We start from the raw sequence: 498,702 nt of genomic DNA on the forward strand, positions 1-498,702 counted from the left end.
AGAAAGAAAAAGGTAACATGTAAAAAGAAATAAAATGAAGAAGCTTCTGATTTCCTTTGCAGCAAATATAAGTGCAATTACAAAATTATCTTTATGATTACAGGAAAAGCTCACTCTTTTCTATTATCTACTTTTGTTTTTAATCATCAAAACCACAATTCCTAACTGCATTTCCCCCCACTATTTGCGAAAAGCCTATAAGGGGTTTCCAATCAGTCATAAATGTAGCTTTTGCATATATGTCAACCTCATCTTTTTTTATTCTCTGCAATAAATATAATATTAATATTCATAACTTTGGTTTTTTACTCTAGTCTGCTTCTTAGGATTAACCTAAATTGTGTAGTTTGTATTATTTCTCCCGTAGGGGGCACTAGGGAGGAGCTAATCTAAGGCTTTTGCTCAAATTACATTTCTGGTTTAGACTCAGTTTCTTTTATCTGATGATGTCTTTATGAGAGCCTTTTTCTTGCTCCTCAAGGTTACACACATTACCAAACCAAACTGTCTAGATTCACAAGACATGCTGAATCATAACCAAAGAGTCTGTTATAAGCCTCGAGGCTGTCCTGCGTGCTGCACATGTCACTGTGAAAATGATGTGAATTGTATAATTTGCAAATTAGATCCTTCCCATCATTTGCAAAAGATGCTGTGGGGCACGAGGCCATTTGTCCCTTCTTGACCCCATCAACGCCCATATCAGCCACGCTGAGGCCTTAAAAACTTAATTCTCCCTGATTTGCTTCACCCATCGTGTCATTCAGTTGAAATTTGTTGACGGAACTACATTCAGGTGAATTAACATAATCAGCCTTTAAAAAACAACAACAGACACACCTTTGTTCTGTTGGAAGAAACGTCCATCTGGATTCAGTTCCAAGTGGGGAAAAAGACACTGGATTCATGGAAGCTGCTTGGAAAGAAGTTTTATTGATGATGGACAGGACCAGATGCTTTGAAGTCCTGGAAGGGAAGAGATGCTGAGAGTGCCCTGGTTTTATGCCCTCTCTGGGCTTTTGAATTTGAGCTTGTATTCTGATTGGTTGTCAGACTCCCATGGGGCCGTGCAGGGGCAACTCTGTAGGCCTGTCCTGAATCCCAATCTTGGTTGAGCCTTGTTGGGTGATGATGTAATGAAAGGGCTTTGTGCAATTCTTACTGTGGCTCTGCCTGAAGGAGGTAGATCTTTGTGATGTAGCATAGACTGGCTCAGGCCTTAATGGCTCATTGAGAAAGGTGGGGGGCTGAGTTTCTGCCTCCCTGTTAGAGGAAATATTCTGTCCTTTTAATATTTCCTAAAATATTTCATTTTTCTAGGAGAGGAGTGGGTGCTAACTTCCTACAGATCCCACCACGAATTTGATTTTTTTTTTCTTAACCAGACCCTGTGGGATCACCTTGGGCAAGCTCCTTGCAGGAGGTTTTTTTTTTTTTTTTTTTTTTTTGTGAATAACCGAGGGGAAACCATTCCTCCCCCATCTGTTTGGGACCTCTTGAATCCGCCACAAAGAACAGAAATTGGCCGAGCCGGCAGCTTATTTTGCTCCCAAGTCTGTTCTTGAAATCTGTCTTTCAGGGAACACGTACAGTCTGTGCGTCCTCCTCAACAGAGGGAAAGGAGGAAAAATGTGCTGCGTTAGGACAAAAATGGCTCCTTTGCTGCTGCCGAGACGAACATATGTGGGAAGCACTTTATGTCTATTGTTCCAGGAGTTGGAATGAGAAGAAAACTTGGGTGGTCAGCAGTATATAATCCGTGTCACGTGAAGCTCCCTCCTGGCAAGATACTACTTCCAGAGTAACAACCACAACGATAGTCCCCAAAAGTGCTTCAGCTGAAGCTCAGAGCTGAAGAAGCTTCTTGGATGAGAAGCGAAATGTCTTCAAGGAAAAAACAGAAAGTCCAGTTGCCTCTCTTGAAAAACAAAAAGCACCTTCGGGACAACCATGATCCTGGATGACTGAGAATCTCCATAGACCAGGGGTGTCAAACTCAATCCACTGAGGGCTGCATCAGGGCTGTGGTTAACCTCGGAGGGTGGGGGGGCAGGGGACGACAACTGGGTGGGCGTGGCCAGCTTGACGCTACTCCCCAAACTGCTGACATGTTGCTTCTTTGCACTGGATAAAAAGGGCCGAAGCCACATTGGACTGATCTTTCCTCTTCGCACTGGCTAGATCAGGATGGCCCCACCTGCTGGATCCGACCACATCGCGGGATGGATCTGGCCCGCGGGCCTTGAGTTTGACACCCCTGCCACAGACATTTAACTGTAATAATAGCAAGCCCCTTTTTCTAAGGAGACCTGTGTTCTGACCTAGGCTTCTCCAAAAAGTATGAAACAGATTCCTGGTCCTGACAAAACCCCTTTTATTAAACGAATGTGAGTTTCTCTCGTTCACATTCAGCAAAAGCCTGGTAAACAGCCTTTCAAAGGAATATTTATGAGCACAGACCTTATCTGCCTTGGAAAGCTGCCATGTAAATATTGTCTAAACGCAGTGTTGTGCGAGGAGAGACTTGGCACAGAGTCTCTGAGATTCGCGGACAGATCTTCACGCTCCTGAAACGAATGAACAAATCGTTTCCTGCAAAAGCCCCCTCCCCTTTCGCTCCTCTTTTATTACCAATGGGAGAGGCTAATCACCATCCACCTGTGGTTTTACTCCCAAGTCGACCCTGATTTCTTAGTTGTTCTTGTCTTCTGGTGGAGCCTGCTACTGAGCGCACCTGCAAAGTAAGTAGAACAGCGGGGGTGGGGGTGGGGGTGTGGAATCCATTGTGCCACGCAATTTAGATTCGTTAGCAGGAAATCCTGCTTTCTAGCTAATATAAATTGCACGTCACAGTTGATCGTCGGAAAACCTGGTTTGCCCAAACTGGTAGCATTGTTTTTTACTACCGGTTTACTACCTTCTCCAACCCAAAAGTAAGGAGAAGTTTTCTGACAGTGAGATATGCATTGTGCTTTATATACCATGTTGCTCAGTTGTACAATGCAGTGAACCATGGGCAGATCTGTGCATTGGGGAAACAAAACAACCACTTTATAAACACATGGCACAGCATGGGAGAACAAACCCATCAGGACTACATTCAGCAGTCCATCTGCATTTAAAAGACAAAGGCTACTCTTTTGAAGACAGCGAAGTCCACATTTTGGACAGAGAGGACTGCTGGTTTGAAAGAGGGACCTCAAAGAGGCTATCTATGTCAAAATTGAACATCCCTCTCTCAACGGAGGAGGAGGGAAACGACATCAACACAATCACATCTACAACACAATCCTTTCAACAGTTCCAAGAAGGCTCCACCCCCATTTGCACCACTCAGGTGACCCTGGGGACACAGGTAAGACTCCAGGTGACCTTAACGACTCTCTAAAAGAAGGCAAATGACCAGCTGTCTGCAAGGAGTATGAATCCTTCCCTCACCATCCAGTCAGAACTGACTGGAAGAAGGTTAATACAATAATACAATAGCAGAGTTGGAAGGGACCTTGGAGGTCTTCTAGTCCAACCCCCTGCCTAGGCAGGAAACCCTACCCCACTTCAGACAAATGGCTATCCAACATCTTCTTAAAGACTTCCAGTGTTGGGGCATTCACAACTTCTGGAGGCAACTTCTGTTCCACTGATTAATTGTTCTCACTGTCAGGAAGTTTCTCCTCAGTTCTAAGTTGCTTCTCACCTTGATTAGTTTCCATCCATTGCTTCTTCTTCTACCCTCAAGTGCCTTGGAAAATAGTTTGACTCCCTCTTCTTTGTGGCAACCCCACTTCTTGGATAAGAAGTGAAATGTCTTCAAAGAAAAACCAGAAAGTCCAGTTACCTCTTGAAAAAGCATCTTTGGGACAACTATGACATGGATGACTGAGAATTTCCATAGACCAGGGGTGTCTAAACTTGGGAATTTTAAGACTTGTGGACTTCAACTCCCAGAATTCCCCAGCCAGCCATGCTGGCTGGGGAATTCTGGGAGTTGAAGTCCACAAGTCTTAAAGTTCCCAAGTTTGGACACCCCTGCCATAGACACTTTCCACCCACTGCTTCTTGCCCTGCCTTCGGGCACTTTGGAAAACAGGCTGATCCTCTCTTCTTTGTGGCAGCCTTTTAGATTAAGCCTTGCGATTAAAATCTTGAAAACTATAAAAAGGAATTTCTCACTCTCCTTTAGAGTGAATTAATTGAGGCAGGCTCTTTTTGAATGCCTGCAATGCTGCTTCTTCCCAGCTTTCTCTACATCTGGCCTGTTCTCTCTGATTCTGCCTAATCCTATCCTTCCACCCTTTCCCCAATTTCTCCATGATCTCTCCCAACCGTTCTCTTGGTTGTTTGCTTAAACTTTTACTAAAGAAAAAAAAGCATGAAAAGAAGTGCCGTCAGAGTCTTGCATTCCACAGTTGCTTTCATTTTATTCCCATGCTGTGGAGGGGTAGGAGATGTCCTTGAAGGAAATATGTGGCAACTATTTGTAAGATCTGAGTTGAATCCTGGAAGGGAAGAATGTGGAGAGAAATTCAGGATTATCCAGCCTCGGCTTTCTTTGGTAGAGGTGGTCCTTGACTTAACGGCCACAATTGAGCCCAAAACTTCTGTTGTCAAATGAGACATTTGTGAAGTGAGTTTTACAATAATACAATACAATAGCAGAGTTGGAAGGGACCTTGGAGGTCTTCTAGTCCAACCCCCTGCCTAGGCAGGAAACCCTATACCATTTCAGGCAAATGGCTATCCAACATCTTCTTAAAGACTTCCAGTGTTGGGGCATTCACAACTTCTGGAGGCAACTTCTGTTCCACTGATTAATTGTTCTAACTGTCAGGAAGTTTCTCCTCAGTTCTAAGTTGCTTCTCCCCTTGATTAGTTTCCACCCATTGCTTCTTGTTCTACCCTCAGGTCCTTTGGAGAATAGCACCTGAGGGTAGAACAAGAAGCAATGGGTGGAAACTAATCAAGGAGAGAAGCAACTTAGAACTGAGGAGAAATTTCCTGACAGTGAGAACAATCTGTCTTGCCCCATTTTATGACCTTTCTTGCCACAGTTAAGTGAATCACAGCAGTTGATGAGTTAGGAACACGGCTGTTAAGTAAATATGGCTCCCCCCCCCCCGCTTTTTTTTTTGCTTGTCAAAATGCTGCAGAAGGTGATCACATGACTTTGGGACACAGCAGTCGCCAAGCATCTGAATTTTGATCACATGACCACAGGGATGCTGGAACAACGGTTAGTGTGAAAAAGCGGTCACAAGTCACTTTTTTCAGTGCCGTCGTAACATTGAACGGTCACTAAATGAACTGCTTTCAAATTGAACATTACTTGTATAATCTGGAAGGAAGGAGAACTGCTGTGAAGATTTCAAGATTCTGTTATTAAGGTCTAGGCCTCTGATGGGGAACCTATGGCACAGGCACCCACCCCCCAACTCCCTCTCCTAGAAAAATGAAATATTTTAAAAGGCAGAATATTATATTTCCCTGGATGAGAAAAGGAGAAACATGTTTTTAAAGACAAAGTAGCTCCCTGCAGCTCCCTGCCCTCCCCCCCCCCACTTTTGTCAATGGGCCATTAAGGCCCGAGCCAGTCTATTCCAGTGTTAATACCACTTTATAATGCCTTGGTAAGGCCACACTTGGAATACTGCATTCAGTTTTGGTCGCCACGATGTAGAAAAGATGTGGAGACTCTAGAAAGAGTGCAGAGAAGAGCAACAAAGATGATTAGGGGACTGGAGACTAAAACATATGAAGAACGGTTGCAGGAACTGGGTATGTTTAGCTTAAGAGAAAGAAGGACTAGGGGAGACATGATAGCAGTGTTCCAATATCTCAGGGATTGCCACAAAGAGGGAGTAAAACTATTCTCCAAGGCACCTGAGGGTAGAACAAGAAGCAATGGGTGGAAACTAATCAAGGAGAGAAGCAATTTAGAACTGAGGAGAAATTTCCTGACAGTTAGAACAATTAATCAGTGGAACAGCTTGCCTCCAGAAGTTGTGAATGCTCCAACACTGGAAGTCTTTAAGAAGATGTTGGATAGCCATTTGTCTGAAACGGTATAGGGTTTCCTGCCTAGGCAGGGGGTTGGACTAGAAGACCTCCAAGGTCCCTTCCAACTCTACTATTGTATTGTATTGTATTATTCTACATAACGAAGGTAGGGTTAGCCCTCTACCCATCTCACCATATGGCACCTGGGAAGATTACATCAGCCAGAAAGGCTCAAACGAGCTTGGATTTCAGGACAGCCTATAAAGCTAGCTAAGGCCCCCGCCCCCTGGGAGTCTGACAGCCAATGGGATACATTTCTTGGACAGGAACAGGAAACGCTTAAGGTGGGGCCCAAGAGAGGTTATAAAACTAAGGCTCTCTCAGCATCTCTTCCCTTTTCCTTCTTCACCCAACATCTTGAAGCATGTGATCCCTCCTTTTCACCCAGGAGCTCCAAACCACATGGTCCTGTCCACCATTAAAAACCATCTTACCAAGCAGCCACCATGTTTCTCGTGTCTTCTTCCCCACTTGGAACTGAACCCAGAAGGACATTTCTTTCAACACTGGCAAATAAAGCCATGATATCACGATAAACTGTTCCTTGCTTAAATGCGGCTTGTTGAACAAAACACAACTGGCTCTTTGTGATTATTTGCAGCCCTGCATTTTCAACCTCCAAAAAGAGCCCACGAAAGTGTACTTCAGGATATGGGGACGTTTTTATGATTGGTTAGAAAAGGAATATGAATAAAAGATGACAGATCAAGTAACCCAGACGACACACTATTAAACTAAGGGGAGGGGAAGGGGAAAACATAAAAGTTTTAATATACAAATATGAAGTTAAAAGATGACATATGTGGCACTGTTAGAGTGAAAATAAAATGTGGAAGAGGGCATTTATTTTTAAGTGAATATGGAACCGGTTTTGCTTGAATTCCACCCCGAAAATCCATCAGTGTGAAGAAGAAAATAAGTAATTACAACAACGGAAGGAGGGAGAAAGGAGAGGGAAAGAAGAAAGGGAAAAGGAGAGGAAGTAAGGGAGGGGTAGTAAGAGTAGGAGAGAGGGTAGGAAGGGGAAGAAGAGAGGAAGAGTTGGGGAGAGGGAAGGGAAGAAGAAAAGAGAAAGAGGAGGAAAGAAGAAAGCAGAGAAGGGAGATTGGGAGGATGGAAGAAGTAGAAGGGTTCTTGTGAAATAAGATGGACGTATCAGGTGGAAGGAAAGCGGCCCCGATTATATTTTTCATTTTTAAAAAGAATTGTGGTAAATGTTAAAGGATAACATATAAAGATATCAATAGTACTTATGAGGATGTGTATTTGTGAATACTGCATTCAGTTCTGGTCGCCACGATGTAGAAAAGATGTGGAGACTCTAGAAAGAGTGCAGAGAAGAGCAATGAAGATGATTAGGGGACTGGAGACTAAAACATATGAAGAACGGTTGCAGGAACTGGGTATGTTTAGCTTAAGAGAAAGAAGGACTAGGGGAGACATGATAGCAGTGTTCCAATATCTCAGGGGTTGCCACAAAGAAGAAGGAGTCAAGCTATACTCCAAGGCACCTGAGGGTAGAACAAGAAGCAATGGGTGGAAACTAATCAAGGAGAGAAGCAACTTAGAACTGAGGAGAAACTTCCTGACAGTTAGAACAATTAATCAGTGGAACAGAAGTTGCCTCCAGAAGTTGTGAATGCCCCAACTCTGGAAGTTTTTTAGAAGAGATTGGATAGCCATTTGTCTGAAACGGTATAGGGTTTCCTGCCTAGGCAGGGGGTTGGACTAGAAGACCTCCAAGGTCCCTTCCAACTCTACTATTGTATTGTATTGTATTGTATTGTATTGTATTGTATTGTATTGTATTGTATTGTATTGTACTCTACTATTGTATTGTATTGTATTGTATTGTATTGTAAGTGGAAGGAGGGGGACATAACTAAGGCAGAATATCAGCAAATAGCCCGAGCCTGTAAAGATGAAGTGAGGAAAGCTAAGGCTCACAATGAAGAAAGGCTTGCCACAAAAGTAAAAATTAACAAAAAAAGCTTCTTCCAACATGTTAAAAACAAGAAAAAAGTTAAGGAAACAATTGGTCCATTGCTAGGAGAAAGTGGCAAGAAGGTGACAAGCAACAGGGAGAAAGCAGAACTATTTAACTCATGTTTTGCATCTGTCTTTACACAAAGGGATAAAACAGTCCAACCTATCAAAAGCAGCACCACAAAATTAGGAACACAAATTGAAATAGGGAAGAAAATGGTAAGTGAGCACCTGTCTACCCTAGATGAGTTCAAATCACCAGGACCGGATGGATTACACCCCAGAGTTCTGAAGGAACTAGCAGACGAGATCTCAGAACCACTGAATTATATCTTTCAGAGATCCTGGAACACCGGGGAACTACCAGAGGACTGGAAAAGAGCTGATGTGGTTCCCATCTTCAAAAAAGGGAAAAAATTAGATCCAGGAAACTACAGACCTATCAGCCTAACCTCAATACCAGGAAAGATTCTGGAAAAAATAATCAAGCAACGAATTTGCGAACACCTAGAAGCAAACAAAGTAATAGCCAAAAGCCAACATGGATTTGTCAAAAACAGATCATGCCAGACTAATCTTATTGCATTCTTTGATAATGTGACAAAATTAGTGGACCAGAGGAATGCCGTTGATATAGTTTACTTGGACTTCAGTAAGGCTTTTGATAAGGTAGACCATAACCTACTACTAGATAAAGTAGAAGAATGTGGGTTAGACAGCATCACCACCAGATGGATTGGTAACTGGCTGACCAACCGCACTCAACGTGTAGTTCTCAATGGAACTGCATCTACATGGAGGGAAGTATGCAGTGGAGTACCCCAAGGCTCTGTTTTAGGCCCAGTACTCTTCAACATCTTCATCAATGATTTGGATGAGGGAATAAATGGGGAACTCATCAAATTTGCAGATGATACCAAGCTGGCAGGAATAGCCAACACTCCAGAAGATAGGCTTAAGATACAGAAGGATCTTGACAAACTTGAACATTGGGCACTATCTAATAAAATGAAATTCAATGGTGAAAAGAGTAAGGTTCTACATTTAGGCAACAAAAACGGAATGCACAGGTACAGTATAGGCGATACCATACTCAGTAGTAGTAACTGTGAAAGGGATCTTGGAGTCCTAGTGGACAACCATTTAAATATGAGCCAGCAGTGTGCAGCAGCTGCCAAAAAAGCCAACACAGTTCTAGGCTGCATCAACAGAGGGATAGAATCAAGATCACGTGAAGTGTTAATACCACTTTATAAGGCCTTGGTAAGGCCACACTTGGAATACTGCATTCAGTTTTGGTCGCCACGATGTAAAAAAGATGTGGAGACTCTAGAAAGAGTGCAGAGAAGAGCAACAAAGATGATTAGGGGCCTGGAGTCTAAAACATATGAAGAACGGTTGCAGGAACTGGGTATGTTTAGCTTAAGAGAAAGAAGGACTAGGGGAGACATGATAGCATTATTCCAATATCTCAGAGGTTGCCACAAAGAAGAGGGAGTCAAACTATTCTCCAAAGCACCTGAGGGTAGAACAAGAAGCAATGGGTGGAAACTAATCAAGGAGAGAAGCAATTTAGAACTGAGGAGGAATTTCCTGACAGTGAGAACAATTAATCAGTGGAACAGCTTGCCTCCAGAAGTTGTGAATGCCCCAACACTGGAAGTCTTTAAGAAGATGTTGGATAGCTATTTGTCTGAAACGGTATAGGGTTTCCTGCCTAGGCAGGGGGTTGGACTAGAAGACCTCCAAGGTCCCTTCCAACTCTACTATTGTATTGTATTGTATTGTATTGTATTGTATTGTATTGTATTGTATTGTATTGTATTGTATTGTATATATGAGAAAGAAAAATAAAACTTTAAAAAAGGAAAATGCGGAGGATTCTGCCTTGAGGTGCCACCGATGGGAACGGCCTGGCATTCATGCTCTCACGTTCAGCGAGGGCAACCCAGGAAAACGTGTCCAATTTCTTAGGCTTACCAGTCAATCTTGCATATAGGAAAACAATAGAGATGGGTGTGTTGGCCCACAAAAAAAAAACTTGGTTAACAATGCCTTTATTAGGGTTCAAGATTCAAACAAATGCTTCAAAACGAGCACAAGTTTCAGGTTTTTAAAACCATGGAGAGAAGACCTCAGACAAAGAATTGTTTTCTAGCCAGCCCTGTTATCAGAGTCTCCCACTCAATGGGAGGAAACGAGATCTTTGAAGCCCCTTCGCCAAGTTCTGGTTTTCTTCATCTCTGCTGATAAGGGAAATGTCCTGGCCTCTTTGTCTGGTTTACAAGCTGTGCGTGTCTCTGTTGCCTGCAAAGTTGTCATCGCAGCAGATTGCTCCGTCTGGTGGGGTGTTTATTTGCAGAAATGGCTTTTACTGGATTTCAGGGGGGAAATTGTGTTGCTGCTTGAGTCATCCCCAAGCTAAGAAAAACCCAGCGTTTTTTAACCGGGTGCCCTCCAAATATATTGGACTGTAGGCATTTGCTTGCTGGTGAGCTGTGCTGCTTTCTACCCATCCTTGAGTTGGCACAAAAATATAAAACGTGCCATACAATACAATAGCAGAGTTGGAAGGTACCTTGGAGGTCTTCTAGTCCAACCCCCTGCCTAGGCAGAAAACCCTATACCGTCTCAGACAAATGGCTACCCAACATCTTCTTAAAGACTTCCAGCGTTGGGGCATTCACAACTTCTGGAAGCAAGCTGTTCCACTGATTAATTGTTCTAACTGGCAGGAAGTTTCTCCTCAGTTCTAAGTTGCTTCTCTCCTTGATTAGTTTCCACCCATTGCTTCTTGTTCTACCCTCAGGTGCCTTGGAAAATAGTTTGACTCCCTCTTCTTTGTGGCAACCCCTGAGATATTGGAACACTGCTATCATGTCTCCCCTAGTCCTTCTTTTCATTAAACTAGACATACCCAATTCCTGCAACCATTCTTCATATGTTTTAGCCTCCAGTCCCCTAATCACCTTTGTTGCTCTTCTCTGCACTTTTTCTAGAGTCTCCACATCTTTTTTACATCGTGGCGACCAGAACTGAATGCAGTATTCCAAGTGTGGCCTTACCAAGGCATTATAAAGTGGTATTAACACTTCACGTGATCTTGATTCTATCCCTCTGTTTATGCAGCCTAGAACTGTGTTGGCTTTTTTGGCAGCTGCTGCTCACGGCTGGCTCATATTTAAATCCCCATCCTCATCCTCATTTGGGATTCCAAATCTTTTCCTACTCGTTCCATAGGAGAGTGCTTTGGTGCGCGCACAACACTCCAAGACCACCCTGGGTGTCAGTGCTGGTGAGCTGAGCTGTTGTTTAGCTCAGCTGTGTGTCAGGGTTCCAAAAAGCATCCAAAAGTAAATCAGAGTCCAAGGCAAAGTATTGGCCAAAGTTCCAATTTATTAAGAGAGCCATGTTGGCACATCTGGGAAAACCCAAATCTGAAAAGTTCCCGGTTTTCCCCACCCAGTTGAAAGTTCAAGATCTTGACCCCACACCCACCAGTCCAACACATGGTCCAATCTTCCACTGCCATGCTGGCAGTTCCACCTATCCAATTCCGCTCAGATGCAGAGACAAAGGATGACCTTGGCTTTCTAGAAAGAATTTTCTTATGGCTACATAGTATGCAACTCCTTACAATCCCCCCTCCCGTTTTCCCACAATAGAAAATGCATAGTAGAGTAATAGAAAGTGTGGCAGGCCAAAGATCCAAAAGAAAAGATGGCTGTAGGCCTGACAACCTGCTGAATACCACCTCTGGTGTGGCCTGCATGTGACGCATCTGTTGTACACTGAGCTGATCTCCTGATCTACTCCTTCAAGGCAAAGAGCTGGAGATGTAGACCAGTTGGAAAAGGAAGTTTTTCCCCTTACAGAACTTACCAACAAGTCCTGGCAGTATAGGTAGTCCTCAAGTTACGACCACAATTTCTGTTGCTAAGGCAGACTGTGGCTCTGCCGCGTGAATCAGCTGTGCTAAAAAACAAGGGAATATAGGGCAGGGAATGATGGGGACAGGAGGGCGGGCCCAACCAGCGGTGGTATTTGCCGGTTCTCTAAACTACTCAAATTTTCCACTACCAGTTCACCCAAAGCGGTCCAAACCAGCTCAATACCACCTCTGATCCTCATGGAATTTGCCATTAATGCAATGCTTCTCAACCTTGGCAACTTTGAGATGCGTGGACTTCAGTTCCCATAATTCCACACCCAGCAAAAATAAGCCTCCTATCATAAAGCGACTCTCTTCAACTTAAGACTTTTCTATTCTGTTAGAAATCCTTTTTATAAAAAGCAAATTTTTTTAGATCAAAAGGGAAATACCTTTCACAATCACAGATGTTTCCAAACTTTGAATTTTCCTACTGAGAAAGACAAGTTGATATTTCCCTGTTAATCAGATGTGGATTTTTAAAAAGCTCTCCCTTATTTTAGGGCAGGGGTATCAAACTCAGTCTGTGGACTTCATTTGTACTGTTTGGGGCTTAGATTTGGGACACGGGGCCACCTTGGAAACAGTGAGGGACCGTCCTGCGGTGTTTCTGCCAACGAAAATGGGCTCCGGAGCTCTGTTTCCAGCAGCGACATCCTCCTGCAACCTTCTGCCATGCATGCAGCCCTCCTGCACTCCATTTTCGCTGGCGGAGGGTTGCAGGAGACTGTCACAGTCGGACATGGAGCTCAGGAGCCCATTTTTGCTGGCACAGTGCTTGGGCCCGCAAAGGTGCCCCCAACATGAGTGACATCAAACTAGCCACTCCCATTCTGGCCACACACGCACACTGTCCGTCCCCCTTGAGGTAAAACACAACCCTGATGCGGCCTTCAATGAAATCGAGTTTGACACCCCTGTTTTAGGGCCACCAGATCTGAAATCTCCGATGACCACTAGAGGCAGCAAAGTTATTGGTTTGGATGACTCTTTGCTGCCCTCTAAGGTCAAATTCTCCTAAATTTGCAGCCAAAATTGATACAGATAATCCTTGGCGTACACCCACAATTGGAACCAGAACTTTCACTGCTAAGCAAGGAAATTGTTAAGTAAGTCGCCACCCAATTTTGCAACCTGTTTTGCCACGGTTATTAAGTGAATCACACGGTCAATAAGCCACTCCAGCTCCCTCCATTGACTTTGCTTGTTGGAAGCTGGCTGGGAAGGTCTCATATGGCAATCACATGACCTAACCCTGGGACCAGGGGTGAAATCCAGCAGGTTCTGACAGGTTCTGGATAACCAGTAGCGGAAATTTTGAGTAGTTTGGAGAACCGGCAAATGCCACCTTTGGCTGGCCCCAGAGTGGGGTGGGAATAGGGATTTTGCAGCATCCTTCCCCTGGAGTGGGGTGGGAATAGGGATTTTGCAGTATCCTTTCCCTGGAGTGGGGTGGGAATAGGGATTTTGCAGCATCCTTTCCCTGGAGTGGGGTGGGGATAGGGATATTGCAGCATCCTTCTCCTGGAGTGGGGTGGGGATAGGGATTTTGCAGTATCCTTTCCCTGGAGTGGGGTGGGAATAGGGATTTTGCAGTATCCTTTCCCTGGAGTGGGGTGGGAATAGGGATTTTGCAGCATCCTTCCCCTGGAGTGGGGTGGGAATAGGGATTTTGCAGTATCCTTCCCCTGGAGTGGGGTAGGAATAGGGATTTTGCAGTATCCTTTCCCTGGAGTGGGGTGGGAATAGGGATTTTGCAGTATCCTTCCCCTGGAGTGGGGTGGGAATAGGGATTTTTCAGTATCCTTCCCCTGGAGTGGGGTGGGAATAGGGATTTTGCAGTATCCTTCCCCTGGAGTGGAGTGGGGATAGGGATTTTGCAGTATCCTTCCCCTGGAGTGGGGTGGGGATAGGGATTTTGCAGTATCCTTCCCCTGGAGTGGGGTGGGAATAGGGATTTTGCAGTATCCTTCCCCTGGAGTGGAGTGGGGATAGGGATTTTGCAGTATCCTTCCCCTGGAGTGGGGTGGGAATAGGGATTTTGCAGTATCCTTCCCCTGGAGTGGGGTGGGAATAGGGATTTTGCAGTATCCTTCCCCTGGAGTGGAGTAGAACCAGTAGTAAAAAAAAATTGAATTTGACCACTGCCTGGCACTCTGCAACTGTCATAAATACATGCCAGTTGCTAAGTGCTTGAAGTTTGATAAACATGACCATGGGGATACTGCAACAGTTGTAATGGTGACCCGTCATAAATCATTTTTTTTCAGTGCCCCGTCAACCTCAAATGGTCACTGAACGGATGATTGTAAGTCGAGGACTACCAGACTTCATGTCATGCATGCTGGTCATTTTTTCCCATGGGAAAATTGAAAGTAGGACAGAAACTTTATGCCAGGGCCATATGAGAGCCAACAAAAGAGTCCACGCGATACAGCTTGTTTCGCTCCCAATCCAACCATCAGTTTCACAGAGGGCGGAGAAGGGAGACATTAAGCCATTGTTTTCAAACATAATAGCTACTTTGGGGAAAGTTGAAAAAGTGCATTTTATTTTTCCTCTCGCCGGACCAGGCAGCCTGAACCTCAGCCTCAGGCTGCCTTTCTGATGTCATTTCTTGGCACCAGACCAAGAGCCTCAGCCAGCCTCGGCTGGTTGCCAGGTCTGAGTGCCTGAAGCGACGTTCCTTTGAGTCGGTCACCGGCTAGGCAAGATCTGTGGCAGGCGACCCCCTTCTGCCGGATTTCTTCGAGGAGATCGGCAAGCCAACAGGCAGGACCAGAAAATACATTTTGCCCAATGCATTCCTCCTGACGTTAAATGTGATGCCATCCGTAATGCAGAAGACAATAATTGGTCTTCATGGGACCATGTCATGAGGGGAGTTTGCGGTGACACAATTTCCTTGCCGCAATCCAGAAACGTTCCTAGTGAGAGGACAGAACAATCACCCCAGGGGTGGGCTTCAAAAATTTTAGCAACAGGTTCTCTGCCCGGTTGCGGGGTGGGCGTGGCCATGGTGGGCGTGGCCTAGTCAGCTTCCTGCACCAAGGGGGGGAGGGGGTGTTTTTGCCCTCCCCGGATTCTGTAGGCTTTCCTCGAGCCTCCAGGAGGGCGAAAAAGGCCTCCCGAGACTCTGGAGGCCCTTCCTAAACTTCCGGTAGGTCTGTTTTTCACTTTCCTGGTGAGAGGATAGAACAATCACCCCAGGGGTGGGCTTCAAAAATTTTAGCAATGGGTTCTCTGCCCGGTTGCGGGGTGGGCGTGGCCATGGTGGGTGTGGCCTAGTTGGCCTCCTGCACCATGGCAGGGGGGATGTTTCCTCAAGACTCCGGGAGGGTGAAGACTGCTTCCCCCTGGCTCCAGAGGCTCCCTGGAGGCTGGAAACAGGCCCATTTCTGGCCTTCTGGACCCTCCGGGAGGCCTGATTTTCACCCTCCCGGAGCCTCCCCGGGTGCCCTGCACTTACCTGGCATATAAACCGGCCGCGTGGAGACTCCTAGAAAGGGTGGGGTGGGGTGGGCGGGGACAGCCAAAAATGGTATTTGGGGTTCGCCGAACTATGCAGAATCTTTGCTAGAGGATTGCCTGAACCCAGACGAACTCGGAGCAGCCCACCCCTCAATCACCCACTATCACACCAAACCATCATGCAATGTGTCTGTCAGGTTACTCCATATTGCACTGTCATGTAGGAAGGTAGCACTCAACCCTCTCCTAGGAAAATGAGATATTTTAGGAAATATTAAAAGGGCAGAATATTTCCCCTAAAAGGGAGGCAGAAACTGAACCCCTCCTCACCTTTGTCAATGGGCCACCAAAGCCTGAGCCAGTCTATTCTACATAACAAAGATCTACCTCCTTCTGACAGAGCCATAATAGGAATCCCAAAGCCCTTTCATTACATCATCATCCAGCAAGGATCAACCGCGCTTGGGACTCAAAAGTCAACCTATAGAGTTGCCCCTGCATGGCCCCATGGGAATCTGACAACCAATCAGAATACAAGCTCAAATTCAAAAGTCCAGAGAGGGCAAAAGACTGAGGCACTCTAGCATTTCTCCCCCCTTTTTCTTTGCCCAAGATCTTGAAGCACGTGACCCTGTCCACCATTAAAACCATCTTTCCAAGCAGCCACCATGTTTCCAGTGTCTTTTCCCCCACTTGAAACTGTACCCAGAAGGACATTTTTTCTAACAGTCCAAAGCTAAATTTTGTGGCTTCTGCACCCTAGTTGGCATCTACTTTATTCAATAAATCTTGCTAACACAGACTCTGGGTCGATGTCACTTGTAAACGGAACCGTAAAGAGGGTCACGTCTGCCTTTTAGATCTGAAAAACATTTGAAGCTCTACCAATGCACAGGTATAGAATAGTTGGACCTGGCTCAACAGTAGCAACTGTGAGGGGAATCTTGGAGTCCTAGTGGACAACCATTTAAATATGAGCCAGCCGTGTGCAGCAGCTGCCAAAAAAGCCAACACAGTTCTAGGCTGCATCAACAGAGGGATAGAATCAAGATCCCGTGAAGTGTTAATACCACTTTATAAGGCATTGGGGAGGCCACACTTGGAATACGGCATCCAGTTTTGGTCGCCATGAGAAGGAATGGAAAGTTTCCCTTCCACCTTCGATTGAGGTTCGGATCGCCAGCCCTCCTTGCAGCATATCTCTTGATAAGAAATAAAACCCGAGAACATGTTCTAATGAAAACAAACTTTAATATGAAAATAAAGTAAATGAACAAAACCTTACTATCTAAATTCTTACATTCTGGCAAGAGCTCTGTTGCCCACCTCCTTGGCAGACGAACAGAAGATCAGAAGTCTCTGGAATGTGTGAGCAGGCGCAGTACATCACTTGCTGATAAGACCTATGACCTGCGCAGTAAATTCTTCAGCACGGCTAGCAAACAATTAATGCAGTGACACGCCACAATGTAGAAAAGATGTGGAGACTCTAGAAAGAGTGCAGAGAAGAGCAACAAAGATGATTAGGGGACTGGAGACTAAAACATATGAAGAACGGTTGCAGGAACTGGGTATGTCCAGTTTAATGAAAAGAAGGACTAGTAGAGACATGATAGCAGTCTTCCAATATCTCAGGGGTTGCCACAAAGAAGAGGGAGTCAAACTATTCTCCAAAGCACCTGAGGGCAGGGCAAGAAGCAACGGGTGGAAACTAATCAAGGAGAGAAGCAGCCTAAATGAAGGCCGAAATCAGTTGGCCAGCGTGTGCATGAATGCTGGAGCTGACAGGGCAAAGTCTCGCGTACCCTAAGAAATGGCTCTGTGTGCCATAGGTTCATCATGGGTACAGGGTTTCCTGCCTGAGCAGGGGGTTGGATTAGAAGGCCTCTAAGGTTCCTTACGACTCTATTATTCTTTATCTGTCAGAGCCTCAAATGAGACTTGGTGCTATGATGGCCCATTAACATTTCTCTCCTTATCTTCTGGTGCCATCTACAGCCAACAGCTTTGAGGAGAAGTTCAGAAGAGCAGAAATAATTCTCATTCTCATTCTCTCTCTCTCTCTCTCTCTCTCTCTCACTCTCTCTCACTCTCTCGCTCACTCCCTCTCTCTCTCTCTCTTAAAGCCTAGTCCTTCCAAGAGGATGGGCCACAGGCCAAGACCAGGGAAGGAAGTGAGTCAGCCAGTAGGCAAAAGGGGGAATGGCTATTGTCTTGAAATGTGAAACAGGAATCCAAAAGAATAGTCGGAAATGGCTGTGATGGGAGAGGAGAAAGCAACCTTGTAGGGTAAATGCCTGTTGGCAATTCCTTGCATTTTTGAAACGCTGCCCTGAATATCTTCGTCATAAACATTCTGAAGATCAAAGGGGAGTGAGGTCAGGATGCAAAGGACAATATGAAAGACGGAGCTCCATCCCTACCCACCAGTTTTTTTTTTGTTTTTTTTTTTCATATCTGAAGAATTTTGCTCTACAAAATACAGAATAACAAGGTTGGAAGTCTTCTAGTCCATCCCCCTGCTGAAGGAGATCCTACCCCATTCTGAAACCAATCAATCAATTTATTGCAGTCTTAGACCAGAGACCAGAACAAATAAAAATGCCCGGTAAATATACAATTAAAAATTCTAGTATAAAATAATAAATAACAACTACAATCTATAATGAAATCCAGCCTGTCCATTAAACATGGTCTAACTCAGGGGTGTCCAAACTTGGGAACTTTAAGACTTGTGGACTTCAACTCCCAGAATTCCCCAGCCAGCATGGCTGGCTGGGGAATTCTGGGAGTTGAAGTCCACAAGTCTTAAAGTTCCCAAGTTTGGACACCCCTGGTCTAACTGTACTACAATTGCAATCCATAAATGGTGTGGCCCATTGTAGGTTCAACACTAAAAGGGAAAAGACTAAGCAGTGCAAAGGATTGTTGGGAGAAATGTCCACCTGGGTTCAGTTCCAAGTGGGGAAAAAGACACTGGATTCATGGAAGTTGCTTGGAAAGAAGGTTTATTGATGATGGAGACAACCACGTGGTTTGAGGTCCTGGGGGGGGGGGGAGGGAAGAGATGCTGAGAGTGCCCTGGTTTTATGCCCTCTCTGGGCTTTTGAATTTGAGCTTGTATTCTGATTGGTTGTCAGACTCCCATGGGGCCATGCAGGGGCAACTCTGTAGGCTGTCCTGAGTCCCAAGCTTGGTTGAGCCTTTGCTGGATGATGATGCAATGATGCAATGATGCAATGATGCAATGATGCAATGATGCAATGATGCAATGATGCAATGATGCAATGATGCAATGATGCAATGATGCAATGATGCAATGATGCAATGATGCAATGATGCAATGATGCAATGATGCAATGATGCAATGATGCAATGAAGGAGGAATTGGGCAATTCCTCCTGTGGCTCTGCCTGAAGGAGTTAGATCTTTGTTATGTAGAATAGACTGGCTCAGGCCTTAATGGCCCATTGACAAATGTCTGTGTGGGAGAGAGTTTCTGCCTCCCTTTTAGGGGAAATATTCTGCCCTTTAAATATTTCCTAAAACATCTCATTTCCTGGGAGAGGGGTGGGTGCTAACTTCCTACAATACTTAGCAGTTATTGGTAGAACATGTTTCCCCCCCCCCCCAAATCTCTGTGAAAAAGGAACACCTGAGGAACATATGACCCACCGTCTCCACCAGTGTTGGGTTGCTAACCGATTTACTACTGGTTCGCTCGTGCTCTCTCGCTCTCTCTCGCTTCTGCGAATGCACAGAAGTGTCCGGGCAGGTGGGGGGAGTCTCCCGCCACTGTCACTACCGTTTTGGACGAACCAGGAGCAACTCTGGTCTCTACCTCTCCCGAGCCGCAGAAACAGACTCTTTCTTTCCATCAATGGTATCCTTTTATATTTGCTGTACAGGACGGCCGATGGAAGCGCATGGCGAGTGAAAATGCTTTCTGGTGGTTTGTTGACTCCAATTCACTAAGATAGCTGGCAGGAGCAACAACACATCTAATGGCATCTGGAGCTTTCCCTAGTTCCACCTGCCTCTTGATGTCCTCCACCCTTTGTCGCCAGGTTTGTCTTGCTAGGTCGTAGTCCATCTTGAGTATTGAAGCTGGGGAGAAGCCTGATTTGGCAAGGTTGGACTTGACAGCCTTGATCTGTGACGAGGAGAATTTGACTTGGAGTATTAATGGAGCAAGCCCTTGCGGAAAGAAGTTAAGCTTCAGCTGGAGATTTATGGACGCTATACACATTTCTTGCTTCGCCTTTTGTCAATCCTGTCTCCAGGCGCAGAAGTGCATTTGAGACACAACCTGGCATCTGGAGAACTGAGCCAATGAATTTGGATTTAACTATTTCTAAGGGTGTAAAACACGAAGCTGAAGGTCCGAGCAAGGTCCCATAAAGAAGCTGGGTTAGTGACATGGCCAGAAAAAGCTTCATTGCTGCAGGGATATTCTGAGCCACATGGCCCAATCAGGAACGATCCCAAGGAGAAGCCTCCCAGTCACACCACTCCAGGTGCTGAACAAGATGTCCTTGACTCCCTGAGAAAGGAATCTTATTATGACTATATATCTCCCATACGTCATATAATCCCAGTTTCCCACAGCATTAAATGTGGTAGGCTGGAAGGCCCAATGCAAAAGATGGCTTTCCAGGCCTGACATGGTCTTTATTATGAGAATTGTTCTTGGGAAAGATGTGGATTTTGGAAACTGTGAGATAACCTGACATCAGGTTTTGTTACAAAGGATGTTAGAAAAACTGGTCCATTTATTCAGCCTCAGCTCAGATTTTGACTCAAGGCAGGCTTTACCTACCATATTTTTTGGAATATAAGACACACCTTTTTCCCTCAAAAAAGAGGCTGAAAATCTGGTGCATCTTATACACGGAATACAGCATTTTTTGCCTCCTGAACCCCCCCCCCCCTTTTCACCAAAATGGCCGTGCATAGCCGTTAGGAGCTTTGCAGAGTGTTCCTGGGGGCTGGGGAGGGCAGAAATGAGCAAAAATGGGTCATTTTTTCCTCAATTTTGCCCCCCCTCCCCAGGAGCACACTATAAGCCTCCTAAAGGCTATGCATGCCCTTTTGGGGGGGAGAAACAGGCCCGTTTTCACAAAAAACGTGTCGTTTTTTGGAAGTCTGCAGAGTGCAAAAACTTTTTTTTTAATCTCCCTCTTCAAAATCTTGGTGCATCTTATACTCTGGTGCGTCTTATACTCCAAAAAATACGGTAGCTTTCTACATAATTACAAATCATTTGGGACACTTTTTGTTAGGGATTCAATCTGGGTCGGTCACCAGGACCACAGTTTTTGTCTCCCGAGCTTGTGCTGGAGCCCATCTTCAGGAAACTTTTCTGTAGCAGAGTGTGTGCTGCTTTGTGTATGGTATTTATATGGTGGCTGTTGTATGTGACCTTTTAGATGTGGATCGAGGTGTGTTGATGGCTGGCTTTTAAGTCAGCCACTATCATTCGCTTCTGCTGCCCAGCCCTCACCTTTTAAGTACTTGACAGGCTGGTGATAAATCAGCACTCCTGTTGACTGACGTGGGGCTTCAATCACTTCCCTGGCTGTTTTTGTGCCAGCTTGTCCAACAATCTTAGTAGCTGCAAAATTGAATGAATGAAAGTAAATATACATGTCCCAGGATAATGATACAGGATCCAATCAGGGTCGGTCACCGGGACCAAAGTGTCCCAAAGGTGCTTTTTCGGGAGAAAACTGGACTTTCTTGTTTTTCTTTGAGGACGTTTCACTTTTCATCCAAGAAGCTTCTTCAGCTCTGACTGGATGGTGGAAAATGGAAGGATGTATATTTCTTGCAGTTGATCATTTGCATTTTTTTAAAGAGTCGTTGAAGTCACCTAGAGCTTTATCTATGTTCTCAGGGTCTCCTCAGTAGTGCAAATGGGTGTGGAACCTTCTTGGCTACAGGATGTTGTCTGCCCTGTGTCCCTTCCCTGTTGAAGACAGGCTGTTGGGGATGAGATTCTGTGTTGTCTGCATCTCAAACTGAAGCACGAATGGTTCCTGTAGTCTGCAATTTTTCTGGAAATCCGTTCATACTCCCGCACCATTTGAAGGGTGTTTATCCCAAAGTGCATGGCTAAAAGTCTATGGAGATTCTCAGTCATCCAAGTCATGGATGCCCCAAAGGTGCTTCAGCATATTCCTTCTGCAAGAAATATAAATCCTTCCATTCCCCACCATCCAGTCAGAACTGAAGAAGCTTCTTGGATGAGAAGCGAAATGTCTTCAAAGAAAAACAAAGGAAGTCCAGTTGCCTCCTGAAAAAGCACCTTTGGGTCAACCATGACCTGGATGACTGAGAATCTCCATAAACACTGGGACCAGACGTTTTATCTTCTGATGTCTGACGGACTCGTGCTAGAAACCATTCTCAAGGAATTTCTTGAGGATGGGCTCCAGCATGAGTCCGAAAGCTCGGAAGACAAAAACTCTGGTCTCGGTGACCGACCCAGATTGGATCCTGCAAAACTGAATGTATGTCCTTGTTCATTGCTATGTGAGGGCTACTTTTGTGTTAAAACGGAATCTCTATGTCAATGAATAACCACCAGAGGGCACTGATGACTAAAATGATACTCCAGAATCATTGAATCGATAGCAAGACAATTCCTTTACTACAGAGGTGTCAAACTCGATTTCAATGAGGGGCGCATTAGGGTTGGGTTTGACTTCAGGGGGCGTGGCTATGGTGGGCGTGGTCATCTTGAGGTCACTTGTGTCAGAGGCGCCGGTGGTGGCCCAAGCGCTCTGCCAGTGAAAAGAGAGCTTAGGGGGGCTTGCGCGGCCCTCCCAGGCTCCATTTTCGACTTGCAACTGTTCATTTACTGAATGTTTAAAGTTACAACAACACTAAAAAAAGTGATGTATGACAATTTTTCACACTTTACAACCATTGCAGCATCCCCATGGCCACGTGATCAAAATTGGCAACTGACTCATATTTATGAAGGTTGCAGTGACCCAGGGCCACCTTTTGCGATCTGAAAAGTAACGTCCAGAATCATTTAACAACCAGGTTACTAACTTCATCAGCCGCAGTGATTCCCTTAAGAACTGTCGCAAGAAAGGGTCGCAAAATGGGGCAAAATTCACTTAGCAAACGTCTCCCTTAACAACAGAAATTGTGGGCGTAACTCGAGGACTACCTGTACTGCCAGGACTTGTTGGTAAGTTCTGTAAGGAGAAAAACTTCCTTTTCCAACTGGTCTACATCTCCAGCTCTTTGCCTTGAAGGACGAGATCAGGGGATCAGCTCAGTGTACAACAGATGCGTCACACGCAGGCAACACCAGAGGTGGTATTCAGCAGGTTGTCAGGCCTACAGCCATCTTTTCTTTTGGATCTTTGGCCTGCCATACTTAATATTATTCTGCTATGCATTTTCTATTGTGGGAAAATGGGAGGGGGGATTGTAGGAGTGAGATGCGTTGTAGCCATAACAAAATTATTTCTAGAAAGCCAAGGCCATCCTCTGTCTTTGCACCTCTGCACCTGACCGGAATTGGTTGAGTGGAACTGCCAGCATGGCAGTGGAAGATTGGACCATGGGATGGGCTTGTGGGTGTGGGGCCAAGATCTTGAACTTTCAACTGGGTGCGGAAAACCGGGAAGCTTTCAGATTTGGGTTTTCCCAGATGGGCCCACATGGCTCTCTTAATAAATTGGAACTTTGAGCAATACTTTGCCTTGGACTCTGATTTACTTTTGGATGCTATTTGGAACAGGTTCTGAACAGTTCTGGAGAACCGGTAGCTGAAATTTTGTGTAGTTCAGAGAACTGGTAAATACTACCTCTGACTGGCCCAGCCGTCATCTATTCTCTGCCTCCCAAGTCTCAGCTGATCGGAGGGAATGGGGATTTTGCAGCAACTTTCCCTGGAGTGGGGAGGGAGTGGAGATTTTACAGCACCCTTCCCCTGCCATGCCCACCAAGCCACACCCACAGAACTGATAGTAAAAAAAATTGAATCCCACCACTGGGCCACGACCACCCCAGCTCCGTGAAGGGAAAAAAATGTTGTGATATATCACGCGGTGACAATGAGACGTGGTGAGCTTGACACCTGTGGTTTACAACATTAATCAGCCTGTGAATGACCTTGAAGGTTAATTGCTTAGGTCAACCAATCCCTTTTTAATATTTAGTATTCTCATGCAACACATTAAGTAACCCCTTTTCATTAACCTATACCAGCTTGTTAGAAAATCATTGAGTTGTTAAGAAGCCACCATGCTTGCAAACTTTGATCCCCAGCAAAAAAAAACAGGTCCAATTCATGGACCCGTTATCAATGGTTGGCCAAGAGGGTGCACTTAGATAATTTTCTTTGAATTGATAACCTAAAGTTGCCCTTACTATTTTGTTTGCTTAGAAACTTTTGCAAAGCAGACGTTTATTTAAGCTATTCATGCCTAGTTAAGCAAACATACACACCACAAAGTGTGTAAACAGCTAGGTTTTCTTTTCTTTTTTCTTTTTTCTTTTGCTGCAGCAAATTAATAGGACGCAGCTTTCCCCAATATTCAAAGAATGTGTTGGGAGATACCCATTTAGTTAATCATTAGATACTAAGGCAGACACCTTATACAGGGCTACTAGAAGTATTAGGCGGCCAGTAGTCCATCAAGTTCAGAGGTTTATAGTCCAGCTTTGTTAGGTCTTCATACACATCCATTACACTATTCCCTCCTGAAATAAGCAAATTTATGCAAAGCTGGGCAAAGGGATAAAGCATGTAAAGAAAATTAAAAGAGTAAGGTTCTACATTTAGGCAAGAAAAACGAAATGCACAGGTACAGTTTAGGTGGTACCTTGCTCAATAGTAGTAACTGTGAGAGGGATCTTGGAGTCCTAGTGGACAACCATTTAAATATGAGCCAGCAGTGTGCAGCAGCTGCCAAAAAAGCCAACACAGTTCTAGGCTGCATAAACAGAGGGATAGAATCAAGTTCACGTGAAGTCTTTAAGAAGATGTTGGACAGCTATTTGTCTGAAATGGTATAGGGTTTCCTGCCTAGGCAGGGGGTTGGACTAGAAGACCTCCAAGATCCCTTCCAACTCTACTATTGTATTGTATTGTAAGTGTTAATACCACTTTATAAGGCCTTGGTAAGGCCACACTTGGAATACTGCATTCAGTTTTGGTCGCCACGATGTAGAAAAGATGTGGAGACTCTAGAAAGAGTGCAGAGAAGAGCAACAAAGATGATTAGGGGACTGGAGGCTAAAACATATGAAGAACGGTTGCAGGAACTGGGTAGGTCTAGTTGAATGAAAAGAAGGACTAGGGGAGACATGATAGCAGTCTTCCAATATTTCAGGGGTTGCCACAAAGAAGAGGGAGTCAAACTATTCTTCAAAGCACCTGAGGGCAAAACAAGAAGCAATGGGTGGAAACTAATCAAGGAGAGAAGCAACTTAGAACTGAGGAGAAACTTCCTGACAGTGAGAACAATTAATCAGGGAACAGCTTGCCTCCAGAAGTTGTGAATGCCCCAACACTGGAAGTCTTTAAGAAGATGTTGGATAGCCATTTGTCTGAAATGTGACAAAGCATTTTTCTTGCAAAGAAAGCAGAACCACCATAATTCACAAATATGCAATTCAGCTAATTTATGGGCCCAGCTTGTGTACATACACTTCTGGGGATTTGTGATTTCCATCTGTTATTATGGGAGGCGAGCATCCTGTTACTGGGGGCAGGAAGAACCAAGTCGCTGATCACAAAGCGGCCACTTCCTGCCTTCCATCTGTTTTCTTTTTCTTTTTCTGTTCAATCTTCAGGAAATGCTTCTTGAATCATCCTTCCAGCCTTGGAAGATTTCCATTGTTTTCGTTCTCCTGTCCAATTTTTTTAGCAGGCCCACCAGCCTACGCAAAATTGTGGTTTCTATTTCTTCCATGCTACATATGCCATTCTTCTCCAAGTTAGGAGGCTATATAAAGATTGGTACCAATTTTCTAGCTCTTGAATGCCATCAGGTTGTCCATGTGGTGGAATCTCCAGCTAGATTAGAGGGAGGGGTCAAAAAGGGATCACGTTTAGTCATTGCAGTGCAGTAAGTGGCACCAGCTGGACCTTTCCTGCAGCAGTGGGATTCATATATTTACCACCTGTTCGCAAATGTGTGTGTGTGTCAGGCCTGCAGCCAGTTCCTTTTAGGATCTTTGGCCTGCCACACTACTATTCTATTCTACTATGTTGTTTCATTAGTGGGAAAATGGGGGGGGGGGGGATTGTACAGAGTTAGATGCTATGTAGCCATAACAAAATTCTTTCTAGAAAGCCAAGGTCATCCTTTGTCTCTGCACCTGACCGGAACTGGATGGGTGGAACTGCCAGCATGGCAGTGGAAGATTGGACCATGTGATGGACTTGTGGGTGTGGGGCAAGATTTTGAACTTTCTAATAAGTGGAGAACACCGGGAAGCTTTCAGATTCAGCTTTTCCCAGATCTGCCAACATGGCTCTCTTAATAAATTGGAACTTTTGAGCAATACTTTGCCTCGGACTCTGATTTAATTTTGGATGTTATTTGGAACCCCGACAGCATGTGCATGTTCATGTCATGCATCTTCCGTTAATGTGTTTGGCTTGCGCACATGGCATGCACGCATGTGCAGAGTGTCAAAAATGAGACTACACAGGACGTTTTGGAGCTGGGCGGGACCAGCCACAGGTTGCCGCTACCGGTTAGGGTGAACCGGTCCAAACACCATCTCTGCTCCCCCGGAATCCCTGAAGCCATATCTCGTCATTCCCAAGGGAATGCAGGCAGTCTGGCGAGATCCTTGTGAACATAGCTACCAACCAACTGTTGAAACTCTTCAATGAGAATTTCTGGTTGCTTTGTCCATCTCTACCTCTCATGCGAATTCATGGAAGATGAATATCAAAATCTCACAGGACTTGCCAAGCTCAAGAGTCTGCGGTTCTCAGATGAAGACAGAGGGGGTCATTCATTGTTATTGAAATATTGTGCATTACCTACTGATCAAATGAAAACTTGTCTTTTGCAATTTAAGCCTGTTTTTCTGTGGCCTACTTTCTGGAGATCAAGAGGTGGATTCTTTTTGAATGACAACTTTTGGGGGATGTTATGAATTGATGATTTATAAATAGCTCCCTGCTCACCAGAGATATCCTGGGGCAGCCAAGAAATGATTAAAAACAAGTCGAGTTAGAAATAATAATTGAATGGAATTTGGGGCTGAACTTTTTTTCAAAATGAATTCATTTCAGGATTAAAAATGAGACAGGCTGGATTTAAGATGACATTAACTTAACAGAAGGGCACAAGGCACAACTCTCCTCCCCAATTCCTTTCTTGTTTATTTACCGTATTTTTCGGAGTATAAGACGCAGCGGAGTATAGGATGCACCAAGATTTTGAAGAGGAAAACAAGAAAAAAAAAATCATTTATGCCTCCCTGGCCCCCAGGTGCACTCTGCAAGCCTCCCAAACCCTCTGTGCACCCTGTTTTTGTGAAAAACGGGCCCATTTTTTGGCAAAAACGGGACACGCGGGGTGGGGTTTTGGGAGGCCAAAAATGGCTGTATTCAGTGTATAAGAACTAATCTTCTGATCATTCTCACTGCCTTCTCCAAATCTGGAGAATGGAAAGTGATGCCCAGAACTGGTACCATATATACCACAGAAAGAAGTGGAAGAATCAGTCCATGGGATTTGGAAATTACATTTCCGCTTATCCAGTCTAAAACACATTTGTCCTTTAGAAAGATACAACGGTGGTTAGTACCTTCAAAATAATTATGTTTGGGTTGTAACATAAATTGCACATATCTTTACATCTTTCCTTGTTCTCTCCACATGTAAATAATCAGCCTTTGAATTCTGGTTTTGTTTTTTGGTACAATGATTTAATATACATATAAAAAAAAATTCAAACAAAATATAGTCAGGCATTTTAAGCAATGCATACATTCTTTGTATCTGCATGTCCAGATAAACTGGAAGGCAAAAGCTAGGAAGAACTAAGTTGTCTGTCTTTGGTAGTTCACCTAGCATTTTGCCTTGATATGACAAAGCCTCACAGGATAATGAAAAAGAAAAGCTTGTAGAAAGCTCATTTACTGGAAGTTTTTAGGCAGGAATTCAAAAGTTTAATGACCTCACATGCTCCCAAACAAACTTTTGCTGCAAAATTAAGGCCTCCTTGGGAAAGGAGATATCCCTGCTAAATGAATTGTCTATCCTGTGTTTGGGGGGCTTCAAGAAAATTCCCTGCTTCTACCTTTGTAAGATCAGGGATGGGCAACCATGGCCCCTTTATGGCCTGTGGACTTCAACTCCCAGCATCCCTGAGCCAGCTATGATGTTCCTGAGCTATGCCGGCTCAGGAATGCTGGGAGTTGAAGTCCACAGGTCATAGAAGGCCCATAGTTGCCCATCCCTGTTGTAAGATGACCACCACAGGGTCGGCTTTGTATAGCTCACTTAATGTACACGACAAAAGCTGCTCAAGATTTTGCCAGCATTTATCTAACATGAGAATTACTGTCTTATTTTACACAGCACCGGTTTTGCTGGTGGCTCCGGAGACAACAGACACGTGAATGTATGGGCTGGATGTATTGTGCAAGTTGCTATAATGGTTCTTACATCTGGGGGGAAAGAGGCAAACACTGGTGGCTTTTATACTGTGAATATACCCTCATGCACACACTTATATACACATGGACTCCTGTCTGTGCATGCAAGCTACACACTAGTTAAAAAAAAAGCAACCTCAAAAGATATACATGGATAGCACATAGCAGCTTACATCCAATTATGTACAAGGTTTCACAGTTAAGAGCTTTCTTTTGAAAAAGCTATTCCACAACTTCGGGGCACATTACCTACTCTGATGTTTTTCTATAAATAATACCTTTACAAATTGAAAGTGGTCCATATTTGAGAACTTGATGATCTAGTCTCAGGGAATAAAGCCATGTTAAAAACCTGTGGACCACTGAAGCTCAAAGACTTTAAAAAGCCTGATCCTCTTTTATTCATTTCCGATGGTTTTCTAACTCCGGTACGAAAGGAAAGAGATGATGGCAGAAGGAACAGGCAAGGTCTCCACTTTTCTTGTAGGCATCACCCGTCTGACAGCCATCCGACACAAATGCTGGAGGCTGGGAATGTGTTTGGGAGAGGTCCAGAAATACACACTTCCGTCCTGTGTTCTGTGGGGAGGAAAAAAACCCATACAGAAATAAATTAAGTGCCATGCATTTGCTTTTTCTCCAAGGAACACTAGTTGTAGAGACTGCAATCCTCATCCTCAGCTGTTGGACTTCATCTCCCATAATTCACCAGCCAGTACCAGCGCAAAGTGTGGCTGTGTGAGCTATATTGGGTGCCCCAAAGAAGGGCACAATAACACCCTTGATCTGTGAACTGCATTGGGTGCTGGTTTGCTTCCAGGTCTAATTCAAGATTTTGGGACATCACCCATGAAGCCCTGCATGGCATAGGGCTAGACTACTTATAAAACTACCTTTGCCCCATTGTATCAGACTGTCCCACTTACTTAATCAGGCAGGGAAGGTATGTTGCAGACCAATCCAAAAAATCCAACTGGTGTGGTTTAGGAAGAGAGACTTCACCTACGCTATGGAATATCCTTCCCCCAGAAGTTAGCGGCCCCTGGCTTTCCATTAAGGAGTCAAAATTTGGCTCTGCGGACTTTCGTGGGAGGCACAAAAGATCATCCAATCATGGGGCTGCTGGGTGCCATGCAGTGGTAGGTTCCGGATCCTGTTCCAACTGTACGGTTGGAACAGGCCCGGCGTCACCCACATGGATGCATGCGGCGCGCGCACACGCATTGTAGCTGCAAACGACGCTTCCGCAAGCCTCCACGACTCTCCAGCTGCTCAGCGGAGCGTCGCAGAGGTGCTGTATGCGCCATGAGCGTAAGCACTGAAAGCTTTAAAACACGGTAAGGAGCTCAGCTGGGAGGGTGGGCCCTCCGGAGCACCAGAACGGTACCCGGTGCTCCAGGCAGGCTCTGGTACGCCCGTACCAGGGCATACCGCCTGCAACCCACCATTAGTGCCATGAAAACCCTCCCTCTGCCTTTATTGATCAACTTTAACAGTTAAATTGCCTTCTTGGAATTTTGTGACCCTTTGAAATTGCTGTAGTTTTATAATCTTATAATTTTAAGTTTTTAAATCCTAAATTAATTTAATTCAAATTTTACATGCTATTTGGTATTATACACACCACCCAGGGCTCCTCTTTGAGGGAGAAGGACGATCTCGAAACACAAACACAAAATATTACATACATGTTACATACATACATGATTTCTTAACTCTTGCTAGAGGACAATGATTTGGATCCAGAAAAACCCATCTAACTCATCTGCTGCCAAGATCACTAACACCCCCCCAGCTAACGATTATGCAATTTTTAAAATTGTTTTTTAATTTTCAAAACAACCACAACACATCCTTCTTTACACACTGTAGAGTGTGTATCAGTTGGTTACAAAAAGGCTTATGTGCATCTCTTCCACAGTCAACAAACGATTATGCAATTTCCGTGATACCAAAATAGTTTTTTAAAAATAGCCAAATCTTGCCCACCTTGGCTGACTGTAGGATGCCCTTGAAGCTTGCAAGGGCACAACAGAGCCTGTTTGATCTTATGGGGTTAGAAAAGGACCTGGCAGTTGGGCACGCTTTGTATTCTGCGCTGGGTTCCTGGAGGGTATAAAGGTGGGATCTAAAACTAACAAATAAGTTAAAATGGTAGCTCTTCTTTTGAGACACACACACTGCTTGGGATGTGAAGGGCAGAGCCATATCACTGCAAAAAGGAAGGCTATTCACATGGAGGTAGTTTGGTATAGTGGTGAAGGTGCCAGCTTAGAAACCAGGATACAGTGAGTTTTAGGATGAAAGCCCATTGGTCCAGTCACTCACTCTCAACCCACGGAGTTGTTGTTGTGGGGAAAGCAGGAAGAGGAAGGAATATCATGTATGTTTGTCACCTTGAATTACTTGTAAATAAAAGCTGGATGAAAGTCAAATGAGCAGACAGACAGACAAACAAACAGAGTAAAAGTAAGCAATTGTAAATGTATAGTATTTTCTCTTGCAAAGTCTCCTTACCCAGCAGCTAAAACACTGCCATCAGTAGAAAAGGCACAGCAAAGTCCATTCTTTAAAGGTGCAACTTGCACAGGGTAATCCTCATCAATTCTCCAGAACCGAACCAGCCTGAAAGAAACAGCAGCAGACGAATTAGAGGCCTGATTGGCATGTCTCTTGGATGGCTTCCAGAGGATTCTCGAAGGAACGGAGGAGCATGAAAGAACATAAATACACTGTCTGGGTGTGGCTTTGGATCAGCCAACTGGATGCAAACTGTAAAAATAGTTTTGAGTCCAGGCCAGAACTGTAACCCAAGTAAGCACTTCAGACAAGTCCCTTCCTCGTTCTAATAAAGATAAAGAGAGGAAAGGGAGGAAACACATTCAGACTTGCAAGATTTTGTTCATTAAAACCTTATAATAAAAGTGATATTAGCTTGTATACTTTGTTTTCCTGGTCTGGTCTACTTGGGAGAGCTGACATCTGCTAAGTAACAAGCCATGATGTCTAAACCACAGTAACTGGTTTATGCAAAATATGCAGACAAAGGCAAACTCAGCAGCAATCCAAAGTAATGTACACCCTTTATAGGAGCAAAGGGGAAATTATATTTCTTGCTGAAACAGAACATTGAGGCTTGTTTTTCTTCCTGTGCTTGAAGTCTCATGCTTCCGTAGAGTTATAGAGGTGAGCAGGGGACTGTCCCCTGGTACCTCAAACCAATTTAAGGGTCATTTTGTGAAGTATGCAACTACAATTGCACACGTGGCCACTGCCAAATTATGAGGTACACAATTGTGTTATTTAAGAATAGCATTCTGGACTTCAGTATGTTCATACCCAAATCTTGCCTTATCCAATTTATGCATCTTTTACTCAACTGCCTAGACTAGGGGTATCAAACACAAGGCCCGCGGGCCAGATTCAGCCCACAATCTGGTTAGATTCGGCCTATGGGGTCGTCCTGGAAAATGGGCCCAGTCTACCCAGAGCGAAGAGGAAACATGCCAGCAGTTTGGGAAGTGGTGTCAAGCTGGCCACGCCCACCTAGTCCCCCCCCCCCCAAGTCAACCACAGCCGATGCGGCCCTCAATGAAATGGAGTTTAACACCCCTGGTCTAGACTCTAAGGAGATTCTCAATCATTTAGGTTATGATTGTCCCGAAGGTGCTTCTTTCAAAAGGCAACTGGATTTTCTTGGGTTTTTTTTTCTTCCCTGGAAACTTTTTGCTCCTCATCCAAGAAGCTTCTTCAATTCTAAATGACCAATCAGTTAGAACTGAAGAAGCTTGGATGAGACGCAAAAAAAATTCAAGGAAGGAAAAAAACTTAAGAGAGTCCTGTTGCCTTTTAGAAAAAGCACAGTTGGGATTTGTATTCAGCTGTATCTCTGGAAAGCCTTAACAGGATGACAATGGGCTCTGACTTATCATTCTTTCCCTGGAGACCATGAAACTGGGAGCATTCTCCCCGGCATGCTCTAATCTAATATGTTGCCAACCAGCACAAATCCCAGGGAAAGACTTTGTACCCAGTAATTGTACTTTGAGGTGTGATGAACCAGATCTTTCAGGCCCATCTACCTCATCTGCTCTTATTACAATGGCAGGTGATTTTATGGTTTCCTTACAAGCTGAACTCCAGAGAGCACTGACTATTTTCAAGCATCTGTTAGCAGACAGAAATGTCCGACACATATATAATGCGTTGTACTTCATTAAACTTTTGACAGTTTTTTCCCCCTATTTCTTTCTAATATGAATTAACCTTTGATGCTTAATGATTACTCAGGGCTGACCATAGTCACTGAGTCATCACAGTTGTATTTCACTTCCTGAATGGGCACACTTTCTGATAGAAAGCATGCTGAGGAATTCTGGGAGTTGAGGTCCACAGGTCATAAAGGGGTCATGGTTCCCCACCCTTGATCTAGATCAGTGATGGCGAACCTTTTTCGCCTCGGGTGCCAAAAGCACATACATGCGCACTATCACACGAACTCGAGTGCCGACCCACATAACGTAATGTCCCCGCTCACCTGTGTGGACCGTGCATTTTTGCACAAGGCTTCCTCGCCACTCCCTGCTCTGGCTGCTTCCCCTTGGATAACACCCAGTGAGGGGAGAAGTTGCTCTGCCACTAAGGGGCAGAGATTGGGGTGGGGGTGGGGGGATGCTCAAGTGTGCTCCTGTGTCAAAAAACCTTCCCTTATCATTCTCCTGTGTAAAGATTGGACCCTTTTTACTATGGCAGGTGTGAGTCCAGTTGCTAAATTCTCCCCTTCTATTAAAGAGGATCCTGGGCACTACAGTCAATAGACAAATGATGAAGAGAGCTGCTGGCACAGGGGAAAGAAAAGCGGCAAGAAAAGAAGAAAAAGCAGCTTTTTCCCCTCAAGGTGGCTGCTCTGTTTCCCCCCCCCCTCCCCTGTGCTAGCATAGAGGATCCTGCCTGGTTGCTGCAATCCAAAGAGAAATGAGAAAGAGAGCTATCTGCATGAGCGAAAGACAAGTAGCAAGGAAATAAGGAAAAGCAGCTTTTTTTCCTCAAGGTGGCTGCTCTGTTTTCCCTCCTCCCCCGTGCTAGCACAGAGGATCATGCCTGGTCACTGCAGTCCAAAGGGAAATGAGGAAGAGACCAATCTGCATGAGGGAAAGACAAGCAGCAAGGAAATAAGGAAAAGCAGCTTTTTCCCCCTCAAGGTGGCTGCTCTGTTGCCCTTTTCTCCATTTCAGCACCACTCCATGGAGCCTGCCCCACCCCCCATCACCCAGGTCCTCGCTTCTCCCAAGCATTTCTTTGCCTATTTAATTTCACCTCCGTAGCATTTTTCCATCGTGTTTCTTGCTGTTTTGGACAGGAAAACAAAGTTTGTGGAACTAAAAAAAACTCCTTTCAATCAATCAATTCCAAGTTTGCGAGATCTCTTCCCCCTCCCCAAGTTGTAATTAATTGAAGTTTTTTTTTAGTCCCACAAACTTGTTTCTCTGCACACGATGGCAAGAAACGTGATGGAGCTGGAAATCAGGTAGGCAAAGAAATGTGTGGGAGAAGCGAGGACCTGGGCGATGGTGGGTGGGGCAACCTCGATGCCCTAGCACTGAAATCGAGAAAAGGGCAACAGCAGCCACGTTGAGTGAAAGAAGCCTCTTTTCTTCTTTCCTTACTGCTTGTCTTTCCCCCTGCTGGCAGCTCTCCTCATTTCCCTGTGGATTCAAGCGATCGGGCAGTATCCTTTTTAGTAGCAGGGGGGAGGGGGGAACAGAGCAGCCAGCACGGGGGAAAGACAAGCGGCAAGAAAAGAGGCTTCTTTCACTCATGCTGGCAGCTCTCTCATTTCCCTGTGGATTCAAGCGATCGGGCAGGATCCTTTTTAGTAGCAGGGGGAGGGGGGAACAGAGCAGCCAGCACGGGGGAAAGAAGCCTCTTTCCTTGCCGCTTGTCTTTCCCCGTTCCGGCAGCTCTCTTTGCATTGGGCTGTTTTTCGCCCTTTGGAGGCTTCAGGGAATCCTCCAGAGATTAAAAAAAACTATTGAAAATCAGCTGGACAGCGGGTGCATGTGCACTGGAGCTGACAGGGCAATGCCTCGCGTGCCCTCAGAAATGGCTCCGCGTGCCGCCTGTGGCACACGTGCCATAGGTTCGCCATCAGGGATCTAGATTATCCCACAACTTTCCCAGGCCTGGCTGATTAGGATATAAGGCTAATCCATTCTATGACAGCAAGTAGCAACATTTGTTAAATCGTATCCTTGAACATAACAGCTGACACCCTTTCTTGATTTTTAAGGGAGCTTTCAAAGCATTTTTAAAACCCAACTTTGGCTTTAAAAAAAATCATTTGAGATATTTGCCTTTCTTGCTGATTATACTTGACATTATCTTGCCTCTGGCTCAATTACTGCTCATGCCGCCACTATAGAAAATGAAATTATAAATAAATGATTATATTTTAATCTGATTATCATGGATCATCTTTAATGGCAGTTAGGGCCGTATTTTTCTCATCCACTTAAATGAACCAGTGACAGGGTTTAACGAACAAGATTATTTTCTCGACCAGCAAGAACTAGCAAAATCCAGTGCCCTTCGCTATACGTACTTATCATCAGCGAGTGTTGCAATATGCAGTCCGTCATGACTGAAAGATACAGATCTGACCCAGCGGTCATTTGCTCCTCCAGCAAATATTGGAGTTGGAGGGGGAAACAGATGCCTGTGGACAAAAAAATGAAACTATATCAAAGCTTTGGAAGCAGCTGCATTTTATTTGATCATTAAGATCTACAACAGAGGTTCCTGGGATCTGTGACCAAGTGCTGGAGAATGAAGGAAGATCTATGCAGCTCTCCCAGCTTCAACTGCAGAAGACTCTTCCAAAATCTCTCCTTTTCAATTTGCTTGGACGGAAGCCAACATTTTAATTAGGATTCTTTCTGTTTACGTTCAAAGAGGAAGAGACTTTGTCAAAAGCATCTTAGGACTACTTAACCTACAAGGTGTAGACTAGTTTAAAGCAATGCACCGAACGACATGCAGCGATGCTACAATGTTCGTAAATGTGGAAAAGGTTCATAAGTCAGTTTTTCCACTGCCATTGTAACAGTCACTAAATGAACTGTTGTAAGTTGAGCACCACCTATACTGATATGGAGAAGTCAATAAATTGCCACCAGCTTTAACTGGTCACAGAATCCTAAGTCTCCAAAATGGGCCAGAGCTTTCCTATATTCTTTTAATTTCAAAAATGCTTCCCACTGCTGCCCCATAAGAAGCAGCAGTCAGTGCTTATGGGTGTTTCCAAATTGCCCAGGGAGAGGGGGTTTTTTTTGGGTGGGGGTGAGGTGTCTGGGGTACAGAAAATCTCAAGATGGAAAAAGAAGGGGAAGATCCATTCATGCAGAACAAAATTGAACACACCCCATTGTTCCCCTATATTGTCATTGCTCTGCGCCTAACCCATGCTGACTGGGGAATTCTGGGAGTTGACCTTCATACATCTTGAAGTTGGCAAAGTTAAGAAAGAGTGGACCAGACCAAGGCACAGGCTTACCCAAACTCCATTAATATTGCTCCAATATGGGGGTCCCAGATGTAGACACGGGTGTCGTAAGATGCAGTAGCCAGCAAGGCTCCATCAGGGGAAAACTCACAGGCTACAACATCGTGGTGATGCCCCTCCAGTTTTCGGATGAGGGTGTATTTATCCATATTCCAAAGCAATACCTGCAATCAAAACAAGGCCCTGTTATAGTTCTGCTCAATTCCAGGGGAAGCATTTTCACACACACACCCCTCCCCCACCCCAGATCTTTGTACTAGTACTTGGAATTAAAATTAAAGGCCAAGCACGATGGCCAACTACTACAATTAAAGAATACGCTCAATGTCGTACTCGGAATTACAGAAATTAAAAGTACACATGCAATGCTAACAATGTTAAGTGTTATTCGTAATGTAAGCCAATAATATATAAAGATAAGTGTCAAGTGGAAATTTAATGGTGTAGGGTACTTAACTGAATGGCATGTAACATTTATCTACTTTTAAAATGTAATAGGGTTAAAGTACTAACATCCCTATTCTGTTCAATTATCTACCCCAAATTTAAGAAATATACAGACAGAAAAAAAAAAAGGAAGGTTAACATATTGTTACTCCCGTGGAATTCCCTGTGAGTTTAAGACCACTTGTTTACAAGGGGATTGGATCGCCAACGACAGCCTAGGAAGAGAAACAGATACTGCAAGCAAAAACAGGTATTGTCACAGCCAAATGACATGACTTGGCAAAAATAAAAATCAATCCAAGTTATTAAAAGTACGAACATTTTAAGCTTACTTTTAAGCATAAAAGTCAAACATTATTGCCAGGCTCTTTCCTTTAAGTAAGGTTTCAATAAATTAAAGCATTTCTACTGGCAGGCATGGGTCAAATACAGTTTACGTGCATTTAAATGTTTTTTTTTGTCACATTGGGGTCAATTTTAAGCACGTCTGGGAGAATCTAACTATCAAATTTATATTACACACTTCGGTGTATTATCAACAGTCTAGCAACGAAAACAAATCTGCACAGAAGAGGGATTGTGGTTGTTATTTTAATAACACATTTTTTTTAAAAATTATATATATTGTAAATCACTCTGAGCCTAGGCAGAGCTTTTAAAACATATGATCGCACAACATGAATTTGTGCATAATATGTGGAGCAAGTAAGTTTTTAAAATCTCTGTTACGTTACTATAACAAAACTTTGTTAAGTCAGCTACAGTAAACTGACAATTGCCTCAAAGTTACTAGACTCCCAACATTCCGTAGGAATGGAATACTAAAACATTAAAAAGGAGTCAGTGGCTCTCACCAATGAGAAAATAAAAAAGAAAAGAAAGGGGGGGAAAAAGCAGAAGGTGGACATCAACCAGCACCTGCGTACGTACAGTACACCCTGCAGCCGAATGCAAGGTTACTTCGTCCTATGGTAAAGTTCGCCTCCAGCCTGGTAGCCGGAGGTGCCAATCTTTCTGCCCAGCTAACACCATTGTGCGCTTGTCTGAGTGGTGCCAGCTTACCCTCAATCACACCAATATTGCTGCCACCACCTGTGACAGGGAAAGCAAGAAGCTTATGGAAAACACACAGCCTAAAAGATCAAGGCATACATCCACATCTGTTCTGTTTAAGACTTTACTGACTAGTCCGCCCTCTCTATGCCGCTGCTTCATAATTTTAAAATATGTTCCCCCCAACCCCCCCACCATGCTGACCTGGCTAAGCTGCTAAGCCAAAGCCAGGATTCTTGCTAGCCCAGAGGATGGACAACTTGGTCAACGCTGAAGGCCACTGCAGAAGAATTTAAAAATTGATTAATAGCCGCAGCACCCTCCGAAAGCCAAAACATTCTTTTTGCAAGAATTTGACTGGGGTAAGTCTGTACTTAAGAGCTGTGCAATTATGCAATGCCATAAAATCAAATTCTGAAGCGGTGGCTCTGAAGGAGGATACAAAACCACACCCCAAACTCTTTTTCTATTTTTGTTTTAAACAGGACCTGTTTTTTTTTTTAAAGAAATGTTTAACCCCAAAGCTGTACGACAGTGAATCTGGGCCATCCTCCCAGCTCATTGCAAGCCTTGGATTTTACTCATTATTTTTCCAGGCTTACAGCCAACCTTTTATTTTAGAAATGTTAACTTTTTGCAGGAAATGTAGAATTCCTGATCCCAACAAAACTCTCGACACCATATAAATAAGCCTCAGGAGACACAAGTTGCCCACCCTTATAAGAGTTCAATCTGGAATTTATTATGGTATATACATATATAAGAAACTCAGTCTCACATATGCTTCTCAAAACTTAAGTTCCACTGATTAAAACTAATGGCTTCCATCCCAAGCTACTTCTACAACTTCCAGTCTTCACAACCAGAGTCTCTCAAGATGTTTTTCCAATAGCATCAACTGACCATTTGCCCTCGTGACTGGACTGTCCCATATTAAAGAACATCTGGAGAGAATCAGGTTGGAGAAGGCCCTTTATGTTGAAAGCTAACTTAATTCTGAACTTTGCAGCAGGGCATTGCAATTTTATTTAAAACTAATATATCATAGTAGCTCTTTACAAGGCACAAGGGTTGCTTGTAGTTAAATACCAACCAGGAATGCTACTGTATTGTTATAGGAGAGCAGCCCAGGCTTTAGGAGGAAAATATAAGAAGCACCAAGAACAAAACATATATTTCTATTAATATTAAACCATTTCTTCTTAAACTGGAATTTGTATTTTATTTGTAAAGAATTATGGAACAGATGGAGACATGCAAAGACTCATTTTCTCTGAATCTAAAAGCAATGCAGTGTCAGCTCAGTAACACCTAACTGAGCAACCTTATGCTAATTACTGTAAATATTTTGGTCATGCAAATCCTCACATCATCATCAAAGCAGCATGGCACCAAGCACAAACATATTTTATTTTAAGATTCCAAATTATTCTTTGCTCACAACTGAAATACAAACTGAAGATCATGAAACTTTGATACCTACTGTTTTATTGGTTCCCACAGAGCAGAGGATGGAAGAATCAGGAGAAAAAGCACAGCTATACACCCAGTTTGGGTGTCCTCTTAATACTTTCATCATATTTCCTGGAAAATTAAGAGAAGAAAATGGATTGGTCTCAATTACTCTCTGAATTAGTGGTTTGGAGCTTTGCCTACGTATTTCCCACTGTTCTTTCCCTGCCTGAAGTTAAACTAGTTGCACACTTAAAAAGATTTTAACACCACAGTAGAAAAATACAAAAAAAAAGTGTTATATTATTGGGGAATATACTAGCCCAGTTCTTATCATGTTCCTGGTCCTTTTTTAAAGTGAATAGGAAAAAAACCCCAGCTTTCCAACTTCTCACCAAGAAGGTGGCACCATTTAATAAGCAGCAATAACTTTTAAAAGTGAATTGTAGCAATTTCCCTACAAGTATGGAATCAAATTTCGATATATCTGAGGTTGAACCCAGGGTAGGTTTCACAGGTACGGAGCATCATTTCAAAACTCCATTCAATTTATTTAGAACATGCTGCTGTTGCTGAATAAGTGGCTCCCTGGTCTTTTATCATCCCTTGTAGTAAAAGGATCTGTAATGCATTTCCTGCCAGGGACCACATGTAATCTTTAAGAAGTGTGCCACAAGGTACAAACCAAAAAAGGGGTACGTTTTTTATATGCCTTAATTTTAAGGTAGTATAGCAATTTGTGGTGTATTTATTATATTACAACAGTGGCGATTCTAGGAGAATTAGAGCACCCAAGATTTTGGTGACTGTAGGCTCTATAACACAGTTGTCTCTTTCCCGAAAACATACCATCATCCTTTAGATCCCACACTCGTAATGTTTTGTCTCTTGAGGCCGATACTAGTATCAGGCTGCCATCAGGGGCAAAAGTCAAATGTCTGACAACTTCAGTATGGTCCATTAAGTTAAGGAGGAGCTTCCCTGTTGGAAAAATGCATTTTAGTCTTCAAATTGCACTTAAATCTACCTGCTTGATATTCCATAGTTGAGGCAGAAGACAAAGATCACCCTATGAAATAATTTGTTTGTTTGTTTTATTGGATTTATATGCCGCCCTTCTCCTAAACGACTTAGGGCTGCGTACAACATTAAAAAGCACATATTATTGCAGCAATTGAGATTAAATTGAGAAGCTGTTAATAGCTTTCCTTTCTCTATGATTACTTTGAACCTATAATTCATACACATTTATAAATCTTGAAAAGTAATTGTAGTATCCAATGCCACGAAACCCGATTTTTTATATTGTTGTCTCTGCTTGCAAGCAATTGAGTGCTATTTTATGTTTTATAATATTAATATAGGAAGTTTTAAATCTAAAGCATATGCAACACTACCTACAACTTCTACAGAATAGCTCAAACACCCTGTAAATCCTCTGTGACAAAAAAAAAGATTTTAGATGGTATAACTTTCCACATTCTTTAGCCAAAATAAGGAATAAATTATGGTATTGAGCCTTTGAGAAACAAAGTGTACCTATTTTACCCTCAGCCTCCAGAATTCTCACTTCACAAATTAGGCCTGGAACCTTTGGAAAATTCCCAGATTTTTATAGTTAAAATACAGATTTCACCCCCCAAAAGATTGTCCATCCGTGTTCGCCACACAAGAGAAGTGTGCAGGGATGGGTAGCCATTCTACCTGCACTTTGAGTTCTGTTACCATGAGGTGGGCATTTTCACAAAATGGCTGCCTGAGAAAACTTGCTGATTCATAAAATGGCTGACAGGTTAACCATAGCCACTTTTTACAAAACAGCCATTTATCAGAGGGTGAACTAGAGGGCCAAGATATTCTCTATTGCTATAATGAGATATTTGTGGGCCCAACACCCCACCCCACCCATAAATAGGAGGCTTCCCCTATTTGAAGCAGTTTCCTATTTAAATAATCAGGGGGCGCAGAGAGATTGATGGGTAGAAAAGACAAACATCAGAGAATTTAATATCCCAAGATGTGCATAAAATGGAACAAATCATTTTAGGAAGTCCTGCCGAACCAGTCAAGGTTGGCTATCGTTCAGCATAAAAAAATGTTACTGTGGTTCCAAGATTTGGACTGGGAAAATACTCACAGGGATCCCAGAATTATTTTCCAAAGTAGAAGACTGGTGCACCCATATGTCTCACTGGCTTATTCCCATCTCTAATTTTCCTATCATAATTTCTTTCCCCCACCATTTCTCAACCTCACACAACTTTGGGGTTACCTTCCTTTCTACCTTCCCCTACAAACACTCCCACCTGGAAAATTCCAGTTCAATCTGTATCGAGAACAATCCCCAACCCCCTTTCTCTCTGATCCAGACCAAACATGCATATTACAACTTTTACATGAACCACCCAAAACCAGCTGTGCTTGTACGGAACAGTTTGTGCACACATTATTTTGCACGCTTTCTCTGTATTGCCTGTCCCTGACCTTCATGGCAGTCCTTCAAATATTTGAAGCAGTTATTGTGCCACCCCTGGTTTCTGATGCTATCCAGTCAAATCCAGTCCTTTCAATATCCCTTTTGATCTCTAGGTCCTATATTTAACTAATGAGTTATTACACATAAGCTATGTTTATTTTGGGGTTTTTAAAAACAAACTTTGATCCCAAATAGGCCTCCTTTAAGTCAATATACTTGAGCTATCTACTGGATAAACTTTATAAAAAAGTGCCAGGATAACTTATCTCCCAAGTAGTTTCAAGATTTTAATACAAGAGCCACTGGTTCAACTTTTAAGGTTTATGCAGCACAATGCTGTTTGTGTTTCAATTTTGAAGAATTGGCATCAATTTGTATTCAGATTAAATAAAAGTTAAACTGGGCGAAAATTACACTTACAAAGCCACTTTTCAGGAAGTGAAATAATTTATACTAAAGGAACACATACAACAGGGGCTCACAAGGAACAAGAGTCTTTACAATTATTGTATGCCATTCTTCCCTCTCTTCTAAATAAAAAACAGAAATGTTTCTCCAGATATCACTAGATTCCTCTCAATTCCAACCAACAAGACAAGTATTTTATTATTTATTAAACAAATGTATATAGCCACCCACTCACACATAGGTGACTACTGGCACCCTACAAAATTGAAAAAATCCATTATATAATAAAATCCATTGCAACACCCCCCACCCATCCCAATGGCAGCAACAACACAATCAAATTTGCCATTTGATTAGCTCCATCACCATTCATGATGCCCAGGCCTGCTGACAAATCTATGTTAGGGCCTTTCAGACAAGCAGCAGAGTGGGGCGGGCACAAATGTATCTCAGGGACAATGTTCCATAAAGAACGGGCCACCACCAAGAAGGCCCTTTATCATAGTCCCACCAGATGATAATCTCCAATCAGAGGGACCTATAACATGTCCTGTCTTCCTGTTCTGGTGGGCTGAATAGAAGTAATAGAGGAGAGGTAGCCCTTCAAATAACCTGGACCCAAGTCATGTAGGTGTAAGGCTGGTGGAAGATGTACTATGGCAACATCTGAAGGGGGCTAACCTTATTGTTATTTTAAAAGGAAAGCCAGACACCTGAGCTTTGTCAAAATGTCCTTCCTTACCTGTATAGGCATCCCATATTTTGATGCGTCCATTGGCTAAGCCTGTTGCTAATAGAAGCTGGTCTTGACCAAATCTGAATCGGTGCCATTCTATATTCACACAACGACTCTGTTTCTCAGGTACTGATGATCCAAATGCAAGACTCCAGACTATGTCGCCACAATCTATGACTTGCTCACAGGGCTTGTTTTTCTGGTCGCCATCACTGTTCTGCCTTGAGAGTTTGGAATGATTTAAGTTGGCAAAATTCTTTACACTGTGCAATGAGCTGTGGGTGACAAAATTAAGGGTAAATATTTTGCAAGAGCAAGGTCCTAAAGGCATGCCACTTTATATAAATATCCTGTTATAAACCATTATAACATCCCAGTCCTTTGGACTTTAAAGTCCCATGAACACCAAGAAAGGGACTGTGGTTTTCTAGTAAACTCATACAAAAACATTTCTTTATGGAGGTGGTCAACAGACAACACTAACATCAATCACCCCATAATATTGCAATCCAGCATTTAATGCATGAAGAAAGATGATGAATTTTAGCTAGAAAAAAGCATTTTCTTTCTATCCTTAAGAAACAGGCCACTGCTTTGGACAGAAACAAAGCAGAGGGCATATCAAGGCCAAGGTAGAATTAATCCATGTCTTCTAGATTAAAATCCAAATGTCCACCACTGAGCTACAACTAGCTTGCTTCATGAGGAAGTTATGATTAAGCCAAAGAACCACATCCTTTTCTTTAGTTCCCATAATCCTTTGGGGAATCTCTCTCTAAGATTTATTGGATTAGATCAGGGGTGACAAACTCATGGGCTGGCTGCACTATGGGCTGGCCACGCCCACCCCGGTTTTAGCGAAGGGGGAAAAGTAGCAATATGTCATGTGATGATGCGAGTTTGACACCCTTGGATTAGATGCTCTCTTCTGTTGAGAACAGAGCAGCCTTTCCTAACATGAGGGATTTGGAGAATTTACCCAATATTATTTAGGAGACCAAAAGGTGGAGAAAGTTAGAATGGGTAATCCTCATGAAGCCAACGAGAAAAGACACAACAAACTGAAATCATATTTTAACTACTCTACTGTGGTAAGACATCACACAGCTGCTTGGTAAGTATAGTAGTGTGTTATGCAGACTTAGATACTGTGGTTTTAAGTTACTGTTAATGTGCCATGACATATGCTATGTTTAAACAAAGCAATATCTAACACAATGTATATTCAGGCAAAATATGATTGAGTTCAATCTGCTATATTTCCCTGATATTGTATTTAATTTAAATTTTTAAAAAATCCATAATAGGAAGACTGTAGGCAGACAAATAAACAAACAAACAGATTTTTCTAAGCCAGTCATACTCACAAGTTCTTAAGGCACTGAGACCAGGGGACAAGTTTTACTATGCGATGGCCTTGTGACCAAGCGAAGTAGGAGCCATCTGGAGCAAAAGCAACTGTCCAGTTTTCACGGCCACACTTCTTATCGAAAGGAGAAGCTGGAGCTAAGAGTTCTCCTACTGTCCGTGACCTTCCTAAAAAAATAAAAGTTCATCATTTGTCAGACATTCAATAGGTATAACTCCATACCAGAAGTTACATTTTTTGAATAATTGTGCATGTGCAATCTGATTCCGCTTTTAATTCCTCATAACAGTATATAAAAAAAAATATAAGCACACAATTTCAAAGTCAGAAACATGATAACCAACATAAATCTGAATAGAATCTAAGCATATCAAAAAGAAAATCACTTGCCATTTCAAAAATTACAAGGGACAAGAAGTTGCAATTCCCCCTGCTAGCACATACAGCACAAGTTAGATACCACAATTGAGGATCAGAAACTATGTATGGGTTTTTTAAATTGTTATTGCTGCTTTGAGTCAGATGACTACATAGACAAATCCATGAAGGTGTTGGGTTGCATTTTTGGAAGCGGTTTGCCCTTGTCATAATCTAAAGACAGAGTGAGCCAGTCATGCAGCCAGGTGGTTTCACGCCTAAGGCAGGATCTGAACCCAGGTTTTCCTGCTCCTACCTAGAATAAGCAACTTAATCATTGGACCAAACTAGATAAGAACTGGGAAGTAATTTATTGCACTATTTATTCAAATAACCACAATCTAAACATCTTTAGTATCAATGAAAAGTCATCACTTTGCAGACCATTTTACAAAAGCAAACAATTTGTATCCTGTGTGTGCCTGAGGTTTTCAAGCAATTTTGTTCTTTCCATGGACTTGTGAAATTGGATTGAAGTTTTAGTAATTGTTTCTATACTGAGATAATTCATCCATACTCCCTGAAATTATGATTTGTCTGCTATAGCAGACCCATTGTCTCCTTGTGTATCTTAAAAATAAAATTATCAAAAAGCTAAGGTACAATCAATTTATTCACCTTTAATATGTCACAATTTGTGTTTGAGTTGAATTCTCACATCTGTTATTTTTAACTGCACCCACTGTTTTTATGTGTACTGTATGCTATAATTTCCTGGGAAGGGCCAAAAGAATATTATGGAGAACAAATAAATTGTTAGAAAAGGAAAATTGAAATCATACTCGTGAAAGGAAGAACATCCATGATATATCAAAGGTCTATCGAGATTCCTAGCCATCCAGGTGCCCAAAGGTGCCTTCCAACAGGCAACTGGATTTCCTTGTTATTTTCTTGGAGAGGTTTCCCCATTTCACCCAAGAAGCTTATTCAGTTCCCTTCTTCAGAACTGAAGGAGGTTCTTGGATGAGAAGCAAAATGTTTTCAAAGAAAAAACAAAGTCCAGTTGCCTTTTGAAAGCTACCTCTGGAACATGGTACAGCAAGCAACACAAAGTATTACTGGCTATTATGCAGGCTGAAGGCAGCATTTTATGCCTTGCCATTATCTATAGATGCAAGTACAGACAAAGATAAAAACTGCTGTCTCATACTTATTCCCATTTGATCAAATCCCTGATGCCAGCCTCTTCCACTCCCTTACCTCCACTCCCATGTTTCTTGTCTTGTGATTGGGCTCTAAGTCCACTCCCACCCGCCTCCACTTCAATTTGGAACCCAAGTATAAACCACAGCTAATTTCGTTTTCTTCAGCCTTGGTTTCTCCAGATGGTCTAAACCAGTGGTTACCAAGTGGTGGTAAAATTATTTGCACTTTTTATATTGCACTAAATACTATTTATGTTTTTTTTTTAATTGCATTAGTGATTCGCAGGATTTAAAATTATGAATTTAGTGGTCCCTGAGGTCTAAAAGGTGGTAACCCCTGGTCTAAACCACCAATCCCCTCTTCCAATTCAAAAATAGGGCCACCATCAACTCATTCTCCAAATGCCTCCTGCCAGCTGAAAAACTCCATTCAAGACAATTACATCTGCTCAACAGCCAGCATGCCCTTCTCCAGACGTGCTACAGTCCACGTCATCTACTTTTTAGCGTGCAAAGGGGGAATGGTGTGAACTACCTTTCTATATCTGCAGACATTACAAGCCCTCCACTCTGACCACAAGGCTCTACTGTCAACATGCCCCACCTCCCCTTCAATCATTCCACCCACCCACATCCTTCAAATAACTGAGGGGTCAGGAGGAGTCTCCTTAGCCACTATTTTTAGAATGGCAGGGCTGCAGTGGGCAAAGCCAAAGATTCTCTTACAGTGGAGCTATTGGGGTCACCACAACCTTTCTCCCTATAAATAAATGTAGGGCTGCTTCCAATATCCACCCAGATGCAATTCCTCAGAAATGGGCTGGATCATTCCTATTAATGCAGAAGGAGACTGACACCCCACCTTGTAAGCCCACCTCAAGTTCCTCTTCTTTTGCCTGCAAACAGCTTCGCTTTGCTTTCCCTGTACCCGATTACAGACAGTCCTCAAACTTACGACTACAATTGTGGCCAAAATTTCTGCTAAGTGAGAAACATGTTGTCAGTTTTGCCCCCATTTTACGACTATTTTTTTTTTTTTTGGCCAGGTTTGTGAAGCACCGGAGTTGTAAAATTGGTAAACTGGTTGTTAAAGTGAATCTTACTTTCCCCATTGACTCCTGGGACACTGCAACCGTCATAAATGTGACTCAGTCGTCAGGCATTCAAATGGAAATCCCATGACCATGGGGATACCTCAATGGTCGTAAGTATGAAAAACGGCCCTGTCACTTTTTTTCAATGGCAGCGTACGTCAAACGGTCACTGAGCTGTTGTTCTAAGTCGAGGACTACCTGTATCTAAGACAGATGGAAGTGCTGACATCTGTCTTTATAGTATACAAATGCACATGCCCCAACAATTCCTATTGCGCACCATTATTCTTTCCAGGAAAACGAAGCTTTTGTTCATATGGCAGCATACTCGGGCATTTAAATTTTTTCCCTTTTTAAAAAAAAAGTGGCGTTAAGGGCTAGCCAAGACAGACTGCCCTTCCCCAACCTGGCGCCCACGAGACTTAATAAGAGCCTCATTATTTGTCTCCCAAGAGGCAAAACGTGACTGAGACCAAACATCAACTGCAACTCAAATAATCGGGGAAATGCCAGACGGAGGAAATTGAGGTTACTTACCTTGGAGTAAGACCGTCTCCAATAAAATTAATGAGATTTCGTTAAGCAAGCATGCATAACATGAAGCTTCTCCCAGCCCCCCCCCAGCCCCCCGCAAACAGGTCGGTCGATCTATACACACCCAAAGGAGTTCTTCCCAACCGTTCCGCCGTTTATTAACCATAACCCTAGCAACGAAAACATTTTCTTAAAAAAAAAAACCGTGAACGGGCTCTTTCTTACCAATGAGCTTCTCGTTAACACTCGGAGGAAAGCTGGCCATCTACGGAGCGGCCCTTCACTCCGGCTCTGAACTAAAATGAAATAAAACAAACGGTTGGGGAGGAAAAAAGACAGATCTGTCAGCCTCTCCCACTCGCAGCCAAAGAAAGACAGACAAAATGGCCGGCGCGGGAAGCCTTATAAAGAGGGGGCGTGGCTTGGCGGGGATCCACAAAGCCGCGCCCCTTGCGTGAAGGGCGTGAAGTGTGAAGGGGGGAAGATGCTTGTTCGGTCTTCCTTTCGGCCCCTTAACGGGGTGAAAAGCCCTTGTTTCTTTCAGGCTCCCCCCTTTTTGAAGTTAGAATACGATAGGCCCACCAGGGAAGATTCTCCCTTGGAAGAATCCATTATGTGAAGAAAAGGAGGAATAGAGGCTATTACTAGGGCTAACCAGCCTTTTCACGCATTGGGGCATTAATTTCCTCTCTAGGCAATAAAGTCTCTCAAGCTTGAAATTTGTACCCATGCAGAGCTGGATGGGTACTTGGTTGGGGAAAGATGACTTAATTATAAACTATACTAGTAGCTGGATACCCATGCTATGTGACGAAGAGAAATTAGGATCACAATCTGTTGGCTCTGTGGTGGTTGGAGGGTGAAACGCATAAGGGAATATTCCCGCCGCCTTGAGTCCAGAAGCAATTCCATAGATGGAAGGTGTAGACATTTTGGTGAGGTACCGACTTACTGTAAGGAACCCTGGACCATTCCTGAGTGAAGGAGTGGAATGTCTCCCAGTTTGAGCTGAGGTAAGGGAATGTGAGGCAACTGGCAGTTGGAACAGAGTTATTTTCAGGTGGGGAGGGGGAGTAGAGCTCCTTAGCATCAGAGCGTGTTAATTACTGTATAAGAAATACTAATGATCTGATGGTCATTTCAAAAAATCCTTTAGTGAGCACCTAGAAGTCAAGAGGAGCATACGTGCCAAATTTCAGGTTTGTAGGCTTTATGGTTCTGGAAATTTCGTGATGAGTAAGTGGTACTTGCCTTTTATATATACAGATCCAATCGAGGGACCACCAGTTTAATATTGTGTATATACTTGTATGCCTATAAGTCAGTGTTGGCTCCTCATGACTGCCTGGACTAGTCCTTTCATCCTTTTGATAACATTTTTGGAAGTGGTTTGTCCTTGCCTTCTTCCTAGAGCTGAGAGAGAATGACTTGACCGAAGCTGGCTTTGTGACCAATGCAGGATTAGAATTCATGGTCTTTTGGTTTTGAGCCCTGAGCCTTAACCACTGCACCAAACTGGTTCTCATAGTGGACTTAATTTCTCCCCAAATCCTTCAATCAATGGCCAGTGTTGCTAGCACATCACAGATTGGTTTGCACAACCCATGAAAGATGTGTTGGCTACATTTTGAGACTGATCAGTTTCAATCTCAGTTAGGCTGGCTTATGGCTTCTTGTGTTTACTTACTCTAGGGTTTAACACAATGTTTCATAAACTTCACCTTTTTAAAGATGTGTGGACTTCATCTCCCACAATACCCCAGCCAGCCCACCCACCAATGTTGAAGTCTATCCATCTTAAAATTCCAACCAACATACTTCTATTGGGATATGACTTATTAAATTAAAGCTGTAGTAGTCAAATAACTTAAGATAGTTGGGGGGGGGAGAGAAAAGAATGTTGTATGCTACCTTGAAAAGTATGAAAGGTGGATAACATTTAATCAATAAAGAAATAACCACTAATTTATTTGCATCTTCCTTTTCTCTAAGAATGCAAGACAATTTACATGGGATTTTGTAGAGAGATGTACTGTAATTTTCATATCCAAGAAGTGAAAAATGCTTTAGATTCACACATTGCATACCTTCCCTTCCTTCATTTTATCCCAACAACAACAACCCTGTGAGGTTGGTTGGGCTGAGAGAGGGAAAGGCTGGCCCAAGATCACCCAGAAAATTTGCAGTGGGAATATTAATATTTTTAATCTGTCGGTTGTGATCAAATATATCACTGTGCTAACAGTTCTGAGATTAGACTTTCATTTTGACCAGCACACAATTATCTCTGTTTCCTCCCACATATTTATTGTTCTGCATTTAATGAAGACCTCCAAAGTCCCTTCTAGCCCTATTATTCTATGATTCTGATGTTTTGATCCTAACAGTAGAAGCCCAAGGTTGGGGATGTGCCTCAAATGCCCTGAAATAACTTTTTCATTATGCCAAGATGGAGCTTAACCCCACCCTTTTCTTGGCATTAGCTAAATATGAAACCCTTGGAGATCTGGAAAAAATTTCAGTATGTCCTCTGTTCCGTTAAGATTTATGGCTGTCAAAAAGTACTCCAAATATGTACACCCAGCCGTCGGGAAAATTGCAGCAAGCAAATTTAGCTTTAGCTGTTTGGTGATGAAAATGAAGCATACAGCAGTTTCTTGTGAAAGAGCTCCATTTTAAAAGGCAACTTCCCTCATTCTTAATTTCACAAGGCAAACCATTTCGACAACACACCAAATTACAACCTCAGGCTCCTATTGGGTTCAAAATTCCTAAATGAAATGGTTTAAGCAGCAGTGGTGAAGTTTATTTACTGGCACTAATGTTGATTTGAATAAGAAATGCTTATGAAAGGTGGCTCAAAAGTGGCTAAGACGCTGAGCTTGTCGATCAGAAAGGTCGGCGGTTCAGTGGTTCGAATCCCTAGCGCCGCGTAACAATGTGTGCTCCCGTTACTTGTCCCAGCTTCTGCCAACCTAGCAGTTCGAAAGCACGTAAAAAATGCAAGTAGAAAAATAAGAACCACCTTTGGTGGGAAGGTAACAGCTTTCCATGCGCCTTCGCCGTTTAGTCATGCCAGCCACATGACCACAGAGACATCTTTGGACAGTGCTGGCTCTTCGGCTTTGAAGCGGAAATGAGCACCACTCCTAGAGTCAGGAACAACTAGCACATATGTGCAAGGGGACAGACGGACCATATGAAATCAAGATGAGCCTTAGCTATCCCAGAAACAAGCAGCACTGTTTTTAGAACTTAAGGCAGCCAAAATTTATGTGGAAACTCTGCAGGATGCTATCACAGGATGAGACTTTGACTTTCAAGCCCATAAACTGATTCTGCAAAATGGGTATCCTGAATCCAGCAGGAATTCTTATTGTATTTAGAAATAAAATTAACGTGGGCTTCCACTTAAGTGTTTTACTCTCTTCCCAAACCATCACACTCTGATTCCAAGATCCTGTTTTGATGTAGCACCTGTATTAATTACAGGTAGTCCTTGACTTATGACTACAATTGGGACCAGAATTTCCATTGCTAAGCAAAGTAGTTATTAAGTCAGTTACACCTGCTTTTTTGGGCCTTTTGCCACGGTGGATAAGCATGCAGTCTGTTAGATCTGGGCAACGAGAGACAGACTGCGGACACGAAGTGACTTAACAGCTCTTTATTAGTAATAGTAGTGATCCAGCTTGCTCTGTGGTCGGAGGGTTCCCCTTTTATAGGGATCGGGTACGCCCCTCGACCAATCAGAACGATACCTGTTTCCTGCTGTAGCAGCGGACCAAAGGGGAGACTTACTACGATATATGCTAATATTTAACACCCCTCCCCTCCTAGATGGAACGTTGCGGTAGGTAACATAGTCTTTTAGGTAGGTGGGTGTTTGTCTTGCTCGGGAGGAGCGTCGTAGTTCGGGTTGGTTAGAAGTGGTTGCAGGATCGGGTGCTTTTCCTGTTTCACGTTCGGGAGGTTTTGTGCCTTCGTTGCTAGGGCGTTCTGGAGTCTTCTCGGTTACGTTGTCTGGGGTTTGCTCTGCTTCGTGCGTTTTCTCTTGTTCCAAGCTTGTATCGCAGGTGTCGTAGTTTTCTATGATGGGGCTCTCGCGTGGCTGACTTTCTGTAGGCTGGAAAATATCGTCTTTGTTTCGAAGGTCTGAGTGTGCTAGACGCCCCCGTAGTTGATCGATGTGCCTTTTCCAGTTCCGCCCATCTTCTAATTCCAGCAGATACGATCGTGGACCCGTGATGCCAATGACCTTTGCCGGCATCCACAATGTTCCCCCTGCATAGTTGTGGGCGTATACTGAATCCCCTATGCTGAAAGACCGAATTTTGCTTGTGGAGTCTGGGGGAGCTGTGGCAGAGTAATTTGGGTGCAGACGGTCCAGGTGAGACCGTAGACGGCGGCCCATGAGTAGTTCAGCGGGACTCCTACCCGTCGTTGCGCTTGGGGTAATATGCTGAATTAGGAGGTAATGGTCAATGCGTGTTTGCCAATCACCTGGACCCATCCTAGCGAGGGCCTCTTTTGCGAATCGCACCATTCTCTCCGCCTGTCCGTTTGATGCCAGATGGAATGGCGCGACGAGGGCATGCCGAATTCCCTGACCTGCTAAAAACGTTTCGAACTGCATGGCCGTGAATTGGGGCCCGTTATCGGAGACTAGGAGGTCGGGCAGGCCATGAGTGGCGAAAAGTCGCCGTAGAACCTTAATGACTGCCTCTGCTGTGGTTGAAGTCATTAGGACTACATCTAGCCATTTTGAGTATGCATCCACAACTATAAGGAAAGTCTGACCTTGGAATGGCCCTGCGAAGTCGATGTGTATTCGCAACCAGGGTGCTTTAGGTTTTTCCCATTCTGTGGCGGGCGCTTCCGGGGGTGCTGGTCTCGATTCCTGGCATGGGTCGCAAGTGGCCACCCACTCCTCTATTTCTTTGTCCATGTTTGGCCACCAAACGTAACTTCTTGCTAACGCCTTCATTCTAACAATCCCCGGATGACCCATATGTAAAGCCTCTAATACATTCCTACGTAAAACATACGGAATAACAACTCGATCCCCCCACAATAAACAACCTTGTAACACTGAGAGTTCGTCCCGTTTTGCCCAAAACATTTTGAATTCCGGGCCCACGTTTCCCTTCGGCCACCCCCTCCAAACCCAAGTTTGAACTTGCTTTATTACATTGTCTTTAGAGGAGAACCTTGCAACGTCGTATGAAGAAACCGGTCCAGAGTCCAAACAGTCAATGAGCAATACCGGTACTTCTGGAGTGGGGTCTGGCAGAATGTCAGGTAATGGGCAACGGCTGAGTGCATCTGCGTGTCCGAGAGTGGAGCCCGGTCGATGAATCAATTTGTATGAATACGCAGCCAGGAAAACAGTCCACCTGGTCATGCGTGGAGAAAGGGAGACCGGGGTGGGGCGGTTTCCCGCCAAAAGTCCCAACAACGGTTTGTGATCTGTAATTAGTTCAAAATCGCGGCCGTAGAGGTATTCGTGGAAACGCTTTACTCCAGCTACAGCAGCCAGCGCTTCCCTGTCCATTTGGCTGTAATTCCTTTCGGCCGATGAAAGAGTTCTGGAGTAGAAAGCGATGGGTGCTTCTTTTCCGTCGGGCATCCTGTGGCTGAGGACTGCTCCAACTCCGAAGGGTGATGCGTCGCAGGTCAATACCAGCGGTAGGGTCTGGCTGTATTGGACAAGCAGTGAGTCAGTGGTGAGCAGGCGCTTTACCCCGGCGAAAGCTGCAGCTTCGGATCGTCCCCATTTCCATGGTGCGTTCCTCTGGAGTAGACGGTGTAGTGGCTCAGTAACGGTCGCCTTCTGCCTCAGAAAAACGCTGTAGAAGTTAAGTAATCCGAGGAAGGCCTGCAACTCGGTCTGGTTTCGTGGTGTGGGGGCGTCCTGGATCGCCTTAATTTTCTTTGAAGTTGGGTGTATTCCCTGACCATCGATTCTATAACCCAGGAATTCTACGCTAGGCACGTTAATTTGGCATTTTTCCTTTTTAAGGCGGAGACCCTTTTCTCTGATTCTGGCCAAAACAGTTCTGACTCTTTTATTTAATTGCTCCTCGTTTGCAGCGGACACCAAGATGTCGTCAAAATAGGGGACGACTCCCGGTATCCCTTGCAAAAGTCGTTCCATGACGCTCTGGAACAATCCTGGGGCAATACTCACACCGAATTGTAGCCGGTTGCATTTGAATGCTCCTCTATGCGTCACTATAGTCTGGGCCTCCGCTGTGGCGCTATCAACTGGCAGTTGCTGGTAAGCTTGTGCCATGTCTAACTTAGCAAATACCTTTCCTGGCCCCAACGAGTGCAATAAGTGCTGTACTACTGGCACAGGATATGCGCTCTGTTGTAGCGCGACATTAATTGTGCATTTATAGTCCGCGCAGATGCGGACTGATCCGTCTGGTTTGACTGGGGTCACGATGGGTGTTTCCCAGCGCGCGTGATCTACCGGCTCAAGGATTCCTTGCTCCACTAACTTATCTATTTCCTTATCTATTTTTGGGCGGAGTGCAAAAGGCACTCGTCTCGGTTTAAGTCGGATTGGCGCCACTTTGGGGTCTAAATTGAATGATATTGGTTTACCCACATACTTACCAAGACCGGGGCTGAACACATCCTCGAACTCCTTAAAAATCTGTTCAGCGCTGCTGTTTCTCACGGCGTTGATTCCGGTGACTTCTAACCCCAGGGCTTCAAACCAATCAAGCCCCAGAAGGTTCTGCAATGGCGCGCTGGCGATGGTCACGGGCAGCTGGGCTTCGATGTCCTTGAAACGGATGTGGAATGTGCCTTGGCCCACGATGGGGACTTGGTTCCCCTGGTAGTCTCGTAGCAGGACGTCTGGAGCGCGTAGTTGGCTCTTTCTGAGGCTAGGGATAGCCTGTTTCATGGATGCCCATGAAATAATCGTCAGGGTCGATCCTGTGTCAACTTCTAGCTCGCAGGGTGAGCCCTCCAAGAGGACTGTGACTCTCAGCCTTTTTGGCCGCTTAGGGCGGACCTGATGTATTGTGGTGAGATACGTTCGCAACTCCTCTCTCTGGGTCAACTCTATCTCATCGTTTACATCCTGAAAATACTCTCGTTGAGCGTTTTGATAGAACGCTCTTTCAGCTCTTTGTGTGTATTCTCTCTGGGGATACGCTCGTTCAGCTCTTTGGAAATTTTCTCTCTGGGTAAACACTTGTGGATTTCTCTCTGGGCGCCCTTTTTGACTTCGCCAAGCCCCTGGGTTGGGCTTCTGTTGGCGGTACATGGGTGGCTGCCGTGTGGCAGGGACTCCGCTCCGGCACACTCGTGCGATGTGCCCAAGTTTGTTGCAATGCGAACAAACAACGTTCCTGAACCTACAAGTAGACCTGGGGTGATTCCCTCTGCAGCTTGCGCAGGGCGGCAAACGGAATCCGGGTCTCCCCCCAGGCCTCAAGTGACTGCTCTGCATCAGGTGACTGTCCTCGAACTCGGGATTCTCGTAGTCGGGGCTTGTGTCCTTGTAGTGTACTCTGGTTTGTCTTGGTGCTGGCTGGTTTACGTTGGCCCCTCGTTGTATGGTCACCGATGATTTCTCCGCTGACTCTGACGCTCTTGCTTCGTTTAGCGCTATCTGTAGGGTTAAATTCGGGTTTGCCAACAGCTTCTTTTGTAGCGAAATGTCTCTTAACCCACAGATGAGCTGCGCTAAAATGTGCTCGTCCAGATCCCTGAACTCGCAGTGAGTTGCTGCTTTTCGTAGGGCTGCAACATATTGATTTATGGATTCTCCCGCCTTCTGGTTCCTCGTGTTGAATTCCTTGCGGCAGACATGGCGGGAAGGTTTTGGCGCGTAATGAGTTTGCAGAGCCTGTTGCAACGCTGTCCACGATACTGTCTGTATTGGAGTAGGCGCGGTGAGGTCTCTGGCCGTATTGAAGACTTCCTTTCCGCAGTAGCCGAGGAAGATGTTTTTCTTCCTCGCGTCGGTGATCCCCGTGTATTCGTTCGCTTCGAGGAAACACTCGAAACGAATCATGAAGGCTTCCCATTCGTCGTTTGCTGGGTCGAAAGGAGCGGGGGGAGCATGCATCGCCATCTTCTCTGTTTGAATTTGCCGCGCTGCGGTGATCTGAGATGGCTGCCGGAATTTCTGCCGAATTCCTGGGCTGGATCAAATCCGGAGATTCTGGAGGTAGCGTTCTTCGTCCTATCTGCCTCTCGATCCCACCTTCGTCGCCAATGTTAGATCTGGGCAACGAGAGACAGACTGCGGACACGAAGTGACTTAACAGCTCTTTATTAGTAATAGTAGTGATCCAGCTTGCTCTGTGGTCGGAGGGTTCCCCTTTTATAGGGATCGGGTATGCCCCTCGACCAATCAGAACGATACCTGTTTCCCGCTGTAGCAGCGGACCAAAGGGGAGACTTACTACGATATATGCTAATATCTAACACAGTCATTAAGCAAATTCAGCTTCTCCCATTGACTTTGCTTGTTGGAAGTCAGCTGGATGCAAAGGATAATCCCATGAACCCGGGACAGTGCTGGTTGCGAAGTGCCAGAATTTTGATCACATGACCGTAGAGATGCTGTGATGGTCTTAAGTAAGAGGCCTTGTCTTAAGTCACTTTTTTCAATGCTTTTATAACTTGAACGGTCGCTAAACAAATGGACTACGAGGACTACCTGTATACCAGGCAGGCAATAATTGCTGAAAATAAGGATGCATAACTGACTTATTTCTCATTCTGATATTAGCTAAAAAGGTTTCCCCAATGAACTAGAATGGTTATTATTAAAATTCTTGACTGTATCAGCAGGAACATGCTTGGGAAATGATTCATCCCAGCCACTCAACAGTCACTCTCAGAAAGAGTCATGTGGAAGATGATATCCTTCAGAGTTGAATGACTTGATGCACGTTCTCACAAATGTTTCAAGCCGAACAGAAAATACTTTGCATTGAGTAACCTCTTGATATTCCTTAAACAAACAAACAACAAAACCATCCAGGCTGCAATTCAGTGATTGCTTTTCTTCTTTTCGCATACAAAAGTAACATTTCAATCTTTGGTATGCTGGGTGGGAAACAACGTCTTAGTTAGCAAGATTAGGAATGAACTGTAACAATCAGAAATTCAGTCCTACATTTGTTCAAAAGAGTGATTCAAAGATGCTTTTTCCTGCATAGATGGGGATGACCCAGTTCGTGCTTTTGATTTTACCCTGGGAATCTCATGCCTTAATTTTAGAAATCATAATAATAATAATAATAATAATAATAATAATAATAATAATAATATATTTATTTCTTAGCCGCACCCTCTCCCGAAGGACTCGGGGCGGCGTACAATGAAACATATGAAATAAATATGTGGACAAAACAAACATATAACAGAGACATATACTGAGACACACACAAGGAGGAGGTCGGCTGATAAATAAAAAGAATTAAAATACAGTATTTAAAAACCCCTAGATAATTAAATATAATTAAAATACCCAGTTAAAAACCCGTCAGGAGCGATATGGTTAGATCAAAGTTGAGCCAGGCCAGCTGCTTGGAATAGGTGGGTCTTAAGCTTAATACGAAAGGAGCGGAGGTCAGAGGTATTCCTAATATCCGGAGGGAGGTCATTCCACAGGGCTGGGCCCGCCACAGAGAAGGCTCTACTCCTAGGCGCCGCCCCGCGACACTGTCTAGTGGACGGCACCTGGAGGAGGCCCTCTCTGTGCGAGCGAATTGGTCGCAGGGATGTATGGGGCAGAATACGATCCCGCAAATAACTAGGTCCTGAGCCATGGAGCGCTTTAAAGATAGTTATCAAAACCTTGAAACGCACCCGATAGACCACAGGAAGCCAGTGCAGCTCGCGCAGGAACGGTGTCACATGGGAGTACCTAGTACTCCCCATAATTACCCGCGCGGCTGCGTTCTGGACCAACTGTAGCCTCCGGGTGCATTTCAAGGGAAGCCCCATGTAGAGAGCGTTACAGTAGTCCAAGCGAGACGTCACCAGCGCATGAGTGACTGTGCGTAAGGCGTCCCGGTCCAGTAGGGGGCGCAATTGGTGCACCAGGCGAACCTGGTGGAATGCCCCCCTTGCCACGGCTGTCACATGGTCATCCATGGACAGCCGGGCATCCAGGAGGACGCCCAAATTGCGCGCCCGCTCCACGGGGGCAAGTTGAATGCCCCCAATGGCCAATGATGGAATTAATTGGCTGAACCGGGGAGCTGGTACCCACAGCCACTCCGTCTTGGAGGGGTTGAGCTTGAGTCGGTTGTCATCCATCCAGATCTGTACGGCTTCCACACACCGGGACATCACTTCGATGGCCTCGTTGGGGTGGTTCGGGGTGGAAAAGTACAGCTGAGTATCATCAGCGTACAGATGGTATCCCACCCCGAAACCACGGATGATCTCACCCAGCGGCTTCATATATGTGTTGAACAGGAGTGGCGAGAGGACCGACCCCTGTGGCACCCCACAAGTAAGGGGGCGTAGGGTCGACCTCTCTTCTCCTGCCAACACACGCTGCGTCCGGTCAGAAAGGTAGGAGCCGAACCACCGCAAAACGGTGCCCCGGACCCCCAACCCCTCCAGCCGGCGCAGCAGGATACCATGGTCGATGGTATCAAAAGCCGCCGAGAGGTCTAATAGGACCAGGATAGAGGAACAACCTCTATCTCTGGCCCTCCAGAGATCATCCACCAACGCGACCAAGGCCGTCTCCGTGCTGTGACCGGGGCGGAAGCCGGACTGGCACGGGTCTAGATAATCATTTTCCTCCAGATGTCGTGGAAACTGGTAGGCCACCACACTCTCTACAACCTTCGCCAGAAAGGGAAGGTTGGAGACAGGACGATAATTGGCCAGCTCCAAAGGGTCCAGGGAAGGCTTCTTGAGCAAGGGTCTCACCACCGCCTCTTTCAAGGCGGCCGGGAGAGACCCCTCGCTCAGCGAGAAGTAAGAAGTAAACATGTGAAAAATTCTTGCCTGACACATGAAACAATAACACATCAGTGGGCACATTGTCGTCATGGCTGGTCTAGAGGATAGAAGAACTAGGGACAATATGATAGCAGTATTCCAGTATTTGAGGGGTTACCACAAAGAAGGGGTGTGTGTGTTAACTTATTTTCCAAAGCACCAGAAGGCAAAACAAGAAACAATGAATGGAAATTAATCAAGGAGCAAAGCAATCTGGAATTAAGGACAATTAACCAGTGGAAGAGCTTGGCTTCAGAAGTTGTGGGTGCTTCACCACTGGAGGTTTTTAAGAAAAGACTGGACAACCGCCCATCTGAAATGGGGGTCTCCTGCTTTGCACAGGGGGTTGGGCTAGAAGTCCTCCAAGGTCCCTTCCAGCTCTATTCTGATTGATTGAATCATTAGGTGTGAGAATAGATTGCCACAGAAGTTGGAAGATGCAATACACTTAAAAAATCCAGGCAGCACTTTGATCATACCATTGGGGCTACTGTTTTGACTTTTTTAACGTGTGGACACTTCAGGTACAGATTCAGGTACAGAATCCTTCTGGGGTGGAATAGGGCTATAATAGTTCCCCTATAGATGAAAGAAAAAATGGAAGGTCCTATCAATTATATGCCATTTAGTTTGTTATCAGTCCTGGGAAAACTTTATGCTAGACATTACAATGAAAAATTAACCTCTTCCTTCAAGCAACATTTTATTTTAATAAATGCTCTGGCTACTTTTAGAAAAAGGCAGATCAAAAAATTGGGGAAACTGGACCTCACAATTTATGAGCGGCTCAAACTAGATCTAGCTCAGATGGAAAAATAACAGAAACCTCCTGCAGGACCTTTATTTGTATGGACAATGGTGGGGTAACTATCATTTGCAGGAGATGAGGAAGCATAAGAGGGCACCCGAAGGGCCACCTACTCATTTATCTTTCTACTGATGTAGTGGTATGTGGGAATAATCTTGAGAGACTGGAGGAAGAGCGACTCCAGACTAAGAGAATTGATAAGTAAAATGACCACATTGGTTGAATTTTAATGACCATGAAAAATTAATCAAGAGTTTTTCTTTCCGATTGTTATTGTTGGCATGCAATAACATTGTTTTGCTTTCAAGTACAGATTGGCCCACTCATCCCTAAAATGCTTTGGCCGTAAGATAATCAATGTCAATGTCATGTTAGCCAAGCACATTATGCCAAAAACGGAAATAAAAATATCATTGACAATGATCTGCCATTAGCCAGTACATGTAGTCTTCTATTTATAACCATTTGTTTAGTTTATTATTTATTTTTTATTTTATTTCTTAGATTTTTAGACCGCCCCTCTCCCAGAAAGGGACTCGGGGCGGTGTACAGTCAATACAAATAAAATCGGTCATAATAATAAAATACATTTAAGATACATTTGGAGGGGGAGATAGGCTGTACTAAGAAATAAATATATTCTAATCCTAAAAACATCACAATTAAAACCCCAAACCCAATTAAAATAAAATAAATCCCCGGGAGGTAAAACTAAGAAAGTGCCAGGCCAGCTGATTGAAATAGGTGAGTCTTTAACTTTTGCCGGAAGGAACGGAGGTCGGTGGTAGTTCGAATGTCTGGGGGGAGGTCATTCCAGAGGGTTGGGCCCATCACAGAGAAGGATCTACTCCTAGGCGTCGCCCGCTGGCATTGCCTAGCAGACGGCACCAGGAGGAGCCCCTCCCTGTGTGAGCGGATAGGTCGCAGGGACGTGTGTGGTAGGATGCGATCCTGCAGATAACTAGGTCCTATGCCATGGAGCGCTTTAAAGATGGTGATCAATACCTTGAAATGCACCTGAAAGGCCACAGGTAGCCAGTGCAGCTCGCGCAGGAGAGGTGTTACGTGGGAGTAACGTGTACTTCCCATAATAACCCGCGCGGCTGCGTTCTGAACTAGCTGCAGTCTCCGGATGCGTCCCAAGGGAAGCCCCATGTAGAGGGCATTGCAGTAGTCCAGGCGAGACGTCACCAGCGCATGAGTGACCGTGCGCAGGGCACTCCGGTCCAGTAGGGGGCGCAATTGGCGCACCAGGCGGACCTGGTGGAACGCCCCCCTTGCCACGGCTGCCACATGGTCCTCCATTGACAGCCGGGCATCGAGAGGCGAGAGGACCGACCCCTGTGGCACCCCACAAGTGAGTGGCCTCAGGGACGACCTCTGCCCCCCTGTCAACACACATTGCTTCGGGCGGAGAGGTAGGAGCCGAACCACCGCAAAACGGTGCCTCCGACTCCCATCCCCTCCAACCGGCGCAATAGGATACCATGGTCGATGGTATCAAAAGCCGCCGAGAGGTCTAATAGGACCAGGATAGAGGAACAACCCCTATCTCTGGCCCTCCAGAGATCATCGACCAACGCGACCAAGGCTGTCTCAGTGCTGTGCCCTGGTCGGAAGCCGGACTGGCGTGGGTCTAGATAGTCGGATTCGTCTAGGTGTCGTGGAAATTGCTGCGCCACCACATTCTCAACAACCTTTGCCAAAAAGGGGAGGTTGGAGACTGGACGATAATTAGCTAGCTCCATTGGGTCGAGCGAAGGTCTCTTGAGCAAGGGTCTCACCATTTGACATAGTGACCATTTGACATTACAGCAGCATGGAGAAAAGTGACTTATGACTGTTTTTCACACGGCTGTTGTAGCATGGTCACATGATCCAAATTTAGACACTTGGCAACTGGCATGTATTTAGATGGTTGCAGTGTCCCAGGGTCACGTGATCACCTTTTGCAACTTCACCTTCTGACAACCAGTCAGTGGGGAAGCCACATTCATTTAACAACCATATTACTAACTTAACAACTGCAGTGGTTCACTTAACAACTGTGGCAAGAAAGTTTGTAAAATGGGGCAAAGCTCACTTAACAACTGTGTCAACGCCTAAGACATTTCCATGACTACTATCAACTTGAGAAGTGGGGGCTGGGGGAGGAAATGCCATGCATACTTTTGGCCAGAGTAAAAGTCTCATATTTCTGTACTGGGATGTGAATGCACATGTCCAGAACCCTGCCATAATGTCCTGTTGGAGAATGTGATTGACGACCCCAGCCAGAGGGGAGGGGACACAGGGGTAAAGGTCAGATGCCATTAAGTGTGATTTAGTTTTAGCTACACAGAAGTCCGTGCCAAGATGTTAGTCCTAATAAACGAATGGTGTTTTTTTTTAATTTCGTCTCGGGGCTCGTAAATTAATTAGGGCAACTCTTGGAACCTTCACAAACTGTTTCAGGGGTGAAATCCAGCAGGTTCTCACAGGTTCTGGAGAACCGGTAGCAGAAATTTTGAAGAGTTTGGAGAACCGGCAAATACCACCTGTGGCTACATGCCCCAGAGTGGGGAGGGAATGGAGATTTTGCAGTTTCCTTCCCCTGCCACGCCCACCAAGCAGAATCAGTAGTAAAATAAATTGAATTTCACCACTGAACTGTCTTGCTTAGCAGTGGAAATTTTGAGCTGAATTGTGGTTGTAATTTGAGGACTACCTGAAAATTACTTATTCTGAAAGCAAACTGGATAACCAGAAGTTGTGTTTGGAGTAATCTTTCCTAATCCGTTTGAAATCCAAGTTTACAGGAACTGTAAAAATGTATGTACTATGTGTTGTATTGTATTTTATTGTATTGCATTGCATTGCATTGTACTGTTTTGATCTGCCAAACTCTATCTTTTTTTCTGTTGGCTGCTGTTTCCTGCCTATAATGCACATAGCATGAGCAATAGCACTTAGACTTATATACCTCTTTACAGTGCTTTATAGCCAGGGGTGGGTTGCTGCTGGCATTACTGCAGGTTTGGTGCGCGCGCAAAAAATTGACAGGATGCTACCATCCCAGAAAGAAGCGACAGCAACCAACATTTGTATTATTTCCAAGAAAACTGTACAGGCATGACCAAGTAATCATTAGGCATCAAGCTCAAATCAAAAGAGAATTTGTTAATGTTGTGAAACCACAGTCACATGTCCTGTACTAACCATGTGGTTAAAAGACAAGCGGTTACAAAACTTCCCCATATATGCTACATATCTTTCTGTCAATGTTCTTGAAAGGGGAACTGGTAAAGCAGAAGCTGGAAAAGTTGAGCAATAAGCAGAAATTAACTTGAAACAGGAAGAGAATGAAATTATGAGATAACTGACCTATATGAAACCGAACCTTGGGACTTACAATCTTAAAATAAGCACGGTGCAACAAAGGGCGATAAAATTGAAGAAATAGGAAGCAAGAGTAGGTCAACGTAAGCCACAACTAACTGCAGTCCTTCCTTCCTTCTTTCCTTCCTTCCGCCTAAACCTATTAATGGTTAATGAATTTCTGTTTGTTTTGATGGAGGCTGAGAAAATTTGTTGGAGGATACATAGAAACAGAAGCTTACAACCTGGGAAAATCAGGGCATCGTGGAGGATGATTTTGGAGCAAGGATGAGTCCTATACTGCCTGGTCTGAAATGTTATAAATAACTAGAGATCTGTAGCTTGGCTTAAATCCACAATGCCACAAAATCCACTTATCCCATGATTCTGCCTTGCCTGAACCTTTTCTCCTTCACCTATTGGTAGGCCCAGAGGTGGGTTTCACATAATTTGACCACTGGTTCACTGCACACCGAAAATGTGAGCGCGAGCCTTCCGTGCATGTGTGCGGCCTTCCACATATGCGCTTTGCTCATGCACACGGCTTGCACGCATGCACGTGGCTAAATAGGATGGCATAATACTGGGTTGCCACTACCGGTTCGTCCGAACTGGCTAAATGCCACCACTGGGTAGGACTCAGGCTCAGCATACAACCATTTATTTGATGACTTGGTTGAAGTTGCAATGGTGCTGAAAGAAGTGACTCGATCAATCAAAATTTGAGTGCTTAGAAACCAGCTTCTATTTACAATAATACAATAGTAGAGTTGGAAGGGACCTTGGAGGTCTTCTAGTCCAACCCCCTGCCTAGGCAGGAAACCCTATACCGTTTCAGATAGATGGCAATCCAACATCTTCTTAAAGACTTCCAGTGTTGGGGCATTCACAACTTCTAGAGGCAAGCTGTTCCACTGATTAATTGTTCTAACTGTCAGGAAATTTCTCCTCAGTTCTAAGTTGCTTCTCTCCTTGATTAGTTTCCACCCATTGCTTCTTGTTCTACCCTCAGGTGCCTTGGAGAATAGCTTGACTCCCTCTTCTTTGTGGCAACCCCTGAGATATTGGAACACTGCTATCATGTCTCCCCTAGTCCTTCTTTCTCTTAAGCTAAACATACCCAGTTCCTGCAACCGTTCTTCATATGTTTTAGTCTCCAGTGCCCTAATCATCTTTGTTGCTCTTCTCTGCACTCTTTCTAGAGTCTCCACATGTTTTTTCCATCGTGGCGACCAGAACTGAATGCAGTATTCCAAGTGTGGCCTTACCAAGGCATTATAAAGTGGTATTAACACTTCACGTGATCTTGATTCTATCCCTCTGTTGATGCAGCCTAGAACTGTGTTGGCTTTTTTGGCAGCTGCTGCACACTGCTGGCTCATATTTAAATGGTTGTCCACTAGGACTCCAAGATCCCTCTCACAGTTACTACTATTGAGCAAGGTACCACCTATACTGTACCTGTGCATTCCGTTTTTCTTGCCTAAATGTAGAACCTTACTCTTTTCACCATTGAATTTCATTTTATTAGATAGTGCCCAATGTTCAAGTTTGTCAAGATCCTTCTGTATCTTTAGCCTATCTTCTGGAGTGTTGGCTATTCCTGCCAGCTTGGTGTCATCTGCAAATTTGATGAGTTCCCCATTTATTCCCTCATCCAAATCATTGATGAAGATGTTGAAGAGTACTGGGCCTAAAACAGAGCCTTGGGGTACTCCACTGCATACTTCCCTCCATTCTGATGGTTGCAGAGTCCCAAGGTCACATAATCAACATTTGTAACCTTCCCAGCGCATTTCCAATAAAGTTAGTGGGGCAAACCTGATTTGTTTAATGTTCATAGCAAAAAAAAAAAAGTTGTAAAATTAGGTCCAACTCATTTAACAACCGCATTGCTTAGTGGTGGACAATCTAGTCCCAATTAGGGTCATAAATTAAGGACTGCCTATATAGTATCTCAGGCTGCTACGTATATCTGGGCTGCAAAACTCTTGAGTCACTGAATGGGTTGAGGCTTTCTGTGTCTTTTTGCTGCCATCTGATGGTAATCCATATTTCTGCAGTTGAGGAATGGTTTTCTATATTTATTTATTTATTTACTTATTTATTTCCTATAGCTGCCCATTGCAGTCAATGTCTCTGGGGTGGCTTGCAGTTCAAACAGAAAAAAAAATAGAATTAAAAATATTAAAAACATTTTAAAGCAGTACAATATTAGTTTAAATATGCATAGGAGCAAAGTACTTTACCAGTTAGCAATCTAGTTAAGAAATGGGCCCTTAATACATTCAGTACCTCAGGCATGGGGAAGGGAAAAGTCAGGTTTTTAGAGCCTTATGAAAAGCTAACAGGGTTGGGGCCATTCTGATATCCAAAGGGAGGATGTTCCATAGAGCAGGGTAACAGGGGTGGGCTTCAAAGCAAGGGGTTCTCTGCCTGGTTGCTGGATACAATACAATAGTAGAGTTGGAAGGGACCTTGGAGGTCTTCTAGTCCAACCCCCTGCCTAGGCAGGAAACCCTATACCGTTTCAGACAAATGGCTATCCAACAACTTCTTAAAGACTTCCAGTGTTGGGGCATTCACAACTTCTGGAGGCAAGTTGTTCCACTCATTTAATTATTCAGGAAACTTCTTCTCAGTTCTAAGTTGCTTCTCTCCTTGATTAGTTTCCACCCATTGCTTGGGCGTAGCCATTGTGAGCATGGCCTAGTCGGCTTCCTACACCACTTGGGGGGGGGGCTTTTTGCCCTCCGTGGACTCCAGAGGTTTTCCTTGAGCCTCCGGGAGGGCAAAAACGGCCTCCCGAGACTCCGGAAGCCCTCCCCAAACTTCCAGTAGGCCTGTTTCTCGCCCTCCCCGAGCCTCCGCATGCGCCTTGCACTTACCTGCACCCAAAACGGGCCGTGTGGGAACTCCTGGGAGGGGCGGGGTGGGCGGGGCCAGCCCAAGAGTGGGATTTGGGGGTTCTCCAAACGGCACAGAATCTTAGCTAGAGGTTTTCCCGAACCCCTGCAAAGCCCCAGTAGGGACCACTGCAGGAAAAAACTTGTTTTCTAGTCACTGCCAGACGTCACTGTTTAGCTGATGGGATCTGCGGCTTCCACATTCAGCTTGACCTGGTTGGATGGATATAAACTCTTGGGAAAAGGCAATTCCTCAGGTACTCCAGTCCTAAGCTATGTAGGGCTTTAAAGGTAACCATTAGCACTTAGACTTATAATAATAATAATAATAATAAATTTGAATTTATTAGCTGCTCCCTCTCCAGACAGGACTCGGGGCGGCGTACAATAAAACATATAAAACATAAAACATATGTGCAAACACATAAACATCCAAATACACACATATACAAAGACATACATGCACGGAGGAGGTAACAAATTACATCACATTTAGACAGTTAAAAGTCACCATTAAAATACCCCATTAGTAATACCACAATTTAAAATTTAAAAGGACTGTCAGGAGGAATAAGAAAAAATTTACGGTTGAGCCAGGCCAGATAATTGAAAGAGGTGGGTCTTCAGCTGTACACGGAAGGAGCGGAGATCGGAAGTAATCCTGATGTCACGGGGGAGGTCATTCCACAGGGCTGGGCCCATCACAGAGAAGGCTCTGCTCCTGGGTGTCGCCCCCCGACACTGTTTAGCGGACGGCACCCGAAGAAGTCCCTCTCTGTGTGAGCGGATTGGTCGTAGGGATTATATACCGCTTCAGAGTGCTGCCCCCAGCAATCTGGATCCTCATTTTACTGACTTTGGAAGGATGGAAGGCTGAGTCAACCGTGAGCCAGTGAGAATGGAATTGGTGGCATTCAGCAGAATTAGCCTGCAATACTGCATGCTAGGATCTTACTGGAAGCTCACTGGTGGCAATAGCATAGCAATAGCATTTAGGCTTATATACTGCCCCATATCATTGTACAGCACTATCTGGGCAGTTTACATTGTAGCAATAGTAATAGCACTCAGGCTTATATGCCGCTTTACAGCACTCTAAGCGGTTTTACAGAGTCAGCAAATTGCCCCCAACAATTTGGGTCCTCATTTTACCCACCTCGAAAGGATGGGAGCAGTGTTGAAATTCAATTTTTTCCACAACTGGTCCTGTGGGCGTGGCTTGGTGGGCCTGGCAGGGGAAGGATACTGCAAAATCTCCATTCCCATCCCACTCTGGGGCCAGCCAGAGGTGGTATTTGCTGGTTCTCCGAACTACTCCAAATTTCCGCTACCGGTTCTCCAGAACCTGTCAGAACCTGCTGGATTTCACCCTTGGATGGAAGGCTGAGTCAACCTTGAATTATAGTAGAAGAATTATTTGCATTATTATTTGCCCCTAACAATCTGGGTCTTCATTTTATTAACTTTGGAAGGATGGAAGGCTGAGTCGACCTTGAGCCAGTCTGGATCGAACTCCAGGCTGAGGGCAGGGTTTGATTGCAATGCTGCTCTTTAACCATAGTGCCACCAGGGCACTAATCAATGGTACTTTGGTCACCAATGCAACTCATTCAGAAGTAGTGTCAGGTGTGCCATGTATCTGGCATCACTTACTACCTATGTGATATTTTCAGTACCGGTCACAATGTTCCCTATTGCCACATGATCAAAATTCAGGCACTTGGCAACTGGCATGCATGTATTTATGACAGTTGCAATGTGCTGGAGTCACAAGGTCGCCATTTGCAACCTTCCCCGAATATTTCTGGCAAGCAATGCCAATGGGGAAGATATATTCGCATAACAAACATGTGATTCATTGAACGACCACAATGATTTGCTTAATGATTATGGCAAAAAAAAAAAAAGTTTGTAAAATCAGGCTCAGCTGACTTATGACCACATTGCTTAGCGACGGAAATTCTGACTCCAGTTGTGGTTGTAAGCTGAGACTACCTGTACCACTGCAGGACTTCTCCATTTCTATAGGGGAAGAACAGGATGTAGATCAGAAGTGGATTCCGGCAGTCACTACTGCCAGTTTGATTATGGGCGCGCAGAACGCACATGAGCAATAAAATACAAAATTGCTCTGTGCATGCGCAGAAGCAAAAAACAAGATGGCGCTGCCTGGAGAACCGGTTTGGGGGCGTGGCAGGCCTGGATCGCTGCCGGTTTCAGTGACTCAGGCCGCCAAATCACTACCAGTTCAGCCAAACCGGTAGGACCCACTACTGACGTAGATCCTTTAATAGAAACCAAGTTCTCCTAGGAAAGTTTTTTAACAGCAGAAGTAGCCCAAGCCCAGTCGTTTCTTTCAGAGAGAGACTGAAATTAAAATTTTAAAATGGAAAGGAAAACAACCCTATTAACAATGTTTTCAATGCTAGAAAGATCACACATGCCCATTCATGTTTGCAAATGACAGTATTCAGAAGATATTAATCAGCAGGTCGACATATCAGTTACAAAATATTTACATCTGCAAAGCACTCACATTTTTGTGATTGGGTTAAAATGAAAATGCCTGTTTGGTTTGACTGTTGAGGTCAAATGCTAACCACCCCCCAGCTAAAGTATCCATTCTCCTCTTTCCAAATAATATGGACAGAATGGAAAATCACTGGATTTTTTCCCAGCTAGTTTTTCCATCCACCCTCAACCCCCAGTTTGTAAACTCTTTGCCCTGGATCTAAAATTGTAGCTGGTAATTTATTAACAGTAGGAAAGATGGGAGATTGTAAAATGTTCATATCTTTTCTCCCCCTGGATTTGTGACTTGTAGTGAACTTTTGAGAGTTCTGCTTTTTTTAAAATCTGACATTAGCAGGTAAAGAGAAATGAGACCTTGGGGGGGGGGGAATGCAGTCTAAAATTTGAAATATTATACTAGCAGATTTGTTTTAATTGGAAAGCTAAAATGTTTTTCAGTTCTGAGGTTCATTCTGAAACAGCGATAAGCAAACCTATCAGCAGCTGCCTTTTGCAGCTTTTACCCAGAATTTAGCAACTGTGTTCCAAGGGCTTTCAATAGATATTTTTAAAGTGAGCGTTTTGTTTTAATTCCCTTTTCACTCAAGATCACATAAATTTGTAAGTTCCCAAGGCTTTTTATAATAGCCTGGCCAAGAAGTGTGAAATGCTGTGCGGCTGTAATAAACAGCTGGTTAACAAAATAAAAGAAATCCTTTGTATTTGTTTGTATTTCACAGGCTGCTTTAACAGAGAACTCTGTGCAATGACTATGTTTGTCTCCCAAACATATGGATTAAACTTTATCTGCAGTGACCTTTGGCTGATTAATCTGTGATATCTCTTTTTTGTAAAATGCTATTATGAAGGAACAGTTTGAAAGCAATACAGTTGGAATCTGTAGACAAGAAGTCCTGAGAAGAGGCACTAAGGAACTGAATACAGGTAGTCCTCGACTTACAACTGTAAATCAGCTCGGAATTATGGTCGTGTTGGGAGAAATGTCCATCTGGGTTCAGTTCCAAGTGGGGAGAAAGATACTGGAAACATGGAATATGCTTGGAAAGATGGTTTAATGGTGGACACAGGAGCACATGGCTTGAGATCCTGGGCAAAAGAAAAAGGACATGATTTATACCCTCTCTTGGGGACGGAACCTTGGAGCTTCCTGTTCCTGTGTAAGAGATATAGTCTGATTGGTTGTCAGAATCCCACAGGGCCATTTAGGGGTAATTTTGTAGTGTCTTGAGTCCCAAGCTTGGTTGAATCTTAATAGGTGATATAATCTCCCCAGGTGCCATGTGGTGAGTTCTGTTGCTAGATGGTTAGAGGGCTAATGCTACCTTTGTTGGATTTTGGGAGAGGGCATTTGCTTACGAATAGAGCTATATATCTCTTCATCTCTTAAGTGCTGACATCTGCTGTGGGCTATTGAGGTGGGTGGGGGTTATTAAGAGTGAGTTTGCTTTCTGCCTTAAAAAAACATTTGAAACCCACCACTGCCCTACGAGCAAACTGGAAGTCCGTTCCCGAACTTCTGGTTTGTCCGTAGGGCCATGTTTTTGTGCTCCGGAGGCTTCAGAGAAGCTCCTGAAGCCTCCGGAGGGCCTCCGGGAGGGGCGGTCACCCTCCCCAGGCTCCTATAAAGCCTCTGGAACCTGGGGAGGGCGAAAAATGGCTTTAAAAAGGCTGAACTCAGCTTGCCAGTGCGCGCATGCTTGCTGGCCAGCTGACAGGGCAACGCCTGGCATCCCCTGACAAATGGCTCTGCCTACCACCTGTGGCACGCCTGCCATAGGTTTGCCATCCCGGCCCTATATAATTTGGGACAAAGGCTGTCCAGTCTCTTCTTGAAAACCTCCAGTGATGTATTTGCAACTATCTAGAGGTAAGATATTAATTGTCCTTAGCTTTTGTCCCACTTAGTTGCAACACCTGAATGTTTGCATTTTGCTTGCATAATTCACATGGGGAAGACATCAAAATTCAAGGAGTTTGTCTTTCAGTTGTTTGAGAAAGAGGAACTGGACCAAGATTACCCAGAGGCCTTCTGTGCCAAAGAAAAAAAACTAGAATCTGGGTCTCCATCCTTTTAGTCAAGCACCTTCCCCAGTAGATCACATTGGATCTCACTAGTAGACATACACATACAGAGATGTTGAAAATGATCTCAGTATCTCTGTTGGTAATACCGTATGCTGGCAAATGCTGGTACTTCATAGTTTTAAGGTACAGATAGTCCTTAACTAAAACCACAATTGGAAATCTAATTTTTGTAGCTAAGCGAGGTGGTTGTTAAGTGGGTTGCACCCAGTTTTGCATCCTTTTCTGCCGAGCTGTTAAGTGAATCCTTGCATTTTTTAAGTGAATCACGCAATTATTAAACAAATCCAGCTTCCCACACTGATTTTGTTTGTCGAATGCTGGCAGCAATGGTCACAAACGACAACCATGTGACCCCCCAGGATGCTACAACCATTGTAAAGATGTGCTGGTTGCCAAGTACCCAAAATTTGATCATGTGACCATGGGAATGCGGCAACAGTCATAGATACAAGGGGCTGGTTTTAAGTCATTTTCCCCCAGTATTATTTAATTTTGAATGGTTGTTAAACGAATTACTGTAAGTTGAGGACTACCTGGACTTTTAATGAAAAAAAGCAAAACCTGGCATCCTGTAAAACAAAAAGATTTGTCCTCCCATCATCACCCCAGACAGAAGTTCCTGGAATTGTACAAAACAAAAGCAGCGTTTTGAAATGTGTTCACTTAGAAAAAGAAAAGAAAGAAGTTAGCTGGGGTATTAGATGATATTCTAGAAATGTGGAGTCCTTGGGGCTCTCCGAGTTTAGCTGCTTGGCTCAATCGTAATGATCAGTGCACCATCAATGGCACTGGATGATGTTACCTACTTGAGTCGTGAAACATTTGTAAGTGATAGCAATAGCAATAGCATTTAAACTTACATACCGAGTCAACCTTGAGCCTTGTCAGGATCGAACTCCAGGCTGTAGACAGTGTTTGCCTGCAATTCTGGACTTTAACCACTGCACCAGGGCAAACAATTAAGATCAGAGTACCCAAAACTCTGGATTCAGCCCTGAACTACAAATACAGTGGTACCTTGATACTCAATTGCTTTGAAACGCATTGAATTTGGAATTCAATGTATTTTAATGCAAACATTTTTGTCCCGGTACTCATCATTTGTTTGGTACTCAATGCACAAGCTAGAAATTGCCAATGTCGGCTGCCTTGTGACTCACTACATTATTCCTTATCAGAAAAAATTGTTTGGTACTCATCATTTTTGGTACTTATCGCACCTCCCGGAACCAATTAATGATGAATACTGAGGTACCACTGTGCTCTGTATTGTATATCCTAGAGGTTTAGACTAAATGGCAGGGCATCACCTCACCAACTTATTTTCTGTTCAATGTTTTTTGTCCCCTGGCCCTGCTCTGTCTGGCAACCATTTTGTGAACCTCGCACTGGCCTCATGGCAGCCATTTTGTTTACTATTTATTTATGAAAGAAATTTATACAGCCGCCTAATTCACTCACGGTGACTCACAAATGATATTTGGAAAGCAAGAGCCACGAGCGCTCTCAATATTCCAAGTTGTGCCCATTGGCTCGGATTTTGCATAACCGGATCCAGAGTGACATCATAGCTAATGTCAGAAGAATGCTGCCAGAGGACAGGCGAAAGTCTTTTACGCAAAGATCTCCGTGTCTTATTTATCACCTTCCATCTAATTTCAGACAAACAAGGAAAGAAGAAAAGAAGAATGCGTCAGATGACATACTTGTGCAATGTGGCATGATATAAGCAAGGAGAATGTTGTCCCAGTGTGAAGTTATGCAAAGAGGGGTTTGACATAAATGAATCCTCGAGTTACAGAATAAGTTACATTTAGTGATTGTTCAAAGTTACGACGGCCCTGTAAAGGAGTGACTTCGAACCCATCCTTGCATTACGATTGTTACAGCATTGCCATAGTCATGTGATCAAAATCTGGGTGCATGGCAAGTGGCATGTATGTACAAGAGTTGCAAAGCCCTTTGGGGGTCACGTTTCGCCATTTGCAACCTTGCCAGTCAGCTTCCGAAGAACATCATCAATGGGGGGAAACTGATGCACTTAATGACATGATTTATTTAATTGCAGTTCATTTCGCTCTCACAGAGAGGGACTCCTCCGGGTGCCGTCCACCAGGCAGTGCCAGAGGGCGGCGCCCAGGAGTAGGGCCTTCTCTGTGATGGGCCCAGCCCTCTGGAACGACCTCCCTCCAGATATCAGGACAACGACCGATCTCCGCTCCTTCCGCACGAAACTCAAGACCCACCTGTTCCAACTAGCCAGCCTGGCTTAACTAGAACTTTCTAACCTCCCTGGCAATTTTAATATTTTAATATTTTATACGTAAATTTTGGGGTTTTTAACTGTTTTAATTGTTTTAATTGATTGTTATTTATTTGAACCTAGTGGCTTCCATTTGTATTTGATTGATAAATATTGATGTCACCTCCTCCATGCCACACTTGTATTTTGATTTAATTGTACGTCGCCCCGAGTCCCTTTGCGGAGAGGGGGCAACTGATAAATCGAAATAAATAAATAAATAAATAAATAAATAAATAAATAAATAAATAAATAAATAAATAAATAAATAAATAAATAAATAAATAAATAAATAAATAAATAAATTTGCTTAACTAGTCTGGGAAAAAACAGTTGCAAAATTGGGCACAAGTCATTTAACAACTACCTTCCTCAGGAAGGGAAATTCTGGTCCCAGATTTGGTTGTAAGTTGAGGACTACCTATACCAGGGTTGGCAAACCTTTTCGGCACAGAGTGCCAAAACCTGGTGGGAGCGGGGCGGGCATGTGTACATGTGAGTGCAGGAAACCGAAAAAACAGCTGCCCGGTGTGCATGCATGTGCCAGGAAGACAATCTTCTGGTTTCCGGAGCGTGCATGCACACCGGCCAGCCAGCTGGCGGGTGCGGCTGCTCTTCTGGTTTCCGGTGCTTTCGCGTGTATGAAGACCAGCTGGGTGGCATGCTGGAACCCGGAAGAGCAACGGGCGACTGCTCCCGTGCCTGGACAGATGGCTCCGTGTGCCCCTTCCAGCATGTGTGCCGTAGGTTCGGTATTACAGACCTATACTGTCCCAAATGTGCTTTTTCAAGAGGCAACTGGGCTGCCTTGTTTTTTCTTGGAAGATGTTTTGCTTCTCATCCAAGAAGCTTCTTCAGCTCTGACACGATAGTGGGAAATGGAAGGATATCCTGTCAGAGCTGAAGAAGCTTCTTGGATGAGAAGCAAAACACCTTCCAAGAAAAAACAAGACAGTCCAGTTGCCTCCTATGAAAGCATCTTTGGGATAACTATGACCTGGACAACTGAGAATCTCTACAGACTACCTATACTATAATACAGAGGTCTCCGAAGTTGGCAACTTTAAGACTTGTGGACTTCAACTCCCAGAATTCCACAGCCAGTCCACGAGCGATCCGGTTACCAAGTTTTGGAGACCTTCTGCTATAATGGATCCAAGCCTATATGTTGGTGAGTCCAAATATGGGAGAATGAATACATTGTGCTCTATTCTTCCATTTATAGTTGAGCTTTAGAGCACTTTGTGCCCCACTGAAGTAGGACCGTGGTTTTCCAATCTATGATATAACAAAACAAAATGTTTTTATTTTTGTTCTTGTTCTGGCAGACTAGGCCAAGAAGAAAATAGCAATAATTCACTATGGAAACAGAGAGATCTAGACGGAGTTAGATCAGTTGTTGTTTTTGTAAATTGAAGGTGCCAGGCCTTCAAAATGAGCAAAAATAAGTTGAGTAGAAGATCTACCAGAATTCAAGGTCCTTTAGGGTGAGCTCTGCGGAGTGTGTCGGCTGAATGTACATAACCTAGATAAAGTTGCTGGTTGAAACCTCCCACTGTGGAAGCCATCTGAAGGATTCGGAGAAGCCTTTTTTTCTAGTTTTTTCCTACTCTAGAAAGAGTGCAGAGAAGAGCAACCAAGAGGATTAGGAGACTGGAGACTAAAATGTATGAAGAACGGTTGCAGGAACTGGGTATGTCTAGTTTAATGAAAAGAAGGATTTCCCAAGCTGGAGTTCCGCAGGTAGAATAGAATAGAATTTCTTATTGGCCAAGTGTGATAGAAAGAAGGACTAGGGGAGACATGATAGCAGTGTTCCAATATCTCAGGGGATGCCACAAAGAAGAGGGAGTCAAACTATTCTCCAAGGCACCTGAAGGCAGGACAAGAAGCAATGGGTGGAAACTAATCCACGGACCAGGAGTTTTGGACAGGGGTGGGCTTCAAAAATTTCAGCAACAGGTTCTCTGCCTGGTTGCTGGGTGGACGTGGCCACGGTGGACGTGGCCTAGTCGGCCTCCTGCACCTCGGCAAGGGGGGGGCATTTTCATCTTCCCCACACTCCAGAGGCTTTCCTCAAGCCTTTGGGAGGGTGAAAACTACTTCCCCGGGTTCCGGAGGCCCGCCAGAACTTCTGGGAGACCCGTTTCCCCCTCTCCCCGAGCTTCCGCGTGGGCCCTGCAATTACCTCGCATCCAAAACAGGCCGCGTACAGACTCCTGGGAGGGGTGGGTTGGGGCTGGAAGGGCTAGCCAGGGGTGGGATTTGGAGGTTCTCCGAACACACTATAACGTTAGCTACGGATTCTCCCGAACCCGGGCGAACCCGTAGGAGCCCACCCCTGGTTGGGGACCCCTGTTGTAAAGCAAAGCCACGATCCACATCATCTTTCCAAAAATGTTTGGCTTCAGTACTTGCTTAAAAACTTTAAATAGACTGTCAGGTGCTTAACTGTTCAAAGAAAGGCCAGAAATAAAGAGGGAGAGTCCTGATCTCCCATCCTAAAGGTAGGAGATAGAATAGTGGATTAAAAAGACCAGAATGGATTCATTCCCCTGGCCTTTGGTTGTTCTCTCTGAGCCGATTTGATTTCTACTGAACAACATTTGGGAGGCCACAGATTCTGTAATTTCTCTATTGCAGAGATTACAGATGCACAACATGGACATATAAATATATATTGACAGAGCTACACCCACATCCTTACATGCATACAAGCACGTATTTGGAAAAATATGCAAGATATTTCATACTGTCTTGCAAAACCTTGCAAAGGCTTCAAAGAAAACCCTCAGTCTGTGATGGAGCAATAAGGACCTTTCTGCTTGCAATAACCATTTAAATGTAAATATGTCAGATGCTGGCAGCTGTCTGCCGCTCCACCCTGCCACAGTCTCTGAGGAATAACAACTGTTATCAATGTGAGATCTGAGGCCGTTAAAAACAGGTGATGCTAAAAAGTAAACTTTGTACACCTTTTCTAGGGTGCTAAGTTAACAAGTGCGAGAATTTGTGGAAAAACAAGCTCTATGTTTATAAGGACATTGTTCCTGCTTAGGAAACCCTGAATCCCGTGATGGTTATTTCGTGTTTTGATTTTTCAGGGCAAACAGTCAGACCTGTCTGGACTTCGCAACTTGCTTGGCGGAGAGTCAGCCATACCCTCCGGCAGAATGCATGGAATGCAATGTGGGATCGAGTCTGGAAGTATATAAAAATGCCAAAGACAGGTTTGGTGAGAAAAAGGAGGAAGGAAAAGAGGCTACTGTAGAGACAGATACACCTGCGAGTTACCAGCTGTATTCACACGCCTTTCAACAGATCAGTGAAGGCTGTACTGGGTGGATGGGTCAGTGGTCACTAACCTTGGTGTGTGTGTGTAGCAGTGGCTACAGGTAGCCCTTGACTTCATTTAGTGACCGTTTGAAGTTACAAGGGCCCTGGAAAAAAATGACTGACCATTTTTCACACTTACGACCGTTGTAGCATCCCCGTGGTCACCTGATCAAAATTCAGATCCTCAGCAACTGGTTCATATTTATGACGGTTGCAGTATCCACGTGATTTCCCCTTTGAAAGCCTTCTGACAAGCAAAGACAACGGGGAAGCCAGACTCACTTAACAACTGTGTCATCAATTTAACAACTGCAGGGTTAGGGTTAGGTTCGCCATCACGGGTACAGTATAATAATTCCAGATTCAGTGGGTTCATGGATGAATTGAAATTCAATCTTGTTCAAGTTGGATCTAAAGCTGTTCCTCAGATCCTAAGAGCCTCCAAACATGGGATGAGGGCTTTCTGTCAGGCCTGTAGTTATGTTCCTTTTAGGATCTTTGTCCTGCCACACTTTCTGTTATTTCACTGTGCTGTTTCATTAGTGTAGTAATTGGGAGGGGGGAATAGAAAGGAGTAGAGTTGTGGAATGTGTTGTTGTCATTCCTTTATAGAAGCCCAAGGTCACCTTTTGTCTCCGCACCTCTGCACCTGACTGGAACCAGCTGGGTGGAGATGCCAGCGTGGCCGAAGAAGATTGGACCATGTGATGGATTTATGGGTGTGGGGATAAGATCATGAACTTTCAACTGGGTGGAATCCCAGGAAGCTTTTAGATTTGGGATTCCACAGTTTGTGCCGACATGTCTGTCTTATTAAATTGGAACTTTAAGGATAGCTCTGCCTTGGACTCTGATTTAATTCTGCATGATATTTGGAACGCTGACACTTTCATTACATCCTCTATTCAGTTCATGATGGAGTTTAACTGGATGCCAACTCTGCATTGGTGATACCTCACCCTGAGCCAGCAAGCCTCTTTGCAGTTTTTTTCTCATACTAAATAGGATATTATATACAAGCTAAGCTTTTTCTCCTGTAAAATATATAGCATGTTACATAATAGCAATATAATTATACCATTTAATATCATATTACATAATTATATGTCATGCCTTTCAAGGTATGTTAATTGCAGTGTTTTTAATATTTAGTAAAATCATACGGGTAATCCTTGTTTTACAACTGTAATTGAGCCTATAATTATGGTCATAGGTCACGATGGTCATTAAATCTGACTCCGATTTTATGATCTCTTTTGCAGCAGCCATAAAATAAATGCAGTGGCCATTAAACAAATGCAGCAGTTGTTAAGTGAACCCAGGGTTCACTATGGGGCAATTTTTTTCTAGAAACCGGAAGTAAATATATACATTCTATAAAAAGATACAAAACGTGCATTAAAATAAATAAAAACACAATAGAAAGAAGAAAATCAAAATATAAAATTTTAAAAAGAATGCAATGAGGATCTCGGTCAGACCTGGAAGCCGTCTTTTACATTTGAGCCTTCAGGCCTGCCACATTTTCTACTGTGGGAAAATGAGAAGGGGAATTATATAGAGCGTGGGTGATATATACTCAAAATAACATTCTCAGAAAGTCAAGACCATCTTGCCCTGCAGCTGCATTGAGGTGACTGGGAGGCATCTCCGGTTTTGATTGGTGCCTGATTGGACCGTGTGATAGACATCTGGGTGCTGGGCAGGGTTTTCAACTTTCTTTTGGGTGGGGAAAACCTGGAAACTTTCGGATTCAGGTTTTCCCAGATGTGCCCATTATGACATCTCTAATAAAATCGAGGAAATTCAAGCCTTGGAATCTTATTTCGTTGGGGGTGTTACTTGGAACCCTGACAATCTCTTTGTTATCTATTCAGCATCTTTACATCCAGGAGGATCACAGTGTTATTTATCCTAATGTGAACACACAATGAATCGACTTCATCATTATGGAATGTCCAAGTCCATAGAATGGATTTGGCTAGTCTAGAAAAAAAAGGGAAAGACTAGGGGGGACATGATAGCAGTCTTCTAGCATTTAAGAGGTTGCCACAAAGAGGAGGGAGTCAAGCTATTCTCCAAAGCACTAGAAGGCAAGACAAGAAACAATGCATGGAAACTAATCAAAGGCAGAAGCAACCTGGAATTAAAGAGAAACTTCCTAACAGGGAGGACAATTAACCAGTGGAACAGCTTGCCTCCAGAAGTTGTGAGTGTTCCATCACTGGAGGTTTTTAAGAAGAGATTGGACAGCTTTTTAACTGGATCAGTATAGATTTCCTGCTTGAGCAGAGGATTGGACTAGAAGATCTCAAACATTCCTTCCAGCTCTATGCTGATTGTATTGTAAGTCACAAGGTTCTTAATCACACAACCTGTCTGGTTTCCAAATTCTTTCCTTCCTGTCATTGTTCTTAGCCCATACCTGGATTTTTGCCTCATGATGAATGACCAGGCAGTCCTGAACTTATGATCACAATTGAGCACAAAATTTCCATTGCCAAGCAAGAACAGTTGCTAAGTGAACTGTGCCTCATTTTATGAACTACTTGCCACACGTGTTAAGCAAATCACTGCCGTTATTAAGTTAACAGCACGGTTGCTAATCGAGTCTGGCTACCCCATTGACTTTGCTTGTCGGAAGTTCACAAAAGGGGATCACATACCCCAAGACACTGTTGCCAAGCATCCAATTTGTGATCTCCTGACCAACAGTTGTAAATGTGAAAATGGTCATAAGCCACTTTTTTCAATGCCATTGTAACTTTGAACGGTCACTAAATTTAATTTAATTTAATTTAATTTGTTGCTTCTAGACCGCCCCCTCTCCCGAAAGGGACTCGGGGCGGTGTACAGTTCATACAAAATATAACAAGATACAATAAAATTAAATATGTACAGTTGACAGTTGACATGGAGGAGGTTAAAATGCCGTTAAAAGAACTGTACAAAGCAGATATAAAATAAATTCAAACCCCTAAAAACAAATACAGTAAATTAAAAAACCCCTAAAATAACCAGAATGAATAGTTGTAGCTATATAGCAGTGATGATGAACCTATGGCATGCGTGCCACAGGTGGCACGCAGAGCCATTTGTCAGGGAACGTGAGGCGCTGCCCTGTCAGCTGGTCAGCTGACTTCACCTTTTTAAAAGCCATTTTTCGCCCTTCCCAGGCTCCAGAGGCTTTATAGAAGCCTGGGGAGTGACTTCCGGTTTGCTCGGAGGGTCGTTTTAAGCGTTCCGAAGGCTTCAGGGAAGCCTCTGGACAGTCCCTGAAGCTTCCGGAGGGCCTCTGGGGGGGCGGGGGAGGCTCTTTTCACCCTCCTCAGGCTCCTATAAAGCTTCTGGAGCCTGGGGAAGGCAAAAAAAGCATGTAAAAATTGGGGGGGGGTGTTGCGCGTTGTGCGCGCATGCGCACTGGGTCGCGCGTTGCATTATAGGTGTGGCACGCCCGCACATGACCCCCCTGCGCTCCCCCCCTTGTGGCACGCGAGCCAAAAAATGTTCACCATCGCTGCTATATAGGATCCACATTAGTGGTGGGATTCAGCCGGTTTGCACCTATTCAGGAGAACCGGTTGTTAAATTTCTAAGCAGTTCGGAGAAATGGTTGTTAGAAGAAATCTCATTTTGTTTTTTTCCACTTTACAGGGCTAATCCTGTCAGGAAGGCCAGAAGGAAACATTCTGGTGTTGTTTCTAGACTAATCTTTAGTGCCCTGCTTACAGAAACTGCCTCTCGGGTTAATTTTTATTACATTGTAATAGCTCACACAAAGCGCCCATCAATGTGAGTGATGTTGGGTTAGCCACACCCACCCAGTCACATGATCACCAAGCCACGCCTACTCAGCTGGTCATTAGGGTAGAGAACTGCTTGTTAAATTATTTGAATCCCACCACTGATCCACATTGACACATATACAAATGTTTTCCTATCTTAATCCTAACAAACCTTGTACTCCCAGGTTACATTTGAAGGAGAGGGGTTTATATACCATATTTTTCAGAGTATAAGACGCACCTTTTTCCCTCAAAAAAGAGACTGAAAATCTGGGTGCGTCTTATATACTGAATACAGTATTTTGGGCCTCCTGAAACCCCACCACTTCACCAAAATGGCCGTGCACAGCCTTTAGGAGGCTTATAGAGTGCTCCGGGGGGATGGGGAGGGCAGAAATGATTGGAAAATGGGCCGCTTTTGCTCAATTTTGCCCCCCAGGCCCCAGGAGCACTCTACAAACCCCCTAAAGGTTATTCATGCCCTTTTTTTTGGAAAAAGAAGGGCCCGTTTTTGAAAAAAACTGGCTATTTTTGGGAGGTCTGCAGAAATTTGCCTCTTCAAAATATTGGTGCGTCTTATGCTCTGAAAAATACAGTATTTGAGGGAGGAGAGATTTTAGTAAGTCTTGACTCTTGAGGAGCCCTGCAATTTATTAGTAAAATTTCAGAAGTGATTTGCCCTACCCTTTTTCTGAAGTCCTAAGAGAGGGTAACCTGCCAAAGTCACCTACTTGCTTTGATGCCTAAGTCTTCTGTTTTCTAGGCTGGTGCCCCAAACCACTACATCGGGTAGCTCTTTAGATTACATTACATTATTTTACATGACATTATTCTATACTTACTACTGTAGGAAGTTATCACCTAGCCCTCTCCCAGAAAAATGAAATATCCTAGGAAATATTGAAAAGGCAGAATATTATATTTTCCTGGATGTGAGAAAAGGGAGAAACACATTTTAAACACAAAGTAAATTCCTACAGCTTCCAGCCCATCCCCACTTTGTCAATGGGCCATTAAGAAGACCAAGCTAGTCCACTTTACATAATAAAGAGTTCTCCTCTTAACTCCAGAGTGATGGGATAAGGCAGGATAATATAAGCCTTTATTCAACTGACCACATGGCAGCTGAACTCAATCAAACCTGAATTCAAAACAGCCTAGAGGGTTGCCCCTGCATGGGCCCATGTGAGTCTGACAACCAATCAGAATACATTTCTTACACAGGAACAGGAAACAGAGAGGTGGGACTGAACAGGTTATAAAAAGCCTAGCAAGCCCCTCCATCTTCCCTTCTCTTCCTTTCTCTTCTTCTCCACCAACACTGAAGCATGTGATCAACTTTTCTGTTCAGGACTCAAGCCATGTGGTCCTGTCCACCATTAAACCATCTTTCCAAGCAGCCTCCATGTCTCCAGTGTCTTTTTCCCCACTTGGAGCCGAACCCAGAAGGACATTTCTTCCAACACTACATTTGATTCAAAGTAGGTGTTAAATCCGTAGTGAGGAGACTGAGGCAGAGGTCAGTTCAACGTATTTATTCAAGAACAGGCTAACTGACAACGGACAAAACGCGAGCCGGCTGACAGCTATTTATACTTACAGCTGTCAGCCGGTAGAACCAATAGGGAACCTTGAATTCTCCCGCCGGCTGGAGCGCGCGCCTTGGCCAATCAGAGGGCTTCCTCCGAACGCCCTCTGCTGGCCAGGCTCCTCAGTACTCAACACCCCTTTCCCCCGGATTGCGCATGCGTAATCTTCCAAATATCTTGGTCGTCTGCGCACGCGCTGGGAACGCCTTGGCATAGTTGGTGTGGCGTTCGAAGAGGAAGGAGTGTCGGCCCCGCCCGTGTGACGAGGCCCTGGAGGAGCGGCCGCGACAGGCCCAACCCTAGGAGATGGATGCATCAGAACAGGTAAGGAACCAAACGCACCGGGGCCAACGTGCGCCGACTCGGAGCTAGAGTTTTCTGTGCTGTTGGGCCGGCAGGCGGCGTTGTTAGGGCCTGGCTGTTTCTGTCCGCTGGTTGCAATTCCGGGAACTTCTGCCGGTCGTCGCCGCAACAGGTCTACATGGCGCCTCCAAGATCTCCCATCGTTGAGGAGGACCCTGTAAGAGCAGGGCCCTGTTACGTCTGAGATCTTCCCAGGCACCCATTTGGGTTCCCCCGCATAATTCCGGGCGAAAACTTCCTCCCCCACTAGAAAGGATCTCGGGGAGGTGGAAGGGTGAAAGGGGGGGGAAGAACAGAGGGGATGCAGGCGGTCTAAAGTAGACCTGAGGCGGCGACCCATGAGTAGCTCGGAGGGGGCTTTACCCGTGGAGGCACAAGGGGTGGTGTGTTGGGTGCGGAGATACGTGTGAATGCGGTCCGGCCAGGGTAGTGCTGCCATACGGGCAAAGGCATCTTTTGCAGAACGGACCGCACGTTCCGCCAGGCCATTGCTGGCCGGGTGATATGGTGATATTGGGGCATGGCGGATGCCCAGGGAGGTGAGGAAAGAAAAGAATTCGGAGGAGGCGAATTGGGGCCCGTTATCGGACACGATAACATCGGGCAGCCCATGGGTTGTAAACAGGGAATTTAGAACGCGGATAGTGGCCGCGGAGGTGGTAGAGGTCATGGGGAATAACTCAACCCATTTTGACCATGCATCTACCACAACTAGGAAGGAATGGCCATCAAGGGGACCCATGAAGTCGACGTGCAATCGACTCCATGGGCCTAAAGGTTGTTCCCACTCGCGGGGAGGTGCAGTGGGGGGGGCAGCCTGTACTCGCTGGCAGGCAGAACAACCTTGGACGTAGGAAGTGATGTCCGCATCCATAGACGGCCACCAGACATATCCGCGGCCAAGGGCCTTCATTCGGACAATGCCTGGGTGGCCGTCATGGAGGCGAGACAGCACAGAGGCACGCATGGACGAGGGAATTACGACGCGGGAGCCCCAAAGGAGGCAATCCTGCATCACTGAAAGCTCGCAACGGCGGCGGAAAAACGGCAGGAGGAGGGGGTCTGTAGAGTAAGCTGCCCATCCTCGAGTTACGGCGGCCATAACTCGGATAATGACAGGGTCGGTAGCAGACGCCGCAGCTATGTCCGAGACGGACATAGGAAGGGACAAGTCATCAATTAGGGATACTTGGACAGTAGGAGCCGGGTCAAGAATGGGCACTGGCAAGGGGCAGCGGCTCAAAGCGTCTGCGTGGGATATATGGCCGCCAGGGCGATAGGCAAGATTATAGGAATAGGCAGAGAGGAATTCAAGCCACCGTAACATGCGCGGGGAGAGGATGGGAGGAGTGGGGCGATCCCCGGCAATGATACCCAGAAGGGGCTTGTGATCCGTAATGAGGGAAAAGTGACGTCCGTATAGGTAGTGGTGGAAGCGCTTTACTCCCGCAACGGCAGCCAGCGCCTCCTTATCAAGCTGGCTGTAGTTGCGCTCAGGCCTTGATAAGGTGCGGGAGTAAAACGCTATGGGACGCTCCGAGCCATCAGGGAAGGAATGACTAAGAACAGCGCCCACCCCAAAAGGAGAGGCGTCACAAACTAAAGTTAGTGGAAGGGACTCGTCATACTGGACGAGGACTGGAGGAGTAGTGAGGGATTGCTTGACAGCCGCGAGCGCCTGCGCTTCGCGGCTGCTCCAGCTCCAAGGGACTTTGGTGTCCAGGAGGCGGTGAAGGGGCTCGGCCAGGGAAGCTTTGTGGGGAATGAAAGAAGCATAAAAATTTAGGAGCCCCAAGAAAGCTTGTAGCTCTGCTTTAGACTGAGGTGGGGGGGCAGCTAGGATGGCGTTAAGTTTATGTGGATCGGGGTGGATGCCCGCGGCATCGATGCGGTAACCTAGGAAGGTTACAGCAGAGACCCCCAGTTGGCATTTTTCGGGCTTTAAGTGGAGGCCCGCAGCGCGGAAACGCTGTAGAACAGCGCGCAGTGTCTGAACGAGGCTCGCAGTGTCGGGGGCTGCAATCAAGACATCATCGAAGTACGGGGTGACCCCGGGAATGGCATGGAGCAGGCGCTCCATTAATCCTTGGAAAATTCCCGGGGCCACGCTGACTCCGAATTGCAGCCTTCGACATTTGAAAGCCCCGCGGTGGGTTACTATGGTTTGCGCAAGCGCGGTGGGCTCGTCAACGGGCAGCTGCTGATACGCCTGCGCGAGGTCTAATTTCGCGAAAATGCGCCCATTGCCTAGTGTGTGCAGAACATGCTGCACCACGGGCACAGGATAGGGATGCGCTTGCAGGGCTTTATTTAATGTAGATTTAAAGTCCGCGCAGATCCTCACGGATCCGTCGGACTTAAGGGGAACTACGATTGGAGTTTCCCATGGAGAAAAATCCACGGGTTCCAATATGCCTTGGCGGAGAAGCTTATCTAGTTCCGCGTCCACCTTGGCTTTAAGAGCCAGCGGCAGACGGCGAGCCTTCAAGCGTATGGGGGCTACAGAAGGGTCGAGGTTCAGGGAAATGGGGGAACCTGTATAGCAACCCAGGGAGGGGCTGAAAACGTCAGCGAATTCAGTTAGGAGAGAAGAGAGAGAATTAGAAGAGGGAAGAGGAGAGGGAAGTAAGGAATGCACCCCCGCTATAGAGAGCCCAAGTGCCCTAAACCAATCTAAGCCCAGTAAAGAGGATAGAGGGTTTTTCACTATGAGGAGCGGGAGCCTGGCGTGGCGGGAACCGTAGGCAACTTTAAATCTGCCACAGCCCAGCAATTCAATGGAGTTCCCCTGGTAGTCACGTAAGCGACAGTCTGGGGGCGATAGGCTAGATCGCTGGATTTTAGGTAGCAAAGAGTGAAATGTGTCCCATGACATGATGGATCTAGCCGATCCCGTGTCCACCTCCATGGATGTTGTCACTCCCTCTAAGGTAATTGGAATGTGCAGCTTACCTCGGCCCTCCGCAGAGGAAGAGGCCGAGTCCACCAGCCATTCAGGGAACGCAGCGGCCGGGTCGCCAACGGTGAGGGAGTTTTGGCGACGGCCAGGGAAATTGGCTGGATTGTGGTGAGTGTGAGGGGGTTGTTGAGCGGGTCTTCTGTCAGGAGGCGCGGATCGGCACACGGCAGCCAGGTGGCCCTTTCGGCCGCAATTGTGGCACAGAGCTTGACGGAATCGGCATTGGGATCGTTGGTGGCGGCCGCCACAACTCAGGCATTGACGTCCGTCTCTGGTGGTGAGCGACTGGAGGCGGTCGACGGCCTGATCGACCTCATTTCGGAAAGTAGATCCTGTAGAATGCGCGTATGAGGCGGTTGAAGGCGCGTATGGGGAAGGCGGTACATAGGCAGCGTGAAGGTGCTGGCTGATGTGGCTGAAATCTGGGGTGGATTGGTCAGCCATCTCATAGGCTCTGGCATCATCCACCGCGATTTTTAGAGTCAGTTCTGGTCGTGCAAGAATGCGGCGATGTAGTTTTACATCGCGGAGCCCGTAGATAAACTGCTCCAGCAGCGCCTCTTCTAGGTCGCTGAACTCGCACAGACTTGCCTCAGCCCGAAGAGCAGCGATGTACTGGGCAATGGTTTGGCCCTCTTTCTGGATGCAACGCCGAAAGTACTGTCGGCGGGCGAAACGGGACGGCGCGGGCTCGTAATGATGCTTGAGGCGAGTCATCAGGTCTTCCCATGGCAGCGAATTTGCTGGTTCTGGGGCAGCAAGAGCCCTAGCCGTGGCGAACATTTCCGCGCCACAGTAGTTTAGGAATATGCCGCGTTTTCTCTCCTGAGAGAGGTTTATGAGGTCATGGGCTATGAGGAAGCAATCGAATCTCTCTAGAAACGCTTCCCAAGCCTCAGCCTCTGGCCTGAAAGGCGAAAAAGCGGCAGAGGTAGCCATTTGTGGCACGACGAAGGGGTCCGTGTCGCCCGTCCTCGTCGCCAGTGTTAAATCCGTAGTGAGGAGACTGAGGCAGAGGTCAGTTCAACGTATTTATTCAAGAACAGGCTAACTGACAACGGACAAAACGCGAGCCGGCTGACAGCTATTTATACTTACAGCTGTCAGCCGGTAGAACCAATAGGGAACCTTGAATTCTCCCGCCGGCTGGAGCGCGCGCCTTGGCCAATCAGAGGGCTTCCTCCGAACGCCCTCTGCTGGCCAGGCTCCTCAGTACTCAACACCAGAAATAATAAGAATAAAAATAGAAGAATATAACAGAAGAAGAATAACGGCAGAAGCGTCTGTACAGAAAAGTCTGCAATTTGTTTTGCAGAACATGAATTGTAGCATCAACGCTGAAATACAGAATACGTAACACCATGATTGGAAATGTTAAGCATCTTAAAGTTACCAAGAGCGGCCCGGTGGCTTAGTGGCTAAGACGCTGAGCTTGTTGATCAGAAAAGGTGGCAGTTTGGTGGTTCGAATCCCTAGTGCGGCATAATGTAGTGAACTCCTGTTACTTGTGCCAGCTTCTGGCAACCTAGCATTTCTAAAGCCTGTAAAAATGCAAGTAGAAAAATAATAACCATCTTTGATGGGAAGGTAACAGCATTCCATGAGCCACATGACCACAGAGACGTCTTCAGATAGCGCTGGCTCTTCAGCTTTGAAATGGGGATGACTATAATACAATAGTAGAGTTGGAAGGGACCTTGGAGGTCTTCTAGTCCAACCCCCTGCCTAGGCAGGAAACCCTATACCGTTTCAGACAAATGGCTATCCAACATCTTCTTAAAGACTTCCAGTGTTGGGGCATTCACAACCTCTGGAGGCAAGCTGTTCCACTGGTTCATTGTTCTAACTGTCAGGAAGTTTCTCCTCAGTTCTAAGTTGCTTCTCTCCTTGATTAGTTTCCATTCATTGCTTCTTGTCCTGCCTTCAGGGGCTTTGGAGAATAGCTTGACTCCCTCTTCTTTGTGGCAACCCCTGAGATATTGGAACAATGCTATCATGTCTCCCCTAGTCCTTCTTTCTCTTAAGATAAACATACCCAGTTCCTGCAACCGTTCTTCATATGTTTTAGTCTCCAGTCCCCTAATCATCTTTGTTGCTCTTCTCTGCACTCTTCCTAGAGTCTCCACATCTTTTTTACATCGTGGCGACCAGAACTGAATGCAGTATTCCAAGTGTGGCCTTACCAAGGCATTATAAAGTGGCATTAACACTTCACGTGATCTTGATTCTATCCCTCTGTTTATGCAGCCTAGAACTGTGTTGGCTATTTTGGCAGCTGCTGCACACTGCTGGCTCATATTTAAATGGTTGTCTACTAGAACTCCAAGATCCCTCTCACAGTTACTACTATTGAGCACGGTACCACCTATACTGTACCTGTGCATTCCGTTTTTGTTGCCTAAATGTAGAACCTTACTCTTTTCACCATTGAATTTCATTTTATTAGATAGTGCCCAATGTTCAAGTTCGTCAAGATCCTTCTGTATCTTAAGCCTATCTTCTGGAGTGTTGGCTATTCCTGCCAGCTTGGTGTTATCTGCAAATTTGATGAGTTCCCCATTTATTCCCTCATCCAAATCATTGATGAAGATGTTGAAGAGTACTGGGCCTAAAACAGAGCCTTGGGGTACTCCACTGCATACCTCCCTCCATGTAGATGCAGTTCCATTGAGGACTACACGTTGAGTGCGGTTGGTCAGCCAGTTACGAATCCATCTGGTGGTGATACTGTCTAACCCACATTCTTCTAGTAGTAGGTTATGGTCTACCTTATCAAAAGCCTTACTGAAGTCCAAGTAAACTATATCAACGGCATTCTTCTGGTCCACTAATTTTGTCACATTATCAAAGAATGCAATAAGATTAGTCTGGCATGATCTGTTTTTGACAAATCCATGTTGACTTTTGGCTATTACTTTGTTTGCTTCTAGGTGTTCGCAAATTCGTTGCTTGATTATTTTTCCAGAATCTTTCCTGGTATTGAGGTCAGGCTGATAGGTCTGTAGTTTCCTGGATCTATTTTTTTCCCTTTTTTGAAGATGGGAACCACATCAGCTCTTTTCCAGTCCTCTGGTAGTTCCCCGGTGTTCCAGGATCTCTGAAAGATATAATTCAGTGGTTCTGAGATCTCGTCTGCTAGTTCCTTCAGAACCCTGGGGTGTAATCCATCCGGTCCTGGTGATTTGAACTCATCTAGGGTAGACAGGTGCTCACTTACCATTTTCTTTGCTTTTCACTTTGCTGCTGCTCGTTCTCCCATTCTCTTTCCTTTCAGTTTTCCCAGAGAGAAAAGTCCTCGACTTACCATAGTTTATTTAGTGACTGTTCAAAGTTACAACGGCACTGAGAAAAGCGACTTATGACATTTTTCATACTTGTGACTATTACAGCATCCCCATGGTCATGCGATCAAAATTCAGATGCATGGCAACCCACTCGTATTTACAGTGGTTGCAGTGTTCGGGGTCAAGCAAAATCAGTGGTAAAGACAGATTCACTTAACAACCATATTACTAACTTGACAACTGCAATAATTCACTTAACAACTGTGGCAAGTCATAAAATATGGCAAAACGCATCTAACAAATGTCTCACTTAGAACAGAAATTTTGGGCTCAATTGTGGTTGCAAGTCGAGGATTATCTGTAATGAATTCAAAATATGAGCTTAATTATTTATGCCTCAAGTAAGATGTCCAGATTGATTTATTTGATAATCATTTTGCTTTCTTGGCTATTCATGGTATTCTCCAGATTGTGTTCCAGCAGCCAATTGGAGAAAATTTGAGACATATTTATATTTCTTATTGATTAAATCATCTGGATTAAAAAGATCCAAGTTGGCAACCATTTTGATTTCAAACAAGTATGCCAAAACATTGTATAAAGCAAGGATAAAAAATAATGTTGCATATGCTTGTTATATACATGGGGCTCCCCTTGAGATGCACCCGAAGACTGCAGCTAGTTCAGAACGCGGCCGCGCGGGCTATCATGGGGAGTACCAGGTACTCCCACATAACACCTCTCCTGAGCGAGCTGCACTGGCTGCCTCTGGTTTTTCGGGTGCGTTTCAAGGTGTTGATCACCATCTTCAAAGAGCTCCATGGCACAGGACCTAGTTACCTGCGGGATCGCATCCTACCTCATACATCCCTGCGACCAATTCACTCCCACAGGGACTCCTCCGGGTGCCGTCCACTAAGCAATGCCAATGGGCGGCGCCCAGGAGTAGAGTCTTCTCTGTGATGGGCCCAACCCTCTGGAATGACCTCCCCCCCGATATCAGAACTACTACCGACCTCCGCTCCTTCCGACAGAAACTTAAGACCCACCTGTTCCAATTAGCTGGCCTGGCCCACTTATAGTCCCATTTATACCTCCTGGCAAACATTTATTCCGGGATAGTTTTTAGGGGTAGTTTTTTAATGCATTTTTTAAATTTTAAACTGACCTTTAACTATTATTGTACAGTAAATTATATGTTACCTCCTCCACACCTATATCTATTTTATATTCATATTTATGTATATTTATTGTGTTTTTAATATGACTGTACACCGCCCCGAGTCCCTTCTGGGAGAGGGTGCGGTTTAGAAATCAAATAAAAGTTAAAGTTAAAGTTAATCTTGTCTTTTTTGTTGTTGTTGTTTATTTCTTTATTATCTATCTCTGCATATGAGTCCACAAATGGAAAGGAAGCAAATTTTCATGGAGAATAGTTCTCCTTTTAGTCTGCTGCTCAGCTTTACATTTAACATTTCTTTTTAATGGTGATTTCCACAATACAACCCAGTTGCAATTCATGGCTTAGAAAGACCGGATACACATTTGCATTAAGCAACAAGGTTGCCTCAGAGCAGAAGGATGAACAACATGAAGGAAACTTGAAACAATGGAGCATCCCAGTACTTTTAAATAGATAAAAGACCATTTTCCCCCAGGCTTCTTCCTCATTATTTCCAGGGTGAAAAAAGTTTTGGTGACCTCTAGTGGACAAAGTCACTACAAAAATTTGCTGCTAAATTGACAGTTATTTCAAGATAAAGTTTTGAAATTGGAATTACTGCCAATTCAAACACTAGGCATTTGGAAGATCTTTAAAATAAATGTTCCGTTTTAGTTGAAAATCCTGTTTGTGGCTGTAAATGGGAAGCGTTTCCATCTCCTGCATAAAACAAGTAGAATAGAATAGAATTCTTTATTGGCCAAGTGTGATTGGACACACAAGCAATTTGTCTTTGGTGCATATGCTCTCAGTGAACATAAGGAGAATAAAATACAGTCATCAAGAATAAAAAAATACAATAGTGATAATCAAGGTAACTGATAAGTTATCCAATCGAATTAGGAAACAAAAAACCCCCAATATAAATTGAAAGATACAAGCAACATGGTTATAGTAATAAGTTGGAAGAGATAGATACTAGTAAGGAAGAGAAGAAGAATAGTAATACAATCTTAGTAAATTATTTGACAGTATTGTGGGAATTAGTTGTTAAGCAGAGTGATGGCATTCAGGGAAAAATGGTGTGTCTAGTTGTTTGTTGTTTTGAGGGTAGACATTGAAACAAATTATGTCCAGGATGTGGGGGTCTGTCGATATTTTCACAGCCCTATTTTTGACGTGCAGTATACAAATCCTCAACGGAAGGCAGGTTGGTAGCAATTGTTTTTTCTGCAGTTCTAATTATCCTTTGAAGTCTATGTTTGTCTTGTTTGGTTGCAGAGCCAAATCAGAAAGTTATGGAGGTACAGATGACAGACTCAATAATACTCAATGAAGTAGGATAAAATGATGCGATTATTAGGATATTATTCTATCTAAGGCAGAGTTGATCAAGGAGAAGCTTCACAGGTCAAAATCTAGTCAGAGTTGGGCCTGGCTAGCATTTAGCTGAGAAACCATTACAAAATGTCAGGGTTGTAGGCTAGATTAGGAAATATGTATATGTATATAAAGAAGGCAGTTACAAAGCTCTTCAATGTTGTGTTCAAAAATTTAGATAAACATATTTGTTATAGTTGGAGACCCAAATCAGCTTGATAGCGAAACATCAGGAGCCTCATAGCATCTTTTCTAATGAATAAAGTTCATCAGGTCACCTTTTGTGGCCTGCAGCATCCATCTTTATATTATGCAACCTTCTAAGTTTTGGGGAACTGGGGCAGGCAAAATGGTAAGCAAATCGGAACACGAGGAAAGAGCAAAAGATCTGATGTAACAATGGAGATTTGGATGCAGTGCAAAGGGATTTCAGTCTCAGTGAGGTATCTGCTACCTCCTATTTCATTTCTTAAAAACAAAACAAACAAAAACCCTCAAATGAAGTACATAATTGTAATACCAAAAGGTCAGTTTTATTATTACATAAGTTTCCAAGAATCCTTGTCTACTTCTAAATCAACTAATTGGAACGTAGCCCATAGTTTTGATAAAGCAGCCTTAATGACCTGTCCTGTGGGTTAGTATTTGAATCATCTGAACATATATTTTTTGGTTGTTAACCATGTTTTGGAAGCCATTTCATTCTTTTAAGATAGTAATAAAAGGGTCCCGAAATTTGGCAACTTTAAGACAAGTTTGAAGACCTCTGCACTAATAAAATGCAAAATCCATTATTCCGAATCTGTCTTGTTTTTACTCAACTGAGAAAATATGTAGAAAAATGGTAGAAACTTTCCATTTGCTGTCCTTGCGCTGATTTAATCAAGATAGAGCCATAGCATGCATTTTATATTTGATATATATTTTATTTATCCTAGAGAACCTGCAGAGCAGCTTAAATAATTTCTCCCCCAATGTTATTTCTTTCCTGCTGAAATATGTGAGTTAACTAATTTAATAATCCCGGGATTGTTAACACCTGGAAGACGCCTCTTTGCTTTTGCGGCTGCGCAGTACTTCTACACCTGGCTGCCTACGAGCGACTCAACGCGTGTGCAGTGGCTGTTCATTGCCTTCTCTGGGACGGGAGCAGCCCATTGGCTTTCCCCCCGCATTTCCTTCACTTCCGGGGTCTCGCCTCGTTTAGTGCACATGCGCAGTTCTTACGCTTCCCGCGAGCGGATGCGGGCCTCGAACGTGGCCCCGCCTTTTTTTCCCCTAGCCCGTTGCGCAAGCGCCACTCCTCCCCTCACGCTCATGCGCGTTGGTGGCCGAGGGTTTCCTTAAAGCCTCCGTGCACCGGCGCGCGTGCGCCTGGCCTCGCGTCTGCCCGTCCCCCTTTTAAGCTTTTTTTTTTTGGACCGAGCTCGTCACGCATGCGCCTTTGCTCTTTTTATTCCCCCCCACCTTCTACCCCTTCCCACTTGTCTCTCCCCTCTGGTGTTGGGGGCGGACTCGGTTTCCCGCTTCCGGTGTGGTGTCATGGTGGCCGGTGGGCTTTGATGGCTGAGAAGGCGGAGGAGGAGGAAGGGAGCTGAGAGCTTGGCGGCTGCACGGAGCCAAAGGGCAGGGGGCGCTGGACCCTTCTTGTCCCCTGGCCTGGCGGGCGGCGGGAGATGGCGGCCCACAAGCCGGTGGAATGGGTGCAGGCTGTGGTGAACCGCTTCGACGAGCAGGTAAACTGGGCTGTGAGGAGGGTAAACGGGCTTCTCTGGAGGAGGAGAGGGTGGGGGGAAAAGGGAAGAAGCTCGGGTGTGGGGGCTCGGTGACAAGAGGAGGGTGTGAGGATGGGGGTCGCCGCCTTTCCTCTGCTCTCTGCTGCCTGGAATGGGAAGCGGCGGAAGGAAGGATGGATAGCTGGCAGGCCGGCTCTGGTGAGGACAAGCTTCCAACCAGGCTCCTTGGCTTGGCTTGGGAGAAGGTAGGAAGGAGCTGGGCGGGGAGGGAAGGCCTCCATGTGGGTGTGTTTCTTTCACCTCTTGCGGACTCTTTTGGGAGGAAAGAATAGTAGAATAGAGTAGAAAATAGAATAGAATAGTATAGAAGAGAAGAGAATAGACAAAAGAGAATAGAATAGAAAATGGAATAAAAAAGAAAATAGAATGGAATTCTTTATTGGCCAAGTGTGATTGGGCACAAAAGGGATTTGTCTTTGGTGCAGATGCCCTCAGTGCACTTAAGAAGAAAAAATATATCCATCAAGAATAAAAAGATACAATCCTTAGTGATAGTCATAGGGTACAAATAAACAATCAGGATACAATATCAATATAAATGGTAAGGACACAAGCAACAAACTTACAGTCATACAGTCATAAGTGGGAGGAGATGAGTGATAGGAACCATGAGAAGATTAATAGTAATAGTAATGCAGCCTTAGTGAATGGTTTGACAGTGGTGAGGGAATTATTTGTTTAGCGGAGTGATGGCATTTGTGGAAAAACTGTCCTTGTGTCTAGTTGTTCCGGTGTGCCGTGCTCTACAGCGTTGTTTTGAGGGTAGGAGTTGAAACAATTTATGTCCAGGATGTAAGGGGTTTGTAGATATTTTCACAGCCCTCTTTTTGACTGGTGCAGTGTGCAGGTCCTCAATGGAAGGCAGGTTGGCAGTAATACAATACAATACAATAGTAGAGTTGGAAGGGACCTTGGAGGTCTTCTAGTCCAACCCCCTGCCTAGGCAGGAAACCCTATACCGTTTCAGACAAATAGCTATCCAACATCTTCTTAAAGACTTCCAGTGTTGGGGCATTCACAACTTCTGGAGGCAAGCTGTAATTGTTTTTTCTGCAGTTCTGATTATCCTCTGAAGTCTGTGTCTGTCTTGTTGGGTTGCAAAACCAAACCTGACAGTTATAGAGCTGCAGGTGACCTAAAGTGGGGTTAACTTTCATGCCAGGGAGGAGGGTGTAAAAGAGAAGAGGGCTCTTTAAATGTAATTAAAAAAAATTATTGAACATATTTCAACATTTGAACTACATTTCCACTCTTTATAGCGTTCCAGTATCCATATTACTCATATTTACATAGTGGCTATTCCACTCTTCTTTCTTTTCAATTATATGCATCACTCTTCTATATATTATATAATTATTTGTATATGTACATAATACCTTTTAGTTTAAAATTGTATCCATATTCACAACTATGTACAATATCTTTCCACTTTGATAAAACTTTTGATAAAAGTAATCTTTATTATGGTCTCTACTTCTACTTTCTAGCCAATTATACCATATGTTCCAAATCATATGGACTCAAATGTCTATACACCAATGCACAGAGTATGAGGAATAAACAGGGCGAATTAGAAATTCAAGTAAAAGAGGGCAGATACAATATTATTGCCATTACAGAAACTTGGTGGGATGAAACCGACAAATGGAACATACAGCTAGAAGGATTTAAATTATTTAAAAGAAATAGACCAAATAAAAGAGGAGGTGGAGTTGCACTATATATAAGAAATAATGACCTCTCTACAGAAATAGAGCACAACAATTATGAGAACTATCTTGAATGCATTTGGGTCAATATTAAAAGTTGGGGGGGAAATGACATTGCCCTAGGTCTATACTACAGGCCACCCAACCAAGCAGAGGAAGTAGATGAACTTTTTGCTAGTCAGCTAACTAAGGTATGTAGGAAGCACACCACAATAGTAATGGGGGAATTTAACTACCTTGACATCAACTGGGAAACAAACTCTGCACCAAGTGGAAGATCCAACAGGTTCCTAACAAACCTAGCAAACAACTTTGTTTCCCAAAAAGTAGAGAGGGGAACAAGGGGATCAGCCATATTGGACTTAATTCTCACTAACAGGGAGGAAATGATAGAAGGTGTTGAAGCCACAGGAACCCTGGGGGCAAGTGACCATGCAATATTGGAATTCAACATTATGCAAACACAAGTAGTAGAACAAAGTGAAACTAGAGTCTTGGATATTTTAAGAGAGCTAATTTCAATAAACTTAGAGAGAGCTTGGGAAAAATTCCATGAGTGAGAATCCTCAAGGGGAAAACAACTCAAGAAGCTTGGGAAATTTTGAAAAATGAGATTACAAAAGCCCAGTCTAGCACAATACCAATGAAGAAGAAAAATAACAGCTCCCAAAAGAAACCAGCATGGCTGCATAAAGAACTCTGACAAATTGAAAGACAAAAAATATAAGTATAAAAAGTGGAAGGGGGGGGCATAACTAAGGCAGAATATCAGCAAATACCTGAGCATGTAAAGATGAAGTGAGGAAAGCTCACAATGAAGAAAGGCTTGCCACAAAAGTAAAAAATAACAAAAAAAAGCTTCTTCCAACATGTTAAAAACAAGAAAAAGGTTAAGGAAACAATTGGTCCATTGCTGGGAGAAAGTGGCAAGAAGGTGACAAGCAACAGGGAGAAAGCAGAACTATTTAACTCGTGTTTTGCATCTGTCTTTACACAAAGGGATAAAACAGTCCAACCTATCAAAAATAGCACCACAAAAATCAGATTAGGAACACAAGTTGAAATAGGGAGGAAAATGGTAAGTGGGCACCTGTCTACCCTAGACAAATTCAAATAACCAGGACCGGATGGATTACACCCCAGGGTTCTGAAGGAACTGGCAGATGAGATCTCGGAACCACTATTATTTATTTATGAAATTGTAAAAAAAATTTTTTGCAGATGACACCAAGCTGGCAGGAATAGCCAATACTCTAGAAGATAGGCTAAAGATACAGAAGGATCTTGACAAACTTGAACATTGGGCACTATCTAATAAAATGAAATTCAATGGTGAAAAGAGTAAGGTTCTACATTTAGGCAACAAAACCGAAATGCACAGGTACAGTATAGGTGGTACCTTGCTCAACAATAGTAACTGTGAAAGGGATCTTGGAGTCCTAGAGGACAGCCATTTAAATAGGAGCCAGCAGTGTGCAGCAGCTGCCAAAAAAGCCAACACAGTTCTAGGCTGCATAAACAGAGGGATAGAATCAAGATCACATGAAGTGTTAATACCACTTTATAATGCCTTGGTAAGGCCACACTTGGAATACTGCATTCAGTTTTGGTCACCATGATATAGAAAAGATGTGGAGACTCTAGAAAGAGTGCAGAGAAGAGCAACAAAGATGATTAGGGGATTGGAGACTAAAACATATGAAGAACGGTTGCAGGAACTAGGTATGTCTAGTTTAATAGAAAGAAGGACTAGGGGGGACATGATAGCAGTGTTCCAATATCTCAGGAGTTGCCACAAAGAAGAGGGAGTCAAACTATTTTCCAAGGCACCTGAGGGTAGAACAAGAAGCAATGGGTGGAAACTAATCAAGGAGAGAAGCAACTTAGAACTGAGGAGAAACTTCCTGACAGTTAGAACAATTAATCAGTGGAACAGCTTGCCTCCAGAAGTTGTGAATGCCCCAACACTAGAAATCTTTAAGAAGATGTTGGATAGCCATTTGTCTGAAACGGTATAGGGTTTCCTGCCTAGGCAGGGGGTTGGACTAGAAGGCCTCCAAAGTCCCTTACAACTCTGCTATTGTATTGAATTGTAAGTATATAATATTCTGTTTCTTCTCTATTAGTTCCATAGTTAACCTGTTCAGCTCTGCACAATCAATCACCTTTTTATTACCATTGCATCGGAGGGAATGTTATCCTGAGAAGAGGGCTCTTTACAAGTAATTTTGATGGGGATTATTATTAGGATGGATGAGCAGGATTTCCCAAGCTGGAGTTCTGGAGTTCTAGAATAGAATAGAGTTTCTTATTGGCCAAGCGTGATTGGATACACAAGGAATTTGTTTTTGGTGCATATGCTCTCAGTGTATATAAAAGAAAAGATTCATTCATCACGAATCGTGAGGTACACTTTAATGATAGTCATAGGGTACAAATAAGCAATCAAATCATAATAAGGAAACAATATAAATCATAAGGATACAAGCAACAAAGTTATAGTAATAAGTGGGAGGAGATGGGTGATAGGAACGATGAGAAGATTAATAGTAATTACTATTAGATTGGTTGGAGAATAACTGTGACAGGGTAGTCCTCGAACGTGTAACCTCAGTTGAGGCCAACATTTCTGTTGCTGAGCCAGACGTTCGTTTAGTGAATCTTGCCCTATTTTTACGACCTTTCTTGCCGCCCTTGTGAAGTGAATCACTGCGGTTGTGTTGAGTTAGTAATGCGGCTGTTAAGTGAATCTGGCTTCCCTATTGAGTTTCCTTGTAAGGAGGTCGCAAAAGGGGATCGTATGACTCTGGGGCACATCAAAGGTCATAAATATGAGTTGATTGCCCAGCATCTGAATTTTGATCACGTGACCATGGGGGGGGGGGAGATGCTGCACCGGTCATGTGTGCAAAAGGGTCATAAGTCTCTTCAGTGCCGTTGTAACTTTGAACGGTCACTAAGCGAATTGTTGTAAGTCGAGGATTACCTGTACTTCGATGGTTCGTCCAGTGTTCAGTTGATCAGAGGCATGAAGTTCAGGAAAAGCTGTACCCACCCTGCACCCAAATTGCACAGGAATGGCTGCACTCAAGTTTGGGGAAGGCTGCTTGGCATATTTTGAAAAAAAACAATCTAGAACTAAAGAGAATTTTTTTTGACAGAACAATTAATTAGTGGAACAACTTGACTCCAAAAATTGTGGATGTTCCAACTCTGGAGGTTCTTAAGATGAGTTTGAATAATCATTTGTCTGAAATGGTATATAGGCTTTCCCGTTGAGTAGGGGGCTGGACTAGAAGACCTTTGAGGTCTCTTCCAACTCTGTTACTCTGTATACAGTAATAGCACGGCTAAAATGGGTGGAGTTTACCTCAACAGGACAAAAAAAAAACCCATTAAATTTTGAGTAGAGGGGAAAAGAGCTGAAATATGTCCTTTTGGTTCTTTTTTAATTAGGATAAAATTAACCAACTTGTATGATAAATTTATCTATGTGTGAGTTTCTTCAACTCCTGTGGGGAAAAATAGATATTGTATATGTTTCAGTTATATAGGAATATGCCATTCTCTGTGGAATAAAGTTATAATTCTGGATATGTTTGAATTCCATTCTTGCAACATGTCAGTGGGGTTTCCTTGTATGAAGAAGAATCAAATACTATCTAAAGTGGGATTGGAAGAAGCAAAATGTCTTTTGCTAGCCATCCTAGGGGTCCTTTAAGTGGGGGAGATTGACGAATTTCCCCCACCTGTCACAACAGAGGGTTTTTTTTTTAGTAGCTTTTAAAGATTTAGAAAGGAGTGATCCTAACAATATTAGGAGTGATAGTGTTAACCTTATATGAGAACTGGGGAACTATTTTTTTCAGTCAACTTATTTTGTACTTATTTTTCTGTTAAGAAATATTGAAATTTGCTTGGTCTTTGTTACTTTTGGGAGAGATGCAAGAAACTTTTCTGGGTCTCTGATTGTGGAAAGCTAAAAACTGCCTTGGAAGGAAAATAGGTGCTTAAATCGTTCCCCTCTCCTATCCCATGAAGACCCTCAATTAATCCATGTTTTCTGATGTCTGAGGAGAAATGTGATACATTCATATTTCATTTTGCTGTAATGGGTGGATCTATAGAGCTTATGCACAGATACAGATTAGACTGCTGCCATATGCTCAAGCAAATTTAGAAACTATATATGTGAGTCTGTATTTAAATAGAGAGCACATTTTATTTATCCTAAATAAGATCCCACAGACTTTTCTAAAAATGGAGGCAGTCCATATCCTAAATGAAGATGCTGAGTACAATACTGCATGTATAGGCTTATAATTGTTCACCTGAGTTGAAATGTTTTGGTCTCTCTCGGATCAACTATTTTCCTTGTTAATGTAAAAAAAAAAATGTTGGGTGAGAAGGAGGAGGACAGACACCAAAGCAGGATTCAGAGAAACTTTTAGATACACTTAAATTATTCAGCCAAGATAGAACATTAATAGGTCATGATTTATTTAACTATCTGTAGCAGTCAAAATTAAATGTAATGATGCTCTGGATAAGGCAGGTGTATTTTGTAAGTGTAATATAACACTTTTAATCTAAGTCATGGTTTAATATGTCAGTTGCCTGTTACCCAAGTAGCAAGCCATGATACATGATTTATAATATACAGTAGCTTTTCTCACATGACACAAAGCCTATTATGACATTACACTATGTGAATCCATTATCTTAGTGACTGAGCAATCCAACCTCCCCCCCCCATTAATTCTTGTTAAAATGGGAATTGTTTCTGTGAATATGAAAGAAGAAACAATACCGCTTCTCTGAGTGATGATATAGATTCAATTGTTTAATTACAGACCCTGGGAAATGATTGGGGAGCAAGATGTTTTAATGGCCTTTGTTTGTAACAGATTAGTTTTAATTGTTGCTCATTTGGAAAATAGACTTAAATTGACATTTTTTTAAAAAATATATATAGCCTTTTGCCTAAATGTTCAAATGAAATGTACATTGTGTGCAGTGGTAGATTATGACTATTGTGGTTGTCTTTGGATGTACCTCCTTGTTGCTTCCCTCAAATTAAAAACCTGATTTGCTTGTGTTCTGTAACAACAATGAGAGTATTTAGAGGCCACTCTTATTTGCTCAATGAATTTTTATACCACTGTTCGGTGTGAAAGTACAGTCAATTGGAACAAGACATTCCCTATTCATAGGTTTACTATTAAAAAAACAGCACAAAAGGGGAAAAAGATGGGAAAGATGAAAAATATCAATTCTAGGTACAAAATTTTCAAAGTTAAATAAACTTTGTATTATGCAACTAAAAAACATTGAGGGGAGAGGAAGAATTCAATAGAATAGGACTTTTAACTGAGCAGAGGGAATGGCTGGTTTGTCCAATGCCTGTCTTCATTATACACGACCATACAATGACAATAAAGGTTATACTACTATACTATACTGAATTCTGCTAGAAGGACTTGGAGGCTGGCCTTTCTGAGAGGTAAAAATCTATGCTCCTAAAGTTGGGTTGCAGAATGCCTGAATTTTTAACTTGTCTAATGATCAACATAATTGGGGTTGTTTGTTTGCCAGATTCCAATTTTCTGGCTTACCTGATCTTCAACCATTTTAGGGCAGGGCGGTCAAACTTGCGGCCCTCGGGCCAGATGTGTCACACGCTGGCCATGCCCACACCCGGTTTAGCGAAGGGGGAAAAAATCATGATATGTCATGTGATACCATCTTGATGACACGAGTTTGACACCCCTGATTTAGGGTTATGTTTCTCCCTCATTTCTAAGTGACATAAAAATTACCTCTCCGAGCCTAATTTTAACAGGCAGGATTGTGTGCACTATGCATGTGGTACAGAAGTGTAGAAAGCATTTCTACTTCATTTATAGGAAGAATTAAATAAAATACGTCTTTCCTTTGGAGCTTAAAAATAAATTGGTCAGGATTTCTTGGCCTAAATGTATATTCCAGATTTCATATTTCTTGCTCATCTTGAAGAGAAAGGCACATTTTTAGCATCCAGAGTTACATCTGGCCCTTGGAAACCTTAGAGGAAGCTATCTCCAAAGTGTTTACCAAATTGCCGCTTTTGATACGATAGAAAGTGAATGTTATGAACATTAGTAACTGTATGGCTAGAACATAACCATGTGGGCTATATTTAATTTCAGTTCAGTTAAAAATAAATGAAATCAGATGTATCATTTGTTCTGGTCCCACATCTGTTTTTGAAAGGTGGTAGCTGCTGGTTGATCCAACACTGCTTGTTGATCTGAAATCCAATCAGAATTTCATCAAAAATATTTTACATACTTAACTCTCCTCCAGAGCCCCTCTTTTCTGGGACTGAGTTTTGGGTGAAACTTACTGAGCTGTTCAGTTTTTATAGGAACTTGTGTAATAGGTGATTTTATGTGTTTGTAGGGTGTTCAGTATGTTAGCGTGTTAAGCGAATGAGCATCTTGTTTTAACAAAATACGTATTCATATTTTTATCCCATCTTTATTACTTTATAAGTAATTCAAGATGATTGAAGGAACATACTACATCATGTTCCTTCCGTCTCCTATTTTCCCCACAACCACCACCACCTTATGAATTGGTTGGGCTAATATAAGTGTCATTGGCCGAACGTTACCTAGCTGTTCCTCCATAGTGAGGGGAGGAGTGTTTAGGATGGGTTTACCTTGTCCTCTCATTGATTGGGCTGAGTCAGATAAGCTCTTTGGGCCACGCCCTGGTCACCAGGTACCACCCAGTTATCGACTCAGCCCCTCAACCGGCGGCTGTGATCATCCCAAACTCCTGGAAAATTTTAAAGAAAGGATTGAACTCACTGTTTACTTGATTGCATTCGCTGCCTCCCTGCCTGAGTGAATAACTGGCTCTTGGCTGATTCCCTGGCCGGGAAGAGAGAGAGAGAGCATGCGCAGCAAGCCCTTCAGGGCAACGCACAGCCCACGTCATAAAGAGAGACCTAGGGCACTAATCAAGACTGCAGGCGAGGGGATGCTCCCCTGGAAGACCCGGGAAGGCAGTCACGTCGGAGAGGCTCAGCCGGCACTGGAGTGTGCCGCTGCTCCCCACCAGGGGGTCGAGTGGTGAACCGCAACATTTTTAAATGCAGCGGAGCGCCCACGCCTGCCTGCGAGTGCTGGAGAGAGATAGCGGCCCGCAGGAGCTTGCAAAGCTCGGAAGAGAGCGGAGGAAGCGAGAGAGCTCTCCAGTGGCAGCGGAAGCTGCACGGCAGCCCCAAAGGCACAAGCCGCTTTCACGTGTTCCCAGGGAGAGGAACTTTTTGAATTTGGAGCCAGTGGCCATTTTGGAACCATGTGATGCAAGATGGCGGCGCCCAGCAGCACACCCCACCAGAGGAGCAGAGGAGCAGCTAACCAGGTCAGAGACTGCTACAGAGGCTGTTAAGGGAAGAGGAGGAGGCAGTGGCGTAGCGTAGGGGGTGCAGGGGGGGCCGGCCGCACCGGGCGCAACATCTGGGGGGGCGCTCGCACTCGCAGCTCTCTGCTGTTGACTTGCATGTATTTCAAGGCTGAATTTGAATTGAATGAAGCCGAGGAACGCTTCCCACGTTTAATACAAAAGAGACGCGAGCAGGTCTTCCCCGGGGTCGAGAGCACAAAAGAGGGCCAAAGTTTTCTTCTGCAGATCTGGGTCTCTTGAAGACTGCGGGGCAGGGCGAGGGACGTTAATAACGTGATATGTTTAAATTAGAGCAAGTGAAGACCTCGGGCGGCTTTCCTTTTCTTAGAAGAAAATGGGAAGAAAATGGGAAGAAAATGATTCTGCTTTGGGCCTATAGAGGGCGCTGCGAGCTTTGCTAAGGAGGACGGCTGCTTCAGAGCTCCCTTCATGTCCCGAGTCCAGTGGCGTAGCGTGGGTTGCCACGGGTTAGGGGGCGCAAATTACTTGCCTTGCCCCGGGTGCTGACAACCCACGCTACGCCACTGGGAGGAGGCAAAGCAAAGGCAAAGAGAAAGCACGCCTCCTCCAAGGGGGCCAAAGAGGCAGGTTGCAGCTCCAAATCCCCAAAGCCTGGCTCCAAATACGAAAGGCGAAGGCACCGAGCCTGGGAGCGTATTTGCCCCAAGGCCAGCAGCAAGAGGGCTACCCCTGGCCAGGAACCTGGGGAAGGATTTCCAGGGATTCTTTCTCCTGGCAGGACTGCAGATGGGGAACCTCTCCCACAGGTGAGGATTCCCTTTAATACTTTGGGCATCTGGGGGGCTGCACAAGGATGGCAAACACCCTCACACGCCACAGCAGCGGGACCCTCGCCACAGCCCTTCCTGTCCACACCTGCTGGCACAGGGGCGGGAATACCACCCACATCAGGAATGCCCAACTTCCAGGATATGATGATGCGGGCCTTCCAGCAGTGCATGGCAGCAACCTTTCAGCAGCCACAGATGCAGACCCAGGGGTCTGCATCTGTGCCTAGGGTCTAGGGTCTAGGGCCTCCTCTCAGGGGGACAGCGATTCGGATTCCGAAGAGGGCAAAATCAGAGAGGATAGACTCTCTGAGGACAAAGGCATGCCTCCTCCCAAACCTACCTTCTCCGGATTGTTCCAGCCCTCTTTGTACAAATCCCTTCTGTTCAAGGCCAAGACATCTGCCAAGCTTGGCAACAGGCCAACCGAAGCCCCGGTACAACCCCAGGGGTTTTCAGCGGAAAACATTTTTGAGGAGCAGGCCATCGAGGCAGACACGGTGCCCACACCCAAGTCTTTCCTAGACATGATCAAGCGGCAATGGGCCTCTCCCACGGCAGGCCCCCTTGCCCACTTCCACGGACAAGACCTTCTTCAACGTGGACAGGGACATGGCCCAGGTGCTTTCACCACCCACCATTGACGTGCCTCTCATGGCTCTGCATATGCCTACTAACATGCCAGGGGAACCAGAGGATGCCCTGAAGGCGGAAGACAAAAAAGCTGACCTCACCTTACAGAGGACACATTAAGCAGTGAGAGCAGCCACCACCGCCTCCTTCTTCAACCGGTCTTCTCTGCTGTGGCTGCAAGACCTGCAGCAGCGAATCCCCGTTTCGGATGGCAGGGCCCACCAAGACATCAACAAGCTGGTGGCCGCCACCCAATTCTCCTCAGATGCTACCTTAGCTGCAGCCAGGTTTGCCTCCAGGGTGATCGCCTCATCTGTGGCATCTCGCAGGCTGCTTTGGCTGAAGCAGTGGCAAGCGGAAGTACGCCACAAATGGCGCCTGGCATCGGCCCCCTTCACGGGAGAATCCCTCTTTGGAGCAGCCCTCGACCCATTCCTGGTAGAGAACAAGGACAAGCGGAAGGTGTTCCCCACCGTTCACAAGAAGTCCAACTTCAGGGTGGCGCCATACCCTAGATGCCCCAACTCCTGGGGGCAGGATTTCAGGTCCTCCTTCCGGGGGCAGGATTCCTTCAGAGGGTCAGAGTTTGGGTTCTTGGGCCCCAGACAGTACCAGGGAGGTTTTTCATCCAGGCAGAGATACCCAGATTGACAGCAAAGGGGCAGGCAGCAGAAGAGGCCCTTTCGAGGTGGTGGAGGAGGCGGCGGCAGGCGCTCCTTCCACAAAAACTAGACCTAGACCTAGCTCACCTCCCATTGGGGGGCGATTGCTGTACTTCGCCAACCGCTGGGACTTAACCTCAGACAAGTGACTCCAGAACACCATTCGGTATGGTCTCTCACTCGAGTTCCTCTCCAACCCCCCATGGCCCCGGAGGCTCCTCTATGTCTATACACCATTACCCCTGATTCCCAAGGTCATACAGAAAATCCTGCGGGAGTGGGCGGAGATGGTGGTGATTGCCCCACACTGGCCCCGGAGGCCTTGGTTTGCTGATCTTCAATCTCTCTCGGTGGACAGGCTCTGGAGGATCTCCCTCAGTCAGGGATCGCTGGAACACCCGGACCCTCAGTGGCTTCAGTTGACCGCTTGACGTTTGAGCGGAGCATCCTGAAGGAAGGCCGCTTCTCCCCCAGGGTGATACAGACTATTCAGGTGGCTTGCAGACCTTCCACGGAGCACATTTACAATGCTACATGGCGTGCATTTTCAACATGGTGCAGCTCCAGGGGCCACGATCCGGTTCGAGCCATGATCCCGCAGGTTCTGGACTTCCTTCAGGCGGGCCTGGACAGAGGGTTAGCTCCCAACACGATTAGGAGACAGATCTCGGCCATCTCATCGGTACTTCTGTGCGGTAGGTCTCTGACCTTGACTCACCACTCCATAGTCAGGCGATTCCTCAAGGGGGCATCCAATCTTAAGCAACCCACGGTACACAGGTACCCCTCCTGGGACTTGCATAAGGTGTTGGACGCTCTGACAGGCCCTCCTTTCGAACCCTTGTGAACGGTGTCTCTTTAAGTTTTTGACTCTTAAAGTGGCCTTTCTGGTGGCCATCACCTCGGCCAGGCGGATATTCGAACTACAGGCTCTGTCGGCCAGGGAGGATCTCTGCCTGTTCCACCAGGACAGGGTGGTACTAAGGTTGGACCCCTCCTTCATCCCTAAGGTGTGCTCCTGCTTCCATCGCTCGCAGGAATTGATATTGCCCAATTTCTGCCCGGACCCCTCTCACCCGTTAGAGAGGAAGTGGCACACCCTAGACGTAAGGAGGACTTTGAGGATTTACCTCAGAAGAACCCGGCCGAGCAGGAAGTCTGAAGCCCTGTTTGTCTCTTTCCAGCCGGGATCCCTGGGGAACAAGGTGACATCCACCACCATAGGCAGGTGGTTACGAGCCTGTATTGTTACTGCCTACCAAGTCCGGGGTCTGCAAACACCGAACTCTATTACAGTGCATTCCATACGAAGCGCGGCCACCTCAATGGCCTGGGCTACCAGGCCTCATTGACTGAGATCTGTAGGGCAGCTACGTGGTCTTCCCCCTCACCCTTCGTGAGGAACTACAAACTGGACTCCTTTGCCTCTGCAGAGGCTTCATTCGGGCGTAGGGTGTTGCAGGCTGTGCACAGGGCGGAGGTGACACCTCACCAGGCATAAGGTTTGTGCGAGCTCTTAACATGGGTAAACCCTCCCTAGGGACGTGTAAGCTTTGGTACATCCCATCCTGGATACTCCTCCCCTCACTATGGTACTTACCTGATACGCCTCTTCTCATAGTGGGGGAGGAGTATCCAGCCCCTCCCTGATATGGTTATGTGACATGAGCGTTATGTTTGATGGTTGAGCTGTTCTGTTGAAAAAATAAATAAAGGTTGAAACTAAGATAAAGTCTGGAGTGGATGACACAGCGAGTCGGATAAGGTTCTTCGCCGATAACCGGGTGGGACCTGGTGACCAGGGCGTGGCCCAAAGAGCTTATCTGACTCAGCCCAATCAATGAGAGGACAAGGTCAACCCATCCTGGATACTCCTCCCCCACTATGAGAAGAGATGTATCAGGTAAGTACCAACACCCTTTTTCATGCCTTAATGCGGGACTAGCATTCAGAGTCTCCTGATGATTGACCCAAAGTCACCCAGTTGGCTTTTTTGCCTAAGGCAGGACTAGAATTCACAGCTTCCTGTTGATTGGCACAGAGTCACCCAGCCAGCTTTCATCCTTAAAGTGGGACTTGGAGTCTCCTGTAATAACCACTATATACCAAACTGACTCTGTTATTGTTTTGTTGTGTTTTACACACAAAGAGACTGACATACAAAAAAGATGGTCAAGAATTCTTGTGTACCATCTGTACTGATGAAGATAACAAAACAGAGAACGAGGTAGGCAGGAGTAGAGAGCAGCACAGCTTAAGAAATTATGCAGCATTCTCTGAAATTCTGGCTTATAGTTTCATCTGAATGCAATTAGTTTGTCCCATCTGTCTCATTTGTAATATATATATATATATATACATATATATATATATATGTGTGTGTGTGTGTGTGTGTGTGTGTGTGTGTGTGTGTGTGTGTGTGTGTGTGTGTGTGTGTGTGTGTGTGTTGTATTTGTGCTGATGAATAAATAAAGGGAGACTAGTATAGATCTATTTCAAGCTATTTAGCTCTCATCAGCTAGCCATACCCTTACCGGGATTTGAACCATACCAGTAAAGGTATGGCTAGCTGATGAGAGCTAAATAGCTTGAAATAGATCTATACTAGTCTCCCTTTATTTATTCATCAGCACAAATACAATACAAATATAAAAAGGCAACATTAAAAATAAAAATATGGTTTTCTGCCTGGATGGTCCTCTGTAATGAGCCGAAGGACAGAAAGGGGGAGTAGTGAGCTCCCTCCCATATTTGGGCATACCAGGGGTTGTAACACAAATGCGCATATGTATATGTATATGTATATATATGTGTGTGTGTGTGTGTGTGTGTTGTTTTTGTACTGATAAATAAATAAAGGGAGACTAGTATAGATCTATTTCGAGCTAATTAGCTCTTATCAGCTAGCCATACCCTTACTGGGATACACACACACACACACACACACACACACACACACATTTGTTTTCGTAGGTTTTCACGGGTGTAGGTATGCTGGTTTTGTTGTATTTGGGTCTTTTCCCGTGTAAGATTGAGATTGTCTTGGCAACGTTTCGGCAAGATCTCACTTGCCATCTTCAGACTGCTGACATATATATCTGTGGAGGCCCAATGGTGCTTATGGTTTGCAGGCAAACAGCCCCAGGTATAATCTCTGGCATTTTCATGTTTTTTTTTTCCTGAAGCCATGATTAAGAAGAAAGACATTTGTCAGAACTTTTAAAGGCTGGTTAGAGCAGGTCACCTAGTTCAGATGGACAAAGGTATGACAAAGAACATGCTAGCTAATTTATAAAAAATGGTAATTTACTATAAGTAGTCCTTGACTTACAATTATTTGTTTAGCAGCCATTCAAAAAGATACAATGTCACTGAAAAAAGTGACTTACAACCAGTTCTCACATTTATGACTGTTGCAGCCTCCCTACAGTCATTTGATCAAAATTTGGCAACTGGCATGTATTTATGGTGATTGAAGCATTGTGGAGTTGCGTGATTGCCATTTGTGACATTCACAGCTGGCTTCCAACAAGCAAAGTCAATAAGGGAAGCTGGATGCACTTCACACCTGTGGCAAGAAAGTTGTAAAATTGAATGTGACTTAATAACCACCTTGCAAAGGAAATTCTGGTCTTGACTGTCTAACTAAAATTATGCCACAATACAGGTAGTCCTCGATTTATGACCAAAATTGAATACAAAATTTATGTTGCTAAGCAAGACATTTGTTAAGTGAGTTTTGCCCCATTTTGCAATCTTTCTCACCACAGTTGTTAAGTGAACCACTGCAGTTTTTGAATTAGTAACATGGTTGTTAAGAGAGTCAGCCTTCCCCACTGACTTTGCTTGTTAGAAGATTGCAAAAGGAGATCACTTAACCCTGGCACACTGCAGCTGTCATAACTGTGAATCAGTTGCCAATCATTTGAATTTTGTTCATGTGACCATGAGGAGGCTGCAATGACTCTAAGGGTGAAAAATGGTCATAAGTCACTTTTTTTCAGTGACCAGGCACTAAATCAGAGGTCCCCAAACTTGGCAACTTTAAGGCTTGTGGACTTCGGCTCCCAGAATTCTCCAGCCACCTCTGCGTGCTGGAGAGTTCTGGGAGTTGAAGTCCACAAGTCTTAAAAGTTGCCAAGTCTGAAGACCTCTGCACCAAATGAAATGTTGTAAGTCGAGGACTCCCTGTGCTTCTGAGACTTAACAGTTGGACAGAATTGCTTTCTTCAATGGCACAGAGTTCCTGTGTGCAGACTGGAATATTCAGAATTTTTGTTAAGGAGTGAGAGGAAAGTAATGCCACAAGGTTCCTGCCATTAAAAAGCATTCATATTTCCTGTCAAATAGTGTGAGTCAGTGTGTGTGTGTGTGTGTGTGTGTGTTTTAAGTAAAGCTGTATGGGTCATATATTGCTCTGATCCAAAAATCCAACTTCCTCAAAGTGGACTTTTCAAAAGAATTTTATTACAGAGCTGATGGTTACTTATAACCAACTGACTGGTACATGACGCATAAGGGAAATGATTGGTCTGTGACCTTTTTAAGAATGTGTGGATGTAGTTTGGAACAAAGTGATTAGTGTTCATGGAAGAGGATTTGTGTCTTGTGTCTGTGGAATCATTACACATTTATTTTATTTATTTATTTCTTAGATTTTTAGACCGCCCCTCTCCCAAAAAGGGACTCGGGGCGGTGTACAGTCAATATAATAAAATCAGTCATAATAATTAAATACATTTAAACTACATTTAAGATACATTTGGAGGGGGAGATAGGCTGTACTAAGAAATAAATAATTCTAATCTTAAAACATCACTATTAAAACCCCAAACCCCACATCTTTTCTCCACTACCACGGACTTCTCAAAACTTTGAATTTTGACACGTGAGGTTCACAGAGAATTCTTTCGTGAATCACAGTATTGGAATTTTTAAAAAACTGAACAGATCTACAATCTCTTATATGAAAGATAGACAATGAATATAGCTTGAGCTAAATTTCAGATGTTCCAGTATGGAAGGTTCTAAGAATGATCGTCTCTTTGCTTAGATGCCACAGAGAGTAGTCTGATTTTATGGTAATGAAGTTTGTTTTGTTTTTAGTAGCATGTGTTTGTCCAGACCCAACCAAATGTAGTTGATTCACTAAATCAGGCCTGAGTAACCTGTACGTCCCATGTAGCACTCAGTCCACGTTTTGCACTCTCCAAAATTGTGCTCCTGAAACTTGATGCCAAATTGCTCATTTTTGCAACTGTTTTTCTTTTATTTAACTGATGCAATACTCCAAACTGATGTCCCAAGTCTCTGGCAAGTTAAAAGCAGTGAATTGCCTCCTAACATCCCAAAAATAATTTTGAAAAAGGTTGCAGATTTGTTCCTGCCCATGTGAGCTCTGGAGCCATCCTGCTTCCCCAAGAGAACAGGGGAAAAAATGTACAGCTCGGGAAAAAATATCACTATCTTTGTATTAAACCAATGCTCAAAATGTAAAAGAGAATCTGGAATTGAAATTTGTCTATGTGTACTCTCTGGAGCTCTGGAAGTCTCAGGGTTGTTGCAGATTGACTGTTAATGTCATTAAGGTCACAATTTTTTGCTTTCTTGCACTAAATTATAGTTTTGGTTTAAGCCTCCATTTAATTTTCAAACTGTGATTTTGAGGGAGGTTATAACAAACAAACTGTAATTTGAAATTTGCTTACCTAAGTTTCAGTTAAGCAAAAACTGAAGTTAAAACCTTGCAAAGTCTCTTCATGGCTATGATCCCAGGGAAGACAGGAGTCCTTCCATATAAGCTTAATGTCTTCTTACTGGGCTCATTTCTTATACAGTTAGTCCTTGACTTACAACAAACACTTTGTTTATTGACCAAAGTTACAATGGCCCTGAAAAATGTGACTTCTGACTGTTTTTCAAAGTTTTCAGAGCATCCCCGTGATCCTCTGATCAGAATTCAGATGCTTGGTTTCATACTTATGACGGCTGCAGTGTCCCGGGTCACGTGATCCCCTTTTGCGACCTTCTGACAAGCAAAGTCAATAGGGAAACCAGATTCACTTAACAACCGAGTTACTAACTTATCAACTGCACTAATTCACTTAACAACTGTAGCAAGAAAGGTCGTAAAATGGGGCAAAACTCACTTAACACACGTCTCATTTAGCAACAGAAATTTTGGGATCCATTGTGGTCATAAGTCGAGGACTACCTGTACTGAATTGGACCACAAAGCTTCAGGGGCTGGTGGGCCATCTGCAATTCAGTGGCATCCCTTTATCATCCTTGAGGTTGGGTAATTTTTACATTGAAATTCCCTCTTTTTCTCTGCATTTTGAATTTTGCAGCAGATTCACCTTGTAGGCACAGGATTCAAGATGTAGAACAAGGATGCATATCCTGGGGATAGCAGCCATAAGCAGTTTCCGCATCTTTCCAAACTAGCAGAACTTGAGAAAAACAGATTTTGTGTCAATAAGTAGTTTTCCATGAATATGTTAAATGCACCATCCTCAACCTGCATGGAATTGATGAACATTTCCTCCTTAAAAACAGTCAAGGGTACTACCACTCACCTGGTACTACCACTCATTTGTACTCCTAGTACACAGTTATGGAGGTACATGACTATTCCCAATACAAAATCAGGAGAGGGATGTAGGAGTTGTATGTTTTCCATTCCTTTCTGCATATAAGATGGTGGATATACCGCTAGGGCACTGATGGCGAACCTTTTAGGGACCAAGGGACCAAACTGTAACCTCAAACCCACTTACCGTATTTTTCGCCCTATAAGACGCTCCGGAATATAAGACGCACCCAATTTTAAAGGAGGAAAATCTAGAAAAAAAAGATTTTGGGGCTCAATTGCCACTCAATTTTGGGCTCAATTGTGGTCATAAGTTTTCTTTCTTTGTTTGTTTCTTTCATCTCTCTCTCCCACTTTCTTTTTTTTTCTTTTCTTTTTTCATTCTTTCTACCTTTCTTTCTCTTTCTCTCTCTTTCTGTTTCTCTGTGTGTCTGTCTGTCTGTCTCTCTCTCTGTGTGTAGCTCTTTGTCTCTCTCCCTCCCCCCTCTCTGTCTCTCTCTGTCATTCTTTCTGTGTGTCTGTCTGTCTGTCTCTGTATCTCTGTCTCTCTCTCTCCTCCCTCCTCCCTCCTCCATCTGTCACTCTGTATGTGTGTGTCTGTCTGTCTCTCACTCTCCCTCCCTCCCTCTCTCTCTCTCTGTGTTTCTCTCTCCTCCCTTCCTCTCTGTCTGTCACTCTGTGTACGTGTGTGTGTGTGTGTGTGTGTGTGTGTATGTCTGTCTGTCTGTCTGTCACTCACTCAATCACTCACTCTGTGTGTGTGTGTGTGTGTGTCTCTCTCTCTGTGTCTCTGTCTGTCTGTCCCTCTCTCCGTCCCAACTGGAGAACAACCTTTTCTGTCCCCTTACCAGCCCATCCGGGAAGATGAGGAATGCGAGGGGGATCCCTCCCCCCCCCCCGCAGATGGGCTCCGAGCCAGAGTGGGGTGGGGAATCCTCCCTTTCCCCCTCTCAGAGATCTTTTGGGAAGTGAAAGAGCTGAGAGAGGGGAAAGCCTCCCATTGAAAACAGGGCTGAGTGAGGTGGGGAATCCTCCCTTTCCCCCTCTTAGAGATCTTTTGGGAAGGAAAAAGTGGGGTGGGGAATCCTCCCATTGAAAACAGCGCTGAGTGGGGTGGGGAATCCTTGCTTTCCTCCTCTCAGGGATCTTTTGGGAAGGAAAAAGTGAGGTGGGGAATCCTCCCATTGAAAACAGCACTGAGTGGGGTGGGGAATCCTCCAGTTCCTCCTCTCAGGGATCTTTTGGGAAGGAAAAAGTGAGGTGGGGAATCCTCCCATTGAAAACAGCACTGAGTGGGGTGGGGAATCCTCCAGTTCCTCCTCTCAGGGATCTTTTGCTAAGGGAGGCTTCTCAAAATGGGAGGCCCCCATCTCTTTGCACCCTTCAATCCGTCTCTCTCTCCCTCTGTCCCCCAATGGCTCAGCGTGAAAAACTGGGAAAGAGGAAAAGGAGGAGGAAGGAAAGGGGGGAGAGAAACGGGGGGGGGGAGGAAGAGAGAGAATCTCTCCCTTAAAGATCGCCTGCTTAAAGATCCTGCTTAAAAAGAAGCCTCGCTGCCTTTTTCTCTCTGATAGCTGCCTGCTTAAAAAGAAGGACGAGGCTTCTTTTTAAGCAGGCGATCTTTAAGCAGGCGATCTTAGGCTGCAAAAGCTTAGGCTGCAAAAGCCGCGCTGCCTTCTTCTCTCTGATAGTTGCCTGCTTAAAAAGAAGGACGAGCCCCGATGCAAAAAAATGCCATGGACTTGCAAGTGAGTTACAGGGGCGGGGCTTCCAGGTTCATTGACCAACCAGCAGAAACCCACCACTGCCCAGGTGGCTACATTCGGCCTATAAGATGCAACCAGATTTTCACCCTCTTTTTTGGAGTAAAAAAGTGTGTCTTATAGGGCGAAAAACACGGTATTTATCGCACGGTGCCAACACTTGATGGATCGGCGCAGGGCGACGAACCTAGCTTTGCTGCCCATTGCAGCTAGGAATCTCAAAGCCGAGAATGAATGTTTGTGTTGTAGCCAGCTTGGGTGCTAGATTGGCCCCCTGAAAACTCCATCTCTAGGGGAGCCAAGCCGAACCTTTGCACACCACTCGTTGAGACGGTGGGTGGGGTGGAGCTAATAGGTTCCAAGCCAGTAGTGGGTCTCCCCCATAGTGAAGTGCACGAGTGAAAAAGCTCACTCGATGAATTCCAACTTTGTGAGAACTTTTTTTTTTGTGAGAAGTTGGGATTGATTGAGTGAAACACGATGGAGAAACGCGATTGGAGCTGGGCTGGGGCAACTGCATGCATGCCCACAGAAAGGCCTCTGCATGCCATGTCTGGCACACGTGCCATAGGTTCGCCATCGCAGCACTAGGGGATATGGGGTAAGGAAAATGAACATTCAGTTTCAGTACATGTAGTCCTTGACTTCCAACAGTCCATTTAGTGACTGTTCGTAGTTGCAATGGTACTGAAAAAAGTATTTTATGACCATTTTTCACACTTTAAGACTGTGGCAGCATCCCCTTGGTCATGCGATCAAAATCCAGGCACTTGGCAACTGACTCATATTTATGACGATTGCAGTGTCTTGGGTGTGTGTGTGTCATATGATTCTCTTTTGTGATCTTCTGACAAGCAAAAGTCAATGGGGAAGCCAGATTCACTTAACAACTGTGTTACTAACTTAACAGCTTCAGTGATTCACTTAACCAACGAGGTAAGAAAGGTCAAAATGGGGAAACTCATTTTACAAATGTCTCATTTAGCAACAGAAAATTTTGGCTCAATTGTGGTTGCAAGTTGAGGACTACCTGTGTTGCCTTTCGCTCAAGAGACAGAAGGTAGAAAGCCAAGGCCTCCTGCAATCTTGCTGCAGGTGAATAAGAATTTCATATCCAGTAAGTCCAGTGCCAAATTTTTCAAAACATTAATGATGATTGGTTGCTCCCACAGCAGACCAGAGATCAGATTTTCTTCAACTTGGTGTTTCCAGGTGTGTTAGACTACAGCTGCCAAGTCCCCCTAGGCTAGTCTGTTGACATGCTACATCTTAGAAGCTTTTATTTTTAGTATATTTACATGACAGCTCATCTATGGAAGGCAACAAAGAGGAGAAAAGAAAATCAATTTCCTAATCCATTTAATTAGGTTGAAACCCATAAAGAATCACATTAACAACATGTCAAGGACAGCTGCAACCAAGTCAGAATTCCATTAAGACTCTGGCCCCTCCCTGGGAATAGCAAAGTCTTCTCAAAAAGGCAAGCATGGGAGGGGGTGAGTGGGAGAGGGCAGGATGGTAACAAGACAGGTAGTACAATACAGGTAGTCATCAGCTTATGACTGAAATTGAGCCCAAAATTTATGCGGCTAAGTGAGAATATTGTGAAGTGACTTCTGTCCCTTTTTTCTCGCCACGTTTGTTAAGTGAATCACTGCAGTTGCTCAGTTAGCAGCATGGTTATTAAGTGAATCTGGCTTCCCCGTTGACTTTGCTTCTCAAGACAGTTGCAAAAAGTGATCACATGACCTTGGAACACAGCAGTGGTCATAATTAGGAACCAACCAGTAGCCATCATAAATTTGAGTCAGCTGTCAAGCATCCAAATGTAAGTCAAAGGACCATGGGGATGCTGCAATGGTCGTAAGTGGAAAATGGTCATATATCATTTTTTTTCCAGTGCCGTTGTAACGTCAAACGGTTACTAAGCAAACTGTTGTAAGTTGAGGACTACCTATAGAGAATGATGTTTCCTGGAACCCACTGTGTGACATTCTTCACTGATAGGATCCGAAGCTCGCTCGTTCATCTGGGATAGGCAGTAATTATCATTGTGACTCTAGGACAGGGGTCGGCAACCTTAAACACTCAAAGAGCCACTTGGAGCCATTTCCCACAGAAAAGAAAACACCGGGAGCTACAAAACCCTTCCCGTGCCTGACTATTTCCTGAGCGTCCACAACATTAGCATATGGAGTTGAATTAAACATTGTTTTCTTCTGAAACTTTTCTTTTCTTGGATTTATCCATGGTTGGCCTACCGGGGGTCGAAAAGCTCAATAAATTGCATGCCAGTGGGTGTCGCACATTGGTGGTTGTGACATGTATTTTGAACAACGGGGAGCTGCAGCAGAGGGATAAAAGAGCCACATGCAGCTCCAGAGCCGCAGGTTGCTGGGCCCTCCTATAGGAGGACGCTATATTGCAGCGATGGCGAACCTTTTTTGGCTCGCGTGCCACAAGTGGGAGCGCAGGGGGGTCGTGTGGCGGCGTGCCGCACCTATAATGCAATGCGCGCCCCCCCCCCAATTTTTACATGCTTTTTTCGCCCTCCCCAGGCTCCAGAGGCTTTATAGGAGCCTGGGGAGGGCAAAAAGTGCCTCCTCCGCGCCCCCGGAGGCCCTCCGGAGGCCTCAGGGACTGTCCGGAGGCTTCCCTGCTGCCTTCGGAACGCTTAAAACGACCCTCTTAGCAAACCGGAAGTGACTTCCAGTTTGCTTGGAGGGTCGTTTTAAGCGTTCCGAAGGCTTCACAGAAGCCTCCGCACGGTCCCTGAAGCCTCCGGAGGGCCTCCGGGGGCGCGGGGGAGGCACTTTTTGCCCTCCCTAGGCTCCTATAAAGCCTCTGGAGCCTGGGGAGGACGAAAAATGGCTTTTAAGAAGGTGAACTCAGCTGGCCAGCGCCTGCATGCGCGCTGGCCAGTTGACAGGGCAGCGCCTCGTGTGCCCTGACAAATGGCTCCGCGTGCCACCATCACTGCTATATGCCAGATAGGTTCCAGACGGAGCTTGGGCCATTACCTGTAGCCCTGACCCGCGCTCGGTCAGAGGACCTAGTAGCCGCCTGGAATAGGGCGACGGCTGGGGCCTTGGACCGGGTTGCGCCTTTGCGACCTCTCCTACGGCAGCGACTCACCCGGGCACCTTGGTATACCGAGGAGCTCAGGGTGATGAAGCGCCATAGAAGACGTCTAGAGAGCAGGTGGAGGTCCTCACGCTCCGAGTCTGACCGAACACAGGTAAGAGCCTATTTACGGACCTACCTTGTGGCATTGAGAGCGGCCAAATGAAGACATTGCGCCGCTCTTATTGCGTCTGCGGATAACCGCCCTGCCGCCCTGTTTAGGGTGACCCGCTCCCTCTTGGTTCAGGAGACGCGGGGGGCACCCTTACAGGGAAGAGCAGAGGAGTTTGGAGAATATCTGCAGAACAAAGTCTCTCAGATCCGAAGCGGTTGGGCCCCCTCCAGTGGTCTGGACGGGCCGTCAACAGCGAGTCTTGTGAATCCACTCTGGGAGGAGTTTGACTCTGTTGCCCCCGAGGATTTGGACAGGCTGCGTGGACGGCTGCGATCCACCACATGTTCATTGGACCCGTGTCCCTCCTGGTTGGTACTGGCATCCTGGGAAGTGACACGAGGCTGGCTTCTGGGCCTGGTGAATGCCTCGTTGGGGGAGGGCTCCTTACCAACTGCCTTGAAAGAGGTGGTGGTGAGGCCCTTACTCAAGAGGCCTTCGCTTGACCCAATGGAGCTAGCTAATTATCGTCCAGTCTCCAACCTTCCCTTTCTAGCGAAGGTTGTTGAGAATGTGGTGGCGCAGCAATTTCCACGTCAGCTTGATGAATCCGACTATCTAGACCCACGCCAGTCCGGCTTCCGACCTGGACACAGCACAGAGACAGCCTTGGTCGCGTTGGTCGATGATCTCTGGAGGGCCAGAGATAGAGGTTATTCCTCTATCCTGGTCCTATTAGATCTCTCAGCGGCTTTTGATACCATCGACCATGGTATCCTACTGCGCCGGCTGGAGGGGATGGGAGTCGGAGGCACCGTTCTGCGGTGGTTCGGCTCCTACCTCTCCGGCCGGATGCAAAATGTGTTGACAGGGGGGCAGAGATCGACCCTGAGGCCACTCTCTTGTGGAGTGCCGCAGGGGTCCGTCCTCTCGCCCCTTCTGTTCAATGCATATGTGAAGCCGCTGGGCGAGATCATCCGTGGTTTTGGGGTTGAATACCATCTGTACGCTGACGATACTCAAATGTACATTTCAACCCCAAGCCACCCCAACGAGGCTGTTGAAGTGATGTCCCGGTGTTTGGAAGCCGTCGGGGTCTGGATGGGGGACAACAGACTCAAACTCAACCCCTCCAAGACTGAGTGGCTGTGGCTACCGGCGCCTCGGTTCAGCCAGCTGATCCCATCGCTGGCCATAGGGGGCGAACAATTGCCCCCTGTGGAACGGGCGCGCAATTTGGGCGTCCTCCTAGATGCCCGGCTGTCAATGGATGACCATGTGGCAGCCGTGGCAAGGGGGGCGTTCCACCAGGTTCGCCTGGTGCGCCAATTGCGCCCCCTTCTGGATCGGAATGCCCTACGCACAGTCACTCATGCGCTGGTGACGTCTCACCTAGACTACTGTAACGCTCTCTACATGGGGCTTCCCTTGGGATGCGCCCGGAGACTGCAGCTAGTCCAGAACGCGGCCGCATGGGTTGTCATGGGGAGCTCCAGATACTCCCATGTAACACCACTCCTGCGCGAGCTGCACTGGCTACCTGTGGTTTTTCGGGTGCGTTTCAAGGTCCTGATTACCATCTTTAAAGCGCTCCATGGCACAGGACCTAGTTACTTGCGGGATCACATCATCCCACATACATCCCTGCGGCCAATCCGCTCTCACAGGGAGGGGCTTCTCCAGGTGCCGTCCACTAGGCAATGCCAGCGGGCGGCGCCAAGGAGTAGGGCCTTCTCTGTGATGGGCCCAACCCTCTGGAATGACCTCCCCCCCGATATTAGAACCACCACAGACTTCCGCTCCTTCCGACAAAAATTGAAGACTCACCTGTTTCGATTAGCTCAGTGATTCCCAAAGTGTGCGCCGCGGCTCCCTGGGGAGCCGCGCTATCGTCATAAGGGCGCCGCGAAGCCGGGCGCCCGCTTCCCTCCCTCCTCTCGGGCTTTGGAGGGAAGCTTCTGCAAAAGCCCGGGCATGACAAGTCTCCCAGGCTGAAATTTGCCGAGCTGTACGCGCGCGCCTGTTTTCCACGGTGTGGAGCAGCAGCGAGATTCTGGGCGGCGAGCGATGATTCCGGGGGGCATCAGTGGGGGGGGGCAGGGTCCCCCTCGCGTTCCTCATCTTCCCGGATGGCCCCTGGAATCATCGCTCACCGCGCAGAATCTCACCGCTGGTGACCACAGTGTGTGTGTGTGTGAGTGAGACAGACAGACAGAGAGAGGAACAGAGAGAGGGAGTGAGGGAGGGAATCAGAGAGAGACTGACAGACAGACACACACACACACACACACACACACACACACAGAGGGGGGGAGGGAGGGAGAGAAAGATAGACAGACAGAGAGAGAGAGACACACACAGAGTGAGTGATTAAGTGAATGAGTGAGAGACAGACACACCCACATACACAGAGTGACAGAGAGAGAGGAAGGGAGGGGAGAGAGACAGAGGGAGACACACACACACACACACACACACACACACACACACACAGAGACAGAGAGAGACAGAGAGAGAGACAGAGAGGGGGAAGGAGGGAGAGAAAGATAGACAGAGACACACAGAGTGAGTGATTAAGTGAATGAGTGAGAGACAGACACACCCACACACACAGAGTGACAGAGATGGGGGAAGGAGGAGAGAGAGAGATACAGAGAGAGAGAGAGAGAGAGACAGATAGACACCCAGAGAAAATGACAGAGGGAGACAGAGAGGGAGGGAGGGAGGGAGAGAGAGACAAAGAGCCAGAGAGAGAGAGAGAAAGAAAAAGAAAAAAAAGAAAGAAAGTGGGAGAGAGAGATGAAAGAAAGAAAGAAAAACAACATATGACCACAATTGAGCCCAAAATTTTGGTTGCTAAGCAAGAGCGGCTCTCCAAATAAATTTCAATCGTGGTTTTGGCGAGATTTGGCTCAGTTGAAAAAAAAGGTTGCCCACCACTGGGCTAGTGTGGTGGTTAAGTTACTTTTCAAAAGCTATTTTTCTGATCCAAGATTTGAGAAGTTGTGCAGCGAACAACAAGCCCATCCATCCCATTAATAATTTTAAATCATTAAACGATGTTCAATAAATTGTGAATTTAAAGCTCGTGTTTAATTCATTTTTCAATTAACCTAACCTTAACGAACTAAAAAGTAGATTTCCAAATCCTTAAAAAGTCAAAAATTAAAAAAAATAGGATGTACCTATTAAGGGAGCCGCGGAAAAAATCCGAAGTGTTATGGGAGCCGCAAACTGAAAAAGATTGGGAACCTCTGGATTAGCTGGCCTGGCATAATTATAATTGTTACAACTGTTACCTCCTGGAAACATATTCTTACCTGGTTATTTTAAGGGTATGGTTTTAAATTTAACTGATTTTAGGGTTTTTAGAACCATATTTATATTCTTCTGTACAGTTCTTTTAAATTTTTAACCTCCTCCTTATGTATATTTATATCTATATTTATATTTGTATTCAGTACTTGTTATTTGTTGTGTGGACTGTACACCGCCCTGAGTCCTTTTTGGGAGAGGGGGCGGTCTAGAAATGCGAAGAATAAATAAATAAATAAATATTGGATACCAACTCTGAGAGAGTATTACTCCATCCAGAGCTAGTGATGGAAAAATTCTAGTTATAAATTCTACCGCTATTTAGTCTTGTCAAGGTTGAGCTGAGGTCAATTTTTCCCCATCCAGAACTGAAATATTTGGGCATTGGGAATGCATTTAGATGGGATCATTTTGTGACCTGGGGCAGAGATAGTAATGATACCTAACCTGATGTTAATGGGTTATGTCACCCAATAGCTTCATGTAGATCAGTGGCCCCCAATCTTTTGGTCACCAGGGATTGGTTCCACGGAGAGAGGTTTTTCCGTGGACCAGAGGAGGCGTGGTTTCACCTGCATCCCGCAGATGGAGCTTCGCCTGTTTGCGCGGATTGGCTGCTGACTTGCCACAGCCCAGTGCAGGGCCATGGCCTGGGGGTTGGGAACTGCTGATGTAGATGATAACTAGAGGTGGGATAGAGTAGAATCCTGTGAAATGGATAAGGTACTTGGAACTTGTTGGTTGTCCACTTCTACTGTATATATTTGATCAAAAATCCTGTTGAGTCCAATAAGCTTATTTTTGGGTGGAAGTTAAATATTGGATATATTTAAATCAAGGTTCTTCTTTTTTTTTAAAAAAAAAGTCATTGGTTACTAAAGTAAAATTTGGAATGGCTGTGGCCTCCTGCCCCTATGTTAGATAATAATTTAACTGTTGTCTGGCTGTGAGAAGGGGGTCAAATATTCATTAGAATTGCCTTTACTCTTAAGAGGAATCAGTATAGCAGTCCTTGGTGTGACTCCAAAGATGGAGGGGAGATCTAGGACTTGCTTGCTCAGAGCTGTGATAATTTAAATAAAAGTTAAACCATGTTAATTTTTTAAAAAATGTCCTTGACGTTGTGATTGATTTCTGGTACAATGTGGACATGTCTGTTTTGTTTCTGGCAAGTCTGGAAGTGATTACTGCTGCCGCCTTCTGAGATGCTTTGATTTTTTTACAAAATTTTAAGAAAATGAAAATAGTGGTGACAGTCAGAAAATGCTGATTCTTGATCTATTATGCATTTATTTTATTGATTGATTTGATTTGATGTTTTTATCCTGCCCTTATTACTTTGTAAGTAACTCAGGGCAGTGCACTTACATAATACTCCTTCCTTTTCCTATTTTCCCCACGAAAAAACCCTGTGAAATGGGTTGGCCCAAAGTCACCCATCCAGCTTTTATGCCTAAGGCCGGACTAGAACTCTCAGTCTCCTGGTTTCTAGGACAGCACTTTAGCCATTAGGCCAAACTGCCTCTCTAATCTTTGCATAGCAAACTGTAAAATACTGTAAATTTTCTTCTGTATAACAGCTTTTCAAACTTCCTTTTATTGCAGCTTCCAATCAAAACCAGCCAGCAGAATACTCACACCAAAGTCAGCACGGAACATAACAAGGAATGTCTCATCAACATTTCCAAGTATAAGTTCTCTCTGGTTATCAGTGGCCTCACAAATATCTTAAAAAATGTTAACAACATGGTAAGTGATGTTTTCTCATTGACTTAGTCTTCTTTTGATGTGGAGCTAGAAAATGATTTTTTTAAAGTCTACGTAGGTAAATAAATACCTATTGGGATGTTCTATCTTTAACAAGAATTGGATGCCTATTATAATTTGCAGCGCTGAGAAAATGCAATACATTAATTTCCTATCTGTAAAGTTATATGACAAAAATCCCCTCTCCCCATCAAAACAGGTTAAATACAAATCAGTTATATCCTTGGTAAAACAAGGATAAATGACATTGTTCGTGTCTCTATAATGGAACTTTACATAGAGAAAAAAGCAGAAAAAAACCCATAACGTTTAATTTTACCTAAAACATTGGCGATCTGAAGTGTATGTGATTATAGAATAAGATACAAAAATACAAAAGCAAATAGGAGAAAACATGGGGGCGGGAGAGGGGGAAAAAAAAGCAAAAAAGCCTTGACTTCTGATTCCCTCTGTTGCACTAAAATGAAACATTAACATCAAGCCTCAACTTTTTACTTTTCCATAATAATATAAACTAGCCATTTCTATAAAAAACAAAGTCTAATCAGTAAATTCAAAATCAAAGTTTCATTTCCCCCTCCATCACCTCAAGCACTAAGTCCAGAAGCTGTCTCCTTGTAGTAACAAACTACTTATATTCTTTTCTTTGGTCAAAAGAAGTCAATTTAGGCATTTCTGCCAACTCCATCACCTTCTGTAGCCATGGTGGAAAAATGGTTAAATATTTGATTCTGTAACTAGTGCTTCTTTTGGGAAAAGAACGGCTTGTGTATTGATGTGTGTCTTATTTTGTCCTCCTGTCTCTGTCCATTCCTGAGGGAAAATACTTGATTTTAACTGAAATTAGGGTCTTCTTGCTGGGAACAGTAGGTCTCTCTAGACCAGGGGTCCTCAAAATACGGCCCGTGGGCCGGATATGGCCCACCGAAGCCATTAATCCAGTCCATCAGGGACCACGAGGCTGCCCCACCCACATTGGCACACCTACCCACCAGCCCCCACCCATGTTCTGGAGGCCGAGGAGACCAAAAACAGGATGAATGGAGGCCTCAGGCGGCCAAAAATGGGTCTGTTTTAGGCCTTCCCAGCCTCAAGGGAGGGAGGGAAGGAGGGGGGGAGAGAGACGCACGTGCGCACACCACGCGCGTGCACACACACACACACACACACAGAAGTCCCTCAAACCCCCCCCCCCCCAAAGGCAGCTGCATCCCTTCACTAATCTGATATTCACCCCCAGGAGCACAACAAATTAAAGTTTAATTTGTGTGTATTGTTTAATGGACTGCTAAATTGGCCACGCCCACCCAATCACACGCCCACCTAGCCACGCCCACCCAGCCTGTCTGGCCTCCCAACAGTGTGAGGGATCGTGAATTGGCCCCCTGTTTAAAAAGGTTGAGGACCCCTGCTCTAGACATTGGCATTTAATGCTAGGGGGATAACGGCACCATGTTTTGAAAGTTATATAAAGATTTAGTGTGTGTTAGTTTGCCAGAGGATTGGAATGGGGGGGGGGGCGCATAAGAAGTTCTCGAAAAGAATTAACATTTAAGGGCTACAGGCCCATCTGTATTGTAACTTCTGTAATCTCGCATTTCCAACCCCCCCCCCCCCCCCAATTAGGTAACTTCCTGAATAACCAGAAGAATTTTATGTAAAACTCTGGCAGACAAAGATGCTAAAACAACACAAAGTTGTCATTAAGTGTACTTTTGCAGCCTGCAGAAATTGTACTTTGGGATTGATTACTGATTACTGCGTAGAGGATAGATTGTTCTTACTTTATTTTGCTCTATATTTTATCTTATTGTTTGTTACGTTTGGAGGACTTGTGACGTGTAATAAGGTTGCTCATTCAAAAGCTATAGAGCAGGGGTGTCAAACTCTTATTTCATTGAGGGCTGCATCATGGTTGTTTGACCGGGGGCGGGGGGGCTGAGGGAGGCGTGGTCAGGGTAGGTGTGGCCAGCTCGACATCACTCGTGTCGGAGGCGCCTCTGGTGGTCCAAGCGCTTTGCCAACAAAAATGGGCTCCTAAGCTCTGTTTTCAGCCATGATGGTCTCCTGGTGCCCTCCCGAGCTCCACTTTCACTGGCAGAGGCACCACGGGCCAGTCCTTGGCTGTTTCCAAGGTGGCCCTGTGGGCCAGATCTAAGCACCCATGGACCGGATCCTGCCCCGGGCCCTGAGTTTGACATCCCTGGTATAGAGGGTATCAGGGAAGTTATGTTCTTTTGGAAGTAGCATGTTGATCGAGTAGTTGACAATATAAGTCAGCTTTTTTTTAAAACCAAAAACTAAACTGATCTTGTGATGGTTTTTTTCTTTTCTTACAGAGAATATTTAGTGAAGCTGCTGAAAAGAACTTGTATCTTTCTCAGTTGATTATTTTGGATACACTGGAAAAGTGTCTTGCTGGGGTGAGTAGCCTGTTTAATTTTCTTAACAAAATATTGACACAGACACCAGTTAGCTTATGCAAGTAATGTTTATTTTATTGTTTTAGTACAGCATTGGTCAACTAGGTGCCCTCCAGATATGTTTGGCTGTGATGTCTAAAGTGCTCTCTGTGAATGCTGAGAATTGTAATTGAATTGTGGGAATTCTGAGAATTGTAGCTGAACAAATCTGGAAGTTGGTTTTAGTAACTTGCAATGTTGTTGTGTTGTTGCTTTCCTGAAGTACAAAGTTGCTTGTAAAAAGTGAGGATTTTAAAATATGGAACAAAAATCTATTACCGTATTTATTCGAGTATAACGCGCAAAATTTTGTACCAAAAAAAGGAATCAAAGTTTGGGTGCGCGTTATAAACGAGGGCTGGGGTGGGGTGGCAGTGGCGGCCGGTCCATTGAGGGCGCAGGCGAATTGTAAATTGTAAATTTCCGGACTGCAGCCTTGATCCCGGCCTCAGGCACCGCTGTGCCGTGCTCAATAGTCGCAACTCAGCTGCCTGCCGCCTTTCCCCTCCTTTGTCTCCCAGCCAGGGCGGCCCGCCGCCGAGTTGCGACTATTGCCGCCGCTGCTGCCGCCGTTCACAGGACCCGCCTCTCACCCTCTTCCTCCAGTCGGCAGGAGGAAGAGGGTGAGAGGCGGGTCCTGTGAACGGCGGCAGCAGCGGCGGCAATAGTCATGGCCGCACGTGTTCAACAACGTTTTTTTGTCAATTACAATGCTTGGTGTGAAACAAAATTTTATATCGATTTTTAATCGAAAATTAGGGGGTACGCGTTATACACGTGTGCGCGTTATACTCGAATAAATACGGGTAAATAAATAAACAAATCTGCTATATGCTTCAGCTTAGTTGTGAAGCATTGTGGATTTATTTTCAGTGTCTGTATGGCTCAGCTTTGCATGGATTTTCTTATTTCAACAGAATAGTTTTTTTCCTTTTTTCCTTTTTGTAAATTGGAAATTGATACTTCAAGCCTCTGAAATGCCCCAAGTGGATATAAAAAATTACAATTTAACTAGTATAAGAAAAACTTTGAACTGACAGAGCTCCCAGATGGTATTTGTTGTTAGTTGCAAAGTCTGACCCATGGACAACGTTCTTCCAGGCCTTCCTGTCGTCTACCATTCTCTGGAACCCATTTAAGCTCACGCCTACTACTTCAGTGACTCCATCCAGCCACCTCATTCTCTGTCCTCCCTTTCTTATTTTGCCCTCAATCTTTCCCAGCATTCGGCTCTTCTCTAGGGAGTCCTTCCTTCTCATTAGGTGGCCAAAGTACTTGAGTTTCCTCTTCAGGATCTGGTCTTCTAAACAGCAGTCAGGGTTGATCTCCTCTAGGACTGACCGGTTTTATCACCTTGCAGTCCAAGGGACTCGCAGGAGTCTTCTCCAGCACCAGAGTTCAAAGGCCTCCATTCTTTGGCGCTCAGCCTTCTTTATGGTACAACCTTCACAGCCATACATTGCAACTGGGAAAACCACAGCCTTGACTATACACACTTTTGTTGACAGGGTGATGTATCTGCTTTTTGGTATGCTGTCTAGATTTGCCATAGCAAATAGCAGATAGTATTACCAAAGTTTATTTAGATTGTAGTTGCCTGTGCTGGCAGAGCGTGATAGGCAGAGTGTGATAGGGTAGTTCTTGAATTGCAATCATTGGTTTAGCAACTGTTCTAAGTTACAATGGCACTGAAAAAAGTGAATTGTCCTCAGACATATAACTGTTGCAACATCTCCATAGTCACATGATCACAATTCAGGGTGCATGGCAACAGTCATGTATTTATGATGGTTGCAGGGTCATATGATTGCAATTTTTGATCCAATTTCCAATGAAGTCAGTGGGGGAAGCTGCATTTGATTAATAATGTCATGATTCACTTCATTGTGGCAAAAAAGTCATAAAATCGGGCATGACTTCTTAACAACTACCGTATTTTTGGAGTATAAGACGCACCGGAGTATAAGACGCACCAAGGTTTTGAAGAGGCAATTTTTTTAAAAAAGTAAGTAGGTAGATAGAGGGATACAGAGGGAGAGAAAGAGGGAGAAATACAGTAGGTAGGTAGGGAGAGAGAGAGAATAGTTAGGTAGGTAGGTAGATAAAGGGATATTTGTAGAGAGAGAAATAAAGAGAAATAGAGAGAGAGAGAAATACAGTAGGTAGGTAGGGAGAGAGAGTGTGTATGTAGGTAGATAGATAGGTAGAGGGATAGAGAGAGAGAAATAGAATGAGATAGAGAGAGAGAAATAAAGTAGATAGGTAGGGAGAGAGAGTAGGTATGTTGGTAGGTAGAGGGATATATATAGAGAGAGGGAGAGAAATACAGTAGATAGAGAGTGAGTGAGAGAGAGAGTAGGTAGGTTGGTAGGTAGAGGAAGAGAGAGAGAAATACAGTAGGTAGGTAGGGAGAGAGAGTAGGTAGGTAGGTAAGTAGATGTTTCCAGGTGTATTTATCCATGTGCTGGAGAAGGAAATCACTGACAATCTGCAGCACCTAAGACTTTGTTTCTGCTGGCACAGCACTTGATCAATGTAATTCTCATCAATCAGTTAAAGAGCTTTCCAAAAGGAAAAAAAAAAGTGTTTGCACTCTGCAAACCTCCCAAAAATGGCCCGTTTTTGTGAAAAACGGGCCATTTTTGGGAGGTTTGCAGAGTGCAAAAACTTTTTTTGTGAAAAACGGGCCTGTTTTTTTAAAAAGAGGCATGAATAGCCTGGGGGGGGGCAAAAACGAGCAAAAACTGGCCTGTTTTTCACAAAAACAGGCCCGTTTTTTGTCAAAAAAATTGCATGCATAGCCTTATGGAGGCTTATAGAGTGCTGCTGGGGACTGGGGGAGCAAAAAATGGTCCATTTTCTGCTCATTTCTGCCCTCCCCAGCACCCAGGAGCTCTGTGAAAGCCTCCATGAGGGTATGCACGGCCATTTTGGTGAAGTGGGCGGGGCTTTGGGAGGCAAAAAAATGCTGTATTCAGTGTATAAGACGCACCCAGATTTTCAGCCTCTTTTTTGAGGAAAAAGGGTGCGTCTTATACTCTGAAAAATACGGTACTATACTTAGCAATGGAAATTCCAGACCCAATACTGATCGTAAATTGAGGTCCATTATACTGTAGTAACATATTAGGAGCCCTCCAGTTTATTGACTACAAAATAAGTTTAGTGTTCCCCTTTGACTTTCTGCTTTTATTTTGGGTTGATTCAGTTCTGCATTATAATCATGAAACATCTGTCCCATTGCTAAAGATGACTTTTGCAGGTGGTTCTTAGTTTATATTTCTTTGGCTTGTTAAGCTTCCAGAGGGAATGTCATTTTGTACTTTCTGGGGGGTGGAGGTTGGGAATGCCAATTTTTATTTGGTTCAGTTCTGGGAGACAGTCAGCTCTCACTCCCACCCTTGTTACTTTGGGAGTGTCACTCATCAGTTAGTGTCTTGTGTGAAGCAGAACTGTAAAGCTAAACCTGGGCTTCGTGAAATTGAAGAATATATGTTTATTCCTGAAGGTTTCCTCAATGCAGTTCCAAGTTTAATGTAATCAGATCTTCCATAAGCTGCCTGTGATTCTCCACAAAGGGTTTTGAAAGATTGATTTTCAGACCATGGCAGACAAAAGACTTGGGTTATTTGACACTTATATAAACAACGTTCTATATTACCTCTTTCTGATCTCATTGTATATGTTGGACACAACTTCCCATCGTTCCCTTGTGAAGTGAATTCTAGCCTGACACATCTGGAGCATTCATATTTGGGAAAATGTCTTCCCAGTGGTTTGTGAATATTTCAGATAAGGAAGGAAAACCAAGATGAGGCACAGAAGAGAACAGTTGCAGAGAGGCTGAGCCTATCACTAATGATCCTTATTGCTTTGCTGCCAAAAATCCAGAATCTGAACCCAAGCCTCATCTATCCACCTTACAGGAACTTTACCATCTTCATAAATAACAAGTAGGGACGGATATGTGGGTTGGCATGGCTGCATATCAAAGCATGTGGAGTAAGTTGGTCCAATTGAGTATATTTGCACATTGACTAAATTGGCAATAAGAATCAGGTGACCTATATTGGTTCTGTTCTGATAGTCTAGAGGTGGCGGTCTCCAAACCTGGCAACTTTAAGGCTTGTGGACTTCAACTCCCAGAATTCCTCAGCCAGAATACTGGGAATTGAAGTTTATAAGTCTTAAAGTTGCCAAGGTTGGACATCCCTGGTCTAGAGTCTCTTCCTGGGGGGCGGTAGGCTCTGCTTTCTGCTCTTTCTTTACCATCAGGTGGCTGCTAAGCTGCACTGTATCCTGATGGCTGCTTCCAGCCTTAGGAGGCCAACTATTTTGACACTAAGGAGACCCTGGAAGAATTCATTGTTTCCCACAGATACAGAAAACAAATCCTTCTGTTTGTTTATTGGAAGCCCATTAGCTGAACATTTAGGTATAGAATTTTATATTGAATCCTAGATAGATTTCATTGGCCAGGAACAACCAAGGAGGTCAGCCAATATTGTTGGACTTCTTGTGAATGACAACTACTTAGAAGAACAAAAGCCACAGCTGTGTTAATTACAGAAAATCAAGAAAAGAAAAGAAAAAGCAAACCAAAATGCAATATTATTTAAACTGAAAGGATGACTATAGCATATATACAGATAGTCCTCAAATTCCAACCATTTGTTTAGTGACTGGAGTTACAGTGGGAAAAGTGACTTATGACCGCTGCAACATCCCCATGGTCATGTGGGCATGGGCAGGGTGGGCGTGGCTACCTTGACATCACTCGTGTTGGGGTGCCTGTGGAGGCCCGAATGTTCTGCCAGCAAAAACGGGCTCCTGAGCTCCGTTTTCAACTGCGACGGCCTCCTGCAACCCTGTGCCAATGAAAACGGAGCTCCATTTTTGCTGCCAGAGGCACCGAGGGCTGATTCTTCACTGTTTCCAGAGTAGCCCCGTGGGCCGGGTCTAAGCACCCTGCAGGCCGGATTCGGCCCATGGGCCTTGAGTTTGACACCCCTGATTTATAGAATACCTCTTAACGCTCACCGCAAGGAGCGAGAGAATAATGGACAAAGTTAGAATATTTAAGGAGAATGTGGTTAAAATCAGAAATGCATGTTAGGGGGAAGTGGGAAGTGTTTGATAAAGTTGTATTAGCAGTCTTGGCAGATATGAAAGACTACCAGATGAGAGACTGCTGTGCTGCCTCGGAGGCTTTTATTATAGGAAAAGCTTAACAAATTTATCTAAATTAACTTATTAAGTCTCAGTGCTATACTTATATTAATGTCTATACTTACACCTATGAACAATTCTGTTCTCCATAGTGAGGGGGAGGAGTATCCAGGATGGGTTGACCTTGTCTTCTCTTGATTGGGCTGAGTCAGATGAGCTCTTTAGGCCACGCCCTGGTCACCAGGTACCACCCCAGTTATCGACTCAGCCCTCAACTGGGCTGTTGTGCCATCCAGGAACTCATGAGAATCCTAAGGAAAAAAACTAGAGACCTTTTAAAAGAAGCACAAAACGGCCTGAGTGAGTATCTGAGCTCCCCGAGCGGAGGAAATTTTTTGCCAAAAGCCCCCTTGGGGGCGGCAAGCAGCCCAGGCATCTGAATGAGACAAGTATCACTCAGAAAAGGAATTATGCCGGGCAAGCAAGGAGCAGAGGGCACGAGCCTGCCAAAGAGGCTCACAGAAAGCCCAAGCTCATGACCAAGGCTTCAGCCACTGTTTAGTCATCGTCAAGTTGGCCTCTCTTGCTATAGGACAGCGATGGCGAAACCTTTTTTGGCTCGCGTGCCATAAGTGGGGGTAGCGCAGGGGGGTCATGTGTGAGCATGCCGCACCCATAATGCAATGCGCGACCCCCAGGGGCTCCCCCCATTTTTACATGCTTTTTTCGCCCTCCCCAGGCTCCAAAGGCTTTATAGGAGCCTGGGGAGGGCAAAAACAGACTCCCCCGCACGCCCTCTGGAGGCGTCAGGGAAGCCTCCGGACGGTCCCTGAAGCCTTCGGAGAGGTCAAAACGATCCTCCAATCAAACCTGAAGTGACTTCCGGTTTGCTCGGAGGGTCTTTTTAAGCGGAAGTTGATGGGCTCTGCTTCACTTTTCAACTCATCTGCTGCAGACATCCTGAAGACCATATGTTTGCTCTTCCCTCACTGTCAGTTGGTTATTTAGTTTCACTTTATCCTATAAACTACAGAGTCCTCACTTCCCCTCCTTTTGCTTTCCCTTTCCTTTTCCTTTTCCCTTTCCCTTCCCTTTTCCCTTTCCCCTTTCTTCCCTTTTCCCTTCCCCTCCTTTTGCTTTCCCTATCCCCAGGAGTGAAATCCACTTATCTTTGCTACTGGTTTGGTAGCAATGTGAGCTCGTGCATGCATTCGCTCACATGCGCCACCTCCGTGCATGTGCAGAACATTCCGCGCATGTGCAGAGCATCAAAAAAGGACATGAGGTCCAGGTGGGTGGGCGGAGCCTGCTACCAAGCACACCTGAAAAGTTAAGCAAACAGTGAGGGGGGGGGTAATCCGCTGTGCGACGAGAGCTACATTAGCTAGAAAGCAGTAGCTAATATAAATACTGTGTCACAGCTGATCGTCCGAAAAACCGGTTCGCCCAAACCGGTGTTTGGGTGAACAGGTAGCATTTTTACAACCAGTTGGGGCAAACCAGTCCAAACCGGCAGCATTTCACCCCTGCCTTTCTCCTTCCTTTTCCCCTTCCCTTCCCCTTTCTTCCCTTTCCATTTTTTCCCCTTTTCCCTTTCCTCTTCTCCTCTTGCTCTCTTTCTCTCTCTCCCACACACAACATTTTCCTTTTATAATTGGAAACCAGGTATGGTTCACTGCTCTTTGGCTGTCCTTGAACCTCCAGGGGAAAAAAGAAACGGAAGGAAACACTCCTGCCGGCCACTGCCAGCTTTTCCTTCCACACTACTTAATGACTCACTCAAGTACAGTATGATGTTGCAAAAGCCCAAATTTGAATACTTGTTTTTGTGTTTGGATGCGTCAGTGGAGCTAACTAACCACACCACACACTGACCGCTTTGACACAGCAACTCTGGTAAAAGCAAAGGTGGTGGACTTTGTATTTACACACATAATAACTGGTGTACTAATAGCAGAGTTGCTTGTGCCCACTGTTCTGCAGATGTGGAATTCTTAGCTGTCATTTGTCGGCCATTTTATTTACCTAGAGAGATTTCTGTTATAGTTATCACTGCTGTCTATATTCCACCTGATGCAAATGTTAGCGCAGCGCTCTCTAAGTTGCATGACGCCATCGAGAGGCAGCAGCCAACTTACCCTGAGGGTGCTTTTATTGTGGCTGGGGATTTTAATCAAGCCAGTCTAAAAGTCTGTTCTCCATAGGTTTGTGCAGTATGTGCAGTGTACCACCAGAGGTAAGAATACTCTAGACCAGTGGTGGGCAACCTTTTTTTTCAACTGAGCCAAATCTCGCCAAAACCACGATTGAAATTTATTTTGAGAGCCACATTTTTAAAACCGAAAATACATAGGATGGTACACTGTTTTTAGTTTCAATAAGTTTTTATTGAGAATATTCGGCATGCAAGTATCCACATAGGTCGGGAGGATACAAATAACACAACTAATAAAACAAAAACTTTAGAACGATATTATTTATCGATAACGTTAAATTCCGTAAAATTTGCCTTACAATGTAGAGAAAATTACATCCTGACAATGACTGACAAAGTCACAACCACTAATGTGAACATTGGCCTTGCATTTCCTTGGATAGTTTGAGTAAGTCAGGTTTGTATGTTGTTGTTTTTAATTTCATCTCTCTCTCCCACTTTCTTTCTTTTTTTCTTTTTCTTTCTCTCTCTGGCTCTTTGTCTCTCTCTCCCTCCCTCCCCCATCTCTGTCACTCTCTGTGTGTGTGTGTCTGTCTGTCTCTCACTCACTCTGTGTGTGTGTGTGTCTGTCTCTGTCTCTCCCTCTGTCCTATGACTGCAGAATGCTGCAAAATACCATAAATGCAGGCCAGTTGTTGAGTGTTTCAAATGTGATTGGAACACTCAACAAGGTGACCACAGTGTGTGTGTGTGTGAGTGAGACAGACAGACAGACAGAGAGAGGAACAGAGAGAGGGAGTGAGAGAGGGAATCAGAGAGAGACTGACAGAGTCTGACAGAATCAGAGAGGTACTTTTAACTACCTGGCAGCGGTGTTTTGCCTTGAGGGGCTCCTCAGAACATCCCAAGACTTTGGAGGGAAGCTTACAGCCCGGAGCAGGAGCAAAGCCCCTTTCCCAACTGGCCCTTCCTCCCTTGGAACGCTTCGGAGGGAAGCTTCTGCAAAAGCCCGGGCGAGTGACAACAAGTTCACGCCGTTACGAAGTCTCCGAGGCTGTAATTTCCTGAGCTGTGCGCATGCGCCTATTTTCCATGGCGTAGAGCAGTGGCGAGATTCTGCGCGGCGAGCGATGATTCCCGGGGCCATCCGGGAAGATGAGGAACGTGAGGAGGGACCCTGCCCCCCCACTGATGGCCTCCGGAATCATCGCTCGCCGCTGCTCCACGCCGTGGAAAACAGGCGCGTGCGCACAGCTCAGAAAATTACAGCCTCGGAGACTTCGTAATGGCGGGAACTTGTCACTCGCCCGGGCTTTTGCAGAAGCTTCCCTCCGAAGCGTTCCGAGGGAGGAAGGGCCAGTTGGGAAAGGGGCTTTGCTCCTGCTCCGGGCTGTAATTGCGCCTATGTTTTCCACGGCGTGGAGCAGCGGCGCAATTACAGAGGCTAGCTGCAGAGTCCTGACTTTTGGGGCGGCCGCCCGAGAGGAGGGAGGGGAGCGGGCGCCCAGCACACAGAAGAGCCGCATTAAAGTGTGTAAAGAGCCGCATGTGGCTCGTGAGCCGCGGCTTGCCGACCACTGCTCTAGACCATATGTACTCAAACTTAAGACAGGCATATAGAGCAATCCCCCTCTCCCATCTGGGTATGTCTGACCACATCTCTCTGCTACTGTGTCCAAATTATATCCCCCTTAGGAAAAGGATACAACCAGTCTTGAAAACTGTCAAAATCTGGCCGGAAGGAGCACTCTGCCAGTTGCAGGCCTGCTTTGAGACTACCGGGTGGAGTATATTTGAACATTTGGAGCTGCAAGAATTCACTGACACTGTACATTAAACCATGCACAGACAATGTAACAGTGAATAAACGCATCAGAGTTTACAGTAATCGTAAACCCTGGATGTCAGCAGAGGTACAATCACTTCTGAGAGCCCGAAACTCCACCTTCAAGGCAGGAAACGAAGACAAATACAATGAAGCCAGGGTAAACTTGAGAAGAGGCATTAAGGCAGCTAAACAGAAATACAAACAAAAGGTAGAGAAGAATCTGGAAGATAGTAACTCAAGACAGGTGTGGCAGAGGCTGCAACACCTAACCAACTATAAGGGCAATACGAAAAAAATAGCCAATGCTATTTTGAGGAGCTAAATAGCTTTTTCACCCGCTTTGAGGTCAAAAGATCAGTCTCTGTGGCTCTTGCCCAAAGGCCCTCTGACCTCCAGCTACTCACCCTGAATGAACATCATGTGAAAGCTGAGCTGAAGGCTGTAAATCCCAACAGGGCTGCAGGTCCAGACGGGGTGTTGGGGAAAGTGGTAAAAACCTGTGCTGACCAATTAACAGGGGTCCTGACAGGGATTTTTAACCTCTCCCTGCAACAGGCTAGAGTCCCATCATGCTTGAAAGCAGCCACACTTATCCCAGTTCCGAAGAAAGCAGCCATAAAAAGCTTGAATGACTATAGACCCATTGCACTGACATCTATAGTGATGAAGTGCTTTGAGAGACTGGTCCTACAACACCTCAGGTCCTGTCTTCCACCAAATTTTGATCAACACCAGTTTGCTTATAGAAGCAACAGGTCAACAGGGGACGCCATCACCACTGCTCTACATATTGCACTGAGCCACCTTGAGAAATCTGGGAATTATGTCAGAATGCTTTTTATAGACTATAGCTCGGCCTTCAACACCATCTTACCAGGAATTCTCATTGAAAAGTTGACTGACCTGAATTTCCCTTCCCTCACTTGTGAATGGATCAAAGACTTCCTGACGGATCGTCCACAAACAGTAAGGGTTGGGTCCTTTACATCTTCCACGCTGAAGCTCAGCACAGGCTCCCCTCAGGGCTGTGTGCTCAGCCCATACCTGTACTCACTGTATACATATGACTGACTATCCCCTGATCCATCCAACATCATAATAAAGTTTGCAGACGACACAACAGTGCTGGGTCTCATAACTGGAGGGGACGAATCAGCGTACAGGGAAGAAGTCCAGAAGGTATCCGCATGGTGCTCAAGAAACAACTTACATCTAAATACTAGTAAGACAAAGGAGATGGCGCTAGATTTCCGGAAGCACAGAGAGGAACCTGTCCCACTGTATATTGAGGGGGGCTGTATGGAGAGGGTTTCCTCTTTTAAATTCTTGGGAGTGCTTATTAGTCAAGATCTCACCTGGAAAAGCAACACGTCTCTGGCGATTGGAAAGGCCCAACAGAGACTTCATTTCCTTAGAGTCCTGCGAAAAAATCAGGTGGAACAACGGCCGATGACCTCTTTCTATTGGTCCACCATAGAAAGTGTCCTCACATATTGTATTACAGTATGGTATGCTGGTTTAACAGCTGCAGACTGGAAGGCACTACCGAGAGTGATCAATTCGGCACAAGAAACCATTGGATGCCCTCTGACACCACTGGATGACATTGCCAGATCTTGCTGCTTTAGCAGAGTAAGGAAGATACTCAGAGATGATTCACACCCTGGTCAGTGTCTCTTTGCACTTCTACCACCAGGCAGAAGACATCAAAGTATAGCCAGCCAAACAAACATGTTTAAAGATAGCTTCTATCCTTGGGCTGTGGGACTTTTAAATACAACCACAGTCACTCTATGCACACGCTAGTTTTTCCCCCTTTTTCTTCCTTTTTTAGTTTCTGTTATAATTTTGCACCCGTGAAGTTAATACCAATTTCGTTGTATTTAAGTACAATGACAATAAAGATTATACTTATACTTACAAATCTTTTCAGAAACCTCAACTCTTGTCTCAAAACTATGATGCTAACTGCATTACCAACAATTTTGTCTCATTTCAGCTTGGACTGGAATAAGACTCTCTCCCCCCCCTCCCCCTTTCTGGTGAGTTTTACTTCTTGCTGATGATTCTCTTGACTTGGTCGGTTGCTATTTAGTTTGGGAGGGGCAGGAGGCCAGGACAGAAAGGGGGTTACCTCTAATGGTAAATAGAGCCGTGAAACTAAATTGCACCTTTCTGTGAAGAACAGAGCAACCTAGGATGCCGTTTCTGGTCCTTTAATTGCACTACACTTTTCCATCAGCTTGGCTCCACCCGGCATGCTGCAAAGGGCTTGAATTAATTATTTACACTAGAATTTCCAAAGGGGGGGGGGAATAAAACCACAGTAAAAGAACCAAGTGCAAGTAGAATTGATGTGAAGCATTAAATTTCCATAAAAAGGAAGCACTTTGAAAATCTGGGCACGCAGAACCGTAGTCTTCTGCCCAGACTTGGCATCAACCGAGCATCCCTGGGAAGGGCGTTCTACTGGGAAGGGGTTGCCACTGAAAAAGACTTTTGTTTGCTTTAGCTCTCTGGCTGTGTAGGGTAACACCCCAAGGAGCCTTCTGACTCTTTCTTCAGTGCTGTTGCAAGTGTTGGAAGAAGTATCCACCTGGGTTCAGTTCCAAGTGGGGAAAAAGACACTGGAAACATGGAGGGTGTTTGGAAAGATGGTTTAATGGTGGACAGGATCACTTGGCTTGAGCTCCTGAGCAGAAAAGGGCAGAGATGCTGAGAGTGCCCTGGTTTTATGCCCTCCCTGGACCCCACTCCAGAGCTTCCCGTTCCTGTGTAAGGACTGCATTCTGATTGGTGGTCAGACTCCCAGGGGGTGGGGGTCTTAGCTAACTTTGTAGGCTGTCCTGAGACCCAAGCTTGTTTGAGCCGCTGGCTGATATAATCTTCCCTGGTGCCCTGTGGTGAGTTTCTTTTTGCTAAATGGCTCCTCCTGATAGAGGTAGATCTTTGTTATGTAGAATAGACTGGCTCAGGCCTTAATGGACCATTGACAAAGGTGGTGGTGGGGGATGAGTTCCTGCCTTCTTTTTCAGCAGAAATATTCTTCCCTTTTAATATTAAAAATATTAAAATATTTCGTTTTCTAGTAGAAGGGTGGGTTTTAACTTCCTACACAACTTTGAACGGTCACTAAATGAATGGTTGTAAACCAAGGACTACCTAACGTTCAGCACGGCTTTATTTTAGCCTGTCATGCAGTCTAAAGTGCAGTCACGTGAGGCAGATGTTGTAACTTTGGAACTGCGTCGTAAGTACCGTTTTTGTGGGGCCTGTTGTGACATCAGGCAGTCGCTAAGTAATTGGTTATAAGTCGAGTAGTATCTGTATCTTCCTTGTCAGTGTCTCTGTCAGTCTTGTTCCCTCCCACAAGAAGCAGAAATGCTTCCTGGCAGACAGATGTTCTTAAATCGGGTAGTCAACTATTTCAATTTTGCAACCTGCGGACTTCAGCTCCCAGAATTCCTGAGCCAGCATGGCTGACTCAGGAATTCTGGGAGTTGAAGTCCAAATGTCGCTATGTAGCCATAGTTGCCCACTCCTGCTCTAAATATTATGCTTCATTTTGCTGTTATCCTTTCTGATCGAAGATATTGCAAAGCATGCAGATACTGTTATTTTATCTATTTGGCTAGCTTGAAAGAAGGAGTATAATTTAGGTAAACAAACAGCATCTAAAGGGAATTGAGACAACATCTATTTTTAAGATCATAGCCTCGAGGGTTCCTACAAACCTATACCACATTATTAATCCTAAATATGTACGGTACTGTATCAACAAAAGTCACTATTGCTTTCACATAAGATGTTATGCCTCTTAGCATAGCCATGTTTTGGCTTAGCATAGTAGTCTGGTTCACATAGGATTAGGGGTGGGTTGCTGGGGGTTCGCACAGGTTTGGGTGATCCTCTAGCTAGGATTCTTCCCAGTTCGGCGAACCCCCAAATGCCACCCCTGGCTGGATCCGTCCCGTCCCAGGAGCCTGCACATGGTCCGTTCTTCATACCAAGTAAGTGGAGGCTCGGAGAAGGGGGAAACGTGCCTATTGGCGGTTCCGGAAGTCCGCAAACGGGCCTCTTTCCGGCCTCCGGAGGCTGGGGGGGGGGAAGCAGTTTTCGCCCTCCAGGAGGCTCGAGGAAAGTTTCCAGAGCCTGGGGAGGGCAAAAAACAGGCCTACCGGAACTTCCGTAAGTCCGGAAATAAACCTGTTGCTGCAATTTTTAAAGCCCACCCCTGCATAGTATGCTAAGGAAATGAATGAGTGTCTTCTAATACATTGAAAGCTGATTCCATCTTAGCCCAATCTGCTGTAGAACAGGGGTGTCGAACTCACATCGTCTTGGGACATATCGCGATTTCCCCCCCCTTTGCTAAACTGGGCATGGACGTGGCCAACGCATGACTCATCTGGCTCTTGGGCCGCAAGTTTGACACCCCTGCTGTAGAAGAATAGTCCTTATGCGGATAAAGAGAGAAATGTACAGTTTCCTCTACAGTGGAATGCCATGTTAAAAGGATTATACAGTGTCTTATTTTCTTTCCTCAGCCGTCTGAATTTTTTTTTTTGAAGAGACAGCATCTATCCCTGCAGCAAATTAGCCTGACTGTAAGGGTGGCCGATGTACTGTGTTTTTCCACAATTAACTAAGACATTTCCCAATATTTCAGACATAGGGTGGCCTTGTTCATAGATCATGCTTAATTGGTGCGTGCCGGATGTGGCCAGCGCACTGTATGAATAAAGAAACAAGGTCAGTTGAGCCAGTCAACTAATCTTAATTTAGATTTATCTTCAGATAGCTCCAGCTGTGTTTGCAATTAGCCGAAAGGTGATGTTGAAAAGGCAACTGGATTTTCTTGGGGATTTTTTTCCCCCTTGAAAATGTTTTGCTTCAAGTCCAAGAAGCTTTGTGGAACACTTTCAAGGAAAAAAAACCTCAAGAAAGTAGAATAGAATAAGAGTTGGAAAGGACCTTGGAGGTCTTCTAGTCCAACCCCCTGCTTAGGCAGGAAACCCTACACCACTTCAGACAAATGGTTGTCCAACATCTTTTTAAAAACTTCCATTGTTGGAGGGTTTACAACTTCTGGAGGCAAGTTGTTCTATTGATTAATTGTTCTAACTGTCAGGAATTTTTTTCTTAGTTCTAAGTTCCTTCTCTCCTTGATTAGTTTCCACCCATTGCTTCTTGTCCTGCCCTCAGGTGCTTCTTTTCATTAAACTGGACATACCCAGTTCCTGCAACCGTTCTTCATATGTTTTAGCCTCCAGTCCCCTAATCCTCTTTGTTGCTCTTCTCTGCACTCTTTCTAGAGTCTCCACATCTTTTTTACATTGTGGCGGCCAAATCTGAATGCCGTATTCCAAATGTGGCTTTAACAAGGCCTTATAAAGTGGTATTAACACTTTACGTGATCCTGACTCTATCCCTTTGTTTAAGTCCAGTTGCCTTTTAAACAGCACCTTTGAGACAACCATGATCTGGATGGTTGAAGATCTCCATAGACCTGTGTGATTAAAATATTTCTCCCAATCAATCCCCCTCGATTGAAGCAGTGTACAAACTCTCTCCTGTAAGTAAGCAAATGAATTAATTAGCTGTGTCATTGAAACAACTGACTGGAGACTTGAATGACCTATTCCTAGAATCCTCTCTAGGAACTGTCTCTGTAGCACTTCCAGTTTTCACCCACTTACATCCTCCATGTGAAGAGGTTTCGTCCTCTTTTGTGGTGTGTGGAAAGGCTGTTAACATGGCTGCACCACATGGTTAACAGACACATTCTCAATTGGGTCCTAGAAGTAGACACAGTTGGGGTATATAACCGGAAGAGTGAAGGTTTTAAGCAGCTGTGCTTTTGAACATTTCGGTAGTTTTCTTACAGAAAAATATTTCAGGGCTCTCCAATCTTGGCAACTTTAAGCCTAGTGGACTTCAACTCCCAGAATTGAAGTCCACCAGGCTTAAAGTTGCCACGGTTGGAGACCCTGAAATACTTGGATGCCTAATGAGTCAAGGACACTTCCTTGGTCTCTGGAGTATCATAGCTATGGAAACACCTCAAGGCAATTCCATCTCAACTTTTGTCTTCCAGCAACCCAAAGACACCATGCGGCTGGATGAGACAATGTTGGTCAAGCAACTGTTGCCAGAGATCTGCCATTTCATCCACACCTACCGTGAAGGGAATCAACATGCTACAGAGCTACGCAATTCCGCCTCGGGGGTTCTCTTTTCTCTCAGCTGCAACAATTTTAATGCGGTGTTCAGCCGTATATCTACCAGGTGAGTGCTTGACGGAGCTCTTTCCCGCCGGATCATTCTGAAAAATGTCACCGAAGTTGTGCTGGCACCCTCTGACTGTAGTTAAATCAAATAAAGACATTTGTTGAATGAAATATTGCTGCCCAAGACAGCCTGTCTCCTGTGCCCTTGTACTCTGTTTATAGTAGGCTGCTTGCTTGGATTTCAATTATCAGTGAAGGTTTACATTAATGTTGTCATTTGAAAGAATGCACATGAAGATGGGTAGAAAGAATGGAAAAAGTGCAGCAATGAAAACAATAGATCTCACTAACATGATTTGATTTCTGTCACAGAGGCCATCGATACTTTGATCCCAGTTCCGTTCCATGCTGTCTATCCTTGAAAAAGATTGACAGCCTTTGGACTTTGTATGGCCCATTCCAAGATTGCACCATTGAGATCTGATGGCCAACAGCCAGATTTTGGTGTGATTTCTTTTCTCTTTCTAAAATAAAAGTGGAAATGCCGCCGAGAGGCAAACTACTCTGTACTTAAAATACAGTAGGAATACATTGATTCACCAGTGTGCTGGAAGGATAATCCAATTGTGTGGGTGTAGACTCCTCTTCCGCTTCAATCAGATCCTTGGCCACGCCTCGCCCTACTGAGCATACCCAGTTTTTGACTCTGTCATCAAGCAAAGGAGACGTGTGTGAGGGGTGCTGGTGCTAAGAAAATCAGCGTGTCTGTGAATTCTACAAAACGGCTCAGCGTAAAGCCATTCGCACGTTGCGAAATGCTACTGTTTCTCTGTCTTGTAGGAGCTGCTTTAGTGCAGCCCGCTAGGGTCTGGTCATATGGATGCTTTGACTAATGACTGTCATGGTTTATGATGGAAATCCCAGGCTCCATTATGATCAGAAGTCAAGAACTTCCTGTATTTGAGCGCCATCATTAAATTAGAAGATCCTGACAGACAAGCTTCCTGATTTGAGGAAGACTTCTTTCTTGTGTTTTTTTTTGACAAGCAATGGTGTTGAGTTGGAGATTATTAATAAAATTGAATATAATAATAATTTATTAAATTTCTAGACCGCCCCCTCTCCCCTGATTTCATTTAAACTATTATTAATGCAGAAAACGGGCAAACAAGCCTGTTTTCAACTGAAAAGTATGTGGCAAATTGCCACCCTCTTAGAATTTATATTTAATACATTAAAGAAACTACTGCTGAGAATAGTTCTCCGCTTACTTTCTTCCTAAAGAAATCAAAATGCTTTGTGATCACAAGGCAATCCTTTTATTTGAAAATATGCCTATCTGGGAAAGCAAAAAAGGAAAAGTTGACTGGGCCTCTTAGCTGTATTAGTTGGGAAGATGGATAGGGGTTGATTTCAATTGATGTTTTTAATTTGTGATCTCAATTGCATAGACATTAAAGAGGTGGCCATTTGGCTCCCATCTGCAAGTGTAATATTGCTGCTGCTTCTCTGGAAAACCTTGCTTTTGCTTTAAGATCTGCAGAGGAGTTTCCATCACATTCCCAGGTCAGACTGGAGTAATTAAATATTTTTGTGCCTGGGTGAAATGGAACAACTCCCTTAGTGTTTCTGGTTTCAGATATGCCTCTGTAGATTTGAAACTTAAGCAACCAGGTTTTTTACTTTATTTTTCAACTTACATTGAATTCAGTTCAGTTATTTGTAGCGCCCTGGCCAGAACACGGGTCATTTAGAAAATGAGACAAGAAAATACACATGTAAATTTAATTATACAATTAATTGAATTGGGGTCAAGGCTTGAACGGTTAGGAGTTTCGATTTTTTGGCAGGCTTCATTCTGGAGCTGTGAATGATATCAAGGAACTGTACTCATGGAAAATTCATTAGTGACTTGGGGTTTATTGCATATAAACTAATAGCACATACTTAACACTGTAGGGGATACAATCACTGAGGGGATGCTCAGGGTTTAAAGATGCAGAGGCGTTTAAAGTCAACAGCCCAGGTTTCAGACCCGAGGGCTGCATGATGCTAACGTGCTCCAGCTTTTGCCAACCTAGCAGTTTGAAAGCATGTAATGCAAGTAGATAAATAGGTACCAATTTCATTGTATTTAAGTTCAGTGACAATCAAGATTATACTTACTTATACTTATACCACTTTGGCGGGAAGGAAATAACTTTCCGTGTGCCTTGGTGTATAGTGATGCTGCCACAAGACCAGGGAAACATCTTTGGAAACGTTGGCTCCCTCAGCTAAGAAGTGGAGATGAGCACCACCTCCTAGAGTCAGACACAACCGGGCAGGAGAAACCTTTACCTTTATCTTAACACTATTGCTGTCGGCCTTACTGGGTTAACCAGATAGGAATCATTACCAGATGAGCTAATTCTACTTTATTGTAAAGCTACATTAGCAGAATCTTGCTAGTCTGAAAATACAATTCTCTTGCTGACTCCTTTACATCCTGAGAAGCTAGGGAGAGTCTCTTTCTTGCCCCACCCACTCTGCAGCTGTGGACTAAGCTCCCTTTTATCTGACCATCCCCTTGGCATCATCCCTTCATCCTCTCTCCCAAGGTCTTTCCCACATGCCATTACAATTTATGTTAATTGATTATACTCTTCCTATTCATATTTATAGAACAAAGGTTTGATTCAGACACTTCACTGTATAGTGAAGTAGTGGGTCTATGCCACAGGCCAAAGTGTTGGTCTAGTTGCCCTTGTATGTCAAAAAGTAGAAGTAATTTACATAGTATTTTCTGTACAGCACATAGTTTGTGCAGGAGGAGAGCATGGCATACATACACACATATGTCCTATATAAGAGCAGTGGACGCAGTAAAATTTCTCACTACACTTCATAAAATTGGTGGCGTTAAAATAACTTTATAGAAACATTATCAGTTTTTAATCAAGAAATGGTTTTATGCTAAGAGTGGCTTAGAGTCAAATCAATAGACAATTCCATTCAAGTAGGGGTGTGTGGTCAGCAGCTTTATAGAACAAGGAAATACAATCAATCTCTCAAGTTAAGAAAGTCTGACTTAAGGTCGACCCCTAATTACAACTGAACTGCTTATTACTAAAAATGGTGGATGGCATTCTTGTTTTTCAAGGTGATGAACTTTCAGGAACTGCTCAAGCTGTGTGTTTTTAATATGCAGCCTATTTTCAATGGTTCCTGAAAGCATTGGGGGGGCTTCAGTGGTTTGCTGGCTCGCAAAAGGACAATCCCAGTTGCCATTTTTAATAACAAGCAGTTCGTTTGTAAGTACGTGTTCTGACTTACATACAAATACAAGTTAAATACAGAGTTAGCAATACGGGAGGGCTGCCTGTATTGAATCATTATAAAGGTAACAAATCCTGTTGCATTGTCTGTACATTTCCAACATAACGTAATTCTCAAAAGTTGAAGAATTATCCTTAATTCCTTTGCATTTGTAGATTCAAAACCACTTTAACCTTTATTGAGTCTTTATTGATTAGCCCTTGGGCCATATCAAAGCGCAAAGTTCCAGAAACAAATTATTACTAAAATTTGATAAAATACAATTTAAAATGAAATTGGAATAAAATGCAATTTAAAATGAAATTGGAATAAAATACAATTTGAAATGGAATTGGAATAAAATACAGTCTAAAATGAAATTGGAATAGAATGCAATAATCTAAGATTATAAATTAATTTAATTTATAATAATTTAAAGATAAAATTTAAGATTATTTATATATCCCATCCCCATTTTACCAGCCAAACTTTCTCCTCTATTTTAAGAAGGATGTTTATTTTTTGCAGATTGCAGGAATTGACAGTGTGCTCTGAAGACAATGCTGATGTCCATGACATTGAGTTATTGCAATACATCAGTGTGGACTGCACTAAATTAAAGCGGATACTACAAGGTATGCAATGAAGCGCTTGACAGTTTAAAGTTTAAAGCTGGGGATCTGGTTATATGTTTTGAAAAGACTGTTGAAATTGGAAGTCCAAGTGTATAAAAGCAAATGGCTCTTCATTTTTGTTTTGTTTATCATGGTCTAAGCAAGTATTGGTGAACCTTTTTAGAATAGAATAGAATAGAATAGAATAAATTTAATTTGTTAGCCGCTCCCTCTCCAAAAGGACTTGGGGCGGCGTACAATAAAAACCCATACATATATACATATACATACAAATACATATACACATACATACAAACACATACACGTACACGGAGGAGGTAACAATCATTAAATGCATACAATAGTAGTAATAGAATTAAAATTAACAATTAAAATACCCTCAGTTAAAATTACAAATTTAAAAAGACTGTCAGGAGGAATGGGATAAAACTATGGTTGAGCCAGGCCAGCTAATTGAAAAAGGTGGGTCTTGAGCTTTACACGGAAGGAGCGGAGATCGGAGGTAATCCTGATGTCAAGGGGGAGGTCATTCCACAGGGCTGGGCCCATCACAGAGAAGGCTCTGCTCCTAGGCGTCGCCCCCCGACACTGTTTAGTGGACGGCACCTGGAGAAGTCCCTCTCTGTGCGAGCGGATTGGTCGCAGGGATGTATGGGGCAGGATGCGATCCCGCAGGTAACTAGGTCCTGTGCCATGAAGCGCTTTAAAGATCGTAATCAGAACCTTGAAACGCACCCGATAGACCACAGGAAGCCAGTGCAGCTCGCACAGGAGAGGTGTTACATGGGAGTATCTGGAACTCCCCATAATCACCCGCGCGGCCGCATTCTGGACCAACTGCAGTCTCCGAGTGCATCTCAAGGGAAGCCCCATGTAGAGAGCATTGCAGTAGTCTAGGCGAGACGTCACCAGCGCATGAGTGACTGTGCGTAAGGCATCCCGGTCCAATAGGGGGCGCAATTGGCGCACCAGGCAGACCTGGTGGAACGCCCCCCTTGCCACGGCTGTCACATGGTCGTCCATGGACAGCCGGGCATCCAGGAGGACGCCCAAATTGCGCGCCCGCTCCATGGGGGCCAGTTGCACGCCCCCGATGGCCAGAGATGGAAGCAACTGGTTGAACCGGGGGGCCGGAAGCCACAGCCACTCCGTCTTGGGGGGGTTGAGTTTGAGTCGGTTGTCATCCATCCAGACCCGTACGGCTTCCAAGCACCGGGACATCATTTCGACGGCCTCGTTGGGGTGGTTCGGGGTGGAGATGTACAGCTGAGTATCATCAGCGTACAAATGATATCCCACCCCGAAACTACGAATGATCTCGCCCAGTGGCTTCATATATGTGTTGAACAGGAGTGGCGAGAGGACCGACCCCTGTGGCACCCCACAAGTGAGGGGGCTCAGGGTTGATCTCTGCTCCCCTGCCAACACACGTTGCATCCGGCCGGAGAGGTAGGAGCCGAACCACCATAAAACGGTGCCCCGAACCCCCAACCCCTCCAGCCGGTGCAACAGGATACCATGGTCGATGGTATCAAAAGCCGCCGAGAGGTCTAACAGGACCAGGACAGAGGAACAACCCCTATCTCTGGCCCTCCAGAGATCATCAACCAATGCGACCAAGGCTGTCTCCGTGCTGTGCCCGGGTCGGAAACCGGACTGGCGCGGGTCTAGATAATCATTTTCCTCCAGGTGTCGTGGAAACTGATAGGCCACCACACTCTCTACAACCTTCGCTAAAAAGGGAAGGTTGGAGACAGGACGATAATTGGCTAGCTCCGTTGGGTCCAGGGAAGGCTTCTTGAGTAAGGGTCTCACCACCGCCTCTTTCAAGGCGGCCGGCAGAGACCCCTCGCCCAACGAAGCATTCACTAGGCCCAGGAGCCAGTCGCGTGTAACCTCCCAGGATGCCAGTACAAGCCAGGAGGGGCACGGGTCCAATAAACATGTGGTAGGTCGCAGACGTCCACGTAACCTGTCCAAATCCTCGATGGCAACCGAGTCAAACTCCTCCCAGAGTGGTCTCTCAAGACTCGCCTCGGACGTCTCCACTAGACCACTGAAAGGGACCCATTCCCTCCGGATTTGAGCAATTTTATCCTGCAGATATTTCCCAAATTCCTCTGCCCTGCCCTGTAAAGGGGCTTCCCGCGGCCTCTGAAACAGAAGGGAGCGGGTCACCCGGAACAGGGCGGCAGGGCGGTTATCTGCGGATGCAATAAGAGCGGCACAATGTCGACGTTTGGCCGCTCTCAATGCCACAAGGTACGTCCTTAAGTGGGTTCGTACCTGTGCTCGGTCAAATTCGGAGCGGGAGGATCTCCAACGACTCTCTAGGCGTCTCTTGTGGCGTTTCATCACCCTTAGCTCCTCGGTAAACCAAGGGGCCAGGGTGGTTCGTTGCCGCAGGAGAGGCCGCAAAGGCGCCACTCGGTCTAGGGCCCCGGCAGTCGCATTATTCCATGCGGTTACCAGGTCCACTACCCGGGGGCGGGTCAGGTCTACAGGAGGTGGCCCAAGCTCCATCTGGAACTTATCTGGTTCCATCAGGCGCTTGGGGCGGAACCATCTAATACCTTCCGGCTCCGCCTCCCTGCAGCGGGGAGTGGCACCAGGGAAGTCAAGTCCGAGAAGTGAGTGATCTGACCATGACAGGGGAGTGATAGTTAAATCCCCTATTCCCAGATCACTCATCCACTGGCCAGAGACAAAAACGAGGTCCAGCGTGTGGCCTCCCTCGTGTGTAGGGCCCTGAATCAATTGAGTCAGGTCCATGGCTGTCATGGAAGCCATGAACTCCCGAACCCCCTCGGACGCTTCTCCCACCGACGGCAGGTTGAAATCCCCCATCACTAAAAGTTTGGGGGTCTCAACCGCCACCGATGCGATCAGCTCGAGGAGTTCAGGCAGGGCCGCTGATGTATAGCGAGGAGCCAGGTATACTATCAGCAGGCCCAACTGTCTCCCTGGGCCCCACCTCACGACAAAGGACTCACACCCGGATGTCTGCGGCACAGTGGACTCCCTCGGCTCTAAGTCTTCCCGGATAATCACTGCTACCCCACCGCCCCTTCCCTGGGCCCGAGGCTGGTGGAATGCTTGATAACCTGGTGGGCACATTTCCACGAGGGGTAGACCTCCCTCGTGGCCCAACCAGATCTCAGTTATTCCTGCGAGGTCCGGCTCCCCCTCCAGAATTAGATCATTGATGAGGGGGGCCTTATTGACAACGGACCTCGCATTGCATGACAACAGCCTCAGGCCCTGGGTCTGTAGATCCTGACCACCTAGTGTGCGGGGGTTGGTACAAGCGACCGGGTGTGACCAACAACCACGGTCTCCCAACCGACTACGGGTTCTTAAACTGTCCTCGCACCTGCCCCTCCCTACGACCGTTGGTATCAAAAAGCCCTGTATTGGAATGATATCTTCCCTCTCCTCCCCCCTTCCACTCCCTCCACTCTCGACCACACCTGATGGCCTGGTTCTATCATCACTCCTGACCTGATCTACCCACCCCCCAACCCTGGAGCCCCTACAAATTCTTAAAAAACGATCAATTAAAAAACCCCTTAATTTACGCTTCCTCCACCTCTCTGGGTTAATAAACCCGTCCTCAAGGTGGGCCCTCGAGAGGGCCGGAGGCCAAACCTGCGAGAGGGGGGACTCCCGCAGCTGCAGTAAATCAGACCTCGTGTGCGTGAGAATCATATAAAATCATACAGTTAAATCATAGGGGCAAGGTTAATTACAGGTGCTGAAGATGGATCATGGTTTGTCGTAGAATTGTCCTTACCCTGGGTGGAAAGGGTAAGTTGGTGGGCTAGTCGACTAGCTGGATTTCTCTAGGGAGGATCTCGAGATGGTATAGGAGTCGATAAAGCAAGATGTTAGAAAGCAAAGCCATAGACACGATGATAGAAAAAATGGATGAAATTTGAAGTTATGGCAAGGGAGTCAGTACTCAATAAGGGTGGAAGGGAAAAAGTCACGCCTTCAGCAAATGTCCACCTATCCCCCTGGTATCTCGCCTCCATGACCAGGCCCAGGAAAAAAATGGACATTTGCCTCCTCGGGAGCCCTGCAGCTCATCTTCCCGGGGGCTATTGTTCTCAAAACTGAGCCCGCCATGGTTTCCTGAGGCTTTCCAAACCTCCTGCAATGGCAGCACTCTCTAGCCCCCCCGGACCTCGTTCTTCGTCTTACAACTCCCCTGGAGAACCAGGGGGGGGGTCATGGCGACTAGAGGGTGTGGCGCTCGGCGTCTCCAACAGCCTCCCAGCCGCCGCCAACGCCAAAAAACCCCCGCCGCCTGAGCTGTGTGGATTGCCAGGGTAATCCTCACCTCCGACATTGATTTTCAGGCTTGCCATTCCAGCCTGCTTTGCTCCGATGTGCTTTACTCAGCTCCCCCTCCACCAGCCGCTTCATTTTGCTCTCCTCGGCTCCATTCCACAAAACGCAGCGGTTCCCCGGCTTTTCGACCAGCGCCCCGGCCAGCACGCCAGTCACCACCATGACTCCGCACGCCTCTCCGCTCGCCTCTCCGCTCGGCGCCTTCTCGCCAGCCAGCCGACCACCCGATCACCCTGCCCGACCTGTCATAGCCAGGGCAGAGCCGAGGGTGGTCGCCGACAAATCCCGACCCTCAGAATGAAGTCGAGGGTCGGCAGCACCTCTCCCAGCAGGGAGACCCCTCCGCAATTCTGCGGAGCTCGCACGACGGCCGCCATTCGCCTCGGAAGCTCCTCCTCCTTGTTACAAAAACCCTTTACACCAACCAGCTTCTAACAAACAGAGAGAGCACTAAGTGCCGAAATGGGGCGCATGTGTGCACCAGAAACTGGAAGAGCAGCTGCCCGGTATGCATGTGCGCACCAGGAAGATGATCTTCCGGTTTCTGGCACGCGTATGCACGCCGGCCACCTAGTCTTCCAGTTTCTGGTGTACATGCACACACGAAGACCAGGTGACCAGAAGAGTAGACGCCTGGTGTGCATGCGCAGGCCAGAAAGATGATCTTCCGGTTTCCGGCGTGCATGCACACCGGCCACCTGGTCTTTTGGTTTCTTGCGCTCCTGCGTGTGTGAAGTCCAACTGGCCAGCGTGCTGGAATCCGGAAGAGCAACAGGTGAGGGCTCATGTGCCCAGAGAGATGGCTCTGCATGCCACTTCCGGCACATGTGCCATAGGTTCTAAGCTATCCTCAGTTAACACTTTACATATACACTGGGCTGTAAAATATTTCATCCCCCTCCAAATCTAACATTGCTACCTGCAGGTGATGGGGACTATAGTCCAACCCATTCAAGGATACCATATAAGTGAATGCTGATTTACAATATGAATTCCCCATTTTCTGATTTTTACAGAGACGGTCTTTAAGTTCAAAACTCTCAAGAAAGCAGCACAGCTGGCAGTTATCAATAGTCTTGAAAAGGTATGTTGTTTTCCCTTGCTTGTACCTTTTTCAGATTGTCTTTGCAGAAACGTGAGTAGAGAAGTAGACAATGGAGTTTGATGTGGATGTGTTTACATGTTTCTGTCATCTTCAGTGCATGCTCAATTTTGTTTTATGCCTAGAAATAGAAGGGCCAAATTGAATGAATGTATAGTAAGAAAAAAAAATCCCCAAAATTTAGGTGTGCTGGATTAAAGGAGTCTCTGAGTCAGGTATTCTGTCCTGCAGTGGCTACCTAGAGAAGGATGGGAAAATAATGGCATCCTTCTGCTTGACCAAATGGTATTAAAAGATAAACTGCTTTCATTGTAATAATGTAGAGCTCTCTTGACTAGTTGCTACTCACAGGAATAAAAATGTGAATGGTCGATAAAATTAAATTGAATTAAATTAAAACTACATATATTTATTTTGTTGGCACTTCCAACATTGGTGTTGAAACATTAAAAACATGCTGTGCAGCAACAACTAATCAACATGTTAAACATTTGAACAATACACGGGGCTTGAAAAACACAACAATACTCAGTAAGCTGTACAGTTGATGTATTTATATGATACAAGGTGCATTGAAGGGTTAACATACACAGATGAGGAAGGGGCCCCTATGCTTGTGGGGCCCTTGGACAAGTGCCCATCAGATCCATGTGTTAAGACAGCCCTGATATGAACCCTTTTAGTTTAAACTAAGTGAAAGACCAGATTATGAGGTCAGATGATGTTCTTTTCTGCCATAGCCATCATAATGGTAGCTTAGGAAGGGGCAATAGTACACTTAGTTACATTCTGAGTTGATTTATGCGTTACAGAGAAAGAGCGGAACATTTTATGCACTTTTGCTTTTCTGTCTTTGCTTTCTCATATGAAATCAGAAAGGACATGATTGCATCATTTATCATCTAGAAAGGTAGCTCCTGTACAAAATGTATTCTTTGTTATTAATTGTGCTTTCTGACAAATATCGTCTAGGCATTTTGGAACTGGGTGGAAAACTATCCGGATGAATTTACAAAGCTATACCAGACACCACAGACAGATCTATCAGGTAAGAGTTTATCCCACCAGGAAGAGGCCTTGCCAGACGAATTTTCTTTCTTACATCCAAGAGTCTCCCTGCCTGGCTAAGCTCACGTAATTGCAAACCAACCATGTTAATCTTGTAAAATGACTTGTTTTGAACATGGTCTCTGGATCGGAGTCCCACATTACTGAAAGGAACTCGGAAGATTCGCCTCTCACCAAAACCTCATCCCTCACTCATTACCTTGACGAATTTGCGGCTCTGTAGCTGCCAGGGCTCCAGTCCCTCTCAATCCCAGCCAGAATGTTAATAGTCGTTTTGGTTTAACCGTTTGGGATTACCCAGCATCTTTCTGCGGGAAAGAAAATTGACATTTAAGCTTGTGTCACTAAGGCAAAAATGGTCTTCTGTGTTAACATCTGGCCTGCAGATCTCAAACTGGTCCTACTCAAGTGGGTTTTTTAAAAAAGAGAAAATGTTTGTACTTTTCAAGATGTTTCTCAGCCTGAACTTGAAAACAAAAAAGCCAGGCTAAATGTTTAGGCTGTGTTCTGTTTTCTTCTTGAAGGTCGTAATTAGTTAGATCTTTCCTTTCTTTCTTTCTTTCTTCCTCCCTCCTTCCATCCCAACCTCCCTCCTTTCTCCCTTTCTTTCTGCCTTTCCTCCCTCCCTCTCTTGTCCAGGAGTCATATCTTTGCAGTACTGTTAATTATAGGTACTGTCATAAACATGGGAGGGATTTTAGCATTTTATCCTTCTTCTGTAAGTGGAACTCAGTGTGTTTTGTGTCGTCTCATTGCTTTGGTTCAGATTGTGCAGAGAAGCTGTTTGACCTGGTCGATGGATTTGCTGAAAGCACGAAACGCAAAGCAGCTGTTTGGCCCTTGCAAATTATCCTCCTCGTCCTTTGTCCAGAAATCATCCAAGACATTGCGAAGGATGTAGTAGAGGAAAACAAAATGAACAAGGTAAAGAAAGCTGAAATATCTTCCAATCAGGGGTCTTTATATGGAGAAGCTGATTTATCGTATTTTTCAGAGTATAAGACGCACCTTTCTCCCTCAAAAAAGAGGCTGAAAATCTGGGTGCGTCTTATACATTGAATACAGCATTTTTTGCCTCCCGAAACCTAATGGCTACCCATGCCCTTTTTTTGGGGGGGGGGGGAACGGGCCCATTTTGGGGAGTTTTGCAGAGTGCAAATACTTTTTTCCCCCCTCTTCAAAGTCTTATACTCTGAAAAATATGGTATTTTAAAACAAATGCAAAAGCGAGAAATGTAAGTGCACTCCTGTTGGAGCAAGTTTCCGTAATCTTATGTATCGGTCTGTTTCAAGAGCTCCCTTTGGGAAGTTTATCCGTTTAATGAAGAAGGCAGTCTCCCACTCTTCTCCAGTAGCTGGTATGTAAATGATGCTGCCTGCGTGGTAATGGTGGTGGTAAATAGCCATCAAGAACCAAACATGTGGATTGGATGACCGATGAAAGCTGTTGACCATTTGTAAAATGGATACTTTAGTATAATCCTAAATTAAGGGTTGAAATTAAGCGTTATCTTTTTTGCAAAAGAAGTTGGAAGACATTTTCTTTTTGTACTGTTTTTTTCTACGGTTTTGGTTTTCTGCACTACTATCTCTCTTTTTAGTCTTTCTATCTCTCAGACTATTTATAAAAAAATACTGAACATTGGGAAGCATTCAATTGGACTGCTTTCCCCTTTCCTTCCTTCCTTCCTTCCTTCCTTCCTTCCTTCCTTCCTTCCTTCCTTCCTTCCTTCCTTCCTTCCTTCCTTCCTTCCTTCCAACAGCAAACCAATGCAATACTTTAAAAACACAGAACAGATTACATAAAAAGACAAGATAAAGGTTCCCCTCATACATATGTGCTAGTCGTGCCTTACTCTAGGGGGCGGTGCTCATCTCCAAAGAGCCAGCGCTGTCCGAAGACGTATCCGTGGCCGGCATGACTAAATGCCGAAGGCGCACAGAACTCTGTTACCACTAAAGGTGGTTCCTATTTTTTCTACTTGCATTTTTACTTGCTTTCGAACTGCTAGCTTGGCAGAAGCTGAGATAAGTAACGGGAGGTCACTTTGTTACGTGGTGCTAGGGATTCGAACTGCCGACCTTTCTGATCGACAAGCTCAGTGTCTTAGCTACTGAGCCACCACGTCCCTTCATAAAAAAACACATACAAAACTATAATAATATACATAAAACACTCTAGTAATTACACCCACCAATAATAATAGTACTGCCACTGATGTGGCTGAATCCCATTCCTTTGTCCCATATGCCCCTTGGCAAAAACCAAGTTTTCAGATCCTTGTGAAAAGGCCAGCAAGGTTGGGGCAGTTTGATCCTTTAGCCCTGTTCCTTTCGTGGTTAGCTACTCCAACATTTGTTAAGATTTTTTAAAATAGTTCTCCCTATGAATCCACTTTTGTGAGCTTTATTACTTTACAAGGTATAAGTATGGTGTATATTTTTCCCCCTAGTGAGGGGAGGTGTATCCAGGATGGGTTGACCTTGTCCTCTCATTGATTGGGCTGAGTCAGATAAGCTCTTTGGGCCACGCCCTGGTCACCAGGTACCACCCAGTTATCGACTCAGCCCCTCAATGGGCAGCTGTGATCATCCCAAGCGCCTGGATAATTTTAAAGAAAGGATTGAACTCACTGTTTACTTGATTGCATTCGCTGCCTCCCTGCCTGAGTGAATAACTGGCTCTTGGCTGATTCCCTGGCCGGGAAGAGAGAGAGAGAGCATGCGCAGCAAGCCCTTCAGGGCAACGCACAGCCCACGTCATAAAGAGAGACCTAGGGCACTAATCGAGACTGCGGGCGAGGGGATGCTCCCCTGGAAGCCCCGGGAAGGCAGTCACGTCGGAGAGGCTCAGCCGGCCCTGGAGCGTTCCGCCGCTCCCCCACAGGGGGTTGAGTGGTGAACCGCCTGTTTTTAAACGCAGGGGAGGGCCCGCGCCTGCCTGCGAGTGCCGGAGAGAGATAGCGGCCTGCAGGAGCTCACAAAGCTTGGAAGAGAGCGGAGGAAGCGAGAGAGAGAGCTCTCCAGTGGCAGTGGAAGCCGTGTGGCAGCCCCAAAGGCACAAACTGCTTCCATGTGTTCCCAGGGAGAGGAACTTTTTGAATTTGGAGCCGGTGGCCATTTTGGAACCACGTGATCCAAGATGGCGGCACCCAGTAGCACAGAGGATGCCAGCAGGACTCAAGCCTCCAGCCCAGCAGCCAGCAGCCCCACCAGAGGAGCAGAGGAGCAGCTAACCAGGTCAGAGACTGCTATAGAGGCTGCTAAGGGAAGAGGAGGAGGCAAGGCAAAGGCAAAGAGAAAGCACGTCTCCTCCAAGGGGGCTAAAGAGGCAGGCTGCAGCTCCAAGCCCCCAAAGCCTGGCTCCAAATACGAAAGGTGGAGGCACTGAGCCTGGGAGCGCATTTGCCCCAAGGCCAGCAGCAAGAGGGCTACCCCTGGCCAGGAACCTGGGGAAGGATTTCCAGGGATTCTTTCTCCTGGCAGGACTGCAGATGCCCCCCCCCCCCCCCGGTGAGGATTCCCTTTGATACTTCAGACATCTGGGGGGCTGCACAAGGATGGGAATCACCCCCACGCCCCACAGCCCTTCCCGTCCACACCTGCTGGCACAGGGGCGGGAATACCACCCACATCAGGAATGCCCAACTTCCAGGATATGATGATGCGGGCCTTCCAGCAGTGCATGGCAGCAACCTTTCAGCAGCCACAGATGCAGACCCAGGGGTCTGCATCTGTGCCTAGGGTCTAGGGTCTAGGGCCTCCTCTCAGGGGGACAGCGATTCGGATTCCGAAGAGGGCAAAATTAAAGAGGATAGACTCTCTGAGGACAAAGGCATGCCTCCTCCCAAACCTACCTTCTCCGGATTGTTCCAGCCCTCTTTGTACAAATCCCTTCTGTTCAAGGCCAAGACATGTGCCAAGCTTGGCAACAGGCCAACCGAAGCTCCGGTACAACCCCAGGGGTTTTCAGCGGAAAACATTTTTGAGGAGCAGGCCATCGAGGCAGACACGGTGCCCACACCCAAGTCTTTCCTAGACATGATCAAGCGGCAATGGGCCTCTCCCACGGCAGGCCCCCTTGCCCACTTCCACGGACAAGACCTTCTTCAACGTGGACAGGGACATGGCCCAGGTGCTTTCACCACCCACCATTGACGTGCCTCTCATGGCTCTGCATATGCCTACTAACATGCCAGGGGAACCAGAGGATGCCCTGAAGGCAGAAGACAAAAAAGCTGACCTCACCTTACAGAGGACACATTAAGCAGTGAGAGCAGCCACCACCGCCTCCTTCTTCAACCGGTCTTCTCTGCTGTGGCTGCAAGACCTGCAGCAGCGAATCCCTGTTTCGGATGGCAGGGCCCACCAAGACATCAACAAGCTGGTGGCCGCCACCCAATTCTCCTCAGATGCTACCTTAGCTGCAGCCAGGTTTGCCTCCAGGGTGATCGCTTCATCTGTGGCATCTCGCAGGCTGCTTTGGCTGAAGCAGTGGCAAGCGGAAGTACGCCACAAATGGCGCCTGGCATCGGCCCCCTTCACGGGAGAATCCCTCTTTGGAGCAGCCCTCGACCCATTCCTGGTAGAGAACAAGGACAAGCGGAAGGTGCTCCGCACTGTTTACAAGAAGTCCAACTTCAGGGTGGCGCCCCAACTCCTAGGGGCAGGATTTCGGGTCCTCCTTCCAGGGTCAGGATTCTTTCAGGGGGTCGGAGTTTGGGTACTTGGGCCCCAGGCAGTACCAGGGAGGTTTTTCATCCAGGCAGAGATACCCAGATAGACAGCAGAGGAGCAGGCAGCAGAAGAGGCCCTTTCGAGGGGGCGGAGGAGACGGCGGGCGGTCCTTCCGCAAGAACTAGACCTAGACCTAGCTCACCTTCATGGGGGGGGGGCGCTTGGTGTACTTCGCCAACCGCTGGGACTTAACCTCCTCCAACAAGTGGGTCTAGAACATCATTCGGTATGGTCTCTCACTCGAGTTCCTCTCCAACCCCCCGAGTTCCTTTCGGAGCTGCCCTGTCTCAAACAACCCAACCCGGAGGTTGCTGATGCAGGAGGCCATCCAACACCCGTTGGACATCAGGGCCATCCAGCCAGATCTCCCTCAGCCAGGGATCACTAGAGCACCCGGACCCTCAGTGGCTTCCGTTGACCGCTTGGCACTTGAGCAGAGCATCCTGAGGGAAGGCCACTTCTCCCCCAGGGTGATATAGTCTATTCAGGCGGCTCGCAGACGTTCCACGGAGCACATTTATGACGCTACATGGCATGCATTTTCAACATGGTGCAGCTCCAGGGGCCACGATCCAGTTCGAGCCATGATCCCGCAGGTTCTGGACTTCCTTCAAGCAGGCCTGGACAGAGGGTTAGCTCCCAACACGATTAGGAGACAGATCTCGGCCATCTCATCGGTACTTCTGTGCGGTAGGTCTCTGACCTTGACTCACCACCCTATGGTCAGGCGATTCCTCAAGGGGGCATCCAATGTTAAGCCACCCACGGTACACAGGTACCCCCCCTCCCCCCCCGGGACTTGCATAAGATGTTGGACGCTCTGACAGGCCCTCCTTTCGAACCCTTGCGAACTGGAGAAAAGGCGTTGGTACTTACCTGATACGCCTCTTCTCATAGTGGGGGAGGAGTATCCAGCCCCTCCCTGATATGGTTATGTGACATGAACGTTATGCTTGTTTGTTGAGCTGTTCTGTTGAAAAAAGTTAATAAATAAAAGTTGAAACAGAGATGAGTTCTGGAGTGGATGGTCCAACGAGTCGGATAGAGTTTTCGCCGATAACTGAGTGGGACCCGGTGACCAGGGCGTGGCCCAAAGAGCTTATGTGACTCTGCCCAATCAATGAGAGGACAAGGTCAACCCATCCTGGATACTCCTCCCCCACTATGAGAAGAGGCGTATCAGGTAAGTACCAACGCCCTTTTTCATTTGTACTCAATATATTGTTTCCATCCCATCTCTTTTTTCTTCCCTGTTTAACCTCAATAAACAAATAATGGTTGGCGGGGGGAAAAGAGAACTTTGGCAACATTAAAAAAAAAACAACCAGAAATGTCTGATTTTTAATTAAAGCCATATCCAAAACGTGGCATTCATGAATGCCTTTAGGTAGCCTTTGACTCTCAATTGTAACAGAATCAGGAATTTCTGTTTTTAAGTCATGATGATCGTACGTTGAGGATCCTGCATGACTGTTTCCGATCCCACAACTTTTTTTGCAGTGCTCATAAAGCAAATGTCATGATCGTTGAGCAAACAATGTGATTGTTAAGTGAATCCATGTATTCCAATGGATATTTTTTTGCTGGCCAAAAATGCCAGAAACTGGCAATAAAAAAAAAGTACGTTGCAGTCATAACCAAGGAACGCTGCAACTGGCCATAAAGATGAGCCGGTTGCCAAGCACCCAAAGTGTGACTCTATGCAACTCTGGGAACTCCATAACGAGGTCATAACTAGCTTTTGGGGTAGAAGTGGAGGCCCATTGTAACTTAGAATGGTTACTAAGTGAGAACTACCTGTACTACATGTTGGTGAGCAGTCCATCTTTTTAACATGCTAAGTTTTTTTTATGCGCAGGATTTCGTTGTATTTATTTTGCACAATGACAATAAAGACTATGAAGGATTTCCAGCCCACTTTCTTTCAGAAATCTAAGTGATATAGCAATAGCATTTAGACTTATATGCCACTTCACAGTGCTGCACAGCCCTCTCTAAGCGGTTTACAGATATTGCCCCCAACAATCGGGGTCCTCATTTTACTGACCTCAGAAGGTTGGAAGGCTGAGTCAAGCTTGAGCCGCTCAGGATTGAACTCCTGGAGTAGTGAGTAGTGAGTTAGCCCTGCAGTACTGCTTTCTAATCACTATGCCACCATGGCTTATGAACAGACTAATCTAATTATCTAATATGATCAGATATTATTAGCATTTAACACTCTGCCCCCAAATTTTACTTTTTCTACTGGAGTATAATACTGCAAAAATAGTTTTGCACTCCAGAAATGGTTTGAACTAAGGTTATGTTAGAATCTTACCCTTAACAAAAACATTTTTATATCAATAGTGTAGGAGATGATAAGGCGGAGCCTGAGGGAGGGGTCAAATGTGTCATCAGTCTTGAGTCCCTTGGCACCCACAAGGGATTTAAGTTCAGCCCACCTTGAATTCCATTTATGTTTATCTACCGCCAATTTATTTTGACTGTTAGTAATTCAGATTCTTGTAGAGAGCTTACAATAAATCTTTATATTCATTTGAATTGCCTGGACTCCTGGTGATCTTCTTGCAGAACAGTGTCTGCTATAAAATGTGAACTTAGAAACAATTTTAATTTATTTTCTCGTTCATATGTTTTGGACACTATAGAAGCAATTCTTGGACAACCTCAGGAAGGCGCTGGCGGGCCACAGCGGAAGTAGGCAGCTAACTGAAAGTGCAGCCATCGCTTGTGTAAAATTGTGCAAAGCGTCAACATACATCAGCTGGGAAGACAATTCAGTCATTTTTCTTCTAGTGCAGTCCATGGTAGTAGATCTCAAGGTAAATTATATACTGCTTTGTATGCGTGAGATTTTGAACACTGAACCTTTAATTTGATTTTGAACACTGAAACTTTAATTATTCTTTAATTATTCTTGTCAGATCCTGGCTTGGTATTGTGTCTAAGTTGATTAATGGTAGTTAACAGCCATTGCTTCGCCTCCTGAAAGTTCTGCCTTTTCTATTGAAAAAAACCTCACTCTTAACCAACTGATTCAAGAAAAGGCTGGATGGGGAAGTAAATCTCAAAGAGTTTTAGAACTATTGTGTGGATTGTCCTATGGTTGCCTATATTTTTACCTGGAATGATATGCTAGACTTGTGATTGTCCATGACATAAATTCTATGGAGATTCTCAGTCATCCAGGTCAGAGTTGTCCCAAAGGTGCTTTTTCGAAAGGCAGCTAGACTTTGTTTTTCCTTGAAGACATTTCACTTCTGATCCAAAAAGCTTCAAACTGAAGAAGCTTCTTGGATGAGAAGCAAAACATCTTCAAGATAAAAAAACAAAGTCCAGTTGACGTTTGAAAAAGCACCTTTAGGATGTCCATGACATAAATAGATGTCTGGCTTAAACCAGTACGGTGGCTATATTATTTTTTTCCTACTTTTGCCTACAAGGGAATTATCACAATCTTTGCTCAACCACCTTTTGTTGGTTCTCCACCTCTTCCAACATTGCCTAACGTGATTGTAATAACCATGATCCTGTGTTTGTTGTCTTAAAGAACCTGCTCTTCAACCCTAGCAAGCCTTTCTCCAGAGGCAACCAGAATGCAGACATAGACCTCATGATCGACTGCTTAGTGTCCTGCTTCCGAATTAACCCCCACAATAATCAACACTTCAAGGTAAGGATGGGGGCTCTTTGGGTCCCTTCTTAAAGCTGGACCGGAGAATGGGATTGGACAGATGAGTCAACTGGTCAGGATTCATGAAGAATCCAGAACTTTGTGCCCCAGCGTTTGTTCTTCTGGAAATGTTGATGAAATCCCTGCCTTGGTGCCCCCTTGTCCTGGTCTTTCTCATTTGCTTGCAGTGGAGATGTTGCTGGTGGGTTTGTACGTTGGATTTCCAGGTTTGCTTATGAAGGAAACTTAACCCCACCCCCTTTGTCTTTTCTAGACTTGCCTGGCACAGAATTCCCCATCCACGTTTCATTATGTGCTGGTAAATTCACTCCACCGTATAATTACAAATGTAAGTTTTTAAGTTGTTATAATCCCTGGGTAATTTCCCAAGTTAGTGGCAATCTAACAAGAAAGAAAGATGGGAGTGAGGAAGATAGGAGTTATACATAAAGTTTGTCTGGGCCAGCATGTTGATCTTTATAGGCTCTAGTATGCCACAAATAGAATAATTTATCCATTCTGAACCCTCTCTCTAAATTTATTCTTAGCTGCATCCTTTTTGTCAGAGGAGGAAGGTGTCAGAGGACTGGTAAACTGTATCATCAGGGGGAGAAAGAGACAGGATATTGCCTATGATATCTGTTATTTATTTATTTAGTGTATGGTGATGTTACATTAACCGGGATTACTGGGTTAGTACAAAATAGTTGTTTGGCTGCCAACAATTGCTAATCCATTCAGTTCACACTATTTGGAGTGCACCATGGGGTGGACTATTGCCACATTCAGAAAAGTTCTGCAGCGTAATCCGGGCTTCTTCCTCTACCAATGTCACCTCATGCTTGGGTGTCGCATTGGAGAAAGTCCGGCACCAGCTGGATTCATGCTACTATACGAAACGCCATTATTTTCCCACTGAAGTGGTACCTACAGTGGGGCAAAAAACTATTTAGTCAGTCACCAATTGTGCAAGTTCTCCCACTTAAAAAGATGAGAGAGGCCTGTAATTGGCATCATAGGTAGACCTCAACTATGAGAGACAAAATGAGAAAACAAATCCAGACAATCACATTGGCTGATTTGGAAAGAATTTATTTGCAAATTATGGTGGAAAATAAGTATTTGGTCACCTACAAACAAGCAAGATTTCTGGCTCTCACAGACATGTACCTTCTTCTTTAAGAGGCTCCTCTGTCCTGCACTCATTATCTGTATCAATGGCACCTGTTTGAACTTGTTATCAGTATAAAAGACACCTGTCCACAACCTCAAACAGTCACACTCCAAACTCCACTATGGTGAAGACCAAAGAGCTGTCCAAGGACACCAGAAACAAAATTGTAGACCTGCACCAGGCTGGGGAGACTGAATCTGCAATAGGCAAGCAGCTTGGTGTGAACAAATCAACTGTGGGAGCAATAATTAGAAAATGGAAGACATACAAGACCACTGATAATCTCCCTCGATCTGGGGCTCCACGCAAGAGCTCACCCCTTGGGGTCAAAATGATTAGAAGAATGGTGAGCAAAAATCCCAGGACCACACAGGGGGACCTAGTGAATGACCTGCAGAGAGCTGGGACCAATGTAACAAAGGCTACCATCAGTAACACACTACGCCGCCAGGAACTCAGATCCTGCAGTGCCAGACGTGTCCCCCTGCTTAAGCCAGTACATGTCCGGGCCCGTCTGAAGTTTGCTAGAGAGCATTTGGATGATCCAGACGAGGATAGGGAGAATGTTTCATGGTCAGATGAAATCAAAATAGAACTGTTTGGTAGAAACACAACTCATCGTGTTTGGAGGAGAGAGAATGCTGAGTTGCATCCAAAGAACACCATACCTACTGTGAAGCATGGGGGTGGCAACATCATGCTTTGGGGCTGTTTCTCTGCAAAGGGACCAGGACGACTGATCCATGTACAGGACAGAATGAATGGGGCCATGTATCGTGAGATTTTGAGTGCAAACCTCCTTCCATCAGCAAGGGCATTGAAGATGAAACGTGGCTGGGTCCTTCAACATGACAATGATCCCAAACATACTGCCCAGGCAACGAAGGAGTGGCTTCGTAAGAAGCATTTCAAGGTCCTGGAGTGGCCTAGCCAGTCTCTAGATCTCAACCCCATAGAAAAACTTTGGAGGGAGTTGAAAGCCCCAAAACATCACTGCTCTAGAGGAGATCTGCATGGAGGAATGGGCCAACATACCAGCAACAGTGTGTGCCAACCTTGTGAAGACTTACAGGAAACATTTGACCTCTGTCATTGCCAACAAAGGATATATAACAAAGTATTGAGATGAACTTTTGATATTGACCACATACTTATTTTCCACCATAATTTGCAAATAAATTCTTTCCAAATCAGCCAATGTGATTGTCTGGATTTGTTTTCTCATTTTGTCTCTCATAGTTGAGGTCTACCTATGATGCCAATTACAGGCCTCTCTCATCTTTTTAAGTGGGAAAACTTGCACAATTGGTGGCTGACTAAATATTTTTTTGCCCCACTGTATTTATCCACTTGCATGTCGCATGTTTCGAACTGCTAGGTAGGCAGAAGCTGAAGCACGTGACAGGAGCTCACTCCGCCACCCAGTGCCAGCACCTGAACTGCTAGATCAAAGACCATCTCCCGTATCTTTAAGCCACTGAGCCACCATGCCTCCTTTATGCAAGATGCAAGATGATGTCACCATCAAAACCATTGTGACCTGCTTTAGGAAAACTGCTGGAAGCAGTGGCACAGTCATAGATGAGCCACTTCACTGTGAATTCCTTACCAGACTATGTGCCCTGTGGAATCCTCTTGTTGTCTAATCTCCACTGATATTTTGTCTTCTTCCTCATCTAGTCTGCATTAGATTGGTGGCCCAAGATCGATGCTGTCTATTGTCACTCTGTGGAACTCCGCAGCATGTTCAGCGAAACTCTCCATAAAGCTTTACAGGGCTCTGGTGTGCATACACCAATCCGTATGACCCCGGTGAGGCCTTGCTTTTTGTTAAATTAGTTGGTACCGAATCTTGGGTAAATGCACTTGTTCCATTTTTGATGTTCTAATGTTGCATCCAGTGGTACCCGTTTGGTGGCCATTAAATAAAAAAAAAACTTCTCCCTTTTCCCTCCCCAGTGATCTTCCTAATGCAAAACCCAAGGTGAAAGAACTTAGTATCTGATAGTTGTGTTCTCAGATCATAGGCAAGAAAACCCAAGAGAAGCCAAATATCCCATGGCTGTCAGACTGGCATGAATACTGCTAGGCAATTTGGTAACCTACGAGGGATTAAACCATGGTAATTTTCAGGAGCAGACTTCAACTCTCAGAATTCCACCGCCAGCATGATCATTGATGAGAAATCTGGAAGTTGGAAGTCACTTTCCTGGAAATTCTCAAGGTTGGAAAACACTGATTTAATCTTAGAAAAAGTCTTAGCAAATAAAAAACAACAACAACAACAACAGAGCAGTGGAAGTCGGTTTCCAGACACGGGTGGGTTTTCCCTTCTCAATCTTTTTGAAATATTTTAATTTCTGCATTTAGCAGGTTGATATGGTGTACTCAATGGCCCTTTCCATTTGTGAGTCTGTGCTAGTGTCCTCCTTGTTTCTCATACAATGATTTTTCATACTATGTGCCTTTGTTAGTATAGTTGTAGACTGGCATTGTTTTCAGACTGTTCAGGTGACCTCAGAATCCTTTTCTTCAGTAATGAAAGGGATGAGTTAAAGAGATATTGCATCATAATAGCAATAGCACTTAGACATGCCACTTTACAAGGCTCCACAGCCCTCTCTAAATGGTTTACAGAGTCTGCATATTGCCCCCAACAATTTGGGTTCTTATCTTACCCACCTAGGAAGGGTGGAAGGCTGAGTCATGCTTGAGCCTGGTGAGATTAGAACTGCCAAATTGCAGTCAGCCGGCAGTCAGCAGAAGTAGCCTGCAGTACTGCACTCTAACCACTGTGCCACCGTGGCTCATGGAAGACTCCATGGAAATTCCAATTCAATGAAAAAGAGACTAATAAGAAAAAATCAGCTGTATAACTCATATTTCAGCAATAGATGTGTTAAAACAAATACTGTAATTTATATACCGCTATTTGAAACGAGCTCCATGTATGGAATATTTATTACTTTGTTAATGGTTTTATTTTTCTTTAGAGTCTTACATTTAAAGAGAAAATGACAAGCCTGAAGTTTAAAGAAAAACCTACAGATGTTGAAACCAGAAGTTATAAAGTTTTGTTGTTATCTATTGTAAAACTGATCCACGGTGACCCAAAACTCTTACTCTATGTAAGTGAAAATCCATTTTTAATAGATAGATACATAGATAATTACTTTTTTTAATAGTCCTTCTGCCAAAAATATACTTTTTAATAAACATAATCTAACATGCAGAGGTTAAAGCACCTTGAAAGATTTTTAAAACTTGACAACTATTTTAGATTGATATTTGTTGCTACCTGATTTGGAAAGTATGCAAAATCCAGAAAGTGCTGAATTAAAATAGTCTTGACCCTTGGAACAATGAGAAAAACAGTAACAATTGAAATTTTTTATACAAATTCATGAAAAAGTTCAAATTTCTTTGAACCCGGCCTAGAGAAGCTTTGTATGTTGGTGAGTGAAAATTGTAATGGGCTGTGAGAGTCACCTTGAGAGATAGAAATTGAAGGGAAAGCATTGACATTAAGCCGTGGGTATGATAGTGAGATATGCTATGCTGCAGAGGAGCTGCTGGGAGGAAGGCAGGAAGAGAGGGAGTGAAGGGAAGGTGCTGGACTGATTGGGAGATACGTAGCACAAGCTTTGCAGTATAAGGTGCTGATTATCATCTTCAAAGCGCTCCATGGCACAGGGCCTAGTTATTTGTGGGATCGTATCCTGCCCCACACATCCCTTCGGCCGATCCGCTCACACAGAGAGGGACTCCTCCGGGTGCCGTCCACTAGGCTGTGCCAGCGGGCGACGCCCAGGGGAAGGGCCTTCTCTGTGATGGGCCCGACCCTCTGGAATGACCTTCCCCCTGATATTAGAACAACCACGGACCTCCGCTCCTTCCGTAAGAAGCTCAAAACCCACCTGTTTAATCTAGCCGGCTTGGCCTAATTCCAGCTCTCCCACCCCAGTCTGTATTTTTAAATTTTGGTCTTAGGCTTAGTTTTTAATTTTTACAAATTGTACAGGGGTTCAAAGTTTAATTTGTTTTTAACTATATTTATGATTATTTGTAAGGTTTTTTAATTTGGTACCTGTACACCGCCCCGAGTCCCTTCGGGGAGAGGGGGCGGTCTAGAAATCAAATCAAATCAAATAAAATAAAATAAATAAATAAGAGGAAAGAAAAGGTGTCATGCACTAACCTAGCCCTCCTCTCCTTGTAAAATCGCTCCGGGATCTCCCCAGATTTTGTTTCAGTTGAAACCTAGATCCCCAAAGTTCTGGGTTTTAGCTTCTGCAGCTAATCTGAAATTAATCATGTTATCAATCACCATCTCATGGACTCTGGGGAAAGGATCTGGAACAGGATGGTTTGTTTTAGTACTGGACGAAATGTCTTTTTGTTTTGTCTATGTCCCAACGGATCTACAGTTGCAGGAAAGAGTTATTGTAGCTGAAAACGGTACAATCCTCTATTGAACCTAAGTTACTTCACACATGTTGGAGGATTTTGTTCTTCAAATTGAAACAAGCATCAATTTTATTTCTACCTATTTATTCCAGCTCCTATTATAGATCCACACAAAGTTCTTAAAACCGTCGGTGGCAAAGACTCACAGACTCAAAATAATCAGATTCAAAACAGTTCAAAAGGAACAAATATGTATTCTCCAAAGTAGAGGTTAAAAAACACGTAATACTTGTCTTTCGATTTGTAACACCTCTTTTGTTTTGTGGTACATATTGATGTAGCATCCCATCCGAGACAAATTGCAGCAGTTCCATATAGATCCTGACTCCTAGTCTTTACATTCAAGCCATCTAATTTTTCTGATTTCCAGATCGGATTTTTTTTTCTGATCGAGTTTCAGCCCTAGATTATATTGAATTAAAACTTTTAAAGTCATAGTATCTGAAGAGATTCCTACTAATCACAAGCCTCGTGCAAAACCCAATTCAACCAATTTGGCTGTATTTTGTGTAGCTCTTTCCATGTTTGTAGAATCCTCACTGATGAAGAAATGCTTCAGCGTCTCTGTCTTTTCATACAGAATCCAAAGAAACAGGGGCCTGACACACAAGGCAGCACGGCTGAACTCATAACAGGCCTTGTCCAGCTTGTGCCGCAGGCGAGCATGCCAGAAATAGCACAAGAGGCCATGGAGGTAAGGAAACTGAATTGATATTTACATGGTAAGACCACATTTGGTATACTGCATCCAGATTTGATGTACCATGATGTAAAAAAGATATAGAGATTCTAGAACCGTGATGGTGAATCTATGGCATGCGTGGTACAGGGAGCCATTTCTTAGGGCATGTGAGGCGTTGCCCTGTCAGCCCCAGTGCGTTGGCCAGCTGATTTCGGCCTTCATTTTCGGCCACTTTTTGCCCTCCAGAGGCAGAAAAAGGGCCCTATGGGCAACCCGGAACTTTGTTCCCAAATGTCCGGTTTGCGTGTTGGGCTGTTTTTCACCCTTTGGAGGCTTCAGGGAAGCCTCCAGAAGGCTCTGGAGGGCAAAAAACGGCCCAACACCCAAACTGGAAGTTGGAAAATGGGCCATTTCCAGACTCTGGAGGGCCTGTAGTGGGGTAGGGCAGGCTGTTTTCTGCCTCCCCCAGGCTCCTAGAAAGTCTCTGGAGCCTGGGGAGGGCAAAAAACAGCTCCACCGTGCCATCATGCACCAAAAGCAAGGGGGTTTCATGTGCGCATGTGCGGGAGGAGAGCCCGCGTGCCCTCGACCCTCCCCCGCGGCGTTCCCCCCGCTTTTGGCACGTGATGGCTAAAAGGTTAGCCAACACTGCTCTAGAAACAGTGCAGAGAAGAACAACCAAGAGGATTAGGGGACTGGAGGCTAAAACATATGAAGAACGGTTGCAGGAATTGGGTATGTCTAGTTTAATGAAAAGAAGGACCAGGGGAGACATGATAGCAGTCTTCCAATATCTCAGGGGTTGCCACAAAGAAGAGGGAGTCAAGCTACTCTCCAAGGCACCTAAGGGCAGGACAAGAAGGATGGTCTAATCTTTTTATTCCCATGACGCAGAAATTTTCCATTCAGGGTTATTTCATGCAAATTCTTTTGTGTATGTTTATTTCTTCCAGGCCTTGCTTGTGCTTCATCAATTAGACAGCATTGACTTGTGGAACCCTGATGCCCCCATTGAAACATTCTGGGAAATCAGGTCAGTTCAGACTCACCACTGACTCCTTTTTTCTGGACTTTGTATCACAGCTGGGATTCTTAAGCATAGAAGAACAGCAGTTGAGTCATTAGTCATCCCATTGAAGTGATTAAGATTGATTGCAGGTAAATGGTGTTTCCACAGACGAGCAGGACAATAAAGCAGTATTGATTCAGCAGACGAAACAGGATGGAAGGTAAAAGATTAGCAGAAGAGAATATTTGTAGCTCAGGGTTGGCCTGTGGGATCCTTGGTCCTCTTTGAGCTTGTTTGTTTTCTTGTAGACATTTTGTTAGCCAACTAGATAACATCATCAGTACTAGAAGGGAGTGGGGTTTGCTGCAAACTAGCAAACTACATATGGTGATGTTATGATGTTACCTAGTTGGGTAACAAGAGCACCAAAGACCAATGTTCCCTCTAATTTTTTTTCAATATGAGCAGAAAAGTATAATGTTTGAGCGGCACATTTTCATGCCTGAGCACCTGAATTTTTTTCACAGATGTCACCTAAGACAACAACGAAATCAGTATTATTTGAAACTCAAAGTTATGTTTCTTCAAGGTACCCGCTTAATTAAAAGTGTTATATAATATCAGTATCACTTAACAACCCTCCTGCTTAGCAACCAAAATGTTGGCTCAGAAACTCTGGCATTTGAAGCCCGCAAGTCTTAAAGCTGTCAAGTTACAAGACCCTTGCACCCCTAACCCTTTAGGAAAAAAAACCCAGGGGTCTTCAAACCTGACAGCTTTAAGACTTGTGGACTTCAACTCCCAGAATTCCTCCTCCAGTCATGTTGCAGCGACGTCATCTGCGTGGATCTGCTCCATCTTTGGTTTCTTCATCGTGGGCAGGGCTGCTGCTGAAGATACCGACGAGCTGCCACCAGAATAACTGCTGCTACCTCCTCCTCCTCCAACAGCACCACCACATTTGCACCTGAGCTCAGCACCGTGTTACCCCTGCCCCCTCCTCCTCCGCCGTGCTTTTGAGGAGCCATGAGGCTTTTTCCCCCCTGCTCCCCACCCACCCACCCCCCACCTTCCTACTGGCTCCCGCAGCCTCATGGCTCCTCAAAAGCATGGCGGAGGAGGAGGGGGCAGGGGTAACGCGGTGCTGAGCTCAGGTGCTCCTAGCGGAGGGAGGCGCCGCTGCTACGCGTGGGGATGCCGGCTGGAGCTTTGCCGGCTTCACCTCAGCCACAGCGCCGGGCGGCAAATCCGGCAGTGCTGTTAGAGGAGGAGGAAGTGGCAGCAGTTATTCCGGTGGCGGTGGGGGCTTTGGGGCTTCACAGCTACCCTAAGTCGCCCCGTGCTCATCAAAGCAAGTCCGGTGAAGTCCTTTGCGGGAGGCCTGTTCTAGCTGCCTGCAAAGGACCTCCCCAGCTTCCGGAGCCTGTGGCAATAGAAATCACTGCACGGCAGTTGAAAACTGCTGCACAGTGTTTTCTTGCCATGTGCGCAGCCGTGCACCTTAGAGGGAACATTGCCAAAGACCCTATAGAAAAAAGCTTGTCTGCTGAAACAAAGGACTGCCTATTTTTTTTAAAAAAAACAGCTATCTGTTGCAAAGTAACCGATCCATTTCAAATTTTGTTTGTTGCAAAACAAGCAACAACTGGGTGCCAGTTGAGCTTTTTGAAGCAACCCATTCCACAATTTGGGGACAACTATGGAGAAGGGAATTTCATTTTTCCCCTCAGCTGCTTCCTTTCTAAGCCCTCTCCATCAGTTTCTGAGGTCTGCACCCAAAGAGCTTTGGGCTTTTGAATGTTGCCGCCCATTTGTGCTTTCAGATAGATTGTTGGGCTGTGTTACAAGGCTAGCCTGTGTCTATGAATGCCAATCCTGCTATGCTTTGGTCAGATGGGAGTTTCTGAGAATCCTTCGGAGAGATCAATAAGTAGAATGCACAGGGAGCATCCTATTCTATAAATTATACAGTTGCAATAGTGGACAAGTGTGATGATGTTGGGGAATTGATTCAGTTGTTGTCTTGGTTAGAGAACGGTAGTCATGTCAATGTCTGAAGATCTGCCGTTACGCTGAATCTAGGAACTTCCAGATCATGAACCTGGTTGAAATTGGGGTGATTCTCAGATGGGGATAAACGCATTCCTGTTACATACCATGTTTGCCCGAAAATACGACATGTCCTGCTAATAAGCCCAGGCCTGGTTTTTGCCTGGTTTTTGAGCTGGGTGTAAATATACAAATATAAAAATAAGCCCTCGTGAAAGGGTGTTGTGGCAAGTACAGGAGGAAGCCCTTCCCTTCCCCGGTCACCTCAGTGCTTCTCGGCTCCTTAATCGGATCAGTTGAGCCAATCTGGCTGCCATTCAAAAAACATCTGATTTGCGGGTGCTGCTCAGGCCGTGGCCTCCAGCAAGTGCGGCTGCCTTTGCCATCGATTACGGCCACAAAAGCAGCAGGAGGCCAAGTGATGAAATGGTACAGGGTTTCCTGCCTAGGCAGGGGGTTGGACTAGAAGACCTCCAAGGTCCCTTCCAACTCTGCTATTGTATTGTATTGGTGCACCCCACGGGCCTCGCACTGGCCTTCCGAAGGGCACTGTAGCAGCAGCTATCCACAATTTTTTTGTCATTATTTCATCCCGACCCACGTGGCCTGGTGAGCCACGTGGATCGGGACAAAATAAAGGTAAAAAAATTGTGGATAGCTGCTGCTACAGTGCCCTTCGGAAGGCCGGCTTGAGTCTCCTGCTGCAAAAGTGGCTGCGCCCAAGACTGCTTTTGGGAGAGGAGGCAAAGGGGAAGCAATCAGCTTCATCTCGCCCTTGCTCTCATCCCTCCCTCCCCCCCCCTTCGTCTGAGCTCAAGCAGAGAAGTGGCCTGCAGGGTTTCAGGAGCAAAGTTGAGGCTGACAGGAGTCAGGGCAGGGGGGAATGTCCAGTGCGTCCCCAGCACTCTTCTTTCCTTGGAAATGGAATCTTGGGAGTGGGCAACGGCATTCCCAGGAAGGGTGGGTATGTCGGTATGTGTCTAAAAAACACAAAGCGGGGAGCCAGCAGCCGCGGATTAAGGAGCTTTGTAAAACGTTATGCCTACATGCAAAGTTTGGCAAGGGAGGGAGAAGAGATACTTCCCTCTCTTGGCAGTGTTTTGCTTGAAAATATTTGAGAATCAGCCAGAGAGAAGGAAGAATGAGACCTGCGAGGAGATGCTGCCGACACTGCTGCCTGCAGAGACAGAGACAGAGCGAAGTTCATTGAAGACCTTTCTGGCCAGCCCACAAGACTATCTGAAGGTGGAGGGGGGGAGATTTCCTGCACATCGGCAGCGGCGCCTTCTCACAAGGCTTCTTCCGACATCCCCAGTTGTATGGATTTCCATGCCTTCCTTTATGGGATGTTGCTTCGCACCTGGGTCATCGGGAGACCCCGCTGCCAATGTGCAGGAAATCCCCCCCCCTTGCAGATCATCCTTTCAAAACATTTCACCAGGATGAAGAGGTGGCTGGAGGTGGCGTTTGCGTTGGGTTGGGCTTTCTTTGCAAGGCGGACGATCTGGGGAGCAAGAGATTTAGGAAGCCTGGGCTGGCGTGGGGCAGTTTCTCCAGTGAAGCGTCTGATTCATCCCCAGGGGTGAGCGTTTTGCCTCCTCTCTGCCCCGGCTTGGAAGCTGCAGAGGAAGCCTGCCATGCCCGGCGAGGGGGGGGAGAAAGTTGAACTCGCGAGATTTTTTTTTACAGGGTGCTTCCCTGGAGAAAACAGCGAGAAACACGACGGAACTGCAAGTCTTGGGTGGAACGCGTGTCTCGCAGCCCAACTCCTCCCACCCCCGCCCCAATGCTAGCTGAATCCTGGCTGCTTCCCTTCCCCACCATCTCTTTAGCGAGAGGGGTGGCAGGTGGGGTGGGGGAGAAGTGAGAGGTGTGGAGCGAGACGTGGCTTCTCTTGTCGTCTCTTCTCCCCTGCCTCGCCGGGCATGGCAGGCTTCCTCTGCAGCTTCCAAGAGAGGAGGCAAAACGCTCACCCCTGCCCCACGCCAAGCCAGGCTTCCTAAATCTCTCACTCCCCAGATTGCCCCCTCGCAAAGAAAGCCCAACCCGATGCCGGGTGGTGACAGGTCAGGTCAGAGCAGTGCCGGCCAGCTTCTCGGCCGGCGCAAAGAACGGAGGGGAGGCGATGGGGGCGACAGGACATGCAATCCCTTGCTTGCTGCCTCCTGCACCCCCAAAATAATAAGACCCCCCCCCCCCCGATAATAAGACCAAGGCCATATTTCGTGGGTCAAAATAAAACAAGATCCTGTCTTATTTTCGGGGAAACACGGTAGATTATCTCCCAAACAAAACTGAATTAGATAATTCGTTAAAAGAAGCTGTTTTTTTTGAACAGCCCCCTGAAGATCCTGATAGACATCTGCCCCATCTCCCTAAAGACAAAAAACTAAAAACCACATTTTGGGATCCTGGAATTTTACACGGAATAAGAACCTCCATCAAAATACTTGGGATCCACACCAAACTTATCTTTGATGGACAAAGGCGAAATTCTGCTTGCTAACCAATGCAGTGTTTTCGAACAAGTGTACTCAACTTATGATCACGATTGAGCCCAAATTTTCTGTGGCTAAGCAAGACAGTTGTTAAGTGGATTTTACCCCATTTTAAGATCTTTCTTCCCACAGTTGTTAAGGGAATCACTGCAGTTGTTAAGTTAGTTAACATGGTTGCTAAGTGAATCTGGCTTCCCCATTGACTTTTGCTTGTCAGAAATATGGCCACATGCCCCTGGGACACTGCAACCATCATAAATCCATGCCAGTTGCCAAGCATCCAAGTTTTGATCACATGACCCCAGGGATGCGGCAACAGACATAAGTCTGAAAAACGGTCATAATTCACTTTTCCACTGCCATTTTAACTTTTGACTAGTCACTAAACAAATGGTTGTAACGTCAAGGACTACCTGTAATATGTTTTTCTCCGTCTAAAACCATCCGACTTGTGTACCAGTTGTAGTGTTCTTCATTATACTTTTCTCCCCGAGTGCTCATCTTAGATCTGGGGGATGTGGGTTGCGATCCCACACAGCTATATTATGAGGACAGCTATGTATTGCTTTGCTGGTTACCTATTTCTGAAAAGTCTTTACGTTCTAAAAATGAGAAGATGTCAAAGTACGTTGCTATAGATTTAACGTCAAGCTTAGCAACGGAATTAATTTCATATAGGTATTTATATTACATGGAATGCTTTAATGCTAATTGAGGATCGAGTTTGTGTTTATTTTCTTTTAACCAAAGTAACATCTTTTGTAGACTTTCCTCTTGTGTTTCTTTTCTTTTAACAAGTGACATTAATTTTTAAAAGGGTTACAAATGTGGATTCACAAGAACTCCAAACTTGTAGAAGAAAAATAGGGAGTACCTCTGTTACCTTTTTTTTCCTCCTCCTTTCCCTTTTCTTGTCACATTTTTTAAGGTACTGACAAGGATGTTTCTGAGATTCAAAATATGCAAAATTATATGCACCCAATATTTATATAATGACTACTCCTGCCAATTTTTCATAAGAACGAAGAATGCAGGATATCTTTTAGGCACTCAAAACTTGTAAGGGATATGTTTTGTGCTTTCACCTCTTAAACTTATCAGAAACAATTCTCAACCCCTTGACATATTGGTGTGAATTATGGGTGAAACTGCTTCCTTCTAGTGTTTTGTATAAACATTTATACATTTGCAAAGACGCTGAGCTTGTCGATCAGAAAGGTTGGCAGTTTGGCGGTTCAAATCCCTAACGTCGCGTAACGGAGTGAGCTCCCGTTACTTGTCCCAGCTTCTGCCAACCTAGCAGTTCGAAAGCACGCAAAAAATGCAAGTAGAAAAATAGGGACCACTTTTGCTGGGAAGGTAACAGCGTTCCGTGTGCCTTTGGCCTTGAGTCATGCCGGCCACATGACCACGGAGGCGTCTTCGGACAGCGCTAGCTCTTCAGCTTTGAAATGGAAATGAGCACCGTCCCCTAGAGTCACGACTAGCACATATGTGCGAGGGGAGCCTTTACTATTATTTTCTACTCAGAACTTGGAGCCCCGACTTTGGGTCTGCAAAATTTGCAATTGAGCACATTATTAAGTTTTCTCCTGGGGTAGTTGTTGCAGTTTGTGGGATTTGGAGGGGAGGCAGACAAGAGTGTCCAGAATTGGGGAAATTGTACATTGTCGTCATGACCAATGTTCCCTCTAATTTTTTTTCAGTGTGTGCGGAAAAGTATAGTGTTTGAGCGGCACATTTCCATGCCTGAGCACCTGAATTTCTTTTAGCCATAATTGCCATCAGAGCAGATGTTGGGGAGGGGGGCAAGGAGGAAAAAGGTCCCCTCACTTGGAGGGAACACTGGTCATGACTACTGCAGTGAACAAGTTCCTTAAAATGTTGCCTTGGACAGTACAGAATGCGCTGATTGATAAACTGACTGTGGCTGTTTACTTTTATTTGCATGTTCCTGAAGTTCACAAATGCTATTTTGTATATGCAAGAGGCTAACAAGCAACCAGATTGTCAGCAGCACGGAAATCCTCAAGTGGTTGCGAGAGATTCTGATCTGCAGGAACAAATTTCTTCTGAAAAACAAAGTAAGTGGAAAGCCTAAATCTTGAAGTTAGGGCTTGCTGTTGCTACCGCTTGCTCTACTTACTGGAAGCTTGGAAATTGCATGGAAAGAACATTTGACTAGCTCCAGTTATTTGTAGCATTCTTGCTCAGTAAAGGAAGTGAAAATGTACCATAACAGTTTTCTTAATGTGAACTAGATTTTATCTCCTTGGCAAGAAAATATAAACCTTTCCTAAAAACCTTTTATTTCTTTCGTTGCTCAAGATAGTGCTACCGTTTATCTCTTCCACATCTGCTTGGGGAGTTTGAATTTTGAGTAATCCCATGTACTAAAGCACACTGTTTGTCTATTAGTGTTTATTGGTGTTTGATCCTGTTGGGCATTTAACTCACCATTTCTATAAGGCTTTCACAGTTTCAGAGATGCGGTGGCTCAGTGGCTAAGATGCTGAACTTGTCAATCAGAAAGATTGGCATTTCAGCGGTTCAAATCCATAGCGCCATTACTTGTCCCAGCTTCTGCCAACCTAGCAGTTCGAAGTACAAATGGAAGTAGAAAAAGAGGGACCACCTTTGGTGGGAAGGTAACAGCGTTCCGTGCGCCTTCGGCATTTAGTCATGCTGGCCACATGACCATGGAGACATCTTCAGACAGCGCTGGATCTTCGGCTTTGAAATAGAGATGAGCACCACCCCCTAGAGTCGGGAACGACTAGCACATATGTGTGAGGGGAACCTTTACCTTTTATAAGGCTTTCACATATAATTCTTCAGGTATACAGCTCTTGCGTTAGTTGTCTATGGAAATTGTCAATCATCCAGATCATGGTTGTCCCAAAGGTGCTTTTCAAAAGGCAACTGGACTTCCTTGCTTTTTTTTCCTTGAAAACGTGTTGCTTCTTATCCAAGAAGCTTCTTCAGTTCAGAAGAAACAGGATTAACATCTTGGAAAAGAATATTTGCCAGGGGAAAAACATGAAGGAAGTCCTGTGGCCTTTTGAAAAGCACCTTATGGATAGTTCTTGGTTTAGGAATTAGCAGTCACCCAAGAAGAAAGCATTTTGCTGATTGTATCAGGGACCAGTTTGATTTTATGGGGAGGAATTTGAATAACCAGCACAACTTATGACCGTCATTCTGGGCTCCAGTACAGCTGTAACTCGAGGACTACATGTATTGCATGCAAGCACAGAGGATTGGCAGCAGATTTGCTTCAGATGGTATGAAATGACTACCACAGAATTAGAGCAAGCATGGGCTTTTCTCAAAATATACATGAACCAGTTCCCTGAAAAAGAGTCCCTTATGTGGGCGTTAAATTTCCAATCCTCTCATTTGAGGGCTCCTCTTTTGTGAAGAAGGGGGGGGGGGGGGAAATCAATCCGTCAAGTGTCGTTCATATTGCTTTTACTCACGTTGCAAGTGTTTCACCTTTCTTTCCCTTCCATTTTTCTTCAATATTTCTCGCTCCTTTCAAAAGTTGGATGACTCTTACATTCTTCTTCCTTCTCTTTGTAGCAATCAGATAGAAGCTCCTGCCCTTTTCTCTTCCTTTATGGGGTAGGATGTGATGTCTCTGGGGGTGGAGCTAATCCAATTTCCCTTGACCATGAAGAGATGATGCGGTGCATCCCGGGAGCTCCACTCAGGAAGGGCAAAGGGAGTTTCTGCATGGTGAGTAAAGGGCTCCATGGAATGCTATTGAAGCCTAACATTTCTTGCGTGGGCTATAGGCACTCCTTGACTTAACTTAACTTAACTTTATTGGATTTCTAGACCGCCCCTCTCTCAAAAGAGACTCGGGGCGGTGTACAGTCATATTAAAATAGTTAAACAGTAAATATACATGTTATAAGTATACAATAAATAAATTAAACATAGGACTGGAGGAGGTAGTAGAAGTTCCCTGTACAATTTAGTTAAGTTAGATTAAAAAATTTAAAAAATTTAAAAAAGTTAAAAACATTAACCTTAAAAGCTATCCCAAATAAAATATACTTATGACCTACGACAGAGCCCAAGAATTTCTGTTGCTAAGTGAGACAGTCGTCAGGTGAATTTTGCCATAAAACTGTGGCCAGAAAGAGCTTTGCGATATTTCTCGCCGTCGTTTTGTGAATCGGGGTGGTGGTTAAGTTAGTTAACAGGGTTGTTACATGAATCCGGCTTCCCCCATTGACTTGGCTTCTCAAAAAGTAGCGAGAGGTGATCACGTGACCGTCCAGGATATGGCCAATGTCATCAATAGGATTCAGTGTCTGAATGTTGACCACACGGCGCATGGGGATGCTCAGTGCTTCATAAATGTGAAACAGGGTCGTAAGTCACTTTTTCCCGTGCTGATGTAGCCTTGAACGGCCACTAAGCAAACAGGTTTGTAAGTCGAGGACTAACCCGTATGTGATGTTACAAGCCTAATAGTCACTTAGCTTCTTTGCCCCTGAGCTTTCTTTTTCTCCCCACATGTCCATTGTGCTCAGATTATGTCCCATTTGAGGAACTGGCAATCTTTCTTGACTTGATCCCTTCTTCCGCCACCCAAGAGATTCCTTCTCAGCAGCCTCGTGAAACCTTAGGTGAAAAAAAACCAACACATCTTCTGAAAGCCTGTAGAGATTCTCAGTCATCCAGGTCTTGGTTGTCCCCATAGGTCAGGGGTGTCCAAAGTTGGCAACTTTAAGACTTGTGGACTTCAACTCCCAGAATTCAGAGAATTCAGCGTGGAATTGGACTGTCTGAGCCAAAGGGGTCCACGGGATCTTGAGACTGGACTTTTGAGCAGTACCAATCCTTTCCACTCTTTCTTTTCCCTTTCTGTCCTTCTTTTATCTTCCTTTCCTTTTCTTTTTTTCCTTTCATTTCTCCTTTCCTTTCCTTTTTCCTTTCCTTCTTTTCCATTTCCTTTCCTCTTTCCTTTCCTTCTTTTCCATTTTCTTCCTTTCTCCTTTTCTTTCTCTTTTCCTTTCCTTTCTCCTTTCCTTTCTCTTTTCCTTTACTTCTTTTCCAGAGCTGGCTGGGGAATTCTGGGAGTTGAAGTCCACAAGTCTTAAAGTTGCCAACTTTGGACACCCCTGCCATAGGTGCTTTTTAAGGAGGCAACTGGACTTCCTCGTTTTTTTCTTTTGAAGATGTACCGCCAGTGTAATTTGATTTAATTTAAATTTCTAAAGGGTGGGTGACTTTTACTGTTACAGGGAAATGGTCTGTAATCCCTAAGTGCGGTGTTGTTACTCTACGCCCTAATTCTATTTTCTGACCTTTGGCCTTTCCCCCTGCACACGTTCTTCCTGTCCTTTCAGAGGTTGCTGAGTAGGGAAGTGGCTGTCTTTAGTGGGTCACCAGTAGCTCGCTGGGTGGTGTGTGAAAAACATCACCTTGAAAAATGTGCCTGACTAGAAAGCTCTGGATTTATCTCTCACACACCCTGGGATTTTTAAGATTACGGTTAGAATATAAAAAAATCTTCCTGTTCGGCCTGCACTTTTTTCTGCGTGATGCTTTTTTGACTGAATCCAGTCTTGGTAGCTTGTTCAATAAATTATACCGGGAGGGGGAACCAGGTTCATTTAAGAATCTTGTTACTAACTTAACAGTTTTTTTTTTCCAAAATTTTTTATTGGTTTTTTTAACATTTATAGGGAAAAGGGTAAATGGAAGGGTATACAAATTTTGGCAGTTGCAGGTGTGGCAGGCGCCCCCTCCCTCCAAACTCATAAAATACATCTAAGTCTAAAACATTAGTACATAATCATATAAAATCAGCATATTAATTCTAAAAATATTTTCAATCAGTTTATATATTGTAATATATAATCTACATATAATTTCATTACTACTTTCGGTCTGTTTATAACAATGTGGTTTTCTTATTCATTTTTGTGATCTGAGCTTTCTTGGTATTGCCCCTTCTCCCCCCGCTGGCAGAGCTCCGGCCCCCTAACTTAACAGTGATTCACTTAAGAACTATGGCACAAATGGTTGTCAGTGGGGCAAAACTCACTTAACAACTGTCCTGCTTAGTAACATAAATTTTGGCTTCAGTTGTAAGCCGAGGACTACTTGTACAGACAACTACTTTAAAATTCTCAAGGAGTGGCCTCCTCCAAATTCTAATGTTTAACTAACCCTGCTATGCAATCCCAACCTCTGCAGACACCCAGGCAGGTGAATTGGGGAATTATCCAAAGGAAAAAAAACTAGTTTGCTTTTTGGTAGCATAATAGTCTCTTCCATTAAAGAAACTTCCTTCTGGTCTAGTGAATTTGTGATAAAAACCTATTTTGGATGGGAATTCCATGACTACTGAGTATCTAATGTGCTAGAAACGGATAGTCCTTGACTTACGGCCACAATCGTAACTAGAATTTCTGTTGCTAAGCAAGATGGTTGTTAAGTCAATCAGATCCATTTAATGACCTTTTCTGCCGTGGTCATTAAGCAATTCACTGCATTTGTGAAGTAAATCATATGGTTGTTAAGTGAATCAGGTCCCCCCCCCCTCCCATGACCTTGAGATGCTGCAACCTTCATAAATATCTGTCGGTTGACAAGTGTCCAAATGTTGATCATGTGACCATGAGGATGCTGCAATGGTCACAAGTGGGAGGACCAGTTGTAAGTTACTTTTTTCATTGTAACTTGCCATTATAACACTGGATGGTAGCTAAAATAATGGTTGCATATTGAGGACTAACTGAATGTTTATTAGGCATTGAAATACTGTATTTTTCGGAGTATAAGATGAACCTTTTTCCCCCTCAAAAAAGAGGGTGAAAATCTGGGTGCGTCTTATATACTGAACGCAGCATTTTTGGCCTCCCGAAACCCCACCCACTTTGCAAAAATGGCCGTGCATAGCCTTTAGGAGGCTTCCAGTGTGCTCCTGGGGGCTGAGGAGGGCAGAAATGAGGGAAAAACAGGCCGGTTTTTTGCTTGTTTTTGCCCCTAGCCCCCAGGAGCACTCTATAAACCTCCTAACGGCTAGGCATGCCTTTTTTTGACAAAAAACAGGCTATTTTTGGGACGTCGGCGGAGTGCAAAAACTTTTTTTTTAATTTGTCTCTTCAAAATCTTGGTGCGTCTTATATTCCAGTGCGTCTTATACTCTGAAAAATATGGTCCTGTATGTGGAAAAACTACCACAAGGACAACTAGCAGCTAATTTTTCCAATGTTTTGTCTCCAAAGGAAAGCACCGTCGGTTGCAGTGGGACACCAATATGTCGCCAAGCCCAAACCAAGTTGGAGGTTGCCTTGTATATGTCTCTCTGGAGCCCCGACACCGAGGCAGTGCTTGTGGCAATGTCCTGCTTCCGACATCTCTGTGAGGAAGCAGATATCAGGTGTGGAGTAGATGAGGTGTCCGTTCACAACTTCTTGCCCAACTATAACACCTTTATGGAGTTTGCTTCTGTGAGCAATATGATGTCTACAGGTAAGAGGAGGTCTCGTTGCAATGCGCATAAACCTAGAATATTAAACATAAGAAATTTCAGTATATTTGCCATATTTTCAGGAGATAAACGTCAGGTGCTTCTTTAAATTCTTAACCCTTTGCAACTGGAGTCACAGGTGAGTTGCAGGTCCATGTACCTTGATGCCTGTTGCTTCGATTTCCGTGTAACATTGATGACTTACAAACTCAAAAGCACGCTTTCAAAATGTGCACTTTGGTCTGAGTGACCGCAGTTATGATAATACAGGAGCTTATTTCATATAAGTAATTATGAGCAGTTGCTCAGCAACCGTTTGAAGTTATGGGGTTATTTAAGATTCAGATCTGAAATTCTGATGGTTTTCCCCTCCCCTGCAGTTACATGACTGCACTTTGGGCATTCAACAACTGGGGTGCATTTACGGCTGTTTGATGTATGCTCATGTCACTGAGTTTCACAAAAGTTTTGCTAAAAAACAGCATTTACTTGCAGTGTTTGGCAAAACTCTGCCCATAGTGAACCACTGGTTTGCTTTACAACCACAATATTTGCTTAATGACCATAAATGTGATAAATAACTGGGATGATTTATTTAATGACTGGTGATTTGCTTAATAACCACCTCAGAAAAGGTCATAAAATCAGGTTGGGTATGTGAGTGACCCAAATTACAACTGCCATGAATGATGACCATGATAGGCAGACCCCCTTGAGGTAACTCAAGGTTTACCTGTATTGGCAAATAGTTGATTAGTTGATGGAGCATTCATAAATGAGATTTCTGAGAAATATAGTTGCACATCTTTAAAAGTCTGAATGAATTATACCCTTGAAACTGAAATTCTTTATAATTAGTTTATTTTTTTTAACCACTGTATTAAAATGTACAGTACAGTATACAGGAATGTTCAATCCGTTTTTGCCTTATTTTAAAAAGCAATGGATTGAATAGAATAGAATATAGCAGTGCAGAGTAGAACAACAATAGAATAGATAGAATAAAAAAATAGAAATAATAGAAATAGAATAGAGTAGAAATAGAATAGAAATAATAGAAATAGAATAGAGTAGAGATAGAATAGAATAGAATAAAAATAGAAATAATAGAAATAGAGTAGAAATAGAATAGAAAGAATAGAATAGGGAATAGGGAATAGAATAGAATAGAATAAAATAGAATAAAGAATAGAATAGAGGAAAAAAAGGAGCTGACGACACGACGTGCGATCTCGGAGCTTCGAGATCTCAGTTGACACTTTTGTCGCTGGACGGTCCATCTGGACCTAAACCGTCCCACAGTGACAGGGAAGAGTACGTCTTGCTGATCTCAGGGACATCACAAAGTCCCTGATTGATCGATGAGAAGCTCTTCTAGCCAGCGACAAAAAGCACAGCCTCAAGCTGCTGAAGTCGGGACAGCTCCGCAACAGGAGGAAAGCGGAAAGAGAAAGTGTGTCCATCTGGTGAGGAAATCTTCTTTTTATAAAAGACTGCCCAAAAAGATTCAAGTTAAATTAAATTGGTAAAGAAAAGGAAATAAGCGGCGGAATTAAGCATTATTGGACAGTGTGTTTATTTATTTATTTATTATTCATGCTTCTAGACCGCCCCCTCTCCCAAAAAGGGACTCGGGGCGGTGTACAGTCCATGCCAAATATATCAAAATACAATAAAAATTGAATATGTACAGTTGGAATGGAGGAGGTTAAAAATGGAATTAAAAGAACTGTACAAAGCAATATATATAAATATAGGATTTTGAACCCCTAAAACACACACAATAAGTTAAAAACAATACCCCTAAAATAACCAGTTAATACATTTGCCAGGAGGGACAGTTGTAATTATGCCAGGCCTGCTAATCGGAACAGGTGAGTCTTCAATTTTTGCCGGAAGGAGCGGAGGTCAGTAGTGGTTCTAATGTCGGGGGGGAGGTCATTCCAGAGGGTTGGGCCCATCACAGAGAAGGCCCTACTCCTTGGTGTCGCCCGTTGGCATTGCCTAGTGGACGGCACCAGGAGAAGTCCCTCTCTGTGTGAGCGAATTGGCCGCAGGGATGTATGTGGGAGGATGCGATCCCGCAAGTAACTAGGTCCCGTACCATGGAGCGCTTTAAAGATGGTAATCAGCACCTTGAAACGCACCCGAAAAACCACAGGCAGCCAGTGCAGCTCGCGCAGGAGAGGTGTTACATGGGAGTACCTCGTACTCCCCATCACAGCCCGCGCGGCTGCGTTCTGAACTAACTGCAGTCTCCGGGCGCGTCCCAAGGGCAGCCCCATGTAGAGAGCGTTGCAGTAATCCAGGCGGGACGTCACCAACGCATGAGTGACTGTGCGTAGGGCATCCCGGTCCAGTAGGGGGCGCAATTGGCGCACCAGGCGAACCTGGTGGAACGCCCCCCTTGCCACGGCTGCCACATGGTCATCCATTGACAGCCGGGCATCAAGGAGGACGCCCAAATTGCGCGCCCGTTCCACAGGGGGCAATTGTTCGCCCCCTATGGCCAGCGATGGAATCAGCTGGCTGAACCGAGGTGCCGGTAGCCACAGCCACTCAGTCTTGGAGGGGTTGAGTTTAAGTCTGTTGTCCCCCATCCAGACCCCGACGGCTTCCAAACACCGGGACATCACTTCGACAGCCTCGTTGGGGTGGTTTGGGGTTGAAATATACAGCTGGGTATCATCAGCGTAGAAGTGACACTCAACCCCAAAACCACGTATGATCTCACCCAGCGGCTTCACATATGTGTTGAACAGGAGAGGCGAGAGGACCGACCCCTGTGGCACTCCACAAGTGAGTGGCCTCGGGGTCGACCTCTGTCCCCCTGTCAACACACATTGCTTCCGGTCGGAGAGGTAGGAGCCGAACCACCGCAGAACGGTACCTCCGACTCCTATCCCCTCCAACCGGCGCAATAGGATACCATGGTCGATGGTATCAAAAGCCGCCGAGAGGTCTAATAGGACCAGGATAGAGGAACAACCTCTATCTCTGGCCCTCCAGAGATCATCGACCAACGCGACCAAGGCTGTCTCCGTGCTGTGCCCGGGTCGGAAGCCGGACTGGCGTGAGTCTAGATAATCGGATTCGTCAAGGTGTCGTGGAAACTGCTGCGCCACCACATTCTCAACAACCTTCGCTAAAAAGGGAAGGTTGGAGACTGGACGGTAATTAGCTAGCTCCGTTGGGTCAAGCGAAGGCCCCTTAAGTAAGGGCCTCACCACCGCCTCCTTCAAGGCGGTTGGCAAGGATCCCTCACCCAATGAGGCATTCACCAGGCCCAGAAGCCAGCCTCGGGTCACCTCCCAAGATGCCAGTACCAACCAGGAGGGACACGGGTCCATTAAACATGTGGTGGGTCGCAGCCGTCCACGCAACCTATCCAAATCCTCGGGGGCAACAGAATCAAACTCCTCCCAGGATGGTCTCACAAGACTCGCTGTTAGCGGCCCGTCTGGTCCACTGAGGGGGGCCCATCCACTCCGGATCTGAGCGACTTTGTCCTGCAGATATTCCCCAAACTCCTCTGCTCTGCCCTGCAAGGGTGCCCCCCGCGTCCTCTGTGACAAGAGGGAGCGGGTCACCCTAAACAGGGCGGCAGGGCGGTTATCCGCGGACGCAATAAGAGCGGCGCAATATCTACGTTTGGCCGCCCTTAATGCCACAAGGTAGGTCCGTAAATAGGCTCTTACCTGTGTTCGATCAGATTCGGAGCGTGAGGACCTCCACCTGCTCTCTAGACGTCTCCTATGGCGCTTCATCACCCTCAGCTCCTCGGTATACCAAGGAGCCCGGGTGGGTCGCTGTCGCAGGAGAGGTCGCAAAGGCGCAACCCGGTCCAAGGCCCCAGCCGCCGCCCTATTCCAGGCGGCCGCTATGATAGGATAAAAGGGAAATTGGATATAAATTCTAAACAATGATTAAGAAAAGAGGTTTAAATTTTTTGTTATTAAACATAAGTAATTTTTATTTTGCATGTGTTATAAAGGTATAATGTGGTTGGATGATATTGAAAATAAATAAGGGAATGCCACTATGTGGTTTTGTTTTAAACTTTGGAATGTTTGTTATAAAGGGACATTAAAACAACTATAGTCATATGAAGGATGTGATTATAGCTATATATATATATATATATATATATATGATGTAAAATAGATAATTTGATATGAATCATAGGTGATGACTGTGGAAGGGATGCACGAAAGTTGTTTGTACCAATTGACACACTTTCTACAATTTGTAATGGAGGATGATTTTTGGTTGTTTTTATTCAAAAAATAAAAAATGGGAAAAAAAGAATAGAATAGAATAGAAAAAAATGGAATAGTAATAGAATAGGAATAGGAATGGAATATTCTTTATTGACCAAGTGCGATTGGACATAGAAGGAATTTGTTTCCAGTGCAGAAGCTCTCCGTATGCATACAGACAACAAAGGGATAAATCATAAATCAGAGATTCAATCATATACAACCAACAAAGTGATAGTTATAGGATACCAATAGGTGTAGGTAATAGGAAAGAAGGGAAGGATAATAGCAACACAGCCTTACTACATGGGTAAATATCCTTAGGCATGTCAGTGCTGTGGGAATTAGTGTTCAGCAGAATGATGGTATGAAGGAGGAAAACTGTCTTTTGTGTCTAGTTGTTTTGACATGCAATGCCCCATAGCGGCATCCTGAGGGGAGAAGTTTATGTCCAGGATATGAAGGGTATGTAGATATTTACTCAACCCTCTTTCTGGTTCGTACAGTCCTCCATGGAAGGCAGGCTTGTTGCAGGGTTCCCCCCCCCCCCCCCCGCAGTCCTAACTGTCTGTTGAAGTCTGTACCTATTTCATAGAAGACCCTTCTGCTGTTAATGAAAAGATCTTGAGAAAATGTTCTCAGTTTCTGACTGGATCACTTTGTAGGAAGAACAGCTCTTCAGAAGAGAGTGATGGCCCTGCTCAGGCGTATCGAGCATCCAACGGCAGGTAACACCGAGGTAGGCTTTTTCCTTTCCTTAAGAGCTCCTTTTGGCAGTCAGCAGTTGTTGCCTTGTTGCTTTGCTTATGCCGTGTGATCAACCAGTATCTTTCCTGGTTTGTTGTAGGCCTGGGAAGACACACATTTTAAATGGGAGGCGGCTACAAAATTGATCCTCAACTATCCAAAGACTAAGATGGAAGACGGCCAGGTAAGACCAAGGTCATTAAGAGGAATGCTCCCTTTAGAAATGTTGGGCTACAACTCAGTGGTGAAATTCATTTTTTTTCCCTACCAGTTCTGTAGGCGTGGCTTGGTGAAGCGGGTCATGTGACTGAGGTGGGCGTGGTCAACTTTAAAAAAAATTAAGCATTTTAAGTTGATCGTCGGAACTTTTTAAAAACTTTTTTTTGCATTTTTAAACTACTGGCTTGGGCGAACCAGTAGCATTTATGCTACCGGTTGGGGCGAACTGGCCCAAACTGGTAGCACTTCACTCCTGCTACAACTTCCATTATCCTTTGTCTTCTGTGTTGCTACTCCAGAAAACCCCATTTCATTTTGCATTTGAAAAAATGGAAGGAAGTTCCATTTCTCTTTGAGTGCAACTTCTTCTAATACTCTTTTTTTCAAATGAAGGCAAATCGATGTGTCCCAGGGTGGTGATCTTGACAGCTGCAGGTGATTTATGCCTGGATTAAAAAAAACAAAGCAAAAGAATGATGAGCAATGAATAAGCATTTCCTTGAGCCAGCTGCTTGTTCTCTAGGGAGTCCTTGATAGGCATATATACGTATCCCAGGATAATGTTTCAGAATCCGATCTGGACCAGAGTTTAAGTCTTGCCAGGAAAGTCGTTTCAGTTTTTTTCCCTGTTTCGGGCATGAAACCAGAAGCAATTTCCAAAATGAAAATAAAACTGGCTAAGTTCTTTTTAATTAAAACGTAGCTTTGCCGTCTCCACCACTTTTCTCATCCATTGTTCCATTGTGAGAACTCACATAGAATAGAATAGAAGCTGGAAGGGACCTTGGAGGTCTTCTAGTCCAGCCCTCTGCTCAAGCAGGAGAACAGATACCATTTCAGATAAGTGACTGTCTAGTCTCTTCTTAAAATCCTCTAGTGATGAAGCACCCACCACCTTTGAAGGCAACTTCTGTTCCACTGGTTAATTATCCTCACTGTTAGGAAGTTTTTCCTTAATTCCAGGTTGTTTAATTAAATTTCTCCTTAATTCCATATCTTTCCATTTCTGCGCTTATAAAATTATGGCCGCTGTCCTCAACCCACCTTCCTGTATGTCTCTCTCTGCAGGTTGCTGAAAGTCTGCACAAGACCATAGTCAAGAGACGGATGTCCCATGTCAGCGGTGGAGGTTCCATTGATCTGTCAGACACAGACTCTTTGCAGGAGTGGATCAACATGACCGGCTTTCTGTGCGCCCTGGGTGGAGTATGCTTGCAGTATCGCGGCAACACACCCTTCCCATCCTATAGTCCCCCCATGGGCCCCGTGAGTGAGAGGAAAGGCTCCATGATCTCCATGCTGTCGACTGACGGCAACACCGAGACTCCTGTGAGCAAGTTCATGGATCGCTTGTTGTCCCTGATGGTCTGCACCCACGAGAAAGTGGGTCTGCAGATACGGACGAACATTAAGGACCTCATAGGGCTGGAGCTGAGCCCCGCCCTTTATCCCATGCTTTTCAACAAATTAAAGAACATCATCAGCAAGTTCTTCGACTCGCAAGGACAGGTAAAAGTTTCACTTAAATTGTCTTGCAAAGCAGCTCCCATACAGGAAGTCCTTGACTTACAATCACTTGTTTAGCGACGTTCAAAGTTACAGCGGCACTGAAAAACAGTGACTTACGAATGATTTTCATGCTCAGGACCACTGCAACATCCCCACGGTCCCCATGTGATCAAAATTCAGATGCTTGGCGACTGGCATATATTTATGGCAGTCGCGCTGTCCTGGGGTCATTTGATTTCCATTTGTAACCTTCCCAGTTGGCTTGTGACAAGCAGAGTGAATGTGGGGTAGCTTGATTTGCTTCATGACTGCATGATTCCTTTAATAATTGCAGTAATTCACTTAGCAGCCATGGCAAGGGAGGTTGTAAAACGGCCAAAACTCAATTAGCAACTGCCTTACTTAGGAATGGGATTTTGGGAATCAAATTGTGGTTGTAAATTGAGATTACTCCTTTCTACCATACTCCTGTATTTAGAAGTCAGACTATCGGTATAAGGACAGTGCTTAAAAACAAAATAACTGTTCTGATCTAGGCTTCCTTAAAAAGCATGAAGCAGAGTCTTGATCCTGGCAAAACCTCTTTTATTCACACAGCTGTGAATTCCTTCCATTCGCAGTCAGCAAGGCTTGGCAAACAGTCTTTCAGAGGAATATTTATCACCACGAACCTTATCTCGCTTGGAGAGCTGCCAGATAACTAGTTTCCAAACTCAGGGCAAGGCAACACTTGGCGCAGAGTCTCTTATAGTCACAAACAGAACTTTTCACTCTTGAAACGACTGAAGGAATGAATTGTTTCCTGCAAAAGCCCCCTCCCCGTTCGCTCCTCTTTTGTTTCCTATGGGAGGGTCCAATCACCTCCGAGGTGTGGCTTTACTCTTAAGTCGACCCTGCTTTCTTAGTTGTTCTTGTCTTCTGGCAGCTCTGCCCATGCGCACACTGGGAACAGGTTCCAGCTGTTCCTTTGCTTCGCTGCTGTCCAGCTCCCTCTCTGCCTATGACACAGAGCTCTCATCTGAGCTTTCCCCAGCCTCCAGGCCTGGCCCCTGTTCCTTCCCAATCTCCCCACTGGGAGGGCCACAACAATAACTCAGAGTCATGATAACTTCAGTCATGATAACTGACTGGGTGTTCATATAAGCCGCCTTTTGCTCTTGGAATCAGTTTATTTATCTAACGGACAAGCTGATTCATTCATTGGTTGGGTGGTTAGTTGGCTGATTCTGGAGCTTTCTACATTGGAAATTAATTTTGGGGAATAGTTTGTCCTCAACAGAACTTGGCCCGAAGTACTAGCTGGTTTTTCATCCTTAATATCTAGATAAACCTTCTTCATTTAGATGCTATGAATCACTTTGTCCCAACGGTGCTTTTTCCAAAGGCAACTGGACTTTGCTTTTCCTTAAAGACGTTTCTAATCCAAGAAGCTTCACTTTCCCTCCAGGAAAAACAAAATCCAGTTGCCTTTGGAAAAAGCCCCTTTGCGACAACTGTGACTTGGATGATCGAGAATTTCCACAGATATCAATCACTTTGTCTCTTTTTCTATCCAAAGAAATGTAAACACGATGCCTTTATCATGTTTGGATGATGTCATTGCTCATTGAAATACTATTTTTGTTAAAGTTATAGCTGAAGTTAAAGTATATATTATAGTTAGCATATGTTAGCCATTGAGATTTTATGGGATGCCCAAATTGTGCAAAATACCGTGTTTCCCCAAAAATATGACCTGTCCTGAAACTAAAGCCTTGCCACATTTTTCGCGTGGGCAAAAATATAAGCCCACCCCCCCCAAAAATAAACCCCCTGGATAACCCCCCCTCCAGCCAGGCAGAGCACCGTTCACCGACATAGCGGTATCCTGAAGGCACCAAGCCGTAGGAGCCGGGGGGGGGGGGGGAAGGAGAAAGGCGCTCACATTGCTTGGCGCCTTTGGTATACCGCTAGGTTGGGGAGTGGCGTTCTGCCTGGCCGGTGGGGGGAGTTGCCTGGCGGCTGCTCCCTTGCAAACCGGCTCCCGAAGAGTCAGGTGCGAAGCAGCCATGAGGTAACTAAGCTCACGAGCATCCGCCCGGCAACCCCCCCCCCTCCAGCCAGGCAGATCGCCATTCACTGACCTATGGGGTATCCCTAATGTGCCAAGCTGCAGGAGCTGGGGAGCGGGCAGAGCGCCATGTGGCTTGGCACCTTAGTGATACTCCCTAGGTCAGTGAATGGCGATCTGCCCGGCTGGAGAGGGGGTTTGCTCGGCGGTTGCTCGTGAGCTTAGTCACCTCATGGCTGCTTTGCCTCTGAGGCTGTGCCCGGCTCTTCAAGAGCCAGTTCGCAAGGGAGCAGCCGCCCGGCAACCCCAAAACAATAAGCCCTCCCTGATAATAAGCCCAAGGCCATATTTTGCAAGTACAAAGAAAATAAGACCCTGTCGAATTTTCGGGGAGACACGGTATCTGTGTTCTCAAACGGGGTTTGACAGCACAGGTGGGCTAATCTGAAATTTATCAAGGGTCCAAAAACTTTGCTGACCCACAAAGCAGAAAATTAAAAGAATTTCAAAGGAAACATGGTGGAAGTGTATAACCAACAGCATGTTTCGCTCCCGTGCAGGTCTTGTTAAATGATACCAATACGCAGTTTGTGGAGCAGACTATTGCGATCATGAAGAACCTGCTTGATAACCACACTGAAGGCAGCTCGGAACACCTTGGGCAAGCCAGGATTGAGACCATGATGCTGAATCTAGTTAGGCAAGTCAGTTCACCCTTCTGGTTCTCCCTGTAGCCTGTGTGTTTGTAGCAGAGCGAGGGTGTCCGGTTGTAGACCCAACCATCGCACAGAAGCAAGCTTAATTTGGTTGAATGATGGGACTGTAATTTAGATAACAAAAGGGCAAGTGGAGTGCTTGACTGAGCAGTTGCACCCAAGTTCCAGGAAAAATACCAGGAAGGCAAAATAGCAATAGCAGACTTATATGCCGCTATATAAAGTGTTTTGCAGCACTCTCTGTGCTGTAAAGGACTTGCCTCTCCTCTCACCTTAAGAAAGTAGAATTCTTGAAGCACTTAGCATTTTAAAAGGAAACCTTTATTGGAGAGAAAGTGATAGCAAGACAAAGAAAGCGGGATCTGAGGATTCCTAACCAATTCTGTTAGATTAAAACATTTAGAGACCCTCTCCCCCTCAGTCCGGCATTGAATAAGCCAATCCACAGGTGCGAAGATGGTTTGAGAATGGCAGGCTGAGAAGGTGAAAGAGGTTGTTCTTAGACATCGCTTGCTGGAGGCTCAGGAGCTGACAAAACAGATGGCCCTCCCCCCTTATATTCCCAGGAAGGTAAATCCAAGCACAGGATAGACAGGTACCAGGAAGAAGGTTATAAACTGAGGAATGCATCCAGGCCCCTTCCCCAGAATGGCAGCATCCCGATAAGGATTTATGGGACCTGACACTCTGAGTGCTTTACAAAATCATTGCGTTGTCCCCGACATTTTAAGTCCTCATTTTACTGACCTTGGAAGAATGGAAGGCTGAGTCAACCCTGAGCCGGTCAGGATCGAACTCCTGTCTGTGGACAGAGTTAGCCTGCAATACTGCATTTTTAACCACTGCACCACCACGGCTCCTGATACCATAGATCAGGGGTGTCCAAACTTGGGAACTTTAAGACTTGTGGACTTCAACTCCCAGAATTCCCCAGCCAGCCATGCTTCCCTCTGGTCCACAGAAAAACCTGTCTCCAAGGATCCAGTCCCTGGTGCCCAAAAGGTCGGGGACCACTGCCCTAGAACACTGGTCTAACAGAGAGTAACATGCTGGTAGCTGCTCCTAAGAAGGCCCGGCTGTGGGCATGAGTCAGAAGCATTCTCATTGGTGAGATTTGAACTGCCGAACTAGCAGTCAGCTGAAGTAGCCTGCAGTACTGCACTCTAACCACTGAGCCACCGTGGCTCTTGTTCTCCTGGTCATTATCTCCTTGGTCTGCTTGAGTGGGTTGATCTCCTATCAGCTTGTAAGATTCACAGCTGGTTGAAACATGCCCTTCAGCCACTGATTCAGATTCAGGAGACCCTAGAGAAAGGACAGGCAATCTATCTAAGAGAAAGGATAGGTAACTTACAACCAAGAGACTACAGGTATTTTCTCTAAATCTGTTTTGCGGAGCCCCTCCAGATTGAGAAACAAAACAAAGATCTTTTCTGTGCTTAATTTACGTGTTTGAAAAATCATAACCATAACCCAAAAAAGCCCTTAAGTGTTTTTATAAGGTTTTTATTTATGTTTTATTTTTATCATCTTACTTCCCTTTTTGTATCTTTATTCTCGTGTGATTTCTATTTGTAAAAAATCTGTCAAAGGCTTTGCAGTAAAAAAAGAACAAGTGAGAGGAAAAGAGACTCCTAAAAATTAAAATCCTAAAAACATCTGGAAATTTTGGCAGCAATCCTTTCAAAATACGCAACCATTTCTTTTTTTAAAAGTTAACACGCAGGCTATCATAACGGAACCATCTCCAAAGATACCATTGTTATTTCTTGGATAAGAGGAGCCATTGAAAGTGGTTTCTTTTTTTTTAGGTGCGGTACCATTCGTATATTTTCAGTCATGGTTATGATGGCTTACTTCAACAGATAAAATCTATCCATGCATTGAAAGTGGATCTCCTGTGGATAGGTTGAATTTCAACCTTCATAATCTCCAGGGACATGGTGGCTCAGTGGCTAAGATGCTGAGCTTGCCGATCAGAAAGGTCGGCAGTTCGAATCCCTAGCACCGCGTAACGGAGTGAGCTCCCGTTACTTGTCCCAGCTTCTGCCAACCTATCAGTTCGAAAGACCGTAAAAAATTAAGGTAGAAAAATAGGAACCATTTTTGGTGGGAAGGTAACAGCGTTCCGTGAGCCTTCGGCATTTAGTCATGCTGGCCACATGACCACGTAGATGTCTTTGTACAGTGCTGGCTCTTTGGCTTTGGAAAGGAGATGAGCACTACCCCCTAGAGTCGGGAACAACTAGCACATATGTGTGAGGGGAACCTTTACCTTTATCTCCAGATAGCTATCAGGCACAAGGAACCAAGAATGACACCATGAATTGCTCAGAGTGTTTCTTTATTGCTGTCCGCCCATAGACAGGAAGCTAGCCAGATTAAAGCACAATCTGCCTAATTTATCAGATAAAGCCTATGAAAGGTTTAGGGAGGATCCCTTCTCAACTTCTTTCTGCATATCAGGAACTCAAGGCTGACTTGTCCTTTGCGTTTTTTTGGGAAAGACCCCCTCCTTCCTGTAACCCAGCCTCAGATTCCACTGCAATTGCGTAGTCCAATCCAGGTACCAGCATGGGAATGCTGATTTATTAGGAAAAATCCAATCCTCATTCTTGACCTGTGATGGCTTTGGAGAAGATGCTCAGAATGATGTTGGCAGTTATTGGAAGGTTCATTAATTGACAGGCCTTATATCCGTGATGGCGATCACGTGCCATAGGTGGCATGTGGAGCCCTCTCTGCGGGCATGTGAGCTGTTGCCCAGCTCAGCTCCTTTGCGCATGTGTGCATGCCTTCTGCCAGCCAGCTGATTTTTGGGTCTCTGCCGTGCAAGCGGGAGGCACATGCACATGCGTGGGAGGCTGGGATCGCACGCTTTCCCTGCGCTCCATTTCTGGTCCCAGGAAGCTGCAGGGTGGCCTGCTAGGCCCAAAACAGGGCGCAGGGTGTGTGTGTCGCACGCACATTGCATTATGGGTATGGGCACGCTTTTGGCACGCAAGGACACAAAGGTTAGCCATCACTGCCTTGTATCATCTCACAGGTACGTGCGTGTCCTCGGGAATCTGGTGCATGCAATTCAGATCAAAACCAAACTCTGTCAACTTGTGAAGGTAATGATGGAGAGGCGAGATGATCTGTCCTTCTGCCAAGAAATGAAATTCAGGTGAGAGGTTTGATGGAAGCTTTTGGAGCCTTTATTAAGAACTATAATTGCATCTCCAGAATGGCAGCCTGTTAGCATTAAGTGGAGCCTACAAGGTTTGATTGTGGAATAGTGACGGTTGAAGGCATGCCAACAAATTTAGTGGGCCGATAGTAAATAAATTTAGTAGAGAGAAGAAATTGAAAACAACAAGCATTCTTGGAAGTTAAGACAAAGAGGACCATAAGTCCCAGAAGTAACAGTTTAAAAACACATTTTAATAAATAAAAATAAAGTCTCCTTCAGATTAAACTCAACTTCTACTATTTTCACAGACTTTTTACTTCAGTTTCCCATACTCACCTACAAGATCTGCAAGATTTTTTAGTGGCTCCCATCTATGTACTAGCGAGTCGCAAACCACCTCAGCTTTTTCATGTTAGCCAAAGTTGGTTAGCTAATGCTGCCTGACCGTTTTATGATGTGGTAGCTACTCATAACGTATTTAGCTAGTGGCAGAAAATCGGCATGGTTGCTATAAGAGAAAACGATGCAATTGTATTGATTCTGTGGCGAGGGAGGGATCAATGTAAGATTTCCAAGGTAGCATTTTATTTAGCATTTGGAAAATGTTCCACGTAGCCTCTTTAATTTGGATTTTGTCAGATGTTGTTTGCATACCTTTTGCTCTGTAATTCTGAACTCCAGGAACAAGATGGTGGAATATTTGACTGACTGGGTTATGGGAACATCCAACCAGGCTACAGATGAGGATGTGAAATGTCTGACAAGGTAAGATTAGCTGTGTCACCTACACTCCCTATGCAGCAGGTTGTTAAAAATAATGTATAGGGTGGTTGATTAATAACAGATGGAATTCAGTCTTAAGGTAGAATGGATGGATGGATGGATGGATGAACGAATGGATGAACGCTTGTGGACAGAATAGAAAAGAAATTATAGCAAGTGCACATTGAGTTAATTGTGTTTATGTTGACAAGAGCCAGTTTGGTGTCTTTGGACGAAAAGTGAAGGACTCTGATTCTAGTCCACTGTCAGGGATCCAGGTAGCATCCTCAATCAAAAAAGAATCCGAGGCTAGAGATTCCTCAAAGTTCCAATTTATTCAAAGAGCCATGTTGGCACATCTGGGAAAACCCGAATCTGAAAGCTTCCAGGTTTTCCCCACCCAGATGAAAGTTCAAGACCCTGCCCCAAACACCCCCCAAGTTCATCACATGGTCCAATCAATCACTGTCCCAAAAGAAGATTCCTCCCATCCATGTCAGTCCAGGTGCAGGGACAAGACTGATTCTCTGAGAAGGAATGTCATTTTGGCTACCTATTTCCTGTGCTCCATACAATCCCCCCTCCCAGTTCCCCACAGTAGAACATGTTTGAATATGTGGCAGGCTTGAGGCCCAAAGGCAAAGATGGCTTCCAAGCCTGACATCCACCTTCAGCCACAGAAGTTCCATGAGTCATTTTGGGGCAGTCATTCTCAGACCGAGAGACAGTCTGATATACTGCTAAAAGTGTAGGAGTAGAAATGGGGAAGTCCTGGTTCTAGTCCTCCTCATCTACAAGATCTTCCTGGTGAGGTGCGTGGTTGTGCTTCTGGCCATCCCTCTCTCTCAAGAATCAGTATGACATAAGGTTCATGTATTGGGTCTGGGAAGATCCAGGTTCTAGTCCTCTCTTAGACATGGAACCCATGGTAACTTTAGGTCAGTTCCTTCCTCTCGTTCCAAAAGTTGGGTAGAAACTCAAGTTCAAGATTAGCCTCAGCTATGGAAGGTCTGCATGTGACTTTAACCAGGCCCCTCCCTCTCAGCTTGAGACAAGCAATCTTAAGACTCTTGGTTGCTTTGGACCCCTTGCTTCCCATGTGAAAATGACCGTATTTTTCAGAGTATAAGACGCACCAAAATTTTGAATAGGTAATTTTTTTAAAAAAGTTTTTGCACTCTGCAGACCTCCTAAACCCTCTGCATGCCTCATTTTTTGTGAAAAACGTAGCATGGGGAGAGTTTGAGAGGCCTGCAAAGTGTTCCTAGGGGCGGGGGGGGGGGAAACATAAAAAGCGACCTGTTTTTTGCCCCCCCCCAAAAAAGGGGCATGCATAGCCTTTAGGAGGCTTGTAGAGTGTTCCTGGGGGCTGGGGAGGGAGGCAAAAGCAAGCAAAAACCGGCCCATTTTTTGCTCGTTTTTGTCCTCCCCAGCCCCCAGGAGCACTTTGCAGGCCTCCCAAACCCTCTGCACGTCCATTTTTGTGAAGGGGGCGGGGTTTTTGGAGGCCAAAAATGCTGTATTCGGTGTATAAGGCGCACCCAGATTTTCACCCTCTTTTGGGGGGAAAAGGTGTGTTTTATACTCCAAAAAATATGGTATGTGAAAAATGCACTTTTCATTGATTTCATTTCATTCATTGTTTTATTGTCTAGAGACTTGGACCAGGCAAGCATGGAAGCTGTTGTCTCTCTTCTGGCCGGGCTTCCACTTCAACCAGAAGAAGGAGATGGAGTTGAATTGATGGAAGCTAAATCCCAGTTATTTCTCAAGTAAAGGCCTATTTTCAGCACTTCACAGATTGAAATAGCTAAACTTCCGTTCTACTTGGTCAATAACCATTGCCAAGGCATGAATGTATACAGTGGGTATATGGGCTTCACGCCCCTGTTAAAATGCCAGATTTTTGAGATGTAAAAAGATTAGACCAAGATACATCACTCCAGAATCTTTCCCACCTCAGTTGAAAAACAAACTGAAATGACTGTGGAGATTCTCAATCAGGTCATGGTTATCCCAAAGATCCCTTTTCCAAAAGGCACCTGGACTTTCTTGGTGTTTTCTTTGAAAACATTTCACTTCTCATCCAAGAAGAAATGAAGAATAAGAAAAATAAGAATAAAAAAATAGACTTTTTATATCCACTGTAAGAGTAGATTGCACCGGTAAATTATCACCGTGGGGACCCAGTAGCTCAGTGGCTAAGATGCTGAGCTTGTCGATCAGAAAGGTCAGCAGTTCAGCAGTTCGAGTCCCTAGCGCCACGTAACGGAGTGAGCTCCCGTTACTTGTCGCAGCTTCTGCCAACCTAGCAGTTCGAAAACACGTAAAAAATGCAAGTAGAAAAACAGGGACCACCTTTGGTGGGAAGGTAACAGCGTTCCGTGCACCTTCGGCATTGAGTCATGCCGACCACATGACCATGGAGATGTCTTCGGACAGCGCTGGCTCTTCGGCTTTGAAATGGAGATGAGCACTGCCCCCTAGAGTTGGGAACGACTAACACACATGTGCAAGGGGAACCTTTACCTTAAGAGTAGATATCCTGCAAATGAACTTGGGGAATGCATGTCTGAATACTGAACCTGTCATGCAGAAAGGCATCTATTTTGCAGATCAAATGTTTTGAGGTGACCACTTTTATTGATTATAAGAAGATCTTCCAGGAGCGATGCAAACCTTTTTTTTTTTATATATACGTTTAGGTACTTCACCCTGTTTATGAACCTCCTTAATGACTGCAGTGAAGTGGAAGATGAGAGTGCACAAACAGGCGGGCGGAAACGTGGGATGTCTCGAAGGCTGGCTTCCTTGCGACACTGCACCGTTCTGGCTATGTCAAACTTGCTCAACGCAAACGTGGATAGCGGCCTTATGCACTCTATAGGTAAAAATGGATCTGTTTCTCCTTCACTTTGTGGACTTTGGAAATGCCCAAACTGCACCCAAACTCTTCTCTTCTGTTGTTGGTTTGTAGGGTTAGGATATCACAAGGATCTCCAGACGAGAGCTACCTTCATGGAGGTCCTCACCAAAATTCTGCAACAGGGCACTGAGTTCGACACCCTGGCAGAAACTGTGCTGGCGGATCGGTTTGAGAGATTGGTGGAGTTGGTCACCATGATGGGTGACCAAGGAGAATTGCCCATTGCTATGGCCTTGGCAAACGTGGTGCCTTGTTCCCAGTGGGTAAGAGGAATCTCACCGTCGGTTGCTTCTTTATGACTTTAAATTGGTGAATGCTGAATGGGAGTTACAATTGGGTTATATACAACGAGGAGAGGCAAAAAGGAGGTCACGATCTACTGGATTCCTTTAGGACAGGGGTGTCAAACTCGATTTCATTGAGGACTGCATCAGGGTTGTGTTTGGCGGGGGTGTGGCCATGGTGTGCTTGATACAGGACTCATTTTGGGGGAATCTGTGATGGCCAAGTGCTAAGGCAGGGCTTCCCTGAGACCCTCCCTCTCTCTCATTATAATCTATCTCCCTTCCTTCCTTTTCGTCTTTTTCCTTCCCTCTTCATTTTCCTTTCTTCTTCTTTTCCTCTTTCCTTATTTTTCTTTCCTTGCTCTCTTCCCATCTTCCCTTCTTTTCCTTTGTCTTCCCTCTTTCCCTTTCTCCTTTCCTGTCCCATCTTGCATGCTCAAATGCAAAAAGGGAAACATTTCTACTTTTGTTTCGTTTTTAGTTTGTTCTGATAGCCGGCTGCCAGCCAAAATGGACCTCGCCCTGCACAAAGCTCCATGTTTGCTAGCAGAGGCACCGTGGGCTGGTCCTTTTCTGTTTCCAGGCCGGCCCCGAGGGCCAGATCTAAGAACCCCACGGGCCGGATCCAACCCGTGGGCCTTGAGTTTGACACCCCTGCTTTATTAGGTCTACACTCCAATGACAGAGGCTTTTTGTTTCTTAACAACTTAATAAATTATTTTAAGAGGCAGATTAAAAAGAACCTGACCTGAATGGATATATTTAAGCTCATTCTGAAATGAATTATACACTGTTCTCATTAGAGTAGTCCTTGACTTACAACTGTAACTGACCCCAGAGTTATGGTTGTAACTTGTCCCCATTTAACCTTGGTTAAAGGGTTCACTGCATAACTGTCTCCGAATTGATGATTTTTTTTTGCGACTGTTATTAAGTGAAGACCACAGTTGTTAAGCAAACGCCCCCTCAGTCATTAAGTGAACCCATTTTCCCAATTGGCTGGTTTTTTGCCGGAAACCAGAAGTAAATGCTGGAAACCTGCATAAAAGGCTGAAAATCGTGGTCGTGTGACTGTAGAATAGTGCAAATGGCCATATGTAGGCTATTTCTCAAGCACCCCAAACGGGATCCTCTGACTGCAGAGTGCGTCTGCCAGGCCATTGGAACTTTGAAAACAGGTAATAAGTAGCTCTGAGGAGGACTGTCGGAGCTTCAAATGGTTGCTAAGTGAATGGTCATTAAGCATTGTTAGTCACGAAGTCATGTCCAACCCATCACAACCCCATGGACAACATTCCTCCAGGCCTTCCTGTCCTCTACCATTGTCTGGAGTCCATTTAAGCTCCCGCCTTCTGCTTTGGTGATTCCCTCCAGCCACCTCATTCTCTGCCATCCTCTTCTTCTTTTGCCCTCCATCTTTCCCAGCACGAGGCTCTTCTCCAGGGAGTCTTTCCTTCTCATTAGGTGGCCAAAGTCTTTGAGTTTCCTCTTCTAAAGAGCAGTCAGGGTGGATCTCCTCTAGGACTGACCGGTTTGATCACCTTGCAGTCCAAGGGACTCGCAGGAGTCTTCTCCAGCACCAGAGTTCAAAGGCCTCCATTCTTTGGTGCTCAGCCTTCCTTATGGTCCAACTTTCACAGCCATCCATTGCAAGTGGGAAAACCAGAGCCTTGACTATACACATTTTTATTGGTAGGGTGATGTCTCTGCTTTTTAGTATGCTGTCTAGATTTGCCATAGCTTTCCTCCCCAGGAAGAAGCCTCTTTTAATTTCTTGGCTGCAGTCCCCATCTGCGATGACCTTGGAGCCGAGGAAAATAAAATCGCTCACTACCTCCATTTCTTCCCCATCTATTTGCCAGGAATTGAGAGGGCGGGATGCCATAATCTTAGTTTTCTTAATGTGGGGTTCCTTCTTCACCCTCATCAAGAGGCTCTTTAGTTCCTCTTCACTTTCTGTCATTAGAGTGGTGGTATCTGCATATCTGAGGTTGTTGATATTTCTCCGGGCAATCTTAATTCCAAATTTTGATTCGTCTACCTCCCCTGGACAGTACCAAAAGGCAAACAAGGACTACCTGTACATTGTAACTTGAAGTCCAATCTTGTTAACTGTATTGGCTTGCAGTTTTGAGTGCTGCACGAACCCAACCAGCTGTGGCTTATTCAATGAATCAAGAAACCAAAACTAATTTAAAACTCTTTCTGTTTTTCCCCCCCTGAAGGATGAACTAGCTCGTGTCCTCGTCACCCTTTTCGACTCGAGGCACTTGCTTTACCAGCTGCTCTGGAACATGTTTTCTAAAGAGGTGGAGCTGGCCGATTCCATGCAGACGCTCTTCAGGGGAAACAGCCTGGCTAGCAAAATAATGACTTTCTGCTTTAAGGTACATTTGACTTTTGAATCTGGTGGTCGTTTAGAAAGATTTGGGGCCAAAAGGTTAAGACCCACCAAACCAGATGGGCTTGGAAAAATTTGGCCTTCCGTCTTAAGGTGCAGGTTTGAAGTTGTAACTGTTGTTTGAATAAAATCACAGTAACATGATTCAATACGCTGATTTTACACTAATACACAGAATTCCCAACACTGCAGTTATTAAGGATGCAGGCAGGCTTTTTACAAATCTAATTTAGGGTGGCCTGCTGTCTTTTTTAATGTCTAAATGACAGCTGTCAATATTTTGTGCTGCAGCAGTTTCAGATTTTGGATTGCCCGTAGACGTTGTGTTTCGGGGATATCCCCTTCCTCTTTGTGCTCGGCTCTGCTTGCTAGATCTCCCAATCAGCTTCTTTCCCTTCTGTGCCAGTAGGAAAACGTTACTGAAAACTTGCATAGGGAAAAAAAAGGTCTATGACCCCCAAAGTAGGCGTTGCAGATGTTACCTACACAAGCATAAGAAGAAACAAAATGGTCATAAAGTGAGAAGCTAAAGGTGGGAACAAGCATATATCCTGTATTTTTTGGAGTAAAAGATGTTTCCTCCTAAAAGAGGCTGAAAATTTGGGTGCGTCTTATAGTCTGAATGTAGCTCCGCCCACCCACCAGCCCCTACCCTTCGGCCTCCACCCGTCTTCTTCCCGACTGCAGAGATTGCCACTGGGGCTCCGCGCGTTGTGTTTTCAGCCTCCAAATGCTCAACGCGCAGTGCCCAAAATGGCTACCCAGAACAGCTGCTGCCTTCTCTTACCCCTTCCCCACTTTGCCTGATTTAGTCACTGGAGCTCCCTCCGAGGATCAGCTGTGCTTTAGATGCACAGCCCCCACCATCCCCAGCCTCAAAACCAGCGAGCGGACTAATGTGCTGGAGCTTACGCCCCATCATCCCCAACCACAAAACCAGCGAGCGGACTAATGTGCTGGAGCTTACGCCCCATCATCCCCAACCTCAAAACCAGAGAGCAGACTAATGTGCTGGAACTTATGCCCCATCATCCCCAACCTCAAAACCAGCAAGCGGACTAATGTGCTGGAGCTTATGCCCCATCGTCCCCAGCCTCAAAACCAGCGAGCGAACTAATGTGCTGGAGCTTATGCCCCATCGTCCCCAGCCTCAAAACCAGCGAGCGGACTAATGTGCTGGAGCTTACGCCCCATCGTCCCCAACTTCAAAACCAGCGAGCGAACTAATGTGCTGGAGCTTATGCCCCATCGTCCCCAGCCTCAAAACCAGCGTGCGGACTAATGTGCTGGAGCTTATGCCCCATCGTCCCCAACCTCAAAACCAGCGAGCGGACTAATGTGCTGGAGCTTATGCCCCATCGTCCCCAACCTCAAAACCAGCGAGCGGACTAATGTGCTGGAGCTTATGCCCCATCGTCCCGAACCTCAAGACCAGCGAGCAGACTAATGTGCTGGAGCTTACGCCCCATCATCCCCAGCTCAAAACCAGCGAGCGAACTAATGTGCTGGAGCTTATGCCCCATCGTCCCCAGCCTCAAAACCAGCAAGCGGACTATTGTGCTGGAGCTTATGCCCCATCGTCCCCAACCTCAAGACCAGCGAGCAGACTAATGTGCTGGAGCTTAAGCCCTATCGTCCCCAACCTCAAAACCAGCGAGCGGACTAATGTGCTGGAGCTTAAGCCCCATCGTCCCCAACCTCAAAACCAGCGAGCGAAATAATGTGCTGGAGCTTATGCCCCATCGTCCCCAACCTCAAAACCAGCGAGCGAAATAATGTGCTGGAGCTTATGCCCCATCGTCCCCAACCTCAAAACCAGCGAGCGAAATAATGTGCTGGAGCTTATGCCCCATCGTCCCCAACCTCAAAACCAGCGAGCAGACTAATGTGCTGGAGCTTAAGCCCTATCGTCCCCAACCTCAAAACCAGCGAGCGGACTAATGTGCTGGAGCTTAAGCCCCATCGTCCCCAACCTCAAAACCAGCGAGCGAAATAATGTGCTGGAGCTTATGCCCCATCGTCCCCAACCTCAAAACCAGCGAGCAGACTAATGTGCTGGAGCTTAAGCCCTATCGTCCCCAACCTCAAAACCAGTGAGCGGACTAATGTGCTGGAGCTTAAGCCCCATCGTCCCCAACCTCAAAACCAGCGAGCGAAATAATGTGCTGGAGCTTATGCCCCATCCTCCCCAACCTCCAGACCAGCGAGCAGACTAATGTGCTGGAGCTTACGCCCCATCATCCCCAACCTCAAAACCAGCGAGCGAACTAATGTGCTGGAGCTTATGCCCCATCGTCCCCAGCCTCAAAACCAGCGAGCGGACTAATGTGCTGGAGCTTATGCCCCATCGTCCCCAACCTCAAAACCAGCGAGCGGACTAATGTGCTGGAGCTTATGCCCCATCGTCCCCAGCCTCAAAACCAGCGAGCGAAATAATGTGCTGGAGCTTATGCCCCATCCTCCCCAACCTCCAGACCAGCGAGCAGACTAATGTGCTGGAGCTTACGCCCCATCATCCCCAACCTCAAAACCAGCGAGCGAACTAATGTGCTGGAGCTTATGCCCCATCGTCCCCAGCCTCAAAACCAGCGAGCGGACTAATGTGCTGGAGCTTATGCCCCATCGTCCCCAACCTCAAAACCAGCGAGCGGACTAATGTGCTGGAGCTTATGCCCCATCGTCCCCAGCCTCAAAACCAGCGTGCGGACTAATGTGCTGGAGCTTAAGCCCCATCGTCCCCAACCTCAAAACCAGCGAGCGAAATAATGTGCTGGAGCTTATGCCCCATCGTCCCCAACCTCAAAACCAGCGAGCGGACTAATGTGCTGGAGCTTACGCCCCATCATCCCCAACCTCACAACCAGCGAGCGGACTAATGTGCTGGAGCTTATGCCCCATCGTCCCCAACCTCAAAACCAGCAAGCGGACTAATGTGCTGGAGCTTATGCCCCATAGTCCCCAACCTCAAGACCAGCGAGCAGACTAATGTGCTGGAGCTTACGCCCCATCATCCCCAACCTCAAAACCAGCGAGCGGACTAATGTGCTGGAGCTTATGCCCCATCGTCCCCAACCTCAAAACCAGCAAGCGGACTAATGTGCTGGAGCTTATGCCCCATCATCCCCAACCTCAAAACCAGCGAGCGGACTAATGTGCTGGAGCTTATGCCCCATCGTCCCCAGCCTCAAAACCAGCGAGCGAACTAATGTGCTGGAGCTTATGCCCCATCGTCCCCAGCCTCAAAACCAGCGAGCGAACTAATGTGCTGGAGCTTATGCCCCATCGTCCCCAGCCTCAAAACCAGCGAGCGGACTAATGTGCTGGAGCTTACGCCCCATCGTCCCCAACCTCAAGACCAGCGAGCGGACTAATGTGCTGGAGCTTACGCCCCATCATCCCCAACTTCAAAACCAGCGAGCGAACTAATGTGCTGGAGCTTATGCCCCATCGTCCCCAGCCTCAAAACCAGCGTGCGGACTAATGTGCTGGAGCTTAAGCCCCATCGTCCCCAACCTCAAAACCAGCGAGCGAAATAATGTGCTGGAGCTTATGCCCCATCGTCCCCAACCTCAAAACCAGCGAGCGGACTAATGTGCTGGAGCTTACGCCCCATCATCCCCAACCTCAAAACCAGCGAGCGGACTAATGTGCTGGAGCTTATGCCCCATCGTCCCCAACCTCAAAACCAGCAAGCGGACTAATGTGCTGGAGCTTATGCCCCATAGTTCCCAATCTCAAGACCAGCGAGCAGACTAATGTGCTGGAGCTTACGCCCCATCATCCCCAACCTCAAAACCAGCGAGCGGACTAATGTGCTGGAGCTTATGCCCCATCGTCCCCAACCTCAAAACCAGCAAGCGGACTAATGTGCTGGAGCTTATGCCCCATCGTCCCCAACCTCAAGACCAGCGAGCAGACTAATGTGCTGGAGCTTACGCCCCATCATCCCCAACCTCAAAACCAGCGAGCGAACTAATGTGCTGGAGCTTATGCCCCATCGTCCCCAGCCTCAAAACCAGCGAGCGAACTAATGTGCTGGAGCTTATGCCCCATCGTCCCCAACCTCAAGACCAGCAAGCAGACTAATGTGCTGGAGCTTAAGCCCCATCGTCCCCAACCTCAAAACCAGCGAGCGAACTAATGTACTGGAGCTTAAGCCCCATCGTCCCCAACCTCAAAACCAGCAAGCGGACTAATGTGCTGGAGCTTATGCCCCATCGTCCCCAACCTCAAGACCAGCGAGCAGACTAATGTGCTGGAGCTTAAGCCCTATCGTCCCCAACCTCAAAACCAGCGAGCGGACTAATGTGCTGGAGCTTAAGCCCCATCGTCCCCAACCTCAAAACCAGCGAGCGAAATAATGTGCTGGAGCTTATGCCCCATCGTCCCCAACCTCAAAACCAGCGAGCAGACTAATGTGCTGGAGCTTAAGCCGTATCGTCCCCAACCTCAAAACCAGCGAGCGGACTAATGTGCTGGAGCTTAAGCCCCATCGTCCCCAACCTCAAAACCAGCGAGCGAAATAATGTGCTGGAGCTTATGCCCCATCCTCCCCAACCTCAAGACCAGCGAGCAGACTAATGTGCTGGAGCTTACGCCCCATCATCCCCAACCTCAAAACCAGCGAGCGAACTAATGTGCTGGAGCTTATGCCCCATCGTCCCCAGCCTCAAAACCAGCGAGCGGACTAATGTGCTGGAGCTTATGCCCCATCATCCCCAACCTCAAAACCAGCAAGCGAACTAATGTGCTGGAGCTTATGCCCCATCCTCCCCAGCCTCAAGACCAGCGAGCGGACTAATGTGCTGGAGCTGACCAGGCTAAGGCTAGCCAGATGAATACCTGGTAGGCAGAATCCCCCCCCCTTTTTTTTTCCCCTCGGCTGAAACCAGTTTGAATTCTCTCATGCAGGTGTATGGTGCAACCTATCTACAGAAGCTTTTGGAGCCTTTATTACGAACTGTAATCACATCTCCAGAATGGCAGCCTGTGAGCTTCGAAGTCGACCCTACAAGGTTTGATTTTGGAATAGTGATGGGGGAGAGGAGGACGGGCGGGCGGGAGGAGAAAGAGGGCGGAGTTTGTACTCTTTCTTATTTTTCCTCCTTTTTGTTTTTTTCCCTGGTTTTGAAGTTTGAATAATAAGGGTCTCATCTCTGGATCTTTGTCGAAAAGAGGCAAGACAGAAGCTGTCTTTCAAGACTATTTTTTTCACCTTTTTAAAAAAAAACCACGCCCAGCAAAACAGCCAGGTGTTAAGGGTTTTCTAAAAGGCCAACGGGGATTGAATGGGAGGATTTTTGTGGGGAAAAATAAGAGGTAGGAGAAGAGCACTCTGTATCACAGCGTTTCTCAACCTTAACAACTTTTAAGATGTGTGGACTTCAACTCCCAGAATACCAGAGCCAGCGTGACTAGCTGGAGTATTCTGGGAGTTGAAGTCCATAACATCTTAAAGCCATCCAAGATTGAGAAGCACTGGTCTGGATCAGTGTTTTTCAACCTTGGCAACCTTGAGATGTGTGGACTTCTGCTCTCAAAACTCTAGCTGGGGAACAGGGTCTTCCTTGGAGCAGTGGCAAATGCTCTCATTCCTTTAGTGCCATGTTGAATTATTCGCTACCTACTTTAGATACGTATATTTTGGAGTGTGGTAGGCTATGAGAGATTGAAATGAAATTACTCTTGGTGAAAGAAAAGTCCTTTTTTTTCTTACATGCATATTCTGTTTTTCATCCAAGACTGGTTCTCAGAGCAGTTTTATAGCTGAGAATGAGATAGGCAGTACCCAAATTTGATAAGTAAAAAAAAATAAAAATGCAGACATATCATTAGATATATACAATATGATTAGGAGTCAGTTTTAATATTTGCAACACAGTGCTTTTTTTCCTCCTGGACCTAGGGAGATAGTAATAAAGTTCAACAGCTCAACCTTTTCCATTCACTGGGGGAAATAGTTACAGGAACAACTAATGGGGAAGACTCAATCGTCTGATAACCGATGATCCAGTTGGAATCTTGAATGTAGTCTGGTGATGGTGAACTTTTGACACCTGGGGCCTCTGGACCTGCTGGAAATCCTGCAAAGGGACCTTGTCCTTAGGGGCCCTCTGGAGCCTCCAAAAATCATGTGAGCATTTTTACATGATTTTTGGAGGCTCCAGGGACCTTCTGAGAGCAGAGCTGACTTGCGTGGCTTTCAGAGGGTCTGTCGAGGTCTTGTTTGCCTCGGGTGTGTATATCTGTGTCTGTTTGACAAACCAGCAGAGTCAAGGCAGGCATTTTCTGGACTTTTAACATGTTGTGGCCTGCCAGCAGAATTGGTATCAGATTCAAACAGGGAAGAGGAGGTTGGAGAGGAACATGGGCCAGTCCTGGAGTCTGGGGAAGGCTCTGATGAGGCCTCTGTTTCGGAGGCAGAGAGGGGGACAGAGCCATATGCCACATATCAGCTGCCTTCACAGTCAGGCATAGTGAGGCAGACGAACAGCTGGAGCCTGTCTCCAGTGTGGGCATGCACAGAGTTGCCAGACAAAAGGAACAGCTAAAGAACAGGGGTTGACTTGGGAGTAGGGCCACAGGTGGACGGTGAATGGCCCCTCCCAGAGGGAATAAAAGAAGAGCGAAAGGGGAGGGGAGTTTGCAGGAGACAATTCGGTTAATTGGTTCGTGACTCTCCGAGACTCCTTGCCAAGTTTTGCAGATATCGGCCTTAGCAGCTTTCCAAGCCAGATAAGATCTGTGACTGTAAATCCTCCTTTGAAAGACTTTTCTGGCTGTGAATGAGCAAAATTCACATTAAATTAATTATAGGTTTTTTTTGCTGGGACAAGGAGTTTGCTTCATGCTCTTGGGAAGCCTCAGTCAGAACACACGTCAAGCTCAAAACATTCACCATCACTGATGGAGAGAGTTACTATCCACTGTGTTGAAACGGCAACTCCCAGACAATTCAGCAGCCTGGGAATTCTGTTGTTAATTTCTACTCCAATTCACTTTTGAAAGTTCCGAGCTGGGGAAGTCTGCCTCCCTTCTCTGTTGGTAGCACTAAGCAGGAGAGAACCATAGTTGCAGTGTGGATACTGATCCATTTTTTTAAACGGAAGCCAGAGAGCTTAGGAGAGCGATCACCGGCTTGTCTTGCAGGTTGGAATCCAGTGAAAGCCTCGAGAGTAACCAGCGGATCCTCCTTCAGATGACCGAGAAGTTCTTCCATGCCATCATCAACTCTTCCACCGAGTTCCCACCCCAGCTGCGGAGCGTTTGCCACTGTCTCTATCAGGTATGAAAGAGTCCGCCAACTGTGGCTACGTTGGAAAGTGGGAAAAGACCAAGCACCTTGCCGTTACCTTTAGAATAAACAGGAGACAATGGGATTTAGGAAGCCTATCGAGGACTGCAGGATCCCATCCTAGCCGGTCACTGGGATCAGAGATTTTATCTTCCGAACTTTTGAACTCATGCTGGAGCTCATCCAGTGGTGGGTTCTGGATCCCATTGCAACAGGTACAGTGCAACGGGGCCAGGCGTCCACCACATGAACACGTGCAGTGGGCACATGCGTACTTACCGCCCACAACTCTCTGTGACGCCTCTGCTACACTCCAGCTGCTCGGCGGAGCATCGCGCAGGCGCCGTACGCTCCGTGCACATGCGTGCAAGCCCCGAACAGCTCAAATACAGGTGGTGAGCGTGGGAAGGCAGGCTGGAGCACCATGCCGGAACGGTACCTGGTGCTCCTGGCAGGCACCGGTACGCTCGTGCCAGGGTGTACTGGTCGTAACCCACCACTGAGCTCATCCTTAGGGAACTTCTTGGTGTGCTCTGGGATGTTCTCTGTGGGGTGAATTTTCCCTGGGGATGGGCTCCAGCATGAGTCCAAAAGCTCAGAAGACACAACCTCTGATCGCAGTGACCGACACCCAGATTGGATCCTGCAACATTATCCTGGGACACTTATATTTGCCTATCCAGGACTCTCTCTGAGAACAAGCAGCCGGCTGAAGGAAATGCTTCTTCTCGTCATTCTTCTGCTTTGTTATTTGTTTTTTTTTTAAATCCAGGCGTAAGTCACCTGAGGCTGTCCAACGTATTCCTGAACTTCCCCAGATATAATTACATTTAAATTCCTACCATATTGCCCAAAGCATTAATGGAAATTGTAGTTGAGCCCTGTGTAATGCTGTAGGTCATCTGCCCCTGGTCTGATCTATACTATAATGTTAGTGACGGAGGTTGCGTCCCATCTTCTCACATACTGGCGGTCATGTCTGAGACCTAATGAGTCAAATTCCTGGCTTCCTAGGGAAGAGATGTCAGAGCCTAATGCGATGAGGGAGAACACTTAGCCTTCCCTGTAGTTCTCGCTGTTCCCAAACCTCAAGGAGCAAGGGTTTCCCGTCATGCTGCTCTGATTTTGGATGTATTGAAAAAAATGGCTGCACCTTTGCCCATTTCCTAAATGTTTCTATAAGAGCAGACTTTCCTGTTCTTCCCTTTGGAAGGCAGAGGGATGAGGCTTTTCCTAAGCCAGGGGTGTCCAAACTTGGGAACTTTAAGACTTGTGGACTTCGACTCCCAGAATTCCCCAGCCAGCATGGCTGGCTGGGGAATTCTGGGAGTCGAAGTCCACAAGTCTTAAAGTTCCCAAGTTTGGACACCCCTGTCCTAAGCTGTGCTGATCTTCCAGGATGCTTAGAAAGCAAGAAGAACTTGTGTAGATTTTGGGATGTGCCATATATCAGCAGTGGTTTCCTTTCTCCAGCTCAGTGTTTCTTCCAGGCATCGCACAATCCTCCCATATATTCAAAAATGAGAGAGATTCAGTCGACGTTTCCTCACAGGTTTGAAGTCAAACTAAAGGTCAAGGTTTCCCCTGTCCAGTCATGTCTGACTCTAGGGGACGATACTTATCTTGGCTTCTTAGCCGAGGGAGCCAGCATTGTCCGAAGACACTTCTGTGGTCATGTGGCCCACATACCTGTTCTGACCCCACGCCTGTGAATAAACCAGAACACAGGCTTGGCTGTTTGCCACTGTTTAATTACTGAGATAACTAATCCTTTGGCTGAGGGCCCAGGCAACTCACGTGCAATAGAGTAACTCTGCAGCAACCCAGATAATTCAAATGAAGCAACGCAGATAGTGCAAACGAACAGACACGGCTAGAATACACTGATAGATTTTCTTAACTACTAATTCGAACGGTTGTTTCCTGCAAATGTCCCCTCCCAACGCCTCACCTATAATCTCTCTTGGGAGGGGCCAATTCACAACCACCTGTGCTTAATCATCTGTGAGTCTGCCTACGGAGTTGCTGCTTCCGTTTCTCAGCCCTTCTCAATCTAGCATCAAGGACAAACTACCTTTGATCCTCCCTATTGCTCCATGCCTCAAGTGCCTCCTGGTGGCCAACCAGCCTCTCTGGTCCCTGCTCTGAGTCTGAACTCTGCACAGGGTCCTCCACATCGTCCAGAGCAAACTCATATAGTTCCTCACTATCCGAGTCCATCAGCGGCTCAACTGGATCCTGCTGGGCCACAACACATACCTATATGCCAAAAGTACACGGAACCCTGTTAACCTTCCCACAGAAGTGGTACCTGTTTATCTACTCACATTGGCCTGCTTTCAAACTGCTAGAGGGGCAGGAGCTGTCATGGGGCTGCTGTCGGTTTGGACCGGTTTCGGGTGAATCGATAGTTCTGATCAGTGGCTGGACCCACCCGCCCGCCCTGGCGCTATCCCGTCCTATATAATCACCGTGTGTTTGAAGGCGCTCACATTTTTGGTTCTGGGCGAACCGGTTGTTACATTATGTGACCCCCACCTCTGGAGCTCACCCTGTCACATGGGGTTTGGGTCCTGAACCCGATCTGTCACTTTCCAGCTGACCACTGAGCCATCGTGCCCCTTGAATGTCCAACTATGTGGTTTCTTTTATATTTGTGTGCTTTAAGACAAGACTGTTAGGTAAATGCAAACTGGAGGTGGAATGCAGCTAATTTATATCTGCCATTTTTTTTAAAAAAAGAAAAACATGCAGTTGAAAAATGGCAAAGCAGTGTCAATCTTGTCAGTGTAGTCTGTAGTCACAGGCATGAGACCCCGAGGGGAGAGGGGAGAGGCACATGCAATGTTTTGGTCACCAGTTGCCTACCTTGGCCCAAACTTTGTTAAAAAAGGGGGGTGGGGTGGGGTTAAAATTCAAGAATGGTTTTGTCTTACAGCCCTTTTGGGCATTTCAAAATAGCAGAGGTATTTTTCCTTTCCAGTTTTTGCTTTGCTTGGTTGGGTTTTTTTCTTTTTGTTTTCCAGCAAGAAAATTCTTTGTTTGGTTGTCAATTGGTTTATTAGAGTCACCAAAGTGGGATGGATCCTGGGTTGTAGTTGGGATGTGTCAAAATGTACAGAAGAGAAATGTCCCATATTTTCCATTTGGAACAAACATTTTTCTTTTCATAATTTTGTCTCGTGCTTGGGGGAAAATGGTCCATTTTGGACCAAAAAATCACACATTGTTCTGTTTAGTTCTATTTACAGCTTGGAACAAGAAGGCTCTCTTTATTTTTGGGGTACTAAATGTTTTCCGCCCAGCAAAAGCTCCTATACTGGTTGCAGGAGCTTCTGTGTTTGTTCCTCCCAAAAGTTTTATATGTCTGAAACAGAAATAGTATGCTCAGGAGGATCATAGGATAATGGGATTATCCCATCTAAGTAGGACATGGCATAATTGAATACTTCTCTTCATAAATGCTTCCCTCTCACAAAATGGAAGATCTAATAATAGGCTTAACTACACACCTTTCTTTCCTTTTAAAAAAGACTTCGTTAAATTTCAACAAAACATAAAATATAAAGGAACTGAAAAATAGGAATTAGAGAAGCTCAGAAAAAAAGCAAAATTAAGAGTGCAGAAAAAAAGAGGGTAATAGAAAAAGAATAACTTCCAATTTTCTTTGTTACAGATAAAATAAAATACATTAACCTCTTACTCTAAAACCAAACATAAAACACAGTGTTTCTCTAATCCTAAACAGTTCTGATCATCAAATCCCCAAAATTACACTTTCGTTTCTTTCCGTGCCATGCAGAAAAGTTCCAAAAAAGATTCCCAAGGTAGATAAGCTCTTTTCTTTAATCAAAGGAGACAATTTTGTCCATTCTACTAACTTCAACATCCATTCTTCCATTTGTAGGAATGTGTAAATCTTTCTACCTCTGTCCATACAAAAGTCTCACTGCTGTTGTCATAAATAAAAACAAAAACCCATTATTTTCTTTCTTGAACTGCAGCTTTTCTGTATAGCTGGGCGTGATGTTTTTGGTTCAGAAGCAGAGACTTAAAACACAGGTGGACTCTGCCTATTATTCAGAGGGCGCACATATTATATAATTCTTCTGAGCACAGTAATCCAGTGCTGAAAGGAAGGGAATAAGGCATGATATACAGTACTTGTTCAATTATGTCACCTGTCAACTCATAAAGCATTAGTATGGCTAGAGTTGCACCTCATTGGAGAATGTGATTTATGACACAGACTGAGGGGAGGGAAGAAACGGGGGCAAAGTTCAGCCATAATTAAAATAAAGTCAGATCTGACTGCAATGGGATATTGCCGAAATGGTGTTCCTAATAAATGACTGGTTTTCTTTTGAAACTTGGCTCGTGGCTCATGAGTTAATTAGGGCATCTTTTGGAAACCTGACAGACAGTCAGATCTAAACCTCATTTGAATTTTGGCTGAACTTTGCCCCTGTTCCTTCTCTCCCCTCAGTCTGTGTCATAAATCACATTCTCCAACCGAGGTGCATGCCTCACAAGCCTGCTGTAGTAATTTGAGATCCGACTCTAGCTGAAGGTATACGTGGAATGCCCCTCCCCCCCCTTTCCTCACCATGGCAACTTGATAATGGACATGCCAATGCTTTATGAGCTGACATCATCTCTCCTTTTCCCTGGCTCTGTCCCATCCATCGTGGAAGTACAGATAGTCCTCGACTTACGACCTCAATGGAACTCCAAATTTCTATTGCTAAGCAAAACGGTTGTGAATTTTGCCCCATTTTACGACCTTCCTTGCCACAGTCGTCATGAATCAATGCGGCTCTTAAGCTAGTAACATGGTTGTTAAGTGAATCTGGCTCCCCCATTGACTTTGATTGTCAGAAGGCTGCACAAGGTGATTGCGTGGCCCTGGGACTCTGCAACCCTCATAAATCAGAGTCGGGTGCCAAGCCTCTGAATTTTGATCACTCGACCAAGGGGATGCTGCAACAGACATGTGAAAAAGTCATAAATCACTTTGCTCAGTGCACCTCAGAATCATTACATGGCCACTACATGGTTATCTAACTCTGACCAAGTGCTGTCAGTTGAGAAGGTTCCTGTGAATAGGCTTTTAGCCACAAATCAGTGTAATTCAACCTTCACATATGGATAGCTGTTCTGACCCCCCCTCGTCCCACACCAACACACTCCGAGCCAAAGATACTTTATGGAATTTATTAACAGACCGACAGGTCTTTGGCAGCAAACCGGCACAGACAAGCCTGGGCAGCAATCCAACACAGATAAGCCTTGGCCGCAATCCAGCTTGCCAAGCTCACAATACTGTTCTCCAACATTAGTTAATGCGTTGACTTCTGCAAAAGGGGCGTGTGCACAAGCAGTCCTTTTATAGTCTGGAGAGGAGCCTAATTACCACCAGCCGAGTGCAATTACCTCCTGTAACTGTGCAACTGTTCCTTACGCCTTTAGCTCTCCGGTGCCCGGCATCCAGGAACAACTCACTGCTGACGTCTGGATCACACTCCCTTGTCTCCTCCCCACTGGTCCAAGGCTTAGGCGCCTCCTGGTGGCCAACCAGCCTCTCTGCGCCCTGCTCGGAGTCGAGACCCTGTCCAGGATCCTCCAGAGCCGACTCATAGGGACCCTCGCTGTCGGAGTCTGGAGGCAGCTCCAATGGCTCCTGCTGGACCACAACGGATAGCAATAGCAGTTAGACTTATATACTGCTTCACAGTGCTTTTATGGCCCTCTCTAAGCAGTTTACAGAGTCAGCCTCTTGTCCCCAACAATCTGGCTCCTCATTTTACCCACGTCGGAAGGGTGGAAGGCTGAGTCAACCTTGAGCCTGGTGAGATTCGAACTGCAAAATTGCAGGCAGCTGGCAGGCAGCAGAAGTAGCCCGCAGTACTGCATTCCAGCTTTTTCGTGCTTAACCCTTTGACAGTGTCATTTGGATGACAAGGGAGCGAGATACATAGCTAGCTACTCAACCCCATGATGCTGGGTGATCTCGTACGACACCTTCATACACAGATGTTAAATAGGAGGAACATTGAACTTTGTGGCATTCCAGAAAGTAGGAGCTTGAGTTAAATCTCTCCACCCCTGATACTGATTAGAACTGCCCTGAAAGAATGAAAACCACCCCAATACTATGCTTTCCTCTCTCACTTCCCTGAGCTAGCCCAGAAGGACATCATGATCAGTGGTATTAAAGATAGCTGGTAAGTCAAGAAATTTCAAGGCCCAATCTTGGTCCTGCCATAGGCCATCAACAAGTGCAGTCAATGCAACCTGAAACTTGATTGGAAGCAGTGATTATTTGGAGTAATTTCTGCTAATTACTCTAATGTGCTAACTCTTAACAAAACTGAATTGAAGAAGCTTCTTGGATGAGAAGCGGAACGTCTTCAAGGAAAAACGAAGTCCACTTGCCTTTTTGAAAAAGCACCTTTGGGACAACCAATGCCTGGATGACAGAATCAACATAAACAACTCTTAACAAAACTACTACTTTATATAGCCAGTTCCAGAGGTGGGATTCAGCAGGTTCTGACCGGTTCTGGAGAACCGGTAGCAGAAATTTTGAGTAGTTCGGAAAACCGGTAAATACCACCTCTGGCTGGCCTCGCCCTCATCTATTCTCTGCCTCCCGACTCTCAGCTGATTAGGAGGGAATGGGGATTTTACACTAACCTTCCTCTATCATGCCACGCCCACCAACCCATGCCACGCGCACCAAGCCACGCCCACAGACCTGGTAGTAAAAAAAAACATTGAATCCCACCACTGGCCAGTTCCTATTATAGAGCTTTTGATCACATGATAAAGTTGATTGATGTTGAATGTCTATGGAGATTCTCAGTCATCCAGGTCATGGTTGTCCCAAAGGTGCTTTTTTTCAAGAGGCAACTGGACTTTCTGTTGTTGTTTTTTAATTTAAAGAAATTTCGCTTCTCATCCAAGGAGCTTCTTCAGCTCTGACTGGATACTGGCAATGATCCAGCAGCTTGTATGGCGTTGACTTGTTACTTGCCTCCTAGCTCTAAAGACTCTTGAAATACCCTTGAGTTCTAAGTGGAGGAGGAATTGATAAACAAATGCTCTGTGACTGCAATACTTCTTGAGAAGCCCACAGGTGTGTTGAAAGGAATGAGTGATCCTCAAAGCCAGAGGTTTGAAGCTGATATTTTTCCTCCTTTAGTCAGTGCAGCCTTTTGGCTCTAGCAAGCACTCAAAGCAATTAACAGCATTTAAAAACAGAAGCAGAATATTAAATTTAAAAATGCCCATTTAGAATTAGTGATGTAAATTCTAAAGTAAACAAGAGGTGCCTTCTATAGGCAGGGAAAGCACAGATGTAGTTTCTCTCCGCATACCTTTGATAGGGAGGATGACCTCTGTATGTCTTGAAAATCAGATTCGTTCCTCAGGTACTCAGGCCTCAAGCCAAATGAGGGCTTTGAAGGTCAGTACCCATGACTTAAGTTGGGCTTCCTAAGCAGCTAACAGCGCAGTATTACATTTCTTGTTATTTTGTACAACTACAACTTCCAGTTTATATTTCCATAAAAGTCCCTATTTCAGTATCTACAAGATTCAGTGAGACCTGAGTGTGCAGATGTGGGAGTTGCGCTACGAGTCATTAAAACACATGTGATCCTTGATTTCTTTAATTTTTTTTGGTAATGAGTCTATCTCCCATTATCTGAATGTTGGAATAAAGATGATAATATCTGAAGATATGACAGGTTCCTCATTCATTTTTTGGGGCTTTCTACCATACAATCTGAATGTATGAAACGGTATGAAAAATACTCCAAAGCAGTCTTATTTTATTATGGTTAAAATAATGTCTCTCACGGTTTAGAAAATACTTTAGGCTTACAGTCAGTTTCGTAACTGGTTGGAAAATGACTTTGGTAATCATCTTTTGTTTATTGTTGTTCATTGCTCAGCCAAGCTTATTCTGCTATCTCAGCGGATGTTCAAGTGAAAGACACTGCAGAGTCATAACTCTTGGGCATCACACCGTTTGAGATAGCTTGCCCAAAGCCTGCTGTGCAAGATTTTTGTAGATGGATAGAAGAGAAGTAGCACTTTCACAAGCCTTTGTCATGTGGGGACATTAGTCTTTGCAGATAAGTCCTCTACTTACAGCCACAGTTGAACCCAAAAATTATGTTGCTAACCAAAACATTTGTTAAACGAACTTCACCCCATTTTACGACCTTTCTTGCCACATTTGTTAAGCGAATCACTGCAGTTGTTAAGTTAGGAACATGGTTGTTAAGTGACTCTGGCTTCCCCATTGACTTTGCTTATCAGAAGGGGGTCACATGACCTGGGACCCTGCAGCCGTCATAATTATGAGTCAGTTGCCAAGCACCTGAATTTTGATCACATGATCATGAGGATGCTACAGAGGTCATAAGTGTAGGGAAACGGTCATAAGTCACTTTTAGTGCCATTGTAACTTTTTTTTAAAAAAAGTTTTCATTTAAAAAAAATATGAACATTCCATCTTTCCTTAAGCAGTGTGTCATCTGGGTATAAATGTCTCTGTGCAATAATCATCAAAATTCACATCATTCACATTGATATTAATTATCTCATCTTAGAATTATAGTATATTAAACAGCTGAGCATAATGAACTTGTCAATTTTCCCCTCTTAACGTATCTTCTAATGAAAATATAATAATGTTAAGCATAATCTCATCATCATAATATTAACAACTATCATATTGTTTACATCTCTAAACGTATTTTCTACTCTTCTTTAAACTCCTTTTATTTCCAACTTCCATTTTTATTCTCTAACCATTGATAAAATAATTCCCACATCATATAATATTCACTTGGTTCTTTCTCCTTAATCTCCAGTGTTAATCTATTCCTTTCTGCACACTCTAATATTTTTCTAATCACCTCCTCATCTGTAGGGATCTCTTCACTTTTCCGATGTAACTTTGAAGGGTCACTAAATGAACTGCTGTAAATCGAGGACTACCTGTATTAAGATTTGTCTTTGGAGACCATGTCATCATGAGTGTGTAAAATGAAAAAGAAGAAATCTATAAATTTGTTTGGTACTGCTGTTTGGGAAAAGTATATAAATCCACAGGAGACAGAATTAAACGTTGTCACCAATCATTGTTAGTCTGGAAATGCTTTTGGGGGGGGAATATATATATTTTTTTTGCTGGAACATATATGGAACAAATCAGATCTTTTTAAGTGCCTCTTTAGGGAATGCTCTTTTTGAACTATTTAACCTAGCCAGAAATAGTAGAAATGATTGGAACAACATTTGCTTGCTTACTACTAGTGACTAGACGGTGGTCACCAACATGAAATAGAAATTCCATCAAGCGCTAGTGTCCACACTTCATTTTGTTGTTGTTGTTTCATTCCGTAACATTTGATTGTGTGATTTCATGTACAGAACAACATTTTTTTTTGCTGTATGTAGTTACTGCTGTGACTTGTTTGTGCTCATCTCTGTTCTGTAGGCAACTTGCCACTCTCTCCTGAATAAAGCTACCGTAAAAGAAAAAAAGGAAAACAAAAAAGCAGTAAGTTTTGGAGAAGTTTTATTAAGCCATTTCTTTCAAAGCACACAAACACCCTCCTCCCCCACTTTCTGCTTTTGCTCTTCGTTCCCAAAACTCTTTTTCTTCCAACCTTCTTTGACACTCATTGTCAAATCATTCTACTAATTCTGGCACTAAAGACGCTTTTAAATCGAATTAACACTCAGTTGAAGTGATGCTTGTTTTTTTTTAAAAAAACACCACAAAAATCTAAATGTGCCTCTTTATTTTTTTTATTTTTTTTCCTTCGGAAGGAAATCTCTGCCGCTCCACCACAGCTTTCCGATAACCCTCTTTGCCAACAGTTGCAACGCTAAGGAACTCTTAAGGGGAAATTCAGAAATTAAAGACAAGGAGTGTGGTTGCCTTTGTATTAGTTGGACTGTCTAGGACCGTGATGGCAGAGCTATGGCATGCGTGCCACAGGTGGCACGCAGAGCTCTCTCTGCGAGCACGCAAACTATCACCCCAGCTCAGCTCCAACGCCCATACGCGTGTGCCTCCTGCCAGCCAGCTGATTTTTAGGACTCTGCCATGCATGTATGGGGTCAGGACGCATGTGGGAGGCACGTGCATATGTACGGGAGGTGAAAGGGGGGTCGCGCACGCATACATGCCTCCCTGTGGCCTGTTTTTGGTGGTAGGCTACAGGGAGGCCTGCTGGGCCCAAAATGGGACCCCCTGCGGCCCGTTTTTGGTCCCTGGAGGCTGCTGGGCCCAGAACGGGGCACGGAGGGGGTCACGTGCGCATGCACGGGGGGGGATCACGGGGTGTCGTGTGTGCATGCTCAGGGGGGCGGGACATGCATTGCATTATGGACATGGGCACACATGTGCGCGCTTTTGGCACGTGACAAGAAGAAGGTTACCCACCACTGGTCTAGGAAAAAAAGAGGAAACTCCCCCTCCTCCACCAATCCTAAAGAGATCTTGGTATCCTTTCATTCTTCCCTTGATGGCATTGAAGAAGCTGCCCAAGAAACCACAGGGGGTTTTATAAAGCTTATCAAAATGTGAGCAGCAGCAAGCGGGGAGGGGAATGTTGATTTTTTAAGTGTGTGTGTGTGTGTCTGATAAAGAGGACCTTGTTGTTGTTGTTATGACGGCTGTGGGGGTGCACAGTTGGTGTGCGTTTTTTCAAAGTTCCTTTTTTCTAATGGACCCAAATTTTCAAAGCTGGAAAGGAGCACGGTAGAACACCGCAGTAATAAAAGCATGACTGTCAGTTCTGGGACCAGAAGTTCCACTGCTGAGCAAGGTAATAGTTAAGTGAGCCCTGCCCGATTTTATGATCTCTTTTTTTTTGTTGCCCTGGTTGTTAGGCGAATCGCTGCGGTTGTTAAATAAACCATGAGGTCATTGAGTGAATCCCGTTAACTTTGGTCGTTGGAAGCTGGCTGGGAAAAGTCGCCAATGGCAATCACGTGACCCCGGGATGGCAAAACCATTATAAATACATGCTGGTTTCCAAGTGCCCAAATTTTGTTTTAAGTGCGAGGACCAGTTGCAAGTCACTTTTTTTTTAGTGCTGTTGTAACCTTGAACGGTTGCTAAACGAATGGTTGTAAGTCGAGGACTACCTATACTCATTTTTTTTTTCTGCATCAGTTTTTGAGGTGGAGTAGGGAACATGGTTGCTAAATGGAGTGAACTTACTTTCTCACTTTCCTCCCTCAGCCAAGCAAAGAGAAGCAGCCTGAAATCTTTGCAAAGAGGCTGGTTTGCTATGCCTGGATTTTTAGAGGGGTCGCTAAGCAAAATGCTGAAATTGTTTTCTGCATTTTAAAAATGCATTTTAAAAAAGCATTTTGTACTCCTTTATTGCTGTCTACTGCCTAATTAAGGATGGGCATTGGCATTCATCAGTCTCAAAAGACTATAGTATCGTGCTCTGGAAAGACGTAAAGCTGGAGTGTCCTCTCCAGAGCACAAGGTCTGGGTAGATTAATATGGAGGATAGACTTATCCAAGCAGCAGATCCCCCATCTCCACCTCGCTGAAATAGTCCAATGGAACGGCAGAGCCGATACGATTGGTTCTAGCTGCGTCGCAGGAGTTACCAGAACGTGGTTGTACAGGGTTATGAACTGCTTCCGGGACTCCAGCTCCAGATTTTGTCTCGAGGTTGGCTCCTGAAGCCTTTTCCAGTAGTGGACATAGCCACAAGGCAATGGAAGTTTGTAATCAGAGTTTCCCTTCTCCTAGAAGATGGTTCTGCTGCTTTATCTGCCATTGGGCATAAAGTCTTCTCCCACCTTCTCCTGTAACCCTGGAAAAGGGGCCCTTACGAGGTGCTACCAGCCGGTCCAGCTACACCAAGGTTTTTTAAAGAGGTGTTATGCCTCCATCACTCACCCTTTGTCCTGGCTTGTGACAGGCACAGCCTGGCTTCCCAAACGTTGGGCCCAGGATGGCGGGTTAAGGATTAAACGTTTGGCTACATATGCATTGAGTATATGCAGATGGTCCAATAGTTTAGAGTGCCTTGCTTGTGCAGTTTTGACCTAAGGGGATTTGTTGATTATGTGCCATTGTCTTTGGGGGATGAAAGGTTCTCCCTTCTTTTCTGAGGGGTAGGTCCATGGCATCGGAGTGGACCAGATCCTCCATAAGAGAATTGTCGGCTTCCTCCATGTCTCTCTCTCTCAAAAGTTTGGTATCTGATGAGATTTGAATGATGATATGTCCCAAAGGTGCTTTCTTCAAAACCCAACTGGATTTTCTTTGTTTTTCCCTGAAGGCGTTTTGTTTCTCATCCAAGAAAATTTTTCAGTTCAGTTCAGAGCTTCTCCAGTTCAGTTCCGAACTGAAGAAGCTTCTTGGGTGAGAAGTGAGACTTCTTCGAGGAAAAACAAAGTCCAGTTGCCTTTTGAAAAAGCACTTTTGGGACAACCATGACCTGGAAGACTGAGAATCTCCATAGATGAGTGATGATATGGAAGATCCAACAAGATTTTGGCTTTGGAGGAATGGGGTAGGGGGGAAACCACATGGCCATCTGGATTCTTTGTATGGAAGAGGTTCCTCAAGGCCACCTCTGGTAGGTCATCCTTAGTATCATGGATTCTGAGTTTGTTGATTTATTTTCTCCCTATGGTTCTTCCTGTGCCCCAGTTCAGTCAGTCAAGGTAGGAAAAGTGGATTGCCTCTTTAGCTCATGTTGCTTTCTTGCTTGCTTGGCCAAATGTTCTCTGAGTTCAGCAAGGTCCACAATTTGCCTTTTGACTTCTAGGTCAATTTTTACAGTGTGGGTCAGAGGTGCCCTTCACTTTTTCCCCCTACCAGTTCTGTGTGCGTGGCTTGGTAGGGGCCCTGCGACTGAGTGGGCATGGCCAACTCGATGTCACTCACGTCCACGTCCACTCAGTCACATGTCCCCCACCACCAAGCCATGGCCACACAACCCGGTAGGAAAAAATGTGTGTATGAGAATGAGAAGGACTCATAGTGAATGCTGTGGCAGAGAGAAGCCAAACTTTTCTCCCTCCATTCACAGTGGAACTGCTGCTACCTTTATAGTCCTCCCCCCCCCCCCCCAGCCCTCTCTCTCCCGTGGATCGAAGTACCTTAAAGGGACAGGCTGGAGCAGCTCTGCTGTGAATGGAGGGAGAAACATTCAGATTCTCTCTGCCACAGAATTCACCGTTAAATGCCTTCCATTCACAGCGGAGCTGCTGCAGCCTGTCCCTTTAAGGTAGTCCCCGGGAGGGAGGGGGGATAAATGGAGTAGCAAGTCTTCTGTGAATGGAGGGAGAAACGTTCGGCTTCTCTCTGCCACAGAATTCAGCGTTAAATGCAGCAGAGAGAATCTGAACGTTTCTCCCTCCATTCACAGCAGACCTGCTACTCCATTTATCCCCCCTCCGGCCCCCTCCCTCCCGGGGAATACCTTAAAGGGACAGGCTGCAACAGCTCTGCTGTAAATGGAAAGAAAAACGTTCGGATTGGGTGGGCGGATCAAGTGGCCAGAAGGGCCAAGCAAGTGGCTGGAAGAGATGAGCGGCGACCAGGCAGACATGGACGAGGCGAACTAGGAGTTTGGTGAACTGATTCCAGTCGTCCCTACCGGTTCCCTCGTTGATTTCACCGCTGATGTGGGCCATCTTCTATAACCCTGAATTGTCATGGTTGTGGCCCAAAGATACTCACCTGCTGAAACATACCAGTCCCTTAGAAGTCCATATTTTTAGGCCCTTTTGTCAAAAACGAAACACTGTTCCCTAGCATCAAACCCAGCTTTTTGCAATTCCCAAGCCTTTGGATCAATGTTTTGAATTCTACTATTGAGTTATTGAGTTTACCTGTTCTCTGCATTAGCAAAGCAGTTCTCCACTTTTATTAGATTTGAAGAATTCTCAATCCGGCCGGTCTTTGGATAGGAGATTGCACAGAAAGTGTGCCGCCTCGTCTTTGGGCATGGAAAGAAAGGCAGTGATAGATAGGAATGTGTGTCTACAGGAACTTCTTTGTATGCGCTGAAATTGCAACTAACGCAGACTCTCCACTCCTTTGCATAAGTTGCAACTAACATGGGCTATCCAATCTTTGCACAAAGTCTTGTTTTTGCATAAGAATTCTTCATCTTGTTAGGATGTGTAGCAGATCCGAAGACCTAGAATGGGAATGGGGCGGGGGTGGGCTTTGATCTTGATTGCTTGCCTACAGGGACGCCTAGAAGCTAAGATCCAAAACCAGAATCCTTTTCCTAGGAGAGTAGCATGCTCTTAAGCTTCCATTTTTAATATATATGCTGCCGAAGCAAGCACAATGCTCTTAAGCTTGAAGGTCACTTATGCCTTTCCAAATCACCTTTGATTGGAAATGGCTCTTTTGAGACCCAAAGTGTCCCAGAAGGATTCAGGGCGGAAGAAAATCGTTGGAATATATTTGCTCTGATCCTTTCCTCTTCCCTCTTCGTCCTTCTCTAATGGAAGCCACTCAGAGTCTCGTTGTATTAGTGAGATGGGTGGCACAGACATTTAATAAATTAATGAGGGGTCCTTGGTGTTCTCTGAGCTTGATTGTTTTCTTGCAGATGCTTCATTACCAAACTAAGTAACATCACAAATGGCTGATGATGTTACCTAGTTTGGTAATAAAATGTCAGCAAAAAATAACAACCAAGTTATTGGTTGAGAGAGAGCAGCAAGGGCCCCTCTTCTTAATCCTGAGTTACAAATATTCTCCTCTAGTGGGAGACAGACAGACACATTTTCTTGTCTGTGTAGTAAATGCAGTTACATCATGAGTGAGTACCATTTTGTGTGGCTATGTATGTTTTTTTTTTTAATGAATGGGTGATTTCCATTCATGTTTTGTGGAAAGTTGTTGCTATGAGAATCATTTTCGGGTGCTTTAATGGTTATGAACGGAGTGAGTGAATCAATTGGTTATATTAGTGATTTTTTAAAGAGTTTTAAAACATTGGGCTCAATATAGAGTAACTCTTTTTTTTCCAATTAGTACATTTTGAAATATCTTTTCTTTTAGGAGATACGAATTGCTCATGCACTGGCTTCTCAGTAAGATGCTTGTCTGTAGGAAAGCGAATATAACCCCTGTTATTAAATCATGCCTCCTCTATACTATTTTCAATAACTCTTTCTTCCTTTCTTTCCTCCTTATAACAATTTGGCCCTTGCCTCTGGAACCTTAACATAGAAACCATTTGGTTACTTGTCTGGTGTCATTCTGAAACAATGACCCGTAAGGGAGAGTTGGCCCAAGCATTCTCCTCTTATTAAACTGGCTTTTTTTAATCCTACATTTAAACGATGGCTTTCTTAATTTCCATCCTGTGCTGTTTAGGTGGTCAGCCAGCGGTTTCCTCAGAATAGCATTGGAGCGGTTGGGAGTGCCATGTTCTTGAGATTCATTAATCCAGCTATTGTGTCCCCGTATGAGGCTGGCATACTGGATAAGAAGCCTCCGCCGAGAATCGAAAGGGGCCTGAAATTAATGTCAAAGGTGAGAAACAGTGTCTCTTTTATGCTGGGTGGCAGGGAATAGCAAGGACGTGATGGTGGTGGAATTGGGCGTCTTGCTTTTATGGGAGAATTAAAACCAATGAGCTCAAGAGATGGCAACCTGCTTGCAGCTCTGAAGATTTGGGTATGATTCTTAAAGCCCCTTCAAAAGTTGACGCAGATTGTAGTTGTAATAGGTGGCAGACCTGAAACATTATTAAATATAGGATGAATAATTATGTGATACATTCTATGAACACTAGATCGTTCAACAGAAATTAAATTCAAATATAGTTTGCCTCGGGCTTTTAAGGTTTGGATTACAGGTAGTCCTAAGGTTACAATCCCCCCACTATTCAAAGTTATGGTGGCGCTGAACGAGGCGGACTTAGAACCGGTCCTTGAGGTTCTGGCCATCACAGCATCCTTTGGTCACATGATCATCATTTACAACCTTCCCTGTTGGTCTCTCACCAGCAAATCAATGGGGAAGCTGGCAGGAAATCGTTAATTGTTCCTTGAGGTCCCTCCCACCACTTTTTCTCCCAAGGAGTTCCTTGGTGCCAAGGGGATCTCATACTCCATAGTACCTGCCCATGCCACCTACCTGCACATACACTGTAGCATCAGCCTGCGGCACCTGCCTACTTAGCAGCACACTCTAAGCGGTGTATAGAGTCAGCATATTGCCCCCAACAATCTGGATTCCCATTTTACCAATCTTGGAAGCAGAGGTGGTATTCAGCAGGTTCTGACCAGTTCTGGAGAACCGGTAGCAGAAATTTTGAGTAGTTCAGAGAAGCGGTAAATCCCATCTCTGACTGGCCCCGCCCTCATCTCTTCTCTGCCTCCTGAGTCCCAGCTGATCGGGAGGGAATGGGGATTTTGCAATAACCTTCCCTTGGAGTGAGGAGGGAATGGAGATTTTACAGTATCCTTCCCCTGCAACGCCCACCAAACCACACCCACCAATCCATGCCACACCCACCAGTCGAATCCCACCACTGCTTGGAAGGTTATAAAACTGTGTCAACCTGGAGCTGGTCAGGATCGAACTCCTGGCAGTGGGCAGAGTCAGCCTGCAATACTGCATTCTAACCACTGCACCCCCATGGCTCCTGTTTGAACTTAGTTTATAGCACCTGCCCACAGTACTTACCCACGTGTAGTTCTTGTCTGTTGGCCTGCTTGCCCTTGGTGCAGTTTCAGTACCTCTTCCCATCTTGCATTGTCACAACAATGACAAAAGGGGCTGCAGAGATTGCAATCACTAAGCAAACCATCCACATGATGTTATACTTTACAACCGCATCAATTAGTGATGGAAATCCTGATCCCTATTGCTGCCATAACCCGAGGATTACCTTTATGCCCCTGGCATGCACCGAAGTATGCTTCTTTGCCCAAATATAACAAACTTAACCAAACTTAATTTAATGCAGACTCCATTGTGTGGGACTTTCCTAGGCCCTTAAGCAGTTGGTTGTTTTCCTGCTGATAATTGATGTTAGGAGTTCAGGACATGGGATAAGCATCAGATTGGGGAAGGCCACTTCTAACTAGTGAAGCTGTTCCTAGCCTGAAGCTGTTTTAGGAGAAATGGGCACTTGATGAAATTTCACTGCATGCTGGTGCATCCTGTTACATTCATACTACCAAATATCTTAGATTAGAACAAATCTTCTGCAACACTTTTTGCATGTTAAGTTTAGAAAGGAAACGTCTTCAAATGGGGTTTGCATGACTTACTCACTCTGTTGGTTTCGTTTGTCCAGGTACTTCAGAGCATCGCTAACCACGTCTTGTTTACAAAGGAGGAACACATGCGGCCTTTTAACGACTTTGTGAAAAGCAACTTTGATGCTGCAAGGAGGTAAGCCAATAAAAGTGTTTTGATATTTTTTTGAAGCAAGTTTTGCCTGTGTAGTTTTTCAAGCCAAAGTTAGAGAGTACAAGCTAGAGGCAGGTAATGATACCGATTGAATACTGCTGAGATTGACAAAAATCACCCTCAGTCCATAGCAAAGGGCAGCTTTACTTGGAACAGCTTCTATCTAAGGAGGATACCTTTAATACCATCAAACAATATCTGCTTCTCCTGGGTGATTGAGAAGGACTCGATAGGTGAATAAAAATGCCAAATCCAGTTTAAGCACGTACTATATATATGGTTGCGTGTGTGTATGTCCCAGCATAACTCTGGAATGCCTCGAGCAATTTCAACCAAACTTGATGCACAGATGCCTTACTCTCTGGAAGCAAATACTGGGGGGGGGGGGGGAGAGACACCCCTAAAACCCCTTGGGGTGTGTGTTTTGTTAAGATACAGCTTGTTGTGCCTTAAAACATCTACTGTACTGCCGTAAAATGGCTTCTACTGTGCAGCGTAGTGGAGTTGCCATGGTAATGGCTTCACAGTACTCCACAAGTGGGCTCCCTCTGGTAAGGGGGAAACATTAGAGATTATGTTTGGTCTGGACATTTTCCCCCTATAAATAAATACTCGGGCAATGCCGGGTTATCGGCTAGTCAACCATAATAATGACATCCAATTTTAACAATCGTTGATAAGAAAGAAAAAAAAGTCTGGATAGTGGACATTGCAGTACGATGAGAGGGAAGAGGAGAGGAGAACTCAATATATAAAGACCTGCAAATAGAAGTAGAAAAACTATGGCAAAAGAAAGCAAAGATAGTATCAGTAGTAATAGGTGCCTTGGGTGCCATCTCAAAACAACCGGAGCACTGCTTGAACACCATCGGCATTGACAAAATCAGCACCAGTCAATTGCAAAAGGCAGCTTTATTTGTAACAGCTTACATCCTGCAATGATACCTTTAGCAAGATTAAATATGCACCTATCAAGTCCTTCCCAAGGACTTGGGAAGGACTTAACTGACTGTTATAATAAATAAAGAGACCCAGAACATATGTGGATGATCTAGTCCCATGATGGAGAACCTATGGTACCATGACGCACAGTGGCCAGCTGCTCTTCTGGGTTCTGGTGCCAGCCAGCTGATCTTCACTACTTCTTATTCAATTAATAGGCCCCTTTCATTTCCTTACACGACCAATAATGTGGAGGGCATTTTAGGGTATTATGTGCACAAGAAGATGTGCCTGAATATAATTTAGACTTAAGTATTAATCAGCTTTCTAACTGACCTATGCTACAAGCTCTGAAATAACAGGCCACAGTGCAGTAGCCAGCTGCTCTTCCATGTTCCAGTGGTCTGGCGCACATGCGCGCTCTCCAGTTTTGGCACTTGGTGCCAGAAAGGTTAGCCATCACTGATCTAGTCTATAGAATCCTTTAGCTGCGATAGTTTTAAAGGAAGACTTCAAACATTGGTGAAGTGGGGAAATTCTTCTCAGTACTGTTGGCCGATGGGATATCCAGGTGGCCCTAAAATTAGATGCATGAAAAAAACTACTGGGTGGGAGAGTTTTACCTTCAGAGCTTACTTCTGGGTTTCCTGGAGGCATCTGAAGAATTTTTTTGGGGGGGGGGGAAGTAGGATGAAGATTAATAGATGAATATTTTGGTCTAACACAGATGCTTTTACATGCTTCAAAATGGTATGGGTCTCTGTTTGAGCAGGGAGTTGGACTAGAAGATCTTCCAGGTCACTTCCAACTCTGTTGTTCTGTTTAAAAAAAAGTTGGGTTGGTTAGTTCACATCATTGACTTCTATTGGAAAGCTCTTGATGCTGAAACCAATTCAAGTTCCAGTAATCCATATCCGCACTGTTTTTGCAGCTGCTTTGATAAGAAAGGCACAATGTCTTCTCTTTCCCTATAGGTTTTTCCTTGACATTGCTTCAGATTGTCCAGCTAGTGATACAGTCAATCACAGCCTCTCTTTCATCAGTGATGGCAATGTGCTTGCACTACATCGTTTGCTATGGAACAATCAAGAGAAGATTGGGCAGTACCTTTCCAGCAACAGGTAATATAGTACCTGACTAGGGATAAAAAGGCTGAGAAATAGCAAAAGCACTTAGACTTATATACTGCTTCACAGTGCTTTACAGCCCTCTCTAAGTGGTTTACAGAGTCAGCCTATGGCCCCCAACAATCTGGCTCCTTATTTTACCGTCTTCAGAAGGATGGAAGGCTGAGTTAATCTTGAGCTGGTCAGGATCGAACTGCAGGCAGCCGGCAGCCAGCACAATTAGCCTGCAGTACTGCATTCTAACCACTGCGCCACAATGGCTCATGGACACAAGAAAGGACATAATGCATGTAAAAATGAATTTACAGTTGTGATAAAATTAAAATTAATTATTTCATTGATTAATTGAATATATCCCACTAAAATGGCTTATATCATCTTGAAAAATAATTATACATACTACAAAGTGCTCAATTGGAAGCCTCCCTGGGCCATTTACTTATGAGGTGGGAGGCAAATAGATTCAATCAATTAATTACCCAATAGTATTAAGCGTAGAGCAGACCCAAAGTGTAGATAAGATGGAGTAGATTGTACCCTTTCGGAAGTTTGGGAATCTTTAATTGAGAGGGAGAACATTTGCCTTTTTGTTATAAAAATGTAACATGGAATAGGACTTGTTCCTGCACATCGATAAATCTTGAAATGGAGGGGGAAGAGTTGCCATTTAATACTAGAAATATGGCCTTTAGGTGTAGTGAACAAGCAGGTTTTTAGTGTTTTTTAAAAACTATATACCGTATTTTTGGAGTATGAGGCACACTTTCCCTCCCCCCCTAAAAGAGGCTGAAAATTTGGGTGTGTTTTATACTCCAAATGTAGCTTTTTCTAAACTTTTTTTCAGCCCTAATGAGGTGCTAACAAGTGAAGTGATCTTCCTTGCTTTGCCTGCTTTTCTCATTGTTTCTGTCTCTGACGATCAGCTGTGCTTTAGAAGCTGTTTTTATGTCCCAACCAGGGGATAAAAAGTGTGCGCCCTCAAAATCAGCAAACATATGTGCTGAAACTGACTAGACTAAGGACGCTAGCCAAATGAATACCTGGTAGGCAGAATTTTTTTCCCCTATTTACCTCCCCAAAAACCAAGGTGTGCCTTATATTCCGGTGCGTCTTATACTCTGGAAAATACGGTAAATAGTATTTTGCGTGCTATGTTTTTCAGTCTAGGAACTTTAAGATACGTGGACTTTAACTCCCAGAACTCCATGCTGGATGGGGAATTCTAGGAGTCCACACATCTTAAAATTGGTATGACTGAGAAACCCTTACTTATAGAATAGGTGGTTCTAGACATACGACTGGTTGACATCCCCCCCCCCCAAAAAAAACCAAAATCATTGTCATGAGTCAAGGACTACCTGTATAACATGTAGTTGTCTATAGCAACTTGCAGTTTGATGAACATTATATCCCTCAAGCTTCTTATATCCCTGAATTAAAATCATCCTCTAGGGACCACAAGGCTGTTGGAAGGCGACCATTTGACAAAATGGCAACTTTGCTTGCATACCTGGGTCCTCCTGAGCACAAGCCGGTGGCAGACACACAGTGGTCCAGTATAAACCTCACCAGTTCCAAGTTTGAAGAATTTATGACAAGGTAAATGAATTCAAATGTTTGCTCGCCTGTTGTGACTTAATATTCCTAAGGCCCTCATAACGGAAATAATATAAATAAATGCAATTAAAATCTTGTATAGATTCAACAGATGCCTAATGTTAAAGTACCCTTCCTCCCCTTGAATGCTCTTGTAATTTTATTTAGGTTCTTAACCATTAAATGGAAAACTAGTGTGCTTGAAAGCAAGCAATTCCAAAGCTCCTTTGGGGATCAGGCCCTAGCAGAATTCTTAGAAAGTAAAAAAAAGGTAGGTGGCTGCAACATTATAGTACAATAATACAATAATACAATAGTAGAGTTGGAAGGGACCCTGGAGGTCTTCTAGTCCAACCCCCTGCCTAGGCAGGAAACCCTATACCGTTTCAGACAGATGGCTATCCAACATCTTCTTAAAAACTTCCAGTGTTGGGGCATTCACAACTTCTGAGGCAAGCTGTTCCACTGGTTAATTGTTCTAACTGTCAGGAAATTTCTCCTCCGTTCTCATTATTATCTGTGGAAGCTGGCTCACTTTGCCCCCAAAATAGACCATGATAAGGAGGTGGGGGTGGGGAAGGAGGCAAAATTAAAGAGAGCAGCAAGAAGCAGCATCAGAAGCCTTCTGATCTGGGAGGGCAGGACAAGAAGCAAGGGATGGAAACTAATCAAGAAGAGAACCAACCCAGAACTAAGGAGAAATTTCCTGACAGTTAGAACAACTAACCAGTGAAACGACTTGCCTCCAGAGGTTGTGAATGCTCCAACACTGGAGGCTTTTAAGAAGAGATTGGATAACTATTTGTCTGAAATGGTACAGGGTTTCCTGCAGTCGTGGGATTCAATTTTTTTTACTACAGGGTTTGGGGGTGTGGCTTGGTGGGTTTGGCAGGGGAAGGATACTGTAAAATCTCCATTCCCTCCCCACTCCAGGGGAAGGTTACTGCAAAATCCCCATTCCCTCCCGATCAGGTGGGACTCGGGAGACAGAGAATAGCCGGGGGCGCGGCCAGCCAGAGGTGGTATTTACCAGTTCTCCAAACTACCCAAAAGTTCCGCTACCAGTTCTCCAGAACTGGTCAGAACCTGCTGAATACCACCTCTGGTTCCCTGTCTAATCAGGGGGTTGCACTAGAAGACCTCCAAGGTCCCTTCCAACTCTGCTATGCTATGCTATATTTACCCTGGGTACCATTTTGTGGCAGCTTCAGTGACTTAGACTTCCCAATAGATCCACTAGCTGCAAAGTTTAGGAAAGCTGGTAAAATCACAAGAAGGGTAAATGGCTGCTTCCCTGCCTATATTTGTGTCCTTAGGCACCAGGTACACGAGAAGGAAGAGTTCAAAGCCTTGAAAACCCTCAACATTTTTTACCAAGCCGGGACGACGAAAGCTGGCAACCCTGTCTTCTATTACATTGCTCGCCGGTAAGACCGTTTTCTCTTCCTCCTTAAACCAGACTAGTGAGAATTGGTGAGACTTGCAGGCCGAGTTTTTGCTTTGCTTTGAACAAATTGTTTTGCCACTTTGTGGTTGTTTTCTCTGTACTCTGAAAGGGTTAGGGCAGGGGTGTCCAAACTTGGCAACTTTAAGACTTGTGGACTTCAACTCCCAGAATTCCCCAGCCAGCAGAGCTGGCTGGGGAATTCTGGGAGTTGAAGTCCACAAGTCTTAAAGTTGCCAAGTTTGGACACCCCTGGGTTAGGGTCAGATGAGGTGGGCATAAGGGTAGTCCTCGACTCAACAGCCATTCATTTAGCGGCCGTTTGGATTTACAGGAGCACTGGGGAAAAAGCGACTTACAAGTGGTCTTCACATTTGCGAGCACCCCGTGGTCACGTGATCAGAATTTGGGGGTGCTTGGCAACCATCCTGTGTTTAGAATGGTTGCAGCATCCCGGGGTCACGTGATCGCTATTTGCAACCTTCCCGGCCCCTTCCAACAAACTCAAATGGGGGAAGTTTCTATTCACTTAACGACCATAATTGGAGGGATTCTTTTTTTTGGCAATATATATATATATATTTGACACAACTCACTTAATAACTGCCTTGCTTAGCAACAAAAATTCTGGTCCAGATTGTGGTCACAAGTCGAGGACTCCCAATATGTTTGTACCCCAAAGTGTGTGGTCAGGTTTTTGTAATATTAGCCCTGAGGGACAAGGATCTTGTTTGCCATTGTCTAGTGGCTTTTTTGCTGAGGTGCATATTTTGTTTGAGGGATTATCTGGGCAGTAAATTTCTTTCAAAACAACAACAGGTGTACAGTAGATCAGCGGCCCCCAATCTTTGGGGCACCAGGGATCAGTGCCATGGAGAAAGGTTTTTCCGCGGATCGAAGGTGGGCGTGGTTTCACATTCCGCCTGCATCCCCCAGATGGGGCTTTGTTTATTTGCGCAGAGCGGTTGCTGGCATGCTGTGGACGGATGCTGGTCCATGGACACAGGTGGGGATTGGGTACTGGTGCCTTCAATTGTACAGGTAGCCTTTGACTTACAAAAGTTCATTTAGTGACCGTTCAGAGTTACAATGGCACTGAGAAAGGTGACTTTGATCTTTTTTCATAGTTGTGACCTTTGCAGCATCCCGGTGATCATGTGATCAAAATTCAGATGCATGGCAACTGGTTGATATGTCCCAAGTTCGTGTGATGACCTTTTGCAAACTTCTGGCAAGTCAAGTCAAGGGGGAAGCCAAATTCACTTAACAACCGGGTTATTAACTTATCAACTGCAGTGAGTCACTTAAGCACCGAGGCGAGAAAGGCCGTAAAATGGGACTAAATTCACTTAACGAATGTCTCATTTAGCAACAGAAGTTTTGGGCTCAATTGTGATCATAAGTCAAGGACTACCCGTACTTTTTAGGATGAATCTTCTACATAATATCTAGAGCAAGAGGAAAACCTAGCTGCGTTTGTGGTGATATAATTTAAAATAATTTTTATCGTCCGCGTCAAAACCAGTTTCATTTTCAGGTAGCCCTCACTTAACAATGGTTGCTTGTTTGAAGTTACAGCAGACCCTTCTTTTTTGCTTTTTTCTCCTTTTCATTCAAATAATGAATCTTTGATGTTGGCTTTTACCAAGTAGATTGACAGATCTTTTCAGAAATGGCTGCTTCACATTATTATGAAAAAGCAAAAAAGTTGTGATTTGATGTTAATGCCTTATTTTACTGCAACAGAGAGTCGGAAGTCAATGTTTCTTTTTCTTTTTTTCCTTATCCTTCCTCACTCCTTTTTCTCCCCACTGCTTTTCTATTTACTTTTGGATTTTACAATATTTTATAACCCAATAAAAATCTTAAACATGAGATTTATGTTACAGCAGACCCTTAAAAGCTACTTATGACCTGGTCCCGAAGTTACAGCTGCTGTAGCCCTTACAACCGACCGCAGGGACACTGCAGCCCCCTACCCCCACCACCCATCTCCTGTCACCCCCCACATTGGCTACCCAAATCCTCCATCTCACTTACTTTTCATAAGTCTCCAGAGTTAGGGGGGTCAGAGTAGGGAAGGAGGGCATTGTATTGGGTGGCTGCTTGGGAAATGTCGGCCATTGCGGGATGTAATTCCAGCAACAGAGCCTTGCAGGATTCCACAGCGTCATTGCTGGGCCATATGGCGCCATCCCATCAGTGCCCGCTCCAGCAAGGGATGGCCGCTTGTACGATGGCACTGCAATTCCAGCAGTGGAGAAGCTTGTTTTGCTAACACGAGCAAAGAGAAGCAGGCTGCTCTGTTGCTGCGATTGCAGTCCCGTCCCACAAGGGTCGGTCATTTTCCGAGCGAGCGTTTCTGGGGTTTTGCCACATGGCCACCCAACGAAAGTATCTGCTCTGCTTCCCTCGCATGGTCTCCACAGTGCTGCAGAAAGCAGCAGAGCGCTGGAGATTTTCAAAAGGTACCGTGTTTCCTCCAAAATAAGACAGGGTCTTATTTTCTTATATTAAAACAGGGTCTTATTATAAGACAGGATCTTACTTTCTTTTGACCACCAAAATAAGCGCTTGGCCTAATTTTCAGGGAGGTCTTCTTATTTTTGAGGTGCAGGAGGTGGCGAGCGTGGTCACCTCATGGCTGCTGCTGTGTTGCAATATTTTCAAGGAGGGCTTATTTTAGCGCATGCGCTCAAAAGCCCGATTGGGCTTATTATCCGGGGAGGTCTTATTTTCAGGGAAAGAGGAGGACAAAGTCCTTTGGGGACTTTGTGGGGGACAAAGGCCTGCAAGAAGTGTGTGTGTGTGTGTGTGTGTGTGTGTGTGTGTGTGTCACTCTTGTTTAACATCTCTTACCATAATGCAGCCATAATGGGCATGCTTCATACAGTCGTAAGTCAAGGATCACCTGTCGTATCCAGTTCCATAGACATCTACCAAACAACAAGCTTCTGTAATTGTAGGTGGCAAAGATGATCTGTACTGGCCTTACCTGTATATTATTCTTGAGAGCATATTGTTCTTTTATTGTCTTAAAAGTTTAACACAAGTGCAGGTAGTGCTCAGCTTACAACAGTTCGCTTAGTGACTGTTCAAAGTTACAACGGCACTGAAAAAAGTGACTTACGATCATTTTTCACACTTACAATCTTTGTAGCATCCCCATGCTCATGTGATCAAAAATTCAGATGCTTAGCAACTGGCATGTATTTACGACGTTTGCCGTGTCCCAAGGTCGCGTGATTTTCACAAGCAGCCTTTTGACAAGCAAAATCAATAGGGAGGCTAGGTTCATCTAACCAACCGGGTTACTAACGTAACAATTGTGTGGTGATTCACTTAACAACTGTGGCATGAAAGGTTGTGAAATGGGGCAAAACTGACATAAAAACAGGAATTTCGGATTCAATTGTGGTTGTAAGCCGAGGACCACCTCTATTTGCTATTTAGCTAAGTCCGATTTGGGTAGCAAGCTATGTAGAATAGAATAGAATAGAATAGAATAGAATACAATAGCAGAGTAGGAAGGGACCTTGGAGGTCTTCTAGTCCAACCCCCTGCCTAGGCAGGAAACCCTATACCATTTCAGACAAACGATAATCCAACATTTTCTTAAAGACTTCCAGTGTTGGGGCATTCACAACTTCTGGAGGGAAGTTGTTCCACTGCTTAATTGTTCTGTCAGGAAATTTCGCCTTAGTTCTAAGTTGCTTCTCTCCTTCATTAGTTTCCACCCATTGCTTCTTGTTCTACCCTCAGATGCCTTGGAGAATAGTTTGACTCCCTCTTCTTTGTGGCAACCCCTGAGATATTGGAACATTGCTATCATGTCCCCCATGATCCTTCTTTTCATTAAACTAGACATACCCAGTTTCTGCAACCGTTCTTCCTATGTTTTAGCCTCCAGTCCCCTAATCCTCTTTGTTGCTCTTCTCTGCACTCTTTTTAGATCCGTCAGATAGCTGCTGCTGCTGGCTAAATATCATACTATCACTGGATAGATTGGGGTTCATTGGTTGCTTGCTACCTTGCAGAAATTGAATGTATGTTTCCTGGAATTATTATTTTGATGGATTTTCTTAAAACAGTGTTCACAGATCTTAGAACTGCTAGCTTTTCATTGCCCCGCACCTCAAATAATTCATGAGAAAAATACTTTTGTAAGCATTTTTTAAAATCAAGATTTCATTTAATGCAAGACACGCTACATAAAAGTCTTGATTGGAGTCCTTCTATTATTTTTCAAAATAGTCCATCCATGAGACAAATCTTTCCGTTTTGTTGATATGTCCTTTGATTCTGTAGTCTTCATCCCAGGGTCCGGTCAATCAGCTTTCCTTTAGATAAAGCCTACTTAATACAGCAATTTTCCATAATTATATTTAAAGATATTCCATTCGTTCCAATGATTAACAACAATAGTTTAGCCTGCTGTCTCCGTTTACCATCACACTGGGAAAGTTAATTTAAAATTTAAAAATCACCTGTGGATTTGCTAACAAAGCAACACACAGACACACACACACACACACATCAGAAGGACAGAGGGATACCAAAAGATTTGGCAGATTGAGGCAGATTAATTTTTTCTGACTTTGATTTACAATTCCTCTAATTAACAGACTTTTTTTTAAAGCTTATATTGAGGGACAAAGAAAATACATAAAGAGGAAACAATCGAAATTAGAGGGATAGCAGACATAGGAACACTCCTGGGTGAGTTGGATTTGGCGGTGGTTTGGTTTGATTTTGCGGTTGTTTCTGCGGGTGGTTTTGTGGTTGCTTTTGCAGGTGGTTTTGCGGTTGTTTTTGCGGGTGGTTTTGCGGTTGCTTTTGCAGGTGGTTTTGCGGTTGCTTTTGCAGGTGGTTTTGCGGTTGTTTTTGCAGGTGGTTTTGCGGTTGCTTTTGCAGGTGGTTTTGCGGTTGTTTCTGCGGGTGGTTTTACGGTTGTTTCTGCGGTTGTTTCTGCGGGTGGTTTTGCAGTTGTGCTTACAGTGGGGTCGCCGTCTGCTGCAGAAGTGATCCAGAGAAGTTCGCTCAGGATTGCAAGCATCACCACCGGCCAGAGCCATCTCATCTGCCTCTTCATCCTGCATTTGTAACAGTGAGAGTTAAGTCAATTCACTCAAGCGACTTTTAAGAATTGGCTTTCATCATGCAATACATTAAATCTCATACACCCAAAACAAACCAGAGCTCTGACTGAACATACTGGGAGACTGCATTGGACCCGCCTTTCTCGAACGTGGCAACTTTTAAGATGGACTGCAGCTCCCAGAATTCCCCCCAGCCCACAGATGTTCATGTTGCCAATGTTGAGAAACACGGGTGTAAAATGTCAAACTGTGATGGAGTATGAGAATGACCTTGGAATAACAGAAGAGGAGAGTTGGAAGGGACCTTGGAGGTCTTCTAGTTGAACTCCTGCTCAAGCAGGAGATCCTATACCATTACAGACAAGTGGCTGGCCAGTCTCTTCTTAAAAACCTCCAGTGATGAAGCACCCACAACCTCTGAAGGCAAGCCCTTCCATTGATTGATTGTTCTGTCAGGAAATGTCAAGACAGGAGGGGGAAAGGCCTGCTTAGGAAACCATCAGGTAAAAGGGTGAAAGACAAGTGTCAGGACCTGCCCTAACTAAGCAAATAATAAAAAGAGACAGAGGGCGATTTGCATTTTCAGACTTGCAAGATTCAGCTAACATAGCCTTATGGTAAAGTTGAATTCGCTCACCTGGTTATGTTTCCTGTCTGGTCTACTTGGGAAGCTGACATAAGCTTATTTGCTTTTCTAGAATCTGCAGGTGAAATCTAACTTTTAAATGGTCTCTGGATTACCCTGGTCCATACCCTTAGGCAATAAATCAGGACTGCCACAGCCATGTGCTAATGAAAGCTGCCCATCAACTTGTTTTTCTGTTTCCTCCCAAGTTGGTATTTCATGATCATTGAGCATTCTCAGTTTTCACTGATGCTTTTGGAAAGTTGTGTATGTGCGTTTGCTTAGCCTGTTAATATGGACGGAAATACTTTGGCACTATAAAGTTCCGTATTTGGACAATGATTTCATTGCTAGCATTCCGGGTAACAATGCGCCCCCCCCCTCCCACAAATGGCTCAGTTCCTGTCCTGTTCTGCGCCTACCCCCAAAAATCCCAATGCTTTTTCCCCAGCAGCGTTTTCTTTACCTTAATAAACATTTAAATGAGAAAACTTTACAGAAACATTGGAATAGAGAACAGAACAATTGGAGCAGTTGTTGTATTAAAAGATTTCAATCCTGCTTTTCAAATAGGCATCCAAGTGGTTGGAGTAATACTACTCTAATACTGAAAGGGATAACGCTGCAAGAAATACTCCATTGAGGCCTCACAAGTGCAAAGCTCTACCTATTTGTATCTTAATTTTTTGCTCTTGATTAGAGACCCTGAAGCAAATTTCAGAGTAAATGCATTATACTAAAAAGCTAAAGAGAAATAGTTTAAACTTTGCAAATGCATCTAATTAACAGATGAAGCCTTAGATGTTTAGCTTAATGTTTCAGATAATTCATGAGGGAGGAATTTGGACTTCTGGGAAGGGAATGTAAATCAGGGTGTTAAAACCAAGTTGCGGAACTTACAACATGTGTCATATCATGCTTTAATATGTTTATTTAATATTAAATTTCCAAGCCACCCATCCCACCGTTTTGATTCTAGGCAACTGAGAATCACAATTAATTGAGACTTCCCCAGAAAATTAGTTCCAAAATCTCTCATCATGACACATTGTTTGGAAATCTTGGGAATATGTAAATCCCATTCAGATCTGCAGGTTTAGTAGGTCTCCTGCTTGCCTTAATTCTAACCTGGACTTTCTTGTGGGAGTCGGCATCCTTTTTTTCTGTATCAGTGTTTCTGAACTTTGGCGATGTTAAAATGTGTGGACTTCAATTCCCAGAGAGCTCCCCAGGATATGCCTGGGTACGTTTAGAGCAATTAATAAATTGAGTTATTGGAGAACTACAGGACTAATTTGTAAGAATTTATGTTTTGCATTTGCCTCTGTAGTTCTAGCTCATTAGATGCATTGATTCATATTTCCATCTGAATGCCACTGTTCTAAAACTGCAGTAAGGGTTTTTCCAAGGGACTTAATTTACGCATAAAATCCCATCATCATCGCCGCCCGCCACCAAGGGCCTATCTTTCAAGATCACATTCTTAAGTGTTATCTATTTATTTAATCAGTTTAATTCCATACCTGTTCTCAGTTTCAGGTGCTTGTGATCAGAATAAAATCCAGAGAAGCCTCTGAGGTACTGGTTGAGTCTGATAGCTGTTGACTAATTTCTACCCCTTAAATAAAGCTTCAGATTGATGAGGTAATCATAAATCCCATCCAGTGATTGGCTTTGTGCAAACATATTTGCAGAGTGCAAAGTTGTCTTTTGCATATACGTTTGTGAACATTTTACCAGGGTAACAAACATAAAGTAAATTTCAGTGAAGGAAGTAATGTCCTCTGCTTTGGGATTTTTATTTTATTTTTAAAGTTTGATGTTTGAAAAGGGGAAGGGCCAGAGTGGTGATGTCTCAGTACATGCCTGTACATGCTTATGATTACTTTTTGAAGATGCAGAATTTAAGAGCATGTTCTAGAAATAGCTTTAGGGAAAGTTAGATGAGCAAATACAGGTAGTCCTCGTCTTACGGCCAAGATTGAGCCTAACATTTCTGTTGCTAAGCGAGACATTTGTTAAATGAGTTTTGCCCCATTTCACGACTTTTCTTGCCACGGTTGTTAAGTGAATCCCGGCAGTTCTTACATTAGTAACATGGTTGTTACGGGAATCGGGCTTTCCCATTGACCTTTGCTTGTCAGCCTGATCCTAGGAGACTTACAACTGTCGTAAATATGAACCAGTTGCCAAACATCTAAACATCTAAATTTTGATCATGTGACCAAGGGGATGCTGCTACGGTTGTAAGTGTGGAAAAACGGTCATAAGGCACTTTTTTCAGGGCTGTAATTCTGAATGGTCACTAAATGAACTCTTGTAAGTCAAGCACATGATCCTGAGATGCTGCATAAATATATGCCGGTTGCTAGGCAACCAATTTTTGATCACCTGATAGTGAGGAAGCTGCGGTGGGATAGGTTGTATGTCATTGCCATGGTGATTTTGAATGGTTGCTGAATGAATGGTTGTAAGTTGAGGGCTACCTGTATATTCCATAAACATTCTCAGCAGCGAAAAATAGTGGGTGGCTGTTGTATTAGATCTGGGCAGAAGGTGAAACTAAATTGGGGAAATCTTGAGTGCTAGACAGGTGGCCCAGAAGAGCAATAGCATTAGACTTATACAATACAATAGTAGAGTTGGAAGGGACCTTGGAGGTCTTCTAGTCCAACCCCCTGCCTAGGCAGGAAACCCTATACCATTCCAGACAAATAGCTATCCAACATCTTCTTAAAGATTTCCAGTGTTGGGGCATTCACAACTTCTGGAGGCAACTTCTGTTCCACTGATTAATTGTTCTCACTGTCAGGAAATTTCTCCTCAGTTCTAAGTTGCTTCTCTCCTTGATTAGTTTCCACCCATTGCATCTTGTTCTACCCTCAGGTGCCTTGGAGAATAGTTTGACTCCCTCTTCTTTGTGGCCACCCCTGAGATATTGGAAGACTGCCATCATGTCTCCCCTAGTCCTTCTTTTCATTAAACTAGACACACCCAGTTCTTGCAATCGTTCTTCATATGTTTTAGTCTCCAGTCCCCTAATCATCTTTGTTGCTCTTCTCTGCACTCTTTCTTATGTACCGCTTTACAGTGCTTTAAGGCCCTCTCTAAGCAGTTTACATATTGCCCCCAACAAGCCGGTTCCTCATTTTACTGACCTCGGAAGGATGGAAGGCTGAGTCAACCTTGAGCTGTCAGTCCCAAAGGTGCTTTTTCAAGAGGCAACTGGACTTTCTTTGAAGACGTTTCGCTTCTCATTCAAGAAGCTGCTTCAGCTCTGAAGAAGTTTCTTAGATGAGAAGCTCTGAAGAAGCTTCTTGCATGAGAAGCAAAACATCTTCAAAGAGAAACCAGAAAGTCCAGTTGCCTCTTGAAAAAAGCACCTTTGGGACAACCCTGACTTGAGAATCTCCATTGACGCATGAACTGGCAGTCGGCAGAATTAGCCTGCAATGAAGGTAATCCTCAACTTACAGCAGTTCATTTAGTGGCCATTCAAAGTTACAATGGAACTGAAAAAAGTGACTTTCTAACCATTTTTCACACTTACGACCGTTTGCAACGTTCCCCACAGCCACATGATCAAAATTTAGACACTTGGCAACTGACTTATATTTACGACGGTTGCAGTGTCCTGTAGTCCTGCGATCCCCTTTTGCGATCTATTGACAAGCAAAGTGAGTGAGGGAATCTTACGTTCCCTTAACAACCGTGTTACTAACAGTTGCAGTGGTTCATTTAACAACTGTGTCAAGAAAGGTCTTAAATGGGGGCAAAATTCACTTGACAAATGTTTCCCTTAGCAACAGAAATTTTGGGCTCAATTGTGGCCGAAGTTGAGGACTACCTGTACTGCATTCTAACCACTGCACCACCATGAGTCTTAACCTCTGGCAAAGGGATGTTTAATCACTGGCCTTATCCACTGTGGCAACCATTTTAGGAGATTCCTCATAACATGCTTACACGGTGTTTTTCTCAACCATTGGCAGTAGCATAAGTTGGCACTATGGGTATACATATGCTTTCGAACTGCTAGGTTGGCAGAAGCTGGGACAAGTCAGGGGAGCTCACTCCGTTACGTGGCGCTAAGGATTCGAACCACCAAACTGCCGACCTTCTGATCGACAAACTTAGCCACTGAGCCACTGCGGCCCCGCAAGGGAATAATATTAAACCTAAAGATGCTTAAGTAATTATTTACAATACAGGTAGTTTCAGCTTACAACAGTTCATTTAGTAACCGTTCAAAGTTACAACAGCACTGAAAAAAGTGACCATTTTCACACTTCCCCATGATCATGTACGTTTGTACACATGTACATTTGGCAACTGGCTCATACTTATGACCGTTGCTGTTTCCCAAGGTCATGTGATCACCTTTTGCAACCTTTTGACAAGCAAAACCAATGAGGAAGCCAGATTCACTTAGCAACTTAATCAGCTGCAGTGATTCACTTAACAACTGTGGCAAGAAAGGTTGTAAAAGGGGGCAAAATTCACTTAACAAATATCTCAACATAAATTTTGGGCTCAATTGCAGTCGTAAGTCGAGGACTATCTGTACATTCTGCCAACTTAGAGGGGCTTTAGAGAAATGGAGGACTTCAGCAAGGCTCATTTCAACTTAGGTAGGTGACATAACTCAATTCGGGTATGTATCTGGAATCCCTTGCCCTTGGCCACGCATACTGGGGCTGATGAGAATTGTAGTCTGAAACGTGAAGAGTGCCAGGTTGACATCTCTAATTTTAGATTTGTGAATTGTGAAATGGTGGGAAGAAGAGAAGCAGCATCTTATTGATTCATATCTCTTTCGTTTCATGGCCTATTGAAACCCATCGGTCGGTTCGTATCTTCTACCAAGATGAAACCTCTCATTGTCATGAATGCCTTGGTTCCTTCCCTGTTGATTACTGCATTGTGCTCTCCATGGGGCTACTTTTCAAGATCATCTGGATACTTCACTTGGTCCAGAAAGCCATCAGAGGCCCCAAACGGTTGGCCCATGTATCATTTCTCCTTTCAGAGCTACACTGGTTACCAGTTTGCTTCTGGGTGCAACTCAAGGTGAAAGCCTTTGATGGGTCAGAACTTGGCCGTGGGGCTGCCTTCTCTTAGTGGTATCGGTTCTTCCTTTTGTGTTCTTCAGGGCCAAGGGACCGACACCGCTGAACGAAGGAACTGACTTGTGTCCTTGTGTTACAGCCATTGCAGCAGTCCTGTGAGTCATGTGATCAAAATTCGGACACATGGCAATTCAGCGACACTTTTCTCCACCGGAGATGCTTCCATTCCCCCTACCTGCCTGCTATGCCCTTTTGGCCCCCTGCTGACCTGCACTCCGCTGCCCCAGCTGACCGTTGCCACCATCTTCCTCTTCCTGCTGACCAGGTGTTACCTGGCCTGGCCCTTCACACCAAGAAATTCCTTTGTGTAACGTTTGTGTTGTGTTGTGTTGCTGGACAGGCTGGGCTGGGCCTTCCCGGCATGCTGTAGGTGTGGGGTGACTGCTTTCTTCCATGTCTGTGGAGATTTTCAACCATCCAGGTCATGGCTGTCCCAGAGGTGTTTTTTTTTAAAAGCACCTTTGAGACTTTTTTTCTTGCTTCTGCTTCTTGGGTTATCCCAGGTTGAAGCTGGGCGTCCTGGCACACTGCAAGAAGTAGAAGTTTTATATATGGTATATAAAATAGTGCAGAATAATAGTTATAAGAGGAATATATGTACATAGATAGATATAAGATGTATTGTATAAAAATAAGTACATTGAAAGAGTGATATGTATAGAAGAAATATAAGTATAAACTACCACATTAGTAGATGAAAAATGTGTATAGATAGATAGATAGATAGATAGATAGATGATAGATAGATAGATGATAGATAGATAGATAGATAGATAGATAGATAGATAGATAGATAGATGATAGATAGATAGATAGATGATAGATAGATAGATAGATAGATAGATAGATAGATAGATAGATAGATAGATAGATAGATAGATAGATATAAAGGTATACATGTACAGATAAAAAGAGTATAATGGGGGCTTACCGATGTGGAAATGTTGCAAAGATGATGTTTGTGTTTAAAAAATGGAAAATAACCGTTTAATAAAAACATTTTTTAAGAAAAAGAAGTAGAAGAAGCAAAGAAGCAAGGGGGAGGGGGGAAAGATAGGGGAAGTTGGAGGCAGTCGCTCACTTTACTGGGCACAGAACTGACTGGCGTCAAATTCCAATTAATCTGAGAGTTATTAGATCAAAGAATACTGTTTTCATGTGAAGTAAACAGCAGGTAGTTTCCCCCCATTGTAGCACTAGAAAATTCGGGATCTTCCAGTGAAACGGTCCCAAGGTTTTGAGAGAGACTCCCCCCCCCAAACTCTCACAGCTGGTCCAGAAAGATACCATAGTTGATGGTATAAAGACCACAATGAGGTCAAGAAGAGCAAAGAGGGATTCGCTTCCCTCGTCCCTCTCTTACCAGAGGTCATTTAAAACGCAACCAGTGCTGTTTCCCTTTCATACCTTGGCCTGAAACCCAACCCAAAAGGGCTCACATAATGCAGAATAACAGAGTTGGAAGGGACCTTGGAGATCTTCTAGTCCACTCACTGCTCAAGCAGGAGATTCCCCCCCCCCCCCAATCCCATTCCGACAAATGGCTGTCCAGTCTCTTCTTTAACCATCTCCAGTGAGGTGGAGCACTCCACCTTATGCAATCTTGTGAAGGCAAGCCATTCCACGGATTAGTAGTGTCAATAGTAACAATGTTGTGTGGCCTTTGTATCTTAGGAGTGATGGCTATGTATAACCTTTCCTGGAATGGTTGGCTCTTTGCAGTAGCCGGCTAATCCTCCGTGCCCAATGAAAGATGAATGAAGAATAGGACAACAAGTTTTCTTTTCTTTTTTGAGGTTTGTGGCTTCATGGCGTGAGAGAAAAGAAACAGTGATTACTTTCCGAAAGCATCAGTAGCTATGGTATCATTTTGTCTCCAAAGCAGGACAATGCAGCTGGTGAAATCTGACTCCCAAGACTAGGCAAACTTTCTTCTACTTCAGTTCTTTGCAGGGATCCTTTCGTTTCGCTTTCCTCCAGGCAATCTGACTTCAATTTTTTATTTTTTATTTTTTTAAAGATAATATTCAATGGCTGGCTTTACAAATCACAATACAGGTGGTCGTCAACTTACGACCACAGTTGAGCCCAACGTTTCTGTCGTTAAGTGAGACACTCCTGAAGTGGGTTTTGCCCCCATTTTACGACATTTCTGGCCACGGTTGTTATGTGAGTCACTGCAGTTGTTAAGATAGTAATCCGGTTATTTGTTTAAAATATCTTTATATCTAACAACGTTTCCCATATTAATAATATTTGGGTGGATCAGTGCTTCCATTGTTGGAAGCCAAAGTGGTCTCCTCAAATAATGTCGTTCTTTAATTTTCCCCACCCCAATAATAATGCATTCCTTATATAATGTCTCTGAAAATAGCCATGTATCTTATTTTTCCCATACCAAAAGAATGAATGCTCGCCCAATTGCAGATCATGCCCTTCCAAAGTCAATAATCTTATATTCCTCAGTACAATACTATACAATAGTAGTGTTGGAAGGGACCTTGGAGGTCTTCTAGTCCAACCCCCTGCCTAGGCAGGAAACCCTATACCGTTTCAGACAGATAGCTATCCAACATCTTCTTAAAGACTTCCAGTGTTGGGGCATTCACAACTTCTGGAGGCAACATCTGTTCCACTGATGAATTGTTCTAACTGTCAGGAAGTTTCTCCTCAGTTCTAAGTTGCTTCTCTCCTTGATTAGTTTCCACCCATTGCTTCTTGTTCTACCCTCAGGTGCCTTGGAGAATAGTTTGACTCCCTCTTCTTTGTGGCAGCCCCTGAGATATTGGAACACTGCTATCATGTCTCCCCTAGTCCTTCTTTCTCTTAAGCTAAACATACCCAGTTCCTGCAACTGTTCTTCATATGTTTTAGTACTACCCACTCTTTCATCCATGCTAATACTGCCGCCTGGTAGTACAATTCCCAGTTTGGTAGCCCAAAGCCTCCTCTATTTCTTATATCTTGCATCATTTTCAACTGGAAAATGACAGCAGGCAACTAGAAATAGAAACCCCGACTAGAGTACAGGTAGTGGTACAATTACGACTGCAATGGAGTCTAAGATTTCTGCTGCTAAGCGGGACAGTTGTTAAGTGAGTTTTGCCCAATTTTATGTCCTGTCTTGCCATAGTTGTTAAGTGAACCCCTGCAGTTGTTAAATGAGTAACCCAGTTGTTAATGACTTTACTTGCCAGACGGTCACAAAAGGTGAGATTACAGGACCCTGGGGCATAGCAACCGTCATAATTATGAACCAGTCGCCAAACATCTAAATTTTGCTCAGGTAACCATTGAGATGCTACAAAGATCGTAAGTGTGAAAAACGGTCGAAAGTCACTTTTTTTCAATGCTCTTGTAACTTTGAACAGTCACTAAATGAACTGTTGCAAGTTGAAGGACTGTAGACGAGGCCAAAATGGGATCATTTGTGCTCAGTATTTTGTAGAAATGCAACCGTTGCCATAATGTGTTGTGTGAACCAAGCTGTAACATTAAGACAGTGTTTCTCAACCTTGGCAACTTGAAGATGTCTGGACTTCAAGTCCCAGAATTCCCCAGCCAGCTGGCTGGGGAATTCTGGGACTTGAAGTCCAGACATCTTCAAGTTGCCAAGGTTGAGAAACACTGCATTAAGACATAATATGATTTACTTTTTGGCTTGTTGTGGAGGTACAGCAAAAGATTTAGTCTTGTGTGGACCAGCCAGCCCTGATCTAACAACCTTTAAAAAAGCATTTCCTGAAATAATGTAATAGAAAAATTAAATCAGGTGGAGGAGGAAGGAATCTTGAGTCATGCTGTAAGTTAAATGATAGATATAATTCATATTATGGTATTAAAATATAAGGTTTGTAGTCCCCTGCTTAGTTGATACGGATATTATGAAAATGACTCCCCATAGAACTAAATTACAAGAAACTTGAATTTTGTGGAGGTTGATAAGGCAACTAGTATGGCAAGGCAGATTTTCTAGTTGCTTGCTTTGGAAGTACAGATAATTTTTGATTATCTGTCTGACATGACCTGGATTTGAAGTTCTGATGGCCAGGTCCCCTCTGCGGTCATGTGACCAAACTTAAGCATCTTGGTAATAGAGCTACATTTATGGCTGTTTGCAGCATCCCATGTTCACATGACCACGTTTTCCAATAATTTTGCTGAAATTTGCTGGCATTTACTTCATATTTTTGGCAAAATTGCACCTATAGCCAACCATAGGTTTGCTTAACCACCACAGCATTGTCTTAACAACCGCTGGAGTCTAGACCCCCAGAGAATGACAGTTCTATTCTTGCCTTAGGTTGGGCCAGTCATCAGGAGACTTTGAGTTCTAGATCTGCCTTAGACATGAAAGCTAGTTCGGTGACTTTAGGCCAGTTATTCTTTCTCAGCCGGACCTACCTCACAGGGTGATTGTTGTGGAGAAAATAGGAGGCGGTAGGAGCATATTTGCTATTTTTAATTATTTATAAAAAGAATAAAGATGGGGTAATACATTTAATAAAGAAGCCATTTGATAGTTGGATTGTTTTTTATTGCAGTACTGTATATGACATTGGATATTTACTTACTTACTTACTTACTTACTTACTAACTTACTAACTTACTTACTCACTCTTTCTCCTCTTCTGGCTTTCATGCCTAAAGTGGGACTAGGATTCCCAATCTCCTGATATTTATGTTAGTACTTTAACCATTACACCAATCTGTCTAATATAAGCCATTTATAAGATATTGTAGATAACAAATTCAACCTCAACCTTAAACTGTCTACCGTGGACCTCACCCCATTCCTTTTTTAAAAAAAATTTTTTTTAAATTTGTTTTTGAACAAGGACAAACAAACATAAAAAAAAACCCATCTTCCATTACAAATTGTGTCAGTTGGTTACAGTATTTAAATGCATCTCTTCCATAGTCACCACCTGCTTTTCATCTCAAATCACACATTTTAAATTCACCTATATGCATGTATATCACAATTATTGTACCTCAACCTTAATTTGACTATAATATAATATTCAAAATCTAGAATAGGATTATATGATAACATTCCATTAAATCATCCTAAAATCATCCAATCACAATACATCTTTATATATATATAACATATTCTAGATAAAGCTTTTAAACCTCTTTCATAATCTTCATGTGTTGTTTATATAAAATTTCATATTATCAAACTAATATATCTATATGTATTGTTATCATTATTAATCATTATTTAACTATAGCTATTGTCACTTCATTCTATACATACTACTAGTAAACAAAATTTACCTTAATTTTTATTATACATTTTCATTACATCAACCTGTATCTTTCCAGTAATAGTACAGTCTTATATCTCTTGCCATTTGTAGCATTAATGTTTCAGTTACTTTCTTAATAAATCTTATATAAACTTCTCTTGTCAACAAGTTGTTCTTTTTGTATCTTCTTAAAGTGTTGGAGCATTCACAACTTCTGGAGGCAAGTTGTTCCATTGATTAATTGTTCTAACTGCCAGGAAATTTCTCCTTAGTTCTAAGTTGCTTCTCTCCTTGATCAGTTTCCACCCATTGCTTCTTGTCCTGCCCTCAGGTGCTTTGGATAATAGATTGACTCCCTCTTCTTTGTGGCAACCCCTGAAATACTGGAATACTGCTATCATGTCTCCCCATGATCCTTCTTTTCATTAAACTAGACATTCCCAGTTCCTGCAACCGTTCTTCATATGTTTTAACCTCCAGTCCCCTAATCCTCTTTGTTGCTCTTCTCTGCACTCTTTCTAGAGTCTCCACATCTTTTTTACATCATGGCGACCAAAACTGAATGCCGTATTCCAAGTGTGGCCTTACCAAGGCATTATAAAGTGGTATTAACACTTCATGTGATCTTGAGTCTATCCCTCTGTTTATGCAGCCTAGAACTGTGCTGGATTTTTGGCTGCTGATGCACATGGCTGGCTCATATTTAAATGGTTGCCCACTAGGACTCCAAGATCCCTTTCACAGTTACTACTATTCATCAAGTTATCACATATACTGTACCTGTGCATTTTGTTTTTCTTGTATATGTTTGACAAACTAATAAATGCAAAATACATACAAATTATGGTTTATAACTTATCTAGTAAGCCATGAATAAAAGAAATCATGGCCTATAGCCGGGATGGCGAATCTATGGCAGGCGTGCCACAGGTGGCACGCCGAGCCATTTGTCAGGGCACGCGAGGCGCTGCTGTCAGCTGGCCAGCACGCATGCGTGCACTGGCCAGCTGAGTCCACCCTTTTTTAAAACCATTTTTCGCCCTCCCCTGGCTCCAGAGGCTTTATAGGGCGAAAAGAGCCTCCCCCAGAGGCCCTCCGGAAGCTGCAGGGACCTTCAGGAGGTTTCCCTGAAGGCTCCGGAGGACTAAAAACGGCCCTACGAGCAAGTGAAGTGACAAGCACGCATGACAGGGGGAGCGCCTGTCATGCGTGCATGCTCACAGGGGTGTCGCACATTGCATTATGGGTGCAGCACACCTGCGCACAGCCCCCCCCTGCGCTCCCCCCACTTATGGCAAGTGAGCCAAAAAAGGTTTGCCATCGCTGGCCTATAGCAATACATCTGATTCCAGCCTTTGCCAAAGTCACTTTTTACCATTGCTGAAAACAAAGTTACTTCTACAGTGCATATAACGATGCAATGCACAATTATGGTTAGTCCTTCTCAACAAATAAGCATAGATGCTTTCCCAATGTGGCCACAAGAGGGGGCATGAGCACCTTGCGCTCTTTCCCTGGTGCTCGCTCCTGCTCCTCCCTCCATTTAGGATGACACGGAGCTTGTGATTTAATGTTTAGAACTTCTTCCTTCGATATTTCCTCTAAAGAATTGCTTTTGCCCGTTCCTGTCTCACTTTTTCTTCTTTAATTTAGATTGCGCTTAGTTTAAAGGGGCCTTCTGTTGTTGTTTTGGATTTGTAAATGAGCAGTGTTACTCAAATCCATCTTTTGAGTTATATCTGTCCCTGACCTGGAATTGAGCAGCCCCCAAACGTAGGTAGGTAGGTAGGTAGGTAGGTAGGTAGGTAGGTAGGTAGGTAAGGAAGGAAGGAAGGAAGGAAGGAAGGAAGGAAGGAAGGAAGGAAGGAAGGAAGGAAGGAAGGAAGGAAAGAGAGAGAGAGAGAAAGAAAGAAAAAGAAAGGAAGAAAGAAAAATGAAAGCTAGGTCAATCAAAAAAGGGAGGAAAGGAAGGAAGGAAAGAGAGAGAGAGAGAGTGAAAGAAAGAAGGAGAGAAAGAGAAGAAAGAAAAATAAAAGTTAGGGCAGTCAAAAAGGAGGGAAGGAAGGAAAGAAAGAGAAAGGTTAGATGAGAGACAGATGGACAAACAAGTGTTACTTCCCAAATCAGTGAATTCCAGCCACATTGGTCTTGCTCACTTGGAACTCCCAAGACTTGTAATCTGGGCATCCGCAGAAATCTGGCCTCCGTCTTTTTGCTATGGCTCAGTAATCAAGAACTGTGGCTTTGGAAAAACAACCCTGCCCTCACTTTCTTTCCCAACGGTTGTCCTTATGGACAAAGAACGCGCATTTCCCTATCGTTCAGGGATGCCCTGAAACTTAAGCATGAGAAGTAATATGGAGGTTGAATCTTGGTTGCCCGGGGTGCCACAGGATATACTTTTCCATTACAGTTGATTTCGACGGGGGGGGGGGGAGTTGGTGTAGTAGCCATGGTTGCCGTAGTAGGCCTCCCAAAATGTGTCTCTCTGAGGTTTGGATGAAGCTGGTAAAAGCACTGTACTGTAGTCCTTTTCATGTTCACAATTAAGTTCTATTTTTGTTGTGCGGTGCTCCTTTGGAGAGCGTGATTTTAGCAGTCAGGAGGGTTCTTTGCCCTACGTGCCACTTTTTTCCTACGCCGTAGGTCAGGGGTGTCCAAACTTGGGAACTTTAAGACTTGTGGACTTCAACTCCCAGAATTCCCCAGCCAGCCATGCTGGCTGGGGAATTCTGGGAGTTGAAGTCCACAAGTCTTAAAGTTCCCAAGTTTGGACACCCCTGCCGTAGGTGGAAGCATTGTTTTCTTTAAAGTTATCAGGGCTGCGGTCTCTGAGTTTTGAAGGTTTCCTCCTATTGTTCCCAAACGGGCATTTGCTTTCCACGCTCCCTGGCCATGTGTCCTTCCAACTGCAGGTCACCTAAATGTTATCGGTCTTTGGTCTCCCGAGTTGGACGGAGTTCTGATAAGGTGGAACCTGCTGGAGGCCTTCCAGGACAATCTGTTAAGCACCGCTCTCTGTTTGAAGCCCGTAAGTCAGATATTTTGGTTCCCTAGCAGAGCGAGGAAAAACACATTTTTATTTTATTTTATTTTTTTTGTTTGACACAGGCGTGGCCAGCCTGTTGTGCGTGGAGAGCCACTAATGCAGCCCCACAAGATCATAAAAAAATATTAAACATAAAGGATGTTTGTTACTGGCGTACACTAGCGATATGATATACAGATGGTCCTCGACTTACAACAGTTCAGGGGAGGACTGTTCAGAATTACAACGGTATTGAAAAAGCAAGTTATGATCATTTTTCACACTTTACGACCATTGCAGCATCCCTATAGTCACGTGATCAAAGTTTGGCAACTGATTCATATTTATGACGGTTGCAGTGTCCCAGGGTCATGTGATCCCTTTTTGTCAGGGGTGTCCAAACTTGGGAACTTTAAGACTTGTGGACTTCAACTCCCAGAATTCCCCAGCTCTGCTGGCTGGGGAATTCTGGGAGTTGAAGTCTACAAGTCTTAAAGTTCCCAAGTTTGGACACCCCTGCTTTTTGTGAACCTCCTAACAAGGAAGGACACATAGGGTAAGACAGATTCACTTAACAACTGTGTCACTGACCTGTCAACTTTATTTACTTAATTGTGGCAAGAAAGGTCATAAATAGGGCAAAATTCACTTAAGATATTTCTTACTGAGCCACAGAAATCTTGGGCTCAATTGTGGTGGTAAGTCGAGGACTACCTGTATTTTATATACGGCCCAGGGCAATTCCTCTTCACTCAGTGTGGCCCAGGCAAGCCAAAAGATTAGACACCTGTAGTTTAACAGAACAATGAGCGTGGATTATCTTAAAAGATAAAGATTCCCCTCGCGCATATGTGCTAGTCATTCCCGACTCTAGGGGGCGGTGCTAATCTCCGTTTCAAAGCCAAAGAGCCAGTGCTGTCCGAAGACGTCTCCGTGGTCATGTGGCCGGCATGACTAAACGGCAAAGGCGCACGGAACGCTGTTACCTTCCCACCAAAGTTGGTCCCTATTTTTCTACTTGCATTTTCACATGCTTTCGAACTGCTATGTGGTCAAAAGCTGGGACAAGTAACGGGAGCTCCCTCCGTTATGCGGCGCTAGGGATTCGAACTGCCAAACTGCCGACATTACTGATCGACAAGCTCAGCGTCTTAGCCACCGAGTCTCCGCGTCCCTACTGGATCATCTTGGGGACTGTTAAAAGTGTGTTCCGTTAACCCAGGGGTGTCCAAACTTGGGAACTTTAAGACTTGTGGACTTCAACTCCCAGAATTCCCCAGCCAGCATGCTGGCTGGGGAATTCTGGGAGTTGAAGTCCACAAGTCTTAAAGTTCCCAAGTTTGGACACCCCTGCGTTAACCCTCTGAGCAAGAGAAAGCATTTACAAAGCATTTCTATCTAAAGATACATTTGCACTGAATCACCAAGGAAGCCATAAGATTGGAAGAGTTTTGGTTTTGGCATTGTTTAGAACTGGCAGGCAACCCATCCCCGTTTTTGAAGTCCCTCGTGGCACGGTTGTTAGCAAACAAGACTAACAGACAGCCATTTCCTCCCTGATATTGTTCCGTCGGAGTTGAGCCAGTGTTTCACAGTGCTAAGATTTCAAACTATGCCCAAGGAAACAATTGATAGAACCATCCCATTTCCCTGGTGCAGTTAGTCCTCGAATTATGACCACAGTTGAGCCCCAAATGTCTGTTGGTCTGTTGTTTGCTAAGTGAGGCATTTGTTAAGTGAATTTTCCCTCAGTTTCCCATCCCTCTCGTCACGGTTGTAAAGTGAATCACTGCAGTAGCATGGTTGTGAAGTGAATCTGGCTTCTCTGTTGATTTTCCTTGTCTGAAGAGCACCAAATGTGATCACATGACCCCGCGGCACTGCAACCGTCTTAATACAATAATACAATAATACAATAGTAGAGTTGGAAGGGACCTTGGAGGTCTTCTAGTCCCTCTATGAGGGAGATGGACGCTTCTTAAATACAATAAATAAATAAATTATAAATACAATTACAAATGCAATAGCAGAGTTGGAAGGGACCTTGGAGGTCTTCTAGCCCAACCCCTTACCTAGGCAGGAAACCCTATACCGTTTCAGACAAATGGCTATCCAACATCTTCTTAAAGACTTCCAGTGTTGGAGCATTCACAACTTCTGCAGGCAAGCTGTTCCACTGATTAATTGTTCTAGCTGTCAGGAAGTTTCTCCTCAGTTCTAAGTTGCTTCTCTCCTTGATTAGTTTCCACCCATTGCTTCTTGTTTTATCCTCAGGTGCCTTGGAAAATAGTTTGACTCCCTCTTCTTTGTGGCAACCCCTGAGATATTGGAACACTGCTATCATGTCTCCTGTAGTCCTTCTTTTCATTAACCTAGACATACCTAGTTCCTGCAACCGTTCTTCATACGTTTTAGTCTCCAGTCCCCTAATCATCTTTGTTGCTCTTCTCTGCACTCTTTCTAGAGTCTCCACATCTTTTCTACATCGTGGCGACCAAAACTGAATGCCGTATTCCAAGTGTGGTCTTACCAAAGCATTATAAAGTGGTATTAACACTTCACGTGATCTTGATTCTATCCCTCTGTTGATGCAGCTAGGACTGTGTTAGCCTTTGTGGCATCAGTCTCTTTTGAAAGTGCCGCTGTAACTTTGAACGGTCGCTAAATGAATCGTTGTAAGTTGAGGACTACCTGTATTAAGATCCTGTTTGCCTTTGCAGTTCCAGGCTGAAGGATGTGCCCCATTGCATTTATGTTATCCTTCACCATCATCCATGAAGGAAAAGATACGGTGTTCTTGTCACCTGGCTCTTTAGGGATATAAAACAGGTTTGGGATTTTGTTTTGGTTGTCTTTCCCTTCCTTTTTAAAGATTTTTTTTTAATCCCAACTTTATTGCTTTTTTATAAACATCTCAAGGCAGCAAACTTGCCTAATACTATTTTCTCTTTATTTGCCACCACCACCACCATCCCGCCACAACGGCAGCCCTTTGAGGTGCGCTGAGTGGTTGGCTCAACGTCACCCGGCTGTCGTGCCTAAAATGGGACTAGAACTAGCAGTTAAATGATTACAAAAGGAATAATCTCACTAAATTCGAAGAATATTCTATAGTAATAAAGGAGACTTTGTTTTCTACTTTGTGTAAACCTCAAGGAGTGGCTGTCCTCACGGTAAGGTTGAACGGTATGTAAAAGCAGAGGCTTGCTCCTTCTTTAGGGAGAAGCTGAAGGGAGGTCCAATTTTACATGTTTTCTCCACCCTGCTTTAAGCATGTTCAAAACCACGCAAGTAAATTGCTCTATTTAGCAGAAAAATGAAAAGGAGGGAAGGGAAAACTTTATCTCTTATTTTGAGCTGTGATTTTTTGAGGGTTAATGCCACCTTGGATATCATAGGTTTCTCCTACAGAGAATGTTTGTTAAAGGAGGGAGGGGGGAAAGCCCAGCACAAACAATTCTGTGTCCACAAAATTAAAAGCCTGAGAGTGCACGAAAATAGGCACAGTCAATCAACCGAGGGGGAAAAAATATGCATCATTAAATGTTGCACAAATCAGGTATGAGCAAATAAAGGATTGGATATATTAGTTTCCTCTGAGTAACAAAGTATTTTTCGTTTGTTTGTTAGCCAAGCAAACATACAGAACAGATTGTACCTTACAAAGGATCCCACCAATTCATTATCCAGGAGTCATTGCAATCAATTATGTTCCTGGGACAAGTTGTAAGGCTACTTGGAGAAAGGATTGTCCGAGTGCAGATACAATGTCCCTGAGTGGTTAAATAGTCTCCGTCTAATTGTAAAAGGTTTCACCTGTCCAGTCATGTCCAACTCTAGGGGGCAGTGCTCACCTTTGTTTCTTTAGCAAGGGAGCCAGCGTTGTCCGAAGATGTTTCCATGGTCATGGGGCCGGCACGATTGTACACCGAGGCTCACAGAACGCTGCTACCCTCCCACTGAAGTGGTACCTTTTTATCTACTTGCATTTGTGTGTTTTTAGAACTGCTAAGTGGGCAGGAGCTGGGGCGAGGAACGGGAGCTCACCCTGTTTCGCAGCGCTCGGGTCTCAAACTCGGGCTGTCAGCATTCCAGCTGACAAATTCAGAGTCTTTAACCACTGAGCCATCGCGTACCCCCTCCCCAATTCTCCACATAAGAACATTAAAAAAAAGGCAATGCTCATCCATAATTCATGGGTGGGCAGCAGTGGTGAGGTTCAAATAATTTAACAGCCTTTAAATTAAGTTCTCTGCCCTAATGACCAGCTGCGTAGGCGTGACTCGGTGGTCATGTGACCATGTGAGTGCGGCCAACCCAACGTCACTCACATCGATGGGTACTTCACTTTACTGTTACAATGTAATAATACGGGTTAACTGGAGAGGCGGTTTCTGTAAGCAGGGCACTAAAGATTAGTCTAGAAACAACACCAGGATGTTTCCTTCCTGCCTTCCTTACAGGATTAGCCCTGTAAAGTGGAAAAAAAACAAAAAGGGATTTCTTCCAACAACCGGTTCTCCGAACTGCTTTGAAAGTAAGTTAACGACCGGTTCTCCCAAATAGGTGCGAACTGGCTGAATCCCACCACTGGACTGGGCAGCACTTCTGGAATCTCAAGAGCGGTAGAAGTTTGGGAAAAGCTGTCAGTTTGCTACCATGAAAGGAGTTTTATGTAGCCATTTTAATTTGCATTATTGGTACCTTAATTCAGTTTGCTTTTAATGAACACAACGGTAGAGAACACATTACATACCCTCCCGTACATAAATATACATATGCAGGTAGCATCTGTAGTCAGAAGTCTTGGTTGGAAGGAAATTTTGTTGATTGCCAAAACAATACTTGAGTCTTTGGAGGGATTTCCACAGATTTTGGTCTTGACCCAGGAAGTGTCTTTCAGTTGCATCCTGCTCAACTGCCTGTCCTTGCAGGTCCGTCCAGGGATCTCCAGCAAGAAAGGGTTGCCTGTGCAGCTTTCCTCATGGTGGGACTTGATTGCAAACCTTTTTTGACTCTCGAGGGTGTGAGTACCTGCCTCTTTTCGGAGAGTTGCTTCTTGGTTGCGTGTTGCAAATTTTGGGGTGGTCATGAGCTGTGGTAAACCTAAAGTACCATCCTAACTGTTGTAGACCCGAAGAATGGGAAAAAAAACCCTGAGTAGTTGAAAGCTTTTAAGGGTATTGAGGGAGATATTCCCAACTGATTTCAGGGCCTTTTTCTGCTCATCCTCAAGCAACGGAGGAAGTCATGGGTTTCAGAGACAGTGGGAAGTCATCCCAATTCAGACATTTCCTCCATTCAGAGGTAAAGGTTTCCCTTGCACATATGGGCTAGTCGTTCCCGACTCTAGGGGATGGTGCTCATCTCTGTTTCAAAGCTGACGAGCCAGCACTGTCCAAAGACGTCTCCGTGGTCATGTGGCCAGCATGACTCAACGCACAGAATGCTGTTACCTTCCCACCAAAGGTGGTCCCTATTTTTCTACTTGCATTTTTATGTGCTCACTCCAGTACTAGGGATTTGAACTGCCGACCTTTCTGATCGACAAGCTCAGCGTCTTAGCCACTGAGCCACCGCTTGCGTCCCTTTTACTGCGTCCCTTTCCTCCACTTACTGCAGTGTAAATATAAATAAAGCAAACTGGAGGGAATGGTAGAGAAACTGTTGGCTCTTGTTTTTAGAAACAGAGGACTATTTACATACAGGAAGACTAATGGATATGCTAAAGATTAGCCATTTACATACCCAGCAACACAGATAAGCTGTTATGTGTTTGCTTTGTTTCTAATCTTAGCTATGATTTTGATTAAAGAGTCATAGCCATAGCTCAGTGTGACCCAACTGAAGCAAACAGCATACTCCTTTGGTTAGAAAATTGGCAGTTTTTCCATTGAAGACTGGAGAGAGAGAAAGAATATGGCGGCAAATGCACTGGAGGAGTTATAAAAGAAACGACTGTGTCAGAGGTCTCCAACCTTGGCAAGTTTAAGACTTGTGGACTTCAACTCCCAGAATTCCTCAGTTGAAGTCCACAAGTCTTAAACTTGCCAAGGTTGGAGACCCCTGGACTATGGCACATTTATTAATAGCAAAAAGAAAGGAAAAATGCCCTCCCCTTTCACCCAGAATGGCAGTGTGCAACAGAACGATGCTTTCTTAAAAATAGAGTCCAGAAACGACAAGCAACACAATTGCAAGCAACGAAGGCACTGGAAATGCGCTGGTTCTGTTCCCAAAAGATGATTTGGTTGAAGTAAGCATTGTAGTCTTACGGACTGCGCTAGTGACTTTGCCGCTCTGCCGTGTGGTGGCATTTCCAGCCGTGATAGGATTCGAGGTCTGGTTTCTTATCGGTATGCTGGTGCTCCCGGTTGGCCTCGGTGTGCGGCCGCCATTCCCGGTTGTCGTCATAAATCCTTTGGTGGTGGGAACTGGTGGCACGCTGGGAGCAGCTGGGGACTTGCTGTTGGGGGCTTCAGAAAGAACCGTGACCTTGTCGATGGGGATTTTGGAAACGATTGTTTCATGAGAGGCTTTGGTGACAATGGTGGTGTTGCCCTTGGGAGCTTTGGTAACAGAGGTGACGTTGCTGTCCTTGGTGGTTTTAGGACCAGCGGTTTTGTCATCACCGGGAGCTTTGGTAACAGAGGTGACGTTGTTGTCTTTGGTGGTTTTAGGACCAGCGGTTTTGTCATCACCAGGAGCTTTGGTAACAGAGGTGACGTTGTTGTCTTTGGTGGTTTCAGGACCAGCGGTTTTGTCATCACCGGGAGCTTTGGTAACAGAGGTGACGTTGTTGTCTTTGGTGGTTTCAGGACCAGCGGTTTTGTCATCACCAGGAGCTTTGGTAACAGAGGTGACGTTGTTGTCCTTGGTGGTTTCAGGACCAGTGGTTTTGTCATCACCGGGAATTTTGGTAACAGAGGTGACGTTGCTGTCCTTGGTGGTTTCAGGACCAGTGGTTTTGTCATCACCGGGAGCTTTGGTAACAGAGGTGACATTGTCCTCAGGCGGTTTAGCAACAGATATGGTGTTATTGTGAGGCAGTTGTGGGCCAGAAGTTGCATTAACTTGGATAGAATTTTCTGCTTCTTGCGCATAGTTAATCCTGGCAAGCAGTAGAATCACGATGGAGTAGAGCTGGGGCTTCATTATGCACCTCTATGGTAGACATAAAATGGAAAGAACATTCACATCAGACTTTGTAGGACCAGCCCAACAATCCTATTTCTTTCCCAAAAAGTCAAATTCATGGGATTTTGCCTGAGCTTGATGTTACCTAGGTTCCCCATGCTACACAATTTCCTGATGTATCTGGCTTCCAGCCAAGGTTTCTTTCAATGTGGCCTGTAGCCTAACGGGCATTTTGTAGATTAAAAACTGAATTTATCCTTTGGATTGTTTTCCCAGCACCAGTCAGTGCTTAATAGTTACATAGAATAACAGAGTTGGAAGGGACCTTGGAGGTCTTCTAGTCCAACCCCCTGCTTAGGCAGGAAACCCTACACCGTTTCAGACAAATAATTCTCCAACATCTTCTTAAAAACATCCAGTTTTCGAGCATTCACAACTTCTGGAGGCAATTGTGCATGTCCATTTTATGCTCTTAATAAAACGTATAATCTAAAAGGATTAACACCCGTTGTTTCTGATGCTGTTTAGGGCTCAGCTAATACAGGTAGTCCTCGACTTCCAACAGTTTATTTAGTGATCGTTCAAAGTTACAACACCCCTGAAAAAAGTGACATGCTCATTTTTCACAGTTACAGCTTTTGCAGCATTCCTATGGTCATGCGATTAAAATTCAGATGATTGGCAACTGGTTCCTATTTATGACAGTTGCAGAGTCCCGGGGTCATTTGATCCACTTTCTGACAAGCAAAGTCAATGGGGAAACCAGATTCACTTAATAACCGGGTTACTAATGTAACCACTGCAGTGATTCACCTAACAAATGTGGCAAGAAATGTTGTAAAATGGAGCAAAAGTCACTTAACAATAGAAATGCTGGGCTGTATTGTGGTCGTAAGTCAAGAGCTCCCTATAAAAGGAAAAGCTGCATTGCAATGAAGTTGCCTTTTTCACTTTTCCAGCAAGAAGTGGATTGGCTCTTTATTGAACCTGGAAGTCCTAAAAAATACCATTTCTATATTAACTATTGTGAAGTATAAATGGATTTTTCTTCGTTTGTTTCCTAGCTCAACAGATGCCAAGCTGTCTATGATGATTATATTGTCCTTGATTTAAGGGGGGGGGGGGGGAATCCTCCCAGGTGTTCCTCAGACTTCCTAGGATTACAATTGCAACTCCCAGAATTCCCAGTGATAACAGATTAAATACAATACAGATTATCTCCTTTATTCCCCCTCTTTATTGGTATTATGATGATGATGGTTATCATGATTCTGTTGCTTTGCATGCACACTAAGAGCTTCTGCTCCAGAGATAAATTCCCTGCGTGCCCAATCACACTTGGCCAAATAAAATATTCTATTCAATTCATCAAAACTCTTTCTACTGTACTGGTGCAGTGGAAAGCATTTCCCCTTAGTTGGATTGATCCATTAGAAATTCCTGAGAATTGTATGGAGAGAATGCAAGTTAAGAATTTTGAGTTTTGCCCTTTTGGTTTGTGTGTGTTTATTCGTCTTTGGATGACCTATGAGATAAAAGCGCTCTTGCAGAGCACATCTGGTGAGACAGTTGTGGGTTGTTTTATGTTAGGCTGCAGTCTATTTAGAAAGATCATCAGATGTTTACCGAAATGTTCAATAGAAATCTGTGTCATTCTCTCAGGTGTCTCTGTCCCTTGTAAGTCAAAGTAAGGACAGACAGGACCATGTACGAATTTCTCTCTCCTTATGTGCTTCTCTGTTTGCAAGTTCAGATGTTTTAACAATTATTTTTCACAGAGATTGTTATACTGAACTGTGCTTTTTCCATTCTGTGCTCATTCTAAGATTTGTACGATCGTAGTGACTCTCATAGGTGGCCTTCCAGTAGAAGGATGCTAGTATTTTAAAGACAATAATACATTCACTTTTCATTCCTAGTGATGAAATCAAGCATGGTAGATATATTTAGAATAGAACAGAACAGAACAGAGTTGGAAGGGACCTTGGAGGTCTTCTAGTCCAACCCCCTGCCTAGACAGGAATCCCTACACCACTTCAGACAAATGGCTATCCAACATCTTCTTTAAAACTTCCAGTGTTGGAGCATTCACAACTTCTGGAGGCAAGTTGTTCCACTGATTAATTGTTCTAACTGTTAGGAAATTTCTCCTTAGTTCTAAGTTGCTTCTCTCCTTGATTAGTTTCCACCCATTGCTTCTTGTTCTACCCTCAGGTGCCTTGGAGAATAGTTTGACTCCCTCTTCTTTGTGGCAACCCCTGAGATATTGGAACACTGCTATCTTGTTTCCCCTGGTCCTTCTTTTCATTAAACTAGACATACCCAAGTCCCTGCGGGGATAGGGGGCGGTCTATAAATTTAATAAACCATTTAATAATAATACCCAGTTCCTGCAACCGTTCTTCATATGTTTTAACCTCCAGTCCCCTAATCATCTTTGTTGCTCTTCTCTGCACTCTTTCTAGAGTCTCCACATCTTTTTTTACATTGTGGCAACCAAATTTGGAGAACTGAACCTTGCTTGTCAGTTCTTAAGCATAGAACGCTGCTTTCTGTGCTACCAGAAATGCATCCATTTAGATCCGCGTTTCCCAACCTTGGCAACTTTAAGATGTATGGACTTCATCCCCCTGAATGTTCTCACTAGAGAATCCCAAGAGTTGGTCCACACATCTTTAAAAAACCATCACGGTTGAAAAACACTGATATAGATTAACATTCTCATTCTCCATACTGCTGCTTGTCAGCGTTACGTGGAAGTGGGCATCCAGAATTGAATAATTTGCGGCAGTTGGCAGATTCCCAATCCAAATTAAAGAAAAGCAGCAAACGCCTCTGTTAATCCATTCTAAAAACACGATGCTACAGAGGCAGGGCCCCTCTTCTGTCTTCTTATCAAATGGAAATTAAATATAAAGCACCTCTGTATTTGAAAGAAGCTAGATGGCCTGACCTTCTTACAGTCCAGCTTCTCCTCCAATATCCTCTGCTTTTGCCCATTGAGCAGAGCAACACACACAGGGAAGGGGAAAAGTTGCAAGACCTGCTGTCGAAAACCCGGATCGCTGTTTCTCCCACAAACATAAAATTGGGATCGAGGGGGTCCTTGGTGCTGTCCGAGCTTGGTTGTTTTCTTGCAGACATTTCATCAACCAAATTAGGTAACCTCAATCGTGCTAGCTAGCACCGAGGATGTTACCCAGTTTGGATAAGAAACACCTGCAGGAAAACGAAGTGGGCACCCTTCATTTCAACCCCTGAGCTACAAATATTTCCCTTTAAAATTAGGACCGCTCACTCCAAAGCCAACCACCCAGGCAAGGCAAAAACCTGTACCTGTTCTGCACCTGATAGCACCTGCACACATTGAGACAAAAAAACAAATACATAACCATCTAAACCACCAACACCAAACCTGCGATCCCTGTGTCCTTGGGATGAAGTGGGACAGCAGGCAAAAATCAAAGAAGGATCAATTATTACACAACTGTATGAAATTCCATACCTCTCTCTGCCTTCTCTTTGCCTTCTGAGTGTTGCCTTGGAGGATGGAAAGCCTTTCCTTAGTTTAACTACTATCCAGACTTCGAAATAGCTGTCCCAGAATATCAAGGGTGGCAATTTATGTCAGGAGTGATGTAAGCACCCAGCTAACAAAGGACTCATTTCCTTGTTTGCAAACCAAAATCCAAAGTCAATATTGTTTTAAATAGAAAGACTATCTATATGATTCGGGGAGTATTTTTAAAAATGTTCAAAGCACATTTAACCTCTACTGCTTACACAAGTAACAATGTGCCTCATAATCTAGAGCTGCTTTATTGGATGAATTGATGGATTAGCATTGAATGCCGCTGAACGAGATAAAGTCTCCCAGGAGAAATAAGCAACAGGGTTTTGATCGCGAGCATTGGTTAAAACTACAGATGGCTTAGGAGCATAACTACTTTTAGTGCTGACAGTCAAATGGTGCACTTTGTTATCTTTTGTAGTCTGAATAACAAAAATCCTTGATAATTCATTATGGTAGAGAGATCTCTTATAACCATGATGGGGAACCTATGGCACATGGCCCACAGGTGGCCCACAGATCTCTCTGCCATCACACCAGCCGTTGCCCCAGCCCAGCCGGCCAGCTCGTTTTTGGGTCTCTGCTGTGCATACGCATGCGACACACACACACACACCCCCGTGCTCCCTACCTCCCTGCATGTGGGGCCACCCCACACCCTATTTTGGGCCTGGAACGCCTCCTGCACCAACCTGGAAGCCAAAATAGGGCATGGGGGGCAGGGTGCACGCATGCACAGGAGGGGGGCTCTTTTGGCACGCGACAAAAAAAATAGCCATCACTGGCTTATAACATTAAGGCCACCCTACAGTGTTGATGGAGGAAACACTCCAGAAGATAGACTTAAGATACAGAAGGATCTTGACAAACTTGAACATTGGGCACTATCTAATAAAATGAAATTCAATGGTGAAAAGAATAAGGTTCTACATTTAGGCAAGAAAAACGAAATGCACAGGTACAGTATAGGTGATACCTTGCTCAGGAGTAGTAACTGTGAAAGGGATCTTGGAGTCCTAGTGGACAACCATTTAAATATGAGCCAGCCGTGTGCAGCAGCTGCCAAAAAAGCCAACACAGTTCTAGGCTGCATAAACAGAGGGATAGAATCAAGATCACGTGAAGTGTTAATACCACTTTATAAGACTCTAGAAAGAGTGCAGAGAAGAGCAACAAAGATGATTAGGGGACTGGAGACTAAAACATATGAAGAACGGTTGCAGGAACGGGGTATGTCTAGTTTAATGAAAAGAAGGACTAGGGGAGACATGATAGCATTGTTCCAATATCTCAGGGGTTGCCACAAAGAAGAGGGAGTCAAAATATTCTCCAAGGCACCTAGGGTAGAACAAGAAGCAATGGGTGGAAACTAATTAAGGAGAGAAGCAACTTAGAACTGAGGAGAAATTTTCTGACAGTTAGAACAATTAATCAGTGGAACAGAAGTTGCCTCCAGAAGTTGTGAATGCCCCAACACTGGAAGTCTTTAAGAAGATGCTGGATAGCCATTTGTCTGAAACGGTATAGGGTTTCCTGCCTAGGCAGGGGGTTGGACTAGAAGACCTCCAAGGTCCCTTCCAACTCTGCTATTGTATTGTATATAAAAACATTAACACAAATCTCAAAATAGGTATGATAACACTTAAAAAAAACAGAGCCACCCCTAATTTTTTTTTAAAGGTGAGGGAAATCCCAGCCCTGGAAGCTTTCACTGTTTCCTTTTGTACTGCAATACTCCATCTCGCAAAAAAGAAAAAAGAAAAAAAATCATTGTGGATCCTGCCCACCAAAAGGATCCCTCCCCAGCATTACATTCTAAACCTTTTTCAAAACATCCAAGTTTTAGGTGTGCATTCACTTCCTCTTTCTCTCTCTCTCTCTTTGACAGCTACTTGTTTTAGAAAGGAGCGTGGGTGGCGGTAAATTTGGTTGCCTCTGCCTTTTTTTTTTAAAGTAGCATGTGCCTCTTTTTCTTTGGTGTGAAAGGTTTTGACCTTTGTGGGGCAGCCCATGTGCGTTTTGCAGAAACGCAGGCCTTGGGCTGCTGATACGGTGAGACCAACATTTCCTGATTCTGCACTCTTTCTTTGGAACTCAACATTCAAAACTGAAAATGAACCGCTGGTAAATATTGCAGCTAATACGCTGGACATAATCAGGTTATACAACATATTCTACTGAAGGAAGTTGGCTATTGCTTTCACCTGTTTTTCCCTATTCTGTATGTACATGGAGCTTTGACAGGCTGGAAGAATCAGGGCCATATGTTAAGTTCCAATTAAGAAGATTTATTGCTCGCACTTACACGCAAGAATTTAGTCAACCTATCAGCAGAAATCTGGCACTAGGTAAGAGTCAACAGAACTCAAGGGAGGTTGGACTTCAATCTCTTGTGGCAATGTAAGAACTCCAGGCTGATTCCTCTCTTGACTCAACCCCCAGACTCTGCCTCTCCTTGTCTTATGGAAATGGGTTTGAAACCTTTAAATGATGACTTTTTGTATTCTGAACCTACTTGCTTTATATCACAGCAGATCAACCCATCATTCCTGTCCGTGATTCTTGGAGAACATTTGATTCAAGGAAGCCTCAAGCTAGCTGAGCTTTCACTAAACTGATGTCCCTAGACTGAGTGGGAATTTTGGGCCTTATAGTCAGAAGACATGTAGACGATACCAATATGGAGCTGGAGCATCAAAAAGCCATGAGTTCACATACGATGTGAGAGAAAAGGTGGCACAGGCTATACTGCCCAGTCACAAGGTTTGAATCTTGAGGCCCGCAGTGTGAGCTAGTGACATGTTTGTGATGGCGAACCTATGGCACACCTTTGCGGGCACGTGAGCCGTCACCCCAGCTCAGCTCCGCCGTGCATGCGTGCATGCCTCCCAGCAGCCAGCTGATTTTCGGGTCTCTGCCGTGCATACACGGCACATGGAGACGTGCATGCAGGTGGGCTCCCCCCTGTGGCCCATTTTTCATCCCGGGAGGCTGTAGGGAGGCCTAGGCCCAAAACGGGGGTGGGGGAGGGCGCATGTGCTGGGGGGAGGGACGCACGGGGGTGCTGCACGTGGCATTGCATTATGGATATGGGTACGCGCTGTCGCGCACGCAAATGCTTTCGGCACACGACAAAAAGGTTAGCCATCATTGTTGTAAGGTCATGGTAGATCCTAAAAGATGTTCAAAGTCCTAAAAGAGTCGTCTGTGGGAGGACAAATTTCCTTGAGAGGCACCTTAATCCCTGTGGCCAGTTTCCTGCGTTTCTATACAACAGGTGCTCCTAACCCAGCCATCTACTAACACGTCTCTGAAAGATTTGTAATAGATCTGTAAAACATTCTAGTTCAGGGGTCAGCAAACTGCGGCTCTGGAGCCGCATGTGGCTCTTTCTTCCCCCTGCTGCGGCTCCATCACCGGTCGACGCCACAATTTTGAGAGGAGCTTCCGGTGGGGGGTGGGGGGGAGAGAAGCACAGTGCACCAGAAGAAGACTCTATGGCAAGGGGAGGGTTTTCCAGTTGTCTCCACAATTGATAGGGCTTTCGGTTATGACAGGTAGAGGAAAAAGGACGCCGCTCTAGGAGGAGACTCTATGGTGGGGGAACTGAACTTCCGGTCAGCTCCAGAATTGAACAGGGGGCTTCCGGTTAGGACCTTTGTGGCTCCCGGTGTTTTCTCTTCTGTGGGAAACGGGTCCAAATGGCTCTTTGAGTGTTTAGGTTTAGGACTAGGGGTGATATGCTAGCAGTCCTCCAATACTTGAGGGGCTGCCACCAAGAAGAGAGGGGTCTATTCTCAAATGCACCTGTGGGGAGAATATGGAGTAACGGCTGGAAACTTGTTGAAGAGAGATGCAATCTAAAACTTAAAAGAGAAATTTCCTTTCAGTGAGAACAATTAATCAGTGAAGAGGTTCACCTCCAGAACTCGTGGGCAGGGGTGGGCTGTTGGGGGTTCGCAGGGGTTTGGGGGAACCTCTAGCTAAGATTCTGTGCAGTTCTGAGAACCCCCAAATCCCACTCCTGGCTGGCCCCGCCCCACTCACCCCTCCCAGGAGTCCCCTTGTGGCCCCTTTTGGATGCAGGTAAGTGCAGGGCACACACAGAGGCTCGGGGAGGGCGAGAAACAGGCCTCCCGGAAGTTCGGGAAATGGAAAATGAGCCCGTTTCTGGCCTCCAGAGGGCCTCCCGAACCTGGGGAGGCCATTTTTGTCCTCCCAGAAGCTCGGAGAAAGCCTCCGGAGCCCAGGGAGGGCAGAAATGACACCAACCCCCGCCATGGCGCAGGAGGCTGACCAGGCCACACCCACCCAGCAACCAGGCAGAGAACCCCTTCTCGGGGGTGCTCCTTTATTGGAGGTCTTTGAGAAGAGACTACATAGTCACTTGTCTGGAATAGTATACGGTTTCCTGCTTGAGCAGGTGGTTGGACTAGAAGACCTCTGAAGTCTTTTCCAACTCTGTTCTTCTGTATTCAGTTAAATAAACATCACTCCCTTCTCATCAAGATACCGCTCCAAAATGCAAGAAACCAGAAGGTAATTGATGAAAAGGCCTCTTTGAAAAATAATCTTTTGAACGTGAACACGTAAAAATCAAGAAAAGAAAAACACCCGATGCAATGGGGATTATACACCCAAAAGCCCTCTCAAACGTTCTGTCTTCATCATTTATAGAAAGCCAATAATTTCTAGAAAGCCAGTTTCTAGGTTGATGGTGCCAGCCTAATGTCCCGAGGCTGTTTCGTAATGAGAGGCGGCCGCCAAACAAGACTGCCCCTTTGCCCCAGCTCTCCGGGGAAAGTTGGCAGCAAGTCCACATTGGCCGAATTCAGTGGCTGCTTCTTTGTGGAGACGGCAGTCCTGTAAGTGCCAAGCCTGAGGATATTTTTAAGTCAAAACCAGCACTTTGAATTCCATCCGGACAGTTCATGGTGAAAAATTGCAGCACCACCCATAAAACACTGTAGTTCTCAATGTGTAATGTTGATTAATTGATACCTGCATAGGATCCTGAAATTTGGATTCTCTTCCCCCTGCCTTTCTTTGTGGCTGCCGGCATCCTCCTCCTCCTCTTCTTTGGAAATCCTATCAGAAAATGAGCAGAAATGTCAAAGAATTAAAAGCACAAGAAATACTCGGCTAAGATGGCAAATGGTTCCTCCTGGATGAGAGTTACCGTATTTTTCAGAGTATAAGATGCACCTTTTCCCCCCCAAAAAAGAGGGTGAAAATCTGGGTGCGTCTTATACACTGAATACAGCATTTTTGGTCTACTGAAACCCCGCCCCCTTTGCAAAAATGGACATGCAGAAGGTTTGAGAGGCTTGCAAAGTGTTCCTGGGGGCTAGGGAGGGCAAAAACGAGCCAACAAGCCCCCATACCAGTACGGTAGCTGCGCCTCCTGACTACTACCGGTACGGCTGTACCAGGCTGTACCGGCCGGAACCCACCACTGGTGTATGTGTGTGTGTGTGTGTTGCACCTGCATCTTATTTTTACTTTGTCTTTCTGGTCTTGGCATAGGTGAGTTACACCAGGCCCCTTGGGCTGTTCCTTTCCCTGAGCTGACCCCATTGCAACTGGTCTTAACGAAATTGGCATGCGGCCTTTCTCTAGCGATGCACCGAGCTTGTCAATTCTCCTGCCGCCTTCATTGTTTTGCCATTCTGCTCCCTTTGATCCACAGTGGTGGGGGAAAATATATGCTTTTCTAATGAGGAGCAGCCCTCCGTTTTTTCCTGAATCCTCTTGCTTCGGGTAACCATGGAAATGGCTGCTGCAGTATGTAACCTGTTGGGGAAGCTGCAGAGGAGGAGTAGGCAGTTGTGCCAATCCTGCCCCTCTACCTTTTGCATCCAGCTCTGGAAATTTACATTCGGGTCAGGGAGCTGCCGTCCGCAGACTCTCCGAAGGGAAATGGGACTTGGATTCCTTTGCAGCCTTCATTGCTTGGACGCTGCCATCTTTGGCAACGACAGTAGGGATGAAAAGAGAGCAGAACCACAATAATTGCTCGGTGGGGCAGGATCCTCACTGTATTCACCATGTAGGAACTTCCTGCAGCTTCTCTGTTCTTCAGCAACTCAGTGTTTCTCAACCTGGACCACTTTAAGGCAGGTGGACTCCAACACCCAGAATACCCCAGCCAGCTGGCTTGGGGTATTCTGGGAGTTGAAGTCCGCCTGCCTTAAAGTGAGAAACATTGCAGCAGCTGCATCTTGTAAGCATTTTGTGGCCCTTCCTAACTTCCTGCCCGCATATCAATTATAGGCAGTCCTCGACTTACAACCATTCATTTAGTGACTGCTCAGAATTCAGTGGCACTGAGGGAAAAAAAGGTGACCTACAACCGGTCCTCTTACTTGTGTGCAGAGAAGAGGAACAAAGATGATTAGGGGAATGGAAGCTGAAATATATGAAGAACAGTTGCAGGAACTGGGTATGTCTAGTTTAATGAAAAGAAGGACTAGGGGAGACATGATAGCAGTGTTCCAATATCTCAGGGATTGCCACAAAGAAGAGGGAGTCAAGCTATTCTCCAAGGCATCTGAGGGCAGGACAGGAAGCAATGTCTGGAAACTAATCAAGGAGAGAAGCAACCTAGAATCAAGGAGAAATTTCATGACAATTAACAATCAGTGGAACAACTTGCCTCCAGAAGTTGTGAATGCTCCAACACTGGAAGTTTTTAAGAAGATGTTGCATATCCATTTGTCTGAAATGGTGTAGGGTTTGCTGCCTAAGCAAGGGTTGGACTAGAAGACCTCCAAGGTCCCTTCCAACTCTTTTATTCTATTCTATTCTACATGATATGGGTGCTTGACAATAGGCATGTATTTACGATGGTTGTAGTGGTCCTGGGGTCAGCATTGGCAACTTTCTCAGCCAGCTTCCAACCAACAAAGTCAATGGGAGGGGGACTGGATTCGCTTAACGACCACATGCTTCACTTAACACCTGCAGTGATTTACTTAACAATGGTGCCAAAAAAAGGTCATTGAATTGGGTGCAACTCACTTAATAACTCCCTTGTTTAGCCATAGAAACGCTGGTCCAAATTATGGTTGTAAATCAAAGATTCACCTGGTTTTATTGCCCATTATTCTTGCTGGTGACATCTCTGACTTGCCCAGATGTCTCCAGGGCGATTCTATAGTATCTGGATATGTTTCCCATGATCGTGGTTGTCTCGGCTTTTGGAGCCCACTGACACACAACCTTGACAACTTAAAATCAGGGGTGTCCAAACTTGGGACCTTTAAGACTTGTGGACTTCAACTCCCAGAATTCCCCAGCCAGCATGGCTGGCTGGGGAATTCTGGGAGTTGAAGTCCACAAGTCTTAAAGGTCCCAAGTTTGGACACCCCTGACTTAAAAGAGATGTACATATCAGCACTCTTCAACTTTGCTGGTTGAGGAATTCTGGGAGTTGGAAGACCACATTTTTTTCCCAAGTTGCCAAGGCTGGAAAAAAACACTGGGATCCAGTATATTTGCGCTATTCAGTGTGGTTCATGCCAACCTTTCCCAAACATTAGGATTGCAATCTCCCAGATTTCCCAGATGGTTATGGCCACTGTCTCTGCTGGCCAGGAAGTTTGGGAGCAGTAGCAATAGCAGGAGCACTTAGGTTTATAGCACTCCAGTATCCGAAGCACACCAGAATGGTTTTGCAAAGAAGATACTAAAGCTTGGACTCCTTCCAGCCAGCCAGGTTCTCATCAATGAAGCTTCATGGCAATTCCACCTCTGCCTGACCCCTTTTGTTCGCGGCTCATAATGAAACTCCCACCCTCCCTGCTTTATGAATAGAAACTGCATTAAGCTTAAACAAAGGAGACTTGAGGTTTAGGTAATCAATTCAAGGCTGTACATTCTGAAGGAACCCATTAAGCAATAATGGATGCCTTCGGAGCTCCATCCGGAGCTAGGTAGGCAGCTCCTTGATTGCTCTGGATGCCCACACCTGCATGGCACGTCAGGACACTTTATTATATACCATGTTCACCTGATTTAAGTGATGCAAACGTATTTATTTATCTCGGTTTGTGGTGCTAAACCAAGGTTGGGGAACGATGGCCCATTTATGACTTGCGGACTTCAACTCCCAGAATCCCATGCCTGACTGGCTCAGGAATTCTGGGAGTTGAAGTCTGCAAGTCATCAAGAGGCCATCGTTCCCCACCTCTGTTCTAAGCCCTCAAAAGTGCAAAACTGGCTCACCTTGACAGTGTTCATTTATCAATGAAAAATGGTTCCTGTACGGTGAAAGAATGGAGAGCTGGCCTTAGCAATGAGAAGGGAGTGAGCAAACTGTGGGGAGGGGGAACCTTCAGAAAATATTACTCGGCATGACAAAGAGGAAAGCACATGAAGAAACCCAAAATAACCCCTGGATTTTGTTTAGTACAAGCTGGGTCAGAGAGACACTCAAACCAGCTTGCAAGATTCTGTTATTTTGCTCTACAGCAGTAAAGAGCATTAATTTGAATCCATGCTGTGCTGGTGCAGTGGTTAGAGTGCAGTACTTCAGGCTACTTCTGCTGTCTGCCAGCTGCCTGTATTTGGCAGTTCAAATCTCACCAGGCTCAAGGTAGACTCAGCCTTCCATCCTTCCAAGGTGGATAAAATGAGGACCCAAATTGTTGGGGGCAATACACTGACTCTGTAAAACCGCTTAGAGAGGGCTGTAAAAGCACTGCGAAGCGGTATATAAGTCTAGGTGCTATTGCTATGCTATGCTTGTGTGGTTGACCTTTCCTGCCTCGCAGGGCTGACCGTTGGGTAGAAATTTGATGAACAAAATAAAATAGGTCCGCTCTCCCCAACCTGATGCGCAGTGAGCATGGGGCCATTGATGTTGACTTTCAACCTATGTGGAGGGTTATGATGTTAAGAGAGCTGTGGGTTAGCTATGAAATATTTAAACCATTGTTTGTTTGCTGTGAGTAGCGGTCAGGGTACTCGCTGGCCCAGGAGTGACCCAGGGATGGGATTATTATTATTATTATTATTATTATTATTATTATTATTATTATTATTATTATTATTATTATTATTATTATTATTATTATTATTATTGTTGTTATTGTTATTGTTATTGTTATTGTTATTGTTATTATTATTATTATTATTATTATTATTATTAAATTTATATTGCCAGCTATTCACCCATGGCCACTCAAGGCTGCTTACAGAATATAAAAACTACATCTAAAAACAGTAAAACTAATAAAAAATCAAATAAATTAATGTAATAAAATCAATTAATGTAATAAAATCATCCCCCCACCTCCTGCCCCAGCGACAGCCAATCACACGAGCCATTTAATGGGCTCCATCCCGCTTTGGGTTTCCCAGGACCGCTGGCAAAACCAGGCCTTCAGTGCCTTCCGGAAGAGCATTAGAGTGGGGGCCGTTCTAATCTCTGGGGGGGGGATGATGTTCCAGAGAGAGGGAGCCACCACGAAGAAGGCCCTTCTTCTGGGTCCCACCAAGTGTATCTCCCTCGGGGATGGGACCCGCCACGTTCCCTGCCCCACAACCTTGAGGTGACATTGAGCCAGTCATTCATTCTCGGGCCAGCCTACCTTTCAAGGTTGTTGTGGGGGAAATGAGAGAACACTTTGTGCATTACCTTCAGCTCTGAATGAAAGAGAAATATGGCATAACTTTAATGAATAAGTCAAGTCTTTCTGGAAAAGGACGACAGGTTCCCAGGCCTATTTAAACAGTAATTAGATATGAATACTAAATGAAAACTTGATGGGAGCTGGCAAATAACCTCGTGTCCTACTATCTCCTCTAGGATGTTAGTAAGAGTTATGGCAACAAACCGTGGTTAGAAGTAATTGTGTTTTAGATATCTTTATCTCCCCCCCCCTCTTTTTCCCCCCTTTTATGCATTGTCATCTTTAGTAAAGAATTAGCACTTATGTATTCAAAAGTTTTCTCTCTGGCAACTCTGTATAACGCAGACCTGGGAACGTTTTTGTTTCCAGATGTTTAATGACAAAACTATTCATAACCAAATACAGAAAATACTGACATTTTTAAATATTTTTGTGAAGAAAATTAAAAATGTAAATACAAAATAACACATTTCATAAAAACAATCGTATTATTGGGTCTAATTTTCTTCCTTTTTTTATTTTCTTAATTCAGTAAGACATAATTTAAGTAAGTAGCAGCTTGGTTACCAAGACGTGATTTTTCTGCAGCCCTGCCATTCAAAGAGGAGTTATTATAGTCTTCGGTCATATTTCAGAATCTTAAAACAGGCATTTCTTCTTGCATCTACAGTAATTCATTGTGGAACAGGAGCATTTCTCTTCCCCCTCCCCCTCCCCAGACATGTTATTAATATGGAATAATGAAGCAATTCATTCACTTAAACACAAATTACTGCCCGTTGCCAGGGCCACCACAGCAAGCATGACAGCGGAGAACAAATACCCCCTGGGCACATTTGCTTTGGAAGGTGCCCGCGGGCTACTTTTTGTGGCACGTTCTTCTTTCTTGATTGTTGTGCTTTGTTGTTTCTTTGGGTAGTTTGTAGGCACCCCGCTGGTGATCCTCAAGGTCATAGGAATCGTGGGGACTTCGGCCAGACCTTTTGGGCGGGACTTGGCAGAGGTGGTATCTTGGATGTAGACCATGTGCGTGGCTGCAGCCACTTCGAAAGAATTAAGGTCCTCTGTGCCGAAATTATCTGGGTAGGGAGCCAGTGGCCTGTCGGTGCTGGTGAATTCTACGATTGGGTCATCAGTGGTATTTACATTGATGTCTGCCATTCCGGACTCTTGTTCATACGCGAATTCACTCTGTTCAGTCGCTTCGGCCGAGTCCGTTGTATCCACTGCCTTTATGGCTTTCACGAAGAGATGTTTCTGGGCCATGGTTGGAGTAGCTGAGAAAGGCCCGGAGCCTTCCCATGACACAGTGTCCTCTTCCTCCTCCGGGCACGGCACCCCAAAGATGGTGGCTTGCGTTTTACCTACCCAATCCTGCAAATAAGAGAGGGCTAGTGGTTTATCCCGGCATGCCCAGGGATTGTTGTAAAGGGTGATGAGTTGTAGCTGAGCCAGCTGGTCAAAGGCTTTATCCGGGATGTAGGCGAACTTATTGTTGTGCAGATAAAGTTGGGACAGACGGCTGAGCCTCCTCAGGGTGCCGTGGAGGATTTGCGACAAGAAGTTGTGGGATAGATCCACTGTCTCCACGTTGATGGGAATGTTGGTGGGGACAGTCCAAAGCTTGTTGCTGCTGAGGTTGAGGAACACGAGGCTGCTCATCGTGTTGTTAATCAGCACAGCCCTTTCCACCATGTTCCTCGAGACGTCGAGGACTTTAAGGTTCCACTGGTAAGCCGTGTCAAGCTTTTGGAGAACCCTGATGCTGTTGTGCGTGGCATATATTTCCCACAGGGACTTGGGCAGTTGAGCCGGGAGGCTCCGAAGCCAATTGTTGGAAACATCCAGGGTTCTCAAATTGGCAAACTGAGTCAGCTGGTGATCGAGCTCCACAAAGCGATTATACGACAAATTCAAAGAGGTGATGTTGTCCTGAAGTCCGTAGGGCAGGGTGGTCAGGTTTCTGCCAGAACAGTCCACGTTTCTGTCGTTTCCTGAGCATGAACAAAAAGACGGACAAATACCCTGAATGGCTGGTATGAAGACGAGAAGAGCCAGGACGCCAAGCGATGCCTTCAAGATCCGGTTCTCCATGGCTGCCTAGAAGCAAACATGTAACACATGCCCAGTTTATTGCACATTTTAGAAGGCTGGTTGTTTTTTCTGGGTGGGGGGAAAGCACTTACCCCTTGGCAGTGGAATTGCATTTTAATAAAGTCAGACATACCCTCACCCCTGTGGCATCGTCCTTAATGGTGCCGAAAAAAACATGCTTATTTCCAAGGAAGCTCTCCATCCCCCTGTCTTGCTGTCTGTCAAAACAGCCCCGATCTGTTTCCACCTCATCTCTCTCCCTTCCCCTTTTCCACTCTCCCATCCTCCTCCAGCTCCTAATGGTAGCATTCTTCCCAAACTGCTAGACTCTTCCAAAGGTTGCACAATGTCCGCTTTCTCTCCCATCTCAAGCAATCTGAATCCCCGGTTTGTCTCTCGGATATTCTTTCCGTTATAAAACGATGCTTCTGTGCAAAGGTGGCAGGCAGACAGAGCTGGATGTCAGCGTTAGGTCTTCCGATGCCAGCCGTCGTTATAGCAGCTCCCTTAGCCATGCCTATAAGGCACGCAAGAGCAAACGGCACCCCTGGGTTCCAAGATGCATTCGGAGCAATTTTAAGGCATGCTTAGAAATTGCTGAGGATATTCTCAACAATTCTCCAAGATGCTTTCGGAGAATATTAAAGGCACGCTTCCCTGCCTGTGTTTCCTCTCTGCTTCTTCTCCATTCTTACCCGAGCCCTATTCCCCTTTTTTCCCAAGAGAGAAACATTTTCAGGACCAAATCAAAGATTTAAGCGCCGTCACTGCAGCAGATCACTGCTAGTGCAGGGAACTGCCAAGTTAGACAACAGTTTCTTTCCCCCTGGTATTTTCCCCCAGTTTCTCTGTCTCTCTCGATTTTTATTTTTTTAAATTTTAGGCACATAACACACCAACGCGCGCGCACACCTCTTTCTCGGGCAAGAGGATCGGGTCATAAAAGGAGGCAAAGAGAAGAGCCAAAGGAAACGTACCTCACTCTCTCCGCTGTAGCCTTCAGTGCATCATTTCCCTGGAAGATTCAGACGCAACGCTTGGTTTGCACTCCAGCCGAGCCACAGTTTGTCTGTGGGTTGTGCTTTCCTTCTTCAGCTGCATCGTACTGCCGTTTCCAGGGGCTCTGCAACCACCTGATCAGCTTCCCTTCGGAAGACTGCAGAGCTGTTGGTTGTAGTGCTGACTCAAATTTATCGCGAGGGGTGCACCGCTCGACAGAATGGGCAGTCCCCTTTTTTTTTATGGGGAAAGCCAAGTTTCTAAACTTCTTACATTATGTTCTCCCCTCTGGCTCTTCTCCTGGGATGTCTCTCGGGGCATTAAGATGCAGCGTGCATAGTTTGTGCAAACTGCCTCCAGTTCCACCTTTTTATCTGCATGTGATATATATATATAAATTATTAGGGCTTTAAGTTCCATCAGCCTTTGGCTCTTTCCTTCTGCGTTCATTTTTTAAGCATTTTGTCTTTCTGAAATCATCCTACGTTTCCATATGGGAACTCTTTAAAAATCAAAAAGGAAAAAAAGAAAGACTCTGGCAGTTTTAAACGAAAATTTATTTCACAAGGATCCAAGGATCGTTTCGTCCAGTCTCGTCTTCTCTTTCAGAAGCTCATGTGAATCACCACTCAGCCTTCATTCCTTTCAACTCCCAATTGTCCCTTCCATTTTCATGGAAAAATCAGAAAAATTCCTAGCATGATTTAAGAGACAGTTTATTAGAACTTGCTTTTCTAGAGTGAAGCAGGCAGTTCAGATGGCATATTTGTTAGGATAACATTTAGCCAAATTGGGAATTAGTGATTGATGCATAGGAATTTCAGAAAGGCCATGTCTACATAAAAAGAATCAGTAAAATTTCATTTTTCCCCCAGCTATATTCCCTTACTTTATCCTATTTCAGTAGCTGATGTAAAAATACACTGCCATAATGATATGTACTTAGCTATATTTTTAGCATGCTTTGTATTTTGGGCTTAGTTTGACCAAACTGGGCCACTGAGAATGGATAACTAAACCTGATGGTCACTTTAATCTAGATTAAGAACATGGCTAAATTTTACTATCACAGCTAACAGTGGTTTTGTTTTTCCCTTCTGTGAAGAGGTTTAAATATCTCTTCTAGCTTAATGTAGGGTTCAACTTAGTAATACAATGCAATACAGTACAATAGCAGAGTTGGAAGGGACCTTGGAGGTCTTCTAGTCCAACCCCCTGCCTAGGCAGGAAACCCGATACCATTTCAGACAAATGGCTATCCAACATCTTCTTAAAGACTTCCAGTGTTGGGGCATTCACAACTTCTGGAGGCAAGCTGTTCCACTGATTAATTGTTCTAACTGTCAGGAAATTTCTCCTCAGTTCTAAGTTGCTTCTCTCCTTGATTAGTTTCCACCCATTGCTTCTTGTTCTACCCTCAGGTGCTTTGGAGAACAGCTTGACTCCCTCTTCTTTGTGGAAAACCCTGAGATATTGGAACACTGCTATCATGTCTCCCCTAGTCCTCCTTTTCATTAACCTAGACATACCCAGTTCCTGCAACCGTTCTTCATATGTTTTAGTCTCCAGTCCCCTAATCATCTTTGTTGCTCTTCTCTGCACTCTTTCTAGAGTCTCCACATCTTTTTTACATCGTGGTGACCAGAACTGAATGCAGTATTCCAAGTGTGGCCTTACCAAGGCATTATAAAGTGGTATTAACACTTCACCTGATCTTGATTCTATCCCTCTGTTGATGCAGCCTAGGACTGTGTTGGCTTTTTTGGCAGCTGCTGCACACGGCTGGCTCCTATTTAAATGGTTGTCCTTTTAGGACTCCAAGATCCCTTTCACAGTTACTACTGTTGAGCAAGGTACCACCTATACTGTACCTGTGCGTTCCGTTTTTCTTGCCTAAATGTAGAATCTTACTCTAGGAATGTATGAGAGGGCTCTGTGGTTACCAGACTTTATGGGAAACTAGTCTCTTCTTGCCGATATCACGACTGTAGTTACTTTTGAGAGCGCTTGACTGTGTTCACATGACTGATAGAGCTCTACACCTTATATAAGGCCTTCAGAAAAAACACAGCGGGGTAAATATAAATAGGAAGGGACAAAGCAGAGAAGAAGTGAACTTTGGTATTGATTTAATCAGCTGGACACATTGACACTCTCATCAGAATAGGATTATATAATGTTTAGATTAGATTGAAGGGCTCCGTCTAATTCACAACTCTACTTTTTGGGAAGGCCATAGGACCGTGATGGTGAAGTATGGCACACGTGGCACAGGTGGCATGCAGAGCCTTCTCTACGGGCACGCCAGCCATTGGCCGAGCCGAGCCCAGTTCCACCGTGCATGCATGCCAGCCAGTGGTCTCCGGGTCTCTGCTGTACATGCACAGAGTGCATGCAGGGGGGCACGCATGCACGCATTGGGTTGGTGTGCATGCACGGGGGGGGGGGTGTTTGCATTGCATTTTGCAGGTTCACACGTGTGTGCATACATGCCCCCCACGCCCCGTTTTGGGCCTGGAAAGCCGCCTGCACCAACCTGGAAGCCAAAAATGGGCTGAAGGGGGTGCATGCACAGTGGGCAGGTCATGCGCGGGGTTGAGGTACTGGCATTGCATTTTGGGGGTGCACGTGCTTTGGGCACTCGGCACCAAAATGGTTCGCCATGACTGCCATTGGAAATGCAACCTTCTCTAGGCAGCGTCTATCATTTGGAGAGAGAGAAAGAGAAAGAGAGAGATCCTGTCTGAATGTACGAGTTTCATAAAGCCTCTTTGATGGCAGCTGTTGATACTGCCCTTCATGAAATTATTATGAAGTCATTTAATCTGGTCGCCATCTCTGCATCGTGACAGGGGCTTCAGTAAATTCAGCATGCGATAATGAATTAAATCCTCTGGACTGGAACTGGAGCTGAGTCCCCCCCCCCCCCCCAGTTTTCTTTATTTGCTGTGGAAGTTAACTTTTCCGGTAAAATATAGGCCAATATATTTTTCTTTAGGCAGAAAAATACTCTGGTTTAGAACTCGAGTGAACTGTTTGTAAATTGAGATTGTTGATTGTAAAGTGGACTTTTTCAAGTGCGCTTGATGGTTCTTTTGATTTTCGATACGTTATCACTTATAAATAATTTGGAATTGCCATTTCACAGGAAGAATTGGTGTAGTTTGGGAGTATGAGTGGAGATTATTAGCCCAATTTTATTAACCCTATTAAACAGATAGAAAGAGCTTATATACGGAAATATTTTTTAAAATTATTTAGAGAGTGCAGAACCCGAGAGAGGGGTGGAGGGTGGAGGAAGGAACTTCCCTCTTTATTCTCCAAAAGGTATATTTAACATTAGCAATTTACCACTACCTCTTATAATACAACCAAATTATTCCACACCTCACTCCCTTTTCTATAAATTCATTTCTAAATCTTCAGCTCTACTTATTAGTCAGCAAAGATCCGGTAAAAATGAACAAAAATACCTAATGGCATAAGTATACAATCCCCTTTCCATTAGGGGAAAGTTCCCCTCATCTCTCTCTCAACAATTAAATATTTTGTTGTTGTTAATTGTGAAGTTGTGTCTGACCCATCGTGACCCCATGGACAACGTTCCTCCAGGCCTTCCTGTCCTCTACCATCGTCTGGAGTCCATTTAAGCTCCCGCCTACTTACAATACAATACAATACAATAGTAGAGTTGGAAGGGACCTTGGAGGTCTTCTAGTCCAACCCCGTGCCTAGGCAGGAAACCCTATACCGTTTCAGACAAATAGCTATCCAACATCTTCACTTCTTCGGTGACTCCATCCAGCCACCTCATTCTCTGTCATCCCCTTCTTCTTTTGCCCTCAATCTTGTCCCCTCCCCAAAACAAAACAAAAAACAAAAACCATCTGAAATAATAACCTTTTATTTAGATATCAAAATGTAATCCCTTGCCCCTATTCTCTCGTAGTGCTTCAAGATAGGACAGGAACTAAGGGCCCAGTGGGTGGAAGCTTTACAAACTTAGAATGTTGGAAGAGATGTCCATCTGGGTTCAGTTCCAAGTGGAGAAAAAGACACTGGAAACATGGAAGCTGCTTGGAAAGAAGGTTTATTGATGAACAGGATCACATGGCTTGAGATGCTGGAGAAAAAAGGGAAGAGATGCTGAGAGTCCCCGGGTTTTATGCCCTCTCTGGGCTTTTGAATTTGAGCTTGGGTTCTGATTGGTTGTCAGACTCCCATGGGCACATGCAGGGGCAACTCTGTAGGCCAGAGGGGTCAAAACTTGGGAACTTTAAGACTTGTGGACTTCAACTCCCAGAATTCCCCAGCCAGGCTGGCTGGGGAATTCTGGAGTTGAAATCCACAAGTCTTAAAGTTCCCAAGTTTGGACACCCCTGCTGTAGGCTGGCCTTGAGTCCCAGGCTTGGTTGAGTCTTGCTAGATGATGTCATCTTTCCAGGTGCCATGTGGTGAGATGGGTAGATGGCTAATCCTATCACGTCCTGAGGGCCATGTCTTAATCCCATCACCCTGGAGCCGAAGGGGGTAGATCTTTGTTATGTAGAATAGCCTGGCTCAGGCCTTAATGGCCCGTTGACAAAAGGGTATGTGTGTGAGTTTGTGCCTCACTTTTAGAGTAAATATCCTGCCCTTTTAATATTTCCTAAAATATTTCATTTTCCTAGGAGAGGGGTGGGTCCTAACTCCCTACAAGAATAAGGAGGAATTTCCTGATTAGTGAGAGCTGTTAAGCCGTGGAACAGCCTGAAGTCATGGGTCCTCCAATTCTGGAGGTTTTCAAGCAAAATCCAGACAGCTATTTGCCCGGTATAGTCTGAGGATTTCTTCCCTGGTCAATTGGTTAGGCTAGAAGACCTCCATGGTCTCTTTCAACCCTATGCGTCTACACTGTGTTTAAAAGCAGCTGAATCTTGTATTCTCTCACTTTCTTCAAATCTATTTTATTTGTGGCCTGAAAAAGTTGATGATTCCTGCAGTGGAGTTTATCTCAGTTATTCTGGTTAGGAGTTATGTCATTGGTGTTGGTTTTTATTTGGCAAGATGCATAGCTTGTGTGCTTTGTGTTTTGCTAATAATAACCCGAGATTGTTGCAGGCACTTGCCAGGGTAAGGTTTGAAGGAATCTTTCAGCTGGGGATGACAAGTGTGTATCAAACTGATTCCTGCCCACAAACCAAGATGAAAAGTCCTACGTTTAAGAAGTGGAGAAATATTGATGTAGGTATAAATTCTGGGCCCATTTGAGTGAGAGATATAGTTGGAGTGATTGCTTCCAGTGCTGTGGCTTCATCCTTGCAGGCAAGTCTCTTGAGGTTTTTGGAAGCAGGAGTCAGCAATCTGATGCTGGATGGGAGGTGCCTGTCCCCCTACTGATCAAGGCTCTGGGTGAGGTCAGCTTGGATTCACTGCAGCCCCAACACCCATTAGGTATCCAAGGCAAATCTCCCCTAGATTGTCTGTGATTGTAGCCTCTTCCTCCCCCACTCTCTCTTCCCCCACCTCCTCCTCCATCTCCTCTTCCACCGTCACCTCTTCCTCTTCCTTCCCCCCATCTCCTCCTCCTTGACTACCACCACCCTCCTCCCCACCTCCTCCTCCTTTTCCTCCTCCCCCCACCCCACCTCTTCCTCCACCACCACCACCACCTCCTCTTCCTCCTCCCCACCTTTTCCTCCCCCTCTCCCCACCCCATCTCTTCCTCCTCCTCCATCACCCCGTCCTCTTCTTTCACCTTCACCACCACCACCACCTCCTCTTCCTCCTCCTCTCCCCTCCTCCTTCTTTTCCTCCTCCCCCAATTCCTCTTCCTCTCCCCCACCTCCTTACCCTCCTTCTTCCACCTCTTCCTCCTCTTCTCCCCCACCACCTCCTCTTCCTCCTCCACCACCACTGCTTCCTTTTCCCCCCTCCTCCTCTTCCTCCTCCTCTCCCCCACCTCTTCCTTCCCCCCACCTCTTCCTCCTCTTCCCCACCTTCTTCTCCTCTTCCCCCCTTCTCCCCCCTCCTCTTCCTCCTCCTCTTCCCCACCACCTCTTCCCCACCTTCTCCTCCCCCCCACCTCCTCTTCCTCCTCACCCACCTTCTCTTCCTTTTCCCCACCTCCTCCCACCTCCTCTTCCTCCTCCTCCCCCACCACCTCTTCCTCCCCCACCACCTCTTCCTCCTCTTCTCTCCTTCTCCCCCAGCACCACCTCCTCTTCCTCTCCTCCACCTCCTCCTCTCCACCACCTCCTCCATCAATTGCCAAAACAGTAAAACTCTAAACTACTACTAAAACATCTTGCTAAGGAAACGTGTTCACCTTGGAAAAAAGATTAGATCATCTCAACTAGGGTCCTGAAAATAGGCGCTTTCTTTTATATAACTTGGTTCTGTTTAGGGATACTGGAAGTCCTCGATTTACAACAGTTCATTTAGTGACCATTCAAAGTTAAACCACCACTGAAAACAATGACATGACTATTTTTCACATATACGACCGCTTCAGCATCCCCATGGTCATGTGATCGAAATTCGGACGCTTGACAACTGGCTCATATTTATGACTGTTCCAGTGTCCTGAGGTCATGTGATAAATCTTTGCAACCGCCTCTGCATAAGCAAAGTCAGTGTGGAAGCTGGGTTCACTTAACCGTGTTACTAAACTTAACAATTGCAGTGATTCACTTAACAGCTGTGGCAAAGAAAGGTAAAATGGGACAAAATTCCATTAACGAATGTTTTGCTTAGCAACAGAAAGTTCGTACTCAATTGGGATCATAAGTCAAGGACTACCTGTACCCATTTTTATCCTAATGCTAATTCCTTCGTCTTCGCTTAGCCGCAGATGATTGCAGCCTCACTTTCAATGGTCCCTCATTAGGGCCTAGTCTGCATTATGGACAGTTCTCTGTTTGATTAAACTGGGAAGATCCTTCTGGGTCCAGGTTAAAAGGTAAAGGTTCCCCTTGGACATATACTCTAGTCCAGGGGTGTCCAAACTTGGCAACTTTAAGACTTGTGGACTTCAACTCCCAGAATTCCTCAGCCAGCTTTGCCAGTCCACAAGTCTTCAAGTTGCCAAGGTTGGAGACCCTTGCTCCAATGTACAGTTTTAGGAAAAAGTAACTGCCCTCTTTCCATTTTTTCCCAATCTTTATCGCCAGATGTTATCAGAGCTTTATAGGAATCCTGCTGATATGTAAAGGAAGTCCAAGTAAACATGAGTGACATTGAGCTGGCCATGTCCACCCCAGCCATGCCCACTCCCCCCCCCCCCCCGAGGTCAAACACAACCCTGATGTGGCCCTCCATAAAATCGAGTTTGACACCCCTGGTGTAGGGTCTCCTGCTTGGGCAGGGGGTTGGACTATATGATTTACAAGGTCCCTTCCAACTCTGTTAATCTGTTTAAACAAGCAGAGCTGGCTGGGGAATTCTGGGAGTTGAAGTCCACAAGTCTTAAAGTTGCCAAGTTTGGACATCCCTGCTCTAGTCGTTCCCAACTCTAGGGGGCAGCGCTTATCTCAGTTTCAAAGCCGAAGAGCCAGCGCTATCTGAAGACGTCTCCTTGGTCATGTGGCCGGCATGACTAAACATAGAAGGCGCAAGGAATGCTGTTCCCTTCCCACCAAAAGTGGTTCCTATTTTTCTACTTGCATTTTTTATGTGCTTTCGAACTGCTAGGTTGGCAGAAGCTGGGACAAGTAACGGGAGCTCACTCCATCACGCGGCACTAGGGATTCGAATCTGGGTCCAGGAACATGTTTGGTTTTGTCTATTTCAGTCTATGGTTTTTTATGTACTTTGCAGCATTGAAGGTAACTACTTATTTTACAGTTTTTGGCTACTCCTGGCTCTGCATTGCTGGCTTCTTTTCTGGCAGACTCTGTCTCAGTAATTATCAGCTTGCATTGCAATCCTCCGTTATGCTTTTTTAGTTGCACCCAGATAGCAGAAACAGCCGTGGCTTCTGGTTGGAAAAAAAAATCATTTCCTGGTGAGACGATCCAGCCTTCTGTTTCTGATAACTATTTCAGGAACCTTAGTTTGGCTGTATAAACAAGGAGACATTATGTATCCATTGGGTGAGGTGGGGAGATAGACAAACCAGAGATTTGCAGGTATGCAAAAAAAATTTTATTTTAAAATATTTAAATACAGGTAGTCCTTGACTTACGTCCACAATTGAGCCCAAAGGTTTTGTTGCTAAGTGAAACATTTTTAAAGTGAATTTTGCGACCTTTTGTGCCACAGTTCTTAAGTGAATCACTGCAGTCGTTAAGTTAGTAACACAGTTGTTAAATGAATTTGGCTTCCCCATTGACTGTGCTTGTCAGAAGGTCAGAAAAAGGTAATCACATGACACCCCCCAGGACATTGCGTCATAAGTATGAGTCAGTTGCCAAGCATCCAAATTTTGATCATGTGACTATGGGGACACTGCAACAGTTGTAAGTGTGAAAAATGGTCATAAATCACTTTCTTCAGTGCTGTTGTAACTTTTGAACAGTCAGTAAATGAACTGTTGCAAGTGGAAGACTACCTGTACTCCACCCATCCAGAAACCCTCTACGCCACTGTGGGAATTGAGTTTGACCAAGAACATTGGCAACTGTGATGGAATCAAGGAGAGTCGTTTGGAACAAGGATAGTATTAAATATTGAGAGTATAACAGAATATACAGAATAACAGAGTTGAAAGGGACCTTGTAGGTCATCTAGTCCAACCCCCTGCCAAGAAAGAGACCCTACACCATTTCTGACAGATGGCAGTCCAGTCTCTTCTTGAAAGCCTCAAGTGATGAAGCTCCTACAACTTCTGAAGGCAACTTCTGTTTCATTGGTGGATTGCACTCACTGTCGGAAAATTTCTCCTCACTTCTAGGTTAAATCTCTCCTTGTTCATTTTCCATCCATTATTCTTCGTCTGGCCTTCAGGTGCCTTGGAAAATAGTTTGACCCCTCCCTTCTCTCTGTGGCAGCTCCTCAAGTATTTGAACACTGCTCTCATGTCTCCCCTGGTCCTTCTCGTCACCACACTAGCCATGCCCAGTTCCTGCAACCATTCTTCATATGTTTTAGCCTCCAGTCCCCAAATCATCCTGGTTGCTCTTCTCTACACTCTTTCTAGAGTCTCAACATTTTTTAATAGTGTGGTGACCAAAACTGGATGCAGTACTCTAGGTGTGGCCTTACTAGGGCTTTATAGAGTGGTATTAGTACCTCGCGTGATCTTGATTGAATCTCTCTATTAATGCAACTTAGCATTGCATTAGCTTTTTGACTGCTGATGCACACTGTTGACTGATATTTAATTGGTTGTCCACTAAGACTCCCAAGATCCCTCTCACAGTTCCTGCTATTTCCTAGAAGTGGAGCAATTAGCACTGCAATCACATTGGTGCAAGGCAGAGGTGGGCCGTTTATTGCATGAACCAGCACTGATCTCTCAAGCCCATGAAGGAAGGTTTTTGTTGTTGTCTTCACTGATGAATGTTTTCAATGCTGTTTTGTGGTATACAGGTAGTCCTCGATTTACAGCTGTTCTTTTAGCAACCGTTCAAACTTAACAACATCACTGGGGGGAAAAATGACCCCTTGCACTTATAACCCTCCCAGCATCCCCACATTCACGTCAAAGATGGTATTCAGCAGGTTCTGACCAGTTCAGGAGAACCAATAGCGGAAATTTTGAGTAGTTCAGAGAACCGGTAAATACCACCTCTGGCTGGCCCCGCCCCATCTATTCTCTGCTTCCCAAATCCCAGCTGATCGGGAGGGAATGGGGATTTTGCAATAACCTTCCCCTGGAGTGGGGAGGGAATGGAGATTTTACAAGATCCTTCCCCTGCCACGCCCACCAAGCCACGCCCACAGAACCAGTAGTTTAAAAAAATTTGTATCCCACCACTGATTCACGTGATCAGAATTTGGGTGCTTGGCAACTGGCAGGCGTTTATGACGATTTCGGCATCCCAAGGTCATGTGATCACAATTTGTGACCTTCCCAGCCAAATTCTAATAAGCAGAATCAGTGGGGGAAACCGGATTTACTTAATGCCTGCATGATTCACTTAACAACTGTGGCAATTGGACATGACTCAGTAGCTGCCTTGCATATCAACTGAAATTTTGGTTCCAATTGTGGTCATAAATTGAAGACCACCTGTATCCATGGTTGTTACCGGATTATGAACTGCCAGCTATAGATTTGATTACAATGATCAGTGACTATTTTAAATCAACTAAGTCCTCTTCTAGTATTGAAATTTCAGGGCCAAACCAAGGGTTCTGACGCTGGGCAACTGGCTCATATTTATGACGGTCACAGTGTCCCGGGGTCATGTAATCACCATTTGCAGCCTTCTGAGACGCAAAGTCAATGGGGAAGCCAAAATCGCTTAACAACTGTGATATTCATTTCACAACTGCAGGATTCACTTAACAACTACGGCAAGACGGGCCATAAAATTGGGAAAATTCATTTAACAGCTGTCTCGCTTAACAACAGAAATTTTGGACTCAATTGCGGTCGTAATTGTACCACTACCTGTACTCGAGTCGGGGTTTCTATGTCTAGTCGCCTGCATTATTGGTGTCTGGGAAGAGGACAGGTGGATGGCACAGATGACACTTGGCAAAACTAGACCAGGAAGAACCTTTTTATGGTTGTAGGATCAGTGCAGCACTCCCAGTTCCAGTTTCTGTGTGACTATGTGGGCAATGTGGGCAACTGTAGTAGTGGTTGGTTGGGTGGAAGGAAAATAAGCAGCAAGCTCTATGCATATTTGACAAGAAATTGGCCACATCTGAAATGCCAATTTCCTGTTTTGCAAGTCCCTTAAGAACAATAAGCATCAGTTTTTGTATAACTAATAGGTGTATCTGGACCAACATGATTGTGTATTCTTGCGTGTGATTGCCTGGTGGTTTGGCTCAGTTCTCAGTTCTTTCCCTGTCATTAGTATTTCAGAAGCCTCCAATTTTAATTAATTGAGCTTTTAAATAAATGTAATTCCTCATAAACTTCCTCGCCCCATGACCCAAGTAATCAAGTACTATTTTGCTCTAACCCCATTTTATGGATGAAATTATAGAGACCTTGTCTGGGTTCACACAACACATAACCCATAAGCAGGGGTGGGTTCCGGCAGTCGCCACTGCCGGTTTGCTCATGGTCGTGTGCGCGCTTAATGCGCAGTATAATAAAAATTGCTCTGCGCATGCGCAGAAGCAAAAAAACAAGATGGCAGCACCTATGGCGCCACCAGAAGAACTGGTTCAGGGGCGTGGCAGGCCTGGCTTGCTGCCGGTTCCAGCGACCCAGGCTGCCAAACCACCACCGGTTCAGCTGAACCGGTCCGAACCAGTAGGAACCCACCACTGCCATAAAGTGGCTTCCTTGTTAGAGGATTAGCATGTATGATTTTTTTTAATGGAAGAGTGATTTGTAAATTGGGATTTAATGTTAATTCAATCATATTAAGCAGATCATGTTGTGTTTTTCATGCTATGTGAACACACGGTCCCTGTATGTTGTTTATTCTCATACTCATTCCCTTTCTCTTCACATATCACAGTTCCCCTTCAATATATTCCTCTGTTTGATTTTAGCTTAGACTGTTGTGTGAATCCAGTTGATAGCAGTTTATTCAACAAATAATCAAATAATCATTTGCTGCAATGTGTTAACTCAAGAGTTACATTCAGTATCAACTCAGCGGGTTTGAAGCAAGTGTGGAATATTTTATGAGAAGTATGTCTAGTTTAATAGAAAGAAGGACTAGGGGAGACATGATAGCAGTGTTCCAATATCTCAGGGGTTGCCACAAAGAAGAGAGAGTCAAACTATTCTCCAAAGCACCTGAGGGCAGAACAAGAAGCAATGGGTGGAAACTAATCAAGGAGAGAAGCAACTTAGAACTGAGGAGAAATTTCCTGACAGTTAGAACAATGAATCAGTGGAACAGAAGTTGCCTCCAGAACTTGTGAATGCCCCAACACTGGAAGTCTTTAAGAAGATGTTGGATAGCCATTTGTCTGAAACGGTATAGGGTTTCCTGCCTAGGCAGGGGGTTGGACTAGAAGACCTCCAAGGTCCCTTCCAACTCTGCTATTGTATTGCATTGTATTAAGTTGTCTGGATTCATATATTCACTCAAACATATGAATTCCCCGGAGCACAGAGTAAATCAGAAATTTTTCTATCAGGAAATAGCTTTCCTATCTGGTTATTTCCATTACTTAACAATTGGAAATGTGCAGATTGACAGCAGACATGATACAGATGTAGTTTATTAGCAGTACATCTCTTTGTTACATCTGAAGTTACCATAAAGTTACTTTGAGGAACTAAAGTCCCGTGATACAAGATGGGAAAATCTTAGTTAAGTAAAAACAAGAAAATTATACAAGCATTATATCTAATCAAGCCAGACCATTTTTTGGGGATGAGATGAATCATCTCAAACAGGAAAATGATTTTGAAAAATAAGGAAGGCGTTACTTCTCTAAAATTCCTGCAGAGATTCGATGTTGGGGTTACTACATGTTGGATCTAAACAGCGTTTACCCAACTACTCAAGGCTCCCTGGAAAACTAAACGGAGCAACAAAAATTGACCACGCTACATTTGCTTTGACCCCTGAAATAAGGCCTTATTTTCGGGGAGGTCTTATTATTTTTGGGGTTCAGGAGGCGGTAAGTGTGGTCACCTCATGGATGCTGCTTGTTGCAGTATTTTTGGAGAGGGCTTATTATCCGGGGAGGTCTTATTTTCGGGGAAATAGGCTACAACCAGCTTACGAACCTCAGAATCCAAATCAACCACACAGCCAAACAGAGACAGCACAGACCCTCAACCAACCCATGCAATCCCTCCCCCCCACCAGCATTTCACCTCTGAACTTCCCCATCACAACATTCATCAATGACCCACAGCTGACCTATCACAATACCCTCGCTTGGCACACCCACACCTGAAGCCCTTATAAGCAGAAGAACACTGACATCCCCTGAACACTGCTGAAGATGTTACCTAGCCTGGTAACGAAATGTTCGGAAACCAACCCACAAGTGGGAGAACGAACCTTCACCCTCAAACAAACCATGAGAAGTTGAGTCTCTTTTCACCTGTAGCAATTGGTACTCTAATGCAGGGGCCTCCATCCTTGGCAACTTGAAGACTTGTGGACTTCAACTCCCAGAATTCCCGAGCCAGCTTTGCCAGTCCACAAGTCTTCAAGTTGCCAAGGTTGGAGACCCTTGCTCCAATGTACAGTTTTAGGAAAAAGTAACTGCTCTCTCTCCGTTTTTTCCCAATCTTTATCGGCAGATGTTATCAGAGCTTTATAGGGATCCTGCTGATATGTAAAGGAAGTCCAAGTAAACATGAGTGACATTGAGCTGGCCATGTCCACCCCAGCCATGCCCACTCCCCCCCCCCCCGAGGTCAAACACAACCCTGATGTGGCCCTCCATAAAATTGAGTTTGACACGACTGGTGTAGAGTCTCCTACTTGGGCAGGGGGTTGGACTATATGACCTACAAGGTCCCTTCCAACTCTGTTAATCTGTTTAAACAAGCACCACCATCATACAGTGCTTGCTTCATACATTTCTTTACAAAATTATCCAGCCTGGGACTTACCATTTTGTGAAACGATAATTACTTCCTTAGATTTCAGTAACTGGTTGTATTGCCTTTACTGCAGTTGTGATAACTGCAGCCAAAGTGCTTCTAATTTATTATTAGTCTTTCACGTCCTTCTGTAGGAATGTTAACCCATTCCACCATGGCCAGTTATTTCGACTTCACAGTAGTAACATTTGAGGATTTGCCGGCTCTGTTTGCTGGCGTTGATTCAGATCCTGCCACAGATTTTGGCCAGTTTAGATCTGCAATCAAACCATTGCATTTGTTGTTCTTCGCTCCCTTGTATGATTGGGATTATGTATTTTCCCTGTATGGCCCACTGGCACTTCATTTTGACTGATCAATGAATGGCCTGATATGCCACTGTGATATGACACCTAATTTATACTTCTGTCAATGATAGCAAGTCCTCCAGGTCATGATATTGTTGTTTCCTGTTTAAACCTTTTTTTTTGTTTTGCATATATGCATACCGCATAAAGCTATTCCCTTTCAAAATAAGCAGGGTTATGCAAAGCACAGAAAAAGAATAAGGAATAATATTTCAATACTGTTGAGTAATAATTGAAGGTGTGAGAGAGAAAATGAGGACTTTCTTAATGTCACCCATTTGCTACTTTCTCATTTTGTCCTTCCTCTCAACCTATTTACTCTTCCTTCATACGTCTATTTATTTTGTGATTGAATTCTTTTTCCAAACCACTTCAGTGTGTTACTTACTCACTGCTATATAGTTAGTCGACGTTTATTCTAGACATTATCTCTTCTTGTTCTTGTGTGCACTTAAGTCCCATTCCCATTGCAAAAACATTTGTTTTTCTTGACCTAACCAACTCATATTTTATAGCAGAATGGCCAAAAACATACTAGGTGTTTTAACTAGGTGTTTTAATTTCTTGTTACTCATTCCTTACAACTTACCACTTACAACTACAGGTAATCCTCAACTTACAGCAGTTTGTCCAATGACTATAACGGCACTGAAAAAAAATATCTTATGACTGTTTTTCACAATTACGAATGTTACTGTTCTGACCTAGCCTTCCCCAGCAGTACGAAGCCAAGTTCTCGTCCTGATAAACCCCTTTTATTTAATTTACAGTGAATTCCTCCCCAGCAAAGTCCCAGCCCATAGTCTTTGAAAATAGTTCACAATTACTGATCTTTATCAGGCTTGGAGAGTGGCCAGGCCGATATCTTTCAGATGCCGCAATACTTGAAAAGAATGCAGGAATGAACTAATTGTTTCCTGCAAACTCCACTCTCCTTTTCTCTTTTATTCCCTATGAGAGGGGCAATTCACCATCCTCCTGTGGCCTTACTCCCAAGTCAACCCTTGTTCCTTAACTGTTCCCTTCATCTGGCAACTCTGTGCATGTGCACACTGGGAACAGGCTCCAGCTGTTCGTCTGCCTCACTGATGTCTGACTCCGAAGGCAGCTGATAATTGTCAGACAGCCATGGGCCCCTTTCTGCCTCCGACATAGAGCCCTTTCCGAGCCTTCCCCAGGCTCCAGGACTGGCCCATGTTCCTCCCCAACCTCCTCCCTGTCTGAATCAGGCCACAACAGTTACAGCATCTCCATGGTCATGTGATCAAAATTCAGACGCTTGGCAACTGACTCATATTTATGACGGTTGCCGAGTCCCAGGGTCTTGTGATTATTTTTTGTAACTTCTGGCAAGCAAAGTCAGGCCAGATTAATTTGACAACTGTGTTTTTTAACTTAACAACTGCAGTGATTCACTAAACAACTGTGGCAAGAAAGGTGGTAATATGCAGCAAAACTCACTTAACAAATATCTTAGCATTGAGCAACAGAAATTTTGGGCTCAATTGTGGTTGTAAGCCGAGGACTGCCTGTGTCCTTTTACCAGTATTTGCATGCCTTAATATTTCTCCAGCCATTTCCCTGTCTTAAGTAAACAGATTCATCTATTCATTGCTGTTTTAAATGTCGCTATCAAATGTTCCAAGGACACAGGATTAGCTGTACTGTGTTTTCATTTCCCTGCCCAATGTGTTTCTAATGTCACCCACCACATTCTCGATAACTGCATTAAAGAAGCAAGGGAATATCGGTTTTTTCTTACCCTCTGCTCAGTGTTGAACCAAATATGCTATTTATCCCCTCACTGGGTTTGCTTCCATCATATTCCCCTCCTACCTCATTCGTCCGTCAACTTTGTGTCTCCATAAAACACATAATCATCTAGGCTTATTCATTTTATTGTACACTTTGTAGCAACAAACATACCGTTTTATTTCCTGTCTCATTCACACATTTCTCTGTGAAGTACTGAAACAAAAATGTGGTCTCTCTTATCTCCTGCCTGGCTAAAGACCAGACTTCCCAAATGTTGCTTGTCACTTGTAGTATTCCTTTAGTAAAAATTCTCCCAAACAAAAGTCTTCCCAGGATAGCTTAGCAAAATAATTGCAAACATTTGTTGAACAACATTAAGGGAAAAATCTCTTTATGGTTCTTAAATTCATAGCATCCAATCTTCCCCAACTTGATATCCTTCAAATATTTTGGGATGGCAACCCCTACAACAGCGATGGTGAACAGTTTTTGGCTCGCGTGCCATAAGTGGGGGGAGTACAGGGCCGCACTCATAATGCAATGCCCGACCCCCCCAGTGCTCATGCACGCACTATAGGCACGACCCCCATTTTTTTCATGCTTTTTTTGCCCTCCCCAGGCTCCAAAGGCTTTATAGGAGCCTGGGGAGGGTGGAAACAGCCTCCCCCCCCCCAGAAGCCCTCCGGAGGCTTGAGGGACCTTCAGGAGGCTTCCATGAAGCCTCCGGAGCAGTCAAAACGAACCTCCGAGGAAACAGGAAGTCCATTCCCAAACTTCCGGTTTGCCCGTAGGGGCGTTTTTTTGCGCTCCGGAGGCTTCAGGGAAGCTCGTGAAGCCTCCGGAGGCCCTCTTGGGCGTGGGAGGCTCTTTTCGCCCTCTCCAGGCTCCTATAAAGGCTCTAGAGCAGTGTTTCTCAAACTTGGCGACTTTAAGTCCTGTGGACTTCAACTCCCAGAATCCCCCAGCCAGCATAGCTGGCTGGGGAATTCTGGGAGTTGAAGTCCACAGGACTTAAAGTCGCCAAGTTTGAGAAACACTGCTCTAGAGCCTGGGAAGGGCGAAAAATGGCTTTAAAAAAGGGTGAACTCAGCTGGCCAGCGCTTCGCGTTCCCTGACAAATGGCTCTGCGTGTCACCTGTGGCATGCGTGCCATAGGTTCGCCATCACTGCCCTACAATTTGCCAACCAACTTGAGGAATAGCTGGCTTAAAATTTCTAATGCTTTGTGGCAACCGGGCTAAAATCTTCCTTGAAGTGAATCTAGGAATAATTGTCCTTGTGAGAGAATAAAGCAGTGGCTCTTTTGGTTGTAAAATAAACCCTGATCTCTTGAAAGTTAGTAATCCAATTCCCTCTCATTAATAACTCAGAACAATTGGCATGCTTCTCTATGTATGGGTGGAAATGCAATTGCACAAATCCATAGTTTTCTGCAACCTGCAAGCCTGTCACACACTAAAGCTGCAGCTAATAAGTGTTATTATCATTGCCACCTAATGTGCATAATAGAACACCATGTATCGCATTAGGCCAATGTATAGGAATTTGGAAACAGAGAGTAGTTCAGTTTGTGGTCAGGTGCTTTTATGGTTAAAAAAAAAAAAAGGCACAGCTTTTTAGATAAGATATTTAAATAGGCTTTCAAGCAAAATGGAAACTGAGAGAGAGTAAATTGTTGATAACTTTGTGGATACACAGGACGCAGCCGAACATTTAAGGGTAATAATTAAGGAAAGGAAAAGAATTATGAAATTCAAAATGACTGTTCAGTCAGAAGTTGTACTGTAATTTCAAAAGAGGAAATTTCTCCGAAGGGTCAACTTCAAAGTGCAGGCACCAATGTCGAACCTCCACGTTGCTGAGTGATTATTTAAAAGCAGTAAATAGTCACCTTAAGTGCAGGGTTTTTTTTATTAGAAAAAGTTCTCACCAGATTAGAAGGATTCCAGGGTGATAAAAGGCTTTAAAAAAAAAAAAAACTCCTCATTAAAAATGAATCTTTTCCAAACATAAGAATTTAGGAGCGATAACTCCATGGGGTGGGAAGATGTTCCTGAAACCTGTCTTTGCAACCAAAGCTCACGCTGGCATATCAGAGACTGCAGAGAATGTTTGGCCAAGGAGTCTTCCTGAAAAAGCATCTTTGGAAGTACATGTATTCCTCAACACTATTCATTGGGTGACTGTTCAAAGTTATAACAGCACTGAAAAAAAGTGATTTACAACCAGTCCTCGCACTTATGACTGTCACAGCATTCCCCACAGTCCCAAGATCAAAATTCCGGCACTTGGCAACTGGCATGTAGGTTATGTACAATAGTTGTGGTGTCTCAGGGTCACGGCATCACCATTTGGGATATTCCCGGGTGGCTTCTGACAAACCAAACCAATGGGGGAAGCTGAATTCACATAATGATCATGTGAATCAGTTAACTCCGATGATTTAGAACAGAGAACGTAAAATAATAGAGTTGGAAGGGACCTTGGAGGTCTTTTGGTCCAAGCCCCTGCTCGGGCAGGCAACCCTATATCCGTGATGGTGAACCTATGGCACGCGTGCCAAAGGTGGCATGCAGAGCACTCTCTGTGAGCATGTGTCCCATCGCCAGCTGCTTTTCTGGATTCTGGCACGCCAGCCAGCTGGTCTTTGTGGGCGCTAGAGCGCCAGGAAACTGCTTTAAAAATGGTGTTTTGGGCCATTTTCGGGCCGTTTTCAGGACATTTTCAGGCTGTTTTGGGGGCGTTTGGGGGCCATTTTTCAGGCCAAAAACGCCCAATAAATAGGCATGCGCACACCAGCCAACTGGTCAGATTTCCGGTGCTCCAGCACACAGACATGAATGTGCATACACATGCATTCCGGTTTGCGCACTGAGTGCCGAAAAGGTTCGCCATAACTGCCCTATATATACCATTTCAGATATATGGTTAAATAAATATGATTAGATAATTGGACAAATTTGCTTAATAGTGGTGGCCCCAAAAAAGCTCATAAAATTGGGCATGACTCATTTAACAACCACCTTGTTTAGCAAGAGAAATTGGGGTCCCAAGTGTGGTCATAAGGCGAGTACTACCTGTATGAAAAGATGAAAAGAAAATGGGTCTACTCTGTTTTTTCAAAAGGAAGCGATTACTTGCACCGACACCTATAAAAATCAGTTACACAAAAAGTCTTCTGGCGGTGGAGGAAGTAGCACTGTTTCATCAACATTTTGTTGGGGCAGATCTGGCGGTATGGAATCCTGAATCTCTCCATGTTGTTCCATGGGATGGGATTCGGGGATAAAAACATCCGCATTGACTCCACTGGGACAGCTGGCCGAAGGAGGAGAATCTTGTAGCCTTGGACTCTCCAGCTGGAGCGAAATGTCAGTTAAGTTGTTTGGTTCCTCGAAAATTTGGGTTTGGTTGCTGGCTGAGGAATCCAAGGTTGCCGTAGCAGTGTGGCTTGACTCGCTCTCTGTACTTGCCTCACCCGATCCCTGTGGAACCTCCAAGGTCTTCCTGGATTCAGACAGCTGCCCTTCTGCATCGTTCAGCAGCTGTGTGTCCTTGCTAAATTTCCATGGCAGAGAGAGAATGGACAACCGTTTGATGCCTTGCAGCGGTTCCTTATCTACCGTGATGTCGGGCACGTCTCCATCGGCAAACGGGGAGCGCCCTGCCCAGTGGGGAAGAGACACGCTTGACCTTTTCCGTTGCCTCCAAAGGAAGATGGCAATGATAATCACAATCATGAGCAACAAGGTGACTCCAATGGCCACAGCGGCTATTAAATGTTCATCTGAAAGCTTAGGTTCTTTTGTCGGGGTAGTAAGCTGGGGTTCGCTGGATGGCCTCTGCTGTACATTTTTGGTAGTGTCTTTTGACTGACTTCCTTGAGATGGGAAGCTTTGGGGTTCAGCACTGAGCGACACGCCCACAGGCCCTTTTCCAGCGGTGTGGTTCCACCACAGTTGACCATAGATGAAAATTAGAACGAGGGCCTTGATCGCCATTGTCAAAATGCTGGGGATCTCTTTCGTGGCATGAAGAAGATAAAAGGTAAAGATTAATAACAGCACCACATTTTGCCTCTTGAAGGCCTAGCAACAACAAACACTTATAAACCAATCAGTGTACTAGGTCAGGGGCCCCCAAGCTTTTGGGCACTAGGGACCGGTTCCGTGGAGAGAGGTTTTACTGTGGACAGGAAGGGGTGTGGTTTCATGTGCTGCCTGCATCCCATGGATGGGGCTTTGCTTGTTTGCACAGCTTGGTTTCTGGCACGCCACAGCCCAATGCCAGTCCAGGGATTAGGGGTTGGTAACAGGTGGGATTCAGCCGGTTCGGACCAGTTCGCGTGAACCGGTAGTTCCGACGATCGGTTGGCCCCGCCCTTGCCCTAGTCTGCCCTATATTTCCTTTGTTTGAAGTCCAGCTGATAGCTGCGGCACAGCCGATTGCCGCACCTCAGCTGTTTTACTCACCGAGGCTGCAGTAGTTTTTACTCACTGGGGCTACAGTAGTTTTAGAGCTGTTTTCAAATGCACTGCACACACGCTCAGCAAACCGGTTTTTACACTGGTTGAATCCCACCATTGGTTGGGAACCCCTGTACCAGGTGATACAGTGGTATCTCGGTACTCGTCGTTAATTGGTTCCGGGAGGTACAACGAGTACCAAAAACTATGAGTAACAGACACATTCATCCCGTAAGGAATAATGTAAATAAATTTAATACGTTCCCAAACCAAAGACAATGCACATTTTTAAGGCAATGCGTAAAAAGACGGGCTTGTATGTCATTGCTTTGCATGTGAAATAAACCTAAAGATTAATAAATACTTGGTTTAAATAAAGTAAAAATGTCACTTTATTTGTACTGTTAAAAAAACGCATTAAAATACATAAAATGAGCACAAAGCAAAGATAGGGAGCGTGCAGAGGGCAAGAGCTACTGCATCATCATTTTTTTTTTCGCCCGGAAAGGGTAGCGAATCACAAGGCAACGACACAAGTTCTAGTTTGCGCGTTGAGTACCAAACAGATGCCAAGTATCAGGACAAAATTTTCACATTAAAATGTGTTCAGTACCAAATTTGATGAGTTTCAAAGCAGTTGAGTACCAAGGTAGCACTGCACACGATAGAATAGCCAGAATTTTATAAATTTCTGAGAAAGCTATTAGCTTCAACTTATTTGCTGCTTTTAAGGCTGTCTTTTTTTTAAAAATGTATTTCAGTGTACAACACATTTATTTATGAACACCTTTTTTTAGCCATCTTTCATCCTGGGGAACAAAACAATAAAACAAAATGTACAGTATAAATATAAGTTAAGGAGGCTATGTCCTTAAACGTACAAAATTTATTTTCTGTGCATTTATTTTTTCAGGGGAGGGCTTATTTTAGCGCATGCACTCAAAAGCCCAATTGGGTTTATTATCCAGGGAAGGCTTATTTGGGGGAAACAGGGTAGTTTTAATGGATGCAAAAGTACAGCTGTTAGTGAAAGGCAGATTTATACTGAAATCATAATTGTTTTGTAAAAAGAAAAACCTGAAGAAATAAAATTGCATTTATTTTTAAGAATTTTAAGGGTCCCTTGCTTGAGCTAGGGGGTTGGACTAGAAGACCTCCAAGATCCTTTCCAACTTTCTTATTCTACAAATAAACAGACATAGGCCCCATCTTGTACTTGTTCAGTAAAAGAACAAAAAGACACTGATCTTTTGAGAGGCAATTTGATCTAGTGGTGAGAGTGCTGGTCTAGAAACTAGGAGATTGTGAGTTCTAGTCCCACTTTAGGCATTAAAATTGGCTCCACCCCCGCATGAGGTGCAAAATAAGTATAAGAATAGAGCAGGACTTTTACGGAGAGTCATTTTTTCTTGCATTGCGGGTAATTTGCCATTTACAGCAAACAGGTGCAAAGATATAAAACAATTAGTGCTTCCCATTAGAGCTTGATTAGTGAGCCATCTACACCTGAAGAAGCCTGGGTCTTTTTCCCCTACAGTTTGCCTGCCTATCAAAACAAACAATTTCCAAAAACTGAACTCGGGACACCCTCTTGAATAAACATGTATAAAATTCTGCCATAAATGGTGTGGCTTGCAGTTAAAGAACACTGCTTATAGAAACTATTGAATTTCTACTTAGTCTCATTTTAAAAATTAAAATTGCATTTGTAACCCGCTCTGCTGAAGAAGGTGAAATTTGAAGGGCAATGGCTGACTTTGAAAATTACGAGTTTCTTACTATGCAATGTGCTCCTATTTGCACTGAACATTACCTGCAAACTGATCTAATCATAGACCTAATTCTCTAATTTGGATCCTAGTATTAGAATTTAACCAAGTGAAAATCCCAGTTGCAAAATAGACCTCAGTATGAAATTTCGAGAAAGTAACTTATTTTAATATATTTTACATATGCCAGGAAGCACGACAATTAAACTGCTATTTGGAGGAGCAAAGAGTGAAGATCATTTGAGATCCAACCTATTCCTATTTTTTTCCATATTAGTTTGTTGGCATTTCTTCTTTGTTTTGAAGATTTTTTTAAAACAAAAATAGTATAATTAAGTCTGTCTTACCTTTGGGATTTCTCCTGCACTACTCAATCTCTTGTTTATAGCATAAGTTTTAATGTTACACGATCAGGGAAGTGAGAATGCAGCAAAACACTTTAAATGGTATGGTGGTTTGCATATTGCAAAAGGATCTTGTTCTGACATAAAGAGGAAGCTTTATCAGTGGACAATGCCGGAAGCCCCTCAAATTAAGAAATATTTAAATATGTCAGTATAGCTGCTTCCACAGACAAAGGCGAGAACACCAAAAAGTTAACAACTGCAGGTGGAATCAAGAGGCTATTACAAAGTTGAGTGAAAAACATTGGCATAACTGTATGCGTTTCCAATATTTTTTTTCTTTTACAAGGCAAAGGTTTCTCTACTTGCTTGCTTGCACCATTTCCTTGCACCACTTTTTATGAGAATATCATTCATCCCTCCCAGCTTTCTCTCAGGAGTCTTAATAAATGTGTGTGCTTCTGAATTGATCTGGTTTTGACAATCTCAGTTCTGTAGGGTTATTGTCTTGCAGACATTTCATTACCAAACTAGGTAACATCATCAGTGCAAGAAGGGAGAGGGATTTGCTCTCATTGAATATAGTAGTGGCTTGCCCTGTCAGTGTTGATGGGGGTGGTATTGGTTTCGTGATTAATCTGTTATTTACTATTAGCTTGTTGGCACTTCCTTGAAGTATTGTTCACTGTTGTTCTTGTATTAATCTTGGTGTTAATCTCCACTTATCTGGGTGTTGATTGCTGGTCAGGAGGTGTTGTGGTCTTTTAGCTTTTTGGTTGCCTCTTTTGAATAGTATGTAGATGTTGCTGATCTCTATGTATCTGCTGATGGCCAATTTGTCTTAAGTGCCAGGCTTCCAGGACATCTCTAGCACTTTTCCCAGTTTTACTTTGTAAGGTCAAATATGCATGAGCTTTTTGCATGAGCCTGCAAGACCTATTACTTCTCCTTTTATATAAGTTGGAGAAGCCAGGAAATTGCAGTTAAATATAGATTCCGGTTGTATAAGAACAAGGAACCATGGTTAATGATTTCTGAAAAAGAGTAACTTAACTTGTTTGGAAGCTATACATCATAGATTAGCTTTGGACATATAATGCTATAAGCTTTGGATATTATTATTACTACATCCTCCTGGATTTGTTACTTTCTCATGAGAACCGTGAAGCATAGAAGCTGTGCATTAGCATTTAAAGAGCACACATATCTTTGCTTATTAAGTCAGGATTTAATCAATTATGAGTAATAGCTTCAGCCATGCTTTAGACTTTCCTAATTATAGTTTCAAAGGGCTATATCCAATACTAATGCATCTAAATCCTTATTGTTTCTTTCTTTCTTTCTTTTTCTTTGCTACAGTTTGCTGAAGAAGCCACAGTGATCTGATTAGAGATAACACAAAGCCATAATGGGTAGATTATCATACCAAACCAAAAGATGAAATCAACCACTTTATGGCTTAGTGTCATGGCAACCATGAGCAAAACCCAGTGTGGCATTGCAGGGAGCTAGACAGGTGAGGGAACCACAGCTCAAACATCGGCTCAGCTTTGACAATCTTTGTGTGATCTTGTATCTACGACCTTGAGGTTGTCTATAGGTCATCGCAGTAAGTAATAAGACTCGGCAGGTTGGAGCATATAACTCAAGTTCTTGAAGGATGCACAATACACAGTTACCAAAGCAAGCCAGAATTAATTAGCACTGAAAATAATAAAACTATTTAGGAAGGACTGAAGGAATTCACGTTGGAAAGAAAAGGAGGGAAATTCACAATCCACACATTTGCTGAGCTATAATTAAAACAGTGTTTCTCACTATATCAATCCTAAAGGAAACAAGCCCCTTCGAAAGGACAGATACTGTAGCTGAAACTCAGATACTTTGACTATCAAATGAGAAGGGAGAACTCTTCTAAGTGTTGGGAAAGATGAGTGGCAAAAGGAGAAAAGGACTGCAGCGTTTGAGATGGTTAGATAGGGTCATCGACACAGTGGGCATGCCTTTGGGGAGATTAGAATAGAATTGAAATGCATAACGGAGTTGGAAGGGAGCTTGGAGGTCTTCTAGTCCAACCCCTGCTTAGGCAGGAAACTGTATACCATTTGAGACAAATGGTTGTCCATCCTCTTCTTAGAAACTTCCAGTGTTGGAGCATTTACAACTTCTGGAGGCAAACTGTTCCACTGGTTAATGGATCTCACTGTCAGGAAATTTCTCCTTACGGTAGTTCTAGGTTGCTTCTCTCCCTGATTTGTTTCCATCCATTGTTTTGCTTTCTGATGCTTTGGAGAATATCTTGACTCCCTCTTCTTTGTCACAGCCCCTCAAATATCAAAACACTGCTATCATGTCACCCCTAGTCCTTCTTTTCGTTCAGCTACACATATCCAATTCCAGCGACCGTTCTTTATAAATTTTAGTCTCCATTTATATGTTTTAGCCTCCAATAGAGTCAGAGGAGAGTGAAGGACCTGGAGGGGGATGCTGTGGTCCATGGGGTCGTTTTGGGCTCAACTTGGCCCATACGTCGGGGACTCCCTGACATCAAACAGTTGTGCTTATAGAGGAGAGTGAGGCTGAGAAGGCTGTCATTAAAGGGCCCTTGCCTGGATAGATTTCCCGATGAGCCAATTTTTATACGGCTGTTAGCAAGGGAGGGAGCTGCGAGCAGGAAGCGCTGTGTTCCTTTGTGGTTGCGTGTGGGTGCTGCTGCACAGCTCAGACATCTTCCTCCACACTTAACTAAGTGATGTTTTGTTTCCTAGGAGAGTTTGCTTGGCTGCTTGATGCGTTTTGTTCCTTGCTGGAGAATTACTGCAGTCTCCAGATTGCTTGGGGTGCTCAAAGCGACGAGACTTCGTTGTGATTTTTAAAAAAATGCAAATTCTTAAGCAGCTAAGTGTAACTAAGAGGTGATGGAGCGGGGTGGGTCTCCTTGCCCCCTTATCTAACCCTCTCGGCGAAGTAGGGAAGCTCCTAAGGATTCAGGATGATGGTTCACCCGTGGTATATAGTTGGCTGCCTCATCCTGCTTGTCAGGATGCTCTCATATGTTCCTCTGGGAATGAGCTATTCGTGCTTCAGCACTTAGACCTCCTGGAAGCTCCCGCTAAATAGGAAGTGGGCCTTTTCCATTTGGCAAACGATAGTAGCCCTTTGGGGCTCTTTGCAACAGATGCTTCTTTTTTTGGTAGGGGAGAAGAACGGGTTGGCACACTTAAACACTCAAAGAGCCATTTGGACCCATTTCCCACGAAAAAGAAAACACCGGGAGCCACAAAGGTCCTAACCGGAAGCCCCCTGTTTGATTCTGGAGCCGACCGGAAGTTCAGTTCCCCCACCATAGAGTCTCCTCCTAGAGCAGCGTACGTTTTCCTCTTCCTGTCATAACCGAAAGCCCTATCAATTGTGGAGACAACTGGAAAACCCTCCCCTTGCCATAGAGTCTTCTCCTGGCGCACTGCGCTTCTGTCCCCCCACCCCCACCGGAAGCTCCTCTCAAAGTTGTGGCGCTGACCGGTGACGGAGCCGCAGCAGAGGGAGGAAAGAGCCACATGTGGCTCCAGAGCCGCAGTTTGCTGACCCCTGGACTAGAAGACCTCCAAAGTCCCTCCCAACTCTGTTATTCTGTTCATCTTTAGGATAGGCAGTTCTGCAATGCTTTGGGTAGCCTTCTTCATCAGGCATCTTCCAAAGGTCTTGGATTACTAGCCTGGGATGGTTGGAGTTATAGCTCAATCCACGTAAGAAGCATATTGAACAGGCTTTCTAGTCCATCTCCATGCTCAGGCAGGTAACTCCTTTCAGACAAACAGTTGTCCAATCTCTTAAAATCTTCTGTGTTGGAGCACGACTTCTGGAGGCAAGCCATTCCACTGGTGAATTATTCTCCCTGTCTGGAAATCTCTCTTTAGTTCTGGGTTGGTTCTGTCCTTGATTAGTTTCCCTTCATTGCTTCTTGTCCTGCCTTCAGGTACTTTGGAGAATAGGTTGCCTCCTCCTTCTTTGGTTCAGCCCCTCAACTATTGGAACTGTCACTGCGTTAATTGTTTGCTAGCTGAACTGAATAGTTACTGAAGACTTATTGCGCAGGTCATAGGCCTTATCAGCAAGTGATGTACTGCGCCTGCTCTCACACATTCCAGAGACTTCTTCCCTTTTGATCTTTGTTCGTCTGCCAAGAAGGTGGACGATAATTTGCTCTTACCAAAATGTAACAATTAGATAGATTTGTTTATTTCCTTATTTTCATATTAAAGTTTGTTTTAATTAGAACTTGTTATTGGATCTTACTTTCGCTTTTTGAAGATATGCTGTTTGGAAAAGCCGTCGATTCTAGACCTCATTAGCTCAGGGTGAAATTTCCCCTGACAGGAACACTGCTTGCTTGTTCAAAATCCTCTTACATTTTCATTTTTCACTGCAAAGCTTGTCTAATGTTAGTGGCGGCTGCCATGCCACTTAAACATAATTCATGCTTCTCATAAAGGAGAATATTTTAGCTCAGGTTTGAAATGAGGGATCTTGGTTCTTTTCTCACGGACCTTTCACTACCCAAACTAGGTAACATCGACTAGGTCACTAGTCATCACTATCAATGGTGATGTTGCCTAGTTTGGGTAATGAAAGGTCTGCGAGAAACAGACCACAAAGGACCCCTCAATTCAGGCTCTTATTTCTCTCTGCTTCCTCCCTCTCTGATTCGAGTGTACACGGATAATGCTTCTTGCAAGATATGGACTTTCACTGAACTACGTTCCTATGAAACCAATTTCGTTGTATTTAAGTACAATGACTGTTAGGGATGTAACCCTAGTCTTGGCTTGGCAATGTATATAAGCCATGATTGTAACAAATGTATCTGTTACTTTAAATGCTAGAGAGATGTAATTGGATGCTTATTGCTTTAAGCAGCCATATAAGGAGGAAGGAACTATTACGGTTTCCTCCCCTGATAGCTACTGATGTTCCTGACTGTTCCTGACTGTTACTGTATGAGGTTTGCATTAAGAGAGAAGACTGTGTATTGGATGGTGGCTAGTCTGTAACTAAGTTACCTGTCTACATGGTGAATTGTGAGTTGAGCAACTGTAACTCCAACGAGGTGTAAATAGACTGTATATACTTCAAGACTGCTTACAGTCTGTGTGGAGACTATTTATCCTATTTTTGCTACGCAAGTAAAGCTATTCTTTGTTTTACCTTCGGTGGCTGTGAGTGACCAGTCACCGGCTAATTCGTTACTCCATTCCGCTGCTGAACTCTAGTCTCCTAACGGGGATAGACTTAACAATGACAATAAAGGTTATTCTTATGAAAAGTTACACCCATTGACATTAGCTTGTTGGCTTCAACGTTGTTTATTCCCATGAGAACTGAGGAGATAACAAGCTGGGGAACTATCGTGTTAATGGCAGGGTGGCCGTGAGGGCCTGACTCTACCCAATGACTAAGTACTCCTCTTAAGCCAGAGGAGAGACATTGTAATCTCAAGATAAGGCTATAAAAAGGTAAGTGATTTGGATTTTGGTGTTAGGCTTCTACTAGCAGACTAGAGTAGAATCAGTAAATGGGCATATAATGGTGCCCAGAATCTCTAATGTGTTGTAGAACAGAAGAGAACCCATTAGGAGAAAATTCCAAAAATGACTTTGTAGAAATGGTCCTCTACTTACAATCATTCATTTAATGGTCACTCAAAACTTTATAGGTAAAGTAAGGTTCCCCTCGCACATATGCGCTAGTCGTTCCCAACTCCAGGGGGTGGTGCTCATCACCGTTTCAAAGCCGAAGAGCCAGCGCTGTCCAAAGATGTCTCCGTGGTCATGTGGCTGGCATGACTAAACGCCGAAGGCACACGGAACGCTGTTACCTTCCCACCAAAGGTGGTTCCTATTTTTCTACTTGCATTTTTAATTTGCTTTCGAACTGCTAGGTTGGCAGAAGCCGGGGCAAGTAACGGGGGCTCACTCCGTGATGCGGCACTAGGGATTCGAACCGCCGAACTGCCGACCTTTCTGATCGACAAGCTCAGCATCTTAGCAACCGAGCTACCGCATCACCTTCAAAAGTTATAGGGGCACTTTAAAAAAACGTGATTTACAACTAGCCCTTGTACTTAACCATTGCACTTTTGCAGTCACGTGATCAAAATGGGAGTGTTTGGCAACTGGCTTGCATTGACAATGGTTGCAGCATCCTGGGTCTGTGTGATCGCCTTCTGTGACTTTCTTAGCTGGCTTCTCACAGAAAAAATCAACAGGGAAGTTGGCAGGGAAGGTCACAAGTTGCAGTCACATGATGTCTCCCTTAACGACCAAACTGCTTAATAAGACATTTTTTTCTGGTCTTCAAATATGAGTTCCCTTTTCTACTGTGGTCCATTGAGATTCTTGCATTCTCCCACCCACTGTTATGTTAAAGAGTAGCATCGATTCTTTTTTGAAGGAAAAAAAAACAGCCTCCATCTGTGCCTTGTTTGGGGCCAGATCTGGCTGTTTGCTTCTAACCATGTGAAACCTGGCTCTCACATTTAGGGAAGTAGAGGACTGAGTGAAGAAAAAGAAGAAAATTAGAAATGAACAGGAACATCTCATCAGGAGCATTACATCATCTTGTCTCGCAGTGATTTTCTGAGATTTTTAAACATGTTTCTTCCCTAGTTACACATGAGATTGCTGGGAATCATTGCTGGGAATCCTTGGGAGGCAGCTGAAAAGGGTGTTTTCTCCTCAACTTGGAATCCTCTGTCCTTCGGCAGACACGCTTGGAAACCCTGTCTGTGTATTTCAATAAAAATGGGTTGAGGCAGCTGCATTAGTTATCCGCCCTTTGGGGAAAACTTTTAGGTTCTCTGAAAACTAAGAGGAAAAGTTTTGTTGAAACCCTTTTTCCCCCTGCAATTACTTTACTATTTATCTGTTCTTCCTCTAGGTCAGTGATGACTAACCTTTTTGATCTCAGGTGCCAAAAGCGTACACACGCGCATGTCCACACCCATAATACAATGCATGCACGACACCCCCCACGCCACGCCCCTCTGTGCATGCACGCGCAACCCCTGCGCTCCCCCGATCCCCCACGCTTGCGTGCGCGACTCCCCCTGCACCCCATTTTGGGCTTAGCAGGCCTTCCTGAAGCCTCCTGGGACCAAAAATGGGCCCTGGGGGTGGTTGTGCCACCCCCCCCCCTGCGCTCTTCCCCACCTCCGCACATGCGCGCACATCTCCCACATGCATGGCAGAGAGCTGAAAATCAGCTGGCCAGCTGTAGGCGCATGTGCATATGTGGTGGAGCTGAGCTGAGACAACGGCTTGCATGCCTGCAGAGAGGGCTCCGTGTGCCACCTATTCACCATCATAGGTCTAGGTCAGGGGTGTCCAAACTTGGGAACTTTAAGACTTGTGGACTTCAACTCCCAGAATTCCCCAGCCAGCCATGCTGGGAGTTGAAGTCCACAAGTCTTAAAGTTCCCAAGTTTGGACACCCCTGGTCTAGGTGATCCTTGCTTAAAGCTTTACAATATTTATTTATTTAAAACATTTAGCTACCAATCAACCCTGAACACCTCCCAATAATATGTCCATTAACAAACTTACTTTACCCTACCCCAAGTGCCCTATCATCTATGAGATGGACTGAGTTAAACCCGTCTTTTATACAGTGACCGTCAAAAGACTGAGGCTGCAGAAACCAGTAAGGCTGCTAGATAATAACAACAGAGAGTTGGAATTTTCTGTTCTTCTTTGTTCCCTTCTTAAGGTTGTCCAGATTTTTGTGGCGTCTTTGGTGTTCTCTGAGCTTAGTTGTTGTCTTACAGGTGTTCCATTACCCATACTAGGTAACATCATCAGTGCTAGTAGGGAGTGGGGTTTGCCCTGTCAGTGTTGGCGTAGGAGTGGCCTCGGGTTCTTTGGCCGGTCTGTTTGCTATTAGCCTATTTAGCAAATTGGGGTATTGCTGACTTCTTGATTGTTGATCTAAGGTAAATCTTGGTGTTAATCTCTCTTCATTGGGTATTGACTGTTGGTTGGGGGGGTCTTTTTGTTCCTTTTTTGGCTTATTGATTGTCTCTTTTGAATGGTATGTTATTGCTGTTGACGTCTACATGCTTATTCATGGCCGATTGGTCAGAGTGTCAGGCTCCCCAGAATTCTCTAGAACAGTGATGGCGAACCTATGGCACGCATGCCACAAGTGGCACGCGGAGCCATTTGTCAGGGCACGCGAGGCGCTGCCCTGTCAGCTGGCCAGCGCGCATGCGCCCGCTGGCCAGCCGAGTTCACCTTTTTAAAAGCTATTTTTCGCCTTCCCCAGGCTCCAGAGGCTTTATAGGAGCCTGGGGAGGGCGAAAAGAGCCTCCCCCCCTCCGGAGGCTTCAGGGACCGTCCCTGAAGCCTTCGGAACGCTTAAAACCACCCTCAGAGCAAACCGGAAGTGACTTCCGGGTTGCTCGGAGGGTCGTTTTAAGCGTTCCGAAGGCTTCAGGGACCGTCTGGAGGCTTCCCTGAAGCCTTCGGAACGCTTAAAACCACCCTCCAAGCAAACTGGAAGTGACTTCTGGGTTTCTTGGAGGGTCGTTTTAAGCGTTCCGAAGGCTTCAGGGACCGTCAGAGGCTTCCCTGATGCCTTCGGAGCACTTAAAACGACCCTCCGAGCAACCTGGAAGTCACTTCCGGTTTGCTCGGAGGGTGGTTTTAAAAGCTCCGAAGGCTTCAGGGAAGCCTCCGGACGGTCCCTGAAGCCTCCGGAGGGCCTCCGGGGGGTCGGGGGAGGCTCCTTTCGCCCTCCCCAGGCTCCTATAAAGCCCCTGGAGCCTGGGGAGGGCGAAAAAAGCATGTAAAATGGGGGGGTCGCGCGTTGCATTATGGGTGCGGCACGCCCACACTCGACCCCCCTGCACTCCCCCCACTTGTGGCACGCGAGCCAAAAAAGGTTCACCATCACTGCTCTAGAATGTCTTGGATTTGGCTTGGTCTAGGATGGTTATACTTTTTCAGCTGAAATTATAGTTAAATCTGTCCACCTCTTGTGAAATTTTGAAGGTTTGGTAAGCCTGACCTTATGATAAGAGTAGCCTGTAACAAAGAAAATCACCTACAATAGAACGGCTTTCTCAAACATTGGCCAAAACTGACATCACCCAATGGCCCAGCATGTTGACATTCTCTTGCCTTGTGCTTTGCTGTGCCAAGTACATTCAAAGGACTTGATTGCTCATTAGGTGAAAGGAAGTAACAGAACGAAACCCCAGTTCGATTTGGAAATCATACCAAAGTAACCTTAGCTCTGTTTCCAGATAAAAAGTCCTCTGCTTAATGTTTGAGTCACGCAGAGGAATGACTCAGAAATTTGGGCAGTTTCGGGTTTATGTTTCTGAAAACCTGAAATATAAAATCAACGCTGCTGATTCCACTCATTCAATGAGGTTATTCCCAACTACTTTGCATCCTTGTCTCCTCCTAAATCAGTGTTCCCACGAATGCTGGCTGGGGAATTCTGGATGTTGAAGTCCAGACATCTTCAAGGTTGGGAAACACTGTCTTAAATATTTGGAAGATGGCCACCAAAAGGTGTTGCTTCTCCCTCTCTCAAAGCAAAAAACAAACAAACATAGCAGAGGTGGGTTGTTCCCGGTTTGGCCCGGATTGGGCGAACCGGTAGTGGCGGTAGCGGGAGGCTCCGCCTACCCACCTGGACGCTTCTGCGCATGCGCACAAGCGAACCAGTAGTAAAAAAAATGGAAACCCACCACTGAAACATAGTACAACAAGGGAAAATAGACCACTATTGCACAAATGGGCAACTAAGGACTTTAGCCCGATCTCAGAATTTTGCACTTGAATGTCCCAAAGGGGCTTTTTCAAAAGCAACTGGCCTTTTTTTTTGTTTTTTCTTGAAAACATTTTCCTTCAAGAAAAACAAGAAAATCCAGTCACCTTTTGGGGGAAAAAGCACCTTTGGGACCAACAAGGCCTGGATGGCTGTGCATGTCCATAGATAATTGTACTTGACTCCATCATTTGTAAACAGACCCTCTTGTATGAAACTATTGCAGTGCTTAGGAAGGGGGGGAAAGGCGTGGCTCATTCCCTCTTCCCCAGCCTGCAAAATTCTGCTTCGTTGGAAACAAAACATCTGGGAGAACCTGTTGTGGTTTACCCCCCCGCAAAGATTCTTCTAGAAAAAATGGGATTTTCCATCTTCATTAAACGAACAAAGTAACCAGCCATCCTATGGAAGGAATCTTCAAAGCTACAAATGGAGAAGGATCCTTTTATGGAAAAACAGAATTGGAAGGGACTTTGGAGGTCTTCTAGTCCAACCCCCTTGCTCAGGCCCTATACCATTTCAGAAAAATGGTTGTCCAGTCTCTTCTTAAAAACCTCCACTGTTGGAGCATTCACAACTTCTGGAGACAAATCATTCCACTGATTAATTGTTCTGTCAGGAAATTTCTCCTTAGTTCTAGGTTGCTTCTCTCCTTGATTAGTTTCACTCCATTGCTTCTTGTCTTGCCCTCAGGTGCTTTGGAGAATAGCTTGACTCCTTCTTCTTTATGGCAACCCCTGAGATATTGGAACTCTGTTATCATGTCAACCCTGGTCCTTCTTTTCATCAAACTAGACATACCCAATTCCTGCAGCCATTCTTATGTTTTAGCCTTCAGTTCCCTGATCATCTCTGTTGCTCTACAAAATAGAAACTTGAGCATGGAAAACTCAAAAGCAGATGGGAGTGAGGCAATAGGGTGGGGTCTCCTCTGCTGCCTGAATCTTGGCAGAAGGAAAGGCACATTCTGGGACACCTGTGACACCCCCTTCCCAAATTCTGTTCAACACAGACTGAATGAAGTATTCTGGACAGATGCTTGATGTTTTGCATTGCCCATATTTGGAAAAGTTTATTCTTGGTTTCTAGGGGGAATGGAAATTCGTGTAATGGAGTTTATTTTTTCCAGTCCTCCCCATTCCAAATTCATTTTCACATTAATAATTACTTTAGGTCCCTTTGGAGTTATTAGCAATGTGCATACTGCTTAGATCCATGCTTAGCTCCTGTCCTAGAGGAAAAACTTTATCCCTAGGATTCATAAATGAAGAAATTTTAAAAAAAGAAAGAAAGAGAGCCTGTTTAAACATGAGAGCTTCTGTTCGGAAGAAATCAAGGATTTTATTAGACACTTGCAATTAGTAGTTTTAGTACGTTGACTTTTCCAGAGTGTCTTGTAAAATAACTACTGCTGAAAGGTTTGGTGTAACGTTATGTGTGTGGAAGGATGTATTAGGTCCTTTCTTTGTAAATGCAGTCCCCATAGAGTTTCCTCAATTTCAAATTATTCCCAAAGAAGGACATTACAGAAACTGCACACATATTTTACTATAATAAGGCTATAATGATGGGTGTGGTTGGAGAGAGAGATATGGGGTTGTCTCACCTTAGGGAAAAAGTGGCTCTGTTTACCATGTTTCGCCGAAAATAAGACAGGGTCTTATTTTCTTTTGACCCCAGAAATAATCGCTTGGCCTTATTTTTGGGGAGGTCTTATTACCGTATTTTTGGGAGTATAAGACACACCTTCCCCCCCAAAAAAGAGCCTGGAAATATTGGTGCATCTTATACACCGAATACAGCCGTTTTTGGCCTCCCGAAGCCCCACCCCTGCATCCCATTTTTGCAAAACCCAGGCTGTTTTTCACAACAATTGAGGCTTTTTTGCATTCCCTCAGCTTCTAGCAGCCATCTGCAGGCTTCTGCAGGGCTGGGGCAAGGCAAAAATGCCCCCGTTTTTGCAAAAAATGTGCAAAAAAGGGGCCATTTTTCACAAAAACAGAGGCTTTTTTGCCTTCCCTCAGCCCCCAGCAGCACTCTGCAGGCTTCAGCACTGCCGGGGTAAGGCAGAAATGGGGGCATTTTTGCCTTGCCCCAGTCTTGCTGAAGCCTGCTGAGGGCTGCTGGGGGCTGGGGGAAGGCAAAAACTTGTTTTTCTTACTTACCTCTTCAAAATCTTGGTGCATCTTATATACCGGTGCATCTTATAGTCTGAAAAATGCAGTATTTTTGAGGCGCAGGAGGCAGCAATCCTCATGGCTGCTGCTGCGTTGTAATATTTTCGAGGACGGCTTATTTTCGGGGGAGGGCTTATTTTAGCGCATGCGTTCAAAAGCGCGATTCGGCTTATTATCCGGGGAGGCCTTATTTTCAGGGAAACAGGGTAATAGTACATTTAACCTGTTTACAGAAAGAATCACAAAATAGACAAAATCATTAGCCCAAACGGTGGTATGGCATAACCTTCTAAGTTGGTGTTTCTCAACCATGACCACCTCACGATGGGTGGACTTCCATCTCTCAAAATTCCCTCAGCCAGCCGGTTTGAGAAGCACCGCTCTAAGCCATAAGAATAATCTAAAATTAAAACTAAACAACTTTAGTTTATTATGTATATGCAAATCAATTCTTCCGTTGGCCCCTTGTCAAGGCAACCATTGTGTATTTTTACTGGTCCTGCCCAAATTTCTGCCTAAGCAGCAGACGGGAGAAAGGAGAAAGCGAGATTGATTTGGAAATGGCTTCCTTCCTTCCTTGGAAGTTATGCGTTCAGTTCAACAGACAAAGATCATAAGGAGTGGAAATCATGTCCTCCCACAAAGGTTTTGGAGAAGCTGGCCAGGAAAGGACCCAGTGACCCTGCAGGGCTCTGGTAAGCAACACAGAGGCTTACTCCACCTCCCAAAATTTCATGCAAGAACAGGTAAGGGAGGCATTTTGTCGCTTAGTCTGATTGGTGTCCATGCTGCTAATGTGAGGTGAACAGTGGTGGATAGATAGGCTCACAACATCTCTGAGGTCCAGCTTTCATTAGTGACGGAGGAAGAACGAACATCTGAGGACATTGCATATTTAAGATTGTATTTGTAAAGCCAGTCTCACCTTTTCAGTCCTTCTTCTGATTAGGTGTAAATAGAAGTGGGAACTATTTGCTCTGATTTCCCCAGCTGTAGCCATGTCTGCTCTCTTCCTGCATGTCAGACTTTGCTTGAAATGAAACCATCCTCATCCTGGAGAAGTTGTGAAGATGATTTGACTGACCTCTGATGTTAACATGGACCCTCACAGGGTTGAGATGATGCTCTCTTACTATGTATAATACCTGAAAAATTACCAGCACCCAGGAACCAGTATATCTGCCTGCAGATTTTCTTCTCTCCCAAAGAAGTCCCAAGCTAGGCTTAAATTTCAACAGTGGTAATGATGGTTTTATTTGTGTTTGCCGATATCTCCTTCTGCTTCTGTCGATCTGCTAATTCACTAACCAGCTTCTTGTTGACTTCATCCCCGTTTTGTCCTTGCCCTTCTGCTGGTCTTTCCAGGCTTAGGCCTCGGGGCTTTGGGTTCTCGATGGACAACCTCTGTAGCGTCTCTAACCCAATGGGCCATAAGCTGTTGGTACTTAGAAAATCACCATTACTCCTCGGAAAACGCTTGTTAGACTGTTTTCTCTTGTAGTAGGACAGTTTGCCTGCCAAAACAACGATGACCAAGAGCAAGACCACACAAATGAACACAAGCACCCCAATTATGATCAGGCAAATCAGCGTTTGTTGTCTGTAATTTTCTTCACAGGGTTTGGTTTTAGTTGGATCCACTCCAAGAGTTGAGAGTTCAGAATCTGTACTATTCGGCAGCCCCTCTGTTGGAAGTGTTGAAGAGAATTCTAGGGCTGTAGAGGTGGGTGTTTCTGTCAGTTGTTTGGATCCCACACTGGCATCAGATTTGGAAGTGGAAGTCTGTGTTGTGTAAGTGGCTGTCTCCCGTGAAACCAATGTCGTAAGACTGGAATTTGATGTTGGAGGCTGAGAAGTAGGAACTGAAGGATACACAATTGTCATCAAATCAGCCGTCACTCTTACTTGTGAGCAGGATGGAAGGATGATCCCCAGAAGGAATCCTAAGCCCATGTGATCAAACAGCCTCATGTTTATGAGAGATCTGTCACCTGCAAAAAAGACAATATGATAGAACTGGGTTTAGTTTTATAACAGTTTTGGCTTTAGTTCTTTGACCAATTTTCTGAAGATAACCTTTAACTATAAGCATGTATAAATCACGTAGTAGCCTGTGGTATGTTTAATTTACATGTTTATAGAGGAAATGAAAAAGGTAGAGGACCGCTATCTAGAACGGATTGAAGTTCATCCTGGTTTTAGGATGAGAAACAGTGGCTTTCAGCAGTCAGCAAGATTTCCTTGAGCTTAATACACTACTAGTATTTTTGACCCTGACGATTCAGAATCGAATGAACATTTCTGTATGTTTTGAGGCTAAGGAAGACATATGCAAATAGCACAAGATGTAAGATTGATTGTACATAATTTCAGTTTATTTGAATATATTTTAAGATATTTGGGGAAAAAGTGAATGGAAATTATTTGTTAATCCTAAGGTTTTGATAAAATCGGAATGAACGCCATGACTGTTTCCCCCTGTGCATTAAAAGTATTTCTACAGAAAATCATTCCTAAAGACCAAAGAAGATGAATTAAAGTGCCCATGATATAGAATAAAATAATAATAGAGTTGGAAGGGACCTAAGAGGTGCTCTAGTTCAACCCTCTAATCAAGCAGGAAACCCTGTATCATTTCAGGCAAATGGTTGTCCAGTCTCTTCTTAAAAACCTCCAATGTTGGAGCACCAACAACTTCTGAAGGCAAGTTGTTCCACTGGTTAATTGTTCTCATCAGTGGTGGGTTTCCATTATTTTTACTACTGGTTTGCTCCTGTGCGCACCCGTGTGACACTTCTGCGCATGCCCAGAAGCATCCGGCCAGAGGGGGGACGGAGCCTGCTGCTGCCATCACTACCGGTTCGCCCGATCCGGGCTGAACCGGGAGTAACCCACCTCTGGTTCTCATTGGTACCATTTCTCCTTAGGTCTAAGTTGGATCTCTCCTTGATTAATTTCCATCCCTTGCTTCTTGTCATGCCTTCAGGACAGGTGCTTTACAGAATAGCTTGACCCCCTTTTCTTTGTGGCAGCCAAATATTGGAACACCGCTTTCACGTCACCCCTAGTCTTTCTCTTCAGTAGACTGGACATACCCAATTCCTGCAACTGTTCTTTGTCTGTTTTAGCCTCCAGTCCCCTAATCATCTTTGTTGCTATATTACGTTGGTCTCTCTGTGTGTGATTTGAGACCCTTTTTAACCATCCATAATCCTGCTGATTAAAATTCTGGGCAAATGCTAGGTCTCAAATTATTGGCTCAGGTGGCTAGTATTAGACTTTTCTTTAATTTTTGTTATCTTCAAGATGGAGATACTGTGGATTCAATGTGAGATTTTATACATGCAAAACATGGGTTTGGAGAAGCCTGGCTATTTTTGCTCCCTACCCTACCTAAAACCACATCCTGTTTCTATATCACAAGGAGGACCAGAATAAAACCGTGTAGTAAATCGGTATATATTTGCCACTGAGTTAACACCAATTTTGTGTTTTTTTTTCCCTCCAACACTGAGCTGCAAAGATGTTGGATCACTAACATTGTACTGAGAGCATCTGCAGATGTCTAACCTTACCATGCCTTGATTATTACAGAGCTGTCTGTGTGCAGTAATGCCACTGCCAGCACAAAGCTCTCTCTGTTAATTGTGGTGCTTGATAGTGGAGTTCAGAATTTCACCCTAAGCAAGACAAAAGCCAAGGCAGAAGCCCTCATCCACAAAGCTCCCTCTGACAGCCTGTCTGTTTTATTGAGAAAATGTTTTGTTGGGTTTGCCCTAGTTACTCTGACGGGTTCCTGATAGCTTTCCAATTTCCAAGCATTTTTCTCTCCCTCTCCTTCTCTCTTTTCCTGTGTTAATAACCTTTAAGATACAATGAGGAGCATGCCCTGTTTTCTTTTTTCCACAAGCTTCCTGCATTGAGTCTCAGCCAATCTCAGCGGGAGGCTTTTGTTTCCTTGTGGTACAGAGCAAGTTGAAAGATATAGAAGGAAACATAACAGAATAACACAGTTGGAAGGGACCTTGGAGGTCTTCTAGTCCAACCCCTTGCTGAAGCAGGAGACCCCATGCCATTCCAGACAAACGGTTGACCAATCACCTCCAGTGATGGAGCACCCACAAGTTCTGGAGGCAAGTCGTTCCACTGGTTAATTGTTCTCTGTCAGGAAATTTCGCCTTAGTTCTAGGTTGCTTCCCTCCTTGATTAGTTTCCATCCATCACTTCTTGCCCTGCCTTCGGGTGCTTTGGCGAATAGGTTGACCCCTCTTCTTTGTGGCAGCACTTCCAATATTGGAACACTGCTCTCATGTCCAAAAAAAATAATGCAGACTTACCTGCAGGAGGAAGATGTCAGCAGACAGTCTTGTTGTGCAAATCGGTGATAATCTAACACAGAGGTACTTTTCTCTGTCTTACCCTGTGGCGCTGCCTGGGTGTTGGAGTTGTTTTTATATATTAAAAGTGAACGTGCATCTTAAACATGGTGTTTAGTTCTCCATTTAGAAAACTGAACCACAAAGATGACACATTTCCTTTCTGCTGTAAGCATAATGTGATGGGTTAGAGGAAAAAGGGGAAGGTGCGGAGGAGGAACCATCGCCATTCTGCCCAAATTTGCTGTCAAGATTGCAGAATAAAGCACAAAAACATCTCGGGGGCTTGTGTCAAAGGCCTTTCCTTTTGCTCAGTTTTAGTCGTGTTTGCTTAGCACCACGTCCCTTCCTCTTTTGCTATTCAGATTCTCAGCAGTTAAATAGATGAATGTGGCCGTCCCTATAACTTGCTATAGTTTATACACATTCCACTAACCTGAGGCCAAGAAATGTCAGGTTTTGAGGAATTCTGCATGTTAAATAGGTGTAGTAATTAGTAACATATGCTTAGCACATAAGATATTTGTGTTATACTTCATTTTTGTATGGCGGAGATAATGCCAGGATGGTTGCACTATGCCCAATTTCCTTTTTTTTAAATAATAAACCAACAAAAAAAAATTCTGCATGCCACCTTGTCCTTATATATTTTGTTTATTTGTTTGTTGTTTTGTTGTTGTTAGTTGCGAAGTCGTGTCTGACCCATCGTAACCCCATGAGCAACGTTCCTCCAGGCCTTCCTGTCCTCTACTATCCTCTGGAGTCCATTTAAGCTCACGCCTTTGCTTTGGTGACTCCATCCAGCCATCTCATTCTCCGTCGTCCCCTTCGTCTTTTGCCCTCAATCTTTCCCAGCATTCGGCTCTTCTCCAGGGAGTCTTTCCTTCTCATTTGGCGGCCAAAGTATTTGAGTTTCATCTTCAGGATTTATTTCATCCCACCTTTATTATTTTTCTAAATAATTCAACACACACAATACTCCTACCTCCTCCTACTTTCCCCCCAACAATAACCCTGTGAGGTGGTTTGGGTTAAGAGAAGAGTGCCTGGCCCAAAATTACCAAGCTATCTTTTATGAATCCACAGTCTCCTGATGATTGGCCCAAGGTCACCCAGTTGGCTTTCATGCCTAAGGCAGAACTAGAACTCACAATCTCCTTATTTCTAGGCCAGCACCTTAAGCACTGTACCAAAGTAGCTCTCAATGTTAGTTAGTTAGCTAGCTAGCTTACTGCCTAAGTAGAATTGATCTGGATAAATGGGAGTATTGAATATGTGGCATCCAGTGCAAGGTAAACCAACAGTATTATATTTAAACCAACAGATTGTCCAGCTGTTACATGGAAGGAGAAGGAGAAATGTAGGATCTTTGGGGTAACTTTTAGAAGTAGCCTCCCTAAAAAGGACAGGTATAGGCTATTGATTCAGAATATTGGGGTTTTGTTTGGTTTTATGCCACAAGTTTGTAGCTACATTGGGTGGGACTGAATTTCATCAGTCCTGTGGTGATCATTTATTTATGGATACTTTGCTCTGGGACAGAAGAGTAAATACAGTTAGAAATTACTCTCTTGTAAGTCCATAAAGAACTGAGATTCAACCGTAAGGTCTCCCGTATGAGTCACGTTCATTCAACTCCTGACTTTATGAACATCTTCACGTAATTTTCTTGGCAAAAATGAGGAAGTGCTTTGTTGTTGCCCTTTTCCAAAATGTCTTTGCAATTTCTGGTCTAGCCGTTTTGGGATTTCCTGGTGATTTCCTAATCACGGTGTGTCTAGGTCTCACTCTATTTCATTTTGATGAACATGGGTCTCCAGTTCTCTTGGCAACAATATGGAAGTGGTTTGCCATATCTCTTGGGGTTTTTTATTTTATTTTTTACTTCCCGATCTAGCTTACAGCATTAGAATTTCCCATCCAAGCATTAATCAGACCTGATCCTGCTTAGTCAGGGAGTTCTGACCCACCTCCCCAAACACGACAAACCCTCTGAAGTCAGCTCAAAGATTCCTTTAATTAGGAGTGCCGGCAGCCCCGGCAAAAAGTATCTCTCAACGTAGGCTAACAAAGCTGGCCAGAAGATGCATAGTTGTCTGCCACATCTATTAACACCCCCTCCCCCGCCTTTTATCCCCAGAGCTAGGGTGGGGCTTCGTTAGCAGCGGTGACTCTTCCTTCCCCAGAATCAGCCCACGGATTTCCACTGCTCTCCTCTCTTCTGCCTTCTGCGCATCCGCGCGTCGGCAACTGGACCCAGCTGTTCCCCCTCTTCCTCATCAGTCCCCTCCAGACCTGGGGGCTGTTGACTCTCCATCTGAGAGCTAACAGCCAGCCCAGGCTCTGCCCCCCCCCCTCTCTCTGCCAGTTCCATTCTCTCTTACCCCTCGGAGCTGTCAGGATGCCTTGATGCTGACCCTAACTCCCATTGCCGAAGGGACCGGTAGTCAACTGGCCACAACACAGGGGCTACCAGTTGGTTGGGCACTGATACTGGTAATTTTTATATACCATGTATATAAACTATGTCTGTCTGTCTACACACACACACACACACACACACACACACACACACACACACACACACACAGAGTTATCTACCTTTGCACACGGAGATGGGCCAGACATACACAGACAAATATATGTGTACATTAGAAGACCCGAAATGATAGGATCCTCTGAATAAATACTTTGGAAAGAGTCAGGAAAAGATGAGAGTACATTTTTATTAGATGAGCTCTCTGAATCTTATTAATGATAGCAATCTTTCCAAATAAATTTCCGATCTTATGCAGCTGTGGCAGCAAAAGTACATTTAAAAGCGTTACACCCCAGTTGTGATTAATCAGAAAATAGTATTTTTCTAATCCTAGAACTATTTCAGATTCTGAGTGCATTGTTTAAACTGTAAGGGGAAAAAAATATCCAGGAAGACCCTCAACTATTCCAGTGTTAATGTACTACATATACCTCCAGCTTTGGAATCTAGATTTGGTTAATATCTGTTGCATTAAACATCTTCAAGATCTTACCTTCCTCCTGAAGCAACAGTGAACTTTTAAAACTGGGTTAGAAGAAGTGCTTTAAATGAACTTGTTGATATCCTGAAGGTATCTAAATATTTCTGCTCATCTCCTTCTAATCATTTGGATGCTTTTGGACACATCCAATTAAGTAGCAGGACACCACATTTCAGCTCCCAGCAAATTAAGCGTCTGAATTATTGTCTCACTAAATAGCCAGGCTTGTAAATGAAATGCAAGTAGTTAACTTAATTACAACAGCACCGGTCTTATAAGTGACCTCATTCTCATGTTTAAGCATGGGCGTAATGTGAACATTTGCAGACTACACAATTCAATAGGGATTTCATGTGGAACTCGTTCTGAGAGATCGTTTCCGGTTTGTTTGACAATGTCCAGTGGGCCCAATTTTTGGATCATGGATGGAATCATTCTTTTGTTGTTATTTCTTCTGGACGAAGTTCTGCGTTCCTCATTGAATTTTGTGGAAAAGCTGCATGCGTGTGTGTCATCTTTGAGGCCACTTCTGTCATCATAGAGACTTTCAGATGAACAGCAAAGTGATATGTTGAGATTTTAGGATCAATAATGGAGGCGTGGCGACTCCGCAGTTAAGATGCTGGGTTTGTCACCTGGAAAGCCAGCAGCCCAAGTTCGAGACCTGAGTGCCAGGCTGGCCTGTGGTGCCTCTGCCAGCGAAAATGGAGCTTGGGTGGGCCGCGGGAGGAGAGTTGCAGGAAACCGTCGCAGCCGAAAACGGAGTTCGGGAGCCTGTTTTCACTGGCAGAATGCATGGGCTATCACAGGCGCCCCTGACACTTTTAACTTTTTAAACTTTTATTTAATTTCTAGACCGCCCCTCTCCCAGAAGGGACTCGGGGCGGTGTACAGTCATATTAAAAACAGTAAATATACATAATATAAATATGAAATAAATATGGGGCTGGAGGAGGTTAGCAATAATGTACTGTACAATAGTTAAAGTTAGATTAAAATTTTAAAAATTTAAAAATACATTAGAAACACCCCTAAAAACTATCCCAGGGTAAAAATATTTGCCAGGAGGTATGAATGGGACTATAAATGGGCCAGGCCAGCTAATTGGAACAGGTGAGTCTTAAGTTTTTGTCGGAAGGAGCGGAGGTCGGTGGTGGTTCTGATATCGGGGGGGAGGTCATTCCAGAGGGCTGGGCCCATCACAGAGAAGGCTCTACTCCTAGGCGCCGCCTGTTGGCATTGCTTGGTGGACGGCACCCGGAGGAGTCCCTCCCTGTGAGAGCGAATTGGTCGCAGGGATGTGTGCGGTAGGATGCGATCCCGCAGGTAGCTAGGTCAGCCCACTGGACACAAGTGACATCGAGCTGGCCACACCCACCCTGACCACAGCCACACACCAGCCCCCCCCTTCTGAGGTTAAACACAACCCTGAGTGAAATTTCACTGAAATTTGACACCCCTGCCCTAAGCCCTCTTTGTCAAATTCTCTTGAATAAATCCCAAAGGCCATTTTCCACCTTGCTTTGCAAGAGACTGAATTTAGATTGTTTGTTCTTCAAGCACATTGTGATTGTGGGTTCCCATCTGTTTAACGAAAGGTTTGAAATCCATGTTTGCAAATGCCTATCATTTCTATATGATAGGCCTTTGCAATGCAGTTAAATAGAAATGCCTATTTCTATATCCGCCCAATTCAATCCAATGGACTCTTTCAATTGACCATTTCAAAGATACTTTTTAAAAAATAAGAGAAATAACAAATAAGGTGCAAATACCTTAAGTCATGGATCATCGCATGGATTTCCTGCTGGTATCCCCAGAGTTGGCTGGGGAATTCTGGGAGTTGAAGTCTTAAAGTTGCCAAGGTTGACAACATTGCACTAACCAGAACCAAGCCTGCTTAGCTTTTTTCAAGGTAAGCTAAGGTAGCAAGGTTCTGCCAAATAAGGTGGACTATGTGGCCCTTAGGGATGTTTAAAGCACCTTCTACAAGATATCATGTTGTCCTTTGTAAATTAAGGCATTGTTTCCTAATGTGAAGTTCAAAGATCCAGAAGAACTCCATGAATAATCCAATGTACTTTCTTTATTATTATTTATTATTATTTCTTTATTATCTTTATTATTATTTACAAGAATCTCACCTGACTGACTGCATTCCCTTGGGAACTGGTAGTTCAGTACACCTTCAGTAGTCTACAGGTGGTCCTTGCCTTATGATCACAATTGAGCCCCAAATTTTGGTTGCTAAGCAAGACAGTTGTTAAGTGAGTTTTGCCCCATCGTGCAACCTTTCTCGCCACAATTGTTAAGGGAATCACTGCCGTTTTTAAGTTAGTAACATGGTTGTTAAGTGAATTTGGCTTCCCCGCTATCTTTGCTTGTCAGAAGGTCCAAAAGGGATCGCATGACCACGAGACACTGAAACTGTCCTAAGTATGAGTCAGTTGCCAGGCATCTGAATGCTGCAACGGTTGTAAGTGTGAAAAATGGTTACAGTGCCATTGTGACTTCGAAAAGCCATTAAATGAATGGTTGTAAGTTGAAGACTACCTCTATTGGCTGGGGATGTTGGGAATTATATTTAAGCAAATCTAGAAGGTACCAGGTTGGGGAATTCTACTTCTGGAGTATGTAACTTCTTATTGATAGTTATCTTTATTTATAGCCTCCTAGACATTCATAAGAATTTTGAGTGAAAAATGTTTTCCAGACAGCTTGGAACATGAATATGTGTGTTTCTCAGCACCAGGCATGGAATTATTATTTCTGGGATCAATTGTGCCATATGTATATGTTGTGTTAGATTTTGGTGTATATGATTGCATTATTGTTGTTTTGGTTCTAGCCCAAGCATATCCAACCCGAAACCCACATGTCGCCCTGGATAGCTAGTAAATGTGGCCCACAAGATTGATAAACCTCTAACATTATTATGTGATTTATATACATTAACTACTATATATCAGACGGCAGGTTGGGGGATTTCAACCTGCCGTCGACGGGAGCAGCGTCCGAGGTGGCTCGGGAGTTCATGGCTTCCATGACAGCCATGGGCCTGACCCAACTAATTCAGGGCCCCACACACGAAGGCGGCCACACACTGGACCTTGTCTTTGTATCTGAGCAGTGGACGAGTGATCTGGGAATAGGGGATTTAGAGATTACGCCCCTGTCATGGTCAGATCACTCATGTCTCCGGCTGGACTTCCCTGGCGCTACCCTCCACCGTGAGGAGGCGGAGCCAGTTTGTTCAAGCTGGTACCGCCCCAAGCACTTGATGGAACCGGATAGGTTCCAGACGGAGCTTGGGCCTTTACCTGTAGCCCTGACCCGCGCTCGGTTGGAGGACCTAGTCGACGCCTGGAATAGGGCGACGGTGGGGGCCTTAGACCGGGTTGCGCCTCTGCGACCTCTCCTACGGCAGCGACCCACCCGGGCTCCCTGGTACACCGAGGAGCTTAGGGTGATGAAGCGCCATAGGAGACGTCTAGAGAGCAGGTGGAGGTCCTCACGCTCCGAATCTGACCGAACACAGGTAAGAGCCTATTTATGGACCTACCTTGTGGCATTGAGAACGGCCAAACGTAGATATTGTGCCGCTCTCATTGCGTCTGCAGATAACCGCCCTGCCGCCCTGTTTAGGGTGACCCGCTCTCTCCTGTCGCAGGAGACGCGGGAGGCACCCTTGCAGGGAAGAGCAGAGGAGTTTGGGGAATATCTGCAGGACAAAGTCGCTCAGATCCGGAGCGGATGGGCCCCCCCCAGTGGACCGGACGAGCCGTCATCAGTGAGTCTTGTGCGCCCACTCTGGGAGGAGTTTGACTCTGTTGCCCCCGAGGATTTAGACGGGTTGCGTGGATGGCTGCGACCCACCACATGTTCAATGGACCCGTGCCCCTCCTTGTTGGTACTGGCATCCTGGGAGGTGACGCAAGGCTGGCTTCTAGGCCTGGTGAACGCCTCATTGAGCGAGGGTTCCTTACCGACTGCCTTGAAAGAGGCGGTGGTGAGGCCCCTGCTCAAGAGGCCTTCACTTGACCCAACGGAGCTAGCTAATTACCGTCCAGTCTCCAACCTCCCCTTTTTAGCGAAGGTTGTTGAGAATGTGGTGGCGCAGCAATTTCCACGTCGCCTCGACGAATCCGTATATCTAGACCCACGCCAGTCCGGCTTCCGACCCGGGCACAGCACCGAGACAGCCTTGGTCGCGTTGGTGGATGATCTCTGGAGGGCCAGAGATAAAGGTTGCTCCTCTATCCTGGTCCTATTAGACCTCTCAGCGGCTTTTGATACCATCGACCATGGTATCCTACTGCGCCGGCTGGAGGGGATGGGAGTCGGAGGCACCGTTTTACGGTGGTTCGGCTCCTACCTCTCCGGCCGGATGCAATATGTGTTGACTGGGGGGCAGAGGTCGACCCAGAGGCCACTCTCTTGTGGGGTGCCGCAGGGGTCGGTCCTCTCGCCCCTTTTGTTCAACGCATATGTGAAGCCGCTGGGTGAGATCATCCGTGGTTTTGGGGTTGAGTACCATCTGTACGCTGATGATACTCAGTTGTACATCTCAACCCCAAGCCACCCCAACGAGGCTGTCGAAGTGATGTCCCGGTGTTTGGAAGCCGTCGGGGTCTGGATGGGGGACAACAGACTCAAACTCAACCCCTCCAAGACTGAGTGGCTGTGGCTACCGGCACCTCGGTTCAGCCAGCTGATTCCATCACTGGCCATAGGGGGCGAACAATTGCTCCCTGTGGAACGGGCGCGCAATTTGGGCGTCCTCCTAGATGCCCGGCTGTCAATGGATGACCATGTGGCAGCCGTGGCAAGGGGGGCGTTCCACCAGGTTCGCCTGGTGCGCCAATTGCGCCCCCTTCTGGACCGTGATGCCCTACGCACAGTCACTCATGCACTGGTGACGTCTCGCCTGGACTACTGTAACGCTCTCTACATGGGGCTTCCCTTGGGACGCGCCCGAGGACTGCAGCTAGTCCAGAACGCAGCCGCGCGGGTAGTCATGGGGAGTACTAGGTACTCCCACGTAACACCTCTCCTGCACGAGCTGCACTGGCTGCCTGTAGTCTTTCGGGTGCGTTTCAAGGTTCTGATCACCATCTTTAAAGCGCTCCATGGCATAGGGCCTAGTTACCTGCGGGATCGCATCCTCCCACATACATCCCTGCGGCCAATTCGCTCTCACAGGGAGGGCCTTCTCCTGGTGCCGTCCACGAGGCAATGCCAACGGGCGGCACTGAGGAGTAGGGCCTTCTCTGTGATGGGCCCAACTCTCTGGAATGACCTCCCCCCCGACATTAGAACCACTACTGACCTCTGCTCCTTCCGACAGAAACTGAAGACACACCTGTTCCGTCTGGCTGGTCTGGCATAATTTATAACGTCTACCTCCTGGCATATACATTCTTACTGGTTTTTAGAGGGATAGTGTTTTAAATTCAACCTGACATGACATTGGGATTTTAAACTTTTGTATCGATTTATTTATTTAGCTGTACAGTTTGGCATATTTTATCCTCCTCTCATACATGTATTTATGTAGTTATTACTATGTTTTAATTTGTTGTATTTTGATACGGACTGTACACCGCCCCGAGTCCCTTTCGGGAGAGGGGGCGGTATATAAACGCTAATAATAAATAATAAATAAATAAATTTTATATGTGGCCCAAGACATTTTTTTTTTGCTATCAGGCATGCCAAAAGGACGGACTACTGTGTTGTATCCTACATACCTCTTACAATCACTTGACTAAATTAACCTATAAATTCACAAATAAATAAATCGATTTCCGTTGTTATTTATTTTCCGTTGTTATAAGCGATTGTATAATTGTGATTTATCTCCCCCCCTCCCCATCTAGGTTTAAGACCGGCCAAATCAATGGGGACCTGCTAATATATCACGTTTTGCTGACGCTGAAGCCTTACTACGCCAAGCCATACGAGATCGTAGTGGACCTCACTCACGCCGGGCCCAGCAACCGTTTCAAAACAGACTTCCTGTCCAAGTGGTTTGTAGTTTTCCCGGGATTCGCTTACGAAAACGTCTCTGCCGTCTTCATCTACAACTGCAACTCGTGGGTGAGGGAGTACACCAAGTACCACGAGCGACTCCTGACGGGCCTGAAAGGCAGCAAGAGGCTCATTTTCATTGACTCGCCTGGGAAATTGGCCGAGCACATAGACCACGACCAGCAGAAACTTCCAGCGGCCACTTTGGCTTTGGAAGAAGACCTGAAGGTTTTCCACAATGCCCTCAAACTGGCCCACAAAGACACCAAAGTTTCCATTAAAGTAAGTCCCGTGCTTTCGATCTCTGGTTTACTGTATGTTTGGCATTTACAGGAGCTTTCCCCCAATCTGGGATCTTGCACTAAGTGCTTCTCAACGAAGAGGCAACTGGACTTTCTGGTTTTTCTTTGAAGACGTTTCGCTTCTCAAACAAAAACTCCAGTTGCCTCTTGAAAAAAATTCACCTTTGGGAGACAACCATGACCTGGATGACTGAGAATCTCCATAGACATTCTCAACCATGGCCCCTTAAGATGAGTGAACTTAAATCCAAGATTCGAATAAAATAGAATAACAGAGTTGGAAAGGACTTTGGAGGTCATCTAGTCCAACCCCCTGCTCAGGCAGGAAACCCTATACCATTTGAGACGAATGGTTGTCCAATCTCTTCTAAAAAACTTCCAGTGTTGGAGCATTTATAACTTTTGGAGGCAAGCTATTCCACTGATTAATTGTTCTAACTGTCAGGAAATTTCTCCTCAGTTCTAAGTTGCTTCTCTCCTTGATTAGTTTCCACCCGTTGCTTCTTGTTCTACCCTCAGGTGCCTTGGAGAATAGTTTGACTCCCTCTTCTTTGTGGCAACCCCTGAGATATTGGAACACTGCTATCACGTCTCCCCTAGTCCTTCTTTCTATTAAACTAAACATACCCAGTTCCTGCAACCGTTCTTCATATGTTTTAGTCTCCAGTCCCCTAATCATCTTTTTTACTCTTCTCTGCACTCTTTCTAGAGTCTCCACATCTTTTTTACATCATGGTGACAAAAACTGAATGCAGTATTCCAAGTGTGGCCTTACCAAGACATTATAAAGTGTATTAGCACTTCATATGATCTTGATTCTATCCCTCTGTCAATGCAGCCTAGAACTGTGTTGGCTTTTTTGGCAGCTGCCGGTTCATACGTAATCAAGCATAATATATATGAGAGGAGGTATGAAAATTCAGTGGTTAAAGACACTGAGCGTATCAGCTGGAAAGCCCAGGTTTGAGAACCGAGTGCCACACAATAGGTTGAGCTCTCAGTCCTTGCCCCAGCCCCAGCTCCTGCCCACCTATCAGTTTGAAAGCATGCAAATGCGAGTGGATAAATAAGTACCACTTTGGTGGGAAGGTAACAGCAAACCGTGTACTTTTGGCACATACCATACTAGCCACATGACCACAGAAAATGTCTTCGGGCAATGCTGGCTCCCTCGGCCAAGAATCAGAGATGAGCGCTGTGCCCTAAAGTTGGACACAATTGGACAGAGTTGACCTAATATTATACAAATTTCTTGCACACATTTCGCATAACTTTCATTGCTTGCTTTTTAATTTATTAGCTAGCTGTAGTAAGTCAGATGAAATAGTCATGTATTTTCTACTTGAAAATCCCTGACCTTTAAGAACAGGGGTGCTGGCCACACCCACCCAGTTTGCCACGATGACCAGGCCATGCCCCCCCCCCCCAAGTCCCCTCAAGGGCAAACATGGCCCGTGATAGGATCAAGTTTGACACCCTTACTTAAGAAGAACTGATTTGGATTCCAGCTGATTATAACTATTGTAATAATAAAAAATGTCCCTTCCTATTGGTTGCTATCCTGCCATTTTCAAAACATTTCAAAAGAAAATTAAAATCTATTGCGGAGGGGGAGTGGGGGGGGGATCTCTTTTTTTCTCTGTAAGGGAGTACCCATAACTTAGGGGTGTCCAATCTTGTCAACTTTAACACTTGTGGACTTCAGTTCCCAGAACGGCTTTGGGGGGAATTCCGGGAGTTGAAGTCCACAAGTCTTAAAGTTGCCACGTTGGACACCCCCTGCCATGGTTGGATGCTACTTGGGGTGCCTTGGTTTTTTCTCCCACTTAAACTCAATGCTTTTCCACAGGTTGGCTCCACAGCTGTCCAAGTGACTTCAGCTGAGCGCACCAGAGTCCTGGGCCAGACCGTGTTCCTGAATGACATTTACTACGCTTCTGAAATAGAAGAAATCTGCCTTGTGGATGAAAACCAGTTCACCTTAACCATTGCCAACCAAGGCACCCCTCTGACTTTCATGCACCAGGAGTGCGAAGCTATTGTACAGTCCATCATTCATATACGGACACGATGGGAATTATCCCAGCCTGACTCTATACCGCAACATACCAAAATCCGTCCCAAGGATGTGCCAGGAACCCTGCTGAACATCGCGCTGCTTAATCTAGGGAGCTCGGACCCAAGTCTACGGTACGTCCCACGTTCATTTGCGGAGGAATTTTGAGGCCTCATTTCATAGGAGTCCAGCTGCAGCTAGTCCCCGACTTAACGACCAAAATTGAGCCCAAAATTTCCATTGCTAAGCAAGGCAGTTGGTAGGTGAGGCTTACTCCATTTTATGACATTTCTGCCATGGTTGTTAAGCGAATCACTACAGCTGTTAAGTGAAACATACATATAAGGCCAGTTTGGCTTCCTACACTGACTTTGCTTATCAGAAGCTTCCTAGAAGGTTGAAAATAACAATCTCAAAACATGCTGTGACCATCTTTTAATATACGCCAGTTATGAAGCCCCTAAAGTTTGATCACGTGACTCTGGGGGTGCTGCCGTGGTCATAAGTGTGAGAACTGGTCATAAATCAGTTTCTTCAGTGCCCTTGTAACTTTGAACCGTCGTTAAAGAAATGGTTGTAAGTCGAGAACTACCTGCATAGAAACTAGAGTGTTGCTTTGCATAGCTGCAATTTTTTCCTCTTCCAGATTCTTTGCTTTCGTTAACTCGATATTGAGGCTGATTATTTTCCCCTTGCCTTTTTCGCCATTTTGCAGATAGTCCTCAACCTATGGCCACAATTGAGCCCAAAAATTATGTTGCTAAGTGAGAAATTTAGTTTTGCCCCATTTTACAATTTTTCGTGCCACATTAGTTAAAGGAATTTGGCTTCCCCTTTCCCTCTGCTTCTCAGAAGGTTGCAAAAGGGGATCATGTGACCCTGGGACACTGCAACCGTCATAAATGTGAGTCAGTTGTCAAGCATCCGAATGTAAATCACGTGACCCTGGGGCTGCTGCAATGGTCATAAGTGCAAAAAACGGACATACGTCACACTTTTCAGTGCCATTGTAACTTTCGAACGGCCACTAAGCAAACTGGTTGTAGGTCGAGGACTACCTGTGCATAATTTGTTTTCCTTTCACTGTTTCTGTGAAGTGTATTTTGGGAGGGCAGGAGGGGAGCATGCCTCCAATCCATTGATTTTTATGGCTCAAGTCAGATTGCCCAGTTTGAAAGCATTGTGATGAACTGAAAAGATGGTTCTGATTAATCGGTTAGTATATTTTTAAAATTCTTTATTCTACTAAATACAAATACTTAAAAAAAAAAGCAGGTAGGTTTGCTGGCACCTTTCAAAAGAGACATTTCTAACACACACACACACACACACACACACACACACACCCTCGCTCTTTCGCCTTCCCCAGGAGGGAATGCCTGTTTTAAGGTAATGCCAAGGAAAGTGCTTGTATGTATCAACTAAAATAGAATATGCAGTTTTTCTTAGAATGATATGACAGGTGGTCCTTGACTCATGTCCACAGTTGAGCCCAGAATTTCTGTTGCTATGGGAGACAGTTCAGTGAGTTTTGCTCCATGTTACGACTTTTCTTGCCACGGTTGTTAAGTGAATCGCGGTGGTTGTTACGTTAGTAACATGGCTATTAAGTGAATCTGGTGAAGCGAAGGTCACAAAAGGTGATTGCATGAACCCGGGACCTCTGCAACCGTCATAAATATGAGCACCTGCATTTGGATCACGTGACCATGGGGAAGCTGCAGTGAAAAATAGTCATGTCGCTTTTTTCATTGCCATTGAAACTTTGAATGGTCATTAAATGAGCTGCTGTAATTTGAGGACTACCTGTAATATCTCACCTGTTAGTTTGTTAAGTTTCTTGAGTCCATTGGGGGTGGGGGGTGTCAGAAGCCAAATATGCTGATATCAATGTTAAGAAATCAGTTGGTTGAGTTGGACAGCTATAGAAACTGAATGAATGAATGAATGAATGAATGAATGAATGAATGAATGAATGAATGAATGAATGAATGAATGACTGAATGAAATAGGCTTTTGAACATAGACTTTCTGGACTTCCCCAAGGAAACGTTTTTTTTTAACGCATTCCTTATTTTTTGTTGCAGGTCTGCGGCCTATAATCTTCTCTGTGCCTTAACTTGTACTTTTAATTTAAAGATTGAAGGCCAATTACTGGAAACGTCAGGTCTCTGTATCCCTGCAAACAACACTCTTTTCATTGTCTCCATTAGTAAGACTCTGGCAGCTAACGAACCCCACCTTACCCTAGAGTTTTTGGAAGAATGCATTTCTGGATTTAGCAAGTCTAGTAAGTAATATGACTTCACTTTTCCTGTTTATACAAGGTAAATAACTAGCATGGCTTGAGAGCTCCGATGAGAAAGTCAGCAGCGCAGATATTGGGGATAAATGGAAGGGTGGCTGTATTAAATAATAGTAATAATACAGCGAATCTCACTTAACAGTGGTAATTGGAGCCAGAATGTCAGAGTTTTGGCAGCGTGACTATTATTATGAGATAAACCCAGCAGCAAAACACAGCACACAGAGCCTTTAGACAATTAACAGTGGTTTATATATACATATTTACAGACATACACATGGTAGATAAATCCCTTATCACCCAGCTATGGACATAAGGAGAGAAATGAGATACATGACGAGAAAGATGGCTACTTATATATAGACACCTCTTAAAACGGTAAATAACTTGTGTGGACCCCACCAGGGTCTATTAAATCCTCAGTCCTTGACACAGAATTTCTGTCACTAAGCAATGCAGTCGAAAAGTGTGAGGTCACGTGATCACGTTGCTTAGCAATGGCAATCCCCCATTGTTGTCATTAAGCAAGGATCATGAGTCATGTAATAAGGACCTCCTGGCAACTTCCTGACAGCTTCCAGCAAGCAAAGTCGATGGGGAAGCCAGCAGAAAGTCACAAGCAGGCCAGTAAGTGTGTAAGGAGCTGTTGCAGCACAAGTGTGGCGGGACCAAAGGTAGCTACTGCTAGGTGGGAGAGGGTGCGGCAGTGGCCACCGTGGCAATAATGTAATAAAAATGAAGGCATTACCTGAAAAATGCACAGTTGGAGAGTTGGAGAAGTGTGTATGTAAGCAACATACCCTGGGCATGTATAGTCAATAAAGTTAAGAGTTTTAGTAAATCCAATTAGTAAAAGGCAGATTTACACTGAAATATGAGAATTGTTCTTTTAAAAAAAACCTGAAGAGGTAGAGTTAAATATATATTTTAGGAACCCTGAATTAATTCTACAAATATGGCACCACATTGAAAACAACATGGGCCCCATTTCTTTTACAGTATATATGGAAAGGTAATCTTAGCGTTTTTTTTTAAAAAATCTATGGGTAGATAGAATTATTGAGATGCTTAGTGCAGTGTTTCTCAGCCTCGGCCACTTGAGGATGTGTGGACTTCAACTCCCAGAATTCCCTAGTCAGGACGGCAAAAGGCATGCTAACTCAGATGAAGCAGAAAGAACTTTGTCTGCAACTTGCAGCTTCTTAACGATCTGTTTCTTTTAAAAGAATCTGAAAGTTGAGTCACAGCAACTTCCTGTCTTTTTCGTTTGAAACATTTCGCTGTTTATCCTAGCAGTCTGTAGTGTTTGTCAGTCATCCAGGACACGGTTGTCCTAAAGGTGTTTTTTCAGGAGGCGACTGGACTTTCTTGTTTTTTTTTCCTTTTGAAGACGTTTTGCTTCTCATCCAAGAAGCTTCTTCAGCTCTGACAGGTTAGTGAAATATCCTTCCATTCCCCACTATCCTGCCAGAGCTGAAGAAGCTTCTTGGATGAAAAGCGAAATGTCTTCAAAAGGAAAACCAAGAAAGTCCAATTGACTCCTGAAAAAGCACCTTTGGGCTTATCCTAGTAGTTTCTTCAATCTGAGCAAATTGATTAAGGGACCCCATATATGTCTCCAGAGTGGTTTCATTTCTCACCTAATCTGAATAAGCTCGTTAGGTGCGTAGACAGAAATCGTTAAAAGATTGCTGCTCCCAAATGCTTTACTTAGGTGGTCCTTAAGAATGACCTATCCGTTGAACCCGTGGTCTTGATCTTCCTGGGGTTTTATTTCTGCAAGTCACTTGTGACCACCATGAGTTGGGCAGCCGTATAAATTTTCTCAATAAATAAATAAAATACGAGGTGAAATAAAAGAAGGGACCAGAGGATGTTCAGAAATGCCATTTTGGTGGGGGCTGAACTCGGGGGTGGGCTTCAAACATTTTAGTAAGGGATTCGCTGTCCGGTTGCTGGGTGGGTGTGGCCATGGTGGGCGGGCCTAGTCAGCCTCCTGCACCACATTGTGGGGGGAGGTATTTTTGCCCTCTCCGGGCTCCAGAGGCTTTCCTTGAGCCTCCAGGTGGGCAAAAACAGCCTCCCAGGCTCCAAAGGCCCTCTAGAGGCTGGAAATGGAAACTTCCGGTAGGCCCATTTTTCGCCCTCCCCGAGCCTCCGTGCGCACCTTACACTTGCACATCCAAAATGGGCCGCGTAGGGACTTGGAGGGGCGGGAAGGGGTGGGCGTGGCCAGCCAGGAGTGGGATTTGGGAGTTCTCTGAACTGCACAGAATCTTAACTAGAGATTCTCCCGAACCCCTGTGAAACAGTGGTGGGCTCCAGCTGGTATGCCCTGGTACGGGTGTACCGGTAGCCGCTAGGAGCAGCGGCCACCGTACCAGAATGGTGCTTTGGAGGGCCCACCTGCCCTCCCTCGTTCCTTACCTGCATTTAAGCCAACCGGGCCATTTGTGCACAGACGCGCAGCATATGGCGCTGTGCGACCTCTGCCGAGCAGCTGGAGTGTCACAGGGCGGTGGGTACGCATCCGTGCGTAGCGCGCATGCCCATGGTGGGCGCCCAGCCCTGTGGCAGCGTAACACTGCTGTGAACCCTCAGCAGCCCACCTCCCCGGCTGAACTTAAGACTTAGGATACAGGTTTTGAATCGTATTCAGGCTTGGCCAACACCCAAGCAAATACATTGCTGAATATTTGCATTCCTCATTCCAGAATATGAAATTTAAGAAGTCATGATGCATACTGCTTTCATTGAGAAGATAATGAATTAATCACCTGCTCATTTTCTTCTTCTGGTCCAATTTGTAGTAGAAGCCTCTCTCTCTCTTTCTCTCCCCCCCCCCTCCAGCAAACATGAGTCTGTAAGCTCCAAATAAATTCCAACCCACCCACCTGACATCCATTTCTGCTTTTCCAGTGGGAAGCGTGGGTGGGAAAGGAAAAGAACTCTCTTTCTCCCCCCCCCCCCCCCGATGCTTACAATTCAGACTCGCAGAGAAGACGGAGCTTTAGATGCTCATGGGTGTTGTTATTTTTTTAAAAAAAACTGTCTGGCCTGTTTCCTGGTATTATTGGAGATATTATTTGATATGATCCAAGGTAAGGGGAACAACCAAGATTCCTTTGCCCTGGGCACATCTCCCCACTCAAAACAACTCTCTGTTGGGAAACAACCATGAAAACATCTCTCTTCTTGAACTTGCTAAAGGAATTCAACACAGATTTCAAAGTCAAGAGTGTGTTATGAGCTCTGCTAATATTTGGAGAGCCTTATCCGTGAAGCCTGGTATATGCGTCATTGTGTTTGAAGGTGCCCTGCCATTGAACTGCAGCTCAAGGCCCATTTGGGTTAATTGCAGAAGATCTAGAGCCGTGATGGCGAACCCATGGCACACGTGCCACAGGTGACATGCAGAGTCCTCTCTGTGGGCACGCCAACTGTCGCCCAGCCCAGCTCCACCGCGCATGCATGAATGCATCCCGCCAGCCAGCTGGTCTTTGGCTCTGCTGCGCGTGCGCGGGGGGCAGGGCGCATGTGCATGCACGGGGGCGGGGCGCATGTGAGGAGGCGCTCCCATTGCATTTGGGGGGTTCACCTGCATGTGTCCATCCCCACCCCACCCCATTTGGGGTCTACAAGGCCTCCTGCACCAACCTGGAAGTCAAAACGGGATGCTCTTACATTGCGTTTTGGGCCTGGAAGGCCGCCTGCACCAACCTGGAAGTCAAAATGGGTAAAGGGGGCACGGGGCGCATGCATGGGGGATGTGCGCGCATGTGTGGGGGACACTCAAATTGCATTTTGGGATTGCACATGTGTGCCCATTCGCACGCACATTTGCTTTGGGCACTCGGCACCAAAAAGTTTAGCCATCACTGACCTAGAGAATGTTGTTAGTTTCTTTTGTCAGTCAGCATCGTATCTCACACTACATTTGGTGACAAAGGCAACTTGCCTTTCAAGAATGGGGGCCTGGACATCACCAATCCAGGACCTCTTGGCGGAGAAAAACCCTTATTGGCTTTCTAGTACATTTTGCTTCTCCCCCCTCCAACAACTTCCAAGCTTTGTTCCCAAAGATAATTGGACAAAGCTTTTGCGCAATACTCTTTTCTAATATGTCTCTCTTTGGTTATTTGAATTTCAGGTATTGAATTAAAACACCTCTGCCTGGAATATATGACCCCCTGGTTGTTGAATCTGGTCCGTTTCTGCAAACATAACGATGATGCTCGGCGCCAGCGAGTCACAGCAATTCTTGATAAGCTTATCACAATGACAATAAATGAGAAACAGATGTATCCTTCCATTCAAGCCAAGATATGGGGTAGTTTGGGACAGGTACTGTTTTGGATTGATTTTCCCCAGCCTCACCCGCCTCTTGAGTTTTTGGTTGAAGAATAAACAATACATCCAGTACTTGATAATGCAAGATTATATTTATGTATCCTTCCCAAATGCCATTTCTGCCATGTCCGGGTGAAGTTATCGAAAGGACATGTACTAAAATCAAGTGTTCTGTGTTCAGAGTCATTGGAGGGTTTTTATTTACAATTTCTTCCCCGTGGTTGTAGGGTTTCTGCAGTGTCACCTAGTTTTTTTCAACAAAGCTATCGTTACCCGATAAGATAAGTGCTCATATTTATGAACTGGCTGGTTGCAAAGCCTGACACTGACTTGGGCCAAAAGGAAAGGATTGGACCAAGGTGACCAGCCAGCTTCTGTGCGTAAGAAAGCACTAGAACCTACATCATCCAGCACAGGAAATCAGGAGCCAGGCAGTTCAAATGAACATAGGGTGCTAATGCTCTCTACAAGAACCTGAACTACTAACAGTAAAAGCAGATTGGTGGTAGATAGGAATTCAAGGTGGGCTGGACTCACACCTCTTGTGGGTGGAAAGGGATTCAAGATTGATGAGGCATTTGACTCTTCCTTGAGGCTCAGCCTGGTCATTTCCTGCATCTTCTTCCTACTCCATCTACTACCTTAACTACACTGGCTCTTAAGGAAGTAGGTTTCCACGGCTAAGGGAGGATTTGGGTCTCTTCAGCTCCAAAGCCATTACCCCACAATGTCCTCTTTTCCCCGGTTCAGAGTAAATTATAAATATATATTTTAAACATTACTATAGCGTTTATTTGGATTTGTCTTTCAGGACTTTTGTTGAAAATAAGCTGGTAAATGAATCAAATTTCATGTGCAGAAAAACCAGCCATTTCTGTCAAAATCAACCTTCCAGCTTCTCACAGCTGTGGAAAGTTATTAAATTATTATTTTCATGGGTGAAATTCACAGAGCTCTGGGTTGAGCAATCTGATTAAAGAATGTACTCATTTTATCTCATTGTTTTAGAGGGCTCCTGGCAGGTAACCATTTCCTTATGATAAAAGTGATAAAAACATTTAGAAAAGTAAAATTCTCTACATTCATACTTAATTTTAATCCAAGGAATGTTTCTATATAATTAAACATTCAGGACACCGGATTAGTTATGTATTTATTTATTATCAAACCTTTATGCCACTAATCTCACTGAGGTGACTCTAGGTGGCTTACTGTATATGTGACTCAACCTTTTGATAGGCATTTAATACTGAATGATGCTAGCCAGAAGCTACTTACAATACCCAGATGAGCATAGATTAACACCAAGACTATTAAAAGCAAAATGATAACAATCAAAATCCTCATTATTATCTTCAAAAGCAAAAGTTTTTAAGAAGAGATTGGGCAACCATTAGTCTGAAAGGCATAGGGTTTCATGCCTGAGCAGGGGGTTGGATTAGAAGACCTCCAAGGTCCCTTCCAACTCTGTTATAGCAATAGCACTTAGACTTACATCCCGCTTTACAGTGCTTTTATAGCCCTCTAACCGGTTTACAGAGTCAGTCTATTGCCCCCAACAATCTGGATCCTCATTTTACCGACCTCGGAAGGATGGAAGGCTGAGTCTACCTTGAGCTGGTCAAGATTAAACTCCTGGTAGTCAGCAGAGTTAGCCTGCAATAGCAATAGCACTTGGACTTATATACCACTTCACAGTGCTTTTACGGCCCTCTCTAAGCGGTTTACAGAGTCAGCCTATTGCCCTCAACAATCTGGGTCCTCATTTGACCGACCTCAGAAGGATGGAAGGCTGAGTCTACCTTGAGCCTGCTGAGATTGGAACTGCCGAATTGCAGGCAGTCAGCAGAAGTAGCCTGCAGTACTGCATTCTAGCCGCTGCGCCACCACGACTCAACCACGGGTTATTCTGTTATTCTGTTCTTGACCACAGCTATTTTCTTGCCTTTTTGACAGATAACTGATCTCCTTGATGTGGTGTTGGACAGTTTTATCAAAACCAGTGCCACAGGAGGACTGGGGTCCATCAAAGCAGAGGTCATGGCAGATACAGCTGTTGCTTTGGCTTCTGGAAACGTGAAGCTGGTTTCCAGCAAAGTAAGCATTCCCCTCTTGAATTTAACTAGTTAATCTCTTCAACGTGTGGATGGAAATCAATGAGTGGTCCTTCTTTCTCCTCCTTTGCTTGTCCTCTGTCCGTCTTTTGTCAGATAGTAGGGAAAGCGCTAACCGAATGGTACAAAACAGTGTCTACGTCGAAAAATATTACTGCTAACCCTCGACTTAAAAACCCTCGCTTAGTGACCATTCATGGTTACAGCAGCATTGACAAAAAGTGACTTGTGACCGTTTTTCACACTTAACAGCCAATGCAGCATCTCCATGGTCACGTGATCAAAATTTAGACCCTTGGCAGCTGACTCATATGTTCTGACGGTTGCAAAATCCTGGAGGCATGCGATCCCCTTTTTACGACCTTCTGACAGACCAAGTCAATGAGGAAGCCAGATTCACTTAACAACTGAGTTACTAACTTAGCAACTGCAGTGATTCATTTAACAACTGGGGCAAGAAAGGCCATAAAATGGGACAAAATTCACTTAACAAATGTCTCAGGTAGCAACGTAAATGTTGGGCTCAATTGTGGTCATAAGTCAAGGACTACCTTTATGATACAGCAAAAATAATATGAGCCTGTTGGTCAGTGCACCAGGCAGTTATTTAATTCTGGGAAGCTCAGAAGCTTTAAGGCGTTAGCAGACTCTGTTGTGAGCTGACCTCAAGAGTGTGTGTAAAAGTATTCAGTTTCAATGTTGTTGATCACATTCACTAGATTTTTTTTTACCTAGTTATCCTCCTCCACAAGAACAGCTTCAAAGAAACCTATTGTTCTCTGTAAACTGAAACTGGATTTCTAGGTTGTTGATGGGGTAGCTCTTGAAATACTGCTTGGTTGGCCCTTCAGCCAATCACAATACAATAGCATCCCAAAGGTGTTTTTTTCAAGAGGCAACTAGACTTTCTGGTTTTCTTCAAAGATGTTTCGCTTCTCATCCAAGAAGAAGTTTCTTGGATGAGAAGCAACCACGACTTCAAAGAAAAAACAGAAAGTCCAGTTGTCTCTTGAAAAAAAACACCTTTGAGAAAACCATGACCTGGAGGACTGAGGATCTCCATAAACACAGTAACATCTAACTTCTTTGGAAACTTTTCCCAATCGCTTATTTGATCTGTTGCTCATTTTAATTTCCAGTTTCTAAAGCTACTTAACTTCTTGATCACTCTGGGTAGCACACAAATTTAACAGGATGAAATAGAACAAGAAGTGACAGAATTCCAGGAAGTCCTCGACCTGTGACGGGTTACTTAGCAACTGTTCGAAGTTACGATTGACCCAAAAAGGAGGACTTACAACCTGGATTCGAAGTTTAGTCAGGCCCCCTCTGCAGTCATGTGGCATAACTCTGGGCATTCAGTCACAGAGCCGTTTGCCGCATCTGGTGGTCATGTGGCTGCATTTTATGACGGCTTTGCCTAAAATGGGCACTTCCAATTTTTGTCAAAATGATGCTCATAGCAAACGATTAACTGGATTCGCTTGACTGTGGAGCGGGGCAGGGCGGGGTGGGGAATCAGTGATTCGCTTGAGAACCACTGCAAAAATGGAAAAATCGAGTAAGTCACATGACCGTTACGCAGTCATAATGGGCAGGGTCGATTGCAGTTATAGGTCAAGGACATACGATCTTCCTAAAGTTCTGAGCTCTTTGTTTGATCATTGTCCTCGTCAATATAGGATTTAATATATGGGGGAAAGAGTTTGTTCTCAGTGGGGAAATCTTGATCTTGTTCCTCATTACAGATATATTATTAAATAAAGCCTACAATTGAGGTCTAAAGGCTTCCTGGAAGGAGCAGGTGTTGGGAGGTGATTCAAAGGAATGAGAAGTGGTCCTTAATAGGTTTTGCAGGACTTAATATCCATATTAATAATGAGAAAGAAAACCAACCCTCAAGATAACTTAGGAGTCTTTATCAAAATGCACCAAAAATTTTCTGATGCCTTTTCCCCTGGGAAGGCTTAGATCAGGGGTGACAAACTCGATTTCATTGAGGGCCACATCAGGTTTGTGTTTGACCTCAGGGGGGCCGGGGCAGGATGTGGCCAGGGGTGTATGGCCAGCTCGATGTCCGTTTTTGGCCACGATGGCCTTCTGCAGCCCTCTGTCAGCAAAAACGGAGCTGGGAGGGCTGTACACGCCTCCCCCCGAGCTCTGTTTTTGCTGGCGGAGGCACTGCGGGACGGTCCACTGTTTCTAGGGCGGCCCTACGGGCCAAATCTAAGCACTCTGTGTCTCGGATCTGGCCCGTGGGCCTTGAGTTTGACACTCCTATCTTAGATTGATACTTCCACCTCATTTCTTCCATGATTAGAGACACTTACTTAGGATCCTCATGTTCCTGAAAACCAAATTTTTGTTCTGGTGTCTAAAGCACACACCTTGTAACTCAACGTGACTGGTTGTTCCCTTCCAGGTAATTGGACGGATGTGCAAGATAATTGACAAGACCTGTCTCTCTCCAACGGCTACATTAGAGCAGCACCTCATGTGGGATGACATTGCCATTCTAGCCCGTTATATGCTGATGCTGTCTTTTAACAATTCCCTCGATGTGGCCGCACATCTCCCCTACCTCTTCCACGTTGTTACTCTGTTGGTGGCCACCGGTCCTCTTTCTCTCAGAGCTTCCACCCACGGCCTGGTCATCAACATCATTCATTCTCTGTGCACTTGTTCACAACTTCACTTCAGTGGTAAGTCTTTATTTAAGATTTATTTTTAAACCTACAGTAACATCCATCTCCTTTTGTCTGATGAGACTCGAGGTAGATTTCAGTGGTTAGTACACTCTCCCATATCTCTGTGGGAAGGTCCATTCCCAGAATTATTCCCCAATACCAGACTTTTTAGATTTACTAATTTAAGTAATAAGTCAAGGTTGACTCATCCTTCCATCCTTCCAAGGTGGGTAAAATGAGGAGCCAGAATATGCTGACTCTATAAACCGCTTAAAAAGGGCTGTAAAAGCAGTGTGAAGTGGTATATAAGTCTAAGTGCTATTGCTATTGCTAATAGAATAGAATTCTGTATTAGCCAAGTGTAATTGGACACACAAGGAATTTGTCTTCGGTGCATTGGCTCTCAGTGTACATAAAAAATACATTAATCAAGAATCATAAGATACAACACTTAGTGATAGACATAGGATACTAAATAAGCAATCAAATCATACTAGGAAACTAAATAAAACAATATAAATCGTAAAGTTACAAGAAACAAGGTTGCAGTCATGTGGGAAGAGATAGATACTAGGAAGGATGAGAAAAATAATAGTAATGTAGTAGTAAATAATTTGGCAATGTTGTGGGAATTAGTTGTTTAGCAGAGTACTGGCATTCGGGGAAAAACTGTCCTTGTGTCTAGTTGTTCTGGTGTGTTGTTCTATAGCATTATTTTGAGAGTAGGAATTTAAACAATTTATGTCCAGGATGTGAGGGGTCTGTAAATATTTTCACAGCCCTCTTTTTGACTCGTGCATTATACAAGTCCTTAATGGAAGGCAGGTTGGTAGCAATTGTTTTTTTTTTTCTGCAGTTCTGATTATCCGTTGAAGTCTGTGTCTGACTTGTTGGGTTGCAGAGCCAAACCAGACAGTTATAGGGGTGCAGATGACAGACTCAATAATTCCTCTGTAGAACAGAATCAGCAGCTCCTTTGGGCAGTTTGAGCTTCCTGAGTTGGTGTAGAAAGAACATTCTTTGTGGTTCTTTTTTGATGATTTTTTTTGGATGATGTAACTAAAGGATATTTTGCTTTGGACAGGTAGCTTAGCTTTCCTCAGTTTAATGTCTTCATCGTGTATTAAGAGACCTGGAAATTGAAATTCTAATACCTAATACTAACCTTCAGAAGGCTAATCCAGATTAGCCGCGCCTAATTGTTCAGCTCTGATGGTCCATTGCCCCTTTTGGTTCATTTTCTCCCTTGTTTCATTTCTCTGTTGGCCACAATGACTACCAGAACTCCAGCCATTGACCTGGTTGGAATCTAACTCATCCACTTGTCATACTTACATATAAAGATGTACCAACCAAGCCATGATGCCTTCTTCAAGAAAGAACGGTTGCAGGGACTGGGTGTGTCTAGTTTAATGAAAGGAAGAACCAGGGGAGACATGATAGCAGTCTTCCAGTATCTCAGGGGCTGCCACAAAGAAGAGGGAGTCAAACTATCCTCCAAGGCACCTGAGGGCAGAACAAGAAGCAATGGGTGGAAAGTAATCAAGGAGAGAAGCAACTTAGAACTGAGGAGAAACTTCCTGACAGTTAGAACAATTAATCAGTGGAACAGCTTGCCTCCAGAAGTTGTGAATGCCCCAACACTGGAAGTCTTTAAGAAGATGTTGGATAGCCATTTGTCTGGAACGGTACAGGGTTTCCTGCCTAGGCAGGGGGTTGGACTAGAAGACCTCCAAGATCCCTTCCCACTCTGCTATTGTATTGTATTGTAAATCACAAATTCATCCTACTTTATCATAATTTAGGATTGGAGTATGCATGTTGAATCCTGATAAAATTAATTGTACAGGTAGTCCTTGATTTAAACTTGTTTAGTGACCATTCAAAGATACAATGGCACAGAAAAAGGGACATGACCGTTTTTCAGAGTTATGACTTTTGCAGCCTCCCCATGATCATGTGATCAAAATTCAGAGGCTTGGCAACTGGTTCATCATATTTATGAGCGTTGCTGTGTCCCAAAGGTCATGCTGTCCCCTTTTGCGACTTTCTGACAAGCCAAGTCAACAGGGAAGCCAGATTCAGTTAACAATCGGATTACTAACCTAACAGCTGCATTGATTCGCTTGACAAATGTAGCAAGAAAGGTCAAACGATGGAGCAAAACTCCTTGAACAAACGTGTCACTGAGCAACAAAAATGTTGGGTTCAATTGTGGTCGTAAGTAAAGGACTACCTGTATTTAGTTCCAATTCAAATCAAGTGGAGATAAAGCATAGTAGTTTGCTTTAGCTACCAGCCGTGGTGGTGCAGTGATTAGAGTATCGTATTGCAGGCTGATCACCAGCTGCCAGCAGTTTGGCAGATCGAATCTCGCCAGGCTCAAGGTTGACTCAGCCTCCCATCCTTCCGAGGTAGGTAAAAGGAGGACCCAGGTTGTTGGGGGCAAGAGGCTGACTCTGTAAGCCGCTTAGAGAGGGCTATAAAATCACTGTGAAGCGGTATATAAGTCTAAGTGCTATTGCTATTGTTCCTGCTTTGGGTGTGGACCAGGATACAGGATATTTAATCTGTATCCAGTCCTAAACTTAACTCTACCTGTCGGATGTGTGTGAGTTTGTCTGCATGTATAATATTAAAATAACCAGAGAACTAAGGTGGTGACCTTGTGCTTAGCAGTTTATTTTCTTTAAAATGAGTGTGATGCTAATATTACAAGGAGCACTAGGATAACCTTTATGGCATCACAAGGGGTGCATGGCTCTGTTCATTGGATAGGATGAACCCATACAGACCCTCCAAACCCACAAATACCTCAGCTTTGAATCTATACTAAGCTACAATCACCTAGTGGCGAATTGTGGGATGAGAGTTTTTCAGTAGGGAAATATTAATTTAGGCCAGGGATCTTCAACCTTGGCAACTTTAAGCCTGGAGGACTCCCTCTCGGAATTCCCCAGCCAGGGGGATTTCAAGGGAGTTATATATAATAGAATAAAAAATGTAAAAATGCTCCTTTAAAAATTCAGATAATAATTAATAGTACTGATAGGAGAGAAGTTTTCTAGCTCGGATTTGAAATGAGGGGTCCTCTGCGCCCTCTGACTTGGTTGTTTTCTTGCAAACATTTCATTACCCAACTAGGTTAACATCTTCAGTGCTGATGTTGTAACCTAGTTTGGGTAATGAAATGTCTCCTCAGTTCTAAGTTGCTTCTCTCCTTCATTGGTTTCCACCCATTGCTTCTTGTTCTACCCTAGGTGCCTTGGAGAATATTTTGACTCCCTCTTCTTTGTGGCAACCCCTGAGATATTGGAACACTGCTATCATGTCTCCCCTAGTCCTTCTTTTCATTAACCTAGACATACCCAGTTCCTGCAACCGTTCTTCATATGTTTTAGTCTCCAGTCCCCTAATCCTCTTTGTTGCTCTTCTCTGCACTCTTTCTAGAGTCTCCACATCTTTTTTACATTGTGGCGACCAGAACTGAATGCAGTATTCCAAGTGTGGCCTTACCAAGGCATTATAAAGTGGTATTAACCCTTCACGGGATCTTGATTCTATCCCTCTGTTGATGCAGCCTAGAACTGTGTTGGCTTTTTTGGCAGCTGCTGCACACGGCTGGCTCCTATTTAAATGGTTGTCCACTAGGACTCCAAGATTCCTCTCACAGTTACTACTATTGAGCAAGGTTTCGTTTTTCTTGCCTAAATGTAGAATCTTACTCTAGGAATGTATGAGAGGGCTCTGTGGTTACCAGACTTTATGGGAAACCAGTCTCTTCTTGCCGATATCACGACTGTAGTTACTTTTGAGAGCGCATGACTGTGTTCACATGACTGATAGAATTCTACACCTTATATGAGGCCTTCAGAAAAACCACAGCGGGGTAAATATAAATAGGAAGGGACAAAGCAGAGAAGAAGTGAACTTTGGTATTGATTTAATCAGCTGGGCACACTGGCCCACTCATCAGAACAGGATTATATAATGTTTAGATTAGATTGAAGGGCTCCATCTAATTCAGTAAATATTTTATTTGAACTGTATTAATTAATCAATTAATCAGTGGAACAGAAGTTGCCTCCAGAAGTTGTGAATGCCCCAACACTGGAAGTCTTTAAGAAGATGTTGGATAGCCATTTGTCTGAAACGGTATAGGGTTTCCTGCCTAGGCAGGGGGTTGGACTAGAAGACCTCCAAGGTCCCTTCCAACTCTGCTGTTGTATTGTATTGTATTATGACAAACCTCTGTGACTCTTTGACAAGGTTGCTTAGCTTTCCTTGCCTCTCCGTCCTACCATTTCATCTCTATAGAAGGAAATTTTGGGGACAAAATAAAATAATAACTTGCCCCGTCTCTCAGAATGTTTTTATGATAGATTTCCTATATAGGTAGCCAGCATACCTGGGGAGTATTTTTTGCTAACTTCTCATATTTTTGGACACTCAGTGGCTAAGACGCTGAGCTTGTCGATCAGAAAGGTCAGCAGTTTGGCGGTTCGAATCCCAAGCGCCACATAACAGAGTGAGCTCCCATTACGTGTCCCAACTTCTGCCAACCTAACAGTTCGAAAGCACATAAAAATGCAAGTAGAAAAATGGGAACCACCTTTGGTGGGAAGGTAACAGCGTTCTGTGTGCCTTTGGCGTTGAGCCATGCCGGCCACATGACCATAGAGACGTCTTCGGACAGCGCTGGCTCTTTGGCTTTGAAGCAGAGATGAACAACCCCCCCCCCCCTAGAGTCAGGAATGACTAGCACATATGTGCAAGGGGAACCTTTACCTCACATATTTTTTACTTCTTAGATTTGATGCCCTATTAATTACCTAATAATGGCACAGCTGCTAGTGATTTTAATAAAGTGCAGCCTCTAAAATTTCCCCACCCAGTCCTCCTTTAGAAGTTAACGTCCCCCAAAGAGCTAGACAGCATTTCTTGAAAAGTACGTAACATTTCCAAACAGGAGGTTGTGGAAATATAATTAGAACATACAACTTCATTACGAAAGCAGTGCAAATAATTGCTTTCATAATAAAGGTGTAGTCCTCCTCAGAGTTGAAATAACGGAGTGCTTTTAACTCTTTAAAGATTCTGGGCTATAGGTTAGATCAGGGGTGTCCAAACTTGGGAACTTTAAGACTTGTGGACTTCAACTCCCAGAATTCCCCACTGGCTGGGGAATTCTGGGAGTTGAAGTCCACAAGTCTTAAAGTTCCCAAGTTTGGACACCCCTGGGTTAGATATATGCAGGTAGTCCTCGATTTACAACAGTTCATTTAATTACCTTTCAAAATTACAATGGCACTGGGGGAAAAAGGACTTGTGAATGTTTTTCACACTTATGACCGTTGCAGCATCCCTATGGTTACATGATCAAAATTCAGACGCTTGACAACTGACTCATATTTATGACGATTGCAGTGTCCCGGGGTCATGCGATCACGTTTTGTGACCTCCTTACCAGCAAAGTTAATGGGGAAGCCGGGTTCACTTAACAACTGTGTTATTAACTTAACAAATGCAATGATTCACTTGTCAACTGTGGCATGAAAGGTTGTAAAATTGGGAGGGAGGGGGAATTCACTTAACAAATGTCTCGCTTCACAACAGAAATTCTTGGCTCAATTGTGATTGTAAATCAGGGATTACTTGTATGTTGTTCTCTCTCCCCCCCCCCACAGTTCTTTTAAGTTAAATATATACAGAATAACTGGGAAAATAAGTTGGAAAATAAGTTGAACAAGACAATACCTTGAATAATATCCTCTGTGTGTGGCTCAAGGGGTAAAGTATATGCATATTACACTTTTAAAAAAAAATTCTTTGGAGCTTCCTCTGTGTTGGCAGTGCTGGATTTCAGATTAAATTTAACATGTTAGTTATAGGAATGCTAGCTTTCCTACAACTGAACTTGTAGGAATAGAATAGAATAGAATAGAATAGAATAGAATAGAATAGAATAGAATTCTTTTATTGGCCAAGTCTGATTAGACACATAAGGAATTTGTCTTTGGTGCATATGCTCTCAGTGTACATAAAAAGACAAGATACATTCATCAAGAATCATACAAGCTGGATATTATGAGAAGACTAATAGTAATAGTAATGCAGACATAGTGAATGGTTTGACAGTGCTGAGGGAATTATTTGTTTAGCAGAGCAATGGCATTCGTGGGAAAAACTGTCCTTGTGTCTTGGTGTCTTGGTGTGCAGTGCTCTATAGCGTCATTTTGAGGGTAAGAGTTGAAACAATTTACGTCCAGGTTGTGAGGGATTTGTAAATATTTTCACGGCCCTCTTTTTGACTTGTGCAGTACACAGGTCCTCAATAGAAGGCAGATTGGTAGCAATTGTTTTCTTAAATCTTCTTAAAGCTATAGTTGAAAAATGAAATCTCCATGTTAGCCAAATCCACGCATCTAGTGATACAGAGGAATAATCACCTGTTCAGATTTGTTTCCTGAGAAGTACACACACACACACACACACACACACACACACACACGCATATTTTAGTATGCCTGGAAAATATAAACATGTCATGTTCTTGTGATCCAGATTACCAAATGGTTCACAGTGTCAAAAAGCCTTTTGTTTCCTTATGTTGTTCAATATGTCAGAATTCTTCTTGCAGAAACAAGGAAATGTCCCCAGCTATCAAACAGAAGTTTCAGAAACCAAATGCATTTGCCATTGGTTTCAAATCCATATAACTGTAGGTTGCTTGTTCCAGTTGTACAGTATATTGACCAATTGCACTGGGTTTCATAGTTTTCCCAACGTCTAGAAGGCAGAAGCAGTTTAGGTTAAGAGAGCGATTTAAGGTCAATCAATAAAAAATAGACCAATAAAGCCAAGAATCACTAAATGTCTATGTGGTCATTCAAACTTCGCAACTTGCTTGTGCATCGTGGGCTTGCATGTCTGAATGAGGAAGTGGCTGGTGGGTGACTCCCAAGGCCAACGGAACTATATCTATATATAGAGTCTAAAAACATTGCTTTAACTTTCATGAATAGATATTAATATAAGCTATTTCCCAGAAGTTTGCGTTAGCATTTCAATTTTCTTTTTTTATTAGTTTATGATTGTTGTTATTGTTGTTGTTAGTCGAGAAGTCATGTCCGACCCATCACAACCCCATGGACAACATTCCTCCAGGCCTTCCTGTCCTCTATCATCTCCCGGAGTCCATTTAAGCTCACAAATACAAAAATAGGAAAGCAAATAGTAGGTGGGGAAAGGGGAAGGGAGAAATGTAGGAAAGAAAGGAAAAAAGAAGAAAAAGGCATTGATTTCCAATTCCCTTTGGTGCAGTAGAATAAGACAGTAATATCAAACCTCAACTTGTTACTTTTACATAAATATTGTAAATTAGCCATTTCTAAAATAACAAATCTACCTAATCAGAAAAGCCCAAAATCAAAGTTTCAATTTTTTCCCGCCTCGAGCACAAAGTCCAGAACCGGTTTCCAAGGAGAAACAAAGCAGTCAATTTGGCCATCTCTGCTAACGCCATCCATTTTTGCAGCCATTCATTCATTGTGGAGATCGAACCATTTCAATGTTTAAAGGTGGATCTGAAATCAAAATCTTTTGTCTGTTCTTTTTTTTTTTTTTTTTCAACAGAGGAAACGAAGCAGGTTTTGAGGTTGAGCTTAACGGAGTTCTCACTGCCCAAATTCTACTTGCTGTTTGGAATTAGCAAAGTGAAATCGGCAGCAGTCATTGCATTCCGATCCAGCTATCGGGACCGTTCATTCTCTCCCGGTTCCTATGAGAGAGAAACATTTGCACTGACATCTCTGGAAACGGTCACAGAAGCATTGCTGGAAATTATGGAGGTATGGCAAGGACGTCACGATACGAGTGTACAAACATGAATAAGATATTAGGGTTGCAAAAATATGTAATTTGCAGATGATTCAAGTAGCCCTTTTGTACATTGGTTCTGGCAAAGCATACACAGCAGAGATCAGAGTTAAGATAGCATTGACGTCTTTTAAGATGGGTTTTATTCTGATGTATAAACTTTTTCTGGTAGGAAATAAAAAAGAAAATATTACATTAATCTGATTGAGAATTTGTGCTCACAATCTAGTCCACATATACAGCAGAATAAAGTGCTGGAATGGATTATACACATCAGGAAAGGGATAATATTTTTAAGGTTTTAAACAAATGCCTTGCAAGTAAAACAAATATACATAAAGAAAAAGGATTTAGCCCAGACTGTTTCCTGATACATATACTGAACAAACGTGGATTAGGGTGTTGTTTTCATGTGGTAGAGCATTCAAAAATGAGCCTTTCCCACACTAACACAGTGTATTCTATCTTCCTATCTTAAAATTCAACTACCATTTCCTCTTCATGAAATAGATGGCTACTATGTATGTAGAGTCCCTTTGGGGAGAGGGGGCGGTCTATAAATTTAATAAATAAATTAATTAATTAAAGTATGACTAAGCAAAAGTGTGTGTGTGTGTGTGTGTGTGAGAGAGAGAGAGAGAGAGAGAGAGAGAGAAAGGGCGGGGGAGGAAAGAAACTATAATATTCTGTCTCGGGGGGTCTGAGAATAGACACTTAAATATGGACTGCAGCCACACTCAGTGGTTACAGGTAGTCCTCAACAGTTGAAGGGTCCTTGGTGCTCTCTGACAACAATTCAATAATTAGATCATAAATTGTTGCAGTCATGAAGTGAGATGCTCAAGTGATCATCTCGCTCAACAACTGCAATCCCAGCTGTCCCCATTGCAGTCATTCAGAAACTGCTTGTATCGTTACGCGGATGGAGCAAAATATCTGCCTGCAGAATAATAATAATAATAATAATAATAATAATAATAATAATAATAATAATAATAATAATAATAATAATAATAACAACAATTTATTTGTTAGCCGCACCCTCTCCCGAAGGACTCGGGGTGGCGTACAATAAAAACATATAAAATACAAATATGGACAAAACATAGACAAGAATAAAGACGTATACGTGTACATGGAGGAGGTAGACAGATGAGTGGAAAAAATTAAAATCACAATTTAAAATCCCCTAAGTAAAATTACAAAATTAAAAAACCCGTCAGGAGCGATATGAAATTATGGTTGAGCCAGGCCAGCTACTTGGAATAGGTGGGTCTTGAACTTTACACGGAAGGAGCGGAGGTCAGAGGTAGTCCTAATATCCGGAGGGAGGTCATTCCACAGGGCTGCGCCCGCCACAGAGAAGGCTCTGCTCCTAGGCGCCGCCCCTCGGCACTGTCTGGTGGACGGCACCTGGAGAAGTCCCTCTCTGTGCGAGCGGATGGGTCGCAGGGATGTATGGGGCAGGATACGATCCCGCAAGTAACTAGGTCCTGAGCCATGGAGCGCTTTAAAGATCGTTATCAGGACCTTGAAACGCACCCGATAGACCACAGGAAGCCAGTGCAGCTCGCGCAGGAGAGGTGTCACATGGGAGTACCTTGTACTCCCCATAATTACCTGCGCGGCCGCATTCTGGACCAACTGTAGTCTCCGAGTGCATTTCAAGGGAAGCCCCATGTAGAGAGCGTTACAGTAGTCCAGGTGAGACGTCACCAGCGCATGGGTGACTGTGCGTAAGGTGTCCCGGTCCAATAGGGGGCGCAATTGGCGCACCAGGCGAACCTGGTGGAACGCCCCCCTTGCCACGGCTGTCACATGGTCATCCATGGACAGCCGGGCATCCAGGAGGATGCCCAAATTGCGCGCCCGCTCCACGGGGGCAAGTTGTACGCCCCCGATGGCCAGAGATGGGATTAACTGGTTGAACCGGGGGGCCGGAACCCACAGCCACTCCGTCTTGGAGGGGTTGAGCTTGAGTCGGTTGTCATCCATCCAGACCCGTACGGCTTCCACACACCGGGACATCACTTTGACGGCCTCGTTGGGGTGGTTCGGGGTGGAAATGTACAGCTGAGTATCATCAGCGTACAGATGGTATCCCACCCCGAAACCACGAATGATCTCACCCAGCGGCTTCATGTATGTGTTGAACAGGAGTGGCAAGAGGACCGACCCCTGTGGCACCCCACAGGTAAGGGGGCTTAGGGTCGACCTCTGCTCCCCTGCCAACACACGTTGCGTCCGGCCGGAAAGGTAGGAGCCGAACCACCGCAGAACGGTGCCCCGGACCCCTAACCCCTCCAGTCGGTGCAACAGGATACCATGGTCGATGGTATCAAAAGCCGCCGAGAGGTCTAATAGGACCAGGATAGAGGAACAACCCCTATCTCTGGCCCTCCAGAGATCATCCACCAACGCGACCAAGGCCATCTCTGTGCTGTGCCTGGGGCGAAAGCCGGACTGGCGCGGGTCTAGATAATCATTTTCCTCCAGATGTCGTGGAAACTGATAAGCTACCACACTCTCTACAACCTTCGCCAGAAAGGGAAGGTTGGAGACAGGACGATAATTGGCCAGCTCCGTAGGGTCCAGGGAAGGCTTCTTGAGCAGGGGTCTCACCACCGCCTCTTTCAAGGCGGCCGGAAGAGACCCCTCACCCAACGAAGCGTTCACTAGGCCCAAGAGCCAGTCACGTGTAACCTCCCAGGATGCCAGTACAAGCCAGGAGGGGCACGGGTCCAGTAAACATGTGGTAGGTCGCAGTCGTCCACGCAATCTGTCCAAATCCTCGATGGCAACCAAGTCAAACTCCTCCCAGATTGGTTTCTCAAGACTCGCCACGGACGTCTCCACTGGGCCACTGAAAGGGACCTAATCCTTCCGGATTTGAGCAATTTTATCCTGCAGATATTTCCCAAATTCCTCTGCCCTGCCCTGTAAAGGGGCCTCCCGCGGCCTCTGAAACAGGAGGGAGCGGGACACCCGAAACAGGGCGGCAGGGCGGTTCTCTGCGGATGCAATGAGAGCGGCACAATATTGACGTTTGGCCGCTCTCAATGCCACAAGGTACGTCCTTAAATGGGCTCGTACCTGTGTTCGGTCAAATTCGGAACGGGAGGATCTCCAATGACTCTCTAGGCATCTCTTGCGGCGCTTCATCACCCTTAGCTCCTCGGTAAACCAAGGGGCCAGGGTGGATCGTTGCCGCCGGAGAGGCTGCAAAGGCGCCACCCGGTTCAAGGCCCCGGTAGTCGCATTGTTCCACGTGACTACCAGGTCCTCTACCCGAGGGTGGGTCAGGCAGCTCCCCTCCATGTGCTGAAGGGAACTGCAGTGCTGGACTGGAGAGAAGAAGCTCGGACTTTCATGATCCAAGTGTTCTCTTCTCCCATCTTCCCTTTAGCTCCTGCTCACCTAGTATGCAATGGAAAAGCACGTGAATGCGAGTAGATAAATAGGTACTTCTAAGTTCGGTAGGAAGATAACAGTGCTGTGCAACATCACACATGGCCACATGGCCATGGAAACATCTTTAGACAGTGCTGTCTCATTGGCCCTTGAAACGGGGATGAGCACTACCACCTATAGACAGCGACTAACAGGGTAAAATCCTCCAGGGACCCCCTCTTTGAGAGTACAAACGCTGTTGCAGAACATCTGTCAGGCCGTGCTTTTGCCCTCCAAGAGGCTGGGTGTGAAAAATGCCCCTCCTGAGATTCCCTCCACTTTCAGCCAGCTGCCAAGACCCCCAGAGGGAGTCCTCTGGCCAGGCAGCAGCACTTTGCATTGACTTTCTGGGGAAGCCAGCAGTGATCACACATGATCGCAGGGCATTCAGCAGCCCACCGTAAGTGCTGACAGGTTGCCCAGTGCCCAAATCGCAATCACATGACCGGTGTGTGTGCGTGTGTGCGCGTGCTGTAACGGTTGTAACTTTGGGCACAGACCATAAGCCCCTCCGACACAGTTGTAACTTTGGACAGTCTCGGAATGAATGGGCATTAAGTGAGGACTGATTGTTTAAGGCTGTCAGCAGAACAAAAATAAAGAGAAAATGGATGTCGTTTTTTCAGTCCCCAAGTATGTGAATGAAAAAACCACAATTGTCCCTGTTCCCGAAATGCTCACTTTTGGTTGAGTGAATGCTTTAATGCGACCTAATCAGATCATCTGACCTTTTGATCTTCCTGCAGGCGTGCATGAGAGATATCCCAACCTGCAAATGGCTTGACCAATGGACGGAACTAGCTCAGAAGTAGGTCATGGTGCCCTAAATTACAAACTCTGCCTGGGGTCACTTTATTACTTCCTCTTTCTGTTTGAGGCACTTTTGTTGGTGTTCTTATTCTGGCAGGCTTTAATTACCGGCTTTTTTCCTTGACAGGTTTGCATTCCAGTATAATCCGTCCCTCCAGCCCAGAGCCCTTGTGGTCTTCGGTTGCATTAGCAAACGGGTGTCACATGGACAGATAAAACAAATCATCCGGATTCTGAGCAAGGTGTGTCTTTCCGGAACTTAAACTTTCTTTTCTCCCTCCTGCATTTGCATACAGGCAGTCCTTGATTTATTATCACAGTCGGGACCAGAATTTCCAATATTACGCAACATAGTTGTTAAGTGAGTCATGCCCAATTCCATGAGGGTTTGTGGTTAAACAGATCATTGTATTTGTTAAGTGAATCATGTGATTATTAAATGAATCCAGCTTCCCCCGTCGACTTTGCTTGGCAAAAGCTGGCTTGGAAGGTCTCATGTGGCAGTCACATGACCTCGATATGCTGCAACCATCGTAAATACGAGCCAGTCACCAATCACCCAGATTTTGATTACATGATTGGAGATGCAGTAGCAGTCATAACTGCAAGGACTGGTTGTAAGTCATTTTTTCAGTGCCATTATAACTTTGAATGTCGCTAACCGAATGCTTCTAAGTTGAGAACCATTTGCACTGAATTTAACACTGAGTGGAACAAGTGTTTGGCTTTTTTTCCCTTCATGCTGTGGAGAAAGAGAAATTTTACCATAGGTTGTTGTCAATTCCCCCCCCCCCCTCCATCTTCCCTGAGTCTTTATGCCACTTTATGCCACTGGTTCGGTTCGATGCTGGGGTTCAGGACCCCGGACAGCACCCCGGTGGAGCTGCTAGAGCAGTGGTTCTCAACCTGTGGGTCGGGACCCCTTTGGGGGTCAAACGACCCTTTCACAGGGGTCGCCTAAGACCGTTGGAAAACACATATTTTCAATGGTCTTAGGAACCAAGACACCAATTTTATGGTTGGGGGTCACCCAGGGGTGGGTTCCTGCCAGTTCTAACCTCTTCTATAGAAGAGGTTCCACAAATCTACAATTCTGTTTAGAAACAGTTCCAGCTCCCTCCCCCCGCCCGTCCGCACATCATCAAGGATTTTTTTTTCTAAAGGGTTAGGGGTGCAACTTGTAACTTGACAGCTTTAAGACTTGCGTGCTTCAAATGCCAGAGTTTCTGAGACAACATTTTGGTTGTTAAGCAAGCGCATTGTTAAGTGAGTTTCACCACATTTTACAAGTTGGCCATGCCCATGCAATCACATGGCTGGCAAGCCACTCCCACCCGGTCATATGGCCGGCAAGCCACTCCCACCAGGTCACATGGATGGCAAGCCACTCCCACAAAGCAGGCCACACCTACAGAAGAGGTTCTAAAAAAATTTGAAACCCACCACTGGGGTCACCACAACATGAGGAACTGTATTAAAGGGTCACGGCATTGGGAAGGTTGAGAACCACTGGTCTAGAATTTTTTAAAGGGGATTCAGGTTAATGTCAGGATTCCTAGTAACACCCCCAAACGAAAGAAGACTCCGAGGCTTGAGTTTCCTCAAAGTTCCATTTTATTGGAGATGTCACATTAACACATCTGGGAAAACCCGAATCTGAAAGCTTTTCCCCACCCAAGTGAAATATTAAGTCCCTGCCCAGCACCCACATGTCCATCACGTGGCCCAATCAGGCACCATCCAAAACAGGAGAGTTGTGTTGTAGAAAATTAAATGTAATACCACCATTAAAAAGTCTGGTTTTTATATTAGGCAAGGCTATACTGGACCAAAAGCCTCTCTCTCTCCTATCCCTGAAATCTAGTTCCAGCCCTCCAGGCGATGTCAGTGCAGTACACTAAATGCATCAGCATGAAGTCAAAGGAAACCTTTGGGGACAGGCAGTTTTAGGGAGTGTCCCCACAGTCACTTTAGCCTTTGGCTGGACATTCAGTCTCAAAAGACGATGGAACCGTACTCTGGAAAGAGGTCCAAAAGCAGCATCCGGTGTGGCTTAAAAAGGGCAATTTGAGAGTGGCAATCCCTTCCACACTGATGGCAGATACATTCTGTCCCCTGCCCAGCCCCAGATTTCGCTGGTTCGCTGGCTCTTTGCCTCAGCCAGCCGAGCAAGTGTCTCTTCGAATTGGGGGAGGCCATGCTGCGCCTTTAGCCTCCAAGCTGAACGATGAGAGGTCAAGGTTTCCCAGCTGATAATGTCCTTTCCCGAGGCCTTTAGATCCCTCTTACAGATATCCTTACATCGCAGCTGTGGTCTCCCTCTGGGGCGCTTTCCCTGCGCCAATTCTCCATCTAGGAGATCTTTTGGAATCTGACCATCGGCCATTCTCACAACATGCCCAAGCCTTTGGCTACTCAAATAATAAAGGGCCAGTGAGAAAGGTAAGGAATTAACAGGTCTATAATAGAGAAGGCTGGTCTCCTTCAGCTCTGCCTTTTTCCTCAGATCATTGAGGCTGCCTCTTGTACAGGTAATCCTCGACTCACGACAGTTCATTTAATGTCTGTTCGAAGTTACGACAACACTGAAAAAAAACTCTTCAGAATGTTTTTCATACTTACAGCCATTCAGTGCCCCCATGATCGTGTGATCAAAATTCAGATGCTTGGCAACTGGCTCGTGTTTACGACGGTTGCAGTCTCCCAGGGTCACGCGATCACCTTTTGTGACCTTCTGACAAGCAAAGTCAGTGGGGAAGCCAGATTCACTCAACAACTGGGTTATTAACTTAACAACTGCAGTGATTCACTTAACAACGATGGCAGGAAAGGTCGTAAAATGGGGCAAAACTCACTTAACAAATGTCTCACTTAGCAACAAAAATTTGGAGCTCGATTGTGGTCGTACATTGAGGACTATCTGTATAGCATCCCATGAAACTGTTTGGGGCCACAAATTCAATTTGGGTAATCAGATCAACTCAACAGTTGGAAGTAAAACCTGATGAGCTTTTAATAAATATCCAGTGCTGGTCATCTTTGATACCATGTACTAAATCTCATTTCATATATGCATGTGCACACACACACACAGATCACTAGATACTAAAATACTAAATCTTTCCCTCATTTTATGAGAGAGAGAGAATTGTGTTTTATTTGGATCTACTCATAATGCTTTTTCATTCCCTGAGCTGGGGTGAAATGCTACCGGTTCGGATCGGTTCGCCCAAACCGGTAGTAAAAAAAAAGCTACCAGTTTGTCCGAACCGGTAGTAAAAAAAAAGCTACCAGTTCGTCTGAACCGGTAGTAAAAAAAAAAAGCTACCAGTTTGTCCGAACTGGTAGTAAAAAAAGCTACTAGTTCATCCGAACCAGTAGTAAAAAATGCTAACAGTTCGTCCGAACCGGTAGTAAAAAAAAAGCTACCAGTTCATCCGAACCGGTAGTAAAAAAATGCTATCAGTTCATCCGAACCGGTAGTAAAAAAAAAGCTACCAGTTCATCCCAACTGGTAGTAAAAAAAAAGCTACCAGTTCGTCCCAACTGGTAGTAAAAAAATGCTATCAGTTCATCTGAACTGGTAGTAAAAAAAAGCTACCAGTTCATCCCAACTGGTAGTAAAAAACAAGCTACCAGTTCATCCGAACCGGTAGTAAAAAAAACCTAACAGTTCGGGTGACCTGGTATTTCTGACAATCAGCTGTGATGCACGATTTATATTAGCTAGAAAGCAGGATTTCCTGCTTTCTGGCTAATCTAAATTGTGTGGCACAGCGGATTCCCTTCCTCATAACTTACCTTTGCAGGCACGCTCACTAGCAAGCTTCGCCCACCTACCTGGACGTCAGCATGTCCATTTTTGACACTCTGTGCATGCACAGAAGAATCCTGCTCTTGCGTGAAACGTCCTGCGCTTGCACGGAATGTCCTGTGCATGTGCAGAGGTGGTGCGTGCTCACATTTGCGAACTGGTAGCCAAGGTAAATGGATTTGACCCCTGCCTTGAGCTAATGCTACTGCTGTATACAAGTGGACATGTGCTAGCCAGGAACGTACTGGTAGAACAGATAAACTAAAAAAGAGGATGAAGCTTTCTCATCATGGGATTGGAGCTTTTGGTTAACTAGGAAGAAATGTGTCATGGAGAAGAATCAAGACAGAAGTGAAGTGCAAGTAAATTTTGTTTTCAATCAGCGCAGAAGGCGGTAAAAGCGCAGACTAGAGAATGCAGAAGGCAAAACGAAACTATAGTCTTAATAGCTCAGTTCCAGGAAAAGCCAGGCAGAACAAAAGCACTCTGGATTGACTCAGGCACAAGGAAATAACACCATAATGTGAAAGGGGAACCCACATCTGCAGGGATTAAAAATCAGTGTAAACAAGCTAATATTACTTTGATTTTTTTTTTAACCAATGACAGGGTCTGGAGAGCTGCTTGAAAGGGCCAGACAACTACAATAGCCAAGTTCTGATAGAGGCCACCGTCATAGCCCTGACTAAGCTCCAGCCACTCCTCAATAAGGTAAATTGGTAGGGTCCCCAGCAGCTCGTTCTCTGTGGCGCTGTGGGCAGAAAAGAAGGGTGACTCCATTGTTCAGGATAAAGGTTAAAATGATCCAGGTTGCGGGGATGTTTGGAAGCCGTATTTTTAACCTATTCCTTAATTGTTCGTTAGCAAATCTTGAAACTCTTGCCAATGATTTATTAGATTACTAGAGATCCTGATAAGGGACACGATGGTTCAGTGGCTAAGACGCTGAGCTTGTCGATCAGAAAGGTCGGCAGTTTGGCAGTTTGAATCCCTAGCGCCACCTAGCGGAGTGAGCTCCCGTTCCTTGTCCCAGCTTCTGCCAACCTAGCAGTTCGAAAGCATGTGAAAATGCAAGTAGAAAAATAGGAACCACCTTTGGTGGGAAGGTAACAGCGTTCTGTGCGCCTTTGACGTTTAGTCATGCCAACCACATGACCACGGAGACGTGTTTGGACAGCACTAGCTCTTTGGCTTTGAAACGGAGATGAGCACCGTCCCCTAGAGTCAGGAACGACTAGCACATATGTCGAGGAGAACCTTTACCTGTAGAGATCCTGAAAGATTGGAGGTATCACTTTGGTGCGTCTGTTCCCCACTCCTTCCCTTCAGTCTCTTCATCACTTCCTGGTTCTCAGCAATTCCGTTCAAACCAGTTTCCAGTTCTGTTTACAGTCAGGAGTGCTTTGCTTTCATTGACACGCGATTGATTTGGCCACATTCAGAGAAAGAAATGGGAGGGGAAGAAGGGAGGTTTGTCCCAAAGATGTTTTATTTTCTAAAAGGCAATTGGACTTTCTTGGTTTGTATCTTTGAAAACATTTAGCTTTTCATCCAAGAAGTTTCTTGCATGAGTAGTGAAATGTTTTCAGAGAAAAAGCCTAGAAAGTCCAATTGCCTTTTTGAAAAGAAAAAAAAAAGCAGCTCTGGGACAATGCCTTCACATGTCAATGAAGGCAAAGCAGTCTTGACCTGCATGATTGAGAATCTCCATGGACAAGAAGGGAGGTTGCACATATACAGTCACTCTTGCAGTTACATCTACCCTACCCACAAGTGCAGGAGGCAGGGTGTAGACCAGGGGTGGGTTCTGGCAGCCACTACTGCTGGTTTGCTCGTGGCTGCGCCATGCGTTGCGCACTTCGCGCGCATCCACAGTGCAATAAAAATTGCTCTGTGCATGCCCGGAATCAAAAAACAAGATGGCGGCACCTACAATGGCACCGGGAGAACTGATTCGAGGGTGTGGCAGGCCTGGGTCGCTCCCGATTCCAGTGACCCAGGCCGTCAAACCACAACCGGTTCGGCCGAGCTGGGCCAAACCAGTAGGAACCCACAACTGGTGTAGACTGATTCCTCTCTTAAGGAGTCCCATCTAATGACACCAAGAAGAAGTGCCTTCTCGGTGGTGGCTCCCTCCCTTGATACTCTTGGAACCTCCTCCCCATGAAGATAAGATGGGCCCGACTTTGATGTTCTTTCAAAGGCCCTGAAGACCTGATTCTGTCACCAGACCTGGGGACCCCAGGGTGATATGGAGCCTATCAATTGATTGATTAGATAGTTGTCACATGGAGGTAGAGGTTTATTGGGTTTTGTGTTTCACGTTTAATTTCTGTAAGACTCCTGGAGTCCCTGTGAGTGAGTTGGACAGCCATGTCAGTTTCCCTAAAATTAATATGCTTGGCGCAGCTCCACGGACAATATGAAGGGGCAGCCTGCTGATATATTCCCCACTCCATCTGCCCAAAGTTGTTGTTTTCAGAGAATCTGTGGTACAGTCTTTCCCTTCCTGTGTGGCTGTACGTTGTTAGCATGGCCTCAACCTCAACAGTTCACTTTGGCTGCGGGTACAAATCTGGAAAGCTGATTAAGGAAAAACCAACCCAAAGAATGAGCCAATGATAGCAGCAGCTACCAGTCATTAGCTGAAGTCCCTGTAGAATGAAACTGTCAAGCCAACTTATATGACCATCTCATCCAGAGTGGGCCAAGAGTCCATGGATGTACCTTCCAGCTTGTTTTGTACCCATGGTTGCAGTTACAGGTACCTTGGAGTCTAGAGATTGCGTGGATGCCAGATGCATCCAGTTTTCTTGACACGAAAAAGATGTGACTCTTGGTTCAGTGTCTTTCCCAGCGGAACAAATGTGCTGTGGGGTCCTTGGTGCTGTCTGAGCTTGGCAGACGTTTCATTACCACGTCACTAATGGCGTTACTTAGTGTGGTAACGAAACGTCTGCAAGAAAACCACCAAGCCCAGAGAGCACCACAGTTCAACCCTAAGCTACAAATACTCCCTTTTATCAAAACAAGGTGCTCCAGTTCTGTCATTTTATTCCTCTGTTTCGGTTTAGGACTCCCCTATGCACAAGATACTGTTTTGGGTGGCCATGGCGGTTCTACAGCTGGACGAGGTCAATCTGTATTCCGCAGGCACGGCTTTACTCGAGCAGAACCTACACACTCTGGACAACCTCCGGGTATTTAATGATAAAGTAAGCAAATCATTTCCCAGAACATGCACGAACAAAAGAAAGCCTGAATGTTCTCTTAGCGTTGCTGTAATATGCGTCATCTTTTCACCAGGGGTGAATTGGTTTTGGGGGGGAAAAGTGAGCTTCTTCCTTGTTGAAAAGTAGCTTGAGTTTTGAGAATGTAATAATGTTTGACATTCCTTGAATTTCAAGAAATGAGATTTTTATTTTACGGCGCCCAGGGTTATTTTTAATATCCCAGCAGTATTACAAGCGCTGGTGTAAGATTAGGTGATGCATACTAAAATTGACCAGTAGGGCTGCAGACTAAAATAGAACGTGGAAGACGAAAGCAAAGACAAATAGATCTTGGACGCACCCACCTTATGCTGGTTTTTTTTCCCCCACAGAGGTATTTTTAGACTGCTTCAAATCAGAACTTGTGCTCTTTGTTTGCTTTTGATTTCTTGTGCGATGTAATTCCAATCACCTTAGCTCACTTTTTATGTACCACCAAGGCTAAAGTGTCTTGTTCAACAAGCCACAGTTTATCCCAAAGTGCTTTTTCAAGAGGCAACTGGACTCTCTTGTTTTTCTTTGAAGATGTTTTGCTTCTCATCCAAGAAGCTTCTTCAGCACTGACTGGATGGTGGGGAATGGAAGGATTTATATTCCTTGCAGACAGCTGGTCATTTGTATTCTGAAAAAGGAAACCCTGCTTAATTTCTTGCCAGTCTTCTTTGAACCACAAACTCTTATTTGCAACCCTTGTTTATCCCGGATGCAGAGTGGGTTTCAAAGAAGAGAATATGTAAGTAGCTCAGGGCTGAACTGTGGAATCCTTGATCCCCTCTGGGCTTGGTGTCCGCTGATGATGTTACTTAGTTGGGTAATCAAATGTCTGCAAGCAAACAAACAACCTCAGAGACTAGAAAAGAATAGAATAACAGAGTTGGAAAGGACCTTGGAGGTCTTCTAGTCCAACCCCCTGCCTAAACAGGAAACCCTACACCAGCGATGGTGAGCCTTTTTTGGCTCGCGTGCCATAAGGGGGAGAGGGCATGCGTGGGCATGCCGCACCCATCATGCAATGTGTGACACCCTCCCCAGTGCGCATGTGCGCATGAAAGGCGCTCCCCCCATTTGTGCATGGTTTTTTCACCCTCCCCAGGATCCAGAGGCTTTATAGGAACCCGGGGAGGGCGAAAACAGCCTTTTTTGCCCCCCCGGAGGCCCTCCAGAGGCTTCAGGGACCTTCAGGAGGCTTCCCTGAAGGTTCCAAAGGACAAAAAACTACCCTTACGAGCAAACCGGAAGTCACTTCCAGTCTGCTCGAGGGTCAGTTTAAGCCCTCCGGAGGCTTCAGGAGGCTTCCTGAAGGGACCCTACGAGTAAACCGGAAGTGACTTGCCTGCTGGCCAGCTGACAGCGCAACGCCTCGCGTGCCCTGACAAATGGCTCCGCGTGCCACCTGTGGCATGCATGCCATAGGTTCGCCATCCCGGCCCTACACCACTGCAGACAAACAGTTATCCAACATCTTGAAAACTTCCAGTGTTGGAGCATTTGCGAACTTCTGGAGGCAACACCAAGATCTCCACAGTTCAGACCTGAGCTACACATGTTTTCTTCTTATGAGTGGATCGTTGAATGTGTCTACATGGAATGAATTGAGAGTTAAGTGTGGGTCTTTTTCTGACTGAATTGTCTGATGCCTGTACGTTGGCAGAGCCCTGAGGAAGTCTTCATGGAGATCAGGAGGCCTCTAGAGTGGCACTGTAAGCAGATGGACCACTTTGTGGGACTCAATTTCAACTCCAACTTCAACTTTGCACTTGTGGGACATCTGCTAAAAGGTAGGAAGGCAATGCCCGGTGGCTTGATTTTCTTGCTGTCGGGCCCAGTCAACTGTACACAAAAGTATTGCTTGTGGTAGGTGTTAGGAAAACTCCCCGTTGGGAGAGCGAGTGCATTCAAAAAAACATTGTGAGAGTTGTGTTGGAGAACACACAAACCAGCATACAGAGACACTGCAGTTTAAAAAAAAGGTTTTTACTTTCGTGGAAATAGATGTATCAGAGTCCATCAAACAGTCCAAGTCATACACGGATAAGACAGTCAGTCATCAACGTCTTTCAGTTATGGGCTAATCCAAATAACACAGTCCATAATCATACAAACAGTCCGGGACACAAACTTACAATAGCCCATGCTGATCACTATACTGCACTTCTAACAGCCAGCTTCCAAAATCCTCAGAGCAGATCACACTCTAACAGTGATTCTGGCTCCATCTTATGGCCGAGTGAGGAAACAGCAGCCAATCACATTTACAGCATGATTTAAAGAAACAGGTACAGCATTGTTATATGATGTATATATTGCCAATCACAACCGTTAGATTATATTCCTAACAGTAGGAATTCTGTATTCTGTATACTGTGCCTAAGAGTTGCATCAGAAAGGGATCCTAGGGCAGGGGTCTCCAACCTTGGCAACTTTAAGACTTGTGGACTTCAACTCCCAGAATTCTTCAGCCAGTGGCAACTTTAAGACTTGTGGACCTCAACTCCTCAGCTTTGATGGCTGAGGGATTCTGGGAGTTGAAGTCCACAAGTCTTAAAGTTGCCAAGGTTGGAGACCCCTGTCCTATAGCACTTTAGAATTCCTTGAAGGAGAGCAGAAGATACTGAAGAGAGAGAGACTGGAGAGGGAAAGAGGGGGGAAAAATACCTAGAATTAATAGGCTGAAAGGAACTTTTGTGATAGAAACTGAGATGCACTTCAGGAAAAGACACAGTTTTCCCAGACAAAGCCCTGGTTTGAGACTTGGGTCATTTGTGAAAAGCGGAGATCTGTTTATTGTTCAAGAGTTGTTTCTGGATTACAAAGGGGAAATTGTTGCTATGCGTTAGAGGCCAAAGTGGTTGCCCACTCCTTATGCCTTGCTTTAGAATTCAAGATGGTCAAATAGATTGTCCTCTTTCAGGTTGTTGTTTTTTTCTTCCATTCATTCGTGTCCAATTCTCAAAGTCTGCCTTATCAAGTCCTCGCAGTGTTCTTGGCAAGGTTTTTCAGAAGTGGTTGGCCATTGCTTCTTTCCTAGGGCCGAGAGAGAGTGACTGGCCAAGATCACCCCGCAGGCTTTGCTCTTAAAGCGGGACTAGAACTCACAGTCTCCCAGTTTCTAGCCTGATGCCTTAACCAGTATATCAAATCTGGTCCTCACTCTTTCACATTACATATAGAAAAACAAATTAGTGAAAAAATATATATGTAAGCGTAAGTAAAGAAGTAACATCACAAGATGCTGGCCAGAGTGGAATTTCCCCTCCTGAACTGCTAGTTTTCTGCATTCAAGGAGGAATTATGCTTAGAAATCATTCTGGTTTCCCCATCTTGTAGTGTTTGTTCTATCATTATCTTTCTGTGTAAATCGAGCCTAACATTCTTTTGGGATTGGTGTGACATATCCCTCCACCCCCGACAAGCAACAACACAATTCCTTTCAGGATCCCTTCATTCCAATTTAGGATTTTAAATTCGGGTCAACAACATTTCTTCCTTTTGTGCAAAAGCCTCAAAAATGCATTGCATTTTATTTATTTATTAAATGTATATGCCATCCAATTCTCCCACTTTTTTCCTCCAGATTCCCAGATTCTAAAGCTTGATTACTTGCAGTAAGTAACATGCTTGTTGCCTTTCCGGAGACTCACACTAACTTTGGAAACCACTAAAAATTAGTGGTTGGTATTGCTAAGGTTTCACAATCAATGCTTATTCCTTTTGGTTATGAGAATCAGCAACGTGTCATTCAGGTTACTGAAGTCTGGTTTTCACAGGATAGGATAGGATAGGATAGGATAGGATAGGATAGGATAGGATAGGATAGGATAGGATAGGATAGAATATAATAGAATATGTTATTGTCATTTTAATTGTACACCAATCGGCATACATTAAAATGAAATTACATTGCATACAGCTCTCAAAGGGTCTGGATGCATAAACTTATTCAACTCCCATCCCAGTTTCTGAGTGCCCGTTTAAGTTTAGGCACTGTCTCTTTAAGACATTTTCCCACTTTTCAATTGATGCTTTTCTTTGTTTCCAGATACCTGGTCCTTTAACACACTGTTTATTTCACTAGGTTACCGGCACCCATCGCCGACCATAGGAGCAAGAACAGTAAGGATTCTGCACACACTCCTCGCTCTGGTTAACAAACATAGGAACTGTGATAAGTTTGAGGTGAATACCCAGAGTGTGGCTTACCTTGCAGGTAAAAACCCCAAATCTATGAAGCTTGTATCTAATCCAGTCCAACCCAAACTGGGTAATACACAGCGTGAAAGTATTCCTCTCGATTCATAACAAAATGTGAGCTGCCAAAAGGAGGGAGCCAGTCTACGTATAATAGCAATAATACTGCCTAAGATGGAAAGGGGACGTGGTGGCTCAGTGGCTAAGAGCTGAGCTTGTCAATCAGAAAGGTTGGCAGTTCAGCGGTTCGAATCCCTAGCGCCGCATAATGGAGTGAGCTCCCATTACTTGTCCCAGCTTCTGCCAACCTAGGAGTTTGAAAGCATGTGAAAAATGCAAGTAGAAAAAAATAGGAACCACATTTGGTGGGAAGGTAACAGCGTTCTGTGCGCCTTTGGCGCTGAGTCATGCCAGCCACATGACCACCGAGGCATATTTCGACAGCACTGGCTCTTCGGCTTTGAAACGGAGATGACCATTGCCTCCTAGAGTCAGGAACGACTAGCCCATATGTGCGAGGGGAACCTTTACCTTTAAGATGAAAAGGCTATTTAGTGACCTCAACCCTTACTCGATCTCCCCATTCCTAGCTATTATAACTTAGAGACCAGTCAAATCAATGAGGAAGCCCAGATTCATTTAATAGCCGTGTTACTAGCTTCACAACTGCAGTAATTCACTTAACAACCGTGCCAGGAAAGATGGTAAAATGGGTCAAAATTCACTTACCAACTGTCTCGCTTAGCAATTGAAATTTTGGGGCTCAGTTGCGGCGTTAAGTCAAGGCTATCCTCATTCCCATGTAAGTCTGTAAGCCTTTTCTTTAAGACAAGGATCATCATCAGCCTAAAACAGTTTTTGCACCCCTCCGTTAAAATAATAATATAAAGATGCAGACTGAAACATTGTTAATTTAGATATTTAACAAACCTTGTGAGATTTCAGTATTCCTTGGAGGTTGCATATGTAGGCGTTGTCAATCACATGGGAAGCCAGAGTCAGATTGCCAAAATCATTTGGAGAGTTTGCCAAGACATAAAGGCAGTTATAAAAAGGTTGGGGGGGAGTAGCATCTTTTGTTGAGGATTTAACAAGAGTCATGTCATGCTTTAGGATCTTAGGGACTTAGAATTTTGTCACGGTGGAGAATTGGCAGTGCAGTGGCTCCCTCGAATTTTATTTTTATTTCTTTTTTAAATGAAAATGAATGGAACCGAGTTTCTCATGATTCTGAGCTCTTGATTTAATACCGTAAGTCGGTAGAGAGTTTTCTAACACTAGGAAGAAGAATGCTGTCTCGACTGTTTGGAAAAAGAATGTGAAATATGTCAAACATCCTTTGAACATTTCTGTGCTTCCTTTTGTCTGCTCAGCTCTGCTGACTATGTCCGAAGAAGTTAGGAGCCGATGCAGCTTAAAGCATCGGAAATCACTCCTCTTGACGGATATTTCAATGGAAAACGTTCCTATGGAGACTTATCCTATACACCACAATGAAGCCAGTTGTAGGTCAGTGAACTTTTGAAAAGTTTATTAGAGGATATGGACAGTTCTGTAATATTCTATCTACCATATTTTTTGGAGTATAAGACACACCTTTTCCCCCCAAAAAAGAGGGTGAAAATCTGGGTGCATCTTAAACATTGAATACAGCATTTTTGGCCTCACTCTGACCCCTTCATAAAAATGGATGTGCAGAGGATTTGGGAGGCCTGCAAAGTGCTCCTGGGGGTGGGGGAGGGCAGAAATGACCGAAAAACAGGCCGTTTTTTGCTTGTTTTTGCCCCCCCCAGCCCCCAGGAGCACTTTGCAGGCCTTTCAAACTGTCTGCATGCCCCATTTTTTACAAAAAAACAAGGCATGCAGAGGGTTTGGGAGGTCTGCAGAGTGCAAAAACTTTTTTTTAAATTTATCTCTCCAAAATCTTGGTGCGTCTTATACTCCGGTGCGTCTTGTACTCCGAAAAATACGGTAATAGAATTGTGTGTGAAACTCGGGGCCTCTGTCCCTTGATGCTGTCCTTTGGTGCAAAATGACATTTAAGAAGGGACTTGGAAAGACACTTCAACCCACTTGTTACTCTCCAGCCGGGAGAGAATTTGTTTGTTTTTGCAAATTACTGAAGACAGCTGATAATTGATGGCTAAATGATTTATGACACAGGAAAAAAAAATGGGGAAGGGTAGGAGGAAAAAGACAAAAATTACTTGCAACTAAAGTTATTCTGGGAAAGAAAGAGCTGTCAAGGACTTGACCTTGGAAGGCTCAAGCATTGTGTTTCACTAGCTAGATTCATATCCTGGCTGTGTTCAGACAATATGCTAAACCTTCGTTAGTTCAACCAGGGTAACTGAATTCAGTTTCCTGGGCTGAGTTTACAGAATATTTTTAACATAACCTAACGGCTGTATTAACGTGACATGCTATGCTGAAATAAATTACAGATGAGAGCCTAGTTCGCACAGTAATCTGGTTGGTTTCTCATAAGCTAAACCATAAATTATTCTACTTCAATCTAATTAATCTACATGTTTCAATAGAAGAGAGTGTCTACAGTTTGGGGTTGAATTGTGGGCTTCTTGTGGTCTCTGAGCTTGGATGTTTGTTTGCAGACCTTTTATGAACCAACCTAGGTAATATAATCAGTTATGCTGCTGCTGCTGATGATGCCACCTAGCTGGATAATAAAATAATTGCAAGCAAACACCAATAACTGTACAGTTTGCATATTATATAACCCCAGTCACAAAATCAGAAAGCCTGGATATTCATATACTGGTAAGATGTAGGTTGACTTGTTTGTGGTTTGATGATTCATGTGTAAACAGCTATTGTGCGAAGTTGCTGTTTGTTTGAACAAGCCAGAATCAGACTTGAAGACAGACATAGCCTTGCTTTGTATCTTTCTGAATTCCTCCTCCTTGAAGGTTGGAAGGTTATCCTGAACAAACCATTCATAACATGACACACAGGGGTGGGATTCAAAAAGTTTAGCAACCAGTTCTCTGCCTGGTTGCTGGGTTGGCGTGGCCATGGTGGGCGTGGCCTACTTGGCCTCCTGCACCATTGAGGGGGATGGGGTGTTTTCACCCTCCCCGGGCTCCAGAGCTTTCTTGAGGCTCCGGGAGGGCAAAAACTGCCTCCACCGGGCTCTGGAGGCCAGAAACAGACCCATTTCTGGACTTCCGGAACTTCCGGGAGGCCTGTTTTTCACCCTCCCAGAGCCTTCGCACGGGCTCTGCACTCACCTGGCATCCAAAACGGGCCGCATGGGGACTCTTGGGAGGGGAGGGGAGGGCGGGGCCAGCCTGTCCTTGCAATTACCGGTTCAGCGAACCAGATGCAAAATTAGCACCCAGTTCTCCCGAACCAGTCCAAAACGGCTGAATCCCACCCCTGATGACCCATCACATTAATCCATAGTTTCACTGAATAAATTTTCAACAAACTGCTTTCAGATTACCTTAAAACAAGACGTGCTTTATTCACTGACATTCATTCATTGTGCTAGGCCCCAAATAAACTGCTCATTACTTATGTCATGTCTCCTTCTGAGGGAGCCTAGTAGAACAGACACTGAAGAAGCAGTAGTAGAACCTGGCCATCTGCTGAGGTGCAGGAGAGTAAAGGATGGGACATGTGTCCTGATATCATTGAACAAACCATGAAATCCATCATTAGCATCCCTTGTGTGATGGCATCATTAAGTCCCCAGCATCAATGTATTCATTCCAGTTACATCTTGGGAAAATGCTCAGATCCATTGTGGCCTTCAATCATCTCTCTTCCCAGCTTCGTGCCAAAGCACTAGATCAGGGGTATCAAACTCAAGGCCCGGAGGCCGGATCCAGCCCCAGGGTACTTAGATCTGGCCCATGGAGCCAGCCTGGAAATAGCACAGGACCTGCCCGCGGGGCTTCTGCCAGCAGAAACAGGCTCCCGAGCTCCGTTTTCGGCTGCCACGACCTCCTGCAACCCTCTGCCAGTGAAAACGGAGCTCAGGAGGGCCACACGCTTGGGCCACCAAAGGAGCCCCCGACAGGAGTGACATCGAGCTGGCCACGCCCACCCTGGCCACACCCATCCAGTCTCCCCGTCCAAACACAACCCTGATGCAGCCCTCCACGAAATCGAGTTTGACACCCCTGCCCTAGATGTAAGGTAATGCACGGGTGCCCACTCGACTTGGTAAAAGGAAGGAAGCTCACGCGTCTGTCTAACGCAGTGTTTCTCAACCTTGATGACTTTAAGTCCTGTGGACTTCAACTCCCAGAATCCCCCAGCCAGCTGTGCTGGCTGGGGGATTCTGGGAGTTGAAGTCCACAGGACTTAAAGTCGCCAAGGTTGAGAAACACTGGACTAACGTCTGGCTGTGCAGAGATGGTTTGTTTTTGAAATGACTGGTTTTCTTTTTCCTCTTCAGGACACTAAGGGAAAACCAGCCCTGGTCTTCTCCCAAGAACTCCGACAGACATCTCGCTGCTAGTTACCCAACGGTTGGGCAGATCAGTCCCCGCACAAGGAAATCCATGAGCCTGGACATGGGACAGCCTTCTCAAGCCAACACTAAAAAGCTGCTAGGTTGGTTGGCTATGTCATTGTTCTTCTTTTAACCACAAAGATTTGGGCCAGGCATTAACAAGACCAAAACAGAGAAAGGCCTGCTTGGCAAACTTGCTTTAGACCTTCTCATCAAACATACCTTTTGTTTTCTGTACAGGTATTCCTCGACTTACGACCACAATTGGGACTGGAATTCCCATCGTAAGTTGTTGCGGTCGTAAATCGAGTTGGACCTGATTTTACAACAGTTTTTACGGCAGCGAATCACCGCAGATGTGTGCATCACATGATCGTTAACAAATCCAGCTTTCCCAATGGGCTTTTTTTTTTGGCTGGAAATCGGCAAAAAAGGTCACAAATCACAATCACTTGACCGCTGGGCACTGCAACCGGTCATAAATGCAAGCCAGTTACCAAGCGCCCACGTTGCGATTGCGTGACTGTGGGTGTGGTGCGAGCGTCATAAGTGCAAGTTCAGTTCATTAGATCACTTTTTCCAAGGCCATTGTAACATTGAACCGTTGTTAAACGACCGGTTGTAAGTCGAGGACTACCTGTATTAAATAGAGGGGGTGGAATATGTTGATGGAATCTAGAATCATGTTAGCTCATATTCCTTGCATTACACCTTCAGTTCCACCAGCTGCCACTCCGCAGCCCGTGGATACTGCTGTCGCTCAAAAAAGAAACCCTGGTTAATTTCTTTCTAGTATTCTTTAAACCACAAACTGTTATTTGCAATCTCTGTTTATCCAGGTTGCAAAGCGGATTCCAATAGAAGAGAATATATGTAGTTCAGGGTTGAACTGTGGAGTCCTTAGTCCTCTCTGTGCTTGGTGTCCATTGGTGGTGTTACCTACATAGTTGGGTAATGAAACGTCCGCAACCACACAACCAAGCTCAGATAACACCAAGGACTGCACGGGAGTGGCTGACAGGAGCAAGCAACTTTAACTGGCTTCATTTTCATAGGTACGCGGAAAAGTTTTGACCACTTAGTGTCGGACACAAAAGCCCCTAAGAGACAAGAAGTGGAATCCGGGATCACTACACCTCCAAAAATGAGGAGAGTAGCAGAAAATGATTATGAAATGGGTAAGACTTCAACACCTTTAGAGCTAATTGCTGTGTATATTTAATTAAATGCCTTATTTTGCTGTTGCTCACTTGGTATGCTAGGATACAATAAAATCTGCCAATACAATCAAATCCACCATATAACAAAGTTTCCCACGGTTGGAATGAATTCGTGCAGCAGACTTCACAACCCAAACTTGCTCTGTGTAGCACCCTCTGAAAAGATTTTAAGGGTACATTGGAGAATTTCTTCCTCCTGTTTCATGAGAGAGAAACATGGAGTAGAAATTGTTTGTTGGCTTCTGCCTGACGCCGGAGACCTTACAGAAGTATAAAATACACCTCACTAATCGAAATGCTTAAATGAGAATAAAAGCACTTGCATGTTATGAGATGTTGCCATTGTTTGTTTTATTGTTCTTTTATCTTACTCCTGTTTGCATATTTCTTCCTTTTTTTCTGGTAAGCTGCCTAGAGAAGCTCCAGGGCAAGAAAGGTGACAAATAAATTTAACAAATAAGTAAACCTGTGTGAAAGACGCTTGCAGACAAATGGCCCTTTTGCCAGTCTAGTTACGGCAATGACTGAGCTACAGAGATGTCCCATGGTTGAGATAAGATTGGACCTGAATCCTCACTGGTCTTCCCAGCTTTTTCATTCAAAACGCAGTGTGTCTCATAGTGATTGAGACAGCCTTACCTAGAACACAAGAGTTGTTGTCTATTCTAGCCGTCCCTGATTATAACTCCTGGGTTCCTTCCTGCAGAAACACAAAGGATATCACCCCAACAGCATCCCCATCTCCGTAAAGTATCTGTGTCCGAGTCTAACGTCCTCCTAGATGAGGAAGTCCTCACTGATCCCAAAATCCAAGCTCTGCTGCTGACTGTCCTTGTAAGTATACAATCCAGGTCACGCGACGATTCCTCCTGGAGATACTGCTTGAAGAATAACAACTGCAATGATAGGAGGTCCCTTTCCTAAGGAGGCCTGTTCCAGAAAGTCCTTAATTTGGGGGCTTATGAAAAGGAAAGTACACAAATCCCGATCAAGCATTTCTGCACAAAACGGGAGGCTGAGGATGAAAACATATCAGGATGGCATACATATTCAGTACAAAAAAGATGCTCTAGAACAGGGGTGTCAAACTCTCTAGCCGAGTGCTTGGGCCACCACAGGTGCCCCTACACAAGTGATGTCCACCCTGGCCACGCTCACCCCAGACCCCCGAGGTCAAACAACTCTGATGCGTCCCTCAGTGAAATCAAGTTTGACACCCCTACTCTAGAAAGTGTGCAGAGAAGAGCAACAGAGATGATAAAAGGGTCTGGAGGCTACATCCTACGGTGAATGGTTGAGGGAACTAGATATGTCTGGCCTCTTGAAGAGGAGGATTTGGGGGACATGATTGCCTGTCTTCCAATAGTTAAGGGGCTGTCACATAGAAGAAGGGATTGATCTATTTTCCAAAGCACCAGAGGGCAGGGCAAGAAGTAATGGGTGGAAGAGGGGTCCAATCTAGAAGTAAGGAGAAATTTCTTGACAATGAAAACAATCAGTGGGATACTTTGTAAGTGCTCCATCACCGGAGGTTTTCAAAAATAGACTGGACAACTATTTGCCCGGGATGGAATAAGGTCTCCTGCCTTAAACGGGGCTGGACTAGAAGACCTCCAAATTCCCTTCCAGCTCTATGACTCTATGTTCTGTGTCTGTATGATCAAAGCCTTGCCCCTTTTGACTGTGTGCTGTCTGCAACTATAGTTGATTTAATCTAACAGCTGATTAGAAATTGCAAGCTGATGTTTCTTGTTCCTTCTCTTTCCCTCCCCCACTTTTCTCTTTGGACAGGCAACGTTGGTAAAATACACAGCAGATGAGTTTGACCAGCGAATCCTGTATGAATATTTAGCAGAAGCCAGTGTGGTTTTCCCAAAGGTCTTTCCTGTTGTGTAAGTGTTGAGTTTTTCAAAGGAAGTAATTTCCTTGGCAAAAAATAATCTGCAAGGTGTGATTTTTGAACATCTCCCTGTGTGCTCTAGAGGAGTTCACTCAAAATCATGCAGGCAGAAAGAAAGAACGTGATGTATATATTTGGTGGGACATAAATATTAAAGAAGTCCCTGCAAGCTTGCTCAAGTTTTAAATTGTGTGATGTCTGAAGCAGCCTTTAGAACAGCGTTTATCAACTTTAGCCATTTTAAGCCTTGGGTGGACTTCCAGAATTCCCCAGCCCAACTTCTGTGGGATGCTCCAAAAACCCACCCAATTTTGTCATGCAGTTTCTAGTATAATTGTGGGGATCTTAGATTAAAAAAATAGAGTTGGTTTTCAAGATGAACACAATTATTTGGGTTTATCTACCTATACCTGCACCGTACAATTTTGGTGATAGTACTTTGGTATGGTGCTTAAAAGGTTTGATGGAGTAGCACTGGAAATGAAATTTCTTGGCAAGAATAATTGGCTTTCACAATCATTTCTATGTCAATATTCATTTCTATATAGTTATAAAAACCTTGACGGATTTAACACCCTTGAAAACCAAATTATTTGCTGCAGTAAAAACTTGAAGGAGATAACCTGATCACACATTGCATATATTTTGCTATCCAGGCACAATTTATTGGACTTCAAGATAAATACTCTCTTATCGCAATGCCAAGATCCAAATTTATTGAATCCCATTCATGGGATTGTTCAGAGTGTGGTTTATCATGAAGAATCTCCACCGCAGTACCAGACGTCTTATCTGCAGAGTATGTATCTTACAACTCTTTCAAGAACTGGAAGGGGGGGGGGGATTTCTGCTCAGATATAGATTATATAAGACTATTTTAGGTTTCCCCCACAATATTTGTTCTTTATAGCATGTGTGATTTAGAGGCCTAGAGTCACTCAAAACAATGAGGTGGGTGGCATATAAACTTAATAAATGAAATGTAAAAATGTAAGAAAATGTAAACATTTTTTTATATATATATATATGTTTTCTGAGGTTTTCGCGGGTGTTTGTATGTAGGTCTTTGGTTGTTCGGGTTTTCTCCCGCGTAGAATTGGAAGTATCTTCACGACGTTTCGATGAAGTCTCATTCATCATCTTCAGGCTGGTGCTTCTGGCTTGGTGCTTCCAGCTTGGTGCTTCCAGGAGCAATGTGAGATCTCAGCCGGTTCCTCTTTTTAACTGCCAGTGGAGGTTTGTGCTGATTGGGTGGGAGCTTGGCTGCATTCTGATTGGGTGGAGGTGTATTCTGATTGGTAGGGGGCTTGGCTGTGCTCTGATTGGATGGGAGTTTGTCTGTGCTCTGATTGGATGGGGGCGTGTTCTGTTTGGGTGGGGGCCTGGTTGTGCTTGTGTTGGTCTGAGTTGCAGAGGGATTTGAGCTGGTGAGCTGCGTTACTGTTGTTTGGCTTCGCGTTTGTGGTCGTGCCACCATCGAAACGTCGTGAAGATACTTCCAATTCTACGCGGGAGAAAACCCGAACAACCAAAGACCTACATATATATATATATCTTAAAAAACCCTCTTTCATCAGTACCTTAGGCTACCTTTCAAAAGAAAACTGTATAGTAAAGTGATTTGTACCAAAAGGCTGTTTGAGGGATGTATTTTTTTATTCTCCATTTGGACCAACAGCGCTTTTTAACATTTTTTCCCCTCCCTTCTGCTTTTTGAGAAGGGGAAGGAAGTTTTTTTTTTAAAGAATTTTATTGGTTTTTAAACATTTATGGGGAAAGGTAAAAAGGTACATAGAAAATTTTGGCAGCTCCCGTGCTAGTGGTAGAAATCCCTCCAAATCTCACAATTTTTACAATGTTAAAGACAACATATAAAGGATAAGCAAAAACAGAATCTTGTTCTACATTATATCAACCATGTGTTCAATCATCTCTTTTTTGTCACTTTCTAGTATATCAACAATTACAATAATATTTCAAATACATTTATTTTTGTGACCTGAGCCTTTTCGCTATTGCTCCCTCCCCCCTGTCCCCAGATGGAGCCACAGCCCCTCCCTCCTTCATATTTTGTACATTACTACCTTTTTCACTACCTCCCATATTTTCGTCCTCTAGGAGAGAACTGTGTTTTTTAATGAAGGCTTCTGCCTTCCCCACTATATTAATTCTAATTCTGTTTCCCTCCCAAAAAATCAACATTCCCTCTGGCAATAACCATCTAAACCAAACTCCTTTATTATATAATGTCTTTGATAAGGAGGAGTACTTCCTCCTTTTTTCTCTTATTTTTTTCAGAATTTGCTTAAGAATGGTAATTTCTTTGTCTTTATATTTTAGTGGTCCCCCCCTTTGGGCCCCTAGCACCTCATCCCTCGTGGTCCTCCTAAGAAATTTAACATGTACCTCCCTTGGAACATTATGTGTTCTAGCATATGCCGAATTAATCCTGTAAACCAGATCCATATCCCACCACAACTGTTCTTTGTCTCTCTTAATATATTCTGCTAAAATTGTACTCATAATATCCTTAAGATCTTCATATTCTGTCTCTGGTAGGTTCTGGAATCTGAGAAAAAAGGACATTCTTTCAAGTTCTATCTTTGCCATAAAATTTTCCAATTCTAAATTCCCCTTCCAGATTGCCTTAACCTCCTCCCCCAACCCAGCTGCCCCCTCCTCCAACATACTAATTCTTTGTTTATTTTCTGTTATATGGTGTTGTACACCTCTGAGTTCTTCTTTGAGGTCTGTCACCTCTTTTTTCAACTCATTTTGATCCCTCATAATTTCCTGAAACATTTGGGTAACAGATAAGTCTTTTGAGCTCTCTCCAGTCCCTTCTTGTTGTAACAATGAAGTAATTTTTGTCTGATGCATAATTGGGCTGGAGGTGGCAGAAGTAGGAGCCAAGAATGACTTGCCCGTTGGTGGTTTTTTGGGCCCCATTTATCTAAGTTCAGAGATGGTATAAATCTTTTACAAAAGAAATGGCGTCAGTGGAGTGCGCAGCTGTGCCGTTCCAAGGAGGCAGGCAAATCCAAAAGTGGAAAGTTCTCCATCATAGTTCCAAGGCACGAAGGCACACCAGAAAGGGGAAAAGCAAATAATCAAAATCCAGGAAGACCACATAACAGGAGAGGTCCAGGGGTCCTTCAGAGGTGGTAATAATACAATGCCAGAGATTTTTTCAAAGTAGTTTCAAAAGGCAGACTTCATCTGTAAGTACAAAGACGAAGACGGAAGGGAGCCATCTTGGCTCCTCCTTTCACAGGGAGAAGAATAAAAATTTCCATAAAGTTTTTTTTTTAAGAAAACAGCTCAGCAATCACCTCTTGCAGTTGTGATATAAATCTTTCTCACATAGTTAATACAGGTGATAAGTCAGCCTTTATTCTCTCTCCATTCCGGTATAGAGAGAGAGAATTCAAATGCCACTTTATCCGAGGGAGGTAAAGAGAAAGAAAATCCTCCCTCTAATCTTCCAGCTTCAAATAGATTGAACACGAATTTACAATAGTCTGCTGCTTATCCATTAACAATGATTAAGGAGATTAAGATGGATCTCTCGCCACCCGCATTCCAGCCGCTCCTCCTTAATTAACTCCTTCCTCTCGGAGCCCATTCAGCGAAAGGAAGACAGCCAAATGCTGTTCCATGGCCCCCCTCCGCTCCCCGGCTCCTGGGGCGAGGCTGGAAACACCCCCGCCGGCTGCCGCCGAATCCGGGGGGTTCCAGCAAGCCGCCCTGCAGCAGGTGGTCCCTCCGAGACCGCCTGTGCTCCTAAAAGGAGCCCACCAGAGAGACGAACAGCGGACAACAACGTCTGTCACCTTCAGTGACCGGAAGTGATCTCTGAGGGGGGGAAGGAAGTTTGATACAGTAGTGAAACACCTGATCCTGGGAGCTTGTGGGCACCCTTTCACTGAAGGCCAGAGAGTCACCTCTTGAAAAGGCTTTATATTCCTCCATGGAGAATTGGAATCCATGGCCTGTATGGTCTATTCCAGTTCTGTGTGCCTTGGCTTAAAATGAATGCTGCACCAAATATTTCCTTACTTCTTTTGCAGAAAGACCCATAATTTCATTTGAAAGGGATGTAAAGGGATTGCCTGATCTTAAAACTAATGGGCAAGGAGTACTAATTCTATTTTTTTACATTTAAAAATAATGTCCTTTGGGTACTTACTCCCTCATGGTGACTGTCCTTCATGCAGATTTTTTTTTTGAGAAAGGTTGGTAAACAATACAGAAAAGCAGCAGAGAGTTTTAAAACAACACAAATGCCACTAACCTACAAAGTAAATGATTTCCCTTCAGTGAGAATTCCAGAAGAATTTCTCTCTCTCTCACCCACACACACCGTCTCAATTCCCTTCACTTTCTTTTAAGTTGTTCCTTCCCTCCCATTTTAATGGTTGCAAGAAAGCAAATACAGGGCTAATTAAAAATAGGCTTTATGCCTTAACGATTGCATTTTACTAGTTTTACGGCTCCTGCTGTAGGCATCATACTACTGTGTTGTATTTTATTGCATACATATCGGAAATGTCTGGGGTTGAGACATTGTTGGAGTAATAGTTATGATTTTGATGATAAATGGACAAGAGAGCTGAACCGTTAAAAATGTTAAACTACATTATTTCAGTGGCTGAAAAGCATGTTACATTTTGCACGCTCAACCTGGTTTAGAAGTGTGAATTGAGTCTCCCTTGTCCGCTATACACTGAATTATCTGTACCTGTTGACTAGCCTCCAGGTATAGAATGGAGTTCTGGGATCTGAGGTGATAGGCCAATTGTGCTTATGGCCTTAAGGGTAGTTCCAGTGGTAGGTTGCAGGCGGTACGCCCCAGTACAAGTGTACCGGTGCCTGCCGGGAGCACTGGGTACCGTTACGATACTGTGCTCCGGAGGGCCCACCTGCCCGCCTGAGCTCCTTACCTGTATTTGAGCTCTTCAGCTCTTCCGCGCATGAAGCGCACAGCGCTTGCGTGATGCTCCGCCTAGCAGCTGGAGCGTCGCAGAGGTGTCGCAAGAGGTGAATGGTGGACGCCGGGTCCCGTTCCACCGTACCGGTTGCAACGGGATCCGGAACCCACCACTGGTGAGTTCCTTGATGGGTTCCTGGGGTGGTGCAGCCATCAAAGTGATTAATCAGGATTTGTAGACCAGACTTCAACCAAAGAATAAGAAGGAATGCTTGTGGATTATGTAGCAGTTAGCATTGTCTCATCATTTTCCTAATAAAACGACTCTCTCTTTGTTGTCGCTGCTGCTGTTCATTTGCAGGTTTCGGATTTAACGGTTTGTGGAGGTTTGCAGGACCATTTTCTAAGGTGAGTGATTTTGGGCTTCTTTCAGACTGAATGCCACATGGTAGTCTTGGTAAAATCAGGGTGGATGTGAGAGTTTGAGTTCCACTGGAGGATTAATAAGAAAATGTATCAGTAGTCACTAGAAACAGCCTAATGTCAGAGCGGTTCTGGGGACTGGGGACTGGAGGGTAGTTTGATCTTGGAACGGATGTTTCTGATTTGGATGTTTTCAGCCTTGAAATATTTTACAGTCATATATATCATATGTCTTATTCATATATTGTGAATTTTGACCATGGGCAATGCTGCAGTGGTTGTAAGTGCAAGGACTGGTCATAAGCCACTTTTATCAGTGCTGTTGTAACTTCAAACAGTCACTAAATGAATGTTTGTAAATCGAAGATTATCGTATTTTTCAGAGTATAAGACGCATGAAGATTTTGAAGAGGCAAATAAAAAAAAGTTTTTGCACTCTGCAGACCTCCTGAAAAACTACTTTTTTTTCATGAAAATGGGCCCGCTTTTGTCAAAAAAAAAAAAAAGGGGGGGCATGCATAGCCTTTAGGAGGCTTGTAGAGTGCTCCTGGAAGCTGGGGGGAAGGCAAAAATGAACAAGAAATGGCCCTTTTTTCGTTCATTTTTGCCCTCCCCAGCCCCCAAGAGCACTCTGGAAGCCTTCTAAAGGCTATGCACGGCCATTTTTGCTAAGGGGGAGGGGTTTCAGGAGGCCAGAAATGCTGTATTCAGTGTATAAGACACCCAGATTTTCACCCTCTTTTTTGAGGGAAAAAGGTGCGTCTTAAACTCTGAAAAATACAGTCCCTTTAGGCCAGAGGGTTGGACTTAGATGGTCCTTGTGCTCCCTTCCAACTTGACAATTCTAGGAGTCTGTGTAGTTAAGTGTCAAACAATTCTCCTAGCGTTCTGTTGAATTTACATATATTTGGAAGCCTCTGTACTTCCAACTCTCTAAAGTCAGTCCCAGAACTTTACTGCTAAGAATAGCTGTGCCCTTTCTCCCCCAATACTGGTAGTTCCAGTGTAATAAACGCTTGTAGACCAAGAACCTCCAAATACCATAGGTCAAGAAACTAAGTCAAGCTGGATGCCTCAAGCCTTGTTAGCCAGTCTATTCTTCATCTAGGCCCAGTCCATTGTGTCATACTTTGCCTTATCAGTTGCTAGTTCTCGTTCACCCACCATAATGGCAGGGCTCCCTTTCCTTTTCTTGGCCTCTTTTTATGCCAGAGGACAAATATCTGAAACCCAAGCACCCCTTTCTCCAGAGGACTCTTCTTAACAGCCATCTAGAATTACTGAGCCATGAACCATTAGCTTAACATGTTATATTAGAAATGGTTTTGCTACCAAAGTGACATTGGATGGACACAACCTCAAATTGACTTTGAATTGGTAGAAACAGAGAAACCTGATTTCAGAAGTGGGTGGTGTTAGGTAATCATTTTCCTATTTTTTTTAAAAAAATCTTATTTTAACTGAGGGACCATATCCATTACGACCTATGGACTCGAAGTCCAATTGTATACCGTATTTATCGGCATATAACACGCACAGGCGTATAACACGCACCTTCATTTTAAGAGGGAAATTTCAGGAAAAAAATTTAAATTTCAAATAAAGAACTTTGAAGCATCTTTTCCCTGAAGACTCGTGTTTAGTACATTCAGATGCTTTCTTTCCTCTTTCCCTCTTGTCTATCCTTCCTTCCACCCTCCCTTCCTCCTTCCCTTCCTTCCTGCCTCCCTTCCAGTTCCCTCCTTCCTCTTTCCTCCTGCCTGCCTTCTTTCCCTCCTGCTTATCTATGCTTCCTTCCTTCCTTGCACCTCCCTCCCTTCTGCCTGCCTGCCTTCTTTCCTCTTTCCCTATCCTCCTATCCTTCCTTTCTCCCTCCCTCCTTCCCTGCCTCCCTTCCAATTCCATCCTTCCCTCCTTCCTTCTGCCTCCTTCCTGCCTGCTTGCCTTCTTTCCTCTTTCCCTCCAGCGTGTCTGCTTTTCTTTCCTTCCTTCCACCTCCCTTCTGCCCTCCTGCTTTCTTTCCTCTTTCCCTCTTGCTTGTCTATCCTTACTCCCTCCTCCCCTCCTTCCCTTCCTTCCTGCCTCCCTTCCAGTTCCATCCTTCCCTTCCTTCTGCCTTCCTGCCTTCTTTCTTCTCTCTCCTGCTTGTCTGCTTTTCCTGTGTGTGCGCGTGCGCGAAAAAGAGGTGGTGGGAGAGAAATTTGAAAGGTCTTCTGCTTTCGGAACTCGGAAATACCCCCCCACTCCCCTTTTCCTCCAGCGAGCACGGAGCTTGAAGGAGGCGAAGTGTGTGTGCGCGCGCGAAAAGGAGGTGGTGGGAGAGAAATTTGAAAGGTCTTCTGCTTTCGGAACTCGGAAATACCCCCCCCCCACTCCCTTTTTCCTCCAGCGAGCACGGAGCTTGAAGGAGGAAAATGGAAAGGAAAAGCGCGAAAAGGAGGTGGTGGGAGAGAAATTTGAAAGGTCTTCTGCTTTTGGAACTCGGAAATACCCCCCCCTCCCCTTTTCCTCCAGCGAGCACGGAGCTTGAAGGAGGAAAAGGGAAAGGAAAAGCGCGAAAAGGAGGTGGTGGGAGAGAAATTTGAAAGGTCTTCTGCTTTTGGAACTCGGAAATACCCCCCCCCCCACTCCCCTTTTCCTCCAGCGAGCACGGAGCTTGAAGGAGGAAAAGGGAAAGGAAAAGCGCGAAAAGGAGGTGGTGGGAGAGAAATTTGAAAGGTCTTCTGCTTGCTGTGGGCGGGACGCATTTACATAGAGCAGGGAGGGCTGTTAAAGGGCCGTATTAAACTGTAAAAACATGGCTTCTTAACATTATATCAGCGTATTACATCATTTGCCCCCTATTTTTCGGGGGGGAAAGTGCGTGTTATACGCCGATAAATACGGTATTTCATAACACATGAAGCTTTGGTAGCCTTAAAAAACTGACACAGGTAGCCAAAGCACTATCAGAAATCTATAAAAAGTAGTTGAATGTTGGGGTTTTTCCCCCCTATTTTGTGGAAAAGTCAAATAATGAAGAACTTAACCCCGTGCAGTCCAGTTGACTTTTTTTCAGAGAGCTTGATTCAGAGCATGTGGTTTCTGGCTGACCGTTTGCTCTTTTAGCTGGAAGAGATTTGGCCTTAGATCTGGAATCCTTTGACGTTGGCAAGAGGTAAAAGGAGTAGTCCCAGTTGGAGAAGACCTCTTGGGAAGTGTGGGATCCGTTGATTAAGATAAAGAGGAGGGGGAATGATTCTGATAAAAGAAAATATTTGTAGCTCAGCATTGAACCTATGGGGTACTTGGTGGTCTCTGAACTTGGTTGTTTTCTTATACAGGTTTCATTATCCAGATAGATCAGGGATCTCCAACCTTGGCCATTTTAAGACTTGTGGACTTCAACTCCCAGTCCACAAGTGTTAAAGGGAGTTGAAATCCACAAGCAAAGCTGGCTGAGGAATTCTGGGAGTTGAAGTCCACAAGTCTTAAAGTTGTCAAGGTTGGAGACTCCTGAACCAGGTAACATAATCAGTTCTAGAAGGGAGGAGGGTTTATATTCTAGTGCAGTGTTTCTCAAACTTGGCGACTTTAAGTCCTGTGGACTTCAACTCCCAGAATTCCCCAGCCAGCTATGCTGGCTGGGGGATTCTGGGAGTTGAAGTCCACAGGACTTAAAGTCGCCAAGTTTGAGAAACAGTGTTCTAGTGGCTTATCCTGTTAATTGGTGGAAGTTTTCTTGGTGGTTCCTTGAGCCAACAGCCTAACCAAGGAGCCACCAGACAATTCCCACCCATATCAACAGGGCATATACACAAATATAGTATTTTATTCTCTGTTATGCACAAATAGAGAACAAAAGCCCTGATTATGTTACCTAGTTGGGTAACAAAATGTCTGCAAGGGGAAAAAAAGCTCAGAGACCAACAAGGACACCACCAAAAACAAACAAACAAACAAAAAGAAATAGGAAGTTCATTCTTTTTTTCATTTTCTTCCAGCAAAGTCAAATACCCGACTACGCTGAGCTGATTGTGAAGTTCCTTGACGCCTTGATCGATACCTACTTGCCTGGAATGGATGAGGAGATCAGTGAAGAGTCCCTCCTGACCCCAACATCTCCTTACCCTCCTGCAGTGCAGAGCCAGCTCAGCATTACCGCAAACCTGAACCTTTCGAATTCCATGACCTCCCTTGCAACTTCCCAGCATTCCCCAGGTCAGTTTGCCATTCATTTCTCAATCTGGGGTCATCCCATTCCTATTCTGGTTTGGGCCCATCTTCCTTGGGTGGCGGGTGGTGGACCCTTTCCCTCACTCATTGCACCAGAAGTCCCCCATCTTCAGTATTTTGGCACTCCTACTTATTTAAGGAGATCCATGAGGGTGGATTGAAGAATCAACTAATATGTTTAGTTTCCAGTGAATACATAGCCAGTACATCAGAATTGATGGTGTCCCCACACTATTCTTCATCTTTCCCTTACTAGTATTTTTAAAGGTTGTGTGATAATTGGAGGAACGATCAGCTGGTTGCACAGCTAACAGAGTCACAGATTATTTTTACCTTCAAAAATATAATAATCTTGCCTAAAACCAAATTGAAACAGGGACGCGGTGGCTCAGTGGCTAAGACACTGAGCTTGTCGATCAGAAAGGTCAGCAGTTGGGTGGTTCGGATCCCTAACGCCACGTAACGGAGTGAGCTCCCGTTCCTTGTCCCAGCTTCTGCCAACCTAGCAGCTCGAAAGCACGTAAAAATGCAAGTAGAAAAATAGGAAACACTTTTGGTGGGAAGGGAACAGCATTCCGTGCGCCTTCGGCATTTAGTCATGGCCGGCCACATGACCACGGAGACGTCTTCGGGCAGCGCTGACTCTTTGGCTTTGAAACTGAGATGAGCACCGCCCCCTAGAGTTGGGAATGACTAGCACATATGTACGAGGGGAACCTTTACCTTTAAAATCAATTGGGGCTTGTTCCTAAGTCATGCCCATAACCATACAAAATAAGCCTTTGCAGTACAATTATCCAGTTCAGTGAAGCAGCTGTGGGAGTCCTTGATGCACCCTGAGCTTGGTAGTTTTCTTACAGACGTTTCATTAACCAACCAGGTAATAACTTCAATGCTAGAAGGGAGTAGGGTTTGCTCTCTATTTATACAGTGTACTTAGTGGCTTGTCCTGTCAGTGTTGGTAGGGGCGTTGTTGTTTTTCTTGGAAGTTCCTTAATTAGGCCCTAGCAGTCTGTAGAGATTCTCAGTCATGCAGGTCACAGTTGCCCCAAAGGTGCTTTTTCAGGCAGCAACTGGGGTTTCTTTTTTTTCTTTTCTTTCGAAGACATTTCGCTTCTCATCCAAGAAGCTTCTTCGCCTCCCTACTATCCTGTCAGAGCTGAAGAAGCTTCTTGGATGAGAAGCAAAATATCTTCAAAGGAAAAAATCTTTGGATAGGCTCTGTAGCAGCCAAGTTAAGATAGAGTGACGGTCACCTTCCAGGTATTTTTGCTCTCGCAAATATCGCCATCTAGTGGTAGCTAGGAAGCATATCTTTTCTGTAGCTCCTCCTGTGCCGTGAAACATCCTTCCCCTGGCATCCAACAAGCTTGCAATCACTTCGCTTTCTAGAAAGCCAGTAAGTGTTGGCTTTTCTCCCAAATGGGGGGATAGCAAGAGATTGCATAGTTCGATATGTGAAATGATGTTGATTTGGCACTAGGCTTTTCTTGTTTGTTTGTTTGTTTGTTTGATATGTTGTTTTATTGTTGCATTTTTATTATTGCTGTTCCCCATCCAGCTGACTTGTTAGTTATGTGATAAGAACACAGCCTCTACCGAAAGAGTTTAAGCCCCTTCCTATTTGTACTTTAGGATATGGTGGCTCAGGGGCTAAGACGATGAGCTTGTCGATCAGAAAGGTTGGCAGTTCAGTGGTTCAAATCCCTAGCGCCACATAACGGAAGGAGCTCCCATTACTTGTCCCAGCTTCTGCCAACCTAACAGTTCGAAAGCATGTAAAAATGCAAGTAGAAAAATAGGAACCACTTTTGGTGGGAAGGTAACAGCATTCCGTGCACCTTCGGCATTTAGTCATGCCGGCCACATGACCACGGAGACGTCTTTGGGCAGCGCTGGCTTTTTGGCTTTGAAACAGAGATGAGCACTGCCCCCTAGAGTCAGGAACAACTAGCACATATGTGCAAGGGGAACCTTTAACTTTACCTTATTTGTACTTTAGGCTGTAATGTGAGAAGCAACTGCAAGATTTCTCTCCTGTTCCACGTAAAACACAGTTGTCCATTAATTGAAAGCGTTCATGAAATTACTGTAAAGAAAAATATAGAAATTGGTTTTCAACCTTCCCTGACTTACCTATTGTTTCTCTGTGTTAATTCCTATGTCGTTCCTCTAAATGGACGGGGGTTGTGGGTTTTCCATGAAAAACAAAAATTGAGAAAGCAGGAATTCCCCAGATGTTTGACCCCCAAAGTGAATGTCTGAAGCAATAATGGCCAATCAGAAGGCAGGTTCGGGGCTGCAGCTGGAAGTATCTGCTCTACACTTCCTAAAGTTACATCAGAAGCAGAGGGAGAACTTTTAGTCAAAGACACTGAGCAAATCTCTTGATTTGCCCAAACAGGGTTGCTTCAATCCTAGAAGGAATTATTAATAGTTTGGGGAGTTCTGGAAGTTTTTGGAGATTGCTCTCCAAGCTTGTTTCAATTTAGTTTCTGAACGTTTCGTTACCAGGCTAGGTAACACCATCAGTAGTATTTTCTTGTCCTATTCGTCTTAGCTTATAAAATGTCTTGTGTGCCAGTTTGGTCAGTTGGTCATATGATTGGTTGTCCGTTTGGAGCTATATTTAAATTGTGAGCAGCTGATTGGTTCCCCTGTTGCTGCTCAGAATTTAAATATAATTCCAAATGAACAACCGGTCGCACGATCAACTGACCAAACTGGCACACAAGACATTTTATTAGCAAAGGAGAATAGGAAAGAAAATTCTGCTGATGGTGTAACCTGGTCTGGTAATGAAATGTTTCAGAAACTAAATTGAGACAGGCTTGGATAGCAAACCATTGTCAGAAATCTAAAACCCGAGCTACAAGTATTTTCTATTATTTCAATAGTGTATAACAGTGTCCACTTTGTCTAGTGTGAGATTTCTTTGGGAGTTTCAATATGATACTCTGCTTTAGGCTAAGAACAAGGTTTCTTAACATTGGCAACTTTAAAACAGTATAGGGTTTCCTGCCTAGGCAGGGGGTTGGACTAGAAGACCTCCAAGGTTCCTTCCAACTCTACTATTGTATTGTATTGTATTGTATAAATGCGTGGACTTCAACTCTCAGAATTCCTCAACCACCATGCTAGCTGGGGAAGTCTAGGAGTTGAAGTCCACCCATCTTAAAAGTTGTCAAGATTGAGAAACTATGGGCTAGAGCAGTGATCGCTAACCTTTTTGTTGTCATGTGCCGAAAGCGTGCACGCCCCTCCATGCAATGTGCGCGCGACCACCACAACCCAATCCCTGCGCATGTACACGCGACTCCCCCGCCTCCCTGCGCATGCATACATGACTCTCCTGCGTTCCCCTGCACTTACTTGCGCAACTCCCCCCCCCTCCCCGCACAACCCATTTTGGTAGGCCTCCCTGAAGCCTCCTGGGAGTAAAAATGGACCGTGAGGGGCACTGCACTCCCCCTGCTCCCTGCGCATGCATGCACCCCCCCCCACATGTGCACGCGTCTCCCGCATATGTCCCACCCCCCCACATGTATGGCAGAGACCCGAAAATTAGCTGGCGGGAGGCGTGCGCACCTCCACTGTCAGTGGAGCTGAGCTGGGGCGACGGCTCATGTGCCAGGCAACATGGCTCTGCATACCACTTTGGGCCCGTGTCCATCACAGGGCTAGAGACATCAAAAAGGAACTTTTTTTTAACTCTCTCCTTTTGACATCCGGTATGATAGCTGCACCAAGTAAGTGGTTTTGCTTGCTTCTTCCTTCTGCATTGAAACAGGTCCTGGGACGAGAGTCAGGCCTTCTCCAATGTTCTCCTCTTAAAAAGTTCCCCGTTGAAACAAAAATATGTTGGGGTTTTTTCCGTGCATTTGATTTGTGTAGAAGTGAGGACGATGGGGTGAGCTGGGCAGGGGAAGGACACTGGGAGGGATAGAGAGATGCACACATTATCCCTGTCCAGTAAATGTTTTGTATCTTTCCCCCAATCCTGATGGTTGAGCACTCATCTTACCTCTCTCCTCTTGTGTCTGTGAAGCATCTCTGCCTTGCTCTAAATCAGCCGTTTTCATCCAACTTTCCTCGCCCAGGTACACATTCTCTCTCTTTCTCCTCCCCCTCCCCCTCCATCTCTTCCATTTTGCTTGCATGAGCTATAATTGCTTTTGGAAAACGAAAGGGATTTTTTTTCTTTTTTGGTGGGTAACATGGCTAGTCAAAAGATGTCTACCCACTTTTGAAGGGCTTGTCTCAGGGAAGAGGGAGTCCATTCATTCTCCATTGCACCCAAAGGCGGGACGCGAAGGGATAGATGGGAGCTCCTCAGAGGGAGATTCAACCTGGAGGAATGTCCTGTCAATGAGAAGAATGGCTTGTCTCTCGGAGTTAGGGGCGCTCCATTGCATTCAAGAAAAGAATGGACAAGCATTTTGTGTGGGATGATATAAGGACTCCTGCCTTGGGCAAAGGATTGGACTAGAAGACCTCCCAAGGTGCCTTCTGGCCCTATGATTTGATGTGTCAAGGTTCCAGCTAACACCCCCAACGAAAGAAAACTCCAAGGCTTGAGTTTTTACCTCAAAGTTCCATTTTATTAGAGATGTCATATTGGCACATCTGGGGAAACCCAAATCTGAAAGTTTCCAGGTTTTCCTCACCCAAAAGAAACTTCAAGTCCTTGCCCAGCACACACACGTCCATCACATGGCCCAATCGAGCATTGTCCAAAACTGGAGGTGCCTCCCTGTCACCTCATCGTAGCTGCAGGTCAAGACGTCCTTGACTCTCTGAGAAAGGGATGTTGTTATGACTATATATCTCCCATGCTGCATATAATCCCCTCTCCCATTTCCCCACAGTAGAAAATGTGGCAGGCCTGAAGGCCCAATGCAAAAGATGGCTTCCAGGCCTGACACTATGATTCTTTTGACAAAGGGAAATGCAGGACTCCAATGCCTGAGCCCAATGCTTCTGCTCCCCTGTGGGAGAGACAGGACATGTTCAGGAGCAGCAGAATGAAATGGGCCTAGAGTGGATGTACTGGTCCGTCTCCGATGGAGATCACTTAAACTCTAGTTCTATTCCCTTTTAAAGCCTCCGGGGCATTTCCCATCATTTCTTCAAAAGATTGCCATTTATGATGGAACATAGTAGATTGGATTCCCAGGAGTGAGGGGGCATGCATGCCAGAGGAATAAGAGGCAGCTCAGTCCTGACATGTTGTGTGAGAGGAAGAGGGTGGAGACAGCCCCTCCCTGGCTGGAGGATTCTGGTCCACAAGTCTTAAAGTTGCCAAGTTTGGGGACCCCTGCTCTAAGTGGTTTATAGCGTCAACATCTTACCCCCAACCATCTTAGTCCTGGTGTTACCGACCTCAGGCGGCTGGAGGGCTGGGTCAACCTTGAGCCCCGTCAGGATCGAACTCCAGGCTGTGGGCAGTCGGCCTGCAATACCGCATTCTAACCACCAGCTCCTAAATAGAAGTTCCCTTTGGCTCTTTGGGTTACCAATTTTAATAGATGTATTTCTTCGCTGTTTTTCTTTGCTAGCATTGCTCACCTTATTCTGTGGTCTTCCTCGCCAGAATCTTGATGTTTAAAGAGAGTGAAGTTGGTTGGATCTCTCTCATAACGCAGACCCAGATCCAAACCATTATTGGATCTAAGACATCCCAGGGATGTTGGAGTGCAACTACCATAGTTCTGAGGCAGCATGGCCCTGGGGATTATGAGAGATGTGGTTTAGCACACAATTGCCCCATACATCCCTGCGACCCGTCCACTCACACAGAGAGGGACTCCTCCGGGTGCCGTCCTCCAGAGAGTGCCAGAGGGCAGCGCCCAGAAGTAGGGCCTTCTCTGTAGTGGGCCCCACCCTTTGGAATGACCTCCCCCCAGACATCAGAACTACAACCGACCTTCGCTCCTTCCATATGAAGCTGAAAACCTACCTGTTTCGACTAGCTGACCTGGCATAACTCTACAACCTCCCCAGCCCAGGGCATTTTTAATTGTAATTTTAGTTTTTAAGGGTTAATTTCACTGGGGTTTTAACTTTTTAAGTATTGTAACTTATTTATTTATTCTTACCTCCTCTATACGCTATATAATACCTTTGTACGTCGCCCCGAGTCCCTGTGGGGAGAGGGGGCGACTAATAAGTTCAAGTAATAAATAAATAAATAAATAAATAAATTAGCTACCAGATCACCTCCATGTGCCACAAAATATGTCTTGCCTACTTGTAACTGCTCAAACATTGCAATCTCTCAGGAGAACAGTAGTGGAGAGGAAGCTGTTCACTCAGGGACATGCCTGTTCTGACAGGTTTTCACAGAGCCTCGATTCAATAAGAATTGCTTTGTTTCCTAACCCCAATATTTGTCCCCCCCGTTTCTTTGAGATTTTCAGATTATCGTCAGTAAAAGCCTTGCCTCTGGGCAGACTTATTTACATGCAGCATCCTCAGTGCACTGTTGGGGAGTGAAACATCCATAACCATAAGTCCAAAAGACCAAACATAAGTCTCACCTGTAATCAATGTATATCTCCCCCCACCCTCCATTTCTCAAATCACTTTCAAGAACCAGCTCTCCAAACGGATAACTCAAATCTCCAACTTTGAAAATGATTATAGCAGGTAATTCCAACTCTAGGATGGGACTGAATGATAAGTTTCTTCTTAATCACCGGCAAACCTCATTCTTCCTCCTTGCTATAAACCACCCATCTTTCTTAAGACAATGTACAGGTAGTCCTTGACTTACAACCGTTCATTTAGTAACCAGTCAGTTACAACAGCACTGAAAAAAGGTGAACTATGACTATTTTTTGCACAGCAGCATCCCCGGGGTCATGTGATCAAAATTCAGATCCTTGGCAACTGCCTCATGTTTATGACGGTTGCAGAGTCGTGGGGTCATGCAATCAGCTTTTGCAACCTTCTGATAAGCAGAGTCAATGAGGAAGCAGGATTCACTTAACAACTATGGCAAGAAAGGTTGCAAAATGGAGCAAAACTCGCTTAAACAACTGTCTCGCATAGCAACAGAAATGTTGAACTCAATCGTGGTTCTAAGTCGAGGACTACCTATATTAGCCCTGGAGATTGAAGATAGTTCCATCTGGCTGTAATATTTGGGTTACAGACCCAAAATGGTCCACCCCTAGGAGATTCTGAGTTATATTAGGGACATTCTCCTATCTGCTCTAAATCATTTTAAATAGACTATATTTGGATGGTCCCCAGTTTTAAAATGACAGAAGAAAGAAGGAAATAATTCTGGTTCTCTCCCTCCCCTCCTCCCCGCCTCCCCATATCTGCATATATGTTCTGTCTTAATCCCTTAGCTGACTTTAAAAAAAAATCTGCTCCCAAAAGCTGTCAGTACTTTATTCTTCCTTCTTTAGAGAATACTTAAGTCCTTTGAACCGTTTCTATAATTTTCTCCCCATGAATGTTAGCTTACATCTTCTTGTAGGAGAATTTGTACTTCTCTTTCCATCATCCTTCTTTATTCTCATTTTCTGACCCATTTCTCTCTCTTTCCTTCCAAACCTTTTCTTATGTTTCTAATCAAACATTCGTTTGGTTTAAAACAGGAGTGTCCCACCAGCAACTTTGGCTGGCTGGGGAATTCTGGGAGTACAAATCTTAAAAGTTCCAAGGTGGGATGTCCCTGGTTTAAAATCTCAAAAGTGCTTTCTCTTCAGAAAGAGATGCACGTTTTGTATATCCTTTGGGTAAGATTCAGTTCACACCTGTTCTGACCCAGGCTTCCCCACATCACGAAGCAGACTCCTTGTCCCGACAAAAAAACCCTTTTATTAATTTATTGTGAATTCTGCTCATTCACAACCAGCAAAGTCTTTCAAGGGAGGATTTACAGTCACAGACCTTATCAGGCTTGGAGAGCTGACATGCCTGCAAAACTCAGCAAGGAGTCTCAGAGAGTCACGAACTAATTAAGTAAACTAATTGTCCATATATATTTCAAAGTTATGCACTTCATTTCCCTGGAACTGGGTGGTATCAGTAGCCTGAATAGCCAGCAGGATGGTGAGTTTAGACCCCAAGAATGTGGGGAGTGTAGGTTTCTGCTGCCTTCCAATTCAGTTCAGCTCCATATGCACTTCTATGCACTTCCTTCCCTCCTTCCTTCCTTCCTTCCTTCTTTTGAAATGCCCTTGATATAGCCAGTTACTTTATTTTACCATTTGTATAATCAACCGCCAAAGGTTTGACGCTAATTTGCCTACCGGTGCCTCTTTTCTTTCTTGATGCGTTTATATTTTTTTTTCAAGGAATCGACAAGGAGAACGTGGAACTTTCTCCCACGGCCGCACACTCCAACAGTGGAAGGATTCGCCATGGCTCAGCTAGCCAGGTGCAGAAGCAACGGAGCACAGGCAGTTTCAAGCGCCACAATGTTAAGAAGATGGTGTGAAGCTTCTTCTTTTTTAAAAAGAAAAACAAAAACCTGACTTATTCCCTGTAGCCCCACTTCCCCCTAAACGATCATGCCGCACTTAAATTGGATCCTCTCATCTCCTCACCCCGTCCGACATGGTGCCAGGCAATTAACTTTTGAAACAGTCCTTGTACATTTATTTTGGATTTTCACTTCGATTTCATACAGCTGCCTTTTTTTTTTTTAAAGACTTGCTCCTCCTCTGATCATTTTCAAACCAGTGATTTCAAAGCTGACGAGTGGGACTACGTGAGGAACTGGGGGGAAAAAAAGAATCATGGGCAGAAGTGATCATAATTGTATCTGAAGACACAGAAATCACGGTCCTCTTACTTCGGATAGCTTCATATATATTTTTTTTGTAAATTGAGGGATTATTTTGATTGGGGGGGGTTGTTTCTTTTTTACAGCTTATTTTGTGTCTCCTTTTTTTTTAAGTGTTAATATTCAATCTTGTTTGCACACTAGTGAGATATTTTTCGGGCCAATAAACTTGCATAGCGTAGTGTCCTCTTTAGCTGTGGACTTCCTTTTACTGGTCCTCTGAGTCCAGTTCTGAATGTTGTAAGTTGTAAGGGGAACGCAGTTTTAGATTGTCAAGATACTCCTTTATTTAATCATCTAGTCCAGTGTTTCCTAACCGCGGCAATATCCAAGTGCGTGGACTTCAACACCCAGAATTCTTTTCAATGGCCACGCTAGCTGTGGAATTCTGGGAGTTGAAGTCCGCCCCCTCAGAAATCGCCATGGTTGAGAAATACTGGTCTAGGTATTTGAGGAGATGGTGTATCCCTTGATGCTTCCCAAAATAGCACCTTGTGCATGATTGAACAAACTCTTTTGAGTTTTGTTAAACTTTCCACCACTTTGTTTTTTAGATTCCCCAGACAAACTGTGCATGGATACCTACATGCACACACACTCTTACACACACATACATCCCTCTGGCTGACCTAAAAGATGGTAAGTGCTTTTATAGAATTTTTTTTTTTGATTGCTATGCTGCATACACTTCTACAGCAAAGTAGAAGTAATAAACAGAGAAAAATCACTGACCTATGACCACTCCCTGAATTTTCTGGCCAAAAGGAGGTGGAATATCCTGGATTTGCTGTTTTCTCTGACATTTTGACACTTGCTTCCCACCAAGGTTTGAGAAGCCCCAGCCAATAAAACAACAAAACAAACTAGCCTTATCATGGCAACATTGTCCAAAAAGGCTCCATCTGCCTGAATTTGGAAAGCCATCACCTCTTGATTTTAAACGTGGGGGGGGGACGGGGACCCAGAAATGAATTAACTGTTGAAAGTTATACTCCCACACTTCCACAAATAACCAAATTATCCCTAAGAACCTGTGATAAACTTTCAATGCGATTTTCAGTAAGTGAAATTCCACAGCTAAATCTTTCAGAGGTGTTACAACGAAGGTCCAGATTTATTACTGTCAGGTAGCATGTTATATTAGCAATTCATTCAAAGCGTGGTTGGGTTTTTGTATATATCAAAATAATTGCTTTTATTGGATCAGTACGGAGAAGAACCGCTTAGTCTTGTTACGATGGGGGAGGTGGGCTGCGAATACGGTGTCAGATGCCAACTGTCTGCCAAACCGAGAAAAGTCACAAAAGTCGATTGGAAAAGAGAGGATTCCCTCGATCCACTGGATCTGTAGCCGAAATGAATTTAATTGAAGCACGAGTGGAAAAGATGGAAGAAGAGGAAGTTCGTTCAGACTTGAAGTGAAGATTTCTGTACTCCAAGGAGGCCCAGCATTGTCCCAAGACTCAGGTTCTTTCCTGGTCTCTTTGTGATGTATGTTGTCGTGCCAAATCCGATGTTTTGGAGACGTTACACACCCACATGCCAAAATCAGTGGTGTGGAAAGGTGGATTATACAAGTGGATTATCACTTGAGTGCCAACCAACGTCGGTGAGTTGGGGAAATTTCCCTGGCAGTCAAGGAAGGCTCTTCCAAAAGGGCCCCACATCTTTTTTGACTTCAGTCTGATTACCTGCATCCTTTCCATAACCTGAACTTGGAAAGATGGCTCCCATCTAAGAGCCAAACATTTTATTCCAAACAAGCCTCTTTATTCTAGACTGGCCTTTTGTAGATGTAGGAGGGCTGCTCCTCCTAAAATTTCCAGGCAGTGGGATATTTGGTCTTGCCTGGAAACTAGGAAACCAGATTGCACTTCTATCAATCAATTAAAGGAGGTCAAAAGTGTTCCACCCGTAGAATGAGACATGCTGGCGGTATTGGTTAGGGATTTTTAGAGATGTAGTCCATTATCTTTAGAGCTGAGCTCTCCAGACCTGGCAACTTTTAAGGCTGGTGGACTTCAACTCTCAGAATTCTTTAGCTAGCCATTGTGCCTGGGGAATTCTGGGAGTTGAAGTCCACAAGTGTAAAAATGGCCAGGTTTTGGAGATCCCTGCTCTAAAAGCTGGCGAAAGCTGTTAACAGCTTCTAGGTGACTTGTTGACATTGGGATTAGTAAATGTCCTACTCCAGAAGGATTTGAGAAGAAGCCCTCTGCTTTGTGCCCTCCTCTTCCTCTGCTGATCCAAAAATAAGCATCTCCAGCAGTGGTGGGTTCCTAACTACTGGTTTGCTTGCGCGTGGGCAGAGCCCCTACCAGTTCGCCCGATCCGGGCCAAACTCGGAGCAACCCGCCTCTCCAGCCAAGTTAGCTTTTTTGAGCTGCTGAAACTGGTTTCCTTCGCCCAGGGAACTTTTAAGAGGCATAGATTCCGACTGGTTGCAAGAGCATTTCAAATTCCTTTTTAGAATTAGTTCTGGGAGTTGAGGTCCACAGATCTTAAAAGTTGCCAAAGTTGGACATCCCTGCGTTAAAAGTTTCCTCTTCCTTTTTTTTTTTAAAGTTTAGGAGGCATGTGGGGGGGGGACTGGGGGGAGCCAAGATACTTCAGCCAATCAAAATTGCCTCCCAAAATATGACGCAAAGCATAGGAGAGGGGGAAAGTGTGTGTCTTTTGCCGAGCGGGTGGTCGCCTGGGGAGTATCCGTGTGCCTTCACTTTTTAAAGGAAAAGATCCATGAAACAAAATTGTTCCTGCGTAACTTGCGCGTGGAGAGTAGAGTTATTTCCTGTCTGTGCAAAGCCTAGTGTGAATTTGCACTTCTCAACCAGCATGTCTCAACTTCTGGTGATCAGCAGGTGTTGTGCAGAGGGCTAGGAACTTGACTTGCATGAACAACTGACCCATCCCAGTGGGATTTGAGTCTCATGAAAACATAGTCTTGTCCTGCATTGTAGAACTCTCAGAATCTCAAAGGGGGGTGGAGAGAATTAAATTTTGACACTCCTTGTTAAAGCAGAGTTTCCAAGTGTGCTGTTGAAGTACTGTAAATATTTAGCAGGTTGCCGGGGGAAGGGGTTGTGCGTTTTTCTGCCATCTTTCCTTGATTTTGAATTTCAAACATGATGATGCTTTTTTTTTTCTTTGAACAGTGTGCCTGTGTGCATAAAAATTCCTTTGAAACCACCTGTGCTTTTCACTTGGATGTCCATCCTTTTATTTTCCATAAGCAGGGAACCTTTGAAAAACCCATGTGCTGCAGGATGGGAATATTTGAGGATACGGCTGGTACTCTTCTCTCGATCTCTTTCTTTGTGGGGGGGTTAGAGACATTCTCTCCCTACCACACCCCAACACCGTTTCTGCTTTAATTTTGCCTTCCCCCCCCATGAAGCACGTCTTAATGTTATGCAACAGACAGAACTCCCTTTTTTGCATTTGCCACATCCTTTTTTTAATGCCGTATATTCACCCTGTAAATATTTTTGTGTAAAATTTGACAGGAAAAAAAAGTATATTTACTATACTGTAAATACATGTGACAATATATTGTATTATTTTGCTTTTTGTAAAGCAGTTAGTTGCTGTACATGTATAACATAACAAGATTTGATGATCTTTAGTGTTTAGTAACGGTTAATGTACGACCTCCTTCTTTCCCACTGTTGCATTCTGTCATTTAAAGGAAGCAATGCTGTGTACTATAAACATAACACCATGTATTATAAACCTTACTACTTCCCATTCCAAGACTCTGTTTTGAAAACTGGATTATTTCCCCCCTCCCTGTGTCTACAATCCTGGACTCCTGCAAGGCAATGCATGTCTCAGCTGTGCAGAGTGGAAGATTAATGATTGGGTGGCCAGGAAGAATGGAGGACTATCTGTGCATACATCTGGATAAACATGGATCACATAGAGCAGAGGTGGGTTTCCATTTTTTTCCCAAGCAGTTTGCTTGTGCGTGCGCTCGTGCATGCGTGCGACACTTCTGCGCATGTGCAGAAGCGTCCGAGTGGGTGGGTGGAGCCTCCCGCCGTTGCTATTACCAGTTCGCCCGATCCGGGCCAAACTGGGAGCAATCCACCTCTGACGTAGAGATCGTATTATCTAATCGGCGTCCTTCCCATCACATGCATAGTATCTACACGCACTTCGTTCACGTGCTTCATTTTTTTAGTTTTTATTTTATTTACATCCCACCTTTATTATTTTTATAAATGAGGTGAGCACACACAATATTCCTTCCCTCCTCTTTTTAATGCAACAACACCCCTGTGAGAGAGGTTGGACAGGGGGAAGAAATGGCCCCAAGTCACCAAATTGGCTTTCATGCCTAAAGTGGGATTAGACTCCCTAGTTTTCTAGTGATTGGTGAAAGTTACCCAACCGGGTTTCATACCTAAGGCAGGATTAGAACTCACAGTCTCCTGGTGATTGGTCCAAAGTCACTGAGCTGACTTACGTGCCTAAAGCAGAACTAAAACTTTCAATCTCCTGGTACTAGCGGTGGGATTCAATTTTTTTTAATTTACTACTGAGTCTGTGGATGTGGTTTGGTGGGTGTGGCTTGGTGGGGGTCATGTGACTGAGTGGGTGTGGCGAACTTGACCACTCACGGCAAGGTGGGGCAGCACCTTGCTGTGAGTGACATCGAGTAGGCCATGCCCACTCAGTCACATGACCACCACCAAGCCCCGACCACAGAACCGGCAGAAAAGGCAGCTCCTGTGGCCTGTCCCTTTTATCGTCCCCCCTCCCCCCTGTGTCGAAGTACCTTAATGGGGCACCGCAGTCCAGCTGCCTTCCGAGCAACTCCACTGCGATGCTGTCCCTCCAGTGCAGCAGGCCGTTCTCCTGGCTGGGTCTGGCAATGGGGTGCGGCCACGTACGTGCACCAGCAGGCGATGGGGTGCAAGTGTGTGGCTGCTGCGAAGAGCAGGGCGGCAATGGGACTTCATGCCCCTTTTTTGGCCTGTATTTTTCGGCACAAGGAGCCTGCAGCCGCCGCCTCTTTTTCGACGCGAGAAGCCTTCAGCCGCCGTCTCTTTGCCAGCCAGAACCCAGCCAGCGGTGACAATAGCAGGCTTCTTGTGCTGAAAACTATCAAAAACTAGAGGCCGAGGTCTGAAGAAGTCCTGTCGCTGCCGCCCTGTTCTTCGTCATAGCCGCGCACGGGCACCCCACTGCCTGCCGGTGTGCGTATGCGGCCACACCCCATTGCCAGACCTGGTCAGGAGAACGGCCTGCTGCGCCAGAGCGAAGCATTGCAGCGGAGCTGCTGGGAAGGCAGCTGAAAACTACTAGCAGCTGAGCCTCACTGGGGACCTCCACCAAGGCACAGACAAAAGTGAGCGAGGTGGAGGGCAAGCAGTAGGCATGTGGGTGGAGGCCCTGGGGAATGCCAGATCCAAGGAATAGCACATTCCCCAGCTAAGGCGAGCGGGCGGAGACTCCAGGGCTTCGGGGAATGGTGTGTCCCTGAGTCCCAAGTCTGACTCAAGGCAAAGGGTGAGCAGGCAGCATGCTTACCTTTGGTGAGCAGAGTGGGCGAGGTGTTGAGGCAAGGCAATTAACTCAGCTTCGTAGCAAAGCCAACATAAATTGGGCAAGCGGATGCAGCAAGCAGACGAGGTGGGGCCAGCCAGAGGTGGTATTTGCCGATTCGGTGAACCAGTTAAAATTTCTGCTACCGGTTCACCCAAACCAGTCCGAACCGGCTGAATACTATCTCTGCATGGTACCTTACTTGAAGATTGCCCGTTATTTATCTAGCAGCTGCCCAAGATGGTGGGTAAACCAGTGTTTCTCAACCTTGACCACTTTCAGATGTGTGGACTTTGACTCCCCGAATTCCCCAGGCAGCCTTAAATTCTGGGAGTTCAAGTCCACACACCTGAAAGTGGCCAAGGCCACTGCTCTACCCACCGTCTTGTGCAGCTGCGCTATTAGCCAGGCAGCTGGGAGAGGTGAATACTACCTATCCTTTCCATATGGAGAGCATTCTACAATTTCTCCCACAGCTGGTGCGTTTGCTAATCCTGCAGGTAAGTTACCCTGGAAGCCTTTGTAACAAAAGAACAGAATGAACATTCAACTCCCTTTAAAAAATAAATAGCATCATAAAACAGCAGGGGAAGTTGTAGTGCTAATTGCAGGCCAAAAGCCTCCGTGTTGATATCTGAAGTTCAGGCCCGTTTTCCTTTGAAACGCTTCAACTGGGCATCCTTTGAAGAAACAGGCTTCCTACGCATATCTCGGTGGCCTCCAGTTACAGCTTCTGCCAGAGATGTTCTACATAGCACGCTTAAAGGCAGACCTTGGCAGGGGTTGGCAACCTTAAACACTCAAAGGGCCACAAAGGTCCTAACCAGAAGCCCTCAATTCAATTCTGGAGCCAATCAGAAGTCTGGTTCCCTCACTAGTCTCCTCCTAGCGTGGCATCCTTTTTCCTTTACTTGTCCTAACCGAAAGCCCTATCGATTGTGGAGCTGACTGGCACAGGGAACCACAGCAGAGGGATGAAAGAGCCACATGCGGCTCCAGAGCTGCTCGTTGCTGACCCCCGGGTTAGAGTCAGCTTTCTGAAAGCCTAGCATGTTGCTGGCTGGAGCCGTTGTGACCAGCAATGGGTCTGCAATCTCTCAAATCTTATACAAAATCTTCCAAACTAGGGATTGGGGATTCCTTCTGGGCAAGATGGATTGAAGTCGGGAGACAAGATTTAACAGTCCTCTCACAAACTGCAATGCTGCAGTGCCCTCTGCTGGCTGCCAGAGGTCTAGGTTCCCTTCTTCACTGTAGCTTTTAAAAAGGGAGGTCAGTTTAAAATAGTGTGCAGTTGTTTTTTTTAATCGTTTTGTGGTTAGATCTATTTGCAGTGACCACGTTTTCTTGGAAAAAAACAAGTATAAGTCAGAAGAAGGGCAAGTGTGAAAGAAGTCCACGCGGATTTTTTAAAAATCCGCTTGTAGTTGCTTTACAAAGGACAATTCAAGAGCAACAAAATAATAATAATAATAATAATAATTAAAGGACCACTCTTTATAATAAAGAACATAATTAAACTGTAGCTCTTGTGTTCTTTATTATAAAGAGTGGTCCTTTAATTAATGTTGGAGGTGTGATTTGGAGGTTCTCTGAACCGGCTGTAACATTAGCTACGGGTTCGCCCGAATGTGGGCAAACCCATAGCAGCCCACCCCTGAATAGGAACCCCAATGCGGGGCTGAGTTGAGTTGGCAACAACCTGTCAAGAATTGGGCTGATACAGTCCGGATTCATTGCAACTTCCTTTGGTCTCCAAGGACAGCCCCACGTACAACACATTAACGGTAGTCCAGCCATTATGACGACTCAGGAGTTGTTTTCCTGCATCCTGCCTTTCAGATTGTAAACCTGCAGGCAAGGCCCCCATTTAAGTCACCCTGGGAGCCTTTTCAGTTGAAGTATGCAATATGAACGTGTCGATAAAGATCCAGATGAAAGTTGAGTTGTGGCAACTGGACTTATTTTCGAGGGAGCCCCCTTGTGGAGTACTGTGAAGACGTTACCATGGCAACTCTACTGTGCTGTACAGTAGAGGCCATTTCAAGGCACAACAGGCTATATCTTAACAGAACTTGAATTCAAAATGCACACTATCACTGTCAAAAGAATTGTGACTTGACACTATAGATATAATTCATTCCTTTTCATTTCAGCGGCCCAGGTGTTCCGGAGTTATGCTGGAACACACAAACACGGAGACATACACCGAGGGGGTTTTAGGGATGTCTTACTCCCACAGTATTTGTTATTTGTTTCCAGAGAGTAAGTCGTGTACCAAGTTTAGTTGAAATTTTTCCCCCAGCCAGCAGTTGAGATCAAAAGTGGCTGACTGGGAACTTTATTATACTGCGGCCACTCTAACATGATTAAAAGAATGGATAATGTTGAGAAATAAAAGATTACTCAAATTGGAAGGTCATGACCTCCAAGTATGATGGCATGCTTTCCTTTGGTATGAAAAAGGATCTGCACACAAATATTTCAATAGACACTACATCAGACAGTCCCTGTTATTAATATGGAACAAAATTAAACACAACCACTATACCAAAACACCCATTTGGCTATCTACGATGGAAGCATAGAGACACCCAAATTTAATTAATATGGAAAATATAGTTACATATAAAGAGTTATTGAACAGGGTGAGATCAAAACTAGATTAGAATTGGCATCACAGGGGGTACAAGTAGAATGGTGGTCCTACTTACAGATACAATCAAGGTTTGCACAGGATAGGAAGAAGGAAGGTATTGCCAAAGATTACATAATATTAGATAAACTTTTGATACAGACAGAAAACAGGCTGATCAAAGTGTTGTATAGATTTTTGTTGGAGTATAAGTTAGAGGAGGAACATGTCAAAGAAACTATGGTCGCCTGGGCGAAAAATTTCGGGTATAATGTGGAATTGGCTAAGTGGGAAAAACTTTGGATACTTAATCAGAAACTAGCAATGGCTACGCCATATAAAGAAAATCTTTATAAGATGTTCTACAGATGGCATCTCCCCCCAGCACGGCTCTCCAAAATGTTTAAAAATCTGGCCCCAAATTGTTGGAAGTGTAAAAAAACACCAGGCACTTTTCATCATATGTGATGGACGTGCAATGAGGCAAAAAATATTGGAAAATGATTCAATCATGGTTAGAACAAAATGGTGGGAGACCAAATCTTGTTTAAACCAGAAATTTTTCTCCTAGGTATAATACCAGAGGGATTTAAGAAAGATACACTTTATCTAATTATACATGTACTAACTGCAGCGTGCATAACCTATGCACAGTATTGGAAAAAAGAAAATACACCATCAGAGCTTGATACAATCAGAAAAGTGTTGGCTTGTGCAGAAGCAGATAAGCTCACTCTTGAACTTAAAAATAAAGGGGAATCAGAATATTTTGAAGTCTGGAACAGATTTTATGATTGGTATAAGACAAGATGACAAGACTGGAACAAACTGTATATATTGTGATTGGACAGAAGGATAGACAATGTATTAAGTAGGCTAATAGTTAATGGTTGAGACTAGCTGTATATAATGTGAATGTATGGTCACTTCGACTGCGTGGTACTGTACTGTTTTAAATGTAAAAATAATAAAAATATATTCCCCCAAAAAAGTGGCTGACTTTAAAAAAATATCTCAGGATGAAATTTAATAAATACATAAAAAGCTGGGATGGAAGGAAGTCAAATGTGAGCTTCACCACACATACACCCCAGCTGGAAAGATTGAATCAAATACCAGGTTTTGCTCTTCCTGTCAAGCCGTTAATGGACAGAAGCAAAATATTATTTTATTTATTTCTGGCATTTAACTGCCATGATTTCTCTGTCTTCTTTCGTAGTATCCCAGCAGCGACAACTCTGCAAGATAGGGTGGGCAGAGAAGATGAGGACCCAATGTTTTTCAGGGGCTCCATGATCAAGAAGACACTCGAAAAGGAGAGTTTCCCCCATACAAGTAAAGTGAAAAGCACCTCTTTAGTGGTGAAAAACAGTAGTCCTCAACTTACGATGGGTCTCTTAGCAACTGCTCAAAGTTACAGTGGACCTCCCTCGGGGTAGTTACTATGTAGATTCAAAGTTCTGACAGCCACTTGCCCCCCCACCCCACACACACAAATACACATGATTACATCAGGGCTCAGCAGCCAGGCGGCATTTACAGATACCTGCAGCATCCCAATCAATCAATCAGAATAGAGCTGGAAGGGACCTTCGAGATCCTCTAGTCCAACCCCTTGCTCAATCCCGTGGTTACATGACTGTGTTTTGCAACAGTTTTGCTGAAAACTCAGGTGGTATTCAGCTGGTCTGCATGAATCGATCGATTCACCCAAACTGGTAGCGGAAATCGTGGGTGAGTTGCCCACCCGCCCCAGCTCTATGCCATCCCACAGGCACATTTTTGAGGCTGGGCGCATGCGCAGAAGACGTGCATGCGAGCAAAGCACATGCGTGGAAGGCAAGGTACATGCGCAGAAGGTGCACTTGCGCGAAGTAAGTGGGCAAGCACAGGGCAAACCCGTGGTAACAAAATGTGAAACTTACCACTGACTGCATTCTAACCACTGTACCAACCATAGCTCATAATAGACAGCCTAACACCGTGATGGCAAAGCTATGGCACGTGTGCACAGGTGGCATGCTGAGCCATTTGTCAGGGCACGCGAGGCGTTGCCCTATCAGCTGGCCAGCGCACATGCATGCACGGGCCAGCTGACTTTCGCCTTCTTATGAGACCATTTTTCGCCCTCCAGAGGCTTCCTTGAAGCCTCCAGAGTGCGAAAAACCGGCCCTATAGACAAACCGGAAATTCGGGAACAGACTTCTGGTTTGCTCGTAGGGCCGGCTTTAGATCTCTGGAGCCTTCAGGAGGCTTCCCTAACGTTCTGGAGGGCAAAAAACAACTCTGTGAGCAAACCAGAAGTGAGCAAACTGGAAGTCTGTTCCCAAATTCTGATTTGCCCGTAGGGCCGGTTTTTATAATAGTAGAGTTGGAAGGGACCATGGAGGTCTTCTAGTCCAACCCCCTGCCTAGGCAGGAAACCCTATACCGTTTCAGACAAATAGCTATCCAACATCTTCTTAAAGACTTCCAGTGTTGGGGCTTTCACAACTTCTGGAGGCAACTTCTGTTCCACTGATTCATTGTTCTAACTGTCAGGAAATTTCTCCTCAGTTCTAAGTTGCTTCTCTCCTTGATTAGTTTCCACCCATTGCTTCTTGTTCTACCCTCAGGTGCTTTGGAGAATAGTTTGACTCCCTCTTCTTTGTGGCAACCCCTGAGATATTGGAAGACTGCTATCATGTCTGCCCTAGTCCTTCTTTCTCTTAAGCTAGACATACCTAGTTCCTGCAACCGTTCTTCATATGTTTTAGTCTCCAGTCTCCTAATCATCTTTGTTGCTCTTCTCTGCACTCTTTCTAGAGTCTCCACATCTTTTTTACCTCGTGGCGACCAGAACTGAATGCAGTATTCCAAGTGTGGCCTTACCAAGGCCTTATAAAGTGGTATTAACACTTCACGTGATCTTGATTCTATCCCTCTGTTGATGCAGCCTAGAACTGTGTTGGCTTTTTTGGCAGCTGCTGCACACGGCTGGCTCATATTTAAATGGTTGTCCACTAGGATTCCAAGATCCCTTTCACAGTTACTACTGTTGAGCAAGTTGCCACCTATACTGTACCATTCTTCATGCTCCAGAGGCTTCAGGGAAGCTCTTGAAGCGGCCTCCGGGGGTAGAGGCTATTTTCACCCTCCCCAGGCTCCTATAAAGCCTCTGGAGCCTGGGGAGGGCAAAAAAAGCATGCAAAAAATGGGGGGAGCGCTGGTCGTGCGCGCATGCACGCTGGGGTCATGCACATAGCATTATGGGTGTGGCACATCCACGTACGCCCTCCCCTGCGGTCCCCCTACTTTTGGCAAGCGAGCCAAAAAAGGTTCGCCATCACTGGCCTAACATGTGTAAATATATTGTTTGAACACAGAACATTCCCTAAATCATGGTTTCTCCATTCTGGACCCCATCCCAGAAGCTCAGTTAATTATTTTGATCAGCAGTTCAAGAGGAGCTATTTTGAAGAGTCTTCAAATTTTAATTTGCTGCCAAATAGATCAGGGTTGGTGTCTGGGGGTATCTTTATTAATACTTTATTGCCCTATTAACATCGTTGCTTCCGGTTTATTGATTTTATGTTGTTTTAGATTTTTATTGAATGTTGTGGGGTTTTTGCACTGTACGATATTGTGAATCAGTTCGGTTTGGCAGGATACCAATATCGTTCCCAAATCAGCAAATAATAAAACCAAGGCAGCAGCTCAAAGATTTTAGGCTGATTGTCTCTACTACTTGTGAGCAAATGAAATGCCAGATACTCAATTAGGTTCAAGGGGGAAAATGCAAGGAAAATCCTGACAATCCTTCCAATGTGAAGAGTCAATGGCTGCCTTTAGTTATTTACTTATTTCCTTATTTTGGTTATTTATGCTTTAGTGTGCTGGGTGAAGCAATCATAGAAAGTTAGCACCCACCCCTCTCCTGGAAGAATGAAATATTTTGAGAAACGTTAAAAAGGAAGAATATTACATTTCCCTGGACGAGAGGTTTTTTAGAGGGAGAAAGCAGCCCCCACCTTTTCTTAATAGCCCACAGCAGTTGTCAGCACTTAAGAGATGAAGAGATAGATAGCTCTATTCATAAGCAAATGCCCCCACCCAAGATCCAACAAAGGTAGGATTAGCCCTCAGCCACAATAGGAATTGCCCAATGCCCTTTCATCAAATCACCCCAAACTTCAACCAAACTTAGCTCAGACAAACACCTCGGATTTGTACTTTGCCTATAGAGCCATCTATGACCCCTACATGGCCCCATGGGAGTCTGACAACAGCCAATAGGATACATGGTCTTGCACAGGAACAGGAAGCTCAAGTGCAAAGGCCAAGAGAAGGTATAAAAACCCCTCATTCTCAACTCCATGTGGTCAGCTACTCAGAACTCAGGGTTCTGCTTCATCATTAAACCATCTTTCCAAGCAGCCTCCAGCCTCCATTTTGTCTCCAGTGCCTTTCTCCCGGTTTGGAACTAAACCAGATGGATATTTTTCCCCATAATTGTGATTTGCAAAACATGGTATCCAAAATAGCAAACGCATGCTGTAAAGCTAGCTGAACACCATACCTACACTATGTGGCCCTGTTTCTGCAAAACCCTTTAACTTGTACAAAAATAAGAAAATATGTGTAGATCAGGGTTGAACTGCGGGGTGCTTGGTGCTCTCAGAGCTTGGTGGTTTTCTTGCAGACATTTCATTACCAAATTAGGTAATATCACTGATGACGTTACCTAGCTTGGTAATGAAATGTCTGCAAGAAAACCATGCTCTAAGAGCACCAAGGATCTCACCATAACTGGGCCTAACTCACAGAAGTGGCTAAGACGCTGAGCTTGTCTATCAGAAAGGTTGGCAGTTCAGTGGTTCGAATCCCTAGTGCCGCATAACAGAATGAGCTCCCATTACTTGTCCCAGCTTCTGCCAACCTAGCAGTTCGAAAGCACGTAAAAAATGCAAGTAAAAAAATAGGGACCACCTTTGGTGGGAAGGTAACAGCGTTCTGTGCACCTTCGGTGTTTAGTCATGCCGGCCACATGACCACGGCGACGTCTTCGGACAGCGCTGGCTCTTCGGCTTTGAAACGGAGATGAGCACCGCCCCCTAGAGTCAGGAACGACTAGCACATATGTGCAAGGAAAACCTTTACTTTTAGCTTTGAATCTTATGGAGTTAATTTAGTCCTAAACAGATGATTTCATGCACCCAGCTTTGTGGTTTAAACTATCCACAAAGTCAGCCTTCATGTAGGAACATGCCCAATCAAACCGCTCATTTTGCATACTTAGTCCTCCAAGGAAAAGAGGCAGATTGCTAGAGTAGCTGAAAAAGTAGCTGTCCCACCACAGAATACATTGACAAGGCTTAGCAGCACAGAACACCCCCTCCCCAAATGATCTCAGCTGCAGCCCCCACGTCCAGCTAACAAATGGGGAAAGGGCTACCATGAATGTCTTTGCAGAAAGGCTTATCGGATATTATCAGTGGGGCTGGCTGGACCTATAAGAACTGCCCCTCCTACCTGTATAAACTAATACTAAATGGCCTTTTTTAAAAAACCTTTTTGAAATTTTATAATGTTAATTTTATAATTTTTTTAAAAATAGTCCTAAATTAATTTTAATATTTTAATGTTAATTGTATACTTCGTTTATATATTGATGATATCGTACATGGCCCAGAGGCCATCACTTGAGGGAGAGTCAGTACTATACAATAAGGCTGTGATGGCCAACCTATGGCACGTGTTCCCGAAGTGGCATGCGGAGCCATGTCACCTGACATGTGCACCATCGCCGGTTCCTTTTCTGTGTTCCTGGCGCTCATGTGCGCGCAATGATCAGCTGGCCTTTGTGTATGAGGCAGTGCAGGAAACTGGAAGAGCTGGTGTTCCATTTTCCTGCACGAGCATGCATGCCAGCCAGCTGATCGTCACATGCGCAGGCCCACCATAAACCCCGAAGACTAGTTGGCTGGCCCACATGAATATGACAGAAACTAGAAGTTCATTCTTGGCCACGCACACATGCACCCTGAGCAGCTCCTCTTCCGGGTTGTGGCCCAGACGATTGTGCAGGCCAGTGGTGGGTTTCAAATTTTTTTAGAACCTCTTCTGTGGGTGTGGCCTGCTTTGTGGGAGTGGCTTGCTGGCCATGTGACCGGGTGGGAGTGGCTTGGCAGTCATGTAACTGGGTGGGCATAGCCAACTTGTAAAATGTGGTGAAACTCACTCAACAACGCTCTTGCTTAACAACCAAAATGTTGGCTCAGAAACTCTGGCATTTGAAGCACGCAAGTCTTAAAGCTGTCAAGTTACAAGACCCTCGCACCCCTAACCCTTTAGAAGGAAAAAAACCTCAGGGGTGTTCAAACTTGACAGCTTTAAGACTTGTGGACTTCAACTCCCAGAATTCCTCCTTTCGCTCTTCATCTTGATGATGTGCGGACGGGCGTGGGGAGGGAGCTGGAACCGGTTCTAAACGGCACTGTAGATTTGTGGAACCTCTTCTATAGAAGAGGTTAGAACTGGCAGGAACCCACCCCTGGTGCAGGCACTCCCTTGTCGGCATGCAGTGCAAAAAAGGTTTGTCATCACTGCAATAGGGTACAGAGCAGCGTTTCTCAAACTTGGCAGGTTAAAATTTTACAGCTTTTCTTTTTCTTTTGTATAGCTCTATGCTAGCGTTTCTCAACTTAAGAGACTTTTAAGATGTGTGGACTTCAACTCCCGGAATCCTCTCCCACACTGAGGAATTCTGGGCAACTCCCAGAAGTCGACATATCTTAAAGTTGTTAAGGTTGAGAAATACTAGTATAGAGCTATACAAAAGAAAAAGCTGTAAAAATAAGACCTATAGTAGTGCAGTATTTTAGGCATAGATAAATTAAGCAATGTAAAAAAACAGAACAGCCATTACATATTTATCTAAGAGATATAGAGGGAAAATTAAATACTTACCTTGGACAAAAGAGATGCGGACTTCAAGTTTGTACTACAGGTAGTCCTCGACTTACAACAATTCATTTAGCGACTGTTTAAAGTTACAAGAGCACTGAAAAAAGTGATTTAGGACCATTGTTCACATTTATGAGCCCTATGGTCCAGGGATGAACTGCTACCGGTTTGGGCCAGTTCGCCCGAACCGGTAGTAAAAAAATGCTACCAGTTCAGGCTAACCGGTAGTCAGCTATGCAACAATCAACTATCCCGCGTGATTTATATTTGCTAGAAATTGTGCAGCACAGCTGATTGTTGGAACTTTTAAAAAAAAAAATTAAAGCATTTTTTTTACTACCAATTGGAGTAAACTGGTAATAAAAAAAAATGCTTTAAAAAAGTTTTTTAGTCGTCTTTTATAGACTTCTATAAAGTATGGAATAAAATGTACAAGTGGCTAGGAAACAGAAACCAAGACAGAAAATAGAGAATACAAATATATGGATATAAATAATGAATACTATTATAAGTGTTAATACTATGTTTGTTAAATCATAGGACAAGGTTATAGCGAGAGGAAGGCAATGCAGAAGGGAGAATTTAAAAAGCTGAGAAGGAAAGCCGATAGAGAAAGCTGTAAAATTACTGTATGTTGTTATGTATGTTCTGTGTTTTGTTTTGTCTTATTGTGTTTTTTTTCTTTGCTGTGTCTTCCCTATTGTTTTTAAAGATCAAAACATTTAATAAAAATTATTAAAAATAAAAAATAATGTTTTTGTGTAAAAGTTCCGACGATCAGCTGTGCCGTGCGATTTAGTTACTAGAAAGCAGGAAATACTGCTTTCTAGCAAATCGAAATTGCGCGGCACAGTTCTTTCCCCCCTCCTCTCTGTTCTACTTACCTTTGCAGGGCTTCTTAGCGCCTGCATGCAATGCGTGCAAAGCGAACCAGTAGCAGACTTCAGAGCATTTCACCCCTGCTATAGTCACGTGATCAAAATTCAGATGCTCGGCAACTGACTCATATTTATATAGTTGACGTGTTTTTGCAGACTTCTGACAAGCAAAGTCATTGGGGAAGCCAGATTCACTTAACAACCATGTTACGAACAACTGCAGTGATTCCCTTAACAGCTGTGGCAAGAAGGGTCATAAAATGAGGCAAAACTCACTTAACAAATGTCTCGGTAACAGAAATTATGGGTTCAATTGTAGTCAAGGACTATCGGTCAATTGTTTATATTCCATAAACCTTTTGTAATAAAAACTCCTGAACCCAGGAATTGTCTCCAGTTGATGTCGGCTCCCATCCTTAACCAAACCTGTGATGTTGGGCCTCTACCCTCTTAAAACCGAAAAGAACCTTCCTCAAATTTAACAAATTGTAGTATCAAATGCATTTGGCTGCCTTGAAAATCTGTTAAAAGTATGGGAAGAGATTTGGCATATGATTGCATTAAGTTATCCTGATGGTATAGAAGAGTGATGGCGAACCTTTTCGGCACCGAGTGTTGTGGCCCAGAAGCGGCCAGCTGAGCTGTTGGTGGACAGACTATTATGGGACTGCTCTGGAGGATGAGGAAGACTCTGGAGGGTGTTTGGAGTCAGAGCAGGAACTAGAGAGGCCTGTTGGCCACCAGGTGGCATCTGAGGCAGGGAGCAGTGAAGAGGAACAGAGGGAGGTTGTCCCTGATGTGCATATGCGCAGAGCTGAGAGGAGAAAGGAACAGCTATGGAGAAGACGTCATAGAAGGAATTAGGGACAGCTGGCTAAGGTTGTGGCCCCTCCCAAAGAGTTTATAGGTGGAGCAACGGGAGGGGAATCTTTGCAGGAAACAACAGTCCATTTTACTAGCCGTTGAGAAAACATTCCATAAATTTAATATTGGTTTCTTGAAGATAACTTTCTAGGCTCCAGGCCCAGGGGTGACTTTATCTATGAAATTAGTCGGGGCAGACAGTCAAGCCTATGTCTGCATATTCATTGGCATCATGGGACAGAATAGGCACTGAGTGCCGAACAGACTCATCTGGCCGCAACCAGGAAAAGGAGCTGCTCAGGGGGCTTGTGCGTGCCACATGTGCACCAGCCAGCAGGTCTTCTGGTTACTGCTATGTATGCACGTGTGCTGATCAGCTGGCCAGCGCACATGCTCACACCGGAAAACAGAAGACCAGCTCTTCTGGTTTCCAGCACTGCCACAAGCGCAAAGGCCAGCTGATTGTTGCGTGCACAAACGCGCAAGAAACCCAGAAGAGGAATGGGTGCCACCGCAAATACCAGGTGGCATGGCTCCACATGCCACTCTGGGCACAAGTGCCATAGGTTCACCATCACGGGTATAGAAATTCATTTAAAATCTATTTCAGCAAGTCATCCAGAATTGACCATTAAATCAACCTTGGCAGCTTTAAGATGCTTGGACTTCAACTCCCAGAATTCAAGGCTGGCTGGGGAATTCTGGGAGCTGAAGTCCACACATCTTAAAACGGCTAAGGTTGAGAAACACTGCATTAAATCATCCATAGCACACTATCCGTAAAAGTAGCCCTCCACCTGCAACCACAATTGAGCCCAACATTCATGTTGGTAAGTGAGATGGTTATTAGGCGTTTTGCCTCATTTTACAACCTTTCTTGCCACTGTTGTTAAGTGAATCTCTGCAGTTGTGAAGTTGGTCACATGGTTGTTAAGTGACTCTGGCTTCCCTGTTGACTTTGCTTGTCAGAAGGTCACAAAAGGGGATCATGTGATCCCGGGACAGAGCAACTGTCATAAGTAGAGTTGCCAACCATCAGAAGTATGTCCACATGGGCATGAGGATACTGTAATGGTCATAAGTGTGAAAAATGGTCATAAGTCACTTTTTTCAGTGCTGTTGTAACTTTGAACGGTCACTAAATGAATTGCTATAAGCCGGGGACTACCTGGGTATGCCTTTAAAATTATAATATATCAGCCAAAGTATTTGTGCCCCATAATATATCAGCCAAAGTTGTGAATGCCCCAACACTGGAAGTCTTTCGGAAGATGTTGGATAGCCATTTGTCTGAAACGGTATCGGGTTTCCTGCCTAGGCAGGGGGTTGGACTAGAAGACCTCTAAGGTCCCTTCCAACTCTGCTATCGTATTATAATGTATTTCTCAGTTGTGTTGGAGGTCTTATTATCAAAGTGGTACCAGTTTCTACCTCGAGCCATTTGACTGCTAATGTGTACCGACAATTTTTAAGGTGAAACACAATAAGCTAATTCTATTGATGCTGCCAGATTCACAATGGCACCTTGATATGCATCAGTGGTAGTTTAAAAGTCAGGGAAATAGCATCGGTTGGAAAATTAACCCAGCCAGAAATCCTTGAGGAGTGTTTTGATTAAATATTATTTTGTTCAATTTAATTTAACAGAGTACCCAAATTGGCCTGGCCAGGATGGTGGCTGCGGGGGGAAAAAAACATGGTGAAAAATTCCTCAATGCATTTTTTTATGGGACAGCAGATGAGAATAGCTTGGTCACCACTTTGCCTCCTGGCCATGCGATTCAAGAGTAAAAAAAAGAAATCCTTGACTTACAACCATTCATTTAGTGACCATTCGAAGTCGCAACGGGACTGAAAAAAAGTGACTTGTGACTCTTTTTCACACTTACGGCCATTGCAGCATCCCCATGGTCATGTGATCAAAATTCAGATGCTTGGCAACTGACTCATACTTACGACCGTTGCAGTGTCCTGGGGTCATATAAATCACCTTTTGTGACCTTCTGATGAGCAAAGTCATGGGAGAAGCCAGACTTACTTAACAACCATGTAACTAATTTAAGAAGTGCAGTGATTCACTTAACAACCGGAGCAAGGAAGGTCATAAAATGGGGCTAAATGTATTTAACAAATGTCTCACTTAGCAATAAAACTTTTGGGCTCAGCTATGTGGAAGACTCCTAAGTGGAAGACTACCTGTTACAGTCGCTTAGGAGAGGCTTGCCATATGTGAAAACCTGTTTTTCTTTCCCTGTATTTTTTATCAAATTTTATATATTATTAGTCAATAACCCAGTCTTGCCCAGGTATTTATTTATAGGGGGAAAATGTCCGGACCAAACATAATTTATAATGTTGGATTTTCCCCCTTACCAAAGGGAGGCCATTTGTGGAATACTGTGAAGCCATTTACCATGGCAACTCCACTGTGCTGCACGGTAGAAGCCATTTTATGGCCGTACAGTAGAAAACATTGAAAGGCACAACAGGCTGCATCTTAACAGAACAACCCCCCTCCCAGGGGTGTTAGGGATGTCTTACTCCCACAGTATTTGTTTCTAGAGAGTAAGTCATCTGTTACTAAGTTTGGTTGAAATTGCTCAAGGCATTCCAGAGTTACCCTTATATATATGTATTTGTGTTACAACCCCTGGTATGCCCAAATATGGGAGGAAGCTCACTACTCCCTCTTTCTGTCCTTCGGCTCATTACAGAAAACCATCCAGGCAGAAAACCATATTTTAATTTTTAATGTTGCCTTTTTATATTTGTGTTGTATTTGTGCTGATAATGAGCCGAAGGACAGAAAGAGGGAGTAGTGAGCTTCCTCCCATATTTGGGCATACCAGGGGTTGTAACACACATATATACATACATACATACATACATATACTCAAGAAATATATATACTCAAGAAATGAACGCTATGGTATAGCACAGCGATGGCGAACCTTTTTTGGCTCGCGTGCCACAAGTGGGGGGAGCGCAGGGGAGGGTCGTGTGCGGGCATGCCGCACCCATAATGCAACGCGCAATCCCCCAGTGCGCATGCACGCACAGCGCACCCCCCCATTTTTACATGCTTTTTTCGCCCTCCCCAGCGTGATGTGCTGAATTAGGAGGAAATGATCAACCCGTGTTTGCCAATCTCCTGGGCCCATCCTGGATAGGGCCTCTTTTGCAGATCTCACCATTCTCTCTGCCTGACCATTGGAGGCTGGATGGAATGGAGCGACCAGGGCATGTCTGATTCCCTGTGCTGCTAAGTAGGTTTCGAACTGCATGGCCATGAATTGGGGCCTGTTGTTAGAGACCAAGACATTGGGCACGCCGTGAGTGAAGAAAAGTCTCCATAATGCCTTGATGACCGCTTCTGCCGTGGTAGAGGTCATGAGGACTACCTCTAGCCATTTCGAGTAGGCGTCCACAACTAGTATGAATGTTTGACCAAGAACTGGCCAGCGAAGTCTATATGCACCCTAGATCATGGTGCTTGAGGTCTCTCCCACTCCTTAGCGGGCACCTCTGGGGGAGCTGGTATGGACTCCTGGCATGGTGTGCAGGTAGCCACCCATTCTTTGACCTCCCTGTCCATGTTAGGCTACCACACGTAATTCCTAGCCAAAGACTTCATCCTGACAATTCCAGGATGCCCTCTGTGTAAAGCCTCTAATACTGCAACGTGCAGTTTGGGTGGAACAACGACCTGGTGTGTCCCCCTGCAGCAAACAGCCATTAATAACAGACGTTTCATCTCTTTTACAATAATACATTTTGAATTCAGACCCAACAAACCCCTTGGGCCACCCCCTACACACCCAGTTCAAAATTTGTTTGATCGTGGAGTCTCTTGCAGAGTTGCGGGCAACGTCACTAGATGAGACAGGACCAGTCTCTAAGCAGTCAATGAGAAGGACTGGAGTCTCGGGAGTAGGGTCTGCAAGCATTTGAGGCAGTGGGCAGCGACTCAAAGCATCAGCATGCCCCAAGGTTGAGCCTGGTCGATGGATGAGGCGATAGGTGTAGGCCGTGAGGAAAATAGTCCATCTGGTCATTCGCGGTGACAAAGAAACAGGAGTAGGCTAGTCCCCAGCTAGCAAGCCCAGTAGCGGTTTGTGGTCCGTGATGAGTTCAAAGTCACAGCCATAGAGGTACTCATGGAACCTTTTTACGCTGGCTACTGCAGCCAAAGCCTCACTGTTGAGCTGGTTGTAGTTCTGCTAGGCAGCGGACAAGGTCCTTGAGTAATAGGCAATGGGTGCCTCAGTTCCATTGGGCATGGGGTGGCTGAGGACGGCTCCAACGCCAAATGGGGAAGCGTCGCAAGTTAAAACAAGTGGCAGGGTCTGGCTGTACTGGACCGCGGCAAATGCAGCTGCTTCGGCTCTGCCCCAGGACCACTTTGTGTTTTTTGCTAGGAGACGATGTAAGGGCTCAGCAACGGTGGCTTTCTGTTTAAGAAAGATCCTATAGAAATTAAGGAGCCCAAGGAATGCCTGCAGCTCGGTCTGATTGCGAGGTGTAGGGGCGTCCTGGATTGCTTTTATTTTTTTAGTGGTCGGGTGAATCCCAGAGCCGTCGATGAGGTACCCTAGGAATTCAACACTTGGCATGTTAATTTGGCATTTTTCTTTTTTGATACGGAGGCCTTTATCTCTAATTCTGGTCAAAACAGTTCTCAAACGTTTGAATCGTTGCACCTTATTTGCAGCCGATACCAAGATGTCATCAAAATAGGGGACGACTCCTGGGATCCCCTGCAAAAGCCCTTCCATGACACTTTGGAACAGTCCAGAGGTGATACTAACTCAAAATTGCAGGGAGTTACATTTGAATTCACCCCTGTGCATCACAATGGTTTGGGCCTCTGCTGTGGTGCCATCTACAGGCAATTGTTGGTATGCCTGCGCCATGTCTAATTTAGCAAATACTTTGCCGGGGCCTAAAGAATGTAGTAAATGCTGTACAATGGGTACAGGATAAGCGCTTGTTGTAACACTTTATTGATTGTGCACTTGTAGTCCGCACAGATGCAGACAGACTTGTCACATTTGACAGGCATGATCTACCGGCTCTAGGATTCCCGGGCCTATGAGCTTGTCAATTTCCAGATCAATTTTAGGGCAGAGAGCAAAAGGTACTCTCCTGGGTTTTAGTCTGATGGGGGCTACGTTGGGGTCCAAATTAAAAGAGATTGGGGTCCCCACATACTTACCTAGACCAGTGCCGAAGACGTCCTCGGACTCCTTAAAGAATTCTTCGTCTTTTAAGGCTTTGATACCGGTCACTTCTATGCCCAGGGCTTCAAACCAGTCAAGCCCCAGGAGGCTCTGCAGGTCACCGCTGACCACTGTCACTGGAAGCTGGCTGCTGAAGTTTTTGAATTGCACCCGGAAGGTGCCCTGGCCCACAATGGGGACTCGGTTCCCCTGGTAGTCGCCAAGGCTAATGTCAGGAATGCGTAGATGCTGCTTCTTCAGGCTAGGGATAGCCTGCTTGAGTGTAGACCACGGCATGATGGTCAATGATGACCCCGTGTCGATCTCCATCTCGCATGGAAAGCCCTCGATGAGGACTGTGACCTTCAGCCTTTTTGGCCGCCTTGTGTGGACTTGGCCAATTGAGGTGTGGTAGGTGACTCTGGTGTCGCCTTCTGAGCGCCGTGGTGGCAGCTGCCATGCCCCTTGGTTGGGTCTCTGCTGGTGGTTAGGTCGGCTTCTGGGCTTCCAGGTTGTCATGGGGTGCTCGCTTCTGCAAACCTTGGCGATGTGCCCCTTTCGCTCGCAGTGCTGGCAGATGGCATCGCGGAAATGGCAAAATGATCTGGCATGGTCTCCTCCGCTTGCACAAGGCAGGAAACGCTGTTTGAATTTGAGCGCCGGCTTGGTGCGGTCACTGCGCATGCAGCAGCTGTCATCTTCGCTTTCTGAGCCCTCGGCCTCTGTAGCCTTGTGTGTATGCCTGCGCTTTTCCGTGCGCCTTGGGGAGTGCTTTGGCGCTGCAGGGTTTCTGTAGACTTAAGGGCAGATTCGGATGCCCTGGCTTCGTCCAAGGCAATTTGTAGAGTGAGATTAGACTTGGCAAGTAATCTCCTCTGTAAATAAATGTCCCGCACACCGCATATGATCCGGTCGAGTATGAGTTCCTCTAGGTCTCTGAACTTGCAGTAAGTTGCGGCCTTTCTTACCACCGCAATGTACTCATTGATAGATTCGCCTTCCTTTTGATTGCAAATATTAAATTCATGCCGGCGCATGTGCTTAGACAGTTTGGGAGCATAGTGTGTCCTCAGCGTCTGTTGGAGCATCAACAAAGCGACCGATTGGAGTGGCGTTGGCTCGGATAGATCTTTGGCTGTCTCGAACACTTCCCGTCCACAGTAACCCAGGAACATGTTCTTCTTGCAGCCTTCAGAAAGGCCCATGAGGTCGTTGGCTTTGAGAAAGCATTCGAACCTCAGCATGTATGATTCCCAGTGTTCGGTGACTGCGTCGTACGGAGTTGGTGGGGCGTGCATGGCCATCTTGTGTTCTGAGGGCGTTTTGAATCTGCCGCTTGAAAATGGCTGCTTGATGTCGCCCTGAGCTCCGGGCTGGATTTACTTGCTGGATTGCTACGCTCTTTTTGGTTCGCCTAGTTGCCTTCCAATCCCATCCTCATCACCAGTGTTAGATTGGGTAAAGGAAAGGCACACTCAGACTTAGGCAACAACAGCTCTTTATTGTAACAGAACAACTATGTACAATCCAGCGAAGGTTCAGTCTGACAGCAGCCCTTTTATAGGGAGCTGTCAGACCCTTTGACCAATGAGATTGAATCTCTGTTCCTACTGGAGCAGAGGACCTTGGTGGAAATCATTATAACAGTTGCTAATATTTAACACCTACACCCATGAAAATCTATGAAAACACACACACACACACACATACACACACAAATATATATATTTGTTTTCGTAGATTTTCACGGGTATAGGTATGCTGGTTTTGTTGTATTCGGGTCTTTTCCCATGTAAGGTTGAGATTGTCTTTGCAACGTTTCGGCAGGATCTCACCTGCCATCTTCAAGCGTGGGCTTAAAATGGGAACGGAGCTGCCGTCTTTCTGTAAGTCTTGGTGGGAGGGGATGGCGTGCTGGCTTTGTTTCAGTAAGTGGAATGATTGGTTGTGTGGTTGTATCATGATTGGTAGATTGGTGCTGATTGGTGCAGGCTGTGTGTGCATTGTTGTGAGATCCTGCCGAAACGTTGCAAAGACAATCTCAACCTTACACGGGAAAAGACCCGAATACAACAAAACCATATATATGTGTGTTGTATTTGTGCACATATTTTTATTTTTAATGTTGCCTTTTTATATTTGTGTATTAAAAATAAAATAAAAATATGGTTTTCTGCCTGCATGGTCTTCTGTGATAAGCCGAAGGACAGAAAGAGGGAGTAGTGACCTTCCTCCCATATTTAGGCATACCAGGGGTTGTAACACAAATACATACCTATTTCCCTGGCTCAACTGATAAGGAAGTGAGCCCGTGGCTTAGTGGCTAAAACTCCTGCCTAAGATATATACAGCTCGGGTTCAAATCCCAGTATGGGTATGGCTAGCTGATGAGAGCTAATTAGCTCGAAATAGATCTATACTAGTCTCCCTTTATTTATTTATTTATTTATCAGTACAAATACTACAACAACAACAACACACACACACACACACACACACACACACACACACACACACACACACACATATATATATATATATATATATATATATATATATATATATATATATTGTGTTACAACCCCTGGTATGCCTAAATATGGGAGGAAGGTCACTACTCTCTCTTTCTGTCCTTCGGCTCATCACAGAAGACCATGCAGGCAGAAAACCATATTTTTATTTTTAATGTTGCCTTTTTTTTAATATATATATTTGTGTTGTATTTGTACTGATAAATAAATAAAGGGAGACTAGTATAGATCTATTTCAAGCTATTTAGCTCTCATCAGCTAGCCATACCCTTACTGGGATTTGAACCTGGGCTGTATTACATATTAGGCAGATGTATTAGCTACTAAGCCACAGGCTCTCCTCCTTTATCAGCTAAGCCAGGGAAATAGATACATACATACATACATACATACATACATACATACATACATACATACATATATGAAGATCTACCTATATCTGTCTATCATCTGTCTCTCTTTCTCTCTAGATATCTACATGTAGAGTGAAAGAGAACACTGTTCCTTTAAATCTGCCATTAGCCTGTTTTTGACTTGTACAATTTTATTCTGTTGACTTGCACAGGTGTTTTGGCTTCCAAATGTTAACAAATTAAACCTCAGCTGTGCAGGAAGATGTTAGGGGACTTCCCAAAAACATACCCATGCTCTGCCCTACTGATTTATTTAAGAGAACCCGACAATGAACGCTAAATGCAGATACTCTTTGCAAAATAAAATGCGAAGGGTCATTACGAAGTTTGCAAGAATTGGCCACCTTTCTCAATGCTTCACAGCCTTCAAGGGATAAAGTTAAATCAAGATTTTTAGGGTCTTTTTTTTTTAAAGTTGAATGGAAGCAACTCTTTTATGGAAAGTTGCAATCTGTCACCTGTGAATGCATCCTTTAAGATCCAAGAAGCTCAATTCTTCTTCGAATTCCTTGCACATTTTATGTAATGAAGAAATACAATGAGGTTTGTGTAAATAATAGATTGGAAAATATAATGAGGAAAAGGGAATGTAAAATGGTAAATGTAAAGATAGAACCAGGTTTGCTGGAATATCATCCCGAAAATACACCAGGTGGAAGAAGAAATATGCAATCACAATAGAAATAGGAAAGGAAGAGATGAAAGGTAGGAAGAGAAGAAAAGAAAGGAGAAGGAAGGAAAGAAAGAAGGGGAAAGGAGAGGAAGACAGGGAGGAGAAGTAAGAGGGGGACAGGAGAGGAAGGGGAAGAAGAAAAGGGAAATGAGAGGAGAAAAGAAGAAAGTAGAGAAGAAGGGAGAAAAAGAAAGAAAAATAGGGTTGTGGTAAAATAAAATAGGTGTATGGGATGGTAAGCAAAGCGATCCCGATTATACATTTTAACTTTTATATGGAAAAATGAATATTTAACATTGCTAATACACAATGTTAATAATAACCATGAGAATGTATATTTGCAAATGTATATATGAGATTAAAAATAAAAAACCGCCTTTTCTTTTGTGAAGAAATACACCAGCGCCTTTTAAAAGCATTCGATCCGTCGTGGTGACGGCCTCCTTTCCTCCATTTATTTACAAGTAGATTGGATTGTTTATAAACAAAACTCCCGTTCGCGGGCGCTCCCTTTTCAGCAGCGATCCCCCAACCTTGGCCACTTTAAGACTTACGGACTTCAACTCCCAGGATTCCTCAAGGCAGCCATGCTGCAAGGTAGGATACCATGCTGGCTGGCTGAGGCATTCTGGGAGTTGAAGTCCATAAAATCTTCAACGTTGCGAAGGTTGGCGAGCTCTGCTTGACAGTATGTTATTACGTTCCGAACAGAAACGGATTTGTTTCACTGCGACTGCGCTAGGGAAGCCTTTCCCCCCCCACACACACACTCCCGGCGGAGGAAGGAGGCGCGTCCTGCTTAGCTTTCTCGCGCGAGCTGCGGCCGAGAGGGCGGCGGGAGGGGGCGGGGCCAAGGGAAACGCTCAGCCAGCGGTGGGCGGGGCGAGTGGAGCGTTGTGTATATCGGTCGAATGTCTCAGCGTTCCAAAAGGCCCGGTCCGGCAGCACGTGGGGGGACCACTGAGCGAGCCCGTGACGGGTGGAAGGGCTGGGCACGGAGGTAGCGCACGGGGGCTTGGCACCGGCATCGGGGGTGGGACGGCGAGGAGAGAGGCGGCCGCAAACCAGAGCTGGGAGACAGCCGGCTCCCCCGGACGCATCGTGAGTAGCGGATTTGACTGGCCGGCTTAATGCGCCAAGTTTGCGAGGGGGGGGGAGGCTTTCCGGAGAGTTAAACCGGGGTGGGCGAGGGTGACCATGGTCGCTGCAGCTTCCGGCGGATCGTATCAACCTCCCCGTCTGTTGTTCCCAACCCGGGGGGGATTTCCTTTCCCTCCCTCCTCCTCCTCCTTCCGCGCGTATGGTTGCTAACTCCTCGGGGCTAGCCCACCTCCCCGAAGCGGCGCTTGGCTAGCCTGCCGATGGTTGCTCTGCGGTAACAGTCATTGGCAGGTAAGGAGGACGCAGCTCCCGGGTCCGGTGACCGACCACCCCCTTCCCCTCCCCTCCGCCTTGCATCTGATCTCCCTTGCTTGTCTTCGACTTTCAAGCGGCTCTCTCGCACCCGGAGCCCTAACGGGGGCTCCCCTCCTCCCCAGCAGCGAGACGGGGGTCGCTGGATCCTTCTGCGTACGACTGAGGGGCTCGGGGTAGCGGCGGTTCCGTCCTTCCCTCTCGCCCTCCCTCTTGCAACTCTTGTCATTTACCCGTCCTTTACTTTCCCACGTGCCTCGGACTTGCATTTGTATGGCGTTTCCCCCGACGCCTCTGCTTCCCTGCGAACATGTTTCCTCCTGCCACTTTCTCCGGCGGGTTATACCTGCCTTTTTAAAATGTTTGTGCAGAGCCGGCCTATTTGGTGCTTTTTTTTGCATTTGCATTTGCACCCCAAGTGGGGTGTGTGTGCTGTACAAGTTTCCAGATTCTGCCTTGGCAGGTGCCCCCTTTGCCCGTGGTGGTGGGGAAAGTCGGAGGCTGTGAAAGGCCTACCTGTAACTCTGGAAGAGGCACGACAAACCCCGAAGCTGAACCTGTCAAGGCGGTTAAGGAGTTTTGTGGCTTGTGAGCCGAGCTTGAGGTTTGTTTGATCCATGTTGGTCCAGCTTTTCCAAGACATTTGAAAAAGTGCCTTCAAATGCCAAGATTTCCTGGCTTAAAATTCAAATTTAGGACTGCAACTCTTTTCCCAACCAGATCAGCCCTCTGGATGTATTAAGGCTGCAAACCACACCTGGCTTGCAAATTCTGAGAGTTGTATAAATCTGGTGCGGGGAGGCTGGGGCACATTGGAGAGGCCTCAGAACATGTGTTAGCAATCAATAGAAGAGTATAATTTGGTGTTTAGCTTGTATTTAAAAGGCTCTCCCCCGTTTCTTCGTTCTTCCATGTAAGGTATACTGTAAACTTAATGATGATTTATCCCGCAGGGTTGTTGTGTATGTGGATGACAAAGGCCAGGTAGTGCAGTGTTGTTTAGGGATGTACAGAAGCTGGTTGATGGGGAACTCAACCTGATGTGAGATGAATAGTAGGACTGAGGCATGAAATGAGAGTTGGAAAAGTTTCTGGCTATAAAGCATTCAGTTGGGAGGAAACGCACATGGGGCATGGCTGTGTTTTGAACCTGGTATAATGCTAATAGAGTTCACCAGAGGTGTGCTAATTTCTCTTGAGTAAAGGCCATTCCCTGGTTTGTTCTTTCAATGTATCAGGTGTGGGCTAGAATTGTGTTTGAAAGCTACCCAGTCCTTTGCAAGCTGCTTATTCATGTCTGAAATGTATAATTTTAGGGAGCGTGTGCTTGGATTGATGTCCTTGCAACACCCACCCCCAGGTCCTTTTTCAGTTAAGGCTGCCGGGTATCCAACTGCAGTTAAAATTGCCTTTTGCCCCCCATCTTAAAGCCACAGGCCCACCTCTGCAGCGAGAAAGCTAAAACTTCCTTGCAACAAGGTCACACACCACCTTGTCGGTTTCTCTTTCAAGAGGATCCTGGTGGTAGCCCAGCCTTCTGGCAGCTAGGAAGAGGCGGATCCCGGGTCCTCCAGCAAGGCCTAGTTTGTTCTTGCGCCCCCCCCCCCAAAGCATCATGCAAGTGGGATTCCTTGGGTAGAGGTCACCCTTCTCCACGCCAGCTGGGTGCTCTCTTTCTTTCGGGCAAGCCTGGGCTGAGAAAGGCTGTTTCGTTTTGGAGAGCCCTTCCGTTTTTTTGCCATGTGCCTGATTCATCTTACAAGGGCACAGCGATGACGTGAAGGCATGGAGGGGAGGGCAGAGGGGAGGAGAGGAAAGCCTCAGTTTGGCTTGGCTGAGCAAGTTCTGCTACTTTGGTAACCTCCCTCCCTGTTCCCCCCCTCCTCCTTTAAATGAACTCTTAGCAAAAAAAAAAAAAACAGTTGCGTTTGGTGGATTTGATTAAGTCTTAACCATGCGCCTGCTCACTCACTCACTCTTTCTGGGTGTGCAAAGAGCAAGGTTCCTTTAAGACACTTCTGACAATGTTTGAAGGGCTGTGCTAAGGCATAGTGCTTTGGTACGCCTCCCCCAACCTCCAGGTGTGTTCAATGTGCACATTTTAATCACCTGCTAATAGGCACAGCTCAATGGCGATTCTTTTGTTTTTCCCAGGCTTTATGGGGAATAATGCCATTGGAGAAGGAAATTCTGGGTGTTGATTTGCCTGCTGAGTTTAAATATTCTGCTAATCCGGGGTTTGTGGGAGGCATCTGGTGTGTTTCCTGCTTCATGTTAGGTGTCAAATTGCAGTGGCTAGGTTCATATAATGTGTATTAAACCAAAACAATCCACATTGTGTTTTAGTAATGTGTGTGAACCAGGTTTCTATGCTAAACTTAGCGTGTATGCTTAACAATGCAACATGTTTATTTTTTCATCATCTCTCATGTCCATAGTACATGCTTCACATCAACCCTGTTGAGTTGACTTGATTGAAAGATAGTTACTGCTTCAAAGGAATCTATTTTAGAATTGAGTTGGCCAGGGTCAAATCCATGCTGTAACCACTATCCTACACATCTGAAAGACAGGCTGTGTAAAAGACAGTTGCTCTTACAGTGAATATTTAAAGTTTTTCTGCTGTCTAATTCTCCACCTATCCATGTTCTTTGACTGCTATTCCCATTTTACAGATTGTGGGAGAAGAATTGAAGTCATTGATGCCCATGTAAAGTTAGTAGGCAAACTTTGATAGTTACAACAGAGTACTATGTTGAGGGACTCGGTGGCTAAGATGCTGACCTTGTTGATCAGAACCGCAGTTCGGCGGTTCGAATCCCTAGTGCTGCATAATGGAGTGAGCTCCCGTTACTTGTCCCAGCTTCTGCCAACCTAGCAGTTCGAAACCATGTAAAAGTGCAAGTAGAAAAAATAGGAACCACCTTTGGTGGGAAGGTAATAGTGTTCTGTGCACCTTCAGCATTTACTCACGCTGGCCACATGACCACGGAGACGTCTTCAGACAGCGCTGGCTCGTCGGCTTTGAAACAGAGATGAGCGGCTTTGAAACAGAGATGAGCCCCCTAGATCGGGAAGTTTTATGCTGTAAATTATTCCATTTTACAGACTGATAACCAGGAAGGTTATTTAAGGCTGATAACCAGGAAAGGCACAGTTGTTTCAGGATTTGGATAGTTTTTCATCAGCTTTAGCTATTGGTTTCTGTAAACACAGTGCTCTTTAAAGTTCTCCAGGTTTTCACAGGTTTTTTCCTTCCAGGTGGGTCAAAACTTTATATCACTGTCCCATTGTAGCTACACAACTATTCTGTAGGACATATCAGGCTTAGTTGTTGGACCCAAAGTGATTTATTTAGCCAATAAGGATTTGAACCTAAGTCTCCAATCTGAGTTATTCATTAATCCACTGTACACCAATGGTCTTCCTGACTGAGGAATTCTGGGAGTCGAAGTCCATAAAGTTGCCAAATTTGGAAATCTTTGCACTACAACATGTCAATGTAGGGGGGGGGGCAGTTTGAGTTTTTGAATATTGGTTGTCTGATTTATGTTCTGGTTTTAACCTTTGATGCAGGTGTATTAGATGATTGAATATATTTGGAAATTATTTTGGTTGGAAGTGGTTGCAAACCTGTGTCTCACATTGTGACTGTTGTTGTTTGTGTGTTACATTTGTATCTTGCCTGATGTTTGGGAGCAAAAGGCAGAAAAAACTATTTTCCCCAACTGGACAGAAACACTTTAATGGGCTTTAATCTTCATTCTCACTCCAAGGTTAGCATTGCTCAGCTCTGTGATGTTAGAGCAGCTGACCAGTCAGAATTGGAGACACTGTAATGCTGAGGCTATTTTCTGAATTGCGATTGGTCCTGGGATAGGGCCAGGAAGTTAGTGGTTGGAGAGGAAAAATCACATTTCTCCTATAATTTTGTATTAATAGACCCCTTGGTGCTCTTTCAGCCTGGTTGTTTTCTTGCAGACATTTCATTACCCAACTAGGTAGCATCATCAGTGCCAGAAGGAAGTAGGATTTGCTCCCTGTTTACATACAAATGGCTTTCCATTTGCTTGTGTTGGTGCATGTTGTTTTCTTTTTTTTAAGAGTTGCTTGATAAGTCTTTTAACTTATTTGTTTCTCAGAGTTGGTAGTTCTTTCTTTGGGGTAATTGGGTATTTTGTAAATAGGTTAGCGGGTGGGTCCAAGAAGAGGGCAGAGAAACCTAAATGTGGACCTCTCTAACACATTCACTCGGCTAATTTGCAGTTTATCGGTCTGAGATAGGGAGAAAGTGACTTTGATTCACCTTGGACAAGGGGGGGTGTTTTGTTGAAAGCAAAAGACAAGTGGGAAGTCGTAGCCAACAAACATACCTTCTCCTTGGTCCAGACTGTGTGCAGTCTTGGCTCCCTTCTGCAAAAATGGAGCTCCAGTAGCCAAGATAACTATCAGCTCCACCAAAGAGGTCTTTTGCCTCTGGAGCAGGGACTATCAGTAAATAACGCCTCTCTCCTCTCTGCAGCTAAGATGGGTGGAAAAGTTTATTTTGTAAAACATTCTTAAGTACACGTTGGTTCTTGACTGACTCTTGCTCTCATTTAACCAATTTCATTGTATTTAAGTACAATGACAATAAGATTATACTTATACTTATTGGTAATCTTGAGTCTGAATCAAGTTTTGTCCTAGTGTGTTAACATGCTGGATTCTGTGACTTGTAGAAAAGAGATGAATGTCCTCCTAATTTTCTGCTAGGAAAACTTGGTTTTTATTTGTTATATTAACATATCCGTATTGCTGCCTTCAAGCTGGTTCAGAGTATAGGTAGTCCTCAACTTGCGTCCATTTGCTTAGTGGCCATTCAAAGTTACACCGCACTGAAAAAAGTGACCTATGGGCCTTTTAGTTACCCTGAGGTAAACCAATAAATTTGACAAATGAAATTAATAAAAATTTTCACACTTGTGACTGTTGCAACATCCCCTGGTCATGTGATCAAAATTCAGCTACTTGGCAACCAACTCATATTTATGACGGTTGCAGTGTCTCAGGGTCATGCGATCCCCTTTTGCGACTTTCTGACAAGCGCAGTCCATGGGGAAGCAAGATTCACTTAACAACTAAGTTACTAAATTAATAGCTGCAGTGATTCACTTAACTCTGACAAGAAAAGTCGTAAAATGAAGCAGAGTTCACTTAGCAATTGTGTCTTGCTTAGCAACGGAAATGGGCTCAGTTGTGGTTGCAAGTCGAGGACTACCTGTAGTTTATAGTATGCTGCAAAAGGAATTAGAATCCAAATAAAACATTGGAATAATAGTGCCATCCATTGGGGCGGGGCCAAAACGTGACATCCGCCAGATACTGTACCCCAGATAGAACATGTGGGGAGTCAGCTAGAAGAATGTCTGTCTGTTGCTACAGGCCAAGTTGTTCCAAAGGAGATTAAGGCCTCAGAGAAGGCCTGACTATATTCATCACTGCAAATGGAGTTCTGTTGGACACAGGATTCCCGTTCTCCTCTTTTGATCTTCTGGATAGGCAGATCCCCTTTTTTATTCAGATCTGAATCCCACTCAAGACCAGAGGACCCGGTTGAAACATTACAATAAACCAGTGTTTGTCAAAAGCTTGGCAACTTCAATGTGCGGACTTCAATTCCCAGAATTCCTCAGCCAGCCATGGCTGGCTGAGGAATTCTGGGAGTTGAAGTTCACAAGGCTCAAAGTTGCCAAACCTGAGAAATATCGCAATAAACCATAGTGTGATTTACTTGGTTTTAGCTAGAATGGGAAATACTGAGATCCTGGTTAAAATTTAAGGCAGGACTCCGTAGTTCAGCGTTGGCGAAGCTTTTTGGCACCGAGTGCCAAAATGGGGGCGCATGTGTGAATGCATGTGCCGGAAACTGGAAGAGCAGCCGCCTGGCCACCTCATCATCCGGTTTCTGGCACGCATGTCCGTGCAAAGACCAGCTGGCTGGGGCGCATGTGCCTGCCAGAAACCGGAATATCATCTTCCCTACTCGTGCATGTGCACCGGGCGGCTTTTCTTCCAGTTTCTGGCACTCCCGCACACATGAATACAAGCTAGCTGGTGCGCCAGAACCTGGAAGAGCAATGGACGACAGTTTGCATGCCCAGAGAGATGGCTCTGCATGCCACTTCTGGCATCCGTGCCATAGGTTCGCCATCATGGCCCTAATCTTTTTTGTGCATGTTCTCCTTCCATGCCGAATCCTAGACGGGCAATTGCATTGCTTGTCTACCTGTCTGATTAATGCTTCCTCGATTGCGCTGTTACATGAAAGTTAGGTTTTATGCAACGTGCTTCCCTCAGTATTCTAGACGGAAAGTTGCACAATAGGCTTATCCTCTGTTACCCACTGTTAACATTACTGTGGTTTACACAACCAGATCTTCCCACAACATGCAGAATCTTAAAATAGCCACGTGGCTCGAGTTTGCACAGCACAGGCACTTTGTAGCTAAACCATAAGATGGTTTGTTCCATTTGGGACTGGTGTATTGTATGAACTTGACCAGGCCTAATTCCTACGGTCAATTAGAGTCGAAGAAATCATGCCATGGTATGATATGAAAATGCAAATTTGGTTTGCATTTGTTTTTAATCTATTATGATCTCAACAGATAAAGCTAAGCCCTTTCCCGTGCCAGCTTCCTAATGCAAGAAAGCATACAAAAGTTCCAAATGCTTTAATCAGTTTATCTGTTATTTACTGCTCATGATTTTTTGAGCAATGTTAACTGCTTTGTTTTTTTGCACTGGAAGGGAAAGGGAAAAAAAATCTGTGTGGTGTAGCCCAAAGTTATATTTTTAGGGTGTGTGTGTGTCTTAAAGCGGAATGCCAGTTTTTTGGCGAGTTACTGAAGAAAAGGGGGGAGTAAATTTTTCTCCCCTAAAACAAACTCTATTCCATAATATTCTTCATTACATTTTTCAATTGGATGTTCTCACTTTTAGAAATACACAATTTTGTAAGACGTAGTTTAACATGATACGTTGGTGCTATGCAAAACAGATGAATAGCGGTTCTCGAAACCAGAAATACAATGTACAGACTTTTTTCAAGCAAGTGTTTCTAAGAATCCACCGGAAAAGTGCAGTACATAGATTTTTAGGCATGTTCAATACACAAGCAGTATCTCTGGTTTTACATTTGACTTTGAGAAAAATAAAATAAAAGCATGTCTAGTTGATATGTCTAAAATTGTTTATAGCTATTTCAGAAAAGATGAGTTTCCAAACTTTGACTTGTTTCAGTATACAAATAATCCACCTTATCATTGCAATTCTGTATTTATTTTATTTATTTATATTCTGTCTTTTTACAAATAACTCAAGATGGCGAATATGTCCACCCACTTCCTCCTCCTATTTCCCCTACAACAAGAGTCCTGTGAGGTGAGTTGGGCTGAGAGAGACTGACTGGCCCAAGGTCCCCCAGCCGGCTTTCATGGCTAAGGTAGGACTAGAATTCAGGATCAACTTTCTAGCCTGATGCCTTAATCACTAGACCAAACTAGCTGTCTTAAACATTATATTAAGGATACATGTTTAATTTGAGTATGGGGGCACAACTCTTTAAGCTTGATATGCCCTCGCATATTAGGTTGCAATATTATTATTTATATAAACTTTTAATAATCAAAACTTTCGGTTCAGCTAGTTTTGATTATCCATAAAACCTATGATGTGTTGATCTGGTTTAGTTTTAATTTTTAAGGCTGATTGGATCTTGGCTGATTTTTCAAACAGCAGGAAGCTCTTCGAAATTTTGAAGAGAATCCTCTTCCAGCAAACATTTTGTCATTAATGGATAATGCCAAGCTGCCGTTTTTTTTATTTGATTCATTTGATTTGGTTTATCAACTTATATAAAAAAATAATAACGGCCTTGAATTTTGAAACTCGACACCGTATAAATGACTACATATATAAACTGCTGAGGCTCTCTACATGGGGCTCCCCTTGAGATGCACCCGAAGACTACAACTAGTTCAGAATGCGGCCGCACGGGCTATCATGGGGAGGACAAGATACTCCCATATAACACCACTCCTGCGCGAGCTGCACTGGCTGCCTGTGGTTTTTCGGGTGTGTTTCAAGGTGTTGGTTACTATCTTCAAAGCGCTCCATGGCACGGGACCTAGTTACCTGCGGGATCGCATCTCACCTCACACATCCCTGCGACCAATCCGCTTCCACAGGGAGGGGCTCCTCCGGGTGCCGTCCACCAAGCAGTGTCAACGGGCGGCGCCCAGGAGCAGAGCCTTCTCTGTGATGGGACCAACCCTCTGGAATGACCTCCCCCCCCCCCCCCCCGATATTAGAACTACTACCGACCTCCGCTCCTTCCGACAGAAGCTCAAGACCCACCTGTTCCAATTAGCTGGCTTAACTGATTTATAGTCCCACTTTTAACCTCCTGGCAAACATCTTATTGGGTAGTTTTTAAGGGTAATTTTAATGTTTATTTGTATTTTAATTTAAATATTGTACAGTGCATATCCTACCTCCTCCGTTTACCTATTTATATATTTAAGTATATCTATATTCTGTATTTATACTGTTTTAATATGACTGTACACCGCCCCAAGTCCTGTTTAGGAAAGGGTGCGGTTTATAAATTAAAGTTTATTATTATTATTATTATTAACACTTTTTTATTGTTGACTTTATAGAAGCTTAATAAATACCCATACTCTCCCCAGTATCTTCCGAGGGGAGGGGGAGGTTGACTACAGTTCCCATTATCCCCAGCCATCTGAGTTAATACTCGGTGTATCTGTAACAAAACATGTCAGAGCTTTATGGTTTCCAGCCTGATGCATTTGCGTGTCTTTATAGGTGATGTAAGGTTTAAGATTATAACAAAGAGGAATTATGTCAGCAAATCAATGCTGTCCAGAAAAATTAATGATGTTTTTAGGTGTTTGAAGGCTCAGCTTTTCTTGGTGCTGACAGCTTAGCAAAATTGTCTTATTTTATTTCCGTACATGGCTTAGAGGTGACCCCAGTCAATGGAGGGGTCTACAACTCCCACATATTCTGTATAATCGTGATGGAGAGCCTATGGCACCCGTGCCACAGGTAGCACATGGAGCCATATCTGACGGCACACAAGGTGTTGCCCTATGTCAGCTCCAGTTATGTCATGCACACGCTGGCCAGCTGATTTTCAGCCTTCCGAAGGTGCAGCCGTTTTCACCATCCCCAGGCTTCAGGAAAGCCTCCAGAGCCTGTGGATAGTGAAAAAAGGGCCCAATTTCAGAAACGAACTTCCGGTTTGCCCGTTGGGCCGTTTTTTGCCCTCCACAGTCTCTGGAGGCTTTCCTGAAGCCTGGGGAGGGTGAAAAACGGCCCAACCGGCCTACCAGAAGTCTGGAGGTTTCAGGAGGTTTCAGCACATGCGCAGGGGGGGGAGTGTGGGGGGGTTGTGCATGCATGTGCAGGGGGGGAGGGCATTGCATTGTGGGTATGGGCACAAACCCGCGCTCTTTTGGCACCCAAGCAGAAAAACGTTCGCCATCACTGCTATATAATTTGGATTAAAACAGATACTAGGTGGTGCAGTGGCTCACTGTATAAAGGCACTGGGCTTTGTTGGCTGGAAAACTGGCAGCTTAGGTTTGAGACCTGAGCGGCACACAACGGGGTGAGCTCCCGTCCTTGCCTCAGTTCCTGCCAACCTAGTAGTTCGAAAGCATGCAAATGCGAGTAGATAAATAGGTACCACTTCGGTGGGAAGGAACAGTGCTTTGGGACATCATGCTGGCCATATGGCCACGAAAATGTCTTCAGACAGTGCTGACTCTGTGGCCTTGAAATGGAGATGAGCGCTGCCCCCTGTAATTGGCAACAACTAGTGGAGTAAAATCTGCAGGGACTCCCTTTACCTTAAAAAAAATCTTTAAAACAAATATAGTTAATCCTTGACTTACAGCCATTCTTTTAACGATGGCTCCAAGTTGTAACCGTTGTACAAAAAGTGATTGAATGACCTGTACTCCCAATATATGGCCGTAACACCACCCTGTGGTCATGTGATTGCAATTTGGGCACTTGGCAACTGCCTTGCATTGAAAACTATTTGCTGCGTCCTGCAGTTAATGTGATTGTGATTTGCAACTTTTTTTTGCCAGTTTCTGGCCATTCGCTTAAATACCGTGTGATTTCTTTATCGATCTTGTGATTCGCTTAATGCCCACCAGAGGTGGGTTGCAAATCCTGGCGCTACCGGTTCATGTGTGTGCTCGTGCACGATGCTTCTGCGCATGCGCAGAAGCATGTGGGCATATGGGCGGAGCCTCCCGCCGTTGCCCACTACAAGTTCGCCCGATCGGGGTTGAACCAGGAGAAACCCACGTCTGATGCCCACCGTAAAAATGATTGTAAAAATGGTGAACTCTATTTACAATTGCAATGACTTATGACAGAAATTCTGGTCCCAATTGTGGTTGCGAATTAAAGACGACTTGTACATAACAGGAATTGAAATACAAAATAATACAGTATGAACAATTGTGTGGATTGGAGTCAAATACTGGAAAATAACATCATTTTAAAACTTGCTCCTTCCGATGCCCTTCTCCCCTTTAAACAGCTCACTCAATTCAGAAACAGAAACTAACAGCTAAGTACAAAGATTTTCTTCTCTCTGCCCCAATAGTACTAATATTTGAAGAAGATGCCTTTCTACATCTGAATTTAGAAATGCTCCCAATTGTGCAAGCTCCTTGCACTTGATGTTTTGGGGTGACCACAAGAAACTTACTAAAGCTTCATAAATGCATACGGGAATATAATCTACATAAAAACATTCTTTTTTTGAAAGAAAATTTGTTCTTCAAACTAGACTGGGAGATTTGGGGGGGGGGGAAATTTAAAATCATTCAGACATCAAATCGAAAACATTAGATAGACAGTCAAGTGTGCGAATAATCAGAATTCCTAAGCATCAAAAAGTTAATCAAGTTAATATCCATTCATTCACCTACGATTCTTGGTGAGGCCAGGTCTCTTCACACCACACATCTTCCAATCCTGCACTACTTCTTTGAATTATTCTATGCTGTGAAAGTTGGACCATAAGAAAGGCTGAACACCACAGAATTGAGGCCTTTGAACTATGGTGCTGGAGAAGACTCCTACGAGTCCCTTGGACTGCAAGATGATCAAACTGGTCAGTCCTGGAGGAGATCATCTGCTCTTAGAAGGCCAGATCCTGAAGAGGAAACTCAAAGACTTTGGCCACCAAATGAGAAGGAAGGACTCCCTGGAGAAGAGCCTAATGCTGGGAAAGATGGAGGGCAAAAGAAGAAGGGGACGACAGAGAATGAGGTGGCTGGATGGAGTCACCAAAGCAGTAGGTGTGAGCTTAAATGGACTCTGGGGAATGGTACAGGAAGGCCTGGAGGAATGTTGTCCATGGGGGTCGCGATAATTCGGACACTACTTGACAACGAACAACAACAAGGCTGTGGTTGGTTTTGTGGTCAAGCTTTGATGGTGCCCAGCCACTGTGCTCTTGGTTGGCTTGGTTTCTTTTTACCACTAACTCTTCCCAACATCATGTGAAGGATATTTTGGATATTATGGATATTTTCCAGCAGCAGCATGTTATGTGGAAGTCTTGAAAAATCTTCCTCCAGGTTCCCATGTCTAAGAGGCAGAAATGCATATTGTTGCAAGGAGTTGTGATTAGCAGCACTATCTAGAGAAAACATATGTATAGGTCAGTGATGGCTAACGTTTTTATGCCAAGTGCTGAAAGCACATGGGCACACACTCATAATGTAATGCTTGCATCCCTCCACATGCCCCGCCCATGTGCACATGACCCCTTGTGCATGCATCTCCCACATGTGCTCCGCCCCCTGCATGTACGGCACAGAGCCAAAAATCAGCTGACTGGCAGGAGGCGCGCACACATGCGTGGAATAACTGAGGTGGGGCAACAACTTGCTTGCCCGCAGAGAGGGCTCTGTGTGCTACCTGTGGCACACGTGCCATAGATTCGCCATCACGGTTATAGGTAGTCCTCAAATTACAGTCAGTTGTTTAGTGACCATTTGAAGTTAGATGACACCCCCCCCCCCCAATATATTTATGATGTGGTTTCTAAGTTCCAATAGCTGATTGTCACCATCCCCCCCCTCCCGTCACATAACTACATTTTGGCACTTGGCGACCAACCCTGATTTGCAGCTTCTTGCAACACGTAGTGTTGTGGCCCAACAGCGGCCGGCTGAGCTGTTGCTGGAATCTGACAGCGATGAACACTATGGGACTGCCCTGGAGGCTGAGGAAGAGACTCAGGGGGGGGGGTGTTCGGAGTCAGAGCAGGGACTAGAGAGGCCTGTTGGCCACCAGGTGGCGTCTGAGTCAGGGAGCAGTGAGGAAGAACAGAGGGAGGTTGTCCCTGACGTGCTTATGCACAGGGCTGTGAGGAGGAGGGAGCAGCTTTGGAAAAAGGGTCACAGAAGGAAATAGGAACAGGTGGCTACTGATTGGCTCCTCCCGGAGAGCTTATAGGTGGGGCGACAGGAAGGGAATTTTGCAGGAAACAACAATTTACTGATCCAGCCGTAGAGAAAGATTGGGAGAATTTCGTGAGTTCAAGCCTTGTTTCATAGAGGTAGCTTCCTGGGCTCCCAGCCAAGGGGTTGCTTATCTCCCTCCTTAGTTGTGGCAGACAGCCAAGTCTGCGTCCGTATATATTGTAGAGGCTTGGGACAGAACAAGCGGCCATAATTTATAAGGTCGACTGGTGTTTACATCTGGTTTTCTACAAAAGCGCCCTATAACAAACGATAGGTTCACTTAATGACTGTGAACTCACTTAACCATATTGATTTGTATAATGACTGCTGTTTTTTAAAAAGTCATAAAATTGGGTCAGTCGTGCTTTTACGGATATTATGACTTACAATAGTGTTAGCGAACCTTTCCGTCACCGAGTGCCAAAATGGGAGCTCATGTTCGCGTGCCTGAAACCGGAAGAGCAGCCACCTGGTGCACATGTATGTGCCAGGAAGATGATCTTCTGGTTTCTGGCGCGTGTATGCACACCAGCCACCTGGTCTTCCCGTTTCCAGCACTCCCACATGTGTGAACACCAGATGGCTGACGCGGCGGAACCCGGAAGAGCAACGGGCAACGGCTTGCGTACCCAAAAAGATGTCTCTGCATGTCACTTCCTGCACACGTGCCATAGGTTCACCATCACAGGCTTACAACCATAATGGGCAAGCTCCATTACGGTTGTAAGCCGAGGACTACCTGTAGTAATGCTGGCATGCAAACTACATCTAATTAAAAATATTTCTAGGGAGAAATATTGCAGCTGAGAAACTTTTCCTGGGCCAGCTCCTTGGGTTGTCTAAAAGTATGATTGTGGTCCATGTCCATCCAACAAATCTGTCCATGCTTTAAATAAAGGTAATAGTAAAGGCTTCCTCTGTCCAGTTGTGTCTCATTCTAGGCGGTGGTGCTCATCTCTGTTTCTTGGGCAAGGAAGCCAACATTGACTGAAGACATTTCCATGATCATGTGGCCAGCATGGCTATAGGCCAAAGGTTCATGGAACACTGTTTCCTTCCCACTGAAGTGGTACCTATTTATCTACTTGTGTTTGCTTGCTTTCCATCTGCTAGGTTGGCAGGAGCTGGAGAAAGTAACAGGAGCTGGCCTCATTTCACAGGGCTCAGATCTCAAACCAGGGCTGTCGACTTTCCAGCTGACAAGTGCCACATCATAACTGCTGAGCCATTACACCCCATGCTTTAAATAAACTATGTTTTACTGAGTCAAGCCAGTTGCCTACATTTTTGCAACCCATTGAATCTCAAACAAGCCACCTCACACAGAGCTTCAATATGGTTAGTTACTTCGTGACTCAGAGAGTTGTGCAAATATGGGTAGAACTAAGTCATGATTAGCCAAATTTGAGGTGTGCAATGCTAGGATTAGATACGAAAACTCTGCTTTGTTGCACAGGGATATATAAATTACAGGAGCTGGGCTCCAGCTGTTTAAAGCAGCTGTATCTCTTCCTAGGATGAAACATAGCAATGGCAGAGGGAAGTCAAAAGTAGTATAAAATGCTATGAATTATTATATTTGGATTGCACTGAGTTGCAAACTAGCCAGCTTCAATTAAACTAGCAGTGTCAAACTTGATTTCGTTAAGGGCCCCATCAGGGTTGTATTTGATCTTGGGGCGTGGGGGGCGTGGCCATCTTGATATTACTTGTGTCAGGGACACCCGTAGCGCCCCGGGTAGGGCTGGCGGGATTCATTGTCTCCAGCAGTGGAAGGCGAGACCAGGGATAATCGGTTTTTTTAAAAAAAAAATTGGATTTTTTAAAAATTTAAATCGGATTTGTTTTATTTTTATTAAATTAATTTAAATTTGATGCTTTTGGAGTAAAAATTTGTCTAGAGATAATTTTCTATTTAAGATACATTAATCATTTAGTTTAGTCAGCATGAAATGGAGCTTAGTTATGTAGCATGATGTAGCTGTTTATTCTGCAATATTTTCATTTTTGGTGAACTCATTCAATGAATCTGCAAGCCAAATAGGAAGCCTTCATTTTGTTTGCAAATAATCATATTAAAGATTCTAACAGGAGCTCACCCTGTTTCGCAGGGCTCAGATCTCTTTAAATTTGCATTACAGATTAATTTTTTATTACGTATTAAATAGGGTACGTAATAAAAAATTAAACTGCAATGCAAATTTAAAGGGGGGGGGAGCTCAGTGAATTCCAGCGTGGAACTGTGATAGGATGCCACCTGGGCAACAAATCCAGTTGTGAAATTTCCTCGCTCCTAAATATTCCACAGTCAACTGTCAGCTGTATTATAAGAAGGTGGAAGTGTTTGGGAACGACAGCAACTCAGCCACGAAGTGGTAGGCCACGTAAACTCATCCAACATCAGTGTGTGACCTCTCAAGTGCGCTTCTGGAAGAATGGTCAAACATTCCCATCAACACACTCCTGAACCTTGTGGAGAGCCTTCCCAGAAGAGTTGAAGCTGTTATAACTGCAAAGGGTGGACCGATGTCATATTGAACCCTATGGATTAGGAATGGGATGTCACTTACAGTAAGTTCATATGCGAGTAAAGGCAGGTGAGCGAATACTTTTGGCAAGATAGTATATGTGCTTCAGTCCACCAGTACTAAGTGCAATTTGTCTGTACACACTCAGTTTGAACCTGCAGGTAGAGCTGATGTTACTCGCTTAAATGGGTGTCATTGTAGTAACCCAATTACGGGTTTGTGCATTTAATAGATTGAATTGGTTTCTCTCTGGATGAGTAATACATATCTCCCAAAGAGGCACTTGGCAGAGAAGACCATTCTGTGTACGTCACATGCTCAGCCATAATCCAGAGATTAACAGCATGACTGGGTTCACACAACAGTGAATTAGTCTGCTGATCGAACCTATCATGTATTTCCCATAGTGCAGGGTCTCCCAACCTTGGTAGCTCTAAGGCAGGTGGACTTCAACTCCCAGAATTCCCCAGCCAGGTGTACGGACTTCAGTTCCCAGAATTCCCACAGGAGAGAGCAGACAGAGCTGGAAAGGCGGAGTTAAACGAGTCATTAGCCTAGAATTATTATATTCTCACAAGCGGTCCAAATCCAGCCCCTCTTGAAGTTCGTTGACCCTTACCTGGCGCCAATTTAGCATTGACCTTTAGTTCACACGATTCTTGTGCATGGGCTTGAGCAATAAATCTTCTGACTTTTACTTAAAATAGGATCCTGATTCTTTGTGCCTGACAATTCCCCAACCAGGCGTATGGACTTCAACTCCCAGAATATCCTAGCTGGCTAAGGGAATTCCGGGAGTTGAAGTCCCCCTGCCTTAAAATTGTGATGGCTGGGAAACATAGAGGTTGCCCTGTGGTGATGGGTTGTCCTGGCTGAGGATTATGGGTGTGGCAACCCAGCACATCAGAAAATCAAGGTGTTGTAGATCAGTGATCAACAACTGGTAGCCCGTGAGAAAGTTTTGGTGGTTTGCAGGAAAATTATTTGCAATTTTTATAATGCACTAAATCAGGGGTCCTCAAACTACGTCCCCTGGGATGGATATGTGCAATGAACGTTTGTGTTGCTGGAGAGAGTCTCCCCCTTCGGGGTCCTTTTGTGCGGGGCAGAGGGGGGCAGAAGTTCCAACTTGGGGTCCGCTTCAGCCTCCTGGTGTGGGGCTTTGGGCGAAGGCTGGAGGGAAGTGCCATTAGTGGCGAAGAGCCAGAGGTCCTTGTTCCAGTGGGACAGCATCATGGTCTGGAACTGGCTGACCATCTCAGCCCGCTGAGCCTCCAGGCGCCAGTACCTGGCCTTGCAGTTCCACAGGTCTTCCCTCTGCTTGGAAAGCCTATGCTCGTAGTCCTCAGTGAGGTGCTTCTGCTGAGCCTTCTTCTCGGTCAGATCCAATTTGAACTGAGTCAGCTATTTTGCCAACTCTTTCTCGTGGTGGCTGCTTAGCTCCAACAACTGCTTCCTGTTGGGGCCCTAAGGATCCGGGGCGGAAATGCGAGGAGGGGCTGGGAGGGAAGGGGCGAGTAGAGACTGGCAAGATGCCCCTCAACGTGAGTGACGCCGAGTTGCCCCCGTCACATAACCACCTAGCCAATCATTAGGCAGATCATATTAGTGGTCCGTGGGATTTAAAATTATGAATTTAGTTGTCCCTGAGGTCCAAAAGTTTGGTGACCCCGGTGGTAGGTCACTTTGGAGCACTTGCAGTTAGAATGTCTATTTCCAGTGAGAAGGGGATGGGAGGGGAATTTCCCCTTGAGTTGAAATTAACTTTCTTTTAATTTTTTGCATTTTCCTCCTGCCACCTGTCCCAAACTCTTGGCAACCCAAAAAACCTGCTAATTTATTAAAGTATTTCCTTGCCTACTTCCAGACTCCTCTCCTCTGCCATATTTGTTCATTGCCTGGGGTTTTATTTATATAATTCAGGGCAAAGTGCATTTGAGGCGCAATTGAGCAGTTGGGTAAGCCTTTTATTGTTTATTTTTTTAAAAAACAACCTCTGCCTGAGATTCACAAAGCTCTTCTGTCAAAGGAGGGTTTTCTATTCAAAACAATACTCAAAGGTTGCATTTACAAATCTTGCTTGGCGGAGAGCCTGAGTAAATATATTTGTAGAAACCTTAGGACTGTTAATGATCAATGGAACTGGGTGGCTAAAACTAGCCATAGTTGAAAGTACCTGAGATGTACTCATTGTTTAAAGGCTGAAGTTGGAGATACTTGGAAGGAGGTAAAAGTGGTGTGCTTATCTTATATCAGGGGTGGGGAACCATGGCACTTTTATGACTTGTGGACTTCAACTCCCAGAATTCCTGAGCCAGCCATGGCTCAAGCCGTTCCTGCTGGCTCATGAATTCTGGGAGTTGAAGTCCACAAGTCACAAAAGGGCCAATGTTCCTTTCCCTGTTCTATATTGTCCTTTTTTTGAGGAAGGGGACAAATATGGCAGTTAGGGAACCACAGTTTTGGAGAGTTACAGAATGTACCATTTTTTGCTGGACCACCTTAAACCTTCCAGTGTTTCAGCTTAGTGACTTGTGGTACCGAGTACAGGTAGTCCTTGACTTAACGACCACAATTCCTGTTGCTGAGCGAGGCATTTGTTAAATGAGTTCCGCCCCATTTTATGACCTTTCTTGCCACAACTGAATCACCTCAGTGGTTAAGTTAGTAACATGGTTGTTAAATGAATCTGGCTTCCTCCTTGAGTTTGCTCGTCAAAAAGTGATCACATGACTCCCAGGACACAGCAACCGTCATAAATATGGGTCAGTTGCCAAGCGTCTGAATTTTGATCACGTGGCCATGGGGATGCTGCAATGGTGTTAAGTGTGAAAAAGGGACATAAGTCGCTTTTTCCTGTGCCGTTGTAACTTTACTAACGGTCACTAAATGAACTGTTGTAAGTGGAGGACTACCTGTACTTCCCCCTGAGCCAGGTGTGGCTTGAAGTCCTCTTGGACTTCATTCGTGAAGCCTACCTGTTTGTTCTGGAATATCACCTTCGGTGCACATGGAGCCACTTCTAGATTTATTTCTAGAAATTATCACCAAGTCCTAGAACAGGGATGGCTAACCTTTTTCTCCTCGCGTGCCAAAATCGTGTGTGTGCGCGTGACAGCACGCGTGTGCGTGCCCACATCCATACTGCAATGCTTTCCGCCCCCTGAGCATGCCTGCATGACCCCTCCACGCTCACCCTCCCCCTGCGCATGCATGCGACCCCCCCCCTTCCGTGCTTCCCCACACATGCGCGCGACTACTCCATGCCCTGTTGGGCCTAGCAGGCCTCCCTGAAGCTTCCTGGGACAAAGAATGGGCCGCAGGGGGGGGGGGCACCGCACCCCTCTATGCTCTGTTTCGGGCCTAGCGGACCTCCCTGAAGCTTCCTGGGACACAAAATGGGCCGCAGGGGAGCATCGCACCCCCCTATGCCCTGTTTTGGGCCTAGCAGGCTTCCCTGAAGCTTCCTGGGACACAAAATGGGCCGCAGGGGGGCATTGCAGCCTCCTGTGCTCTGTTTAGGGCCTAGCAGACCTCCCTGAAGCTTCCTGGGACACAAAATGGGCCACAGGGGGGCGCCACCCCTCCCCCCCATGCCCTGTTTTGGGCCTAGCAGGCTTCCCTGAAGCTTCCCGGGGGGGGGGGGAAATGGGGCGCGGGTGTCGCCACTCCCCCACACTCCCCCCCCCGTGCGTGTATGCGTGTCTCCCGCATGCACAGTAGAGGCCCCAAAAATCAGCTGGCTGGCAGGAGGCGTGCACACATGGGCAGTGGAGCTGAGCAGGGCGACAGCTTGCATGCCCGCAGAGAGGGTGGCACGTGTGCTGTTGGTTCGCTATCACGGTCCTAGAATGTTATACATGTAGCCTTCGACTTACGACTGTTCGTTTAACAACAGTTCAAAGTTACGATGGCCTTCGAAAAAGCATTTGCACTTACAACCATCGCACCACCCTTACAAGTCACAATTTGGGTGCTTGGAAACCGATTCACATTTACAACAGGTTGCCTGTATTTTGAAAAAAAAAAGAAAAAAGCTGGGTTTTAATTTGTAATTGCTGCCTTATGCAGTTCTCTTGATTTGTTTATGTTCAGTTCCTTCCTTCCCTCCTATACTTGAGTCCTTCATTAAACGTCTACTGCCAGAATCCCTAGACCAGGGGTGTCCAAACTTGGGAACTTTAAGACTTGTGGACTTCAACTCCCAGAATTCCCCAGCCAGCATAGCTGGCTGGGGAATTCTGGGAGTTGAAGTCCACAAGTCTTAAAGTTCCCAAGTTTGGACACCCCTGCCCTAGACTAAGACTACTATGGACTTCTGGGAGCTGAGGTCTGTTGAGGGATTGGGAAGAAACTGTTTCTGACAAGCTGTGTTTACTAATGTTTCCTACAGGATCAAAGGTAGGACAGTTTGAATTCCAGATTTTAAATTCAGCTGCGTTAGAGGAGGGTGAGAATCTATAGCCCGAGCCTCCAGCCCAACTTTAATTAAGCAGGATTTCTTTTTTAGACTAAATCAAAGTACCCATTTTTTTTTTTAATTCTGAGTAGGCTACCAAGTTGAATTCTCTCTTTCAAAACCACCAGCCTTCCGTGTGGGCTTATAAGGCAGCTCCTGTGCCTTTTACCATATCTATTTTTAGCTTGGAAAAAGATTCCTTGGCCTCTCTGATTTAGGATTTAAAGCAGCCAGTGCCCAGTGTGCTTCCTCGCTAGGCTGGCTGCTTCTCCTAATTCCATCTTTCCAATTCGGCTGTAATGTGCAATGATATCGCTAAGCTGGGGTGAGAGGCTATGCATTCTTTTTTGTAATTTTTAAAAAAAAAATTATTTTAAAACAAACATTTCATCATTCATCAATCAGTGTGTCGTCTTGAGTACAAACTTTTTGTGTGTCATAATCATTATAGCTTACCACCAAATTCTTTATATACATCTGTTCTATTATACATATCTCCTGTTATAACATTTAATACAATACAATAGTAGAGTTGGAAGGGACCTTGGAGGTCTTCTAGTCCAACCCCCTGCCTAGGCAGGAAACCCTATACCATTTCAGACAAATGGTTATCCAACATCTTCTTAAAGACTTCCAGTGTTGGGGCATTCACAACTTCTGGAGGCAACTTCTGTTCCACTGATTAATTGTTCTAACTGTCAGGAAATTTCTCCTCAGTTCTAAGTTTCTTCCTAAATTATTTAATTTTATAATTTTTATCCATATTCATTTTCCAGTAGAGTGGAGGGAGGGGTCACTGAAGGGTTATTACAGCCTGATTGGTCCATTTGACTGAGAGAAAACTTCTTAGCCTTCGGCTTCTCCCGTTGGCTCCCAGTTTCCTCTCAGTCAAGAAGGTCCTTCAGACTATAGTTTTGGTTCCCAGTGATTGTGAGTACTATATTGGACAGTTCTTTAGACAATTGGATATTTCAAATTTTAAAAAAAGCATAGAGTAGAAGGAGCTGTGCCCAGTGGGACATTTTCCTCTGTCCCAGATCAGCAGGGAGAGCCGAGTAAAACTTTCTCCTCGCATACCTAATTTCCATTCTGGGCTTTTTCTTCCCCCGGCTGATTCCTGGAGTCTCGGGCGTGCCGGGGGGTTTACAGCTCCCAACTCCTCCCCCGACGACCCATTGCTTCAAGCCGCAGCGCCGGCGGCCCTTTTTGCCGCGCGTGAAGACCGGCAAGCCCCTAACTCGGCCGCGTCGCCTCTCCCGAGTCGGCGGTGCTCTCGGCGGCGGCGCGAGCACAGACCGGAGCGCCAGCGGCCTTTGCCAGGCGTGAAGACCGGCGGCAAGAAATTTAGAGCTGCGCTACGATTGTGGGGTCGTTTGGCCGTCTGAACGGCCGGGGAGGCAAGCGGCGGCGCGCGCGCCATTTTAGCGGCCGCCTGAAGACAAACGGCCGCAATTCAAGCCGGCGGCCATTTTGGACACGTGGCAGGCCCTGACACAAATAGGCCTTAACGAAGGGGCATCACAGGCCCAAGCTGAGCTGCTCCAACCCAGCGCCGGGCTCAGAGACTACAAGGACTTTGTCTTCTTAACAGTCTTCATCCGTGCACGTGAGTGGGGCGATGGCAGCGCGTTCTGAAGCCGCTCAAACCGCAACCGCCCAGGCCCCAGAAGGGGAGTCAGGCCCCACAGCCCCAGCTAGGCCTCGATCTTCTAGGCCTACCGCCGAGGATAGACCATCCAGGGCTAGGCAAAGGGACGAGCTTAGGCGTTCCAGAGCCATTGAAAAGGCCATTGAGAGGGCAGAGAAGAGGAAGGCCAGGGATCCCAGACCTAGATCTAGATCCCCCAGGTCGGAGGCCCCTTGTCATTCCCCCTCTGTCAACAGGGGATTCAGCCCTTCTTCTCCATCTTCCTCTTCAGCCAGATCAGTTAGGAGTGAAGGACGGGGGGCTTCACCCCCTCCCCCAACTTCCCCTGGGACGGGGGCTTGGATAGAGATGACCCATTGGAAGGCCCCTCTGCAGGTCCCTCACGGGGTAGGAGGCCTCACAGGGATCATAGTTCCCAGGACTATGATTCTGACTGGGACGAGGAGGATCTAGAACACCTCCCTGAGAATCTTAAAAGATTAATCTCTGCAGCCATTTCCAAGGGAATAGCTCAAAGGGACAGGCCTTCCCGGCATTGTAAGATTACTCCTTTCAGTAGGACCAGGTCCAGAACCTCTTCTCCTTCCCTCATGAGCGAGGTCTCCTCCAGAGAAGAGGCCCGTCGTCAGGACGACTGGGGTTTCTCTGAGGAAGAGGATGCAGCCACTGATCAGCCCACCTCCTCCAACTTATTCATCCAGGCCATGTTTAAGCCCCTACTGAAGAAGGCCAGGAGGACCACTAAGGTGGGCACAGGGGACCCCACAGTGCCCCCGCCCAGGGATCCGGATATGGTGATGTTCTCTAACACGGCCACCAATAAAGAAGAGATCCCTGCTCCTCCGCTGTTCCTGGAGGTAGCCACCAGTCAGTGGGCTAGGCCTTCAAATTTTCCCCCCCCTGGCAGCAATGACAGGCGGGCTTATAACATGGAAAAGGCCTTCCTTCAGGCCATCCAACTTCCGGCCATAGATCAACCGATAGCTGCCCTGGTCTCGTCCTCCCCAGTGGTCTCGGGGGAAGCCGCAGATAAGCTTAAGCCGGAGGATAAAAGGGCGGAGCTCACCCTGCGGAAAAATTATAAGGCTTCCGCATGGGCAATGCGGGCGGCGGCCGCCGCCTCGTATTTTAATCGCACGACCGTTATGTGGCTCCGCCAGCTCCAGGATCGTATCCCGATCCAGGATGATCGCATCCACCAGGATTTAACTAAAATTATGGCGGCCTGCCAGTATTCGGCCGACGCAACCCTGGATGCGATGCGGTTCGGCTCCAGCGCCTTAGCTACTTCCGTGGCCGCTCGCCGACTCCTTTGGCTTAGAAATTGGCAGATCGATAATAAAGCCAAATGGGATTTAATAGCTGCCCCATTCGCGGGTCCCAATCTGTTTGGGTCTGCCCTAGACCCAATCTTGGTGGAGAATAAAGACAAGAAAAAGGTGATGCCCACCTCCACCAAGAAGGCCGAAACACGCAGTCACCCGTATCGCAGGCCTTCCTTCAGATCTTATGACAGGGAGCAGGAGCCCCGTTTTCAGCAGTACAGACAGGATAGGCCATACAACAGGCAAAGTTTTCAGGATCGCTCCAGATACCAGTCCCAGTCCAAGCGGCCCTTTCGCGGGGGGGGGGGGCGGCCGTCCCTTCCGCAGAGGGAAATGACTCAAATCCGAGTCATCCCATAGGCGGCCGCCTGGCGCAGTACGCGGACAAGTGGGACCAGATCACATCAGACGGGTGGGTCCGAGCGACCATTCGCCACGGCCTAAGACTGGAGTTCCTCTCCTACCCTCCGAGACGCTTCAGAACATTCTCCCCGTCCCGGGATCCGGAACGTCGTCGTCTTATGGACCTCGCCGTCTCACACCTTCTGGAAATCAGAGCGGTGGAGGTCGTTCCGGAGCCGGAGAGGGGACGGGGCTACTATTCAAATCTCTTTGTAGTCCCGAAGACCTCGGGGGGTTGGAGGGCGATTTTAGACCTGAAGCGCCTGAATCAGTATCTAGTTTACAGGCGCTTCAAGATGGCCTCCCTAAAGTCAATCTTGCAGGGCATTCGAAAGGGGGATTTCATGGCCTCGGTAGATCTGACGGAGGCCTATCTACACATCCCCATCCTCCGGTCTCACCGTCAATTCCTGAGGTTTTCCCACAAACGCAGACACTATCAGTACCGGGCCCTGCCATTCGGCCTGGCCTCGGCCCCTCGGACGTTCACCAAGGTCCTGGCGGCCCTGGCCGCATACCTGAGATCCATCCCAGTCAGACTCCAGTGTTACCTGGACGACGTCCTGGTGCAGGCAGGGTCCCTCCCCAGAGCCAGGGCAGACCTCCAGCTGACCATCCAATGGCTCCAGACACTAGGTTTCTCCGTGAATTTCCCCAAGAGTCACCTATCCCCATCCAGACAGATCCTGCATCTAGGGACAGTGATAGATTCCGAGTCAGGGTGGGTTAGCCTGTCCCCAGACCGCTTGGCCAGTCTGACTCAGTTGATCACGTCGATCAGGACAAAAAGGTCCGTTTCCACCCTGACCTTATCACGCCTCCTGGGGAAGATGGTATCCTGCATAGGGATAGTCCCCTGGGCCCGTCTGCATCTGCGTCCCCTTCAGTGGGCCTTAATACCAGCCCAAAGGAGAATGTTGAGCAACTCTCTACGACCGCTTCGGTTAACTCCGGAAGTGAGACGCTCGCTCAAGTGGTGGTTGTCCCCAGCATTGCGACAGGGGGCCTCTATTTGGGAGCCGGAGAGAGTACAAGTCACGACGGACGCGAGCCTTTACGGCTGGGGGGCCGTGATGGGGTCCGACATGGCCCAGGGACGTTGGACTGCCTCGGACCTCAGACACAATATAAATTGGCTCGAACTCAAGGCCGCGAGACTGGCCCTCCGGACTTTCCACCGCCAACTGCAGGGGCGACACGTCCTCCTGCTTACGGACAATGTAGCGACGAAGGCTCATGTCAACCGTCAAGGGGGGACTCACTCACGAGCCCTGTGGCGGGAGGCGCAGACATTATGCCTATGGGCGGAGAAACACTTGGCCTCTATTACGGCGGAACATATTTCGGGGGAGTCCAACCACCAGGCAGACTGGTTGAGCCGGGTGACTCTGGACAACGGCGAGTGGCAGCTGGACCCAGAGTTGTTCCGGAAGATTTGCCTCAGATTCGGCAACCCCCTTGTAGACCTGTTTGCCTCCCCCGGCAACGCACAACTGCCGAGATTTTTCACCAGATTCAAGACTCCAGCAGCAGAAGGGGCGGATGCTCTCAGAACCCGGTGGCCTCCGGGTCTCCTTTACGCCTTCCCTCCCCTTCCCCTCATTCCCAGAACCATTCGGAAGGTAGTCACAGAGAGGGCTTCCGTCATCCTGTTAGCTCCATATTGGCCGAGGAGACCATGGTTTGCGGACCTGGTCCAGCTCTCGGTCGTAGAACCCTGGAGGATCCCACCAGAAGAGGTAGTCTTGCGTCAGGGGTTCTTAGTTCACCCAGAGCCGCAGTGGCTACATCTGACCGCGTGGCTCTTGAAAGGGGATTGTTGAAAGGGAGGAAGTTGTCGTCAGGGGTCATAGCCACCTTAGAGGCAGCTAGGAGGCCGTCCACAGTTAGAATCTATAACGCCACCTGGTCGGCCTTCGCGAAGTGGTGTAGCCCCAGGGGGGTCGATCCAGCTAGGGCCACGGTTCCTGACGTTCTGGAGTTTCTCCAAAAAGGTCTAGAGGACGAGTTGTCCCATAATACACTCAGGCGGCAGGTAGCGGCCCTATCCACTATTTTGGGAGGAGAGGGCTCCTCTACCCTCTCTCGCTCTCCATTGGTGAAGAGGTTCCTTAAAGGGGCGGCCAACATCCGCCCGCCTCCTGTCCATAGGTTCCCTACATGGGACCTTACCATCGTCCTGAAGGCGCTGACAGGATCTCCCTTTGAGCCTCTCAGATCGGTCCACATGCGTCTCCTCTCACTGAAAGTAGTATTTTTGGTGGCCATTACATCGGCCAGGCGTATTTCTGAGTTGGGGGCCCTTTCTGTTCGAAACGACCTTTGCATGATTCACCAGGACAGGGTGGTTTTGCGTTTGGATCCTTCGTTCATCCCGAAGGTTAACACTCCTTTTCATAGGGCACAGGAAATTGTACTACCTAATTTTTGCCCCAATCCTACAAGGGAGAGAGAACAGGCGTGGCATCGGTTGGATGTACGCAGGGCCCTCCGTATTTATCTAAAACGGACGGAGGGCATTCGTAGGACCGAGGCGCTGTTTGTCTCGTTTCATCCGAGTTCCCTAGGTAAAAAGGTCTCGTCTTCAACCATTGGGAGGTGGATTAGGTTGGCCATCGTGGAGGCCTACGGAGCCTCTGGAAAATCCCCCCCCTCGGGGATTACGGCTCACTCCACTCGTAGTGCGGCCTCCTCAGCGGCCTGGGCCACTAGGGCGCCCTTTGAGGACATCTGTCGCGCGGCCACCTGGGCCTCCCCTACTCCTTTTATAAGACACTACCGCCTGGACACTTATGCCTCGGCCGAGGCATCCTTTGGGCGGAGGGTTCTCCAGCGGGTGGTGGCCGATCCTCCCCCTGGGACCCAGTCTCCCCTCCCTGGGACGTAGCGTGGGTATGTCCCTTCAGTGACCCCTCCCTCCACTCTACTGGAAAAAGAACGTTGGTCTTACCTGAACGTTTTTTTCGGGAGAGTGGAGGGAGGGGTCACTCTCCCTCCCTAGTTAGATAAGACAGGGTCTGGGAGGGGTAGGATCGGGTGGCCCGGGGCGGCTTTCCCTTGTCTTCTTACATCATGCAGATGCTGACCTTGACATCGCGGAAACTGGGAGCCAACGGGAGAAGCCGAAGGCTAAGAAGTTTTCTCTCAGTCAAATGGACCAATCAGGCTGTAATAACCCTTCAGTGACCCCTCCCTCCACTCTCCCGAAAAAAACGTTCAGGTAAGACCAACGTTCTTTTTCTAACCAATGATAAAATAACCCCTATATATTATAATAATCAGATTCTTCCTTTCTGTTAATTGCTAGTGTTAATCTACTCATTTCTGCGCAGTCTAATATTTTCTTAATCACATTTTCATCTTTAGGGGTTTCTGCAGCTTTCCAATTTTGTGCAAATATAATTTTAGCCGCAGTTATTACATGAATAATCAAATATACATTTTCTTAACTATATTTCCCTGGTAAGACACCCAACAAGAACAATTCAGGTTTTAAGTCAATATGTTGCTACATCATCTTCTCCAACCACATTCAAATTCTTGCCCACTATTTTTTCGCTTTTGTATGTGCCTTTTTATTGGGGCATCCCAATTTAATTTTTTTCTGTACCCCCACAACCTTGGTGGCCCAGCTTTCATTGCCTGAAATAAGCTTGGCATTGACAAGAAGTTTGGACACTTTGATGCCATGAAATGAAAGACGCAAGAATAAAAAAAGCCCACCCAGCAAGCAACTATCTACTCAAGGGAAGAAAGAAATTAATTAGGTTTCTAGAGAGCTTGCTTTTTTCTAGTGTCATGTAGTTACAGGTGGTCCTCAACTTATGACCACAACTGAGACCAAAATTTATGTTGCTAAGCGAGATGGTTGTTAGGTGAGTTTTGCCCCATTTTACAACTTTTCTTGCCCAAGTTGTTAGGTGCATCACTGCAGTGGCGAAGTTAGTAGCACAGTTGTAAAGTGAATCAGGTTTCCCCATTGACTTTGCTGGTCAGAAATCGCAAAAGGGGAACACATGACTCCATCACACAACAACTGTCATCAATATGAGTCGGTTGCCAAGTGTCCAGACTCTGCAGGGATGCTGCAATGAGTGTGAAAAATGTCCGTGTGTCACTTTTTTCAGTGCTGTTTTAACTTCAAACAGTCGCTAAATGAATAGGTGCAAGTTAAGGACCACCTTGTACCTAATTTAGTGGTGGGATTCACATTTTTTTTACTATCGGTTCTGTGGGCTTGGCTTCGCTTGGTGGGCGTGGCTTGGTGGGCGTGGCAGGGGAAGGATACTGTAAAATCTCCATTCCTTCCACACTCCAGGGGAAGGTTACTGCAAAATCCCCATTTCCTCCTGATCAGCTGGGACTCGGGAGGCAGACAATAGATGGGGCGGGGCCAGCCAGTGGTGGTATTTGCCGGTTCTCCAAACTACTCAAAATTTCCGCTACCGGTTCTCCAGAACTGGTCAGAACCTGCTGAATCCCACCTTTGACCGCATTGTGTTAATTCTGCGAAAAAAGTTAAATCTCAAGTCAGGGTGGATTTTGAAATCTCATTTCTGAAATAAAAGGCAAATAGCAAGAGTGCTACTTAAGGGAATCCCCCGAACTTCTGGGTTTGGTTTAACTGGGGGGAGCTTTGGAGGAAGAGTTAAATGATTTGGTAATTTGATTTTCCCCAGAAGAGAAAACAGCTCAGCAAATGCCTCTGGCTATCCAGGGCTAAGATTGTCAAGTGGAGATTCATTTAATCCAGGGGTGCCAAACTCGATTTCATTGAGGGCCGCATAAGGATTACGTTTAACCTTGGGGGTCAGGCTGGGTGTGGTCAAAGTGGGCGTGGCCAGCTTGACATCACTCGTCTTGGTGGTGCCTGTGGCCCGAGCGCTCTCCCAGGGGAAGCGGGCTCCTAAGCTCTGTTTTCGGCTGGGATGGCCTCCTGCAACTCTTTGCCACCAAAGCCACAGCTCGTGAGGGCCACGTTTTCACTGGCAGAGACACCATGGGCTGGTCCTTTGCTATTTCCAGGTCTCCTCCGTAGGCCAGATCTGGCCCTGGAGCCTTGAGTTTGACACCCCTGATTTAATCGCTACATTACCTGCAATCGCATCGGGATTCCAAAAATTGCTGCCAAAGTGCAAAGCTATAACTTTAAGGTTGTGCGAAGTCGTGTCCGACCCAGTCAGCTATTACAGTAAACAGGATCCTGAGTTAAGGCGGATCTGCCTTCTGGCTTTTCCTGGGAAGATCCTACACCATTAAAGATTTCTCAACTTTTGAGGATGGAGACGGTTTTTATTCTTGTTTACTGAAGCTGTCCAGGTACTCCTTGATTTACGATGGCAATTGGGACTGGGATCTCTGTTGTTAAGGGAGGTGGTTTTTAAGTGAATTAAGATCAGTCCTATGACCTTTTTTTTTTTTTTTGCCAAGGATGTTAAGTGAATCATCCCAGTTCAATGAGTCGTGTGGTTGTTCAATGAATTCGGCTTCCCCACCCACACGGACTTTGCTTGTAAGAAGCTGTCTGGGAAGGTGGCAAATGGAGATCACGTGGCCCCACCTACTGGTTGCCAAATATTGATCACATGACTGCAGAGATGCTATGACAGCCATAAGTTTGAGCATCAATGGTAAGTCACCCTTTTCAGTACCATGGTGACTTCGAATGGACACTGAACGAATGGCCGTAGGTCAAGGACTGCATGTAGTCATTTCAGAGGAAGAAGAAAAATTCCAGCTCTGAAAGTAAGCCTGCCTTCGCATGCGCAACAATCCTGTTTATTAGCAACCAGGTTTTCTTCTTTTTAGTACCCTGTTTTGCCGAAAATAAGACCTCCCCGGATAATAAGCCCAATCGGGCTTTTGAGCGTATGCTCCAAAATAAGCCCTCCCCTGAAAATAAGCTGTCCCCGAAAATATTTAAACACATGCCGGTCCCCGCCATTTACAATACAATAGCAACACAATACAATAGCAGAGTTGGAAGGGATCTTGGAGGTCTTCTAGTCCAACCCCCTGCCTAGGCAGGAAACCCTATACCGTTTCAGACAAATGGCTATCCAACATCTTCTTAAAGACTTCCAGCGTTGGGGCATTCACAACTTCTGGAGGCAAGCTGTTCCACTGATTAATTGTTCTCACTGTCAGGAAGTTTCTCCTCAGTTCTAAGTTGCTTCTCTCCTTCATTAGTTTCCACCCATTGCTTCTTCTATCCTCAGGTGCCTTGGAAAATAGTTTGACTCCCTCTTCTTTGTGGCAACCCCTGAGATATTGGAAGACTGCTATCATGTCTCCCCTAGTCCTTCTTTCTCTTAAGCTAGACATACCCAGTTCCTGCAACCATTCTTCATATGTTTTAGTCTCCAGTCCCCTCATCATCTTTTTTGCTCTTCTCTGCACACTTTCTAGAGTCTCCACAACTTTTCTACATTGTGGCAACCGAAACTGAATGCAGTATTCCAAGTGTGGCCTTACCAAGGCATTATAAAGTGGTATTAATACTTCACGTGATCTTGATTCTATCCCTCTGTTGATGCAGCCTAGAACTGTGTTGCCTTTTTTGGCAGCTGCTGCAAACAGCTGGCTCCTATTTAAATGGTTGTCCACTAGGACTCCAAGATCCCTTTCACAGTTAGTACTTTTGAGTAACTGGTTGAGTTACCAGAAGAAATTGAGTAATTTCTTCTGGTTGCTTGCTGCGCAAACAACATGAGGTGAGGAGAGGCCGGTGGGGGGGGGGAAGGGAGGGTCCCCATGCACCCCACATGCCTTTACCTAATGGCTGCTCCCGCAACCCTTCTATCACGCTAATAGCCGCTGCAAAAAGAGCAGCAGGTCCAGCGACACGCAACACCAGCGGCCGTGAGATGATCACACTCGCCGCCTCCTGCACCTCAAAAATAATAAGACCTCCCCAAAAATGAGGCCAATCGCTTATTATTATTTTTTTTGGGGGGGGGGAGAAAACAAGACCTTGTCTTATTTTCAGGGAAACACGGTAAGTGAAGTCCAGTTTCCTTCAAGTCAAGTTCAGCTCCTGGTGGCTTCAAAGAGAGATGCCTTGGTTTCCTTGCAAACCGTATGCCTGTGGTTTGCCATGGTCATTTCCATGGATGGTTTTATATTATTACCCAGTTTACCCTACTTTCTTGAGGTTTTTCTGGTGGTCTCCCATCCATGTGGTGGTAGTTAGCTTTTGAGAACGGCTAGTGCTACCACCTAGTCAGTGGTGGGTTCCGGATTCACCCACATGCGCCTGCGCGGAGCACGCATGCATTGTAGCTGCAAAAGTTACTTCCGCAAGCTTCCGCGACGTTCCCGCCGCTCGGCGGAGCGTCGCACAAGCGCTGTATGCGCCATGCGCGGAAGCGCCGACCGCTTTAAACCACGGTAAGGAGCGCAGGCTACTGTGGGTAGACACTCTGGAGCACCGTGGAGCACCGTACCGGAACGGTACCCGGTGCTCCGGGCAGGCTCCGGACTGGGGCGTCCTGCCTGCAACCCACCACTGCACCTATTAGTAGTGTTCTGTATTGATAAAAGCAGATACAGTAGCCCTTGATTTATGACCAGTCATTTAATGACTGTTTTGTCAGGGGAAATTTCACCCTGAGCTAATGAGGTATTAGACCGACGGCTTTTCCAAACAGCATATCTTCAAGAAAGCGAAAGTAAGATCCAGTAACAAGTTCTAATTAAAACAAACTTTTGATATGAAAATAAGAAATAAGAAAATAAACAAATCTATCTAATTGTTACATTTTGGCAAGAGCAGTTTGTCGCCCACCTTCTTGGCAGACGAACAGAAGATCAAAAGGAAAGAAGTCTCTGGAATGTGTGATGTGCTATAAACGTGTTAAGCATGCGCAGTAAATCATTGCTGATAAGGACCTATGACCTGCGCAGTAACTCTTTCAGTTCAGCTAGCAAACAATTAACGCAGTGACATGTTTGAAGTTACAATAGAGTCAAAAAAAGGTACTTATGCCCCTTTGTTGATCTGCTTGTACCATCCCCTTGGTCACGTTTAATCATTGGCAACCAGCTTCCATTTATGATCAGGCGCAGTTTCCCTTGGCCCTATGATCAAGCTTTGTTCTTTTCATTCTGTTTTCCAAGAAAAAAAAGGCCCTTTGGATAAGCTGGATTCAAACTTATGACCACCTGATTTGCTTAATGACCGTGGTGACTCAGTGACCATAATAAAAACAGCCATAAAATCGAATCTTGTCATGTGGTGACTTGACTTCCGACTAAAAGTCAGGGCTCAATTTTGGTCATCGGTTGAGGACTGCTACCTGTATGGCATACATTTCTAGATAATTTTGCCCTTATTACCAGAGTTGGAGTTTCAGGTGCCAATTTGGTTTTTTTTTTTAAAGAACACGTTGCTGTAGCATATATTTATGTTCTTAATGAAAACAATAATTGGTGCAGGACTAGACATGACTGAACTTCTTCTTACAGCATGAGTTCATCACCCTAAGGTTGGGTTTTGGCTTAAGTTAGTTAAATCATTAAAATTCAACCTTTCTGATTTGTAAAGCAGGATTAGTGGTTTAAGAGGCAGCATTACTCAACCTCATCAACTTTGAAATATCTGGACTTCAACTCCCAGAAGTTTGTGGGCGTGCGGGCTAGAGAATTCTGGGAGTTGAAGTCCAGACATTTTAAAGTTCCAAGGTTGAGAAATGTTGCCTTAACCCACTAATCTAGCCGATCCTGCTAATTATGGCTTTTCATCACACATGAAAGCAATTTGCACTTCCAAGATTCATTTTATCTCAGAACAGTTCTGTATTTCTGCATTTCTTAAAGGCACAGAGGTAATTCCTCCCCCCCCCCCCAGGTCACCGTAGAAGATCAGTGATTTTGAAAGCTTTTCGGCCTTAACAATTTCTGTGTCTTCATAGAAAAACTTGAAAGGAACAAGTAGATGCCAATACTGAAAGCTTTAAATAGATAACCCCAGCAGCTAAGTTCCTAGCTTTAAACCTATTGCGTCTTGTGAAGTGTTTTTTTTTTAATTTAATTTTTCATTCCATGGTGTCAGATTGACACCCTGGATTCTCTTGTAAAAAAATATCATAAATGTTAGGGCTGGGTATGCTTTGAAAATGATCAAGAAGGGTCGTTTTGGATCTAGGGTGAGTGAACTGCTTTCCCACTCTTTCATTAAAGCAGCCCAAGTTTATTTTTGTTCTCATGCCAGCATGAGGTAAAAAAATAACAGAATTGGGAGGGACCTTGGAGGTCTTCTAGTCCAACCCCCTGCTCTTGCAGGAGAGGTACTATGCCATTTCAAACTAATGGTTATACAACCTCTTTTTTAAAATCTCCCATTGTTGGAGCACCCACAACTTCTAGAGGTAAGACGTTCCATTGTTCTGTCAGGAAAATTTATCCTCAGTTCTAAGTTGCTTCTCTTCTTGATTAGTTTCCATCCATTGCTTCTTGCCCTGCCCTCAGGTGGTTTGGAGATTAGCTTGACTCCTTTGTGGCAGCCCCTCGGATATTAGAACGCTGCTATCATGCCACCCCTAGTCCTTCTTTTCATGAAACTTGTAGTTGTTGTTGTTAGTTGAGAAGTCGTGTCCGACCCATCGTGATGGTGAACCTATGGCACACGTGCCACAGGGGGCACACAGAGTCCTGCCTGCAGGCACGCGAGCTGTCGCCTCAGCTCAGATACACCGTGCAGCCCGTTTTTGGTCCCAGGAGGTCGCAGGGAAGTCCACTAGGCTCAAAATGGGGCACGGGAGGTCGAGGGTTCGGGCGCGCTGTCACTCGTGCATGTGGGTGTTTTCGGCACGCGATGACAAAAAGGTTAGCCATCACTGCTCCAGGCCTTCCTGCGCTCTACCATCCCCCGGAGTCCATTTAATCTCACGCTGACTGCTTCCGTGACTCCATCCAGCCACCTCATTCTCTGTCGTCCCCTTCTTCTTTTGCCCTCCATCTTTCCCAGCATGAGGCTCTTCTCCAGGGATTCCTTCCTTTAGGTGGCCAAAGTATTTGAGTCTCCTCTTCAGGATCTGGCCTTCTAAAGAGCAGTCAGGGTGGATCTCCTCTAGGACTGACCGGTTGGATGGCCTTGCAGTCCAAGGGACTCGCAGGAGTCTTCTCCAGCATCCGAGTTCAAAGGCCTCAATTCTTTGGTGCTCAGCCTTCCTCATGGTCCAAACTTCACAGCCATGCATTGCAACTGGGAAAACCAGTCATCAAACTAGACATACTCAGTTCCTGCAACTTTATATGTTTTAACTTTCAGTCCCCTGATCATCTTGGCTGCTCTTCTCTACACTCTTTCTCGAATCTCAATATCCTTTTTTATACTATGGCAGCCAACCTGGATGCAATATTCCAAGTGTGGTCTTACCCAAGGCGTTATAGAGTGGTACTACGCTTCATCAACTTTTTCCAGATCATTTTAAAAATATGCACAGCTTTTTAGGCAGCTATTTCTTGCAAATGCATGCAGTCCGCAACTTTTAGCGACCGTTTGAAGTGACCCATGACCTCTCCTTGCACTTAACGGCTGTCCTAACATCCCCAGGGTCATGTGATAAAAATTCAGGCTCTTGGCACCAGGGTATGTATTTACGATGGCCGCATGTCCCAGGGCCACTTGATTGGCATTTGCAATCTTCCCTTCCCCCAAGCAAAGTCAATGGGGAAGCTGGATTTGTTTAATGGTTCACTCAACAGCTGCAGTGATTTGCTTTATGACTGTGGATTAAAAGGTCATAAAACTGGGTGTGATTCGCTTTGCTTAACAATGAGATCGAGTACTACTTATACCATCGTGCATATTCAGATAGACCTCAACTTAGCAACAGTTCCTTTAGTGAATGTTCAAACTTACGTCCTTGGAAAAAAGTGACATGATCATTTTTCACACGGATGACTGTTGAGGCATCCCTGTGGTCACATGATCCAAATTCAGATCCTGGGCAATTCTTCATACTTAGGATGGCTGCAGTGTCCCAGGGTCCTGTGATTTTTGTGGCCCACCAGCAACCAGCAGCGCTGGCAGCCTATTCGGACAGTGAGGAAGTGGTTGGGGAGAACCTGGGCCAGTCCTGGAGTCTGGGGAAGGCTCTGATGAGGGCTCTATGTCGGAGGCAGAGGGGCCCAGAGCCGTATGCCAGATATCAGCTGCCTTCAGAGTCAGACATCAGTGAGGCAGGCGAACAGCTGGAGCCTGTTCCCAGTGTGCGCATGTGAGTTGCCAGAGACTAAGGAAGCAGCTAAAGAACGGGTCGACTTGGGAGGAGGGCCACAGATGGACGATGAATGGCCCCTTCCCTAGGAAATAAAAGAGGAGCGAAAGGGGAGTGGAGTTTGCAATTAGTTCGCTTAATTGGCCTGTGACCGTCGGAGACTCCTTGCCATGTTTTGCAGATATCGGCCTGTCGGCTCTCCAAGCCAGATAAGGTCTGTGACTGTAAATCCTCCCTCGAAAGACTTTGCTGGATGTGAATAAGCAGAATTCACAGGAAATTAATGGTGTTTTTTTTTTGTTGGGACAAGGAGATTGCTTCCTGTTCATGGGAAGTCTAGGTCAGAACAGGGATCATCTTTTGAAACCTTCTGACATGCAGAGTCAATGGGGAAAGCCAGACTCACTTAACGGTTGTGGGCACAAGCGAAGAATCACCTATAATTGCATGACACTAGGAAAAAGCAAATTCCCTAGGAACTTAATCCATGCAGAATCTTACCAGAATTTAGCAACATAAATTTACGGCTCGAATTGTGATTGTAACTGCAGGATGAGCTGTATTGGTTTTTCAAGATTGCCAAATATTTTCCAATATTTTTTCAATATTGCCCAGTGTGTGCTTGTGTTTCTCTCTCTCTCTCTCTTCGCAAGCATTGGTTCCTCTGCCTGTTCTCACTCACGTAGGAAAATGGTATTGAAGCTATTCCACTCGATTTCTTCCAGGATGGAAGTCATCATGATTCCCTAAATGTTGGGACAACTAGCAGGTGGGGACGAAAGGTTTACCCATCCACCTGAATTGCTATTTTTCCACTCAGAGGGAAGTTTTTTGTTCTGAACATTCTGCGGTGGGCGTCTTCCTTCTGCTAGCGAGGCAGAAGAACTAGATTGTGAAGAATTCCTAGAGAGTCTCTGTAACCTTGAGCAATCTGCTTCATGGCCTTGGATGTGTTTACATGCCATCTGTGGCTGGGGATTGGGAGCGTATTCTGCTGTCTGAATGGACAGCTGTTTATTCCAACATTCCCAAAAAGGGCCCCATCTATTCTCCACAAGGAAAGGAATGCCAGCCTTGTCTTTTTATAACTCAAAGGGAGTTGTGCACAAGTAGGGACTGAAGGCTGTATGAACCTCCTTAAATTCATCTTGGATTGGACTCTAGAACTGGGGAAATGGGCCGCCTTTTTGGCCAGAACATTTGGTGCAGGGGGCATGGATAAAACATGCGCTTCCCTGAAGCTCTCAAATTTTCCTGACATTGACTTGACTTCTGGCAACTTTGCTACTAGTAAGCCAGTCACTGCATTGCACATCCTTCTTCATTCGGTGCAGTTGTTAGAAAAAGGCGCGTCCTGCGAAATTGCGTTTTTTCTTTTGATTTTAAATCTCTGGTCTCCAAACTTTTTTGATTGTACGCGCTTATCGATTTTAATTTTTTAGCAACCGTTACTAATAGTTGTGTATTTATTTATAAACATATACATTTGCAGAGAGTCCTTGACTTACAACCATTTTCGTTTAATGATCGCTCAAAGGGCATTGAAAAAAGTGACATGACATGACCATTTTTCATGGGGACGCAGTGGTTAGAATACAGTACAATACAATACAATACAATACAATACAATAGTAGAGTTGGAAGGGACCTTGGAGGTCTTCTAGTCCAACCCCCTGCCTAGGCAGGAAACCCTATACCGTTTCAGACAAATAGCTATCCAACATCTTCTTAAAGACTTCCAGTGTTGGGGCATTCACAACTTCTGGAGGCAAGCTGTTCCACTGATTAATTGTTCTCACTGTCAGGAAATTCCTCCTCAGTTCTAAATTGCTTCTCTCCTTGATTAGTTTCCACCCATTGCTTCTTGTTCTACCCTCAGGTGCTTTGGAGAATAGTTTGACTCCCTCTTCTTTGTGGCAACCTCTGAGATATTGGAATAATGCTATCATGTCTCCCCTAGTCCTTCTTTCTCTTAAGCTAAACATACCCAGTTCCTGCAACCGTTCTTCATATGTTTTAGACTCCAGGCCCCTAATCCTCTTTGTTGCTCTTCTCTGCACTCTTTCTAGAGTCTCCACATCTTTTTTACATCGTGGCGACCAGAACTGAATGCAGTATTCCAAGTGTGGCCTTACCAAGGCATTATAAAGTGGTATTAACACTTCACGTGATCTTGATTCTATCCCTCTGTTGATGCAGCCTAGAACTGTGTTGGCTTTTTTGGCAGCTGCTGCACACTGCTGGCTCATATTTAAATGGTTGTCCACTAGGACTCCAAGATCCCTTTCACAGTTACTACTACTGAGTATGGTATCACCTATACTGTACCTGTGCATTCCGTTTTTGTTGCCTAAATGTAGAACCTTACTCTTTTCACCATTGAATTTCATTTTATTAGATAGTGCCCAATGTTCAAGTTTGTCAAGATCCTTCTGTATCTTAAGCCTATCTTATTACAGGTTAACTCTGCCGACTGCCAGCAGTTCGATCCTAACCCCGGTTCAAGATTGACTCAGCCTTCCATTCTTCAGAGGTTGGTAAAATGAGGACCCAAATTATTGGAGGCAATTTGTTGACTCTATGAACTACTTAGGGTTAGGGAGACCAAACCCCAGGCCATGAGCTGTTCAGAACTGGGCCACAGAAGCAGCAAGCAGTGGGCAAATGCATCCACACATGCTCCATTTGCACAAGCAGTGGGTGCACATGCCCATCACTTGCGCAAATGGAGCTGCGCATGTGCATTTGCCAGCCACTCATTTAATGAAAAGAAGGACAATGGGAGACATGATAGCAGTCTTCCAATATCTCAGGGGCTGCCACAAAGAAGAGGGAGTCAAACTATTCTCCAAGGCACCTGAGGAAAGAACAAGAAGCAATGGGTGGAAACTAATCAAGGAGAGAAGCAACTTAGAAACTGAGGAGAAATTTCCTGACAGAACAATTAATCAGTGGAACAACTTGCCTCCAGAGGTTGTGAATGCCCCAACACTGGAAGTCTTTAAGAAGATGTTGGATAGCCATTTGTCTGAAACGGTATAGGGTTTCTGCCTAGGCAGGGGGTTGGACTAGAAGACCTCCAAGGTCCCTTCCAACTCTGCTATTGCATTTGTAGTTGTATTTATAATTTATTTATTTATTGTATTTAAGAAGCGTCCATCTCCCTCACAGAGGGACTAGAAGACCTCCAAGGTTCCTTCCAACTCTGTTATTTTGTTCTGTTCTGTCAGTTGCCTCTTGAAAAAGCTCCTTTGGGGGCTTCCCCTTTATTATAAATAACTCAAAGCAGTCAACATACATAATACTCCGTATTTTTCGGGCTATAAGACGCACCAAGAGTTTGAAGAGGTAATTTTTTTTAAAAAAGTTTTTGCACTCTGCAGGCCTCCCAAATCCTTTGCACGCCTTGTTTTTTGTGAAAAACGGAGCCTGCAGAGAGTTTCAGAGGTCTGCAAAGTGCTCCTGGGGGCTGGGGGGGGGGGGAAAGATCCCCCCTTTGCTTGCAAAAAATGGGGCATGCATAGGCTTTGGGAGGCTTGTAGTGTGCTCCTGGGGGCCTGGGGGGGGGGGGAAATGAGCAAAAAACGGTCTGTTGTTTGCTCATTTTTGCCCTCCCCAGCCTCCAAGAGCACTTTGCAGGCATCCTAAACTCTCTCCACGTCCATTTTTGTGAAAGGGGTGGGTTGGGAGGCCAAAAATGCTGCATTCAGTGTATACGTCACACCCAGATTTTCACCCTCTTTGAGGGGAAAAAGGTGTGTCTTATACTCCGAAAAATACGGTATTTTCCTCACATCAATCCTATGAAATGGATTGGGCTGAGAGAGCGGGACTGGCCCAAAGTCACCCAGCTGGCTTCCATGCCTAAGGTGGAACCAGAACTCACAATCTCCTGCTTTCTTTCATGTGGAACCATCACCTGTCCCCCCCCCCCCCCCAGTCCGCAAAGATGGGGGAACTCTGGCTTAGAGAATCCTGTAAAATACCATGAAGCGGTATATAAGTCTAAGTGTTATTGCTATTTTCACACTTAGCAACCATTGCAGAATGCCTGTGGTCAAAATATTTCTGCTTGGCAAGTGGCTCATATTTATGACGTTTGCAGCGTCCCAGGTCCTTGTGATCTCCTTTTGTAACCTACTGACCCACAAAGTCAGTGGGGACGCCAGAGAATCACTTAACAATTGTGCCACTAACTTAACAATTGCAGTGATTCACTTAACCACTGGCAAGGAAGTTTGTCCAATGGGGTAAGATTCACTTTGTCAACTGTCTTGCTTAGCAGTGGAAATTTCGGGCTCAATTGTGGTCGTAAGTCAAGGACTTAACCTTTGAGCCGGTGCTGACTCTTGGCCACTTTCTGGATTAGTTGCTGGAGTAAGACTTTCAAAAACAGTTGCTTCGATCGTTCCCTTCCAAAAGCTGGGAGAGAGTGACTGGGCCAAGGTCACCCAGCTGGCTTTGTGCCCGATTGTAACTTCAAACTGTTGCTGAATGAATGACCATAACTTGAGGACTATCTGTATTATAAAAACAATATTATCTTTGAGTGACTTTTTATGTTATTTCAACCAATTACCATGGGAATTTCGTCAAATTCTACCCCCAAAATAAGACAGGGGCTTATTTTCTTTTGACCCACAAAATAAGCGCTTGGCCTTATTTTCAGGGTGGCCTTGTTATTTTTGAGGTGCAGAAGGCGGCGAGCGGGGTCACCTCATGGCTGCTGCTGTGTTGCAGTATTTTCGGGGAGGGCTTATTATTTTTGAGGTGCAGAAGGCAGCGAGCAGGGTCACCTCATGGCTGCTGCTGTGTTGCAGTATTTTCGGGGAGGGCTTATTATTTTTGAGGTGCAGAAGGCAGCGAGCAGGGTCACCTCATGGCTGCTGCTGTGTTGCAGTATTTTCGGGGAGGGCTTATTTTTGAGGTGCAGAAGGCGGCAAGCAGGGTCACCTCATGGCTGCTGCTGTGTTGCAGTATTTTCGGGGAGGGCTTATTATTTTTGAGGTGCAGAAGGCGGCGAATGGGGTCACCTCATGGCTGCTGCTGTGTTGCAGTATTTTCAGGAAGCGCTTATTTTCAGGGGAGGGCTTATTTTAGTGCATGCTCTCAAAAGCCTGATTGGGTTATTATCCAAGGAGGTCTTATTTTCAGGGAAACGGTATATTACCAGGAATTACTTTGGGAGATTTTTCAGTATATGTTAGAACAGGGGTGCCCAATCCTCGGGGCATGCCTGACTATGGGACCGTGGCCTATTTGGAACCAGGCTACGAGAGAGGGGGGGCAAGGGTAATAGTTCCCCACCTCTGCTCTACCTGGAACACACTCAGTAAAGAGAAGAGCATCATTATCTTCTCTTTGGGCATGCATAAGCGCACCAGTGTGCTACTGTCCCTGTCTTACTGTCTCCATTTATCTGAATTTACTTCCTTCGTTCATGTTTATGTTCATACCTATACTTGTCATCTTGTACATGTTTAACAAACAAACCAATAAATCAGGTCAGGGGCTTTTTATGGCTCTGATTTTTCCGATATTCACTTGGAATTCAGCTTCTTATAATTTAAATCTGTTATCCAGTATCCCACATCCTGGAATAAGAGAAAGGTCTAGACCTCGGCTGTGAAATCCTGTCATGTATTTGAAGAGTGCCTGTTGTGTTTCTCCTTCAATCATTCCTCAAGGTTAAATTAAACCCACTTCTGCCTGCCTCTTAGTTCATAATCCTCTGATCAGCCTGATTTCCTTTCCTTGAACCTGTTCCAGTTTCTCTAAATCCTCCTTTAAGTGGAAAGTCCAGAAGTGGGCATAGGACTGAAAGTGGGTAGCAAACCAGAGTCAAACAATTATTTAATTGTCATTTGGAAATGATGTTTTGTTGGATATCTCATCCCATTTGTGGCTTATATTCGGTTTGCAATCAATCTTAATTTTCCCTAAGTATTGATAGCAAGCTCAGTAACACCCTGCCTTTGATTTCTGTTTTCTAATGCCGTTTAGATTTGTCTTCACATTGCATTTTATTACTTTCAGCCCATTTCCCTACCAAGATGGTTTTTGAATTTGACTATGAGAATACAGGGAGTCCTCATTTAGTGAATTCCCCATTTGTATTTGTATTTATTAGTTTGTCAAACATGTACAAGATAGCAGGTATAAATATAGACATGGACATGAACGAAAGAAATGAATACAAATAAATGGGGACAGTAGGACAGGGATGGGAGGCACGCTGGTGCGCTTATGCACACCCCCTTTACGGACCTCTTAGGAATGGGGTGAGGTCCATGGTAGACAGTTTAAGGTTGAAGCTGTGAGAGTTAGAGGATGTAACAACGGAGTCAGGTAGAGCATTCCAGGTGTTGACCACTCTGCTGCTGAAGTCATATTTTCTGCAATTGAGTTTGGAGCGATTTACCTTGAATTTGTACCAATTTTTTTGCCCGTGTATTATTGAGGTTGAAGTTGAAGAAGTCGTTGACAGGTAAGACGTTGTAGTAGACAATTTTGCGTACTGTGCTTAGATCATACCGCAGGCGGCGCAGTTCCAGATTGTCCAACCCCAAAATTTCGAGCCTGGTGGCATAAGGGATTCTATTGTGAGCAGAGGAGTGGAGGATTCTTCTCGTGAAGTACCTCTGGACCCACTCAATCGTATTAATGTCCGATATACAGTGTGGATTCCAGGCAGAGACGAGCTGTATTCGAGAATTGGTCTGGCAAAGGTTTTGTGTGCCTTAGTTAGAAATACAATGTTACCACAGAAGAAGCTTCACAAAATTAGGTTAACAACTCTTAATGCCTTTTTGGCAATGCTGTTACATTGCCAAAAAAGGCAATGTTGGTTCACAGTTATAACAGTGAAAAAGTAACTTTATGGATCATCCTCGTATTTACAACCTTTGTAGGTCTGTAAAGCCAAGTGAGGATGGAAGCAGAGTTCCAGTTTCACTTAGTGACCAGTTCGTTTAATAACCGAGTTGCTGGTCCCAATTGTGTTCACTAACCGAGAGTTACCTGTATTAGTTGTCTTTCTCTCTCCTCACTTTCCCTTACTACCTTGTGTTATGCTGTGGCTTGATTTGTGGAAGAAGAGGGGGCTAGAGGTTGCTTTTAGAAGGAAGAACCGGCTATAAATTAAGTAAGCCTTCAAATGGGTATGGATTTTATCATGAGTATCAGGACTGATAGGAATTAAGAGATAATTTAAAGATGGGCTTCTTGAAGGAAATGCTGCGGTATGCTAATGTTTTGTTTAAGTCAGTGTGTTGTAGCCCGCCAGCAGAGCTGACATCAAATGTGGACAGTGAGGAAGTGGTTGGGGAGAACATGGGCCAGTCCTGGAGTCTGGGGAAGGCTCTGATGAGGGCTCTGTGTCGGAGGCAGAGAGGGGGCCGGAGCCCTATGCCAGTTATCAGCTGCCTTCAGAGTCAGACATCAGTGAGGCAGATGAACAGCTGGAGTACGCACATGCACAGAGTTGCCAGATGAAGGGAACAGCTAAAGAGCAGGGGTTGACTTGGGAATAAGGCCATAGGTAGGCGATGAATGGCTCCTCCCAGAGGAAATAAAAGAGGAGCGAAGGGGGACTGGAGTTTGCAGGAGACAATTAGTTCACTTAATTGGTTTGTGACTCCTTGCCAAGTTTTGCAGATACTGCCCTGGCAGCTCTCCAAGCCAGATAAGGTCTGTGACTAAATCCTCCCTTGGAAGACTTTGCTGGATGTGAATGAGCAGAATTCACAGGAAATTAATAAAAGGGTTTTTGTTTTTTTTTTGGGACCAGGAGTTTGCTTCATGCTCTTGGGAAGCCTTGGTCAGAACATAGTGTTTCTCAACATTGATAGCTTGAAGTTGTATGGACTTCAATTCCCAGGATTTCCCAGCTAGCTATGCTTCATCTTTTTCAAGCTGCCAACGTTGAGAAAAAGTCGTACCTTTTCTGAACATGGTTAGACAACTGAAGTCTTAATACGGCCCTTTTTTCTCCTCTTCTTTTTCAGGTTTAATTTCTGAGGGTGAATGAAATGGCGTTGCGCTTCCGCAATTTTCTGCCGTTCACCATCCCCGGAGTGCTGGCACTCATCGGCTGGTGGTGGTTTTCTTCGCGTAAAAAGGAGTGTGTCAGTAACCACGACAGGCAAGATCTTCCCAGCTTGGAAGAGCGCCAGAAATGTTCTCCTCCGAAGGAGCCAAGTTCTTGGAAAACTGGACAGTCGGACAGTGAACTTTCTCCACCTCTACAGGTCAGCCAGTGTAGCGATTCACCCTTTCAAGAACGGCCGACACCTCTAACAGAAGACAGCGCCCAAAGCTTAGGAACGTTGAGAAAAGACCTTCCTGTTGGGGCAACACTAATCCTCCAACCGGATTCACTTCAGGACGACAGTGGAGAAGTGGAAGTGATGGGGCCTCAAGGTGTCCTTGGCTCCCCTTCGCCCAAGATCTCTCTTCTGGATGTACAAAGAGTTGATGACTCCCAAATGGATGAGACAGCCAATGAAGGGAAGCCTGATTCCAGTCAAGCATCCAACCAAGGGCTGTTTGCATCTCCTGGTTCTGAAAAATGGGAGGACAATAGCAAAGATGGGATGGTCCAGATCAGTTCATCCGAGAGGTCTTTGAGAGAAGACCAGTGTTCTGCATCCACCTTTATGGATTCTTTCCCCGACACCTGCTCCAGAAAGATAACTAAAGAAGTTCCTGATGAGATGCCTAAGGGATCTGTTGAAACGGAAGAAGGGAGCAATAGCAACAGTGGCAAAGGAGAGACTGCAGTCGGGACACTGACCAAGTATGTTGAACCTGCTAGGTCGGAGATGGTTGAGGAAGGGATGACGTCCAGTTCAAAGACTGGTAGCATGTCAAAGCACAATGGATGCAGAGAAGTTGGGTATAAGGGTGGTCTGGAAAAAGAGAGGATAGGAGTCATTAGTTTAGACAAACAAGAAGTGGAGAAGATCGAGCAGGTGGCCATGCAAATCATTTCCAATGTCATCCGGGCAGCCACTGAGGAAGTATTATCAGGGTCGGTCAGTGATATGTCAGAGAGGATATGCCAAATAGCAAGCCAGGTGGATAGTCCTCGGGAGAAGGTGTCCACTGGAGTTGTTGGCCAAGCAGAATCCAGCCAGGGTGGTGACTGTGTGAGCCAGAAGGTTGCTCCTGTGGAAGTATCTCCCCTCCTGGAGGAGAACGTCAACCGTCATGCTACCTATTCAAGTTGTTTGACTCACGGCCGATTGGTCAACCGAAGTCACAACCGGCTCAGAGACTCCAGTTGTCCCACCAGGCGGTCTGTTGGTGGCCTGACACCAGCTACGAACCACGAGGAGGAGTTTGAGGATGGTCACATAGTGATGGAAGATTCTGGGTGCAGCGCCTGCACCTCGGAAGATGGGGCTAGTGCCGAGGATCTCTTGAAAAGTGCTTCATCTCCACCTCCACAGCACCTGGATCGGTTGAATGCCTCCACCATCAAAGACTCAGAGAACACGTCCGCGTCGATCCAGAAGCCACCTTCCTCCATGTCAACGGAAAACAGGGTGCCATACAGCAATGGCGTGCTGAAGGAGGACTTCCCGCCTCTGAGCCACGAACAGCCATGGCCCACAGAGGCCGATACAGACCACTCAGGAGGTGAGGATCCTCTTTCACCTTAACTAAGTACATGTAGTCCTCAACTTAAAACCGTTCAGTGACTATTCAAATTATAAGGACACTGTAGATTACGTGTGACTTATGGCAATTTTTCACATGACACTTGCAGCATCCCCAAGGTGACATGATTAAAATTTGAGGGTTTTTAAAAATATATTTATTATTAAATTTGTATTGCCGCCTTTTCGCCCATGGCAACTGGCATGTATTTATGATGGATTCAATGTCCTGGGGTCATGGGATCACCTTTCCCGGCCTTCTGACGTGCCAAGGCAGATTCATTTAACGACTGCATTGCTATCTTAACAACCAAGGTGATTCACTTAACAACTGTGGCAAGAAATGTCATAAACTGGGGCAAACCTCACTTAACAACTGTCTTGCTTAGCAACGGATGTTTTGGGCTCAGTTTTGGTCATACATCGAGGACTACCTTTAGATCCAGCTCTTATTTTTCTGTGGTAAAAGGTGGGGTAACTTCTTCAGAGCACCTCTAATAAGGTGGATTACTGAAATTTCTTCATACTCTTTGAAATGTTAGGATCTGAGCACCAATAAACCTATAGTGAAGTTCAGGGAAATGGAAGTTTGGGTGAGCTTGTCGATCAGAAAGGTCGTCGGTTCGAATCCCTAGCACCATGTAAGAGAGTGAGCTCCCATTACTTGTCCCAGCTTCTGCCAACCTAGCAGTTCAAAAGCACGTAAAAATACAAGTAGAAAAAATAGGGACCACCTTTGGTGGGAAGGGAACAGCGTTCCAGGCGCCTTCGGTATTTAGTCATGCTGGCCACATGACCACGGAGACGTCTTAGGACAGCGCTGGCTCTTCGGCTTTGAAATGTAGATGAGCACCGCCCCCTAGAGTAAGGAACGACTAGCACATATGTGTGAGGGGAACTTTTACTTTTACTTACCTGTCAAAAAATTGATATGGTCAAACCCACCCAGTTGTAAATGCATATTGAAAAGGAATTTTAGTCATATGCCGCCATCTTGACTTTTTGACAGAAAAAAAGAAGTAGTTTCAATCACATTGAAGTAGTAACTGTGAGAGGGATCTTGGAGTCCTAGTGGACAACCATTTAAAGATGAGCCAGCCGTGTGCAGCAGCTGCCAAAAAAGCCAACACAGTCCTAGGCTGCATCAGCAGAGGGATAGAATCAAGATCCCATGAAGTGTTAATACCACTTTATAATGCCTTGGTAAGGCCACACTTGGAATACTGCATTCAGTTTTGGTCGCCACGATGTAAAAAAGATGTGGAGACTCTAGAAAGAGTGCAGAGAAGAGCAACAAAGATGATTAGGGGACTGGAGACTAAAACATATGAAGAACGGTTGCAGGAACTGGGTATGTCTAGTTTAATAGAAAGAAGGACTAGGGGAGACATGATAGCAGTGTTCCAACATCTCAGGGGTTACCACAAAGAAGAGGGAGTCAAACTATTTTCCAAACACCTGAGGGCAGAACAAGAACCAATGGATGGAAACTAATCAAGGAGAGAAGCAACTTAGAACTGAGGAGAAACTTCCTGACAGTGAGAACAATGAATCAGTGGAACAGAAGTTGCCTCCAGAGGTTGTGAATGCCCCAACACTGGAAGTCTTTAAGAAGATGTTGGATAGCCATTTGTCCGAAATGGTATAGGGTTTCCTGCCTAGGCAGGGGGTTCGACTAGAAGACCTCCAAGGTCCCTTCCTACTATTGTATTGTATAGATAGATAGATGATAGATAGATAGATAGATAGATAGATAGATAGATAGATAGATAGATAGATAGATGATAGATAGATAGATAGATAGATGATAGATAGATAGATAGATATGATGATTGATTATAATGAGAGAGATTAGATGTTAGATAGATTAGACGATAGGGAGAAAGAGAGAGATTGACTGGAGGGGCATCACCTGGGCTAGAGAAGTTTGTTCTGCCCACCTCTATAGCTCCTTATGTAAAGGGAGAAAGCAGAATGAGAGGATCAAAAGGGAGTTTGCTGCAGTCTCTTTTGCCCAGCATTTCATCACCCTGTAAGTGAAGGAACGTGGCTGCTTTTCTTTTTTAGGCTCTGACGTGAACAGCATGGACTCGGTGGACAGCGGTTGTGCTCTCCGCAAGAATGACAGCTGCCTGACTGCCAAGATGGGAACGGACTGCAATAAGGCAGAGCTTGTCATCTGGGAAATTGAAATACCGAAGGTAACGTCCAGAAAATTGTCTCTCTACCTAGTCGTGATTTTGCTTAAATGGGGATTCCCAACTTTTTCAGTTGGGCACTTTCTTGGTCCTAGTGCCTGCCATTTAATGTGATTCCTCCAATGTCCACATTCTCCTGATCTTGATGGCCTTCATATGTGGTTAACAAATTGGGATCTTTTCCTGAGTTGATGGGTTTGGAGCATGTACCTTTCTGGGAATTTTATTAAGGTAAAATTAAAGATAAAATTTATTAAGATAAAATCTAGCCCAGAGACTTGGCCTAGAATAGCTGTCACCAACTGGTGGTCTGTGGACCACTCGCGGTCCATGAAAAAATGTTGGTGGTCGGCAGAAAAATTATTTGCATTCTTTATATTGCACTAACCGGGGTCCTCAAACTATGGTCCCTGTGACAGATACGTGCAATGAACGTTTCTGTTGCTGCAGAGAGTCTCCCCCTTCGGGGTCTTTTTGTGTAGGTCAGAGAGGGCAGAAATTCCAATTTGGGGTCTGCTTCAGCCTCCTGGTGCGGGGCTTTGGGCGAAAGCTGGAGGGAAATGCCGCTGGTGGCGAAGAGCCGGAGGGCCTCGTTCCTGTGGGACTGCATCATGAACTGGCTGACCATCTCAGCCCACAGAGCCTCCAGGCGCCAGTCCCTGGCCTTGCACTCCCGCAGGTCTTCCCTCTGCTTGGAAAGCCTATGCTCGTAGTCCTCAGTGAGTTGCTTCTACTGAGCCTCCTTCTCGGTCAGATCTAATTTGAACTGAGCCAGATGTTTTGCCGACTCTTTCTCCTGGTGGCTGCATTCCAACAACTGCTTCCTGTTGGGGCCCTAAGGAGCCTGGGCGGGGAGGCGAGGAGAGGCTGGGAGGGGAGGGGCGAAGAGGCTGGGGAGGCACCCCTCATTGTGAGTGACATTGAGTTTGCCACACCCACCCAGTCACATGACTACCTAGCCACACCCACCCACCTACCCAGTCATTCAGCAGATTATATTGGATATATATATCCAATGGGTGGAAACTAATCAAGGAAAGAAGCAACTTAGAACTGAGGAGAAATTTCCTGACAGTTAGAACAATTAATCAGTGGAACAGCTTGCCTCCAGAAGTTGTGAAAGCCCCAACACTGGAAGTCTAAGAAGATGTTGGATAGCCATTGGCCTGAAACGGTATAGGGCTTCCTACCTAGGCAGGGGGTTGGACTAGAAGACCTCCAAGGTCCCTTCCAACTCTACTATTGTATTATTGTATTATTGTATATTAGTTGTCCGTGGGATTTAAAATTATGAATTTAGTTGTCCCTGAGGTCCAAAATGTTGGTGACTCCTGACCTCGAAGACCTCCAAGGTCCTTCCAATTCTGTTATGATGCTGATTACGTTAAGCCTCCTTGTATGACTTCTTCTTACATAGTATTTGTGTTTACTTGTACACCATCCTGAGTAATTCAGAGTTGGCTCTATAAATGTGACATCTAGATACCAGTAGTCCTTGCTTAGCAACCTGAGTTGGAACTGACAATTCTGTTGCTAAGCAAGGAAGTCGCTAAATGAAACGTGTGACTGTGACGGGCTTGTGACCTCAACTTGTGACTTCACTGCCAACGTCTCTGTTGACCCTGCTTGGCTTAGCCAGTTGTGACGTGCCTGAAGTCAGCCATGTGACTTCAGGACATTAGGATTGTCGTAAGTATGAACACCAGTCATGAAGTTCATTTTTCAGGACTGTCAGAACTTCAAACAGTTGCTAAACAGGGCAGTCATCAAGCCAGGATCACCTGCAAATAAAATAAATATAAAGACACGCTTCCTTGGTGGCAAGAGACAAATAAGGAGTGGAAAAGTCTATGTATGGCAGGGGTGTCCAAACTTGGCAACTTTAAGACTTGTGGACTTCAACTCTCAAAATTCCCCAATGCTGCAATTCTGTGCAATGCAGTCGAGAGCTTCCGAACATTAAGATAACAATGAAACGTTTTGCCGCTGTAGTTAGTACTAGTCATAAATGAAAACGTTTGTAATGTAGCAGGAAAAAAAAGTTGTAAAAGTGTAGGACTCAAGGTAGTTTTGTTCTGGGGTGCATTTGTGTCGCCCTTTTGAGGTAGACTAGAAAAGAAATCCCAAAACGTGAGTGTTATGTAGGTAGTCCTCAACTTACAGCCATTGGTTCAATGAGCATTTGCAGTTACAACAGGACTAAAAAAAGGATTTATTACCGTTTTTCATACTTACGACCATTGCTCCCTCCCTGTGGTCACATGATCAAAATTTAGACGCTTGGCAAACTGACTCATATTTATGACGGTTGCTTCCCAGGGTCATGTGATCCTCTTTTGCGACCTTCTGACAAGGAAAGTCAATGGGGACGCTGAATTCACTTAACAACCATGTTACTAAGGGCTGCAATGATTTGCTTAACAACGGTGGCAAGCAAGGTCATAAATTGGGGTGAAATTCAGTTAATAGCTGTCTTGCTTAGCGACATAAATCGACCCCAAAATTTCTGTGGCTAAGCGAGACATTTGTTAAGTGAGTTTTGCCCTATTTTGAAACCTTTCTTGCCAAAGTTGTTAAGGGCATCCCCGCGGTTGATAAATTAGTACCCCGGTCGTTAAGTAAATCTGGCTTCTCTGTTGACTTGGCTTGTCGCAAAAGTGGATCACAGGTCATAAATAGGAACCAGCTGCCAAGCGCCTGAATTTCGATCACATGACCGTGGGGATGCTTGCAAATGTTGTAAAACTTTTGAAAAACGGTCATCCCTCACATTTTTTCAGTGCCGTTGTAACTTTGAACGGTCACTAAGTGAGCTGTTGTAAGTCGCGCACTGCTTGCACAGCTTCTCTTACGTCTTTGCAGCCCTGGAGTTTCACCATCTTCCCTCCCATCGGAATTCCTGTCCTGCAAAGGTTTTGCGTGCAGACGATGAGCTATTCCGAGCTCCTGGTTTTCTAAGCATATTCCACAGCTTGAGGTGGTTGACACAATCTGTGACCTTTCTATAATTGATGAAGCACATATTGACCTATTTTTGTCCCTCTTCTCCCACTTTCTCAGTTGTGCCTCTTGTTCCTTACCCTTTTGTAAGGCCAGTGTGAGCTTCTCTCATGCGCCTTTTTTCCATGTAGGGCTCCAGTCTGCCTTGAGTAAGGATCCTAAGCAGTCGGTAAATGTCTATGGCGATTCTCAAGTCATCCATGTCATAGTTATCCCAAAGGTGCCTTTTCAGGAGGCAACTGGACTTTCTTGGTTATTCTCTGGTGACGTTTCGCTTCTCGTCCCAGAAGCTCCTTTAGAGCGGAGGAAGCTTCTTGGATGAGAAGCGAAACTCCTTCAAAGAAAAACCAAGAAAATCCAGTTGCCTCTTGAAAAAAGTGCCTTTGGGATCCTAAGCAGTGTTTTGCTAGCACATGAAATTAAGACGATTGTGTGATGGTTTGTATCTATACACTGCTAAAACCCTCATTGTCGGAACCATTGACTGGGCAAAATAGTACAGGGCAACAACCTTTGAATTAAAGGTAAAGCGTCCCCTCGCACATATGTGCTAGTCGTTCCTGACTCTAGGGGGCGGTGATCATCTCTGTTTGTAAGCCAAAGAGCCAGCGCTGTCCGAAGACGTCTCTGTGGTCATGTGGCCAGCATGACTAAACGCCAAAGGTGCATGGAACGCTGTTACCTTCCCACCAAAGTGGTCCCTATTTTTCTATTTGCATTTTTTACGTGCTTTCTAACTGCTAGGTTGGCAGACGTTGGGACAAGTCACGGGAGCTCACTCCGTTACACGGCGCTAGGGATTCGAACTGCCGACCTTTCTGATCGACAAGCTCAGCGTTTTAGCCCCTGAGCCACCGCGTCCCTTTGAACTAAGGTTAGCTCTGGGCTAACTTACAAAATGCATCCAAAAACTGGGACCCAGACTCCCATAGAATTTGAAATTTGACAAATTTTAAAAAATCTTTTATGACACAATAGTCATCACAAAACAGTTTATAACAGGAATGTCAAGCCTGCACCGTCACAGCAGCATCACGTGATGTATTGGGTCCCCCCCTTTGCTAAACCGGGTAGGGGTGGGGCCAGGAAACAACACATTCGGCCCGTGGGCCATGAATTTGACACCCCTGGTTTATGACATAACAGAGCCAGTTTGGCCTGGTGTTAAGGCAGGGATCTCGAACTCGCAGCCAGCGGGCTGGATGCGTCATGTGCTTCCCACGCCCGTGCCCCATTTAGCGAAGGGCGGAAAAAGTCACAATACGTCACGTGACGATGCTGTGACAAGGCGAGTTTGACTCCCCTCTGTTAAGGCATCAGCCTAGAAAGTAGGAGGCTACGAGTTCATGTTCTGCCTTAGCCATGAAATCCCGCTGGGTGACTTTGGGCCGATCATTCTCTCTCAGGCCAACTCACCTCACAGGATTATGGTTGTTGTGGGGAGAACAGAAGGAGGAAGGACTATGTTTGCCTTCTTGAGGGATTTGTAAAAATAAAAGCAGGATAAAGGCAGTAACAATGAAGACAAGACCTGGATCCGTGTTGGCTAACCTTTTTATTAGGGCGCCCACATGTGCCCACACCAATTCAATCCTCCCCGCCCACCTGCGCATTTGCGTGTGGACACCCCCCTCCCGCGCATGCATGTATGACCCCTCCCCAGGTTCCGGAGGCTTTCCTGAAGCCTGGGGAGGGCAAAAACGGCCTCCCCCAAAAGCCGGAAACAGATAGTTTCTGGCTTCCGGAGAGCCTCCAGGAGGCCGGGGGAGGCTCTTTCCGCCCTCCCCAGGCTTCAGGAAAGCCTCCGGAGGCTCGGGAGCATGAAAATGGCCTCCCCTGGACTCCCTCCAGAACCCCGAAACAGATTGTTTCCAAACTTCCGGGTGCCCGTTGGGGCCGTTTTTTGCCCTCCCCAGCATCTGGAGGTTTTCATGAAGCCTGGGGAGAGCGAAAATGGCCTTCCCTAGCCCTCCAAAAGGCTGCAAATCAGCTGGCCGGCATGCAGGCCAGCAAATATGGCTCCGCGTGCCATAGGTTCGCCATCCCGGACTTAGATTGTTGGGAGCAATATGCTGACTCTTAGAACCCTTACTGATTCTTCTTCTCTTGTTTGCCATGTTTTTGTGGATATTCCATTCCTGCAGCCTTCCAGTTTGGTAATGACTGCAGTGGCGATTTAACTCCGATCTTCTAGTACTAGAGATTCTTGTAAGTAAGGAGTATCTTCTAAAGCAGTGTTTCTCAACCATGGCAACTTTAGGATTCTGGACTTCAACAGTTGCCTCGTAGGGGTCAAAAACACCTTTGGCAAAGACACTCATCAGTCACTTCTTAAAGAACTTTTGTAAGTCGAGGACTTGCCTGTAGTTAGAGAGGAGTTGGCCAAATAATCCTAGAACTATAGCTAGACTTGGAATCCAAAACAATTCTGAGGAGGAGACAGTGGCAAACCACTTTTGTCTCGATGCCGAGCAACTACATGGGTGTGTCTGGTAGGAGTGGAGTTTAACTGGAGGGCATTTACTTATGCCAGCTTGTTTTATTTATTTTAAACCTGGCCAATGTAGCCGCTGGCATCGTATTCCTACTCCGTGAATTATGACAAGAAGACTCATCCCGGCAAAAAAAAAAAGAGTTTTCTGAAAAGTTGGTAGAAGGACTGATTTTAACTGGCAGTTGTCCAAAGAATGGCAAGGGGATTTTTAAAGATCTTTTTCTAAATCCACTTGTATTATTTTATAAATAATTCAAGGTGGGAAACATAATATTTCTTCCTCCTCCTATTTCCCCTACAGCAGCTAACCTTTTTGCTGTTGGGTGCCAAAAATGCAAGCACACATGCGCGACAGCATGCGCGGCGGCACCCATAATGCAAAGTGCCCCCCCCACGCATTCATGCACAACTCCCCCCCACACTCACTGCACTTCTCGCCTCCAAGCTGAGGTTGGTATTTCGCTCCCCGGGGGCCAGGGGAGGCCGCTTTCACCCTCCAGAGGCTCCAAGATAGCCTCTGGAATCGGGGGAGGGCAAAAAACGGGCCCCATAGGCCTACCGGAAGTTCGGAAATGATCTCTTTCCGGCTTCCAGAGGGCGGCCAGGGGAGGCCGTTTTTGCCCTCCCCAGGCTCCGGAGGCTTTCCTGAAGCCGGGGGAGGGCAAAAACGTCATCAACCAGCCCTCTGGAAGGCCAAAGATCAGCTGTTCAGCACACACATGTCCCCTGGAGCTGACAGCTGGCGTGCTGGCAGATATGGCCCTGCGTGCCACCTGTGGCACGTGAGCCATAGGTTCGCCATCACGGCCCTATATCAACAACCCTATGAGGTAAATTGGGCTGAGAGACAGGGACTGGTCCAAAGTCAGCCAAACTGGCTTCCATGTTTAAAGCAGGACTAGAACTCACTGTTTTCTGGTGATTGACCCAAAGTCACCCAAAGTAGCTTTCAAATCTAGGGTGGAACTTGAGTTCAGTCTCTTGGTTTCTAGCCAGGTGCCTTAATCACTAGACCAAACTGTTGCTTAGTTATGGTATATCCCTCATTAAGAACCTGTGGTATCACAGAACAGAACAATAAAATAGAATAGAGCCGGCAGGGACCTCGGAGGTCTTCTAGTCCAGCCCCCTGCTCTGGCAGAACACTCCATACCATTTCAGACAAGTGCCTGCCTTGAGTTTGACACCCCTGAACGAAAGGTTTTACTGTTATTTAGCTTTGTAAATTGCTGCAAGCCAGCTTTATTTATTTATTAAATTTGTTGGAGTGCCCAACTCAAGTGCGTAACTCTCGGTGGCTAATAGATTAAAATACAAACCATGCTACAGCTCATGTAATCTTTGGGTTACGACTGTAATTGTTGTTGGTTGTGAAGTCGTGTCCGACCCATTGCGACCCCATGGACAACGTTCCTCCAGGCCTTCCTGTCCTCTACCTTCCTCTGGAGTCCATTTAAGCTCGCACCTACTGCTTTGGTGACTCCATCCAGCCACCTCATTCTCTGTCGTCCTCTTCTTCTTTTGCCCTCCATCTTTCCCAGCATTAGACTCTTCTCCAGTGAATCCTTCCTTCTCATTAGGTGGCCAAAGTATTTGAGTTTCATCTTCAGGATCTGGCCTTCTAAAGAGCAGTCAGGGTTGATCTCCTCTAGGACTGACCAGTTGGATCTCCTTGCGGTCTGAGGGACTCGCAGGAGTCTTCTCCAGCACCAGAGTTCAAAGGCCTCCATTCTTTGGCCCTCAGCCTTTCTTATGGTCCAACTTTCACAGCCACCCATTGCAACTGGGAAAACCAGAGCCTTGACTATAAAAAACATAAATTGCGCTCATGTGACTGTGGGTCACTGCAAATGGCTATAAATCATAGATCAGTTGCCAGGTGTCCAAAATGTCGTCCTGTGACCAGGTGGGCAGTCATCAGATCTTTGACCATAGTACCTTTTTGGGATTCTGTCATAATTTTGGTGGCTAAGCAACTGGGTACAAGTCGAGGACTACATGTATAAATAATAAAAAATAGCAGCCAGGCAACAATACAGTGCAAATGTTGACTACCAATGCTACCCAAAAAGCTTCAAGATATTAATTTGAAAAATAAATAAGCTTTTGTAATTCCAGGGTTGCTATGCTTGGTCCTTTCTGATCTATGGAAGGAGAGACCTACAAATGTGTCCCTCCATTTATTGTTATTTCTTTCCTTTTTCTTTTCCCTGTAGCACTTAGTAGGACGCCTGATAGGCAAACAAGGGAGATACGTGAGTTTCCTGAAGCAGGTCTCCGGTGCCAAAATCTACATTTCCACTCTACCTTACACCCAAGACTTCCAGATCTGCCATATAGAAGGTGAGTGGAAGCTGCTGGAGGGCTGCTGTATGTTGAATGGACAGTTTAAAATATGGCACATTTGATTTTGATTGACCGAATCTGGGAATTCTCCACCCCTGTGGTGTTTCCTTCTACATTGATTGGAGAAGGAACGACACTCACATTAAGACTTTGTGGAAGAGTGGGGCAGTGGTTAGAATGCAGTATGGCAGGCAAACTCTGACCACAGCCTGGAGTTCGATCCTGACTGGCTCAAGGTTGACTCACAGCCTTCCATCCTTCCAAGGTCGGTAAAATGAGAACCCAGATGGTCGGGAGCAATATGCTGACATTAGAAAACTGCCTAGATCTGTGATGGCAAACCCTTGGCATGCAGAGCCCTCTCTATGGGCATACAAGCCATCACGCACGCACCTCCCACCGGCCAGCTGATTTTCGTGTCTCTGCCGTGCATGCGCAGGGGGCAGGGCGCATCCAGGAGACAAGTGCACATGCATGGGGGGCGTAGGGGGGGATCTCATGCGCATGCACATGGGGTCTGGTGCACGCATGCATGGGGGGACGCATGCTGGGGTGCACATGCACGCTTTTGGCACACAGCGACGAAAAGGTTAGCCATCAATGGCCTAGATAGTGTTGTAAAGCACTATGGAGTTATATATAAGTCTAAGTGTTATTGCTAAGAATGGCCCAGATCTGTGCTTCTTGACCTCAGCAACTTTATGATGGGTGGACTTCAAGTCCCAGAATTCCCCAGCCAGCCATACTGGTTTTGAGGAATTCTGGGAGTTGAAGTCCACCCATCTTAAAATTGTTGAGGTTGAGAAACACGAGGTCCAGATGGAAAACCATTGGGCCCACAACCATAGAGCGTACCTCCAGAGCGGCCACTGTCGGAAGACTCGGCAGCCTACTTCCATGGTTTGGAAGCCGCTGAAAAAGGCATGCTGGGATGGCGGCGGTGGCTGGCCGCAGCAGTGGTGCCCTGGCTCTTCAGAGAGAGCTGGGCCAAGGCATTGGGAGGCGCGCGAGCGGGGAGCGGAACAGCCGCTCGCGCAACCCCCTTTCCAGCCGTGCAGAGTGCCATTCACTTGCATTCCAAAGGCGGCAAGCTGCAGGACCCGGGCGGTGGCGAACAGCACTCACACGGCTTGCCGATACACCTAGGTCAGTGAATGGCGCTGTGCCTGGCTGGAAAGGGGGTTTGCCGGCTGGCTGCTCGTGAGCGTGGTCACTTCATGGCTGCTATGTTGTGCTGCTGTGACAGTGCAACACAGCTGTTCGCCCCTGAGGCTGTGCCCAGCTCTCTGGGAGCCCTCTCGCAAGAGAGCAGCCGCCTGGCAACTCCAAAACAATAAGCCCTCCCTGATAATAAGACCCAAGCCATTTTTTGTAGGTCAAAAGAAAATAAGACCCTGTCTTATTTTCAGGAAAACACCATAGATATTGGCCTGGCTGCTCCTTTACAGGATGCAAAGCAAAAACATTCCCCTCTTGCTTAAATGAGGAATCGCTTATCTTTTGTGAGGTAGGCTATCTTGATTCTTCCTTTGTGCCGAAACATTTTCTGAGATCTGTATTTTTTTCCCACCCCTCTCCTTCCTTGCAGGCTCTCAGCAAAACGTTGACAAAGCACTGACCCTGATTGGAAAGAAGTTCAAGGATTTGAGTCTCACCAACATCTATGCTCCCCCACCGCCACCGTTGCCATTGCATTCCCTCCCCATGACCTCCTGGGTAAGCGCAAACTCAAGAAACTAGGTCCCGTCTTAATAGAACTGGAGAAAAGTGCAGGCTTTGGAAGGACTTTGATTCACTTATTGTTGGGTTGCACTTTATGGTCCCTTGCTTTCTTGCCACATCTTTCTAATGGCTGTTTCAAAGCATCTTAGCCTGGGGATACATTTTTCTTGGAGGTGGAAGCGTCTTCAGAATCCAGAGCTTTGGTCAAAGGTTGAAACAACAACAACCTCCAACTGGTTTGTACATGTGTGTAGAAACACGTTAGACACATGTACTAAAGGAGCTCGAGCATTTATTGCAACTCTGATTTCACGTGTCATGGGTCGACCTGCATCCTTGAGAGCTTCTGATCTTAAGGGTGCAATGCATTCGTGCAGATTTGGGAAGTTGTGCGCAGCAGAGGTTGGGAACTTGTAGTCCTAACAGCCACCCACAGCCTTTTTTTTCAGAAACACTCTGCCAGGGTGTAGACCCACAGCAGGAACAGACTGTTCTGTTGAAGTGGGAAGAAAGAGAGGGAATAAAACTATCACAGAGAAAGCAAGGGAGCTGTGAAGAAGAGAGAGAAAAGGGGGTACCAATAGAAGAGAACATTTGTAATTCAGAGTTGAACTGTGGAATCCTTGCTGCTCTCGTTGTTGCTGTTGTTTTTGTAGAGACCTCATTACCTAGCTAGGTAACATCATCAGTGTTGGTTGGAGGTTTGTTTCTGACCCCAGAGGGCAGGGCATGCCTCCGTACACATTCATACAGAAAGAATAGTTGTTCCTTAGCGGAGGTTTGCCACTGTACTGTATGCAAATTTCTGCCATTGGCATGCTTTCTGAAATGTTTGACATCCATATGTCTGTGATGGCGAACCTGTGGCACATGGAGCCATGTTGCCTGGCGCGCATGGAGTCGCCTGTTCATCTTCCAGGTTTTTGGCGCGCATGCACGTGCGATGATCAGGTGGCCTTTGTGTGTGCGGCAATCCCGGAAACTGAAAGAGCTGGTCTTCCGTTTTCCAGTGTGAGCATGCGTGCTGGCCAGCAGATCTTCACGTCCACGTGTGCACCAGTAACTGGAAGACTTAACTGGCCAGCGTGCATGCACACACTGGAAACCGGAAGTTCATTTTCCTGGGTGCAAATGACCCCTCAACAGCTGCTCTTCCGGGTTGCGGCCCAGACAAGCGCACACTCTCTGGTTCGCCATCACTGCCATATGTGGTACTAAGAGGATATTTGTAGCTTAGGGTTGAACTATAGAGTCCTTGGTGCTCTCTGAGCCTGGTGGTTTTCTTGCAGATGCTTCATAATCCAACTAGGTAACATCATCAGCATAGCAGGGATGATGTTGCCTACTTAGGTAGGGAAATTTTGGTCGCCACCATGTAAAAAAGATGTTGAGACTCTAGAAAGAGTGCAGAGAAGAGCAACAAAGATGATTAGGGGACTGGAGACTAAAACATATAAAGAACGGATACAAGAACTGGGTATGTCTAGTTTAATGACAAGAAGGACTAGGGGAGACATGATAACAGTGTTCCAATATCTCAGGGGTTGCCACAAAGAAGAGGGAGTCAAAACTATTCTCCAAAGCACCTGAGGGCAGAACAAGACGCAATGGGTGGAAACTAATCAAGGAGAGAAGCAACTTAGAACTAAGGAGAAATTTCCTGACAGTGAGAACAATTAATCAGTGGAACAGAAGTTGCCTCCAGAAGTTGTGAATGCCCCAACACTGGAAGTCTTTAAGAAGATGTTGGATAGCCATTTGTCTGAAACGGTATAGGGTTTCCTGCCTAGGCAGGGGGTTGGACTAGAAGACCTCCAAGGTCCCTTCCAACTCTGCTATTGTATTATATTGTATTGTATTGTAAATGTCTGCAAGAAAACAAACTCGGAGAGCACCAAGGACTGAAGTCTACACATTTCCAAGTTGCTCATTTTGAGAAATATTAGATCTGTCAGACCTGCCACAACTGAAACCTCTAAATAGAAATGATCCTTAGCTGCATCGGTTGAGAAAGGTAATAGTCTTATTCGAAGCCAAGTATATTGCAATATTGCAAAGCCTAGAACTGAGAATCTCCTGCCAGCATCCCTAAGTTCAACTTTTCCCTCCCTTAACTATCTCTCATTGCCCGCATCCCACTCTAACCAATCAGAGGCAAGATGTTTTCGTAGCCATCACTCCAAGCGTAGTTTTGTATGGAGCTCCTTCCTTCTTCCAGCGGGGTGACCTTGAGGCAGCTTCTGGAGGAGATACAGCACTTACTTTCATTTCCCCAAGCATTCTCCCCCTTCATTCCCCCTCCCCACAATACATCCCAGTCTGTCACCACATAGCAGCGAAGCACAAGCGAGCAGAAGGCGGCAGCTGACAAGATCAGTGTATTTGGGAGATGGGCAACTTTTGTCTCCTCGAAGTGGTTTATACAATGTCCAATATCTCTTCCCCTTGAGCCAAGTTACCATGCTAACTTTGGGTGTTGTAGACTACGCGGTACAAAGCGTAGCAAGTTGCTTAACTCTGCTCTCATTTCCATACTGGGTTATATAATCTGTAGCTTGGAAATTAAATGCCATTACTTGTGCATGGAAATACTTCTCTCTTCATCCTTCTGTGGCAGCTCATGCTTCCTGATGGAGTTACAGTAGAAGTTATTGTGGTTAATCAAGTCAACGCCGGGCACTTATTTGTACAACAACACACGCATCCCACTTTCCACGTCCTTCGTAGCCTAGATCAGCAGATGTATCTCTGCTACTCCCAACCTGGGATTCCTACGATGCCAACCCCAGTGGAGGGTAAGTTCTTCTCCGATTTGGCTTCCATTCATCTTTGCGCCACAGATACAGTGTTGGTTTTATCACCAAAATGGAACCAGAAAAGAATCATTCTTCAGTCTTCTAGCTTTTTGATATCATAGAAGATCCAGTTTGATATCATAGAAGAGCCAGCTGGGTGACTTTGGGCCAATCACCAGGAGACTGTGAGTTCTAGTCCCGCCTTAGGAGGAAAGCCAGTGCTGTGACTTTGTGCCAATCACCAGGGGATTATGAATTCTAGTCCCGCCTTAGTTATGAAAGCCAGCTGGGTGACTTTGAGCCAATCACCAGGAGACTGTGAGTTCTAGTCCCGCCTTAGTTATGAAAGCCAGCTGGGTGACTTTGAGCCAATCACCAGGAGACTGTGAGTTCTAGTCCCGCCTTAGTTATGAAAGCCAGCTGGGTGACTTTGGGCCAATCACCAGGAGACTGTGAGTTCTAGTCCCGCCTTAGGAGGAAAGCCAGCTGGGTGACTTTGGGCCAATCACCAGGAGACTGTGAGTTCTAGTTCCGCCTTAGGAGGAAAGCCAGTTCTGTGACTTTGTGCCAATCACCAGGGGATTATGAGTTCTAGTCCCGCCTTAGTTATGAAAGCCAGCTGGGTGACTTTGAGCCAATCACCAGGAGACTGTGAGTTCTAGTCCCGCCTTAGGAGGAAAGCCAGCTGGGTGACTTTGGGCCAATCACCAGGAGACTGTGAGTTCTAGTCAGTGCAGTGAGTTGCTGCTTGAAACTGAGCATCGTTCTTCCAGTATTGGTGCAGAGGGGAAAAACCTGAGAAGCTGTAGGGTGGTGTAAGTAGTACCGTTAAAAAGAAATACTCACTGTTTCTGCAGTTAAGCCATTTTAAGACAACAGTGAAAACTGGTGAAGATGTTCATTATTACCGAAATACTGCTAATTTGGAGAGTAAGTCACCTGTGGTGATTTTTATATTTTTATAGGCAGTCCTTGGCTTATCGCAATTGGATCCAAAATTTTGGTTATAAGTCGAGGCATCCACACGAATGGATCCAATTTTATTACCCTTTTTAGCGTGGTAGTTAAGTGAATCGCGTTGTAATATGTCTAAATCCATTCTCCCAAATGGATATTTTTATTATCAGACACCGGAAGCTAGCAAAAAAAAGTGTCACAAATCATTGGGACACTGAAACCAGTCATAGATGTTATTCGTTCATTTTATTCATTTCTTCCTAGGGTTTATATCCCCACCAGTTCCGGCAAACCTGTTTAACTATCCTAGTTACGTAAATAAGATTACAGGTAGTCCGTAACGTGCAACAGTTTATTTAGCGACTGTTCAAAGTTATAATAGCACTGGAAAAAAATGATTTATGACCATTTTTCACACTTATGACCGTTACTATGGCCATGTGATTTACATTTGGATGCTTGGCAACTGGTTCTTATTTGTAATGGTTGCAGTGTCCTTGAAGTCATGTTGATAATCTTTTGTGACCTGCTGACAAGCAAAATCATATGGTCAAATTTTTCAACCTTCAAATTCCAAACATTAGGGCTGCTCAGAAGTTGCCCCATGCCTTGAGGATTGTAAAGATGTTTTGATTACTTTAATATAATATACATGTGCTTGGTAAGTAACTACATAAATATAGCAATAGCACCTAGACTTATATACCGCTTCATAGTGCTTTCCAGCCCTCTCTAAGCGGTTTACAGAGTCAGCCTCTTGCCCTCAACAATCTGGTCCTCATTTTACCCACCTTGGAAGGATGGAAGGCTGAGTCAACCTTGAGCCTGGTGAGATTCGATCTGCCAAACTGCAAGCGGAAGCCATTTTCGCTAGCAGAGCAGGCAGCTGGTGATCAGCAGAAGTAGCCTGCAGTACTGCACTCTAACCCCTGCGCCACCGCGGCTCATAATTTTTATCATAACAATATCATAACTTTTTAACATTTTGTTTGTTTCATTTTCCTGGGGAAGCCAAATTCACTTAACAGCCATGTTACTAATTTAATAACTGTGGTGATTCACTTAACAAGTGTGGCAAGAAAGGTTGTAAAATGGGGCAAAACTCACTTAACAAATTTCTCACTTAGCAACATAACTTTTGGGCTCAATTGTGGTCGTACATCGAGGACTCCCTATATAAAGTACAGACTACATCAATCACACAGGAAGCAATTATTTAATTTCCCAGTGATGGTGGCAACAGCTCACAACATTCCTACCCACAAGTCCCCAGTTTCTTTGATACATGTCCTTGGGGTAATCGTATCCATAACTTGCCTAAGGGCCTCATTGAACAAATGATCCTAATTGGCATGTAGTCCATAGGCATTGGCATCCATTTGATGAAATGTTGACCACATCTCTTCAGGTTCCACTTGGGGCAGAGAATGTCTCGTCACCTGCAAGGTTGGATTATTTCTGAAAAAAAGAAAGGAACACTTTTATGGAGTGGTTACAGGTAGTCCTTGAATTATGACTTAGGAACTTTTAGGTCACTTAATAACCTTTCAAAGTTCCAATGGTCCCCTGCAAAATGGTACTTGCAACTTGCTTTTAAAGTTTTATCTGCTCCCCCATGGACCTGGGACTGGATTTTGGCTACTTGGCAGTTGAGCCAAATTTATGGCCATTTGTACTGTCCTGCCATCATGGGATTGCAATTTACACTGTTCTGGTCCAAAATTATCATTTGCTTCAGATTTCCACCCAATACGCCCCATAGCAAGCAATGGGTTTTGTTTAATGACCAGATAATGATAATTCTAATGATTTGTTGGACGGCCACTGCAAAAAAAGGTTGTAAAATTGAGTGGGTCACAGGATGACTCACTTTGTGACCATCATGACTTAAAATCATAATGGGCATGCTCCACTACGGTTGTAAGTCAAGAACTACCTGTAACTTGAAAGACTGTTAGCAAAGGAAGGACTTAAGGCAGACCCCATTCTTCTACAGCAGAGATGGGGAACGATGGCCCCTTTATGACTGGTGGACTTCAACTCCCAGAATTCCTGGCTGGCTGAGGAATTCTGGGAGTTGAAGTCCACAAGGGATAAAAGGGCCAACATTCCTTATCTCTGTTCTACAGCAAACACACACACACCACTTTTTCTTTATTTTCTAAAAAGCTGTTGCATTGCATCATGAATTGTTCCCAATGTTTCTGCCTTGCAGTTGGCGTTGTCTGTGCTGCGCCGGGTGTGGAAGGCGCGTGGTGGCGGGCACAAGTGATTAGCTACTTCAAAGATGTCAACGAAGTGGAAATCAGATATGTGGATTATGGTGGATACGAACGAGTCAAGATTGACACGCTTAGACAAATCAGGTGAGTGAGGTGACCAGGAGTTCCTTTCCAAGTGGCTATCATCCTGAATTCTATGAATGTTGAAATAGATGGACCTTGAAGACTCTTTCCAGAGTCTCCTCTTGCAACTAAGGCATGGCTTGTTGTGGTCCGCCTACGGAGCTGGCAGCAGAGTCGGACAGTGAGGAGGTTGGGGAGGAACATGGGCCAGTCCTGGAGTCTGGGAACGGCTCTGATGAGGGCTCTGCGTCGGAGGCAGAGAGGGGTCCAGGGCCATCTGAGAGTTACATGATGCCTCCAAAGCCTCCAGAATTGGACAGCAGCAAGGCAGAGGAACAGGGGGAGCCTGTTCCCAGTGCGCGCATGCGCAGAGCTGCTAAGAGGCAAGAACAGTTAAGGCAGAAGGGATGACTCAGGAGTAAGGCTTGGAGGTTTGGCCCCTCCCATAGGACATAAAGGAGGAGCAAAGGCACATGAGCCTTTGCAGGAAGCAATTTGGTTCATGCTGGTCAGTTCACCTTCTGAAGCTCCATTTTGACTCTTCGCTCCGTGTGGCCTTGCCAAGCTAATTGCCAATTAACTCTTTGGAGGCGTTTCAAGGAAGATAAAAGTGAGTGCTTATCAGCCGTATCACAAAAGACTTTGGCAGTCTACTGTCCGACTCTTTACAAACTATTTGTGACTCATTACGAGCTGTGAATGAATATAATTCATAGCCTTTGAAATCAAAAGAGGATTTTGGGGACTAAGTGTCTGCTTTTTACTGTATTAGGAAGCCCAGGTCAGGACAGGGTTATCTAACATTGGCCACTTTAAGACCTGTAGACTTCCACTCCCAGAATTCTCCAGCCAGCATGGCTGGCTGGGGAATTCTGGGAGTTGAAGTCCACAGGTCTTAAAGTGGCCAATGTGGGACAAACCTGAACTATAGATGAACCTCAGTGGTCTGGAAGAATCAGCTGCAAAGGGTGGTTGTAACACAGTGTAGTGGTTAAAACATTGGCTTTCGTTGGGTGGGTAGCTTGGTTGAACCATCCCTACAATTATGTCATTGAAATTTGGAGGGTTCCCAATTGCCAGGCGTTTATAACTCCCAGCACCCTCTGCTCAAGGGATTGCCATTTGCAATGCTTCACAGCCGTGTCTCAACAAGCAGAGTCAATGGAGAAGCCAGCAATAAAATTGCCAGCCATGGTTACGTGATGTCTCTTCTTAATGACCATATTGCTTAGCAACATCATTGCTGCTCCCTATTCTGGTTGTTAAGTGAGGGATACCTGTATGTATTCTTACATATGTATGTATGAATGGTGTGCTATGTTTTTAAATTCTGTGACTTAAACTTGGACGGAAAAAATAAACAGCGAAATAAATAAACTCTAGCTTAGTCATGCTATACGGTGTAAGTTGATCTTGAAAACAGTTTGGCTGACTTTCAAAATTCTGTTATATTGCTGTATTAGAAATAAAGATCTTTTTTACAATACAAGAAATTCTTAAGTTGGACAGCCACACACAGGCACAAAGGGACACGGTGCTCAGTGTCTAAGACGCTGAGCTTGTCTACAGTTCGGCGGTTCGAATCCCTAGCGCCACGTAACGGAGTGAGCTCTTGTTACTTGTCCCACTTTCTGCCAACCTAGCAGTTCGAAAGCATGTAAAAATGCAAGTAGGAAAATAGGGACCACCTTGGTGGGAAGGTAGCAGCATTCCATGTGCCTTCGGTGTTTTTTTTTTTTTTTAGTAAGCATTTTTATTCTTAAAATTTTAAATAAGTTTTACAATTATTACCTCCCTTACCCTTCCCTCTTCCCCCATCCCTACCCCTCTTCCCTCCCTTTCTCCCCCCGACCTCCCAGAGCAAAATACAGGGTATAAACATTTAACAACCATACGCTAACATAAGCTAACTAATTTTAACATGTTACTATTCTTGTGCTTTAATTCCCCCTTTATTAAACTAGCTTTGAATAAATTGTAGCATTCCTTATGCCTCCATTCATAAGCTAACTGAAATTTTTTAGTCCGGTATTTGTTTTGAATATAGTCAATCCATCTTCTCCAGTCCAGCTTGTACTTCTCATCTGAGTGGTCCTACAGATACGCTGAAATTTTGGCCATCTCTGCTAAGTTTACTACTTTTAACGTCCATTCTTGGATAGTGGGCAACTCTTCCTTCTTCCAATATTGCGCCACCAACAATCTTGCTGCCGTCGTTAGGTTCAAAATCAAATTAGTCTCTATAACAGTAGAATCTGAAACTATACCTAACAAAAACAACTGGGGTGTGAACTTCATCCTCTTTTTCAAGATATTTTGAATAACCCACCATATTTTTATCCAAAATGCTTTACCTTTTTTACAAGTCCACCAAATATGGTAATACGTGGCACCAACACAGTCACATCTCCAACATTTAGATTGTAGATTCGGATACATACGGGCTAGCCTTTTTGGATCTAAATGCCATCTGTACAGGATCGGTGTTTATTCATGCCGGCCACATGACTGTGGAGATGTCTTCGGACAGCACTGGCTCTTCGGCTTTGAAACGGAGATGAGCACCGCCCCCTAGAGTTGGGAACGACTAGCACATACGTGCGAGGGAAACCTTTACTTTTACCTTACACACACACAGAGCCAACAATAAGTAGTCAGGGGACCGTGTGTAAGGCCGCATTGAACCAAAAGCTGGTCACAGATTATGCTGGTTTTACTTAACAATCACATGGTTTGCTTACCAACCACATGATCCCCTTAATGACCGCAATGACTCACTTAACAACCACTGTGAAAACAGTTGTAAAGTTGAGTCAGGTCACGTGATGGTTTGCTTAACGACTGCAATGGGGAGCAAAGTTCTGGGCTCAATTGAGTTTCCAAATGGAGGACTACTGGCAGAAATAACATTGACTCCTGGGATAGTCCAATTGGGCTTTGAGGGGTCAGTATTAATCATTTGGGGGGACTCTGATCTAAGCCCAGTATCTTGCTGCCAAAAATATTCTCATTTTCCCCCCCAAAAGAGCTATAAAAGGAGGGTTTGGGTCTCAGATTGTAAACCTAGACAATTTCTATGTTCTCGAGTCCCTTTGGGGAGAGGGGGCGGTATAAAAATCTAAATAAAAGTAAAGTAAAGTAAAGTTTTAATTCATTTCCTTATTGTCTCCTTTTTTTCCTTTGAAGGTCTGACTTTGTAACCCTGCCGTTCCAAGGAGCTGAGGTTCTTTTGGACAACGTGGTGCCACTTCCAGGTAGTAACCCCCAGAAACCTAAATGTTTCTATCTTTGTGGTTTTATTACAGGTAGTCCTCGACTTATGACCACAGTTGGGACCAACATTTCTGTTGCTAAGCAAGAGAGTTGTGAAGTGTTATGACCTTTCTTGCCAGAGCTGTTAAACATGAATCACTACACTTATTAAGATAGTTGTCAACGCAAGTGTTGTCATGGGGACAGAATGGGTGGGCAGGGGAATGCATTCCATGCATACTGTCAGCTGGAGTCAGATTTCAGATTACTGCAGCCGGTTTGGGAGGGGTGCATCTTATGGGAGGGGTGCATCTTATGCTGGAGATGTTGGATAGCCATTTGTCTGAAACGGTATAGGGCAGTGATGGCGAACCTATGGCACGCGTGCCACAGGTGGCAGGTGGAGCCATTTGTCAGGGCACGCGAGGCGCTGCCTGTCAGCTGGCCAGCACACATGCGAGCACTGGCCAGCTGAGTTCACCCTTTTTAAAAGCCATTTTCGACCTCCCCAGGCTCCAGAGGCTTTATAGGAGCCTGGGGAGGGGGAAAAGAGCCTCCCCCCCACCCCGAGGCTCTCATGAGCTTCCCTGAAGCCTCCGGTGTACAAAAACCCGGCTCTACGGGCAAACCAGACATTCGGGAACGGACTTCCTGTTTGCTCGGAGGGTTGTTTTGACTGCTCCGGAGGCTTCAGGGAAGCCTCCTGAAGGTCCCTAAAGCCTTCGGAGCGCTTAAAACAACCCTCCGAGCAAACCGGAAGCGACTTCCGGTTTGCTCGGAGGGTCATTTTGACTGCTCCGGAGGCTTCAGGGAAGCCTCCTAAAGGTCCCTGAAGCCTCCAGAGGGCTTCCAGGGGGGCGGGGGAGGCTGTTTTCACCCTCCCCAGGCTTCTATAAAGCCTCTGGAGCCTGGGGAGGGCGAAAAAAGCATGCAAAAATAGGGGGGGTCCGCGCCTGTAGTGCGCACATGCGCACTGGGTGGTCGCGCATTGCAGTATGGGTGCGGCATGCCTGCGCTCCCCCCACTTATGGCACGTGAGCCAAAAAAGGTTCGCCATCGCTGGTATAGGGTTTCCTGCCTAGGCAGGGGGTTGGACTAGAAGACCTCCAAGGTATTGTAATTTATTATAGGGTAATGTGATTTATGACACAGACTGAGGGGAGGGAAGGAACAGAGGTAAAGTTCAGAGATAAATCAAACAAAGCATAGGCTTGACTGCGAACAGATCTTGCCTAGTGGTGCTTCTAATAAATGACTGGTTTTGTATTGAAAACTTGACTCGATATTTATGAATCAATTAGGGCATTTTTAGGAAATCTGACAATAGTAACCCACTTGTTAAGTGAATCTCGTTTTCCCCATTGACATTGCCTGCCGGAAGGTTGCATAAGGTCATCATATGATGCAACCGTCATAAATACCTGCCAGTTGCCAAACATCAATATTTCGATCACATGATTGTGAGGGTCGCTAAATGAAAGGTTGTAAGTCGAGGACTGCCAGTACCTTGCTGAGAGGAGTCTATTGAATGTGATGGTAACTCATCAGTAACTTACATTGGGTGAGTTGGGCCGCCTTATGAAACTACTGTATTTTTCAGACTATAAGATGCACCTAGCTTTTGGGGAGGAAAAGAAGAAGAAAAAATAAATTAAAAAACATATGAAGAACGGTTGCAGGATGTCTATTTTGATGGAAAAAAGGAGTAGGGGTGGCATGATAGCAGTGTTCCAATATCTCAGGGGTTGCCACAAAGAAGAGGGAGTCAAACTATTCTCCAAGGCACCTGAGGGTAGAACAAGAAGCAGTGGGTGGACTAGAAGACCTCCAAGGTCCCTTCCAACTCTACTATTGTATTATTGCATTATTTATCAACTAGTTTAATAAAGCTGCCCAACTCAATTAGTGTGGCCGTCATACCAAAAGTAGACCCAAATAATAAACAAAAAACCCCACATAAGATTAATTCAGACATAATATATCAATACAGGTAGTCTTACAACCAGTTACTAGCTGCTCTTTAGAGTTACGATGGATGGGGGGGGGGTATTTATGAACTGGATTTGAAGATACAACAGTTGTCGTCCTCCAAGTGATCACAAGACTGCACTTTGGTGTTTAGCAACCGCATTTAGGGCAGTCACATCACCTCATTTTGCAATGTTTTTGTTGAAAACTGGCATTTCCAGGTTTTAGCAAAACCAGACCTCTAGCAAACCATTGATTTGCTTAATGACTACTGTAAAAAAAAATCCTGTTGGTCATGTTAACTGAGTGCTTTACGACCAATAATGGGCTGTGGTGGGTTGCAGGTGGTATGCCCCGGTACGGGTGTACCAGATCCTGCCCGGAGCATCGGATACTGTTCCCGTATGGTGCTCCGGAGGGCTCACCTGCCGCCCGTGCTCCTTACTGGTGCTTTATGCTGTTGGTGCTTACACGCATAGCGCATACGGCACCTGCGCAATGCTCTGCGGAGCAGCTGGAGCATTGCGGAGGCTTGCGGAAGCGTCATTTGACGATAGAACGCATGCACGCACCGCACGTGTGCATGTGGGTTACTCTGGGGCCGTTCCAACCATATGGTTGGAACGGAATCCGGAACCCACCACATAGGTTACGACTGTGATTGGCAAGAAGCTTCATTACGGTCATAACTCCAAGACCAGCAGTAGAGGACACAAAATTTAAAGCGGCAACCCAGCACCATAACCCAACAACTGGGAAGTGTCTCCATTCATCCAGCCAATCAATAAATTGCATTGGTGGACAATGATGGGAGGGGCTGAGTTCGGATTCTGCTGAGACTTAACCTCTAACTCGGGAACTTAATGTCAGGGTTCCAAGTAAGACCCCCAACGAAAGAAGACTCCGAGGCTTGAAGTTCCTCAAAGTTCCATTTTATTGGAGATGTCATATTGGCACATCTGGGAAAACCCAAATCTGAGAGTTCCGGGTTTTCCCCACCCAAAAGAAAGTTCAAGTCCCTGTCCAGCATCCATATCTCCATCACATGGCCCAAACAGGCCCTGTCCCAACTGAAGATGCCTCCCAGTCACACCACTCCATCTGCAGGGCAAGACGTCCTTGACTCTCTGAGAAAAGAATGTCATGTAGACTATATATCTCCCATACTCCATATAATCCCCCTCCCATTTTCCTACAGACTAAATGTTGCAGGCCTGAAGATCCAATGCCCAAGATGGCTTCCAGGCCTGACACTTACCATATATACCTGAAGATAAACTGAGAATTTTGGGTGCCAAAAGACACCCCCAAAATTGAGTTTGGCTTACCTACAAGTGTATTTGGTAACACTTTTTAAAAGTACCTGCATTTACTTGCACATAATCCCATCTGTGAATAAGGCAACCCTTGAGTTTTTAACCAAAATACTATGAAAATCCAATTATCCACCAGCAAGCCAATTGTGAAAAAGAAAACATGTGAAAATGTTGAGGTTCAGATCGGCTTACACACAAGTATATGCTATATTGTATTCTCTGTGTAACACATTTTCTGCTTTTTTCAGTGATTTTCATGCTTTGGGTAATTTTTTAAAGTTGTTTCATGTTCCTTCCTCCTTCCCATCTCTCCAACACCCCCCCCCCCCCCCATAAAAGGCACAAATAACCCAGTGGAAAGATTCAGGAGGGTTTTTGTATTGTTAATTTGGTTCTGGATTCAGGGACCACTTTGAGTAATTATTCTTTCTCTCCCCTCTTTTCTGTTAAAGATGATGATCAGTTTTCATCTGAAGCTGACACGGCTGTTAGTGAAATGACCAGGGGCACACCCTTACTTGCACAGGTAAGTGTAACATCTGGTGGGTTTGCTTATAGCGCCTTTGATTTGATTAAACCTGGGGAAAAGCATTTGTGGTGAGAAATCCTTTTTCTTCCCATTAATGAGGGAGGAGAAAGTGAATGTCAAATCGAGTAAGAAATGGTAATTTTGTAGACTCCAATTTTTTTGATTTCACAGTGATCAGAGTTTGGCTAATAAAGAATTATGTTCTATTCTATTCTATTTATGTTCCAACAACATTTGCCATAAAGCCTTCCCTTGGCTTTTCAAACTCAGTTTGAAGTTTGTAAAGTTTAGTCTACATCAGGGGTCTCCAACCTTGGCAACTTTAAGACTTGTGGACTTCAACTCCCAGGGTTCCTCTGCCAGCTTTGCGGAAGAAACTCTGAGGAACTCTGGGAGTTGAAGTCCACAAGTCTTAAAGTTGCCAAGATTGGAGACCCCTGATGTAGACTAAACTTTATAAACTTCAAACTGAGTCTAAGTGGTTAAGGCACCAGGCTAGAAAGTAGGAGAGGATGAGTTCTAGTCCCACTTTAGCCATGAAAGCTGGCGAGGTGACTTGGTCCAGTCCTCCTCTCTCTCTCTGAGCCCAACTCCCCACGCAGAGTCATTGTTGTGAGGAATATAGAAGAAAGGTGTGTTGGATTGCCGCCTTGAGATATTTGTAAAAATAATAAAGGCAGAATACAAATAAATAAATAAGTGATTATTCGCACACTACTATTTGGGCTATGGCAATGTGCTCTCTAGGGACGCGGCAGCTCAGTGGCTACGACACTGAGCTTATCGATCAGAAAGGTGGTTCGAATCCCTAGTGCCGCGTAACAGAGTGAACTCCCATTATTTGTCCCAGCTTCTGCCAACCTAGCATTTCGAAAGCACGTAAAAACGCAAGTAGAAAAATAGGAAGCACCTTTGGTGGGAAGGTAACAGCGTTCTGTACGCCTTTGGCATTTAATCATGCCGGCCACATGACCACGGAGACGTCTTCAGACAGCGCTGGCTCTTCGGCTTTGAAACGGAGATGAGCACCGTCCCCTAGAGTCAGGAACGACTAGAGCATATGTGCAAGGGGAACCTTTACCTTTAATGTGTTCTACCCTTGAAAAGTATTTGGAAGGCTCCAACTGGTACAAACTACCCAACTAGCCGTGTGGGCAATCTTGGGTGCCCAAAAGTGCATATAACACCTTTGCTGTATGAGCTGTGTTGGCTGCCAGTTTGATTCCGGCTTCAATTCAAGGTGTGGGGTTGTGACCTATAAATCCCTATATGACATGGTTACCTATGGACTATGAATCTTGGATCCATTACATCAACCCATCCCACCCAGTCAGTCAGGAAAAGTATGTTGTGGATCCTATCAGTTAAAAGAAATTTGACTGGCGGGGTTCAGGAAGTGAGCCTTCTCTGCTGTTACCCCCACTTTGTGGAACACTCACTCTCTCTAGAGGCGAGGGGGGGTTCCTACTCTTCTGGTCTTCCCAAAAGTAGTCAAAATGTGGCTCTGAAGCCTTGCTTGGGGTGCACCGAGGAGCATGCAGTCATGGGACTGGTTAGCACCCTGAAATCCCTCCTTTTCATCTTTCAATTACTTTTTAACATTCCTTGCCTCTTTAAAATTTTAAGTGCTGTTCTGCTTTTAGGATTCTACTGTGCACCACCCAGAGTCCCTCTGTGAGGGAGATGGGCGCTTCTTAAATACAATAAATAAATAAATTATAAATACAAATACAATAGCAGAGTTGGAAGGGACCTTGGAAGTCTTCTAGTCCAACCCCCTGCCTAGGCAGGAAACCCTACACAACTTCAGACAAATGGTTATCCAACATCTTCTTAAAGACTTCCAGTGTTGGGGCATTCACAACTCCTGGAGGCAAGCTGTTTTGTTCTGTCAGGAAATTTCTCCTCAGTTCTAAGTTGCTTCTCTCCTTGATTAGTTTCCACGCATTGCTTCTTGTTCTACCCTCAGGTGCCTTGGAGAATAGTTTGACTCCCTCTTCTTTGTGGCAACCCCTGAGATATTGGAACACTGCTATCATGCCACCCCTACTCCTTTTTTCCATCAAAATAGACATCCTGCAACCGTTCTTCATGTTTTAGCCTCCAGTCCCCTAATCATCTTTGTTGCTCTTCTCTGCACTCTTTCTAGAGTCTCCACATCTTTTTTACATCGTGGTGACCAAAACTGAAAGCAGTATTCCAAGTGTGGCCTTACCAAGGCATTATAAAGTGATGTTAACACTTCACGTGATCTTGATTCTATCCCTCTGTTGATGCAGCCTAGAACTGTGTTGGCTTTTTTGGCAGCTGCTGCACACGGCTGGCTCATATTTAAATGGTTGTCCAATAGGACTCCAAGATCCCTTTCACAGTTACTACTATTGAGCACGGTACCACCTATACTGTACCTGTGCATTTCGTTTTTCTTGCCTAAATGTAGAACCTTACTCTTTTCACCATTGAATTTCATTTTATTAGATAGTGCCCAATGTTCAAGTTTGTCAAGATCCTTCTGTATCTTAAGCCTGTCTTCTGGAGTGTTGGCTATTCCTGCCAGCTTGGTGTCATCTGCAAATTTGATGAGTTCCCCATTTATTCCCTCATCCAAATCATTGATGAAGATGTTGAAGAGTACTGGGCCTAAAACAGAGCCTTGGGGTACTCCACTGCATACTTCCCTCCATGTAGATGCAGTTCCATTGAGGACTACATGTTGAGTGCAGTTGGTCAGCCAGTTACGAATCCATCTGGTGGTGATGCTGTCTAACCCACATTCTTCTACTTTATCTAGTAGTAGGTTATGGTCTACCTTATCAAATGCTTTACTGAAGTCCAAGTAAACTATATCAACGGCATTCCTCTGGTCCACTAATTTTGTCACTTTGTCAAAGAATGCAATAAGATTAGTCTGGCATGATCTGTTTTTGACAAACCCATGTTGGCTTTTGGCTATTACTTTGTTTACTTCTAGGTGTTCGCTAATTTATTGCTTGATTATCTTTTCCAGACTCTTTCCTGGTATTGAGGTCAGGCTGAATACCATAAGCTAGGCAAAATTCTTGTCCAGAGCTCAGTGAAAGATTTTAGTGACTTTGTTAGTGACAATCTAGGAAGATTTTAGATCCATTGCAACCTGACTAACATAGTGGCTCAAGGAGACACCTGTAGGAGAAGAGCAGACAGAGCTGGGGGGAGGCGGAGTTAAATGCATCATCAGCTTAGAGTTGTTTGTATTCCCACAAGCACTCCTAGTCCAACCCCTCCTGAATCCCATTGACCCGTATCTTGTGCCGCAGTTGCGCAGGGGTTAGAGTGCAATACTGCAGGCTGCTTTTGCTGATCACCGGCTGCCAGCAGTTTGCAAATCGAATCTCACCCAGCTCAAGGTTGACTCAGCCTTTCATCCTTCCAAGTTGGGTAAACTGAGGACCCAGATTGTTGGGGGCCATAGGCTGACTCTGTAAACTACTTAGAGAGGGCTGTAAAGCACTGTAACGCGGTATATAAGTCTAAGTGCTATTGTGCCAATTTAGTTGGTCAAACTTTAGTTGACCAAATTCTTCTGTATGGGCTTGAATTAATCTTCCATGCTGCCACCTTACAAATGGCCCTGGTTCTTTGGGCCTGACAACAACCATTCACCGTTGGTAGGTGTTAACTGACTTCTCTATTTGCAGGTTACGAATTACGACAGTGCAACAGGCTTGCCTCTAATACAACTGTGGAGCATGATAGGAGATGAGGTATGTGGGTCAATTTTGGGAGAACAGGTCCATAATATGTCACGATGATCCCCGAATTAAATCTTCAGCGCACTCATTATGATGACCTGGGTGATTTTGAACGCAAAGCAGGACCAAACTAAAATGTGCATAAGTAGACGTCTTAGTAGGGGCTGTTCTTTGGGGATGTTGGATAGATATAGAAAGAGTAACAAGTAGACTTCGTACTTCAGAGAGGTGTTGGATCTCAGTCAAACGTCCCGCCTGCTCTGGGTTGGCCTTGTTCCAGTTATCCAGGAGTCAGGTGGACACCACCAAACTTTTTTCTGTAGTCTTCAGTCCAGCTTGTTAGATGGGCAGATGGTCTCCTCTTTAGTTTCGTCTCTTTGGGTGGACAGCAGCAGAGCCTGTAAGCCCATTCACAGGATATGCCAATCCTTCTTATCCCAAACAGTGTGGGAGAATGAAGCCAGCTTGGTTTCACTCCTCAGGATCCCAGCTGCTTTCAGGGAGCCTGACTGATACCTTTTTTGGAATTCTTTCTGATTATATTTTTGCAAAACATTCGAGAAAGGAAAGCATCCGGCCAGCCCAATTTAGGCGATTGGGGGTGGGGGAATCTTGTTCGTGCACACGCATACAGAAATCCATCTGCCCTGCACATCCAGGAATGATAGACCCCCATTTTGGGGTTTCTTCAAATTCCTCTTTATCCAAGAGCTAAAGCAGAGAAAAGCCACAAATTAAAGCTTTATCAGGAGGTACCAAGATAAGCCTTTCTGTTCATCCTCCAAATGGGGCCTGTTTGGCAGGAATTGAGTGGCAATTTCCAGATTTTTAGACTCTCCTGCAAAGGAGATTAGTATTTCCAGGTGAGAGTTTCTCTAGCGTTCGCTTAATGGACTTGTCATCAAAAGGCAGAAATCTTTATTTACAGTGAGATTATTTATTGAACTCAGAACTTCTCGTTTTTGAGTGTAATCAGCTGCTAAGCGTGTAGCGTGTTAAAGCTGCCTGCCGTGGAATTTTTATTGCAACAGAGAAATATAGCAATGTGTTTTTAAAAATGACCAATATTCTTTGGTGGAAGAGCACGTCAATTAAGCATAGGCAAAAAGGAAGGGGGATTTTTTTTAAATTTGAATTAGAGAGACTTGGTTTAAAATATAAACTTCACATTTTACGAACTGCGTGTATGCATAAGTAGTCCTCCCTTAACTCCGTAGACTGGAAACTCCATTGCTACACAACATGCTCATTAAACAAGACATTGTGTGACTGTGCTGAACTTGTGTCACTTTTCCCTGCGGTTATTAAGTGAATTATTGCAGTTGTTCAGTGAGTCAACCCATAACTGTGACTTGTGACTTCCTGCTGTCTTCCCCAGTGACTTTGCTTGTCAGAAGCCAGGTGTGTACAGATGACGATCACGTGATAATGAGACAGGTCAATGGCCATAAATGTATGGGGGCTTCAAAGCACCATGAATGGTGATCATGTGACGGGGGGGGATGCTGCACCAGCCATAAGTTCAAGGACCAGTCATAAGTCTTCTTGTTCAGTGCTGTCATAACGTTGAACAGTCACAAAGTGAGTAAGTGAGGGCTACCTGTACGGTCTTTCCACTTAAGATACCTACATGCAAACACATACCCCCAAATACCGCCTCATTTAAACTCTGAGCGGAATAGCTAGTCCTCAACTTAGAACAGTTCAGTTAGTGACTGTTCAAAGTTACAGCTGCCCTGAAAAACATGACTTATGGGGGCTTTTCACAAACAACCACTTTAGCCTCCCCATGGTCACATGATCAAAATTCAGCCGGTTGGCAACTGACTCACATTTATGACTGTTGCAGTATCCCGGGGTCCTGCGATCAATTTTTACGACCTTCTGACAAGCAAAGTCAGCGGGGAAGCCAGATTCACTTAACAACTGCAGGGATTCACTTAGCAACCGTGGCAAGGAAGGTCCTAAAACAGTCCTAAAAAGTCACTTAACAAACATCTCACCTAGCAACAGAATTTGTTTGCGCAGTGGTGGCCATAAGTCGAGGACTACCTGTCGAAACAAAATAGGACATCTCAAAAACAGTTTGAAAACATCTCCAATAATTATAATCAGGAATCGCCTCGGGGTTCAAAGATGCGTTAAGGATAAGATGGGTTTAAGCGTTTTTCTGAATGAGATGCTGGGGCCAGTCCCAGTGGTGAGTTACGGATGCCGGTGCAACTGGTACGGTGCAACGGGGCCTGGCGTCCACCACATGAACGCATGCAGCACACGCGCACACACACGCAGCGCATGCACGTGTCCTTACCTCTTGCGTCGCCTTTACAAGCCTCCGCGACGCTCCAGCTATTCGGTGGGACGTTGTGCAGGCGCCATGCGCGTAAGCGCCGAAGAGCTCAAATACAGGTACGGGCGGGCGGGCGGGCCCTCCGGAGAACTGTATCGGAACAGTACCCGGTGCTCCTGGCAGGCACCGGTACGCCCATACCGGAGCATACCGCCTGCAACCCACCACTGGGCCAGTCCTACCCCTGGGCATGTTCCGTGGCACAAGGGTTACAACTGACAAAGCCATGGTTTGTTGGCACACATAGTTGGGATCTTCAGGATGCCTTTCCTGCAGTGACGTGCGGTGAGGTTTATGACTGGTGAGGCACTGACACAGAGCTGAATTTCAAATATTTTTAGACTTGTGGACTTCAACTCCCAGAATTCCACAGCCAGGCATGCTCAGTTCCAATTTAAAGCGACAGCATTTGTGTTTCTGCTTTGCTCCTTCTTTCTTTTTCTTTTTCTTCTCCTTCCCCTCCTTCCTCCCTCTCTCCCTTCCTCCCCCTCTCTCAAACACACACACACACAGAAGTTGGATTGGATTATTGCTCCTACCCCTTCCCTCTCTCACTCACTCTCAAACAACCCCCCCACACACACAAAAGTTGGATTGGATATCTTTTCCAGTGGCTTGAAAGCAGCTCCTCTGCCATCCCCCCCTCCATTCCCCTGCTGCCTTTCCCAAACACCTCCACCATTGCAAATGCAGCCTGCTGTCTGGGTGGGAAATGCCTGGAACACAATAAAGTCCACCCACCACCTCCTGCTGGCAGGCTGGGGTGAGAGGAGAGGCAGAGAAGAGGCAGAGGGGAGCCGAGCCGAGTCTTCCAAAAGAAAGAGGCTGGGGGGAAGTGTGTGTACTACAGCATGGCTCTTTGCCTGGCTTCCTGCCTCCTCCTGTGGTCTCCTCAGTGCTCGCTTGTGCTCTCCCTCCCCAAGTGTAGTTTGATTGCAGGTGGAGCCACGTTGCCTTTTCAAACTTGTAATCAGTGAAGCTGGGCTAGATTTTTATATAGTTTTATCCAGCTGTGTGTGTGAGAGAGAGAAGTGAATGGGGGGCCTAGGGAGGAAGTCACTACACTTGGGGAGAGAGAGCACCAGTGAGGAGACCACAGGAGGAGGCAGGAAGCCAGGCAAAGAGCCATGCTGTAGCACACACACTGGCCCCACAACGTGGCTCTGCCTGCAATCAAACTACTCTTGGGGAGGGAGAGCACAAGCGAGCCAGGGTCCTTCCCTCCAGCCTTTGCCCAAAGTCCTGCACAGCACCAGGAGGATGAAGTTTAGCTTTTTAGCTTTTTCCTTTTACTTTTTTTTTCATGATGAGAGTGGTGAGGCTGTGCCTCACTTGCCTCACCTGACTGCACGGCTTTCCTGGATGTTTGGCCCTGATGGGCAAAATCCATTTGACAAGGCAATTTGAAGAATTATCCAATTACAACAAAAAAAGATCAAACTGAACAGCTGAATCCCCTGAAAGAGGAAATTATGCTCCACTAAAACCAGCTCTCTACTAGCTTCAAAGGGAATTTGGCATCAGCTCAGCTTCAATGCAAAATGCCAGCTGCAATTTCTTTTAAAACATGGGCTAGTGCAGTGGTTCTCAATCCCTTTCACAGGCGTCGCCTAAGACCATCGGAAAACACATATTTTTGAAAAAATACAGAAAACATAAAACAATGTTATGGTTGGGGGGGGTCACCACAACACGAGGAACTGTATTAAAGGGTCGCGGCATTGGGAAGATTAATACCCACTGATCTAGTGTCAGTCTCGGAGCAAATACCATTTTCAGAATACAGCATTGGGTGGTAGAAATTTTCTCAGCTAACGAAGTTTGTTAAAAAGTAGAATTTATACAGTGATTGTGATCTGTGGGTTTGGCAGTTGGAATTTCAAAAAGAGATTGCAAGTACCTTTTGGGGGTCTGTCATAACTTCAGGCAGTCACTAAGCAAGAGCTACATGTATAGACACCGGTATATATATGTAGTTCTCACCTAATGACTGCCTGAAAATAAATGTGTGTGCGTGCGTGCACATATATACCTCACTTTTTAAACCAAACATTTAACCTTGATCACAAAAAATAATATTGACCAGTTCTTTCATTTTGTTCCTAAAGAACAAATCAATTATCAGAAAGTAAACACTCATAATCAGTTCAAAAAGTTTTTCTGTTGTAAAGTCTCATTTTTTGTGTTGTTCCCCATGCTTGATATATATCCATAGGTCTTTATTTTTAAAATGCAATATTGTTGAGTTAGAATAATAAAAAAAAAACTTTAATGTGGTAGTAATTCAGGAATTTTCACTGGGTAAAGACCAATATCTGAAATTAAAAGATCTTTTAATTGGAAATATTACCCTTCTGCAGGTAGTGCTCAACTTATGAGCATTTGCTTAATGCCCATTTTAAGTTGCAGCATCACTTTAAAAAAGTGACCCATGATCCGTCCTTGCACTTATGGCTTATCGCAGTGGCCCCATGATCAAAATTTGGTGCTTGCCAACCAACATGAATTTATGATGGTTGCAATATCCCAGGGTCATAAGATAACCATTCGTCCAAGAAGCATTTCCAGCACTGAGGGTCCGTCCTGAGGATATAGATTGTGTGTGTGTGTGTGTGTGTGTGTCAACCTCGATTTCATTGAGGGCCGCATCCGGGTTGTGTTTGGCCTGGAAGGGGGGCATGGCCAGCTCAACATCACTTGTGTTGGGGGCGCCTGTGGCGGCCCAAGCGCTCTGCCAGCGAAAACTGGCTCCCATGCTCCATTTTCTGGTGCAACGGCTTCCTGCAACCCCCTGCAGGGTTGCAGAGTTTTTGCTGTTTCCAGGGAAACCCTGCAGGCCTGATCTAAGTACCCCGTGGGCCGAATCCAGCCCCGGGCCTTGAGTTTGACACCCCTGATATAGATAAATCCCCAAGTAGCATCAACAACTGTCAGAGAGTGTCGGAGAGCTAACAACAGACCCTCAGAGTAGTAATGACCAGATGACTGCAAAGAATATAAACCCTTCCATTCCCCGACCTGTAAGAACTGAAGAAGCTTCTTAGATGAGGTGTGAAATATTTTCAAAGGAAAAAAAAAACACAAGAAAGCCCATTTGCCTTTTGGAAAAGCACCTTTGAGATAACCAGTGTTTCTCAACCATGACAATTTCATGTCACGTGGACTTCATCTCCCAGAATTCCCTAGTCAGCCATGCTGGCTGGGGAATTCTGGGAGTTGAGGTCCACCCATCATCCAAGAGCATCCTACCCCATACATCCCTGCGACCAATTCGCTCTCACAGAGAGGGGCTCCTCCGGGTGCCATCCACCAGACAATGCCGGTGGGCGGCACCCAGGAGTAGGTCCTTCTCTGTGATGGGCCCGACCCTATGGAATGACCTCCCCCCCGATATTAGAACAACTACCGATCTCTGCTCCTTCCGCAAGAAATTAAAGACCCACCTGTTCCATTTAGCCGGCCTGGCCTAACCGTAGTTTTAATTGCTAACATTTCTGGCCGGTATTTTAATCTCTGGGGATAGATTTTTTAGATTGCTTTTAATTTTTGTTTTAGAATGGTTTTACATTGTCTTGTTTTTATGGGTATTCGATATTGTATTTTGTATGTGGTTTTTAGCTGTTTTGTACACCGCCCCGAGTCCCTTCGGGGAGAGGGAGCGGTTTATAAATGTAATAAAATAAATAAATAAATAAATAAATAAATAAATAAATAAATAAATAAGTGGCCTAGGTTGAGAAACACTGACCTAAGATGATTGAGAATCTCCATAGATATGTAGCCAAGATGTCAACCCTGAAGCGGACCTGGCTGAAGCCATCCTTGAGGCTTCATGGTTGCCACAAGGCAGAGAGGGAGAAGGGGGGGGGGGAATTAGATAGATCAGCTTTGCAGTCAAAATAAAACGTTTTTTGTGGGAACCAAGGTCATTCTATTAGGCAGCTGAGAAGAGGAGGAGTGGAGTAACCAAACAACCTGTCAGCACCTCTATTGGACAATGTGACCAATAATCTGGGGCAGTGATGACTAACCTTTTTTTTGTCCTGTGCTGAAAGCCTGCAATAATAATGCAATGCAATAATGCAATGCCTCCCCCCGCACATGCGTGCGCCCTGCCCCTTCCCCTCACCCATTTTTGGTTCCAGGTTGCTGCAGGAGGTTTCCCAGGCCCAAAATGTGCGGAAAGGCCTCCTGCACCAACCTGGAAGCCAAAAATGGGTGAGGGGGGGGAGCATACACAAGGCCTCAAGGTGCAATGTGAGTGCCTCCCACATGCCCCCTGTGCATGCACAGCAGAGACCCAAAGACCAGCTGGCTGGTGGGAGGCGCATGCGCAGTGGAGCTGGGCTGGGGCAACAGCTGATGTGCCAGCAGAGAGGGCTCTGCATGCCATCTATGGCACGTGTGCCACAGGTTTGCCATCACGGATCTGGGGGGGAAGGGGAAAATTTCACTTTTTAATTAGGTGAAAACCGCAGGAACTTTCAGAGTCGGTTTTCACCAGTTGTGCCAACATGAGGTATCCAATAAATTGTTCTTTGAGGAATCTACCTGCCTGGGAGTTCTGCTTTCTATGGGTGTATTACGTGTGACTGTGCAAGATCACTTCATTTGTCCTGTTGTTGCTGGGATCACTCACTGATGTTTCTCTTTGTTTTCTCTTCCAGTTGGTGTCCATCAACCGAACACTGGTGGAACGAGGATTTGCTCAGTGGGTGGAAAGCTACTAGCAAACCCCTGAACCCATCTTCTGGACTGTTCTTTCCTCCTTTTTCCCCACCTGTCCCTTTGACTTTCTTTCCTCTTTTTGGCACTGTTTCAAAATTAGGATTTTGTAGTCCTTCTTCCCGCCCCTTTTCCCTCCCACCCCCACCTCCACCCCCCCACCTCCCCACAAGCAAATCAGTCATTATTTCCACCAGCGATTTGTGATGAATTCATTTGACTGACCACAGTTTGTATAGCATACCTCATTTTGTTGAAAAGGCAGGGAGTTGTACCATAAGCCATTAAAACAAAAACAAACCACAGCTTTAAAACTTGGCTCTTCCCCTTTGGTCAAATGTCAAGTTGTTTAAAAAAAAAAAGAAGAAGAAAAGAAAAGAAAAATTGTAATAATAGAGCAAAGAGGTTTGCACCAGGTTGGCTGTGTGTGAATGGTTTAAGGCATGTGTTGAACGTATCTAAATTTGACTGCTGCCTTGACATTAAACTGACTTGAAATAGAGGAGATAAATTTGATTCAGAAATTCCCCCCCACCCCGAAAAAAATATATTAATAAAATATTTGAAACTTGGGAGCACATCCGACATAATAGGCATATCCATGTTTCTAATCACAAAAGCTAGCTACCTTACCTAGAACGCTTTGGTTCTAGGTAAGGCCCACCTGCCCCTTGTTTGATTGTGACTTCACTTTTAATTAAGGCTTGGTTTGTGCAAGAAATCAGGATACATTCATTTTGCAGACCACCTGAAACAATGAATTTGACTTCAACCACTACAGCTGCGGCGTTTTTTAAATTCCCAGTCATGTTGGATACCCAGAGAAAAGAAAAATGGATCGCCAATCCTGATTGTAAGACATCACTGTTTTCTAGCTGTTTGGAGAAAAAAAAAACCTATGTAAATATATATAAAAATCATTGTAATATTTTGTACAAGAGAAAAAAAAATACTGGAGAATTAAAAAAGGGAACTTCAAACAAAATGATTTTTTTTTCCATACCAAAATGTCCTCTGTAGAGAAATAGTTTGGGGTGTATCATTACACCGCTTAAAACACTAGAATGCGTGAAAAACTTTTGACCTTTGTGCATGATTCTTTCCCCTGCTTGCTGTATGGTAGGAAGAGTAATCAGCAAATTCTTATTGCTTTTTTGCTGTACAGATCTGACTGAACGGGGAAAAACGAGTAACATTTGGAATTAATATTGCAGTGGTGTCTTTTTTTTTTCTTTTTTGCTCCTTTTTAGATTGGTTTCAAATGTGGAATTAAAAAAAAAAGAATCAAGTAATTTAAGCTAATTTAATACTATTAAAATATAAATGAATTTAAAACATGGTTGCTGAGTTGGGAGTTATTACCGAAGGGAGAGAATGTAAAAAATGTCTTGTATGTATGTCAATTCTATTGCAGATTTTTTTTTTTTTTGAAATATTGGTCTTATATAGAACATGGAGTGTATGGCAAAACCTTCTTCCTCAAAAGATGTAGAAAAAAAAGTATTGTGTGAATCAGTCGACCTTTAAGACTTTCAGCAATTAAATGCCTCTAAATGTGAGGGACTAGTGTCATGGATTTCTTGTGTATAATTAAGGTACTTGGCTTAAAGACTTGGCCAAATTTTTTGGGGGGGAACTAATTTTTTACTTTTTGAGAAAATTCCCTGGCTGGGGAATTCTAGCAATAGCAATAAGACTTACATACACCGCTTCACAGTGCTTTAATAGCCCTCTCTAAGCGGTTTACAAAATCAGCATATTGCCCCCCCAAAATCTGGGTCCTCATTTTACCCACTTCAGAAGGATGGAAGGCCGAGTCAACCTTGAGCCTGGTGAGATTTGAACTGCCAAATTGCAGGCAGCCGGCAGGCAGCAGAAGTAGCCTGCAGTACTGCATTCTAACCACTGCACCACTTCAGCTCCACAGATTCACGTATCTTAAAGGTGATGAGGTTGAGAAACACTGACCTAATAATAGAGTTTGGGTCTTTATTTTGATTTTTTAATTGCCACAATCAGGACTTAAAGATGTCCAAAAAGGAATTGCAAACAAAAAAAAGTGTCCAAGAGGAATCACAAGATCAGTGGCCACCAACATCCACGATACACTGCAACCATTACGAATATGAAAACTAGGTGTCAATTTGCAGCAGTGAGTGGAGTCACAAAATGGCTGCCATGAAGTCAGTTACCGAAGAACCAGAAAGCAAAGGGTATAAATGTATAAAGCCCTTCCTACTTGTTTTGCTACCCCGTCCCTTCCTAATGGTTAATCAGGAAAAGTTGAGAAGAACCAGCCTTCTGCTTACAACCAGAAATGGGACCAGAATTTCTGTTTCTAAGCCAAATGGTTGTTAAGTGAGTCATACCTGATTTTAATAGCTTTTAAGTCCTGTTAAGTGTTAAATGAGCCACTGCCATTGTTAAGTGAATCACGGGATTTGTTAAGCAAATCTGACTTTCCCATTGCTTGTAGGAGGCCATCTAGGAAAGTCACAAAAGTTGATCCCAGGATGCAGCAAATGTAAATACTTAACAGCAACTAGTAAATATCTTAAAGGTAAAGGTTCCCCCTGCACATACGTGCTAGTTGTTCCCGACTCTAGGGGGCGGTGCTCATCTCCATTTCAAAGCTGAAGAGCAGCGCTGTCCGAAGACGTCTCCGTGGTCATGTGGCCGGCATGACTAAACGCCGAGGGCACAGAACGTTGTTACCTTCCCACCAAAGGTGGTCCCTATTTTTCTACTTGCATTTTGATGTGCTTTCAAACTGCTAGGTTGGCAGAAGCTGGGACAAGCAACGGGAGCTCACTCCGTTAAGCAGCACTAGGGATTTGAACTGCTGAACTGCAGACTTTTGTGATTGACAAGCTCAGCGTCTTAGCCACTGAACTCTTAAGTAAATACTAGTTTCCAAACTCCTGAATTTTGAAGACATGACCCGGGGAATGTTATGACATTTCATGAGGACCGGTCACTTTTTCATCCATTGCAACTTCAAATGGTAGTTAAAGGAATACTTGTAAGCCAAGGTCTATCTGTATAGTCAAAATGGTGCTAATTTAAACTCTTAAGGACCTGGATTGTGAGCTTTTGTGCATAAGAGAAAATGCCAGCAAGCAAAATTTATTAGAGGCTTAAAAGTTCTACATGGGGATTATCTTCCAGATAAACCTTTGGCGCTTTCAATGTTGTGCATACAACATCTGTTTCAAGTCCAAAAATGAGGTTGACAGTATAACAGAGTTGGAAGGGATCTTGGAGGTCTTCTAGTCCAACCCCCCTGCTTGAGTAGGAGACCCTATACCACTCCAGACAATTTGACAATTTAAACCCGTAGGGCACACAGCACCTCAACAACAACAAAAATGATTTTGAAACAGCCTGGTTTCGCACTGGGATCAGTGTTGTGCAGAAGACAAGGGCTTTGGTGCACAAAAGGAAAACGGGACGGGGGATTCTATGGAGTATGGGAGATCTATAGTCTAAATAACGTTCCTTTCCCAGAAAATCAAGGTCAACTGACCCTGCAGCTGCCATGAGGTGAATGGGAGGCATCTCCTCTTGGATGGTACCTGATTGGACCACGTGATGGACATCTGGGTGCTGGACAGGGGCTTGAATTTTCACTTGGGTGGGGGAAAACCTGGAAGCTTTCAGATTCGGGTTTTCCCAGATGTGCCAACATGACATCTCTAATAAAATGGAACTTTGAGGAAACTCAAACTCGGAGTCTTCTTTCGTTGGGGGTGTTACTTGGATCCCTGACATCAACCCCAGGGTTCTCACTTGAGGCACAGACTGAACTTATCCTATTTTGGACTCCATGCGAAGACCCAGCTCCCTGGAGAAGGTTGGGATGCTGGGAAGGATGGAAGGTAAGGGAGGAGGCGGCTCACCAGCGGGAAGGAGGAGGGGCTCAGTTACAGAGGCGATGGTGGGTACACCATTGGGGTTATCTGAAAGGCCAGGTTGGCGGAAGATCATTGGTGAGAAAATCTATGTGGTTGCTAAGAGTTGTCAGCAGTGGTGGGTTGCAAATGCTTTTTCTACCGGTTCGGGCATGCTCCCGTGTGCTCTTGTGCGTGCACACAATGCTTCTGCGCATGCGCAGAAGCATCCACGTGGGTGGACGGGGCCTCCTGCCACTGCTACTACCGGTTTGGCCGAACCTGGGCAAACGAGAAGCAACCCACCACTGGTTGCCAGTGACTGGATGGCACGTAATCAATAAAGCAGATGGTGAATACGGTATTCCTCTTCTAAGACTTAGTTAATTGCCTGCCTGCTTTTTAAAATAGCAATAGCACTTAGACTTATATACCGCTTCACAGTGCTTTACACCCCTCTCTAAGTGATTTAGGGGTGCGATGGCTCAATGGCTAAGACACTGAGCTTGTCGATCAGAAAGGTCAGCAGTTCGGCGGTTCGAATCCCGTTACTTGCCCCAGCTTCTGCCAAATCTAGCAGTTCGAGAGCATGTAAAAAATGCAAGTAGAAAAATAGGGACCAACTTTGGTGGGAAGGTAACAGCGTTCCGGGCGCCTATAGTGGTTAGTCATGCCGGCCACATGAACATGGAGACGTCTTCTGACAGTACTGGCACTTCAGCTTTGAAACGGAGATGAGCACTGCCCCCTAGAGTCAGGAATGATTAACACATACATGTGAAGGGAACCTTTACCTTTTAGTAAACGGTTTACAGACTCAGCCTCTTGCCCCCAACAATCCGGGTCCTTATTTTACCCCCTTTGGAAGGATGGAAGGCTGAGAGACCTTAAGATGTCTGGACTTTAACTCCCAGAATTCCCCAGCCAGTCTGGCTGGCTGGGGAATTCTGGGAGTTGAAATCCAAACATTTTAAAGTTGCCAGGGTTGAGAAATTCTGTCCTACACCAAGGATTTTCAAAACTCTAATGATGGGAAATTGTCTAGATTTGTGTGAACTTTATTTTTGGTCTTTCAGGGAAGCCCACCAAGTTCTCAGAACTTTAAAGTCCTGTGAAATACAGTTAGCAAAGTCTCGGATCTAAACAACACTTTCCAATGGAAGAATTTGGACAATTTGAAGCACTACAAGGAAACAGTCAGTAGATGGCAATACAGCCTAAGAGATCAAACTCTGTTTCTTCTGCTGAGTTTTCCAAGTCTCACAAAAGTAAATGGAGCATCCTGAAACGCATTTCTCCATCTGCTACGAAACAAAATTGGGTTCTTAATTACAGGTAGACTCCGATTTGTAACCATTTGTTTAGCAAGCATTCAAAGTTATGACAGCACTGAAAAAAATGAGACTTACAACTGGTCCTCATGCTTACGACCATTGCAGCCTCAGAGTCACATGATCAAAATTTGGGCACTTGGTAACCCGCATGTATTTACAAGGGTTGGAGCATCTCAGGATTATGTATTTGCCCATTGTGACATTCGCAGCCAGTTTCCAGCAAGAAAATTCAGTGAAGGATTGACTTGTAATGATTTTTCAAAATGTTAAAATTTATTGTCCAAATATATATTCTTGGATAAATTGTGTTAAGAGTGTTTTTGTGTGTAGTGACACAAATATTATATAAATATAACATAAATATAAATATAAATACATGAGATGGGAAGTATGCAGTGGAGTACCCCAAGATTCTGTTTTGGGCCCAGTACTCTTCAACATCTTCTTCAATGATTTGGATGAGGGAATAAATGGGGAACTCATCAAATTTTCAGATGACACCAAGCTGGCAGAAATAGCCAACACTCCAGAAGATAGGCTTAAGATACAGAAGGATCTTGACAAACTTGAACATTGGGCACTATCTAATAAAATGAAATTCAATGGTGAAAAGAGTAAGGTTCTACATTTAGGCAAGAAAAACGAAATACACAGATACAGATACAAGTGTTAATACCAGTTTATAAGGCCTTGGTAAGGCCACACTTGGAATACAGCATTCATTTTTGGTCGCCACGATGTAAAAAAGATGTGGAGACTCTAGAAAGAGTGCAGAGAAGAGCAACAAAGAGGATTAGGGGACTGGAGGCTAAAACATAGGAAGAACGGTTGCAGGAACTGGGTATGTCTAGTTTAATGAAAAGAAGGACTAGGGGTGACATGATAGCAGTCTTCCAATATCTCAGGGGTTGCCACAAAGAAGAGGGAGTCAAACTATTTTCCAAGGCACCTGAGGGTAGAACAAGAAGCAATGGGTGGAAACTAATCCAGAAGAGAAGCAACTTAGAACAGGAGAAACTTCCTGACAGCTAGAACAATTAATCAGTGGAACAGCTTGCCTCCAGAAGTTATGAATGCCCCAACACTGGAAGTCTTTAAGAAGATGTTGGATAGCCATTTGTCTGAAACGGTATAGGGTTTCCTGCCTAGGCAGGGGATTGGACTAGAAGACCTCCAACGTCCCTTCCAACTCTACTATTGTATTGTATTGTATTGTATTGTATTAAACTTTTAAATGCCCCCGTCTGGGGGGGTTTTGGCCTTATTTTGTCATAACTCTTCAATATTCATTTATTTATGGGTTTTTACAGACATTTGTAGGGCATTTCATCCAAAGATTCTTGGTGGCTTAAAGGTCATAGAAAAAGCAAATCCCCTGAATCTATGCATAACAGTACATGTTTGTTATGTCAACCCAGGGATGTCTTCAAAGTATAATTTTAAAAAATCAAGATGGCAGCCATTGTGGTGTGATCCAAGCTCTGCCTATTTTTAAGGAGGCAAAAACAAGGCATAGGTTCAATCATACTGTCACAGTTGCTGTCTTTTGATTGGACAACCCTGAATAATCAGCCAGATTCCAAGCTGAAGGGAATGTCTGTAGCTTGGAGTTAAAACTGTGAAGTCCTTGGTGCTCTCTGAGTTTGGTTGTTTTCTTTCAGACATTGCATGACCCAACTAGGTAACATCGTCAGTGCCAAAAGGGAGTCTTATGTTTATGTTGTCTTCCAAAATAGTCAAGGAGAAGGCCCACTTTTCAAGCTTCCTGAAAGGGCTGGCCTGACATCCGGGAACCAGTTTTTTCAAGTGGCATCTTAGTATGGGTCAGGGGTCAGCAAACTGCGGCTCTGGAGCCGCATGTGGCTCTTTCCTCCCTCTGCTGCAGATCCGTCAACGGTCGGTGCCACAACTTTGAGAGGAACTTCCGGTGGGGGTGGGGAGAGAAGCACAGTGCGCCAGGAGAAGACTCTATGGCAAGGGGAGGGTTTTCCAGTTGTCTCCACAATTGATCGGGCTTTTGGTTATGACAGGTAGAGGAAAAAATATGCCGCACTAGGAGGAGACTCTATGGTGGGGGAACTGAACTTCCGGTCAGCTCCAGAATTCAATAGGGGGCTTCCGGTTAGGACCTTTGTGCTTCCTGATGTTTTCGACCCCTGGTATGGGTGAAATATTCAGTATGATATCTCCCATGGATTCAGTGTGAGAAGAAGACTTGTTTCCTGGCCCCAAGTGATCTAAGCTTTTGGACTTTAAAAAAAACTCTTTAAAAAATTACCAGAAAATGCTATTTACATTTGATTTCTAATTTCCAACCAATCTCATATGGCATGTACAGAGACAGCCAAAGAGCCAGATGTGGGTGGGTGGGTGGAATAAAATGACCAGGTCTGGTGTGGATGTCGTAGCATTTTTAAAGCTCAAATGAAAGAGGATTGTTGGAGGGTCAGTCTACTGAGCAGAAGTGTTAGGTCAAGTTACTTACGGTTCGGTGTTTTCTGGGTATGGAATGGGATCGGTTTCATTCAATAAACCATGATTCATTTAATCATAGATGGGGTTCGAGTGGAATGGCTTGTCTCCAGACGTTGTGAAGGTTTTTAAGAAGAAACTGGACAGCTATTTGAAATGGTATAGAGCAGTGATGGCGAACCTATGGCATGTGTGCCACAGGTGGCACGCGGAGCCATTTGTCAGAGCACGGAAGGCTCGTGCGCGCGCTGGCCAGCTGATTTCACCCTTTTTTAAAGCCATTTTTTGCCCTTCCCAGGCTCCAGAGGCTTTATAGGAGCCTGGGGAGGGCGAAAAGAGCCTCCCCCCCCTGGAGGCCCTCGGGAGGCTTCATGAGCTTCCCTGAAGCCTCCTGAGTGCAAAAGATTTTAAGAAGAGCCTCTTGAAGGTCCCTGAAGCCTTCGGAGCGCTTAAAACGACTCTCCAAGCAAACCGGAAGTGACTTCCGGTTTGCCCAGAGGGTCGTTTTGAGTGCTCCGAAGGCTTCAGGGAAGCCTCCTGAAGGTCCCTGAAGCCTTCGGAGGGCTTCCGGGGGGGCGGGGGAGGCTCTTTTCCCCCTCCCCAGACTCCTATAAAGCCTCTGGAGCCTGGGGAGGGCGAAAAAAGCATGCAAAAATGGGGGGGTCGCGCCTGTAGTGTGCACATGCGCACTGGCGGGTCGCGCATTGCATTATGGGTGCAGCCCACCTGCACATGACCCCCCCTGCGCTCCCCCCACTTATGGCACGTGAGCCAAAAAAGTTTCGCCATCGCTGGTATAGAGTTTTTCAGGGATGGGCTGGGGATTCGCAGGGGTTCGGGAGAACCTCTAGCTAAGATACTGTGCAGTTCAGAGAAACCCCAAATCTCACTCCTGGCTGGCCCTGCCCACCCTGCCCTTCCCTTCTAGGAGTCCCCACGTGGCCCGTTTTGGATGCAGGTAAGTGCAGGGCATGTGCGGAGGCTTGGGGAAGGTGAAAAATGGGCCTCCCCAAAATTCGGGAAGGCTGGAAACGGGGCTCTGGAGCCTGAGGAGGCCATTTTCACCCTCCCAGAGGCTTGAGGTAAGCTTCTGGAGCCTGAGAAGGGCAAAAACACCCTCCCTACCATGGTGCAAGATGCCAACTAGGCCACGCCCACCATGGCCACACCCACCCAGCAACCGGATGGAGGACCCCTTGCTAAAAATTTTGAAGCCTACCCCTGCGTTTCCTGCTTGAGCAGAGGACTAGGACTAGGAAACTTCCAAGGTCCCTTCCAACTCTGTTATTCTGTTAGATTGGTATGCCTAATTTAGAGCCCCCCATCTGCAAATCTGGAAAGATGAAGATCTGGCTTTTTTAAAACCGAAAATAGTAGTTTCCCAAAATCAATGGTTTTAGCAGCACAGTTTCATCTTGTTCGACTGTCCTTGAGTGCGATTATGAAACAGACAGAGATGGATGAGCAAACGAGCTCCTTGTCACTGCAAAATTGCTCTGTGGTAGCTGTCTATTTCACACTAATTTAATTTTAATTTTCCAAGACTTTTCGGGGCTGACCTTGGCTGACCTCAGAAAAGAGTTAAGCAGGATCAGGCCTGGGACTACTAGACATACCACTGAAAGTGACTTCCTTGGAAAGGGGTGAAGCCAATTGGAAAGCCACACAGAAGAAATACCTGATCCTCAACTCCCCTCAAATACCTGATCCTCAACGTCCCCTTTGACGTCCATCAAAGGGAGATTATATTATTTCTTGTAGTAGCCTTCACGGTTTGCACTGAAAAAGGGTGGCTCACTGAGGGTGGCTCAGTAGTTAACACACTGAGCTTGTCGATCAGAAAGGTCGGCAGGTCGGCGGTTCAAATCCCGTTACTTATCCCAGCTTCTGCCAACCTAGCAGTTCGAAAGCATGTAAAAATCTAAGTAGAAAAATAGGAACCACCTCTGGTGGGAAGGAAACAGCGTTCTGTGCGCCTTCAGCATTTAGTCATACCGGCCACATGACCATGGAGAACCTCTTCGGACAGTGCGGGCTCTTCGGCTTTGAAACGGAGATGAGCACTGCCCTGCTAGAGTCAGGAACGATTAGCACATATGTGCGAGGGGAACCTTAATACTTAAACTTGTTAAAAACCTTTTGCAAAATGTAGAACTCTTTTGGAATTTTGAAAACTAGCATCTGAGATCGACCAATAGACCCACGAACCCATTAAGGAGTAGGACATCTTGTACCCAGAGGGTGCTGTACTCATGCAGGGTGGGCAAAAAAGGCAGTTTGGAGATGTGCCCTTTCTTATGTGTGTCCCTCTGCATGCAGAAAGCAGGAGCTTCAGCTGAATCAACTGTGGCTACCATCTTGCCTTTTCTCTCTCTTTTTTTTTTACTCTCTTCCTTTAGAGGAGAGAAGACTTCAAATTAGGCAATTCTCCTCAAAAACAATCTCAATTTCTTATAACGAGAATGGTCTAACAATTAAGGCGCCAGGTTAGAAAACGGGAGACTGTGAGTTCTAGTCCTTCCTGTCTTAGCTAGGAAATCCAAATGGATGAATTTGGACCAGTCTCTTAGCCCAACTCACCTCACAGCAGAGGTGGGTTGCTCCCGGTTCGGCCCGGATTGGGCGAACAGGTAGTAGCGGCAGCGGGAGGGTCCGCATGCCCACCCATCGCTTCTGCGCATGCGCAGAAGTGCTGCACGCATGCACGCACACAATCCATGAGCGAATCGGTAGTAAAAAAATTGGCAACCCACCTCTGCCTTGTTTTGGGGAAAATAGGAAGAGGAAGGTGTGTTGGATATGTTTGTCTTCTTATTTGTAAAAATAATTAATACAATACAATAGAAGAGTTGGAAGAGACCTTGGAGGTCTTCTAGTCCAACCCCCTGCCTAGGCAGGAAACCCTATACCGTTTCAGACAAATAGCTGTCCAACATCTTCTTAAAGACTTCCAGTGTTGGGGCATTCACAACTTCTGGAGGCAAGCTGTTGTGGGATGCAAATAAATAATAAATTAAAAATTAAACGAAATAATCCTCATTTGCCGGTTCTTAAGACATTGTGCCCTCAGTTACCAGTACATAAGATGTTATACTCTTGTTTACCATTAATTAAGGAATTGCATCATTTACCAGTGCTTTATTATTCACAGAACAAAAAGGGGAAAAAAAACTCCTTCAAAATGTGGCTAAACCTTGAATGTCCCTGAAAGGTACAGATAAAAAGATAAAAGTCCCTGAAAGAGCAAAACTTTCATGCTCCAGCCAGTTGGGTCCATTGTTATGAGGAATGGAGGCCTACCTCATAAACAGTCATGGTAGAAGTATCTAGGGTAGCTAAATCCCTTTAAGTGAGTTCATACAACATCCTACGTCACAATCTCAGAAAGAGCAAACTGTTTTGGCTGAATGCTCTTGTGGGAATTCCTCAACACATCTGGGCAGGGAGATGGAATATCCCAATTCAGGATATGCTGTAGCCACAGTTACCATATTTTCTTGGAAAGGGGAAAGGACAAAGCTGGGGGGAAAAAGGCAAATGTGAAAGAAATTCTAAGGATTAAAAAAGAAAGTTTATATTTTTTAACTTTGCTTAACAAAGGAAAATTCAAAAGCAAAGCCAAGAAAAGCTTTACAAAAATGCACATTTCAATAAAAAAACATGTAAAGAGTACAACTTAACCACCATCGGTGTAGCAATGTTTAAAGTTTCAACAGCACAGGGGGAAAAAAAATTATAACTGGGCCTCAAAATTGCAGAAAAGCATCCCCACAACCATATGATCAAATTTGGGCACTTGGCATGGATTAATGATAATTGCAACATGCCAGGGTCATTTTATGACATTTTTGCACAGTCATTAAGTAAATGTTGCAGTCGTAAGTGTGAACTCATTTTTCACTATGGCATAGTTTGGCTGAAAACTGCCGTTTGCGACTCTCCCAGCCGGCTTTCAACAAGCAAAATCAATTGGGAAAGTCAATTCACTTAATGGCCACATGATTCCTTTAATGACTGCAAGGATTCCCTTAACAACCCTGGCTTTAAAAAGGATGTAAAATCAGGCACGGCTCACTTAACAACTGCCTTGCTCAGCAATGGAAATTCTGATGGTGGTAAGTTGAGGACTACCTGAATATAAATTTATTTTTAAAAGGCCACTCAGTTTCTGTGCATTGAGAGAATTCATGAATTACATGAATGCGGAAGACTGCACATGAAGGGGTGCCCTTTGTGGGGTAAAAGTTAAAAGACCAAAATAAAGGGCAAAAGTGAGTTTTGGGGGAAAAAAATAAAGAAATCTAAAGGGCAGCTTTACGAAAGAAAGGACTGTGCTTTATAATAAAAGGCACATAGTCACAGTAGCCATAGCATAAAAATATAATGTTTCACAACAAGCAATTGACAACTCTCTTTGCAAAATCTATTGGCAACATTGATTAGTGAATACACAAATCTCTTGGTGAGCCCAATCCGGCTGGATCAAATCCATTTTATACTTTGATTTGCAAGGGGTCTGCAGGAACTGGCCCAAAAGTCAAAGAGGAAACTGTGACATTGTATGGTTTTGGGGTGGGGGCATCAAGAGAGGTGGGGGTGCAATCCATACTTTAAAAATCTCAAAATACAACACAGATTTAAAGAAAGGACTTCCCTCTTGAGTTGCGTGAGGGGTATGGCTATATATATATATATACAACCCCTGATATGCCCAAATATGGGAGGGAACTCACTACTCCCCCTTTCTGTCTATCGGCTCACTACAGGAGGCCATCCAGGCAGAAAACCATATTTTTAATGTTGCCTTTTTATTTATTTATCCCTCCCATATTTGGGCATACCAGGGGTTGTAACACAAATACATACCTATTTCCCTGGCTCAGCTGATAAGGAAGAGAGCCCGTGGCTTAGTGGCAATTACATCGGCCTAATATGCAATACAGCCCTGGTTCGATTCCCAGTAAGGGTATGGCTAGCTGATGAGAGCTAAATAACTTGAAATAGATCTATACTAGTCTCCCTTTATTTATTTATCAGCACAAATACAACACAAATATAAAAAGGCAACATTAAAAATAAAAATATGGTTTTCTGCCTGGATGGTCCTCTGTAATGAGCCGAAGGACAGAAAGGGGGAGTAGTGAGCTCCCTCCCATATTTGGGCATACCAGGGGTTGTAACACAAATACATACCTATTTCCCTGGCTCAGCTGATAAGGAAGAGAGCCTGTGGCTTAGTGGCAATTACATCAGCCTAATATGCAATACAGCCCTGGTTCGATTCCCAGTAAGGGTATGGCTAGCTGATGAGAGCTAAATAGCTTGAAATAGATCTATACTAGTCTCCCTTTATTTATTTATCAGCACAAATACAACACATACATACATACATACATACATACATACATACATACATACATACGACAGTGATACAAAGTTTTGAGAGAGAATGACTGGCCCAGTCAACCAGCTGTGTTTCGTGCCTAAGGCGGGACTAGAACTCACCATCTCCTGGTGATTGGCCCAAAGTCACCCAACGGGCTTTCATGCCTAAGGTGGGTCTAGAACTCCCGGTCTCCTGGCAATTGTCCCCAAAACCCTCATATGGCTTTTTTTCCAACATATCCCAGGAGGGCGGGATACTGTGTACTGGCAGGGAATTCTGGACATTGTAATCCATGCAGCTTAAAGTTGCCAACAATGCCCCATGGGTAGTTCTCAACTTACAATCACAATTTGGGATCAGAATTTCAGTTGCTAAGCAAGACAGTTATAAAGTGGCTTGTGTGTCCAATTTTAGAATCTTCTTTTGCTGAGGCTGTTATGCAAATCACCGCTGCTGTTAAGTGATTCATGCAGTTGTTAAGTAAACCCAATTTCCCCCATTGACTTTGCTTGTCAGAAACCAGCTGGGAAGGTCGCAAAAAATGCCAGTTGCCAAGCGTCCAAATTTTGATCACGTAATATGAGGATGCTGCGACGTGTAAGTGCCAAGACTAATGGTAAGTCACTTTTTCAGCCCCTTCATAACTTTGAGCAGTCACTAAATGAGTGGTTGTAAGTTAAGAATTACCTATATTCTTCCCCTCTGCTGGGAAAGGCCAACGGGCTGCATTTATGCTTTTCAAAAAACACACGATCAAAAACTCAAAAAGATCCTGCATTCAGATGCTTTCAAAATGTCATAAAATAACAGTAATGATAAATTAAAGGCTCCCTTTTTTCCTTTCTGTCTCCAGCCTATTTATATCTTAGACATAGGGCAGATTCTAGGAGTTTTTTTGCCTCTCTCTTTTGACACTGACAGAAACTCTGCTTGTTGGGAAGCTATTGATGCTGTGAAGGCATAATACATCACCCAAATTTTGCACTGTGACATGTATAGGCTGGCTTGATTTATATGTGTCAGCTAAGAAGAAAAGTAGAAGGGAGCATCCCTGCTAGGTGGAAAAATATACTATACTATATTCATATCTCTATTGGTGGGAAGGTTATGAC

At 44.9% G+C, this 498,702-nt stretch overlaps 5 protein-coding genes and 1 long non-coding RNA gene across 13 annotated transcripts; 2 read left to right on the top strand and 4 right to left on the bottom strand.

Annotated features, from left to right (window-relative positions):
- Positions 1-27,340: 27,340 nt before the first annotated feature.
- Positions 27,341-47,166, bottom strand: WSB1 (WD repeat and SOCS box containing 1). The gene is made up of 9 exons (XM_081945933.1): positions 47,012-47,166; positions 43,595-43,763; positions 42,234-42,502; positions 39,457-39,588; positions 38,639-38,739; positions 35,647-35,819; positions 34,696-34,809; positions 30,612-30,719; positions 27,341-28,673 (listed from the first exon to the last, which is right to left on the bottom strand). Exons 1-9 carry the CDS (start codon positions 47,049-47,051, stop codon positions 28,514-28,516), a joined length of 1,266 nt encoding a protein of 421 aa, XP_081802059.1. The 5' UTR covers positions 47,052-47,166; the 3' UTR covers positions 27,341-28,513.
- A 43,831-nt stretch (positions 47,167-90,997) lies between these two features.
- NF1 (neurofibromin 1) lies at positions 90,998-378,033 on the top strand. Of its 2 annotated transcripts, XM_081945323.1 has the most exons (58): positions 90,998-91,368; positions 119,186-119,329; positions 121,687-121,770; positions 137,059-137,249; positions 141,017-141,123; positions 146,493-146,560; positions 147,551-147,626; positions 148,413-148,570; positions 155,032-155,205; positions 155,934-156,056; positions 156,331-156,405; positions 158,911-159,042; positions 160,224-160,358; positions 162,278-162,391; positions 163,333-163,412; positions 169,896-170,019; positions 171,518-171,673; positions 175,186-175,432; positions 180,355-180,428; positions 180,537-180,620; positions 181,724-182,164; positions 184,775-184,914; positions 187,977-188,099; positions 188,787-188,870; positions 190,523-190,639; positions 191,573-191,754; positions 191,845-192,056; positions 194,303-194,464; positions 199,390-199,493; positions 201,628-201,763; positions 211,287-211,349; positions 217,176-217,334; positions 219,109-219,206; positions 221,141-221,287; positions 222,746-222,892; positions 224,206-224,316; positions 314,500-314,932; positions 316,802-317,142; positions 319,096-319,298; positions 323,464-323,657; positions 325,620-325,760; positions 328,200-328,479; positions 336,100-336,314; positions 340,539-340,600; positions 340,730-340,844; positions 345,026-345,127; positions 347,491-347,631; positions 349,340-349,466; positions 351,764-351,895; positions 353,250-353,385; positions 356,300-356,457; positions 357,412-357,534; positions 358,283-358,410; positions 359,368-359,468; positions 360,133-360,275; positions 364,768-364,814; positions 368,813-369,029; positions 377,357-378,033. In XM_081945323.1, exons 1-58 carry the CDS (start codon positions 91,309-91,311, stop codon positions 377,497-377,499), a joined length of 8,514 nt encoding a protein of 2,837 aa, XP_081801449.1. In that variant the 5' UTR covers positions 90,998-91,308; the 3' UTR covers positions 377,500-378,033. The 2 variants fall into 2 exon arrangements, with proteins under 2 accessions (XP_081801449.1, XP_081801450.1); XM_081945324.1 differs by lacking the exon at positions 211,287-211,349 and having other exon boundaries at positions 90,999-91,368.
- On the bottom strand, positions 249,544-254,468 carry LOC309388212 (uncharacterized protein). The gene is made up of 2 exons (XM_081945349.1): positions 254,112-254,468; positions 249,544-250,633 (listed from the first exon to the last, which is right to left on the bottom strand). Exon 2 carries the CDS (start codon positions 250,622-250,624, stop codon positions 249,629-249,631), a length of 996 nt encoding a protein of 331 aa, XP_081801475.1. The 5' UTR covers positions 250,625-250,633; positions 254,112-254,468; the 3' UTR covers positions 249,544-249,628.
- Positions 264,157-267,362, bottom strand: OMG (oligodendrocyte myelin glycoprotein). Its single transcript, XM_081940059.1, has 2 exons — positions 266,884-267,362; positions 264,157-265,912 (listed from the first exon to the last, which is right to left on the bottom strand). Exon 2 carries the CDS (start codon positions 265,904-265,906, stop codon positions 264,563-264,565), a length of 1,344 nt encoding a protein of 447 aa, XP_081796185.1. The 5' UTR covers positions 265,907-265,912; positions 266,884-267,362; the 3' UTR covers positions 264,157-264,562.
- On the bottom strand, positions 284,833-289,323 carry LOC309387702. Its single transcript, XR_014174642.1, has 2 exons — positions 289,217-289,323; positions 284,833-286,653 (listed from the first exon to the last, which is right to left on the bottom strand). It is a non-coding gene; the product is annotated as an uncharacterized lncRNA (long non-coding RNA).
- Positions 378,034-404,406: 26,373 nt separating the features above from the next.
- On the top strand, positions 404,407-486,067 carry AKAP1 (A-kinase anchoring protein 1). 7 transcript variants are annotated; one of them, XM_081945326.1, is made up of 11 exons: positions 404,407-404,555; positions 447,125-448,760; positions 450,848-450,981; positions 458,689-458,815; positions 460,407-460,534; positions 463,158-463,335; positions 466,508-466,658; positions 469,824-469,891; positions 473,626-473,699; positions 477,380-477,445; positions 484,451-486,067. In XM_081945326.1, exons 2-11 carry the CDS (start codon positions 447,149-447,151, stop codon positions 484,511-484,513), a joined length of 2,601 nt encoding a protein of 866 aa, XP_081801452.1. In that variant the 5' UTR covers positions 404,407-404,555; positions 447,125-447,148; the 3' UTR covers positions 484,514-486,067. The 7 variants fall into 7 exon arrangements, with proteins under 7 accessions (XP_081801452.1, XP_081801451.1, XP_081801454.1 ...); XM_081945325.1 differs by having other exon boundaries at positions 404,438-404,656; XM_081945328.1 differs by lacking the exon at positions 404,407-404,555 and adding an exon at positions 404,798-404,947.
- Positions 486,068-498,702: the final 12,635 nt, after the last annotated feature.

The sequence above is a fragment of the Natrix helvetica genome, assembly GCF_964273705.1.
Source record: "Natrix helvetica genome assembly, chromosome: 2".
Taxonomy (NCBI): Eukaryota; Metazoa; Chordata; class Lepidosauria; order Squamata; family Natricidae; genus Natrix; species Natrix helvetica.

Coding starts and splice junctions, on each gene's coding strand:
- OMG (XM_081940059.1), bottom strand. CDS start 265,906: ATGGAGAACCGGATCTTGAAGGCATCGCTTGGCGTCCTGGCTCTTCTC.
- WSB1 (XM_081945933.1), bottom strand. CDS start 47,051: ATGGCCAGCTTTCCTCCGAGTGTTAACGAGAAGCTCATTG. Junction 43,764..47,011: donor TGTTAACGAGAAGCTCATTG/GTAAGAAAGAGC, acceptor TTATTTTTTTAG/GAAGGTCACGGACAGTAGGA. Junction 28,674..30,611: donor GGCAGTGTTTTAGCTGCTGG/GTAAGGAGACTT, acceptor TCCTCCCCACAG/AACACAGGACGGAAGTGTGT.
- AKAP1 (XM_081945326.1), top strand. CDS start 447,149: ATGGCGTTGCGCTTCCGCAATTTTCTGCCGTTCACCATCCCCGGAGTG. Junction 448,761..450,847: donor CGATACAGACCACTCAGGAG/GTGAGGATCCTC, acceptor TTTCTTTTTTAG/GCTCTGACGTGAACAGCATG. Junction 473,700..477,379: donor GCACACCCTTACTTGCACAG/GTAAGTGTAACA, acceptor CTCTATTTGCAG/GTTACGAATTACGACAGTGC.
- LOC309388212 (XM_081945349.1), bottom strand. CDS start 250,624: ATGAAGCCCCAGCTCTACTCCATCGTGATTCTACTGCTTGCCAGGATT.
- NF1 (XM_081945323.1), top strand. CDS start 91,309: ATGGCGGCCCACAAGCCGGTGGAATGGGTGCAGGCTGTGGTGAACCGC. Junction 119,330..121,686: donor TAAAAAATGTTAACAACATG/GTAAGTGATGTT, acceptor CTTTTCTTACAG/AGAATATTTAGTGAAGCTGC. Junction 221,288..222,745: donor CAGTACCTTTCCAGCAACAG/GTAATATAGTAC, acceptor ATCATCCTCTAG/GGACCACAAGGCTGTTGGAA.